The 414,279-nt window shown below is 44.7% G+C and overlaps 1 protein-coding gene across 1 annotated transcript; it reads right to left on the minus strand.

Moving 5' to 3' along the window:
• Window positions 1–127,485: 127,485 nt before the first annotated feature.
• MYRFL (myelin regulatory factor like) lies at window positions 127,486–378,026 on the minus strand. The gene is made up of 25 exons (XM_063927477.1): window positions 377,688–378,026; window positions 358,402–358,486; window positions 347,531–347,589; window positions 343,402–343,645; window positions 336,696–336,787; window positions 334,516–334,666; window positions 321,892–322,091; window positions 305,953–306,025; window positions 303,795–303,905; window positions 302,842–302,932; window positions 299,251–299,451; window positions 295,097–295,205; window positions 276,564–276,673; window positions 266,733–266,896; window positions 241,310–241,400; window positions 234,587–234,666; window positions 233,653–233,724; window positions 233,172–233,230; window positions 232,484–232,639; window positions 221,114–221,176; window positions 204,706–204,793; window positions 193,740–193,814; window positions 173,288–173,396; window positions 129,744–129,818; window positions 127,486–127,890 (listed from the first exon to the last, which is right to left on the minus strand). Exons 1-25 carry the CDS (start codon window positions 377,740–377,742, stop codon window positions 127,804–127,806), a joined length of 2,700 nt encoding a protein of 899 aa, XP_063783547.1. The 5' UTR covers window positions 377,743–378,026; the 3' UTR covers window positions 127,486–127,803.
• Window positions 378,027–414,279: the final 36,253 nt, after the last annotated feature.

The raw sequence follows: 414,279 nt of genomic DNA on the forward strand, positions 1-414,279 counted from the left end.
AAAAGGTAGACACTAGAAAAGGTCGATAGGTACAAAAGGTCGACTTAGTAAAAAGGTTGACATGGAAAACTTTTTAGTTTGAAAGGTCATATGCTATATTAAACCACATGTGACCCCAGTTAGTGTACTGCCTCCCCTCACGTAGCTAACGAACACAGGTTACTATTCCCTATCATAATCCACGTGGATGGTAAATTATGAAAAAAAGTAAAGGAATACACCAACCATATGAACCTGGCAACCTTTTACATGTCGACCTATCAAATGGAACACACACAATCTATGCCATATCATATACAAAACAAAGAAACTAACCACATCATTTGGGCTATATTATGTTGATTGACTGACCCCTATTGCCACCCTTTAAAGCAGTGAATTTCAACCTTTTTAAATTCGTGGCACACTAAACCAAATTTTTAAATTGCCACGGCACACTACCAGTTTTTTGGACCCGCAGTAATAAAACACATTGGCCCTGCAGTAATAAAACAAATGCTTTTACCCCCCCACAGTAATAAAACCCATTGGCTCCCACTGTAATGAAACAGATTTATATTAATGCCACACACCTGCCCAATAGTAATTCCACTCATTAACCCCGCCAGTAATGCCACACACCTGCCCCCCCCATAGTAATTATACACACATGCCCTTATTCTAATTCCACACACCTGCCCCCCCATAGTAATGCCACACACATGTCCCCATTGTAATTCCACACACCTGCTCCCCTATAGTAATGCCACACACCTGCTACCCCTATAGTAATTCCACACACCTGCCCTCCGCCACAGTATTTCCACACACCTGCACCCCACCATAGTAATTCCTTGCACATTAATGTTTTTATATATATATGTTTCTAACCTTAAATCTTCCCCTATCAGTGAGGAGAAGTGAGGAGCGCTGGGATAAGGCAGCATGGAGGAGGAGCAGCAGCGAGTGAGTGTGCACTGCAGGCGGGGAGAACGTAACATGCGGTGCGTGACCTATGAGTCATGGTCCAGCTGACGCAGAAGTGCAGTGCTGCCCGACGAGCACAGGCACATCTGGCTGGCGGCTGCGGCGGGTCTGTGTGGTGGGCGGTGGGTCTTTGTGCGGTCGGCAGCAGGACTGTGTGGCGGGAGGATCCGATGTTCTATATTGGATGAACATGCATCTCAATTTTGGCTAGATAGTACACTATCTAGTGCAGGGGTGGCCAAGCAGGCAGAGACAAAGAGACAAAAAATCTTGTTAGGTACGTCAAAGAGCCACATCGAGCCGAAGGCGCGTGTGCAATAATGGGGTGTGGCATTATGCCAGCTAGGACACACCCCTGGTATAAAATACATTGAAAAAGCCAGATCCAGCATAAGATACATTTTAAAGCCAGATCCAACATAAAATACATTGAAATAGTCACTTTCACATAAAGTAATTGAAAAAGCCAAATCCATATAAAATATATTGAAAAAGCCAGATTCACATAATACAGCTTCCCCTATGTGTCCTCTATTTGCCACCTATAGTATTTGGCTCTGTCAGTTTTCAGTCCCTGTAGTGTTGCTGCGTGTCTGGCTGGAGTGCAGCGGTTTCTGTATCTGTTGTGGTCACGTGACTTTGAGTGTTGGGAGCCACATTTGAGTAAAGAAAGAGCCACATGTGGCTCAAGAGCCACAGGTTGGCCACCGCTGATCTAGTGCATATTGTACTACGATACTGTATCTGATTTGCATCATCACAGATCACTCCCCAAACACCATTTTGTCAAGACACTGTGGAGCTGAAGAGGACGCAGAGCTGCAGAGAAAGAGTTTGGTAAGTACAGTGTGGCAGACCAGGGGAGAAGGGGCTGCAAGGAGAGAAGGCCACAGGGGGGATGGCTACAAGGGGAGGAAAAGATCACAGGGGGCATGGCTGCAAGGGTGGAATGCAAGGGAAGAAGCCCACAGGGGGGATGGCTGCAAGGGGAGAAGCCCAGAGGGGGGATGGCTACAGGGGGGCAGCAAGCGGGGAAGCACACAGGGGGGCTGCAAGGGGGGAAAGCCCACAGGGGGGATGCCTACAGGGGAGCCTACAGGGGGAATGCCTACAGGGGGTCTACAGAGTGATGCTGCTAGGAGGTTGCCATGCTAACAGGGGCTGCCTAAACTACAAGGTGGACACATTATATTTTATAATAAATTATTTTGATTTCACAATTTCATTACAGATATGGCAATGGGATGACAAGAATTCTGGTCTGGATTCCTTGATTTGTACAGAGCCAATGAGTGCCTCTGGAAAATAAAATCCAAAGAATACATGAACAAGGAAAAGAGAAATCAGGCATATCAACGACTGGTTATGTATTCCAAAGGGCTGAATAGTGCTGACGTAACATGGATGAAGAAGTTTCAGAACTATCGTACAGTGTTTTTGAAAGAACACCAGAAATATATGGAGTCCAAACATTCAGGAGCAGGGGCGGATGAAGTCCAAAAACCCATATTGTGGTATTATGACCAACTCCTGTTTCTCATGGAGAAAGAACCACAGACGCAGTCAAGGTGCTCAGTGATGGAAGTCTCGCCAGGTGGCCTGGTAGAGGAGGAATCAGAGACTCAGGAGGTTGTAAGTACACAGACAGTACAAACACACCCTTTTTTATTTATTATTGTTATAATTTACAGCCTTTTTATTTTATTTGCATTTGACCGTGGATCCAGACCCTCCCATCACTGAGCCCACAGAGCTGGAAGATCCAGAACTGGAAAGCCTACTGCCACCTCAGCAACCTGCCAAGGAGCAGAGGATGGGTTCCAAGTGACAATCTACCTGCTCTGGAACGAGTCGTGCAGACCAATTCATGCAACATACGGTGGAGGTTCTACAGAAAACCCGGATGATTATACGATTTTTGGTTTAAATATCGGAAGGGAAATGCAGAAAATGGAGCCAACACAGCAACTGCGTTTTAAGCACTTTGTATATGATGCTTTGATACGTGTACTCGATTGCCTGACTCCAATATCATAGCACCATTTGCAACAATGCAGCCCACTGCCCCACCCACCAGCCATTACCCTTTATACCCATTGTTTACCCATCTACCAATTCATCTTCCTGTGCCACCACCCCTGTATTCTGCATCGGGCGCCAGTATGTCATCAGCCAACTATCCACCTCTGGCTCCAAGTGGCATGCACTCAGCACTGTCCACTCTACAGGGCGATTCTGATTTTGTTAATGTGTGATTTATTTTTTTTAAATGTGGTTTTATGCATGTTTCCTAAATTGGCCTGCACTTTTACTGGTGTTCTTGCTCCAGGTTGACCAGGAATTTGGTCATTTTACCATAACAATGGTTTTTGGACTTTATTTGCTACCGTTACTGGACATTGGGACTTCACATGTTTCTTGTATTCTTTTAAAAACATGTACAATAATTCAAATTCTTCTTCTTCACCCGAGTTATGTAGGCATCACTGTTTTGCCCTTCACTGTACCTGACAAATTGCTAGTGTGCCAGATTTCTTACTGGGTTGGAACAGGCCTTTTGTCCTGGTGTGGCCTTGCCTAGTTTACTGCATATGAGACGCTCTGACTTCCCCTCTGCTGTCGCCAATAATTTACTACTTTCTACCACTTGCACAGCTTGTTGGCTCTCGCGTTCACAACTAAGTATATCGGCACACACCTCCGTGTTCCTCCCACTCCATCATCCTACCCGCACTCCTTTTTCCATATCCCAGGGCTTTCCTACTTATTAAATGTGGGCTAGGAGCGGTCTAAGGTTAATATTCCATACTCTTACTGAGTCTTATCATCCCGTTATTTGCATTTTTTCAATTGCGGAGCTATGTATCATGTATTCTCTCTAGCTTCCATACCACCAGTGTTCTTAATGAATTGAATCCTTTGATAAGAAACTTAGGGGATAGGGTGTGCTCTACTTCTTCCTATATTCCTGCATCAGAAAAATAATTGATTTAGATCATTTACAAACAGGGATGGCAAAGTGGACCACTGACTTCCCTAATATTTCCCTTCCCTCACTCCTCACTGCATTTACTCGTCTCAATAAAATTTTAGTTTCTGCTTCCTATATAAATTGCTCCAAACTACACCCCAAAATTACGAATGTTGATGGGAACCTCCTCAGATTCCCGGTGCTTTAAATGTACGCTGATTTATACCACTGCATGTGGAGCTGCCCTGAGGTTCACAATTTCTGGATAACTGTCTGTCAGTATATAAAAGATATGTATAACGTCATTATCACTCCTACTCCGGAATGGGCTATTTGGGATGTATATCAGACCCCAGCACTAGTCAGACCTCAGATAGGATACTGAAAATTGTTAGCTAAGCTTGCAGCAGCAGCTAGAAAGACCATTTTTATCTCAGTGGATCTCCCCTAGCACACTAGGTTTGCCTTTATTCCTGCCCAGAGTCTCCTATCTTTTCCACATGGATTGGGTAGAGATGACCCTTAATACGGAAAAATGGGCAGAATTTTTTTTTGATACCTGGTTGCCCCATGTTAGGTCTCTTTCCCCCTCCCTTCAAGACCTGCTATGGAAGGTGGTGTCTCTAACCTCGTGGTACAACCTCAAGATGCTTACGACTAACCTCCCTCTGTTTTGATTAGGTTCTGCCTTTCTCTGGTCACTTTTGGGTTGCTGTTTCATTTTTTGCGGACTGTATGTTCTATACTTGTTTAACATTGTATTATGTGCTCTAAGTGTCAACTCAACTATTTGATACGCTGATGGAAGCAATGTGTCTTCTCTTACGTCCTAGAGGATGCTGGGGACTCCAAAAGGACCAAGGGGTATAGACGGGATCCGCAGGAGCTTGGGCACACTAAAAAGACTTTGACTGGGTGTGAACTGGCTCCTCCCTCTATGCCCCTCCTCCAGACTTCAGTTAGACTTTGTGCCCAGGAGTGACTGGACACACAGTAGGGGAGCTCTCCTGAGTTTCTCTGGAAAGACTTTTGTTGGGTTTTTTATTTTCAGGGAGACCTACTGGCTACAGGCTCCCTGCATCGTGGGACTGAGGGGAGAGAAGTCAGACCTACTTCTGCTTAGTTAAGGGCTCTGCTTCTTAGGCTACTGGACACCATTAGCTCCAGAGGGTTCGATCACTTGGTTCGCCTAGCTGCTTGTTCCCGGAGCCGCGCCATCAACCCCCTCACAGATACCAGAAGACAGAAGCCGGGTGAGTATTAGAAGATCCGAAGACTTCAGTAACGGCAGAAGACTTCAGCAACGAGGTACAGCGCAGCGGTAGCGCTGCGCTCCATGCTCCCACACACGTCCACCAACGGCACTCACAGGGTGCAGGGCGCTGGGGGGGGGGCACCCTGGGCAGCAGTTGCTGAGCTTCAAACTGGTGAAAGCTATATTCGGTGCCCGGGCACCGTATATAAAACTCCCGCCAGTATAAAGATTTTAATTTCAGCGGGACTGAAGCGCCCCGGGAAGGGGCGGGGCTTAGCCGCACAGCTCACCAGCGCCATTTTCCTCTCTCCACAGCCGCTGCAGAGAACGCTGGCCCGGACCTCCAGGCTCCTCGCAAGTAACAGGGACCAAAAACGGGGGGGGGGGGGCACAAATAATTTGGTGTTTTTATTGTAATTAACAGCGCTACGGACATATATTATTTTGGTGTAGTATATGGGCACTGAAGTGTGAGCCGGCATACTTTCTCTGTGTTTCTCTCTCCGGGCTTCCCTATAGGCTGTCCCCTTTATTTGGCCAGTGTGTGTGTTGGGTGTCGGTACTTATTGTCGACATGTCTGAGGCTGAGTGTTCAGTAGCCTCAGACATGGGGGCGCTGAAAAGGAGCTGGAAATGGCTCTGTCGACACAGTCGACTACTGATTGGGTTGCTATGTTGAGTACACTGAATGCTAATGTTGCTTTGATGGCTAAGAGGTTGGATAAATCTGATTCTCAGACACAGACATGGAGAAAATCCATGGGATGCTTTGGCTCAGGTGCAGACCCCTCAGGGTCTCAAAAACGTTCATTTACTCAGATGGTAGATACAGATGCCGACACGGACTCAGATTCCGATGTCGAGTTTAATGAGGCTACTTTACACCCAAGGGTAGTTAAGAGTATTCAGTACATGATAGTGGCTATTAAAGATGTTTTACATATTTCTGACGAACCTACGGTTCAGGAAACGAGGATTTGTCTATTTAAAGGGAAAAAAACTGAGGTGAAGTTTCCCCCCTCTCATGAAATGAATGCTCTTTGTGAAAAAGCTTGGGAGTCGCCAGACAAGAGGTGGCAGATTCCCTAGAGAATTTTTATGGCGTATCCTTTCCCCTCTGATGACAGGGAAAAATGGGAGTCGTCTCCGAATGTCGACAAGGCTCTATCCCGTTTGTCCAAGAAGGTGGCGCTTCCGTCCCCTGACACGGATGCTCTCAAGGATCTGGCGGATCGCAAGCTGGAAACGTCTTTGAAGGCCATTTTTGTTAATACGGGTGCATTGCTCAGATCTGCTGTGGCGTCGATATGGGTGAGTAGTGCTATTGCTAAATGGGCTGATAATTTAGCTTCTGATATGGATACCCTTGATAAAGATAATATTCTTTTGACTCTTGGTTATATCAAGGACGCTGCAGATTACCAAAAGGATGCGGCGAGGGATGTTGGCCTCTTGGGATCAAGAGCCAATGCCATGGCGGTCTCGGCCAGGAGAGCGCTGTGGATCCATCAATGGAATGCTGATACCGACTCCAAGAAAGCTATGGAAGCTCTCCCCTTCAAAGGTAGTGTCTTGTTTGGTGACGGCCTGGCTGACCTGGTGTCTACCGCTACTGCGGGTAAGTCATCTTTTCTTCCTTATGTTCCCACACAACAGAAAAAGGCACCCCATCAACAGATGCAGTCCTTTCGACCTAATAAATACAAACGAGGTAAAGGCTCGTCCTTCCTCGCTTCAAAGGGTAGAGGAAGGGGAAAGAAGTCGCTTGCAGGATCAGGCACCCAGGACCAAAAGTCCTCCCCCGCCTCTACCAAGTCCACCGCATGACGCTAGGGCTCCCCTAAGGGAGTCCGGGCAGGTGGGGATCCGTCTCCGGATCTTCAGTCAGGTCTGGGTTCAGTCAGCTCTGGATCCTTGGGTCTTAGACATAATGTCTCAGGGGTACAAGCTGGAGTTTCAGGAGATGCACCCTCATCGTTTTTTCGTTTCGGCCTTGCCAGTGTCTCTTCCGGAAAGAGACGTGGTTATTGCTGCAATATAAAAGTTGTGTCAACAGAGGGTCATTGTTCCCGTTCCCCTGTCTCAACGGGGGGAAGGGTTCTATTCGAGCCTCTTTGTTGTACCGAAGCCGGACGGTTCGGTCAGACCGATTCTGAACCTAAAATCCCTCAATCCATACTTGAAAACTTTCAAGTTCAAGATGGAATCTCTTCGAGCTGTGATCACCAGCCTGGAAGGGGGGGATTTTATGGCGTCAGTCGACATAAAAGATGCCTACTTACACATCCCGATATATCCTCCGCATCAGGCATTCCTAAGATTTGCGGTGCAGGATTGTCGTTACCAATTGCAGACGTTGCCGTTTGGGCTTTCCACGGCCCCGAGGGTTTTCACCAAGGTCATGGCAGAAATGATGGTTATCCTTCGCAAGCAAGTGGTTACAGTTATCCCGTACTTGGACGATCTCCTGATAAAGCCGAGGTCCAAGGAACAGTTGTTAAGAAATGTGGATCTTTCCCTGTCGGTTCTGCGACAACACGGTTGGGTTCTAAATTTGCCAAAGTCTCAGTTGATCCCGGTCACTCGGCTGCCCTTTCTGGGCATGATTCTAGACATGGAGCTACAGAGAGTGTTTCTTCCGGAAGACAAAGCTCTGGAAATCCAGACAATGGTCAGGGAGCTCCTGAGGCCAACAAGTGTGTCGATTCATCAATGCACTCGGGTTCTAGGGAAGATGGTAGCGGCTTACGAAGCCATTCCGTTTGGCAGGTTTCATGCCCGGGTGTTTCAGTGGGATCTGCTGAACAAATGGTCCGGGTCTCACCTGCACATGCACCGGAAAATAAGTCTATCTTCCGGGGCCAGGATTTCTCTCCTGTGGTGGCTGCAAAGCTCTCACCTTCTAGAGGGACGCCGATTCAGAATCCAGGACTGGGTCCTGCTGTCAACAGATGCAAGTCTCCGAGGCTGGGGCACAGTCACGCAAGGACGAAATTTCCAGGGAAAATGGTCAAACCAGGAATCTTGTCTCCACATAAATGTTCTCGAGTTAAGAGCCATTTACAACGGCCTGCTGCAAGCGAAGAACCTTCTTCAGGGTCTTCCTGCCCTGATCCAGTCGGACAACATAACAGCGGTGGCGTACGTAAACCGCCAAGGCGGAACAAGGGGCAGGGCGGCTACGGCGGAGGACACAAGAATCTTTTGCTGGGCGGAACAGCACGTGAGCGCTCTGTCAGCATTCTTCCTCCCGGGCGTAGACAACTGGGAAGCAGACTTCCTCAGCAGACACGATCTCCATCCGGGAGAGTGGGCCCTTCATCAAGAGGTCTTTGCAGAAGTGACAAGGCGTTGGGGAATTCCTCTGATAGACATGATGGCATCTCGCCTCAACAAGAAGCTTCTGAGATATTGTTCCAAGTCACGGGACCCCCAAGCCAGTGCAGTGGACGCCCTGGTGACTCCGTGGGTGTTTCAGTCAGTGTATGTGTTCCCTCCACTTCCTCTCATTCCAAAGGTGCTGAGGATCCTACGTCGAACAAGGGTTCAGGCGATTCTCGTCATTCCAGATTGGCCACGCAGGGCCTGGTATCCGGATCTTCGGGAATTACCTGTACTTGTAGAAGATCCTTGTCTGCTTCCTCTACAAGAGGACCAGTTACTACAGGGGCCATGCGTGTTTCCGGACTTACCGCGGCTGCGTTTGACGGCGTGGAAGTTGAGCACCAAATCTTAGCTCGGAAGGGTATTCCTGGGGAGGTCATCCCCACTCTCCTTAAGGCTAGGAAAGAGGTGACGGTGAAACATTATCACCGTATTTGGAGAAAGTATGTGTCGTGGTGTGAAACCAAAGCAGCTCCTGCGGAGGAGTTTCACTTGGGTCGTTTTCTCAATTTTTTGCAGGCAGGCGTCGATGCAGGCCTGAAATTGGGTTCCATCAAAGTGCAGATTTCGGCTTTATCTATTTTCTTTCAAAAATAATTGGCCGTACTTCCTGAGGTTCAGACTTTCGTGAAGGGAGTGCTGCATATCCATCCTCCATTTGTGCCACCTGTGGCACCGTGGGATCTTGAAGTGGTGTTAAAGTTTCTTATGTCTCACTGGTTTGAACCTTTGCGTAAGGTTGAGTTAAAGTTTCTCACTTGGAAAGTGGTCATGCTTTTGGCTCTGGCGTCTGCCAGACAAGTGTCCGAGTTGGCGTCTTTGTCCCACAAGAGCCCATATTTGATCTTTCATTCGGAGAGAGCGGAATTGAGGACTCGTCAACAATTTCTGCTGAAGGTGGTTTCTTCATTTCACATAAACCAACCTATTGTGGTACCTGTGGCTACAGATGCTGTAGCGGTCCCAAAATCTCTTGACGTTGTTAGAGCTTTGAAAATTTATGTCGGCAGAACGGCTCTTACTAGGAAGACAGAGGCTCTGTTTGTCCTGTATGCTTCCAACAAGATTGGAAATCCTGCTTCTAAGCAAACTATTGCACGCTAGATTTGTAATACGATTCAGCAAGCTAATTTTTCGGCGGGGCTACCGTTGCCGAAGTCAGTAAAGGCCCATTCTACCAGGAAGGTGGGCTCGTCTTGGGCGGCTGCCCGAGGGGTCTCGGCACTTCAAATTTGCAGAGCAGCTACGTGGTCGGGTTCAAACACCTTTGCTAAGTTTTACAAGTTTGATACCCTGGCTGATGAGGACCTCATGTTTGCTCAATCGGTGCTGCAGAGTTGTCCGCACTCTACCGCCCATTCTGGAGCTTTGGTATAGACCCCTTGGTCCTTTTGAAGTCCCCAGCATCCTCTAGGACGTAAGAGAAAATAGGATTTTAATACCTACCGGTAAATCCTTTTCTCCTAGTCCGTAGAGGATGCTGGGCGCCCATCCCAGTGCGGACTGTTACTTGCAGTTGTATTATTACTGGTTATATTTGATTGCACGTGGGTTGTGTATTAGTTATATTCAGCTTGTTGCTGTTGTTGGTTCATACTGTTATCTGGTTTGCTGCTACTCCGGTTGTACGGTATGTTTGTGGTGTGGGCTAGTATGTTTCTCGCCCTTAGTTTAAACATAAATCCTTTCCTCTAAATGTCCGTCTCTCCTGGGCACAGTTCCTATAACTGAGGTCTGGAGGAGGGGCATAGAGGGAGGAGCCAGTTCACACCCAGTCAAAGTCTTTTTAGTGTGCCTAAGCTCCTGCGGATCCCGTCTATACCCCTTGGTCCTTTTGGAGTCCCCAGCATCCTCTAAGGACTAGGAGAAAAGGATTTACTGGTAGGTATTAAAATCCTATTTTGTCGGACACTTGTTATTTGTTTTACTCGGCTATAGTATGTCTGTACTTACAGTATGTATGCAGTTCACCAATAAAACATTGTTTAAAAAATAAAAACAAATCTTGCATTTGATTATCATAATTCATGCATTAAATGGTTAAGCAGGTCTATTTTGAAATAGTATGCATGCAGAGCCGGCCTTAGCTATAGGCAGGCTAGGCATTTGCCTAGGGCATTCAAGCATGTCTAGGGGCATCCAAGCATGTCCCTGCAGTATCTCATGCTGAGAGGGACAGTCCGCAAACGAACTGTTACTTTCCAAATGTATTCAATCAGTACTTGTATACACTGCTGTTTACATTTGTCAAAAAAAATGCACACTGTGCCTTAAACTTCCTCTGACATGCTTGAATGCCTCTGACTTGTGAGATCTCAGACAGACAGCAGAAGCCCAGTAAATGCAATTCCTGGACCTGTGACATTTTTACTGACTATATAAGGTTATTACTGGATGGCTTCTTATGATAACACGTGTATTTTGGAAGACTGCTTCACAGAAACCTGACATCACCTATACTGCTTGTGCACATGGGGGAGGGGGACCCTGCCATCCTGTGTGTGTCCCTTATCCCTGTGCAAACCCCAGGTGTCTGCAGAGACATAACATGGGCAGTGTTCTCCCCACACTTTATTTCCTAGTCAGTCCATACCGTAAAATTCCCCTGCCATCTAGCACTGTAACGTGGTCAGTAAGTTGCGTTGTGCTATTTCTATATGAAACATCAGTGCAGCGTGACTTTCGGACACATCAGACTGGAGGGCAGAGCATTTAGCTCCCACAGTATAAAGTAAAGTGCATGCAGTTAACGGGAGTAACAGACACCAGCAAACACACTGAATAGTGAAGAGAATGGACAGTTTCTACATGTTTGATACTGATCTTTTTGTATAACCAGCAAGTGTGGCAGTATCTGTGGCAGTATATGTGTATTATGGGCATTACTAATGTGGGGCATATGTGTAAGGTGCATTACTGTGTGGCATTATGTGTATTATGGGCATTACTAATGTGGGGCATATGTGTAAGGTTCTTTTACTGTGTGGAATTATATGTATTATGGTCATTACTGTGTGGCATTGTGCAGAGTTGAACTGGCCCACAGGGTAACCCCCCGGTGGGCCCCACTACCTGAGCGTTGCAGGTACAGATGCAGAACTAGCGGCGGAGCTAGGGGGCACCAGACAAAATTTTGCCTAGGGCATCAAATTGGCTAGGGCCGGCTCTGTATGCATGTAAAGGCTAGTCAGAGTTAAGGCTCTGGTTCATAATTTAGCAGGTACTAATACTCTTTAATATGCTGAATGGAGTTTCTTTACAAGTACTGCTAACTGGCAGAATCTAAAAAAAGTGGTAAAAAAACAACAACAAACAAACCATGTATTTTCCTGACATTAAATATGATAGCCAGTGGAATGTAGCTTGTTGTGCTATAGCTATAATGTATTCTAATTGATTACGACTATTGGGTCTATTCAATTGATGTCAGATCTTTTCCGACGGAAAGGATCCAACATTTCAGTATTCAATTTGCGGCCAAATCCAACAGGTTTTGGCCGTTTCCAACAATGGCAATCTGACTTTTTTTTTAAAGTCGGATTGACATTGACATTGAAACGGGGGCTACAACCTGTCGGATTTGGCCGCTAATCCGACAAAAAACGTGGATCCGCGGCTAATCCGCTGTTCCACGTGTAACATCTATTCTAAGAAGTGGATACAAACTATCTAATAGTGTATGCTTCTGCATGAATGCCTGTTTGCTGCTCTAACAGGACTGAGAATCAATTAACAGCTGTTCACTAACAAAATACAAAGTATCTATCTGTAAATATCCTATACAGAGAAAGTATAGTATGTGCATGCAGAGTATCTTCATATAGGAACTTTTATTTTTCTAATACTGTATGTGCAAAATGCTCTATGAACATAGCAAAATATTGTATTTTTAATTAGTGTTAAGTTGTGTATAATTTGGTGGTATGAGCAAGGAGCTTTTGGGAGGTATTTGAAGCAATTGTTTGATATGCCATGTAAAATTGTTATACAAAAATTGATATTAATTTTGACCAACTGAAAATTGGTGAGAAAGTGCTTTTTTATTGATATTTTATATGAGAAATAAAATAAGACAACAAATAGTAAATAAAGAATTGTTTTTTAAATGTATTATTTTTTGCCAGCGCCTTCTGTTTCTCTTTCTGGTTTTTGTTTTTTATAAAAGGGTTGAGTAAATCCTTATAATAGAAAGCTGCAGGCAAAGTAATATTTAAATAATAATTTAAATAATAAAATTATTGGCGCCAGGTGATATTCTGTTTTCTGAATTGAATAGACCCCTTTGTAACAATGGTGGCTAAGGTGGTCTTCATTAATTCAGGGGTAATACTGTTATAGCAATACTTTCAAACTCAGTCCAAAACACATACAAAAAAAGGTGCTGCAGATTATTAAATAGCTCAGCTGTTTCCCAACTTTTTCATCAAGGTACCCTAATGGTCCAGATTTTAGGGGTAACCAAACTTGGTCACAGGTGACTGAATTAGTACCTCTGTCAATTTGATTTAACCATCTCTGCCCAGCCATGGATATCCTTAAAACCTGGACTGTTAGGGTGCCTTGAAGACTGAGTTTGGGAACCACTGGTATAGCTGCTGAGTGGTAATCTTGCATACACTTTTAATGTTATTTGTTCAGTGTACTTACTTGCTTAGACATTGGTTAAGAGTTAAATATTGCAGATTTCTCCATCGCTCTCTATTTTCTTTCTGTTTGAAGTATTCTTCTTCTGCCTCTTTTCTTTCCTTCTCCTTTCTCTGTTCTTCTAAGAGAGTCAGCTGCATGGAACAGAGTCATATCAGGCAAAATGGTCTAATATAAATGTATATGGAGGTACAGTAGTTTACATGGCTCGAAACTGCATCCCACAAATCACAGATTCAGCAAGATGGCCATATTTGTGGAGAAGTAGAAGTTGACATGGGGTAGAGAGAAAATGTTCCTAGCAAAATACTGAGTTGGCGTCAGTGACCTACTGGGGCTGCAAAGTAGCCCCACCATTATTAGAGGTCTTGAGCAAGAAGGCGTGCCCATGCAGTGGCAGATTGGGATGGAAAACCAGCCTGAGAAATGTAAGTCCTAAAAGTGGGTGGGGTCTGTTGAGGGGATGTGGTATGTCTAGAGGGGCAGGATCCCTCCACACAGGGCCTGATTCTGAGTTGGATGCAGTTACGGCCTTCTTTGTGTCTTCTTTCTGCAGTTGTATTTGCGACTTTATGCTAATGTAGCTACAATGCCTTTCACTGGTGTAAATCAGTGCATCTGAATATGCAAGGACTGAAATGTCCAATTGCAGTGTCTACTGATTCTGCAATCATGATTTGTGTGTCTATAGATGCCCCCATCGGTTGCACCAATGAAACTTTCACCAGCCCTATGCTAGATGCAGATCATCTGTCTGAGCCCTCTACTGTAATTCAGTGTCTCTATACGCAACCACTTTCAGCAACATGTTCACACTATTTTACATCTGCATCTGATTAGTCAACCCTATGTAACCTCCTAGGAAAGGCCAGCATATTTCTAATACAGATTCAGATGCATGCACAAAGAAGTGTAACACAACTCTGTACAAACACCATTTAGATGCATGCGCAGATGAGAAACCATGCACAAAAAGAAAATAAACACACAGAAAATGATAAAACACCTTGGCCCCCACAGGAAGAAAAAAAACACACTGGCTCCCTCAGGGGAAAAAAGCACATTGACCCCAACAGGACAAAAAAGAAGCACATTGACCCAGACAGGAAAAACAACCACATTAGTCCCCACAGAAAGAAAACATTAGCCCCTACAGGAAAAACTAAAACATACTGGCCTCACAGAAAAGCATGCACATTGGCCCTCATAGAAAAAAACACATTGGCCCCCATATAAAAAGCAAACACACTGGCCCCTACAGAAAACAATAAACATATTGACCCCGACAGGAAAAATAAAATCGCGTTAGCCTCCACAGAAAAAATAAATAAAACATGCTGGAACCCAAAGGGAAAAAAAATAATACATTGGCCTCAATATGAATAAAAAAAACACATTGGGCCCCCACAAGGAAAAAAGTACATTGACCTCCGACAGCAAAATATAAGTTGACCACAGACAGGAAAAAAAAAGACATTGACCCCCTACAGGAAATAAAAAATACATTGGAACCTACAGGAATAAACAAACAAATTGGCCCCCCACAGAAAAAAAGCACATTTGACCCCACAATAAAAAAACAAACACATTAGCCCCTACGTAAAACAATAAAACACATTAGCCCCATTGGGTAGTGTACATCCCTGGGGCTATGGGGGTGGTAGGGTAGGTAGTGTATGTTCCTGGCCTGGGAGGTTACTGTATGTCTGGGGGGCCAGAGGGGTAGGGTATATTCTGGAGGCAGGGGCAGCCTAACCCTTCCCCTGGTGCGTAATCCTAACAGTCCCCTTCTGCAGCTTAACCCTAACCATCCACTAACTGCCTAACCATGCCTTCTGGCAGCCTAATCCTAACCCTGGTGCTTAACCATAACAATCACCGTCCACATCCTAACCCTCTCCCAAGTGCCTAACCCTCACCCTAATCCCTAAACCAGTGGTTCTGAAACTGTGTGCCGTGGCACCCTGGGGTGCCAGGGATTGGTGTTCCAGGACCAATTCAAATTATTGGTCAATTTAATAGGCAGAGCCAGTGCTGGTGGCTATCATTAGTAGAATATATAGGCAAACAGAAGCAAATCTTGTCCCTCACCACACATCTGGACCTAAGTATGACATATAAACACAATATACTTGATTTAATATTTCTTTCTAAATTTCTCAGTAAGAAGTTATAGCTTAGGGATGCCATGAAAATAACTCTGATACTCTAGGGCACAGTGATTCAAAAAAGTTTGAGAACCACTGCCCTAAACCTAACCCAAAAAATCATAAGAAAAATGTGTCGACCTTTTCTGTGTATTAACTATTTGTATGTCAACCTTTTGAACCTGTCGACCATTTTTGCCCTTGAAGACATTTTGTCCCTGTCGGCCTATTGACTGACGACCATCTACTGTTGATCTATTGACTATCTATTTAGTGTCTATCTTCCATCCGGATACCATGCGAATAGCTATTCATGAATACATATGTTTAGTATTTGTAGAAATCAGTTTTTATTAGAAATGCTTTTACCTTTTCTAGAAAACAACATCCTCCTTCCTTCAGATCCTTTGTCAGTATTAACTCTTTAGATATTAATGTGTTTTCATAACTGTAAAAGAAAAAGCATTGTTATAATTTATTTATACGGCTTCACAAAATTCATCAGCACCAGTTTGGAAGTAACATGAGTAAGATAATAGTTTACAAATAGATAACTAGTTACACAGCACAGGTTACATAGTTAAATACTGAGAAACAAGAAGACATAAAAGAGGCATAAAAGCATGTTACAACGGTAAAAAAAAAACCCAGCTAAAAGTAAGGTATAGGACCTAATTCAGGGTTGATCACAAAAGCAAAATCTTTCTCTAATGGGCTAAACCATGTGCACTGCAGGTGGGGCAGATATAACGTGCAGAGAGAGTTAGATTTGGGTGCTGTGTGTTCAAACTGAAATCTAAATTGCAGTGTAAAAAGAAAGCAGCCAGTATTTACTATGCACTGAAAATATATAACACACCCAAATCTAAGTCTCTCTGCACATGTTATATTTGCCCCACCAGCAGTGCACATGGTTTTGCCCATTAGAGAAAGATTTTGCTCTTGCGATCAACCCTGAATTAGGCCCATAGTGTAAGAAGCACAAAGAAAACAAGAGAGAACGGGCAATCTTTGAAACATGTAAGAAGGTTGGATGTGATTGGGTGTGTGGATACCAGAGGAAGGAGGCCTCTGCCAATGAAGGGTTACATTCTCTGTGGTGTCACAGAGAGTAGTTAAAGGCAGATAATGAAGAAGCAGTACTGAGTGATACTTACAGTATACAGTATGTGCTAGTCCTGGGTTTCAAGCCACAAACATGTTAGAACATCAGGCAATTATCAGTTAACAGTGAGAAATTCCAGAGGGCAACGGCAAATGACGGGTACAGGGAAGCAAATATTAAGAATGCAAATAGAGGGCACCATTATACCACTGTTTGTCACTCTACCGATTACTCCATCTATACATGGCTAGAGCGATACAGTCCCCATTGCAGTCAATAATGACCCAGCGCAACGTTTGCCGCTTCAGCCAAGCCTTCCAGGCAATGCCGGGTCCTCGCTGGATGACACTGAAATGCACACGCGCAGACTAGCTGTCGCACATGTGTATTTCAGAGCACCCAGTTGCCAGCAGCGGTAGCCTGCCAGCAACAGAGCAGAGGACTCATCTGAGGAAAGGAAACTTTACTGGAACTTGCTGGAGAGGTAACTAATGTTAAATACCAATTACATATTCGTGAGTATTCTAAATTAAATATGCAGCTGGTAATACGTCTCATTGTTAAATGGGGCCTTAATTAGCTTAGCTCATTTTAAATAAAGAATGTAAAGTGAAGCAGGAATGAAACAGGCTTCCCTGTATAGTATGGAGGAGAGAAGGGAAGGGGAGACATGATAGAAACTTTCAAATATACCAAAGGTTTTAACAAAGTTCAGGAGGGAAACATTTTTTAAAGGAAGAGAAGTATTAGAACTCGAGGACATACACTGAAACTGGAGGGAGGCAGGTTCAGGGGAAATTTAAGGAAAAATTATTTCACAGAAAGGGTAGTGGATAAGTGGAATAGCCTCCCATCAGAGGTGGTAGAGGCTAAGACTGTGGAGCAGTTTAAACATGCTTGGGATAGGCATATGAATATCCTTACAAGGAATTAAAGTTGAAAGAGGGTTGCGATTACCTAAAGGATAAAAAAAAATGGTCAGACTAGATGGGCCAAGTGGTTCTTATCTGCCGTCAAATTCTATGTTTCTATGTTTCCCAGTGGCACCAAGGCAAAAGACCCACTGTTACTTGTGAATACCTTGCTCACAACTATGTATATTCAGAGTAGCTGTGTGGTAAACTGGCAATTATAATGACAGCTTGGTGAGGCTTGCTGGTAACAGTTGGTAATTACAGCGGGAGGCAATCAAGTTGCCGCCTGCCGGGATTCCAGTGTCGGTATCTTGACCGCCGAGCTGTCGGAATTCCAACTGCCGCCTGGAGTCCCCACTCAGGTATATAGAATATAACCGAAGATCGCCACCGGGCCCGAAGCATGGCGAGCACAGTGAGCCCGCAAGGAGACACACTGCGCTCGCCGTCGGTATTCTGGCTCCCGGGATCCCAACGACGGACCTGACCGCCGTGATCCCGACAGCCGGGGTCCCATACTGAGTCCATTACGGCAGTGGAGTAGTGATGGGTGGTGAAAGACTTCAGCCCAGGCAAAAATAAAAAATGGCACTAAACAGAATCCCAACAGGGTCTTTTCATCCCTTCACCTCTTTGTGTCCTGCCTGTTTATCACTCTGCACTGCCTCATTTGTGGTATGTAATTATACTGCCTGTTACAGCTGAGTTGCAGAAAGAAAGCCAGTACCTTGGACTTGTCAGTGTTGCGTTATCTTTCTTTATCTGTCTCATGTTCCTGTGTATGGTGCTCACATGGGAACCAAACTGTTTATTTCTCTGCTCCTGTGAATGACAGCACTGTGAAACAAAATGAAAGTCAGAGTCAATCAGCTGTGTTGAGATTATCTCCTATTAGCAGCAAGTTTTGCCCAACACTTCCTTGTGAGCTATGCTGCGGTGAGCAGATGATGTACTGAGCAGTTATTTTATGGGAGAAACTCTAATATAAGAAAGTATTCTCATGGACAATAACAATGTATTAATTTTAACAATGTATTCATTTTTCAAAGAAAATGTGTGTGTGTGTATATATATATATATATATATATATATATATTATAATCACCTCTCCGGAGTCTAGCGTCGGGCACTAGCGTCGGGCACTACAACCGCGGCAAAAATCGCTGAGAAAATGGCCACTGCGCATGCGCAGTAGTGATTTTGGTCTCAAGAACATGACAGGCGCCATGTTTCTGGAGACCTGCGCATGCGCAGTAGACTCTGGCACGATGCCGGAGACTGCTGCACTGTACAGAGGAGGGGGCCAACCCGGAGTCTGCACAGGAGTCCCCTCCTCTATTAAAACGCCCGTGTACCAACCACTGCAACCACCATCAATTGCAGTAGTATCTAACCAGAACAAATTTTGTAGAAAAAATGCATTTTCAATTAAAGTGCAGATTTTGTTGCCTCAACCTACACATAGAATTCTGTATTTTACTATCTTGGAGAGGTGGATTATTGGCAAAACAAGAACCTCAAAGTTGGAAAAAGCCACATATGCTTTTTTTAATGTATTAAAAAAAAGGGTAAAAAAAAAAAAGGTATAATTTGCATGGATACTGCATAAAAAGTCAGTGATATTGATGTTGGAGTGTGACGAGCGCAAATGTGAAAAAAAAAGCTTCAGCAAATGGGTGAGAAAACCCTCAGCAGCAATACCAAGAACCTGCTTTGACCCAATTTATAAAATTAATGAAAAATAGGCTTTCCTCTAAACAGCTGGAATGTGAGAAAAGCGGCATGGTATTTGCATATAGACCACAAGTGGTCTATTAAATGTATTTTAATTAATTCATAAGCATAGCAAAATGCATAGTTTAGCAGCAAGGTGTTGACCTTATTTTCTATGTGTGGCTCAGTATAATGTCAATATGATATCATCAGGTAATGTAGCTGTTGCAGTCACATGGTACACATGGGCAGCTGTAGATGTTACTGTTTGTGCAACCAAATGAGTAGAGGAGAATCAGTTAAGAAAAGGTGATATAATGGTGCACACATGTGGGAAGTAATTTAATGAGGACATGATATAAGAGGGTAAAAGCTGATAAGAAGAGAGGTATGAAAAAAAGCATTTTGTTTCCCCCAGCAACCTGAATGATAGCAGTAACCAGATATAAATCCCACACAATATTAGAATTCAGAGATCTCGGTTACATATATTTGCACAAATGTATGATTAAGCTCCCAAGCTGCATCAAGGCCTCTCTGTATATTGGGGGTCCCTAGCGCTATATCTAGGAGCAGGGTGTGGAACCCCAAAAATCAGCATAAGCCAGAAAGCCCAGGGCGGCACACCAGTGAAAAAAACTATAGTGTTAATAAATTAGTGTTAGGAAGCCGAAGCTATAAAGAAAGTGATACAAAAATGAGATGTAATTAAAATAAGAAATTGTCTTAAAGAAATGAGTAAGTGATAAGTGTTAATAGAATGTAAAGGTATGCCACACTGAAGCCGTCCAACTCAGCCAATCCAGGGGTCTATGATTACCCAGCAAAGACCCACATGATAATAGCTCCTTGCTTAAATATATCTAAACTAAGAGCTACCTACCTTGGAGCAACTCCATAATGATCCATATGGCATATCAGGACCTGCATCTCCTCCTAATGCAGGATCATTTCTGCCTCTCACAACAGACATATATTGTGGCAGATGCTCAATTAGCCTAGTGATATCATTCAGGTGTTTGAAAATGGAGGGGTATTTCTAAGCAAGAAAAAAAGCATTTTGTTTCCCCCAGCACCCTGAATGATAGCAGTAACCGGATATAAATCACACACAATATTAGAATTCAGAGACCTTAAATATATCTAAGCTAAGAGCTACCTACCTTGGAGCAACCCCACAATGCTCCATATGACATTTAAGAAAGGAGCCATTATCATGTTGGTCTTTGCTGGGTAATCATAGACCCGATTGGGGTTATGGAGGTAACCGAGATCTCTGAATTCTATTATTATGTGGGATTTATATCCGGTTACTGCTATCATTCAGGGTGCTGGAGAAAACAAAATGCTTTTTTTCTTGCTTAGAAATACCCCTCCATTACAAGCACATGAATGATATCACAAGAAGAGAGGTATGTAAGAAAGAAAAGGTTGACTTGGCTTGGCATGTGAGGAAAAAGCTGGTTGACTGGGGGTTATGGGATAGAAAAAACTTGTGGGTAGGGGGATCTGTTTTTTAAAAACTGGGAAGGATTCATCTGAAAAAAGCTGGTGGGCAGTAGGGCATCCGAGGGAAGAGATGATGGTTAGGGTGGTATATGATAGAAAGGCTGGTTGGCAGGCGACATGTGAGAAAAAGTTGTAAATAGGGGGAATGTGAGAGAAAATCTGATGGGCAAGTGGTGGCATGTCATAGACAAGTTGGTGGGTTGGAAGTGCCATGTAATAGAAAGGTGATGGGCAAAAGTGCATGTGAGAGAAAAGTGTGTAGGCTTGTGTAACAGTGTGCTAAATGCTAAATATATGTGTAGCTTTTATTGTCTTTTAGACATCGTAACAACATAGTATGATGTTTCTTGATCTGAATGTTAGATATTGCCTTCAATTCCTTTTTCTACTCTTTATGGGGGAGAGGTACTAAGCCATGGAGAGAGAGAGAGAGAGAGAGTGGAGTGAGATAATGTACTAGCCTAACTGCCGTGCTACAGGTTGTGTTTGAAAAATGACAGGAGCTGATTGGTTGGTAGTTTCTCTCTCTCCATGGCTTAGTACATCTCATTTAACATATATGGTATTGTCTTACCAAAAACACCTTTACAATACACATATGTGCTAGTTATTTATAGTGAAGCTCCCATAATTGTGTAAGAAGAACTAATTATAAAAGAGCTTGCTTAAGTACAAATAATGATGGCAATTTAAAAACAGGATATATGTTCCCTGTACGTTCTTGGTAATTTGAGTTAGGGGGTTTATATTATTTGTGTATGGTTATTCTTGAAAAGCAGAAAATTGCATTGATAAATGTTAATATCTTTGTGACACTGGACATTCAAGCAACACAACATCGATACCTCCATAAATCCCATATCGGGGATACAGCAGCCCATTAATGAGGATGGAGAAGATAAAAAATAAATCCAGAGCTGTCAGCAATTGTCTCCCGGGAGAGATAAATATAATGTTTCTGTGATACTTAATGTACACTGAATACTTGCTGAATTATGTGTGTTTATAGCTATTCACAAGAAGTGAATGCATCATACATTATACATACATTGCTCTAAAGTAGCAGTTCATGTGACATTGTCTGCAGACATACAATCTGTCCTTATTTAATATTCTGTGTAATGTAATAGAATCTCTGGATTCCCTGCACAGTGCTCGAAGTTACTTACACAAATGTTGTCAATGAAGTGAGACACATTTATACCAAATAGTGAGAGAAGTGTATGCCAGAACTGTAATACTACACACTTCTGAAGAACAGATTCTCTATTGTGACATACAGGGCAATACATGCAAGGCTGTCATTTATGCACAGTAAGCTGTAGGAAGACATACTTGGTTTATAACTAAAAGAAATGTCAAGCCTGGCAATACAGAGGGGTAAAGAAGGCAACATAAAAAGCCTGTGCATAATGGGGCAAGGAGGGATACATAACAGTTGTTTTTTCTTGTACACTCTAGTAGAGCTGGTGCAATTTCCGATGCGACTGATGCAGGGTTGCGGACATTCTGGCTGTCCTCTCTGGGAGGTGGGCAACCGCCTGAGCGCTGCAGGGGGCTGTGCAGACGGGCGTGATGCGGCATAGGGGTGTGGCTTTTGTGGTTATGTTATTGTGGCCACGCCCCCGCTATATAGTGCCGCTATTACAGGCATTTTACAGCAGGGGTGGGGCTATGATGATCGATTCAGAACTAATTGCGTTATCAGGTCCCCTCGGACTACCCACTTTTGTGCTGTAAGTGGGAGGCTGAGGGGGGGCTGTGCCGCTGCGTAGACTTGCCCACCTTTCCAGGGAGGGGGGGGGGGGCAGGAGTGGCACCCCAATTTTCAGGAGCCTCCCGGCCATTCCAGAAGGGTAGGCAAGTATAGACTGAATATACCAATTGGTATTACAGTGTGCACAGGCGATAAATGTGGGCATCTCAGTCCTTGCACATTCAGCCTCACAGATGTACACTAGGGAAGGAGTATGTAGTCCATTTGCATAAACTCGCAGACAAGCGACCACCAATACACACTGCTGCGTATGCTTTTGCATGTGACTCAGAATCAGCCCCATAGTAACTGTCATTTTCATGTTGTGCATACTCGCTTGTATTGTGAATGTGCTTGCTTTTGGGGGTCATTCCGAGTTGATCGCTTGCTAGCAACTTTTTGCGGCGTTGCGATCAGGTTAAAAGTCAGCAAGACTGCGCATGTGTATGCACCGCAATGCGTAGGCGCGTTGTACGGATACAAAGAGACTCAGTGCTGGACGATGGATTTAACAAATCAGATTGCAAGGTGATTGACAGAAAGACGGCATCTATGGGTGTCAACTGACCGTTTTCTGGGAGTGTTTGGAAAAATGCAGGCGTGGCCAAGGGTTTGCAGGGCAGGTGTCTGACGTCAATTCCGGGACCAAAAAGTCTGAAGTGATAGCAGCGGCTGAGTAAGTCCAGAACTACTTGGAAACTGCAACAAACTTTTTTGTGCCGTCGACTGCAAAAGCGTTCGCACACTTGCAAAGCGAAAATACACTCCCCCATAGGCGGCGACTATCTGATCGTAGAACAGCAAAAAGTTGCTAGCGAGCGATCAACTCGGAATGACCCCCTATGTCCTGAAACATGCACACATTTTTATTTTAATGTATAGGGTGAAAAAGCACCTCAACCTCAATAAAAAGGGAAAGCTATTAATTGCTTGTCATATGTCACAGCCTAATTTTTTCATTGCATTGCATTAATTCTAGCAATATAAGAGCTATGATGTACAAATTATGACATTTTATTAAGCGGGGCATAGTTAAAGTAATAAACCTTCAAAGAGAATGGAATAAGGTGTAGGAGGTACATATGCCAAATAGGCACCATCCATGATCTGCCCAGTCTCTGCCCTAATCAATACACCTTTAGTTGAAATTCTATCCCTTTTGCTGCTTATGAATCAAGACTGTGAGATATAGTATGCACTGTATGTACTGTACTATATTACTCAAGGCTGGCATTTCCCTTCTGCATCCTTTTTGGCGCTTCTAACACTTTGCTGTGACATCATAGCCCCATAAGAGCTGTCCCAGTGAAGAGAAGACTTCCAGGTTTATGACCTGGTAGTCGTTTTGCACATGGGAGGCCATCGACCTGAGCATGCGCAATCAGCAGGAAGACGGAGAAGGATCCTTCAGAGCCCTCCCTGGGGCTTTTTTGCATCAAGAAAGCCCATTAGCTTCTATAGGCAACACCATCTATAGATAGCATTGCATATAGGTCAGAAGCTCCAGAAAGAGCTTGCTGTATATCGGCAGATCCCAACCCCATAGAACTCTATGGAGCCTGCTGTGCTGGTTTTCTGGAGCAGATATCTTCAATATCTACTGTGGAAGCCATATGTATTGTGATAAACCTCCAAAAATGGTAGTTTGTGGAGGTTTTACTGCATTGTTAACATTGATACATCCCACCCTCATTGTTTTAGGGGATCCGGATTGAAAGTCGACAGTAACTAGGTCGACAATGTCTAGGTCCACCACTATTGGTCGACAGTAACTAGGTCGACAGGGTGTCTAGGTCGACAGGGTCTTTATGTCGACATGTTCTAGGTCGACAGGTCAAAAGGTCGACATGAGTTTTTCACAATTTTTTTCTTTTTTTGAACCTTTTCATACTTAACGATCCACGTGGACTACGATTGGAACGGTAATCTGTGCCGAGCGAAGCGGCAGCGGAGCGAAGGCACCATGCCCGAAGCATGGCGAGCGAACGCGGTGCACTAATTGGGGTTCCCGGTCACTCTACGAAGAAAACGACACCAAAATGACATTAAAAACTCATGTCGACCTTTTGACCTGTCGGCCTAGAACATGTCGACCTAAAGACCCTGTCGACCTAGACACCCTGTCGACCTAGTTACTGTCGACCAATAGTGGTCGACCTAGACATTGTCGACCTAGTTACTGTCGACTTTCAATACCACACCCTTGTTTTAGGCACCACCATGGCCCTAGTACCCTTGATTTGGCCAGTGGTAGCGCCAGCCCTGCTGACTGGGCTATAAGGGTGGTTACTAATTTTACTTGTACTGTGACATACTATACTATGACTTCTTATTGCCAAAAAGCATCTGTATACAGAAATAAGGAGTATAGCAGCATAGAAGGGAAACCAGGGACGAGGACACATTTTTTGAAGGATTGGAGATGCAATCATTCTACATCAGGGCTGGCCAAACCGGTCCTCGAGATCTACCAACAGTTCATGTTTTCCAGGCCTCCTGGAGATCTGTATAATTGTCAGTTAGGAATGAATGCAGCACATCTTAATTAGTAATGACTACACCTGTACACCAGCTAGGTGGTCTGGAAAATGTGAACTGTTGGTAGATCTCGAGGACTGGTTTGGCCAGTCCTGTTCTACATGATATTCACATTTTTCCATAATATCCATGAAAACACTCAGGGAAAAAGGTTAATGAAGGAATTAATTATTATACAGGGAATTATTTTTTCTTTCTTTCTTGTTGTTAGGATTATTATTATGAAACTTTATTTATAGGGCACAACAAGTGGTCTGCTACACTGTACAGAATACAGTACAGTAGACAAGTAACAAATAGCACTACAACTCTCAACACAGCCACTGATGCAAGTGGTGCAATGGAAAGATACAGTGTAAGCTGAAACCTCTACCTATTAGTGTGGGCATATAACGGGTCTAGGTTGTCTGAAGAAATGAAAAAGACAGAGTGGAGTCTGGGGGCAGAAAGCCCAAGGAGAAGGTGGAGAGTTTAGATGGTGAGCAAGAGAAGCAGGTAATAAGAACAGGAGGGCCCTGCTCATGGAGCTTACAGTCTCTAGGGAAGGGGGAGACAAACAAGACATAAGGAGAAAGCCAATGTAAGGGGTAGTGATCATGAAGCACTAGGCTTCTCCTTAGCCACCGGCCCAAAATGATTCGGTCATTGCCGCGTGCAACAGTTACAGATGATGCGGAACCTGTTCACTTCTGCTCTGTTATGAAGAGCAGCTACGATTGGGTGATATCTCCTGACTTTCCCACCTTGTGATAGACATGCCCCAACTGGAACAGCTGGGAGGTATGTCTAAAGACAATAATGGCCCCATGTTGTTTTTGGAATATACTTTTTTGTTCAGCAGAGAGACAGTATAATAGGGAATAAATTAGAATGCATGTCTGTAATTTACAAATCATTGATGTCTAATTTCAAAAAGTTACAAATTTGGGATTTTTTTAAAATGTAGACATAAATTGATATTTCATTATTGAGTTTTTATAGAGTTTCGTTTTGAATTTCAATAAATTGTTCTTCATGTACAATAAAATTTAATTAAAAAGAGTTGTTTGGTATAGACCAGGTTGTCATTTTGATGAATGTGTCTATCCAGCCATCTCATCCATAGTACAATGTGATGAATGTAATTATCTTTAAAGTTGACAAAATAATGTTTATGCTGAAAGCTGCACTAATGCCAATACTGCTAGACTCTGCTTGAACGTTTCCTGAACCGAAATATTAAAACTTTGCTAAATGTTGTCTTGAATTGTTTAGTGCCAGGAGGTCCTAATTAACTTACTACTACAGTAGTCGATGTGCCCAGTTTCAACTGGACAAGGTTTGCTGGGCAGAATATTTTACCCATTTTTACCCCCTTAGGAGTTGAATTTAGAAACATTCCTGCTTAGTGGGTGGCTACAAATAACTGTCACAGTTTCCAGACCATCTAGCAGGTCACATGTTCCAGGTCATCCAGCAGGTGCACAGGGAGAGTTCAACAACTCACATTTTCCAGAACACAATGGTGCACTTTTTGCATCTGTAGCATTAAAATTAGGAAAAAATGGTTAACTTGAAAGGGGAAGCTTCATAGTGTACTATGATTGTACAAACCCATCATCACTTCCATTTCAATGTACACTTGCCTGGGCTACCACCATCTCACCATATACAAGGGTGGTTCAATAAAAAAGGGAACAAGAGCTCTCATTAAGTAAATGTATTCAACTCAAACATATAGGGGGTCATTCCGAGTTGTTCGCTCGTTGCCGATTTTCGTTATATTGCGATTAGTCGCTTACTGCGCATGCGCAAGGTTCGCAGAGCGCATGCACTTAGTTATTTTACACAAAAGTTAGGTATTTTACTCACGGCATAACGAGGATTTTTCATCGTTCTGGTGATCGTACTGTGATTGACAGGAAGTGGGTGTTTCTGGGCGGAAACTTGCCGTTTTCTGGGCGTGTGCGAAAAACGCTGGCGTTTCTGGGAAAAACGCGGGAGTGTCTGAAGAAACGGGGGAGTGTCTGGGCGAACGCTGGGTGTGTTTGTGACGTCAAACCAGGAACGAAACTGACTGAACTGATCGCAATGGCTGAGTAAGTCTGGAGCTAATCAGAAACTGCAAAGAAATTTATATTCGCAATTCTGCTAATCTTTCGTTCGCAATTCTGCTAAGCTAAGATACACTCCCAGAGGGCGGCGGCTTAGCGTGTGCAATGCTGCTAAAAGCAGCTAGCGAGCAAACAACTCGGAATGAGGGCCATAGTGTACATATAATCAATAGTATGGCCTTTTTTTCACATAGTGCCTATACTCTAAGCATTTGTTCAAATCTGGTACATCAAGGCATCTATATTGGCACAGAAGATATCGGTGTCAAGCACCTGAAGCCAGGACATGACGGCTTGCTGAACTTCACCATCTGTTGAAAATCACCTTCCACCCAGGTGATTCTTCAATGGTCCAAAGAGATGAAAATCACTCAACGCCAGGTCAGGGCTGTAGGGAGGATGGTCCACTACCTCCCAATGGTAGCACCTTAACAACTCATGCATGTGTTTGGCTGAGTGTGGCTTTCGACAAATTGCCCTCCACAAGCTGATCAATGTGTCACAATAGTGGTCAGCATTCACAGTGTCTCTCTTGTAATCTCCCAAATAGCTGTATACTCGTAACCAAAGGACCTTTTTTATTCATAAATAAATAGCCATTTAAAAGTTAAGCAGCTATTTATATGAAACTGATGCCTGAAAAAAGTTTTGTTAAGAGTCCACAATTTCTGTGTATATATTTCTGGAGATTTGAGATCTGTGCAGTGGCAAATGCAGGATTTCTAGAGGGTTCTTCCAAATGCAGTCCACAATCCCCCACTCTGTGGAACATTGGAGCAAGTGTGGGAGACTGGGGGAGCAGTAGAAGAACCTAGTAATAACAACCCTGGACATTAATGTACACATTGGTCTTTTATACACTGGATAGTGTAAGGAATACAGTATTAATATTTAGCACTATAGGGTATAGGCTGTATCAAACATATGTAAATAATATAAATTAGATAAGTGGTCAGGAAAAGGTTAAACATATCAGAATAATTAAATACACAGACATAATAGAACCTAAGCACACATTCTCCCACCTAATGCATTTTCTAAGCACACATTCTCCCACCTCATTGTAAGGCACCTGTCTCTTCTTCCTGGCATCTACTCTCTAGTCCAGTGCACTGACTGAGGACTCAGATCCACACACATAGCAAACTTGGTAGAAGAAGCTGCTACAACTGCGCATATGCAGCAGTTCTGCTCTGTCCTTTACAATGCATGATGTGGTGGCAGCTCTAATAATAGTATGATACACAGTACCACTGCTATTGTTGTCATAATTTGAGCCACTTGCCAAGAGGAGGGTGTTTCCAGGCAACCGGAAACCCCCATGTGTTTGCCAATGCCATCTAACTACAAGTCTGAGAGTGTGCTTAAAATAGAAACGTTACTGCAGAGCTGGCAATATTACTGGGCAATTCAGTGTTTCACTTCTTAATGAGATCCAACAGAGAGCAAGTGTATATCTGATAATACTAGTACACACACTGCTATAAGTGCAATCTCAGCCGTGGTTCATCTGTACATATACAGATGTGCAGATACGGTAGTCTGAATAATAGGTCACCATGAGCAAAATGTGAGCTGCGTTCCACTCTGCGTACACCTTACAAGTAAGGGCCTTTTAGCAGTCTATCTTCCAATCTGTACTTTAACTGTGCACTGTCACCGCCTTTAGGTGATTGCTCTCGGTTGCATCCTCTCTCCAGGGGTAATTCCCAGCATGCCACTGTTCCGGCCTCGAAAGGTTCCTGTTTTAGATAAGCTGCTGTGCTTGTAACTGTGTACAGGAGGTGTCTGCAGGTGGTGAATGTAGCCAGGGCCGGCTCTACCATTAGGCAGCTTTAGGCGGCTCCCTAGGGGCGCCAGCTTCTGGAGGGCGCCACTGAATTAATCTAGCAAAAAACTAAAGGATGTCTCTGTATGTGGCCTCCTCCTTTTACACTGCGCTGGCTGCTGCTGTGGGTCTAATCAGGTCCAGCTACCACTATCAGGCTGTACCACATAATCCCTTAGCGCTTCCTCTGTGCCAACATGAGTATCATCAAGTCATGTGAAGGCACATAGGAGGCGGATGTAACTATGGTTCCCGAGGGGCGCACCCACGGCCGCTCCTCATAGCCCTGATGCACCTCATGCAGGGGGGTTGCAGGTTAGGGGCACCAGAATGAAGCTTTGCCTAGGGTGCATAGAGACCTTGCACCAGCCCTGAATGTAGCTTCCAAGTTCCAACAAACTTTCTAACCAGCCAGGGGCGCTGACAGCTCTGCCGGGCCCTAGTAAAGGAAGGGGCTTGGTCTATGCGGAGAGGTGTGGCCACACCCCTCCTCAGAAAATCTTAACAATTAAAAGTAATGTGCGGTCACAAAGCAGACATGCGTGCTGCATGGGGGGGGGAGGGGAGGGGGGCTTCTGACTCTCTCTCCCCCCAGCGCAGCACACATCAGCCTATGTTGGGCTGGGGAGAGAGGCTGCTGCAACAGTCAGTCCTCTGTGTGCTGTCAGTTCTTACCTCGCCCTTCCCCCGGACCCCTCCAACTGGCCAGGCCTGGGTAAAGAGTACTTGCTCACTCCCCTCTTGGCAACACTGCCAGCAGCAGAGTGGAGGACACCGCTGAGGAGGATGACATCACTGGACCTCACCAGTGAAGTAAGTAATGCTAAATACCAATGACATATTCGTTAATACCCCTGTGATACTAAATTAAATATTGTGCTGATAATGAGACTGTTTGTTAATTGAGGTCCTTAGTCCCTTCCCGAAAGTAGTAATGATGCTACAGTGCCATATCTGAGAAGATGAGGTGGGCAGTGAGACGGTAATGAGGCAGGCAGTGAGACAGTGTATCAGGAAAGAAAAAAAATCAGAGGTGTGTGTCTGCCCATTCCTGGCCCTAGGCAATCCAAAAGGGTACTGTTCCCGTCTGCCCTAGCCCCCTAGAGTAATGGCATGGAGACAGAAGTACACAGGAGTGATGGCACTTCCGTAAGATACCCCCATCATTTTTGTTCCATTCATTCTACAGGGGGATGGTTCTAGTAGATGGTCTATATCAGTGGTTCTCAAACTTCTTTGAATCACAATCAAAATTGGAAACCACCTTAGACAGCGCTCACTTCAGATCTTTTACAAACCATAAATGTAACCATACATAATAGTTAATACTCATAGGCTGGGAGATAGTCCTTGAATGTTCTTCACTGGTCTGACTGACAGGATATCCACAATTTCTTCTCAGTCCCGCATAACTTGATTTCTCGAGTTAAAGGGAAAAAACAAAGGGAAACAAGATTGTAGTGAACCCTGAAGGTGAAAATCTCTTCTCCTCTTTTATCCGCCCCCGAAAAGGATCAAACAGGGTAGGTCCGTCACCCTATTCTCCTTAACACAGGAGAGGGAATATTCTGATTGTTCTTTATACTTTTTTTCAGAAAGGGTGTATCTCTCCTTTAGGGGTCCACCACAGTGAAAGATAAGCAGGTAGGGTGCCAGCCCATACCTAACTTACTAATGAAGAACCTGTACAAATCCCATAAAGGTATCTTTTCACCAAATCTTTGGAGGGATGAGATGATATGAGGCGTACCCGACTCACTATTTTTCAGGAGTAGTCTTCCACATAAAAGTATCTTTATTTCCACTCTCTTCCTTTCTGTACTTCTATCGCCTTACTTACTATAATCAAAACTGTATAAATCTCATAAAGGTATCTTTTCACTGAACCTTAAGGGAATGAACTAGCATCCAGCGTACCCAACGTACTATATCTTGTGTGTCGTCTTCCACATAAAGGTATCTTTTTCTAACCACTGGTTTCCTTCCTTCTTCCTACTCCTCCCTCCTGGTCATCCGGGATCAGTGCTCTCTAGGCTATCAGTATGAGGAGTACAGAACCCTTTTTTTTAAATCACAGCACCCTAGAGTATCAGAATTTTTTTCACAGCACCCCTAGGCCAAAAGTTTCTAATTGAGAAATTAAGAAAAAAATATTCAATTAAGTAAATTGTGTTTATACTGTATGTCATCCTAAGTTCAGTTATGGGGTAAGGGACAGGATTTGCTTATGTTAGTCCACATAGTTTATGACTGGAAGCCACAAGCACTAGTTTTATCTATTATATTGAATGTAAATAATCTGAATTGGTCCTGGACCGCCAAACCTAGGGCACCCCTGAAAGTATTCTGAGGCACCCCAGGGAGCCACAGCACTCAGCTTGAGAACTAGAGGTCTGTATAAAAAATTGTCCTCTGCTGGAGCAAGAGCTCTACTTGCTATGACCCTTCAAGCAGCTATATAATGGCTTTTTGTTTGTCCCAATACCAGTTTGAAGCCAGCAAAATGAGAACTCCCCAATAAATAAACCAGATTAAGTTTAGAAAATGTGCCCGGAGGAGCCGGTCACACTGAAGGAAGCTCCTGAAGAGTTTTCTGCATTTATTTTCTATGTTTGTTATTTTCATGCAGGACTGGGTGTCACCAGCCTGCCTGCTTTGTGGGACTTAGGGGGGAAAGGAAGGCCCAACCTCTTGAAGGGTTAATGGTCCCGTTAATGGTCCCGTTCCCCGCTGACAGGACACTGAGCTCCTGAGGGACCTATTTGCAACCCCACCACAGTCCCGCAGCACGCCGCCACCCCTAACAGAGCCAGAAGAATGAAGAGTGGTGAGTACTGAGCCGGCGTCCCAGCTAGTGAGGTACCGGCCATTATGGTGGCATGAGGGTACAGAGACGCATGGCTTCTAAACGGGGCGGAATGCATCTCCGGACACAGAACACAACTGCGTCCCCGTATACTGTACACAGTACCCATACTGGCACAACAGTCTTAAAAAGGTTCTCTCCATTTTAAGCACCAGATTCCTCAGCCAGTATAAAAAAAGCGGGAAGATGCGCGCCATTGAAGGGGCGGGGCTTCACTATGAGAGGATCCAGCAGCTCACCAGCGCCATTTTCCCTCTGCAGTGGACACAGACGCTGACAGGACAGGGAGGCGCAGCTCCTCCAGTGTGACTCCAGTTTACCTCAGCGGTACTAGGGGGTAATAGCAGGGGGGGGGGGGAGCGACTATTATTATTGTACTAGGTCCCCTATCAGGGTACTTAGTCTGCGACCCGGCTAAGCTTGACATTAGTGATAAGGGCGTGGTGGGGGCTGGCTCCAAACAACTCTGTCTCCCTGAAGGGCACTTTGTGGGTTAATAGTGCTTAACCTTTTCCTGTGTGTGTGTGCTGTCACATTACATTATGTCAGGCAAATAGTGGGGGTCATTCCGAGTTGTTCACTCGTTATTTTTTTCTCGCAACGGAGCGATTAGTCGCTAATGCGCATGCGCAATGTCCGCAGTGCGACTGCGCCAAGTAAATTTGCTATGCAGTTAGGTATTTTACTCACGGCATTACGAGGTTTTTTCTTCGTTCTGGTGATCGTAATGTGATTGACAGGAAGTGGGTGTTTCTGGGCGGAAACGGGCCGTTTTATGGGAGTGTGTGAAAAAACGCTACCGTTTCTGGGAAAAACGCGGGAGTGGCTGGAGAAACGGAGGAGTGTCTGGGCGAACGCTGGGTGTGTTTGTGACGTCAAACCAGGAACGACAAGCACTGAACTAATCGCAGATGCCGAGTAAGTCTGGAGCTACTCAGAAACTGCTAAGAAGTGTCTATTCGCAATTCTGCTAATCTTTCGTTCGCAATTTTGATAAGCTAAGATTCACTCCCAGTAGGCGGCGGCTTAGCGTGTGCAAAGCTGCTAAAAGCAGCTTGCGAGCGAACAACTCGGAATGACCCCCAGTGTGTTTCTTGTACAGCAGAGTGTTCCTCTTCACCAGGGGGCTCACTACTGGGTACTCATGGTTCACAGGCTAGCGGGGCTGCACCGGAATGGGTAAATTCTCTTAAGAGAATGATCTCAACTCTTTCTACAAAATTGTCCCGCAATGAGAAAGAGACGCAATACTTAAAACAGACTGTGGATGAGTTTATGAACAGAGACTCAGTCCCCAAAACAGCGCATAAATCCCCTCCCATTTGTCCGCAAAAGCGATCTCTGGCCCACATACTGCAGTCTGACTCTGACAGGTCAGACATGAAGGAGGGAGAGGTGGACTCAGGGGGGGGGGGGGGGGATGCAGCTCTGTCACAGGGAATAGAGGCCCATATAGAGGCTATCAGAGATGTTTTGCATATTCCTGATAAGGTGTCAGAGGAGTGTGAGGAATCTTATTTTTAGTGATGTGCACCGGACATTTTTCGGGTTTTGTGTTTTGGTTTTGGATTCGGTTCCGCGGCCGTGTTTTGGATTCGGACACGTTTTGGCAAAATCTCCCTGAAAATTTTTTGTCGGATTCGGGTGTGTTTTGGATTCAGGTGTTTTTTTACAAAAAACCCTCAAAAACAGCTTAAATCATAGAATTTGGGGGTCATTTTGATCCCATAGTATTAGTAACCTCAATAACCATAATTTCCACTCATTTTCAGTCTATTCTGAACACCTCACACCTCACAATATTATTTTTAGTCCTAAAATTTGCACCGAGGTCGCTGGATGACTAAGCTAAGCGACCCAAGTGGCCGACACAAACACCTGGCCCATCTAGGAGTGGCACTGCAGTGTCAGACAGGATGGCACTTCAAAAAATAGTCCCCAAACAGCACATGATGCAAAGAAAAATGAAAGAAAAAAGAGGTGCAAGATGGAATTGTCCTTGGGCCCTCCCACCCACCCTTATGTTGTATAAACAGGACATGCACACTTTAACAAACCCATCATTTCAGCGACAGGGTCTGCCACACAACTGTGACTGAAATGACTGGTTGGTTTGGGCCCCCACCAAAAAAGAAGCAATCAATCTCTCCTTGCACAAACTGGCTCTACAGAGGCAAGATGTCCACCTCCTCCACATCGTCCGATTCCTCACCCCTTTCACTGTGTACATCCCCCTCCTCACAGATTATTAATTCGTCCCCATTGGAATCCACCATCTCAGGTCCCTGTGTACTTTCTGGAGGCAATTGCTGGTGAATGTCTCCACGGAGGAATTGATTATAATTAATTTTGATGAACATCATCTTATCCACATTTTCTGGAAGTAACCTTGTACGCCGAATGCTGACAAGGTGAGCGGCTGCACTAAACACTCTTTCGGAGTACACACTGGAGGGTGGGCAACTTAGGTAAAATAAAGCCAGTTTCTGCAAGGGCCTCCAAATTGCCTCTTTTTCCTGCCAGTATACGTACGGACTGTCTGACGTGCCTACTTGGATGCGGTCACTCATATAATCCTCCACCATTCTTTCAATGGTGAGAGAATCATATGCAGTGACAGTAGACGACATGTCAGTAATCGTTGGCAGGTCCTTCAGTCCGGACCAGATGTCAGCACTCGCTCCAGACTGCCCTGCATCGCCGCCAGCGGGTGGGCTCGGAATTCTTAGACTTTTCCTCGCACTCCCAGTTGCGGGAGAATGTGAAGGAGAAGCTGTTGACGGGTCACATTCCGCTTGACTTGACAATTTTCTCACCAGCAGGTCTTTGAACCTCTGCAGACTTGTGTCTGCCGGAAAGAGAGATCCAACGTAGGTGGCCAAAATGTAGTGCTCTGATTTCAACAGATTGACCACCCGTGAATCCTGGTTAAGCGAATTAAGGGCTCCATCCACAAGTCCCACATGCCTAGCGGAATCGCTCTGTTTTAGCTCCTCCTTCAATGTCTCCAGCTTCTTCTGCAAAAGCCTGATGAGGGGAATGACCTGACTCAGGCTGGCAGTGTCTGAACTGACTTCACGTGTGGCAAGTTCAAAGGGTTGCAGAACCTTGCACAACGTTGAAATCATTCTCCACTGCGCTTGAGTCAGGTGCATTCATCCTCCTTTGCCTATATCGTAGGCAGATGTATAGGCTTGAATGGCCTTTTTCTGCTCCTCCATCCTCTGAAGGATATAGAGGGTTGAATTCCACCTCGTTACCACCTCTTGCTTCAGATGATGGCAGGGCAGGTTCAGGAATGTTTGCTGGTGCTCCAGTCTTCGGCACGCGGTGGCTGAATGCCGAAAGTGGCCCGCAATTCTTCGGGCCACAGACAGCATCTCTTGCACGCCCCTGTCGTTTTTTAAATAATTCTGCACCACCAAATTCAATGTATGTGCAAAACATGGGACGTGCTGGAATTTGCCCAGATGTAATGCACGCACAATATTGCTGGCGTTGTCCGATGTCACAAATCCCCAGGAGAGTCCATTTGGGGTAAGCCATTCTGCGATGATGTTCCTCAGTTTCCGTAAGAGGTTGTCAGCTGTGTGCCTCTTCTGGAAAGCAGTGATATAAAGCGTAGCCTGCCTAGGAACGAGTTGGCGTTTGCGAGATGCTGCTACTGGTGCCGCCACTGCTGTTCTTGCTGCGGCACTATATGACTGGGCTGTCACAGTCATATAGTCCTGAGTCTGCCCTGCTCCACTTGTCCACATGTCCGTGGTTAAGTGGACATTGGGTACAACTGCATTTTTTAGGACACTGGTGACTCTTTTTCTGAGGTCTGTGTACATTTTCGGTATCGCCTGCCTAGAGAAATGGAACCTAGATGGTATTAGGTACCGGGGACACAGTACCTCAATCAAGTCTGTAGTTGCCTGTGAATTAACGGTGGATAACGGAAACACGTTTCTCACCGCCCAGGCTGCCAAGGCCTGAGTTATCCGCTTTGCAGCAGGATGACTGCTGTGATATTTCATCTTCCTCGCAAAGGACTGTTGGACAGTCAATTGCTTACTGGAAGTAGTACAAGTGGTCTTCCGACTTCCCCTCTGGGATGACGATCGACTCCCAGCAGCAACAACAGCAGCGCCAGCAGCAGTAGGCGTTACATTCAAGGATGCATCGGAGGAATCCCAGGCAGGAGAGGACTCGTCAGACTTGACAGTGACATGGCCTGCAGGACTATTGGCTTTCCTGTGTAAGGAGGAAATTGACACTGAGGGAGTTGGTGGTGTGGTTTGCAGGAGCTTGGTTACAAGAGGAAGGGATTTAGTGGTCAGTGGACTGCTTCCGCTGTCATCCAAAGTTTTTGAACTTGTCACTGACTTATGATGAATGCGCTGCAGGTGACGTATAAGGGAGGATGTTCCGAGGTGGTTAACGTCCTTACCCCTACTTATTACAGCTTGACAAAGGCAACACACGGCTTGACACCTGTTGTCCACATTTGTGTTAAAATAATTCCACACCGAAGAGGTGATTTTTTTTGTAACTTGACCAGGCATGTCAATGGCCATATTCGTCCCACGGACAACAGGTGTCTCCCCGGGTGCCTGACTTAAACAAACCACCTCACCATCAGAATCCTCCTTGTCAATTTCCTCCTCAGCGCCAGCAACACCCATATCCTCATCCTGGTGTACTTCAACAGTGACATCTTCAATTTGACTATCAGGAACTGGACTGCGGGTGCTCCTTCCAGCACTTGCAGGGGGCGTGCAAATGGAGGAAGGCGCCACCTCTTCCCGTCCAGTGTTGGGAAGGTCAGGCATCGCAGCCGACACAATTGGACTCTCCTTGGGGATTTGTGATTTAGAAGAACGCACAGTTCTTTGCTGTGCTTTTGCCAGCTTAAGTCTTTTCATTTTTCTAGCGAGAGGATGAGTGCTTCCATCCTCATGTGAAGCTGAACCACTAGCCATGAACATAGGCCAGGGCCTCAGCCGTTCCTTGCCACTCCGTGGCGTAAATGGCATATTGGCAAGTTTACGCTTCTCCTCAGACGCTTTTAATTTTGATTTTTGGGTCATTTTACTGAACTTTTGTGTTTTGGATTTTACATGCTCTCTACTATGACATTGGGCATCGGCCTTGGCAGACGACATTGATGGCATTTCATCGTCTCGGCCATGACTAGTGGCAGCAGCTTCAGCACGAGGTGGAAGTGGATCTTGATCTTTCCCTATTTTACCCTCCACATTTTTGTTCTCCATTTTTTAATGTGTGGAATTATATGCCAGTATCAATAGCAATGGCCTACTACTATATATACTGCGCACAACTGAAATGCACCACAGGTATGGATGGATAGTATACTTGACGACACAGAGGTAGGTAGAGCAGTGGCCTACTGTACCGTACTGCTATATATTATATACTGGTGGTCAGCAAACTGTGCAAAACTGAAATGCACCACAGGTATGGATGGATAGTATACTTGACGACACAGAGATAGGTAGAGCAGTGGCCTACTGTACCGTACTGCTATATATTATATACTGGTGGTCAGCAAACTGTGCAAAACTGAAATGCACCACAGGTATGGATGGATAGTATACTTGACGACACAGAGGTAGGTAGAGCAGTGGCCTACTGTACCGTACTGATATATATTATATACTGGTGGTCAGCAAACTGTGCAAAACTGAAATGCACCACAGGTATGGATGGATAGTATACTTGACGACACAGAGATAGGCAGAGCAGTGGCCTACTGTACCGTACTGCTATATATTATATACTGGTGGTCAGCAAACTGTGCAAAACTGAAATGTACCACAGGTATGGATGGATAGTATACTTGACGACACAGAGATAGGTAGAGCAGTGGCCTACTGTACCGTACTGCTATATATTATATACTGGTGGTCAGCAAACTGTGCAAAACTGAAATGCACCACAGGTATGGATGGATAGTATACTTGACGACACAGAGGTAGGTAGAGCAGTGGCCTACTGTACCGTACTGCTATATATTATATACTGGTGGTCAGCAAACTGTGCAAAACTGAAATGCACCACAGGTATGGATGGATAGTATACTTGACGACACAGAGATAGGCAGAGCAGTGGCCTACTGTACCGTACTGCTATATATTATATACTGGTGGTCAGCAAACTGTGCAAAACTGAAATGCACTACAGGTATGGATGGATAGTATACTTGACGACACAGAGATAGGTAGAGCAGTGGCCTACTGTACCGTACTGCTATATATTATATACTGGTGGTCAGCAAACTGTGCAAAACTGAAATGCACCACAGGTATGGATGGATAGTATACTTGACGACACAGAGGTAGGTAGAGCAGTGGCCTACTGTACCGTACTGCTATATATTATATACTGGTGGTCAGCAAACTGTGCAAAACTGAAATGCACCACAGGTATGGATGGATAGTATACTTGACGACACAGAGGTAGGTAGAGCAGTGGCCTACTGTACCGTACTGCTATATATTATATACTGGTGGTCAGCAACTTGTGCAAAACTGAAATGCACCACAGGTATGGATGGATAGTATACTTGACGACACAGAGGTAGGTAGAGCAGTGGCCTTCTGTACTGTACTGCTATATATTATATACTGGTGGTCAGCAAACTGTGCAAAACTGAAATGCACCACAGGTATGGATGGATAGTATACTTGACGACACAGAGATAGGTAGAGCAGTGGCCTACTGTACCGTACTGCTATATATTATATACTGGTGGTCAGCAAACTGTGCAAAACTGAAATGCACCACAGGTATGGATGGATAGTATACTTGACGACACAGAGGTAGGTAGAGCAGTGGCCTACTGTACCGTACTGCTATATATTATATACTGGTGGTCAGCAAACTGTGCAAAACTGAAATGCACCACAGGTATGGATGGATAGTATACTTGACGACACAGAGGTAGGTAGAGCAGTGGCCTACTGTACCGTACTGCTATATATTATATACTGGTGGTCAGCAACTTGTGCAAAACTGAAATGCACCACAGGTATGGATGGATAGTATACTTGACGACACAGAGGTAGGTAGAGCAGTGGCCTTCTGTACTGTACTGCTATATATTATATACTGGTGGTCAGCAAACTGTGCAAAACTGAAATGCACCACAGGTATGGATGGATAGTATACTTGACGACACAGAGGTAAGTAGAGCAGTGGCCTACTGTACCGTACTGCTATATATTATATACTGCTGGTCAGCAAACTGTGCAAAACTGAAATGCACCACAGGTATGGATGGATAGTATACTTGACGACACAGAGGTAGGTAGAGCAGTGACCTACTGTACCGTACTGCTATATATTATATACTGGTGGTCAGCAAACTGTGCAAAACTGAAATGCACCACAGGTATGGATGGATAGTATACTTGACGACACAGAGGTAGGTAGAGCAGTGGCCTTCTGTACCGTACTCCTATATATTATATACTGGTGGTCAGCAAAATGATGCACTGTGCTCCTACTATATACTACAATGCAGCACAGATATGGAGCGTTTTTCAGGCAGAGAACGTATAATACTGGTGGTCACTGGTCCGCAAAACTCTGCACTGTACTCCTCCTATATAATACTGCTGGTCCCCAGTCCCCACAATAAAGCAGTGCGAGCACAGATATATGCAGCACACTGAGCACAGATATGGAGCGTTTTTCGGGCAGAGAACGTATAATACTGGTGGTCACTGGTCAGCAAAACTCTGCACTGTACTCCTCCTATATAATACTGCTGGTCCCCAGTCCCCACAATAAAGCAGTGTGAGCACAGATATATGCAGCACACTGAGCACAGATATGGAGCGTTTTTCAGGCAGAGAACGTATAATACTGGTGGTCACTGGTCAGCAAAACTCTGCACTGTACTCCTCATATAATACTGCTGGTCCCCAGAATAAAGATATTTGCAGCCCCCTGAAAGTTCTGAAACAAAGTGAGAGGACGCCAGCCACGTCCTCTCACTATCATTTCAAATACACGAGTGAAAAATGGCGGCGACGCGCGGCTCCTTATATAGAATCCGAATCTCGCGAGAATCCGACAGCGGGATGATGACGTTTGGGCGCGCTCGGGTTAACCAAGCAATACTGGAGTATCCGAGTATGCCTCGGACCCGTGTAAAATGGGTGAAGTTCGGGGGGGTTCGGATTCCGAGGAACCGAACCCGCTCATCACTACTTATTTTAATATGAAAAAGAAGTCCTCAGTTACTTTTCCTGTGTCAAAGAAATTGAATACCCTGTTTGAAGACTCATGGGTAAATCCTGATAAGAAATTTCAGATCCCTAAAAGGTTGCTCTCATCTTTTCCTTTTCCTCTGGAGGATAGGAAAAATGGGAAAATACACCGATAGTAGACGCATTAGTCTCTAGGCTGTCACGTAAAACTGTATTGCCTGTTCCTGGTGCAGCCTCCCTGAAAGACACGGCTGATCGTAAAATTAAGACTACACTCAAATTATTGTACACAGCTGCTGAGGTGTCCCAAAGACCCACTATTGCATGTGCGTGGATCACTAAAGCCATTGGTAAATGGTCAGGTAACCTAATTGAGGGGTTAGATTTCTTCTCTAGGGGGGATGATGTCTTACTCCTGCAGCATATACAGGACTCTGCAAACTTTATGGTGGAAGCCATAAAGGTAATAGGCGTGCTTAACGCACGCACCACCGTTATGGCAGTGTCGGCACGCAGGGGCTTGTGGCTACGCCAGTGGACTGTTGACGTGGACTCCAGGAAAGGCGTGGAAGGCCTACCATTCACAGAAGAGGCCTTGTTTGGAGATGAACTAGCCAGATGGATCTCCACAGCCACTGCGGGTAAGTCTACGTATCTTCCTTCCGCAGCTCCCCCAACCTAGAAGACTTATTCAGCTTCTCAGTTACAGTCCGTTCGGACGCCCAAGTTCAGGGGCAAATCCAAAGATGCTTCTACGTCCTCCAGCGATGCAAGAGGTAAACCACGCAAGCCAGCAACTGCAGGTGCTCAGGAACAGAGCCCAGGCTCTGATTCCTCAAAGGTTTCAGCATGACGGTGGACCGCAATGCCTGGAAGGCTATCAGGTGGGAGCCCGACTACAATTCTTCAGTTAGATCTGGTCAAGTTCGTGACAGGATCCCTTGGTCATAGTTCCTATTTCCCAGGGCTACAGACTGGAGTTCCAAAAGCTCCCATCTCACAGATTCTTCAAATCAGGCTTGCCAGTTTCACAAAAGGCAAGTATAATTTTACAGTATGCCATCCAAAAACTGGTACAGACTTTGGTCATTGTTCCAGTTCCACCTCATCAGCTCAACAAGATGGAGTCTCTGAGAGCGGGATTCTCAGGTCTGGAGGAGGGGTATTCCTAGTGTCTCTGGATATCAGGGATGCATACCTTCACATTCCGATCTGGCTGCCTCAGTAGGCCTATCTACGGTTTGCACTGTGGGACTGTTACTACCAGTTCCAGACCCTGCCCTTTGGTCCCACTCTTGGGAATGGTACTGGACACGGAGTCGTGGAAATTGTTCCTTTCATTGGAAAAGGCATTGGTGATCCAGTTGTTGGTTCGGGACGTCATGAAGTCAGACCGGGTGTTGGTGCATCTGTGCATTCACCTTCTGGGAAACATGGTGGCCTCTTACGAGGCTCTTCAATACGGAAGGTTTCACGCAAGACACAGATAGATCTGTTGGACAAATGGTCTGGATCGCATCTTCACATGCACCAGAGGTTCCGTCTGTCACCAAAAGCCAGGATCTTGTTTCTGTGGTGGCTACAGTCTTCTCACCTCGTCGGAGGTTCGGAATTCAGAAGTGGATTCTGTTAACCACAGACGCAAGCATCAGAGGTTGGGGAGCAGTCACTCAGGGGGTGCAGTTTCAAGGAAGATGGTCAAGTCAGAATGTTGTCCTTCCAATCAACATTCTGGTACTCAGGGCCGTATACAACGCCCTTCTGCAGGCCTCACATCTTCTTCAAGATTGGGTCATTCAGGTCCAGTCGGACAATGTAACAGCAGTGACGTACATAAACCGATGGGGCGGAATGAAGAGCAGAGCAGCAATGTCAGAGGTGTCAAGAATTCTCCTCTTGGTAGAAAGAACTGCTGTGGCGTTGTCTGCGGTATTCCTTCCGGGAGTAGACATGATGGCCTCTCGGCTCAACAGGAAGATCAATCCAGACTGTGATCCAAGCTGGGAAGGGGGTGACGTCTAAGCATTACCATTGTATCTGGAAGAAATACATCCTTTGGTGTGAGAGCAGAAATTATTCTGCGGTGGAATTTCATCTGGGACGTTTCCTGTTTTTTCTGCAGGCAGGTGTGGATGTGGGCCTGCGTCTGGGCTCCTTAAACATCCAGATTCGACCTTGTCCATTTTCTTTCAGAAACAATTGGCTTCTCTCCCTGAGGTCCAGATGTTCTTGAAAGGTGTTCTGCACATCCACACTATCAAATTCTTAAAGTGCCCATGGCTCCTAGTGGACCCATCTATACCCATGGTACGAAATGGACCCCAGTATCCTCTACGGACTACGAGAAAAGGATTTACTGGTAGGTAATTAAAATCCTCTTTATACAATTATTCATTTACATACTGTACTAAATGCAAAACTAATAACTGGTAAACATTTCAGTAAATAAGCAAAAAACAAAAGCTTATTTTGAATATATTTATATGTCTTTAGAACTGCCATTGTGTAGCTTATTTAAAAATAAACTTTGTGAATAGTACTAAAGCTCAGGAATTCATAGCAACCCATCACATATTATGGTTGATCAATAGAGCAAAAATCTAAATCTATGCACCAGAAAATTCTCAGTTTATCAGTGTGACTTCTGATCAATTGCTGAATGTATAAGAAGGTAGTTAAGGTTCTGTGACTTGTTATCTTATGAGGGACACTTATCATTAGAGATGAGCGGGTTCGGTTTCTCTGAATCCGAACCCGCCAGAACATCATGTTTTTTTTCACGGGTCCGAGCGACTCGGATCTTCCCGCCTTGCTCGGTTAACCCGAGCGCGCCCGAACGTCATCATGACGCTGTCGGATTCTCGCGAGGCTCGGATTCTATCGCGAGACTCGGATTCTATATAAGGAGCCGCGCGTCGCCGCCATTTTCACACGTGCATTGAGATTGATAGGAAGAGGACGTGGCTGGCGTCCTCTCCGTTTAGAATAGATTAGAGAGACACTTGATTTACTAATTTTGGGGAGCATTAGGAGTACTCAGTACAGTGCAGAGTTTTGCTGATAGTGACCACCAGTTTTATTTATAATCCGTTCTCTGCCTGAAAAAAGCGATACACAGCACACAGTGACTCAGTCACATACCATATCTGTGTGCACTGCTCAGGCTCAGGCCAGTGTGCTGCATCATCTATTATCTATATATAATATTATATATATCTGTCTGACTGCTCAGCTCACACAGCTTATAATTGTGGGGGAGACTGGGGAGCACTACTGCAGTGCCAGTTATAGGTTATAGCAGGAGCCAGGAGTACATAATATATTATATAGTGAGTGACCACCAGACACACAGTGCAGTTTATTTAATATATCCGTTCTCTGCCTGAAAAAAGCGATACACACAGTGACTCAGTCAGTCACATACCATATCTGTGTGCACTGCTCAGGCTCAGGCCAGTGTGCTGCATCATCTATATATATTATATATCTGTCTGACTGCTCAGCTCACACAGCTTATAATTGTGGGGGAGACTGGGGAGCACTACTGCAGTGCCAGTTATAGGTTATAGCAGGAGCCAGGAGTACATAATATTATATTAAAATTAAACAGTGCACACTTTTGCTGCAGGAGTGCCACTGCCAGTGTGACTAGTGACCAGTGACCTGACCACCAGTATATATAATATTAGTAGTATACTATCTCTTTATCAACCAGTCTATATTAGCAGCAGACACAGTACAGTGCGGTAGTTCACGGCTGTGGCTACCTCTGTGTCGGCACTCGGCAGCCCGTCCATAATTGTATATACCACCTAACCGTGGTTTTTTTTTCTTTCTTTATACATACATACTAGTTACGAGTATACTATCTCTTTATCAACCAGTCTATATTAGCAGCAGACACAGTACAGTGCGGTAGTTCACGGCTGTGGCTACCTCTGTGTCGGCACTCGGCAGCCCGTCCATAATTGTATATACCACCTAACCGTGGTTTTTTTTTCTTTCTTTATACATACATACTAGTTACGAGTATACTATCTCTTTATCAACCAGTCTATATATTAGCAGCAGACACAGTACAGTGCGGTAGTTCACGGCTGTGGCTACCTCTGTGTCGGCACTCGGCAGCCCGTCCATAATTGTATATACCACCTAACCGTGGTTTTTTTTTCTTTCTTTATACATACATACTAGTTACGAGTATACTATCTCTTTATCAACCAGTCTATATATTAGCAGCAGACACAGTACAGTGCGGTAGTTCACGGCTGTGGCTACCTCTGTGTCGGCACTCGGCAGCCCGTCCATAATTGTATATACCACCTAACCGTGGTTTTTTTTTCTTTCTTTATACATACATACTAGTTACGAGTATACTATCTCTTTATCAACCAGTCTATATATTAGCAGCAGACACAGTACAGTGCGGTAGTTCACGGCTGTGGCTACCTCTGTGTCGGCACTCGGCAGCCCGTCCATAATTGTATATACCACCTAACCGTGGTTTTTTTTTCTTTCTTTATACATACATACTAGTTACGAGTATACTATCTCTTTATCAACCAGTCTATATATTAGCAGCAGACACAGTACAGTGCGGTAGTTCACGGCTGTGGCTACCTCTGTGTCGGCACTCGGCAGCCCGTCCATAATTGTATATACCACCTAACCGTGGTTTTTTTTTCTTTCTTTATACATACATACTAGTTACGAGTATACTATCTCTTTATCAACCAGTCTATATTAGCAGCAGACACAGTACAGTGCGGTAGTTCACGGCTGTGGCTACCTCTGTGTCGGCACTCGGCAGCCCGTCCATAATTGTATATACCACCTAACCGTGGTTTTTTTTTCTTTCTTTATACATACATACTAGTTACGAGTATACTATCTCTTTATCAACCAGTCTATATATTAGCAGCAGACACAGTACAGTGCGGTAGTTCACGGCTGTGGCTACCTCTGTGTCGGCACTCGGCAGCCCGTCCATAATTGTATATACCACCTAACCGTGGTTTTTTTTTCTTTCTTTATACATACATACTAGTTACGAGTATACTATCTCTTTATCAACCAGTCTATATATTAGCAGCAGACACAGTACAGTGCGGTAGTTCACGGCTGTGGCTACCTCTGTGTCGGCACTCGGCAGCCCGTCCATAATTGTATACTAGTATCCAATCCATCCATCTCCATTGTTTACCTGAGGTGCCTTTTAGTTGTGCCTATTAAAATATGGAGAACAAAAATGTTGAGGTTCCAAAATTAGGGAAAGATCAAGATCCACTTCCACCTCGTGCTGAAGCTGCTGCCACTAGTCATGGCCGAGACGATGAAATGCCAGCAACGTCGTCTGCCAAGGCCGATGCCCAATGTCATAGTACAGAGCATGTCAAATCCAAAACACCAAATATCAGTAAAAAAAGGACTCCAAAACCTAAAATAAAATTGTCGGAGGAGAAGCGTAAACTTGCCAATATGCCATTTACCACACGGAGTGGCAAGGAACGGCTGAGGCCCTGGCCTATGTTCATGGCTAGTGGTTCAGCTTCACATGAGGATGGAAGCACTCAGCCTCTCGCTAGAAAAATGAAAAGACTCAAGCTGGCAAAAGCAGCACAGCAAAGAACTGTGCATTCTTCGAAATCCCAAATCCACAAGGAGAGTCCAATTGTGTCGGTTGCGATGCCTGACCTTCCCAACACTGGACGTGAAGAGCATGCGCCTTCCACCATTTGCACGCCCCCTGCAAGTGCTGGAAGGAGCACCCGCAGTCCAGTTCCTGATAGTCAGATTGAAGATGTCAGTGTTGAAGTACACCAGGATGAGGAGGATATGGGTGTTGCTGGCGCTGGGGAGGAAATTGACCAGGAGGATTCTGATGGTGAGGTGGTTTGTTTAAGTCAGGCACCCGGGGAGACACCTGTTGTCCGTGGGAGGAATATGGCCGTTGACATGCCAGGTGAAAATACCAAAAAAATCAGCTCTTCGGTGTGGAGGTATTTCACCAGAAATGCGGACAACAGGTGTCAAGCCGTGTGTTCCCTTTGTCAAGCTGTAATAAGTAGGGGTAAGGACGTTAACCACCTCGGAACATCCTCCCTTATACGTCACCTGCAGCGCATTCATAATAAGTCAGTGACAAGTTCAAAAACTTTGGGTGACAGCGGAAGCAGTCCACTGACCAGTAAATCCCTTCCTCTTGTAACCAAGCTCACGCAAACCACCCCACCAACTCCCTCAGTGTCAATTTCCTCCTTCCCCAGGAATGCCAATAGTCCTGCAGGCCATGTCACTGGCAATTCTGACGAGTCCTCTCCTGCCTGGGATTCCTCCGATGCATCCTTGCGTGTAACGCCTACTGCTGCTGGCGCTGCTGTTGTTGCCGCTGGGAGTCGATGGTCATCCCAGAGGGGAAGTCGTAAGCCCACTTGTACTACTTCCAGTAAGCAATTGACTGTTCAACAGTCCTTTGCGAGGAAGATGAAATATCACAGCAGTCATCCTACTGCAAAGCGGATAACTGAGTCCTTGACAACTATGTTGGTGTTAGACGTGCGTCCGGTATCCGCCGTTAGTTCACAGGGAACTAGACAATTTATTGAGGCAGTGTGCCCCCGTTACCAAATACCATCTAGGTTCCACTTCTCTAGGCAGGCGATACCGAGAATGTACACGGACGTCAGAAAAAGACTCACCAGTGTCCTAAAAAATGCAGTTGTACCCAATGTCCACTTAACCACGGACATGTGGACAAGTGGAGCAGGGCAGGGTCAGGACTATATGACTGTGACAGCCCACTGGGTAGATGTATGGACTCCCGCCGCAAGAACAGCAGCGGCGGCACCAGTAGCAGCATCTCGCAAACGCCAACTCTTTCCTAGGCAGGCTACGCTTTGTATCACCGCTTTCCAGAATACGCACACAGCTGAAAACCTCTTACGGCAACTGAGGAAGATCATCGCGGAATGGCTTACCCCAATTGGACTCTCCTGTGGATTTGTGGCATCGGACAACGCCAGCAATATTGTGTGTGCATTAAATATGGGCAAATTCCAGCACGTCCCATGTTTTGCACATACCTTGAATTTGGTGGTGCAGAATTTTTAAAAAAACGACAGGGGCGTGCAAGAGATGCTGTCGGTGGCCAGAAAAATTGCGGGACACTTTCGGCGTACAGGCACCACGTACAGAAGACTGGAGCACCACCAAAAACTACTGAACCTGCCCTGCCATCATCTGAAGCAAGAAGTGGTAACGAGGTGGAATTCAACCCTCTATATGCTTCAGAGGTTGGAGGAGCAGCAAAAGGCCATTCAAGCCTATACAATTGAGCACGATATAGTAGGTGGAATGCACCTGTCTCAAGTGCAGTGGAGAATGATTTCAACGTTGTGCAAGGTTCTGATGCCCTTTGAACTTGCCACACGTGAAGTCAGTTCAGACACTGCCAGCCTGAGTCAGGTCATTCCCCTCATCAGGCTTTTGCAGAAGAAGCTGGAGGCATTGAAGAAGGAGCTAAAAGGGAGCGATTCCGCTAGGCATGTGGGACTTGTGGATGCAGCCCTTAATTCGCTTAACAAGGATTCACGGGTGGTCAATCTGTTGAAATCAGAGCACTACATTTTGGCCACCGTGCTCGATCCTAGATTTAAAGCCTACCTTGGATCTCTCTTTCCGGCAGACACAGGTCTGCTGGGGTTGAAAGACCTGCTGGTGACAAAATTGTCAAGTCAAGCGGAACGCGACCTGTCAACATCTCCTCCTTCACATTCTCCCGCAACTGGGGGTGCGAGGAAAAGGCTCAGAATTCCGAGCCCACCCGCTGGCGGTGATGCAGGGCAGTCTGGAGCGACTGCTGATGCTGACATCTGGTCCGGACTGAAGGACCTGACAACGATTACGGACATGTCGTCTACTGTCACTGCATATGATTCTCTCAACATTGATAGAATGGTGGAGGATTATATGAGTGACCGCATCCAAGTAGGCACGTCACACAGTCCGTACTTATACTGGCAGGAAAAAGAGGCAATTTGGAGGCCCTTGCACAAACTGGCTTTATTCTACCTAAGTTGCCCTCCCACAAGTGTGTACTCCGAAAGAGTGTTTAGTGCCGCCGCTCACCTTGTCAGCAATCGGCGTACGAGGTTACATCCAGAAAATGTGGAGAAGATGATGTTCATTAAAATGAATTATAATCAATTCCTCCGCGGAGACATTGACCAGCAGCAATTGCCTCCACAAAGTACACAGGGAGCTGAGATGGTGGATTCCAGTGGGGACGAATTGATAATCTGTGAGGAGGGGGATGTACACGGTGATATATCGGAGGGTGAAGATGAGGTGGACATCTTGCCTCTGTAGAGCCAGTTTGTGCAAGGAGAGATTAATTGCTTCTTTTTTGGGGGGGGTCCAAACCAACCCGTCATATCAGTCACAGTCGTGTGGCAGACCCTGTCACTGAAATGATGGGTTGGTTAAAGTGTGCATGTCCTGTTTTGTTTATACAACATAAGGGTGGGTGGGAGGGCCCAAGGACAATTCCATCTTGCACCTCTTTTTTCTTTTCTTTTTCTTTGCATCATGTGCTGATTGGGGAGGGTTTTTTGGAAGGGACATCCTGCGTGACACTGCAGTGCCACTCCTAGATGGGCCCGGTGTTTGTGTCGGCCACTAGGGTCGCTAATCTTACTCACACAGTCAGCTACCTCATTGCGCCTCTTTTTTTCTTTGCGTCATGTGCTGTTTGGGGAGGGTTTTTTGGAAGGGACATCCTGCGTGACACTGCAGTGCCACTCCTAGATGGGCCCGGTGTTTGTGTCGGCCACTAGGGACGCTAATCTTACTCACACAGCTACCTCATTGCGCCTCTTTTTTTCTTTGCGTCATGTGCTGTTTGGGGAGGGTTTTTTGGAAGGGACATCCTGCGTGACACTGCAGTGCCACTCCTAGATGGGCCCGGTGTTTGTGTCGGCCACTAGGGTCGCTTATCTTACTCACACAGCGACCTCGGTGCAAATTTTAGGACTAAAAATAATATTGTGAGGTGTGAGGTATTCAGAATAGACTGAAAATGAGTGTAAATTATGGTTTTTGAGGTTAATAATACTTTGGGATCAAAATGACCCCCAAATTCTATGATTTAAGCTGTTTTTTAGTGTTTTTTGAAAAAAACACCCGAATCCAAAACACACCCGAATCCGACAAAAAAAATTCGGTGAGGTTTTGCCAAAACGCGTTCGAACCCAAAACACGGCCGCGGAACCGAACCCAAAACCAAAACACAAAACCCGAAAAATTTCAGGCGCTCATCTCTACTTATCATATTAAAGGAATAATATCACTAGAATGCTCAAGGAAAGTTTTGCCATCAGAATAATTTGAAGATTTCATTAGCGACTGTGGAGAAATATTGCTGCAAAGCTGATATACTTTATTAGAGAAAGCATTGCTTTTATCTTTTATCTATTGTAATCATTTCAAATTAAAGGTAACTTTTATTCAGGGCTGTAGAGAAGTTTGCTGGGCCAAGGTACAGTATGAGGTGCATGGCATAATCATGGGCATGGGCATGACCACACTACCCAAAAAACTCCCCCCCCCCAAACATATATACATCTAAAATTTATATGCGGCCCAGTGAAGGCCGACCACGCGCTGTACAGTGAGGGCACCGTTTGCCACTTAGTCAAGGGCAGATTTTGAGGGGGGAAAGCGTACCCTCCTCCCCAGCGGTGCCATCTTCCCAGTGGTATTCGGGAAGTTGGCACATGTGCACTAGAGAGCAAAGTTCCACGCACAGTGCCAGAGTCTGTACAGCGCTATCTTCCCGAAGACGTCACTTGGAAGATGGCGCCACTGAGGAGAGACACAAAGTTGCCAAAGGATTGTAATAATTATAATAATTGTAATAATAATAATTCATGTAAACGTGCTGATTGGCCGGTCTTTGTGTGCCTTGATGATGTCAGGAGCCTGAGCCTTGCTACACAGGAGAGAACAGAGAGCATTAAGAATCAGAGCTATTAAGAATTAGGGGTGAGGCGGAGATTGCTAGGCAGCTTACTGCATACCTCCAAACTTATTAAAAGTACAAAGAGGGACCATGGGGCACGCCACACGCATGCGCACCCGAAAAGGGGGTGTGGCCTATATGAAAAAGGCGTGGTCTAGTGGCAGAGCTGCGATCGCGGGTCATGCCCCCTTGTACAGTCACTGAGGGGGCATGCCCAGCACTCTGAGCTGCTGGCATGCCCCATCTGTCACCTGTCAATGGACGCTGTGCACGTGCGCACAGTGTATATTCACCATTGCTCTGCTAAGCAGAGCAGCAGTGACAGGAGCCTCCCAACTGGCCGTCCCCCGCACCGCGGGACACTGCAGTCCGTGGGTGGAACAGCGCGACAGTCCCCAAAAAATGGGACTGTCCCGTGAAAAATGGGACTGTCCCGTGAAAAACGGGACAGTTGGGAGGAATGTTACTGGAACAGTTAAAGATGCATTTGTGTATAAAAACATAGCTCTGTCAGCCATGATTCCTGCAATGCTGTGAGCTGTCCCCACCCTCTCTTTTTGTCCTCTTCTGACACCTCATCTTTCTGAGCCAAAAAAAGTCCATTTAAAATGACATCCATGGTGTTTTACTTTTAATTGCTGACCCGGGTTGAGTTAAAAGGAGCCAACCCTGCAATAACCCGGGTTGAAAGTGTAGTGTGAAAGGGTCTGACCCAGGTTCAAAATACTGGGTCGGACCCAGGTTTGCGGTGTGAAAGTGGTATTATTGTAATAGAGTCCTGTATGAAAACGTTTAAGTGATAACCTCTTAAACGTTTTCATACAGGAACTCTATTAGAATAAATGAGATGAGGCTTACATGGTGTGCTGGAGCTGTTATTTCATACTATGCTATACAGACCTGACTTAGGTAGTCAACAGGCAACACAGACACCAATTGTCAACCACTATGCAACACAGACCCAAATACTGCTAGTATGCAGAACATAATCTATAGTGGACTGTGTGCAATGCATAGCCCATTTTTGTGCTGCTACAGTATTCAACACAGTCACTATTTAGAATACCAGATACTGCCTAGTAACGATTTAGAAAGTACCCAACTTTGCCCCTATAGATCACGTCAGGTCATGTCTGCTGTCATATCACTATAGAGGAGGTACATACTACATAGGGGAGCAATGACTGTGATTTAAATGTGGGTGACTCCCAGAAAATTGGAAGACCTGTCAGTCTTGTATTTAGGCTTAACAGTCCTTTAATTGTACATCATAACAAGCTAACAAATCCCTTATTAAACATCTATGGGATCAAATCAATTAGGAGCGTGTTTGCAAAACTCTCATATATCGCACAAATGCGTGCACCCGAGAAATGCAGGATTCAGTTAAAATGGCAATCTAGTAATCTACGGTATTTGCTGTATGGTTGCGTGACTTATTTTTTTTTACAAAAAGCAACCTGGAGAAGTGCAGGAAATCGTGGGAAAACCATCCTGGACCCCCCATAAAAAGTGGCAACTGAAATAGCAGGGCCATTTAGAAGGCTGTTAGTGGCCGTAAGGAGAAAGCACTGGAGATTTTTTTAAAAAGGTGACAAATGGATGATTTTTCCACTTTCTATAGATGGTTGAAAAATGATAACAAGCAGGTGTCTTTAATCAAAATAAAGTCTTTCCAGAATTTTGGGCTACAGAAAAAATGTCTTTTTAGTATTTTTCAGTGTTTCTATATACATTTTTACAAAGTTGTAATAAATACTTATACTGCTCATCTGCAAGTGCAAAAACTCCTCTCCCATCAGAACACCATCTCCTGCCCCACATCAAATTCACCAAATAATGCTATTTAAATCTCTCAAGTATCTAATTATTCATTGGGAGGGGTGCACAAGAGGTTCTGAACTGTGTCCCGACATCTTTAACCTTATAATATTTTCCCTACGTTTTCACCTGGGCAGGGGAATGTGCACAAAAAAAATGCAAATTTCCTCAGAAAGAGCAATAGGAGTTTGGAATTGAATTGCAAATGAAATTCGCAGTGCGAGTCCGCCGTGAGAACAGCTCCCAGGATGCACCTCATTGAATTGACCCCCTATATTTCATTATTGTGTGCTTTGCAGAAAAAAAAGTCTTTATGTTAGCAATAAAAGAAAATGCAGATGTCTATACCTGTGCCATAGTCCCTCTTTTCTTGTAATTGTCTATGCTGAGTTTCTTGCAAGTTCCGTCTGGGTGCTTTGGAAGATCTAAACCTATTTCTCTGACTTAAGCCATCTTACGTGTACGGAATCCATCAATAATGCATAGATGAAGACTCTACAGTTTCCTTTTTCAGACAATTCTCAACATCAATACAAGGTCTTTGTAGTTATTCCATCCCTTTCCTGTCACACAGTGGATGTCACCCGTGTTATTAATTACTACTCAGACATTACAGCGTTAGTGCAGGCACCAGTATTTTCATAGAAAGCATTGTGTTCCTAGGTCTCCTAATTCGTATAGACTCACTAGTCAATATAATTAACCAAGACAAACATGCATAAATCATTATCCACTGTACAAATTATTTAGCTCTCTATAGCTTTATAAATTATAATTTATTTACCTTAGACATGCCATACATACACTTTGCAGGTTCAACCCTTTACCATATTTACTACATGCCTGTATGGTGCCTTGTGTAATATGTTTAGCACAAGTGCAGGTTTGTACTGTAATAAATAGATCACAGAATCCCATGCAGGTTGTAAACTAGAACCAGAGCCCTGAACTCGCAGAGCACCCTTTAAAGCAACAGATATTGAAGGATTTTTAAGCTCCACTTTTGTATGTGGTTGCAGTGCTTGAAATACTACCTGGTTTTAATAGGGTTCTGTTGTCATAGTAGAAATTACATTTTATCAAGTTTGAGGGCAGATCTGCTGGAACTCCCTCCGAAAGCTTTGCGTGTTACTTCACAGAAGGCTGATGTTGCTGGAAGCCTATGAAGGAGAGAACAGAATCAGCCTGCCGTTACTGGCAGATAAATGCACAATGCGGGCTGCTAATGACAGCCCACATATGACTGAATCTGCCTTAGGGGCAAATCTATCAATTATTGGGTTTCAGACCCGATAATTGTAATTTCTTATCGCCGCTATTTGCTGCAATAAAAAATGAAGTATTGACCAGATGTATAAATATTCACAAGCAGGACAGGACCTCCGAAGAGAGCCCATCCATGTGATGTGTTCAGAGTGAAGTGATCACATCAGCGGTCTCTTCATTCCTCTATTAATTTGGAACTTCTGCGCATGTATGGTCTACTGACCATGCATGTAGGGAGAATATTAGATGGCATTAGCTGTGGGAGCCAAACTCTGGAATGGTTTGCATTCTGGAGCTTGGTAAATATGACAGCTTTTGCATACCTCATAAGTTGCATCTGCTGTCAGAAATGGAGGGAGCCTAACTAATTTACCAAAAGGACGTCTATGTGTAAAAAGGTAGGCTGTAAGATATGCCTCTTAGGAACTGTACAATTTGCAGCTACCTGAGCTGTGATAGTCTACATATGCTGAAGATGGCGTCCATTAGCACTAGCAAAAAGTAAGATGACATAAATAAATGTGATAATCCTGATTTTTTAGGGAACCTTTGTATATACATGTATGTTCACTATTATATTTTAATTTCTTTATCTTACTACTTTTATGTAGTGATGCTGTGCAATTTATATAAATGCACGATGGTTCAATAATTAATGTAGCAAGACCTCTCACGCATGTAATGATCTCTATGTCATTCTAATTTCCCATGATGATAGTGCTCCCCTCCCCCCACAACTTTTCTCCCCTGTAGAAAACTGCAGCCCGCGGGTGGGACAGCAGGACAACCCAAAAAAAACAGGACTGTCCTGCTGAAAGCTGCAAAGTTGGAAGGTATGCACCTCAATGTGTGACAGTGTGTCCACCAGCCCCACCATCTTACAGCTGATGTTGGGACAGTATGACTGATATGAGGCGCAGTCTAGTGGCCGTGAGGGGAAGCAGTGATCTACCTGCTCTGGTCTGACGGGAAATTAGGACATTACACATGTGAGAGGTCTTGTTAACTTACTTTCTGAACCTCCCTCGTATTTTGCATATTTACACTATAGTGTGACAGGCAGTGCCACATGTAACTGTGTACTATATGTATATGCATGTTGTCAGAATAAACAAAGTGGTGAAATTGTTGGGGGCCTTGGCTCACAGATCTGTTAAGAACCAAGTAAGATCCCTGTTAGAAAACAATAACTCCAGAGCACAACATCCAATTTCTAACTGAAGACAACTTACAGAGAAGTAAAATGTTGCTATTCTTAGTAAGCAGATGTTGAACTACCATTGGTGCAGCAGGTATATTGAACTAAGGAGCCCATTGCTGAACAGACCAGCATGAGTTATGATGATGAGTTATCCCATGCCCCCCTCCCCAACCCAGACCATTTTGATCAATGTCGGATGAATGGCCCAGTACAAAGACCAGGGTGGGCCCTACTGATTACCTATGGGACCTGCCCCTTACCTTGGGAAGCAGAGCTGATCTTGTCTGTGCCGGATTGATAGAGGAGTCCTACCACGTAACAACACTGCCTCTAATTAACAGACAGACATTTTTTGTGATTCACTGCTGTCTGTGAATTACACAATCGGTGTAACTGGGACTGTCAGAGTCTGCCTGACCACGTGGCAAACTGAGGAAAGCACAAGGGGCAGAGGTCCCTGTCACAGACAGAGCAGAGGCCGCTGTGTTCCTGCTAGACATGAGCGGGTTCGGTTCCCTGAGAACCGAACCCTACCGGACTTCACTACCCGAGCCCGGATCCGAGCCCGGCTCGGGTTTTCCCGCCTGACTTGGAAACCAGAACAAGGCAAAATGTCATCATCCCGCTGTCAGATTCTCGCGGGGTTTGGATTACATATAAGGAGCCGCACGCCGCCGCCATTTTCACTCCAGCATTGTAGAGTGTAGCGAGAGGACGTGTCTCCGTCCTCAGTGTCTGTGCGGGAGGGAAAGTGGGGTGGTGATTCCAGTGCTGTCTTGTGCTGCTCGGTCCAGTGTAGTGTCTTTTGCTGCATCAGTCCAGTCACAGTGGTGGTGTCCTCTGCTGCCATATGTCTAGTGAAGCTGTATAAGTCCAGTGCATTGGTGCTGTGTTGTCCTGCTTCAGTCCAGTGGTGGTGTCTTGTGTTGCATCAGTCCAGTCACAGTGGTGGTGTCCTCAGCTGCCATATGTCCAGTGCTGCTGTATAAGTCCAGTCCATTGCAGTGGTGCTGTGTTGTGCTGCATCAGTCCAGTGGTGGTGTCCCTGTGCTGCTGTATAAATCCAGTGATACTGCCATAAATATTCAGTGGTACTGCCATATAATTCCAGTGATACTGCCGTATATGTCCAGTGGTACTGCCGTATATGTCCAGTGGTACTGTTGTATAATTCCAGTGATACTGCTGATAATTCCAGTGATACTGCCGTATAAGTCCAGTGATACTGCCGTATAAGTCCAGTCCAGTGGTACTGCCGTATAATTCCAGTGATACTGCCGTATAATTCTAGTGGTACTGGCGTATAATTCCAGTGGTACTGCCGTATAATTCCAGTGATACTGCCATATAAGTCCAGTGATACTGCCGTATAAATCCAGTCCAGTGGTACTGGCGTATAATTCCAGTTATACTGCCGTATAAATCCAGTCCAGTGGTACTGGCGTATAAGTCCAGTGGTACTGGCGTATAATTCCAGTTATACTGCCGTATAAATCCAGTCCAGTGGTACGGGCGTATAAGTCCAGTGGTACTGCCGTATAATTCCAGTACTGCCGTATAATTCCAGTGATACTGGCGTATATGTCCAGTGGTACTGGCGTATAAGTCCAGTGGTACTGATGTATAATTCCAGCGGTACTGACGTATAAATCTAGTCCAGTGGTACTGGCATATAAGTCCAGTGGTACTGCCGTATAAGTCCAGTGGTACTGCCGTATAAGTCCAGTGGTACTGCCGTATAAGTCCAGTGGTACTGTCCTGTGCTGTATATAATTTACTCCATTTAAAAGGATTATTAATATTAAATCCAAATAATTTTTACAGGGTTTGCCCTGTGTGGTGTAGGGATACTCTGTCCTGTGGCGCATATTGTGTTATTTAACTCCAGAAAAATAATGGAGAACAAAAATTTGGAGGATAAAATAGGGAAAGATCAAGAACCACTTCCTCCTAGTGCTGAAGTTGCTGCCACTAGCCATGACATAGGTGATGAATTGCCATCAACGTCATCTGCCAAGGCCGATGCCCATTGTGATAGTAGAGGGCATGTAAAATCCAAAAAGCCAAAGTTCAGTAAAAAGACCCAAAAAAAGAAATTTAAATGGTCTGAGGAGAAACGTTAACTTGCCAATATGCCATTTATTACACGGAGTGTCAAGGAATGGCTAAGGCCCTGGCCTATGTTCATGACTAGTGATTTAGCTTCACATGACGATGGAAGCCCTCTGTCACGATCCGGGTATCTGGACGCCATTTCTTACCCATCAGATGCCTCCTAAGGCTGGCTCAGCGCTCCAGCACCGGATCCCGTCTGTTATCCTAATGTTCACATTCCTGCATCCTCTCCTGTCTCTCTGAGACGCTGTCACAGTAACGCCATAATACATCTGGCATGGCGTCTCCCGCGGCCTCCGCCGCCGTCCCTGAGCTTCTGCATGCAGAGTGTCAGAGTGGATTACGTCAGCCGCGGACTCCGCTGTGTCCGCGTGGTTGGATGTGCACTTGTCTGCCTGGCGTCTTCTGTCTCCAGTGGCCGGCGCCGCCATTACTGTTTTCATTACCACATGGATTACAAACCAAACTTCCCTCCAAGTGTCTGCATGGGCGCAGCCATCTTGGATTCTGTCAGCTGATCATTTCCTCCAATCTGTTGTCAGTATTGTTAATCTGCATAATTGCCTAGCCAATCCCTTCCTTGCTGCAGGTATAAATACACTGTGCCTGAGCAAGGAAGGCGTCAGTGCTTTGGTTGTCAAACCTAGTTCCTGTTTGTCTCTCTCCTGTGATTGTCTTCCAGGTTCCAGCTCCTGTCTCAAGACTTCCACCATAGAGACCCGCACCAGCATTCCACCTGCGGTGTAGCCTGACTCTCCGATCCATTTTGGATTCATCTGTTTCCAGCCACAGCTTTACCTGCTTCCAGCCCAGCTTCCAGCAGAGTACAGCTTCTCTTAAAGGGCCGGTGTCCTTTCTACAGTTTACCACTCTCCACCGGTATTATTATTTCTCCGCTCTCAAGTTCTACATTTCATTCATATTGCATCGCTCTCAAGCTTCATTTATTATTTAACTGGTTCCAGCCAGTATCCACTCCGTGCCAACATCTGTCTGGTTCCAACCAGAACCCACAGCAGCTATTTTATTTACAGCAGTCCAGCTTTCCCTGGAACACCAGCTGGTACGATCCTGGGCTTTCTTCATTGCTACAGTCAGGCCTGGTAAGGACTTTCCAACTCGCAGATAATAAGAACTGTCTCATACTACCAGAGCTCTGTGGTCTCTGCCACCCTGTAGTACCCAGGAACTGTATTATTTCTCTGCTGATTTTATGTTTCTTTTACTGCTACTGTGATGCATGGAGTTTGTCATAAATAAACATCATTGACTTTTATTCAAGTTGTCGTGGTCACGCCTTCGGGCGGTTATTCTTCATGTTACTTATATGTCCAGGGGTCTGATACAACCTCCCAGGTTCCGGTACATCTCAGCCCCTACAACTGAGGCTTCCTCCCGTCAGCTCAGGCCCTCAGTTGTGACAGTAAGCACTGACCTAATGAATCCAGCCGGAGACCAGGATCAAGCGGCCAGGCCGATGCAAGAACTGGCAGCCCGACTAGAACATCAGGAGGCTGCACAGGGCCACATCATCCGCTGTCTCCAGGATCTCTCTACTCGGCTGGATGGGATTCAGACAACTCTCCGTGGATCAGGCGCGTCTGGTGCGTCAACCACAGTGACTCCAGCTATAACCCCACCCACCTTACCCATTTCTGCTCCACGTCTACATCTTCCAACGCCAGCAAAATTTGACGGATCTCCAAGATTCTGCAGGGGATTTCTCAACCAGTGTGAGATTCAGTTTGAGCTACAACCTGGCAATTTTCCCAGTGACCGTACAAAAATTGCCTACATTATTTCTCTTCTCAGTGGCTCAGCCCTTGATTGGGCATCACCGTTATGGGAGAGGTCCGACACCCTGCTATCTTCTAACACTGCATTCGTGTCAACATTCAGGCGCATCTTCGACGAGCCAGGCCGGGTAACCTCAGCTTCATCCGAGATTCTCCGTTTACGCCAGGGGTCACGTACTGTAGGACAATATCTGATACAGTTCCAGATCCTGGCATCCGAACTGGTCTGGAACGACGAGGCCCTGTATGCTGCATTCTGGCATGGCTTATCTGAGCGTATTAAAGATGAGTTAGCTACCAGAGACTTACCCTCTAAGTTAGATGAGCTAATCTCACTCTGCACGAAAGTTGATTTACGTTTCAGAGAGAGAGCAACTGAGCGTGGAAGATCATCTGCTCCAAAATCTTCTGCTCCTCCTCCTCGCCAACTGTCACCAACTAAAGATGAGCCCATGCAAATTGGCCGTTCCCGTTTAACTCCTGCTGAGCGCCGAAGACGTCTCTCCGAGTCTCTCTGTCTTTACTGTGCAGCTCCGTCTCACACCATCAATGCCTATCCCGAACGTCCGGGAAAACTCCAAACCCTAGCTCGCCCAGGAGAGGGCCGGCTAGGAGTAATGATCTCCTCTCCATCTCCTCATGATTGTAATCTCCCAGTGTCGCTCCAAATTGCTCAACGTTATCGGAACGTCATTGCCCTCCTTGATTCCGGAGCAGCTGGGAACTTTATTACCGAAGCCTATGTTAAACGGTGGTCCCTACCCACCGAGAGACTTCCTTCGTCTATCTCCTTAACTGCCGTGGATGGCAGCAAGATTTTTGATACAGTTATTTCTCTAAGGACTCTACCAGTTCGTCTGAGAGTGGGAGTTCTTCATTCCGAACTTATTTCTTTTTTAGTGATTCCAAGAGCCACACATCCTGTGATCCTGGGCCTTCCATGGCTCCATCTTCACAATCCTACAATTGATTGGACGACTACGCAAATCCTGGCATGGGGTTCCTCCTGTGCTGAGACATGTTTGTTTAAAGTATTGCCTGTCTGTTCTTCCTCCCCCAGGTCGTCTGATGTTCCACCTCCTCCATATCAAGATTTCACGGATGTGTTCAGTAAAGCTTCTGCTGATATCCTTCCTCCTCATAGAGAATGGGACTGCCCGATTGATCTCGTTCCAGGGAAGGTTCCACCTCGAGGCCGAACTTATCCGTTGTCTCTGCCTGAGACGCATTCTATGGAGGAATACATTAAAGAGAACCTAGCAAAGGGGTTCATTCGACCTTCTTCTTCTCCAGCCGGCGCAGGCTTCTTTTTTGTAAAGAAGAAAGATGGTGGTCTGCGTCCGTGCATCGACTACAGAGGTTTGAACGACATTACCATCAAGAACCGTTATCCTTTACCCCTGATTACTGAGCTCTTTGACAGAGTTAGCGGAGCTACCATCTTTACTAAGCTGGACTTGAGAGGTGCATACAATCTCATCCGGATCCGTGAGGGTGACGAGTGGAAGACCGCCTTTAACACCCGTGACGGACATTATGAGTACCTCGTCATGCCCTTCGGATTGAGCAATGCTCCAGCTGTCTTCCAGCATTTTGTCAATGAGATCTTCAGAGACATTCTATACCGTCATGTCGTGGTCTATCTAGACGATATCCTCATTTTTGCCAACGATTTAGAGGAACATCGTTTTTGGGTTAAAGAGGTTCTGTCCCGTCTCCGTGTCAATCATCTCTATTGCAAATTAGAGAAATGCGTCTTTGAAGTCAAGTCCATTCCGTTTCTAGGGTACATTGTGTCCGGTTCCGGACTAGAGATGGATCCTGAGAAACTACAAGCAATCCAAAATTGGCCGGTACCCTTAACCCTCAAAGGGGTCCAGAGGTTCTTAGGGTTCGCCAACTATTACCGAAAGTTTATACGAGACTTTTCCACCATTGTGGCGCCTATTACTGCTTTCACTAAGAAGGGTGCTAACCCGTCCAAGTGGTCTGAAGAAGCCATGCAAGCATTTCATCTGTTAAAACAAAGGTTCATCTCTGCGCCTGTTCTGAAACAGCCTGACATCGACTCTCCTTTCATCTTAGAGGTGGATGCCTCCTCCGTTGGAGTAGGAGCGGTGTTATCTCAGAGGGCTAAAGATGGCCATTTACACCCTTGCAGTTTCTTCTCCCGGAAGTTCTCCCCAGCTGAGCGCAACTATGCCATTGGCGACCAGGAGTTGCTAGCCATCAAGCTCGCTCTAGAAGAGTGGAGGTATCTGTTGGAGGGAGCTTCTCATTCAATCACCATACTTACAGACCACAAGAACCTTTTATATCTGAAAGGCGCACAATGTCTCAACCCTCGTCAGGCCAGATGGGCACTTTTCTTTTCCAGGTTCGACTTTAAACTCCAGTTCTGTCCGGGCTCTCAGAATCGCAAGGCCGATGCCCTTTCCCGCTCATGGGAGCAAGAAAATGAGTCAGAGTCTTCAGACAAGCATCCTATTATAAATCCGTTGGCATTCTCCACGGTAGGGATGGACTCTACGCCCCCATCAGGGAAAAGTTTTGTGAAACCGATGCTAAGGAAGAAGCTCATGCATTGGGCCCATGCTTCCCGTTTTGCCGGACATACAGGTATCCAAAAAACCCTGGAGTTTATCTCTAGGTCCTATTGGTGGCCAACTCTGAAAAAGGACGTCTTGGAGTTTATTGCATCTTGCCCAAAGTGTGCTCAACATAAGGTATCCCGCCAGTCGCCTGCGGGGCAACTGGTTCCACTATCTGTTCCCCGTCGACCTTGGACCCATTTGTCGATGGATTTTATTACAGATTTACCCATGTGCAACAAGTTCAATACCATCTGGGTGGTAGTTGACCGGTTCACCAAGATGGCACACTTCATTCCTTTCACCGGTCTTCCATCAGCTTCCAAGTTGGCTCAAGTATTCATACAAGAGATCTTCCGACTCCACGGTCTTCCTGAAGAAATTATCTCAGATCGAGGAGTTCAATTCACAGCCAAATTCTGGCGAAGTTTATGTCAAGTCCTCCAAGTCAAGCTAAAGTTTTCCACGGCTTACCATCCTCAGACCAATGGTCAAACCGAGAGGGTGAATCAGGACTTGGAGGCCTTCCTCCGCATCTATGTGTCCTCCTCTCAAGATGACTGGGTTCAATTACTTCCCTGGGCCGAGTTCTGTCATAACAACCAGTATCATTCTTCATCTGCTTCAACACCATTCTTCACTAACTTTGGATTCCACCCTAAAGTCCCTGAGTTCCAACCGCTTCCAGCAACTTCTGTTCCCGCAGTGGATATCACCTTGCATCAGTTTGCCAATATCTGGAAGAGCGTACGATCAGCTCTGCTCAAGGCATCGTTCAGGTACAAGAAGTTTGCGGATAGGAAGCGTCGAGCAGTTCCTGCTCTCAAGGTGGGTGATCGGGTATGGTTATCCACGAAGAATTTGAGGTTAAGAGTTCCCAGTATGAAGTTTGCACCTCGCTATATCGGTCCTTTCAAGATTGAACAAGTCATCAATCCTGTTGCTTACAGACTCCAGTTGCCTCCCTTCTTAAAAATACCCAGGACATTCCATGTTTCCCTGTTGAAACCGCTGATCTTAAATCGGTTTCATTCCTCACTTCCTCCAACTCCGAAAGTCCAAACTCAACGAGGCGTTGAGTATGAAGTGGCTAAGATCCTGGACTCACGTCACCGTTACGGTCAACTACAATATCTTATTGACTGGAAGGGTTACGGCCCTGAGGAACGTTCATGGACCAATGCTTCTGATGTCCATGCTCCTGCCTTGGTCCGGAGATTCCATTCCAAGTTTCCTCAAAAGCCAAAGAAGTGTCCTGGGGCCACTCCTAAAGGGGGGGGGGGGTGCTGTCACGATCCGGGTATCTGGACGCCATTTCTTACCCATCAGATGCCTCCTAAGGCTGGCTCAGCGCTCCAGCACCGGATCCCGTCTGTTATCCTAATGTTCACATTCCTGCATCCTCTCCTGTCGCTCTGAGACGCTGTCACAGTAACGCCATAATACATCTGGCATGGCGTCTCCCGCGGCCTCCGCCGCCGTCCCTGAGCTTCTGCATGCAGAGTGTCAGAGTGGATTACGTCAGCCGCGGCCTCCGCTGTGTCCGCGTGGTTGGATGTGCACTTGTCTGCCTGGCGTCTCCTGTCTCCAGTGGCCGGCGCCGCCATTACTGTTTTCATTACCACATGGATTACAAACCAAACTTCCCTCCAAGTGTCTGCATGGGCGCAGCCATCTTGGATTCTGTCAGCTGATCATTTCCTCCAATCTGTTGTCAGTATTGTTAATCTGCATAATTGCCTAGCCAATCCCTTCCTTGCTGCAGGTATAAATACACTGTGCCTGAGCAAGGAAGGCGTCAGTGCTTTGGTTGTCAAACCTAGTTCCTGTTTGTCTCTCTCCTGTGATTGTCTTCCAGGTTCCAGCTCCTGTCTCAAGACTTCCACCATAGAGACCCGCACCAGCATTCCACCTGCGGTGTAGCCTGACTCTCCGATCCATTTTGGATTCATCTGTTTCCAGCCACAGCTTTACCTGCTTCCAGCCCAGCTTCCAGCAGAGTACAGCTTCTCTTAAAGGGCCGGTGTCCTTTCTACAGTTTACCACTCTCCACCGGTATTATTATTTCTCCGCTCTCAAGTTCTACATTTCATTCATATTGCATCGCTCTCAAGCTTCATTTATTATTTAACTGGTTCCAGCCAGTATCCACTCCGTGCCAACATCTGTCTGGTTCCAACCAGAACCCACAGCAGCTATTTTATTTACAGCAGTCCAGCTTTCCCTGGAACACCAGCTGGTACGATCCTGGGCTTTCTTCATTGCTACAGTCGGGCCTGGTAAGGACTTTCCAACTCGCAGATAATAAGAACTGTCTCATACTACCAGAGCTCTGTGGTCTCTGCCACCCTGTAGTACCCAGGAACTGTATTATTTCTCTGCTGATTTTATGTTTCTTTTACTGCTACTGTGATGCATGGAGTTTGTCATAAATAAACATCATTGACTTTTATTCAAGTTGTCGTGGTCACGCCTTCGGGCGGTTATTCTTCATGTTACTTACATGTCCAGGGGTCTGATACAACCTCCCAGGTTCCGGTACATCTCAGCCCCTACAACTGAGGCTTCCTCCCGTCAGCTCAGGCCCTCAGTTGTGACACCCTCATCCTCCCGCTAGAAAAATTATAAGAGTTAAGCTGGCAAATGCACAGCAAAGAACTGTGCGTTCTAAGATGGTATCACAAATCCCCCCCTGACTTTCCCAACACTGGACGGGAAGAGGTTGCTCCTTCCACCATTTGCACGCCCTCTGCAAGTGCTGGAAGTAGCACCCACAGTCCAGTTTCTGATATTCAAATTGAAGATGTCACTGTTGAAGTACACCAGGATGAGGATATGGATGTTGCTGGCGCTGAGGAGGAAGTTGATGATGAGGATTCTGATGGTGATGTGGTTTGTTTAAATCAGGCACCGGGGGAGACAGTTGTTGTCCATGGGATGAATAAGCCCATTGTGATGCCTTGGCAAAATACAAAAAAAACCACCTCTTCGGTGTGGAATTATTTCTCCACAAATCTGGAAAACAGGTGTCAAGCCATGTATTGCCTCTGTCAATCCGTAATAAGTAGGGATAAGGACGTTAACCACCTAGGAACATCCTCCCTTATACGTTACCTGATGCACAGTCATCAAAAGTCATTGTCAAGTTCTGAAACTTTGGGTAAGAGCGTAAGCAGTCCACTGACACCTAAATCCCTTCCTCCTCTTGTACCCAAGGTCCTGCAAGCCACACCACCAACTCCCTCAACGTCAACTTCCTCCTCAGTCAGGAACGTCAGTAGTCCTGCAGGCCATGTCACTGGCAAGATAGAGGAGTCCTCTCCTTACCGGGATTCCTCCAGAGGATCCTTGAGTGGTATGCATATTGCTGCTGTTGCAGCTGGGAGTCGATCGTCATCCCAGAGGGGAAGTCGGAAGACCACTTGTACTACTTCAAGTAAGCAATTGACTGTCCAACAGTCCTTTGCGAGGAAGATGAAATATGACAGCAGTCATCCTGTTGCAAAGCGGATAACTGAGGCCTTGACAGCTATGTTGGTGTTAGACGTGCATTCGGTATCTGCCATTAGTTCAGTGGGAGTTAGAGAATTGATGGAGGTAGTGTGTCCCCGGTGTCACGATCTAGGTAATTCCTTATCAGTATTTACCTTCCAAATGCCTCCTGAGACTGTCCCAGTGTTCCAAGCCTGGATTCCATCTGCACTGTCTGTGTGCAGCACGCTGCATCTCATTGTCTCAAATCTCTTTACTGTGATTCTGGCAGCTTCATGGTTAAAGCTCACATTCAAGTTACAAACAATCTTTCCCTCCAAAAGCTACCATGGGTGCAGCCATGTTTTCCTAATCACATGTTACCTTTCAGCCTATCAGCTGCACTCTGCTCTCAGCCTGATTACACAGCAGCTGCACTCTGGTCTCTGGTTAATCAGCCAGCCAATCCCTGCTTCCCAGCAGGTATAAATATCCTGTTCCTGGGGTGGAAAGATGTCAGTGCTTCAATTGTCTTCAGTGATTCCAGTGTGCAGTTCTCCCATGGACTTTCTCTGCAGTACAGCCTGACTCCCTGGTGATTATACTCTGCAGTGTAACCCGACACTCCAGTGATTAACCCTCTACAGTCTACCCTGATTCACCTATGTCTGAACTCTGGCTTCCCAGCAGCCATTCTCCAACTTCTTCTCCAGCGATCCCCAGCATCACTTCATGCTTCACCTGTGCTTCTAAGTACAATAGTGCATTTCTATCTGCGAACCCCAGCTTCACTCAAAGCTTACCAACGATCCCAAAGTAACCATCGGTGTTCCGTCATCGATTCCAAGTCACCATCGGTGTTCCGTCATCGATCCCAAGTATTTCTCTGAACTGTGTTTCCTATTACCAGTACCAAGTCATCAGTATTCCTCTGAACTGTGTTTAATAAAACCTTTGAACTTTCCCTTGTTGTCGTGGTCACGCCTTCGGGCATTTGTTCTAAAGGTTCTCTGCATGTCCAAGAACCCTGTACTGCCTCCCAGGTACACATATACCTCAGCCCCTACAACTGAGGCTTCCCCCTGGTCAGCACCAGCCCTCAGTTGTGACAGTAAGCACTGACCTAATGGATCCGGCCGGAGACCAGGTCCAAGCGACCAGGCCGATGCAAGAACTTGCAGCCTGCCTTGAATGTCAGGAGACTGCACAGGGCCATGTGATCCGCTGTCTCCAGGACCTCTCCTCTCGGCTGGATGGAATACAAGTAACCCTCCGTGGTTCAGGGGCGTCCAGTGTGCCAACTGCAGTACCTTTGGTGGTATCCCCACCCACCATTCCCGTTTCTTCTCCTTGTCTCCATTTACCGACACCTGCCAAGTTTGATGGTTCCCCAAAAGCCTGTCGGGGTTTCCTAAATCAGTGTGAGATATATTTTGAGTTACAGCCTGGCAGTTTCCCAACTGACCGCACCAAGGTTGCTTACATCATCTCCCTCCTCAGTGGCTCCGCCCTCGATTGGGTATCACCTCTATGGGAGAAGTCTGATGCCCTGCTCTCTTCATATGCAGATTTTGTGGCAACCTTCAGGCGCATCTTTGATGAACCAGGTCGTGTGACCTCTGCCTCCTCTGATATCCTCCGGCTACATCAGGGAACACGAACAGTCGGTAAATATCTGGTACAGTACCAGATCCTAGCGTCCGAACTTTCCTGGAATGATGATGCTCTTTACTCAGCCCAAGGAGGGGCGTCTGTGTCTACAGCCCAAGGAGGGGCGTCTGTGTCCACAGCCCAAGGAGGGGCGTCTGTGTCTACAGCCCTAGGAGGGGTATCCAATGTTCAAGCTCTAGTAGGGGCATATGAGTCTTCTCAAAAAGGAGTTTCTGATCTGTCAACCCCAGGAGGGGTGCTGGAGAAAACAACCCTGAGAGAGGTGTCTGATTCATCAACCCCAGGAGGGGTCACCAAAGTTTCAGTCCCAAGGGAAGTATCCAGAGCCAAGTTCCCAGATGGAAATTTTTGTGCTACAGATGCAGTTATGAACTCCTGTTTGCCGTCTTCAGAGAGCACCATCCTGTTGGCATCCAGCATGGACCAGGTCCAGGATGGTCTAACTGAACACTCGGATACCACTCATTCCGGTTCTAACCGGATTCTGACTCCTTCAGTTCCAGCTGATTCCACTGTCTTTAGACTCAATCCGGTTCCATCCGTCTGTCCGAAGATTCCTTCGGTTCCAGACGATTCCGATATCTCTGGACCAAATCCGGTTCCATCCGTAGGTCCAAAGACTCCTTCAGTTCCAGCTGATTCAACCGTCAATCCGAAGACTCCTCCGGTATCAGCCGGTTCAAGCTTTTCTGGACCCAATCCGGTCCCATCCGTCTGTCCGGATCAGCCTCCTTCGGTTCCAGCCGATTCCAATACCTTCGGATCTAATCCGGTCCTATCCGTCGGTCTAAAGTCTCCGCCGGTCTCAACCGGTTCAAGGTTGTCTGGACTTAATTTGGTCTCGTCCATAGATCCGGTACAGTCTCCTCTGGTCCCAGCCAGTTCAAGTTCATCAGGATTCAATCTAGATCCTTCCATTTGTTCAGGTAAAGAACTTATAAGAAGTGTCCTGGGGCCACTCCTAAAGGAGGGGATGCTGTCACAATCTAGGTAATTCCTTATCAGTATTTACCTTCCAAATGCCTCCTGAGACTGTCCCAGTGTTCCAAGCCTGGATTCCATCTGCACTGTCTGTGTGCAGCACGCTGCATCTCATTGTCTCAAATCTCTTTACTGTGATTCTGGCAGCTTCATGGTTAAAGCTCACATTCAAGTTACAAACCATCTTTCCCTCCAAAAGCTACCATGGGCGCAGCCATGTTTTACTAATCACATGTTACCTTTCAGCCTAGCAGCTGCACTCTGCTCTCAGCCTGATTACACAGCAGCTGCACTCTGGTCTCAGCCTGATTACACAGCAGCTGCACTCTGGTCTCTGGTTAATCAGCCAGCCAATCCCTGCTTCCCAGCAGGTATAAATATCCTGTTCCTGGGGTGGAAAGATGTCAGTGCTTCAATTGTCTTCAGTGATTCCAGTGTGCAGTTCTCCCATGGACTTTCTCTGCAGTACAGCCTGACTCCCTGGTGATTATACTCTGCAGTGTAACCCGACACTCCAGTGATTAACCCTCTACAGTCTACCCTGATTCACCTGTGTCTGAACTCTGGCTTCCCAGCAGCCATTCTCCAGCTTCTTCTCCAGCGATCCCCAGCATCACTTCATGCTTCACCTGTGCTTCTAAGTACAATAGTGCATTTCTATCTGCGAACCCCAGCTTCACTCAAAGCTTACCAACGATCCCAAAGTAACCATCGGTGTTCCGTCATCGATTCCAAGTCACCATCGGTGTTCCGTCATCGATCCCAAGTATTTCTCTGAACTGCGTTTCCTATTACCAGTACCAAGTCATCAGTATTCCTCTGAACTGTGTTTAATAAAACCTTTGAACTTTCCCTTGTTGTCGTGGTCACGCCTTCGGGCATTTGTTCTAAAGGTTCCCTGCATGTCCAAGAACCCTGTACTGCCTCCCAGGTACACATATACCTCAGCCCCTACAACTGAGGCTTCCCCCTGGTCAGCACCAGCCCTCAGTTGTGACACCCGGTACCAAATCCCATCTAGATTCCACTTCACTAGGCAGGCGATACCGAGAATGTACAGAGACATCAGAAAAGTGTCCTTAGTGACCTAAAAAATGCAGTTATACCCACTGTCCACTTAACCACGGATATGTGGACAAGTGGAACAGGACTGTATTACATCTGGGCAAATTCCAGCACATCCCATGTTGTTTGTGCCGCACACTTGTGTCACTTAGCTTAGTCATACAGCTACCTCATTGCACCGCTTTTTCTTCTTTGCATGATGTGCTGTTTGGGGCCTAGTTTTTTGAAGTGCCATCATGTCTGCCATTGCAGTGCCACTCCTAGATGGGCCAGGTGTTTGTGCCGCACACTTGTGTCGCTTAGCTTAGTCATACAGCCACCTTGGTGCAACCTTTTGGCCTAAAAACAATATTGTGAGGTGTGAGGTGTTCAGAATAGACTGGAAATGAGTGGAAATTAATGTTTTTTAGGTTAATAATACCGTAGGATCAAAATGACCCCAAAAATCTGTGATTTTAGCTGTTTTTATGTTGTCTTTCAAAAATCATCCAGATCCAAAACCAAAACACGAAAGGGAGGTTTTGGCAAAACCAATCCAGATCCAAAACACGAGCATGCAACCAGAACCAAAACACAAAAAATGAAAATTGCCCCCCGCACATCTCTTGTTCCTGCACCTACCAAGTTACATGCTCTCTGTTCTTCACACCACACAGGACATTGTGCTTGTATCCCTGTCACCCACTGCATCCCCCTTCCAACCACTGCCTCTCCCTTTCACCCTCTGCCGTTCCCTGTATTCTGCTGCCACTCTCTGTCTCCTCTTGCCATCCGATGTCACCCTCTGCTTTCCCCTGAATTATGCTGCCATCCACTGCTCAGTGTGTCATATTGTGAACTTTGGTTGGGGAGGAGATGGGGGACAAATTATATTTTTGCACCTGGGCCCACTACTTACAAGTTCCGTCACTGTTAGTAGGGATTTGCTATAACATTTAAGTCATTCAGCATCTGTGCTATCTTGAGGTTTTGACTATGAAGTATATGAATTTTATGAATCTTGAGAAAGATTGCATAAATCAAAACGTGTTGGTTTTAAGGACTCTTTTGCGCCATTGGAATGGACTTCATAGGAATTTATCCTATACAAGAAGGTACATTTTATGTAACCCTTAGGACTGATCCGGACATTCTTTTTGAAATATATTTTATTGAAATTTTGTACCAGACATTTTGGGAAACTTTATATATTTTATTTTTGGAGAAGATCCACTTCTGTGACCCCTCTTTAGATTTTAATGTGTTTTGGAGTAAACCTTTTTTCTGTGAAGATTATGGCGAAGCCGTTTGTGAAAATAGAAAAAAAAACCTTGATGTGAATGTTTCAGATCTAACGTGTGAGTCTTGGTACGCACACTATTGAGAAAAATACTTTTATGTATTTGAACCACTCGGTTTATAAAGTGAGTAGGATATGTCTCCTCTTCAACTGGCCTACACAGGGTGGTACTATACACATTTTCGGTGTGGAATCAAAGGAATCTCCTCCCTTTAAAAATACCTTTATACAGTGTCAGACCGGGGCATGTAGGGCCCACCGGGGGGATGCAGTGGTAGGGGCCCATGTTTAGGGGTGTGGCCAGTCTGCAGAGGGGGTGTGGCCTGCCACCACATTGGTTTGAGTAACCATTAGAGAGTGCAACGTTTGGGCCCCTTCATTAAATTCAGTAAATTCAGCTGCTGCATGCATGATAATGTGCCCGATTAATAACAGCAATGCACTGTAGAAAATACACCACAGTCCAGTATAAGGTAATATATGTTTAATGTGCACAGTCTGGAACCTGATCCTTAGAGCAGGAGGTGGGTCCCCAGGCAGTGTGGCCCACCGGTGGTTTCCCCTGTACCCCCTGTGGGCTAGTCCAAGCCTGCCTTTATATGCAAGTTAATACACTTATTCCTGTGAGTATTGTACGTGGGCTTACCATCTAATAGACACGGATTCTGCAGCTATCTCATTCAAAAATGTAGACAATTCTACACATTGTTCTTTTTCTTTTCCTCACCATGCATATGAACATTGTGAGGTGAAGAAAACTAAAGAAAAACTAATGGCTTCAGAGGAACATTATAAGTATATATAATCATTTATTTACCAGAAATCACTTTGAAATTATCTATTGTTATTTTTCACTTGTTATTGGGCAAGACTTGGTATTATTATGAGCTGCTGTGCATTCTGTTTGCGCCTTGGATCCTCCATACGACCATACCCCCTTTGATATTAGTTCCTTCCAATAGGTTGCTGTTTTTAAATGTCACATGTAGCAAAGCCAGACACTGAGCACACACTTCCCAACATGCATATCCTTGTAAGTATAGAGGTGAGGTTGTGTCTGCACCATCTCTGACCAGCTATACCATAACACACTGAACAAGGAATGCCTCCAATCTGTATACTTCCTTCTGGGTTACACAAGTTTCGCCGCCCATACAAATCAGTAAATGTGTGCCAAATTAGTGGTATGAGAGTATATGTTCAATTTGCCAGCTGTCGGGATTCCGGCTTTCAGGATACCGATGCCGGAATCCCGACGGCTGGCAATGCCGGCAGCCGGAATACTGGTGCAAAAAGGCTATTCCCACTCGTGGGTGTCCACAACACCCATAGAGTGGGAACAGAACCTGTGGCAAGCACAACAAGCCACCGAACCCGCAAGGGGACTCTTTGCGCTCGCAGCGCTGCTGGCATACTGGCAGCTGGAATGTCGCTATTGGTATATTGATGGCCGGCATCCCGGACGTGGGTAAATCCTACTGAACCCGGTATTTGGTGTAACAATCAGGGACGTGCCATGAGGTAAATTACTCAGTAGGCACTGGCTAATACCAGAGACAGATTTACACAGAATATATGAGTCAAAGGGTACATGTGGGCATTATAGACAGATGCAGCTGTATAAACTCCTGTAAATTTGGTGACTTTTGATCAGAGATATGAGGAAAAGATAAGCAGGGGAGGCACTGCCTCACCTGTCATAGACTTTTTACTCCAGGGTTTTGATTATAAAAATGATGAGAATAATACAATGAAGATATTTCTAATATATTCTTTATATTTTTCATATACTTTATATAGTCAAACCTCGGGTATATATCCTTAGTATGACTAGAAAGACTATGCCTCACCCCACCGCACATCACTGGTAACAATAGCATTTGTGCCAACGTTTTATACTTTGAGAAATAACCCGCTCGGAGCAGCGGTGGCCAGGAGCTGACCGAGCCGCATGCGGCAGATGAAAGAGCCGCATGCGGCTCGTGAGCCACGGGTTGGCCACCGCTGGTGTACAATGTAGAAATAGTTAAAAATCATATTAAAAAAATTGTGTGGGGTCCCCCCTCCTAAGCATAACCAGACTTGGGCTCTTTGAGCCGGTCCTGGTTGTTAAAATACAGTGGAAACATTGACTGGAGTCCCCCTGTATTTATACAACCAGCACCCGGCTTTTGGGCTGGCCCTGGTTCCAAAAATATATACGGGACAAAAGACGTAGGGGGTCCCCCATATTTTTAAAACCAGCACCGGGCTCCACTAGCCAAGAAGATAATGCCACAGCCAGGGGACACTTTTATACTGGTCCCTGTGGCCATGGCATTACTCCCCCAACTAGTCACCCCTGGCTGGGGTACCCTGGAGGAGTGGAGACTACATACATGTCTAAATACGGGGGAACCCTATGCATTTTTACCCCTGTATTTTAACAACCAGGACTGGTTATGCTTAGGAGGGGGGACCCCATGCAATTTTTTTTAATGATTTTACAAAGAAAAAAGTATTACAAAGAAAAAAAAATTAATAAATTGAATGTCGGGAAGAAAAAATATAGATTGGCACTTTAGGAATCTAACCCGGGACTCTCAGCGTGGGAGGCAGTAGCCTTCATCGCTTGACCACATCGCTGCATGGAAGATGCACAAGCTCATTTGTAAAAGTAATGCAAGCAGCAATTCCTTCCCATTGGTGTTCGTTTATGTCGTTTGGGGACTTGGACACTCATATTTCAAAAACACAGTATTTTCCACTGCCTCCCCCTACCCCCATCGCCCTTCCCCCCTGGCAGCCTACACAGTTCATACAGTAGACAGGGAGGGAGGTCAGGTTACAATAAATGTGCAACACAATACTACAGTACACTGTATATGAAAATCACATAGAGAACTGCAGTCGCGTTGATACTGTAGATGTGTAAATGGTACAGTAGCAGTGATCCCTTCTCATAAAGTACAACACAGATTCTCTATTGCCGATGATCCACAGTACTGTGTTGCTCGAACAGTTAATTGCGCCAAGATACACTCATTTATATTTATAGGTATGTCTACCGGTGCTCATTACCGCTGTGTATTTTAGATAGCGGAATCAGATGCTCATGTGTGCACCCTTCCATCGAATGTATTACAATGGATTACAATGAAAAAAAATTAATAAAGTGAATGTCAGGAAAAAAAAATAGATTGGCACTTTGGGAATCGAACCACGGAACTCTCAGCGTGGGAGGCAAGAGTCTTCATCACTTGCCCACGTCGCTGCATGGAAGATTCACAAGTTCATGTGCAAAAATAATGCAAGCAGCGATTCCTTCCCATTGGTGTTCGTTTATGCCGTTAGGGGACTCGGACGCACATATTGTAAAACACAGTATTTAGTGCACTGTACATACTTTAAAGTCAATGAGCTACATTATTCTTTTCATACATTAGTTGTTTTAACATGTTTGTTTGCGTCTGTATAATTTAATTTTTTTTAACTCTCCATCTGACCATTGGTCACCATCTGTGTGTACAGTATTCAGTACAGGACTGTATATTAACATTACAGTCATCACTGACCATTTGCCAGAGCTTGTACTGTAGATCAATCCGCCGCTATTCGATATAAAGTACTGGATTAGTGGATCATTAGTCACCCAGTGGTGGAGATGTGTATTGCATGCTGAGTATCTAGTCGTGCCTCAATGTGCCTGTACGTGATTAAACTCAGCAACCTAAGCTATCTCCGAGGCGTGACTAAACCTCCGTCTAGGCGCAGAAACAGCTAAGATAATGGAGGACCCATCTGTAGGTTTTAAGGATTTCAGGATGACCAGTGAACTTGGAAGTGCGAGCCCAAGACAGAAGATTTGGATGAAGCTCAGGAGAAACGAACATCTTGCCAGAAGGCGGAACTGGAGATACATTAGTGGAAGCAAAAAAAACTACAGGATTGAGAACTGGATGAGAGACTTGTTCAGAAGATTCTTCATTGGAACTCATGGAGCGTGATAAAGCATCCGCTTTAACATTTTTAGAGCCAGGACGAAACTGCAACTTAAAATTAGAATGAGAAAAGAATAAGGCCAACCTTGCTTGATGAGGATTTAGACACTGTGCTGCCTTTAAGTAAAGGAGGTTCTTATTGTTGGTATAGATGGTAATGGGAAACTTTGCACCCTCCAACAGATACCTCCATTCTTTGAGGGCCAGTTTAATTGCTAGAAGCTGTTGATGGAGTAGTTCATCTCGGCGGGTAGGAAACTACGGGAGAAAAACCCACAAGGGTGAGTCTTACCATCGGCGCCAGCTTGGGACAAGACTGCGCCAACGCCAACCGTCGAGGCGTCCACCTTTAGAACAAAAGCCCTGTTGACATCAGGCTGCTGTAACACAGGAGCTGAAACAAAAGCTTGTTTAATTTTGTGAAAGGCAGACAGTGCTTCTTCAGACCACTGGGAAGGATTTGCCCCTTTCCGAGTGAGGCAAGTAATTGGGGCTATCAATGTGGAAAACCCTTTGATGAACTTTCTATAATAGTTGGCAAAGCCAATGAAATGCTGAACTGCCTTGAGTGTAGTAGGAAGAGACCAGTTCTCTATGGCTTCCAATTTGGTTGGGTCCATTTGAAGATCAGAACCGGAAATTATGTACCCTAGGAAGGGCACTGAAGAAGCTTCAAAAGTGCACTTAGACAGATGATTCTGTCGAAGACGTCGAATAACCTCTTTCACTTGTTGGCGATGGAAAGCCAAGTCACGGGAGAAGATCAGGATGTCATCGAGGTAGACTACCACATACTTGTACAGAACATCTCGAAAAATTTCATTTACAAAATTCTGGAATACCACCGGGGCATTACTTAGTCCAAAGAGCATCACTAGATAGTCATAGTGGCCATCGTGGGTGTTGAAGGCGGTTTTCAACTCGTCGCCACTTCGGATCCTGGTGAGATTGTAAGCCCCACGGAGATCTAGCTTGGTAAAGATACTGGCACCCTTGACTCTGTCAAATAGTTCCATAATTAATGGCATGGGGTAGCTGTTCTTAATGGTAATATCATTTAATTCTCGGTAATCAATGCAGGTGCGTAATCTTCCATCTTTTTTCTTGAGAAAGAAACCCCCCGATCCTGCAGGAGATGAGGAAGGACGGATTAACCCTTTCTGCAGATTCTCTTTTATATACTCACTCATGGCTAGAGTTTCAGGAATGGAGAGAGGATATGTGCGTCAGCGGCCTTTTCACTGAAGACGTCAGCAAAGTCCTTGTCAGCTTCAGGAAGTTCGGACTGGGGTTTTAACCCTGAAGATCTCACGGAACGGACTTGAGCCAAACAGGAGTGGAAACAGGAAGGACTCCATGCTGTGAGCTCTAGTGTGGACCAGTCGATTTGTGGGTTGTGTAATTGAAGCCAGGACATACCCAGTACGATCTCGTAAGTGGCTTTAGGGATTACCAAAAGTTCAATGGGGTGTGGTATGGAAGGTAGATAGTACCTAGGTCGACAGTGTCTAGGTCGACTACTATTGGTCGACAGTAACTAGGTCGACAGGGTCTCTAGGTCAACAGGGTCTTTAGGTCGACAGGTCAAAAGTTTGACATGAGTTTTTTATGGTTTTTTGGTGTCGTTTTCTTCATAGGGTGACCGGGAACCCCAGTTAGTGCACCGCTTCGCTCGCCATGCTTCGGGCAAGATTACCATTCCAATCATAGTCCACGTAGATCGTTAAGTATGAAAAGATTCAAAAAAAGAAAAAAATCATGTTACTGTCGACCAATAGTGGTCGACCTAGACAGTGTTGATCTAGTTACTGTCGACCTAGAGACCGGATCCCAGTTCAATGAACTCATAATGGAGGAAGCCCACTCCCAGGACCACTGGCTTAGTTTGCTGATTTATGGAACCTTCAGCAATACGACTACCGTCCAAGGCAGTGAGGTAGACTGGGCAAGACAACTTTGAAACAGGAAGATGGATCTTGTCGACTGCAGCCTGTGTAATAAAGTTCCCAGCAGCGCCACAATCTTCTAAAGCAGAAAAGGTATGTAATCCACTCTGTGTTTCCAGGGTTACACGTAGGATGAGAAGAAGGAGCTTTGGTTAAAGTTCCTAACTTGACTCCTCCTTTGCAAGTTAGGATCTGACGTTTCCCGAATGAGTAGAACAGGAACCAATCATGTGACCAGCAGCAGCACAATATAGGCACAGTCTTTCCTGTAACCTTCTTGACTGCTCCTCAGGGGTTAAGCAGGACCTATTCACTTGCATAGGCTCATCAGAAGCAGTGGGTAGGGACTGTACTTGAGGCATAACTCAATGCCTGTGAGGGTCATATAGAGAACGTTCACTGGTTTGTTCGCGTAAAAGCAAGTCCAACTTTACACATAAAGAAATTAAGCTTCCAGTTGCTCTGGAAGATCTCGGGTTGCCAACTCATCTTTTATACGATCAGACAGTCCATGCCAGAATGCAGCAACAACGCCTGATTATTCCATTAACCTCTGATGCTAATGTCTGGAACGGGATGACATATTGTCCCATGGTGCATGTTCCCTGGGGAATCTGGAGGATGTCAGAGGAAGCAGATGTTGTACGCCCAGGTTCATCAAAGATGCGTCGGAATGCAGCAACAAATTCTGTATAGTTGTTTAGAAGAGAATCTGCTCGCTCCCATAATGGGGAGACCCCAATTCAAGGCAGGACCAGTCAGGAGGGACACAATGTATGCAACCTTTGTTCTAGTTGTTGGGAAGATGTGTGGCAGCAATTCAAAGTGGACGTCACACTGGTTCAAAAACCCACAACACATTTTGGGATTGCCATCGAACTTACTTGGCATAGAAAGATGAAGACGAGACCCTGGAATGGTAGCAACTGGAGAACCTGAAGCTGTGGAACTGGAGCTGAAGATGGAGCTGGAGAAATGGAACTTGGAAGGGACTGTTGTAGAGTGTACAGTCGGGAAGACATCCCTTGCAGAAACAGTATAATCTGCTGTTGTGCAGCCTCTTGACCATCGAGTCGTGACACTAAACTTTGAAGGGCCCCTGCCCCCACACTCCCGGGTCCGTGGGCCTTGAACAAACTGTCAGGTCTGTAACTGTGTCTGTTCCCGGAGGGGGCACTAGCGGGCTAGTGGTGGTGCGGTGGAGGAAACGAGGAGGCTGCAGTAAGTTCCTGCGCATGTGCGCAATGATGTTTTATTTAGCACACAGAGGTATGAACAGTAACTGGAGCAAATGGCAATACAGATTTAGCAAGGAAACTGACAGAGGTATAATAACAGTCACAGGTAATGGGCTGGTCTGGAAACCAGTGTGATGATCGGCCTGGAAGCTGATGGTGAACATTGATGGCCGGCTTAGAAGCCGATGGTAACAGGATCAATATGCAATAGGTAAGTAATGCAACCGATGGCAGTAAATACAGGCAATAAGTAACTCCAGTAATCGGTCTGGAAACCGACAGCAATCGAATCACAGTCAGTAGATATGCACAAAGTCCTCAGAGCCAAGCAAGGCTATAGCATGAGACAGTTGGTAATATATATGCTGGTTGTTTTGTAAGTGCTGGATGCAAATTGCATATTGCTGAATGCAGGTTAACAACACACAGGTGAGAATGGTAAGACAGCACCTAGAGAGAGTCTCTTACTGCATGTAGAAGTGGAAGCAGACTGTGGAAGGAGTTGTAGCAGAGCTGGATGGCTGGTGCCTGTAGTTCACTAGAGCTAGGAAATCACTGGAGACAGGAGACAGGAGATACTGTGCACTGGATGTGACGCGTTGTTTAAGGCGATGAGACTGAGCCGATGTTCTGGATTTATACCCCCTGGTCAGCAGGCATTGGATGCTTGAATCATGTGTGCAGAGACAGCGCAGGATTGGATGTCACAGGTCAGCTGACCGCAAGTGTCATGGCGGCGCCCATGCTGTACAGATGGTGGGCACACAGCGGGGTACACGCTGGATGGACTTCAGGGGTACACAATGACAATGGGTACTGCGCTCCGCGGACAGGGCATTCATGCAGCAGCAAACTGGGGCTGTGACCTCCAGAGGCCTGCACACCAACGCACTCGTAAGTGAGATACCACTGAACGCTGATTCCTGACAGTAGCCCAACTTTTTAGTCTTTCCAGACTTATCAGATTGGGATTGTTTGCCATAACCCTTTCCTTTTGCTTTTCCCTGGGTCCAAAAGGACCGAAAAGCTGGAAACCTAGATTTGGACTCTGCCTCTGACTCCAAAATACTGTTCAATTCTTTACAAAAAAGAATATCTCCAGTATAAGGCAAAGACTCTAGAACCTTCTTGGACTCTGAGTCAGCCTTCCATGTGCGTAGCCATACAGCTCTGCGAGCTGCTACTGCTGAGGCTGATGCTTGAGAGGCAATAGTACTCATATCCAAGGCTGCTTCCATAAAAATAGCTGCCTGTTTAATTTGTGCAATATGGGATTTATGCTCTCTCGATGCCAATGATAGATCATCCTCCAATGCATCAGCACAAGCCACCACTGCTTTTGCCATCCAGGCTGAAGCCATGGCTAGTCTTATAACTGCCCCAGATAAGGAGAAAATTGTATTTAAAAAACATCTAACTTTCTATCCGAAACATTATTTAATAATGTTGAAGGCAGAGGTAATGTAGATTTTCGCACCAATCGAATTACGTGCGTATCTACTTTGGGAGTCACCACCTCCCTTTTTAAACAGTCCCCAGCTGGAAGAGGATAATGGGAATTCAATTTCTTTGGAATTCTAAACTTCAAACTGGGTGTGACCCAAGCCTCCTGCATTAATTAGCTCAGGTATATTCACTGAGCTGGGACATTCTTCCTCATCTCTGTATGCAGAACCAGAATGTGAGGAAGCCTCATCCTCCGAAGTGTCCCCATCTGAAACATGTGTAGACTGTGAAGATGTTGTTTCATGTCTGTGTGATTTACTTTCCACAGGCCTTTCAGCCTGTTTTTGTTGAAAGGCTGCAGATTCCAGGACTTGGTGTGATAAAACACAGGGGAAATGTTGCATGTAAGGGATAACAGGGTAACCTATCCCTGGTATAGGAGCTGGCACTATCTACCCAGCTATATTGGATAATGTCTGTGCAAAAGAAGCATGTGGGGATTCAACTTGAACCTGTGCATGCCTTGGATTATTCAGGAGGCTTTGGTGAAAGCTAAAACAATTTGCATACTGTATAATCCATTTTGAACCAGATCCTGAGAGGTTAACCCAGCCTTGCAGGACAAACATGAAATGAGTGTTGGTGCTGCTGTTGAGAGTGCATCCTCCTCACCCTTACCTCTCTTAGACATGGTAAACAAATCACACACCTGTATGGTGTTAACTACACAATTTTGTGACTGAAATCACTTTATAGCTTGCTAAAGTGATATACAATCTGATTCCTCCCTGCCTTGCACCAGCATTGAGAATAGGTATATATACACATAAACTGATAGGAATAGTAAAGACAGCAATCACACTAGCAATCAGTCACAGGTTATACATTGGTATAATAAGCAATATGAGCACATATTCAACTACAGATACGTTTCAGGTATGTAGGAGAAACATATTACAGGGGAACCAAAAATGAGAGATTTTGAATTTTGTATAAGGGATACTCAACCTGTACTGCATTACCTTATATAGGACCTTTAGCGTATTCAGTCGCACAGCAAAAAGAACTGCAGCAACAGTTTACAGACTCATGCATCAGGCACATATCCAACTACTCGTACCCAATGATAGGTAGAGACTACGGGGGTCATTCTGACCTGATCGCATGCTGCCGTTCATCGCAGTGATCAGGTCAGAAGTGCGCAGGTGCCGTCGCACGTCTGACAGGCGGCGCTGTCATTGCCTAGCGATCGCCTCTGCCTGAATGAAAGGCAGAGGCGGTTGCTGGGTGGGAGGGGGCGGCACGGCGGCATTTGGCCGCCATTTTGTGGGCGCGGTCTGGCCAATGCAGGCGTGACCGGACCGTGTGGGGGGCAGGCCACAGCGGCTGTGTGAAGTCACACGCAGCCACTGCGACCCGGGCAGCGACAAGTAACTCAAGGCCAGCACGAAGTAGCTGCGCTGGCCGGGACCTACTCCTGAAGTGCAAAAGCATTGCCGCTGTGCAATGCTTTTGTACTTCTGCGGGGGATGGAGGGCGGGCCTGACTTGTGGGGCAGACTAGCCCTGTGCTGGGAATCCCTCCAGATGTCAATGTGGCTACGATCAGGTCTGAATTAGGCCCTATGGTGGTAATTCAGACCTGATCGCGTTTTTGCACAGCGGGCGATCAGGCCTGAACTGCGCATGCGTACGCACCACAATGCGCAGGCACAGTGGACCACAGCAACGGGGATCGTCGGTCAGCGATGGGTTTGTGCGAAGGATCCGATCGCACGGTCATTCGCAAGGAGATTGACAGGAAGAGGGCGTTTGTAGGTGGCAACTGACTGTTTTCAAGGAGTGTCTGGAAAAACGCAGGCGTGTCCAAGCGTTGGAAGGGAGGGTGCCTGACGTCAAATCCGGTCCCGGACAGGCTTATGTGATCGCAGTGACTGAGTAAGTCCTGGGCTGCGCAGAGACTGCACAAAACAAGTTTGTGCAGCTCTGCTACACATGCGATCGCACACTTGCACAGCTAAAATACACTCCCCCTGTAGGCGGCGACTATCCGATCGCAGGTCTGCAAAAATCGCTGCCCAGCCATAAGGTTTGAATTACCCCCTTAGTTCTGTATCACTTGCCTCAGAGAGTGGGATACAGGGAAAATTCACCCCGCTTCCAGGATTTATCAATACGTTAGTGAACGCTGACTGGATCCAGACGCAAATAGTGTACACAAACGTCTATTGAACACAACAGTGAACACCGATGCAGCAGTCACACTGCCGCCTATGCTGCGACTGGGTCCTTTAGATACACAGCATCTCAGACGGAAGTGGGAAATCAGTTCATGGCGAGAAACTCGTCGGAAACTGGTCATGAACCTGGGGGAGGGGCGACCAGGGGAGCGTCTTACTCCCCACTGCTGACATCAACCCCAGGGATCCCAGCCTCACACTAATTCCTGGAGCCTATGATCCCTGGAGCCTAGCGCTGGTGCACCCGAGGTGGCAGCCGTGCCAGCGACTGTTTGGTAGTCTCCTACCAAAAACAGTGCAGCTGTGTCTCCCGTCTCCCCCGCTAAGTGGAACCGATGCCTTACCTTCTCCCCGTGCTCAGCCTGGTAACGTCAGCTGGACTTGCTAGTACATCCATACTGACACCCGCCGAAACAGCACTGTACACGTGGGTAAGCGTTGTCATGACTCGGCGGAGAGTTGTTGGAGCTACTCTTTCTAAGTTGCACGTAAGACGCTTTTTAGAAAACTCGCTCAAAAAATCCTTAAGACTATAAAAATATATAGATATAGGGACTGGCCCGTTGCATTCTAGGAGGCTGAAAGCTTTTGATTGTTGATGCCAATCCGCTGATGCTACCTCAGATACCATTGTATATCCTGTGGATACTGCTGTGGACCCTGCAGGACAAACAGATAATTTTATTGCAGAAAATAATCTGCAAATACATTCATTTTGCCCTTTTTTGTGTGTGAGAAGTTTTTTTTTTTAAATTATGTTTTGTGTGTGTGTGTTTGGGGGGAGGTCTTCCTTTTCTATTAGTGTCTTGCATTTTTTGTTTTTTATTTTATAACTCACCCCTCCTGACATCACTATCTCTTCCTCTTGTGCAGCAACAGAACCAGTCAGCAAGAATGAGAGCAGGACAATGGGCCTAATTCAAGGTTAATTGCAAAAGCAAAACCTTCCTCTAATGGGCAACACCATGTGCAGAGAGAGTTAGATCATACTTACCGACATTCTGGCTGCTCTCTGCGGGAGAGATTAGCCAGGTCGGCTCAGCAGGCGGGCAGGGGACTGCTGTGACGTAAGGAGGGGCTGGGCCGGAGGCAGGATGGAGGCGGAGCAAGGTCGGGATGGGGGCGGAGTTACAGTGATGCCTCCTTTAAGCCACGCCCCTGTTCTGTAATGCCACGATCAACGGCATTACACTGCAGGGGGTGTGGCTATGATGACGCGATTCAGCAAGAATCGCGTCATCGACTGCCTGGACCACCCACTTTACACACAAAGTGGGCGGACGGGCAGGGGGGGGGGGACCCCTCAAATCGGGAGACTTGCCTGGTCTTCCGGGGGGCCGGGAGGGTCACCCGATTTTCGGGAGCCTCCCGGCCATTCCGGGAGAGTAGGCAAATATGAGTTAGATTTGGTTGGGTTATATTGTTTATGTGCTGGGTAAATATGGCTGCTTAATTTTTGCACTGCAATTTAGATTTCAGTTTGAACACACCCCATCCAGATCTAACTCTCTCTGCACATGGGGGAGGAGTTGTAGGTGACCCAGGGATCCCAGCTTCTCCTCCTCCCAGCCTGTGTGTCTGGGTCATGTGCAATCTGTTATCAAATGAGAGCTTTCAGGTCTAGAGAGAGCAACAGGGCCGGCTCTAGGCATGTTCGAATAAAGCGGCCGCGCAGGGCGCCACCCTTAATGGGCGCCGCGCGCTGGCGCCGCCATATTCGATGCTGGAGCCAGCCCTGTGTGTGCAGCATTGGCCCGTCCCGCCCGTGTGTGCGCTATGCGCGCTGCGCGGCGCCGGTGTCTAACGTCAGATGCCGGCGCCGCGCAACGCGCATAGCGCACACAAGTGGCCGCCCGCCCGGACCCGGACCCAGGCTCACTCTCACTCGCCCGGCCGCCCGCCAGCACTCCTGCACTCGGACAGGCGGACAGCAGTACTCCTCCCCAGCGCCGCAGGTATTTGGGGGGGGGGGATCCGCACTGTGGGGGCATTTATCTGGCACTGTGGTGGCATTTATCTGGCACTGTGGGGGCATTTCTGGCACACTGGGGGCATTTTTGGCTCTGTGGGGGGCATTTCTGGCACTGTGGGGGCATTTCTGGCTCTGTGGGGGGCATTTCTGGCACTGTGGGGGCATATCTGGCACTGTGGGGGCATATATTGCACTGTGGGGGCATTTATCTTGCACTATGGAGGCATTTATCTTGCACTGTGGGGGCATTTATCTTGCACTGTGGAGGCATTTATCTTGCACTGTGGGGGAATTTATCTGGCACTGTGGGGGCATTTCTGGCACACTGGGGGCATTTTTGGCTCTGTGGGGGGCATTTCTGGCACTGTGGGGGCATTTCTGGCACACTGGGGGCATTTCTGGCTCTGTGGGGGGCATTTCTGGCACTGTGGGGGGCATTTATGGCACTGTGGGGGCATATCTGGCACTGTGGGGGCATATATTGCACTGTGGGGGCATTTATCTTGCACTGTGGGGGCATTTCTGGCACACTGGGGGCATTTTTGGCTCTGTGGGGGGCATTTCTGGCACTGTGGGGGCATTTCTGGCACACTGGGGGCATTTCTGGCTCTGTGGGGGGCATTTCTGGCACTGTGGGGGCATATCTGGCACTGTGGGGGCATTTATCTTGCACTGTGGGGGCATTTATCTGGCACTGTGGGGGCATTTATCTGGCTCTGTGGGGGCATTTCTGGCTCTGTGGGGGCATTTCTGGCTCTGTGGGGGCATATCTGGCTCTGTGGGGGCATATCTGGCTTTGTGGGGGCATTTCTGGCACCGTGGGGGCATATCTGGCACCGTGGGGGGCATATCTGGCACTGTGGGGGGCATTTCTGGCACTGTGGGGGGCATTTCTGGCACTGTGGGGACATATCTGGCACCGTGGGGGCATTTATGTATCAGGCACTGTGGGGGCATTTATGTATCAGGCACTGTGGGGGCATTTATGTATCAGGCACTGTGGGGGCATTTATGTATTAGGCACTGTGGGGGCATTTATGTATCAGGCACTGTGGGGGCATTTATGTATCTGGCACTGTGGGGGCATTTCTTGCACTGTGGGGGCATTTCTTGCACTGTGAGGGCATTAATGTATCTGGCACTGTGGGGGCATATCTGCGCTGTGGGGGCATTTATCCATCTGGAACTGTGTGGCCATTTATGTAGCTGGCACTGCTGGGGGGCATGTCACGTGTAGCTGGCACTGCTGGGGGGCATGTCATGTGTAGCTGGCACTGCTGGGGGGCATATCATGTAGTGTTCCCGCTAGGCGTCTGTGGCTGGGCAGTGTGTCTCAGTGCTCTACCTGGCGCAATGTGTCTAACGTGCTCTTATAGGAGGTTCTACCTGGTGCAATGTGTATTAGCTGCACTACTGTGTGGTGTAATGTGAATTGCCACTATAATGTGGCTACGCACCTTCCCCACGAAGGAACTCCCCTAAATTTTTGATGCGTGCCTTCGGCGCGCACTGTCCATGCTTTAGCGTGTGGAAATGGGAACAACAAGCATTACAATATGTACATCATTTTGCCCACCTAACTTAAAAATGTGCCCTCCCTGTGATCAGCAACCTGCCCTAAAAAGTGAACACTATCATGTGTAGCTGGCACTGCTGGGAGTCATGTCACGTGTAGCTGGCACTGCTGGAGGGCATGTCATGTGTAGCTGGCACTGCTGGGGGGGCGAGACAACGCCCACTTTTCCAGGAGGCCACGCCCACTTTTCCAGGAGCGCGCGCATGGGGGGCACTTTTAAATTTTCTCGCTCAGGGTGCTAGTAGGCCTGGAGCCGGCCCTGAAGAGCAACACACAGAATCCTCCTGAGTCATGTCTGAGTGTGTAAGTAGCATAGTTGCCAACCCTCCCTCATTCTGTAGGAGACTCCCTGAAATAGCAGCAATCTCCCTGACTCCCTGAATAGTTCAGCAATCTCCCTCATTGCACCTTATCCCCATTATGTAGCTCTTACATTCTTGGGGAAAAAAGAAATCAGAGCTATATACAGTACATTCAAATGGGATCATCAGTGCCATTTCCCTGTATTGGTTATAAGGCACAATGGGGCAGATGTATTAACCTGGAGAAGGCATAAGGAAGTGATAAACCAGTGTTATGTGCAAAGTGATAAATGCACCAGCCATTCAGTTCCAATATGTAAATTAACAGTTAGGAGCTGATTGGCTGGTGCGTTTATCACCATGCACATATCACTGGTTTATCACTTCCTTATGCCGTCTCCAGGCTTGATACATCTGCCCCAATGATCCTAATGGCTACATGCATTTTAAATAAGGTTTCTCATGGTCACTTACAGTATATGGAACCTCTTGTAAAACACATTACATGAACAAATCCTGTGAAATATCAGTGTCTTTTCTTTAACAAGTGGATCTTACTAAATTTGGGGCTCATTTACATTTGGATGTAATTAGTCATGTTCATGACACGCCTCTCAGATATATCAGTACACGTCCGCACTGATGGGTGTTACTTTCACATCTTCCTGAAATGCTTTTTCAAAAGTAGGCAAGTATGGTAAGTAATACCCCTTTTCCACCTATGCGCACTGGTCGCAGCCGGGAGCCTGACACGGGTGCTACCCGGCTGCGGCCCGTGCTCAGCCCCCTTACCCCTCAGCAGTCACCATCCCAGCATATTGCCAGGTTGGTGACGCTGCTAGTGACGCGGCAGGGGCGGCGCTGGGAGATCACATGATCTCCCAGGGCCGCCCTTCCATACAGTGTAAACGGGAGCTGTGTCGCATCGACACGGTTTCCGTTTACACTACAACCCTACCCGGGTCATTCCTGTGTCCTACCCAGGTATTTACCTGGGTAGGATTCACGGGTCACTTGATCCGGGTTTTTGCGGGGGGACCCTTTTCCACTTGCAAAAAACACGGGTAAATGCGCACCCCCATGTTTTTACCAGTGTTTTTTGAGCTAGTGGAAAAAGGGTATAACACAGAGGCTGCTGCTATTCCTGCATGTGACAAGATAAGTTATAGATTTTATTTTTCTATGTGTATTTAAGGTTGTTTAAGTGGGAGGCTTTAAGTGTTTTTGTTTCACAGAAAATGATCAGTTTAAACCTAATATACACCATTTGTTTAAATGTAATATACACAATCCATACTTCCAAACATGACCCATTCCAGGAGGGACAAAATACTCTTTACTTGGACTTCCATATTAATTTATGATTGCAATCACCTGTGTTGAAATATCTTTCTTATCAATTGAATAGTTCAGCACAAGTGACGCCTATTGTATATTATGAGGGAAGTCCAGGTAGAGAGCATTTTGTCCCTCCTGGAATGCACAATCTAATATGCACCCCCCCTGCCACTGAGGTCCCGCTGTCTTAGGGAATCCCCCCCCCCTCCCCCCAAGGATTAATCCAGCCCTGAAGGAGGGGACCCATGTGCAGGCCCGCTCCTCTCTAAGGCGCAGTATACTCTGGCATTACGCAGGCACCATGTTCCCGGTGAAATCTCTACCACACGTAAGCAGATCTCCAACATGCCATTTTCTTTGTGATTTCTGCTGCTGTCGTGCCTAAGTGGGTATAATTTATGGGTGCAGAGTGTGTGGTGTGATCACCCCTGAAACCAGGTGCCCTTATGCATCTCACACCCAGCATTCATTATAGATACACCAATGATGTCACCTTTATTGTAAAAGAAATGTCTTCTTGATGTTACCTTTCAGTCTTCATGCTAATTTCAAAATTTCTCTGCTTGCTCCACAGATTCTCTTATCTGAAAGTTACGGTCTATCTGTAGATATTTTATATTTGTTGGAATGTTTCTATCCCGAAGCATGGCGAGCGGACACGCTGTGCTCACCCCCGCTGGCATTCCAGCTGTTGGGATTCCGGTGTCGGCCTGCTCACTGCCGGGATCGCGACAGCCGGGATATCATACTGATCCCATAGTAACGTAATTAGGTACATACAGTACAGTATATTAAAAACAGGTACTGGGAGAGAAAGCGATTATGAAACTATGGGGTCTATTCATGAAGCAGTGAAAAGAGTGGGGAAGTTGCCCATGGCAACCAATCAGCTGCTCTGTACAATTGTATAGTATGCAAATTAGAAACGTTACTTCACAGCTGATTGTTGCCATGGGCAACTTCTCCACTGGCTCACTTCACCACACTTTTTCACTGCTTCATGAATATACCCCTAAATGAGAGAAAGAAGAGGGGAGTATTAAAATAAAGGGGAAAGGTACTACAGGGAACTGCCCCATGAGTAGGTATATGTGAAAAATGTTGATTTTTGAGTCATGAACAGTATAGATTATAAGAACTTGCAGTGTAAAATAGAAGATTGCTAAGACGTGTTATGATTAGAATGTTGACAGAGGTTGATGTTTTTTCCAAGTTGTGGCTAAAGGGCTTTTGGTAGCTGGAGCCATTACCTGTCATGATTACTTTTTTGATACATAGAAAGTCAAGTAATATAGCATTGAATTTTTTTGGCAGATTTGTATTAAAAGAATAATAAGCCTCTAGAGCAGGCATTTTCAACCAGTGTGCCGCTGCACACTAGTGTGCCGTGACCTGTTGTAAGGTGTGCCGCAGAGCCAGAGCCACTGCCGCACCTTCAAAACAAACTGTGAGCCTAGTCAGCGCTGGGATCCTCTGGGAGGCTCAGACTCAATCTTGCATGGGCCGTGACCTATGCCATGGAGACACGGTGGTGACATAATACTGTAGGTCACGCACGCCGCATCCTACAAGCCAGGCAGAACGCCTGCCCACCCTTCCGCATCCACACCTGCCACCCTCCCGCATCCACACCTGCCCTCCCTCCAGCCCGCCACCCACCCACATCCACACCTGCCCGCCCGCTGCTCAGCGATCACAGCACTGTCAGCAACCCCCGCCACTGAGGGACAGACAGGGAGGAGGACAGATGACGGTAGGGGCTAATATTTGTTGTTATTACTATGGAAAGCAATGTAACTTATGTGGTGAATAATGTATGGGGGGGCAATGTAACTTGTGTGGGGAATAATGTATGTGGGGGGCAACGTAATTTATATGGGAAGTAAAATGATTTATGTGGGGTGCAATGTAATTGTTTTTTTCTTGGGAAGTCAATGTGTGTGTGTGGGGCTTTTTTTTTTTGTACTGTGGGGGCCAATGTGTGTTTTTTTTTTTATCACCGTGGGGGACTGATGGTGTGCCACAAGTTAAAAAAGGTTGAAAATCACTGCTCTAGAGTTTATGTGGGCTATTAAGAAATGTTTTATTTGGATTATTCTAAAGGGTAAAGTATTATAGTGTGGTACCCCAGAAAATGGTGTATGTGCCCCTTTTAAGATCAGAATCAAAATCGTCTCTATTGGCCAGGTACGCTTGTGTATACTAGGAATTTGTTATCGGTTTACAGTGCAGCAGCCACGGGGGAACACGTAGACAAGAGGGGGTGGGGGGGGGGGGGAATAAATGCAGTATACAGATTAAGTAAAAGTACATGGAGTTTGTTCCAATCAGAAGATCGGAGTATAGCAACTGGACAGTCAGTCAGCCCAGCGATTTGTCAGGAGTTCTGCAGGTGGACTGCTTGTGGAAAGAAGCTTTTGAGGCTTCTATTGGTTCTGGTGGGAATGGCCCTGTATCTTTTCCCATAGCCCGGGTGCGGCGGGTTATTGACTATCCTAGTCACCCGTTTTTTTTTCTATACCAGACGATAATCGTGGAGCACAGGACAGATTCTACAATTGCGGAGTAGAAGAGGAGAAGGAGAAGAGGAGAAGGAGATTCTGTGGGACGTTAAACTTCTTAAGTTGCCTTAGGAAGAACAGCCTCTGCTGCGCATTTCCGGTCCACAACAGCAGCTGAGCTGAGGGCACTGGCATAGCAGGAGTTAAAAACACGCAACCCTGATCCAGGCGCTAATTAATTGATTGTATTACTTATTTTTAATTTAAAATTTATATTAGACTATAAGCTGCAATCCCTGTCCAGCTGTACCTGTGTACGTACAGCTAAGGCTTGATCATAAATTGATCAAGAAGCTACACAAGAAAGAAAAGGAAACGACTGATTGCGCTATCTCTCCAGGTGCGTATATGAATAAAGACACGTTTTCATCACTTCTCTGGTATTTATTTTAGTACAAACATTATGTCCCATACGACAGTATATTAAAAACTCAATATGCATGCATACTCATTAGGAGCTCAATCTAAAAAAATTTTTTGATAATAATCATATAGTAATATTTCTCTGTTTAAACATCCAGTGCTCAAACCTAGTAGAAACAATAAATAGTGGTTCCACTACTAATTTAAGTGCAACATAGCTTGTATATCCACAGCGTTTAAACGGTATTTTTCCAAAAATGAAGAAACTCAGTTCTTTGTATATAGACACAGTTTCCACAACATTGAATGATGTTTTTCCAGTTGTGTTAGAACTCAGTCTTTTGCATATGGCCACAGTTCTTATTCATATATTGAGCATAGTCCATACACTGACAGTTTAATCACTGAAATAAGCCGCTTACCACCGTGTCCGTGGATACAGACGTGTTGGGGAGATCCTCGCCGTGCACAGCGGTGATGGTTTTGCTTTCTCCCTCCCCGTCTGTCCTCCGTGGTTGTAGCGGTGTTGGATGGTTTCTAACCCTCAGCGTGTTTGGGGCCGCTTGTATGTGGACGATTTGCAGAGTAGACTCTCCACTAGAGATGTGCACTTGAAATTTTTCGGGTTTTGGGTTCGGTTCCGCGGCCGTGTTTTGGGTTCGACCGCGTTTTGGCAAAACCTCACCGGATTTTTTTTGTCGGATTCGGGTGTGTTTTGGATTCGGGTGTTTTTTTCAAAAAACCCTAAAAAACAGCTTAAATCATAGAATTTGGGGGTCATTTTGATCCCAAAGTATTATTAACCTCAAAAACCATAATTTCCACTCATTTTCAGTCTATTCTGAATACCTCACACCTCACAATATTATTTTTAGTCCTAAAATTTGCACCGAGGTAGCTGTGTGAGTAAGATAAGCGACCCTAGTGGCCGACACAAACACCGGGCCCATCTAGGAGTGGCACTGCAGTGTCACGCAGGATGGCCCTTCCAAAAAACACTCCCCAAACAGCACATGACGCAAAGAAAAAAAGAGGCGCAATGAGGTAGCTGTGTGAGTAAGATAAGCGACCCTAGTGGCCGACACAAACACCGGGCCCATCTAGGAGTGGCACTGCAGTGTCACGCAGGATGGCCCTTCCAAAAAACACTCCCCAAACAGCACATGACGCAAAGAAAAAAAGAGGCGCAATGAGGTAGCTGTGTGAGTAAGATAAGCGACCCTAGTGGCCGACACAAACACCGTGCCCATCTAGGAGTGGCACTGCAGTGTCACGCAGGATGGCCCTTCCAAAAAACACTCCCCAAACAGCACATGACGCAAAGAAAAAAAGAGGCGCAATGAGGTAGCTGTGTGAGTAAGCTAAGCGACCCTAGTGGCCGACACAAACACCGGGCCCATCTAGGAGTGGCACTGCAGTGTCACGCAGGATGGCCCTTCCAAAAAACACTCCCCAAACAGCACATGACGCAAAGAAAAAAAGAGGCGCAATGAGGTAGCTGTGTGAGTAAGCTAAGCGACCCTAGTGGCCGACACAAACACCGGGCCCATCTAGGAGTGGCACTGCAGTGTCACGCAGGATGGCCCTTCTAAAAAACACTCCCCAAACAGCACATGACGCAAAGAAAAAAAGAGGCGCAATGAGGTAGCTGTGTGAGTAAGATAAGCGACCCTAGTGGCCGACACAAACACCGGGCCCATCTAGGAGTGGCACTGCAGTGTCACGCAGGATGGCCCTTCCAAAAAACACTCCCCAAACAGCACATGACGCAAAGAAAAAAAGAGGCGCAATGAGGTAGCTGTGTGAGTAAGATAAGCGACCCTAGTGGCCGACACAAACACCGGGCCCATCTAGGAGTGGCACTGCAGTGTCACGCAGGATGGCCCTTCCAAAAAACACTCCCCAAACAGCACATGACGCAAAGAAAAAAAGAGGCGCAATGAGGTAGCTGTGTGAGTAAGATAAGCGACCCTAGTGGCCGACACAAACACCGGGCCCATCTAGGAGTGGCACTGCAGTGTCACGCAGGATGGCCCTTCCAAAAAACACTCCCCAAACAGCACATGACGCAAAGAAAAAAAGAGGCGCAATGAGGTAGCTGTGTGAGTAAGATAAGCGACCCTAGTGGCCGACACAAACACCGGGCCCATCTAGGAGTGGCACTGCAGTGTCACGCAGGATGGCCCTTCCAAAAAACACTCCCCAAACAGCACATGACGCAAAGAAAAATTAAAGAAAAAAGAGGTGCAAGATGGAATTGTCCTTGGGCCCTCCCACCCACCCTTATGTTGTATAAACAGGACATGCACACTTTAACCAACCCATCATTTCAGTGACAGGGTCTGCCACACGACTGTGACTGAAATGACGGGTTGGTTTGGACCCCCACCAAAAAAGAAGCAATTAATCTCTCCTTGCACAAACTGGCTCTACAGAGGCAAGATGTCCACCTCATCATCATCCTCCGATATATCACCGTGTACATTCCCCTCCTCACAGATTATCAATTCGTCCCCACTGGAATCCACCATCTCAGCTCCCTGTGTACTTTGTGGAGGCAATTGCTGCTGGTCAATGTCTCCACGGAGGAATTGATTATAATTCATTTTAATGAACATCATCTTCTCCACATTTTCTGGAAGTAACCTCGTATGCCGATTGCTGACAAGGTGAGCGGCGGCACTAAACACTCTTTCGGAGTACACACTTGTGGGAGGGCAACTTAGGTAGAATAAAGCCAGTTTGTGCAAGGGCCTCCAAATTGCCTCTTTTTCCTGCCAGTATAAGTACGGACTGTGTGACGTGCCTACTTGGATGCGGTCACTCATATAATCCTCCACCATTCTTTCAATGGGGAGAGAATCATATGCAGTGACAGTAGACGACATGTCCGTAATCGTTGACAGGTCCTTCAGTCCGGACCAGATGTCAGCATCAGCAGTCGCTCCAGACTGCCCTGCATCACCGCCAGCGGGTGGGCTCGGAATTCTGAGCCTTTTCCTCGCACCCCCAGTTGCGGGAGAATGTGAAGGAGGAGATGTTGACAGGTCGCGTTCCGCTTGACTTGACAATTTTCTCACCAGCAGGTCTTTGAACCCCAGCAGACTTGTGTCTGCCGGAAAGAGAGATCCAAGGTAGGTTTTAAATCTGGGATCGAGCACGGTGGCCAAAATGTAGTGCTCTGATTTCAACAGATTGACCACCCGTGAATTCTTGTTAAGCGAATTAAGGGCTCCATCCACAAGTCCCACATGCCTAGCGGAATCGCTCCGTGTTAGCTCCTCCTTCAATGTCTCCAGCTTCTTCTGCAAAAGCCTGATGAGGGGAATGACCTGACTCAGGCTGGCAGTGTCTGAACTGACTTCACGTGTGGCAAGTTCAAAGGGCAGCAGAACCTTGCACAACGTTGAAATCATTCTCCACTGCGCTTGAGACAGGTGCATTCCACCTCCTATATCGTGCTGAATTGTATAGGCTTGAGTGGCCTTTTGCTGCTCCTCCAACCTCTGAAGCATATATAGGGTTGAATTCCACCTCGTTACCACTTCTTGCTTCAGATGATGGCAGGGCAGGTTCAGGCGTTTTTGGTGTTGCTCCAGTCTTCTGTACGTGGTGCCTGTACGCCAAAAGTGTCCCGCAATTCTTCTGGCCACCGACAGCATCTCTTGCACGCCCCTGTCGTTTTTTAAAAAATTCTGCACCACCAAATTCAAGGTATGTGCAAAACATGGGACGTGCTGGAATTTGCCCAGATTTAATGCACACACAATATTGCTGGCGTTGTCCGATGCCACAAATCCACAGGAGAGTCCAATTGGGGTAAGCCATTCCGCGATGATCTTCCTCAGTTGCCGTAAGAGGTTTTCAGCTGTGTGCGTATTCTGGAAACCGGTGATACAAAGCGTAGCCTGCCTAGGAAAGAGTTGGCGTTTGCGAGATGCTGCTACTGGTGCCACCGCTGCTGTTCTTGCGGCGGGAGTCCATACATCTACCCAGTGGGCTGTCACAGTCATATAGTCCTGACCCTGCCCTGCTCCACTTGTCCACATGTCCGTGGTTAAGTGGACATTGGGTACAGCTGCATTTTTTAGGACACTGGTGACTCTTTTTCTGAGGTCTGTGTACATTTTCGGTATCGCCTGCCTAGAGAAATGGAACCTAGATGGTATTTGGTACCGGGGACACAGTACCTCCAACAAGTCTCTAGTTGGCTCTGCAGTAATGATGGATACCGAAACCACGTTTCTCACCACCCAGGATGCCAAGGCCTCAGTTATCCGCTTTGCAGCAGGATGACTGCTGTGATTTTTCATCTTCCTCGCAAAGGACTGTTGGACAGTCAATTGCTTGGTGGAAGTAGTAAAAGTGGTCTTACGATTTCCCCTCTGGGATGGCCATCGACTCCCAGCAGCAACAACAGCAGCGCCAGCAGCAGTAGGCGTTACACGCAAGGATGCATCGGAGGAATCCCAGGCAGGAGAGGAATCGTCAGAATTGCCAGTGACATGGCCTGCAGGACTATTGGCATTCCTGGGGAAGGAGGAAATTGACACTGAGGGAGTTGGTGGGGTGGTTTGCGTGAGCTTGGTTACAAGAGGAAGGGATTTACTGGTCAGTGGACTGCTTCCGCTGTCGCCCAAAGTTTTTGAACTTGTCACTGACTTATTATGAATGCGCTGCAGGTGACGTATAAGGGAGGATGTTCCGAGGTGGTTAACGTCCTTACCCCTACTTATTACAGCTTGACAAAGGCAACACATGGCTTGACAAATGTTGTCCGCATTTCTGTTGAAATACTTCCACACCGAAGAGCTGATTTTTTTGGTATTTTCACCAGGCATGGTTAACGGCCATATTCCTCCCACGGACAACAGGTGTCTCCCCGGGTGCCTGACTTAAACAAACCACCTCACCATCAGAATCCTCCTTGTCAATTTCCTCCCCAGCGCCAGCAACACCCATATCCTCCTCATCCTGGTGTACTTTAGCACTGACATCTTCAATCTGACTATCAGGAACTGGACTGCGGGTGCTCCTTCCAGCACTTGCAGGGGGCGTGCAAATGGTGGAAGGCGCATGCTCTTCACGTCCAGTGTTGGGAAGGTCAGGCATCGCAACCGACACAATTGGACTCTCCTTGTGGATTTGGGATTTCGAAGAACGCACAGTTCTTTGCGGTGCTTTTGCCAGCTTGAGTCTTTTCATTTTTCTAGCGAGAGGCTGAGTGCTTCCATCCTCATGTGAAGCTGAACCACTAGCCATGAACATAGGCCAGGGCCTCAGCCGTTCCTTGCCACTCCGTGTGGTAAATGGCATATTGGCAAGTTTACGCTTCTCCTCCGACAATTTTATTTTAGGTTTTGGAGTCCTTTTTTTACTGATATTTGGTGTTTTGGATTTTACATGCTCTGTACTATGACATTGGGCATCGGCCTTGGCAGACGACGTTGCTGGCATTTCATCGTCTCGGCCATGACTAGTGGCAGCAGCTTCAGCACGAGGTGGAAGTGGATCTTGATCTTTCCCTAATTTTGGAACCTCAACATTTTTGTTCTCCATATTTTAATAGGCACAACTAAAAGGCACCTCAGGTAAACAATGGAGATGGATGGATACTAGTATACTTATGGATGGACTGCCGAGTGCCGACACAGAGGTAGCTACAGTCGTGGACTACCGTACTGTGTCTGCTGCTAATATAGACTGGATGATAATGAGATGAAATCAATATATATGTATATATAATATCACTAGTACTGCAGCCGGACAGGTATATATATTTATTATGTAATGACTGATGATGGACCTGCTGGACACTGTCAGCTCAGCAGCACCGCAGACTGCTACAGTAAGCTACTATAGTAGTATGTATAAAGAAGAAAGAAAAAAAAAACCACGGGTAGGTGGTATACAATTATGGATGGACTGCCGAGTGCCGACACAGAGGTAGCTACAGCCGTGGACTACCGTACTGTGTCTGCTGATAATATAGACTGGATGATAATGAGATGAAATCAATATATATGTATATATAATATCACTAGTACTGCAGCCGGACAGGTATATATATTTATTATGTAATGACTGATGACGGACCTGCTGGACACTGTCAGCTCAGCAGCACCGCAGACTGCTACAGTAAGCTACTATAGTAGTATGTATAAAGAAGAAAGAAAAAAAAAACCACGGGTAGGTGGTATACAATTATGGATGGACTGCCGAGTGCCGACACAGAGGTAGCTACAGCCGTGGACTACCGTACTGTGTCTGCTGCTAATATAGACTGGATGATAATGAGATGAAATCAATATATATGTATATATAATATCACTAGTACTGCAGCCGGACAGGTATATATATTTATTATGTAATGACTGATGACGGACCTGCTGGACACTGTCAGCTCAGCAGCACCGCAGACTGCTACAGTAAGCTACTATAGTAGTATGTATAAAGAAGAAAGAAAAAAAAAAACCACGGGTAGGTGGTATACAATTATGGATGGAGTGCCGACACAGAGGTAGCTACAGCCGTGGACTAACGTACTGTGTCTGCTGATAATATAGACTGGATGATAATGAGATGAAATCAATATATATATATATAATTATATAATATCACTAGTACTGCAGCCGGACAGGTATATATATTTATTATGTAATGACTGATGACGGACCTGCTGGACACTGTCAGCTCAGCAGCACCGCAGACTGCTACAGTAAGCTACTATAGTAGTATGTATAAAGAAGAAAGAAAAAAAAAAACCACGGGTAGGTGGTATACAATTATGGATGGACTGCCGAGTGCCGACACAGAGGTAGCTACAGCCGTGGACTAACGTACTGTGTCTGCTGATAATATAGACTGGATGATAATGAGATGAAATCAATATATATATATATATATATATATATATATATATAATTATATAATATCACTAGTACTGCAGCCGGACAGGTATATATATTTATTATGTAATGACTGATGACGGACCTGCTGGACACTGTCAGCTCAGCAGCACCGCAGACTGCTACAGTAAGCTACTATAGTAGTATGTATAAAGAAGAAAAAAAAAAAGAAAAAAAAACACGGGTAGGTGCTAGGTGGTATACAATATTATATATATATTATATACAATTATATATATATATATATATATATATATATATATTAAACTCATAAACTGGTGGTGATTATTAAACTGGTGGTCAGGTCACTGGTCACACTATCAGCAACTTGCAAGTAGTACTCCTGAGTCCTAAGCAGACAATCACAATATATATTATACTGGTGGTCAGTGTGGTCACAAACAATGGCAGTGTGGCACTCTGGCAGCAAAAGTGTGCACTGTACGTTATATGTACTCCTGAGTCCTGAGTCCTGCTCTCAGACTCTAACTGCTCCCCACTGTCAGTGTCTCCCCCACAAGTCAGATAATACAGTCACACTATCTCTATCACTTCAGCAAGTACTAGTAGTAGTAGTACTCCTCCTAATGCTCCCCAAAATTACTACTGTGTCTCTCTCTGTCTCACTCTCTTCTCGAATCTCTATAAACGGAGAGGACGCCAGCCACGTCCTCTCCCTATGAATCTCAATGCACGTGTGAAAATGGCGGCGACGTGCGGCTCCTTATATAGAATCCGAGTCTCGCGATAGAATCCGAGCCTCGCGAGAATCCGACAGCGTGATGATGACGTTCGGGCGCGCTCGGGTTAACCGAGCAAGGCGGGAAGATCCGAGTCGCTCGGACCCGTGTAAAAAAAACTGAAGTTCGGGCGGGTTCGGATTCCGAGGAACCGAACCCGCTCATCTCTACTCTCCACCTGGCTGGCCGCGTCTCCTCTGATTGCGGTTCAGCTTTGGCGGCAGGTGTGTGAGGTCTCTTTGGTTGTCCTTAGCTCCCAATCCGGCAGGGTAGATCCCAAATAATGATGTCGCTGGTCACTTAGCAGGGTGAAAAGCAATTCTCTATACGATTATTATCAAAAACATTTTTTAGATTGAGCTCCTAATGAGTATGCATGCATATTGAGTTTTTAATATACTGTCGTATGGGACATAATGTTTGTACTAAAATAAATACCAGAGAAGTGATAAAAACGTGTCTTTATTCATATACGCACCTGGAGAGATAGCGCAATCAGTCGTTTCCTTTTCTTTCTTGTATAGCAGGAGTTAAGCTGATTAGGCAGGGCAGCCTGAGTTTAACCACTTGCCTGTCATGGTTGCATCAGATGCGACCATGCCTGCAAGTGCTCTATCTTACCTGGTCGCACAGGATGTTAGCAGCGGCAGGGAAGGGAAACTTCCCTCCGCTGCTGCTGTCAGAGGGACCGGAAGATCTGCCTCCCTGCACTCTCCCCTACTGATTGCTGTGCTACCGATCACTGCTGATCAGTCAGCACGGCAGGATCCTCCCCCTCCAGCGGCTGCAGACAATGGCAGCCGCTGGGGAGTGTAAATTAACTCTCCCAAGCCACCCCCAGACACCCCCTGTATACCTGGAGGCTGTCCCGGCTTTCAAAATGAAAGCCACAATGTTTCCGATGGTCGCGATGTTCCCGATCGATGTTTTAAAAAATATTTTAAAAGATATTTTTTAACTAAAATTATTTTGGATAGGGTTAAATTCATGTTCTTCACCTATTTCACTCATAAAAAAACCCGACAATTTCGGAGCGGTTTTTGTCAAAATAAATCTTCAGTTAAGTCGTTAAAGGAGCCTTGTGGGAAGAAGGAGGAGGCGTAGAGTAGACACAGGAGGTGCTGTACGCATGCTGAGCGAGGAGCAGAGCGGGAGCTGAGAACTAGTGTCAGTTGCAGGACGCTGGGCAGGTGAGAGCAAGCTTGCAGAGTGTGGCAGTGGGGCGCTGCTGGAGAGCCAAGTGCCGGGTGAGTGAGTGTTGAGACGTCGCAGCTGGAGTCCGAGCACCGCCAGGTCTAGTGTAAGGTGCGGACACTGCTGCCATCTTGTAACAGTGAGGAACCATTGAAAACTAGCCCAGCAAGTGAAATCCTCCACTCTAAGGGCCTGAGTGAGTACATTGGAAACTGAGTAACCAAAGCCCCAGGAAAGTTTGATATCCAGCTTAATGAACCATTGTCACCAGCTGTGCAGTGTTAGAAGGGCGTGGACGGCATACAGGGCCGGTTCTTGCCCTTGTGGCGCCCCGGGCAAAACATTAGGGGCGTGGCTTAATACGGGGGTGTGGTCAGTTACACCCCCATATGTAGCACAGCTGAAAAAAATAAAAAGTATACTTACATCCCCGCTCCTGATTCCAGACCGTTGCAGACATCCACCGGCGCCGCTCCTCTCCTCGGATGCATAGACACTAGAGGTCAATTATGACCCCTAGCGTCTGTGCCACAATGCTGTGCGGTGCGCGATGACGTCATCGCGCACCGCACAGCAAAGGTCCTCTCCATGAAGGGAAACTAGACGCGTAGCGTCTGGTTCCCTTCACAGCGGGGACCAGCGGGAAGGGGGGGGGGGCACAGCGGGGGGCACAGTGGCGGATCTTGCCATGGTGCGGCGCCCTCTGGACGGCGGCGCCCCGGGCAAAAGTCCCGTGGCAAGATCTGCTACTGACGGCATAGCACCATACTCCACAAGCTAAACCCCGCAAAGAGGTTATTAAAGGAAACCCTTTCCCCCACATTGATGCTGTGAGATATCAAAGACTGAGTTTTATTACAAGTGCAAGGCAGACATTTATTCTTTAAACATTGAGTTATTTCTGCAAGTATAAGTAAAGCCCTGTAACTGAGAGAGACTGAGTTTGTTCAACCTAAAGACACTTCATTGTTAAGCTACACCCTCTTTGGATAAATCTGAGAAACAGTTGTCACTATCACAACCCAGGATTCACCATACATCTGTCTGCCAATTTCTCCCATTCATACATTGTAGCCTACAGACTTCTACCAGAGCATTGGGGTTTATTGCCAGTGAAGATCATTGTACCTTGGCTGGGAAAGTTAGAAAGTTACTGTTTGTAACTTTGTTACTGTTATCACTTTCCTCATGACCACATTGTAGACTATGATTCCAATTACCTATGCTAATATTTCTGGTTCCAATTATAACATGTTCACCTGTGATTCAAGTGATAATCTGTCATTATTCTGTGATTCAAATTAATTATCTTTTGCATATTGAATTATCCTTTGTAGTGTGAACTGTAACCAATTGTTTTCTCTTTGTTCTTTTTTGATGCCCAATTCTTTTTGTGATTGTTCAAATTTAATGCCAATTAACTAATCATCCTCTTCAATCCAGAGTTCATTGCGGCTCAATATAAAGACATCCTGTTGGAATTGCTGACTAACTCCTCTTTCGTATTGATCTATCTTACCTCTCTGAACACTACAGGACAAGGTACAGGGAAAAACATTTTGGGATAAAGGTCCGTCACATAGCCACCCAGCATCTGTGATACCTCTCTCAACCACTTAGATATACAGTACCTGCCAACCCCGAGATGTTACAGTAGCAATACATTTTTGTTGAAAATAAGGAAAAGATATAAAATGATTTTGCTCTATGAAGTTTGATACCGAAATCTATCAGAGATCCAGCAGGTAAAACAAGTCTTAAACATGCCTGGATACATGGATTGTCCCAGAGAGAGCTGACAGGGGAGTAGGCAATCATAAGGCCATACATAAGAACAAAATACTCCTAACATTTCAGAGGAAACCATATTGTTGGTAGTGAAAAAAACGTGGAAAAGTGGTAGAAAATGAGAAAAATAACACACTAGTCAGTATCCTTAATAGGTTTTAATGCACAAAATGAGAGAAGAGTTCTTGTAATGCAATGCACTAACAAAGCCCTGTTATATATAATAAGGAACGACCAGAAATAATTAATGCATAAAGTCATTATCGGTTTGATTTTAAAAGTTTAATGTATTATTAATGTACATAATGGATTACATTTTGGCCTCCATTTATCAAGCCTTGGAGAGTGATAAATAGCACTGTGATAAAGTGCCAACCAATCAGCTCCTAACTTCCATTTCACAGGCTGTGTTTGAAAAATGACAGTTAGGAGCTGATTAGCTGGTACTTTATCACCGTGCAATTTATCACTCTCCAAAGCTTCATAAATCTGGGCCTTAAATATTACAATATCATAAAAAAAAGACTTATTAGTCAATCCCTAAATTGTATAAGCATTATAGTTTTTCAGACATGTGGAATGTATTAATTAGTGCTTAGCAAATAACTTAAAACGTAATAAGAAATTTGGAAAAGAAAAGTGTGATGTAATTAACAAACAAGCTGTTTGCAGGATGTACAGGTGGAACTCAGAAAAATAGAATACCGTGCAAAAGTTCATTTATTTCAGTAATTCAACTGAAAAGGTAAAACTAATATATTATATAGACTCATTACATGCAAAGTGAGATATTTCAAGCCTTTATTTGTTATAATTTTGATGATTGTGGCTTACAGCTTAAGAAAACCCCAAATCCCAAATCTCAGAAAATTAGAATATTACATAAAAGCAATAAAAAAAAGCCTTTTAAATACAGAAATGTCGGCCCTCTGAAAAGTCTAATCGTGCATATATACTCAGTACTTGGTTTGGGCCCCTTTTGCATGGATTAGTGCCTCAATGTGGCGTGGCGTGGATTCACACCCTAACTCTCTCTGCACATGTTGTATCTGCCCCCCCCTGCAGTACACATGGTTTTGCCCAACTACTAACAAATTTGCTGCTGCGATCAAATCTGAATTACCCCCTATGTGCGATGTGCAGGGAAGGACCTCCTGAGGCCAGTAAATGTACTGAATTTGAGGTTAATGGACCGAAATATCCAATAAAGGATTTTATTTATCACCTGCCTCCTGGACAACCTTATATATCATTTAGAATGACAGTGTAGCAAGTCTTATGTGGGATTTTCTTCCAGACTAACACTGCCGTAATATAAAAAAAGGGACTAGATAGTCTCAAATCATTTTATCACTTTCCGTAACTACAGCTTGAGAAGAATGGAGCATTTTATGGGAATTGAAATCTAAACAAATATAGGAGACACAAACATTATGACATCAGATAAGATCAGAATGAGATGAAGTAGATATTCAAGTTAGTACATACCCCCTATAAAATGTATGTACTATGGGGGTATAAGGTACAGAGAGATAAAGTTCTAGCCACTCAGCTCCCAGCTGCCATGTTACAAGCATTGAAAAATAACAGGAGCTGATTGGTTGATACTTTATCTCTCTCCACTCTATCACTCTCGAAGTCTTAGTACTGTACATATGCCCCGACATTTCCTATCACTGTCTGGATTTTGAGTTTAAGGGGTATATTTATTAATTATAGGATTTTAGACTTCATAATAATAAATTATTATCACTGATATTTGCGACAATAAGTATTTATGTACCGCTCAGAAGTATTAAGAAACACATGCAGGGACGGGTGCACCAATAGGAGCCCATCCCTGCAATGTGTAAAGTAATCGCTCATCAGACTGCACACATGCAAGCCCATTACCAGTAAAATGTGTTATCTGTAGCCGATAGGCAACATTGGCTAATGACATCTAAAGATGGCATTACCTTTGCATTTCATAGCTTGGTAAGTCTCACAATATAGCAGCTGCCATAGAAACCTTTGGGGGCTGCTATTGCGATTGGAAATGGGAGAACTGGAGCAGATATCTCCTAAAGCAAATATGGGGGTGATTTCAGCAAACCTAATGGATTTTTATACGTAATTATTTCTTTGATATTTATTTTTGGTTGATTTACATGTTAATCTCTAACAAACTATACAATGTCCCAAATCTGAAGATTATTTATAAATCTGTCCACTTTGTAAATGTGAAATATGAGCACTTACAGTTACACCCCTACAGAGATTGTTCTTGTTTTCAGTATTTAATAAGGATACCTTCAGTATTCTGAACATTCAGTGTTTTGCTTCTCACATAAGACAGATATAACCCCTTTTTATATTAACAGGTCAAAAGCTTGGTGTGGAGGGGTATCCATATTATATTTTATTTATTAACAATTGGCCATGAGCTATTCAATTTGCATTCAGTTTGGTCATGTGCCTCATACATTTATTGTTCCTTTTAGCAAGTCAGGCTTGTTTGCTTTCTCTGTAAGTATAACAAACAGACAGAAACAAACAAACAAACAAACAAACAGTGCCATAACAGTAATCATAAAGTGGAACAACTAAACATTTGTTGTTATTATAGTCTGAAAAATACTGTTTCTAAAAAAAAATATTATTACAATGATCAATGATTTATTTATTACACAATGAATGATCATAATAATTAACATGTACTGGAATGCACCAAATGTAGGATTTGTTTAGAATTAAACTGAATATTAAGGGTTTTTACCAAGATTCAGTCAATTAAAGCTGAATCTTGATTTCAGGTTATTTCATTATGCAAGACACAGTTATTATATCCAGGAGGCTAAAATTAGGATTATATCTTATCTCCGTGGCCCCACCTGATTAATACATTATAGTTTGCAAGTAACTGTTTGTGTTTGTTTTTTGTATTGTTAAGAATTTGTACGGTCACAAAACATTAACTACATAAAACAGTGTCACATAAAACAACCAAAATATAATAATGTTTTTTTTACAAAATGCACAATGTATGAGTCTGCAGAAGAATAAATATGACTGATAAGATTGTATTGAAACTAAATACAACTTTTTTACTAAGCTTTTGCCAACTTCTGCTTGTTATGAAAAAAACGGTGCCAAACAGAAACAAGAAAATGTCATTATAAATTGGGGACTGCTACCAGAGGGGTTTTGTAGCTTAACATTACAACAAACACACAGTAAATGTTATTCTCAGGCCATGAGCAATACATTAGAGAATGGGACTTGACAAGAGGAGATTACCTTTCAATTGAACTTGAAATGTAGAAATGCTTGTAGGAAAAGCTCTTATCATGGGGCTCAGCTGCTCAGAGCCGTACTTGAGATGGATGAGTAAAGAAACTGCAGTGCAAAGTCCTTATAATTAGGTGTGCCAGATATTCAACTATTGCAGTTTATATGATCAAAAGCTTATGGGGGGAATTCAGTCATTATCACGGGATAATTGTTCCCCAGGAGCTATCCAATTAAGCCCCGAAGTCAGCCTGACAGCAGCATTTATCTGGGAATCCCAAATAAGTGCCCTGTTTTCACGATTGCAGCAGCAAAAACAAATAGGTCAGTGAACTTATTGTAGACTTTTAGTGTTTTCGCCTGAAACAGGTAATTTTTTTCATCTATAAAAATGGGCTCTTATTCGGATTGCCTGAAAAGAATAATTGCGTTAAAGTCCCGTGTCTATGGGCCGAAAAATCACATCGAGCAATTGAATTCCCTCCATGACTGAAAGGTAAACTGGAGAATGTTACTAAAATGTATACTGGAAACAAATCTATGATGTGAGCACTTTTGTAGTAGTGAGAGATGGGCACTTGGCACAAATGCAATTAAGCTATGAAAACGCTGCATGCAGCTTTTTCTGAGAGTAATCGATTTCATGCAACAAGGGAAGAACGTTCCCCATTAACTTTACTATGTCAGCACAGAAATATAGTAAGTGAGTTCTCTGAACGCAAGCACTTTTCTAGCTCAGTTACATAACATGCAGGCTTCAGTTATATAGATTCCATTGCAGCAATGTATGGTGCTTTCTCATAAAACCAGCGTACATGTACAGATCTAATTGCAAATAAAAAGGTGAACTCTGTGCCCAATAAGACCACCAGAATAAATCATATAACAAATCTCCAATCGCTGCTCACCATGTAGGCCCCAAATGATACAAAGACACCAACAATATATACTGTACAGTATGTATGTGTGTGATGCCAGATTAACAATGGGACAGATGGGACTACAGCCCCAGGCCCCCACATAAAAATAGGCCCATCATCATGACAGCATGATAATGATTATTAACATTGTATTTCTATTTTCTGCACAAAATTCTGCAATATTTCTACTTTATCCTGGATCTGATAGTGTAAGAGGTGTACATGCTCACATGACACTAGCCACACCCACACTGGTCACACCACCTCTGCTTCTCACAATAGCCCCTTCATTATGGATGGTCATTGGTAGGTTAACAATTGAAGGTCACCATAGATGCTGAAATCAGTGATTAATATTGATAGGATCAAACCATCAAGGGTTAACATTTATGGTTTGCACTTATTGAAGGTTATCCCAGCTGGGGACCACAACAGGCTTCAGGCCAATCAGGTTTAGGGGTAAGGCTTAGTGATGCAATATGGAGGTATATCTTGGCAACACAGGGAGGGGCTAAAATTGGTATTCCTTGCATTGTGGGAACAAAAATACATTGCTGACAGACAGCCATCAATGGCACAGTACCATCAGATCTCCGATATTGATGACAAAACAATTGAAAATTTGTGGCAACCAATCGATGATCAGTGACAAACAATCAGTGAGTGTTGCCTTACAATGATTGATGGCCATCCCGAACCTTGATTATTTTTAGTCCCAGACAGGAGCATTTTAAGAGAGAAGGGGCCTTGTGTGCTGGCCCCCTACTCTCTGTGGCACAGTAGACTGCACAGGTCTCTGAGAACATGGTGACCGCACCATGGGGGTAATTCCAAGTTGATCGCAGCAGGAAATTTTTTAGCAGTTGGGCAAAACCATGTGCACTGCAGGGGTGCAGATATAACATGTGCAGAGAGAGATAGATTTGGGTGTGGTGTGTTCAATCTGTAATCTAAATTGCAGTGTAAAAATAAAGCAGCCAGTATTTACCCTGCACTGAAACAATATAACCCACCCAAATCTAACTCTCTCTGCACATGTTATATCTGCCTCCCCTGCAGTGCACATGGTTTTGCCCAACTGCTAAAAAATTTCCTGCTGCGATCAACTTGGAATTACCCCCCATATTCCTGGTGACATCTCAACTGTGCATGCACATATCTCCGTTGCTGCTGCAGCGCCAACGCAGGATTCTGGAAAGGTGAATATAAGTATATGGGTGCACAATATGTAGTGTGGGTCATTTGGACCTAAGGCCATGTGCACCACACACCATGCATCTATTATAGATACTCCAATAGCCTCGGGCCAATGTAGTCCTTAATCCTGATGTGTCTGTAAAAGTATGTACATTTTTAAATACTGCATTATTAGTGCCCTCTTGTTTTTTCTTTTTTTAGATATAGAATTTACTGTGTACAACACCAGCACAAGTGCCCATCCTCTAAGGCATTGCCCCGGTTTCTTACCTTGTGTAGAGAAGGGGAAGTGGTGCCATTTTGTTCTCCTCTGTGACTTTGAGCATGGTGCTGGGTTGGGACATCTAACTATTCCTAGCAGAATACTGACATGGAGTAGAAGCAGCTGGTGCCCAGTGTGGGAGTGCCATCTTCTCTCTCTACTCCACTGCACTGTACTTGCTTGTGGAAGTATTGAATGACATGGGGAGGGACCAGGAGGCAAGATACAGAACCCTTCTTTACTGCCTCTAGCATTTTGTTTTTGTTGAAATTGTTAGTGGTACTGTATGTGACTATTATTTTTAAATTATGGATCTAGAAAATGTTTGTCATTGTGTGTGGTGTTTTTCGTTTTATTTTTAACAGAAATCCATAGGTTTCTAGTTTTAAACTGGATATAACGGATAACAGCCACACACATCTGTTTTCCATAATCACCCTTGTGTCATTGTCATGGCAACATGCATCCTACAGTCTGCTGAGGTCCATATACATACCTAACGGAGAAGTAATTGTGTTCCTATCTGGCCATTTAAATAACCTTGCATTTTCTGAATATCATTAAAGTAATTAAGAAGTGGCCTACGATTCCTCTGTGCTCTTCTTTTTTTTTTTTTTTTTTTTTTTTTAACTCATACTCCCTGTAATAAATACAATTGCGATGGCGTGTCCCAGCAGTCAAAAGATTGATGTGCCAGGCACTTGTACTGAAATAGTATGCACATTTTGAAATGCTTAGTGGTGCATCAGATAATGCCAGCTGTGGCTGAGGACTTTAAGCCTTTGAGCCTAAAGCCATATTCTAATAGGCATCATGTAAATGACAGCCACACAGGTGTAGCAGAGATAAAACGGAAACAGAAAATAAAAGAATACTATCAAAGATCTAAAGGTCTCATCTTTCTGCCTGTCACTGCCAGACCCCCTGGCTTTAACTTCCACACGGTCCCAGCTGTGTAAAAGAAATAAATTGAAATAATTTTTCCATCCTTTCAGGCCCGTAAGCCTTAGTGTATGAGCTTCCCCACATCAGCAGATATACAGATACATATAAAATACTTAAAAAAAATTGAAGAAAAATAAATTATTTACAAGTTAAGACCCTAAGTAGGGGTTGGATTGCGTTACCGGTGGGTGGGATCTGGCAGTCAGCATCCCTGCGCCGGGATCCCAGTCGCAGAATGTCGGTGGGCGGGGTGAGCACAACGAAGCCCCTTGCGGGCTCGACGGCGACAGGTTCTATTCCCGCTCTATGGGTGTCATGGACATCCACAAATGTGGGAATAGTCCCTTATAGTGGACATGTGAGGGTTTGGGATGCAGGGGGAATTATTATTGTGAACGTTGGTCACCTGACATACAGTCACATACCTACATCCTGATCTACTGAAGGTGTATCAGAGCATGGACTGGGTGACTCAGTGCATGGCCTAATTCATCTACATTTTTCCTTATGGTTTACCGAGAGGTATGCAAACTGCCACCTAGAACTGAAAGGACGATTGGCTACTCTGAAAATCAGCTTCACTTTCTATAGTAATGGATACCTGCGGCTAGTTGTATTCAGCAGCATGTACAGACAATGGGGGTCATTTCGAGTTGATCGTAGCCCTGCAAAATTTTGCAGGACTACGATCATGACAATAGACATGCGGGGGGACGCCCAGCACAGGGCTATCCCACCTCGCATGTCAGTGCCGCCCCCCCCCCCCCCCTGCAGAAGTGCAAAAGCATCGCACAGCAGCGATGCTGTGCACTGTAGGAGCAGCTCCCGGCCAGCGCAGCTTTAGCATGCTGGCCGGGAGCTACTTGTTGCTCCCCGGCATGCAGCGGCTGCGTGTGATGTCACACAGCCGCTGCAGCCCGCCCCCCTCCCCCACACGGTCCAGCCATGCCTGCGTTGGCTGGACAGTGCCCACGAAACGGCGGCCAAACTCCGCCGTTCCGCCCCCCCGCCCAGCGACCGGCTCTGCCTGTCAATCAGGCAGAGGTGATCATAGCGCAGCGACGGCCCTCGACCACCTGGCATGCACTGGCGCATGCGCAGTTCTGACCCAATCGCACCGCTGCAATAAACTGCAGCGTGCGATCGGGTCAGAATGACCTCCAATGTGCATAGTAATACTGTACTTACATAATGCAAACTTGAAACTCACATGAAATATGCAGCAGACATAAAATTGTTAAGATTCCAATCAATGTATAATTCATTCATACACAAGCAAGAAAGAGCCCAATATGACAATCGTTCTGTGTTTTGGTGTTTAATGTTTTCAGCATAAATACATCCACGGCTGATTTAGTAATACTAAGAGGCTAGAGAAGCCGGGTACACAGGCATAACACTGGGACATTTCCACTGATGGCTACCTCATAATGGGAAAGGTGCGTAACAGTAGTCAGGCCTTGGAGTGTCACAATGAACACCAACACATTCTAACTTTAACAATTGTTCAAGCAGATGAAAGAATTATTGCCAATCTGTTAATGTAAGTAATTTAGCACAACTGATACTGTACATATAAATGTACCTATACGATTGTAACCCCTCCCCACTCACTACAATCAGGGGAAAAGGAGTCACTAATATTTACCTCTAAGGCGTGCCTCCACTCAAGCGATTTTAGTGTTGAGCTTGCTTGGGAAAGCCCGTAGTATTAACTTATATTGGATGGTAATACAGTAACAGTTATAACAGTTATGTAATCTCTAAATGTAAATTACGATTACCTATTTATTGTTATTGTCTTCCAGTCCTGTTCCAGCACTCTTCGGCCAACGTCGAATATCCAGGTAAGGTTTTCAGGTAATAGTAACACACCACCACTGTTATAGATACCACATATTACTCGTAGTATTTATTTTCACATATACTTATCTATATCTACATATTCCTAACCGTCTACCCTAGGTCTATACAAAAGGTTATGCATGCAAGTACACAAAAATATTTAAAACCGGTTGGAAAAACAGATCTGGTTATCTAGAGTACCAATAGTATGATAGTATACTCAAGGTCATCAACAGTTTGTATCCCTTTAATGCAGGCATTCCCAACCGCGGTCCTCAAGGCACACCAACAGTGCAGGTTTTAGTGATATCCAGGCTTCAGCACAGAGGGTTAAATCAAAATAACTGTGGTACTAATTAAGTCACCTGTGTTCAAGCCTGGATATCACTAAAACCAGGACTGTTAGTGTGCCTTGAGGACCGTGGTTGGGAAACACTGCTTTAATGTAATCCTAGGTAGGATTTATGCACACGTTGGGGCCCTTGATGATAGTTGAAATCTCCGGTGTAGAGTATTTACTATTATATATCCATAGTTTGTAGAATAACCATAGGGATATTTCTGTTTCTCCTCTCACTGGTAAATTATACTAGTCTCAATGGTCTCCGTGAAAATAGTAGCAGCTCCTTGTATACTCCTGAATTTGCAACACACATCCTCACCCGGAGAAATTATCTTTCACTGTAGCCGCCTGGTGCTACAAGGTAATTAATGCACGGTGGAGAGATGCACTTGCATAGGTAGTCCTGTACACTGTCTATGATATTTGGGACCGGAAAAATATATGCATATAGTTCTCGTTACTTTCTCTAATAAGTATAAATCCATACGCTCTCCCTAGGATATCGAGATCTTAGCTTAACCCCTGCACCACTGTTATTTATAGTAAACTCACTATACTAGTGGTTATTCTCCCTTTATAGTTCCTGAGATGTAAGGGGTAGCACTCGATAGCAATGTCAGTGATTAGGCTATAACGTCAATTAAGCTGCTTTGTTAACTTTTCAGTGACTAGATGCACTATATACTGGTTAATTGTGCGCTCTGCGGATGCTATCCTCCTCCCTCATTATGGCAGTGCATCTATTCTCATTTCTTATACCAATGCTGCTGGGAGGGAATCCTTAGGCTACTCAATCCTCCCCCTACTGGGCGGCTCCCCAGAGGGTACTCACACCTCCTTGAATTAGATTGGAGTCCTCCGACCGACAGATCCTCCCCCTAGGCGGCTCTAACTGGAGCTCAACTAGCGGGCGTCAGGGGCGTCCTTCTATGTCCCCAGCTACCTCCGGGCATCGAGGATCTCCATTGTAGGGACCTTCCACTGTGGCGCCTGCAGCAGGTAAGTATATTTTGCCTCCTCAGTGCCTGTGCTCCTTGTCCCGCTGTCAGCCGCTATCACTATCCGCTCCATCCTCTCTCTCCAGCCTTTACGACGGCTATTACCAGCCGCTCCGTCCTCTCCTTCAAGCAGCTCCGTTTTCTCCGGTACTCTCCTTCCAGCCACTCCGTTTCTTCTTCCGGTACTCTCCTTCCAGCCACTCCGTTTCTTCTGGTCCTCTCACTCTCTCTCAATTCTCCTGCGCCACCAACCGTCCCTCTCCTCGTGCAGTGTCACGCTCTCCTCCCCTCCGGACAGCACGTTCTCCTCTGTCCTATTCAGCCACTGATAACGGCTGAATTATGTTCACATTAGTCAGCCTTGCAGAAAGCACCAAGACAGGGACTCTAATTACCCACAATTTTTATACACATTACTATCCATCAATATTAGTATACAATATATTATACCAAAATACATTCACATTTATATATACATTAGCATGCCTTTTATACACAGGGTTACACTCTCCCCCTGGGGATCCCACTGATTACAACAGTGGTGATCACCACCTAAGTGATTGACAAATCACCCCTTCTCTTATAAAGTGACCTAGTGATTATAACCAAAATAGGGCCAAGTCATCACTACGCTAGGGTGTACCACTAAGGGAATGTTTGCGGGCACCCCTAATTGCTCATAAGTAAATATCTTTGTGGGCCGCCGTTCCTTTCGTTCCCTTTGAGGTTGGGGGGTATCCTCCTTCTCTAATCCATTATTGCTGTCTTCACTGAAAGAAATATCCTCATTCACTATCCGGTCTTCACTCCCCCATTCCTCAATATTCTCCCTTTCTCCCCATTCATCCACTGGAACATCGTTTGGAGATATCTGAGGGAGATAGGTTTCACTATTTGCATTCGGACTCGTGACTACAGAAGCAGACTCAGGATCTTTATAATAATATCCATATCCCAACCACTCTTCGCTCACACTATTCTCTTCTTTCTTGTCCTCCAGTTCCATAGGTGGAGAAGATATATCCATAGTATTCATAGCCAATTTGTTCGGACTCTCACTATCCCCTTCTTCATCATTATCCCAACGTACATCTTGAGCTATGGGTAACAAATGATTACGGTGATACGTTGACATGGGTCCACATTGACCCTCTGGAACTAGCTGATATACAGGAAGATCAGAAAGTTGTTTCACAATAGTATACAGTTCAGATTTCCATTGATTATTGAGTTTCTGGCGCCTCGGTGCTCCCAACAGCCTTACTAACACTCGATCTCCAGGTAATAACCGATTTTCCTTGACTTTAGCATCATAGCGTTGTTTGTTGTTTGTTGCGTTCCCCTAGTTTCTTAGCCTCCTGATATGCCAGTTTGTATACGTCATTCAAATGTTGCTGTAGTTGCTTGATATATTGACTATGGGATGTCGATGAATGAGTTTGAATCTGAGTCCCCAAGCTGATGTCTATGGGTAGCCGAGCTTCTCTACCGAACATTAACATATAAGGGCTGTATCCGGTAGTTTCATTCTTGGTACAATTGTAGGCATGTACTAAGTGGGATAGGTATCTTTTCCACTGATATTTCATCTTTTTACTCAAAGTGCCTAACATGTTCAACAATGTCCTATTGAAACGTTCCGGTTGGGGATCCCCTTGGGGGTGGTATGGGGTGGTTCTAGACTTTTGTATTCCACAACAGCTACAAAGCTCCTGAATCAACTGGCTTTCAAAATCCCGGCCTTGATCTGAATGTATTCGAGCAGGCAGCCCATAATGTATGAAAAAAATTTCCCATAACGTCTTTGCTACAGTCACGGCTCGCTGGTTGGTTGTCAAATAAGCCTGGGCATACCGGGTAAAATGATCAGTGACTATTAGAATATTGCTGTCTTGCCCTCCTGGACCCTGAAGACATAAGAAATCGATACAGACTAACTCCATTGGGCCTGCGCTGGCTATGTGCACTAAAGGGGCAGCATATTCCGGTAGTTTCTTCCTCATTATGCAATTCCCACAAGTTTTGCAATAGGTATCGATATCCTTGTTCATCCAGGGCCAGTAGAATTTGTCAGAAATCAGACTCTGGGTCTTATCATAGCCCAAATGGCCATGCTCATCGTGTAACGCATGTAATACCAACTGTTTATATTTGCTGGGAAGTACCAGTTGTCTTTTAAAAGTCCCATCTCCTCGCTGTGTATCCCGATATAGTACTCCTTGATGTAGTCTAAGTTTGTTCCACTGCCTCAATAAAAGTTGAGCTCGAACAGACAACGGGGTGCCAGTAGAGTGTTAGAGCTACCTGACTGGGTTATGTGGGTTATGGCCGGTAATATATCTTTATCATCATGCTGATCGTCCCCCATTTGCTTTGCCTTAATTACTTTTAACCCCTTCATTTCGGTTCTATTTATCCCACAATACATTGGGGGAAGAACTGAATATACATCACCGGTAGTAACTATGGCTGGACAGATGTTTTTATGCATCACTTGGATCTGACGGCATAGTACTTTAACTGTCGCTGCAGGCAATTCCACCCACTCATCAACAGGGTGACAGGAGTCTAGACGAGGCTTTCGAGATAAAGCGTCCACATCGGTGTTGGATATTCCTGGACGGTATTTTATAGTGAAATCATAGTTGGACAAAGCCGCCAACCATCTATGCCCGGTGGCATCGAGTTTAGCAGTAGATTGAACATAGGTTAAAGGGTTGTTATCAGTATGGACTACGAAGGGTACTCCATATAGATAATCATGTAACCTATCCACAACAGCCCACTTTAGTGCTAAAACTCCAACTTGTGGACAGGATAGTGTCTCTCACTGGTGGATAAACCCCGGCTGATATATGCAATCGGCTTTAGTTGTTTTTCTTGTTCCTGATAAAGAACCCCTCCTATGCCATCATATGAAGCATCAATATGTAACTCGTAAGAGCATGATGGATCCACATAAGCCAGCACAGGCGTGTTTGTCAATCTCTGCTTTAGACAATTAAATGATTCCTCGCAATGAGAATCCCACCTATCCCCAAATGGGTCTTCAGGCACGAAGTACCCCCCATCTCTTGCTTGCTTTGCAGTAGATTTGTGATGATTAGGGGGATAACCTTTGGTGAGGTCGGTTAGCGGCTTAGCTACCCTAGAGTACTGTGGGACCAATTTTCTATAATACCCGCAGAACCCTAAAAAAGACCGTAGATCTTGAAGGTTCCGAGGTCGGAGCCATGTCTGCACAGCTTCAACCTTCTCGGGATCTGTAGCTATTCCCTGCCGACTGACGATATGTCCCAAATACTTGACTGCAGTCTGGCAAAATTTACACTTGTCCACCGACAACTTCAGTCCTCTAGCTTGTAGCCGATCCAATACCTTCAACAACCTTTCATTATGTTCTTTGAGGGTCCTTCCAAAAACGATAATATCATCGAGGTATACTAGAACCTCCCGGTGCCCCATATCTCCAACAGTCTTTTCCATCATTCTCTGAAATGTTGCTGGTGCCCCTTTTATACCTTGTGGCATTTTGAGGAATTCAAAAAACCCGATGGGACATATAAAAGCAGTTTTACATCTATCTTCCATGCTCATGGGGATTTGGTAGTATCCGCTGCGTAAATCAAGTATGGAGAACCACTGGCTCCCTTGCAAGCAGTCCAATGCCTCTTCAATTCGGGGGGCACTGTGTACTGGTCAGTTACGGTACGATTATTTAACGTGCGATAATCTATACACAGTCGTATTTCCCCATTTTTCTTTCGGGCCACAACTATGGGCTCTGGGAGTCAGCGATGACTTGATTCTCCTATAATCCCCTTAGATGTCTTCTCACGTCATCAAAATCGTCAGGAGCCAGACGTCTTGATCTTTCTCTAAATGGAGCATTATTCGTGAGTTGGATATTATGTTCCACCCCCCGAGCAGTTCCTAGATCCCACTCCCCTCGAGAGAACACTTGTTCACGGGAATACAATTGATCTAATAACGTTGCTTTGTTCTCTGGGTCAATGTCACTCCCTTTAAAACATGATTCCAGAGAAAGGGGTGGTATGTTTTCAGTATTGCTGGATATTCCCATCTTCAAGAGAGAGTTCATACCGAAAGTACATTCTACCTTCATACTATGAGGACTATTATTCATAGGGGTCATCCTTTCAGGTTCCTGCTTGGAACACCAATTATTTAGAGTCTTGAATAGATTGGTATTAGTTCCAACAATAACTGGTAATTTTTCGTTGTCCCCTGGAGAGTCCGGACATACCAGTGCTACAAGCGGGACAGTCTCGTTAATAGCACTCAACCCTGGTTCAAAGGTAATTCGGGTGACAATATAACCTAAATAAGGATAGGTCTGCTCACTAAGTCCCCAGATGGTTAATCCAGTAAGGGGTTGGATGGGAATATCAGACAAGTGGATGTTATACCATGTCTCAAATATTATGGACACTTGAGATCCACTATCTAGCAATACGGTACACTCATGCCCGTTAACCATTGCACGCACTAACGGAGCTGGCCCCATAAGAATATCGGGAATACTATCAGCCCATCTAGCACTCCCCATTGCATGTACTTTTATAATTGGGGAGCCGGTGAGGGGGTCACAGGACTCCCGTTGGAGTTCTCCAGAGATTCCTGCCTACGACTATTATTATAGTTGCCATTTCCTCTTCCTCTGAATCTCGAAGTATTCAAAGGGCATTCAAAGGCTCGATGCCCTTCATATCCACATGCATAGCATATGATGGGAGGCCTATTCTCTCCCCGTCTACTGTTTCTCCTCCCCAGGCTAGATTGTGTAGCAGGTAAATACTCTCTTAACTTGGATATTCGTCTGAAGGGCAATCAGTTGTTCTAATTTTTTATTTTGCTCCTCCAGTAATATCAGCAATCGCTCATCCTGAGAAGGTTTTTCAGCCATGGGGGCAATTACCTTCACTTTTTTTTATAGTTTTTTCACGGTTCTCAATCTGCACTTCCTCAATTTTTACCTCTTTCACTAATTCATTAAGAGTGGGCGGGCTAGCCTTGAACAAAGTACATCGGAGCTTTTGTGCCACCGAGCAATTTGTAAGAGCTCCCTTCAATACATGCTTGAGCCGTCTTTCATCTGCTTGTTTTCTTGGTATTCCACCTTTATCAATAATTTTATAGAGGAGTCTATCTACTCGATAAATATACCGGGTTAATGATTCTCCATATTCCTGGTAGGTGCTGTTCAAACGAGCCAACAGGTCGCCTACATCTTCTATTGTTCCATACGAATAGTCTAAAGCTTCTATATAATCCATAAGGGAAGCCTGATGATTACTTCTCCTAGTGGCTTGAATAATCCCCATAGCTGGGCCCCTCAAACTCTCTACAACACGCTGTCGCTTTATGTGTTCGGGGCATTGCCACTCTTCAGAGTGCTGTATAGCCGCTTCCCTCCAAAGTTCGTAATTCTCTTCCCCCGCGGGTACAGGGCTTATTCCCGAAAATATTCGTAGTCTTCGGTAACCTCCCTCGAAATGCCACCGTTCCAGGTGACTCACCACTTTATTTACTACCGCTTCTGCCTGAGTACTTTCAGCCATAGTGTCATTAGCATCTTGATCCCTAGGAGGAGCCCTATCAGACCGGAAACCTCTTGAGTCACCTCCCGAAACTGGTGGCACAGTAACTGGACCAGCCGTTTCCTCATCTCCATCATCAGGCCACAGCAGTTTCAACCTTCGATCTGGGATACTAGTCAACACGATCATCCCTGGGAGTAAGATAGGATCTAGGCTATTTTCATTTTTTATAAGCACAGCAATTGTGTCTCCAACTTATCCCTGCCACCGATCAGCCACCTGTACTATGGATAGCAGAAAAGTGCCCGGGCGCCAAGACAGATATGCTGCACACAACTGGGTCTGAAGGTATCCCCAATACCAGAGGTTAGATATAAGTATGCAGAAAGTTAGACCAGATGCGGTGCGCTTATCAAGAGACAAAGTATAATTGATACTTCCCTTATGTATTCTTTGTCGTAGGTTCTAACAGGTACTCCGGGTAAATGGAATCCACATGTGGGTGTGAAAGAGACAATTCCAAATATAGTGTAGTATGTTAAATAAAACAATTTTTTATTCAGACAATAAAAATTTGTGAATATAGCCAAATAAACAGGCAATTCAAAAATGTATGGTAATAGGTGGAGGTTTACCAGAGTTAAGGTAAAATCAAAGCCTTTAACAATGCCTTTCTGATGTTAATAGCTGGTGTCAATATAAAGAACAGACATCCTAATGCGTAGAAGTAAAGGTGGAGAATTACCAGATTTTCATGAGGTGTGTGCCTTTAAGATGTCAAGATAGGGAGATACTGGCTCCGGAACCCGTCTCCAAAGTCCACACAAATCTGTCCGTCTGATGAGTCTCCTTCCCACAGTTGTTCTCCTGTCATGTAATGCCGACGCGTTTCGGGATCTCTCCCTTCCTCAAGGCTGCATGACAGGAACTAAGTCAGAATAAACTATTTATACCTTATGTGGGGATTGCATCCGGGTCATAAGGTCACTGATTAAAAATGCACATCAAATATGTAGCTAAAGTATGTCAAATACAAAACTTTTTACAGTTGCATTAAAATTGAATATAAATAAAAACTTCATATATTCCAAAACACAGAATTATTATTTTTAAATATAATATTGTCCGTTCACCGGAAGTGATGTCTGTCACACTTCCGGTTGATAATCCGGGATCTTATAAAGAAAGTACTGAATCTCTATAGTTTTATTTAATAAGAGTTCCACCCTGTTGATACGTTGGTGGTATAAGTGAAATGACCACATAATGGTCCTTCACGGCGATTCCGCAGGTGTAAAGCGGGTGTTACCCGCACTTTTCCGGTCCGTGGAACGCACCACGGAACGCATAACGCTTCCGGTCACCTACTTCCGGTCGCGTCAATGGAACGCATGTGAAGCGCATCACAGCGCTAGTGCAGCTCTTTGTTTAGATCCCATTCTCAGCTGGCTTCCCGTTTACAGACAAACATAGTTATGCCATATAAGTACATCTGGCAATGGTGGTTAAGATAATGGTTATAAAATAACAGTCTGCAAATATAAATAAAAATATTGAGAAGAAAATAACATAAAAATGTACAGTTAATAAATTAATAAATTAACAATAGGGAAATGTGGGCTAATACCCTTGTGCATAAATGTGAGGTTGAGAAACAAATGCTGATAGTGTCAGGTTTGCAGAAAAAGAGGGGAGACAAGATTAGAGGAACCATTTTAGTTCAAAGTCTGTGTTATAAAGGCAAATTTGAAAGCATCTTCTCCAGGATTTTATCTTCAAATTTGCCTTTATAACACAATTCACTCATCAACATAAAAAAATTGAGCACATAATCAAGAAACATTGGCATTTACTACAAAAAGACCATCTGCTTAAAGATATCATACCAGCTAAGCCTAAATTCATTTACAGGAAGGCACCAAATTTAAAAAGCAAACTAACTACAAGTGCACTACCATCTAAAGATCATTACCCCATCAGGAGTAAGGGCTTTTATAGATGTGGGACATGTCAGGCCTGCCGTGAAATAACCACCACCAAATCAAAATATGAAGATTTTATTGTGAACGGCATCACCTATAAACTTCATGACTTTATGACCTGCCACACCACCAACATTATCTATTTCATAGAGTGTAGCTGCCATAAGATCTACGTGGGCAAAACAAGTAGGGCACTCAAAACACGGCTTGGGGAACATGTGAGGAACATAAAGAAAGGAGTCATGACCCACCCGCTATCTAGTCATTTCAAAGAAAATCATAATTCATCAACAAAACATATTCTGCAATTTCTAGCTATTGAAAACGTGAAAAATACTTGGAGGCACAGAGATGAAGTAACGAGACTGGCCAAGACAGAGATGAAATGGATTTATAAACTGAAAAGCCTTGTCCCCAATGGCTTGAATGCAGACTTTGAACTAAAATGGTTCCTCTAATCTTGTCTCCCCTCTTTTTCTGCAAACCTGACACTATCAGCATTTGTTTCTCAACCTCACATTTATGCACAAGGGTATTAGCCCACATTTCCCTATTGTTAATTTATTAATTTATTAACTGTACATTTTTATGTTCCATTTTTATATTATTTTCTTCTCAATATTTTTATTTATATTTGCAGACTGTTATTTTATAACCATTATCTTAACCACCATTGCCAGATGTACTTATATGGCATAACTATGTTTGTCTGTAAACGGGAAGCCAGCTGAGAATGGGATCTAAACAAAGAGCTGCACTAGCGCTGTGATGCGCTTCACATGCGTTCCATTGACGCGACCGGAAGTAGGTGACCGGAAGCGTTATGCGTTCCGTGGTGCGTTCCACGGACCGGAAAAGTGCGGGTAACACCCGCTTTACACCTGCGGAATCGCCGTGAAGGACCATTATGTGGTCATTTCACTTATACCACCAACGTATCAACAGGGTGGAACTCTTATTAAATAAAACTATAGAGATTCAGTACTTTCTTTATAAGATCCCGGATTATCAACCGGAAGTGTGACAGACGTCACTTCCGGTGAACGGACAATATTATATTTAAAAATAATATTTCTGTGTTTTGGAATATATGAAGTTTTTATTTATATTCAATTTTAATGCAACTGTAAAAAGTTTTGTATTTGACATACTTTAGCTACATATTTGATGTGCATTTTTAATCAGTGACCTTATGACCCGGATGCAATCCCCACATAAGGTATAAATAGTTTATTCTGACTTAGTTCCTGTCATGCAGCCTTGAGGAAGGGAGAGATCCCGAAACGCGTCGGCATTACATGACAGGAGAACAACTGTGGGAAGGAGACTCATCAGACGGACAGATTTGTGTGGACTTTGGAGACGGGTTCCGGAGCCAGTATCTCCCTATCTTGACATCTTAAAGGCACACACCTCATGAAAATCTGGTAATTCTCCACCTTTACTTCTACGCATTAGGATGTCTGTTCTTTATATTGACACCAGCTATTAACATCAGAAAGGCATTGTTAAAGGCTTTGATTTTACCTTAACTCTGGTAAACCTCCACCTATTACCATACATTTTTGAATTGCCTGTTTATTTGGCTATATTCACAAATTTTTATTGTCTGAATAAAAAATTGTTTTATTTAACATACTACACTATATTTGGAATTGTCTCTTTCACACCCACATGTGGATTCCATTTACCCGGAGTACCTGTTAGAACCTACGACAAAGAATACATAAGGGAAGTATCAATTATACTTTGTCTCTTGATAAGCGCACCGCATCTGGTCTAACTTTCTGCATACTTAGATCAGCCACCTGTGCCCGGGTTATCCCATACAGCTTTGTAACTTCCTTTAAAACGATGTCATCATTGATCTCCTTAAAATCCCCGCCTAGCCCAAAACTGCACTGGGGATTTATTCCCTTATCCACACACCACCTATATATGTCATGGCCCGTTACCTGTTCCATCATTAATATGTCCATCCGGTACACAGAAGACCCCTAACGATCTGGATCTCAGCAGTGCCTCCAAATGTAACCCCTCCCCACTCACTACTATCGGGAAAAGGAGTCACTAATATTTACCTCTAAGGCATGCCTCCACCCAAGCGATTTTAGTGTTGAGCTTGCTTGGGAAAGCCCGTAGTATTAACTTATATTGGATGGTAATACAGTAACAGTTATACAGTTATGTAATCTCTAAATGTAAATTACGATTACCTATTTATTGTTATTGTCTTCCAGTCCTGTTCCAGCACTCTTCGGCCAACGTCGAATATCCAGGTAAGGTTTTCAGGTAATAGTAACACACCACCACTGTTATAGATACCACATATTACTCGTAGTATTTATTTTCACATATACTTATCTATATCTACATATTCCTAACCGTCTACCCTAGGTCTATACAAAAGGTTATGCATGCAAGTACACAAAAATATTTAAAACCGATTGGAAAAACAGATCTGGTTATCTAGAGTACCAATAGTATGATAGTATACTCAAGGTCATCAATAGTTTGTATCCCTTTAATGTAATCCTAGGTAGGATTTATGCACACGTTGGGGCCCTTGATGATAGTTGAAATCTTCGGTGTAGAGTATTTACTATTATATATCCATAGTTTGTAGAATAACCATAGGGATATTTCTGTTTCTCCTCTCACTGGTAAATTATACTAGTCTCAATGGTCTCCGTGAAAATAGTAGCAGCTCCTTGTATACTCCTGAATTTGCAACACACATCCTCACCCGGAGAAATTATCTTTCACTGTAGCCGCCTGGTGCTACAAGGTAATTAATGCACGGTGGAGAGATGCACTTGCATAGGTAGTCCTGTACACTGTCTATGATATTTGGGACCGGAAAAATATATGCATATAGTTCTCGTTACTTTCTCTAATAAGTATAAATCCATACGCTCTCCCTAGGATATCGAGATCTTAGCTTAACCCCTGCACCACTGTTATTTATAGTAAACTCACTATACTAGTGGTTATTCTCCCTTTATAGTTCCTGAGATGTAAGGGGTAGCACTCGATAGCAATGTCAGTGATTAGGCTATAACGTCAATTAAGCTGCTTTGTTAACTTTGCAGTGACTAGATGCACTATATACTGGTTAATTGTGCGCTCTGCGGATGCTATCCTCCTCCCTCATTATGGCAGTGCATCTATTCTCCCTTCTTATACCAATGCTGCTGGGAGGGAATCCTTAGGCTACTCAATCCTCCCCCTACTGGGCGGCTCCCCAGAGGGTACTCACACCTCCTTGAATTAGATTGGAGTCCTCCGACCGACAGATCCTCCCCTAGGCGGCTCTAACTGGGGCTCAACTAGCGGGCGTCAGGGGCGTCCTTCTATGTCCCCAGCTACCTCCGGGCATCGAGGATCTCCATTGTAGGGACCTTCCACTGTGGCGCCTGCAGCAGGTAAGTATATTTAGCCTCCTCAGTGCCTGTGCTCCTTGTCCCGCTGTCAGCCGCTATCACTATCCGCTCCGTCCTTTCTCTCCAGCCTTTACGACGGCTATTACCAGCCGCTCCGTCCTCTCCTTCAAGCAGCTCCGTTTCCTCCGGTACTCTCCTTCCAGCCACTTCGTTTCTTCTACCGGTACTCTCCTTCCAGCCACTCCGTTTCTTCTGGTCCTCTCACTCTCTCTCAATTCTCCTGCGCCACCAACCGTCCCTCTCCTCGTGCAGTGTCGCGCTCTCCTCCCCTCCGGACAGCATGTTCTCCTCTGTCCTATTCAGCCACTGATAACGGCTGAAATATGTTCACATTAGTCAGCCTTGCAGAAAGCACCAAGACAGGGACTCTAATTACCCACAATTTTTATACACATTACTATCCATCAATATTAGTATACAATATATTATACCAAAATACATTCACATTTATATATACATTAGCATGCCTTTTATACACAGGGTTACACGATACGCTGGGGTCTATTCATGAAGCAGTGAAGAGTGGAGAAGTGAGCCAGTGGAAAAGTTGTCCATGGCAACCAATCAGTGTTGAGGTAAGTTATAAACCGCATTCTATAAAATTATACGTCACTGCTTCATGAATAGACCCCTATTTCTTTTATAATGTAGCATTCCTCAATTTCTGTAACCGATAATCAGCAATAGCTCCAACTGTATGCAGCAATCCAACTACAGTGCCTTAAAATGTATACAATAAGCCTATCTGGTAACATGAGCTAGGTTTTGTTTTAGTCTTAACAGTGAAAAGAGCGGAGAAGTCGGTCAGCGAAGAAGTTGTCCATGGCAACCAATCAGCTTTGAAGTAACATTTATCAAGTGCATTCTATCAAATGATACATAGAAGCTGATTGGTTGCATAGGGCAACTTCTTCATTCTTTTCACTGCTTCGTGAATAGACCTGCAGGATATCTGTAACACAGTTTCCATGTAATGTTGAGTGGGCTGTTACACACAAGTATATTACAGTATAACAAGTAAGACAACATGAAGCTCAGGACACATACTGTACTATGACAGCACATTTTATTTTAGGTCATTTATGGACAGGGTTACATTTATTGTTGCTACTGTTGTTATTGGTACTTAATGCTAAGTATCTATTGGTATCTCAAGGACATGAGCATCAAACTTTATTTGTCAACTAATGTATTTTCATTTCAACATTTATAACCTGATTTGATAACCGCTTCATCAGTGCTCAGCTATTGCACTGGGAACCTCCCCACTCCGTGGGCACTAACAATCTATACAGTATGTAGTATTGGTTGCAGATGATGGCCATCCCAGTAAAATACTAAAAGGTCCCAGTAAAGGTGTGAAAGATAAGCAACCATAAACAAATATGTAGCTGGGGCTGGGAATGTTCAGTGCTGTGCTGTACAAAGGGAGTATGGGCAAAGGTCAAAACCATTATGCAACCAACCACCCACTTCTCCATACCTACCCATTCTACTTCCTGCTGCCCAATGCCCCCTGAAGACACCAAATTATAAATTCATTTGTTTCAAACATTCATTTTATTTCCACTTCCATGGACTCTATTCCATTCCTTACTCTAATAGATTATGAGCCTTATTCAGCATCAGTCGTTAATGCAATGTAATCACATTCTCCTGACATTTGGGCCAGTGTGCACACACAGGGCCCATTCTGCATGTGTGCGGCCTGGGAGATGCAATCGCAGTGATGTGAATGCCTCTGCCTGATTGACAGTCAGAGGTGTTTGCGGGGCGGTCAGGCGGGGGCAACGTGGCATTGCGAGGGTGTGTCAAGGGAAACGTAGGCGGGTCCCGGGCTGCACAGGTAGGGTGCTACCATTATTTTGCCATGTCTGCAATGAGATTGCGATTGCATAGCAATGATCTGGCTGGGTTGTTGATAACTAAATGTTACAACTGTAGGGTCTTCTCCACAATGGATGGCTTGCCAAGGATCTTCTGGACAGTGACCCTTGTACACCCAGGGCTGAGACTCGTAGAACTCACCAGCTGGTCTCTAGCGTATAACAGCTGCTTTTCCCATAAGGCAGAGTGCGCCTACCGATACTGGGATGCCACCAGGACTTAAGCCGCTGGTGGTAGTACGAGCTCAACCCTGAGTGACCTGGATCAATGGCAGTAGAGAGAAGGAGTACGAAAGCAAGAGAGGAGTTGGGAGGAGTGAGGCAAAGGGAAGGCAAACAATTGAGACAAGGCTGAGACTGAGGTGCAAGAGAAGGGGGGAGAGTGACGGACCAGGAGGAGGTGGAGACTGAGAAGATATTAACCAGGCCTGGCAAACCTGTAGCTCTCCAGCTGTTGTGGAACTACACGTCCCAGCATGCCCTGCCACAGTTTTAGCATTCCAAAATAAAACTGTGGCAGGGCATGCTGGGGTTTGTAGTTTCACAACAGCTGGAGAGCCACAGGTTGGCCAGGCCTGATATAAACAAATGAATCCCTAACCAGGATGCTGCCTCCGGACTGGGAGGAGTTATAACTTCTACTTAACACTTGTGCACAGGTGTACAAGAGAGAAGTGTAACTAAGCCAAATGCAAACGTTTGCTAGCTGACACTAGTGCTGAATAGAGACTGGACACAGGAACACTGTTCAAAGATGGGAACAAACCAACAGGAGATGAGGTCCTTAAACTGAGACTTTGAACCCAGTGAGGAGGGCTCCCGCAGCAACTAGGAACTGTTTGAGAGACAGGAATCAGCTATAAAGGGAGCAGGAGCCAATAACATGCTGAGCCCAGCTAATCCTCTAAATTAACTAATCCTGTGCAGCTGCCCTACTGCACATTCCCCAGGCCTCTCTCCTTGGCAACCCCAACCACCACACTGGCTCAGCGTCTAGTTGCCATGCAGCCGGCGGCTGGGTAGCGGAAGTTTGCTTGAGTCCGGTCGCTTAGCAATGACTGGACACTGGCGCAGAGCCGCGGCAGCTCATTGCACTAATACATCTACTGCTCTCTTTACATTGTTGGGTGGCTCTATATTTTAGACCACACTTCTTTTTTTTTTCTTATGTCAGTCAGAAATGTGCCTGTTGTTTTAATGTCAACTTAGTTGAGTTAAGGAAGGAAAAAAGTGTTACATGAGCAAAGACTGAGGTCATTTTACAGCACTCTGTAGAGGTCAAACTGGGGATTTAGATGTGGCGGTATAGAAAATGTTACTAAATGGCCAGGGGCCACTTACCTTGGGAGCTTTAGGGATTTTGTTACATTTAAATTAATTTTACACAACGTTTTAATTTAAAAAAAATTGGCATATTAAGTCTCATCTATGATCCTTACATTTCCCATGTAACATACACATACTGGGACACACAAACAAACAATAAAGAGATTGAAACTAGCATCCTGTATAAACATAATGATAATCAATATGCAGAGTTATAGAAGCAGTTATTTTAATTTCCCAACAATCTATTGATCTATTAATGGTGTGCTTAAAATATGAGCCTCATGCCGTGAAGCAGTTATCCCACATAGAAGTGTTTTTTATCTTTAAATAGCAAATTAAGAGCCACTTACTCATAGTTATTGTTCTAATCTTCTCCATAAGTTCATTAACTTTTCAATACTTCTCTAGAATTGGTTGGTGTAGGCTTTTAGTTTAGTCATGTGATGGCAGAGGAGGGAGAAAGATGAAGGAGGGTGATGACATCAGAGCGCACAGAAAAAACACAAACACACTGGCTACAAGACACACATTCAGTTGGGATGCAATTTGCCGACTGTCGAGATCCCGGGGGTCAGGGTACCGATACCGGAAATCCTGACAGCCGACAATGCCGACAGCTGGAATCCTGGCACACAGGGGCTATTCTCACTCGTGGGTGTACACGACATCCACAGAGTGGGAATAGAAGCTGTGGCGAGTGCAGCGAGCCACCGAGCCCGCAGCATGGCGAGTGCAGCAAGAGGACTCTTAGCGCTCAGCCCACTGCCGGCATTCTGGCGGGCGTTATAGCCGCTGTCGGGATCTTGACAGCCGGCATCCTTCCTGCCAGTAAATAGTATGCATTCCATTCAGTTTGCTATACGCAGGTCCAGAAATCTTCGGGGTCCCTATCCCTCCCTAGAAGGCACAGGCCAGTTACCCATTGACTTATCCCCCTGTATCTCTCCATACCTATCCCAGTGGCTTCAGCATGATCCCCATGTGCCTTTCCAGTCGCAACCATCTGTCTCTTAGTCTCCAGCTTCCTTCCCCCTGAGTGTATACAGAAGTGCACCAGCAACCCCTCCCCCCTACTAAGTCTCTCTGGCTCCAGTACACGCCCACCCCACACCACAATGGTGTCTCTAGCCCTGTGGCTCTCCAGTAGCCCTCTCTGTAACTGACACCCCCCTGAACTGTTGCTCTCTTGCACAAGCACGCGCTAATGGCAACCCCTCCCCCATCGTGTGTCTCTAGCTCCAGCACAACCCCTGCTTCTCTTCGGATCAGACACCACACTTACATTGTCTCTCTTGTGCTGTTCCTCTTCATGGCGCCGTAAAAAACAACAACTGTATGGCACTGTCTGCTAGGGCTGGGCTCTCTCTTCATGCTTGTGCCCTGCAGTATTCACTGCAGAGGCACAGGCAAGCCAGCAACAGCGGTCAGGTAGTGGGCTGGACTTAATGGACTTCTGAATGGCCAGGGCCCCTCATATTGTAGTATCCCCTGTCTCTGGGCCTCATTAGATAGGTACAGGCTCCAAAGCATGTCATGTAGTGGCAGTGGCTAGATTATGTCACAGTGCAAACAGTGCTTAGAGGCGCTCATTACATCATATCATTTCTGTTGTTATGCTAATCACATAACACTATGGAAAATGTGAAAAATTACATTAGGAATCATTAATAGCAGTTTGAAGAAATAAATCAAGGAAAAGAGGTAATTACCAGGGGATGTCTTATAGCCTGCAAGAATGATTTTTGTATATATATATATATATATATATATATATATATATATATGTAAAAAAAACAAACAACAACTCTCTTTTCATGGGATCTCTACTTTTAACATGCCAAATCATTGCCTCCACACCAGTAATATGTTATGGCCATAAATCCTTTTGCACAGTATATTCTAATATCTGATATCCTGGGGGAGATGTACTAAGCCTGAAAAGTGATACATTTCACAGTGATAAACTGCCAGCTAATCAGCTCCTAACTACCATGTCACTGGCTGTATTTGAAAAATGACAGCTAGGAGCCGATTGGCTGGTACTTTATCACCGTGATATTTATCACTTTTCAAGGTTATTAGTTATTAGTTATTATGTTATTAGTAACATAAACTTTTGTCACTTTATTTATGAGAACACAATTCAGAGACATTTAATTTAATGTGATACACTGCAAATCAGTTATGTCAGAGTTTCTTAATCTTCTGATTATGTTTCCTAAATATCCAAGGGATGTCAACTCTTATTTTTTTTATCTGCTTTTGAAATAAATATAATACAGAGATCAGTGGTGTACTGGACTGTGAAGCACTGATTAATCCAATTGGCGTCTGTCATTGTACAGGCTGTAGTTGAAAAATGACAGGAGCTGATTGGTTGGTACTTTATCTCTCTCCACTTTATCTATGCCCCTCGCTTCCCCCCTAAAAGCTGTAAGTTAAATCAACCAAGACATTTGCCAATTTATGAACAGTCATTTCCCTTCCTGACACAGAAACTAGGGCAGTGGTTTTCAACCACTGTGCCGCGGCACACTGGTGTGCCGCCAGTAGCTGTTACATGTGCCGCCAGAGATGCGCTGCCCGTCAGCACGCCTGGCAACGCACCATGACACATCACGTGGCCGCCCGCTGCAAGCCCGGCTGGCTGGCCGGCCGCCGCAGCCAGCCGCTAGCCGCCAGCCAAGTACTACTCCCTGCTGCTCCTGACTGCTCACGGCCTCTTTAACTCCTGCCGGCTGACGCTGAGGGAGGGAGAGGCAAAGGAAAAAGTAATATTGAAACCTACTTACAGTGTATGTGTGAGGAATTAACGTGGGGGCCAATATGTGTAATCACTGTGGGGGGCCCATGTGTGTAATTACTGTGTGTGTGTATGTATATGTGTAATTACTGTGTGTGTGGAAGGCCAATGTGTGTAATTGCTGGGGGGAACAATATGTATAATTACTGTGGGGGGCCCATGTGTGTAATTACTGTGTGTGTTGTGTGTGTGTGTGTGTGTGTGTGTGTGTGTGTGTGTGTGTGTGTGTGTGTGTGTGTGTATATATGTGTAATTACTGTGTGTGGAAGGCAATATGTGCAATTAATGTGGGGGGACAATATGTGCAATTACTGTGGGGGGGGACAATATGTGCAATTACTGTGGGGGGGACAATATGTGCAATTACTGTGGGGGGGGACAATATGTGCAATTACTGTGGGGGGGGACAATATGTGCAATTAATGTGGGGGGACAATATGTGTAATTACTGTGGGAGCCAGTGCATTTGTTTCATTACTGTGGGGACCAATGTGTGTTTTAATTCCCCATGTGGGCCAAAGTGTGTGTTTTGGGGGGGGGCGTTTTGGTTCGTGGAGTACTGATGGTGTACCTTGGCAATTTTAGAATTTTGTTTGGCGTGCCCCGAATTGAAAAAGGTTGAAAATCACTGAACTAGGGGGTCATTCCGAGTTGTTAGCTCGTTGCCGATTTTCGCTATCCTGAGATTGGTTGCTAAATGCGCATGCGCATGGTACGCAGCGCGCATGCGCTTAGTTATTTAACTAAAAACTTAGCAATTTTGCTGGTGTTCGTGCGGCGCTTTTCAGTCGCACTGCTGATCGGTGAATGATTGACAGAAAAGGGGCGTTTCTGGGTGGTAACTGAGCGTTTTCCGGGAGTGTGCTGAAAAACGCAGACGTGTCAGGCAAAAACGCGGGAGTGACTGGAGAAACGGGGGAGTGGCTGGAGAAACGGGGGAGTGGCTGGCGTGTTTGTGACGTCAAACCAGGAACTAAACGGACTGAGCTGATCGCAATCTAGGAGTAGGTCTGGAGCTACTCAGAAACTGCAAGAAAATATTTAGTAGCAATTCTGCTAATCTTTCGTTCGCAATTCTGCTAAGCTAAGATACACTCCCAGAGGGCGGCGGCCTAGCGTTTGCAATGCTGCTAAAAGCGAACTCGGAATGAGGGCCCTAATGCAGTAAACAATATATAGACATATTCTGTGTAACACAGCCAAGGAATAAATGTAAAGGCCCCATACACTACAGCGATATGTCTGAGGCTGAAGTCGGAGGCGATTTCCCTTGAACTCTCCCAGGAGCTTCCCGGGATTGATTCCATAAGATTTGGTACATTTTGCATGCAATATATCTTATGCGATCCCAGCCATGCCTGCGGGAACCAATATATCACGAGTGCAGCACTAACGGTCTAGGAGAGCCGATCCGACCCTCACGGGAACACGCATCAGATCGGAAACACATCCAAAATTCCCGATTTCACCCGATATATCAGCCCGAATACCCAAAATTGGATGAAATCGGGCATTATCGTTCTAGTGTATGGGGCTCTTAAGGAATGAATCCAATTGAACGTATTTCTTTTAAGAACTTTTATGGAAGGGGAAGTGCACACGATGGATCAGGTATTCATTTGTAAAGCTTCTGGTCTCAGCAAGTGCATAAAAAAATGGGAAAAATCTGAATTTGGGGAAAGTTGCAGTAGTCAAATATTATTCAAATTTAGTTCACATGCTGTTAGAAATACTGCATGGAGAGGGCTGAGAAACTCTGAAGCCCAGAAAATCATGAATATTTATGCAACAGGCTACTTACTTCATTCCCCTATAGCACACACAAACTAATGTCACTAGGGTAAATATAACATACTTAATGTACAGTACAGGACAATGTAATAAACAGTTTATTGAAATGTAGAACAATGAACATGTACAGAGGATAGTTCCTGCCTATGTGGCACTCCCCTTGTTGAGTTCTTGGAGGGGGAGGTCCCAGGGACAACGTGCTGTGAATTACATCATTATGGCTCCACCACAACTGCAAAATGATGCAGTTTGTTGCATTGTGCAGTGGGAGGTAAAGCCACAATGTAGCAATTCACAGTGAATCATGTAATCTTAGGTCCCTGCCCACTTTCTGTAGCAGTGGACGGGATGATGTGGGAGGGTTGTCTAATCTCCTCTAAGAGCTTCTCAAAATTCGAGAGTCTCCTGGACATTACAGGAGAGTAGGCAAGTGTGGTACAGATGGACAGTTCTATTTGCAATCTCTGTAAAAATACAAATAATAGTCTGTGAAGAGGAATCCAGCAAAGTTTGGATCTGTTGCACAGTTTGCAAAATCCTAGAGAAAGAAAGAGAGAGATGTAAAATATAATTCTGTAAATAATACTAAGCAGAGCTGTAATGGCCGACCTTGTGCCCTATACTGTAGTAGAAGATTGTTCTTCCTAAACTACATATATTATGCATTTTCTCTTTAGTTACATAAATTATAACTGATAGCTAACAGTCCACAATAAGTCATATGAAACCTAAAGGGCCATATACACAGGAGAGATGTGTGCTGAGCGAACTGCTTAGGACACATCTCTCCTGCCGCTCAGCACAGCGCGATGTGTGCTGAACGATGCGGGGGGAGGACGGGGGCCGCTCATTTCACCCAGCGGGTGAAATGAGCGACCTGCTAGATTGGCCTGCATGCAGGCTCAATCTAGCAGCGGCGATAGCGATGTGCGGGGCCGCGCATCGCTATCGCTGAGGGGGCTACACACGGGTTCACTACGGCTGGCCGGCGGTCGGGCTCCCGGCGACCAGCATCCCGGCGCCGGGAGCCCGACCGCCGGCTTACCGACAGCTTGGCGAGCGCAAATGAGCCCCTTGCGGGCTCGCTGCGCTCGTCACGCTACGGGCACGGTGGCGCGCTACGCGCGCCACACTATTTTATTCTCCCTCTATGGGGGTCGTGGACCCCCACGAGGGAAAATAATTGTCGGTATTCCGGCTGTCGGGCTCCCGGCGCCGGTATACTGAGCGCCGGGAGCCCGACCGCCGGCAAACAGAAGACCACCCGCTACACACGAGTGATCTGTGCTTAGATTTTAAGCATGGATCTCTCCGTGAGTACCCCCTTAAGAAATATAACATCATTTCTTTCTAATAGTACCTAGTGAAGTCAGCCAGATACTGCGTATCAAAGTAATAGTTATTCTTTTTAAATTTGACCAGTGATAAATTGCCATACTGAGAAGGGCCCACCTTCCTTGTCACAGTAACTTGTATAATATACATTTTTCACAATTGGTAGATACGTAGGGGCTCTTACAAACGTTTGCCTTGGGGCCTACAATAGATCTAGTTATGCCCCTAGACCTGTTCATCGTAATATGGTATAAAATGAACTTGAATGTTACATAATATGAACTGGGGCACTGTAATGTGACAAAATATGAAGTGGAGGTACTATAGTGTGGTACAATAAAACTGGGAGCACTGTCATTAGGCATAATATGAACTGGTGACAATGTACAGTATGACAATGTGAACTGGGGTACTTTGCTGTATAATGTGTACTTGCAGCCCTACAATGTGACATAATGTAAACTAGGGCACTACTAGAGGGCATAACATGGACTAGGGCACTTCTATGGTTCAGAAAATGAACTAGAGCACTATTATGGGACATACATTTAACAATTGTTGCAGGGAATAATCTCTTTTGAAGCATTTGGACCTCTTCAAAATGTTACCATGGAGCCTAAAAAGTTCTGGCTATACTCCTGCTCTAGGGGCTAATGGTAAGTGGCTCCTTCAAAACTGAAAAAAAAAAGAAGAAATGTGGCACCTATAGATTATTAAAACTAACATTTGTGCTCTCTTATGTTTCATTATTGCGGCTAGAATACCAACTATGGGTAGAACATTTTCTGTACCCAAGCATTTTCAATTTTGCAAAACCATGTAATTCAACATACAGGTACCCTATAAATGTCCATACAATATGGATTCAGATGTTAGGGACCAAAATGGACAGATCAACAGGACTACATTTTAACCCAGGAATGATTAAAAACTAGGTGCAATCTGAAATCTGTATTTCAGTCAAAATATCTCAATATACAGTAGTGTTGACAGTGCTGCTGTTGAGGATTTGCCACCTCTATGCTGAATACAATTTTCATACATAAATTAACTCACCGGAGTAGCCACACGGAAATGATATTCACTGTCAAACAGCTGGGTCACTGGGAGAATCCAGTGATGCTGCAGACCCTAAATGGTAACACAAAATACAAATAAATTATTATAATGAAATTCATGCAAGAAATCCCACTAGACACTGACAAACCTCTTTAACCTGCACTAGCACTTATGGATAAGATTTTGTTAATGTTCCTTTCCTCCCAGTCAGGGCCAGTGCTAGGGTGTACGGCGCCTTCCTGCAAACTATAAATCTGCACCCTCCCATACTCTACAAAGGGACAGCGTGCGTCGGAAATGGGTGTGTGGTCTCACAAGGAATGGGCGTAGCCACACAATACTACCCCATTTAAATTTATGCCACACAGTAGCCCAATCGTATTCACATTACACAGCAAGTAGTAGTGCCGCTTATACATAATGCCCATAGTAGTAGCACCCTGTATACGTAATGCCAATAGTAGCTGTGTCTCTTATAAGTAATGCCCATAGTAGTAGCGCCATTTACATGTAATGCCCATAGTAGTAGCACTGCTTATACATAATGCCCATAGTAGTAGTGCTGCTTTCACATAATGCCCAAAGTAGTAGTGCAGCTTATATGTAATGCCCATAGTAGTAGTGCTGCTTATATGTAATGCCCATAATAGTAGCACCATTTTTACGTAATGCCCATAGTAGTAATGCCGCTTTCACGTAATGCCAATAGTAGTAGTGCTGCTTATATGTAATGCCCATAATAGTAGCACCATTTTTACATAATGCCCATAGTAGTAGTGCCGCATTTACATAATGCCCATTGTAGTAGTGCCACTTATATGTAATGCCCATAGTAGCAGTGCCACTTATATGTAATGCCCATAGTAGTAGTGCCGCTTTTACGTAATGCCCATAGTAGTAGTGCTGCTTATATGTAATGCCCGCAGTAGCAGTGACACTTTTACGTAATGCCCATAGTAGTTGTGCCGCTTTTACACAATGCCCATAGTAGCAGTGCCACTTATACGTAATGCCCATAGTAGCAGTGCCACTTTTACATAATGCCCATAGTAGTAGCATGCTTATATGTAATGCCTATAGTAGTGGTGTCACTTATATGTACTGCCCATAGTAGCAGTGCCGCTTATATGTAATGCCCATAGAAGCAATGCCGCTTATATGTAATGCCCATAGTAACAGTGCCGCTTTTATGTAATGCCCATAGAAATTGCACTTATACACACAACCAAACCCCCCTTCCCCCCCCCCCCCCCCCACACACACACACATACATACACACACACACAAATTGCAGCCTGGTCCCATGCAGCCCCATCCTCTCAGTCCCGTGTAGCTCTGCATCCTTTTCAGGTCCGGAGAACCCCGCTGTCACAGGGGAGGGGGAGAGAAGGCTCCAAGCTGCTGGCGCTGCTGCCTGACATATAGTGTGACAGGCACAGCAGCCGGCAGAAGCAGCAGCAAGGGGGACAGGGTGGCGCAGCAGCGGGGATGCAGAAAAGGGAGAGCACCTCTACAGCCTGGAGCCTACCTGCTCTGCATCCCATTGCTGAGCGGGTAGCGCCGAGCCTGCTCCCAGTCTACAATCAGCCATAATTTCTAGGGTGTTCCATTTCTCTTGTAAACCCAGCTTTCCCCCAGGAATGTGAGCAGGGGTGTGAGCCAGAGAACCAATCACAAGCTGCAATCAAAAGACTTCAGTTTGTGAATGACTGTCCTGCTTATAACATGGCCTTTGCAGTCATAAAAGTGATTAGCTAAATTGATTGATCCCCAGAAAAATCAGCTGCATATAGCAGACCCTGTGGCTCTGGCTAGGGGGAGAGGAATGTTAGTAAAAATCTTGTCAAAGTCAAAAATATAACATAGAAAGAACATACAAACTCTACACACATATAAGTTGCTATACTTGCAAATACGCGCAGCGAGCACAGCAATATATGGTAACACACGCATTTACACGGACATGCCACAGAGATGGATTTGACACTTATTTCATACAGTACATAATTATAATAATATCAAGCGCCAGACATCATGATGATTTAAAATTATATAATGAAGTAATGTCATGTATGTGTATTATTTGAACGAAGCAAGATACACCTGTCATATTTGGTATTTAAGCAACCAGATTAATGTGTAGATTCATTTGATACTTGTTATTAAGTTGTAGGACATTGCAACAAATAGTTATGATTAAATGTATGAAAGCTAAAATCACTTTTATTAGAACAATAGATATTCCAAACAGGCAGTGGACAGGAAGCTCAGGCCAGCCCCTTTTGATGTCTTCAAGGTTGAACCTGTTTAGCATACAAATAAACTAGTGACTCATCATGAATGAGAAAGTCCCCTCCCCCAAAACTAGATAACACATTGCAGAGACACACAGTTCTCAGTTGCGGTTTTGTATCAGATGATGATGGAGTTGCTGCCAGATCAGTTCCTGTATTTATTTGCTAAGAGAGAGAGAGAGATATTAAGAGGAGGATGCATTGAAAGATATGGTAATTGTATCACTAGCCTGTAACTGTATGTATGTATGTATGTATGTATGTATGTATTAAGTGCTTACTGTATGAGTTGTAACCATGTAACTATAGGCTGTACATTGTAATACAGGTATATTGAATCCATATCCTTTTAATAACAAATATATACATCAATGAGCTTTGGAACTCAGATAATGTGTGGGTGTATTGTTTTCTCTTATGGGATGCAGTGTTTTGCTATGTATTGCGCACATTCATGGCACATGGTAATAAGAGGTGCAGGCGTTTACAATATATATTAGAGCGGGCATTTTAAATATTTGTAAGGAAACAATTTGGTATTTACAGATGAGGGCTCTTTTGGGATATCATGGTCTTAATGATGCACTGTACATTATAAACGCAACGCTGTGGTCGATCAGCTTGTGGTGGACGCATCCTGACGCTGAGAAAATCATATCCGTGTGTTCTGTTGTGTTATCAGTAAGCCAATGATATGAAAATTCAAGGGACAATGTGTTTCTCATAATATTTAAGATGCTAAAATGTATTTTTATTGTTGCAAAACAAAGTTCAAATAAGTCATATTGTGTTTGATTCAGATTGGATTGTTTATCTGTTAAGTAGGTTTAAAAGTATGTTTAAAAGTTGCTGCATAGCCTTGATATAGTTTTTTTTTTTTAAACTCAGGCTTAAAATAACTTCTGGTGCTTGTATAATGTGTGATTTCTTTGTGACAAAGGAAGCCGCATGGTCTATCCTCCATTTTGGACTAACCACATGGCCTGTCCACCATTTTGTGTAAACCTCATGGATGTGGAAGGGGGAGGAGCAGTGGCCATTTTAGGAAGGTCACTTTCTAAATTGCTGATTTTCAGTCTGCTCAGAACAATCAGTTTCCTTTGTCACATCAAGCACCATTTATGAGTTATCAATGCATTTATTTAACCCATGCCATAGTCAATTACAAATAGTTTCAATTGGGCCTAGTGAGAGTAAATGGTGAGATAAATGTTTGGCTTGGTGTAAGAAATTGCACACAGAAAAAAAAATACTTTTTTTTCTTCTTCTTTCCCAGGATTTAGTTAACTCTCTGTTTGCTATAGGATAGCCATTGAAATGCAAATTAACCTGTGTAACTGCTTTTTTTTTAGCAGTGAAAAGCACATAGCTTTGATATGCAAATAAGAGGTAAAGTGTCTCATAGGAGACCAGTGAATGGTACATAAATATATTATTATAATTATGTGTATATTTACATCAGTATATGTTCTGCAAGATAGCTATCCAATCTGAATCATATCAATTAAATTATTGATTATTGCATTCATTTAGATCTGTGTGAAATCGGATACATTTGTTGCTATATAGTTAAAACTGAAATAACAGTATTTAAGGAAGTAAGTGTAAAGACACAAATGCAGTTCTGGCATGGTTGTTAAGAAAAAACTGGGTGTTGTGTTAAGTGAGCGATTATAGTTAGTATTGCTCACATTTATAGAGATTGTGTGGTTTATTGAATTGCGTACGCACATTGGTACACGTGGTATGGAACATGAGGACAGCGTACAAAAACGTGCACGTGGCGCAAGGCCGCACACGTGGCATAGGGGTACGCACGGTTGCATAATTACGCAAGCTTGCATAGGGTTGTGTGAGCATAATAAAACCACACGATATTTGTTCAATTAAGGTGGGATAGTAGCCATGCTACAATAGCAAAAAACTACCCGGTTTCTAAAGCAGATTAGTTTTAAACTTTTGTTTAAACTGTATTGCCTCTGGGGGTAAAGCTGCCAATCAGAACGAGTGAAAATTTTCTGTACAGAAAAACAAAGCGTATTTGAGTGAGTGAAAGCAGAGTGAGTGGAGCTGAACCCAGGAACTAAGTGGTCTAAGTGGCTGGAGTGGTAACACTGGGTTAGTAGAGGCCCGGTGGCGTAGGGTTCGCTACCTTGCGTGATTAGAACTAAGTGGTCTAAGTGGTCTTAGTGATCCCATACAACTAAGTGGTCTGGAGTGGTCTAGGCTAAGTGGTCTACAGCAATCGTAGGGCATATAGATAACTAGTATCTATAGGCTGTGCTATTGCATCGCATGTCCGTGTGTTCTGCACAGCACAACGTGATACCATTGTGTCATATGCGCTGTGGAAGAGCATACGCAGACGTGATTGTATAGACAAAGGGGTTTTTCTTGATAACGTCGGGAAATCTCCCCGGTGGACTTCACTGGAAAGGGTGAAAGATAGTTATCTAATTTCTCTGTTTTTCACCCTACAAACAATTCCAGTTGAAAGATACAGAAAAGGAATTTTTCGCTGCCTCTCTTAGGAAAATATTCCAACAGAACCTCCACTGAGAGAAATCACGGTGCTGTAAGGTCTGATAGGAGCCCTAAGTTGGGTACATTGCCTCCGCTATTGACAGTGTATGGTAGTACCGGCCAACGTGGGCGAGAGTGGGTGGAAGCGCTCGGAGAACTTTCACCGTCGCCTTATATTGAGTATTTTGGTATTTGTGGGAATAGCTGAGAAGGCAAGAATCACAAATTATGGGAGCCAGTTGCTCAACTAAGGGACGTATGGTAGGCAGGGTTCAGGCAGAAAAATTGTGGCCGAAAGGGTCAGCAAGGTTTATCATGTGTGGAAAATATGGTCCACATGCTGAAGTTTTTTGCAATGAATGGTTACGTATGACTGACAAAGATAGGGTACCATTCCCTAGGGTGGGCAGCTTTGAACCAGAGGTACTGCAGAACTTAAGGATAAGAATATGTCTGATAAAATCCCGAAAACAAAGGGTCAGACATACAAATTGTTTAAACCTGTGGCAGCAAGAGGGGTTGGTGAGTTTGATCCTAAGGTATTGCAGGTGGTATGTCTAACCAAACTCTTATAAGACAAGAATGGAAATATAAGAACTGTTTGAACTTGTAGCAGCAATAAACAAGTAGGAAGAAAAAAAGAGAATGCAAGTACACCGCTATATGTAGATGTGGAAGCAGTTACAGCCAGCATACAAACTATAGAAAATATGAAAAATATGACTGTAACCTATATATGTACTAATTAATGTTGAAGTTTTATTTAGGAGGAGAAGGTGACCTGATTGTTTTCAGCCATTTCTCATGCACCCAGAGGAGTATCCAACCGGTAAAAGAAGAGCAGTAGCCTGTGGGGGAAGTGGCTGAGACCAGTGGAACAGGTAAGTATGGTATCATTTGTGTACATATATAGTAAAACCCAAAAAATAAAACAAAAAAATCAAGAAAGTAACGTCAGAAATGGAGAAAAAAACATGTCCGCACATTAGTATTTGCCAGTAGGAAAGCGGACAGAGACAGGGTAACCCCCGAGTATTTCTTTCAGTTACCATATAAGAAGTATTCATTCCTAGTAATGCCCCTAGTCAAGATGAGCTCGGGAATATTTGCTGGACCATGTACAGACCCTTAATACGGGATGAGAAGGATTGAATGAATACTTCGCATGACCTAGAAGCTTGTTAAATTTGTTTTTTTTGTCTTTTGCAGTAATAGAAATCTCTCCATCTGGATAAGACCACTGGTAAACACTAATTCGGCAAATGGGAGGTGGCTGTCTCTGTGCTAATTGACGGGCTCAATAAGGCATTGAGGGCAGGGTGCAGACTTCTTTGCAAAATTGGAAAGGGGTCACAGTAGCTAATCTTAGATAGTGTGCTATTGAACATCACAAGAATAGTGCTAGGCACAGAGAACGACAGGTGGAGAGGTTGAGGATGGTAAGTATACTAGCACATACAGGAAAGACCCATCAGTCCAAACCCCAGATCCCTAACGGTCAATAATATGTTACACTTATAGGAAGGAAGAGCATTTTGCCAGAGATTGTAGGAGTAGCAGAACACATAGTCAATATAGACCCCCTAGACAGAAAACACAAGCCACATTATTAAACACATAGACGGGACCAAGGGACATATAGTAAGGAATCACGAGCCATATAGAAAACACAGATTCGGGCAATGGGAGTAACAGGAACGGTGCAACAATACCCTTTGAGTAGACCTGCAGAGATTATGATAGGGCCCTTGCAAACCAAACATTCTTTTCTGCTGGCTGCATCGGCTCCGACTATTCTACTCGGCAGAGACTTATTGTGTAAAATGCGGTGTGTCATATATTGTACTCCTGAGGGTGTCTTCTTGGATATACCGGAGAACCATGCTCAAGAAGTACAAGATATACTAGACACCCCTCAAAGGCTAATGTCGCATTCTACTGTTCTAGATGCATGTCCATCACAGGTAGAGGAAATTATCTCACAGATACCGAGTTCCCTATGAACTTAGGATGGACAGGACACTGGATTGATGGCTGGGATAGTCCCAATAGCGATACGATAAACACAGAATTTTTTTTTAAGGGGAGTAGACCAAGTAGAGAATCACTTCCCCGTAGTGCCCAATCCAGTTGTCAAATTTTTATAAAATCTTCTCCACCTCTACAAACTCATCTGTCACCAACCACTATTCTATTTCTCTACAGTTTCCTCTTCATCTTTTGCGTTCACACAGGGTGGTACAATACATGGACCTAAGTACAGTTCAAACTCCACATGCCTAGGTCCTTCAGAGTTCTGCCCAAACCCAGTATATCTCAACAGCACGATAACACCAGTATTACTGCAGTGTGCCTTGTCATGCACAAAGGGTGGAGAATGGGAATACTGGTGAAGGGAAATTTTGTATAGACACTGATATGCCTGTTGGTGAATGGCAAACCTGACATTTTCTTTTTAATTTTTTTCTTCCTTCTCTCCTCTAGAGAGGTTTCTTTTTTTTTTTTTTTTGAGTTATGCTCATGGTACTCGACATTGCAAACACACGATAGTAAATTAAAATGAAAAATTTGTGTTCCCTACAGGAAAAGGAAGTCTGGAGGACAAAGGGGTATGGCCAGGAGTCCTCAGGACTGTGGACAGGTGGACACGGTAAGCCAGTAGCCCCCAGAGCATACCTTCCAAGTCTAGCTGAGGTGGCACACGGTCTGACTCATCTAGGCAAAGAGGGTATGTGCAGGCTGATGAGAGCCTACTGGTGTGCGCCAGGATTCTATTCTCATGCAGGTAAGAGAGCAATGACCTGTCTTACTTGCTTGAGGAAGAATATTGGTAAGGCAATACCAACAGAGCCATCCCATATCCCTCCTGCAGACGGATCTTTTCTGGAAATACAAATCGACTTCGTACAGTTAACACCCTTTAGGAATTATTGTTATGTATTGGTGTGCACTGATGTTTTCTCAAACTGGGTAGAGGCATTTCCTGCCGCCACGGATGCTGCTTTGTTTACCGCAAACAAAAAATTGCGCAGAAATTTGTGTGTAGATAATGGTACCCCTAGAAGTAGGAGCAAAGCTTGAAATTGTACTATTGTGATCATAGATACTGCCACTAGTATTATGTAGCATCGGAACCACTCCCAGATCTTCACTTAACGAACCACCCTCTTCGAAATTTGTTTTTGTTTTGGTATTTGTGTCTTTTTGGTTGTTTTTGGAAGACAACCTCATGTCATGATTGATCCGCACAATGATCAGAAATACACCAATGAGGTGACAGTACAGTACTTTATCGAGATGGGCCAGCATTTGAGAACTTGACAAAAGAACTTGAAACTGTTATTTTGCTGCTATGCCAAATACTAACTGTCTTGATTGTGAACCAAGAGACTGTGTGATTGTTCTTACGCTCAGGTTGCCTAATAGACAGGTGGGAAGGACCATACCAAGTTTTGTTGACAGCACTATCCCAGTGAAAGTAGCCGAGAGAGAGACTTGGGTCCACGATTCCCATTGCAGGAAAGTCGGAAGGAACTCGTAAATGGAGTGAGATCGTAAAAGTATCACCAGAGACTCTGTTCCGTGAAGACTGAGAGGCGGCACTGTTGAACACTACCTGAGCGTACTAAAGGATTGCAGAAAGACCAGTCATTGTAATTGATTTGTTATGAACAAGAGATGTTTTGTTCTATTTCTCTTTTCTCTCCCGCTGACAAACATTTTTTTTCAGGACATTATATTTTTGCGAGGTTTTTTTTATGAGGAGTCGTGTGTGGGGCTGGAACTGGTTCTGGAGGAAGGAGTGATTTCCTTATAGGATCCCAGGATTAGCCGATCAGTTTGTTAAAGTCAGAGAAAAATCAAAGGTCTAGTAGTTATGCAGTTCAGAGGTAATCAGGAACAATCAGACAATGGCTATTCACACATTGCAGATAAAGAGCTCATTAATATATGTGGGAGAAAGGTTTATGAGTGGCTGTCCCCGAACTCCGAAGGTTTATGTTATTTAGGAAGGACACTACTTATAACCCTTGTTCAATTATTAAACAGACCTAGCATACGTTCCAGAAATGGAAACAATGTTCAGAAAAATGATAGGAATATGTAGATCATGAAAATTTTATATGTCACTGTCACGATTTGTTTGTGTCTTCTTCATCTACCCAGCAGAACCTCAATCGAATCCAAACATCAGTGTACAAAGACGTAGCTACATGTATGTGTGAAATGTTCATCGCAAATCAGACATTATAGGCCAAAGCACTGTCCCAGCATACTCTATAGGTTGAATGTTGCCCCACACCCAACCAGTGGTCCCTTGACCGCCGAGTGCATATAAAGGATGTCTCGTCCTCCTCCCTGTCTTCCCCAAATATAGTCAAGTGTCCGATTTGCGAAATGAATACATACTTGTGTCTAGGTCACCGATTATTGTCTGAAATATTTCTTTCTTATGTTAATAATTGATGGCAGTTATTGTTTACTGCCAAAGGGTGGACTGTCGAAGGCCAAAAATATTACATAGAAAGAACATACAAACTCTACACACATATAAGTTGCTATACTTGCAAATACGCGCAGCGAGCACAGCAATATATGGTAACACACGCATTTACATGGACATGCCACAGAGATGGATTCGACACTTATTTCATACAGTACATAATTATAATAATATCAAGCGCCAGACATCATGATGATTTAAAATTATATAATGAAGTAATGTCATGTATGTGTATTATTTGAACGAAGCAAGATACACCTGTCATATTTGGTATTTAAGCAACCAGATTAATGTGTAGATTAATTTGATACTTGTTATTAAGTTGTAGGACATTGCAACAAATAGTTATGATTAAATGTATGAAAGCTAAAATCACTTTTATTAGAACAATAGATATTCCAAACAGGTAGTGGACAGGAAGCTCAGGCCAGCCCCTTTTGATGTCTTCAAGGTTGAACCTGTTTAGCATACAAATAAACTAGTGACTCATCATGAATGAGAAAGTCCCCTCCCCCAAAACTAGATAGCACATTGCAGACACACACAGTTCTCAGTTGCTGTTTTGTATCAGACGATGATGGAGTTGCTGCCAGATCAGTTCCTGTATTTATTTGCTGAGAGAGATATTAAGAGGAGGATGCATTGAAAGATATGGTAATTGTATCGCTGGCCTGTAACTGTATGTAACTGTATGTATGTATGTATGTATGTATGTATTAACTGCTTACTGTATGAGTTGTAACCATGTAACTATAGCTATACTGTACATTGTAATATATTGAATCTATATCCTTTTAATAACAAATATATACATCAATGAGCTTTGGAACTCAGATAATGTGTGGGTGTATTGTTTTCTCTTATGGGATGCAGTATTTTGCTATGTATAGCGCACATTCATGGCACATGGCAATAAGAGGTGCAGGCGTTTACAATATATATTAGAGCGGGCATTTTAAATATGTGTAAGGAAACAATTTGGTATTTACAATCTTTTACGTAGGTGGTAATACAGCTTTAACATAGGAAAATGTCCATACTATACTATGAAATATAGCTCTCGGTAGTGTTTCTGAATTACAAGCATCTTAAAGTACTCTTATCTCATTAAGAAATAATAAATCACAACATTAGGTAAACACAGTAAGTAAATGTTTTAGTAGCTCATTTAATAGTCAAGTATATAAAAACTGTTTAATAGCTATGTCTACAAGAATGTATTGATGCCATTTGTATTTTTTGGCTCCAAAAATACCAAACTAGATAACTGACAAAATATAATTCATATTAGCAATATTTGCCATTTCTAATGATAAAAAACCCAACCTGTATTGATATTAAAGACATATTGCAGCTAGGGTGAAGCAAAATGTGTATTTATTATATGGCTGTAAAATGTATGCCTGTAGGGATTACACTTGGCAACATTAGCGTAATACTATTTAAACTGTAATAAGAATAAACAGATTACATTAGCCTTGGCAGAGCAATGACTAGAGAGAAAGATACATAGAAAACAATGCAGCATGGTAACAGTTACCACATATTTGTATGATACAAAAGACACAGGGGTATATTTACTAAGCTCCCGATTTTGACCGATTTGGTGTTTTTTCATCAAAGTGTCATCTCGGGAATTTACTAAACTCAAATCTCGGCAGTGATGAGGGCATTCGTATTTTTTTTGAAGTCAAAGAAAAAAAATACGAATGAATACACCATCGGTCAAATACGGCTGTTATTTGATACAACTCGGTAATTTACTAAAAATTCTATTTCACAAACACTGCCGGCAATAGCCAAACACTGCCGTGAAAAAATACAAATCGTAAAAAAAAGCAGTTTTAAAATAGACCTGCTTTTTTTTACCGTGTTCTGATAGGCATGCACGGATCCGTGAGATCCGTGCATGTTTATCAGTGGGATGGGGTGTGAAAGGGTAAAATTTATTGAAAAAAAATGCGTGGGGTCCCCCCTCCTAAGCAAAACCAGCCTCGGGCTCTTTGAGCCGGTCCTGGTTGAAAAAATATGGGGGAAAAAATGACAGGGGTCAAAAAGCGTAGGGGTCCCCCGTATTTTTTGTACCAGCACCGGGCTCCACTAGTCAGAGAGATAATGCCACAGCCGGGGGACACTTTTATATAGGTCCCTGCGGCCCTGGCATTAAATCACTAACTAGTCACCCCTGGCCGGGGTACAAAAAAACCTCTTTATATCGGGCGCTAATAGTATTTTCTGTTAAAAAACATTTTGAATATAGTAAAACTCAGCTGCAAAAAGTTAATGACCTGGGGTTCACAGGTCAAATAAATTACACTGGACCACCCAAGTGCAATTAACCACAAAACTCCAATTTGAAAAAACTCTTGCGCTATAGTTATATAATTACAAGATATGGCTGACAAGAATGACAAACTCCTGATAAATTCAAAATATATTTACTATTGTATAAATTATCATATAATAAAACAAGACCGGTCTTTAAAACATCAAAAAATAATAACAAATATGTATACTTTCTAATACATGGAGGTGGACTTAAGCATACTCTGTGCACAGACGTGTAAAAAAACAAGCTCTATAGCTATATGGCTTAATGAGGTCAAAAAATGTTTTGAATCAAGTGTGGCTGCTGGTAAGACCCATATATTAATTGTTCCCAATGGATAGTCACTTTGTATCAAAGATCTTTATGATGTGAAGATCCAACATGTAACAATAGAATGGATATGAGCTTTTTGTAACCGGAAACTTTACGTGAGATGTGAGCAAGTGGTATCAGCACAAATGCATCCCGACGACCACCGCAGTGGCTTGGAGCTGCGGGAAAAAAAGGCACCTGCAATGGCGCCCGCTGTGATTTAACCTGCTCAGTCGCGATGCTCCACGAGTATCCACCTCTACGTGCCGTTTGCAGGCACCGGTCAGCGGCTCCTCTTTGTATGAAAACAAATTCCAGGCAGAAGAATGCTGCAGCCAGTTCGTGATATGGGTCTAACTTCAGCTGGGGTCCAACAGAATCAACTCTGACGCGTTTCGCTCCTCCCACAGGGGCTTCCTCAAAGAATGAACATCTACAGTCCAGGGACCCTTTTTATATGGCTGGTATCAAATGCCATTGGTAAATTGGGTGATGAATTCACATCACCTGTTAATACACCTGCTTAGCCACCTCCTAGTCCAACCTCCTTAATTGAGACTCCTAACAGTCCTATTAACCCAATATGCAAAGGATATATACCTTGCTCAAATTAAATTAATTAAACTTCTGAATACAATCTTAGGGAAATAATTATACTCATATACATAAAAACAAATAAATATACTCATATACATAAAAAACAAGTTTCAGTGCCCGCTTTGTAAAAAATGTTTTATATATAATGCTTCAAAAATGCAAACTATAATGCATTTGAGCTTTCCTCTATTATAAAACATATAAATATTTTAGTCTACATGGTAAATCGAACCTACGACCTCCTGCTTCTTATCCCGTTACGTTACCACTCCTCTATCTCTTCCACCCAAATACGTTGCACTGTGTTAAAGCTTATATAGAAAAAATCCCTCATCAGTTAAACAATCACTATGACACACATTACTATGCTTGAATCACGGAAAATCTCGACACCAAGTGTTTTATAAAGAGAAATGGCAACTCATTATATGTCAATAGTTATTTCAAATAAACTATTGAATTCTTCAATGAAAAATTAAAAAATTAAAAAATACTTAATATATCTACATAGGAATCTTCATACATAACAAATTAAACTTCCCTCTTGGGAATCGAACTCCCAACCCAATCGTTCAAGGTCTAGATTTCTACTAATCTCCCATCTTCCAGATGCCATTTCTAATGTAACTCAAGAATGATGTTTAACTCTGGTAATTGTACAATGACATCATCAGAAGAGGGAATAACACTGCCGACCATCTATAAATTATTAAGTGTTCAAACAATCAATTTTTACCGAACCAATGTGAACTACTAACCCTGGCCTGGCCGGGTACCCTGGAGTGGGGACCCCTTAAATCAAGGGGTCCCCCCCTCCAGCCACCCAAGGGCCAGGGGTGAAGCCCGAGCCTGTCCCCCCATCCAAGGGCAGCGGATGGGGGGCTGATAGCCTTGTGAAAAAATAAGAATATTGTTTTTTGTAGCAGTACTAAAAGTCCCAGCAAGCCTCCCCCGCAAGCTGGTACTTGGAGAACCACAAGTACCAGCATGCGGTGGACAAACAGGCCCGCTGGTACCTGTAGTACTACTAAAAAAAAAATACCCCCCAAAAAACAGGACACACACACCGTGACAGTAAAACTTTATTACATACATGCACACATACTTACCTATGTTCACACGAGGCTCGGTCCACTTCTCCATGTAGACTCCACGGGGTACCTGTGAAAAAAATTATACTCACATAATCCAGTGTAGCAAGTGTCCTCTTTATAATCCATGTACTTGGCAAAAAAACAAACCGGAAACCCGAACCACGCACTGAAAGGGGTCCCATGTTTACACATGGGACCCCTTTCCCCGACTGCCAGGACCCCCCTGACTCCTGTCAAAGAGGGTCCCTTCTGCCAATCAGGGAGCGCCACGTCGTGGCACTCTCCTGATTGGCTCTGCTCTCCTGTACTTTCAGTGAGGCTGCGCACTGAAGATACAATGTAGCGCATAGGCACTCCATTGTATCCAATGGTGGTAACTTTGCGGTCAGCGGTTGACCGCGAGTAACCTCAACCGCTGACCGCAAAGATTTGCTAGTTGATCAAATATGGGGGAACCCCTGTCATTTTTTATCCAATATTTTTTCAACCAGGACCGGCTCAAAGAGCCCGAGGCTGGTTTTGCTTAGGAGGGGGGACCCCACGCATTTTATTTTTTTATTTTTAACACTTTAATTTTTTTTTAAAGGTGCACAATGAAGCCCTGCACGGATCTCACAGATCCGGCCGAGATTCATTGTAATAATGTCGGCAGTGTTTTACTATTCACTCCCGTAAAACACTGCCTGAAAATACGAATGACATCGACATCGGAAAACTCGAAAATGCAGAATACGACAGCATAGTAAATGAGTCATAAAAAATGTAAAAAACTTGCAATTTCACACATTCAATGTCATTCGTGTTTGAACTTTAACCTCATTCAGTAAATTACGAATTTTAGTAAATATACCCCACAGTTTTATTAAAGGAAAATTCGACCAGTAAAACTTAGTCCCCCAATGTCTCCCACGAGAACATGGAAGACGGAGATGTACTAAGCAGTGAAAACAGTGGATAAGTGAGCCAGTGGAGAAGTTGGCAACCAATCAGCATTGATGTAACAATTATCATTTGCATACTATAAAAGTATACAGAGCAGCTGGTTGGTTGCCATGGGCAACTTCTCAACTGGCTCACTTCTCCACTCTTATCACTGCTCAGTACATTTCCCCCCTAAGCATGCCGTGGCCACTGAGACATTTAGATTAGAAAACACTGTGCCAGGGGTTCCCAAACTGTGTGCCTATGCAGGAGTGCCACGGGTTGGTGGTCCAGGACCAAATAAAAATATTTATGGCCAATTTTATTTGGCCATAACCAGTGCTGGTTGCTGACAATCATAAAACATGTGGACAATCAGAAGCACAACTGTACTCCACCACATAACTGCTACTGAGGATGCCAGGTAGGCACAGTTTACTTTATTTAATATTGGTGCAGTGTCTAGGTGCTTAATCAGGATCTAAACATAGCTTTTCAGGTAAATAAATGAAGCAATGCATTGTCAGCATAAATGAAATAAAACAACAAACACCTAGCCTCCGTTCAGGACACTGACTCACTTCTTTGCTCTGACTATCCTTGGGCAGCTAGTCTGCATCACAAAGTCTCTGCTTGTTAATTTGCAGGTCTATCACATTGCTGTGTGGACATGAACTCCTGCAATTCTGCCCAATGACACTAACAAGCGCCCCCCCCAACCTTTCATTGACGTACAGTATTGACTGTTATACTGTGAGTTTGTACACTTTGAAGTTCATCTCTAAATATGATGTATAATGAGCGGATTCGGTTTTACTCGATTCTCAAAACCGAATCTTATTGGCTATCCAAAACACGTGACATCAGTGAGTCAATAAGATTCGGTTTTGAGAACCGAGTAAACCGAATCCGCTCATCAGTGATTACCTCCTACAGTACCTCCAAGATTTTGCACATGCTGCTCCCTTTCTCTGGAATTCTCTACCTCTCCCTCTCATACTCTCCACCTCTCTACAATACTTCAGATGGGCTCCTAAGACCCACTTCTTCACCAAACCCAGCTGTCTCTTATCTTAAGCCCACTGTCTACCCAATCTGTGTCACCCCTGTCTGTCTGCCCCTTTCCCTTTAAAACATAAGCTCTCACAAGCAGGGCCCTCTTCCCTCATGTGCCTTTCATTCTCTTACTTACACTATCTTCTACTCCATACTCCCTTTGACGGCACCAAACCCCTTGGTTCTCTGCCACCCTGATACTTATTTCAGTGTAGTCTGCTGATGCAACTATGTTTATATACCCTGTACTTGTGCTATATTGTCTTGAACTGTTAGTCACCGTTTTCTTGTTTTGCTTATTTGTTTATCTACTCTGTAACTGGGTGCTGCAGATCCCTTGTGGAGCGATATAAAAAAAGGATAATAACAGTAACCAGTCAGCGCCAGCTGCCCCTAGCCCCCTCAGTGATCTATAGAGATGAACTTCAAAGTGTACAAACTCACACTATAAACAGTAAATACCAGCATCAGCTGCCACCGGTTTAGCCCCCCATGGTCAACCCCCTTTTACCCATGGCTACATCAACCATACCAGTTATTACCTTGTAAATGTTGGAGAGTATGTCAACATAATGGACGATGAATAATTTACCAATTATTTTTTATGTTATTGTTTGTGCACAAAACACTTGTTATGTACTTGTCATATTAGTTATATGTCATGGGCTGGATTTTGTGGGACCCAGCAGTCCCTGCAAGCGCCTACATCGCCTTGTGGCAAATCTGGTCCTGCAGTATGGCACTTCCTGGCCTAATAACATTCAACAAGCTCGCTGGCCTGGCTTTTCAGCCACATTAAGTTCAGTCCCAGATTTTTGTGGTCTTCCCTGTCTCCTACAGGTATAAGTTCAGGCCTCCTGGCCTCAGTAGCTTCCTAGCAAACTGAGCTCTGACTGGCTTTCCCAACTCCAGTTGGCCAGGATACACAGGCCAAAGTCTGTCCTGACTGCAGAGTCTTCCAGACTGACTCTCCCTTACAGCAATTAGGTGAGCTCACACCAGGCTTTTCTTCCCTGTGTGGATTCCACCTGCTGCACATAGAATGCATGTCTCATCAATGCAGTTTATACTTATACTGCCACAATATTTTCCCCCAAATGTATCAATAAAAACCTAATATCCTCTTGGGGTGCCATCAGGACCGGCTCTACCATTATGCAGCTTTAGACAGCTGCCTAGGGGCGATGGACCCTGGAGGGCACCATTGAATTTATATAACAAAAACTGAAGGATGTCTCTGTATGCGGCCTCCTCCTTTTACACTGTGCTGGCTGTTGCTGAAAATCTAATCAGGTGCAGCCATTGTTATCAGGCTATACCACATAATGTCTCAGTGCTTCCTCTGTGCTGACGTGTGTAACATCAAGTTACGTGAAGGCACACAGGAGGTGGATGAAACTATGGCCCCTGAGGGGTGCCCCCATTGCCGCTCCTCATAGCACTGATACACCTCCTCCAGGCCACTGGATCCCGGCTCTCCAGCAGCTATCAGCACCTGACTACATAGAGTGCATAAGAGTGCAGATGCAATATGTAACCATTAAAATTATTATAACTTCAATTATTCATATCTGAGGTTCTCTGCATACATTGGCCAATATATGAGCCTGCCCACCAATTTTCACGGAGACCTCAATTGGACAGGTTCCTAACATTTATAGGGGTTCACCTCTGGGACGCAGGGCACCCCAAACCACCCCAGCTAAACCACCCCAGGGCATCACAAAAATAAAGGATAGAAGTGAAAAATCAGTGTTAGGCAATGATAGGGACTTGTCCGATTGAGGTCACCTTGATGATTGGTGGGCAGGCTCACATATTGGCCAATGTATGCCAAGAACCTCAGAAATGAATAATCAGCTTGCAATTGTGATTTTGCTTGCTCTGTATTTTTTTGAACTATAACATTTATGGAGGTCCCACTGAGATCAACTCACCATTGATAAACAAATAAGGAAGGAAGGAACACTAACAGCTGGGGTACTTGGATCAACTGTGGCCACAAGGTAAAAACTTGTTTTCTACCTTTCTGCTCAACATATTCGGTCTCTGGTCAGCTGCCTTTTGTGTGTTATTGTTGGCTTGTTCTTGTTGAAGTCTTCTGTTACGCTTGCCAAGCAGTCTTCTAGCCTCCTGCAATACTAGGCTTCACCTATAGCAGCCACCTTTCCTGGGTGAAGTAGGTCCACCCAGTACTCAGATGCCCCCAGGTCTTATAGAAGGACAAGGCGACTATAGAAGGCTGGGCAAGGGTAAAAATAGAAACTAGAGAGAAGCTCACTGGATGAGAAGTAGGACAGATAATACTGGATCAAGCTGCACTATGCACAAACTGAAATAAGCATTTGAATGTATACAAATGCAAAAATGCACAAGGTGGTATAAGCAACTAAATTTAAACTGTATATGAATGCAACAATGCACATGATGATATAAATAATCAAATACAAAAGGTAACTCAGACTCTGAAAATAACTAATGCAAAATCCCAGGACTTAGTTTAAACTGTGGATTCTGAAGAAGCCCGGAAACTGGATCTGGAGCAGAACACCCTGAAGGAGAACAGAGATCCAGAGACACTGAAACTGAGACTGGCTACAGAGCAGGATTTCACGGTGTACAGCGATAGCAAGCTTGGCAACTGGAGCAGACAGCACTAACTGCACAGACTCAATTCACAACCACAGGATGAGGACAGGGACCAGGTACAAAAAGGAACTTGAACCTTTAACTGATGTCTGGTAAAGGGCAAGCTGGGTAATAAAGGGAGACACTCCCAATTAGAACAGCCAGAGAAACCAACCTCCTGATGAGGAGTTACAATGCACCTGGACACACAGAGGCAAACTGCTAATTGTACAGCAGCTGAGGCTGAACACAGGGATACATGTAGGAATCTAGATGCTGGAGTGCAGTAACACAGACGCGCCGTTAGCGACTTGTAGCATCTTCTTAGAGATTGTAAGTATGGAACCATTGTTTTACAAATTATTATACAGATATTAGGACTGAAATGTTTCTGCAAATATAGAGTTTAAATTCTTTCAGCATTTTGGCTGCCATATCTTGATAAATTTAGAATGAGTTCGGTGAGAGATTGTGAGTGTGATTAGCTGGGCCTTGACGGCAGCTGACTGTGGATAGGGGCCGGTGTAAGGGAGAGGCTCCGGCTACACTCCCATATACCGATAGTATCAGGAGTTATTCCTACTGTGAAAAAGCACCTTATACACTATAAGGATGAGCTTAGCAGGTAATGTAATAGGGGAGAAATTCTGTTACCATTGTATTGGACACTGAAGTCTGGACTATAAAATAAAGATAAACCTTTACAAGGACAAGGAAAATCTTTAGCGGGTTAAGATTCACTAATGTTATAGATCCCGCATGGCAGTACAGCGAGTGTGATGTATCAGAGACAAGGAAGTGTGACTATGAAATTTCTCAGGAGTTATCATTCAAAATACTCTGACACACCACTGACAGGGACTTTTGATATAGACAAATGGAAAGAATTAAGAGATAAAATAGCAAAGAAGCGTGAAGAGTGGGAGTTCTATACACTGTGTCTGGCAGCATCTAGTTATATCCCACCCCCAGAACTTACCAATGGCAAAGGGAATGTGGTTCAACATAGCTTGTGTAAAAACAAAAAGGGTAAACTCATTCCATATGTGGAGAAACTTGATACTAAATAGGACCGCATTATGCTAACATACATGCAAATATCATCATTACCAGAGCCGGCCATAGGCATAGGCAAACTAGGCAATTGCCTAGGGCATTTGATATGCCTATGGGCATCAGCAGCTTCTGCTGATTAAAATGATATGCGGCATGCCTATATTCTGTGTAGCATTTCATATGCAGATACAGCCACAGTCTCTCGCAGTATATAGGCATGCAGCATATCATTTTAATCATCAGAAGCTGCTTGTGCATCCTAGCCACATAGCAATGCAAATAAGATGCATTTTCATAAAAATAAAATAAAAAAGGTGTGGCCGACGTTAGCATTGAGGCAAGATTTATGAGGACACATCTGTATCCAAGCAGAGGCAGATGTCACAGTGTTAGTGGCAGTGTGAGTGTTGTGTGCATGTGAGTGGGTTGGTTGTGCAGTAGTGTTCGGAATATGTGTAAGGAGCATTATGTGTGTCATGTAAAAAAGAATTAATAATGTGCAATATATGTGTAAGGGGCACTATGTGTGTCATTATGTGTATAAGGGCATTAATAATGTGCGGCATATGTGTAACAGGGTACTACTGTATGTATGTCATTATGTGTATAGGGGCACTAATAATGTGCAGCAAATGTGTAGGGACACTGTGTATCATGTGTATAAGGGTATTAATGTGCGGCATATGTGTAAGGCACATTATGTGTAAAAGGGTATTAATAAAGGCTGTCATAATGTGTAAGGCGCATTATTTTTATAAGGACAGTAATAAGGTGTCTCATATGTGTAAGGGGCATTACTGTGTGGAATGTGTATAAATGGATTACTAATGTGTGGCATTATGTGTATAAGGTGCTCAGGTGCTCTACTATGTGGTGTTGCGTATAGAAAGGGCACTACTGTGTCGTCTAATGTAAATAAAGAGCAATAGGGTGTGGTGTAATGTGAATATAAGGAGCAATTCAGTGTGATGTAATGTGAATAAGGGGCTCTACTGTGAGGAGTAACGTTAATAAGGTAAAGTGATACTACTGTGGGATGTAATATGAATTATAGACACTATCACATGATCAAATGTGAATAAAGTTGCAGTACTGTTTGGGGTTATTGTGTGGCCATGCCCCTTGCCAGCAAACACCCCCCTTTTTGGGCTGTGCGCCAAATGTGCGAACTGTTCCTATTTCAAATATAGGGGGTACAAACACCAAAATAAGGACTGCTATGGGTGAGGGGTGATGGTACTGGGAAAGAGGTGGAAGGTCAGAGGCTGAACCAGCGGTAGTGCTAGGGGGCACCAGCCAAAATCTTGCCTAGGGCATCATATTGGCTAGGGCCGGCACTGATCATTACCACTGGGACACATAGTAAACAGATACAGCAGCAAGTGGTACTACAAGCTCCTCTGAGAATGGAAACTACTAATAAACAAGCATTATGGTCTACACATGTCCCACGGACCAAGACAGAGTTAAACCAGATTTGTACTGAATGTGCAGATTATAGGAAGAGAGCATCAGAAGTTACTTAAAAGACTAAATAAAACACACTCTGATAAATTGCCCAGCACCGCTGAACACACAGGCAATTGCACCAGAGCAAAGGAAACCAGCCGGTGACGGAGGAAATATCCAAACCAGGTAGGGACTACTAGGGAGAGTTACCAGGTGCTTTAAACTTCCAATGCACTGAGCGGCTTCAAGATGCAGCTAAATAAAAGGACCCCTGACATCTCAGACTACAACCCCAAATACACAAAAGGGATGTTTACATTTAAACTAGTGATGTGCACCGGACATTTTTCGGGTTTTGTGTTTTGGTTTTGGATTCGGTTTCGCGGCCGTGTTTTGGCAAAACCTCCCTGAAAATTTTTTGTCGGATTCGGGTGTGTTTTGGATTCGGGTGTTTTTTTACAAAAACCCCTCAAAAACAGCTTAAATCATAGAATTTGGGGGTCATTTTGATCCCATAGTATTATTAACCTCAATAACCATAATATCCACTCATTTCCAGTCTATTCTGAACACCTCACACTATTATTTTTAGTCCTAAAATTTGCACCGAGGTCGCTGGATGACTAAGCTAAGCGACCCAAGTGGCCGACACAAACACCTGGCCCATCTAGGAATGGCACTGCAGTGTCAGACAGGATGGCACTTCAAAAAAATAGTCCCCAAACAGCACATGATGCAAAGAAAAAAAGAGGCGCAATGAGGTAGCTGTGTGACTAAGCTAAGCGACCCAAGTGGCCGACACAAACACCTGGCCCATCTAGGAGTGGCACTGCAGTTTTCTAGCGAGAGGATGAGTGCTTCCATCCTCATGTGAAGCTGAACCACTAGCCATGAACATAGGCCAGGGCCTCAGCCGTTCCTTGCCACTCCGTGTCATAAATGGCATATTGGCAAGTTTACGCTTCTCCTCAGACGCTTTTAATTTAGATTTTTGGGTCATTTTACTGAACTTTTGTTTTTTGGATTTTACATGCTTTCTACTATGACATTGGGCATCGGCCTTGGCAGACGACGTTGATGGCATTTCATAGTTTCGGCCATGACTAGTGGCAGCAGCTTCAGCACGAGGTGGAAGTGGATCTTGATCTTTCCCTATTTTACTCTTCACATTTTTGTTCTCCATTTTTTAATGTGTGGAATTATATGCCAGTATCAATAGCAATGGCCTACTACTATATATACTGCGCACAACTGAAATGCACCACAGGTTTGGATGGATAGTATACTTGATGACACAGAGGTAGGTAGAGCAGTGGCCTACTGTACCGTACTGCTATATATTATATACTGGTGGTCAGCAAACTGCAAAACTGAAATGCACTACAGGTATGGATGGATAGTATACTTGACGACACAGAGGTAGGTAGAGCAGTGGCCTACTGTACCGTACTGCTATATATTATATACTGGTGGTCAGCAAAATTATGCACTGTACTCCTACTATATACTACAATGCAGCACAGATATGGAGCGTTTTTCAGGCAGAGAACGTATAATACTGGTGGTCACTGGTCAGCAAAACTCTGCACTGTACTCCTCCTATATAATACTGGTGGTCCCCAGTCCCCACAATAAAGCAGTGTGAGCACAGATATATGCAGCACACTGAGCACAGATATGGAGCATTTTTCAGGCAGAGAACGTATAATACTGGTGGTCACTGGTCAGCAAAACTCTGCACTGTACTCCTCCTATATAATACTGCTGGTCCCCAGTCCCCACAATAAAGCAGTGAGCACAGATATTTGCAGCCACCTGAATAAAACTGAGAGGACGCCAGCCACGTCCTCTCACTATCATTTCCAATGCACGAGTGAAAAATGGCAGCGACGCGCGGCTCCTTATATAGAATCGGAATCTCGCGAGAATCCGACAGCGAGATGATGACGTTCGGGCGCGCTCGGGTTAACCGAGCAATGCGGGAAGATTCGAATCTGCCTCGGAACCGTGTAAAATGGGTGAAGTTCGGGGGTGGGTTCAGATTCCGACGAACCGAACCCGCTCATCACTAATTTAAACCAATTAACCCTTTTTTCATTTAGATTTCATTTACAGGTACTAGTGCTAATTCTATAATGCAGTCCCTGTTGATGCAATGACTTTTATATGTTGTGATTCTAAAGAACCAACTATTGGTCTGACAATTGGACAGTCTAAACACTCCTTTCTAATAGATACAAGAGCTGTACAGTCATTGATAACTGACAAAATTACTTTACCTACCACAAACAAATGCTGTAGGGGTAGCTAACAAAATGATCACCCTAAGGGAAACACAAGAAGTAAAGGTGACTATTGGTTCATTGACAAGTGAGCACTCCTTCATATTAGCAGAAGATGCCCCATCAAACCTGTTACAGAGGGACTTATTGTGCAAACTAGGGTGTTCTGTATTCTGTACCCCAAATGGGGTATATTTGTAGGTACCACATTTAATCCAAGACTTGGTCACTAATGCACTGTTTAGTGACCTCTAACACAGATGCTTTAGAGCATAGGTCTGCAAACTCGGTCCTCATTACCCACACACAGTGCATGTTTTGCAGGTAACCCAGCAGGTGCACAGGTGTATTAATTACTCACAGACACATTTTAAAAGTCCGCAGGTGTAGTTAATTATTTAACTTGTGATTCTGTGAGGAGACCTGCAAAACATGCACTGTGTGGGGTAATGAGGACTGAGTTTGCAGACGTATGCTTTAGAGTAGGGGTGGGCAAAATACGGCCCGCGGGCCGGATGCGGCCCGCAAACCGATCCTGCCCGGCCCACTGCCTCCCACTAGCAAGCAATGACAAGCGGCCCGACCGGCTGAGCTGCTTGTCATTGCTCTGCAGTACCTCCAAGCTGCCGATGCCAGTCTCCCCTGCTGCTGCTGCTGCACGGCGCCTGTGTTGTAGTAGCCTCCTCCTCCTCCCGCCTGCAGAGTCCCCAGTGACAACGGCTGTGTACAGCCGAAAAGGGCGGAGCTACGTGTCGATGAGGGGGGGGGGCTACACGGAACCTCGGGGGCGGAGCTACACGGGACCTCAGGGGGCGGAGCTACACGGGACAAGAGCCAGACTGCTACAGATCAATCTTTCCTGCACTGCCAGCCAGCCAGATCAGTGAGTTAATGGAAAAAGTGAGTGAAAGAAAGAAAGTGTGTGTGTGTGTGTGTGTGTGTGTGTGTGTGTGTATATATGTGAGAGTGTGTGTGTTAGTGTGTGTATATTTGTGTGTGCGGGCAGTGGCGTCAGACTGTCTTTAGGTTGGGGGGTAGAGATCTTTAGCTCTCGCTGTACCAACCCCTCCAGTGTTCTGTCACTGTGTCACCCCCACCGTGTTCTGTCACCATGTCACCCCCCAATGTTCTGTCACCGAGTCACCCCCCGTGTTCTGTCACCGTGTCACCCCCCCATGTTCTGTCACCGTGTCACCCCCATGTTCTGTCACCGTGTCACCCCCCCATGTTCTGTCACTGCATCACACCCCCGTATTCTGTCACCGTGTCACCCCCCCCATGTTCTGTCACCAAGTCACCCCCCAGTGTTCTGTCACCGTGTCACACCCCCGTATTCTGTCACCGTGTCACCCCCCCATGTTCTGTCACCATGTCACCCCCCCATGTTCTGTCACCGTATCACACCCCAGTGTTCTGTCATCCGTGTCACCCCATGTTCTGTCACCATGTCACCCCCCCATGTTCTGTCACTGTGTCACACCCCAGTGTTCTGTCACCGTGTCACCCCATGTTCTGTTACCGTGTCACCCCCCCATGTTCTGTCACTGTCACCCCCCGTGTTCTGTCACTGTCACCCCCCGTGTTCTGTCACTGTCACCCCCCGTGTTCTGTCACTGTCACCCCCCGTGTTCTGTCACTGTCACCCCCCGTGTTCTGTCACTGTGTCACCCCATGTTCTGTCATCGTGTCACCCCCCCTGTGCTCTGTCACTGTGTCACACCCCCGTGTTCTATCACTGTGTCACATCTTTCCCCAGGGGCCATAAGACACTGGATAATTTGCTTGCTGCGCAATGATTATCCCAAATAAAATGTTAATGTGTAAAAGGGGGCTCTACCTGCTGTAATGTGTAAAAGGGAGCTCTACCTTCCGTACTGTGTAAAAAGGGGGCAGTACCGTCCATAATGTGTATAAGGGAGCTCTACCTGCCATAATGTGTGTAAAAGGGGCTCTACCTGGTATAATGTGTGTAAGTGGCGCTACTGTGTTGCGCAATTTGAATAATGGAGACTATTGAGCAGCCTAATATGAATCTATTCTTTTTTGGCCATGCCCCTTCCACATGAAGCCACGTCCCTATATTTTTGGCACGTGGGGGGGGGGGGGAGCTGCTATTTTGTGTGTGGCCCTCGGATACTGACAAAAAAGCATCAAGTGGCCCCTCAGCTGAAATAATTGCCCACCCCTGCTTTAGAGCTTAATCCTTTAAAGGAACTCCCTCCAGAAGTTTACTAAATGTTATCAACAATACCTTACACGTTGTGGACTACAGGGCCCAATGATGTTAAAGAAATCCTACATTCTCCACCAGTAAGTGTAATACTCAAAACAACGGCAGAGATTCTCAGTAAGCCACAATACCCCCTAAAACTTAAAGAAGATGAAGGTGTGTTCCCGGTAATTCAGGAATGACTACAATAAGGGGTGTTGGTCAAAACACAAAGTCAAGTGAACACACCCATATTTCTTGTACACAAAAGAAATGGGAGGAGTTACAGGCTTGTGCAAGACCTTAGAGCTATCAATGCTGTTGTTGCACCATTGCATGCTGTAATACTAAATCCTACCACTATTTTAATGCAAATGCCCTCATACAGCACACACTTCTTTGTGATTGACTTATGTTCTGCATTCTTTTCTGTACGAATACATCCCAATAGTCAATATATTTTTGCATTTAACTACCGGGGTACATAATACACCTGGGCTAGAATTCCATAGGGATTTTTAAACAGTCCTATGATTGTCAGTCAAACCCTAGCCAATAACTTACAGGCCCTTACCTTTCCAGGTGAATAAACATTAATTCAATATGTAGATGATTTGTTACTATGTTCCCCAAATTTTTAAACATCACTTAAAGGTACAGCAGAACTTTTGACATTTCTTCTTAACAATGGACACAAGGTATCTAAAGACACAGTACAACTCTCAAATAAAGGTTTCTTATATTGGCCATTGCCTGTGTGAAGGCCTCAGACATCTATCTCCTGAAGCCATTCAAGATATCAGGTTGCATATTAACAAAAAAATTAAGGGGCTTCCTGAGAATGGTGGGTTACTGTAGGAATTGGATACCTAATTATTCTCAGTTGACTACTCCTCAATATTAGTTGACCAAAGCTGCTATGTCTGAGACTCTGGTACATACAAACCAGACTAGGCTGCTATTTCAAGAACTGAAGGATGACCTCATATGAATCCCAGCTTTAGGGTTACCTAACTGTAAGCAAGATTTTTCCATATACTGTCAAGAATGCTTGGAACATGCCACAGAAGTTCTTACACAGTTGCACGTGGGTAAACAAAAACCAGTTGCCTATTTCAGTACCAAACTAGACCCGGTTGCAAAAGGATACCTTTATGTATGAGAACAATAACAGCAGCAGCATTGTTGATAGACAAATCAGCAGACATTGTTTTAGGTACAACCTTAAAGTCTATGTTTCCCATGCTATAGCAGCCCTACTCACTTGCCAGAAAATTACATATGTCACCACTGCACACCTAAAATGGAACTGTCCCTTATTGTGTCCACAAACATTACTCTGATTAAGTGTAATGTCTTGAACCCAGCCACATTACTACCTGTTAATAAAACTGATGAGTGCCAGAGAAAGAAATGGGGAATAGAACAGGAAACCTCTCATGACTGTCTAAAACATGTAGATGAACAATGCACCCCAAGGTTAGACTTGGAAGAATTACCACTTCAAGACCCTGACTTTTTTCCTCTCCACTGTTACCTTCACACTCAGCACAGTTTGCAGAGCTAAAAGCATTTACAAAAGCATGCCAACTGACAGAGGGAAAAAGTGTAAAAATATACACAGTCAGCAAATATGCCTTTGGTGTGGTCCATGATTTTGGAGAATTGAGAAAACAAAGAGACTTTCTGACAGCAGCAGGCAATCAAACTGCATATGCAGAAGCAGCAAAGGAGTTGCAAGATGCTATACAATTACTTTCTTAAATTGCAGTCATTAAATGCCAAGCACATATGTCAGAACATAATGAGATCACGAAAGGGAATTATAGAGTAGACACTGACGCAAATGCAGCAGCACATAAGGAGGTTACGAAAGGAAATATTTGTATATCTATAGATATAAGTATACCCAGTGAACAAACATTAATAAAAATGCTAAAGGTTTGTGATTTACAGGAAAGGACTAAGTGGGAAAATGCAGAGTGTACTCAAGACAATGAAGGCTTGTGGTGAAGCTCTGAATGTAAGCCTGTTGCCCCAAAATCACTCATGCCAGCATTGGCACAATTTTCCCATGGTCTGACCCATGCAGGTAAGCTGGCCATGAAAAGTCGGATTCAGAGCTACTGGTATACATATGGCTTTGTATTTCAGCCAGATATTGTGCTTATTGTATCATCTGTTTGCAGAAGAATGCAGGCAAACCAGTCAAGACAATACCTTCACATCTTCCCCAAAAAACTTGTCCTTTCCAAATCATACAGATGGATTTCACTCAGCTTTCAAAGGATAGGATGCTTCAATATGTATTAGTATGTGTAGATTTGTCCTCAGGCTGGGTAGAGGGATATGCTGAAGATAATGCAACAGCATCAATTACTGTAAAGAAATTGTTTTGGAATTTTTCTGTAGATATGGCATAGCTTATATCATCTGACCATCACATGCATTTTACCAGCCTAGTTTTTGAAAATATGTGCCAACTTCTTTGAATAAAGCAACAGTTGCATACTGTATATCATCTGTAATCTAGCGACAAAGTTGAACATTACAATGGGATCATTAAAAACATGTACTGTAGACTAGTTTGCAGTGGTCAGAAGCTTTTCCATTAGCCCTACACTCAATCAGAGTCACCCCTAGAGGAGAACTAAGCATTTCCCCTTATGAGATACTGTTTGGGAAGTTACTCAATGTTGTCATTGAAACTGCATATGAATTCAGTAAGAAAAATTACTTAACTGTGAACTATCTTATTTCACTAAGCACCCAGCTGAAGTGAATACATTCTGATGTGATAGGCACACAAACAACTCCAGTGGAAGATGCCTGCCATGAACTACAATCTAGTGATGAGGTGATAGTCCATTTGCTGAGATCAGACTCATTGACAGACTGGTGGGAAGGACCTTACCAAGTCTTGCTGATAACTCCAACTGCTGTAAAGATAAAGGAGAAGATGCCATGGATTCCCGCTACACATTGTAGAATAGTCACGTCTCCTGAGACAGCTCAAGTAGAGCACATTCTCCAAGACACAGCCTCTGCACTTCACAAGTAAAAACACCAAGTAAGTGGTTTTCCAGTCATAATAATACTGGGCCACTTGCCAATGCAGTAACTATGAGAAGATACATAACTCTAAAGGTTACTGTGAAGAACAAGTAAGATCAAGACTATGTTGAACAGAATGATGCTGTTGGGCCATAAGCCAGATATGGGACTATAGTGGTGCACTCTCTCATAAGAAGATCTGGTTGTGATGACATTTGCTTTGATTAAGTATGTCATATACAGTATGTTCTAAATCGTTTGAGTAACATGACAGTCAGTACAGGAACGTCACATAATATGTCTAATGGTACAAATGATGGATTTCAACTGCATTGTGATGGTATGCTAGGAATAATATGTGTACACAAGGATTGGCAAAGGGGAGATCATAAAGTTGATTTCACAGGGAATTCCATGATAGAAATGCATAGTAGAATTGCGAAAACACTTAAGTGTAAATGTTGGATTTGTACTCACATACCCGAGTGTTGAATCAGACATTCCTATCTTAGCTCACTTCATAAACATCACTGACATGATACATATAGAATGGTCATGCCATAAGCTATCAAATGGAAGTCACATTTGTATTAACAATGCTCCTAACATACAGTCTGTGGTGGATTTTGCCTATCTCAAGGTATCAGCAGTAGGTTTAATGTACGCCCCTGCCTTGCACGTAACTGTTGCTACAGGGAGATCTGAGTTCTGCATGACTATAGATAATAAACAAAGTATTGGAAAAAAAAGTTGATTACAAGGAAAAGGGTTTTTTTGTTAGTAAGTTGTATGTGAAAGGACAAGATCTGGGTTATAATAACTGTACAGGAGCAACCTTTGTAACCAAAATGCCTAGTAACTGTTCAATAATCATTCTAAGCTCCTGTTGGTACTCCATAGAAAATGAGTTGTTTTTTTAGCCATGAATAACACCTTGTTTCAATGACAAAAGGATAGTTGTACTTTTGACAATGCAACCTTTACGGATGCAGCAGGAAATAATATGACTTATGTGTAGCCACTGTGGTTCGCTGCTTAGTGACCAGGATGCCACTGTGGCTCTTTCCTGTCTATATTCTGTTAACCACCTAGAAAATAGGATGCTGGCTGCTACATACAGCAGCACACCTGTTTGGAATGTCTCGTAACCTGAATCCAGCCTTATTGCTCCTGTAATGGTTCTCTCTCCCTTTTATTAGGGATCCTGGTCAGTTCTGCACTGCTGGTGATATTCTCTAGTCCCTGCACATAGTGAGTGCATCACACAGTCGCTGTACCCTGTACAGTTCCTAGTCTATCTGTTCCCAAGTCCTGGTTCCCTGCCTTTCTGTACCTGCATTCCTGTATTGTCTCATTCCTCTGTGTGCTGTTCCTGCCAGTCCTGCACCCGTACCCTGTTGGATCCTGCCCTGTACCTGCTATCCTGTGTCCATTCCTGCTCTGTGTCATTGTCTTGCTATGGCCCTTCAGTGACTCTCATGTCTGGTCTTGATCCAAGTCCAGGGTCCAGCAAAGGCTCTGCAATTATATCCTGCCAGCTCTGGTTCTGAGTAAATCCACTTCAGCCATGCCTGTAGTTGCAAATCTGCAGCAAACTACAGTATCTCTGGAACATCTGAACTTGTATTCCAGTCACAGTTTAGCCACTAAGTTTGCAACCTGTCTGTTATTGCAGATTGTGGCCTAGTCACACTACTCATTCAGCTAGTCTTTGCAACTAGGTTCATGCTGTCCCCACTCTGCTTTTAATCACAGTACACACCCAGCACTTGTTTGTTTCCCAGCAGTTAACCATTGCTTGCCTGTGTTCACCTGCAATAAACATTTTGTTACTTTACTTATCATTGTCCTGTTACTAGTGCATATCCAGTCCTGCAGTCTTCAGTCACCATATCTTGTCAAGCCTGTCTGCAGTTACCATTCCTGTATCCAGTCTGCCTGTAATTAGCCCTTGCCTTGCCAGCTGCTACACTCCAAGTTTATTACCTTGTGTTCTCAAGCCTATTGTGTGAGCCCCTACTGCTAGAGGTTTAAATCTAGGCAGCATCTCAAGTAATGATGAGTGCATACAGCTCTAAGGGTACAGGAGCAGCTGTTATTGGCCGCCCTCTCACCAGCTCTAGGGGTCTTACACACATAGCACTGGGGTTCCCTAACAACAGCTTGCTTAAGGCAAACATGGGACTCATTTATACTAAGGTGGCCGGCATGCCTCTGCCTACAGGTATGTATTGGGTATGTGGAAAATGGCTTATTCAGGGATCCCTTTGGTATCCAGTAGACGATGTGTACTTTACTATGGGATTCCCTTTATAAGAGCCACTGATTACTAAGATCAATATTCCAGAAATATACCAGTAGATTATGACTTGGTACCAGTTGATTTGACATACAGATGTAGCCACACTCATCATGGCTACATCTCAGTGAAATTGCACTTTGTTAGGCGCAACCGCGTGCACATCTTAGACATGCACATGCCCCTTTCGCATGAATGGGAGTGGCTAAATACGCGGCTAGGTGAGGTATGCCACGATGAGTGTGGATACACCTGTATCTGAAACACCACATTAGTGAATCATGGAAAAAGTGTTCCAGCAGTTCACTCACCATCTGAGACTCAAAACTGCTGGAACTCTTTTTTCCATTATTCACTATTTATCTTGTAGAAAAGGTGGTGTCCCGAATACTGTCTGTCATGGATCAAATGGCAGGACAATTGATGGTTTGTATTGATCAAATAGTAAATGAGCTGCCCAGGTTTAAAAAGTGGCTTTACAGAATAGAACGGTGCTGGATCATCTGCTGGCAGCTGAAGGTGGTACATGTGCTGTGGTAGGTCAAGAATGTTGTATGTATATAGATGATAATAATGCTGAGATTAGTAAAAATTTGAGAAAGGTGGGAGAATTGCAAAAATATTTAGGAAGATTCTGGAGAGGGTTGGGACCCTATTGGATGGCTGGGTATCGGTGTTACTAAACATTTCTCTGGCATAATACAATATTTTATGTTTAGTGTAATTGTTTTGGGCATGATATACCTGGTTATTGAAAGTGGACTCAAGTAATATTGGTGGGTATCCTGCACAGGACACAACATATATAGACAAACATGTTTAAACCAGCATATCCATAATGAAATCAGGTAAATTACTTATACAATATAAAAGCAGGAGGTGCTCCATGGGATTGAATATCAGATACTCAAAACAAAGGGGGTCATTCCGAGTTGTTCGCTCGCAAGCTGCTTTTAGCAGCATTGCACACGCTAAGCCGCCGCCTACTGGGAGTGAATCTTAGCATAGTAAAATTGCGAACGAAAGATTAGCAGAATTGCGAATAGACACTTCTTAGCAGTTTCTGAGTAGCTCCAGACTTACTCGGCATCTGCGATTAGTTCAGTCAGTTTCGTTCCTGGTTTGACGTCACAAACACACCCAGCGTTCGGCCAGACACTCCTCCGTTTCTCCAGCCACTCCCGCGTTTTTCCCAGAAACGGTAGCGTTTTTTCGCACACACCCATAAAACGGCCTGTTTCCACCCAGAAACACCCACTTCCTGTCAATCACATTACGATCACCAGAACGAAGAAAAAACCTTGTAATGCCGTGAGTAAAATACCTAACTGCATAGCAAATTTACTTGGCGCAGTCGCACTGCGGACATTGCGCATGCGCATTAGCGACTAATCGCTCCGTTGCGAGAAAAAAATAACGAGCGAACAACTCGGAATGACCCCCAAAATAAGGATCATAAAGATGATCCTAAGAAGACATAATCAACCAATTTGAAGTTAATTAAAACATAACTTTTACTTTCTCTATTCTAAAATAACCAATAATGGCATAAATGGACATACATTACATATCTCTGCACATGTTAAATCTGCCTCCCCTGCAGTGCACATGGTTTTGCCCAATTGCTAACAAAATTCCTGCTGCGATCAACTCAGAATTACCCCCATAATTGCTACTGATGTGTTATAGTCTCAAACAAGTCAAATTGAGTACAATGGGGCAGATGTATTAACCTGGAGAAGGCATAAAGAAGTGATAAACCAGTGATATGTGCAAGGTGATAAAGGTACCAGCCAATCAGATCCTAACTGTTAATTTACATATTGGAGCTGATTGGCTGGTGCCTGTATCACCTTGCACATATCACTGGTTTATCACTTCCTTATGCCTTCTCCAGGTTAATACATCTGCACCATTGTATCATGCATAGTTAAAGAATACAATTTCCTTCAAACAAGTCCAAATACCATATATCATGCGTAATTAAAACGTACAATTTCCAAGCTTTCTGCTACACAATGGGGCTGATTCAGACCTGATCGGTACTGTGCATTTTCGCACAGCAGCGATCAGAGAATTGGTAACATCTATCAAAAGAAAAAATCAAATAGAATAAAAAAATAGATAAAGTTAGACCAGCAACATCATCCTCATTAACATAGTATTCGAGGTTGAAAAGAGGCAAAATGCCCATCGCATTCAACCTGTTTATTACTGTGTAATATTTTAAAAATAAAATAAAAATAAATCTAAAAATAAAAATCAAGATAAACATGGTAATTACAAAACCACAGAAGAAAATCCATGGAGCCTGTAAAACTCCACTAAGTAAAGACCCTGAATCGGAGACCCAAATGTAACTCTGTCTTAATAGTTCAACTTCAGAGTAAAATGTAATCATTAGTCTGCAATATGGGTGAGCCTTATGTGACTTTCTACATCTGTCTGTAAACTGTATAATGATGATAATATACAGTAAGGTAAGCATTATATATCAGGAGGGTACTATCTTTCTGCAAATATCTACAGAATATATCTTGTAAATAATAATGTACAATATAGGTAAGTATTGCTATCTGCAGCTGCCAAATGTTATAAATATGCATGCATTTAGCACCCCACATTCTGGCTCCTCAACAGAATAAAAATTATTAAGAAAAGTACGAAACAGGAAGAACAATGTACAATATAAGTTGAATTAATATACAACAAGGGTAAGTATTTCTTTCTGCAGCCGTCTGCTAGTGTTAAAAATATGTGTGCAATAAGCACGCCTAATTCAGGCAAACTTCCAAAATGATGATTAGGTAAATGATATAAGAAAAGTCAGATTGTAACATGTACAACAAAGGTAAGTCTTTCTTTCTGCAGCTATCTGCTGGTGTTCAAAATATGCGTGCGACAAGCAGGCCTAGTTCGGGCAAATTGGCAAAATGATGATCAGGTAAGTGATATGAGAACTCAGACCGTAACATGTACAACAGAGGTAAGTATTTCCTTCTGCAGCTATCTGTTGGTGTTCAAAAATATGCGTGCCTCGTTCAGGCAAATTGCCAAAATGATGATCAGGTAAGTAATATAAGAAAAATCAGACCATAACATAATACATTAGAGATCTAATAACTGTTGTTTCAAGGAAAGATACATTAGCCCGCAACTGTTTTCAATGCACAAGTCCATACTGACTTTATTTCAAAATGTAGGGATGTAATGATAGTACCAATTTTGATCATATCCCAAATATAATGGCAATGGAACATCCGCCTTTGTTTTTTGCTCATGCAACCACTGTCTAAAGTAATGTGAAAAACCTTTCAATGTTCCTCTTCACATTTGAGTGTGTCTATTGATTAATAAAATGATGAAAAAGAAAATAATGAAATGTGAATATTCCTATCACAAAATGAAAGAAAGAAAATATTATGAGTGTTATACTAATTATAAAACTTGAAATATACACATATCAGCAAGATACAGTAGTGAAGTTGACGTGCATATGTGAAAAATAAAGTGAAAATGACCAAAACAAAGTGTAGTGACTCATGTGGTGCAACAAAATAAACCCGTTAAAATATATATATATATATATATATATATATATATATATGTATATATTACCTAGATTAGAATAGTGGCTGCTGGAAATGATAAAGTGATAAAGACAGTATATGGAAAAACATTTTAAGGGGAGAGGACATCTCTGAGTCCTTCAGAGTAGAAATTGTACACATAAGCCTTAAAGAAAGACATTATAATTGCTGTGTTCCTTGAGATCTTCAGGTCCCAGTGTGCCTAACATAAATGTCCATTTACTTTCCTTTTGAAGAAGCTCTTTAGTCGTGTCTCCTCCCCTGATGTTAGGTTTGATTTTGTCCAGACAGAATACCTCATTTTGTGTGAGGGATTTTTATGAAAATGTCTGGCGACAGTTGTAATTTGTTTCATATTCACCAGGTCTCTCGCTGCATTCCTAATAGTTCCACAGTGTTCCAAAATCCTCTGCTTTAACATCCTTGTTGTCATGCCTTTGTATTTTTTACCACAAGTAAAGGTGATACAGTAAATTACATTAGTTGTTATGCAATTGAAGAATTTGATCTTATGCTTTGTTCCATATTTATCCGTGATCTCTTTTACTTTATCCATATACTTGCAAGCCTTGCAAGTAACATAAGGGTGGTTTCCACATATTGAGCATTGTTTGTAGGGTTTAGAAATTTAATGACTTTGGACCAATATATCCCTTAAATTTGGGGATTTTCTCCAGCTCATGGAGACGGATTGCTCAAGTTTTGTAGCTTTACGGGTTGGACAGTAGCAAATGCCAATGTTTCTGTATGGCTGTTTTGAGTTCTCTCCAATCACTGTAGAAGTCTCCAACAAATCGAATGGTATTTGAGTCAGTGGCTTTCTTATTCCTGAAAAATAAGGGTTCCTCTGTCCACCTTCATGAGAGATTTTTTTTAGCTTTTTTGATGAATCTATGGCTATATCCTCTTTCTCTTAACTTAGTAGTTAGTTCTTTACTCTGTTCCAGGAATTCTTGTTTGTCCGAACAGTTGCGTTTAAGACTGAGGAATTCGCCCTTGGGTATATTATTGACAGTGGGTGGGAAATGTGAACTTGAATTATGTAAAACACTGTTAGTAGCAGTTTTTTTGCAATACAGTTTAATTGCAAGAGTATTGTTGGTACCATGATATATCGGAAGATCCAGAAAGGAGATACTGTCTCTGCTATATTCAGAGGTGCATTTGAGATTCAAATTGTTGGTATTGAGTTTGTTGATAAAACTCCCAAGCAGTTCTTCCGGGCCATCCCATATAAAAAGGACATCTTCTATATAGCGGAACCACATAATGACGTGTCTCGTTAATTCTTCACAGTTTTCAGAAAACACTTCCTCCCTTTCCCACCACCCCAGGAAAAGGTTGGCATATGTAGGCGCACAGGCCGCATCGAACGTGGACCTCTGATTTGTGTATAATGTTACAAGGGACTCAGAAAACAAATGTACAGAGAAAAATGACTATCGTTCTAGATCAGAATACCCCAACAGACCAGGATGTACAGGAAGAGCAGAGATCACACATTCTGTATAGTGAACTGAAGAAATGATGAGAGTCTGCAAATACAGAAAAATGATCCTACATACACTATGAGACGCTGGAAGCAGGTAGAGAGAGAAGGGAGAATGTGGAACATGTGAATTTTTATATACAAACTCGGAGATGACAATGAGGGAAGTAGTAATGAAGAATATGTTAGACAGGAATTATGCAGCAAGGTTCAATTAGCTGTACTGTCACTCTCTTAGCCACACCAGAAGGATCACATAAAATTATAGGGATACACCTGTCTGGTGTGGTGAGTATCAGCTCTTAACCCAATCCCTCTGAATCTACCATTTTCCTTTGTTATATGTCATCCTAAAACCTCCTTAGTAATTAAGATTGGAACTTTTCTGATTTGTGTTTTAGAATGTAGAGTATATCAGCAGAGAGAGGAATAATTTGGATAACTGAACCCAAAATGGACGCTAATTGTTCAACGTTCTATGATAAAGTAGCTTTGAATTTAAATGTATTTTTAAAATGTTTGCAGAGATCTTGTATTTTGCAGTAACTTGCATATTTTATGAAGAAATATATCCAGCTGCCAATGAATCATAAGCATATGATATACTGTGGTTAGCTAAATTCATTAGAATAGAAAAGTGAAAATTTTAGAAGTTAGCATTTTATATGATACTGTACTCATAATCATGAGTTTGGAAGCCTTCCACTAGGGGAGTGTATCTTAATTGGGGTTACAGTCGTTAGGTCGACACTCATTAGGTCGACCACTGAAGGTCGACAATGCCATTAGGTCGACATGAGTTTTTCACTTTTTCTCTGACGTCCTAGTGGATGCTGGGAACTCCGTAAGGACCATGGGGAATAGACGGGCTCCGCAGGAGACTGGGCACTCTAAGAAAGAATTAGGACTACTGGTGTGCACTGGCTCCTCCCTCTATGCCCCTCCTCCAGACCTCAGTTAGAATCTGTGCCCGGCTCGAGCTGGTTGCACACTAGGGGCTCTCCTGAGCTTCTAGTAAAGAAAGTATTTATTAGGTTTTTTATTTTCAGTGAGATCTGCTGGCAACAGACTCACTGCTACGAGGGACTTAGGGGAGAGAAGCGAACCTACCTGCTTGCAGCTAGCTTGGGCTTCTAGGCTACTGGACACCATTAGCTCCAGAGGGATCGAACACAGGCCCAGCCTCGGGTCGTCCGGTCCCGGAGCCGCGCCGCCGTCCCCCTTGCAGAGCCAGAAGCAAGAAGAACGTCCTGGAAATCGGCGGCTGAAGACTCCGGTCTTCATTAAGGTAGCGCACAGCACTGCAGCTGTGCGCCATTGCTCCCTATGCACACCACATACTCCGGTCACTGATGAGTGCAGGGCGCTGGGGGGGGGGGCTATCTCCCTCAGCACACTGGCGCCATTTCCTCTTCACAGCTCCGCTGGAAGACAGCTCCCCAGGCTCTCCCCTGCAGTTTCCAGGCTCAAAGGGTAAAAAAAGAGAGGGGGGGCACTAAATTTAGGCGCAAAACTGTATTGTATAGCTGCTATAGGGAAAATCACTTTCTGTAATAGTGTAAATCCCTGTTTATATAGCGCTGTGGTGTGTGCTGGCATACTCTCTCTCTGTCTCCCCAAAGGACTTTGTGGGGTCCTGTCCTCAGTCAGAGCATTCCCTGTGTGTGTGCGGTGTGTCGGTACAGCTGTGTCGACATGTTTGATGAGGAGGCTTATGTGGAGGCGGAGCAGGTGCCGATAAATGTGATGTCACCCCCTGCGGGGTCGACACCAGAGTGGATGGATATGTGGAAGGTTTTACACGACAGTGTCAACTCCTTACATAAAAGGTTCGATGACATAACAGCTGTGGGACAGCCGGCTTCTCAGCCAGTGCCTGCCCAGGCGTCTCAAAGGCCATCAGGGGCTCAAAAACGCCCGCTACCTCAGATGGCAGACACAGATGTCGACACGGAGTCTGACTCCAGTGTCGACGAGGATGAGACATATACACAATCCACAAGGGGCATCCGTTGCATGATTACGGCAATAAAAAATGTGTTGCACATTTCTGACATTAACCCAGGTACCACTAAAAAGGGTATTATGTTTGGGGAGAAAAAGCAACCAGTGGTTTTTCCCCCATCAGATGAGTTGAATGAAGTGTGTGAAGAAGCGTGGGCTTCCCCCGATAAGAAACTAGTGATTTCTAAAAAGTTACTGATGGCGTACCCTTTCCCGCCAGAGGACAAGTTACGTTGGGAGACATCCCCGAGGGTGGATAAAGCGCGCACACGCTTGTCAAAAAAGGTGGCACTGCCGTCTCAGGATACGGCCGCCTTAAAGGAGCCTGCGGATAGAAAGCAGGAGGCTATCCTGAAGTCTGTATATACACACTCAGGTACTATACTGAGACCTGCTATTGCTTCAGCATGGATGTGCAGTGCTGCAGCAGCGTGGTCTGATTCCCTGTCTGATAACATTGATTCCCTTGACAGGGACACTATATTGCTAACCATAGAGCATATTAAAGACGTAGTCTTATCTATGAGAGATGCACAGAGGGATATTTGCCGGCTGGCATCTAGAATTAATGCAATGTCCATTTCTGCCAGGAGAGTATTATGGACTCGGCAGTGGACAGGTGATGCGGATTCTAAAAGGCACATGGAGGTTTTGCCTTACAAGGGTGAGGAATTGTTTGGGGATGGTCTCTCAGACCTCGTTTCCACAGCAACAGCTGGGAAGTCGACATTTTTACCTCAAGTTCCCTCACAGCCTAAGAAAGCACCGTATTATCAGGTACAGTCCTTTCGGCCCCAGAAAGGCAAGCGGGTTAAAGGCGCGTCCTTTCTGCCCAGAGGCAGGGGTAGAGGGAAAAAGCTGCACCATACAGCCAGTTCCCAAGAACAAAAATCCTCCCCTGCTTCCACTAAATCCACCGCATGACGCTGGGGCTCCACTGGTGGAGCCAGGTGCGGTGGGGGCCCGTCTCCGGAACTTCAGCGACCGGTGGGTTCGCTCACAGGTGGATCCCTGGGTTCTACAAGTGGTATCTCAGGGATACAAGCTGGAATTCGAGACGTCTCCCCCTCGCCGTTACCTCAAATCAGCCTTGCCAGCTACTCCCCAGGACAGGGAGGTAGTGCTGGCGGCAATTCACAAGCTGTATCTCCAGCAGGTGATAATAAAAGTTATCCTCCTTCAACAGGGACGGGGTTACTATTCCACAATGTTTGTGGTACCGAAACCAGACGGTTCGGTGAGACCCATTCTAAATTTGAAATCCTTGAACACTTATATAAGGAAGTTCAAGTTCAAAAGGGAATCGCTCAGGGGGGTTATTGCAAGCCTGGAAGAGGGGGATTACATGGTATCACTGGACATCAAGGATGCTTACCTACAAGTCCCCATTTACCCGCCTCACCAGGTGTACCTCCGTTTTGTGGTACAGGACTGCCATTACCAATTCCAGACGTTGCCGTTTGGTCTGTCCACGGCACCGAGGGTATTTACCAAAGTAATGGCCGAAATGATGATACTCCTTCGAAAGAAGGGAGTTATAATTATCCCGTACTTGGACGATCTCCTTATAAAGGCGAGGTCCAGGGAGCAGTTGTTGGTCGGAGTAGCACTATCTCAGGAAGTGCTACAACAGCACGGCTGGATTCTGAATATCCCAAAGTCGCAGCTGGTTCCTACGACGCGTCTGCTGTTCCTGGGTATGATTCTGGACACAGAACAGAAGAAGGTGTTTCTCCCGGAGGAGAAGGCCAAGGAGTTGTCATTTCTGGTCAGAGACCTCCTGAAACCAAAACAGGTGTCGGTGCATCACTGCACGCGAGTCCTGGGAAAGATGGTAGCTTCTTACGAGGCAATTCCATTCGGCAGGTTCCATGCAAGGATCTTTCAGTGGGATCTGTTAGACAAGTGGTCCGGATCGCATCTTCAGATGCATCGGCTGATCACCCTGTCCCCGAGGGCCAGGGTGTCTCTGCTGTGGTGGCTGCAGAGTGCTCATCTTCTCGAGGGCCGCAGATTCGGCATACAGGACTGGGTCCTGGTGACCACGGATGCAAGCCTCCGAGGTTGGGGGGCAGTCACTCAGGGAAGAAACTTCCAGGGACAATGGTCGAGTCAGGAGGCTTCTCTACACATAAATATTCTGGAACTAAGGGCCATTTACAATGCCCTAAGTCAGGCAAGACCCCTGTTTCAAAACCAGCCGGTGCTGATTCAGTCAGACAACATCACGGCGGTCGCCCATGTAAACCGACAGGGCGGCACAAGAAGCAGGATGGCGATGGCAGAAGCCACAAGGATTCTCCGATGGGCGGAAAATCACGTGATTGCACTGTCAGCAGTGTTCATTCCGGGAGTGGACAACTGGGAAGCAGACTTCCTCAGCAGGCACGACCTCCACCCGGGAGAGTGGGGACTTCATCCAGAAGTCTTCCAGCTGATTGTAAATCGTTGGGAAAGGCCACAGGTGGACATGATGGCGTCCCGCCTCAACAAAAAGCTAAAAAGATATTGCGCCAGGTCAAGGGACCCTCAGGCGATAGCTGTGGACGCTCTAGTGACACCATGGGTGTACCAGTCGGTTTATGTGTTCCCTCCTCTTCCTCTCATACAAAAGGTGCTGAGGATAATAAGAAAGAGAGGAGTAAGAACTATACTCATCGTTCCAGATTGGCCAAGAAGTACTTGGTACCCGGAACTACAAGAAATGATCTCAGAGGACCCTTGGCCTCTGCCTCTCAGACAGGACCTGCTACAGCAGGGGCCCTGTCTGTTCCAAGACTTACCGCGGCTGCGTTTCACGGCATGGCGGTTGAACGCCGGATCCTGATGGAAAAGGGCATTCCGGTTGAAGTCATTCCTATGCTGATAAAAGCTAGGAAGGATGTGACAGCAAAACATTATCACCGCATATGGCGAAAATATGTTGCTTGGTGTGAGGCTATGAAGGCCCCAACAGAAGAATTTCAGCTGGGTCGATTTCTGCCCTTCCTACAGTCAGGAGTGACTACGGGCCTAAAATTGGGATCCATTAAAGTCCAGATTTCGGCCCTGTCTATTTTCTTTCAAAAAGAACTGGCTTCACTGCCTGAAGTTCAGACGTTTGTTAAGGGAGTGCTGCATATTCAGCCCCCTTTTGTGCCCCCAGTGGCACCTTGGGATCTCAACGTTGTGTTGGATTTCCTAAAATCACATTGGTTTGAGCCACTTCAGACCGTGGAATTAAAATATCTAACGTGGAAAGTGGTCATGCTTTTGGCCTTGGCTTCGGCTAGGCGGGTGTCAGAATTGGCGGCTTTGTCCTGTAAAAGCCCATATCTGATCTTCCATATGGACAGAGCAGAATTGAGGACTCGTCCCCAATTTCTCCCTAAGGTGGTATCAGCGTTTCATTTGAACCAACCTATTGTGGTGCCTGCGGCTACTAAGGACGTGGAGGCTTCCAAGTTGCTGGACGTAGTCCGGGCCCTGAAAATCTATGTTTCCAGGACGGCTAGAGTCAGAAAGACTGACTCGTTGTTTATCCTGCATGCACCCAACAAGCTGGGTGCTCCCGCTTCTAAGCAGACTATTGCTCGCTGGATCTGCTCCACGATTCAACTTGCACATTCCTAAATCAGTAAAAGCCCATTCCACGAGGAAGGTGGGCTCTTCTTGGGCGGCTGCCCGAGGGGTCTCGGCTTTACAACTTTGCCGAGTTGCGACCTGGTCGGGATCAAACACGTTTGCAAAATTCTACAAGTTTGATACCCTGGCCGAGGAGGACCTTGAGTTTGCTCATTCGGTGCTGCAGAGTCATCCGCACTTTCCCGCCCGTTTGGGAGCTTTGGTATAATCCCCATGGTCCTTACGGAGTTCCCAGCATCCACTAGGACGTCAGAGAAAATAAGAATTTGCTCACCGGTAATTCTATTTCTCGTAGTCCGTAGTGGATGCTGGGCGCCCGTCCCAAGTGCGGATTGTCTGCAATACTTGTATATAGTTATTGCTTAACTAAAGGGTTATTGTTATGAGCCATCTGTTCAGCGAGGCTCAATTGTTATTCATACTGTTAACTGGGTATAGTTATCACGAGTTGTACGGTGTGATTGGTGTGGCTGGTATGAGTCTTACCCGGGTTTCCAAATCCTTTCTTTGTAGTGTCAGCTCTTCCGGGCACAGTTTCCATAACTGAGGTCTGGAGGAGGGGCATAGAGGGAGGAGCCAGTGCACACCAGTAGTCCTAATTCTTTCTTAGAGTGCCCAGTCTCCTGCGGAGCCCGTCTATTCCCCATGGTCCTTACGGAGTTCCCAGCATCCACTACGGACTACGAGAAATAGAATTACCGGTGAGTAAATTCTTATTTTTTTTCATACTTAACGATCCATGTGGACTACGATTGGAATGGTAACCTGTGCCGAGTGAAGTGGTAGTGGAGCGAGGCACCTTGCCCGAAGATGCGAGGGGACACTAATATGGGTTCCCCGTCACTTTACGATGAAAACGACACCAAAAAAAGTTAAAAACCTCATGTTGACCTTTTGACCTGTCAACCTACTACATGTCGACCTAACGCCCATGTCGACCTAATGAGTGTCGACCCAATGACCAATACCCCTTAACTGGCTTATGTTAAAGACAATTTTGGTATATAAGAACTATATAATCAATGTACCATCAGCTTGCAATTGTGATTTTGATTGCTCTGTACGGATGTACATTATAAATCTTAAAGGAGACTTCACTGTATATTCTTTTGAATCATAACACACCATTGAAACTTGCACTTGCTAGGTGCACTGTCTCCATCAGACTATGGTCTCCTATGTTAGAAATTATGCATCTGAGGCTTCATAATGTTTAGTGGCACTCTGACCACATCCCCATAACACACCCATAAGACAGACCACCTCCATCCACTTAGCCACCTCTCTGTCACCTTCTAGTCACGCCCAAAATCTATTCAACACATTTCTGAGACTGTGCATCTTAATCCCAACTGCAACTGTGTGTAAGGATTCTGGATGCTAGTAACATGCATTCAAGTAATTGAAGTAAGAAGAGGGAACCACTGTTTAACTTATAACTTGATGCAAATGTGTAGGTAGTTAAACAGCATGTTGTACATATTTAGAAAAGATACATTTTACACAAATAGAGCTAAACTGAAGCAGCTACAAAATGATAGATGTCTATGCAACAGATGGAACTTCTATCTACAATCTTTCAAAATTAATCCAGCAACAAAGCGGATTTCTTCATCTATACTTGATTACAGGTAGATGTATCAATCTATAGTTAAATATCAAGATATTGGTGATAGTTCTTTTTTTATAAACAATTTAAACGATTATACAGTAATAACAATACAATAGACCTAAAATATACGCAGGGAAAGAATATACAGGTTTTTCAGAAACAAGTTATGGAATAATTGGCCTTAGGCCAACAATAATCAAATCTCCATCAATAAACAGGGTCAGCTGGTGGGTATGACAACTGCTCATCCAGCTCGTTCTCCCCACTGTGCGCCAAAGACAGCTTGCCCCGCTACCTTGGGATCTTCCTCATGCCGCTGCTGGACCTGGTGGCTGTGGCTGGCAATGTGGCCATCGTCACGATCATGTAAGTGGGCGTGGCTATGACTGTTAGGGGGAGGCATTCGCCCCATTCACCCCCCCTCCCCCCTCCTGGATCCGGCCCTGTATACGTGCACACTAGCCAATACTCTCCATGCCCCCAGCTCTGTAGTGATTATACAATGCTGTGGGCACACTTGAAACCTGAAAGTCCCCATTGGCTATAGCCACCTGCTAGCCACTGTGTGTAGGTAAATAGATTCACTTTAATATATGGAATTAAATATATTCTCACCTGAGTTGCCTCTGAAGACTCTTCGCTCTTACTCCTTTTGTATAATCCTTGGTTACAGATATTTCCCAGCCTCATTTTACACTGGTAGACAATCAATGGCTCTGTAGTACTGTAAGAACAAATACAATACAAAAAACAATTAAAAGGAATATGCATCGAATTAACTTTATGCAACTTCATAAACTTCCATTGACTCTTTTTAATCTCATCTATTGGTCTGAAGTGTCTCAAGTAACTGTGATTTCCCCTGCTGCCATTCTTCCTTATAGCTAATTTACTGGGAGATGAGTAACAGCCTCCTCCTGACAACAGTTACACAAAGGGCCTTTAATGGAGGTGGCGTTTCCACAGCAAGATGCTTGACTTCATTTCCTAGGCCAGTGGTTCCCACACTTTCTTGAATCATAGCGCCCTAGATTATCAGCAATTGTTTCACAGAACCCCTAGGCTAAAAGTTTTTATGAATATATAGAGATTTATTACATTTTGCTTACCTGTCATCCTTCGGTTCAGTTATGTGGTAGTGTACAGTTGTGATTCTGACTGTCAATATATAGGCAAAACCAGTGCTAGTGGCTGCCAATCACTTTTAACATAAATAATAGGATTTGGTCCTGGACCACCAATGCGGTGCACTGCTGCAAGAGCCTGGCGACACCCCAGGGTGCTTAGGCACACAGTTTAGGAACCACAGTCCTAGTCTGTACTTCTACAGCTAAAATCTAGTTGTTATGACAAACACCACATGTTTCCTTTGTATCTTTTATTTTATTAGAAAAAAAAATCCTTATCATTGAAACAGTGCTGTATACATAAAGGACTTTTTTTCAAACATAAAACAGGTAACAATCCAATCCCCTCATGAATAATTACTGGATACAATATTCACTGAAAAATGCTGAAGTCTTCCTTTAAAGAAGTTTTGTAAAGCAGCTATTTTTTATTACAAATATAAAGGGGCTTATGCAGAGCTAAAGACCATTTGTGGAGTGTACATTATGTAGAGTGAATTTGCCCTGAGAATAGGTGATGCAGAGTTGCAACCATTTCAATTGAACTGACACTTATGACCGAAGATGTGGAACCAAGTTGTAATGTAATGTAATGGAACGCTCTTACATAGGCAAAGTTCGGAGAGCTTGTGTTCATGTAAATGTGGGCTAAGCAGAGCTGTACATACACAAGAATCCATCCTTAAGAGGCACGTGTATTGTATATAGGGGGTCATTCCGAGTTGATCGCTAGCTGCCATTGTTCGCAGCACAGTGATCAGGCTAAAAATCGTCATTTCTGCGCATGCGTATGGGCCACAATGCGCACACGCGTTGTATGGGTACAAAGCCTGTTGTGGTTGTGCACAGGTTTTTGTAGCGAAGTTGTCAGTCGCACTGACGGCTGCAAGAAGATTGACAGGAAGGGGGCGTTTCTGGGTGTCAACTGACCATTTTCAGGGACTGTTTGCAAAAACGCAGGTGTGGCTGGGCGTTCGCTGTGCGGGTGTTTGGCGTCAAATCCGGACACGAATAGGCTGAAGTGATCGCAAGCGCTGAGTAGGTTCAGAGCTACTCTGAAACTGCACAAAATGTTTTTGCAGAGCTCGGCTGCACAAGCGTTCGCACTTTTGCTAAGCTAAAATACACTCCCCAGTGTGCGGTGGCATAGCGTTTGCACGGCTGCTAAAATTAGCTAGCGAGCGATCAACTCGGAATGACCTCATAGTACATACTTGCCAACCCTCCCAGAAGCCGTGGGAGATTACAGATTTTTAGGGTAATCCTTCGCAGCCCCAAAAGGGTGTGTGACTCTACTACAACCCGACGGCAACAGAGATAAAATCACAAAATACACAACAGCGGTGGAAAGGAGGGCAGGGCTAAAGACACAAATCGTGTCTTTTAGCCCTGCCCCCTACGTATGGACCTGCAAATTGCAGGCATTTCTCTGGCTTGGGGGTAGGGTCTAATGACGTGACAGTCTGGTCCTACCCCACAAAGTGACCTGCTGCATCTCCTCTCCGGGCTTCTCCCAGAGGGGAGAAACAAAGTAGCAAGTATGACAAGAATGACATAGTGTCATGGCACAAGTACAAGGTAACTAGCAGCAAACCAGGAATACACCTAGGTCGCATATTGTACAAATCTGCATATGGGCAAATACATGCACTATTTCCATGCAATGTATGCCCCACTCTGCAGCAGGTCCTAAATGTGTTGGATGCAAATTATTACAAAGAGTCAGTAGTGGACAAAGTTGAGAATTATAACCATATTGCCTAAACTAGAGTATTCCAAACTCTACCATTACAGTCCAAGTTGTAAGGAAATCCATGTTTGAGTCCAAGTGGTTAAATCAAATTGACTGAGGTACTGATTAAGTCACCCGTGCTCAAGCATGTATATCCTTAAAACCTGGACAGTAAAGGCGGCGTTTCGTAAACGCTGGCCTAAATGTTATAGTTCCATTCATAGTAATATCCTTTTTGCTGCTTTTTAGAGTTTATGGCTAAGGCCACACATAGCGTCCAAGTGGGTCCCGCTGAATGGGACCCGCTTGGCCGGGAGGGGAGTTCTGTGTTCATACGGATGCCGCAGAACAGGATCCGGCCAGTGACACACAGGATTTCAATGTAACACAGTACGGAACAGCCGCACTGTGTGAACACATAATTCAAATGTATGTGTTCACATTGAAATCCCGTTGTCCTGCTGTCCAACCCAACCGCAGCATGCTGCAGTTGGACAAGGCAGTGTCGGGACTGTCACATGTGTGGGCGCCTGCACTTTCCTTCCGGCCAAGCGGGTGGCCATAGCCTTAATGATAGGTATTTAAGTGCTGGCTCAAAAACAAATATGTATCACAGTAACTTCTTTGGAGCAAGTAACTATGCAGCATATTAATGAGAAAGCTGCAGTTATCTTATTTTGTGACATCAGTTACACAAGGTGTTTACAATAACATGACCATTCATTTTATATTAGATTGCAGAAGAAAAATGAGAAAAGTGAGAATAATGTAAAAATTATCTTTGAAAGGAGTTCAGTAAATCAACTGCTAATGACAATGAAATCAATCACATTTTCAACACATATAGTGAATGCTTGCAGAAATTAATGAAATCTAATTAAAAATGTGGCTTTACTGATTGTGGATATTTATAACATTTCATCATATAATTTTATTTGCAATATGTTATTTGAAATAAAATTCCAAGTTGAAAGATGTTGCTTGCTATTTACTCACATATAAAATACTAGTTTTCAGAATAAACATGGAAAAATCCACAGCAATGCTAATTTAAGTACAGACTATGGGGTCATTCCGACCCGATCGCACGCTGCGCTTCCTCCCAGCCGTGCAATTGGGTCGGAAATGCGCATGCGTGGCGGCCGCATTGCGCAGGCGCATCGTTGCCCGGTGACGGCCATCGCCAGGCAGCGACGCCGCTAGCGAGGAAAGTGGTCGCAGCGGCGACCGCAAGAAGATTGACAAGAGGAAGGCGGAACCGGGCGGCAACTCACCATTTTCGGGGAGTGGTGAGTCCAACACAGGCGTGTCCAGGCGATTGGAGGGGGATGTCTGACGACAATTCCGGGACCTGTATCGCTGGATCGATTGCACAGGGTAAGTAACTCTTACCCTGGTCTTGGTTTACAGGAAACTTTTTTTGCATAGCAGGGCTGCACAAGCGTTCGCAGCCCTGCTATGCAGAAATACACTCCCCCATAGGCGGCGTCTAGTTGATCGCACGGGCAGCAAAAAGTTGCTACGTGCGATCAACTCGGAATGACCCCCTATCTGTCTTGCCTGGGCTGCTTGGCTTCCTTTACAGTGGGCTAAGGCAGATATACCATACCTAGTTTTGCCCCACAATCCATTGGACCTGTACAGGCTCAATGTCGGTACGGCTACACACATTCTTTCTAGTGATATAAAGGGGTGTGTTACCTTATCTCGGATGAGAAAACTTACTTATAATGATCGCTGTCCTCCGTTCGGCCTCGACTGGAGATGGGAGACTAGCAGGAACACCTGAGCTGCGGCTCAGATGCACTCAAATCCCTGTTGTTCTGAGCCGTTTGGATTCCGCAATGTAATTGATATTGGAGGTTATAAGGCTCTCTCGCTGACTTCAACTACTTCAAATTCATCATATCCTCCTATTGCTCTGCCCTATCTTTCTCCATTTGTATTTCAAGTGTCTCATCTCATCCCAGGTTTCCAATCACCTATACGCAAAAACCCTATTTTGACCTTGAGTGTCTCTCTAACTACCGCCCTCTCTTTCCCTTTGTTTCATGTCTGTAGCTACCTTACCACTTTCCTTACCATCTACTCCCTCCTAGACGCACTCCAGTATGGTTTCCGGACCCTCCACTCCACATAAAACATAAATCACTTAGATCTCTAATGATCTTACTGTAAAATCTAAGGTTCAGTTATTTCTATTCATCCTCCAGCCCATATCTGCAGACTTTGATACAGTAAACATCCTGTCCTCCTTCAGACACGCCAGTCTTTCGGTCTACCCCTGTCCTCTCTCATTTTCCCCAATTCCCCCACCGGGGGAATTTATCATCGGGGGCCCCCTTCCCGCCTGCTGTCACAGTAAGTGCACTATTAGTGTATCCAACCCACACTGTTTCTGACCTGCACTATATCTAACTCACATTGTATCCGGTCCGCACTGTCTGTAACCTGCACTATACCTGACCTGCACTGTACACGACCCACACTGTAACCTGCACTGCACCCGACCTGCACTGTATCCAACCTGCAGGTATGGAACACTATTTTTATGGTTGTGGAGATCTTGGGGAACTGCACAACAAAAAGGCTGATTAATCAGGCCATTACATGGGCACAGATTGCCAGTCATCAGTGGCTCAGGGCCCCCAGGAGGGAGGTACAGACTGGGCACTGAGAATAGGCATGTGCTGGGCACATGTGCACTTGTGTAGGGGGCATCCATGTCTGCTGTTGCTATTTTACACATGGTTTAGGTATTTTTCTGTTCGTTAACTACTACTTTAGAGAAATTAAATGATATTACACGCACTATTCTTAGTAAATTTCTGTGTTGTCTTTTTTCTATTGAAAGTAATTGCGAGTTAGTTTGATTTGTTATTGCTAATACATTACTAATTGCAAAACATTTTTAAACAGAAATAACTGTGATTGTGCCCCTGCTCTACTGCTTAGTTTAGCCAGCCAGCCTCTGGCCTATGTTGTTGAACAATATTGGGAGCTGTGAGGGGGTCAAAATTTACTGGAAATGACTGGAAATAAATCTTATTGAGGTTAATAATACTGTAGAAAGAAAAACAGGCCCAAATTATGTGATTTTAGATCTTTTCTTATGATTTTCCCCAACAAAAAACCCGCAAGGGTGGTTTTGGCAAAACCAAGGGGGTAACTCGGACTGCATCGCAGTCTGAATTTTTTTGTGGGGTGCGTGCACCACGGGAGCCCAGTGAGATGCTAAAAGCACCTCTGGGCTGCGATCACCTCTGCCTGATTGACAGGCAGAGGCGGTCGCGGGGCGGGCATGCTGCGGCGCGGTCCGGACAACGGACCAAGGGGGGGGGGGGCGCGGCAGCTGCGTGATGTCACACACAGTCGCTGTGACCCGGGATGCGGCGGGTAGCACCCTACCAGAGCGCAGGAGCTGCGCAGGCAGGGAGCTACTCGCCAGGTGCAAAAGCATTGCCACCATGCAATGCTTATGCACTAGTGCGGGGGAGGGGGGAGGGGGAAGGGGGCAGAGCCAGATGTTTAGCACACCTAAGATCTCACCAAAAAACCATGACGGGGGCCGGCGCAGATACCTTGTATGTATATGCCTTTCTGACTGGCGTAACCTGTGAGTCATAATGGCCATTTGCACGTAGTGTCACCCTCAAGTAGCTACTAAAGGGTCTATCCATAAAGCAGTGAAAGAAGTGGAGAAGTGAGCCAGTGGAAAAGTTGCCCACAGCAACTAATCAGCTGCTCAGTGCAATTTTATAGTATGCAAATTATAAATGTCACTTCAATGCTGATTGGTTGCCATGGGCAACTTCTCCACTAGCTCACTTCTACACATTTTTCACTGCTTCATGAATAGACCCCTAAGTCAGTTATGTTATGACTTATAATATGTATATATATATATATATATATATATATATATATATATATATATATATATATATATAGAGGATGGAAGGTACGGCACTCCACGCAACTTGAATGAATCACTCTTACAACAGCTTAAAGATAGACAACGTTTCAGGGCTTTTATTATAGCCCTTTCGTCAGGTCAGCTATAAAGGGCTATAATAAAAGCCCTGAAACGTTGTCTATCTTTAAGCTGTTGTAAGAGTGATTCATTCAAGTCGCGTGGAGTGCCGTACCTTCCATCCTCTGTTATTTCCTTGTTCTGGCACCCGGCGCACAGACATTACAAGGGAGAGCCGGACCATCTATTGTATATATATATATATATATATATATATATATACATACACACACAGTATGTTATGAACTGCACTTTTCGCCCGTTTTTAGGTTGAATTTACATTATCAGCAGTTACTATTTCATACTCATCCTATATAATAAAAAGCTAAAACTGCTCCTCATCTCTATGGGGGAACTCAGCTGTTTTTAACACTGGCGGCCACTAGATGGCGCCCAACAGATCAATTCAAGTTTTGCTCCATTCGGGCGTGCACAGCCGCCAGCGCTTGCATTACTGTTATGTTGTTCCGTCATTTTGACGGGCTGGTAACTAGTTATAGTTTAATGTCCATGTACTAAAAAATAAATTTGTCTCTCTTATGTTAAGTAAAATTGTTCCCTTCCACGCTGTACGGTGCATCAGCTTGTGTGGATGAGTGCTAGACATAATTCCTAACACTCGCTCTGAAAATGGGTGAGCTGACAATTGGGTCAAGGGCTCTCCAGAGTGTTTTTCCAGAGAAGCTTCTGAAGCTCGCATCAATGCAGGGGACAGAAATGAACAAAACAGCAGAAGTGATTGGGATTTAAATGAGAAAACAAGTAGATTACAGTGTGCCAAGGGAATAGAAAGTTTGAGCAATGGTACAATATAAAAGGATTACTGGAAATGACAACACAAATCAGCCTGCAGTCTTTTCAATGTATTATATAATTAGTGAGGTGAATAACAGATTTTTGCTAATCAATCATACCTGAACCGTGAATATTCTTGGTCAGCAGCAATACTTGAATAGATAACCAATTGTCAGTTTCTTTCACTGTTTCTCCTACATGTCATAAAATCTTGGCTGATTTTACAGCTGTTTACAATGAAAATGCCTCAAAGTGTTACAGAACCCAAAAAAGGAGTTTAGTGTAGGCACTGATTTGTATCAATAAATAATTGCCTTGTCAGTAGGAAATAGCTTAAAGATCTTTTATGGTAAGGTATTTCACCAAGTACACAATGCTGTGTTTTGTATGGCATTAACCCTTGCTGCATGAATAAACAAGATGGAGGCCAGTGAGGTTTGTTGCTCACAATAATATAGTGTTCCTAGCATAGATTTCATGCCCAACCAAATCCAGAGATGTGGCACCTGCTCACCCCTTTTGGCATTTCTACGAGGACAGCAGTAGTATTGTCCCATGCCCAGTTTTGTGAAAGGTAATTTTCATCATAGTAATTACTGCACCACAGCTTACTGAAAGAAGACAATAACTGAGAAGAACAGAAGAGAATGATGAACCTTATAAATGACTGCAGTAAGAAAACACCTGAGAGCCTGTCTCCTGTGCATTAGCCAAACCTTTATCCATTTCACTATCTTTGAGTCAAGTGCAAGGATTTTCAGGTTTGGCATTATTTTATTGTGGCAAATGGATCAAACGCATTACTAAAATCTAAATAAGCTATGGGCCTAATTCAGATTTGATTGCAGCAGCAAATTTGTTAGCAGTTGGGCAAAACCATGTGCACTGCAGGGGGGGGGGCATATATAACATGTGCAAGGAGAGTTAGATTTGGGTGGGGTATGTTCAAACTGAAATCTAAATTGTAGTGTAAAAATAAAGCAGCCAGTATTTACCCTGCACAGAAACAAGACAACACACCCAAATCTAACTCTTTCTGCAAATGTTATATCTGCCCCCCCCCCCCTCGCCCCCCTGCAGTGCACATGGTTATGCCCAACTGCTAACAAATGTGCTGCTGCGATCAACTCTGAATGACCCCCGATGGTGGTCATTCCGAGTTGATCGTTTGCTGCCGTTTTCACAGCGCAGCGAACAGGTTACTACTGCGCATGCGTATGCACCGCAATGCGCAAATGCGTCGTACGGGTACAAAGCGGATCGTTGCTGGGTGATGGATTTAACGAAGAATCCATTCGCACAGCCAATCACAAGGAGATTGACAGGAAGAGGGCGTTTATGGGTGGCAACTGACCGTTTTCAGGGAGTGTTTGGAAAAACGCAGGCGTGTCCAAGCGTTTGCAGGGCGGGTGTCTGACGTCAATTCTGGACCAAAAAGACTGAAGTGATCGCAAGGGCTGAGTAAGTCCAGAGATACTAAGAAACTGCAAAAAACGTTTTTGTCCTGCTTGGCTGCACACGCATTTGCACACTTGCAAAGCGAAAATACACTCCCCCATGGGTGGCCACTATGCTTTGCACGGCTGCTAAAAGTACCTAGCGAGCGATCAACTCGAAATGACCCTCTAAGTCCACTGATCCACCATGATATATAATTTTAGCATACCTCCCAACATGACCCTCTCCAGGAGGGACAGAATGCTCTGTTCCTGGACTTCCCTCTTAATTTATGATTGCCCTCACCTGTGGTCAAACACCTTTCTTATCCATTAACCCAGGCATGTCCAAACTGCGGCCCTTCAGCTATTGAGAAACTACACATCCCAGCATGCCCTGATACAGCTTTAGCATTCTCTGACAGCAAAACTGTGTCAGGGCATGCTGGGATATGTAGTATCACAACAGCTGGAGGGCCGCAGTTTGGACATGCCTGCCTTAACCTGTTCAACATGGGTGCCAGCAATCAGGTTTGGACTGGCCCATAGGGGTAAATGGGAAACCACCGGTGGGCCCCACTGCCTGGGGCCCCACCCTCTCAATTATACATTATGCATATGTTACATTACACTGTACAGGACTATGGTGTATTTTCTACAGTGTAGTATTGTTATTAGAAAGTTGTGAGGATTATACAACTTGTTAAAGCGACCATTAACTATTCGGCCAATAAGGATTTGGAACAATTTATGGACCTTTTTAAGGATTCCCTTAATAAGTTTTAAAAAGACACTTCAAGATCTGCTGATGATGAGATCTTACATCATATAAGGGATACATTCACTTGGCATCAAATAAGTTGCTGCCTTTTTTAGGTGAATAATTCACCAAGGCGTTTCACCAATAAATATATGTTATATGTTGTCTTGTTTACATGTAGTATACCGGTATTAGGACTCACCTTTTTTCTATATTTCAAATTTATGAATTATCTCTTTTTAAACCAAATTATTCATGAAATTTGTGTATTTTATGCAATAAATGAATTTTGTGTATATATATATATATCTATAATATAATTTTTTAAATAAATCACTACTTTAAATATAAGGTTGTATAATTATTATAAGTGCAATATTTGATACTTTAGCGCTTGGAGGTTATTTTGTTTTGTTTATAGTATTGTAATTAATCTGGTACATTATCATGCATGCAACTAGCAGTATTTACCATATATATTATTTATCAAGGGGCCCAGACCATATACTAATGGTTAGACAAGCCTCTAAGAATGGGCCCATACCACTGCATTTCCCCGGTGGGCCCTTCATGCCCCAGTCCAACACTGCCAGCAATCATAAATTAAGAGAAAGTCCAGGAGCAGAGCATTCTATCCCTCGTGGAGAGGGTCATGTTGGAAGGTATGTTTTAGTTACCAAGTTCATTAGTGTTGAAGTGATCTCCCACCAATACATGCAAGCTGCACTGTCATTTGTTTGGCTTTATATCAATAATCTATAGTAGTTATATCCTTTCCTACTGCCTTTTTTGATCAGTGGATTAACATTGACAATTCTCCAATCACCTGGAATTACACCTGTCAGCAACAATTAGTCGGTGCCTTGAGGGGTGCCTGATGGGGGGGTGGGGAGGGGAGTGGCTGGTTAGCGGGGAAAAAGGATCGATTGTTGTGTTTGGGCAGCTGCCAGTGAGAGCTGTGAGGGAAGATAAAGGGCAGGAGTGTATGTATGTATGTATGTATGTATGTATGTATGTATGTATGTATGTATGTATGCACACTCATATTATACAACTTTTTATTAATAGACACAGAAGGCAAAACATTTACATTTCCTATTTTCATTATGCTACTTTTTTTTGTCAGAGTCTCTCCTTTTAGCATAAATATAGGTGTGTCCTCATACATCTAGCATATATATGCCATATGGCACGAAACGCCTGGTATGACAGAGATGATCCAGTAGGAGTAGCATAACGTATTTTTCATGAAATTTTGTATCTAATCCACACAGCAGATGCAGCAAAACACTACAGTGTACTAGCAATGCTGAGATGCGACTTCAATCACATATGAAATAGTCTTATACATATACAAAGTCACAGAAGATGCACAATAGAATTTGGGGTGAGGGAAAGCTGTGGCCGCGGCATCGTAGCACTTATTACACAGATTCAGACTCCGTTACATACAGATATACAAATGCTGAACATGAAATTGATCAGTGCAAGCAAGCTATGTAGTTTATTCTCTGCCAGATGTTTTATTTATGCGAATAAGATGCATATTTTGGGCAAGAAAGACGCTCAGTGTGAGTGAGATGCCCATGAACTGTCATACTGAGAGAGGCTATTTGCCAAGACTTGAGCAACAATGTATAAGGAAACATTTGTATTCTTTAACAGTATTCTATGTACAATTCTGCTGTGGCGGAAGCATACTGTAATTATGTAATTATTATATATTTATTAACAGTTTCTTACATAGCGCAGAAAATTCCGTTGCACTTTACAACTTGACAAAATGCTAAAACAAAACTTGGTAATAACAGTCATAGAGGTAGTAAGGCCCTGCTCACAAGCTTACAATCTATAGGGAAATTGGCACTGACACACAAGGATAGGTGCTATCTATTACATAGCTGTCCACTGGATTGCCAAGGTTCTAGGTGGGCTGCACGATATCACATCACAGCAGTGATGAACCAGGGTCAGGAGAAAGGGAAAGTGAAGAAAGAGAAAATATGTGGAGGATATGTGTGGACTGTACAGTGGGGATATAACTGGATAGGAAAGATTATGAAGGTTGAGTGAGCGGTTCTGGAATGTGATAAGCTTGTCTGAAGAGGTCAGTTTTCAGGGACTGTTTGAAGGATTGGACACTAGGGGAGAGTCTTATTGTGCGTGGTAGGGCATTCCACAGAGTGGGTGCAGCCTGAAGAAAGTCCGGTAATCATGCATGGGAATGAGTATGAAAGAGAGGCGTAGATCTTGTGAAGAGCGGAGAGGTCGGGTTGGGAGACATATTGAGATAAGCAAAGTGATGTAGGTTGGTGTAGTTTGGTTAATGGCCCTGTGTGTGAGTAAAGTATTTTATATTAAATAAGCTAGAATATAGGTAGCCAATGGAGGGACTGACATAATGGATCTAGTGAGGAAGATTAGCCTCGCAGCTGCATTCAGAATGGATTGTAGTGGTGAGAGTCTCGTTTTGGGAAGACCAGTTAGGAGACTATTGCAGTAATAAATGCGGGAGATAATGGGTGTAATTCCAAGTTGATCGCAGCAGGAAATTTTTTAGCAGTTGGGCAAAACCATGTGCACTGCAGGGGGGGCAGATATAACATTTGCAGAGAGAGTTAGATTTGGGTGGGTTATTTTGTTTCTGTGCAGGGTAAATACTGGCTGCTTTATTTTTACACTGCAATTTAGATTGCAGATTTAACTCACCACACCCAAATCTCTCTCTCTCTGCACATGTTATATCTGCCTCCCCTGCAGTGCACATGGTTTTGCCCAACTGCTAAAAAATTTCCTGCTGCGATCAACTCAGAATTACCCCCAATGAGAGCATGGATTAGAGTTTTAGCAGTGTCTTGTGTAAGGTATGGTCATATTTTGGATATGTTTTTAAGACGCATGTAAAATTATTTTGATACAAGTTGAATGTGGGGAACAAAGGACAGTTCTGAGTCAAGTATGACACCTAGGCAGCGAGCTTGAGGGGTAGGATTGATTGTTGAGTTCTGAACAGTTATAGAGATATCAGGTTGGTAACTACTATTGTCAGGTGGAAATAAAATTAACTCTGTTTTGGAAATATTAAGTTTGAGGTGGCAAAATGACATCCAAGATGAAATGGCAGAAAGGAATTCAGCGACATGGACCAAAACAGAAAGTGACAAATCTGGGGAGGATAGATAGATTTGAGTATCATCTGCGTACAGATGATACTGAAATCCAAAAGAGCTGATTAGTTTACCAAGAGATGAGGTATAGATTGATAAAAGCAGAAGACCTAAGACCGAGCCTTGCGGTACTCTAGCTGAAAGAGGTAGTGAAGAGGAGGTGGATTCAGAGAAGCAAACGCTGAAGGAGCGATTACATAGGAACAAAGGGAGGGCTGTGTCTTGAAGACCTTGGGATTGTAGTGTTTGTATAAGAAGAGAATGGTCAACAGTGTCAAAAGCAGCAGAGATATCTAGTCCCAGACTCACGATATAGGGGGTGATTCAGAGCTGATCGTAAATGTGCTAAAATTAGCACACCTATGATCAGTTTCTCTGACATGCAGGGGGACGCCCAGCACAGGTCTAGTCCACCCCACATGTAAGGCCCAACCCCCAACTCCCCCCCAGCCCCCGCCCCCGGCACAGGTGCGAAAGCTTTAGCATCTACCAAGTAGCTCCCTACCCGTCATGTTTTGGGTCACAGTGGCTGCGTGTGGGTCATGCAGCCGCCGCAGCCTGCCCCAGCACCGGTCCGGACATGCCTTCATTGTCCAGACCGCACCCCCCCAACGGTGCTCTAATGACGTTGATATTTCCCCTCCGTCATTGCATCGATCACCTCTGAATTAGGCCCATAGTGCACACACATAAGATAGATCTTTAAGATCTTGCAAAGGATTTGAGGAGTGGCCACATCCAGGAACTTGCTGCCATTAAAGACAGCTTAAGACCTTGCCTGCAGTAGGTAAGATCTGATGTTACGACAAACAACCCGCTAGGCCACATATCGTATCATTATCGTTAGTGAAAGGTACACAATTTGCACTTATCAATCCGATGTGTCGAAATCAAGTCAAAATATTGTTCTGTGTGGGGGCCTCAAATATGTATAAATATTTAAAAAATAAGAGAAAATGTCATAGTTCATGGTTGTTGTTGTTATTATTATTATATTAAATTGATAATTCTCAAATTAAGACTTACAACCAAACAATGAAAATAATAAAATAGGGTAGAGGTGGCATCCATTACTGTTGTGCCTAGGGGGGTGCCCCAATCCCTAAATCCACCCCTGTAAATCAGGTATCAAGCTAATAAACTGGTCATACATACTTCAGTCTAATTGTTCTTTGTTTTACACCTCTCATCTGGACAGTTTGATGGTAAGGATGGCATGCTGACACAAATATAACACAGTATATCTTTTCGGCCAAGTTTGCACTCAGATATGGATGTAAAGTACTTGCCAAATATACGTTGCTAGTGTTTTGGAGGACATGTGACTAAAACAATATCAATTAGCAGCCCACAAAAATGCTAAATAGCTCATGAGTCTAAATGCCAAGTAAATAAGTATTTTACCCAACTGTTTATACACATGGGACAATGAAATGAGCCAACATAATTACTGTTCATATACAGCAGTTACATAATTTCATAATAGAATTAGTACATAAATTATGCTGGCCTACAATTTTAAAATAAAGAGAAAAAAAAAATCACAAGATGTAATTAATAAAATAACTGGACAGTACAATATAGGTACATGCATAGTAAGTAAGTAAATTATGTGCAAGCTTTATGGAAACTCTCTGCAGCAGCTTCTCATTGGTTGGCGGACCACGAGCCATGATTTGTATGCAGTCAGCGCCAGTTTGAAAGTGCAGTTGGGCGGCCCCTTCTCTTGAATAGCAGCCGGTCCGCAAGTCCTGTCTGACAGCCGCTGGCACCTTTACATTGCAGCCATGACCCGATGCTCCAGGCTCTCAGGATGCAGGGGGTGAGAGGAGTAGAGGGTGAGATGGAGTGAGAGGAGCAGAGCGTGAGATGAAGGGTGAGAGAAGCAGGTGGTGAGATGAGCAGAGGGTGAGAGCAGCAGGGGGTGAGATGGAGTGAGAGGAGCAGGGGGTGAGGGGAGCAGGGCATGAGATTACCAGAGGGTGAGATGGAGTGAGAGGAGCAGGGGGTGAGAGGTGCTGGGGGTAAGACAGTGAGAGGAGCGGGGTGTGAGATGGAAGGTAAGAGAAGCAGGTGGTGAGATGAGCAGAGGGTGAGATGGAGTGAGGGAGCAGGGGGAGAAAGGAACAGGGCATGAGATGAGCAGAGGGTGATTTGGAGTGAGAGGAGCAGAGGGTGAGATGGAGTGAGAGGAGCAGGGGGTGAGAGGTGCTGGGGGTAAGAGAGTGAGAGGAGCGGGGTGTGAGATGGAAGGTAAGAGAAGCAGGTGGTGAGATGAGCAGAGGGTGAGATGGAGTGAGGGAGCAGGGGGAGAAAGGAACAGGGCATGAGATGAGCAGAGGGTGATTTGGAGTGAGAGGAGCAGAGGGTGAGATGGAGTGAGAGGAGCAGGGTTGAGATGAGCAGAGGGTAAGATGAGCAGAGGGTGAGATGGAGTGAGAGGAGAAGGGGGTGAGAGGAGCTGAGGATAGATAAGCAGAGGGTAAGATGGAGTGAGAGGAGCAGGAAGTGAGAGGGACAGGGGGTGAGATGGAGTGAGAGGAGCAGGGGGTGAGATGAGCAGGGGGTGAGATGAGCAGGGGGTGAGATGAGCAGAGGGTAAGATGAGCAGAGGGTGAGATGGAGTGATAAGAAAAGGGGGTGAGAGGAGCAGGGGGTGAGAGGAGCAGGGGGTGAGAGGAGCAGAGGGCAAGATGAAGTGAGAGGAACGGGGTGAGAGGAGCAGGGCGTGAGTCGGAGTGAGAGGAGCAGGGCATGAGTTGGAGTGAGAGCAGCAGGGGTGAGAGGAGCAAGGGGTGAGATGAGCAGAGGGTAAGATGTAGTGAGAGGAGCAGGGGGCAAGAGATGCTGGGAGGTAAGATGGAGTGAGAAGAGCAGGGGGTGAGAAGCAGGAGTTGAGATGAGCAGGGGGTAAGATGGAGTGAGAGGAACAGGGAGTGAGAGGAGCAGGGCGTGAGATGGAGTGAGAGCAGCAGGGGTGAGAGGAGCAAGGGGTGAGATGAGCAGAGGGTAAGATGTAGTGAGAGGAGCAGGGGGCGAGAGATGCTGGGGGTGAGAGGTGCTGGAAGGTAAGATGGAGTGAGAAGAGCAGGGGGTGAGAAGCAGGAGTTGAGATGAGCAGGGGGTAAGATGGAGTGAGAGGAGCAGGGGGTGAGATGGAGTGAGAGGAGCAGGGGGTAAGAAGAGCAGGGGGTGAGACTGGAGAATGAGATGTGCAGAGGGTGAGATAGAAGCAGAGGTTGAAGGGGTAGAAGGGAGTGAGATGTGTAAAGGGTAAGTAAAGGAGAGAAAGATGAAGGTGATCAGACACAAAGAATGAAGATATGGACACATGAGAAGAGTGACAGACAAAGGAAACATAAGAAAGCAGAAGGGACACATGGAAGACATAATAGAGGTGAGCAAAGATTGTTCAACATACTGCTATACTGTGCACCACATCAAAAATTGTGGTGGGGGGGCACTGCTGTGGGCATTGTGTGTGTAAGAGGCACTGCTACTGTGGGCATTATGCGTGTAAGTGGCACTGTTACTGTGGGAATTTTGTGTGTAAGGGGCTCTGCTACTGTGGGCATTGTGTGTGTAAAGGGCACTAGTATGTGGGGCAATGTGAATAAGATTGTGCTACTGTGAGGCGTTATTCTGAGTTGGGGGTACTATTGTGTGACCACACCCCTTCATTGTGAGACCACACCCCTTTTTGTGTGGTGCCGCATTGGCACGCACTGAAGAGGGTTGGGTGGTTGGGGGGGATGAGTTCCCCCACCTCTCCAGGACCACTTTAAGCCCTGGTGCCTTGCACATATGCTAATGGGTGGGAGGCTAAGGGGTAGCCGAGTGCTTCACAGAAGTATATTATGATGTGGCCATGAACCCTGAAAGTGATTTTGATACAATAAATGCAAATGTAATGTTTTACTCGTTTGTAGGTTCTATACAATGGTACCAACTGATGATGAATTGATATTTGACCAACAAATGAAACAATGTTGAAGAATCAATAGCTTAACTCAGCTATTGAGAGAGAGGGAGAGAAAAAGAGAGATAGAGAGAGAGATGAGCAATGCCAAATGTGAACGGCAGAGGTCCTACCCATGTGAGAATAATAGAACACCACTGGCAATTCCTATTTTATGGAGACAGGGGGGCTGTACGGCTGCTATTCATTTTAGACGACATTAGGTTTGTCCATTGCGCATTTGTGAACAATCTTTTGGGGCCTGCACACAATGTGATTCTGCCTAAAGGCCGATTTTGATTTTGTGATTTCTCTTGAACTCCCCGGAGCCCAGAACCACTGATATTGACTATACACAGGGTGCACTTTTTTGCTATGTACAATTTTGAGTATACTAGAAACTAGATTGTACACTTTCTAGTCAAAATTGACCTGCCTGCACAGTCTATTTTTTCTTGCGATACCGATCCCGTGGGAGCGTGCATCGCAAGCTGTATACACACTGTGCGATATGTACTATGTTTTCTGCCAAAATGTACTGTATAGTCCATATTGTTAGTTCATATCGTACCGTGTTGTAGGCAGCTTAACAGGGAACGGGAGGGTAGCACTGGCGTAACTCAACGCAGAAGTGGCTCCCTATCTGAATGCCTTCTGCTAACGACAGTCTGTACTTGCAGTCTCAAGGGAAAACTCCTCCCCCAAGACTGATAGTCCAGCGTGTAACTTACAGAAATCATTTCCAATGTGAAGCCTGCCAGCTACCACTGCATGGACGGGGAGACAGGGGACTTACTCCCTTCTTTAAAGTTTAAATCCATTTAACTGCCATAATCGGCAACGGCACTTGTACCTACTGCATGCTTGCTGCAGAAAATGGCATTCATTATCCATACGCACAACTCAGAATAGAATGCATCTCTGACTACACCCCATTGGGATGCTCCTCTTACCTGTGAATGCCCAGATCCCACCCATTAACACCCATACAGCCATCGTCAGGAGCGACTAAATGCGTTTGACTCTGAATTATTCCTAGCTGCTCTAAGTTATGTATGTCAGCTGCAGCCCATGTGCAATTTGATAAAAAATCACGCAATGCGGCCACATTCGGACTTGTGTGCAATTCAGAATGAGGCCAAAGAAATAACACAAATAAACAAGCAAATATTTAATCATTTCATCATCAAAGTAGTCCAATGTTTCATTTCAATCATACAGGTAACTTTAAACATTTTGTATGCAGGATACTAGCAAGTAGCCATTGTGGGGAACAGAGGGATCATCCATTTCATTATTTCCTCTATTAAGCTTTGTTTTTATAATTTGTTTGAAATAAATAGTAAAGGACATGACCCAGTTTAGGCTGATATATAAGTAAAAACCATAGCAACTGTAGGGTATTGCACAAAGAAACACACACTTCCTGGAATCAACAGTAATGAAACCTGATGTTGTGTTAGTTTGCTGGTGCATTGCTAGGCGATGTCCTTGCTAATAAAGGTGTTGTATTCAAATTATTGGGTAAAACATCTCATTAGCAACACCCATCACCCCACGGATCTGTGCACATAAAAATGATTTCAACAACTGCACACATTTAGCAATTTCTTATAAAAAAAAAAACCAAATACTTCATAAACAACCATAAGCTATTACAATAAAATGGTCATATACTGTAAATATTTTGGATGTATAAAAAATATTTCATTTAGATACAGTATAGGAATAAAAACCCACTATAAATCTAGCATTGGTCCCCATATATTTTGGACATAAATACAGAGGTAACCTATACCCTAAGCAGGTAGATCATGGTAATGTGCAACAGGGCAGCAAAGAGCAAAATAAAAACAATGGCCCTATATAATAAGAAGGGGGAGAGGATGTCGTCCCTCCCTATAAATGTCTTCAAAATGATGCTACAGTATGGGGCACCTACAGTAAATTACTAGTTATGCTCCTGACATATTCCAAATATATGAAATTACCACACCCTTTCCCTGCTGTTTCTTATGAACATAAACACACAATATGCCATCCTGGCTACTGATACATACATGTGCAAAAGTCAACTTTCTGAAATGTTTTTCTTATATGCAAAATAAACTGAGCAATAGAATATATTAGGGATGAGTGGGTTCAGTTCCCTGAGAACTGAACCCCCCCAAACTTCACGCTCCGAGCCTGGATCTGAGTCCGGCTCGGGACTTCCTGCCAGACTCAGAAACCAGAACGAGGCAAAACGTCATCATCCCGCTGTCTGATTCTTGCGGGATTTGGATTCCATATAAACAGCCGTGCGTCGCCGCCCTTTTCACTCCGGACTTGGAGAGTGAGGGAGACAGACCTCATGTGCTGGTACGGCCGGGTGCTGCAGCTGTACATGGGTGTTGCTTGACCACCCTTAAATCCTGGCAAAGCACAAGTCCCACATACTTAGTGGATGCCAGGATTTAAGGGTGGTCAATCTGTTGAAATCAGAGCACTACATTTTGGCCACCTTGCTCAATCCTAGGTTTAAAGCCTACGTTGTATCTCTCTTTCCAGCAGACACAAGACCTGCTGGTAAGAAAATGGTCAACTCAAGCGGAATGTGACCAGTCAACAGCTTCTCCTTCATTTTCTCCCGCAACTGGGGCTGCAAGGAAAAGGATAAGATTTCCTAGCCCACCCACTGGCGGTGATGCAGGGCAGTCAGGAGCAAGTGTTGACATCTGGTGCGGACTGAAGGACCTGCCAATGATTACTGACATGTCTACTGTCACTGCATATGATGCTGTCACCATTGAAAGAATGATGGAGGATTATATCGGTGACAGCATCCAAGTAGACATGTCAGACAGTCCGTATGTGTACTGGCAGGATAAAGAGGCAATTTGGAGGCTCTTGCACAAACTCGCTTTATTTTACCTAAGCTGCCCCCCCTCCAGTGTGTACTCCAAAAGAGTGTTTAGTGCAGCCGATAACCTTGTCAGCTATCGGTGTAGGAGGTTACTTCCACAAAATGTGGAGAAGATGATGTTCAACAAAATGAATTATAAATTCCTCTAGGAAGACCTTTACCAGCAATTGCATCCAAAAAGTAAACAGGGACCTGTGATGGTGGATTCCAGTGGGGACGAATTAATACTCTGTGAGGAGGAGGATCTACAGGACGACAGCTTGCCTCTGTAGAGCCAGTTTGTGCAAGGCGAGATTGTTTCTTTTTTTAGTGGGAGGATTAGTTGCTTTTTTTTTTTGTGGGAGCCCAAACAAGCCAATCATTTCAGCCACAGTCGTGTGGCAGATCCTGTCGAGGAAATTATTGGTTTGTTAAATTGTGCATGTCCTGTTTATACAACATAAGGGTGAGTGGGTGGGAGGGCCTAAGGACAATTCCATCTTGCGCCTCTTTTTTTTTTCTTTGCATTATGTGCTCTTTGGGGCCTAGTTTCTAAAACTGCCATCCTGTCTGCTACTGCAGTGCCACTCCTAGATGGGCCAGGTGTTTGTGCCGCCCACTTGTGTCGCTTAGCTTAGTTATCCAGCGACCTTGGTGCAACCTTTTGGCCTAAAAACAATAGTGTGAGGTGTTCAGAATAGACTGGAAATGAGTGGAAATTAATGTTATTGAGGTTAATAATACCATAGGATCAAAATTACCCCCAAATTCTGTGATTTTAGCTGTTTTTATGTTTTTTTTTTTAAATCATGCAGATCCAAAACCAAAACCCAAAAGGGTGGTTTTGGCAAAAACCAATCCAGATCCAAAACAGGAGCGGGGATCCAAATCCAAAACCAATACACGAAAAGTGCCCGCCGCACATCTCTAGAATATATCCATGCTTTAAACTACATGGCCATATCACAGAAATCACAGCAGTTCCAGGAAATCAGAGCCTGTTACATGTAAACCACTCTCTCACCTCAGAATCAGCCAGAAAGGATGATGTTCAGCAGTACACTGTCTGCTGTTATAAGTAACACAATCTTTATGAAATTCTTAAGGCTTATTAGACCTTTATTAGTCATTTTAATTGAAAATCTACAGTGGAACACTCAAATTATTTTACTTACTTAATCTCTAAAGTAATCCGCATATTTATAGGCGTGTATTTATTCACTGGAATGACATAGCTGTATATTCCAGACCTACAATATAAAAGACATGAGCAATTAGTTTATGTAACTGTGCATTAGTACAAGACACATCTTGTGTACACTCCATTTAGATTTATACTTTCTGTCATCATTTTAATAATGAATTGCAATGTTCACTAATTTTCTATTGCGGTGCAAAGTAACAATAGAAAATCAAATTAAATAGACTCATTAATGTTGCAAGTCAAATGATCAGAACAATACTTACCCTCTAACAACATTTATCATTGAGACTGGTTTAAAGGAAACGTTTCTAATCAAAATGGATTCTAAAATTATTAATGAGTCAAAGGCCAGCAAGGTCAGTCCGCATTTATACAAAGGCATCAATAGACTTCTGGCTGAGAATAAAACACTAACCAAACACAACAATCATTCTAAACCTAAGCCTAAAACTAAATCATCCTGAGGTAAAATATATTTTATAGTTATTTTTTAGTTATACCAAATTTTTAATATTAATGATATAAAAAAGTTTTAATTATATAAAAGTATTTGATATATTTTATAGTTATACAGCTCATTTCTCATTACAAATGTACCATGAATAGTAAAAATTAATAGAAGGAAAAAAATAAATGAAAAAAGTTGGTTTTTGAGCACTTCCTTTTTTTTTACCTTCCTCTGTCATTAACCATTCTTGGACTACCCCAATTACTTGATCTGCAAATGCCAAACTCATAACAGATGAAATTTATAATTAACCAGTGCTAACTTAGATACCTGATTGCAGTGGAGTTCTATCATGCCATTGTAACTGCTAGATCTATGGGGGTCATTCCGAGTTGTTCGCTCGTTATTTTTTTCTCGCAATGGAGCGATTAGTCGCTAATGCGCATGCACAATGTCCGCAGTGCGACTGCGCCAAGTAAATTTGCTATGCAGTTAGGTATTTTACTCACGGCATTATGAGGTTTTTTTCTTCGTTCTGGTGATCGTAATGTGATTGACAGGAAGTGGGTGTTTCTGGGCGGAAACAGGCCGTTTTATGGATGTGTGCGAAAAAATGCTACCGTTTCTGGAAAAAACGCGGGAGTGGCTGGAGAAACGGAGGAGTGGCTGGAGAAACGGAGGAGTGTCTGGGCGAACGCTGGGTGTGTTTGTGACGTCAAACCAGGAACGACAAGCACTGAACTGATCGCAGATGCCGAGTAAGTGTGGAGCTACTCAGAAACTGCTAAGAAGTGTCTATTCGCAATTTTGCTAATCTTTCTTTCGCAATTTTGATAAGCTAAGATTCACTCCCAGTAGGCGGCGGCTTAGCGTGTGCAAAGCTGCTAAAAGCAGCTTGCGAGCGAACAACTCGGAATGACCCCCTATGTGGTACAGATGCATACTGGAGGATGAGCTACGTATGAGTACGGATGGCTTTCATGACGGACAGTGCACGCCAAGGTTGGTTTTAGCTAATATACAGGGGATTCCCAAAATGTCCCACAGAAAGCAGGGGCATCTAATAACCATATTCTAGACAATAGCACACAGGGAAAAACTGTAGACAGCAATAGGTCAGTTGAGCAGGATCTTATCAGCATATTCTTGGTGGCTGTGTTGCTCAGGGGAGGCTGTGCACTAGAAGTCAGAGAGAGGAGCAGGTTCTGAACCCTCCCAGGAGGTATCTAGCACACGTAGAAAAGGGGTACTGAAATCATTGCCTCCAGAGGAAGAGCTAAAACGAATAAAACATGTCAAGGCTACTGAAGCAGGTATGGCAGCAGTGGAGCAGTACATACTGGACGCTAGGAGTGTTTGTCAGACACTAGGGGGTTATCAGGATTCCCATCATTGCAAACAAACACTGGACCTTTACCTACCTCTGATATGGACCCTTTCTAGTCACTGACTTCTTACCTTTTACTGCTGATTGATTTAATTGTTAGATTATTCTGCACTCCAACACAAAGTCATATATGTCTATGTTTACTACTTCATATAACAAACAAACTGATTTTATTTAATGCATTTTATTATCTGTGACAATATCACACTATGTTCTCTCTCTCTCTCTCCATATGCATGAATAACCAATTTATTGAAACCAGGTGCTACAACAAAGAAGTAATTTGTTTTTATTCTATTTATTTCACGATTTGGCACCATTGTCTCTTTCCTTAGCATTTTTCCTTGTGTTTAAGGTTACCCACATGTATGTACTATAGGCTGCCTACCTGGTTGCACTAGGTTTATGTATTTGTGCATTTTACTGCACTGAAATGATGCAGTTGCACTGGACTGATTGGCATCCTATCTGAAGGGGATACCGTAGATATACTTGAGTCTAGTTAATGTTGGTAGGTCAAATAGTATAGTTACCATCACAAAAAAGCGCAGTATATATTTGAGTGAAAGGACTAACACTGTTACAACCAGTCAGTGGCAGTGGTGATAATCCGGTGGTTTTCGGGCCCCATTTAACAACAATCCAATTTAACATTATTTAACAATCCAGCTATGTACTCCTCCTTGTCGATATCCTCAACACTATTGCTTGCAGCCTATTGCTACCAGTGATGGGCTGCGGTGTCATGCGCAACGGCTAGTCTGTGCATATACATTACATTCTCACTCACCGAGTACTCTGCAAAGCCTAGAAAGCTTCGCTGAAACCAGAAAGGCTGTTGCTAGGTTCCCCTTATGGACAATGGGGAACATATCTCTATTGCATCTATAGATGGCATATGTGGTACAGCAGGCTCGGCGCTACCCACTCAGCGAAGGGATGCAAAGCAGGTAGGCGAGAGGCTGGAGAGGTGCTCTCCCTGCTCTGCATCCATGTGCTGCACCTGGGCCACCTGCTGCTGCCGGCTGCTGTGCCTGTCACACCATTTGACAGGCAGTAACGCCGGTAGCTTGAAGCCTCCTCTCTCCCTCCCCTGTCACAGTGCAGTGTCCGTATCCTGCTCAAAAAGGGGGTGGGGCTACACAACACTGAGGGGCGGGGCTACACACTGCTGAGGGCCGGAGCTACAAGGGGCCGGGCTGCAGATGGTAAGGTGAGGGAAAGTGAGTAAGAAAGTGTATGTGTGTATCTGTGTGTATGTATGTGTGTGTGTGTGTGTGTGTGTGTGTGTGTGTGTGTATCTACAGTATGTGTGTGTGTGGGGGCGGGGGGGGGGCATAATTTGTATAAATGGCACATCTGTGGGCAATATATGTAACCAGTTCTACTACAGGGGCTATTATGTATTAAGCAGTGCTACTACAGGGGCTATTATGTGTGTAAGCAGTGCCACTACAGGGGCTATTATGTGTGTAAGCGGCGCCACTACAGGGGCTATTATGTGTGTAACCGGCACCACTACAGGAGCTATTATGTGTGTAAGCGGCGCTACTACAGGGGCTATTATGTGTGTAAGCAGCACTACTTCAGGGGCTATTATGTGTGTAAGAGGCGCTACTACAGGGGCTATTATGTGTGTAAGTGCCGCCACTACAGGGGCTATTATGTGTGTAAGCGGCGCCACTACAGGGGCTATTATGTGTGTAAACGGCACCACTACAGGGGCTATTATGCGTGTAAATGGCGCTACTACAGGGGTTATTATGTGTTTAAGCGGCACTACTTCAGGGGCTATTATGTGTGTAAGAGGCGCTACTACAGGGGCTATTATGTGTGTAAGTGCCGCCACTACAGGGGCTATTATGTGTGTAAGCGGCGCCACTACAGGGGCTATTATGTGTGTAAACGGCACCACTACAGGGGCTATTATGCGTGTAAATGGCGCTACTACAGGGGTTATTATGTGTTTAAGCGGCACTACTTCAGGGGCTATTATGTGTGTAAGAGGCGCTACTACAGGGGCTATTATGTGTGTAAGTGCCGCCACTACAGGGGCTATTATGTGTGTAAGCGGCGCCACTACAGGGGCTATTATGTGTGTAAACGGCACCACTACAGGGGCTATTATGCGTGTAAATGGCGCTACTACAGGGGTTATTATGTGTTTAAGCGGCACTACTTCAGGGGCTATTATGTGTGTAAGCGGCGCCACTACTGGGAACATTACGTGTATAAACAGCACTACTATGTTCAGAGTAATGTGAATAAGATTCTACTACTGTGTGGCGTAATTTGAAATGGGGGTACTAATGTGTGGCCACGCCCCTTCCTTGTGAGACCACACCCTTTTTTCCGCAGCGTACAGTCCCTTTGGAAAATATGGGAGGGCGCAAATTTATAGTTTAGATATCTGAAGGGAAAAGGGGAGGGGGAGACCTGAGCACAGGTGTATCAATTAGGGTGTGAATCAAATGCTAAGAATATATTGTTCCACAGTGTAATATAAGTACCATGGTTTTATCCAGTGGAATTCCACTTAGAAATGTCTCAGGTGGAGGTGCTCCCCTGAGAGTATGGTGAATGTACAGTATATACAAAAAGGGGCAGAAGAAACTCTCTTTTTCTGGGGGCACTCTTATAGTTATAAAATTTAACTTTTATTACTGTACTTTAAAAACAATAAGTATTGTAATCACATACAGATAGACAAACATCACATATAACATATAGTTGTAGATAACAGCAGAGATAATAAACTCTCCTGCTGTAATAAATGCTTCAAATAGACAATGTGTAGTTCACTGATAATTCAGAAAGCGTGAGCAAAATAATTATTTTTCTTTTTCAAAACTGGTACCATATTTTCAAGGTCTCAGATGATTCCTATTGATACAGTAGGTAACACAGTTCAAAGTGCAGATACTGTATACAGCCGGTAAATAATAATAATGACTCCAAATAACAATCACCAATGAGTCCACACCACAGAATATCTCACAAAATTGCCAAATACTTGAAGATATCAGTCCTTAATGTCAATATTGCAGATTAATAACATGCAATGTGAGGGTATGTCGTGCAGGATAAAGGCAGGGGTTAAAGTGAGCCGGAACGGGGCGGAAATGCATTCCGTCAGTTCCACTTGTAGACGGAACGCAGTTCTGCCTCCTCCAGCTCACCTCACCCGATGTGTGCCGGCACTGCAGGGAGATGCCGGGGCGCCCACAGAGATTGTGTTACCAGCGGGCGCCCGTCTCCCTATCTACAGCGGCAGCTGGAGGCAGGAGCTCACTACTGAGCACCGGCTTCCAACTCTGTTACTGTGCGCTATGGCAGAGACGTCATGACATCTCTCTCATAGTGCTGGGGAGCGGACGCCAAGAGAGGACTGCAGCGGCCGGACACGGAGCGGGGCTTGGTGAGTATGGTGTGTTTTGTCTGTTTTTTTTCCTTTGTGTAGCGGCACATCTACTGGGGGGCATCTACTGCGGTCAAACCACTGGGGGCATTACTACTGAGGGGCATCTACTGGGGGCATCTACTGGGGGCAAACTACTGGGGGACATTACTACTGGGGTGAAAACTACTGGGGGCAAATTACAAGGGGGCAAACTACTGGGGGCATAACTACAGGGGCTAAACTACTGGGGGCACACTACAGGGGGGCATTACTACTGGTGGCTAAACTACAAGGGGCAAACTACTGGGGCTAAACTACTGGGGCTAAACTTCTGAGGGCATTACTACTGGGAGGTTAAACTAAAGGGGGGTAAACTACTGGGGTCATAACTGCAGGGGCATAACTACTGGGGCTAAACTACAGGGGGCTAAACGACTGGGATCATTACTACAGGTAACATTACCACTGGGGGCAATACTACACAGGGGCATTACGAATTAAGGGCATTACTAATGAGGGCATTGTAAAGGGAGCACTTCATAAGCGGCATCACTCCTGGGGACATAAGGGGCACTAATATTGCGGGCATTGCAAAAGGGGCACCACTACTATGGGCTCTATATAAGGGGCACTACCACTGTGGGCACTACCAGTACAGTGGACATTGCATAAGGAGCACTACTACTGTGGGCATTGTATAAGGGGCGCTACTGCTGTAGGCATTATTACTATTGTGTGACCACGCCCCTTTCTTTTTGAGACCACGCCCCTTACCTTTATTACATGTGCACTGTGGGGAGGGGGATGAGTTTCACCACCTCTCTAGGACCACTTTAAGCACTGGATAAAGGTAAAACTCCTTGCATGAGGGGTAGTAACAGGTAACCTTGTATTTTGACACTAATTGTGGCAGCTGCTGCTCACTGTGTACAGGTGCATTTATAGTGAGTGAGCGTGTCCCACAGTGTCACAGGGTTTTGAATCAGGATAATTTGGTGCTTCTGCTGTTGTAGGGTAACGACCTGGGTGCCCTGTTGTAATTAGCGCAGGGGACTCAATAGATCATTTCCCACAACGAGAGAGTGCCGACGCAGAAGATGATAGACTGTCAGAAAAGATATAGAATAAAGACACCTGGGCTGCCCTCAGAGTATGCTGCTTCCCTGCATATGCCACTGCTATTGGTGCAGGGTGAGCGATACTGTGACCTATTGTGGTGTGTATGGAAAGCAGAAAGGTCAGCGGCAGTGTTTTGTGTCCCGATGGTGCCTAATGGTATTGCAGGGTCTCTAACCATGCCCTGCAGCACTTCTCACAGCGCCCTGAAAGCAAGGAGGTACCTGTTCGGAGTATGAGTATCGCAGCGGTGAATTTGCTCTGTTCAGTCCGGCTGTACTGGTGGTGCGGTGTCCCGCTAGTGCACTCAGGGGCACCGGCTTCTCAGACAGTTGTTTCGCAGTGATGCTTCTTCAGTGAGACTCACTGAAGAAGCATCACTATAAATGCACCTGCACACAGTGCAGAGACTCACTCACTATAAATGCACCTGCACACAGTGCAGAGACTCACTCACAATAAATGCACCTTTACACAGTGCAGTGACTCACTCACTATAAATGCACCTGCACACAGTGCAGAGACTCACTCACTGTAAATGCACCTGCACACAGTGCAGAGACTCACTCACTATAAATGCACCTGCACACAGTGCAGAGACTCACTCACTATAAATGCACCTGCACACAGTGCAGAGACTCACTCACTATAAATGCACCTGCACACAGGAGGGTCATTCCGAGTTGTTCGCTCGTTGCCGATTTTCGCTATGCTGCGATTAGTTGCTTACTGCGCATGCGCAAGTTTTGCAGAGCGCATGCGCTTAGTTATTTTGCACAAAAGTTAGGTATTTTACTTACGGCATAACGAAGCTTTTCCATCGCTGTGCTGATCGTAGTGTGATTGACAGGAAGTGGGTGTTTCTGTGCGGAAAATGGTCGTTTTATGGGTGTGTGCGGAAAAACGCAGGGGTTCTACGCGAAAACGCAGGAGTGGCTGGAGAAACGGGGGAGTGGCTGGGCGAACGCTGGATGTGTTTGTGACGTCAAACCAGGAACAAAAAGGACTGAGCTGGTCGCAATGGCAGAGTAAGTCTGGAGATACTCAGAAACTGCGGGGTAATCGTTACGAGAAAATTAGCGAAGCTTTCGTTCGCAATTCTGCTATGCTAAGATACACTCCCAGTAGGCGGCGGCTTAGCGTGTGCAATGCTGCTAAAAGCAGCTAGCGAGCGAACAACTCGGAATGACCCCCACAGTGCAGAGACTCACTCACTATAAATGCACCTGCACACAGTGCAGAGACTCACTCACTATAAATGCACCTGCACACAGTGCAGAGACTCACTCACTATAAATGCATCTGCACACAGTGCAGTGACTCACTCACTATAAATGCACCTGCACACAGTGCAGAGACTCACTCACTATAAATGCATCTGCACACAGTGCAGAGACTCACTCACTATAAATGCATCTGCACACAGTGCAGTGACTCACTCACTATAAATGCATCTGCACACAGTGCAGAGACTCACTCACTATAAATGCATCTGCACATAGTGCAGTGACTCACTCACTATAAATGCATCTGCACATAGTGCAGTGACTCACTCACTATAAATGCACCTGCACACAGTGAGCAGCAGCTGCCCCAATTAGTGTCAAAATACAAGGTTGCCTGTTACTACCCCTCCACTATGCAAGGAGTTTTACCTTTATCCTACACGACATACCCTCACATTGCATGTTATTAATCTGCAATATTGACATTAAGGACTGATATCATCAAGTATTTGGCAATTTTGTGAGATATTCTGTGGTGTGGACTCATTGGTGATTGTTATTTGGAGTCATTATTATTCTTTACCGGCTGTATACAGTATCTGCACTGTGAACTGTTACCTACTGTATCAATAGGAATCATCTGAGACCTTGAAAATATGGTACCAGTTTTGAAAAAGAAAAATAATTATTTTGCTCACGCTTTCTGAATTATCAGTGAACTACACATTGTCTATTTGAAGCATTTATTACAGCAGGAGAGTTTATTATCTCTGCTGTTATCTACAACTATATGTTATATGTGATGTTTGTCTATCTGTATGTGATTACAATACTTATTGTTTTAAAGTACAGTAATAAAAGTTAAATTTTATAACTATAAGAGTGCCCCCACAAAACAAGAGAGTTTCTTCTGCTCCTTCTTGTATATACAAATTTATAGTTTGCAGGGGGGCGCCGAACACCCTAGCACCGGCCCTGCGGTACAGTGACAAAGATGATTAAACTAAAGGGGGGTACTCACGGAGCAATATTCTAAGCAATCTGACTAGATTGCTTAGAATTTCAGCATGATCGCTCTGTGTATAGCCCCTACAGCGATAGCGATGCGCAGCCCCGCGCATCGCTATCGCTGGTGCTAGATTGGCTGATCTAGCAGGTCGCTCACTTCACCCGCTGGGTGAAATGAGCGCCCCCCCGTCTCCCCCCGCACGCTCAGCACAGATTGCGCTGTGCTGAGCAGCGGGAGAGATGTGTGTTGAGTGGTTCGCTCAGCACACATCTCTCCCGCATCAGCCCGTCTATATGGGCCTTAAGCATACTGCTATTTGTAAAAGGGATTAAAGTGCTAAAAGGGATTATGGGGGTAATTCTGAGTTGATCGCAGCAGCAAGTTTGTTAGCAATTGGGCAAAACCATGTGCACTGCAGGTAGGGCAGATGTAACATGTGCAGAGAGAGTTAGATTTGGGTGGGTTATTTTGTTTCTGTGCAGGGTAAATACTGGCTGCTTTATTTTTACACTGCAATTTAGAGTTCAGTTTGAATACACCCCACCCAAATCTAACTTCTCTGCACATGTTATATCTGCCCCTCCTGCAGTGCACATGGTTTTGCCCAACTGCTAAAAAATTTCCTGCTGCGATCAACTTGGAATTACCCCCTATGTCTCGTTTTATTGAGTGCAAGGATGGGAAACTAATTACATGGGGCTCTTCTGACCTTGAAATACAGTTTTTACACAATTGTTGGCAGAAGTGTCAAGGGGTCAGGGCGGAATTAAATTATCTGGGCTAACTGAATTCCACCCTGACCCCTCCACACAGCCTGGACTGGATTCATTTCTGCCAACATTAGTGAATAAACTGTACTTAAAGGCAGAAGAGCACTATGTAATTGGTGTACCTTCCCACTCCGAAAAACGGGGGGTAACCGCGGGCTTTTTCACAATTTTTGGGCTATTTAATTACAGCCCCTTTTTTGCTCCTGTCAAATTATCTATTTTCCAGCGTTAACACACAGAATCTGGAATAAGTTCCCAGATTTATGAGTTACCACTGCCACAGCTCGCAAAAACAAGTTTTTAACAGGAGGGTTTGAGTCTGCTTAGGTTTAGAAAAAAAATACCTGATTAGTACATCCGGCATCCTAACTTCGTGGCTATTTGAATAACCCTAGGGAATCAATTAGCCAGCAGTAAATTACCGCGGCTAACTGAATTCCCACCAGAGTGCTCTCACTTTTGCTCCATGCAGTGAGTAGTCTGTACAGAGTGAAAATTACATCATCAATGGGAGTCACTGATGCAGCATAAAGTTCCTTTCCACATGGAGCAAATGTTGGAGCTGCTGTGAAGACAAAAGCCCTCATCTGGATACCACAGCAGGTAAGAATAAGAATACGTGAAGAGGGGAGAATGGGAGCCAATAGTCTAGCCACTGGGGGAGTGAATGCTCCATCTAACACATAATTCTGAAGCTGTGCATCGCGGGACTCTGGGACAACGCAGCACTCATATGGTTTGTGTTGGCATTCTTGAGGGCTCCAGCACATGCTGCCTGTATCTTTGCGCTGTGTGAGATGGTCACCTCCACTCCACAGGCTGACTGCACCCACTTCAGCAGCAAGCCACTTAAAAAGAGATGACATTGATGATTTCCCAAACAATCAAATGTACCCTAAAAATGACTTTACAGTAAGGAGGAACTCTAGTGTAATTAGTTAAAGCTCATTTGCGGCAAGAAGGATGAACTTCACCAGAAACTGAATTAAGGACGTAGCAGCACTGTCCATATTCTAGTAGGGATGAGGCTCTTTCCTGCTGGTTCAAAGTGTGAAAAAGTTTCTGTAGTCTTGAAGTAAAAGTGTTTATGTCCTTGCACACGCTATATTCTTAAGCTGCTGTACAAAATACTGTCATCATACTGTGGGTAATAGTGCTCTCTGCTGGCAACTGATGGTCATAAACGCTACCTTAGCTTTGGCATGTATACATTTCCAAATGAATTCCATAGTAGTTCTGGAGTGACAAGCATGAAAAATGCATTTTTATATATACTGTACACTTGGCGTATATGTGGATGGACTGATTAGCATAATTAAACCACATGTAGATTTTTTTAAATCCTTATTGGTAAATGCTAAAATCCTACTTTTAAAAGGATAAATCTGAAAAATCCAGACATATGCAGTGTAAAGCTAATGTGAGACTGTCAAATTGTCAGAACGAGTGTTTTGAAGGACGCATATTTCTATAAAACTAATTTCTAATATATGTATATGTGAGAGAGCTCACAGCACAACATGGTTATACTGCATGTAGCAGAACATAAATTCCCTGTGTAATTTAGAGTGAATCTCTTACCCACACTCCAGGCTTTTGCTGCAGTACTTCCGGTCTATTATTTGCTGATTCTCAACAATCTTTAAAGAGCTGATTGATGTGTCAATCCCTGAAAGAGCATGGGTATAATAAAACTATATATGAAGCTGTGATACAGTATATATGACAGTTGTAAATGCTATAAATAAAAAAAATCAGATGATTGCAGTATGTCAGAAGTAGAAGAATGTATTTTTTCCCATTTAAATGAATTTGTTTGCACATAACGATCAGAGCTGAATAAAGGAATCCAGAGTTTGGGATAAATAAAATAGAACTGAGTAAACAAAAATCTAAACACTTTTGCAGAGTCTAATGTATGTGATAAATAGATACATGTTAATGATACAGAAACAAAAAAATTAAGAACGTCTTAAAAAATTGTTTCTTTTATAGTTATAACAAAGTATTTATTGTTGTAATCTGTAATATCCATTAATCATTTCCAGTCCATTATCAGTATAAATATAATGCATGCTGACTGAGCCAACAAGATGGTATACGGTGTGCATAATCTACAGATGCTGCCCATTAGAATGCCCACCTTTCCCAATGGCCAGGCAGGCATAGGAGGGGGATATTAGTGATGCTGCAGATTGCTATCAGTGGCTGGTCGCATCAGGGGCTGGATTCAGTTCCCAACACAAGTTGCACATTGGATGCAAAGTACCAATGTTCGGTACTTTGTGATTGTGCCGGACCCATACTGCGCATATGTAGTATGGGTCCTGCGTCGTCAGAAACACTATGGCTGCAGGCATGAAATGATTGACAGTCTGCAGCCTCTTTTTGCGGGAAGGCCAGGATCTCCGTCTTTCAACAGAGATTTCCAGGCCTCTTGGAAGGAGCTGCGGCGGCTGACCTTCGTGACCCCATTGGTCACTCAGCCGGCCATTGTCCTCAGATGCAGCAGTGAATCACACATGCATGCAGGAGGCATCTTCTTATACCAAACGTTTCCTTCTCCATTACCATATCTGTGCAATGAAGCAATGCTCACTCCAACCACATCTGAATCAGTTATGATTAGATGCTTTTGACTAAATTAGCAAATTGAAAATTAAGTTATCAAACTACTCTTGCCGAGACATAGGCTCAGATAACAGCCCGTCCCAGTGAAGAGTTGGAAGCAAAGCGTGGCTACCTCTCTCACTTTTCCTCTGGATACAGACCGAATGCTCAAAAGTACCAGTCTCCATAGAAACCTTATGGAGACCTATGGGGGCTACTTTTGTAATCGGAAATATGGAACCGTGCTGCTGTGGAACCCCTTTCATACAGTATATCCTGGGGATGCTTACATGTTACAGGTGATTTCCCTGCAAAATGACTTCAATAAATATACCGCAAAGAGGGTCTGACAAATTTATTCTGTCCTTAAAACAAGTGGAAATAATAAGAATTTACTCACCGGTAATTCTATTTCTCGTAGTCCGTAGTGGATGCTGGGGACTCCGTAAGGACCATGGGGAATAGACGGGCTCCGCAGGAGACTGGGCACACTATAAGAAAGATTTGGTACTACCTGGTGTGCACTGGCTCCTCCCTCTATGCCCCTCCTCCAGACCTCAGATAGGATACTGTGCCCGGAAGAGCTGACACAATAAGGAAGGATTTTGAATCCCGGGTAAGACTCATACCAACCACACCAATCACACCGTATAACTCGTGATATTAAACCCAGTTAACAGTATGAAATACAACTGAGCCTCTCAACAGATGGCTCAACAATAACCCTTTAGTTAGGCAATAACTATATACAAGTATTGCAGACAATCCGCACTTGGGATGGGCGCCCAGCATCCACTACGGACTACGAGAAATAGAATTACCGGTGAGTAAATTCTTATTTTCTCTGACGTCCTAGTGGATGCTGGGGACTCCGTAAGGACCATGGGGATTATACCAAAGCTCCCAAACGGGCGGGAGAGTGCGGATGACTCTGCAGCACCGAATGAGAGAACTCAAGGTCCTCCTCAGCCAGGGTATCAAATTTGTAGAATTTAGCAAACGTGTTTGCCCCTGACCAAGTTGCAGCTCGGCAAAGTTGTAAAGCCGAGACCCCTCGGGCAGCCGCCCAAGATGAGCCCACCTTCCTCGTGGAATGGGCTTTCACTGATTTAGGATGCGGCAATCCAGCCGCAGAATGCGCCAGCTGAATTGTGCTACAAATCCAGCGAGCAATAGTCTGCTTAGAAGCAGGAGCACCTATTTTGTTGGGTGCATACAGGATAAAAAGCGAGTCAGTTTTCCTGACTCCAGCCGTCCTGGAAACATAAATTTTCAAGGCCCTGACTACGTCCAGTAACTTGGAATCCTCAAAGTCCCTAGTAGCCGCAGGCACCACAATAGGTTGGTTTAAGTGAAAAGCTGATACCACCTTAGGGAGAAACTGGGGACGAGTCCTCAATTCTGCCCTATCCATATGGAATATCAGATAAGGGCTTTTACATGACAAAGCCGCCAATTCTGACACACGCCTGGCCGAAGCCAAGGCCAATAACATGACCACTTTCCACGTGAGATATTTCAGATCCACGGTTTTAAGTGGTTCAAACCAATGTGATTTTAGGAAACTTAACACCATATTGAGATCCCAAGGTGCCACAGGAGGCACAAAAGGGGGCTGAATATGAAGCACTCCCTTTACAAAAGTCTGAACTTCAGGTAGTGAAGCCAGTTCTTTCTGGAAGAAAATCGACAGAGCCGAAATCTGGACCTTAATGGAACCCAATTTTAGGCCCATAGTCACTCCTGACTGTAGGAAGTGCAGAAAACGACCCAGCTGAAATTCCTCTGTAGGGGCCTTCCTGGCCTCACACCACGCAACATATTTTCGCCAAATGCGGTGATAATGGTTTGCGGTTACTTCTTTCCTGGCTTTTATCAGCGTAGGAATGACTTCCTCCGGAATGCCCTTTTCCTTTAGGATCCGGAATTCAACCGCCATGCCGTCAAACGCAGCCGCGGTAAGTCTTGGAACAGACAGGGCCCCTGCTGTAGCAGATCCTGTCTGAGCGGTAGAGGCCATGGGTCCTCTGATAACATTTCTTGAAGTTCCGGGTACCAAGCTCTTCTTGGCCAATCCGGAACCACGAGTATCGTTCTTACTCCTCGCCTTCTTATTATTCTCAGTACCTTTGGTATGAGGGGCAGAGGAGGGAACACATAAACCGACTGGTACACCCACGGTGTCACTAGAGCGTCCACAGCTATCGCCTAAGGGTCCCTTGACCTGGCACAATATCTCTTTAGCTTCTTGTTGAGGCGGGACGCCATCATGTCCACCTGTGGCCTTTCCCAACGGTTTACCAACAGTAGGAAGACTTCTGGATGAAGTCCCCACTCTCCCGGGTGTAGGTCGTGTCTGCTGAGGAAGTCTGCTTCCCAGTTGTCCACTCCCGGAATGAACACTGCTGACAGTGCTAGTAAGTGATTTTCCGCCCATCGGAGAATCCTTGTGGCTTCTGCCATGGCCACCCTGCTTCTTGTGCCGCCCTGTCGGTTTACATGGGCGACTGCCGTGATGTTGTCTGATTGGATCAGAAGCGGCTGGTTTTGAAGCAGGGGCCTTGCCTGACTTAGGGCATTGTAAATGGCCCTCAGTTCCAGAATGTTTATGTGTAGGGACGACTCCTGACTTGACCAAAGTCCCTGGAAATTTCTTCCCTGTGTGACTGCGCCCCAGCCCCGAAGGCTGGCATCCGTGGTCACCAGGACCCAGTCCTGTATGCCAAATCTGCGGCCCTCTAGAAGATGAGCACTCTGCAGCCACCACAGTAGAGACACCCTGGTCCTTGGAGACAGGGTTATCAGTTGATGCATCTGAAGATGCGATCCCGACCACTTGTCCAAGAGGTCCCACTGGAAGGTCCTTGCATGGAACCTGCCGAATGGAATTGCTTCGTACGAAGCCACCATTTTTCCCAGGACTCGTGTGCAGTGATGCACCGATACCCGTTTTGGTTTTAGGAGGTCTCTGACTAGAGATGACAGCTCCTTGGCTTTCTCCTGCGGGAGAAACACTTTTTTTCTGTTCTGTGTCCAGAATCATCCCCAGGAACAGTAAGCGTGTGGAAGGAACCAGTTGTGACTTTGGAATGTTTAGAATCCAGCCATGCTGTTGTAGCACTTCCCGAGATAGTGCTACTCCGACCAGTAACTGCTCCCTGGACCTCGCCTTTATTAGGAGATCGTCTAAGTACGGGATAATTAAAACTCCCTTTTTTCGAAGGAGTATCATAATTTCTGCCATTACCTTGGTAAACACCCTCGGTGCCGTGGACAGTCCAAACGGTAGTGTCTGGAATTGGTAATGGCAATCCTGTACCACAAATCTGAGGTACTCCTGGTGAGGAAGGTAAATTGGGACATGCAGGTAAGCATCCTTGATGTCCAGGGATACCATGTAATCCCCCTCGTCCAGGCTTGCAATAACCGCCCTGAGCGATTCCATCTTGAACTTGAATCTTTTTATGTATGTGTTCAAGGATTTCAAATTTAAAATGGGTCTCACCGAACCATCCGGTTTCGGTACCACAAAGAGTGTGGAATAGTAACCCCGTCCTTGTTGAAGTAGGGGTACCTTGACTATCACCTGCTGGGAATACAGCTTGTGAATTACCTCTAGCACAGCCTCCCTGCCCGTGGGAGTTGTCGGTAAGGCCGATTTGAGGAAACGGCGGGGGGGAGGCGCCTCGAATTCCAGCTTGTACCCCTGAGATACTACTTGAAGGATCCAGGGATCCACCCGTGAGCGAACCCACTGATCGCTGAAATTTTTGAGGCGGCCCCCCACCGTACCTGGCTCCGCCTGTGGAGCCCCACCGTCATGCGGCGGATTTGGAAGAAGCGGGGGAGGACTTTTGTTCCTGGGAACCTGCTGCGTGGTGCAGCTTTTTTCCCCTTCCTCTGCCTCTAGACAGAAATGACCCGCCTTTTCCCCGCCTGTTTTTCTGGGGTCGAAAGGACTGTACCTGATAATACGGCGCTTTCTTAGGCTGTGAGGGGACTTGGGGCAAAAATGCTGACTTCCCAGCTGTTGCTGTGGAAACAAGGTCTGAGAGACCATCCCCGAATAACTCCTCACCCTTATAAGGCAAAACTTCCATGTGCCTTTTAGAATCTGCATCCCCTGTCCACTGCTGAGTCCATAAGCCTCTCCTAGCAGAAATGGACAATGCACTTATTCTAGATGCCAGCCGGCAGATCTCCCTCTGTGCATCTCTCATGTACAAGACTGAGTCTTTTATATGCTCTACGGTTAGCAATATAGTGTCCCTGTCCAGGGTGTCAATATTTTCTGACAGGGAATCTGACCAAGCAGCAGCAGCAGCACTGCACATCCACGCTGAAGCAATAGCTGGTCTCAGTATAACACCAGTGTGTGCATATATAGACTTTAGGATAGCCTCCTGCTTTCTATCAGCAGGTTCCTTTAGGGCGGCCGTATCCGGAGACGGTAGTGCCACCTTTTTAGACAAATGTGTGAGCGCTTTATCCACCCTAGGGGGAGTTTCCCAACGTGACCTATCCTCTGGCGAGAAAGGGAACGCCATTAGTAATTTTTTTGAAATCACCAATTTTTTATCAGGGAAAGCCCACGCTTCTTCACACACTTCATTTAATTCTTCAGATGGGGGAAAAACTATTGGTAGTTTTTTCTCCCCAAACATAATACCCTTTTTTGAGGTACCTGGGTTTTACCCCTCCCCTTTTAGCACCTGAGTGACATTACAATCTGATTGAGCAGCTTTCCACTTTGTGTATTGTATATAGAGAGGCATAAATGGGTCAGCATTAGGAGGGATTGCTGACTCCAGAAGTGCCATAGGGGAAGCCAGGGGTATCCCCAGGTAAGCTGGCTCTCAGATGCTGTAGGTGCCATTACCATGTGGCCTTACACTGGGAATTTAACCCAGATATATTTGTAATTATTTATGGGGTGGGTGTGGGGTGCGGCGGCCCCTGTGTCGGTATGGCTGGGCTGCTTCAGGTCGGCACACCCTAACACTTTATTAACACTTATTATTTTTCCTATCACTTTGTATACATTATTTTAATCACACCACTTACATAGCACTTCTGTGCTTCTTATTAACCCTTATTAATTCTCACCTGTGTGCTGACCTGGGGTGGCCGACCTGTGCCGACATCGTGGGGTCCTGCACCCCCGGCCCATACCTAGTATTAGGGACCCCCAGTGACGGAGAAGCCTTGTCGATCGGCCTGGGGGCTTAACCCTATATCTGCAGATATACGCAACTAAGATCTTCGTATTATCTGACTATTATTATGTAGAAATATTATTCACTCGGTGTGCATTAGGGAACACAGTTTTTTTCCTACACAGAATTACCCCTCCCCTTTTAGCACCTGAGTGACATTACAATCTGATTGAGCAGCTTTCCACTTTGTGTATTGTATATAGAGAGGCATAAATGGGTCAGCATTAGGAGGGATTGCTGACTCCAGAAGTGCCATAGGGGAAGCCAGGGGTATCCCCAGGTAAGCTGGCTCTCAGATGCTGTAGGTGCCATTACCATGTGGCCTTACACTGGGAATTTAACCCAGATATATTTGTAATTATTTATGGGGTGGGTGTGGGGTGCGGCGGCCCCTGTGTCGGTATGGCTGGGCTGCTTCAGGTCGGCACACCCTAACACTTTATTAACACTTATTATTTTTCCTATCACTTTGTATACATTATTTTAATCACACCACTTACATAGCACTTCTGTGCTTCTTATTAACCCTTATTAATTCTCACCTGTGTGCTGACCTGGGGTGGCCGACCTGTGCCGACATCGTGGGGTCCTGCACCCCCGGCCCATACCTAGTATTAGGGACCCCCAGTGACGGAGAAGCCTTGTCGATCGGCCTGGGGGCTTAACCCTATATCTGCAGATATACGCAACTAAGATCTTCGTATTATCTGACTATTATTATGTAGAAATATTATTCACTCGGTGTGCATTAGGGAACACAGTTTTTTTCCTACACAGAATTACCCCTCCCCTTTTAGCACCTGAGTGACATTACAATCTGATTGAGCAGCTTTCCACTTTGTGTATTGTACCTGGGTTTCTATCAGAAATGTGTAAAACCTCTTTCATTGCCTCAATCATGCAACGAATGGCCCTAGTGGACATTAAATTTGACTCATCGTCGTCGACACTGGTATCAGTATCCGTGTCGACATCTGTGTCTGCCATCTAAGGTAGTGGGCGTTTTAGAGCCCCTGATGGCCTTTGAATTGCCTGGGCAGGCACGAGCTGAGAAGCCGGCTGTCCCGCATTTGGCATGTCGTCAAATTTTTTATGTAAGGAGTCGACACTTGCACGTAATTCCTTCCATAAGTCCATCCACTCAGGTGTCTGCCCCGCAGGGGGTGACATCACATTTATAGGCATCTGCTCCGCCTCCACATAAGTCTCCTCATCAAACATGTCGACACAGCCGTACCGACACACCGCACACACACACACAGGGAATGCTCTTAAAGGAGACAGTACCCCACAAAAGCCCTTTGGGGAGACAGAGAGAGAGTATGCCAGCACACACCAGAGCGCTATATAATGCAGGGACTAACTGAATTATGTTCCCTATAGCTGCTATAATATTTACTGCGCCTCAAATTTGTGCCCCCCCCTCTCTTTTTTACCCTTTTCTGTAGTGTAGACTGCAGGGGAGAGTCAGGGAGCTTCCTTCCAGCGGAACTGTGAGGGAGAAATGGCGCCAGTGTGCTGAGGGAGATGGCTCCGCCCCTTTTTCGGCTGACTTTTCTCCCGCTTTTTTCTGTATTCTGGCAGGGGTAATTTCCACATATATAGCCTCTGGGGCTATATATTGTGGTTATTTTGCCAGCCAAGATGATTTTATTGCTGCTCAGGGCGCCCCCCCCCCCCAGCGCCCTGCACCCTCAGTGACCGGAGTGTGAAGTGTGTATGAGGAGCAATGGCGCACAGCTGCAGTGCTGCGCGCTACCTTGGTGAAGACTGAAGTCTTCTGCCGCCGATTTTCCGGACCATCTTCTTGCTTCTGGCTCTGTAAGGGGGACGGCGGCGCGGCTCCGGGAACGAACACCAAGGACGGGTCCTGCGGTCGATCCCTCTGGAGCTAATGGTGTCCAGTAGCCTAAGAAGCCCAAGCTAGCTGCAAGCAGGTAGGTTCGCTTCTTCTCCCCTTAGTCCCTCGTTGCAGTGAGCCTGTTGCCAGCAGGTCTCACTGTAAAATAAAAAAACCTAATATATACTTTCTTTCTAGGAGCTCAGGAGAGCCCCTAGTGTGCTTTTATCCAGCTCGGCCGGGCACAGAAATCTAACTTAGGTCTGGAGGAGGGGCATAGAGGGAGGAGCCAGTGCACACCAGGTAGTACCAAATCTTTCTTATAGTGTGCCCAGTCTCCTGCGGAGCCCGTCTATTCCCCATGGTCCTTACGGAGTCCCCAGCATCCACTAGGACGTCAGAGAAAGCTTGTTACACATTTCAGTCAGAATTATGTTTCACAACAATTTATTAAAGATATTTTCTCTTTGTTAGCAACAGCACCTGCAGATGCCCCATCACTTTCTGTAGGGACAGTTATTTAGCAAGCTTCGAAAAGCTTCACATTTCAGGGCTTGCACCATTACCTAGTGTTATTCCCAGATGGCATTAGCCTGCTTACCTTATTACAGCAATCCGGGGGAAAGGGCTAAAGAGCTGTTGAGACTCCTCTCCAGTGGCCTGGAGCTGATCACAGCTTTTCTGCTGTGCACATGCGCACCAGTATGTAAAGAGACTATCAACGGGATGGGCTGTTATTGGAGATCATATCCAAGTGACCCAAGATTGAGTCATTGCCTAGAAATAATACTTCTTATTGCCATTCTACGGGGTGGTAAGGAATGCAAATTTTCAGGGGTAGATCACAATTTTTAAGAAATATGCCCTTAAATGAGTGATAAGTGATATGATGGCACTCATTCAGTGTTTTAGATGATCCTAAAACTATTAAATAATGGCTGGAGTTCATGTAATGGTAGCACCAGCCATGGGGGTATCCAGCCAGGGTCATAACTAGAGGCTGGCCAGGATGGCACTCACCAGGGTAGCTGTTCTATGGGGGGCACCACCTGTCTCAGCCTGCCAACCCATAGGCGGCCTTTCTGCTGCCCAGATGACCCATTCAAGACCTTTATTATTATTCATTGTTTTGAGCTTCTTTTGGTCTGTTTGGTGGTGTCCGTATTCTTGACAATCAATCAGAGGGAGGAAGCTGAAACATCTCATGTCCAGTGCCAGGTTACAGCCTCAGCCTCATATCATAGTGTGCGGATCCAACGGCTATACAACACATCACAGGGAGGTTGGGCTCTGTCAGCAGAGGCGTATCTAGCACGGGGCGAGCAGGGCACGTGCCCTGGGTGCTGTAGCAGGGGCCAGTGTACGCGTGCGGTCACTGGCCCTGCTACTAACAATCCTGTACCTCCTCACCTGGGGCGGGCCGGCGCCGCCCCATGGGGCCGGAGGTGGCGCTGGTTTCGGGCAGCACTGGAGACCGGGCCTGGTCCGGTCTTCCCCTGCCCGGCCAGTTGCAGAGTTCGGCAGCGGGCGTGGGGGCGGCGGTGAATATCCACCGCCGGTCCACGCGGGTGATAGCGGCGGGCCTGCATCCTCCGGGACTCAGGCCCCGCCAATCACCGTGCAGCTTTTTGAATTTGGCGCCAGCCGCGAGCCAATCGCGGCTCGTGAGCTGGCAGCCAAAAAGGAGTGGTGGCGGCGAGCCAATCCCGGCTCGCAGCGTCATAGCCCCGCCCCCTGGCACTGGCTTGTATTAGCCAGCGCCGGGCGCGAGGTCTCAGTTCGGCGGCAGAGAAGGAGCAGAGAAGAGCTCCCAAAGATTGCAGTAGGAAGACGGCGCCAGAAGTCCCGGAGGGTGGCGGTAGTTGCAAAAGAGCTGAGACACGCCGCCGCCCGCCGGGTGAAGTACAAAGAGCCGACGCCTGTCGGTGAAGACGTGGGAAGCACTGGGACAGCGGTGTGCAACGCAAAAGAGCGTGCACAGGCCACCGCTGCCCAGGTGAAGTCTCCAGGAAGCCCGGAGGTGGTGGGAGCCATCCCGCCTCCGGCGAAGACAATGCGGTGGGCGTGGCCGGACCAGGCTTGGTCCAGCCATTGCCCTTTGGACGGGTAAGTTCAGGTAGTGCCCCCCCACCCCACCCCTAGACCACCAGGGATTCGGGCACTAGGCCCGTGGGGCATTGGCAGGCACTAGGCCTGAGGCGCATTAGGCGGGCGATAGGCCCGGGGGTAGCAAAGGGGGCATTAGGCCCACCAGCCTGAGGCACCGTAGGCGGGCACTAGGCCCGTGGGGCAAAAACAGGCACTAGGCCTGAGCAGCAGAGGGCGTTAGGCCCCCATTATCCCCCCCACAGTTAGGCAGGCCCACGGCCTGAGCAGCAAAGGGCATTAGGCCCCCATTATCCCCCCACAGTTAGGCAGGCCCACGGCCTGAGCAGCAAAGGGCGTTAGGCCCCCCATTATCCCCCAGATAGACAGACATAGGCAGGGGGCATCCAGGGCAAGGAGGCCCAACGCTATGGTGTGTACAGTAAGTCGGCGCTACGTCGCAGGTTGCATAAGTCGGCACTCGGCCGCAGGTTGCATAAGTCGGCACTCGGGCGCAGGTTGCTGAAGTCGGCGCTAGGCCGCAGGTTACTGAAGTCGGCGCTAGGCCGCAGGTTACTGAAGTCGGCGCTACGTCGCAGGTTGCTGAAGTCGGCGCTACGCCGCAGGTTGCTGAAGTCGGCGCTACGCCGCAGGTTGCTGAAGTCGGCGCTACGCCGCAGGTTGCTGAAGTCAGCGCTACGTCGCAGGTTGCATAAGTCGGCACTCGGCCGCAGGTTGCTTAAGTCGGCGCTAGGCCGCAGGTTGCATAAGTTGGCGCTACGCCGCGTGTGTGATGAGTTCTCAGTTTTCCCCACAGCCAGGCCCCCATGAAAGGTAGGCTGTCGGAAGTACGCGTTGGTGAGTACCACAAGGTTGAAACAGTATTACGGTATCGTGTTATAACCTCTGTATAAGTGTCTCTCCATCATAAAGCGTAAGCAGCGCCACGTCCCGTGGGCTGTGTTGTGTGTTCTCTTACAGGAGCAAGGAAGAAGGGCCAGTCGTCTGGCAGAGATCCGAGGATACCGCTGGTGAGCGTAAACGTGTTTCGTGTGTTGTCTGTGGTGTATGTTACCCCTTCCCCCACCTCCCCTTTGGGCGTTTTCGTTCAGGGTTGCCCCTGGTGCTTCGCACCACTACGGGGGCACTCAGTCTGAGGCCACAAGTGCCAATGATGACCCTTCACTGAGCCCAGTGTAGGCCACCCCTGCGTAGTGTGTCCCCCATTCTTGAAGCTGAAACATCTCATGTCCAGTGCCAGGTTACAGCCTCAGCCTCATATCATAGTGTGCAGATCCAACGGCTATACAACACATCACAGGGAGGTTGGGCTCTGTCAGCAGAGGCGTATCTAGCACGGGGCGAGCAGGGCACGTGCCCTGGGTGCCATGGTGGCCCCAGCAGAGGGGGGTGCCACTGGTACCTGCACGACCCGCTCGCCCCATGCGACAGGGTTTTCGCCGCCGGCGCTGCCCCGCACCTGACACAGATCGGATAATTCTCACTGATCCGATCTGCCGTGTTGCGCTCCCGAGTCCCGGCTGCCCACTTCACTATCAGCAGCCGCCGGCGCCTCACAGCACAGCCATGCGACGGCACAGCTATCCAAACATAAGGGATGCAGCAGAATGTGGCTCAGTGAGAGCCGGGATACCTAGCGTCGTTTTGACCCAGTGGAGGCTGTGCTGCTTAGGACTCGGAGTAGAGAGTCAGAGCGGAACATGCAGGAGAGCTTTGGTCTGCAATTTACAGCCTGTCTGCCAGCAAAAGTAAGACAGGCTGTATTGATTTATTTTTCCCTGCTCCTATTAATTAATTTAGAATTTTATGCTCTGCTTCATATATACTGTAATATATATGTGTGTGTGTGTGTGTGTGTGTGTGTGTGTGTGTGTGTGTGTATGCGTGTGTGTGTGTGCGTGTATGCGTGTGTGTGTACGTATATTATTATACAGTATGTATATACTGTACACATGTATATATGTATTTACGGGTTGGGACTGAGGCATTCCACTGTTTAGAATCCTTCCAGGGATGACATGAGTCATGAAGCAAGGTACCCCACACCCCTTTACCCTCTCTTACTGCAGCCACCCCCACAGCCTAACCCTCTGCCCACCCCCACAGCTTAACCCTAACCCCCCCCCCCCCTAATCCTAACCCACCACGGGGGTGCCTAACCCCCCCTCCCCGCAGCGTAAACCTAACCACCCTTCCCACAGCCTAACCCTTCCCCCACAGCCTAAACCTAACCTCTCATCACGGCTTACCTCTCCAACATCCCAACAGGCACTCAATCGAGATCCCAGCTGTCAGTATGCCAATTCCGGCATTCTAATCAGTGTTGGGATCAGTAGGAGAGAAGATCGCCCTTCGGAGTGTAGCAGACCACACTAAAAAGGGTGCATCCCCGGTGCGGTGCCGAAGATGTGGAGTGTCGGAGGTGGCAGAAGCGCCGCAGCTTGGGGTGAGAAACCGCTGCAACCCTTCCGCTGCAAAACTCTGCAATTAGTCAATTAAGGGCGTAGGCTCCCCTCACCACAGTGCCCCGCAGGCCTTGTTAACTAAGGGGGTAGGATCCCCTCACTCTATAATATGAATTTTGGCTCATACCATGTGCTGTAACGTGAATTTCGGCTCATACTGTGTGCTATAATGTGAATTTCGGCTCATTCAGTGTGCTATAATGTGAATTTCGGCTCATTCAGTGTGCTATAATGTGAATTTCGGCTCATTCAGTGTGCTACAATGTGAATTTCGGCTCATTCAGTGTGCTACAATGTGAATTTCGGCTCATTCAGTGTGCTACAATGTGAATTTCGGCTCATTTAGTGTACTACAATGTGAATTTCAGCTCATTCAGTGTGCTACAATCATAGGCACATGCGGGGAGGGGGGGGTTCTGGTTGCCCAGAAACCCCCCTACCCTTGGCAGGTGGCAAACTATGACAACAATAGCAATGGTATAGAATACGATTACTAGAGCTGCCGCCGCATCATGCAGAGCTGCTGCACATACCCAGTAGCAGCTTTTTCTACAAAGTTTGCTGTGTGTGTGGTTCTGAGCCCTCATTCAGTGCACTGGACCAAAGAGTAGCTACCAGAAAGAAGAGAAAGGAGCCTTACCATGTGGTGGGAGAATGTGTGCTTAGAAAGTGAGGTACTAGTTCCATAATGTTTGTGCCTTTGTTATAGTATGTTTAACCTTTTCCAGACCACATATAAAATATTATTTATATAATTTAAATATGTTTCTTACAGCCTATACTATAGATCAGTGGTTCTCAACCTCGGTCCTCAAGTACCCCCAACAGTTCATGTTTTCCAGGTCACTTAGCAGTTGAACAGGTGTATTCATTACTCACTGACACATTTTACAAGACGCACAGGCGGAGCTAATTATTTCACTTGCAGTCCTGTGAGGAAACCTGGAAAACATGAACTGTAGGGGGTACTTGAGGACCGAGGTTGAGAACCACTGCTATAGATCATCTATAATGTTCCGCAGAGTGGAATATATGGAGATTGCATTTGGAAACCCCCCTCTAGAAATCCTGCGTTTGCCACTGACCATGTGAATTTCGGCTCATTCAGTGTGCTACAATGTGAATTTCGGCTCATTCTGCGTGCTACAATGTGAATTTCGGCTCATTCAGTGTGCTACAATGTGAATTTCGGCTCATTCAGTGTGCTATAATGTGAATTTCGGTTCATTCAGTGTGCTACAATGTGAATTTCGGCTTATTCAGTGTGCTACAATGTGAATTTCGGCTCATTCAGTGTGCTATAATGTGAATTTCGGCTCATACCGTGTGCTATAAAGTGAATTTCGGCTCATTCAATGTGCTATAATGTGAATTTCGGCTCATACCGTGTGCTATAATGTGAATTTCGGCTCATACCGTGTGCTATAATGTGAATTTCGGCTCATACCGTTTGCTATAATGTGAACTTCGGCTCATACCGTGCGGGCTAATGTCAATTTCGGCTCATACCGTGTGGGGTAATGTCAATTTCAGCTCATACCGTGTGTGGTAATGTCAATTTCGGCTCATACCGTGTGGGGTAATGTGAATTTCGGCTCATACCGTATGGGGTAATGTGAATTTCGGCTCATACCATGTGCTATAACGTGAATTTCGGCTCATACCGTGTGGGGTAATGTGAATTTTCGGCTCATACAGTTTGCTATGTGAAAGGGGCACCAGCACAAGATAGTATAAGGGGTCCTACTACACTGAAGGACACACCTCTTTTCAGTGACCACGCCCCCTTTTCACGCGCATAATTGCTATCTACACTTTTTCATTCCCCCTTCAAAAAATTCCACTTCGACCACTGCGCCTACATCTATACATACACACCCTGACATCTTTATATACAGTGACACTGGTGGCGTGTGCACATACTTTCCTTTTGTAGGTTTTTTTTTTTTTGGGGGGGGGGGTCATTATTGATCTTGCCCTGGGCTCCAAAAACCCTAGTTATGCCTCTGTCTGTCAGTGAAGATGGAAGTGACATTGGCACTGAAGATTTAGAAGTAAGGAGCCTGCAGCTTGCTATCTGGGACCTTGTCATCACTAGAATTGGACAATGCGCCCTCTGACCACAGTGGGAGTTAGCTTCCTTACTGACCTTTAGGCACTAGTATTATTAGTACAGAGAATTATTATATCAATCTGATTATACCTTGCAGAACACATTGCAGGGAGAGCATAAAATAGCATAATATCATCTGTCTTCCTATTTGGAGGGGGCATGGCCTGGTCATGGAGGAAACCCAAATTCCTCCAAAGCAATACTAAGCATAGGACTGCTTAGTGCGGCACTGCCTTCATGTTGCTTGGAGCTGATGGACACCACACAGTAATGCCCCCTCTACACTCTAACTCAAGTCATGTCATTCCTGCATTTTTTATAATTATCCCCATGTCTGCATATTCCTACAAGGGCTCCCATCTTGCCCCTCAGTCCTCGCCCCTATCCTACTAATCTCTCTGTTGTCCCTCTTTCCCATAGTTCCTGACCAACATTCTTATCCTCCTGTCTGTTACCGAACACAGTCTCATACTCAGGTTCCTTAAGAACCACTAAGTCCATTGTCCCATGGGCAGGGCCTTCAATAGTACGGACTATGCTCAGGGGGATCAGTACGAGATCCCGGCGGTCAGTAGACCAACAGTTGGTATCCCGGCGGCGAGCGCAGTGTGTCCACTTGCCACTCTTCGGGTTTCTATTTCCCTCCGGGGGTGGCGTGGACCACAACCCAAGAGGGGTAACCGGCTGGTGGTCAGAACTCAGACCACCAGTATTGCAGCTGGTGTCGGGATTCCGGTGTCAGTATCCTGACCACCAGGATCCCGACAGGCAGTCTATTGACTGCCTCCCTGTTCAGGGACAGACTGGGGCTCTTAGACAGCTCTGGCACTCCACTGCACGTGCACATGTCAAGAGGGCATGGTCAAGACTCAAGACTCAGGAGGGTGTGCATGAGCCACGGGGGCATGGCCTCACTGCACACCCCTATCTCTCTGTATGCCGGGCAACCGAGCAGATCACCGGAAAGGTGGAGCTGCATGGCCATTCCCAGTCTCTATGTGTGCCATGCAGCCAGACATGCCAGATGGCCAGTCAGGCCCAGCCTATGTCCTAAACTGCAGAGACGGCCAAGTTATAAGCAAAAATGATTATATTCACTTTGCCGGGGGTGTCCAGAGCCTTAGATACAGCCCTGGGCCTAGCCCTTCTGCTGCCTGAGGTGGAAACTGAAATGATGCCTCTCTCATTTTTTATGTGAGTAGTGTTCTCTTTAAAAGGCAAATACTGTGGCTTTAAATCATGGCTTAATAGAAATTTCTAATTAGGACTTTCATAGTAAGAATATTAGCCTTTTATAGATTAAAATCAGGAAATTTTGCCTGCCATCTAAGCCAGCTCCCTGGTATAGGTACTATTTAACTGATGATCTTCTTTTGTCACATCTTAGTGCACCCTTATTCCTCATTTGAACACTTGTCCATTCACTGTAAATGGATTTCAATCATTATTTTATTGGTGCCACTGCCAGGGACTATTTGAGAAATCTTCTGAAGGTAGTAATGGTCAATTTATAAGTTAAGTGTTAAATAAGGAGGAGAAAAACAAATGTTTTTGCACTGCCTATCACGGACAACCTACTGACCTATCTGTGAACTGAAATGGTTATTGTCCAATACAACATTCAGAAGCATCTACTTACAGTCAGTTGAAAATGAAGGTCTGTCAAGCCAGCGTTTTTTAGGTACAACTTTACTGAGGATTCCTGCAAATAAACAATACATGTCATTAATGATTGTACTATGAAGCATTGAAAGATTAGAATGTCAAGAAAGCATACAATTCATTGTTGGTTGTTCCTATAATGACCTGGATACAAGCCTACCTACTTAGACTACCAGGTGTAACATCTGATTACTATTATTTTTTTCCCCGGGCTGCTCCAATGATCTGGAGTGCCCTCTGGCTTTCTGTTCAGCTTTCGTCTAACCTCCCAGCTTTCAAAAAAGCCCTTAAAACTGTTTGTTTGTTTGTTTGTTTGTTTTTTTGGTTGTAGCTTCTCATTCCTCCACTTGACTCTACAGTCTCTGCCCTCTTCTAGCTATTTTGTAGGCTAGAGCAGGCAGGGCCCTCTCTACATATTAATGATAATGGTGCACTGTAATTATGCATTTTTGGGAACCTGTCGACTTGTTTTTATTAGTCTGACTGCATGAAACTTATTGCTAGTTGTATTCACCTTGTTCGGCACTACGGAACCCTTCTGGCACCCTATAAAAATGATAATAAAATAGTAAAGTGATTCAAAAACCTAAACATCAACTACATCTTCTTATCTATGCCTCTTTCCAACTCTGTACTTCACACAATCAGTTCTCAGTTACACATTTACCGACATCCCATTAGATCCTCTCTTCCCACTTTTATATCTGCTTAGTATCTTATATCTTGCTTTTTATTCAGTCTCCTTATGCCTTTTTCATTCTGTCCCTTTTATGGACCACATGGATAAATAAATACTATCAGCTAGCATTTGCACAACCAGTAACAAGAGTGCGGAGTCAAACGTATCAGTAGATTTCACCAGTAATGCCTGCAAGGTTGTTTAGACTTTGCTGCTCCTAGTATGCAGGTTGCAGCCTCCTGCACTGGCCACTACTGTGATAGTAAGTGGTAACAACTAGAACAGTCAGCAATCCAGGGTCTTGTACATATAAGGTCTTTGAACAAGTCACTGGGTATATGCAGAGAGAATAGTGAGCTAAGCTGGAGGTGCTACACTGGTAAGTATTGGATTGGGTGCACGTACCGAGAAGAGACACCTGTTTCTGATAGATTGGGTGGCCCAGCATGGTTTAAGTGCTGATACTATGATGACTGCAGATGGAAAAAAATGTGTGAAGCGCAACCAAATGCATGAAGCCGTACACAGTGACGTCACAAGTGGGGGTGCGGGGGTGCGGCCCGCTCCCGGGTGTCACCCGCCGAGGGGTGACACCAAAATGCCAGCTTCTGCACAGTGACAGGAGCAGAGTGCTGCACTGTTATATTATGTGCAGCAGTTGGCTCCTGTCACTGTGTAGGAGCCAGCACTGCAGGGACAGCACCCCTGGGAGTCAGCCCTCACCTCCCACACCCCTCAGTGACAAAAAAATGGATGTCGGGACGTGAAGCCCCTCCCCTCCTGTAAAGCCACGCCCTTTTCGTACCTTCAATGGGCTAAAAACGGGTGCCCCCTCGAAGCTCCGCCCTCTATTTAAGCCCCGCCCATTCCCACAAAGCCCCGTCCCCTTTTTCTGCGCTGCCGCATCGGGTGTTACAGAGGTGAGTGAAGCCTCTGACCGTACATACCGTTGTGTCCACTGACATCTAGCCTCCCTGCGTGTTAAAAGCCTTTCTAGTGACTTGGTAGCGCCGAGCCTCTTTGTGTGCAACACTTTCCATTAAAATGTGTCTTATTCGCAAAACGAATATGCAGATATGATGCACAAGTAACTTATGCTGATTAAAATGATATGTGACATGCTTATATTCTGTGTGCGACTGAGCCTATATCTGCATATGAAAAGCTATGTTACAGTGTTTCCTAGAACACACTGTAATGTTTAATTTCGTATGCAGATACAGCCGCAGATGCACAGAGAATATAGGCATGCCGCACATCAGTCTGCTTGTGTGTCTATTCAGATATCGATGCAAAAACGATACATTTTCGGCACCTGACGCTATCGATGCAAATAAGACGCATTTTCGACACCCGACGCTAATAGAGTTGCACTGGACCTGTCAGCTCCCACTACGTGGAATATTTAAGCGAAATGCATGGGTCACATCTGTATACTGTTAATAGTATAAGTTAGAAAGAAAGTCGACGTGCAAGAGAGCAAGGCAAAAGAAGACTAAAAGTCTGATCCGGGGCACGCTTTTTATATCTATAGATTAAAATTTAACTTTTATTATCACTTGATAAAACTGGAAATTACACAAAATCACTAGGTAATAGTATGTGCACCAGAACATCATTCAAAATTCCTATGCATAGTATAATTCATGATTAATCAAAATATGGAATTGGAAGGAATTACATATCATTGATTTCAATTCAGAATTCATATCAATCAATACACCATCATATGGAAGCAAAGGGATGACACAGCACATTAATCATACTTGATTTCATCACTGTGTGGAGTTTGTATGTGCTTCAAACCACAACAAAAAATTAAATAAGCAGTAACTTTCTTCATGAAGAATACCCCTCAACGGGAAATAGTACACAGTTTTGAATACCCTATATCAATATTTTAAATTCAGCATAAAGAATAATTCTCAAAATATTTACTTGAATAAGATAGACTTTACACGTTATTTCATGCTTGATTTCATCAATGTGTGGAGTTTGTATATGCTTCAAACCACAACTGGGAATAAATAAACAGTAACTTTCTTCATGAAGAATACCCCTCAACGGGAAATAGTACACAGTTTTGAATACCCTATATCAATGTTTTAGATTCAGCATAGAAAACACTTCACAGAATATTTTCTTGAGTAAGATAGGAAAGAATACCGGAGTATTGGAAGGTGCCGGCCTTCTGCTGTCTCAAAGCATCTGCTTAAAGCATCGAATGTCAGGATGAGAGGGGTCTGCCTCCTTCACCACGGTACTGAATAGGAGAAATAGAGGTACCTACTTCTGCTTTTCCAATTTTGCAGCTCGGAGCCCTCTGTTGCTAAAACATTGCAGAGTAGCCCGGCTGCTGGAATGAGAGAGTGTGTACATGGAAAGGAAATCACACAGTTATCCAGTTAAGATAAAGAGAGGAATTAGTACCGAGGTACTTGAAGGGTTGGACCTTCTGCTTTCCCAATATCTGCTATCAGCATCGAATATCGGGATGAGAGGGGCCCATTCCCTTCACCCTGGTATGAAAAAAAGACAAGTAGAGGTCTCAATTCTGCTTTTCCAATGTTGCTGCTCAGAGCCCTCTGTTGCTATATGACATTGTAGAGTGGCCCGGCTGCTGGAATGAGAGAGTGAGTACATATATATATATGTAGGAGATAGTCAAAGGTCTGTATATGATAATTCCACAGGTCTCTCTAAATTTAGATATAGGGATTTGGCTATTAAACCGTGTGCATACTGCTAATTGGTGGAATTTGGCACAAAAAGTATGTTGTAAATAGATTAATCTAAAGATATATGGTACCTGCAGTGCACCACTCTAAGAATAGCTATTTACTGCAATGCTCCCATGCAGTGTTTATAACTATCACATTTTACCTATACTCAGACATAAAACATGCATGAAATATAACATGAAGTCTATTCTGTATCAACCTCAATCTGGTAGAAATGTGATACACCAGACTGTAGTTATTGCTGGCTTTATAGCTGACATGCAATCTCTGGTGTGACTTATCTGTAAATGTAAGAGCTGGTATAGTACAGGTAACAAACATCTGATGGTCCGCGCGCGCTGGGAAGCCGCCGGCGTCCAGGGTCCGTGACCGGAAGTCGGACCCGGCTTACCGACACCGGAAGTTGACGTACGTTTCGCTCCTAGAGCTTGGTCACTTGGTCGCCTAGTAACACTCCTGCAGCCAGGGTGTTTTTATTCAGTCCGGTGGCCATTTTGGGTGGGATTTGAGCACATAATCAAGGACACTTTTAGCTCCATAATGTGCATTTCTATTATTCATGCCGGTTTCCATAGCAATGATGATGCATATAAGCTTATGAATAATTACAAAAATGCCTATGTGCTTTGTGGATGAATTCAGACACGCATAAGAATTAGGTTTCAAGCAATAATGAAATGCCATAATTAAGAAAAGAGGAATGAGTATATAGATATTTTAGGTACTCAAATAGAGATAATAAATAATAATTATATAATAATTAAGCCTAAAAAATGAATTAAAAAACTATATAAAAGATACATATATATATATATATATATATGTATTCCAATGGATTGGCACTCACCCTTCGTAGTTACAGGCGCCCCGGTGCCTTCTGGGAAATGTAGTACACAAAGCGTCTCCAAGCATGCAGCGGCACTCAGGGAATGATGCAAGCAATTATAAGGCAAAAGGTGTTTATTCCATAGTGAAGAAAATGGTCCACCCCGAAACGTTGGACCATTTTCTTCACTATGGAATAAACACCTTTTGCCTTATAATTGCTTGCATCATTCCCTGAGTGCCGCTGCATGCTTGGAGACGCTTTGTATATATATATATATATATATATATATACCAGAAATATGAGTAAAATTAATTGATTACCCCAAGGTTATTGTGTCACTTTATTGGTTTTATTGAGTCTTTGATATAATATTAGATAATTAGATTCTATTTTGACCCAAATTTAAAATACAGCTATGTGCATTGTGTCTTTTAATTGTGTGATTTACATATAGTGAGATAACTGCGGTAACGAAAATGTGAAATAAGGGTGTCATGTAATGCTGAAAGAAGAAGAGAATTGAATCTCTATACTAGTGAGAAATATATACACCATACAAATTGTATGTTACATGTGATATGAAAATCCTATGTATATTTGTGAGATAAACAAATGTGGTGTGATTATGTGGTAAGAAGGGACTAGGCTGGGAAACTACTACCCAAATTAAGTGCACCTGAAGGTGAGATGTGTGATAAACCTGCTCACAATGATTACAAGAAAAAACAAGAAAGGGGGAGGGGGGAAAAAGGGGGAAGGGGGGAGAGAAGGGGGGAAAAGGACCATCAGTGAATTTAGACTGTATTATGGATCAAGTACTGGTTGGGCAAAACGCCCATAATGGTGGTATTAATTCTCCAAGAAAACACTGTAATTGATGTACTCATTCATTCCATTGGGAGCCAAAGAGTTAAGTCTGAATGTCCACTGGCTTTCTTTCTGGAGAAGTGTCCTAGTCACATCCCCTCCTCTAATGCCTAATTTGGCCTTTTCCAGGCCAAAGATCCTGAAATGTTCAAATGATCCGTGATGATATTTCAAAAAATGTGCAACCGTCGTGATCGGTTTCATCTTCTGGATATCTGTCCGAACATTTCTAATGGACCCGATGTGTTCTAACGTTCTGATTTTCAGCATACGGGTTGTCATCCCCACATATCTTTTTTGACATAGGCATTCAATGCAATAGATAAGATTACTGCTCTTACAATTCACATAATCTTGAATTGTAATTACACAGCCATATTTATCTGTGATAGTTTGTACTTGGGCAACATATTGACATATTTTGCAATTCCCGCAAGGGTAACTTCCTTTGATAATCGGTTCTTTAGGTGGTGATGCTTTGAAATTACTCTGTACTAATAGGTCTCTTAAATTGGGAGCCCGACGCCAGCTCATATCAATCTGGGTATTTAATTTGCTAGCCAGGTCACTGTCTGATAGAATGACCGGCCAGTGTTTCTGTAGAATGGAACGGATGGATCTCCATTCAGTGCAAAAATCACCCACGAACCTAATGGTGTTGTCCTTCCGTTTTTGTGGTTTCTCCTGAAATATGAGAGATTCCCTAGAAATATTGTTGACCACGTTTCTCGCTTTTTTAATGCACCTACGGCTATAGCTTCTATCCTTCAGTCGTAATTCCAATTCTTTGCTCCTAAGATTGAAAGTTTCATCGTTGGAGCAGTTCCGTTTCAATCTCAAAAATTCGCCCTTTGGAATATTTTGGATAGTGGGTGGAAAATGGAAGCTATCATGATGCAGAAGGGCGTTTGTAGATGTAGTTTTGCAAAAAATTTCCATCGACAACATATTATTGGCTCCTCGATCGATTCGTAAGTCCAAGAATGAAATACTCTCACTACTCCACTCATATGTGAATCTCAAGTTAAGCTGGTTAGTATTCAAGAATTGCACAAACTCCATTAATTGTTCAGGTGTTCCATCCCAGATGACCAAAATGTCATCGATATATCGTGACCATAAAGCTATATGTTGATTATAGCAGTCAGAGTTGTCTTGGAAGACTACCTCCTTCTCCCACCAACCCAGGAAGAGGTTAGCATACGTGGGGGCACATGCCGCCCCATCGCTGTACCGCTCACCTGGGTGTAGAAGTAATTGTCAAATGTGAAATAGTTTTTACTCAGTACTACTTCCAGCAGTTGCAATAAGAATGTTTTGAAATCACTCTTATCCCCCATATCAAGGAAGTACTCAACTGCTTTTAAACCCAGATCGTGATTGATGCTTGTGTACAAGGCCTCTACTTCTAGACTAACTAGAATATGGCAATCCTCCAATTGAATGTCATTTATTTTCCTTAAAATGTCCGTGGTATCACGTGTATAAGAGGGCAGTTGTAAGACATATTCTCTTAAATGAAGATCCAGAAAAATACTGGCCTTCTCAAGAATGCTGCCATTGCCCGACATAATAGGCCTGCCTGGTGGGCAGTGTAAATTTTTGTGCACTTTGGGAAGCATGTAGAAGGTCAGTGTAACTGGATTAGTTACTGCCAAAAAATCTTGTTCTGCTTTGGTTATCGTTGCCATGTAATATGCTTCATTGATAATCCGCATATACTGTGCTAAATAAGTTTGTGTCGGGTCAAAAAGACTCTTAATGTAACATGTTTGATCATTCAATTGTCTTCTGGCTTCTTGTAGATATAGGTGTTGTGGCCAAATGACCACATTGCCGCCTTTATCGGACGGTTTCATCGCCACATCCTGCCATGATTTTATATCCTTGATTGCCTTTTTCTCCTGTAAGGAGAGGTTACCCTTCGGATGAATATATTTTCTCTTCTTGTAAAGCATCTCTAAATCTTGTGAGACAAGATTGATAAAGACTCTCACTTCTGGACAGATTAGGTCACTGGGAAAGAAGGATGATCGTTTTTTGCACTGTGGTCTATGCCCCGTGCTTTGGGAGATATTGATTGGGGTTGTCAATTCCCCCAGGGCAGTCAAAGCTTCATTTTCCTGAGTACTAGTCAGATCTAAATGTTGAATCCCATCCATCATATCTAAAGTTGCTGTGTCATTATCCTTATTGGCATACATTTTGGTCAGAAGAAGTTTTCTGCCAAATAATTGTAGGTTTTTATTCCACTGAAATATGTCAAAGTGTTTAGTAGGGGAAAAGGTAAGGCCTTTTTCGAGTACACTCCGTTGATGGTCAGTGAGGGTGTGTTCTGATAGATTGATAATCTGTAATTTATTGGAATCGGGGCAGGTTATCTGTTCCTCCAAGAGGGATAGCGATTGGGGGAGGGAGAACCCCATTTCTCTCGGCCTCTTCTTCTTCTTTTTTGCTCTTCTGATTTTCCTTTTTCGGGGCGTCCGTGAGTGCTCCTGCTGTAATCTAAAAAATGTGTCAGAGGTCTTTGATTACTTCTGGAACTGAGATATCGATCCTGCTGAGAGGGATCTTGTTCTTCTGTCCCTGATAATTCTGCCTCCGAAGAGGATGGTGTTGTGAAATGTCCCGGTGTTGTCTCCCTTCTCACTGGTCTAGTCCACCTAAAGACATTACCATTACTAAAATCCCTTTTGTCTCGAGAGAATTTGGTCCTTTTCCTCTCTATGATACCTTGTTCATAGGTGTCTAGTTCTTTCTTAATCCTCTCAATACGATTTTGAAAAGTAGGATTCTGCTCCCACGATTCCAAGTTTTTCCCTAACTGATCTATCTCTTTGGTACACTCCTCTAATATCAGATTATTGTGTTTGATCAGTATTTGCATAAACTCCTGGGAGCATCTTAATAGACTGGCCTCCCAATCCTGTTGTAAACTTGCTGAAAAGAGCTCAAACGAAGGAAAGACCTTGGGTCTCAGTCCCCTTGGGACTATTTTCTGTTTTGTATAGTGCTCTAAACTAGTAAGATCCCAATTAGATCTAATTTGTCTTTGGAGAGTATATTTCAATTTGGATATCTCTTCCTCCCAATTGGATGCTGAGTCAGTGACCTCTGTTCCAGTTGGGAAGATACTCTCCAAGTCGTCAGTTCTTCGTTTGGTTTTTAGGGCATCTTAAAGACTGAAACTGGTCATAATTAGGAGGTTATTTGTGTAAAAGTGCAGTGATTTGGATTAGGACAATGTTGTCTGTGCTGGGTTCGGGAAACTGAGAACGTAACCTCAGAAAAATTTGGCTAAACAAAAGAATTTGAAACCACACTAGACCTGTGGAAAGTAACCACAGAGAATTTCAACTCGCTAGGAGTTACTCAATAATATCTCGACCAACATAAAGGCTCAATTGGTGTAATACCTGTGGCACTGGGTTGGTGGTGCTCCCGGGAAATTAGTTCAATAAACTGGAAAGAAAGTCGACCTGCAAGAGAGCAGGGCAAAAGAAGACTAAAAGTCTGACCTGGGGCACGCTTTTTATATCTATAGATTAAAATTTAACTTTTATTATCACTTGATAAAACTGTAAATTACACAAAATCACTTGGTAATAGTATGCAGAAAATTTATTACATGCATGGATATAAGGTCATAAGACCATTCATAGAGATATGGTCAAAGATGAATACTAATTAGTGTGGCGAAACGTACGTCAACTTCCGGTTCCGGTAAATCGGGTCCGACTTCCGGTCGCGGACCCTGGACGCCGGCGGCTTACCAGCGCGCGCGGACCATCAGATGTTTGTTACCTGTACTATACCAGCTCTTCCATTTACAGATAAGTCACACCAGAGATTGCATGTCAGCTATAAAGCCAGCAATAACTACAGTCTGGTGTATCACATTTCTACCAGATTGAGGTTGATACAGAATAGACTTCATGTTATATTTCATGCATGTTTTATGTCTGAGTATAGGTAAAATGTGATAGTTATAAACACTGCATGGGAGCATTGCAGTAAATAGCTATTCTTAGAGTGGTGCACTACAGGTACCATATATCTTTAGATTAATCTATTTACAACATACTTTTTGTGCCAAATTCCACCAATTAGCAGTATGCACACGGTTTAATAGCCAAATCCCTATATCTAAATGTAGAGAGACCTGTGGAATTATCATATACAGATCTTTGACTATCTCCTACATATATATATATATATATATATATATATATATATATATATATATAGGTACTCACTCTCTCATTCCAGCAGCCGGGCCACTCTGCAATGTCATATAGCAACAGAGGGCTCTGAGCAGCAACATTGGAAAAGCAGAATTGAGACCTCTACTTGTCTTTTTTCATACCAAGGTGAAGGGAATGGGCCCCTTTCATCCCGATATTCGATGCTGATAGCAGATATTGGGAAAGCAGAAGGTCCAACCCTTCAAGTACCTCGGTACTAATCCCTCTCTTTATCTTATCTGGATAACTGTGTGATTTCCTTTCCATGTACACACACTCTCATTCCAGCAGCCGGGCTACTCTGCAATGTTTTAGCAACAGAGGGCTCTGAGCTGCAAAATTGGAAAAGCAGAAGTAGGTACCTCTATTTCTCCTATTCAATACCGTGGTGAAGGAGGCAGACCCCTCTCATCCTGACATTCGATGCTTTAAGCAGATGTTTGAGACAGCAGAAGGCCTACACCTTCCAATACTCCGGTATTCTTTCCTATCTTACTCAAGAAAATATTCTGTGAAGTGTTTTCTATGCGGAATCTAAAACATTGATATAGGGTATTCAAAACTGTGTACTATTTCCCGTTGAGGGGTATTCTTTATGAAGAAAGTCACTGTTTATTTATTCCCAGTTGTGGTTTGAAGCATATACAAACTCCACACATTGATGAAATCAAGCATGAATAACGTGTAAAGTCTATCTTATTCAAGTAAATATTTTGAGAATTATTCTTTATGCTGAATTTAAAATATTGATATAGGGTATTCAAAACTGTGTACTATTTCCCGTTGAGGGGTATTCTTCATGAAGAAAGTTACTGCTTATTTAATTTTTTGTTGTGGTTTGAAGCACATACAAACTCCACACAGTGATGAAATCAAGTATGATTAATGTTCTGTGTCATCCCTTTGCTTCCATATGATGGTGTATTGATTGATATGAATTCTGAATTGAAATCAATGATATGTAATACCTTCCAATTCCATATTTTGATTAATCATGAATTATACTATGCATAGGAATTTTGAATGATGTTCTGGTGCACATACAAACTCTACACAAACGACAAATTGTGCATCATTTTTTGTAGAGCTGTGCTCTCCAAAATGGAGGCCTACAGCCCTATCTATTCATAATTGGGGTTGGAAATATACAGATTTCTATCTACTTGCATTTATGATATGGCATACATATGAATTGTGTATGGATGTTTGTGTTTATTTCATATCTGGTGGTTTGAAGTCGCACATAGGGAAGTCCACTCTCCTTACTATTGTGGTAATTGGTTATAGACCATGGGAGAGAGTATAATTTAAATATTGGTGCTCATTAAGTTTTGTGGTAAACCAGCATACTTATATATATTACTGACATTTGTTATGAATATTTTTACCACATGAAAACTTAGAGCATTATTACTGATCAATATTTTCGCTCATGGCAGATAAAGGTCTGCCACACTAATTAGTATTCATCTTTGACCATATCTCTATGAATGGTCTTATGACCTTATATCCATGCATGTAATACATTTTCTGCATACTGTTAGATAGTGATTTTGTGTAATTTACAGTTTTATCAAGTGATAATAAAAGTTAAATTTTAATCTATAGATATAAAAAGCGTGCCCCGGGTCAGACTTTTAGTCTTCTTTTGCCCTGCTCTCTTGCAGGTCGACTTTCTTTCCAGTTTATTGAACTAATTTCCCGGGAGCACCGCCAACCCAGTGCCACAGGTATTACACCAATTGAGCCTTTATGTTGGTCTAGATATTATTGAGTAACTCCTAGCGAGTTTAAATTCTCTGTGGTTACTTTCCACATGTCTAGTGCGGTTTCAAATTCTTTTGATTAGCATAAGTTAGTAAGTCTGTTGCTGCCATCTGTATGTGCGCCCACTTCATGTCTGACTCAGAATCAGGCCCAAATGTGTAATGAAATAATATGCTTAATAATAGAAAGTGGCAGAGAGTGTATTTATATATGAACATACTCTTTTCTGTTGTCTGCAGTCTCTCAGAAACGATACGTCTCAGCCTGGTATTCTGAAGGGAACAGCAGTGCTCTTGATTACAGGGGAAGAATTCGCAGAAACTTATTTCCATTTCTTCAACTGATGTAGTAATTACTGCTGTAGTCGAGCTTACAGCTGTAGAATAAAGCAAGTTTTATTACTATTATATACAACTATTTATTCCAGTACATACACTGCCAAACCCAGCAATATGTTAGTGACATGAGTGCTGGGTAATGACACACTACATTCCTAGTTATATAAGAAATTCATGAGTTATAGAAGGTGGTTGCCTGGTGCCCCAATAGGGAGGCATTTGATATGCCGGCTGTCGGGATCCCGACGCTCACCATACCGACGCCGGAATCCCGACAGCCGGCATACCGACAACTATTCTCCCTCTTGGGGTGTCCACAACACCCCCCTGGAGGGAGAATAAATAGCGTGGCGCGCATAGCGCGCCACCGTGCCTGCAAGGGGCCCTTTTGCGCTCACCCCACTGCCGGCGGTTGGGATCCTGGCTCCGGTATGCTGGGTACAGGGATCCCAAGCGCCAGCATAACATACTACACCTCCCCCAATAAGCCCACTTCTATTGTAGCTGTTTGTAACACAGGTGATTCAGGTCAAAGCCATATTCAGAATTCCTGTATAAAATGGATAATACCCATCATCGTTGTGGAAATAGAAGGACGTATCGAGCTTGCAATGCTGGTGTAATTATTCCTGTAGTAGAAATAGAAACAGAAAACATTATAACGATATTGATGGGACATAACAGCATTAAACGCTTTGCACCAGTGGGTGATTATGTAACTTTTATGCTTGAACAAAACAAGATCCAAGGTCTCTCCAACAAAGATAGAAGACAACCCTTTCACTATAGTCACAGCAGTCCATACAACTACTGAAATGAAGCCTGTATGAACACTTCGTGTAGACTGTCATTTGTAGCTGAATTATGTATAGAATGTCTGACTGCACTGAGTTTAGATGACTTCACTTGTAATGTAATTGTAATGTTATTTTTCATGGCTAGTTTTGCATAAGTTACCTACAGGTTGATAGGTGTGGACACCTTATGTAACTAACTGCACATGCACAACACAATTGAAATAAAAGTATACATGCAAAGGCAGAATACTTACTGTGGCAGCTGTTCTCTCTCAGTGGCTTCTTCTTGCACATACAGGATATATAACGTAGATATGGTCATAGCACTGAAAGACAAGTTATGCTCACCATTTGTTCTCACTGTCAGTAAGAAAGCAAGTCAAACTGTTTGCAAGTCCACATCTCACGCCAATCACTAACCAGAGGGTAAGCACTGTCAGTCACTACAGGGATTTATAGACCTTTTAGTCGTGAGTTTTAACAGCATACAGCACTGAAATCTGGGAAGGGCTATACTAAGGTCTGGTTTCCATAATACAGATATGGTGGGTGACAAGATTGTAAGAGGGGATACGATGGGTCTTTATATCCTAGAGATAACATAGGCTTTTAGTTTATCTTCCAGAAACAGAACCTGATGTGCATGTCTTGCATTCTTCTGGACACTACAAGTTGGCTTAGGAAGTGTTTTGAGTTGAACAAATGCAAAGTGATCTGTAACTGAAGTAACACTGTAGCATACCTCCCAACTGTCCCGTTTTTTTTGGGACTGTGCCACTGTCTCACCTGCGGGCAGCAGTGTTCCGCTGTGGTGGTGGTGGGGGGGGGGGGGGGGGGGGGGGCAGTTGGGAGGCTCCTGTCAGTCAGCGGTGAATAGACTTCTGTGCACATGCGCACATCGTCTAGTCACAGGAGACAGAGGGACTGAGGGCATTCCAGCAGCTCACAGAGCGATGGGCATGCCACTCAAATTACAAAAACAGGAGGCATTGCTCGTGATCGTGGCTCTCCCCCTTTTCCATAGGCCACATCCCCTTTTGGTCACACTAGGGGGTCCCGCTTTGGGAGCAGCTGATGTTGGGAGGTATGCTGTAACAAGCTCTAGTAAATCTACCCCTATTAGTTAGCTACAGTTTGTTGAGCAGTATGTTCTTATTTATAATAGTATTCTATTTTTTAGTTACATACCAGAGCGCCATAACAGAGATCAAAGCTATTACTGTAGCCTGGAAAATCCTTTTGGGGCACTGCTGCTGTTTAATTGGGATCTGGAAAAAGCAGCAGAATGTAAAACATCAAAATGTACATTGCTTTACAGAAAGAGAAATAGCCAGTGCAAGTCAAACACGTGTTGCTATTGGTCACATTAGATTTTAGCCATTCGGAGAGCCTGCTGAAGGTTATTGAAGTATAATATAGTGAATATACAGTAATGCAAAAATAAACAGATTCTTTTTAGAATTACCTTATATTGTGACAATAATGATTTCATGAATCAATTAATCTTTACATTTTAGTTTTTTCTTTGTTTTTTGTTTTTACCAGTGGCGTAACTATAGTAAAAGCAAAACATGTGGGATTTAGGACCTTTATGCCTTTGTGATGTGTGTGGTGGACCATCATTTTATTAATTCAGTCTTTGGAGTTCAAGAGGCCAACTACCATTAGTGCAGCTTCTATGGGGCCTGTCTTCCTTACATGTCCCATGTTTCTATGTGAGTTTTCTGCCATTGTGCGGTACATGGGGTCCTTCAGAGTCGGTCCTAGGCATATGCAAACTAGGCAAATACCTAGGACATTTGTAATGCCATGGGGCACAAGCAGCTTCTTCTGATTAAAATGATATGCAGCATGCCTATATTCTGTGTGTGACTGTGTCTGTATCTGCATACGAAATGCTACATTCTTATGCCGATACAGCCACAGAATATAATCATGCCACATATCATTCTAATCAGCAGAAGCTGCCTGTGTATCCTAGTCACATAGCAATGCAAATAAGATGCATTTACAGCATAAAAGGTGCCTGACATTAGCAGAGCTGGGCCAGGTATCTCCTGCTGCATAGCATATTGAGAAACATGTATGAGTACACATCTGAATCCAAGTAGTGTAAGGTGCATTATGTGTGTCGTGTGTATAAATGCATTAATACTGTGTGGAATATGTGTAAGGGGTACTTTGTGTATCATTATGTGTATAAGGGCATTAATAATGTGTGGCATATGTATAAGGGGCATTGTGTGTGTGAGGGAATTAAAAATGTGCGGCATATGTGTCAGGGACATTGTGTGTATAAGGGCATTAATAAAGGTTGGCATAATGTGTAAGGCGCATTATGTTTATTAGGACATTAATAATGTATGTCATTTGTGTAAGGGGCATTACTGTGTGATATTATAAAGGCCTTATTAATTTGTGGCATTATGTGTATAAGGTTCAATACTGTGTGGCGTAACATATAGAAAGGGCACTACTGCATGGTCTAATGTGAATAAAGAGCAATATGGTGTGGTGTAATATGAATAAGGAGCAACTCAGTGTGATGTAATGTGAATAAGGGGCAGTACTGTGAGGAGTAACATACTGTATATAAGGTAAAGTGGTACTATTGTGTGATGTAATGTGAATAAGGGACACTATCGCATGGTATAATGTGAATAAAATTGCACTACTGTGTGGCATAATTTTAATTGGGGGTACTACTGTGTGGCTATTCCCCTTCCGAGCACGAACGCGCCGAATGTGCGCACTGTTCATATTTAAAATATAATGAGGACTGCTGTGGGTGAGGGTGCTGGGAAAGGGGTGCAAGGTCAGAGGTGGAACTAGCAGGGGTGCTAGGGGGCACCTGCCAAAATCTTGCCTAGGGCATCATATTAGTTAGGGCCAGCTCTGGGGTCCTTACATATGTTGGTGTTGCTATGGGCCCCACAAACAACTAGTTATGCCCCTAGTGGGGTTGTAAATGGATGGTGTTGCTGGAAGATCACTTTTTACTTAACGAAAAGTTTACTTAGCGAAACATATTTGATACAGCTCAACAGAGACCTCTATTTCATAAGTAGATTGATTAGAAATAGCTAAATAACACTTTCTCGTCAGAAGGCAGGAAGCCATGCTATATTCATAGTCACTGACTTATGGGCAGCATCTGCACTTCTCTGATAGCAATATAGACATACAGTACAGCAGTAGACACCATGGTGGGCAAGTGTTAAGCAGCCTTATTATCTCCATCTGCAAAACCAAAAGTTGGATGTTGACTATATTGCACCATATGCTGCTTTTTGTTAAGTACTTTGTAATTCGCATTTTTGAGCTGCAGACTATTAAGGGGGAACCATACTGAAAACCTACAGACACACATGTCCAATATATAAGATTTATTATTTTTCTCTTTGGTATGCAGATTGGGATTGAAAAAAACAGATACTATACCATTGGTACTGTCTCTTTGCATTATATATTTACAGCGTGATGTAGTAAGGATCCCGGCGGTCATCATTTCGACACTCAGAATCCCGACGATGAGTATTAAGGCTAGGATTAGGCACAAGGCAGACGGTTATGGTTTAGGCTGCCAAAGGGGACGGTTAGGGTTAAACTGCGGGATGGGTGGTCTAGGGTTATAATACTTACCAAAATTTGTTGGGATTTTGACCATTGGGATGCCGCTGTTGGGACTATAGGCCTAATTCAGACCTGATCGCTGCTGTGCATTTTTGCCAGCGCATGCCAGACAGCTGACAACGGTCTTAGCCCTGCGATCGCCTCTGCCTGATTGACAGGCAGCGGCAGTCGCTGGATGGGAGGGGGCGGGCTGACGTCATTTGGCCGCTGTTTAGGGGGCACGGTCCGGGCAATGCAAGCGTGCCCGGACCATTGAGGGGTGGGGCGGGCCGCGGCGGCTGCATGACGTCACACGCAGCCGCTGCGACCCTCACAGTGACGAGTAGCTCCTGCCAGCGTGCTGGAGCTGTGCTGGCAGGGAGCTACTCCTAAAGTACAAAAGCATCGCTGCTGTGCAATGCTTTTTTACTTGTGTGGGAGGGATCGTGCCTGACATGCGGGGTGGACTAGCCCTGTGCTGGGCATCCCCCCGCATGTCTGTGTGACTGATCGTAGATGTGCTGAATTTGGCACATCTACGGTCAGGTCTGAATTAGGCCCTATGACCGTTGGAATAGTGACTAGCAGGATATCCTACCCAACCTGTTTATAGTGCCTGCCAACAACAGGAAAAGCTGCTTGTTTAATCCAAGAGGTATGGACTGTATGTTATTAATATTATTATTATTCGTGGCGCCCACTGCCAATCTATATTTATACCATTTTCTGTTTTTTTGAAATACAATACCTCTATACGCACACACTTATATAATGTCTTATTCATTATGTTATTAATAAAGACATATTCCTAATAGTCTAAATTGGCCAAATATTCATAAAATATCAGAACTTTCAAATAATCTTATAATAAATCTTCTAATCAATGTTTAGTGAGGCTGAAGTTCCCCGTTTAAGCTACTTGTCTCATGCTTCCCCTTATACATCACAGCATACTTGCCTACTTTTGAAAAAGCATTTCAGGGAGATGTGAAAGTAATACCTATAAGCGCGGGTGCGTACTGCTACATCGGAGAGGCGGGTCATAAAAATGACTTACATCCAAATGTAAATGAGCCACAAAGTTAGTAAGTCTACTTGTTGAAGAAAAGACCCTTATATTTTGCAGAATTTGTTTGTGTATTGTGCATTACAAGAAGTTCCATATACTGTAAGTGGCCACGAGAAACTTTATTTAAAATGCATGCAGGGATCATTGTGTCTTATAACCAAAGCAGGGAAATGGCACTGATGATCCCATTTGAATGTATTTATCTGTGATTTATCTCCCCCCCCCCCCCCCCCCCAAGAATGTAACAGCTGCATACTGGGGTTAAGGTGCAATCAGGGAGATTGTGGGACTATTCAGGGAGTCAGGGAGATTGCTTCTATTTCAGGGAGTCTCCTGCAAAATGAGGGAGCGTAGGCAAGTATGCATCACAGTGACTGCCTAGTACCCAGCTCAGACTGCCAGCATTCCACCAATTCCTCCTGGATATAAAGCTTTTAAGTCTGCTTATCACTGTTATCATTTAGATGCTACACAGCACTTGCATTTTCAGCAGCTGGCAGTAGCAGGCACCCAAAATATGTAAATAGTAGGCCTGGCAGCTGCAAGATTCAAGCAAGACCATTCTGACTTCCCAGCAGACAGCCATGATTAACAAATTAGCACAAATCAGCAGTGGCAGCATTAGCTAATTTCAAAAGACAGACATTATCATAAGGTCTAAATCTGTGCTCCTCCTAATTTGCTTTGGCAGGCAGAATAATTATTAATGTGGATTGTTCCCTGCTTGGCTCATATTTTGATTGTGTGTTAAGTGTGCAAACTCTCAAAGATCTAATATTGGCAATGCTAGGTCACCTGACCTAAGGAACTCAACGCCTGACTCCTGTAGTCTGTAATAATAACATTGTATTTTTAAAATAAGCATAATAAAAATAGATATGTAGTGGATGCTATTTTGGTAAGCATAGATGTGGTAGCAGCAGTGATTTTAGAAAATAAGAGAATTTATTTTTTAATTATCATTTATTTATAAATTACACTGAAGTTTCCTAGGTTCAGTTGTCTGTTCTTCCCATTATCAGTGTGTCTAAATATAATTACCTTTCATTACCAATGTTTTATAGATTTTATAGGTTCTATAGATTGTAAGCTTGCGAGCAGGGCCTTCCTACCTCTATGTCTGTCTGTTTTTACCCAGTTTTGTTCTATTACTGTTGTTCTAATTGTAAAGCGCAACGGAATATGCTGCGCTATATAAGAAACTGTTAATAAATAAATAATAAATACATACATTTTATGAATACACGGATGACCATTTTTTCTTATACGCTCATATCAGAATACCCAGGGCCAGTTCCAGGTCTACTGGTACCCTGTGTGAGATTTTTTTGGAGCGCACCCCCTTCCCCCCCTAAAAAAATAAAAAAATACATTGGCCCCCACAGAGAAAAACAAATAAAGATGTTTCCTCATACATTAGCCTCAATAAACCATGCAGTGCAAGATCCCTTGGAACTCTGATAATGTCGAGCGTCTTCTTTTGCTAAAAATGCATCTTAGTTGCAATGCAATATGACTATGATGCATGAGGAGACTGTGCTGATTAATTTGATACGTGACACTTGTATATTGTATGTGACTAAGAGGGAGATGTACTAAGCAGTGATAAGAGTGAAGAAGTGAGGCAGTGGAGAAGTTGCCCATGGCAACCAATCATCTGCTCTGTATAATTTTCTGGTATGCAAATTATAAATGTTCCGTAAATGCCGATTGGTTGCCATGGGCAACCTCTCCACTGGCTCACTGCTCCACTCTTTTCACTGCTTAGTACATCTACCCCTCAGTCTGTAAATAGAGCAGAACAGAACTTGTATTGGAAGAAATCCCCAGTAGCCCTTCGTATACAGATTCAGAGACTCACAAATGTCATACATCAAATGAATCAGCTGTGTCCTTGTGTGCGTCCTATCTGCATCGTGTTGCGACTAAGATGCATTTTCAGCAAAATAATGAAGCGACCTGGCGTGCCAAGAGGGGTGTTTGGTGTGACTGTAGTAAAGATGAATGAGGACACATCTGTCCCCTTCTTGCCAGACTTCACAACTATCTCTACACTCCAGTTAAGCTGGCAGTTGGAATATATATATATATATATATATATATATATATATATATATATAAAGTTAACTTATCCAGGGCTCTCCAGCTATTGTGGCACTACAGAGCTGACAGAACTGCACTGTGTGTACTTTAAGTACAACTTGACAGCCACAGGCAGACTTCTAGTTACTCACTTGTATATTCTCCGGGCTGCATACATTTGAGTTATGTCCTCAAAGAACAGCCACACTGTGCCCCACTTCCACGGGCTGAGTGGAGAGCCCCACAATAAACTGGAAAGTATTACCCTTTTTACACCAAGCTTTTGACCTGGGTTATTGTCTGGTTAATCTGGGTCGCGGCTTTGTGTAAAAGGGTTTTCCCAGGTCCAGTGTCCCAGGAATCCAACCTGGCTAGCTTGCAGGTTTGGCTGCAGGAAGGACCCAGGTCACGGTGCAGTGTAAACAGGTAAGCCGTGTTGCACCCGTTCACTGAATAGGAAAAGGCGGCGCTTGGAGATCATTACATCTCCAATCGCCACCTCCGCATACATCGGCGTTGACGTCACCAACCTGGCATATTGCCGGGTCAGGCCGACTGTCTGAAAGGGGTCTCAGCCAAGTCACACCTGGGAAGGAGCAGTGTACAAATCCTGGGTGCGACTCAGCATTTATGTATAAAAGCGGTATATGTGGCTGGGACTAAGCACAGGTTAGGAGGAGGCATAAATGCCAGCAAATTTCAGCCATTTAGGAGAGGATGTCGCATAGCCTGTAGGACCCTGACACAGTGACAAGAACAGGTCAGATAATTTGTGCAGAACTTCAAGCTGCCGGGTTGACTGGAGTGGAAGCGGACTGACAGGGTAGGAAGACTGGAGACTGGTGTCACTGGCACCGGACCACCAAGATGGTCAGCGGCAACTAGAGACGTTAGTCCCAGCGGCTGGACTGCGGACCCCTATGAGGTGGCACCCTCGTTCAGCCATTCCACTTGAGCTGCCCTTGAGCCGGCCCTGAAAATACCTTATATGACAGTAATTAGTCAAATTTTAAATAAACAGCTTCTTACACACATTGTCAGTGTCTTTAGCAGATACAAGTTATAAAGGTTCCCAATGAAACACCAAGTGCTAGATTACATTTGTATCATTTCACATATATTCTGTAGAGTATTAATGTAATATTTACCTGGCAATTGTCTTCTTTCCTCCCAATGACCTTTTTTGCTTTTACAGGGACAGGTTTCTTTTGAAGTGGTACAGCACTAATTCTGCCGAGTCTGTAAGAATGAAACCATGCTGTTAAAAGCTCTTTTTACTGGGCCAATATATAAAAGAGACACTTAATACAACCAACTGGCCACCAAACCAACATTGGTATATGACTGGATCGCGCAGCCCCACTTCTTACCTTTACCCTATACAGATTGGCTGGACCAATCAGTGATCTGTGGCATTTACCCTCATATCAAACTTCTATTTTCCTATAGGCTGTATACTTGTGAGTGGGACCCTCTTACCATATACCCAATCTTGCTTTATTACTGTGTTTTCTACCAATTGTGCTGTACAATGTGCTGCCATTCTAGAAGATGTGTAAATAAATATGAAGTGAACTTTAAAAAAAAAAAAAAAATTAAATATGGTAAAATAATATTATAAACTATGTAGTAAACAGAATAACAATCTTACTTTATATAGAACTAATATTTTTGACCCGTCATTTACCAGTTCGCTACCTAGTGTGGTCGTGCCAGTGTTTCGCTGTCTCACACAACTCCGGTCTCTTTTCGTCTCTGTCCCTCCTTTCCACCCTCCAGTTGTCACGATAGGGGGATGGGAGCGGAGCCTCCATAAACTGTCAAGACTCAGGAAACAGTTCAGTGCACGGTACAGTGTACCAGTGAGGGCTGTGAGAGGAAGGGCGGGGATACAACTGTTATGCTGGCCACACATAAGGATGACCAGCATCCGATGCGAGTCATCTCACTATTTCCCTGGAACTCTACGAGAGCTCCCTGGCAGTCCTGGACACACAATTTGGTCTTTTTTTGACACATGATGTGCATACGTTCCTACAACCCATTGTGCACCCCATACGATGGATCGTCTCACGATCCATCGTTTGCCTCACAAAAAGCATCCACTCAAATGATGCTGATCGATCGATGCATTGTATGTGCATAAAACATGGGGGTCCTTCTGACCTGATCGCTCGCTGCAGTTCATCGCAGCACAACGATCAGGTCAGAACTGCGCATGCACCGGTGCATGGCTGACAGCTGATTGACAGGCAGAATCGGTCGCTGGGCGGGAGGGGGCACGGTCCGGCCAACGCAGGCGTGGCCGGACCGTGCGGGGGGGGGGGGGGCGCAGCGGCTGCGTGACATCACACGCAGCTGCTGCGACCTGTGCAGCGACGAGTAACTCCCGACCAGCTGCAGGAGCTGCGCTGGCCGGGAATTACTCTTCAAGTACAAAAGCATCATCGCTGTGCGATGCTTTTGTACTTGTGCAGAGGGGGCCGCCCTGACATGAGGGGCGTACTAGCCCTGTGCTGGGCGTCCCCCCGCATGTCAGTGTAAGTGATCGTAGCTGTGCTAAACTTAGCACAGCTACGATCAGGTCAGAATGACCCCGATGGTACGATGTGCATACGATTACGATGGATAATATGGGCTGCACGTATGATCAAAGAATGTGACATTCGACTTGCGGGACCGCGCATCGCATCGTAATCATATCCAAATAATGTGCATATCATATCCAAATAATGTGGGAACTTTGCGGTCAGCGGTGAGGTTACTCGCGGTCAGCCGCTGACCGCGAGTGACCTCACCGCTGACCGCAAAGTTCCCACCATTGAAGATATTGGAGCGGCTGTGCTATGTGCCGTCTGACAGCTCAGACGCGCACAGCCAATCAGGAGAGTGCCACGACGTGGCGCTCCCTGATTGGCTGAAGGGACCCTCTGTGACAGGAGTCACGGGGGGTCCCGGCATTCGGGGAAAGAGGACCCATGTGTAAACATGGGACCCCTTTCAGTGCGTGGTCCGGGTAATGCGGTTTGTTTTTTTGCCAAGTACGTGGATTATAAAGAGAAGAGGACAGATGCTACACAGGATTTTTGTGAGTATAATTTTATTTTCAGGTACCCCATGGATTCTACTTGGAGAAGTGGACCGAGCCTCGTGTCAACATAGGTAAGTATGTGTGTGTCGGTATGTATGTATGTAATAAAGTTTTACTTTCACGGTGTCTGTGTACTGTTTTTATTTGGGTATTTTTTTTGCAGTAGAACTACAGGTACCAGCGGGCCCGTTTCCCCCCCGCATGCTGGTACTTGTGGTTCTCCAAGTACCGGCTTGCGGGGGAGGCTTGCTGGGACTTGTAGTTCTGCTACAAAAAACAATATTCTTTTATTTGACACAAGGCTATCAGCCCCCCATCCGCAGCCCTTGGATGGGGGGGGGGGGCAGCCTCGGGCTTCACCCCTGGCCCTTGGGTGGATGGAGGGGGGGACCCCTTGATTTAAGGGGTCCCCACTCCTCCAGGGTACCCCGGCCAGTGGTGACTAGTTGGGGATCTAATGCCACGGCCGCAGGGACCACTATAAAAGTGTCCCCCGGCTGTGGCATTATCTCTCCAGCTAGTGAAGCCCGGTGCTGGTGTTAAAAATATGGGGGACCCCTACGCTTTTTGTCCCCCGTATTTTTTGCACTAGGACCGGACGCAGAGCCCGGTGCTGGTTGTAAAAATATGGGGGATCCCTTGTCAATTTTCCCCCCGTATTTTTACAACCTTGACCGGCTCAAAGAGCCCGAGGTTGGTTATGCTTAGGAGGGGGGACCCCACGCATTTTTTTTCAAGGTTTTTAACCCATTCCCACTGAAAAAACATGCTCTGATCTCTTCATATTATTTTAGTCAGTAAAAAAAAAATATATATTCTTTTAAAAAATATATAAATAATACTTGTGGCTCCTAATAGACAAACCAAGTAGATAATCCCTTCTAATATAAATAGATATGCTATTAGCAACAAAAAAAACACACAAAAAAACATGTTTTTAAAAATAAGATTTTAAACCTACCGGTAAATCTTTTTCTCGCAGTCCGTAGAGGATGCTGGGACTCCGTAAGGACCATGGGGATAGACGGGCTCCGCAGGAGACATGGGCACTTTAAGAAAGACTTTGACTCTGGGTGTGCACTGGCTCCTCCCTCTATGCTCCTCCTCCAGACCTCAGTTAGAGAAACTGTGCCCAGAGGAGACGGACAGTACAAGGAAAGGATTTTTGTAATCCAAGGGCAAGATTCATACCAGCCACACCAATCACACCGTATAACTTGTGATATACTACCAAGTTAACAGTATGAAAAACAACATAGCATCAGTCCAAGACCGATGAAACTATAACATAACCCTTATGTAAGCAATAACTATATACAAGTCTTGCAGAAGTAGTCCGCACTTGGGACGGGCGCCCAGCATCCTCTACGGACTACGAGAAAAAGATTTACCGGTAGGTTTAAAATCTTATTTTCTCTAACGTCCTAGGGGATGCTGGGACTCCGTAAGGACCATGGGGATTATACCAAAGCTCCCAAACGGGCGGGAGAGTGCGGATGACTCTGCAGCACTGATTGAGCAAACAGGAGGTCCTCATCAGCCAGGGTATCAAACTTATAGAACTTTGCAAAGGTGTTTGACCCCGACCATGTAGCAGCTCGGCACAGCTGTAGTGCTGAGACCCCTCGGGCAGCCGCCCAAGAACCCACCTTCCTAGTGGAATGGGCCTTAACCGATTTTGGTAACGGCAATCCTGCCGTAGAATGCGCCTGCTGAATCGTGTTCCAGATCCAGCGAGCAATAGTCTGCTTTGAAGCAGTGCCGTCAACCTTGTTGGCTGCATACAGGACAAACAGTGCTTCTGTTTTTCTGATCCTAGCCGTTCTGGCCACGTAAATTTTCAAAGCCCTGACCACATCAAGGGACTCGGAATCCTCCAAGTCACGCGTAGCCACAGGCACGACAATAGGTTGGTTCATATGAAAGGATGAGACCACCTTAGGCAGGAATTGAGGACGGGTCCGCAATTCCGCTCTATCCATATGGAAAACCAGATAGGGGCTTTTATGTGATAAAGCCACCAATTCCGAAACTCGCCTAGCCGTAGCCAAGGCTAACAACATGACCACCTTCCAGGTGAGATATTTCAACTCCACTGTCTTAAGTGGTTCAAACCAATGTGACTTAAGGAAACTTAACACCACGTTGAGATCCCAAGGCACCACCGGAGGTACAAAAGGAGGCTGAATATGCAGTACTCCCTTCACAAAAGTCTGTACTTCAGGTAATGAGGCCAATTCCTTTTAAAAGAAAATGGATAAGGCCGAAATCTGAACTTTTAATGGAGCCTTTATTAGCGTAGGAATGACCTCATCCGGAATACCTTTTTCCGCTAGGATCCGGCGTTCAACCGCCATGCCGTCAAACACAGCCGCGGTGAGTCTTGGAACAGACAGGGACCTTGTTGTAACAAGTCCTGCCTTAGAGGAAGAGGCCACGGATCTTCTGTGAGCATTTCTTGCAGATCCGGATACCAGGTCCTTCGTGGCCAATCTGGAACAATGAGAATTGTTCTCACTCCTCTTTTTTCTTATTATCCTCAACACCTTGGGTATGAGAGGAAGAGGAGGAAACACATATACCGACTGGAACACCCACGGTGTCACTATGGCGTCCACAGCTACCGCCTGAGGGTCTCTTGACCTGGCGCAGTACCTTTGTAGCTTTTTGTTGAGACGGGATGTCATCATGTCTATTTGGGGTAGTCCCCACCGACTTGCAATCTGCGCGAAGACTTCCTGATGAAGTCCCCACTCTCCCGGATGCAGAGCGTGTCTGCTGAGGAAGGCTGCTTCCCAGTTGTCCATTCCCGGAATGAACACTGCTGACAGAGCGCTTACATGATTCTCCGCCCAGCGAAGAACTCTGGTGGCTTCCGCCATTGCCACTCTGCTCCTTGTGCCGCCTTGGTGGTTTACATGAGCTACTGCGGTGATGTTGTCTGACTGGATCACAACTGGTCGATTGCGAAGTAAGATCTCCGCTTGACGTAGGGCGTTGTATATGGCCCTTAGTTCCAGGATGTTGATGTGAAGACAAGTCTCTTGACTTGACCAAAGTCCTTGGAAATTTCTTCCCTGTGCGACCGCTCCCCAACCTCGGAGGCTCGCGTCCGTGGTCACCAGGATCCAGTCCTGAATGCCGAACCTGCGGCCCTCTAGAAGGTGAGCACTGTTTAGCCACCACAGGAGAGATACTCTGGCCCTGGGGGACAGGGTGATCCGCTGATGCAATTGCAGATACGACCCGGACCATTTGTCCAATAGGTCCCATTGGAAGGCCTTTGCATGGAATCTGCCGTATGGAATGGCTTCGTATGTTGCACCATCTTTCCCAGAACTTGAGTGCAATGATGTACTGACACTTGTTTTGGCTTCAACAAGTTCATGACTAGAGTCATGAGTTCCTGCACTTTTCCCTTCGGAAGAAAAACCCTTTTCTGGTCTGTGTCCAGAATCATGCCCAAGAAGGGCAGACGAGTTGTAGGATTCAGCTGCGACTTTGGAATATTGAGAATCCAGCCGTGTCGCTGTAACACATTCAGTGAAAGTGATACGCTGCTCAACAACTTCTCCCGTGATCTCGCTTTTATGAGGAGATCGTCCAAGTACGGGATAATTGTGACACCATGCTTGCGCAGGAGCACCATCATTTCCGCCATTACCTTGGTGAAAATTCTCGGGGCCGTGGAAAGCCCAAACGGCAACGTCTGAAATTGGTAATGACAATCCTGTACCGCAAATCTCAGGTACGCCTGATGAGGAGGATATATGGGGACATGCAGGTATGCATCCTTTATGTCCAGAGATACCAAAAAATCTCCCCCTTCTAGGCTAGCGATGACCGCCCTGAGTGATTCCATCTTGAACTTGAACCGTTTTAAGTAAAGGTTCAGGGATTTTAAATTTAAAATGGGTCTGCCCGAACCGTCCGGTTTTCAGAACCACAAACAGAGTTGAGTAGTACCCCTGCCCTCTTTGAAGCAGGGGAACCTCTACCACCACTTGTTGCAGACACAATTAGTGAATCGCATGTAACACTATCTCCCTTTCCAGGGGTTGTTTCGGTAGGGCCGATTTGAAAAACCGGCGAGGAGGCACTCTCGAATTCCAGCTTGTAATCCTGGGAAACAATTTCTATTGCCCATGGATCCACCTCTGAGTGGACCCAGACATGGCTGAACAGTCGAAGACGTGCCCCCACAGGAGCTGACTCCCTCAGGGGAGCTCCAGCGTCATGCGGTGGATTTAGCAGAGGCCGGGGAGGACTTCTGTTCCTGGGAACTAGCTGTGTTGTGCAGATTTTTCCCTCTGCCCTTACCTCTGGCAAGAAAGGACGATCCACGTGCTCTCTTGTTTTTATTGGAACGAAAGGACTGCATTTGATAATGAGGCGCTTTCTTAGATTGTGAGGGAATATATGGCAAAAAATTTGATTTACCTGCCATAGCCGTGGAGACGAGATCCGAGAGGCCCTCTCCGAACAATTCCTCACCCTTGTAAAGCAACAACTCCATATGCCTCTTTTATTCGGCATCATCTGTCCATTGCATGTTCCACAGGACACGTCTAGCAGAAATCAACATAGCGTTGACTCTAGAACCCAGTAGACTAACGTCCCTTTGGGCATGTCATATATATATATATATATATATATATATATGACAACATCTTTTACATATAAATATATAAATATATATATAAACAGCAAGTAATAACGAGGCGGCACTCAGAGTCTTTGAAAAGCAGCAATAGTGTAATAGTGCAAATCAACGTTTCGGGGTTACCCCCTTCATCAGGATTAGTGCAAAGTGACAAACAGGGTGTTTAAATACCACTTACCCTCACCCTGGAACATCCCCTCTGGCCGATGCCGCTGGCCGCGCCGTCCCGGTCCTCCGAATGACGTCATCCGCATCTCACCGGAAGTGACGCGACGGCGCCGGGAGGCGCGTCCATGGCAACCAGCCTAACAAATGCAAAACTGTCAGTGAATCAATGCCGTGAATAACATTAGCTCAGACACGGCTTTGTGCAAACAACATCTTTGTCAGCTGCCATACAATACTTAGTGCATTAATAGTTTCGTGGATACCTCCTTTTTCAGTGCTTCACCTGATTCGGTGTCTCCCATAAAATGCAAACATTAGTCATAAAATATCATTATAAAACTTTAGACCCCTTTCAAGTCTCAAAATGACCTCACTCCTGAATTTACCTGTGTACACATTATTCTGAAACCCAGTGTAAATATACCATAAAAACAGATGACAATACTTTGTCAATATTAAAAGATAAATAAACCATGAAGTATAGAAAATGAACACAGACATTGACATTAATATTTACCTCATTGACCATCGTGTTTGTGACTATTTTGATTTTGGCCACACTAACCCCCTGTATGTGCTGGGGGGATATGCTGCCAATCTCGCCCATCCTGACCTGCCTCTGCAGTTTTATTATATTATATCTTACTCAGGCCTGATCATAATGATTTTCATTTATGTCACTGGCTAACCATATGTTTAAATAAAATTAATTAAGCCAAGATTATCATTTAGGCCTGCAGGTCTGAGGGTGTTTAACCTGTGGATCCACATTGATTCTAACTGTAGGAGTTTTCTGCCCCTATCCCCTCCTCTCAGAGACTCTGGTACATGGTCAATAATTCTGTGTTTAAAAGTTGCCATGGTATGCCTATATTCAAGAAAATGTTTGGCAACCGGTTGATCCCCTTTGCCTGAAGCTAGGGCATTTCTTATGGCTAACCTATGCTGTGCCATCCTAATTTTAAACTGGCACTCGGTTTTTCCAATGTAATACCTGCCACAGGGGCAAATAATTGCGTAAACCACGAATCTAGTGGTGCACGTCAGGGGCCATCTGATGGTGAACTTCTTGCCTGAGCATGGGTGCACAATGTGGTCCCCCACAGACATGTGGGAGCACGTCGTGCAACCCGTGCACTTGAAGCACCCATTTTTACGTTTCAGGAAATGCTCCGGTGTTACCTTGAACTTGGCCATATCTGTTTTCACCACCATGTCTTTGATGTTCCGACCCCTGACGTAACTGGGCATGATCCGTTGTTGGCGGAACATAGGCAATTCCAGATCAGTGGCTACCAGGGGCCATAGTTTCTTTATTTCCTTACGAACCTGTTTACTATGGACATCATATTCACATGCCCAGGGAATTACACCCCCCAGTTTCTTGTCATTTTTGGGTTTCAGGCATTCCTCCCTATTCATTTTTACTGCTTTCCCTCTGGCTTGTGATAGTAACTGTCGTGGGTAGCCTCTGGCTCTCAGCCTGAGTTCCATCTCGTCAAGTTGCCTATCCCTCTGTTGCGTGCAGCTGTTACTTCTGCATACTCTTAGAAATTGAGAGTAAGGCACACTTTTCACCGTGGAGGCTGGATGACAACTGTCATACCTCAGGATGGTGTTCCTATCGGTTGGTTTTTTGAACAGACACGTCACCAGCTGGCCTTCTTTGATTTTAATCTTAAGGTCTAAGAAACAGATTTCACTGCAGCTGCTGCTCATAGTTAACTTCACTGGACTGTCTGTGTTGTTGTGTTCCAGGACAATGCTTTCCAAGTCACCCACCTCCCCATGCCACATCAGGAGCAGGTCGTCTATATACCTGTAGTAAAGGAATAGACGGCTGGAAATTCTGTTATCTATGAAAAAGAGGTTACGCTCTACTTCCCACATATACGCATTCGCGAACGAGGGTGCCACGGAAGATCCCATGGCACACCCCGTTAGCTGCCTGTAGAATTGCCCATCAAAACTAAAGAAATTGTGTGTTAAAGTAAACTTCAATAGTGTTATAAAGAAATCTATATCTGGGCCCACATATTCAATATTGCCCGTGATTAGTTGTCTGACTGCCTGTAATCCCTGTCTATGGGGAATACAGGTATATAGACTTGTTACGTCAATGGTTGCTAAAGTGATGTCTGTCGGAACTTGCTCAAATGTTAAGAACTTCTGTAACAGCGTATTTGAATCTTTAAGATGGGTGAATGTACCCTGTATACAGGGTTGCAAATAGCTGTCCAAAAAGATGGCGATTGGCTCGCACAGAGACCCCCGGGCAGATATAATTGGTCTACCCGGTGGTCTCTGTGCGTCCTTGTGGATTTTAGGGATGATATAGAACAACGGCGACACAGGGTGTTCTATCATCAATTTCTGAAACACCTCGCCTGAAATAATTTCTTCATCCCTTGCTTGCTGCAAGATGCCTTTTAATTCAGTTGCATAATTAACTGAAGGGTCATGCGATAGTTTTTCATACGTCTGTTGATCGTCCAGAAGCCTCTGACATTCAGCCTTGTAGTCCGCCACCTCCTGGATCACTATGGCTCCCCCCTTGTCCGCGTTACGGATCACAATGTCTTTCCTCTTACTTAACCCTTGGAGTGCTTCCCTTTCTTCTCGCTGTAAGTTGTGGTGTCTTAAGGGTTGCTCCCTGCCGCCCGTAGCTTCCAACATTCTATGGAATGTCCTGAGTGAGGCGTTGTGGGAAATTGGATCAAACCGGGACTTGGGGCCTAATTTCTGGATCCTGGGGGGTAAAGGGGCTTTTTGTTTAGGCGGTGGTTGTTTGCTGAAGTGTTCTTTTAATTTTAAAGTGCGGTGCAGCTTGAAGGTGTTCACTTTCCATTTGAACTCATCTCCATAGTTCGTTGGTACAAAGGATAGCCCTCTGCTGAGGACTTTTGTTTCTGCGGGGGAGAGTGGAGTTTCTGACAGATTGAAGATTAAAGTTTCTTCGCTCTGGGTAGCTTTGGTCGGTGAGAACACATCGGCGAGTGAATCTGACGAGGCCCGTAACTCTTCACCGTCTTTCCAGCAACGTGAGACCCCTTTAGGGGCAACTACCCGTGCAGGGGTGCCCGCACGGGGAAGAAACAGAAACACACGAGACGGGGCGGACAGAACAAGAGACAGGACCCGACCAAAGCTACCCAGAGCGAAGAAACTTTAATCTTCAATCTGTCAGAAACTCCACTCTCCCCCGCAGAAACAAAAGTCCTCAGCAGAGGGCTATCCTTTGTACCAACGAACTATGGAGAGGAGTTCAAATGGAAAGTGAACACCTTCAAGCTGCACCGCACTTTAAAATTAAAAGAACACTTCAGCAAACAACCACCGCCTAAACAAAAAGCCCCTTTACCCCCCAGGATCCAGAAATTAGGCCCCAAGTCCCGGTTTGATCCAATTTCCCACAACGCCTCACTCAGGACATTCCATAGAATGTTGGAAGCTACGGGCGGCAGGGAGCAACCCTTAAGACACCACAACTTACAGCGAGAAGAAAGGGAAGCACTCCAAGGGTTAAGTAAGAGGAAAGACATTGTGATCCGTAACGCGGACAAGGGGGGAGCCATAGTGATCCAGGAGGTGGCGGACTACAAGGCTGAATGTCAGAGGCTTCTGGACGATCAACAGACGTATGAAAAACTATCGCATGACCCTTCAGTTAATTATGCAACTGAATTAAAAGGCATCTTGCAGCAAGCAAGGGATGAAGAAATTATTTCAGGCGAGGTGTTTCAGAAATTGATGATAGAACACCCTGTGTCGCCGTTGTTCTATATCATCCCTAAAATCCACAAGGACGCACAGAGACCACCGGGTAGACCAATTATATCTGCCCGGGGGTCTCTGTGCGAGCCAATCGCCATCTTTTTGGACAGCTATTTGCAACCCTGTATACAGGGTACATTCACCCATCTTAAAGATTCAAATACGCTGTTACAGAAGTTCTTAACATTTGAGCAAGTTCCGACAGACATCACTTTAGCAACCATTGACGTAACAAGTCTATATACCTGTATTCCCCATAGACAGGGATTACAGGCAGTCAGACAACTAATCACGGGCAATATTGAATATGTGGGCCCAGATATAGATTTCTTTATAACACTATTGAAGTTTACTTTAACACACAATTTCTTTAGTTTTGATGGGCAATTCTACAGGCAGCTAACGGGGTGTGCCATGGGATCTTCCGTGGCACCCTCGTTCGCGAATGCGTATATGTGGGAAGTAGAGCGTAACCTCTTTTTCATAGATAACAGAATTTCCAGCCGTCTATTCCTTTACTACAGGTATATAGACGACCTGCTCCTGATGTGGCATGGGGAGGTGGGTGACTTGGAAAGCATTGTCCTGGAACACAACAACACAGACAGTCCAGTGAAGTTAACTATGAGCAGTAGCTGCAGTGAAATCTGTTTCTTAGACCTTAAGATTAAAATCAAAGAAGGCCAGCTGGTGACGTGTCTGTTCAAAAAACCAACCGATAGGAACACCATCCTGAGGTATGACAGTTGTCATCCAGCCTCCACGGTGAAAAGTGTGCCTTACTCTCAATTTCTAAGAGTATGCAGAAGTAACAGCTGCACGCAACAGAGGGATAGGCAACTTGACGAGATGGAACTCAGGCTGAGAGCCAGAGGCTACCCACGACAGTTACTATCACAAGCCAGAGGGAAAGCAGTAAAAATGAATAGGGAGGAATGCCTGAAACCCAAAAATGACAAGAAACTGGGGGGTGTAATTCCCTGGGCATGTGAATATGATGTCCATAGTAAACAGGTTCGTAAGGAAATAAAGAAACTATGGCCCCTGGTAGCCACTGATCCGGAATTGCCTATGTTCCGCCAACAACGGATCATGCCCAGTTACGTCAGGGGTCGGAACATCAAAGACATGGTGGTGAAAACAGATATGGCCAAGTTCAAGGTAACACCGGAGCATTTCCTGAAACGTAAAAATGGGTGCTTCAAGTGCACGGGTTGCACGACGTGCTCCCACATGTCTGTGGGGGACCACATTGTGCACCCATGCTCAGGCAAGAAGTTCACCATCAGATGGCCCCTGACGTGCACCACTAGATTCGTGGTTTACGCAATTATTTGCCCCTGTGGCAGGTATTACATTGGAAAAACCGAGTGCCAGTTTAAAATTAGGATGGCACAGCATAGGTTAGCCATAAGAAATGCCCTAGCTTCAGGCAAAGGGGATCAACCGGTTGCCAAACATTTTCTTGAATATAGGCATACCATGGCAACTTTTAAACACAGAATTATTGACCATGTACCAGAGTCTCTGAGAGGAGGGGATAGGGGCAGAAAACTCCTACAGTTAGAATCAATGTGGATCCACAGGTTAAACACCCTCAGACCTGCAGGCCTAAATGATAATCTTGGCTTAATTAATTTTATTTAAACATATGGTTAGCCAGTGACATAAATGAAAATCATTATGATCAGGCCTGAGTAAGATATAATATAATAAAACTGCAGAGGCAGGTCAGGATGGGCGAGATTGGCAGCATATCCCCCCAGCACATACAGGGGGTTAGTGTGGCCAAAATCAAAATAGTCACAAACACGATGGTCAATGAGGTAAATATTAATGTCAATGTCTGTGTTCATTTTCTATACTTCATGGTTTATTTATCTTTTAATATTGACAAAGTATTGTCATCTGTTTTTATGGTATATTTACACTGGGTTTCAGAATAATGTGTACACAGGTAAATTCAGGAGTGAGGTCATTTTGAGACTTGAGAGGGGTCTAAAGTTTTATAATGATATTTTATGACTAATGTTTGCATTTTATGGGAGACACCGAATCAGGTGAAGCACTGAAAAAGGAGGTATCCACGAAACTATTAATGCACTAAGTATTGTATGGCAGCTGACAAAGATGTTGTTTGCACAAAGCCGTGTCTGAGCTAATGTTATTCACGGCATTGATTCACTGACAGTTTTGCATTTGTTAGGCTGGTTGCCATGGACGCGCCTCCCGGCGCCGTCGCGTCACTTCCGGTGAGATGCGGATGACGTCATTCGGAGGACCGGGACGGCGCGGCCAGCGGCATCGGCCAGAGGGGATGTTCCAGGGTGAGGGTAAGTGGTATTTAAACACCCTGTTTGTCACTTTGCACTAATCCTGATGAAGGGGGTAACCCCGAAACGTTGATTTGCACTATTACACTATTGCTGCTTTTCAAAGACTCTGAGTGCCGCCTCGTTATTACTTGCTGTTTGTATACCAGGGGTTGCGCCCCGGGAGGAGGGCACCAGAGCAAGTCAGTCCCATAACAGGGACGGAGCCGAGTGCCGGGACGGAATTGGTGTAAATATATATATATATATATATACATATACACACAGACAAGGCAGTCGGCACTCACAAGGATAAACGCCACAACCAGCCTCCGTGCCGCGTTCAAAGTCAATACACCACTCCGAAGAACAACAGCACTGGAGGCAATTAGTTCAGAAATAATGCTGTGTATTTAAAAGCGACAGCTGTTTCAGGGCAATAGCCCTTTCCTCAAGCAGCAACAACACCAAATGTGTCCAGCATTTGGTGTTGTTGCTGCTTGAGGAAAGGGCTATTGCCCTGAAACAGCTGTCGCTTTTAAATACACAGAATTATTTCTGAACTAATTGCCTCCAGTGTTGTTCTTCTTTGGAGTGGTATATATATATATATATATATATATATACTAGGGACAATAACATGGCATCCTTATCTAGGGTTTCAATCTCCGCTGATAAGGTATCTGTCTACACTGCTACTGCGCTATAACCCCATGCCGACACAATCGCCGGTCTGAGTAGTGTACCAGAATGTGTGTAAATGGACTTCAAAGTACTTTTACTGCATGCTATCTGCAGGATCCCTGAGGATAGCTGTAAAGTCAGCGCTACCTTTTGGGTAAACATGTCAATGCCTTGTACACCCTAGGGGAAGATTCCCATCGTATCCTGGCCCCATTAGGGAAAGGATACTCCCTGAGAATTCTTTTTGGGAAGCTGCAGCTTCTTGTCTGGAGATTCCCGCTCTTTTCCTTCATGAGAGGAGGGAAATTTACCTCAGCTTTCTTCCCCTTAAACATGTGTACCCTCGTGTCAGGGACAGATGAGTCATCAGTGATATGCAAAACATCTTCTATTATAACAATCATATATTGAATACTTTTCTGCCAGTTTTGGCTGTAGTTTGCATTATCGTAGTCGACACTGTAGTCAGACTCCGTGTGGATATCTGTGTCTATTATTTTGGATAGTGAGCGTTGTGAGACTCTGAAGGTCTCTGTGACATAGGGACAGACATGGGTAGATTCCCTGTCTTTTCTCTAATCTTTTGTGTAATAAATTAATCTTAGCACTTAATTTCACATATCCAATCAGGCGTCGGCGTTGTCGACGGAGACACCACACACACACACACGCTTGCTCCATCTCCTCCTTAGGAGGGCCTTTTACCTCAGACATGTCGACACACACGTACCGACACACCACACACTCAGGGAATGCTCTACTGAAGACAATTCCCCCACAAGGCCCTTTGGAGATACAGAGAGAGAGAGTATGCCAGCACACACCCCAGCGCAATATGACCCAGGAAAAACACAGCAATTTAATGTTTACCCCGTAGCGCTGTTATTATTATCTGTGCCGAATTATGTGGCCCCCCCCCTCTTCTTTAAAACCCTCTCTTCTACCGTGGTATAAGCAGGGGAGAGTCCAGGGAGCTTCCTCTCAGCGGTGCTGTGGAGAAAAACATGGCGCTGGTGAGTGCTGAGGGAGAAGCCCCGCCCCCTCGGCGGCGGGCTTCAGTCCCGCTAAAAGTGTAAAATTGGCGGGGGCTCATGCATATATACAGTGTCCAGCTGTATATATGCTCTCTTTTGCCAAATAAGAGGTTTATATTGCTGCCCAGGGCGCCCACCCCTGCGCCCTGCACCCTTACAGTGACTGCCGTTTGTGAGGTGTATGGGAGCAATGGCGCACAGCTGCAGTGCTGTGCGTTACCTCAGTGAAGATCAATGAAGTCTTCTGCCGCCTCTGAAGATCTTTTCCTCTCATACTCACCCGGCTTCTATCTTCCGGCTCTGTGAGGACGACGGCGGCGTGGCTCCGGGACGTACTCCAGGGTGAGACCTGTGTTCCGACTCCCTCTGGAGCTAATGGTGTCCAGTAGCCTAAAGGTGGGTACACACTAATAGATATATCTGCAGATCAATTGATCTGCAGATATATCTATGGACGGATCGAGCAGTGTGTTCAGCATACACACTGCCCAATCCGTCGGGGACTGACGTTATGAACTGGGCGGGCGTGTACACACGCCCGCCCAGTTCAGCTGTCAATCACCGCCGGCCGCCGCAGCATGTGTACGGGCGGTCGACCGACCGCCCCGTACACACACAGCGACGCGCCAATATATCGGTAGATATATTGGCTGTCGGCTGTGCTGCGGGGCTGACGCGATACGTCTGTGAACGACGGAGTTCACAGACGTATCGGCCGTACACACTGGCCGACGGTCCCGCGATATATATGCCGTTCAGGAGAACGGCCGCTATATCGACCAGTGTGTACGGGCCTTTAGAAACAGAGCCCTGAAACTCAGAGAAGTGGGTCTGTTTCTCTCTCCTCAGTCCCTCGATGCAGGGAGTCTGTTGCCAGCAGGCTCCCTGAAAATAAAAAACCTAGCAAAAATGCTTTCTTACAGGAAACTCAGGAGAGCTCCTGAAATGCACCCAGCTCCTCTGGGCACAGTATCAAACAGGTCTGGAGGAGGGGCATAGAGGGAGGAGCCAGTGCACACCCAGAGTCAAAGTCTTTCTTAAAGTGCCCATGTCTCCTGCGGAGCCCGTCTATCCCCATGGTCCTTACGGAGTCCCAGCATCCTCGTGGACGTTAGAGAAATTTTTTATTAGATTCCGCCACCACAATGAGGCGGACTGAAATTTACGAAATGACTGTCGAAAAGCACTGTTGTCGAATCAACATTCTTAAATTGAATATACTTTTGTCGAAAAGCCACATTTTTACCATTGCAGACATGTCGAATTTGACAACTGTCGAATTTCAAAAAGTCGAATCCGAAACGGACGTTTTTTTGTCAAAAAGTACTGTATTGCATTGTCAAATTTTTTTTTTTTGTGTTGAAAATGCCCCATTTTTCGACATTTGCGGCAATTCGACCGAAATTGCATATACCCCTATATATTTTATACCTGACATGATATGTTATATTGCATTGCCAGAGCTTGTCCTGAATGCCAAAAGAACTCTGGTAATCAGAAATATTATCCAGAACTTGTTCACAGCAAATTACAATAAATATCTATATATATGTTCCACATTTACTGGCTTAAATCAACAAAAGTCTGCAACAATAAACTGGTACACCCAGACAACCAAACCAATATATTTCTATCATTAGTCTTTCCTTATACATAACACCTTAGGGGCACCTTAATCAAGTTAATTAAGCTTATTAAACAAAGCCTGAGATTGCAAAACAGTAAATTTCACATTGTATTGCCATCAATCAGGTAAAAGGTACTGCAGTGTCATTCGGCGGAATGTAATGAAGTCCGAGTTCAGCGGCCGTGCCGGATGACGGCAAAAGTCTGACTTTTTTTTTAAAGGGCCAGTCATGTACAAGGCATAATCAAACTAGAGCAAGAAAAAAGTAAATCTCTTTACCATAAATGGTAAAGAAACAACAGGCGCTGTAACTGGGCTGGTTTCCTAAGCCGCTGTTGGAAACGGGATGATAGTTGTTCACCCCAAATACATATATATGGATGAACAAGAAATACCAACTGCGCTCAAATGTATTTTTATATATTAATTAAAATCAATAACACAAATACACATATACATAAACAACTGAATGCTAAAATCTGGCACTACTAGTGCTAAACACACAATATAAAAATTGAGCCTTAATAAGCCACTCTCTGTCAGTGATTTTTCACTTGGGGCAGTCTTTATGCAAAAAATAGCCGATAAACAGCTGATTGTTGGAGGATGATGTCAAGTCCTGCAACGCATGCGTTGACGTGCAAAAACAGGTATCCAGATGAAGGAGAATATTTACCAAGTCCTTGGTGGTAGTTCAGCCGGGTATCCCACCTGGCGGGGTTCTGGAGCAGACTCTCTATCCCTCGCAACGAAGATGGTGGTTCTCCCTTTATTAATGTCCACATCAGAAAAGGACTGGAATCTCCAGATGGTGAACAGCGTCCTGTATGTCACTTGCAGGAGTCCTCAGAGGTGCCCAGGTCAGAGATGTGGCCCCCCTAACGCGTTTCACTGTCACTTGGCAGCTTTTTCAAAGGTGATATAACACTGGCTCTATCCCCTTTATATAGGGGTTATAATCATCATACATTGTTAACACATGTGCAACTTATGTAAACACAAATCTGTAAAATAATAAAAAACAGTCTAATTCTCTCTAAACAGCAGCAAGAAGACAGACCCTTCTAGTATCCATTAAAAATTTCAAAAAACGAGGTTTATAAACCATAATTTGACCATAGACATATAAATTAAAGTTATTTCAGCCGGTCACGTGACCTTAGTCATGTGATACTACAGCTGTACGTGCTAGATGTTCATTGGTCTGATCTCTCAACAGAACCCTGTCTCCATGGATACCGCTAGATAACCTATTACACGGTCTCATGTCCCGGTCACATGACCGGGTAATACATCCAAATAAGGAGTTCAGCCGCTCACATCCGGTCTCGGAGATCAGGGAAAAGACACTGGCGCTTCCCGTACGCTGCGTATTTACATCATACGTAAGGGGGCAGTGCTGGTTACCATTACGAGCGTCCTTGGCAACCGTCATCTCCGTATCACAGGCAGCCTAAGACCGGGGCATGCCTGGAATACGGGGGCGGCACCACAGAACACTCCGCATTTACCTCCCATATGTCACCCCCAGCTCTCCGCATCGATCTTTACACGGGAACAACCTTATATTGCAAACACAGGATGGTATTAAAATAGTGATACAAAGAACATTCTCACTCATTAACACTGGGAAATGTTTATCATCAAACACCATGTTTAGTGTCTTTAAGAAGAAGTAGGAATATTGGGAAGGATATTTAACGTTAGGCCAGTCCCTATTAATCTGGATACATAAATGAATAAATAAATAAATAAACAAACATGTCATATGTATTTTCTGGTGTCAATGTGCCCTTACTAGGATGAATAGAGAGAGTGAAGGTGGAAAGCATCAATATTCCTGGTCATATTGCCCATTACGATTGATTACAAGAAAAGGGATTTTACTAGTTAATGTACTGCCCTTGTAACTATAATTGTGTCCTTATAGTTTGCTTATCGATAGACTATTATAAATCACTAAAAACTTTTAATATTACTACAAATACTGTCCTGTCCATGTAATATAAATATGTTTCGTCTAGTCCCTCTAGTTTGTTTAATAACAGAAGAGTAATGATTCTTTTGAGAATGTTCTTTGTATCACTATTTTAATACCATCCTGTGTTTGCAATATAAGGTTGTTCCCGTGTAAAGATCGATGCGGAGAGCTGGGGGTGACATATGGGAGGTAAATGCGGAGTGTTCTGTGGTGCCGCCCCCGTATTCCAGGCATGCCCCGGTCTTAGGCTGCCTGTGATACGGAGATGACGGTTGCCAAGGACGCTCGTAATGGTAACCAGCACTGCCCCCTTACGTATGATGTAAATACGCAGCGTACGGGAAGCGCCAGTGTCTTTTCCCTGATCTCCGAGACAGAATGTGAGCGGCTGAACTCCTTATTTGGATGTATTACCCGGTCATGTGACCGGGACATGAGACCGTGTAATAGGTTATCTAGCGGTATCCATGGAGACAGGGTTCTGTTGAGAGATCAGACCAATGAACATCTAGCACGTACAGCTGTAGTATCACATGACTAAGGTCACGTGACCGGCTGAAATAACTTTAATTTATATGTCTATGGTCAAATTATGGTTTATAAACCTCGTTTTTTGACATTTTTAATGGATACTAGAAGGGTCTGTCTTCTTGCTGCTGTTTAGAGAGAATTAGACTGTTTTTTATTATTTTACAGATTTGTGTTTACATAAGTTGCACAGGTGTTAACAATGTATGATGATTATAACCCCTATATAAAGGGGATAGAGCCAGTGTTATATCACCTTTGAAAAAGCTGCCAAGTGACAGTGAAACGCGTTAGGGGGGCCACATCTCTGACCTGGGCACCTCTGAGGACTCCTGCAAGTGACATACAGGACGCTGTTCACCATCTGGAGATTCCAGTCCTTTTCTGATGTGGACATTAATAAAGGGAGAACCACCATCTTCGTTGCGAGGGATAGAGAGTCTGCTCCAGAACCCCGCCAGGTGGGATACCCGGCTGAACTACCACCAAGGACTTGGTAAATATTCTCCTTCATCTGGATACCTGTTTTTGCACGTCAACGCATGCGTTGCAGGACTTGACATCATCCTCCAACAATCAGCTGTTTATCGGCTATTTTTTGCATAAAGACTGCCCCAAGTGAAAAATCACTGACAGAGAGTGGCTTATTAAGGCTCAATTTTTATATTGTGTGTTTAGCACTAGTAGTGCCAGATTTTAGCATTCAGTTGTTTATGTATATGTGTATTTGTGTTATTGATTTTAATTAATATATAAAAATACATTTGAGCGCAGTTGGTATTTCTTGTTCATCCATATAATCAAACTAGAAATAGATGTTGAATCGGCGCTCCATGATTACCAAAAAACAAATTAAACTCTAACAGCTGCTCACCAATTTGGGGCGGACTGCCCCAATAGGTCTGAATAAAAAAAAAAAAAAAAGCAAAGGGGGGAGCGCTATGAGAGTCTAATAGTTAAATTTATTAAAACAATGTTTCAAATGCCACATAGCTCATAATGGATATAAAAAGGTAAATACATTTATTTAATAAAATAAACAAGACATTGCAGCTGCAATATAACACCTGAATTGATAGAATTGTTATAAATTATCACTTTTGAGAACCAGTATTGCAGCCGTGCGTCCACGGACTGTAAATTGTTATAAACGGGAGACTGATGATAGGTACTTCTTATAGAAGCATTGCTGTTATATTGAATATAAGTCTCTAATTTCTTTTGAGATGTACAAGTCCCGTTGTATGAATTGGAGACGGCTCGGTTTGTCCGAGCAACCAGCGTCTCAATGATTAGGTCATGACCGTTAACACTGGACTGCTCATACGTACTGATCAGAAGGGAGCAGACTTCTCTTGTTAGATGGTATCCGGTGAAGAGAAGGCTTTCGGTATTGAAGGCTGTACTGAGCCGGGTATGCAGCGGCTCAATGCACTCTGTGTACAGATCCTTTAACCGCTTGATGATTCTGTAAGTGAGTTTTCATCGACAGCTGCAGCCTCCCAGTGTCCGTGGAGATAAGGGTTACACAGTAGTGAAGAAGATCTCTGGTGAGTGTGAGACACCCAGCAGCCATCCTCGTGTGTCAGGTGGACTAAGCAGGACCCACAGCCCCGTCACAGTGCCTCCACCTCACTCACTGATACATGAGAGAGACAGTGACCAGAAGATCCTGGAACTCACCAACAAGATCATTCAGCTGCTGACAGGAGAGCATCTTTCCAGTCGGGTGCATTACTCACTACCGCAATTTACGGGGACCCCCACTGCTCGTTGGCTGTCTCACAGCCGCTCTGGTGCCTGATGTCTGCTGAGTGTAATAGCATTGCTTCAGATGACCTGCTGCAGCTGGCAGGCACCAGGACCCGGAGTGCCTGTTTCCGGAGTCACTGCTACCAAAAGTGTAGCCAGATAAGTCTAGGGAAGCCCGCTTACCACCATCCAGTGGCTGAACGGCTCCCGCTGGTGACTGCTGATCACCCAGTGCACCCAGCTGCTGCAGAGTGACATCAGAGGTTACCCTCTGTGCCTTTCCTTCTCCTCCATTTGCAGAATTGGACAAAATGAGGGTGGAAGGGTGGTGGCTTGGAATTAATTTTGTTAGTGGGGCTCCCAAAACCTAGTTGCCCCGGGGGCCCACAAGCCTTAAGTCCCCCATACACCAGCAATGGACTGGGGCAATGACGTGACCCCGCGACGATCAGGTCAGTGAATTGGGATAGTAAACATGTTTAAAAATTCCTATTGAGTAATTTTAACATGGTTAATTTTCACGATCCTGACGGAACCAATTGGCGGGGATCGTGCAGTGTGATGTATGGACATCCTTAATTCGGATCTGCTCCTAACTGTCATTTTTCAAACATGGCCTGTAACATGGCAGTTATGAGCTGGAACTTTAAATAAGTAGACCCGTGAGACTCCTAGGGCACAAGAGGGTGGAATCTGTGAATTCTGAAGCTACAGCTTCCTAAGTACTTTGCTGAGAGCACATGTTTCATAGTTATTTGTGCCCCAATTTTCATAAATGTCCACATCATGTTTTGGGAATGGGTGCACAAGAAAAAAATTACTTCACAATAGAGGTAGTGGGGGTCATTCAGGTGCAGTTGGAGGTGCTATCACTGCTGCATCTTTAGAAGCTGCAGTTATAGCGCTGTATGGTAATGCAGCAGGAAGTCTCTATTACATGCAGATGCCTCCTGCTGCACAAGTGATCTGAATTGCGTCCCAGGACACAGCATCGGATCAAAGCATTCCCAATTGGGCGGCATACAGCACCTATGGTGCTGCACAAGCCGCCTCATTGCAGGGGCCAGGAAATCTCCCCCCTACAACAGGAATACATAGCGGTGACTTATCTCCATTTTTACAAATGCCCCGAAAAAGCATCAGACTGTCAATCAATGACAGTCTGATGCCAGCCTGCGTCCTATGCGCAGGACCCATTTCGTGCACCCGGTTGAAAAACCGATGCCAGAATCCCAACAATGATCAGAATGCCTGTGCCATCATCGTGAATGAAATCACAATGCCGGCGCCAGCATCCTGACATCCGGCATTCTGATTGAGTGACTGCCGGGCCGCCTGAAGGGTAAGCTGGGGGGGTTAGGTTTAGGCTGCGGGAAGGGGTGTTAGGTTTAGGCACCCCCCCAGGGAGGGTTAGGGTGCAGGCAGGGGGGCGTGTGGTTTAGGGTGTGGGAAAGGGGGGTTAGGTTTAGGCACCGCCAGGGGAGGGGTTAGGGTTAGGCTGTGAGAGGAGGGTTAGCTTTAGGCTGCAGTATGGGAGAGTTTAAGGTAGGGGGGTGAGCGATAGCATGCTTACCCGACCCTTGTCAGGAATCTAAACAGCGAGATGCCACGGCTGGTATTCTGACAGCCGGCATCCCGACCGCTGGCATTTCAGCCCCAACCCCACAGAACGGGTCCTGTGCATGTGCAAAGTACCTAAAATCTGTACTTTGTGCCCATGGTCCCAGGTGCACCAGAATGACCCCCAGTGTGCCTCTCCTGGCCTATTGCTTTATCCTATATGTATCCTTGAGAGCACAGTTTAGCCAGTGTAGTAGGTATAAAATGCAAGCGCTTCGCTATCTCAGATGCAGCACTGGATAGCCTTTAACATGTATAACCCTATATGTTCAATTCTATACAAAAAAATACATGTCTCATGAGTGATATTTTAAAAACAGGTTGAGTTCTGCTAATTCTGCTTTTGCATGAAGTTCAGTGTCCACCTCCACAGGAAGCAGTGTTCATGAGTATTGTGTTGTAGGAAAACCAAAGAAAAATCACACTAACAACCAGAGCCGGCCCTAGGCATAGGCAAATGCCTAGGGCATTTGGAATGCCATGGAGCACAAGTAGCTTCTGCTGATTAAAATGATATACGGCATGCCTATATTCTGTGGGTGACTGTGACTGTATCTGCATACGAAATGTTATGTTACACTGTATTCCTGGAAAATCACTGTAACGTAGCATTTCATATGCAGATACAGTCGCACACAGCATATAGGCATGCTGCATATAATTTTAATCAGCAGAAGCTGCTTGTGTATCCTAGTCATAGTCAAATAAGAAGTATATATAGCAAAACGGCATCTACTGCTGCATGGCGTATTGAGGCATGATGTATGAGGACACATCTGTATCCAAGCAGAGGCAGATGTCACAGTATTAGCGGCCGTGTGAGTACTGTGTGTGTGTGTTGGTTGTGCAATAGTGTTCGGCATATATGTAAGGGGCATTATGTGTGTCATGTGTATAAATGCATTAATAATGTGTGGCATATGCGTAAGGGACATTATGTGTGTGATTTTGTGTATAAGGGCATCATATATGTAAGGGACATTATATGTATAAATACATTAATAATTTGTGCAGCATATGTGTAAGGGACATTGTGTGTGTCATTATTTGTATAAATGCATTAATAAAGGTTGGCATAAAGTGTAAAGTGCATTATGTTTATAAGGACATTAATAGAATGTGTGTAATATGTGTAAGGGGCATTACTGTGTGGTATTATGTTTATAAAAGAATTACTAATGTGTGGTAGCTGCTCTACTGTGTGGCGTAACGTATAGAAAGGGCACTAATGTGAATAAAGAGCAATATGATGTGGTGTTATGTGAATAAGGAGCACTTCAGTGTGATGTAAAGTGTATACAGGTTGAGTATCCCATATCCAAATATTCCGAAATACGGAATATTCCGAAATACGGACTTTTTTGAGTGAGAGTGAGATAGTGAAATCTTTGTTTTCTGTGGCTCAATGTACTCAAATTTTGTTTAATACACAAAGTTATTAAAAATATTGTATTAAATGACCTTCAGGCTGTGTGTATAAGGTGTATATTAAACATAAATGAATTGTGTGAATGTACACACACTTTGTTTGATGCACAAAGTTATTAAAAATATTGGCTAAAATAACCTTCAGGCTGTGTGTATAAGGTGTATATGTAACATAAATGCATTCTGTGCTTAGTCTTGGGTCCCATCGCCATGATATATCATTATGGTATGCAATTATTCCAAAATACGGAAAAATCCGATATCCAAAATACCTCTGGTCCCAAGCGTTTTGGATAAGGGATACTCAACCTGTATAAGGGGCACTACTGTGAGGAGTAACATATATAAGGTAAAGTGGTACTACTGTGTGATGTAACGTGAATAAGGGACACTATTGCATGATATAATGTAAATAAAGTTGCACTACTGTGTGACCGAATTTGAATTGTGGGTATTATTGTGTGGCTATGCCCCTTCCCAGCAAGAACATGCCCCTTTTTGGGCTGTGCGCTGAATGTGTGCACTATTCCTATTTAAAATATAGGGGGTAGGTGCACCAAAATGAGGGCTGCTATGGGTGAGGGTTGATGGTGCTGGGAAAGGGGTGCAGGGTCAGAGGTGGAACTTACAGCGGTGCTAGGAGGCACCAGCTAAAAACTTGCCTAGGGCATCATATTGGTAAGTGCCAGCTCTGCTAACAACACATTGGGCATTGGTAGTACAATGTGATTGACCGGCGGACGGGATGCCGGCGGTCACAGTACTGATGCTGGCATCCTGATCTTTGAAATCCCGACAGGGGTGAAGTAACTATGTTATCCCCTTTCCCCTACCTCCTAACCCTAACCTCCCCCCAGTGGTGTCTGGTGCCAGCATAACACTTACCCCCACCGGATGGTGCCGAAACACACCCCACACACACACTGGCTCTAACTGCAGCCCGCCCGCTTTACTTACGGTCAGGATGCAGGCTAACGGGTTTCCGGCATCGGTCTCCAGACCCTGTCCGGATTCCGGCGTCGACACTCTGACGGGTGTCAGGATTCCGGCGTTGGTATCTTAACTACATCCCGGTAGTACATAAAATAAGCTTTCTTTATACAAATAATATTATTAAAATGCCTTTTACAGTCTAACTGGTTGCAGCACAGCATTCATACTGCAACACATTTAATTCATGCTCCATGTTTTGCCACCTGAATGTGAAAAGTAGAGGACGGGCAGCATAGAGGTCACTGCTAGATTTTTTTCTGTTGCCTTGGCGTTAGAGCATAAATACAAAAAAACTAAATGTTATTTTCCAGAAAAGCGTAAAATAATAGGCTGTAAGCACTGTAGTCCATTTCATGTCTTATTCTGAAGATGGCCATTGAGCCTATGAAATGACACAAAATTATCAATAGCGTGTAAGTAGCAGAATTTGGTACATGTCCAAAACTTTTGTTAGATAGCATTTTATGCGGAGTAAGCACAATGTATAAGGGAAATATGTGTGACTGTGAGCAGCTCAAGACCATGAGGAAAATTGAATTAAAACATGATGACACAATAAAATAAAAACAGCAGGTAGTCTAGTTGATGTCATAAGTTATTAATAATCAGCAATGGCATGACATCAGCCACTGCTGTTAAACTGTATTATGCCATCACATCCAGTTTACTAGTTTACAAACATACAAACAGAAGCAATATAAGTTCATTGTAAATGATTTTACCTATAGATACAGTAAATATAATGTAGTTTTATTTGTTTATTTATTTTCACGTGAATGCCAAAACACCTTCTTATGCGATGTCCCTACATTGTGCATCCTACTGTCCACATCAACCATCATTTCAAGTCACAGTAATTCATGAATATTGGGTCACCACCTCTAGGTACATTCTCAATTAACAGACATCCTCTAACCTTGAAGGAGGCCGCTCAGTTGCAGTTTTTTTTAAGCTGCTTATCCGTTTTAGTTTGTCAAGCTTATCGTTCCACACTTCAAGCTCCTGAATCCTTTCTTCAAGATTATTTGTGAGTTTACAAAGCTGCTTCACTGCACCCACATTTTCCATAAAGATTTGGTCCTGAAAAAGAGAAGGATGAATGCAATTTAGTGTTACGTTATGCCATTATTTCTCAGGGAGTCATCCTGACCTAGCCATGGGATTAGCTTGACCAATCGCCCACTGCTTTGCCTTATTATTGAACTCATTATTTCTGAATTGAAGCCAGTTGCCTGAAGCATTACTCCCCACCATTCCATTTTAATTATTTATTTAATTATTACCAGTTATTTAGATGGTATCCGGTTGATAGACAGTGTTTAGTTAGACAGTCAATAGATAGACACCATATGTTAGACAGACATTAGGTTGACAGGGTCGAAAGGTCGACATGAAAATGGTCAACATAAAAAAGACAAATGTTATTTTAAAATTTAACATGTTTTTGGACTATTTCATACCTTCTCTATCCATGTCGGCATAGAGTGGGTTATAAACCTTGTGGCGAGCGCAACGAGCCCGAAACGTGGTGAGCGAAACGAGCCCCGCAAGGGTATGGCTTTCTACAGTTGGGGGTCCCAGATGACAAAACTATCCACACAAACCACAAAAATGCAAAAAATATGGTGTCTACCTTTTTTATGTCGACCATTTTCACATCTTTCCCCCCGCTCAGCACTCGGCGCAATGTGCGTGGAGCGGGACGGGGGGGGGGGGGGGGGGAGGGTGCGCTCAGTTCACACAGTGGTGAAGACAGCGACCTGACTAGATTGTGCCTGCATGCAGGCCAACCTGGTACCGTCGATAACGACGCGTGGGCCGCGCATCGTTATCGCTATGGGGCACACACACGGAGCGATGTATGCTTCTTTTCTAAGCAATCTAGTCAGAATGCTTAGAATTTAAGTCAAAATCGCTCTGTGTGTACCCCCCTTAAGAGTTTACATAAATTGGCAAACAAATTTCAAATATTGAAAGCAATAATGTTAGACAATAGTTACCAGGCCTACAGTATGTGGTGCAATTATTCTTCCGACATTAGTACGCATGAAGTTGATGGTGTAGGACTGTTATTAATGCTCATGCTGGAGAAAGCGAATAGGGAAAATAAAAGTGGGTTTTTCTCCAACATTGATCAACACGGTGCTTAGACTGAGTAACAGGGAAACAAGTAGGAACAACAAGAGAAGAAGGCAAAACAACTTAGCTAGGTCATTAGATTTCATTTAGCTATTATGAAGTCCTTCAGAGAATAATAAGGGAAAACTGCAAGATAGATGTGTTGAAGCTCACTAACTGTTGTAGAATTCATGGAAGGATCCTGGCATTCAAATCACAAATGTGAGTTACAGTTGGTGCAATAACATTTTCCTAATACCTTTCATAGGGTGCACTTAGTAATACGGGCAAAACTGGATCCTGTTGGTGTGGACTTCTTTTCTGTCCACACCAACAGGATCCAGTTTTGCCCGTATTACTAAGTGGCCGAACATGACTATTGGGCATCACAGTCAACCCGTGCCACACATGCAGAGATACAGGGCCAATTATATATTATACTTAATCACCCGTTTCAATTGACAAATATTACTCAAATAGTTATTATTTAAAAATAATCTCTTGGTACCACGTCTCAGTTACGGGAGATCTGTCTGTAGGAGCTCTGCCTTACAAAAACAACAAAGAAAAATCCTCCAGACTCAGAACAGTGAGGGGAAATGTGAGGCTCAGGGACAAGTGATTTTGTAGTGCCAGGCTGTATTTTTAGGGAAGGAATACTTTGTACAGTACTTTAGATAACCCCAAATAATAAAAACTAAATAAAAATAACTGTACATAAACACTTTTATATTGCAGAAATAATGGTTTCAGTTTCAAAAGGATGTCCACTCCATTCCCACCCCCACACAGACTGCCTCATCCCCATCATCTATTTCCTTGTTACTTTCAGATACTCTTTTTCCAAATGAGAAAGTGCTCACATTCAGCAGCCACAGGGTATCTTCTTTTTCTTTTAAATGCATTAAACTACAAAAAAAATATTTGAATGCTTTAATACCCAATTGGACATTTAGTGGCTGTGCTGTTGGATCTTTGGGCACAATGATACCTGCTGTTTGTAACTATATTAGTGCCAGTGTCCATGTAAGGCAGAGATGCTATTTCAGCCGAGCTTGCAGTTTATTTTCCTGTAATTTAACTACTCATGGGTCATTCTTGAAAAGCGACCTGATGTGGACTATGTGCCTTATTCAGAGATGGACGCAGCCTCTGCGTTCGCATGCAGCGGTTGCGTCCATAGGGTCTGCGCATGCGCTGCGACTATAGTGTGCGTGAACAACCCTTCACCATGGGAGGATGTGACCACATGGTGATTGACAGACAACGGGCATCTGGGGGCAGCAACATAGCATTGGAAGGAGGACAGTGGCAGGTGCAGGTGATTCTTCCATATGGAAACATGGCGGCGGTGCCCCAGCGCAGGTAGGGGTCGCCCCAGCATGTGGGGATATGGTAGCAGATTTCGCTGCGAGAGCAAAATCTGCAACCAAAGCTGAAATGCGCAAAAAGTGACCTGTTTAGGCAACTAAACAGCCCTTTTCATGATCACACCCATAGCAGTCGGATTTAGCTGCGTAAAGCATCAAAACCCGACTACACTAATGGGCACGATATGTGTGATAATGGGAATCAACTGCATATTGCCATGCGATCTCCCATCACTTTAGACGTGAAATCTTGCGCAATATAACAATTGAATATCCCCTATGGGGAATAATTCAGACCTGATTGCTGCTGTGCATTTTCGCACAGCGGGCGATCAGATCCAAACTGCGTATGCGTATGTACCGCAATACGCAGATGCAACGGACAGCTGCAAAGGGGATCGCCAGTCAGCGACGGGTATGTGCAAAGGATCCATTCGCACTGGCATTCACAAGGAGATTGACAGGAAGAGGGCGTTTGTAGGTGGCAACTGACCGTTTTCAGGGAGTGTTTGGAAAAAACGCAGGCGTGTTCAAGCGTTCGCAGGGAGGGTGTCTGACGTCAAATCCGGTCCTGAACAGCCTGATATGATTGCAGTGGCTGAGAAAGTCCTGGGCTGCGCAAAGACTGCACAAAATCAGTTTGTGCAGCTCTGCTACACATGCGATCGCACACTTGCACAGCGAAAATACACTCCCCCTGTAGGCGGCGACTATCTGATCGCAGTGCTGCAAAAATCGCTGTGCAGCGATCAGGTCTGAATTACCCCCTATTTGTCTACATTGACTGTGCACAATATCTAAGATATTAGATCATTATGCCCTTCAGATTTTCCTAGATTACGACAGTGGTTAGTGACATATTGCTTGTCCTCATTATATTGAATAATATGATCAAACATAGCCTCTACACAGTTGGAGAATATGGTAGAAGGATATGGGCAGTGATGTAACTACAGAAGAAGCAGGGGATGCAATTGATATGGGGCCCGTCCGCCTGGAGGGCCAGGGCCTGCCAGTTTACTTCCTGGGAGGAGGGGTGGCAGGCAGAGTGCAGAGCCGCCCTGAATGTGTGACCGGAGCCGCGGATTGTTGGAGGGTACCAGGAAGACAGCTGCAATAGCGTCAGCGCTGCACGGCTGACCCTCTGTGCTGCATACTCCCGCTGATTTAGAGACCCCGTTTCCCCTACCATCTTTCTGTCTGTCTATGCTTCCCCGTCTGTCTCTGACCTGCCTGGCCCCTGTCCATCTACAGTATGCCCACATATGTTGTCCTGTATGTCTATGCTCCCCCACTTCCATCTGTCAATCTATCCATTTATGCCCCCATATGGTACTCTGTCCTTCTATGCCCGCCCCCCATCCATCTGTACATCTATGTCCAACCTCCGTCCGTCTGTACATTTATGCCCCCCCAGTGCTCTGTCTGTCCATCTATGTCTATGTCCTCCCACGTCCATCTGTCCATCTATCCATTTATGCCCCCATATGGTGGTCTGCCCTTCTATGACCTCCCATCCGTATATCTGTCTATTCCCGCCCCGCATCTGTCTGTCTGTCCATGTATGCTCCCATATGGTGCTCTGTCCGTCTATAACCCCCCCCCCCCTTCACCCAGCTGTCTGTCCAACTATGCCCGCCCACGTCTGTCTATCCATCATATGGTGCTCTATCTGTCTGTCTATGCTGGCCATGTCCATCCGTTTGTCCATCTTTGCCTCATATGGTGCTCTGTCTGTCTGCCTTTCCCCCCACATCCATCTGTCTGTCCATCTATTAATCTATGCCCCCATTTGGTGCTCTGTCTTTCCGTCGATGCCCCTCCCCCACCCCCGTCCTTTGCTGCAGTCAAGTAGTGTCTCTCGATCACTCCTCCTCCATCTCTCTCTCTGTCTCTAACACTCTCTCTCTTGTAGTGTTTCTCCTGCTCACTCCTCCTGCCTCTCTCCCCTCTCCTTAACACACTCTCTCTTGCTCCTCTCTCTTTTTCTCTCTCTCCCTCACTCTCTTCCTGACACTGTCTCTTTCCCCCTCTCTCTCTCTCTCTCTGAAACCATCTCTCTCACTCTCTGACACTGTCTCATTCCCTCTATTCCCCCCCCCCCTCTCTATTGTTGTCACTCTTGCTGATACCCTCTCTCTCCCTGAAACTCACTCACTCTCTTGCTCCCCTCTCTCTCCCTCCCTGGCACTCACTCCCGCTCGCACCCCTCTCTCTCTCTCTCTCTCTCTCTCTTTCTCTCTTGCTCCTCCTCCCTATCTCTCTCTGACACCCTCTCTCTCTCTCCTGTCATCCCCTTCTCTCTCTTTGTCCCTGATACCCTCTACTTCACTCCTCTCTCTCCTTCTCTCATTGCCTCTTTTTACATGAAACCCTCTGTCTCGCTAATCTCTCTCTTTCTCTCTTCCCTTTGACACTCTCCTTGCCCATAACTCCCCTCTCTCTCATGCCACTGTACTCACCACGGCGGGGAGGTCAGAGGGTATGGGGTTACATATTTCTAGCTATGCCCCTGAATATGGGAGTTTATTTTGCAAACTGAAACTACTAAAAATGCATTCTTGGAGAATCTGGTCTCCTCAGTGGTGAGCTGTACTAAGCCAGAGGTAGAACTCTGGGAGGCAACAGAGTCACCTGCCGCCGGGCTCCTGCTCAGAAGGGGGCACCTCTCCTCTCATTCTGTGACACCATTTAATTAAGTTAATTGAGAGCTGCCGCTATCTCTTTAGTGGCCAACTCCCTCACTGGTCCCTGCACCTTACATGTCATAGCCTTTTTATTATACTGTAGATACACATTTTACAAATGTCATATCCAGGATTAGAAACCACGACCTAGTACACTGGAAGCAGACACATTACTGATGAAGCTATTTGCTCCTGTATAGGAAATATGAGAATTCTAACTATATGAAGATACTTCTCTGACAATTACACGTAACTTCGTATAGTTAGAATTCTCCTGCTTCCTATACAGGAGCAAATAGCTCCACCAGTAAGTGCCTGCTGTCAGTATAACAGGTCTTGGGTTCTAATCCTGAATTATGACTGCTAAGAAATGTGTGATTTAAAACAAAAGACAATGAAATGTATGTATACAATATTTTCAGTACACTGCACACACACACACTTTATATATATATATATATATATACATACATATATTTTATATTTATTTATATATATATTATATACACATACATATAAATTATCTAAAAACATAGGGTGGGGGGCACCAATATATTTATCTTGCCACTGGGCAACTGGGACAAACTTACGCCACTGTACTGAGCTACAATGACTATATGACTGAGTCCTTCACAGATACTGTAACTACGAGGAACACCCTACTGTATCAATGACATGCAGTGAGGTGAGGCAGAGGCTTTCCTGTCATACTAACGTATATGCCAGAGTTTGGCTACATAAAGTACATGTATATATTAAAAATATCTTCTTTGTATTGTCCTAATCATTGTTATAGTGAAAACTCTGTAGTAAAAAGTCTATGGCAGGTGAGGCATTATCTTTTGCACACATCTCTGATCAAAAATCACCAAATTCCCAGCAGGGTTTGGGTTCGTTATGCAGGTGGGGGTTAGGCCTTAGGCCTAAACCCCCTGCCCCACAGCTTAAACCTAACCCCCCTTTCCGCAGCCTAATCCTAACCCTCCTCTCGCAGCCTTAACCTCTGGTACTAGTCAGTGTCTTCTGAGCCATTTACCTCCCCGCACATCCCTGTACTGCATCTCCTCCAGGTAGATACAAAAAAATGCACCTTCTGTTTATCACATTCAGATTATATTTGAGATGGGGGACAAAAGTTGGGAACGTTTGGCTTTTTTTTTAGCTTTACTATTCCCCTAATGACCAATATTCAGGAACTATAAACATCCTTCTCATCCCGTGAAATCTTAATGTTAATGCTAATTATTACAGCTGGTTAATAAACGCGAAGACTTTCAAACATACTTGTAATAATGGGGAGAATTCAATTAACCATGGTAATTCATCACAGGCTAATTGACAATCTGGGGCTATCCAATGAGCCCTGAAGCACAGCCGCCGGCAGCACTTATCGGGCATTTTTTCCGTGACCTCAAAGGATTAAAAAAAAATGCCAGACAATTAGCCCGTTTTCATGAACCGGCAGTAAAAACACATAGGTCCATGAACTAATCACGGATTCTATGTGTTTTTGCCCAAAAACAGATAATATTTTGGGCGCAAAGAAGAGGCTTTAAATGAATAGCAAAAAAAAAGCACAAAAGTCCAATATTTTGCACCCAAAAAATTCCCCCCTATATTTCCAAAGCGTAAGGAAGAACTCTTACAATGCTCCTTATACAGACATACTTCATTGCTAAATGGTAGATTTTAAAATGAAGCTCATTCCTATCCCTATCATCTTTGGATTTAAAGCTCTCCAGAAAGAGAGTCCCTTTTAAATAATTAAATGATACTAAGGCAATGGCTCTGTAGATACTTTAAGGTCTAATTAGCAGTAAATTGGTCCAAGTTCTCCTTTTTGCATAGCTAATACCCCTTTCACATCGCACAAATAACCCGGTATCGACACGGTATATTGCCGTGTCGAAACGGGTCAGTGTGCGATGTGAAAGCGCCTTTTCCGAATTAGCGGGTCGCCTGACCCAGTAATTCAACCCGGTTAAAAAGAAGGGTTATTACCGGTTTGAATACCGGGTCAGGCGCAGTGTGAATGGGAGCCGTTTCGATGCGACACGGCTCCCATTCACAGCATAGGGAGGGGCGGCGCAGGAGATGAGCTCATTCTCCCAGCGCCGCCTCCACCCCTGCTGCTGCTGCGCCCCCCGCTGCTATGGCAACCGACCCGGTATATTGCTGGGTCGGAAAGCCAGCAGAGGAGAGCAAATGCCGGATCCCACCCGGTAAGAACACGTTTCTCTTACCGGGTAGGATCCGGCATTTGCGATCTGAAAGCAGCATTATTGACAGTGGAGCTTGGGCTTTACCAATTAATACATTCTCTCTCGTAGCAGAGGTGGCCTCATTCCCAACATTATCTCTCCAAAACCATTCATTATATGACTAGTGGAGGATCTGGTTCCTATGAAGTTTGACAATACTAATGTCCCTTGTTTTCTTTTATGATATAGGGGTCTATTTACTAAGCCTTGGATGGAGATAAAGGCCCTCATTCCGAGTTGATCGCTAGCTGCTTTCGTTCGCAGTGCGGCGATTAGGTGAAAAAGCGGCATTTCTGCACATGCGTACGGGCCGCAGTACGCACGCGCAAAGTACTTTCACACAAAACTATGCAGTTTTACACAAGGTCGAGCGACGCTTTTCTGTCGCTCTGTTGATCGGTGAGTGATTGACAGGAAGTGGGTGTTTCTGGGTGGTAACTGGGCGTTTTCAGGGAGTGCGCAAAAAAAATGCAGGCATGTCAGGTAAAAACGCAGGCGTGCCTGGGGAAATGGGGGAGTGGCTGGCCAAACGCAGGGCGTGTTTGTGACGTCAAAGCAGGAACTAAACTGACTGAAGTGATCGCAAGGTAGGAGTAAGTTTCGAGCTGCTCAGAAACGGCATGAACATTTTTACGCGCAGTTCTGCTAACCTTTCGGTCGAATTTCTGCTAAGCTAAGATACACTCCCAGAGGGCGGCGGCCTAGCGTGTGCACTGCTGCAAAAAGCAGCTAGCGAGCGATCAACTCGGAATGAGGGCCAAAGTCTCTGGAGATAAAGTACCAGCCAATCGGCTTCTAACTGTCATTTTTCAAAAACAGCCTGTAACATGACAGTTAGGAGCCGATTGGCTTGTGCTAAACTCCAGCGACTTATCTCCATCCAAGGCTTAGTAAATAGACCCCAAAGGCTCTTGCACTAAACAGGAGAAAACTCCCCTCTATTCTATATGGCGAAATCTCATTAATAAAGCGTTACTGTTGTATAAAAACACATTAATCGTCTGTATCCTGTTTTGTTTTAGAACATTTGGTCAAACTGGATATTCCTTAAATGAATGCCTTCTTCACACGGAATTGATGAATCCTTCTTCAGTTGGTGGTTTACACCATCTACTTTGGCTATATCATTGTGCCTGTCTCTTCTTTATTTCCTCCTAGTCTTCCTGGCCAGTTCCTGTTAAAATCATTATGCATTTTTTCTACTATTAATCTTTTTCTTTTATAAAAGGCATATAACATCATCTGTGGCCATTTGGTAAGATCGAGAATCTCAAAGAAATTGTAATTATTTATTAAGGATGCCATAGGTGTCCCGGATTAAAGGGATACTATGATTTACAGAGATCCTGTGGCTGATTAAAACCAGTTAAAATGCAGACTTGATTTTAGCCAGCCGCAGAACCTGTATAAGTCATAGGTTTCCCGCATTATAGAGATATTATGGCAAACCTGAGTATATTGTAGAAGGATGATTTTACTTACATGTGTGCTGACTGGTTTGCTTAACAGTGATCCACTTCTGCCTGTTAAAGATTATGGGCCTAATTCAGAGTTGAACGCAGCAGCAAATTTGTTCGCAGTTGGGCAAAACCATGTGCACTGCAGGGGGGCAGATATAACATGTGCAGAGAGAGTTAGATTTGAGTGGGGTGTGTTCAAACTGAAATCTAAATTGCAGTGTAAAAATAAAGCAGCCAGTATTTACCCTGCACAGAAACAAAATAACCCACCCAAATCTAACTCTCTCTGCATGTTATATCTCTCCCCCCCCCCCCCCCACCCTCTTCCCCTGCAGTGCACATGATTTTGCCCATCTGCTAACAAATTTGCTGCTGCAATCAACTCTAAATTACCCCCTATGGGTAGAAAAATGCGGTGTCCTGAGAAAATCTGAACACATTTTAGCCCAAGGGATAAGATGGAAAATGATGATAGGAAGCCTAAGAAATGGTACTGCGTAGTGAAACAGGGCATATCAGAGAAAGGAGGTAGGGGTGAGAAATTCTGAGCAACAAAGTCTTGCTACAGTCTTGGTTTTGATTTGTATATACTAGAGAATTATAGGTATTTAGTGGCAGATTTAACAACAAGTGATATTCTTGGTCTCACTCATTACAAATGTAGAACTGGTGCTCCAGCCAATCAGCTCCTAACTGTTATGTGTTTGAAAAAATTAGAGATATGTGCTGATTGGTTGGAGAACCATTTAACATACGTAACGAGTGATAACAAGAATATCACTCATTGTTGTATCTGCCTCATAGTTAGTGAAGCTGGTATACAATACACTAGTGAAAATATAGGGAATTACCTTGTCTACCATGAGAAAGTTTTCAATTGTATCTCCATTTTCACATGTAACATTTCCAGTTTCTTTAACAGCCCGTGGTAAAACATTTCTCACCTCTTGAGCAATCATGCCTGCAAGACAGACCCGTTTTTATATCAGACATTAATGTTGTTTTTAGCGGTCATCTGACTTTTGTCTATTTGTCATTTTGGTAGTACAGGTTGAGTATCCCTTATCCAAAATGCTGTGGACCAGAGGTATTTTGGATATCGGATATTTCCGTATTTTGGAATAATTAGATACCATAATGAGATATCATGGTGATGGGACCTAAATCTAAGCACAGAATGCATTTATGTATCATATACACCTTATACACACAGCCTGAGGTCATTTTAGCCAATATTTTTTATAACTTTGTGCATTAAACAAACATTAAACATTAAACATTCACACAATTCATTTATGTTTCATATACACCTTATATACACAGCCTGAAGGTCATTTAATACAATATTGTTAATACCTTTGTGTATTAAACAAAGTTTGTGTACATTGAGCCGTCAGAAAACAAAGGTTTCACTATCTCACGCTCATTCAAAAAAGTCCGTATTTCGGAATATTCCGTATTTCGGAATATTTGGATATGGGATACTCAACCTGTACTACAGAATAAAAAATATCTAAATAAAAAGTAAATGGTAATGTAAATAAAAAGATCATAGCATCTCCTGCAGGAATGTGGCTAGCATCCCAACAGTTGGGATACCTATTTATAGGGCGAATGGAGATTTACCCTAGGCAAAAAATGTTTTCCGTCTAAAATGCGGTCCATTTTCGCAGATTTTGAGGCATTTTTCGCCAATTCCTTTTCACTTAATAAAAGAAGGTGAAAAGGCATTAGCGAAAATGCCTTTACAACTGCCGAAAACGGCCCTAAGTGAATACGAGTGGGGCGTATTCATTAGCTCCGAAATGTAATCGGAACTAATTGCATACGCCCCTAAGGCACTAGAGGGAGGTTTAGGCATAATCGCCACCCCCCCCGATTCTTAGCTCTAGCCGCCAACCTAGGCGGGTTAGGGTAGCGGACAGGGGAGGAGTAAAATAATTACACCGTCCCCTATCGGCATTGTCAGGAAGTCGGTGTCGGTCATGTCGGCATCCCGACCACTGGTAACATGTATTACACCCCTCCTACATGGCTTTCTGCACTCTACAGGTGTCTTTCATGGAGATCAGAGAATGTTTTTTTTTCCTGGATTGCGATTATTACTGTATGAAGGAACATCGTTTGCTAGGCAGAAGACAGCCTTGGATAATTACTTCCTACTTCCTCTCAATTCCAACTGTTACCCTAACAATTAGCTTTGTGACCTCAACATTACTTACTTGTCTGCTTATTTGGTAACCTGGTGACAGTCTGAATTAACAGGGCAGCCAGGGTAGTCTCTTCACACAAGAGGTCCCAACATATGGCTACATCACCGGTATGGATGGCACTATGGCATGGCATAATGTGAACTAGGGGCACTACAGTGTGTTTAACACATTTGTGGTGCTGGGAGTATTTACACAGTACACTTTTTAATTAAATTGCCAGTATATCATATTGAAGGGGAGATTTATGAAACTGTGGCGAGAGATAAAGGACTAACCACTCCACTTATAACTGTCATTTTTCAAACACATCCTGTAAAATGACATTTAAAAGCAGGCTATTCCAATGGAGACTCTTGCAGAGCATTCAGCACAACAGACAAATCCCATGGAGCCACAGGAGGGACATAGGGTGACTGAATCTGTATAACGCCCTGAATGAACGTCTGAACATCAGGTATAGAGGCAATTTTTCTCTGAAACCAAACCGACAAGGCAGATATATGAACCTTGAGGGAGGCCAGACGAAGACCTAAGTCCGGGCCTCTTTGCAGAAAAGCCAGTAGTTTGGAAGTTCTGAATATATGGACATCGTAATTCTTCTCAGCACACCAAGTGAAGTAAGAATTCCAAACCCTGTAATAAATCCGGGCAGAGGCTGGTTTTACAGGCTTTCAACATCGTTTGAATAACCGCCTCTGAAAAACTTTGGCTCTCAGGAGTGATGCTTCAAGAGCCACGCCGTCAAAGCCAGTCTGGCCAGGCCTGGGTAAAGACAAGGGCCCTACACAAGGAGGTCTGGTCGTTGAAGAAGTAGAAGGGAATCGATAGACCCTGCAGGTCTGAGAACCAATGCCGTCTGGGACACGCTGGAGCGACTAGAAGCAGCCATCCTCCTTCCTGATTGAACTTCCGTAGAACCCTGGGCAGGAATGACACTGGGGGGAACACGTATGGCAGCCAAAAGTTCCATGGAATTGCCAGTGCGTCCACGAACGCTGCTTGAGGATCCCTTGTCTGTGATCCAAAGACCGGAACCTTGTGATTGTGTCTTGTTTTGAAGCAGGCTGATGGGCTGCTCAGGACTGTTTCATCTTTGCCTTGGTGGTCTTGGGAGCATGAGACTGTTTGCCTTGGCTTTCTCTTGAGGTCGAAAGGAACGAAAAAAGTGGTAGTTTTCGCGTGGATGACGCTTTGGCTGACAGTACCCTCGCAGAGGACGCCTCCTGAATGTAATATGTGAGACAGGTATTGTCTGGCCTTGTTGGAAATATCCCCAGGCAGCTCATCCTCTAACCCCTGAACCCATGCCTCAATACCCTTTGCGGTCCAAGAGGCAGCTATGGTAGGCCTATGAATGGCCCATAGATTTCAGGCATCCCTCCACGCGCTTTTCTGTCGGTTCCTTCAGGGAGGTGACAGTGGTGACAGGCAGAGTAGAAGACACCATGAGACGGGTGACATGAGAATCCACTGGCGGTGGATTTTCCCACTTACTACATGACCCTGCATGGAGAGGATAGTGAGCTAAAGCCCGTTTGGGGAGCGTGATTTTCTTACCCGGGGTAGACCAAGGTTCCTTCCTGATGTCCACAAGATGATCAGAATGGGGTAATATAGTTTTAACCACCTTCTGTTGTTTAAACATATCAGTTTTCTTGGCTACTGCAGTGGAATCCTCATCCTGAGTGATTTGAAGGATTTGCTTAACAGCATCCACCAGGGCAGGGACATCAACCTGTAAGGTAGAATCCTCGTCAGCAACACATGATTCAGAATCTGACAGGACTGTATGCTCCCGCTCCTTGTCAGATGAAACATCAGAGAGGTTAGTAAATTGTGAGTAGGAAGCAACCCACTTCGAGAACCCAGAGACATGGGAGTGACCTGGAGTAGATTTCTGTCTAACCAAAGACTGATTTAACTGTTGCAGCGGGATAGAAAAATTTTACACCCAAGGCGGACTTACTATAGGGACAACTTGTGGTGGCAGTGACACCGGAGGTCCCATAGGGGGGCTAAACGGTCCCCAGGAGGGTGGTGAACATAGCCCAGGGTGGCTCAATTGCACTTACAGGAGCCGCAGGCTGACTGGGAGGTCCATGACATTTAGCACACAAACCATCACACAATACTTCCTCCTCAGGTAAACCTCTGGAGCATACCTTGCAAGTTACAGGAGTTTCCAGAGTTTTACTGCCCTTATTGTTAGACATTGTAATAAAGCAACAAGTAGGCTATTAGTACGATGAAGCCAGACAGAGTACACAACTTGCGGACAAAGTACACAACCAGTGTCAGAATACACACACTTTTGAACTAAACCCCGGTGTACGTGACTGTAACACAATAAAATATCCGTATAGCAATAAGTACTGTGTACATTATATTAGAGGACCCTGACACACCTAGTCCCTTCGGGTATAGAATATAGTGATAGCTATCTTAGATGGGATACACATGAGAGTGAAAACATACAGCAGGTGCAGGCACACAGAGTCACAGGCAATGCAGAGATTACTTTAAAACACAATAAAACTGCACTGAACTAGTATATATATACATAACACAGTGCGGTCCTAGATCGGAGGTATATATCAGAATACTCGTACAATATATTCTGTAATAGGCAAACTCTTTCTTAACTAATGCTGTCTGTAACAAGACATGCAGAATACTCAAATGTCTGTAAAGTCTCATCCTGACATAACAGTGCTACATCCCTTGAAGTCTTCTATAGCTTTTTCAGGGCTGCCCATTGCAGCCCGCCTGTTCGCTGACCTGCTGCCTGCAGGCACCACTCGAGGTACCTGGAGGCGGGGTTATAGAAGAGGCCCCAATGCATCCTGGGATAGTGAAAGCTTTGCCTGATAGTGCCTCTGAATACAAGATCCCGCTCTACACCCCGATGTATTCCCTGTGGAACACAGTGTACCCCGCTGCAGAAATAGGCAATATGCAGAATTAAACATGTATGACATCAAAATTACATTTATTTAAAACTTGAGACACATATGTAACCTAATCCAAACATCTAACACAGATCAGTCTCCTTATAGATGGGAAAACCATACAGAGCCAGTATTACTTAGTATTAGTACTGTATCGGCCCCTTATATTAGACTTGCAAATTCTGCTGGGAAAGGCTGTGTTGCTCCTTTCCCTGAGGTCACATCTGCTGGTGGTATCTCCTGTGTTTGTCTGTGCCAGTGAGGTGATGGACAGGGGATTCGCCAGGTGAAAAAGAATCGCACTTGTATGAGTTTTGCGCTGAGAACCAAACTGATTTACCCAGCTAACAGATCAATTATACCCTTTACCACTGTGACCCGGCAAATTCCCAGGCCTCATCTAGTTTGTGATTACACTGACCAAACACCCGGGATTTTGTAGTCAGTGGAAAAGGGGTATTAATAAACAGGAAATTGGATGTTGTGGTGGGTAACCATCATCTGCCACGCTAGGGTGCCAGCAAGGGAAGCAGTAAGCAGATGTACATCAATGTGAACTGGGCGCACTGTGTGGCATAGTGTGCAATGGGGGCAGTGTGTGGCAGCAGGTAAAATGAGGCACTGACCTGTGATATAATCTGAACTGGAGGCACTACAATGTGGAATAATGTGAATTGTGGGCGCTACAATGTGGTGAGGGGCTGATTCTAAGTAGGGAAAAAAAGTATATGTGCACATGGCAATGCAAGCTGTTTTGCATGTAGGGTAAGTACTGGCTGCTTTTGCATGTATATCAGAAATGCTGGACAGTATTATTTCTAGAGATGTGCACCGGAAATTTTTCGGGTTTTGTGTTTTGGTTTTGGATTCGGTTCCGCGGCCGTGTTTTGGATTCGGACGCGTTTTGGCAAAACCTCCCTGAAAAATTTTTGTCGGATTCGGGTGGGTTTTTTTTTCAAAAACCCCTCAAAAACAGCTTAAATCATAGAATTTGGGGGTAATTTTGATCCTATAGTATTATTAACCTCAATAACCATAATTTCCACTCATTTCCAGTCTATTCTGAACACCTCACAATATTATTTTTAGTCCTAAAATTTGCACCGAGGTCGCTGGATGACTAAGCTAAGCGACCCAAGTGGGCGGCACAAACACCTGGCCCATCTAGGAGTGGCACTGCAGTGTCAGACAGGATGGCAGTTTTAAAAAGTAGGCCCCAAAGAACACATAATGCAAAGAAAAAAAATGGTGCAATGAGGTAGCTGGATGACTAAGCTAAGCGACACAAGTGGGCGGCACAAACACTTGGCCAAATCTAGGAGTGGCACTGCAGTGTCAGACAGGATGGCACTTAAAAAAAATTGGCCCCAAACATCACATGATGCAAAGATAAATAAATGTAAAAAAAAGAGGTGCAAGATGGAATTGTCCTTGGGCCCTCCCCACCCACCCTTATGTTGTATAAACAGGACATGCACACTTTAACAAACCCATAATTTCAGAGACAGGGTCTGCCACACGACTGTGGCTGAAATGACTGGTTGGTTTGGGCCACCACCAAAAAAAGAAGCAATCAATCTCTCCTTGCTCAAACTGGCTCTACAGAGGCAAGATGTTGACCTCATCATCATCCTCCGATTCCTCACCCCTTTCACTGTGTACATCCCCCTCCTCAGAGTATTAATTCATCCCCACTGGAATCCACCATCTCAGGTCCCTGTGTACTTTCTGGAGGCAATTGCTGGTGAATGTCTCCACGGAGGAATTGATTATAAATTAATTTTGATGAACATCATCTTCTCCACATTTTGTGGAAGTAACCTCGTACGCCGATCGCTGACAAGGTGACCGGCTGCACTAAACACTCTTTCGAAGTACACACTGGAGGGGGGGCAACTTAGGTTAAATAAAGCCAGTTTGTGCAAGGGCCTCCAAATTGCCTCTTTTTCCTGACAGTATACGTACGGACTGTCTGACGTGCCTACTTGGATGCTGTCACTCATATAATCCTCCACCATTCTTTCAATGGTGACAGAATCATATGCAGTGACAGTAGACGACATGTCAGTAATCGTTGGCAGGTCCTTCAGTCCGGACCAGATGTCAGTTTTCGCTCCTGACTGCCCTGCATCACCGCCAGCGGGAGGTTTTGGAAATCCGATCCTTTTCCTGGCAGCTCCAGTGGCGGGAGAAAATGAAGGAGGAGCTGTTGGCGGGTCACGTTCCGCTTGACTTGACAAGTGTCTCACCAGCAGGTCTTTGAACATGTGCAGACTTGTGTCTGCCGGAAAGAGAGATACAACGTAGGCTTTAAACCTAGGATCGAGCACGGTTGCCAAAATGTAGTGCTCTGTTTTCAACAGATTGACCACCCGTGAATCCTGATTAAGCAAATGAAGGGCTCCATCCACAAGTCCCACATGCCTAGCGGAATCGCTCCATTTTAGCTCCTCCTTCAATCTCTCCAGCTGCTTCTGCAAAAGCCTGATGAGGGGAATGACCTGACTCAGGCTGGCAGTGTCTGAACTGACTTCACGTGTGGCAAGTTCAAAGGGTTGCAGAATCTTGCACAACGTTGAAATCATTCTCCACTGCGCTTGAGTCAGGTGCATTCCCCCTCCTTTGCCTATATCGTAGGCAGATGTATAGGCTTGAATGGCCTTTTGCTGCTTCTCCATCTTCTGAAGCATATAGAGGGTTGAATTCCACCTCGTTACCACCTCTTGCTTCAGATGATGGCGGGGCAGGTTCAGGAGTGTTTGCTGGTGCTCCAGTCTTCGGCACGCGGTGGCTGAATGCAGAAAGTGGCCCGCAATTCTTCGGGCCACCGACAGCATCTCTTGCACGCCCCTGTCGTTTTTTTTTTAATTCTGCACCACCAAATTCAATGTATGTGCAAAACATGGGACGCGCTGGAATTTGCCCACATGTAATGCACGCACAATATTGCTGGCGTTGTCCGATGTCACAAATCCCCAGGAGAGTCCAATTGGGGTAAGCCATTCTGCGATGATGTTCCTCAGTTTCCGTAAGAGGTTGCCAGCTGTGTGCCTCTTATGGAAAGCTGTGATACAAAGCGTAGCCTGCCTAGGAACGAGTTGGCGTTTGAGAGATGCTGCTACTGGTGCCGCCGCTGCTGTTCTTGCTGCGGGAGGCAATACATCTACCCAGTGGGCTGTCACAGTCATATAGTCCTGAGTCTGCCCTGCTCCACATGTCCGTGGTTAAGTGGACATTGGGTACAACTGCATTTTTTAGGACACTGGTGAGTCTTTTTCTGAGGTCTGTGTACATTCTCGGTATCGCCTGCCTAGAGAAGTGGAACCTAGATGGTATTTGGTACCGGGGACACACTACCTCAAGAAATTCTCGAAGTCCCTGTGGACTAACGCCGGATACCGGACGCACATCTAACACCAACACAGCTGCCAAGGCCTGAGCTATCCGCTTTGCAACAGGATGACTGCTGTGATATTTCATCTTCCTCGCAAAGGACTGTTGGACAGTCAATTGCTTACTGGAAGTAGTACAAGTGGTCTACCGACTTCCCCTCTGGGATGATGATCGACTCCCAGCAGCAACAACAGCAGCGCCAGCAGCAGTAGACGTTACACTCAAGGATCCATCGGAGGAATCCCAGTCAGGAGAGGACTCGTCAGACTTGCCAGTGACATGGCCTGCAGGACTATTGGCGTTCCTGTCTAAGGAGGAAATTGACACTGAGGGAGTTGGTTGTGTGGTTTGCAGGAGCTGATGTACAAGAGGAAGGGATTTAGTTGTCAGTGGACTCCTTCCGCTGTCACCCAAAGTTTTTGAACTTGTCAATGACTTCTGATGAATGCGCTCCAGGTAACGTATAAGGGAGGATGTTCCTAGGTGGTTAACGTCCTTACCCCTACTTATTACAGCTTGACAAAGGCAAGACACGGCTTGACACCTGTTGTCCGCATTTCTGTTGAAATAATTCCACACCGAAGAGGTAATTTTTTTGGGTATTTTCACCAGGCATGTCAATGGCCATATTCATCCCACGGACAACAGGTGTCTCCCCGGGTGCCTGACTTAAACAAACCACCTCACCATCAGAATCCTCCTTGTCAATTTCCTCCTCAGCGCCAGCAACACCCATATCCTCATCCTGGTGTACTTCAACAGTGACATCTTCAATTTGACTATCAGGAACTGGACTGTGGGTGCTCCTTCCAGCACTTCCAGAGGGCGTGCAAATGGTGGAAGGAGCCACCTCTTCCCGTCCAGTGTTGGGAAGGTCAGGCATTGCAACCGACACAATTGGACTCTCCTTGGGGATTTGTGATTTAGAACAGCGGTGGCCAACCTGTGGCTCTTGAGCCGCATGTGGCTCTTTCTTTATTCAAATGTGGCTCCCAACACTCTAAATCATGTGACCACAACAGATACAGAAACCGCTGCACTCCAGCCAGACACGCAGCAGCACTACAGGGACTGAAAACTGAAGGAGCCAGATACTAGAGGAGAGACACCCACAAGCAAACAGAGAACACATTAGGGACTGCTGCAATGGCATGAGTTGATGGGGGAGGGGGGCTGTAGTGATACATGAGGGTGGGCTAGAGTGACACATGGCAGAGCTGGCTGGAGAGACACAGAATGGTCCTAGCAGGAGTGACGCAGGAGGGTGCTGGAAGTAGTGACACATGGGAGAGCTGGCTGGAGTGACATAGGAGGGTGCTAGCAGGAGTGACACATGGGGGAGCTGGCTGGAGCGACACATGGGGTAGCTGAAGTTTATTATGTGAAAGTGGAATTTTCAATGGATTTGGCTCAAATTTTTTTATTTTATGTCCTTCTGGCTTTTTCAATGTATTTTATACCAGGGGTGTGGTCTAGCAGGCACAAGGCCACATTCCATTTTTGCATGCGCGCCATCGGCTCGATGTCGGCTCTTTGACATACCCAACAAGGTTTTTTGGCTCTTTGTCACTGACTGGTTGGCCACCCTGATTTAGAATAACGCACAGTTCTTTGCTGTGCTTTTGCAAGCTTAACTCTTTTCATTTTTCCAGCGGGAGGATGAGTGCTTCCATCCTCATGTGAAGCTGAACCACTAGCCATGAACGCGGGCCAGGGCCCCAGCCATTCCTTGCCACTCTGTGTAGTAAATGGCACATTGGTAAGTTTACGCTTCTCCTCAGACACTTTTAATTTATATTTTTGGGTCATCATTTTACTGAACTTTTGCTTTTTGGATTTTACTCGCTCTCTACTATGACATTGGGCATCGGCCTTGGCAGACGACGTTGATGGCATTTCATCGTCTCTGCCATGACTAGTGGCAGCAGCTTCAGCACTAGGTGGAAGTGGATCTTGATCTTTCCCTATTTTACCCTCCACATTTTTGTTCTCCATTTTTTAATGTGTGGAATTATATCAGTAATATTATTATATCAATAGCAATGGCCTACTGCACTGTCCTACTATATACTGCTCACAACAATGCAGCACAGATATGGATACTTGAAGTGACACTGAGTTGCAAGATACAGCAATGGACTACTGTACTGTACAACTATATACTGTTGGTCACTAAAATGCTGCACTGTCCTACTATATACTGCTCACAACAATGCAGCACAGATATGGATACTTGAAGTGACACGGAGCTGCAAGATACAGCAATGGCCTACTATATTGTACAACTATATATTGTTGGTCACCAAAATGCTGCACTGTCCTACTATATACTGCTCACAACAATGCAGCACAGATATGGATACTTGAAGTGACACGGAGATGCAAGATACAGCAATGGACTACTGTACTGTACAACTATATACTGTTGGTCACCAAAATGCTGCACTGTCCTACTATATACTGCTCACAACAATGCAGCACAGATATGGATACTTGAAGTGACACGGAGCTGCAAGATACAGCAATGGCCTACTATACTGTACAACTATATACTGTTGGTCACCAAAATGCTGCACTGTCCTACTATATACTGCTCACAACAATGCAGCACAGATATGGATACTTGAAGTGACACTGAGTTGCAAGATACAGCAATGGACTACTGTACTGTACAACTATATACTGTTGGTCACTAAAATGCTGCACTGTCCTACTATATACTGCTCACAACAATGCAGCACAGATATGGATACTTGAAGTGACACGGAGCTGCAAGATACAGCAATGGCCTACTATACTGTACAACTATATACTGTTGGTCACCAAAATGCTGCACTGTCCTACTATATACTGCTCACAACAATGCAGCACAGATATGGATACTTGAAGTGACACGGAGATGCAAGATACAGCAATGGACTACTGTACTGTACAACTATATACTGTTGGTCACCAAAATGCTGCACTGTCCTACTATATACTGCTCACAACAATGCAGCACAGATATGGATACTTGAAGTGACACGGAGCTGCAAGATACAGCAATGGCCTACTATACTGTACAACTATATACTGTTGGTCTGCTGCACTGTACTGCTATATATATATATATATATATATATATATAGTATATACTGGTCACACAACAATGCAGCAGATATTGAGCACTGATGATCAGGATACTGTCTAGAACTGAGTCTGCCGCGGAGCTGCAAGATACAGCAATGGCCTACTGTACTGTACTACTATAATTATATACTGGTGGTCCCCACAATGCAGCACACTGAGCACAGATATGGAGCTTTTCAGGCAGAGAACATAGATATTTGCAGCACACTGAGCACAGATATGGAGCGTTTTCAGGCAGAGAACGTAGATATTTGCAGCACACTGAGCACAGATATTTGTAGCACACTGAGCACAGATATTTGAAGCACACTCAGCACAGATATTTGCAGCACACTCAGCACAGATATTTGCAGCACACTCAGCACAGATATTTGCAGCACACTCAGCACAGATATGGAGCTTTTCAGGCAGAGAACGTAGCCACGTCAGAGGCAGAACTCTGGGAGGCAACGGAGTCATCTGCCGCCGGGCTCCTGCTCTGAAGGGGGGCACCTCTCCTCCCATTCTGTGACACCATTGAATTAAGTTAATTGATATCTGTCGCTGTCTTTTCAGTGGCCGACTTCCTCACTGCTCCCTGCACCTTACAAATCACACCCTCTTTATTATACTGAATATACACATTTTACAGGGGTCACACCCAGGATTAGAAACCACAACCTATTACACTGGAAGCAGACACCTTACTGATGAAGCAGTTTGCTCCTGTATAGGAAATATGAGAATTTTAACTTTATGAAGATACTTCTCTGACAATTACACGTAACTTCATATAGTTAGAATTCTCATGCTTCCCGTACAGAAGCAAATAGCTCCATCAGTAAAGTGTCTGCTGTCAGTATAACAGGTCATGGGTTCTAATCCTGGGTATGACTAAGAATTATGCGATTTAAAATAAAAGACAATTAAACGTATAAATTAAACGTATAAATACAGTATATACATTTTTTTCAGAACACTCCACACACACACACACACACATATTACGCACACACACACATACATTTATTTAACTTAATATAGGAAATGGGGGGGCACCAATATTTATCTTGCCTCCGGGCAACTGGGATGAATTTACGCCACTGAGCCACGTCCTCTCCGTTCAATCTCCAATGCACAAGTGAAAATGGCGGCGACGCGCGGCTCTTTATATGGAATACGAATCTCGCGAGAATCCGACAGCGGGATGATGACGTTCGTCCTCGTTCGGGTTAACCGAGCAAGGCGGGAAGATCCGAGGCTGCCTCGGACCCGTGTAAAATAGGTGAAGTTCGGGGGGGTTCGGATCTCAATTAACCGAACCCGCTCATCTCTAATTAGTTCTAATCGGAAATTTAGATCTGAGTTTGGCCACACCCTTCCCAAATCAAAATCTATCTACACATTCAATATCCCCCTCCCCCCTTTCCCACGGTGTAACATGGTTTAGCCAAAGTACAAAGTTAATTGCTTTTTTTTGTTTTGCTCCCCACTCAGAATCAGACCCATAATCATACTTGCCTACTCTCCTGCAGGAGACTCCTGATTTTGCAGGCAGTCCCCTGCACCTATGGAAGAGTGGCCAGATCTCCTGCATACTGCCCGCTCTCTGTTGTAGTGGATAGAATGAGATTTTACAGGGAGTTGCGGAGCAATATGGGGGACAGAGCTTAATGATGAACATTTGGTCATTTAGCCCCTCCCTGGCAAATCCTGCCACTTGGGGGTGGGGCCTAGTGACTGATAGCCCCACCCCCAAAGTGGCAATCAGCGTCTCCTCTCTGGACTTTTTCCCGGAGAGGAGACTTAAAAGGTAGGCAACTATGCACATAATGTGAGCTGTGGGCAGTATGTGAATCGAGTACACTACAGTGTAGCATCAGACTAATTCAAACACTATAAGTGGACAAGACTCAGATAAGTGGACAAGACTCAGATAAGTGGACAAGACTCAGATAAGTGGACAAGACTGGCGGTGTATTGTTTTCCCAACTAAAAGGAGACTACAAATTACCATATGCTGATTATATTAACATTTCTTGAAGTTTCTTTCCTCTTCTTTTCCTCTTTATATTAAAGCAGCCTGTTTGGAATTGTTACCATATACAGTCTGTGTAATATTGTGCATTTCTTTTGTGTGTACTGTATATCTCTAGATATCCATATAATAATAATGCTCAGTGGGTGACTACTGCTCTCCCCTCCACAACCCTCATAGCAGAACAACCAATAAGTGGTAGAAGTTGTCATTCAGAGAAAATCTGTCCTCTGATTGGCCAACACGGTTGTCACACACACTCTCAAGCACAGGGAGACATATATAACCTGGCACTTAGGCACTTCAGTGACACACATGGGGAGGGGGTGTCTGAGAGACTATCAAGGCACTGCCAGCTTTTGTGCAGTGGGAAGAAGGCATATCAGACTATCGATGATATGTCTGTCTTTGCGCTCCTTCCTGTTTACGGAAGACGCCACCAGACAGATAAGTTTACATGAATGGCTGCAAAACATTCCTATATATCGCACTGACAGGGTGCAATATATAGTGATATTTTCTGGTAGCCACTTCATGTTCTACATAAATGGAGCCCTGGATCTGGAGTGCATGGCAGGGCAGGTGGGAAGAGCTAACATTTCACTGGTGTGATCTTCAGACAGCAAAGCAAATAGTAGTGGCACACATCACAGCAGGTGGGCGTCTTCTTTGCAATCGTGTTGTTGTTATATGTGCTGTGTATGTGCCTGTGCACACGCAAACAACTTCCCAGACATATGACGGGTACAAAATACTAGTTTGTATTAAGTTCATGGTTGGAAAAAATAAACTTTTTTATTTAAAAGGTTTTTGGTGTAAGCCAGGCTTTTTCTGCATTAATGTTTAAATGAAGGGGAAAAAAATCCTGCATGTTATATTAATACAGTGAGACATTGCTATGTATTTGAAACCTTGATAAGCCATGTTTTAAAACTTTCTAACGTTAACAAACCACAGTTATTAAGCTTTGATATGATTTATTTTACATCTTACAATAAAACCTGTTTTTATTGCCTATTATTCCTGTTACATCTGAATATATGTATATAGTCTAAACATATTAAAACATACAAAGTACACTCGGAGACAGATGAAATTGAAAATAAGAATAACAAGTTAATGTTAAGCATTAGTCCTACTTATTACTTATATTTAAATAAATCTGAATATTAATACAAAATGGAAAATGCAAAAGTACTTTTCAGAGAAACACCTACAAAAAGGGGTTAAGCATTAGCACTGGGCATTCCACTGGCATTAAACATTTTCAATAAAAACACTAGTTGTTTAGTATAATACGTTTTCTAAGAAGTCACTATTCCGTGACAGTAGTCACAGCATAACAAATATGACAGTTAAAATAAATAAATAAATATATATATATATATTTGCTTTAAACTAGCCAATCCTGATTAAGTTTGCATTTCGCAATTTAAATTAGTTGAATTTATTTGTAATAATTTGTTTTATACATATTGCCTGTTTAAACGATAGAGGGGGTAATTCAAAACTGATCGTAGCAGAAAATTTGTTAGCAGTTGGCAGATATAACATGTGCAGAGAGAGTTAGATTTGGGTGTGGTGTGTTCAAACTGAAATGTAACTTGCAGTGTAAAAATAAAGCAGCCAGTATTTACCAGTGGTGTGCGGTGAGGTCAGTGGCTCGTGAGGCACTGCAGCCATAAGGTCCGTTGAGTCCCACCGAAGACGCCTATCGCCGCCAAGCCAGCTACTGCTATTGGCTACTGCCCCATTGTGGGGGGATACTGTGTCTAGGGGGGCAGTGTGTAGGGTGGAGAATGTGTGTCACTGGAATCGGGGAGGAAGAGGTAGTAAAGTGGGTAGTGCATGTACCCGCTGGCCTGAAGGGGTACTGTATGTTCAGGAGGACGGGGGTGTTAGTTAGAATGGGTAATGTACTGTGAGGCATGGAGCACAAGCTCTGTACACTCTAGTTGGAAGCAGAGGGCAGTATGGGAGCAGTAAAAGTGCAGAGCAGGGGGCAGGATGGGAGCAGTAGTAGTGGTGGTGAACAGGGGCCAGGTTGAGAGCAGTACAGTAGTAGTAGTGAGGAGCAGTGGGGGCAGGCTGAGAGTAGTAGTAGTGAGGAGCAGTGGGGGCAGACTGGGAGTAGTAGTAGTGAGGAGCAGTTGGGGCACAGTGGGAGTAGCAGTAGTGAGGAGCAGTGGGGGCAGAGTGGGAGTAGTGAGGAGCAGTGAGGGCAGAGTGGGAGCAGTGAGGAGCAGTGAGGGCAGAGTGGGAGCAGTGAGAGCAGAGTGGGAGCAGTAGTTGTGAGGAGCAGTGGGGGCAGGCTGGGAGTAGTAGTTGTGAGGAGCAGTGGGGGCAGGCTGGGAGTAGTAGTAGTGAGGAACAGTGGGGGCAGGCTGGGAGTAGTAGTAGGGAGCAGGGGCCCAACTTAGTGTAGTAGCAGGGGGAAGGATGGAAGTAGTTGGGGACATGATTTGAGTAACAGTAGTGCAGAGTAGGGGGCAGGCAGGAAGTAATAGAAGGGTGGGCAGGAATAGGAGTAGTGGTGGTAAGAAATGGGCAGGATGGCAGTGGAAGGGACTCGGTGAGCATAAGTTAGAAAAGGATCTCACCTCTTGCAGCTCCCGAGTCCCGGCTGCTTCCTTCATGCTCACACAGGACGGACACTCGGACAGCTAATGGGTTCCGCTCCTCTGGTAGCTGAGCTCACACTCGTCTATTCCCTGGGGAGCTTGAACACGTAGGGCGATATGGCCTGCGATCCGGTTGGGGAGGTTGGTGATGCTGCACCTCCGCACCAGCTTTACAGCCTGCATGCCTGGATGCAGCTGTGGCCGCCTCATCACTGCAGCCCACAGACATTCCCCTGAGCTGGCGCTGTGTGTGTGACAGTCGGCGGCGGTTGGTTCTAAATCGGAGTTGGAGAAGGGACCTTCTGACATCACTAGGGGAGGAGACATGCCACCAGGGGGAGGAGCTACGGCCGAACAGGGTACCCGAAAAGTACCCTCGCGGGCTCGCTTCGCTCGCCACGCTTCGGGCTTGGTGGCTCGCCACCGGGTTACTAAAGGTAATAGTTCGTGGCGCGGATAGTAGAGGAACTATCCCGCTGGCCTAGCTCCTCCCCTTTGTGTCGTGGCTCCTCCCCCTGACGTAAAATGTCCCTTAAGGCCCGTACATACTGGCTGATATATCGGCCGTTCTCTTGAACAGCCGATATATTGCGGGTCCTTCGGCCAGTGTGTATGGCCGATACATCTGTGAACTTCGTCGTTCACAGACGTATTGCGTCGGCCCTGCAGCACAGCTGACACCAATATATCTACCGATATATTGGCGCGTCACTGTGTGTGTACGGGCGGTCGACCGCCCGTACACATGCTGCGGCGGTGATTGACAGCTGAACTGGGCGGGCGTGTGTACACACCCGCCCAGTTCATGACGTCAGTCCCCGATGGATCGGCCAGTGTGCATGCTCAACACACTGCCCGATCCGTCCATAGATATATCTGCCGATCAATTGATCGGCAGATATATCTTCCAGTGTGTACCCACCTTAAGGCCACTTGGATCTAGCATCTACCAGTCGGCGGCAGGACCTCCCATGCAGCTCTGTTCTCCCTGCGGCTTTACAAGAGGTAATGCTGCTCATTTATACTCCAGCGGGGAATGGCCGAGGGGGGGGGGGGGGGGGGATTCGGCAGCTGCAGATGTTAGCCGTGCGGGACGGGGCGGGTGGGTTCGGCAGCCGCTACTGTAAGCTGGACGGGGCAGGGGAAGGGGGGGAGTTCGGCAGCAGCAACTGTAAGCCGGACGGGACGGGGCGGGTTGGTTCGGCAGCGGCTACTCTAAGCCGGACGGGGCGGGGGGTGAGGGAGTTCAGCTGCCGCAACTGTAAGCCGCACGGGGCCCGGGGGGGGGTCGGTAGCCACAATTGTAAGCCGGATGGACGGGACGGGACGGGGGGGGGGGGGGGGATTTCGGCAGCCACAACTGTAGGACAGACGGGGCGGGGGGGTCGGCAGCCACAACTGTAAGCCAGACGGACGGAGCGGGGGGGGGGGGATTATGCAGCCGCACATGTAAGCTGGACGGGGTGTGTGGGTAGCTAATACTTGTGCCAGCTGCCACGGGAAGGGGGAGAATTGGTGTTGCTTAGCTGGACCGGCCCATCTGCATAACAGCCCTGCCCACTGCCCAATTACATCTGTTCTAGGGACAGGGGCGTGCTTTCATATGGGGTGAAAGCACGCCCCTGTCAAAGAGGCACTTCCAGAGATGCCGCTTACAGGGCTATTTTTAATGGGCATTTACTGCCTGATGCTTCGTCCCGCCCCCCACTTCCAGCTCTTTTACGATGACAACCGGAGGCACCGAGAGCAGTGCCTCTGATACACATTTCAAGCATCTTTACACAAAAAAGAAAAACATTTTAAATGATATAAAGGCTGAAGCATATACTTATGACACAGTAGCTGTGTCATAAGTATCTTTTTTGTATCATTTTAATCATTAATGACAGGGGAGGCACTGCCTCCCCTGCCTCCCCTGACTGCACGTCCCTGATATTTACCCTGCACAGAAACAATATAACCCACCCAAATCTAACTCTCTCTGCAAATGTTATATCTGCTCCACCTGCATTGCATATGGTTTTGCCCAACTGCTAACAAATTTGCTGCTACGATCAGGTCTGAATTACCCCCAGAGATAGAAATTACAGGTGACAAGCCAGGTGTAAACGCAGGATTTTCTAGAGGGGGGTTTCCAAATGCAATCCACAATCTCCCACTCTACGTAACATTGGAGCAAGTGCAGGAGTCTTGTGGAGCTGTAGAATAACTTAGTACAGAGTAGACCCTGGTCTTTTTATACCATGGATAGTGTATGGAATACAATATTAACATGTTCTATAGTATAAGCTTTATAAAACACATTTAACTATTATAAATCACATAAGTGGTCAGGAAAGGTTACACATCCCATAATAAAAAAATACACAGGCATAACAGAACCAGTAAGGAACAGAACTGCACTTTCTAAGCACACATTCTCCCACCTCATGGTAAGGCGTCTTTCTCTTCTTCCTGGCAGCTACTCTCTGGTCCAGTGTACTGATTGAGTACTCAGATCCACACACACAGCAAACTTGGCAGAATAAGCTGATACCACTTGGCATGTGCAGCAGCTCTGCTCTGTCCCTTAAACTGCATGTTGTGGTAGCAGCTCTAGTATTCACATTATACACTATTCCTATTGTGGTCATAATTTGAGCCACTGTCCAGGTGGAGGGGTGGGGGTGGGGGGTTTCTGGGCAAACGTACCTCTCCCTCTGTGTTTGCCTATGCAACCCTCCTTAACATCGGCAGATGAGTTGTGATAACTGCCTGCATTACTCTATTTAGTATTTAGCACCCACATTTTTCAGTGTGTTTTTGTACCCTGAATCAGTTAAGTCTTCCCAAACCCTAGCCTTGCGTTACCTCAATTTCACACTGAATTTCACTGCATTCCTACAGTACCACAGTCTAATCTGAACTTTAGATAGAGAGCTCCTATCAAACAAATAGCTGACTGTCATACAAGTAGGCTTTGCGCTTGATATTGCCCAGAAGCAGGTTTGCATATGAACACTGGCTTTAAAATAACAAAACTTAGCGTGAATAGCTAGCATGAAGGGTAAAGGAAACAGTTACCTGTTTCATGAACACAGTCTATTCCCATGGCTGTTGCAAATTCAGGTTTATAGTCATACTCTACCAGTCTCATCTGAGCTATTCTTCTGAGCTGCTCCATTGTGTCAACCTGAATAATAATATAAAAAGAAAAATCAACCCAACTGTCTAATAGCCCCTCCTTTCTACAAAACTACATTTGAAAATGGAAAGAACAAATATAAGGCTTTCAAATGACAATACACAAGACGTAAATAAACTGTAATATACATATGTTTCCTTATACTTCGTTGCTGCAGTTGCACCTTTCAGACCCTCTCAGCGCAACAGGTCCGTGAGACTCTGCTAGTGTCTGGCAACTTTTTTTCTGAAAATGCGTCTTAGTTGCAATGCAGTGTGATTAGGACACACCAGGAGAATGTGCTGATTAATTTGATATATCTGTGTGTGACTGAGTCTCTGAATCTGTATACAAGGGTGTACACACAGTGAGATAAATCTGTAAGATTTTAACTATATAGGGGGTCACTCCGACCCATTCGCACGCAGCGGTTTATCACTACGGTGCGAACGGGTGCGGAATGCGCATGCGCGGCGGCCGCAGTGCGCGTCATTGCCCAGCGACAGGGGTCGCCGGGTTACGTTGCGACTAACAAAGGAAGCAGTTGCAGAGCCGACCGCAAAGAAGATTGACAGGAAGAAGGCGTGCCAGGGCGGATCTGGTCCGTTTGGAGCCGTTTTCGGGGAGTGGTGAGTAAAACGCAGGCGTGTCCAGAAGAACGGAGGGTGGATGCCTGACGTCAAAGCCGGCTCCAGCATCGCAGAGATCGTTGCACAGGATAAGTAGGTATAGTGCTAGTCATCTTTTGATTGAAATTTTTTTTAGCTTAGGGCTGCACAAGCGATTGCAGCCCTGCTAAGCCAAAATACACTCCCCCATAGGCGTGTGCTAGTTGATCGCAGCAGCAGCAAAAAGTTGCTGGCTGTGATCAACTCGGAATGACCCCCATAGTCAAAATCTTAAGGAAAGTTAGTGCACATCCCAAGGTGTTAGGCAGCTTGTGATACCGATTCGATCCCAATGCACACTCCCGTGGGGTCGGTATCGCAAGGCTAGATAGATTGTGCAGGCAAGTCAATCTTGACTATCTAGTGTACCATCTAGTACAAAGTATAGTCAAAATTGGCACTTAGTCAAAATCGTATATAGACAAAATCGAAAAGGAGTGTTATGGTAGACTTACCATAGTTAAATCTCTTTCTGCGAGATACATTGGTTCCACAGGAAAACATTGAGGTGTATAGTGGATCTTGATCCAGAGGCACCAACAGGCTAAAGATTTAAGCTGTCCCAGGATGCATTGGGCCTCCCCTATAAACCCTGCCTCCAGGCACTGAGAGCTCAGTTTCATTAACCAGTCCAATGCAGGAGCAGGCAAGAGAGAAGCAGATGTTAGTCACATAGAACCACATCATCACGACAGGAGAAGGTACCAGCGGCTAATGCCATACAAACCCACAGAAGCAAGGTGCGTCAGGGTGAGCGCCCTGTGGAACCAATGTACCTTGCAGATAGAGAGTTAACAATGGTAAGTCTACCATGACACTCCTTTTCTGCAGCAGGATACATTGGTTTCCACAGGAAACATTGTGGATGTCGTAAAGCAGTTCCTCAAGGGAGGGGACACGCCTTAGCGGGTATGAGAACCCGGCGTCCAAAGGAAGCATCCTGGGAGCCGGAAATCTCAAAGGCATAGAACCTAATAAATGTGTTCACTGAGATAGTAGCATGAAATCAGTGATATTTTCGCTACTTTACAAGCAAATTTATGCTAGATTGACTATTTATTTTAGTATTCAACTTCTATATGTCGCACAAAGCTTAGGATTTGAAAACAAATCAATTAAAAGTTAATTTTTAAATTAATTAATTTACAAGCGTGTCCCAGAAAAGGCATATAGTCTCTTTCCTTTTACGTCTCTGTAAAAACCTTTCCTTTTATAGCAGGGATTTTCAACCTTTTACAACTCGCGGCACACTGAGCAAGATTGAAATATTGCCAAGACACATTTAAATATAATGGTGATGCATGGTGCAGTTGCGTGTCCCAGGATGTCATCATGTCGCAGATTCTCCATAGGTAACGCCTGAGCCACGTCTGAGAAAGCCAGAAGAGCCCAACACTGCCCAGGCCCAAAATTAGAACTGGCTCAGCAACCAATAAACAACCAGTATTAATCGTTCCAGGGCCTCAGAAGCAGCAAAACACTGACGGGCCTGGCTGTGCGTCTATGGCGGCAGACCTGGAGACTGCTCAGGGCACACAAGTGTGCCACGGCACAGTGGTTGAAAAACACTGTTTTATAGGCTTTACAAGAGAGACCTTGCCCTGCAATCCCAGAGACCAGTAGTAGCTATGCTCAGAAGATGGCACCCAGTGTCTCTGTCAGGAAATGAGGGAGAGTGTGAGGCAGCTCCAGGGCGGTAAATCTATGTGGAGATGGCGCCCTGGGCTGGGGGAAGGGCTACAGGTCAAGCGCCGGTTCCCCTATGCTGGACTTCCACCGCCTGTACTACAGAGCCTTATTAAATGGGGCATTAGTATACCCAACCTGTACTCTTACACTCTGGCGGTCTAGTGGGGTCCCTGCTCGGTGACAGTGTCTACGTTTGCGCCGCGACCTGTCTCCCCAGATCGCGGATGATACGCGATTTAATGGCGGATCCCACCTGGGGGACCCTCTTACATCCTCCCCGTAGCAGCCATGGGATCCAGGAGAGCGGTCTGTGACTGTGTGCCTAAGCCGGAGCATCTCCGCTGCAAGTACCCGGGAACAGAGCCTCGGAAGTATGCGTAGCCGCTTGGGAGGTAATGGAGCTGCAGCGCTGAAGTGTCACCCTGACATACAGCGCTGACAGCCCAGTTGAAGAAATCTTCTTAGAAATGCTTTTTCACCCCGCCCAGTGCAGCCCTCCTGTTAGGTGACCTGCTGCTGCAGGCACCAACTCAAAACTGAGTTCTCAGTGCCTGGAGGTGGGGTTTATAGGGGAGGCCCCAATGCATCCTGGGACAGCCTAAAGCTTTAGCCTGTTGGTGCCTCTGGATCAAGATCCACTCTAAACCACGATGTATTCCTGTGGAATCAATGTATCCTGCTGCAGAAAGTACAGATAGTCAAAATCTATGCTATCTGTGCTATCTGGGCTCTGGGGGGAGTTCAAGGGAAATCGCATAGTCAAAATCGGGCATAACAAGGATCTCACCATGTGTACACACCTTAAGAAGTGCTACAACATAGCAGCCGCAGTTTTTTTCCAGTAGAAGTTCCATTGTGCTCCGTACACAGACTCAGTCACACAAAATATATCGTACAAGTGTCACATATAAATTTAATCAGCAGAGTCTCCTGGTGCGCCCTAGTCTCACGGGACCTGCTTCACCAAGAGGGGCTAAAAGGCGCAACTGTAGCAAAGATGTATGAGGACTTGAGGAGACATCTGTATATTACATATATTATATTTATATATATATATATATTATATTTATTTTAGATTACGCTGCATGTGTATTGATGCTGAGGACACATCTGTATTATATATAGCTATATCAGAATACTACAAGTAGACTCTCAGGGTATGTGTTAGGTGGGATAAATTTGCAAACTGCATAAAAAGAAATGTTTTACATTAATTTGGCACTAGTTAGTAATGAGTAACATGGTACATATAAATATAAGGCTTCTTATGTTAAAACATTGCTGAAAATAGAATCCAATAGAATGATGTAAAATCCAATATAATATGAGTCAACATCATGTATTGGGACAACTGTTAATTAGAAAAGAATCTCTCTCTCTCTCTCTATAATATATATATATATATATATATATATAATATTCTTTTCTTATTAACAGTTGTCCCAATAAATTATGTTGACTCATATTATATTGGATTTTACAATTTAACAATAACCTCATGTTTCTATTATAAATATATATATATATAAATAAAATAGAAACATGAGGTTGTTGTTAAATTGTTCCATTATTCCGTTTTTGCACCACACAGGTCACTGCTTTGTTGTGATGAAGAAGCCTCATCTTATATGTCACTTGAATTGCATTTGTATAGCATAATGTACTACAAAGTGGCACAGCTGTTTCTTGAGGCTCACCTCCTGAATGTTCCTCTTTGCTCTTCTGTCAGACGGATGCATCACTGTCCCCATCACTTTCATATTGCCACAAACAACCAGTGCTTCATCCGGCGTGTCAGTGTTAATTCCTACACGACCATGAGACACCACTGTATCTGGGATATGCCCTCGTTGCCAAAGGGCATCATTATCATTCTCAAACTGCCCAGGGTTCGATGCCTAAGATTCACATCACAACAATTTATAAATTGCTCAACATGATTGTTTAGAATTTCATATGTACTATCATGTACCATCAGGGCTGGTGGGAGATCAACCAGGCCCGTCCAACAGGCTCGGGCCCTGGTAATAAGTACCTGCTCCACCCCCACTCTTGGTGCCAGTGTACCATGTGCCATATTAACCAATGCTTCAGACCCAGCGAACCTGTTGTCTAGGTGCAGCCCTTGGTCTGCACGTGTAAGTATATGCTGTCAAGGAGGAATCTGAAGAGCCCTCTCCAGCAAAATAATTACAAAAAGGTATTCTATAGCCACTATGGCATTAGCTCTTGGACGGCAGCTTGGCAAAGCTAACTTTTCAGAACTTGGTAAATTGGCTATGTGCATTGTAGGAAGGCAATTGATATGCCGGCTGTCGGGATCCCGGCGCTCACCATCCCGGGGATCCTGGCGCTGCCGACAGCTGACATATCGACAACTATTCTCCCTCTTGGGGTGTCCATGACACCCCTGGAGGGAGAATAAATAGCATGGTGCGCTGCCTGCATTCCGGCAGTCACGATCCCGGCGCCAGTAGGCTGGGAGCCGAGAACCCAAACGCCGGCATAACATACTACACCCACATTGAAAGCTATGGGGACTGCTTATGCAAACAAAAATATGCGGACTACTGCAGATATCTTATGTTAAATAGGTGCTTTACTAAATAATGTGCCAATCCTCTTTTTGTGGGGGATTGACCATAATTACTACATTAATAAATACTGTAGGTGCATGAGTGTCTACGAATAAATTACCACCTCAACACCACAAATTAGTTTGGTCTGGCTCTTATATCTCATCTTGTACAGAGAAGGTAAAGGACACTTGTAAACATCTTTATGTCCCTTAGAGAAAGCAGACACCGCAGATAGGAAGGCGGTGCTTGGTGACAATTTACCAACACTCTAGGGCAGTATACTTGTGTTACTGGCTTTGAGCCCTTAGCTAACAAACCATTTTTATAAAAGTACAGATGCCTAGCAGATACAAATATACAACCAACGATAATAACACAGAAATGCCAGATCTACCGATATCATGCCGAATTTCACTGAGGACATCTTTCTTGCCCAATAGGTCATACCCTCTCAGGGTGCCAAAAACTATTCTGTACCACACACACAGTGTGACTGTGGGTAGGTATGCTTGTGGGATATGTATTAATTTGCTCATCTGTAAGGTACCTTCTATAAGCAACTCTGTTAAATTGAAATGTATCTTACTTCTAAAAACACTCTCCTTCATGAGTAAAGAGATTATCCTATATACTAGAAGGCTAATGTTGCTCCTCATCTCTATGGGGGGAATTCAAGCGTTTTGCGCACCGGCGCCCACTGGAACTGCCCAAATCAAGTGTTGCTCCATTTGGGAGTGCCCACAGCCGCAGGCGCCGACATTACTGTTACGTTCGTATGTCATATGGGCTGGTAGCTAGTAACAATATAATGACCTAGGGCTGTCATTTTGTCATGATCATTTATAAAATGGTAATTTAATTTTGACATCTGTGTCCTATTTTTATCAGAGTTAAAATGACAACGCCTAGACATATAAATAAATATACATAACTAAGATTTCTATGCCCTCAGTGAACTTTGAGGAAGTGACAAAAAAACATGTTTAAGGAGTCAATGTTCACTATAACATCTAATTATTCATGAGATCAGGTGGGATACTAAATGCAGCTGTCAATTTCTTTCCACATAGACACACACTCCAGATATTCCTAACCTCATTCTGCTTCCATTTTACCATCCTTGATCTCTCAAAAGTCTTTGTAGTTCAAGGCTAAAATAGGATTAATGCAATCCAATGTATTGCTTCTGCTGTCAACTGTGAACCATTGTGAAAAATCTTGATGACATCTACATGTCTGTGATGGCAGTTGACGTGTGTTGACATGACAGACTGCATCTGGCAGACAACAGAGGGAAAGTTTTCCAAGCATAGACCTGTAGTCTTTCTCTATGCCCCTAATTGGAGTGACACATTCACTCACTTGTTTACTACATACACAGACATATTAAGGTGCATACAAACTGTGCAATATTTTAGTTAATATCGCTCATTTTCCCCCTTCTGAGCGATATTGACTAAAATATCACACAGTGTGTATGCCGCAAACGACGGCCGATGCAGGTTCCATGGGGTCCTTAATGACCCCCTCTATCGGCCGTACATGCAGCTCAAATTTGCCTATTTCGTCCAAAACTGCATGTACGGGCCGGCCGCCCCGTGACATCACTGGGTGATATCATTAGCGGTAGTGTGTACGCACAATGTTGGGCGGCCCAGGAAAGAAGGGAACACACGATGCGATATCGCTCATGGAGAGTATCACACACTGTGTACCTATCTTTAGTTACAACTATGGATTGCAAATTGATGTTTACCTACAATACCACTCTCCTAAAGTATGTCAGTGACTATAGAATCATCCTAGTGCTTTTTATCACCTGTGTTCAGTCTACTATGAACACAGCACTAATCCCTAAATCCGTCTGGATCATCGATCTCAGTGTAAAATGGATGTGTAGTGTATACAGGGTTTTTTGGTGTCAAGAACCCAGTGTTTTGACAATTTTTATCTGTCATAATTTTATGTTGAACATATATATATATTTCATAGATATTAATAATTCCAAAGACTGACTTAATTAACATTGGAAAACAATGGTTTTGTGCCCTAAGACCAGGGGCGTAGCCATAACTTTGTGAGCCCCATAGCAACATTTTGAAGGGCCCCTCGTCCCAATGCTTTTAGAGAGACACTTCTCTGCAGCAGTTGTTCATTGTACGCCCTATAATAGTGCCCTAGTTCATTTTATGAACCATAATTGAGCCTTATTTAATGTTATGCCCCATAGCAGTGCCCTAGTTTCTTTTATGAATCGCAGTAGTGCTTAAGTTCACCCTATGTCACCTTTCAGAGCTGCCAGTACACATTATGCCGCACAGTGCCCCCAATTCACATTATGATATATAGTGCTCCCTGCTCATGCTGTGCCTCATTACAGTGCCCCGGTTCATATAATATAACATTAAAATGCCCTCCAGTTTATCTTATACCATACTACAATGAGCAAGTCCAGGGGCATCCCTAGATATATTGCAGGCCCCAAGGAAAAAGTTTGAAAGGATCCCTACGTAACACCCAATAGCAAAAAATGTATATAACACATGTAACTTTGATAGGGAAGGTAGGCTTCTCTCAGCTCTAGGCCCCATAGCAGCTGCACTGCCTGCACCTATGGTAGCTACGCCCTTGCCTAAGACAATAGTTTATGGAATGTGACAGGTGTTTGTACTGTGCGAGGCAGAATAGATAAAAGAAATGCAGACATACCCTTACAATGATCCTTTCAGAAACATGAGCCACTACCAGAGAGGAGGATTCCTTACTCTCAGCATACAGACCAACCACCAACATGAAATACCTGCACAGATGAGAACCGAAGCAGATTAGATCCAGGATATGTACAAACAGGATCTGATTAACAGAGGGGATCCCCCATACAGCCTCAACTCCAGACATTTCTCACAAAATAGATTAAACAAAGCTACACAAAAAAAACAACAACAACTTTGAACTAAAATATTACCTAAAAAAACAGCAGCAGGAGCTATATACAGTATGCACAACGAATACAAATGAGAACTTCAGAAGTAGTAATGTAAGTTTCACAAGGTAGCAGAATTAATGTATATTGGGTTTACGGACCATAGGATATCAGATTTCTTTTTCAATGGACTAAGGGCCTAATTCAGCATGGATTGTTATTCTGAGAAATTGCAGTTGTCTGTGAGTAGAAAGGTGCCACAGGAAGAAAAAACTCCCCGTGCAAGTTAGCAAATGCATCGCAGATCGCTATCCATTCGCAGATGCATATGTAATTTCCAGATCATCGAAGATTTTTTGCTGTCTGAGCAAATGTACGCAGGTCGAAGACTGCCACTAATCTGTGACTGAGATGGCCTGGAAGTAGTCTGCGCTGAGTCAGAGACCCTACCCAAAAACGCCTGGGCACGCCAGCGTTTTTGTCTGACACATCCAGAAAACGGCAGGTTTGCGCACAGAAATGCCGGCTTCCTGTCAGTCAAACAGCGGCTACATTGAGATTATTATCTGTACACATTTACTGATGCTATTACCCCTCGTACGTGCGCAACGCGGACGCTGCGCATGCACAGTTGCTCAATAATTGCTCAATTTGCATATTCTCTGAATAGCAATCCATGCTGAATTAGACCCTAAACACGAACTAAATCAATCAGTAAAGCACACTGAATACACAGTACCTCTGATCAGGATTTGGTTTTCCTTTTTTTCTCATGTTATTTGCAGTAGTTTCGCTAAAATGTAACCTTCCCAGTGTTACTTTAGTTACCTGGTCTGGGGGCAAATGTACCCTACAAAAGAGAAAACATTTTAAATGTCAATCAGTAATTTACAATTCCCATGACCAGGACACTGCTACAGCCAAAATCACAGTGGCTCCTGTATTAGAGAGCTGATTTTTTTCTAATGCAGAATACAAACCTGAACAAATTCACCAATGATCCAACCAATTTTATGATTTCTCTATGATGGAATGCTCTTGAGAGCATCCAATTTATAGTATACATACTAGTGATTTATCGGTCTGATCCGAAAAAGATTACACAAGCCTGCAAACTATGATTGACTGAAAATTGTCTGCAATTCCAAAGGATGTTTGTGCTCCCGATTTAAAAAATAACTCCTCCTCCTCCTCCGCCCTGCACCCGGAAGAACCTCCGGCTGCATTGCTAGGGGGAGGAGGAGATTACCTTCCGGTACCAGGGCTGCCTGGAAGAAGGCATGCTGGGGGGGGTCGGCGTCTGCGGAGGGGGCGGCGGGTTGCGGCGGTCGGCGATAAGAAGCCCATAGGCTTCTATAGGGTATCACCATCCAGAGATGGCGATACCCTGGATGGCGAAAAACCAGCAGTAGGGTCTTAGTACATTTGAAAATGCAGTAAAACCCCCATTTTCGGGGGTTTTACCGCATTTTTCCTTTAGTACATCCCGCCCTCATTCACTTTCGACATTCAATAACTTACCCACTCATGTTGGTTCCATCTCCTGAACATCACAAGAATTTGACCATTCCTCTCTCTTGGCGCTAAAAAACTGGTCCATTCCCATATCCTCTATTGTCTTGACTAATTCTTCTCTCTGGTCTTGCCCCGAACCACCTTTTTCTTCTTTACCTCTTGAGCTGCTGCTAGACTGATCTTTCTTGCCCTCCACTCTATCTCTGCCTCCTCTCTCTACCAATCCCTCCACTGGATCCCTATCATCTACAGAATCCAGTTTAAAATCCTCATCGAAACAGCATCTCCAACTTCATTTCCCTCCACACCCTCTCTCCCTTTCTCCTGCCCGTAACTGCTTCCTCTCCTCCCTACTATTTACCACCTACCACTCCCAGCTCCAAGACTTCTCCCGAGCTGTTACTAATTTATGGTACACTCTTCTTTGTTCTATTAAACTCTCCCCCAACATCCAAAGCTTCAAATGCTCCTTCAAACCTTTCTTCTTGACATTATCCTACCAGATCTCTCCCTGATCTGTTTAGCTCTCCTCCATCCCTAACCCCTTGCACTGTTCAATGATCCCACTTTCCCTTTTATAATGTAAGCTCTTTAAAGCCATGTCCTACTTCTTCTTCTTCACCCCTTCACACTAACTACACCTATAGGTATATGCTATAATTATGCCTAACCATTATGCTATGTACGGCACAGTTAAATGTGTAGTGCCTTATAAATAAATGCTAATAATAATGAATATAATTCATAGAAGCAGATATTGTATTCAAGATATTTTCTCTTTTACACTCTAATGTGCCAGCTTCATGTAAAGCGTTAACCACAGTTTTGTCAGCTGTCCTCACCCAGTCAGGAGTGCTTTACCAACCCCCTATAGTGTCATTCATAATGACAGTGCTGTACTGAAGTAGCACTGTCCCCAAACCCTACATACCAGCTAGGATGCAAAGCAATGTTGGCTTAAAAAACAACAACATTTTGGACGGGTTCTTACATTTTTGTATACAAAAAGTAGTTCTTTACAAGGTTGGATAAAAACGGACTGATTTACATGAGCTAAGTATGGGTTGTGTTGTTTCAACAATGTTGTTTAACCTAAGTTTCATAATCTGTTGACAATAGCGAATCAACATTTATTATTAGAGCTTTACATAAAGCTATATTTTCCACAAGCTTATTAAGTTGTCACTTTGTAAATGTCTTACTCCTACACATTCAACTTACCAATTAAAATAATGAAATTCATAGCGATAAACAAAAAGTCAGTTACCGTATGTCATGAATAATACATGATTTTAATATCCATCGCGTATATCCATATTAACGTAACACACAAACCATGCAGAGTAGCAGCTGTATCTGAGAGGATGATGAGAAAGACTTACGTAACAAGGCGGAACGGTCTCTTGCTGCGATCAGATTGAGACTGCTCAATGGTGATTGTCTGGTTCATAGATTCTACCTAAACATAAAAACAAATGTTTCCTGATCTGTATTATGGTAATATAAAGCATTACACTTTCACAATTCACAGCAACTACAATTATATCACTATATAGAGAAAGATGTGAACAGTAGTATGCAGGGTAGCTTATAGTATTCAATAAAGAAATAGGAAAGCACATTAAGCATTAGATTTTAAAACCTGCTGGTAAGAGTCTATTGCCACCTGAAAGTTACCGTGATTGTTAGAAAGTTGTACAGTGGTGCTTAAAAGTTTGTGATCCCTTCAGAATTTTCTATATTTATGCTGAAATTTGGCATAAAACTACCTCAGATTTTCACAACCTAAAAGTAGATAAAGAGAACCAAATCAAACAAATGAGACAAAAAATTAGAAGCGCTCATTTTTTTTTTATTGAAAAAAATGACCAAATATCACACATCTGTGAGTCACAAAAGTATGTGAACCTTTGCTCTCAGTATCTGGTATGACCCCCTTGTGCAGCAATAACTGCATGTAAATGTTTCTGCCAATTGTATATCATCGGCTTGGAGGAATTTTACCCCATTCAAAACAGCTTCAAATCTGTTATGTTTGTGAGTTTCCTCCCATAAACTGCTTGCTTCAGATCTTTCCACAACATTTTGATTGGATTAAGGTCAGGACTTTGACTTGGCCATTCCAAAACTTTATATTTATTCTTCTTTAAACATTCTTGTGTGCTTTGGGTCATGGTCTTGCTGCATGAGTCATGGTCTTGCTGCATGACCCATGTTCTCTTGAGATGAAACTCATGGACAGAAGTCCTGAAATTTTCCTTTAGAATATTCTAATATAATTCAGAATTCAATGTCCCATCAATGATGGCAAGTCGTCCTGGGCCAAATGCAGCAAAACAAGCCCATGATACCACCACCACCACCACCATGTTTCACAGATGGTATGAGGTTTTTTTACTGGAATGTGGTGTTCTCCTTTCTCCAAACATAACGCTTCTCCTATAAACCAAAAAACTCTATTTTGAACTCATCTGTCCACAAAACATTGTCCCAATAGCCTTCTGGCTTGTCCAGGTGATCTTTAGCAAACTGCAGACGGGCAGCAATGTTCTTTTTGAAGAGCAGCGACTTTCACCTTGCTATCCTGCCATGCACACCATTGTTGTTCAGTGTCCTTCTGATAGTGGACTAATGAACATTAACATTTGCTAATGTGAGAAAATAGGAATTTAATACCTACCGGTAATCCTTTTTTCCCTAGACCATAGGGGATACTGGGATGGTAAGAGTTACCATGGGGTATAGATGGGGTCCATTGGAGCCTGGCACTTAAAAAATTCTTCAGTGTGCTGGCTCCTCCCCTTTATGCCCCTTTTGCAGACTCAGTCTAGGAAAACTGTGCCCGAGAAGATTGACATTCTTTGAGAGGAGGAAAACAGATAAGAAAAAGTGGTGAGATACGAGCCAGCACATAGCATAACAAGAGGATAGCAGCGCAATCCACAACTTGAAACTAGGGACAGCAACAGCAGACCCAAACAGTAAACACACAAGAACAACTCTTGCAGAAAAATTCGAAGCACCGAGGCGGGCGCCCATTATCCCCTACGGACTAGAAGAAAAGAAATTATTTTCTCTCATGTTCTAGGGGATACTGGGATGGTAAGAGTTACCATGGGGATGTCCCAAAGCAAGCTGCCAGAATGGGTGGGAGAGTGCTGAGACCCCTGCAAAACCGAGCGACCAAACTGAAAATCCTCAGTAGCCATGGTATCGAGCCTGTAAAACTTTACAAAATTGTTTGAACCAGACCAAGTAGCAGCTCGGCATAACTGCAAAGCCGAGACACCACGGGTAGCCGCCCAGGAAGAACCCACCGGCCTTGTGGAGTGGGCCTGAACAGAACTCAAAAGCGGCAAGGCTGCCGAAGAGTAAGACTGTTGGATAGTCATCCAGAACCAATGAGCAATCGAATGCTTCAAAGCAGAACAGCCAATCTTCGTAGCATCATAGAGAACAAAGAGGAAATTACATTTCTGGTGACGAGTAGTTCTCTTGACATACACCTTCAAAGCCCAAACAATATCCAAGGATTTTGAGGAACCTGACATGTCAGACAACACAGGAACCACTATCGGCTGGTTGATGTGAAATGCCGACAATCTTAGGCAGAAACTGCGTGCGAGTCCTGAGCTCCGCTCTATCCTCGTAAAACACCAGATAAGGGCTCTAACAGGATAAGACCCCCAATACCGAGACACGCCTCACTGAGGTCAAGGTAAACATGACAGTCTTCCATGTCAAGTATTTCATGTCCACCCGGTGTAATGGCTCAGACCATTCAGATTGGAGAAAAGTCAGGACCAAATTGAGATCGCACGGTGCCGTAGGAGGTATAAAGGGTGGCTGAATACGAAGGACACCTTTCAAGAATGTCTGGACTTCCGGGAGAACAGCCAACTGTTTCTGGAAGAAAAGAGACAGGGCCGAGATTTGAACCTTAATGGATCCTAAACGAAAGCCCATATCCACACCAGCTTGCAGCAAAAGAGCAAGAACTTGCCCAGATGAAAATCTGCAGTGAAGTACTGTTGACTCTCACACCAGGAATCATACTTTTTCCAGATGCGGTGGTAATGCTTAGATATGACCACCTTCCTAGCCTGGACCATAGTCGAGATAACCTTGGCGGGAAGTCCTTTTCGGGCTAAGATCTCTCTTTCAACCACCATGTTGTCAAATGTAACCACGGTAGTCTGGATAGATGAACAGACATTGCAGAAGAAAGTCCTTTTGAAGCGGAAGAGGCTGGGGCTCTTCGAGGGACATGGCCAGGAGGTCCGCATATCAGGCCCAGCGAGGTCAATCCGGGGCAATCAGAATTTCCTGAACGTTTTCCCTTTTTAGTCTCTTTAGGACCCTGGGAATGAGAGGAATTGGAGGGAACAGATAGACGAACTGGTAAATCAACAGCGCCGTCAGAGCGTCCACTGCTGCAGCCAGTGGATCCCTTGTCCTGGAGCAGTATCGACACAGCTTCTTGTTGAGTCGAGAAGCCATCATGTCGATCAGCGGGCAGCCCCACCATTGCACCAACAGCTGAAACACCTGTGGGTGAAGGCCCCACTCCCCCGGGTGCAGGTCGTGCCTGCAGAGGAAGTCTGCTTCCCAGTTGTCCACTCCTGGAATGAAGATGGCAGACATGGCCCTGGCATTGCGTTCCATCCAGAGGAGTATCCTGGACACCTCTCGCATTGCGGCCCTGGTTTTTGTTCCTCCTTGTTTATTTATGTATGCCACTGCCATGGGGTTGTCTGACTGGACCTGCATGGCCTGATGTTGGAGGAGATCATCCAAGTGTGGAACAATGTTCACACCCCTTACGCGGAGTTGAAGCATCATCTCCGCCATCACCTTTGTGAACACCCATGGAGCCGTGGATAGGTCAAAGGGTAGGGCAAACCTGAGGTAAGCCTGATGAGGCGGCCATATTGGGATGTGAAGATACGCATCCTTGATATCCAGGGACACCAGGAACTCCACCTCTTCCAGGCCTGAAATCACTGCTGTGAGGGATTCCATCTTCAACTTGAACACCCTTAGGTATGGATTCAGAGATTTGAGGTTCAAGATTGACTGGGATGAACCGTCCGGCTTCGGTACCATGAACAGGCTGGAATAAAAGGCCTTGTTTCTGAGTAGAGGGGGAATTGGAACAATTACCTGCATTTGTTACAGTTATTGGATGGCCTCTAGCAAGGTAACCTTGGACACAGGTGAAGCTGGTAAGCCAGATCTGAAGAATTTGTGAGGAAGGAGCTGCTGAAATTCCAACCAGTATAACTGGGAGACAAGGTCTCTCACCGAAGGATCCCAGCAGTATTATGCCCTCAAATGGCTGAAATATTTGAGGCAAGCACCCACCTGAACTTCCCCTTGAGGCTGGGGCCAACAGTCAGGCGTAGGGCTTCGTAGAGGCAGAGCTTGAACTCTGTTCCAGGGAACCAGCGGCCGCTGGTCTGCGTGTTTTACATCGGTTTCCCCGAGCAGCATTAGAAGCACCTCTGGCTCTGCCCCTAAATCTGGCCACATAAAAGGACTGGAGAGAGGGGCTGGGATAGGCACATCTGGCCGGAGGAGTCGCTGATGGCAGATTGGTGGACTTTCTGGCAGTAGCTTGTGAAATCCACATGTTCAGTTCCTCACCAAACAAAGCCTCCCCCGTGAAAATAAGAATTTACTCACCGGTAATTCTATTTCTCGTAGTCCGTAGTGGATGCTGGGCCTCCGTAAGGACCATGGGGAATAGCGGCTCCGCAGGAGACTGGGCACAACTATAAAGAAAGCTTTAGGTCTAACTGGTGTGCACTGGCTCCTCCCACTATGACCCTCCTCCAGACTTCAGTTAGGATACTGTGCCCGGAAGAGCTGACACAATAAGGAAGGATTTTGAATCCCGGGTAAGACTCATACCAGCCACACCAATCACACCGTATAACTCGTGATACAATACCCAGTTAACAGTATGATAACAACTGAGCCTCTCAACAGATGGCTCAACAATAACCCTTTAGTTAAGCAATAACTATGTACAAGTATTGCAGACAATCCACACTTGGGATGGGCGCCCAGCATCCACTACGGACTACGAGAAATAGAATTACCGGTGAGTAAATTCTTATTTTCTCTGACGTCCTAAGTGGATGCTGGGACTCCATAAGGACCATGGGGATTATACCAAAGCTCCCAAACGGGCGGGAGACTGCAGAGTGCAGCACCGAATGGGCAAACTCTAGGTCCTCCTCAGCCAGGGTGTCAAACTTGTAGAATTTAGCAAACGTGTTTGACCCCGACCAAGTAGCTGCTCGGCAAAGTTGAAGAGCCGAGACCCCTCGGGCAGCCGCCCAAGAAGAGCCCACCTTCCTCGTGGAATGGGCTTTCACTGATTTAGGATGCGGCAGTCCAGCCGCAGAATGTGCAAGGTGAATCGTACTACAGATCCAGCGAGCAATAGTCTGCTTTGAAGCAGGTGCACCCAACTTGTTGGGCGCATACAGGATAAATAGCGAGTCAGTCTTTCTGACTCCAGCTGTCCTGGAAACATATATTTTCAGGGCCCTGACTACGTCCAACAACTTGGAAGCCTCCAAGTCTTTTGTAGCCGCAGGCACCACGATAGGTTGGTTCAGATGAAAAGCTGATACCACTTTAGGGAGAAACTGGGGACGAGTCCTCAATTCTGCCCTATCCAAATGGAAAATCAGATAAGGGCTTTTACATGACAAAGCTGCCAATTCTGATACACGCCTGGCCGAAGCCAAGGCCAACAACATGACCACTTTCCACGTGAGATATTTCAAATCCATGGTTTTCAGTGGCTCAAACCAATGTGACTTTAGGAAATCCAACACCACGTTGAGATCCCAAGGTGCCACTGGAGGCACAAAAGGGGGCTGAATATGCAGCACTCCCTTAACAAAAGTCTGAACTTCAGGTAGTGAAGCCAGTTCTCTCTGGAAGAAAATCGATAGAGCCGAAATCTGGACCTTAATGGAACCCAATTTAAGGCCCATAGTCACCCCTGACTGTAGGAAGTGCAGGAAACGGCCCAGCTGAAATTCCTCCGTTGGGGCCTTCCTGGCCTCACACCACGCAACATATTTTCGCCATATGCGGTGATAATGGTTTGCGGTTACTTCTTTCCTAGCTTTAATCAGCGTAGGAATGACTTCCTCCGGAATGCCCTTTTCCTTCAGGATCCGGTGTCAACCGCCATGCCGTCAAACGCAGCCGCAGTAAGTCTTGGAACAGACAGGACCCCTGCTGCAGCAGGTCTTGTCTGAGCGGTAGAGGCCATGGGTCCTCTGAGATCATTTCTTGAAGTTCCGGGTACCAAGCTCTTCTTGGCCAATCTGGAACAATGAGTATAGTTCTTACTCCTCTTCTCCGTATTATCCTCAGTACCTTTGGTATGAGAGGAAGAGGAGGGAACACATAAACCGACCGGTACACCCACGGTGTCACTAGAGCGTCCACAGCTATCGCCTGCGGGTCTCTTGACCTGGCGCAATACTTTTCTAGCTTTTTGTTTAGGCGGGAAGCCATCATGTCCACCTGTGGCCTTTCCCAACGGTTTACAATCATCTGAAAGACTTCTGGATGAAGTCCCCACTCTCCCGGGTGGAGGTCGTGCCTGCTGAGGAAGTCTGCTTCCCAGTTGTCCACTCCCGGAATGAACACTGCTGACAGTGCTAACACGTGATTTTCCGCCCATCGGAGAATCCTTGTGGCTTCTGCCATCGCCATCCTGCTTCTCGTGCCGCCCTGTCGGTTTACATGGGCGACCGCCGTGATGTTTTCTGACTGGATCAGTACCGGCTGATTTTGAAGCAGGGGTTTTGCCTGACTTAGGGCATTGTAAATGGCCCTTAGTTCCAGAATATTTATGTGCAGGGAAGTCTCCTGACTTGACCATAGTCCTTGGAAGTTTCTTCCCTGTGTGACTGCCCCCCAGCCTCGAAGGCTGGCATCCGTGGTCACCAGGACCCAGTCCTGTATGCCGAATCTGCGGCCTTCTTGAAGATGCGCACCCTGCAGCCACCACAGCAGAGACACCCTTGTCCTTGGAGACAGGGTTATCAGCCGATGCATCTGAAGATGCGATCCGGACCACTTGTCCAACAGGTCCCACTGAAAGGTTCTTGCATGAAACCTGCCGAATGGAATCGCTTCGTAGGAAGCTACCATCTTTCCCAGGATCCGCGTGCAGTGATGCACCGACACCTGTTTTGGTTTTAGGAGGCCTCTGACTAGAGATGACAGCTCCTTGGCCTTCTCCTCCGGGAGAAACACTTTTTTCTGGACTGTGTCCAGAACCATCCCCAGGAACAGTAGACGTGTCGTAGGGACCAGCTGCGACTTTGGAATGTTTAGAATCCAGCCGTGCTGTTGAAGCACCTCCCGAGATAGTGCTACCCCGACCAACAACTGCTCTCTGGACCTCGCCTTTATCAGGAGATCGTCCAAGTACGGGATAATTAAAACTCCCTTCTTTCGAAGGAGTATCATCATTTCGGCCATTACCTTGGTAAAGACCCTCGGAGCCGTGGATAGACCGAACGGCAACGTCTGGAATTGGTAATGACAATCCTGTACCACAAATCTGAGGTACTCCTGGTGAGGATGGTAAATGGGGACATGCAGGTAAGCATCCTTGATGTCCAGTGATACCATGTAATCCCCCTCGTCCAGGCTTGCAATAACCGCCCTGAGCGATTCCATCTTGAACTTGCATTTTTTTATATATGTGTTCAAGGATTTCAAATTTAAAATGGGTCTCACCGAACCGTCCGGTTTCGGTACCACAAACATTGTGGAATAGTAACCCCGTCCTTGTTGAAGTAGGGGTACCTTTACTATCACCTGTTGTGAATACAGCTTGTGAATTGCCTGTAACACTGCCTCCCTGCCTGAGGGAGTGGTTGGCAAGGCAGATTTGAGGAAACGGCGGGGGGGAGACGTCTCGAATTCCAGCTTGTACCCCTGAGATACTATCTGAAAAATCCAGGGATCCACCCGTGAGCGAGCCCACTGATTGCTGAAATTTTTGAGACAGGCCCCCACCGTACCTGGCTCCGCCTGTGGAGCCCCAGCGTCATGCTGTGGACTTAGAGGAAGCGGGGGAGGACTTTTGCTCCTGGGAACTGGCTGTATGCTGCAGCTTTTTTCCCCTACCTCTGCCTCTGGGCAGAAAGGACGCGCCTTTAACCCGCTTGCCCCTATTGGGCCGAAAGGACTGTACCTGATAATACGGTGCTTTCTTTGGCTGTGAGGGAACATGGGGTAAAAATGTAGACTTCCCAGCTGTTGCTGTGGAAACGAGGTCCGAGAGACCATCCCCGAACAACTCCTCACCCTTATAAGGCAGAACTTCCATGTCTCCTGGCAGAAATGGACATTGCACTAATTTTGGATGCCAGCCGGCAAATATCCCTCTGTGCATCCCTCATGTATAAAAGTGCGTCTTTTATATGCTCTACGGTTAGCAATATAGTGTCCCTGTCTAGGGTATCTATATTTTCTGACAGGGAATCTGACCATGCAGCTGCAGCACTGCACATCCATGCTGAAGCAATAGCTGGTCTCAGTATAACACCTGTGTGTGTATATATAGATTTCAGGATAGCCTCCTGCTTTCTATCAGCAGATTCCTTCAGGGCGGCCGTATCCGGAGATGGTAGTGCCACTTTCTTTGACAAGCGTGTGAGCGCTTTATCCACTCTAGGGGATGTTTCCGAACGTGACCTATCCTCTGGCGGGAAAGGGTACGCCATTAGTAACCTCTTAGAAATTACCAGCTTCTTATCAGGGGAAGCCCACGCTTCTTCACACACTTCATTTAACTCCTCAGATGGAGGAAAAGCTACTGGTAGTTTTTTCTCTCCAAACATAATACCCTTTTTTGTGGTACCGGGGGTAACATCAGAAATGTGCAACACATTTTTCATTGCCTCAATCATGTAACGTGTGGCCCTACTGGAAGTTACATTAGTCTCATCGTCGTCGACACTGGAGTCAGTATCCGTGTCGACATCTGTGTCTGCCATCTGAGGTAGCGGGCGTTTTAGAGCCCCTGATGGCTTTTGAGACGCCTGGGCAGGCACAGGCTGAGAAGCCGGCTGTCCCACATTAGGTATGTCGTCAAACCTTTTATGCAAGGAGTCGACACTGTCGCGTAATTCCTTCCACAGCACCATCCACTCAGGTGTCGACCCCGCAGGGGGTGACATCACATTTACAGACATCTGCTCCGCCTCCACATAAGCCTCCTCATCAAACATGTCGACACAGCCGTACCGACACACCGCAAACACACAGGGAATGCTCTGACAGAGGACAGGACCCCACAAAGCCCTTTGGGGAGACAGAGAGAGAGTATGCCAGCACACACCAGAGCGCTATATAACACAGGGATCCCACTATAAATGAGTGTTTTCCCTTATAGCTGCTTTTTATATATCTATATCTATATATATATATATATCCTGCGCCTAAATTTAGTGCCCCCCCCCCCCTCTCTTTTTTACCCTTCTGTAGGTTTCAGACTGCAGGGGAGAGCCAGGGAGCTTCCTTCCAGCGGAACTGTGAGGGAAAAATGGCGCCAGTGTGCTGAGGGAGAAGGCCCCGCCCCTTTTCCGGCGGACTTCTCCCGCTTTTCTGGAATACTGGCAGGGGTATTTTTACATCTATATAGCCTCTAGGACTATATATGATGTAGATTTGCCAGCCAAGGTGTCATATATTGCCCTCAGGGCGCCCCCCCCCCCCCCCCAGCGCCCTGCACCCATCAGTGACCGGAGTGTGAGGTGTACATGAGGAGCAATTAGCGCACAGCTGCAGTGCTGTGCGCTACCTTGGTGAAGACCGAAGTCTTCTGCCGCCGATTTTCCGGACCTCTTCATGCTTCTGGCTCTGTAAGGGGGACGGCGGCGCGGCTCCGGGAACGAACACCAAGGTCGGGTCCTGCGGTCGATCCTTCTGGTAATGGTGTCCAGTAGCCTAAGAAGCCCAAACTACCACCTGTTAGGTAGGTTCGCTTCTTCTCCCCTTAGTCCCTCGCTGCAGTGAGTCTGTTGCCAGCAGATCTCACTGTAAAATAAAAAACCTAAATATACTTTCTTTCTAGGAGCTCAGGAGAGCCCCTAGTGTGCATCCAGCTCAGCCGGGCATAAGATTCTAACTGAAGTCTGGAGGAGGGTCATAGTGGGAGGAGCCAGTGCACACCAGTTAGACCTAAAGCTTTCTTTATAGTTGTGCCCAGTCTCCTGCGGAGCCGCTATTCCCCATGGTCCTTACGGAGGCCCAGCATCCACTTAGGACGTCAGAGAAAGGAAGGTTTTCAACGCCCTTTTTGGAGTCGGCGTCCACTGTACACTGTTGCAGCCACAGAGCGCTGCATGCCGACACAGCCATAGCAGTAGAGCATGAGTTGATAATGTTAATCTCCTTAACTGCCTCACTCATGAAGTTAGTTGAATCCTGAATATGTTGTAGGAGTGTTAGTAGCTCATCTTGAGGTATGGTTACAAAATCCTCTATGATGTTAGCAGACCATTTAACAATGGTCCTTGTGATCCAACCACAAGCAATGGTGGGTCTCTGTGCGACTCCCACTGCAGTGTAAATGGATTTGAGTGTAGTCTCAATTTTACAGTCAGCAGGGTCTTTTAAGGATATAGTACCAGGGACAGGCAGCACAATCTTACATGACAGCCTGGACACTGAAGTATCCACAATTGGAGGATTCTCCCACACCTTCCTATTCTCAAGGGGGAAAGGGAAGGTGTTTAGCAACTGCTTAGGGGTTTGAAATTTCTTGTCAGGATTACCTTCTTGACAGACGTTCATACAGCAGAACACACACACAGGAGCAGTGAATAAAACAGATTCCCAGTGTAAGCCTGGATGGAGTGAAACAGAGAGGAAGAGAATCAGCATACCGCTGCCTCTATCAGCTAAATGCTTTGCCGGTCAGAAACTAGAGCCTTAATAAGGTAACTAGTTTATTTATATATATATATATATATATATATATATATATATAATATATTCCTCCCCTTCCCCGTCTACAAAACCCCCTGGTACCAGTATAAGGTGTGTTTTTAGGGGCCATGAAGGAGCAGCGCTTCCCTGCATGCAGCCTGGAAATGGAGCCTCTGAGCTGCTGGTCCCGCTCTCTGGGAAGCCCCGCCCCCTTAATGGCGCGTGGTCCCTGCATAGATTATACTGGCAATCACTCCAAGTTTACAGAAAACGGGGTTAAGACCCCTTTTCTATGACAGCGCCAGTGTGGGTACGTGCAGCGGGCACTACAGCGCTGAGTGCCTGCCATGCCCTTTTGCCGCCATTGTAACCGGGGGCCCGCTTACCGGGACCCCTGTGCCTGTACTCACCACTCCAGCGTCTTCAGCTCTGTTAAGGGTGGCGGCATGCTGTTGGAGTGCGCACACGCTGGGGGTAACGTGAAACAAAACCTCAGGAGCTATGTCCTGTCAGCACGGATTCGCCAGTCCCACGGCGCAGGCAGACTGGTGCTAGCCAGTACTGCCTGAAAATAATAAACTAAAATAAAGCTTTGAAGAAAACCTCTCTGGAGCTCCAGAGAATGCACCCAACTCCTTGGTCACATTTTTCTAAACCGAGTCTGCGGGAGGGGCATAGAGGGGAGAAGCCAGCACACTGAATAATTTTTAAAGTGCCAGGCTCCAATGGACTCCATCTATATCCCATGCTAACTCTTACCATCCCAGTATCCCCTAGGACATGAGAGAAAGGCCTTTAGTTGCTACCTACCTAGGGTTCCTTTGTGACCTTGCAAACTATTAGACGCCTTGCTCTTGGTGTGATCTTTTTTGGTCGACCACTCCTGGGGAGGGTAATAATGGTCTGTAATTTCCTCCATTTGTACATAATCTGTCTGACTGTTGATTGGTGGAGTCCAAACTCTTTAGAGATGGTTTTGTAACCTTTTCCAGCCTAATGGGCATCAACAACTCTCCTTCTGAGGTCCTCAGAAATTTCCTTTGTTTGTGGCATGAGATACTTCCACAAACATAAGTTGTGAACATCAGACTTTGATAGATCCCTGTTCTTTTAAAAGACAGGTTGTCTGCTCACTCCTGATTGTCAACCCATAGACTAAAAATAACTGACTCTAATATCACCTTGAAAATATCTGCTAAGCCTAACTTCTGCAGCACAACTTCTCATCAGACTCCACCACATGCCTCCTAGGTGACATCAGACTCATCCATAATGCCCCCCAGGCGACATCAGACTCCTCCACAATGCCCTCTAAGCAACAATAGACTCCTCCACATGCCCTTTAGGCCACATCAGACTCCTCCACATGCCCCGTAAGGCGACATCAGACTCCTTCACATGCCCCCTAGGTGATATCAGACTTCTCCACAAGTCCCTTTCTAATCATGTTCCCTTAAAAAAGCCCTTTGGCTTGTAATATTGTATACAGTTGATTATTTTTTTATTACATAATTCTGCTTCTATGCACCTCCATTTAAAGTTCACCTTGGAAGAAATATACACAACATCCAATTTGTCTCAGCGCTCAGTGAACAGGCCACTTATCTGTCAGCCCATCACAGACAGAAGAATAGTAAATTGAACTATTTTTTTGTCCCAGGTTAAGAGATAATGGGGCAGATGTATTAAGCCTGGAGAAGTGATGAAGCAGTGATAAAGAAGTGATATGCGGAAGGTGATAACGCACCAGCAGGGCCGAACTGCCCATCTGGCACTTCTGGCAAATGCCAGAAGGGACGATGGGCAGGTGGGCCGGTCCAATCACAGAGATGCCGGGAAGGCTGCACGTAGCGCAGCTCACGGCTATCTGTTTGTGCCCCCCGCCACCAGAAGTGCCTGTTTGAAATGCGCAGACACGGCACACCACTGCCCCCGTCTGTACTGTGCAGTAAAACCGAAATGGTTGTGTGCTGCGAGTCCACGCCCCCTAACTTGCGGCATTCCCCCATGCGCTGTGCCCGTGCGCCCCCTCTGTGCCCCTGTGCCTAGCGCACACACGCAAATGCCAAATTCTGGCCCCAGTCCATCCCTGCGCACAAGCCAATGATCACAGGTTTAATAAATGACAGGAGCTGATTGGCTAGTACGTTATCACCTTCCACTTATCACTTTTTATCACTGATTTATCACTTCTCCAGGCTTAATACATCTACCCCATTGTGTGTTGGGGTGGGCTGGTGCTCTTTATAACCGAGGGTGCTAACATTTCTAGTTATGGCACTGGCCTAATAAGAGGCGAATCCGAACATGGCCCATATATAGGCAATCAACTTAGCACAAACATTAAAAGAAATGCACTTAGTGAACGAGTTAATGCACTTGTGAAAACAGACAGTACAGTCCCTAAATGAGCTTTAGTGATAAGTCACTCTTTTACAGTAGAACATAATTGTTGATCACACAATCACCAGTTTGGTAACTTCACTACCTAGTTTCCCATTATGCTTTCTTTACCTTGTGGAACACCCCTGTCTCTGCTCAAGCAGGGCATGTGCATTTAGAGGTTATTTAGCTACCTATTATTTTATGCTACAGGACAGTGAAAATTATTTTCGTTTAAAGATCCCCACAAACGCTTTTACATAATTGGTGCTATCAGGCAGTTGGCCCTTTATAGCAGATTGTGGCCACAGAACAAATACCATGTCCAATAATGTGATAGAATTTAATGGGATCATACACATAGGGTATGTTGGGGAAATGGAGTAAAAAGATTACAGTGTCAGTCTGAACTAATCCTGCGATTTATCCTGAGTAGTGGAAACCGGACTCCTGGACAAATTACGCAGCTCAGGAGGACATGGGGTGAAGAGCAGAGTCAGTCTGTGTGTGGCCAAGTTTATTATATACAGTAAGGAATTGCAGACCTAATACTTACACCTCTAACATATAGCAGAACATTTATTTGAACAATGAAACGGTCTATTGTATGCTGTGCTGCGCATGGTAAAGTCATTTGGTGCAACAAGTTATATAATGCATTATTGTTATTATAGAAACAGTATTTTCATTTCCCATTGCAAAGCACAGCAGAATATATTAACACTTTATAAATAGTCTAAAGGCCATTACTCACTTCTCATTCTTCTAGATCTCTCTGCTACTTTTGACACTGTTGACCACTCTCTTCTCATACAAACACTAAAATCCCTAGGTCAGGCATGTCCAAACTGCGACCCTCCAGCTGTTGTGAAACTACATATCCCAGCACGACTTGACACAGTTTTGCTGTCAGAGAATGCTAAAGCTGTGTCAGGGCATGCTGGGATGTGTAGTTTCTCAACAGCTGAAGGGCCGCAGTTTGGACATGCCTGCCCTAGGTCTTCAGGACAGGACCCTCTCTTGGTTCCGATCCTACCTATCTAATCGCTTTTTCAATGGCCCTCACTCTGAGTTGATCGCTAGCTGCCGTTGTTCGCTGCAAAGCGAGCATTTAAGAAAATGGCAAAACTACGCATGCGTATGAGCCGCAATGCGCATGCGCAGCATCGTTGTTTTGCATTGCTTCTAGCGACGATTCCATTCGCACAGCCGATCGCAAGGAGATTGACAGGCAGTGGGAGTTTATGGGTGTCAACTGACGGTTTTCGGGGTGTGTTTGGAAAAAATGCAGGCGTGTCCAGGCATGTCCAGGCTTTTGCAGGGCAGGTATCTGAAGTCAATTCTGGGACCTTCGTCGCAGCAATCATCGCACAGAATAACTAACTACAGGGCTGGTCTTGTTTTGCATAAAATGTTTTTGTACCGCTCGGCTGCACAGGCGTTCACACTCTTGCAAAGCTAAAATACAGTCCCCCGTGGGCGGTGACTATGCGTCTGCACGGCTGCTAAAAGTAGCTAGCAAGCGATCAACTCGGAATGAGAGCCAGTGTCCGTTTCTCTGAATCCACCTCCTCTTCGCTACCTCTTTCAGTTGGAGAACCGCAGGGCTCAGTCTTAGATCTTCTGCTTTTCTCAGTCTATACCTCATCTATTGGTAAACTAATCAGCACTTTTTTGGATTTCAGTATCATCTGTATGCAGATGATACTCAAATCTACCTATCCTTCCCTGATTTGTCTCTATCTGTATTGGGCCGTGTCACTGAATGCCTCTCTGCTGTTTCATCTTGGGTGTCATCTCACCACCTCACACTTAATATTTCCAAAAAGAGTTAATTATATTTCCACCGGCCCACAGCAGTTAAAAACCTGATATTTCTATCACGGTTGAGAACTCGACATTTAACCCTACACCACAATCTCGCTGCCTAGGTGTCAACCTTGACTCTGAACTGTCCTTTGTTCCCCACATTCAATCTATCTCAAAATCATGTTACATGCATCTAAAAAACATATCCAAAACATGATCATACCCTACACAAGACACTGCTATAACTCTAATCCATGCTCTCATTATCTCCCGCATTAATTATTGCAATAGTCTTCTTATGGGTCTTACCAAGAAGAGACTTTCACCATTACAATTCATTTTGAATGCAGCTGTGAGGCTAATCTTCTTTGCTAGACGTTCATTATCTGCAGACCCACTATGTGAGTCCCTCCATTGGTTACCTGTATACTACCGTATTCAATATAAAATACTTTTACTCACACACAAGGCTATTAACCATACTACACCAACATACATCTCTTCTCTTATCTCAAAATAGCTCCCAACCCGTCCCCTTCACTCTTCACAAGATCTAAGTCTCTCATCCACACTCATTACCTGCTCCCATGCACGATTGCAGGACTTTCTTTGGGCTGCACCCGCTCTGTGGAATGCCCTACCACGTACAATGAGACTCTCCTCTAGTCTCCAAACTTTCAAGCATTCCCTGAAACTCACCTATTCAGACAAGCTTATCAAATTCCAGAACCACTCACATTACCTTCATAAGCTTTCCTATCCAATAATGTCACAACTGTACAGTCCACACATATCTTCCACATATTTTCTCTTTCTTCACTTTCCCTTACTCCTGACCCTGGTTCATCATTGCTGTGTTGGGACATCATGCAACCCACCAAGAACCTTTGCAATCTGGTGGACAACTATGCAATAGATGGCACCTATCAATGTCTATTTCCCCATAGATTGTAAGCTTGCGAGCAGGGCCTTCCTACAGTACCTCTATGACTGTTTGTTATTAACCAGTTTTGTCTAGTCATTGTGTCAAGTTGTAAATCGCAACGGAATTTGCTGCGCTATATAAGAAACTGTTAATAACTAATAAATAAATAATAATAGAACATACAGGACTAGGAAATGCACATATTGAGAAATTGTATTGCAACCTACCTTTACCCCAAATACTTTCAAATAAAAGCTTTCAATAGGAATCAGGCCCAGCTGTGTTTTGATGTATTTGGGGTTTCCAAGTACTCTGATATGAACTGTGACTTGGAAGTGGTTCTTTTTCTGGCATACATAAGCTTCATCTACAGTTGAAAAGTTAAATCCTTTGTCGGTGATTACTTGATACCCCATGGCAGGACTGCAAAAGAGAACAGTCTGATTCATAAAACACTAAAGTACTTGAAGGAGACATGATAATATTGCAAGCACGTCATTTGTATAGTCTATCATTTTTGTAAACACCTTTATTCACATGTAGAACAATTTGGATACCCAGTTGAAAAAATAGGATTTTAATACCTACCGGTAAATCCTTTTCTCTTAGTCCGTAGAGGATGCTGGGGACTCCGTAAGGACCATGGGGTATAGACGGGGTCCGCAGGAGACATGGGCACACTATAAGACTTTGAATGGGTGTGAACTGGCTCCTCCCTCTATGCCCCTTCTCCAGACCTCAGTTAGAAAACTGTGCCCAGGGAGACGGACATTTCGAGGAAAGAATTTATTGTTTAAACACGATGAGCATCATACCAGCTCACACCACGAACATACAGCAGAACATGTAATTCAAAAGAATACCAGCCCACAGCATGAACAATACACAGCCACATGCTGAGAGAATATGTAACACAACTAGTGTGTCAACACAACCAATAATAAGACACCGCATGCCATGTCATGCACAACGGCAGCAACAGCCTGACAGAACAGAAACACCACAAGAGTGTAACCATAACCAATAACAGCAGACACAGTACGCACTGGGACGGGCGCCCAGCATCCTCTATGGACTAAGAGAAAAGGATTTACCGGTAGGTATTAAAATCCTATTTTCTCATACGTCCTAGAGGATGCTGGGGACTCCGTAAGGACCTTGGGGTTTATACCAAAGCTCCAGACCGGGCGGGAGAGTGCGAACGACTCTGCAGCACCGATTGAGCAAACATGAGGTCCCCATCATCCAGGGTATCAAATTTGTATAGCTTAACCAAAGTGTTTGAACCCGACCCAGTATCCGCTCGGCAAAATTGAACCGGCAAGACTCCTCGGGCATCCGCCCAAGAAAAGCCCATCTACCTAGTAGAATGGGTCGCCACCGACTTCGGTAACGGCAATCCAGCCGTAGAACGAGCACGCCGAATCGTATCACAGATCTAGCGTGTAACAGACTGCAAATACGCAGGCGCCCCAACCATGCAGGGGCATACCGGACAAACAGAGCCTCTGTTTCCCCAATCTAAGCCAAATTTGCGACATACATATTCAAAGCCCTGATGACATTGAGAGACCTTGAATCAGCCAATGCTTAAGCAACCCCAGGCATCAAACAGGCAGGTTCCTGCGAAACACCGAAACCACTTTTTTCAGAACTATTATCAGAGTTCTCAATTCCGCTCTATCCACCTGGAAGATCAAACAGGGGCTCCTGTGAGACCCAGCCGCTACTTCCGACATCCGCCCTGCGGGCGCCAAAGCCAAAAGTATGACCACTCTCCAAGAGAGAAACTTTAACACAACCTGTCATAAAAGGTTCCAACAGCTAGACACAAGAAAACGCAACACCACGTCAAGGTCCACATTGCCAATGGGGCACAAATGGAGGTTGGATGTGCAGTACTCCTTCCACGAAGGTCAGAACTTCCGGAAAGGTTGCCACTTCTTTCTCGAAAGAAATTTTACAAGGCCAAAACCGTACTGAAATGGAGCATAACTTTAGGCCTGCAACCACACCTTTCTGCAAAGAATGGAGAAGAACGACCCAGCTGAAAATTTCCATAATAGCCTTCTTGGATTCACAGCAAGACACACATTTTACGCAAACACGTGGTAAGGCTCTGCCGTTACTTCTTTTCTAGCCCGAAGAGGTGTGGAAACGACTTCACTGGGAATATCCTTTCTGGTGAGGATATGTCATTCAACCGCCACGCCGTCAAACGCAGCCGCGGTAAGTTTTGATACACGCCCGGACCTTGTTGTAACAATTCCCCACGTAGAGGAAGAGGCCAGGGATCTTCTATGAGTAAATCCTGAAGCACTGGATACTAAGCCCTCCTCATTTAGACTGGAACAATGAGGATCACCTGAACCTTTGTTTTTCTTACGTTTATCGCCTTCAGAAGAGCGAAAACGGAGGGGACACATAGACCAATTGAAAACATCCAAGGTGTTCTGAGGATATCCACTGCTATAGCTTGAGTGTCTTCTGACCTGGAACAATATCTCTGAGATCTCTCGTTGAGGCGAGACGCCAACATGTCCAATGGAGGCACTCCTCCACGACTTGACGCTTCAGCGAAAACTTCTCGATGACTATCATATTTCTCCCGGATGAAGATCGCGCCTGCAGAGGAATCTATTTCTCTGACACTCACATCCGGAACGAAGGCCGCCAATATAGCATTTACCAGTCATTCCACCCAGCGGGAAACCTTTTTCGGCATCTGCCATTGCCGCTTTGCTCCTTGTTCTGCCCTAGCGGCTTACTTACACCACTGCTGTCAAGTCGTCCGAAGAATTAACACGGGCAGATCACGAAGCATATGTTCATTGAAAATAGCTCTTAATTCAAGAAAGCTTATTTTAGACAAGCTTCCCAGCTCGACCATTTCCTCTGGAAAAACTTCCCTTGGACGGACTGCTCCCCAGTCTCGGAGATCTGCATGCATGGACATGAATTTCATCCTGGATTCCGAACCTTCGTCCCTCTAGGAGGTGAGAACTGAGCCGACACCACAGGAGCGAAACCTGGTCATCAGGATTATATTCCGGTGCATGCGCAGGCGAGACCCGGACCACCTTTCCAACTGGCCCCGTGAGAACCACTCTGGCCTTTGACCTGCTCACCGAAACGGCCTCTTAGGCCGCACCGATCTTCTTCATCAACGGAACATATTGATAGATTGTCACTGCAAATCTGATCCGACTCCGGATCCTCAGACCTCTTTCCACAGGAACACACAGAACTTCTGTTCATCTCATACTCACCCAGCTTCTTTCTTCTGGCTTCTGTGAGTGGGGTGACGGCGCGGCTCTGGGAACAAGCAGCTAGGCGCACCAAGTGATCGAACCCTCTGGAGCTAATGGTGTCCAGTAGCCTAAGAAGCAGAGCCCTTGAACTAAGAAGTAGGTCTGACTTCTCTCCCCTCACTCCCACGCTGCAGGGAGCCTGTAGCCAGCAGGTCTGCGTGAAATTAAAAAACCTAACAATAAAGTCTTTAGAGAAACTCTGTAGAGCTCCCCTAGTGTGTGTCCAGTCACTCCTGGGCACAGAGTCTAACTGAGGTCTGGAGGAGGGGCATAGAGGGTGGAGCCAGTTCACACCCATTCAAAGTCTTATAGTGTGCCCATGTCTCCTGCGGATCCCGTCTATACCCCATGGTCCTTACGGAGTCCCCAGCATCCTCTAGGACGTATGAGAAAATGGTTTATGGAATACACATATTGCAGAGTATATACATATCTTGTACTTAGACTGTTTTAGTGTTTTTGTACTTTGTACATCATAGCAGCAAACACCTTTTCTTAAACAGTATTTGACAAATTAGGATGTTTAAGCCAAATCTCCATTTTTTTGTGCATTATTTTAATGGGTCATTATTGCCTTTATGTTGGTCCAATATTCCACCCATCTATTCATAGGCATTGTGACAGGGACTTGTGCTTTAACATGAGGTTAATGTGGAGCAGCAGGTTTGTACAGAGATGGAGCAATGAACAGCATGATGTAATGAGATTCAGTCCAGGTTTTCCTAGGACCAGTGGTAAGCCACGAACAAGGCTAATTAGCAGCACCTGACATCTGCCTTTAAAGTTATGTTAATGCAGATCCACATGGCTTCCGATGGTGAACCAGTCCCTCGAACGATAGGCTGGGGGTGTGGGGTTACAGTAGGAAGCCATATGGATGTGTCAACAAGTTGCTTGTGAACTGTGAACTGCCATGCTGTCTGAAGCTAACCTGATGCTTTTACCTACTTGAGACTAATACCCTTTACATACCGCCAGCATATAACACGGGTTATTGCACATGAACGTGCATAACCCATGTTGCTGTAAAAGGGCAGAGTTGGAATAACCCGGGTCGAGTGACCCGGTATTCCAACTCGGGTAGTTTGCAGGGTTGAACACGGGTTCAACTCTGCAAACTGTGCAGTGTAAACGGTAGCCGGGTCGCATCAACCTGGCTTTCCATTTACAATGAATGCACGGGCGGCGCTTGGAGATCATGTGATCTCCAAGCGCCCCGCCATCGGCAACGTCACCAACCCGGCACTATGCCGGGTTGGTAAATGTAGTGGGAAAGGGGCCTGACTTGGGTGGCAGCCGGGTAGCACCCATGTCAGGCTCCCGGCTGCGTCCCGTGATGTTTAGTGTAAAAGAGGTATAAAGGAACTGCTTGATCCTTTTTAATCCATCATATGTAATTCTTTTTATAGTATATTTAATAAGAGTAGCATATAATGTAGTTCCTAAAGAACACTGTATATATTTGGGTGTTATGGGACAAGAATAAAATACAGGATTGCAGTGTGTAATATGGTTCTTATAATTGATGATAACATAAGCCATAGAGTTTCTCCATACTGGTCATTTGGGGCTGACACTTACTAGAATGACAAGGTAGCTTTTGTTAAAAATTATCAAACTCCAGCCTCCCTCCTACCCCTAAATTCCTCCTATACCTGTTGACTCTATACTGTGTTAAGTTCTCCATCATCTGCTCTATATCGCTCCTTACGCTCATATGCCCTGCAAACCACTCATGTGACACAGTAGATTTTAGTAAACGCAGGCCTTGCCTTTCCTTTCAGACCTACAATCAAAAGTTCCTACTCAGTCCTTAAGCACCTTTGAATTTTGCCAAATAAGGCATTACCTACACTCTATACCACAAGACTCACTCCTTCGTAACCTCACTTCTTTGGAATGCCTCTGTAGGTGCCACCCTGTGTCCAAAGGAATGATCTCCCACATTTATGGTATCCTCATTAATGTTGCTCTCCTAGAGCATAGTGCTTACGGGTCCTCCTGGGAGGCAGACCTCGGTTGGACAAGGAAGCTTGGGACGACATGAAAAAGGCAATTGCCAAATACTCCATTTACACACAACTCAAAGAAACCTGTTATAAATGATATTATTGCTGGTACTATACTCCAGTACATCTCTCGCAAATGTTTCCCTCTGCCACGCTTCTTTGATGGAGAAACTGTGGCCTTCGGGGTACCTGTACCCATATCTGGTGGACCTGTCCGGTCCATGATATTTTTTGGAACTCAGTCCATACTCTTTGTTTATTTGAGGAACCGATCCAACGGGATCCGTGGATCTTTCTATGTTACCCTCCTCCTGATAGCTGCAAGCTGTTGTCCCATATTTTAGTAGCGGCTAAAAAATTGATAGTTTGCATTTGGAAAAACTTCCCACCATCCTTCTCTGTCCTAAAATCACAAACTTGGCATTATTGTAGCGATGGAAAATATCACCTATTATTCTCCACAATAGGGGACATATGATCACCCGGGTATGGGTTCCATGGCTCTCTTATGAAGGCACCCTTCATCATTCATCCCTACACCTGCCTCCTACGATGGAACCGTGCGTGACAGGGAAATTCAACCTCCTTGCTTCAATTTTCCTTGCTATATTGTCTTGGATAGGTATTTTCCTGTGTCTCTATATTGCTACTTCGTGTGCATTATATAATACACCTGATCTTTCTATGAAGTCTTGTTCCCCTCACACACCCCTCCCCTACCTCTTGCCTACACCCCCTTTTTATACACCATTCTCTCTTTGTTTTATTTAAATGTTTTGATTTCTTTTGTATCTATTATAATTGAAAATGTAGCTCATTGCTGATATTTTATCCATCGATCTGTTCAGCCTGTCTACTCTTATGAGCTCTTTGAATAAAGAATTAAAAGAAAATGACAAAACTATCAAGCATTGTCTATCAACTTTTGGCTTACTTGGCCATCTTAATTAAAGCTACATTGAAGGTAACCCAATTTACTGGACAAATCAGAGACATATACACATCATATGGCAAGTGTTAAATGTCCACTTTGGCCAATGCCCAGTCATTCTGATTTTTCACCCACTGTCTGCCATCTGTTAGCTGAACCTTTGCCCTTATTTCAGTTGCTGTGGAATACCAACTAGTGTTCACTGACTATATGAATGGTTAAAAAATACATAGTTATGGTAGACTTACCGTCGATAACTGTATTTCTCCTAAGTCCACAGTATCCACAGAATAAACATTGGGATATGAGTTAGTGTCAGCGTGTTGGCACCAACGATCAAAGCTTTCAGCCTCCCAGAATGCAACAGGCCAGTCCCCTATATACCTGCCTCCTGGCTCAGGCAATTCAGTCGTTTTCCAAAGCTCAAGGCAGGAGCATCATAGAGAGCCCCAATCAAGTGAGAAGAACACACATACACACCCTTCCTTACAAGAAGGAAGAGGTTAGTAGATGAAAGGATCCTCAAATCAGGTGCGTCAGGGTGGGATACCTGTAGATACCGTGGACTTAGGAGAAATAGAGTTATCGACGGTAAGTCTACCATAACTACGTATTTCTCCTGCAGGATCCACAGGTTATCCACAGGATAAAAATTGGGATGTCCCAAAGCAAATTTAGTGGTGGGGACGTTCCTGATTGGACAGGAGAATCCTTTGCCGAATTCAGCGTCCTGAGAGGCAAAAGTATCAAAGGCATAATGTCTAATGAATGTGTTAGTGGAAGACCATGTGGCTGTCTTACATATCTGTTCTGCTGAAGCACCACGTTGTGCTGCCCATGACGGACCTACCTTACGAGTAGAGTGAGCAGAGACATTAGCCGGAATAGGGAGATCAGCTTGAGAATATGCTTCTGAAATCGTCATCTGAAGCCACCTCGCCAGTGTCTGCTTGTCAGCAGGCCATCCTTTCTTGTGAAATCCGTAGAGAATGAAGAGAGTGTTTGTCTTTCTGATGGCACTGGTACGATCCACGTAGATCCTTTAGGCATGGACTACGTCCAAAAATGCATCTCCTGCAGAAATGTCCGGCCCTTGGAAAGCCGGGACTACAATTTCTTTGTTAAGGTGGAATTTAGATACCACCTTAGGAAGATAACCCGATTTGGTTCTGAGAACCGCTCTATCTGGATGAAAAATCAGAAAAGGAGGGCGACATAATAATGCCCCTAAATCTGAAACTCTTCTAGCTGAAGCAATAGCCAGTAGAAAGAGAACTTTAGCTGTCAGCCATTTAAGATCCACTTGCTTTAGTGGTTCAAATGGAGCAACTTGAAGCACCTTTAGGACTAAACTTAAATCCCAAGACACTGTAGGAGAAACAAAAGGAGATTGGATGTGAAGCATTCCCTGGAAAAAAGTGCGAACATCCTGCAGGTTAGCATTTTTCTTTTGGAACCATACAGTCAATGCTGACACCTGGATGGCCACCCGCAGACCTCTGTCCATTCCTGCTTAAAGGCATGCTAGGACTCTGGAAACTCTGAAAGACCTAGGGTCAAGTTTCCGGTCACTGCACCAGTGAATATAGGTTTGCCATATTCAGTGACAAATGTGAGCTGAGGATGGTTTCCTTGCTCTGAGTATTGGTTGAATTACCTGTTGTGAGAATCCTCTTGCTTTCAGGATGGGAGTCTCAAGAGCCACACCGTCAAAGACAGTCGATCCAGGTGCTTGTAATAGCAAGGACCCTGAGACACTAGATCTGGACGTTGAAGGAGTAGGAATGGAGCATCCATCGACAGCCTCTGCAGATCTTTGTACCAATGTCTTCTGGGCCAACCCGGAGCTATTAGTATCACAGTGCCCTTTATTTGATTTATCTTTCGCATTACTATGGGCAACACGGCGATCGGTGGAACCACGTAGGCCAGGCAAAAGTCCCATCTTACTAACAGGGCATCCACAGTGGTTGCCCTGGGATCCTTTGTTCTTGATCCGTATGCAGGAACGTTGTTGTTCTGATGGGATGCCATGAGATTGATCTCCGGTAACCCCCACTTGTCTACCAGAGTCTGGAAGACCTCGGGGTGTAAAGCCCATTCATTTGCATGAATGGCATGTCGACTGAGAAAATCAGCTTCCCAGTTTAGGACTCCCGGAAAGAACACTGCAGACAAGGCTGGGTGATGAAGTTCTCCCCACCTTAATGTGCAGCTTACCTCCCTCATTGGTTTTTGGCTGTAAGTTCCTCCCAGATAATTGAGGTACGCTACTACCAACGCATTGTCTGAGCGAATTTGAACTGGTTTCCCCTGAAGGATGCCCTTGGCCTGAATGAATGCCATATATATATATGGCCCGAAGTTCCAATATATTTTTTTGTCAGGCAACTTTCTTCCTTGGTCCACTGCCCCTGGAAGCAACTTCTTCCTGACACTGCTCCCCAGCCCAGAAGACTCGCATCCGTTGTCAGAACTTCCCAATCTAATATCCAAAAGGGTCTCCCTTTGTCCAGATGGGATGTCTGTATCCACCAACCTAAAATTACTCTCTGAAGACCCGAATCCAACACAACCCCCAAGTGAGTCATCCGTTGTGATGGAAACAGGATCGACTTTGCCCAATTTATGAGCCAACCGCGTCTCTGCAAACAAGCTATTGTCTGTTGCAGATGACACTGAAGCAATTCCTGAGATTGTGCCAGGATTAATAAATCGTCGAGGTCTGGAAAAATCCTTATCCCCTGCTGACAGAGATAAGCCGAAATTAAAACCATAATTTTGGTGAACACTCTGGGAGCTGTGGCCAGTCCAAATGGTAGGGCCTGAAACTGAAAATGTTGCTGGAGGATAGCAAACCTGAGATAGCACTGATGGGACTGTGCTATAGGAACATGTAGGTAAGCATCCTGGATATCCAGGGATACCATAAAATCCTCCAGCTCCATGGCCAAAATAATGGAACGTAAAGTCTCCATATGAAACCGAGGCACCCAAATGTACTTGTTCAGCACTTTGAGATTGAGTATTGCCCGGAATGACCCATTTGGCTTCTGGACTAGAAACAGGTTGGAATAAAAATCTTGTCCTCGTTGCGCAGAAGGAACTGGAATTATCACTCCTGACTGAAGCAACTTCTGAACTGCCTCTTGCAAAGTCCTGGCCTTCGCTACCACTGAAGATGGGCTGGTACAAAAAACTTGGAGGAGGATGTTTCCTAATGGCAAATGCATTACCGTGAGATACCTCTTCTTGCACCCAGGCATTCGTGGTGGACTGCTGCCAGATCTGTGCAAAATGAAGTCGGCATCCCACCCTGGGATCCCCCAGGTGGAGGCCCACACCATCAGGCTGATGGCTTATCTTCTGGCTTGGAAGCCGGCCTTCTGGTAGCCCAATGCTTTTTAGTCTTACCAGACTTGTCAGATTGAGACTGTTTGACATAACCCTTTCCTTTTGCTTTTCCTTGAGTCTGAAAGGGTCGAAAAGCTGGAAATATAGGCTTTTATTTGTGTGTGGAAGGAAACTTCACTTTCTTGGAGTGTGCTTCTGACCCCAAAATACTGTTTAGTTCTCTACCAAAAAGAATATCTTCAAGAAAAGGCAAAGACTCCAGAACCTTCTTGGATTCTGAGTCAGCTTTCCATGCACGTAGCCAAACAGCTCTGCGAGCTGTTACTGCTGAGGCTGATGCTTGAGAGACAATTGTACCCATATCCAAGGCTGCTTCTTCCATAAAAATAGCTGCCTGTTTAATATGTGCAAAATGGGCTATTTTATATAGATGCCAAAGATCGATCATCCTCCAATGCATCAGCCCAGGCTGCAACTGCTTTTGGCATCCAGGCTGAAGCCATGGCTGGTCTTACGATTGCCCCAGACAAGGAGAAAATGTTTTTTAAAAAAAATCTATTTTCCTATCTGTGACATCATTTAATGATGTAGAAAGCAGAGGTAATGTAGATTTTCGCACCAATCGAATGACATGCGTATCTACTTTGGAAGCCACCTCCCTTTTTAACAGTCCCCAGCTGGAAGAGGATAATGGGAATTCCATTTCTTTGGAATTCTAAACTTCTTACTGGTTGTTACCCAAGCCTCTTCCATAATTTCCGGCAGCTGTTCTGACCCAGGAAACTCAGTCCTAACTGTTTTAGAACACTTAAACACAGGTGCCTTGGATTTTAACACAGGCTCTGCTGATTCTTCTAAGGCTAGAATGGCTTTCATTGCATTAATTAACTCAGATATGTCCACTGAGCTGAGACCTTCCTCTTCATCTTCGTATGCAGAACCGGAGTATAATGAGTCTTCATCCACCAACGAATCCTCATCTGAAACATGTGTAGACTGTGAAGACGTTGTTTCATGTCTATGTGATTTACTTTCCATCGGCCTTTCAGCCTGTTTTTGTTGAAAGGCTGCAGATTCCAGGACTGGATGTGATAAACCCCAGGGGTAATGTTGCATGTAAGAGTTAATAGGGTAACCTATCCCTGGTATAGGAGCTGGCATTATCCGCTCAGCTATACTGGATATTGTCTGTGCAAAAGTAGCCCATGGGGGTTCAACTTGAACCTGTGCATGCCTTGGATTATTCAGGAGGCTTTGGTGAAAGCTAAAACAGTTTGCACATACAGTAATCCATTTTGAACCACATCCTGAGAGGTTAACCCAGCTTTGCAAGACAAACATGAAATGAGTGTTGGTGCTGCTTTGGAGAGTGTATACTTTTCACCCTTGCCTCTCTTAGACATGATGAACAAATCACACACCTGTACAGTGTTAATTACACAATTTGTGACTGAAATCACTTTAAAACTTGTTAAAGTGACATACAATCCGATCCTTCCGTGCTTTGCACCAGCATTGAGGAACGGAATACAGAGAAAATGACAGAAATAGCAAGGTCAGCAATCACGCTAGCAATCAGTCACAGGTTATATATTAGTATAATAAGCAATATGAGCACATATTCAACTACAAATACATTTCAAGTATGTAGGAGAAACATTACTGCATTACCTTATATAGCACTTTAAACGTATTCACTCACACTGCAAAAGAAACAGCAGCAATAGTTTACAGACTCATATACATCAGGCACTTATCCAACTACTCGTACTTAATGGTAGGTGGAGATTTAGTGCTGTATCACCCGGCTCAGGAGAGTGAGATACAGGGAGACTTCACCTCACTTCCAGGATCTATCAATACGTTAGTGAACGCTGAGTGGATCCAGACACTAATAGTGTACACAAACGCCCAGTGAACCTACTGTGAACACAGAAACCCAAGTGAACACCATCGCACCAGTCACACAGCCGTCTATGCTGCGACTGGGTCCTTTTAGATAAATAGCATCTCAGACGAAAGCGAGAAATCAGTTCATGGCGGGAAACTCGGCGGAAACTGGTCATATACCAGGGAGATGATGACCAAGGGAGCGTCTTACTCCCCACTGCTGACATCAACCCCAGGGATCGTGGCCTCACACTATTTCCTGGAGCCTATGATCCCTAGGGCCTAGTGCTGGTGCACCCGAGGTGTCAGCCATGTCAGCGACTGTTCGGTAATCTTCCTGAAAAAAGTGCGGTTGTGTCTTGCGTCTCAACCGCTAAGTGGTACCGACGTCTTACATTCTCCCCGTGCTCAGGCCACAGCCTGGTAAACGTCCCCTGGACTTGCTAGTACATCCGACACGGATGCCTGCCGAAACAGCACTCTACACAAGGGTAACTGTTGTCGCAACCCGGCGGAGAGTTGTTGGAGCGACTTTTTCTAAGATGCGTGTAAGACGCTTTTGAGAAAACTCACTCAAAAAACGTAAGACTATAAAAATAAATTAAATAACAATCTTATGGCTGCCAAAATCAGCAGCCCACAGATCGTGGTCCGGCTCCTACCGCACCAACACAAAAACTGAATTGCCCGAGCCAGGTGGTGGTGATATTGAGCCTGTTACATTCTGGGAGGCCGAAAGCTTTGATTGTTGGTGCCAATCTGCTGACGCTACCTCATATCCCAATGTTTATCCTGTGAATAACCTGTGGACCCTACAGGAGAAAATCAATCTACATAATGTAGTGTTCAGGATAAACTTTTTTATTCATTTAAATTTTTAACATGTCCATTTTCATAGATTTGACCTATCTCCAGTGCATTCAATATGGGTGGCCAATATTAGGAAGTGAAGCTTGTGTGACTTAATGGAAAATGACAGCAAAATTATGTGACAATATAGAAAGATCAATTAGAATGTGAACCATAAGGTGGAATACCTGAGTAACAAACATATAAAGGCAACCTAGGAGTATTCTGGTCTTCCCGGCTATGAAGACTCTTAATGGCTAAGTAAAAAGAGGGATGGTCCGGGCACCCTACACACGTAATTAAAATGCTTCTAAAATATCTTATATGAAGAATATGGATGATGAGATTCCTTTAGTGCATCTTGTGCACCCAGAGATTCACCACCCTTCTTTTATATTGCAAGAGCAATGCCTAAAATGTAACCTACAATTCTACAATTTTTTTCATACATGTCATTACTTGCACTTAGCAATGTGTAAGTCTAGATGTGGTGATGTACTTACATTTGCTCGGAAAGGGCATTATGCAGACTGCTCCAGTGTGATGTCTGGTAAGGTTTCCACGTTAATGATTGAAAACATTTGTCCATAGAAGACACTGTTTGTCCGTCACTGTCATATCCGTGTATGTCCATGATACAATCTACTGGTGATGCTACAATGAAACCAACATAGGGGTATATTTACTAAAATTTCGTGTTTGTCCGATTTGTGTTTTTTTATTCTAAGTCCCAACACGAGAATTTACTAAGCACAAATCTCGGCAGTGTTTGGGCTATTCGTAATGGTTTTGACGGCAAAGTTCAGAAATAGGAATTAATAGACCATCGGTCAAACGTGGCTGTTTGTTCATACAACACGGGAATTTACTATTAATTCGTATTTGGGTGTTAGTCTCTGAATGCTCAAGTGCGGGTGTATTTTTTTGCGATTCGTTAAAAAAAGCAGCAAAAAAATAGACCTGCTTTTTTCAGGCGAGTTTGGATAATCATGCACAGATCAGTGAGATCTGTGCATGGTTATCTATGGGAAAGGGTCTGTTTAGTGTAAAAACTGGAAAAAAAATTGCGTGGGGTCCCCCCTCCTAAGCATAACCAGCCTCGGGCTCTTTGAGCCGGTCCTGGTTGTAAAAATACAGGGGAAAAATTGACAGGGGATCCCCCATATTTTAACAACCAGCACCGGGCTCTGCGCCTGGTCCTGGTGTAAAAAATACGGGGGACAAAAGACGTAGGGGTCCCCCGTATTTTTCACACCAGCACCGGGCTCCACTAGTCAGAGAGATAATGCCACAGCCGGGGGACACTTTTATATTGGTCCCTGCGGCCCTGGCATTAAATCACCAACTAGTCACCCCTGGCCAGGGTACCCTGGAGGAGTGGGGACCCCTTAAATCAAGAGGTCACCCCCCTCCAGCCACCCAAGTGGATTACAAACAGAAGAGGACCGATCTACACTGGATTGTTGTGAGTATAATTTTATTTACAGGTACCCCGTGGATTCTACGTGGAGAAGGGGACCGACTCTTCGTGTCAACATAGGTAAGTATGTGTGTATGTAGGTGTGCATGTATGTAATAAATTTATACTGTCACGGTGTGTGCGTTTTGTTTTTATTTGGTGTTTTTTTTTGTAGTAGAACTACAGGTACCAGAGGGCCCATTCCCCCCCCCCCGCATGCTGGTACTTGTGGTTCTCCAAGTACCAGCTTGCAGGGGAGGCTTGTTGGGACTTGTAGTACTGCTACAAAAAACAATATTCTTATTTTTACACTATGGCTATCAGCCCCCCATCCGCCGCCCTTGTATAGGGGGACAGCCTCGGGCTTCACCCCTGGCCCTTGGGTGGCTGGAGGGGGGGACCCCTTGATTTAAGGGGTCCCCACTCCTCCAGGGTACCCCAGAGCCAGGGGTGACTAGTTGGTGATTTAATGCCAGGGCCGCAGGGACCAATATAAAAGTGTCCCCCGGATGTGGCATTATCTCTCTGACTAGTGGAGCCCGGTGCTGGTGTGAAAAATACGGGGGGGACCCCTACGTCTTTTGTCCCCCGTATTGTTTACACCAGGACCAGGCGCAGAGCCCGATGCTGGTTGCTAAAATATGGGGGATCCCCTGTCAATTTTTCCCCTGTATTTTTACAACCAGGACCGGCTCAAAGAGCCCGAGGCTGGTTATGCTTAGGAGGGGGGAACCCACGCAATTTTTTTTCCAGTTTTTAACCCATTCTGCACTGCTCACAATGCACACAATGAAGTCCTGCACGGATCTCACAGATCCGGCTGGGATTCCTTGTGTTTTGTCAGGCAGTGTTTTACTCATCACTCCCGTAAAACACTGCCTGACATTACGAATCACATCGACATCGGAAAAAACGAATGTGGAAAACTCGGCAGCTTAGTAAATGACCGTCTCAGGATTCAAAAAGTTGCAGTAAAATGCACCCGATACCATTCGGGATCAAACACCCTTAAAAACGGCTAAAACACGAATATTAGTAAATATACCCCATAGTCTCCATGAAGTCTTATATTTAATAAAATATGTAGAAAAGACAAATGGATGATTTAACATGTGTATAAAAGAACATAGCACACTATGGTACAACTAGTTCGGACATATTCAATATGTTTGGAAAGTATGAACATTGCCATCTGCTTTGTACATGTACATATTACATAATTACTTTGTCTTGTATCTCTATTCCAAGTCTCTGGCCATTTCTCGTTTTCTTCCAAATGTGAAAGTTTCCTTTTCTTTGATGAAGAAAATGAAGTCCTGTAATAAAGTTAGCCAGATGTTAGATGCCAAATGAAATTAAAGATTTGTTAAAAATATCAACTGGGGAAAATGGCATTAGATTTCTTTAATTGGTCATTATACTGTACTTATAGGGGTATATGTAATGAGTTCTGTGAAGCAGCACAATTTTGTCAGTCTTGACTGTAGATTTAAAGCAGGAATAATTGAATAAAAGAAACCAGCCTAGTTTACGTTTTAAATTTGTGTTGCTTTAAAACTACTACTGAGACAGCAAAAACCACCTCACCAGGGGGTCAGATAGATTACAAGCATGTTATTGCCCCTCAGTTTATCGATGTACATACCCATGTTCGCTTCAACATGCCATGTACAATATATGTCTGACAACTAAAAAAAGATTGTGACAGCTGTAGGGAGTATGGTGGATTCCTTGACCCTGGAAATGAGTGGGAAAAACAGTGCTCGACACGTCAGTCCCTATTATCTATATTGTACGGTTTACATTATCTATACTGTATAATACACCTTTTGGAAATAACCATTTTTCATGATTTTGCAGAGCCCTGTGAATGTACTAACAGAAAAATGTAATGTCAAACTTTCTTTTCTTTTTTTCTTCGGGGTTTTCTATGTAAGTATTCCAGTGCCATCTAGTGGGAGAGCTAGAGTTTGTCACGCAGAATTTATTGAAGCTCTGCATGTTCAAGAATTATTATTATTATTATTACTACTACTACATTTTATTTATAGGGCTCCACAAGTGTTTTGCAGCGCCGAACAAAGGACAGTACATGGAGACAAAACTTAGCATAACAGTAAATAAATAACAAAAATGGAGTGCAGGTAAAAAAGAGACCACAATTCTCAAAACATAATACAGCTTAGATGTAAGTAGCGAGGGAGTAATCATTGTACTACTTGGGGCTGGTGGCCATAGATAGAGAGGAGCCTTTACCAGTAGAAGAAGAAAAAGCAGGTAAAGATGGTCGCTGAATGAAATGTGTCGAGAAGAGGGCTTAGACAACAAGAGGAAAGAGGGCCCTGCTCTGAAGAGCTAACAATCTAGTGGGGAGGGGCGACAGACAGATGACATGAGGTGCAAGCAAGCAGGAGGAAGCCTGATGGTGGTATGCAAGCAAAGCAGAGATGTTCAAGGCATGGGGCAGGGGGATGGAGGAGCAGCCTAAGGACTAGGTTATGCATTGGAGGGGTACGCTTTGATAAATAGGTGGGTTTTCAGTGCCAGTTTGAAGCTCTGCAAGGTCGGGGAGAGTCTAATGGAGCGAGGGAGCGCGTTCCACTGAAGGGGTGCAGCACGGGCAAAATCCTGAACTCGTGCATGGGAAGCAGTGACCAAGGCAGAGGAGAGGCAACGGTCATCAGCCGACCGTAGTGGGCGGGAGGGAGTATGAAGGGAGAGGAGGCTGGAGATGTAGGGAGCAGTGGAATTAGAGATGGCCTTGTATGTGAGGGTGAGGAGTTTGAAGAGGATTCTGAAGGGGAATGGGAGCCAGTGTAGATTTTGTCGAAGGGGAGTGGCAGAAGTGGAGCAGCGGGAGAGGAAGATGAGCCTAGCTGCGGAGTTGAGGACAGATTGGAGGGGAGCGAGGTGGGAGCAAGTGAGGCCAGTGAGGAGAACATTGCAGTAGTCGAGTCATGAGATGACCAGAGAGTGGATGATAAGTTTAGTTGCACTCTGGGAGAGAAATGGCCTGATGCGAGCAATGTTGCGTAGCTGTAACCAACAAGATTGCACCAGAGCTTGGATGTAGGGTGCAAAGGAGAAGGAGGAGTCAAGAGTGACGCCCAGGCAGCGGAGTTGGGGAACGGGGGAGAGGATAGCGTTGTCAACAGTGAGAGAGATATTTGTTTGGGGTGTTGCTCTGGCTGGGGGAAAGATAATGAGTTCAGTTTTGCCAATGTTGAGCTTCAGAGAGCGGTCAGACATCCAGGAGGAGATGGCAGAGAGGCAGCTGGAGACCTGAGAGAGGACAGAGGGGGACAGATCAGGAGAGGAGAGGTAGTGTTGTGTGTCATCAGCATAGAGGTGGTATTGAAGGCCAAAGGAGTTAATGAGCGCACCCAGGGAAGAGGTGTACAGGGAGAACAGAAGGGGGCCTAGGACAGAACCCTGAGGGACAACAACAGGAAGGATGGAAGGATGTGAGGTGGTTCCAGAGGCAGACACAGAGAAGGAGTGGTTAGTGAGGTATGAGGTAAACCAGTCAAGGACGGTGCTAGAGAGGCCAACGTTTTGGAGTTTGCGGAGGAGGAGAGGGTGATCCACGGTGTCAAAGGCAGCAGAGAGGTCCAGAAGGATGAGCAAAGAGAAGTGGCCCTTGGATTCGGCTGAAAACAGGTCATTGGTGACTTTCACCAGGGCAGTCTCGGTGGAGTGGAGTGGGCGAAAGCCAGATTGTAGTGGATAAAGGATGGAGTGGTCAGGAACAAACGTTCCTATAGTAAACCAAATAGTTGTTTGTTTTTCTCATTTAAAAACATATTACGACTGTTAGCATAGATCTCAATGCATGAAGCCCTAATATATGCCAATGAGTCTGCACAATCCACCTGGAGATAAATGAAGAACAGTCACTCGCTTCAAAGTATACACTATTCGGTGACTCTTATTACACACAGAGGGGCAGATTTATTAAGCCTGGTGAAGTGATAAAGTGGAAGGTGATACGTGCTGTGACAGAAGTCTCTAGAGTTTACAAAATAAAAGCATTCAATGAGTGGCAGTTCTGTGGGCGAAAGTGATTTATTAATGAGAAAGGTCAAATGAAAATGCCAGACTGGTTCGAGTGAACTGGAAGAAAAAAGTAACTGAAACAGCCATGCATTACAAAAGTGACATGCAGAAGAGAATCTCTGAATGCACAGCACGTAGAACCTTCAAGTGGATGGTTTACAGTTGTACAACACCACATCAGGTTCCACTACTGTCAGCTAAGAACAGGAAACTGGCAGCAACAGACACAGGCTCACCATAACTGGACCGTTAAATATTGGAAAAAATTGCCTGGTTGACGAATCTTGATATCTGCTTCGACATACAGATGATACTTAACTATATTGTCAGATGCTTATAAACCCGATTATCATTTGAAATAGAGTGCTTAATATATTGAACACTGATAGCATTAATTAATCTAACTGTTCCATAGCATTAATTAATCTAACTGTTCCTCATACATAAACATAAAACCTCTTAAGGTGCATACACACGGTGCGATTTTCCTTGCGATATGGACTATACAGTTCATATCGCAGGAAAATATAGTGCATATTGCACCGTGTGTACAGCTTGCGATGCCAATGTGCAGTCCCGCGGGGTTGGCATCGCAAGAAAAAATAGACTGTGCAGCCAGCCCAACATTGACTATATCGGTGGTGCCGGACTCTGGCTACATCACATAGTCAATGTCGTGTGCTATGCACATCGCAGCTTTAGTATATCTATATTACTGAATCTATTATAAATATTATATGTATTGCTTATTATTAGATTATATAGAAAAACAGGTGTCAAAAGGTCATGCATACAGTAGCTTAGCGTTGTTGCAGTGAAAATCTCCCTACAATAAATTGAGTCATACATACAGTTGTCAATACATTTATGATGATGTCTCAATGAGAAATTTTAGAAAAATCATACAGACAAGCTAAATCATTTCCAGATCTAAGGAGCCAATTTCTTGCAATCCGTGAATGTAAAATGCACCGGTTCTCTTTGGCTGGAATTATTAAATATTGGCAGAAGCTCATTAAATATTTAGAATGAAGATAAATTAGAGCTTGATAATTACACAAATACATAAGCACAAAATCTGTGTAGGAGGTAGCAAAGGTGCTCCAGGAAAATTTCATCACATGTACCCCACATACCATTTGTGCATGTTATGAGATTTAAAAAGAAAAGAAAAAAAGAGGTTTTGATGACTCTCACCATCACCACCATGGTGGGCTATTGTTTTCTCATTGAAAATGGACTCTTATTAAGTGCCTGCAGACATCATGAGAATAGTCCAGTGTCTTATAAATAACTCTTTGTTTTAGTAAACTTGTGAGTACAAATCTTTAATAAGGAAGCCAGCGTAATGCCTGGTGTCAGTTAGTATAAAGAGTTGGGTCTGGATACAACATGGAGCAAGAAATATGTGCCCAGTTCTTTTTATCTTATTCTTTATGAGGTTCTTAGCTGCAGCTGCAAACAGATCATTTTCTATTTTAAATCATCAACAAAGCTGTCTGCCATGATATTGCTTCCAAAGAGGGACGAGAACGTAATGAAGTTCGCGTTCGGCGGCCGTGCGGGAAGCCGGCCAAACTCAGACATTTTTTTGAAATGGGCAATCATTTACAATGCTAAACTATGCCATGTAAAAGATTGACCCTTTAAAAAATGGCCACCAAACTTGGACTTCATTACATCCCACAAGAAAATTGAGTCTTTCCTCAACTGCGCACTGCTTCTAATACAGGGTGGAACAATATGTATTGTGCCAATAATCTTATACACTAATAATGATGTAATATACATACAATGGTATAAATTATACCCATAGGATCTTCTCAAAGTCCCTTAAATGTTGTTTTTCAGTCCTCTCACGGTGATATTTTCTTTGCATCTCCGTGGGTTCAAAATATGCAAAACAAGAAAAACCAAAAAACAGGATTAGTCCCTCATGTCTATGGGAAAACGTATTTGGTGAAGAAGGGGGAGTCGTATTCTCTTTCCCTTATGGGGGGTGGTCACTTGATGACGAATACTGCTATAGGTTCAGCCTTGTGATGAGTAGGAGACTTGTGCTCACACTATTCTTACATAAAGCTGATGTAAGATGTACTTATAGAGGTTACTTTTTTAATCCTACCACCAAAAGGTGCTCACATGTATGCTTACACGAGGAAGGATGTCGTTATACACATAAAGGTATCTTTTTCTTGTCCTTGTAGGAGGCCCACACTTCCCCTCGTCGTATGCGTATTGAAATAGTAAAAACAGGAAAAAGGTGAATATTCATTTTCCCCTATATGATTTCAGTGTTAACACCTGGATATTAACCCTTGAATTATGGGTACGTAAGATTCTGAAGTAGGTATGGGATCATCCAACAGTGAACACAGTACTGAAAGGACTCACATGTATGCTTACATGCAAATAAGTTGTACAATACTCATAAAGGTTTCTTTTACCGGGCCCAAGGTTGGACACATAAAACCAGCGTAAAGACCAATGCTCACTTGTATGCTTACTTTGACAGGTTGTTCTTACTCCTATAAAGGTATCTTTTCCTCACTTATCAAAATTGTAGTCTAGAAAAAGACTACGGTTGAAACGCGTTGGTGAGGAACTGTGAGACTTTATGAAGGACCAACGGACTGTTGCTTCATCCATTCATTGGTGAGAGACCCGGGCTTTCCATCATTCTCCCATTAATTGATGTGACTGTCACCTTGGCATACAGTTCAGAGGTCCTTTGTATTTTATATGAAAACATTTTTTGGAACGATTTTATCATAATAAATGTGAAGGAACTTGTTTACTTGCATGGATCCATGGTTTATACAATTTTGATAAGTGAGGAAAAGATACCTTTATAGGAGTAAGAACAACCTGTCAAAGTAAGCATACACGTGAGCATTGGTCTTTACGCTGGTTTTATGTGTCCAACCTTGGGCCCGGTAAAAGAAACCTTTATGTGTATTGTACAACTTATTTGCATTTAAGCATACATGTGAGTCCTTTCAGTTCTGTGTTCACTGTTGGGTGATCCCATACCTACTTCAGAATCTTACGTACCCATAATTCAAGGGTTAATATCCAGGTGATAACACTGAAATCATATAGGGGAAAATTAATATTCACCTTTTTCCTGTTTTTACTATTTCAATACGCATACGACGAGGTGTATAACATCCTTCCTCATGTAAGCATACATGTGAGCACCTTTTGGTGGTAGGATTAAAAAAGAAACCTCTATAAGTACATCTTACATCAGCTTTATGTAAGAATAGTGTGAGCACAAGTCTCCTACTCATCACAAGGGTGAACCTATAGCAGTATTCGTCATCAAGTGACCACCCCCCATAAGGGAAAGGGAATACGACTCCCCCTTCTTCAACAAATACGTTTTCCCATAGACATGAGGGACTAAGCCTGTTTTTTGGTTTTTCTTGTTTTGCGTATTTTGAACCCACGGAGATTCAAAGAAAATATCACCGTGAGAGGACTGAAAAACAACATTTAAGGGACTTTGAGAAGATCCTATGGGTATAATTTATACCATTGTATGTATATTACTTCATTATTAGTGTAAAAGATTATCAGCACAATACATATTGTTCCACCCTGTATTAGAAGCAGTGCGCAGTTGAGGAAAGACTCAATTTTCTTGTTGCATATCTTTCTTTAGGGGTGTTGGGTGACATCCTGAGTCCAATTCGACTGTTGCCGCATAGGGCGCAGGGGTGCTCTTTGTTGTCACGTGTGTTCATTACATCCCAGCCAAGATCTACACAGAAGTGCAACATGATCGCAGTATTATGGGTTAATTGTAGGAAAAACAAATATTTAATGGACAACCTGTACGGCACATAACAGTAGCATATCTTAATGTTACCTGCTGCTTGGAGATAGCCTCTGCGGAGTATACGAATGAGTATATTCCACGCAGGATGGTGTTGGAGAACCATTCCATTGAGACCCCTGATTATTCCCTTTCATGCAGTTGTCCTGTGAAGCACTGAAAGAATGGACTCCAGAGACAGGGTTTGGTGATCGCTCCATGTATCGGCAGAATAGTGAAGAATGTGATGGGTGGGAGGGCTGAAACCCATTGGACCAGCAAGGAGTGTGGATTACACCTAAAAAGGAAAATAATTCTATCTTCTGGAGCAAGAGAGGTTTCTTCAATAGATTTTATTACAGAAGGGGCAACAGTAACAAACGTTTATGTGTCATTAAGCACCAGATAATCTGTACCTTATGCTGCTCCACTGTGATATTGTGCCCTGTGCCTAGAAAATAATTTGACTTATGGATACAGAGAGAGTGGGCTTAATTTAGATATGGTCACAAAGCGGCTATTGTACGCAAATAATTTGCTGAGTGAAATGCGATTGCAGTCACGCCAAGGGATTAGTAACAAAGCTAGTGACAGGAAGACAGCCTTTGGGGTGATAACAGAGAGTTGTCAGGTAAACGCAGACGTATCTTGGCCGTTCAGACATTATTTTCTGGGTGTGCATAAATTAGCAGTTGCGATCTTACTTGCTACTGGAGAGCCCTGTGTGTCCCTGGAGAGCAGCGCAGCCTGTGCATCTACAGATGCACTTAGAATCTGCGACAAGACCTGATTTGAAGCCATGATAACGATGTATCAGCAATTGTATGCAATCAGATGTAAATGAGACAATAGCAGTGGACGTCCCTATGCTCAAGTTAGCTTCTGCCCATATTAGCATGTAGTAGTGATTGCACATGGCAAACGATAGCAACAGGAGAAGCAAGAATAACCACATCTGAATTAGGCCCAGTAAACGCAAACCTAGCAGAAGGCTATTACTAAATCATTTTCTGAGCCATACAAGTGGTTAAATGTTCAATAGAAAGAGGACAGTGCAGCCCATACATAGCTACCAACCAACCAAAATATGGGTTATCGGGTTTGCTTCCACAAACAAATACAGTATATAGAGAGCTGGATTATATGTTATATACTATACCATTCTTTGCATAACTATTTGATTAACAAACATTTTAATAGAACTCAAACTCTGTTCTCTTACTTTGTTATGTAAATGAATTAATAGGAACTAATATTTGCTTGAAAAGCAATGTTAACAGCATGATAACTTTTTTTTTTTGTATGTCTGCTCACGCCATGTCACCCAGTTGTACACTGAGGGAGAAAAGTATGAAGCAGTGAAAAGAGTGGAGAAGTAAGTCAGTGGAGAAGTTGCCAATGGCAACCAATCAGGTTTGAGGTAACACTTACACGGGTGTTTGCGGCACCAGCAGTAAGTAGATGGTGCCCAACAGAACTTATCAATTGTTGCTCCGTTTGGGCGCGATTAGCTGCCGGCGCCTGCATTTTAGATCGCACTCCCTTGGATGGCAAGCTGAAATGATTGAGATGCCCAAGCAGGACTTTTCACATCACACCCATCACTTTGGTATGGTTTAGCTGCTTTACACAGCTAAACCCAACCTCTCTGGGCATGATAACCACAATAAAAAAAATCAACAATTGAATATCGCCCCATTCCCCATGATCTCCCATCACTTTTATGGGTGAGATTAAATTGTCTATCACTCCCGATCTCCTGTCTAAAGTGCATTCTATAAAATTATAAGTAGTAGCTGATTGGTTGCCATGGGCAACTTCTCTATTTGCTGATTGCTCCACTGTTTTCACACTGCTTCATACATCTCCCCCTTAATAACCTAACATTGCTAAAATGATCCTTGCACTACCGGGGCCTAATTCTGAGTAGGACGCAGTTGCAGCCATAATTGTATCTTTGCCACAGTTGCGTCTGCGACTCTATGCCAATGCCACTACAAAGCCCTTCCCTGGGTTACATCCATGCGTCCAGATATGCAAGGACTGATATGCCCACTGTCAGTGTCTATAGATGCTGCATTACCATTTCTGTGCCTGAGTATGACCTCCTATGTGAGTGTCTGTGCATCACGATATGGAACTACCTGCGACACTCCCATAAAATGTAATCTCTCTATTCATCTTTTCAGCTACCCCCTCTTACATCCCAGCCACTGTCCTGGAACGTCCTTAACAATTCTGCTAATTTGCATGTAAATCCCGATGCTCAAAATCCCGACAACAATTAACAGACTGCCAAAATCTCGACAAGGTCAAAATACCGACATTTAACATACAGACAAGGTCAAAATACTGACATTTAAAATGTTGACAGGTCAAAAAGTCAACATGAGTTTTTCATTGTTGTTTGTGTATATGTCGACATGGACACCATATAAGTGTACCTCGTCCTCTCGCATGCCTCACTGCGCTCGACATGCTTCGGGCACGGTGCCTCGCTGCGCTCGGCATACTATTATATTCCACCTCCAGGTCCACTGGGATGATAAAGCACGAACAAGCCGGTTTCAATGAATAAATCAAGAAAAACTCATGTCGACTTTTTGACCTGCTGACATTTTAAATGTCAGTATTCTGACCTTGTCTGTATTTTAAATGTCTGTATTTTGACCTTGTCGGGATTTTGAAGGTCGTGATTTTTATTGTAGGTAACTTGACAGCATCCAGTAAACTGATCTGCTACTCTGTAGAAACAAAATGGGGATGCATGCATGGCGTGACTGAGAAGCATGCATAGACCAAAAACATAGCTCTCTGCGTCTGATGCAGAACCAGGCCCTTAATGCGCAGTGGAGCTTTTAACCATAACAGTTCACTTTGAATTATACCATATACTGTACCTAGCAGAACCTTCCATGCAAGAAGGCTGTCTTTGGCAATTGCTGTCTAACAAAGGGTCAACAGGCTGACTGGAATGTTCATTAAGTCCCTTCCATTACAATCTGAAGGGGATTTCCTAGGCAGAAATATGTGGCAGCAAGTTATAACTAATCCAGACTGCATGCCCAGCTATACTTGCAGAGTTTATACAGAATGTATGGGAATGCCACCTGCAGAGTTTGTACAGAATGTATGGGCATGCCCAGCTATACCAGTAGAGTTTGAACAGAATTATGGGTATGCCCAGCTATACCAGTAGAGTTTTAACAGAATTATGGGCATGCCCAGCTATACCAGTAGAGTTTGAACAGAATTATGGGCATGCCCAGCTATACCAGTAGAGTTTGAACAGAATTATGGGCATGCCTGCATGCATACCTGCAGAGTTTATAAAGAATGTATGGGAATGCCACCTGCAGAGTTTGTACAGAATGTATGGGCATGCCCAGCTAAACCAGCAGAGTTTGGGAGAATGTATGGGCATGCCCAGCTATACCAGCAGAGTTTGGCAGAATGTATGGGCATGCCCAGCTATACCAACAGAGTTTGCCAGAATGCATGGGCATGCCCAGCTATACCTGGAGCATTTGGAAAGAATGTATGGGCTTACCACATCCAAATCAATGATTTTTATTTGGTTTCTGTGTCTTATTTTTGAGTAACAATTGCCTGATATAATTGCAGATACTGCAATGTTTAAGGGGCCTATTTATCAATTATTATTTGCGGGACAACGGGTGTTTTTTTGGGGGGGTATAAGCATATCCAGAATATGTAGTATGTAGCCGGGGACCACAGCAGATATCTGCTGCAGAATACCAATTTTGTCCGCAAAAGCAGCCCCCATAGGTTTCCATGGCGGCTGCTTTTTGCTGAATTTACCAAATGGAATAGCATTATCCCATTGTATCCTATATGCCACATTTCTCAACAACTCCCGGTGAGGGACCTGCAGGATCTCACCCCAATACTCAACAATAGCGCATGCCTGGTTAGCAGTAGTGCACACAGCTCCAGAAGTAGTTATTGATGGGATTTTGTCTCAGATGCAATAATTAATAAATATGTCTTGTACATAACATGCTCAGAAAACTACAGGATCTAGAACTATCCGTGTTGATCATACTGTGGCACAAAGTAATGGTACATTTTTTAATTAATTCCCTATCTTGTATTTAATGCACATACTCTTTTATTCAGTGTACCAAGTTCAGAGTTTCTAGTAATGATGTACTGTACCTACCATTGATTTGTGGAGGCGAACATGGCTCTGATCCAGAATCAGGTGGTGAGTCCGGTAATCTAGATAATGCATAATGATTTTATAACTCTTATTAACAAATAAAAACGAGCATCTTACAAATAATCAATTAGGTTTATTACAGTAAATATAATAAAACCATGGTAATCAATAGACAAACATGCAGAACAAGAAAGCATTACAAAATTAAACAATTCTGAAGCACAGAAACAAATCATTTTGATTGCAGATAAGAACTACTTGGCCCATCTAGTCTGTCCTAATCACATAGACATGCACACACTTAAACACTAGGGTTCACGTTTTATTTTATGTTATATTATTTTTTAGTGAGCCAATTAACTTACCGGTATATTTTGGGACTATTGGACGGAAACCGGAGCACCCGGAGGAAACCCATGCAAGCATAGGGAGAATATACAAACTACACACAATTAGGGACATGACCTCATAATCCACATAATTGAACCCATAATCAGTGCAGTGAGGCAGTAATGCTAACCACCACACTATCTGTACGACTACGAACTATTATAATCAAAAGGAGCATGCTAAAATGAACCTGTTGCTAATACTAATCTCATTCTGTTTAAGTGTTTCCTAAAGTAATCCCACACTTGTGTTTTGTAACTAAGCAGTGAATTTTATTTCTATGAAAAAAGGTACCAATGCCGCATTCATCTAACTTTAATACAAGTTTGCAGTAGCTTCCATAGTGAAATGATTTCACTTATTTCTCCTGTTTCTGGAACTAGGTATTAGAATGAATAATAATAAAAGTTGCCAGTTTGCAAACCCCTGAGTACCAGCACTGTTTCTAAGAACAATGTGCACCCATAGATAGTGCAAACTAATACATTTTCTGTGTCTTGCAGCCAGGGGCGGATTAGGAACAAAAAGCGGCCCTGGAAAAAATTGTACTAGTGGCCCCACATGGGCAGCAGCAGAGGTGTAAGGTCTAGCCATGGGCCATGGCAGCAGCACCCTCCCCCCAAGACTTTCCAGATAGTGGGCATGTCCAGCATCAAGGGGGAAGTTAAAAGGAAATAAAATTACATATTATGAGCACACTATATGATACACCTTCAGACTTTAGGAAACTATATCATTCTTTAGAAAGATATATTTTCTTGCTTATTACACCAACCGTGTCCCAATCACTGTTCACTCAATCTTATATGTCAGCCATGCAGGCAGACAGAGCATACACTAGATCATCTGCAATCACTGGCTAAGTGGCAGTCATTTTCATATATGCAAATTATTTAGCATCTTATTCATTATGTCTATAAAAAGGACCACATGTCCTCAAACAAAACAGGCCCCGCGGGTGCGTCGGCCCACCGGGAATCTTCCCTGTGAACCCTATGGCCAATCCGCCTCTGCTTGTAGGAGAGTGTCAGAGGAGTGTGTGGGAAACATCAGTCGTGAATGGAGAACACTGGTCCTGTGTGTCATACTGAGGTCAAAGTGCTGTCTGAAACATTTTCTGTCATGAAAACTGATATTACATCACTGGGGAAGCTCATTTTATTTTATTTTATTTTATTTTATTGCAAGGAAAAAGATAACAATGCTTTCTAACAAGCTAAATTAGGTAAGTGGTTATAACTTAGATAAACTGTACACAGAAGTGAAAGCAGAAACTCCGTTATTTTGAACAGTTAGAAATAGGTCTCTATGAGTGTTATTAAATGCGTATTAATCCTCTAAACAGCATAATTCTCTGTCGTCTGATGTGGCTTCTGCTTTTCTTCGCAACAATCCTCAATCATCGTATTTCGCTCTAGAAACCTATCCAAGGTGTAAATGACTTCTGGAGATGATCCTTACAGTACAGACCGATATCTTGATTACACTAAACAAGCTTGTTCTAAGTGGGGAAATAAATTGGGGAAATTGCTGTCACTCATGTCTGGACCATGAAGAAAGTCCACATTTATCATGAAATCCTGCTACAGGGGAAACCCATATCCAAACCTCAGAAATATTATCTCGTTTTCATGACTTCCATACCAAACTTTATGAACCTACAATATATTATTGGACAGAGTTACATAGTTAGTGAGGTTGAAAAGAGGCAAAATGCCCATCGGGTTCAACCTGTATTCTGTGTTAAGCTGTTCATATTATAATGTACCTGCTGAAGTAATGGTTTAGTACCAATTGACAGCTGTGATTACTACTCCCAGATATTAATGTCACTATGCTAAATGCTATAACCCTGGATACGTTTTCCAGTTAAAAATGTGTCCAATCCGTTTTTAAATGCATTTACAGAGTCTGCCATTATTACCTTCTCCGGCAGGGAGTTCCAAATCTTTATTACCCTTACCATGAAGAACCCTTTCCTACGTTGGTAACAGAATTTTCTCGCCTCAGCAAGTGCCCACCTGTCCTATACAGAGTTCTTTTAATAAACAGATCCCTTGCTAACTCCTTGTAATGACCCTTTACATATTTGAAGATATTAATAATGTCTCCTCTTAGACGCCTCTTCTCTTTTGTATACATATTTAACCTAGTAAGCCTTTCCTCGTACTCCAGTGTCTCTAACCCTTTAATCAATTTAGTAGCTTCCCTTTGAACCCTTTCTAGTTCTCAGATACCTTTTTTATAATATGGTGCCCAAAATTGAACACAATATTCAAGGTGTGGACGTATCAATGATTTGTACAGTGGCAGAATTACATCCTCCTCCCTTGTCTCAATGTCCCGTTTTATGCACGCAAGCACTTTATTTGCCTTTTCTGCTGCATTTTGACATTGTGTACTGTTACTAAGCCCATTATCTATGAGCAACCCCAAATCTTTTTCCACCACGGTTACCCCTAATTTTTCCCCATTTAGAGTGTAGGATGCATCTGTGTTTTTTTTGTCACAAAATGCATAACTTTGCATTTTTCTAAAATGAACCTCATTCCCCATTTAGACGACCAGCTTTCAGCTTTTTTTTATCGTTTATTAAAGCTCCCAATTCATCTTTTAGTGGGCCTATGTTCTCATTCTTTAAGCTTTTACTGTTTATGTATTTATAAAACTTTTTAGGATTGGTTTTACTCTCTATAGCGATTTGTTATTCGTTTATAATTTTAGCTGCCCTTATTACTTTTTTTAATTTTTTATTGCATTCCTATAATGCTGGAATGACTCCTCCCCTTTATTAGATTTAAATGTCTTGTTAGCCATTGCTTCTTTGACCTCCTTATTGAGCCACATTGGCTTGTGTTTAGTACTCCTGCATTTACTGCTCGTGGGAATGAATTTGTGAATATTCCTATCAATCAACCATTTAAAAGCTACCCACATTTCCGTTGTGTCTTTACCATGAAACAAAACTTCCCAGTCAATGTCGTTTAGTGCCTGTCTCAGCATATTGAAGTTAGCTTTTCTAAAGTTAAATGTTTTCGTTGCTCCCTTATAGCTATGTTTCTTGAAACTGATGTCGAATGTGATCATAAGGTGGTCACTGTTTCCCAAGGTCTCCCCAACTTTAGTGTTTGATATAATGTCAATATTATTGGTAATAAATAGGTCCAGAATAGCTTTACTTCTAATTGGCTCCTCGACTAATTGAGTCAAGTATTGATCCTTTAATGTATTTAAAAAACTGCTGCTTCTAGTTTTTACACATGAATCGTTACTCCAATTTATATCAGGAGAGTTAAAATCCCCTAAAACTAGGAAGTCCCCCATTCCCGCAGTTTTTTCAATTTGCAGTAAGAGCTGTTCCTCGTCATGTATGTTAATATCCGGTTGCTTGTAGCACGTGCCAATGTCTAGTTTCTTAGCTTCTGTGCCCCCACTTGTGATCTCAACCCATAGTGACTCCACGTTATCTCCAGTCCCCTCGGAAATACCATCTATTAAGTCTGGTTTTAGAGATGGTGTAACAAAGAGAAATACCCTTCCTCCACTTTTGGTAGCCCTATCCCTCCTGAAAAGAGAATATCACTCCAAAATCGCAACCCAGCTGTGAGAGTCGTCCCACCATGTTTCCGTAATACCTATAACATCATACTGAGATTTTGATACAAGTCATTCCAACTCCCCCATTTTACCTTATAGGCTTCTTGCATTTGTTTTAATGGTATCTTATCTATATTTACAAGTGCCCTTCTACACTTACCATTACCGACTGATATTCTTCTCCCTCCCTTTCCACCCCCATCATACATAATACAGCTTTCCTCACTGCTATCTCTATTTGACCTATTAAGACTATCTAACCCCCCCCCCCCCCCCCATGTTAGTATCTTCCCTTATGCTATGGACATCATTTTCTATATTTCATATTGTTGAGCCATATTTGTCGTTAGGTGATAAACTGGGAGTGTCTAAGGCAATACTTGTATTAGTATTTCCGGTGTCAATACCCATGCAAATACCCTTGCTGGCTGATCTTTCGCTCCCCCCTTCTCCACCCCAAATTATTCCCTACCCCCATCCTTACTGTTCTCACTGTTTGACCCGTAGTTTATAGCTAAACCCTCCCCCCAGGCTCCTAGTTTAAAAGCTCCTCCAACCTTATAACCATCCCCCCGCACCGCAGCCCCCTTCTCATTCAGGTGCAATCCAACGCGACAAAAAAGGTGGCACCTGACTGAGAAGTCCGCCCAGTGTTCCAAGAACACAAACCCTTCCTTCCTACACCAGTCTCTAAGCTACACATTTACATCCCTACTCTCACTCTGCCTCCCTAGGCTAGCGCTTGGCAGTGGTAATTTTTCACTGAATATTACCCTAGATGTCCTTGCCTTAAGTTTCTTGCCTAATTCCCTATAGTCTTTCTTAAGGACAGCTCACCTACCATTAACTTTGTCATTGGTGCCAACATTCACCAAGACCACCGGGTCTTTACCAGCCGCTCTCAACAATCTATCTACCCGGTCCGCAATGTGCCATACCCAACCACCCGGAAGACAACAGACTGTACGGCGATCACGGTCCCAGTAGCAGATTGCCCTGTCTGTCCTCCTGATAATAGAATCCCCTACCACCACAATCTGACTAGGTACCTCACTAACTTTTTTCCCATCTGTACTGGGGGGATCACTCCTCTGGTTGCTAGAGGGAACAGTCTCCTCCAGTTCCATCATTTCCTCACTACCATCCTCAGAATCTTCGTCCAATTGGGCGAATTTGTTGGGATTTGGCAGATTGGAGATGTCCTGTTTTCCCCTCCCCCTATTCTTATTCATCTAAGCGTGACCCAGCTGTCTACCTGATCATCCTCGTCTACCAGTGATCCCCCCTGCAACTCCTCCACTGTTCTATCTAAACTTTGCTCGAGATTGTGAATACTCCTCAGTCGCATAACGGTCCGTAACGGACCTCTTCATGATCCAGAGGCAAACTTGCCTACACTCACTTAAATTCAAAGAGTTGTTCTCTAAGCTAACAGAGAGGCTAACAGAACTGACTGCTGCTATTGCCTGTCTATTAGCACATAAAACTCCTAGACCTGACGGGTTTACCAGGTTAATTTAAAACTTTACAACCAGACTTGATATCAAAATTGTTATAACTTTACAACAAAATTCATAAGGGCAATCCACCTTCCCTTTCCTTCACAAATACCTACACAACACTTCTTCCTACAGCTGACAAGCCATATCTCTCCTCAGTACAAACTCCGGGCCTGATTCTGATATGTACTGTACTGCACAGCTGTTGGGATGCAGCTGTGGAATGCCGTACTACAAATATGTTAATTCTGCAGAGGTGACTGTAGGAAAGAGACACCTCCTGCCAACACCTGCAATTAGAGGTCTCGGTCCAAAGATGTTCACAGCCATCTGCGGAAGCCGAAACTCAGACTGACCATTGGAACTCATCTACCTCTTAACCAGTGGTGGCTGCCAACCCGGGACTGCCAAGCTGAACAAAACTATCAGGGGAAGTTGGGTAAAACATAACTACTAACTGTACCTGTAAACGTTTTATTAAGATTGGCGGGTTCCTGCAGGAACATAAGCTCACCGGGGGGTCAGCCCTGAGTATCACAGCCACACCAGAACAGAGCAATCAGTTCCTTTCCATGGTGTATATTCCACGCCCACCCCCACTATCACATTGCCTAGCTGGCACTGGAGTCTGGGGGCAGGCAGATAGGCCAGGGAGGGGCTGATTGCTTAGCTTTCCTCTGTTAATTTTGGTATGCGCGGATTAAAAACTGCCACTGCAACTAACCAGTAAATGGTCTATCCTTGGCTTCTACCTAGTGGTCAAACAGTTACAAGAGGTTGTAAAAAAAAAAACTGCTTTTCATTATTACTGCTGCAGACTTGCACTGTACTTCCTGCCCTAAATTTATTTAAACAGAAACGGTTTCATGTATTTAACATAGACTGGCTTGAAACCACTTTGTATAATGAAAACCAAGCCTCTAGGGTTTTGTTAATATGCCGGGGAGTTACGTGAATATACTCACTCAAAATTACAGACGATCCATAAATTCTCCAGGGATTCTTACATTAATATTGCCTATTCAGTTCCTTTTCCGCCCTAGCATGAATATGGTCTTGCAGTGTGACTCTAAGTTCTTCTTTTATTTTGAATGAATGTATATGCTCTTCTTTTGGATTGCTTCATTTAGTGTTTGTCTACAGCACATTTATCTCTACATCCGTTATTTCTTATTGTATACATTCATATACTGGCTGTGTTAGCATTACTTGTTGATATTCTTTGCTCAATGTTTCACTATTGGGTGTACTGCTGTGATTCAAACCGACTTTTAATTAAATCGCTTTTTCAACTGACATTCTATTTATATTTGTAATGTGATACAGTATCTCAATAAAATGATTTAAAAAAACAGTGTATTAACACAGTTTCCATACTGTTCCACTAAATGTGTGATTATATATAACATAGGAACAAGCTTGCATTGAGCATAAAAACAGCTTTGGCATAAAATTTATTCACACATGTTTCTTTGGCTCATAAAATGTTCTCAAATCATATACATGATGGCTTTGGGAATCTCACCGAGACTGTTCGCCTAGTGGTTTGAAGCTAGATGGAATTTAATCTGTAGAAATACTCACGCCAGTCATAGATCTATTGTTAAACAAATTGATACAAAAATTATGTTGAATCCCTTCAATCCTTGAGCAATTTAAAAAAACACAAACAAGAAAGAAAAAAAACAAGAAAACTGAATCAGTTCATGTACGACCCTGCTTCACACACGTGACTACCGACTCTCAGGCTTAAATTGCTTCACATTTAACTTTTTGGGTGAATGGTGCAGCAAATATGGGAGGGAATGTAATACGGTGTGAGAATCAGAAGTGAGAGATTTTGTGAGAGTTCGCCTGTTTAATTTTTTTTAAAGTGGCAATTATTTACATGGCAAAATCAACCTGGTTTTGCCATGTAAATGACTGACACTTTAAAAAAAAAAAACAGGCGAACTCTCACAAAATCTCTCACTTCTGATTCTCACACCGTATTACATTGACTAACATGCTGCAGCGTTTAGGGGGCAGAGCGGGGCAGCACCTGGCCCCGTTCTACAAAACGGGGACTTGTCACCAACATTTGAAGGCGTCCTGAACATGACATCCTGGACCCGGGTGTCCGGATGAGACAGCCAGCCTACATAGGCTTCAACTTCTTTGCGGCTGTGCAATTCCTTACAAACATGAATCAGGCCCAGTGATCCTGCAATGGTGACTGCTAAGATATCTAGTCTACTTTAGCTGATTTACTTTTACCTGTCATTAATAAACTCAACCAAAAGGATTGGTTACTGATTTTACAACATTATTATGTAGCTACATTTACTCATGAAGGGCATCTTATAGAGCTGGGTAACACTTATCATCGGTCACTATCCTCCTGTAACTTGCAAACAACCCATCCTCCAGAGATTAATATATGGATGATCAGGAATGTGAGATAAAAAAAAAACAATATCATAGATTATAGCTGGGACATTACTTTTACATGCAGAACATAAGACAAAACAATCAAAGTGCATAAAACAATTTGTAAATAGTGAAAAAAGTGTATGAAACATATTATAATAACACACATTACAAATTAACATATGTGGGTAATTCCATTGTTACAGGGAATTTGCTACTGGGTAACTCAAGAAATTCCTGCGACGAGCCCTGAGGTTGCATTTATTGTGGATTTCTGCTCGCACCCTGCTGAGGGAATGCGGTCAGGATCCCGAGAGTGGGATCCCAACAGTGGAATCCAGACGTTCAGAATCCAGTCGGTGATTACCGGGATAAGGTTTAGGCAGCGGGAAGGGGAGGGGGGGGGGGGGGGTTTGGAGGTTAGGGTTATGCTGCGGGGGGTTAGGTTAGGCTGCAGGAAGAGTGGGATAGGGTTAAACTAGTTGCCAGGACTTTGACCAATGGGATGACACTCTAAGCATTCTGATGGTTGGTATGGTGACTGCCGAGATTACTGTACCCTGCCCTGTCTGAGGTACGAGCAGAGATATGCATATAGTAATGCTTTGGGGCTGGTCGCGAGTGCCAGCTGTGCCCTAACTGCACAGTACTGAGCATTTAACATAGGAGAAGCTGCTTATCGAGGCTAATCCCATGCGTTCTTGCCCCAAAAATTGTCTGTCACAGGAATGAAACAAATAGTTCCTGCCCACTTAGCCCAGGAGAAAAATTCCCATCTAACAATTGAATCTTCCCCACAGACTATAAACTTGCTTTCACGCAGTCACATCTCCCCTATTTCCACATAAACAGATGAGAGACACTGTATATGATAATTCATGTGTATTACATGCAGTGTGTCTCAGCATCTCATCTGTTTCATCATCTATTCACTGTGAAAAAGAAAAAATTAGGCAGAGATACATAATATCTGTATATAGTATACTATAGGCTAAAATGACCAGTAATTCCTGTTGCTTCTATAAATTGACATCCACTGTCTCCGTAATCTGCTTATGTTTTCTCTACAACAATACAGTCATTGAAGTGTCATTGCGGACTTATCAACTTTTCATTAAGCAAGCACAATGCACTTGATGCTAACATGAAGTATGTCATCGATCTGACAACCCTAACTTTAAAACATTTGCATATATCTTCACATAGTATACATTTACTTTCAGTATGTAGCCAGCACAGCACGGTACAGTCAGAAAATATTTAACTACACATTCCACACAGATAACGCCCAGGTCACAAATTAACTCTAGACTCTACAGTGCAACCAGGGGCGTAGCCACAACTTTGTGGGCCCCATAGCAACATTTTGAAGGGGCCACCGTCCCAATGCTTCTAGAGATACACTTCTCTGCAGCAGTTGTTAATTGTATGCCCAATAATAGTGCCATAGTTAATTTTCTGAACCATAATTGAGCCTTATTTAATGTTATGCACCATAGCAGTGCCCTAGTTTCGTTTAAAAATCACAGTAGTGCTTAAGTTCACCCTATGTCACATTTCAGAGCTGCCAGTACACATTATGCCTCACAGTACCCCCAATTCACATTATGATATATAGTGCTTCCCGGTCACATTGTGCCTCATTACAGTGCCCCGGTTCATATTGTATAACATTAAAATGCCCTCCAGTTCATTTTATGCCACACTACAAAGAGCAGGTCCAGGGGCATGCCTAGATATATTGCAGGTCCCAAGGAAAAACTTTGAAAGGATCCCTTTGTACCACCGAATAGCAAAAAATGTATATAACACATGTAACTTTGACAGGGAAGGTGGGCCCCTCTCAGCTCTGGGCCTCATAGCAGCGGCACTGCCTGCATCTATGGTAGCTATGCCCTTGAGTGCAAGGCAGCAACAACAACAAACACCGTGCTGACCTGTATAAGTCCTTTTTTATTTTTAGCAATTATCTTCCCATAGTAGCAGAGCTGCAAATATCACTGTCTTAGTCCACATTGGCAGTTTACTTCCAAAATTAGGTAGGTAGATGTGAAGATGAGCTGTGTGATGCATGTTGTAGGTAAAAATACCAGGACTGGCAGGACTCTTATTTTCACATAAGATTGGCAGTGATATGATTTTTTGTGACTCTAAAGTGTTTTCCATGACATACGGATTGGGTGTTTGCTTTGCTGCATCCAGGCTTGGATAAGCAAGGATCACTGTAGCAAATGCAGATGGAAGTACTTTGTAGATGGTTATGATTATGCATGCTTGCACCATACTCCACAAATAGAAAAAATACTTGATCTGAAAACCTCAACAATTTGGCTGAATGAGAATCCAAACTAATGGGTCTATTTGTTAGTATGCATGGATGAAGCTGCATATGGCTACAGCTTATCAGTATTACATGACCAAGGGAAAGATCTAGCAAACAATCTAAAGATACATGCAGAGGTGTTCCCTATAGCAGCCAGATGCTTGCTAACAATGATCTAGTACGTTCTATAAAATTATAACTAGAACCTCTGTGGTTGCTATGGGCAACTTGTCTTCTCTTTAGAAGGTTTAATGAATCTCCTGTCTAGGCTGATAAGACACTGTGCATCGGAGTCTGCATAAGGAGCACAATGGAAGTTGGCGTGAAAAAAAGCCACAGCTGCTGAATGGTAGCACTTTGTATACAGATTCAGACTCAGTCACGCACAAATATACATGTTCTGCAAATCAAATTAGTCAGGGCAGTCTCATGAAGCAGAATCTTGCAACTAAGGCACATTTCAAAAAGACACGAAAAAGATGCTGGACTTAATCTAAGTCACACAGAACCTGGCGCACCGAGAGAAGCTGTTTGGCGCGACTGCAGCAATAGTGTAAGAGGACACATCTGTATGGGATGAAGCCCTACTGCCTTTGTGTCTTACAATGTCACTAAGAGACCGTAACAAGTTAGAATCAAGTATGATCACTTACAATGTTCCAAAGTCACTGCTTATGTATTCCTCCAGCATCCTTGTGTCCACCATTGGATTGTCCAGAGCTCTGTGCAAATCTTGTCCTGCAAGTTTGTCAATTAACAGGTTTTATCTACAATTTTAAGATTATATGAAACACAGATTAACAGGTTTTATGACCTGATTGGACTGGATATTAAGGAATTACTATAATAAACATTAGTATTTCTGCTACCGGTTATTTACTGCAAGGGCATATTAGACAGCCCCAAGATAAGCGAAGTAAAAAACGCCAAACATTATGCATTATAAAGAGCCAGTCATTGAGATGTTGCGCCAGTACTAACACAAGCAACATGGCATATTCTATTTGCCAGCTTTTTCTAAATTCTGAGTATATTCCCTTATTTATTTCATTTCTAACAAACAATACAGTACAGCTTCTCTTACTCTGTATAAACCTGTTATGCTGGATAACCTATGTACAGAGCAATAGGCTGGTGCAGGTTGTTGTTTTCCAACATGACTAATAATGGTCCAGTTGTTTTACACCAGATTATTATACAGTATCTCCTTTATGGCACACAAATGCTGTGATACTATGCCCACTACATGCGTATCACTCCTGTAATCAGATCCGTATTAGCTGTAGTGTGAAATAGTCTAATATGGGCATGCACCTTTAATTTAATGCAGAAATGAGGATAAAATAATACGTATTTTAACATAAAAACTGACTGTAATGAAAGGTGGTTCAGTAGTGTAAGGAAGTTGATCTTTTGTAATTTTTACTCAGTGCACCTCTTCCAAATTAATTCAATTATTCAATCACTTTGACAAGTATGTAGAAATAAATAATTGAATCAGTGTCAGAGCAAGGCTTTGTGTCGCCCTATGCCAGGCGCCCCCCAAATGCGTGATGACATATCACGCTGAGGTGGCACAAGCACCACGCTGGCTGGCACCAGTTAGTGGACCACTGCCCGGAGCGCCTGTAGGATGCTCCAAGTGGCTCTACAGGTTGCAGCATGCCGAGGTGGTGCAGCTTCCGGCAACAGGAAGTAGAGCAAAGGATGCTCCGGGCAGCTCTGCAAGCCAAATGCATGTGCATTGGGGCAACGATGGTGCTGTCCCCAGGGCCAGTGGCAGAGCTTGTGAGTAGCGGACCCAGGCCTTGGCCCCATCTTGAGTTCATAATATGACACTTGGTAATGTGTGCCAGTTGAACACCAAACATCACAAACAGCAGCCCAGTGTCTCATAATAATCTGTTCCTCTTTAAATCAAATAATAATAATCTGTGCCCCCCATTAAATTCACCAGTCTCTGATATCAGCAGCGCTGCTCAGGGGCTCCACAGACGGGTCTGCTGGCAGAGGGTGACAGGGGAAAGTCAGTGGGTGACTGGGGAGTAGCACTCTTGATGCATCATTCACACCTGCAGCTCATTGGGTAGAGTCACTGATGCCATAAAGCCTGCAGTATGGGTTGTTTAATAGGGGGGCTGAGGATAGACTAATCAGTGGACTCAAAGAGGCCCTTTACTCCCACTCGTGGCACTTGCAAGATCACCTGCCCGAGTCCCAGCAGGTAGTGCAAGCGCAGGAGCCCAGCTGGTCTGGGATTGCTGACAGTAAGCAGATGGTTTTTTTGCCTCATTCATCATCTGTTCTATGTATGTTTTTAGATTTAATTTTTTTATTTCCCAACCATGGGATATTTTATGTAAATAAAACTTTTTCCATATATACATACTGAATTACAGCCCCCTTTTTTCTGATCTAATGTTTATGCACCAACATTGAATGGTGAGATCAATTTGTCAGCCCCCGGTGGGATTAGAGAAACCCAGATAGTACATTTACTTAAAATATCGTGAGTGTGGTACTGTACGCCAGCATTTAATCTTTCACTTGTATGCTATATAGAAACCTTTACACATCTGTTTCTACTAATCCCTAAGTGAGTTAGGATACACTACCTTTCTTCTATTTCTGGAAGAGGCCCTGGCACATGAATAGAAGATAAAGATACCTTTGCATGTTTGAAAACTGGTGTTTGAAAGTTTGGGTACACCATTCGATACCATCACTTTTAAACGGAGAGTGATCATCAAGTCACCCTCATATTTCTATATTGACTGTACTGAGGAGTTGATGACAATACTACACATTGTTGTTTCTATTTTCTGTTCTACATGGTGTACAATATCTTCAATAAATTGGAGTTCCACATAAGGAGGATAAGGAAGCACAAGAATACCAGCATCTTCAAAAAGATTTACAACATTCATTCATTTATTGTGTGTTGATTATTCCACAGCTAACACAGATACCTGTGTCTTTCTTTTTCTTTTTCTTTTTACTGTTATTCTACATCAGGCCTGGCCAACCTGTAGCTCTCCAGCTGTTGTAAAACTACAAGTCCCATCATGCCTTTCCACAGTTTTGCTATTAGGGAATGCTAAAACTGTGGCAGGGCATGCTGGGATGTGTAGTTTCATAACATCTGGAGAGCCACAGGTTGGCCAGGCCTGTTCTACATCCATGCTAGTCACGTCTTGTGACACAACCGAGAAGTCAATGACCCGCTGCCGAGCAAAGATCACAATTGTTTCTCACAGCACATAATACCAAGAATGTAAAATACAGTATGGCAGATAACAAGAGCTAGCTTCCTTACAACACTGCATGTTTCGTAGACCAGTACAACATATGTATGAAAAAGCAATGAAGCATTAACAACTAATAATAAGTGTCTGTCCTTATACAAGTTGATTATCCCTTATCCAAAATTCCAAACTATATATATATATATCTCCACAGTATTGCATAGATGCACTCTCCTCTTTACTTTCTTCACCATGCAGGGTGCTCTTTAATTATTCCTCACCGGAATTGTCCATATCCACATAAGTAAAGGCACTCACTACTATTTTCATATTCCAATAACATACAAATTTTATTCAATCTTCAGGCACAGCTGTATCAATTCGCTGTTTCAATAAAGCATGTCCTTAGGCTCAGAGTCATAAGGTGCAACTTGTCACATACATCGCTTCTTCAAAATGTATTGCAGTAATAATCAGGAAAAAAAACTTCCACTTATTGCATATTCCATTCTGTGACTCCAAATATTATGCCAACATGCTCTTCCATTTTAAGATAAATCATGTTTCTTTAATATGTCTGTCGACTTTGGCTGCTTACGAGCCTTATTAGACTCACATCTGTCGTGGCCGGATCCCCGGCGTGCGCTCCAAACCAGCTGCGCAGATGGTTCGGAACGCACGCCGTGGATCCGGCCACGACAGATGTGAGTCTAATAAGGCACATAAGCGGCCGAAGTCGACAGACAAAAATTTGTATGTTATTGGAATATGAAAATAGTAGTGAGTGCCTTTACTTTTGTGGATATATTATATATATATATATATATATATATATATATATATATATTTTAGGTCCAGTAGTAACGGCACTCGGAGACCATAGAAAGTGAAAAATGCAGTATAATTCACGTCATTAACGTTTCGGGGCAACAAGCCCCGTCCTCAGAATGAACACAGCAACATTCTGAGGACGGGGCTTGCTGCCCCGAAACATTAATGACGTGAATTATACTGCTTTTTTCACTTTCTATGGTCTCTGAGTGCCGTTACTACTGGACCTGTATTATGCTTTACATACGGGCACCGGAGCAAGTTGTTCTTAGGTCATGAGTGCCGGCTGACACTGGACATATAGATATATATATATATATATATATCTATATAAAAAAAGGGCGAAGGGGAATAGCGCAACTTGTGAGGTATGACCTCAGTAATTGTTTAATAAATAATCTGAAAAGAGTTTCAAATCACCATGAGCAAAACACAAATAACCTTATTAAAGGCGTCAGCCAAACCCTAAAGATGCAGTGCTGGTATAGTACTGCTATACGTACGGAAAAATGGAGAGATAGGGAATCGGCGCTCAGTGTTGTTAAGAAACGGTATACTTTAAAAGCCAAATATATGCATAAAAATGTAAGTTTATAAAAATAATTTATTATATGAGAGTAAAAAGTTATATAAATACAATTAAAAAATGGACATGAATGGAGACCTATAAAAATTGGACCAAAAAAATGTAATATAAAAAGGATAAGGAGATCAACTTAGTTTGTATAAAGCAGGGGGTTAGTGCAGAAAACCAACGCGTTTCGTCTCATCAGACTTCTTCAGACTTACATTTTTTTGGTCCATACTCTAGTTTCTAAAAGAATTTTTATAGGTCTCCATTCATGTCCATTTTTTAATTGTATTTATATAACTTTTTACTCTCATATAATAAATTATTTTTATAAACTTACATTTTTATGCATATATTTGGCTTTTAAAGTATACCGTTTCTTAACAACACTGAGCGCAGATTCCCTATCCCTCCATTTTTCCATATATATATATATATATATATATATATATATATATATATATATAGATATAGAGAGAGAGAGAGAGAGAGAGAGAAAGAGAGAGAGAGTGAGAGAGAGAGCGCTGTAGATGACCGGCACTCCAACAAAAATAATAACAGACACTGGTGCCCTGACGAGTAGTGGTATATATATTCAAAAGAGGTGTCCGGCACTCAGGTAGAATAAACAAATGACAAAGTCAAGTAGCTGTGAATAATCAACGTTTCGGGGAAAGCCCCTTTATCAAGGTCTTGATAAAGGGGCATTCCCCGAAACATTGATTCACAGCTACTTTAATTCAACATTTTGTTTAGTGACGGACACCTCTCTTGAAATATATATATATATACTTATTAAATTGTAATTTTTTGCCTTTTTTATTTTTAACAAGTTTGTTCTTTGATATAAATTAGACTTAACTCAAACTCTTTAACTCATAATGTTGCACACCGATAACAGTGGCACCAAAATTATGATTTTAAACCTACCGGTAAATCTTTTTCTCCTAGTCCGTAGAGGATGCTGGGGACTCCGTAAGGACCATGGGGTATAGACGGGCTCCGCAGGAGATATGGGCACTATAAAGAACTTTAGAATGGGTGTGCACTGGCTCCTCCCTCTATGCCCCTCCTCCAGACCTCAGTTAGAGAAACTGTGCCCAGAGGAGATGGACAATACGAGGAAAGGATTTTGTTAATCTAAGGGCAAGATTCATACCAGCCCACACCATCCACACCGTATAACCTGGAATATACGCAACAAGTTAACAGTATGAACAAAAAACAGTATCAGCTAAAGACTGATCTCAACTGTAACATAACCCTTATGGAAGCAACAACTATATACAAGCCTTGCAGATTTTGTCGGCACTGGGACGGGCGCCCAGCATCCTCTACGGACTAGGAGAAAAAGATTTACCGGTAGGTTTAAAATCTTATTTTCTCTTACGTCCTAGAGGATGCTGGGGACTCCGTAAGGACCATGGGGTTTATACCAAAGCTCCAGACCAGGTGGGAGTTTTCGGACGATTCTGCAGCACTGACTGAGCAAACGCAAGGTCCTCATCAGCCAGGGTATCAAACTTATAGAACTTTGCAAAAAAGTGTTTGAACCTGACCAGGTAGCTGCTCGGCAAAGCTGTAAAGCCGAGACGCCTCGGGCAGACGCCCAAGAAGAGGCCACCGTCCTAGTGGAATGGGCCTTTAGCGAATTTGTTAACGGCAATCCTGCCGTAGAATGAGCCTGCTGAATCGTGTTACAGATCCAGCGAGCAATAGTCTACTTCGAAGCAGGCGCGCCAACTTTGTTGGCTGCATACAGGACAAACAGTGCTTCTGTTTTCCTAACCCGAGCCGTCCTGGCTACATAGATTTTTAAAGCCCTGACTACATCCAGGGACTTGGAATCCTCCAAGTCACCCGTAGCCACAGGCACCACAATAGGTTGGTTCATATGAAATGAAGAAACCACCTTAGGCAAAAATTGAGGACGAGTCCTCAACTCTGCTCTATCCACATGGAAGGTCAAATAGGGGCTCTTGTGAGACAAGGCTGCCAATTCGGACACCCGCCTTGCAGATGCCAAGGCCAACAACATGACCACCTTCCAAGTGAGAAATTTCAATTCAACCGTTTGAAGAGGTTCAAACCAGTGAGACTTCAGGAACCGTAACACCACGTTAAGGTCCCAAGGTGCCACTGGGGGCACAAAAGAAGGCTGGATGTGCAGCACTCCCTTTACAAAAGTCTGGACTTCTGGGAGAGAAGCCAATTGCTTCTGAAAGAAAATAGACAGGGACGAAATCTTTACCTTAATGGAGCCTAATTTTAGGCCCATATCCACTCCTGTCTGTAGAAAGTAGAGAAAACGTCCCAGATGGAAATCTTCCGTAGGAGCATTCTTGGCTTCACACCAAGAAACATATTTCCTCCAGATACGGCGATAATGTTTTGCAGTCACCTCCTTCCTAGCCTTTATCAGAGTAGGGATGACTTCCTCTGGAATACCTTTCCCAGCTAGGATTCGGTGTTCAACCGCCATGCCGTCAAACGTAACCGCGGTAAGTCTTGGAACACGCAGGGCCCCTGTTGTAACAGGTCCTCCCTGAGAGGAAGAGGCCATGGATCTTCTGTGAGCATCTCCTGAAGATCTGAATACCAGGCCCTTCGAGGCCAATCTGGAACAATGAGGATTGTTTTCACTCTTTTTTGTCTTATGTTTCTCAATATTTTTGAGATGAGAGGAAGAGGGGGGAACACATAGACCGACTGAAACACCCAAGGTGTCACCAGGGCGTCCACCGCTACTGCCTGAGGGTCCCTTGACCTGGCACAATACCTCCGAAGCTTCTTGTTGAGGCATGACGCCATCATGTCTATGTGAGGAATTCCCCAAAGACTTGTTATCTCTGTAAAAACGTCTTGATGAAGTCCCCACTCTCCTGGATGGAGATCGTGTCTGCTGAGGAAGTCTGCTTCCCAGTTGTCCACTCCCGGAATGAAGACCGCTGACAGAGCGCTTACGTGATTTTCCGCCCGGCGAAGAATCCTGGTGGCTTTCGCCATTGCCACTCTGCTCCTTGTCCCGCCTTGGCGGTTTACATGAGCCACAGCTGTGACGTTGTCTGATTGAATAAGAACCGGTAGGTCGCGAAGAAGATTCTCCGCTTGTCATAGGCCGTTGTACATGGCCCTCAATTCCAGTACATTGATGTGTAGACAAGCCTCCTGGCTTGACCATAGCCCCTGAAAATTTCTTCCTTGTGTGACTGCTCCCCATCCTCGGAGGCTCACGTCCGTGGTCACCAGAACCCAGTCTTGAATGCCGAACCTGCGACCCTCTAGAAGGTGAGCACTTTGCAGCCACCACAGGAGAGACACCCTGGCCTGGGGGGACAGGCTTATCTTCTGATGTATTAGTAGATGGGACCCGGACCACTTGTCCAGGAGGTCCCACTGAAACGTCCTTGCATGAAACCTGCCGAAGGGGATGGCCTCGTAGGCTGCCACCATTTTCCCCAGAACTCGAGTGCATTGATGAACAGACACTCTTTTTGGTTTTAGCAAGTCTCTGACCATGTTCTGGAGGTCCTGGGCTTTTTCCATCGGGAGAAAAACCCTCTTTTGTTCCGTGTCCAGAATCATGCCTAGGAATGATAGTCGAGTCGTTGGAATCAATTGTGACTTTGGCAGATTGAGAATCTAACCGTGTTGTTGTAGCACTCTCAGGGAGAGCGACACGCTCTTCTACAATTGATCTCTCGATCTTACTTTTATCAGGAGATCGTCCAAGTATGGGATAATTGTGACTCCCTGTCTGCGCAGGAGCACCATCATCTCCGCCATCACCTTGGTGAAATCATCGGGGCCGTGGAAAGCCCAACCGGCAACGTCTGAAACTGGTAATGACAGTCCTGTACAGCGAATCTCAGGTACGCCTGATGAGGAGGATATATGGGGACATGAAGGTATGCATCCTTTATGTCGAGTGACACCATAAAATCACCCCCTTCCAGACTGGAGATCACAGCCCGGAGCGATTCCATCTTAAATTTAAACTTTTTCAAGTACAGGTTTAGGGATTTTAGATGTAAAATGGGTCTGACCGAACCATCCGGCTTCGGGACCACGAACAGGGTCGAATAGTACCCTTTCCCCTGTTGGACTAGGGGAACCTTGACAATCACTTGCTGTTGACACAGCTTTTGAATTGCAGCTAACACTACTTCCCTCTCTGGGGAAGAAGCTGGCAAGGCCGACTTGAAAAATCAGCAAGGGGGCACCTCTTCGAATTCCAGTTTGTAGCCTTGGGATACAATATCCATCACCCAAGGATCCACGTCTGACAGAACCCAGACCTGGCTGAAGAGTCGAAGACGTGCCCCCACCGGTGCGGACTCCCTCAGTGGAGCCCCAGTGTCATGCGGTGGATTTAGTAGAAGCCGGGGAGGACTTCTGCTCCTGGGAACTAGCTGGAGCAGGTGCTCTCTTTCCTCTACCCTTACCTCTGGCGAGGAAAGATGAGGTCCGACCTCTTCTGGACTTATGCAACCGAAAGGACTGCATCGGATATTGTGGAGTTTTCTTTTGCTGTGGGGGAACAAAAGGCAAAAAGGTAGATTTACCCGCGGTAGCTGTGGCAACCAGGTCCGCGAGACCTTCCCCAAATAAAACTTCACCTTTGTATGGCAAAACCTCCATATGCTTCTTTGAGTCGGCATCACCCGTCCATTGGCGGGTCCACAGGGCTCGCCTAGCAGAAATTGCCATGGCGTTGGCTCTCGAACCTAGCAGCCCAACGTCTCTTTGAGCGTCCCTCATATATAAGACTGCGTCTTTAATGTGGCCTAAGGTCAATAAAATGGTATCCCTGTCTAGGGTATCAAGGTCAGCTGACAAGGTATCTGTCCAAGCTGCAACTGCACTACACAACCATGCCGATGCTATTGCCGGTCTGAGCAAAGCACCTGTACGCGCATAAATACACTTTAAAGTAGTTTCCGGTCTGCGATCAGCAGGATCCTTGAGGGCTGCCGTGTCCGGAGACGGTAGCGCCACCTTCTTGGACAGGCGTGTTAAAGCCTTGTCCACCCTGGGTGAGGATTCCCAATGTACCCTGTCCTGTGCAGGGAAAGGATACGCCATAAGAATCTTTTTGGGAATCTGCAGTTTTTTATCTGGAGTTTCCCAAGCTTTTTCAAATAACTCGTTAAGCTCATGGGATGGGGGAAAGGTTACCTCAGGTTTCTTTTCCTTATACATGCGCACCCTCGTGTCAGGGACCGAGGGGTCATCTGTGATATGCAAAACATCTTTTATTGCAATAATCATATAATGAATACTTTTGGCCACCCTTGGGTGTAACCTCGCTATTTGGGATAGGGGACGTTTTTGAGACCCAGAAGGACCCGGTGACCCAGTCGAAGCGGTGGATTGACTCCCAGCTTTTTCTCTGGATTCTGCTTTGTCCAATCTCTTATGTAATAAAGTCACATTTGCATTTAAAACATTCCACATGTCCATCCAATCATGAGTCGGCGTTGCCGACGGAGACACCACAATCATCTGCTCCACCTCCTCCTTAGCTGAGCCTTCCGCATCAGACATGCCGACACACTCGTACTGACACCCCCACACACAGGGATATAGTTGTAAGGAGACAGTTCCCCAATAAGGCCCTTTGGAGAGACAGATAGAGAGTATGCCAGCCCACACCCAGCGCCAACTGACACTGGAAAATAATCTCCCAGATAATAGCGCTTTTATCTTAATCACTGTGTTAATACACTCACTGCGCCTTACAAGTGCCCCCCCCCCCCCTCCTCTTTTCAGCCCTGTGTCACCATGTTCAGCAGGGGAGAGACCGGGGAGCCAGCTTCTCTGCAGATCTCTGTGGAGAAAATGGCGCTGGTTAGTGCTGAGGGACCAAGCTCCATCCCCTCCAGCGGCGGGCTTCGGTCCCGCTCAAAGTATCACAAAACTGGCGGGGGATTTATAGAATTACTGCCCCCGCAGTGTCTAACCTTATAATGCCAGATGTAGAGGTTTTTATTGCTGCCCAGGGCGCCCCCCCTGCGCCCTGCACCCATCAGTGCCCGCTAGTGTGTGTAGTGTGTGGGAGCAATGGCGCGCAGCGTTACAGCTGCACGCTTACCTCAGGGAAGATCTTTAGTCTTCTGCCGCCTTGAAGTCTTCTTTTCTTCTTATACTCACCCGGCTTCTATCTTCCGGCTCTGCGAGGAGGACGGCGGCGCGGCTCTGGGACGAACAACGAGGGGAGACCTGCGTTCCGACTCCCTCTGGAGCTAATGGTGTCCAGTAGCCTAAGAAGCAGAGCCTATCACTTAAGTAGGTCTGCTTCTCTCTCCTCAGTCCCACGATGCAGGGAGCCTGTTGCCAGCAGTGCTCCCTGAAAATAAAAAACCTAACAATATTCTTTATCAGAGAAACTCAGGAGAGCTCCCCTGTAATGCACCTAATCTCCTCTGGGCACAGGATCTAACTGAGGTCTGGAGGAGGGGCATAGAGGGAGGAGCCAGTGCACACCCATTCTAAAGTTCTTTATAGTGCCCATATCTCCTGCGGAGCCCGTCTATACCCCATGGTCCTTACAGAGTCCCCAGCATCCTCTAGGACTTAAGAGAAAATCTTTTGTGCATGTGTTGCAGCAGAACCATAGTTTAGAAACTGCGGCCTGCTTCATATGCATTGCATAAGAACAGGGCCAAGTTAAAGTTGCAGATAATGCTATGCCTTCAATGCCACCTATAGGGGTGGACTTTAGGTTGCCGGCTGTCGGGATCCCGGCGCCGGCATACAGACACTTTTTATCCCTCTTGGGGGTCCACGACCCCCCTGGAGGGAGAATAAGTAGCGTGGCGCACGTAGCGCGCCACCGTGCCCGCAGTGTGGCGAGCGTAGCGAGCCTGCAAGGGGCTCATTTGCGCTCACCGCGCTGTCGGTATGCCGGCGGTCAGGCTTCCGGCACCGGTATGCTGGTCACCAGTAGCCCGGCCGTCGGCATACACTACTACACCCACCTATAGAGATAGACCAAGCCTGGAACATTACCACGGATCATACACAGTAATGACTCTGCTTTGTAACCAGTGACCTAGTGGTATTTGTCTGCCTTTCTCATTCCCTACATGTATTTGCAGGTGTAGCAGCTTTTACTGGGCTAAGAAGAATTAAGAAACATGACTATAATTAGCAGCTATATTCAGTGGCGAATTTCCCATTGGGCAAGTGCCTAGGGGCGGCACTTGAATGCTTGTGTTGGTAATATCATCTCAAAAAATAAGAATTTACTTACCGATAATTCTATTTCTCGTAGTCCGTAGTGGATGCTGGGGACTCCGTCAGGACCATGGGGTTTAGCGGCTCCGCAGGAGACAGGGCACAATAATAAAAGCTTTAGGATCAGGTGGTGTGCACTGGCTCCTCCCCCTATGACCCTCCTCCAAGCCTCAGTTAGGATACTGTGCCCGGACGAGCGTGCATAATAAGGAAGGATATTGAATCCCGGGTAAGACTCATACCAGCCACACCAATCACACCGTACAACCTGTGATCTGAACCCAGTTAACAGTATGATAACAACGAAGGAGCCTCTGAAAAGATGGCTCACAACAAGAATAACCCGATTTTTGTAACAATAACTATGTACAAGTATTGCAGACAATCCGCACTTGGGATGGGCGCCCAGCATCCACTACGGACTACGAGAAATAGAATTATCGGTAAGTAAATTCTTATTTTCTCTAACGTCCTAAGTGGATGCTGGGGACTCCGTCAGGACCATGGGGATTATACCAAAGCTCCCAAACGGGCGGGAGAGTGTGGATGACTCTGCAGCACCGAATGAGAGAACTCCAGGTCCTCCTCAGTCAGGGTGTGCCCCTGACCAAGTAGCAGCTCGGCAAAGTTTTAAAGCCGAGACCCCTCGGGCAGCCGCCCAAGATGAGCCCACTTCCTTGTGGAATGGGCTTTTACTGATTTTGGCTGTGGCAAGCCTGCCACAGAATGTGCAAGCTGAATTGTACTACAAATCCAGCGAGCAATCGTCTGCTTAGAAGCAGGAACACCCATCTTGTTGGGTGCATACAGGCTAAACAGCGAGACAGATTTTCTGACTCCAGTCGTCCTGGAAACATATATTTTCAGGGCCCTGACAACATCAAGTAACTTGGAGTCCTCCAAGTCCCTAGTAGCCGCAGGTACCACAATAGGTTGGTTCATGTGAAAAACAGAAAACACCTTAAGGAGAAATTGAGGACGAGTCCTCAATTCTGCCCTGTCAGAATGAAAAATTAAGTAAGGGCTTTTATATGATAAAGCCGCCCATTCTGACACACGCCTGGCTGAAGCCAGGGCTAATAGAATCTTCACCTTCCATGTGAAATATTTTAATTCCACAGTGGTGAGTGGATCAAACCAATGTGACTTTAGGAAACTCAAAACAACATTGAGATCCCAAGGTGCCACTGGGGGCACAAAAGGAGGCTGTATATGCAGTACCCCTTTTACAAACGTCTGAACTTCAGGCACTGAAGCCAGTTCTTTCTGGAAGAAATTTGACAGGGTCGAAATTTGAACCTTAATGGACCCTAATTTTAGGCCCATAGACAGTCCTGTTTTCAGGAAATGTAGGAAACGACCCAGTTGGAATTCCTCTGTAGGGACCTTCTTGGCCTCACACCACGCAACATATTTTCGCCAAATGCGGTGAAAATGTTTTGCGGTTACATCCTTCCTGGCTTCGACCAGGGTAGGGATGACTTCATCTGGAATGCCCTTTCAGGATCCGGCGTTCAACTGCCATGCCGTCAAACGCAGCCGCGGTAAGTCTTGGAACAGACAAGGCCCCTGCTGGAGCAGGTCCTTTCTTAAAGGTAGAGGCCACGGTTCTTCCGTGAGCATCTCTTGAAGTTCCGGGTACCAAGTCCTTCTTGACCCATCCGGAACCACGAGTATCGTTCTTACTCATCTCCTTCTTATGATTCTCAGTACTTTTGGTATGAGATGCATAGGAGGGAACACATACCCTGACTGGTACACCCACAGTGTTACCAGAGCGTCCACCGCTATTGCCTGAGGGTCCCTTGACCTGGCGCAATATTTGTCTAGTTTTTTGTTCAGGCGGGACGCCATCATGTCCACCTTTGGTTTTTCCCAACGGTTTACAATCATGTGGAAGACTTCCCGCTGAAGTCCCCACTCTCCCGGGTGGAGGTTATGCCTGCTGAGGAAGTTTGCTTCCCAGTTTTCCACTCCCGGAATTAACACTGCTGAGAGTGTTATCACATGATTTTTCGCCCAGCGAAGAATCCTTACAGTTTCTGCCATTTCCCTCCTGCTTCATGTGCCGCCCTGTCTGTTTACGTGGGCGACTGCCGTGATGTTGTCCCACTGGATCAATACCGGCTGACCTTGAAGCAGAGGTCTTGCTAAGCTTAGAGCCTTGTAAATTGCCCTTAGCTCCAGTATATTTATGTGGAGAGAAGTCTCCAGACTTGATCACACTCCCTGGAAATTTTTTCCTTGTGTGACTGCTCCCCAGCCACTCAGGCTGGCATCCGTGGTCACCAGGACCCAGTCCTGAATGTCGAATCTGCGGCCCTTTCATAGATGAGCACTCTGCAGCCACCGCAGAAGAAAACACCCTTGTCCTTGGAGACAGGGTTATCCGCTGATGCATCTGAAGATGCGATCCGGACCATTTTCCCAGCAGATTCCACTGAAAGGTTCTTGCGTGAAATCTACCGAATGGGATCGCTTTGTAAGAAACCACCATTTTTCACAGGACCCTTGTGCAATGATGCACTGATACTTTTCCTGGTTTTAGGAGGTTCCTGACTAGCTCGGATAACTCCCTGGTCTTCTTCTCCGGGAGAAAACATCCTTTTCTGGACTGTGTCCAGAATCATTCCTAGGAACATTAGACGTGTCGTCGGAAAAAGCTGCGATTTTGGAATATTTAGAATCCACTCGTGCTGTCGTAGAACTACTTGAGATAGTGCTACTCCGACCGCCAACTGTTCTCTGGACCTTGCCCTTATCAGGAAAGCGTCCATATTTCTTTTAGGAAGAATCATCATTTCGGCCATTACCGTGGTAAAGACCCGGGGTGCCGTGGACAATCCAAACGGCAGCGTCTGAACTGATAGTGACAGTTCTGTACCACGAACCTGAGATACCCTTGGTGAGAAGGGCAAAATTTGGACATGTAGGTAAGCGTCCCTGATATCCAGTGACACCATATCGTCCTGGTTCGCTATCACTGCTCTGAGTGACTCCATCTTGATTTGAACCCTTGTATGTAATTGTTCAAATCTTTTAGATCTCACCGAGCCGTTTGGCTTCAGTACCACAATATAGTGTGGAATAATACCCCTTCCCTTGTTGTAGGAGGGGTACTTTGATTATCACCTGCTGGGAATACAGCCTGTGAATTTTTTTCCCAATACTGCCTCCCTGTCGGAGGGAGACGTTGGTAAAGCAGACTTCAGGAACTTGTGAGGGGAAGACGTCTCGAATTTCCAATGTACACCTGGGATACTACGTGTAGGATCCAGGAGTCCACTTGCGAGTGAGCCCACTGCGTGCTGAAACTCTTGAGATGACCCCCCACCGCACCTGAGTCCGCTTGTATGGCCCCAGCGTCATGCTGCGGACTTGGCAGAAGCTGTGGAGGACTTCTGTTCCTGGGAATGGGCTGCCTGCTGCAGTCTTCTTCCCTTTCCTCTAACCCTGGGCAGATTGACTGGCCTTTTGCCCGCCTGCCTTTATGGGTACGAAAGGACTGAGACTGAAAAGACTGTGTCCTTTTCTGCTGAGATGTGACTTGGGGTAACAAAAGTGGATTTTCCAGCTGTTGCCATGGCCACCAGGTCCGATGGACCGCCCCTTTATACGGCAATACTTCCATGTGCCGTCTGGAATCTGCATCACCTGACCACTGTCGTGTCTATAAACATCGTCTGGCAGATATGGACATCACATCTACTCTTGATGCCAGAATGCAAATATCCCTCTGCGCATCTCGCATATATAGAAATGCATCCTTAAAATGCTCTATAGTCAATAAAATATTGTTCCTGTCAAGGGTATCAATATTTTCAGTCAGGAAATCCGACCAAGCCCCCCCAGCGCTGCACATCCAGGCTGAGGCGATTGCTGGTCGTAGTATAACACCAGTATGTGTGTATATACTTTTTAGGATATTTTTCAGCTTCCTATCAGCTGGCTCTTTGAGGGCGGCCGTATCTGGAGACGGTAACGCCACTTGTTTTTATAAGCGTGTGAGCGCCTTATCCACCCTAAGGTGTGTTTCCCAACTCGCCCTCACTTCTGGCGGGAAAAGGTATACCTCCAATAATTTTCTATCGGAGGAAACCCACGTATCATCACACACTTTAATTTATCTGATTCAGGAAAAACTACAAGTAGATTATTCCCACCCTACATAATACCCTTATTTGTGGTACTTGTAGTATCAGAAATATGTAACACCTCCTTCATTGCCCTTAGCATGTAACGTATGGCCCTAAAGGAAAATACGTTTGTTTCTTCACCGTCGACACTGAAGTCAATGTCCGTGTCTGTGTCGACCAACTGAGGTAAATGGGCGTTTTTACAAGCCCCTGACGGTGTCTGAGACGCCTGGACAGGTACTAATTTGTTTGCCGGCCGTCTCATGTCGTCAACCGACCTTGCATCGTGTTGACATTATCACGTAATTCCTAAATAAGCCATCCATTCCGGTGTCGACTCCCTAGAGAGTGACATCACCAATACAGGCAATTTGCTCCGCCTCCTCACCAACATCGTCCTCCTACATGTCGACACACACGTACCGACACACAGCACACACACAGGGAATGCTCTGATAGAGGACAGGACCCCACTAGCCCTTTGGGGAGACAGAGGGAGAGTTTGCCAGCACACACCAAAAACGCTATAATTATACAGGGACAACCCCTTATACAAGTGTTTTCCCTTATAGCATTTTCACATATGTAATCATATCGCCAAATAAGTGCCCCCCCTCTCTGTTTTAACCCTGTTTCTGTAGTGCAGTGCAGGGGAGAGCCTGGGAGCCTTCCTCACAGCAGAGCTGAGCAGGAAAATGGCGCCGTGTGCTGAGGAGAATAGGCCCCGGCCCCTAAAACGGCGGGCTCTTCTCCCGGAGTTTGTGAGATCTGGCAGGGGTTAAATACATCCATATAGCCTCAAGGGCTATATGTGATGTATTTTAGCCATAAAAAAGGTATAATACATTGCTGCCCAGGGCGCCCCCCCCAGCGCCCTGCACCCTCAGTGACCGCTGGTATGAAGTGTGCTGACAACAATGGCGCACAGCTGCAGTGCTGTGCGCTACCTTATGAAGACTGAAAGTCTTCTGCCGCCTGTTTCTGGACCTCTGGACCTCTTCAACTTCGGCATCTGCAAGGGGGGTCGGCGGCACGGCTCCGGGACGAACCCCAGGGTGAGACCTGTGTTCCGACTCCCTCTGGAGCTAATGGTGTCCAGTAGCCTAAGAAGCAAATCCATCCTGCACGCAGGTGAGTTTACTTCTCTCCCCTAAGTCCCTCGTAGCAGTGAGCCTGTTGCCAGCAGGACTCACTGAAAATAAAAAACCTAAATTAAACTTTTATTCTAAGCAGCTCAGGAGAGCCACCTAGATTGCACCCTTCTCGGCCGGGCACAAAGATCTAACTGAGGCTTGGAGGAGGGTCATAGGGGGAGGAGCCAGTGCACACCACCTGATCCTAAAGCTTTTATTATTGTGCCCTGTCTCCTGCGGAGCCGCTAAACCCCATGGTCCTGACGGAGTCCCCAGCATCCACTTAGGACGTTAGAGAAAGTGCCAAAATATTTCCACTGTACTGTACCACATGCCATCTTGAATGGAGTGTAAATGGGTAGGACGTGCACATACTTCCCCTATAAGCTGTGTGTATGTGTACATAAATAAAATGTCATAGTTAATTTAATAGAATAATAAAAAGCCACTAACAGGCAGGGGGGTGGCCGTTACTGTTGTGCCTAGGGGTGTCCTCACCCCTAAGTCTGCCCATGGCTATATTATTAACTTTTAATAAAGGGCGAATTACAGAGAAGTTGCTATGGAAACTTAGAAGCTTCACTGTGAATGTATCACGTGTCAATCTGTTGAGTGATTTTACCAAATAACAATATATTTTGCGTTTGTGAATTATTTAGAAAATAAAATTAAATATATAGAGTAATAATTTATAACAAGTTGCCTAATATACACTAATCATTTTTACAATTATTTAAAAAAAAACCTTCATCAGGAAATTGCTAAACCCCAGTATCCTGTTCATATCGGATCTTATACCTTTACTTGGAATTTGGAAACCGCTCCAAGTATGCAAACACACCATAAGCGTATCATGATGGACTGCTTCAGGACAGGGGTCCAATATTTGCCTTGGCTTTAAAGCACCTTACTGCTTCATAAAGAGAAGGGTGCAATCACATTTATATTATCACACATGCCCATTTCATTAGCCTAACTCAGGCCTGGCCAACCTGTGGCTCTCCAGATGTTGTGAAACTACACATCCCAGCATGCCCTGCCACAGTTTTAGCATTCTTTAATAGCAAAACTATGGCAAAGCATGATGGGACTTGTAGTTTTACAACAGCTGGAGAGCCACAGGTTGGCCAGGCCTGGCCTAACTGGTTAGGCACAATAAGCAAAATGGATTGCAAAGGGTTACAAAAAAGTGTAGTAAAAGGCAAGCAAATTAAGGTTATATTCTGGAAATACTGGAACAGTTTTTGTGAATTCAGTGACGAATTACTCTGCAAGATGGTTGGGGGCTCAAGGGTCAAATTAGCCCCAATTCCTGAGAACGGATACCCTTCGGCACCTGATTTTCGTAAGCAGCATTCAGTTTAGGGGTGGCCACTGGAAATCGCTGGTTGATGTAATTCTTGACATTTAATGTCCAGATCACCATGGTTACCACCACTGCATGCTTTTTTTTTTTTTTTTTTAATGCCCCGTTGCAAGCCTCTTTTACAAAGAAACATCGACCCATTAGCAGTGCTGCTATGCACAGAACGGACTTTGTATTATGTGCATCTCCACAACAGCACAATGGATTGCTTAAACCATCATATGGGTTTGAAATAATGGTCACATGCTATGGTAAGGCATGTTGTGATGGCAGCAACACTGCAACATCCAAATGCCCTTCCGATGGCCATCCCTAATTCACAGTGGTTCCTAAGTCCTTTAAGTATCACATCAAAACTGCAACCCTTATCGACACATCAAGAAGACTCTAGGGGAGCGCAAATTTAGCACACAGGGAGGCGAGTAGCCTTGGGGTGGTATAATGTGAACTTTAGATTCTACCAGGTGGCATCATGCAAACTGGGGGGGGGGGGGTCAACAGTGTGGTATACTGCATATTGGGGGTTCACTACAGTGTGGTATAATGCGACTGGGGGGCACTACAGGGTGGCATAATGTAAACTGGGGGCACTACAGTATAACATTGTGCAGACTGGGGGCAATATAGTGTGTCATAGTGCAAACTGGTAAGTACTTGTGTGTGGCGTAGTGAGAACTGGCATGTCATTTCATTGGTAGGGGATTAAAAAGTAACTTTACACCTGCGACTACACAGATCCCCCCATCAGAATCCTGCTATACTTATAAATTAATTTATATGGCGCTCTCAGACTACAGAAAGAACTGTAAAAAATACAGGAAAATACTGAATGGGAATAACAGCTACCACAAAAAAAAGGAGAGCCTGCAATCCAAATAGGTGATCCAGGGCAATGAACAACCTAAAGGGCCCCATACACTATAATGCCCGATTTCATCCGATTTCGAGCATGCGGCCCGATATATCGGGTGAAATCGGGCATTTTGGAGATGTTTTCGATACGATTTCCCGTGAGCATCGGATCGGATCCTCCAGATTGAACGTGCTGCACTAGAGATCATGTCCGACCCCGTAGGCACGGCTGGGATCACCAAAGATATATTGTATGCAAAAGGACAGCATACTATGTATCTTGGGTGATCCTGCCGCCCGGGAGGCTGCCGGGGTGATCGCCTGCGACATGACGGTCGGACATGTGGCATAAGTGTATGGGGCCGTTTAGTTAAGTAACAATGTAAAAGTTCAGCATATACAAATTCACAAGCCATGGTTTATGTATATCAACTTAAATACAAATTGGAAATCTAAGCTCTGTTTAAACATTTTGAAACCGAACAGCCAATAATCCACAATATCAGAAACATATGCTGTCAAAGAGAATATTATGATATCAATATTAAATACTGTAGTAGATTTACCTTCAAAGAATTGCTGCAATGCTTCATTTTCCCCCAATACATCCAGACGATCCATGACAAATTCAACGGCTGTGCTTGAAGAAGGCAATATTGACAAATGTGGTTACAAATCCAGAACTGATTTGGCTAGGCCACAATTCCAAAGTGACACGGCATAAGGCACACTCATGACATTTTGTAGCATAACAGCCAAAACTGCTTGTGTCCCAGTAATCTACACAATTTGTCACCTTCATACACTCATTCTTGAGACCAAAATGTACAAACGATGGCAGAATATCCCATAAAGTAGGCTTGACAGATTGTTTTGATTTCACTATATACAGCAGATCATTCCATGTCCGTCTCTTCCTGGTTATAAGACCTTTGATCTACAAGCCCTGTACAGCACATGCGTAGACACAAGAGTAATAACCATTAATTCTTATCTAACATTTGTCCTTCCATGCAACAAAATATTTTTACAACGTATGCAATCAAGGATCACTATACGCCTCTTCATTTAATGTTTGGATAGCTCAAAAGCAGCGTAATGTATTTTTTGAAAATCAACATGCAGTATTTCTACAGACAACGTATTAAAGTAACCTACAGTATTTTTCACAAACATTAACTTCTCAGGAATGAAGGCCCTCATTCCGAGTTGTTCGCTCGTTCTTTTTCATCGCATCGCAGTGAAAATCCGCTTAGTACGCATGCGCAAAGTTCGCACTGCGACTGCGCCAAGTAACTTTACTATGAAGAAAGTATTTTTACTCACGGCTTTTTCTTCGCTCCGGCGATCGTAATGTGATTGACAGGAAATGGGTGTTACTGGGCGGAAACACGGCGTTTCAGGGGCGTGTGGCTGAAAACGCTACCGTTTCCGGAAAAAACGCAGGAGTGGCCGGAGAAACGGTGGGAGTGCCTGGGCGAACGCTGGGTGTGTTTGTGACGTCAACCAGGAACGACAAGCACTGAAATGATCGCACAGGCAGAGTAAGTCTGGAGCTACTCAGAAACTGCTAAGTAGTTAGTAATCGCAATATTGCGAATACATCGGTCGCAATTTTAAGAAGCTAAGATTCACTCCCAGTAGGCGGCGGCTTAGCGTGTGTAACTCTGCTAAATTCGCCTTGCGACCGATCAACTCGGAATGAGGGCCGAAATAATGTACATTCAGAGCCGGCCCTAACCAATATGATGCCCTAGGCAAGATTTTGGCTGGTGCTCCCTAGCACCACCGCTGGTTCTGCCTCTGACCTTGCACCTCTTTCCCTGCACCATCACCCCTCACCCATAGCAGTCCTTGTACCCCCTATATTTTAAATAGGAACAGTTCGCACATTTGACGCACAGCCCAAAAAGGGGCATCTTCTTGCTGGGAAGGGGCATGGCCACACAATAGTAACCCCAATTCCAATTACGCCACACAGTACTGCAACTTTATTCACATTTTATCTTGCGATAGTGTCCATAATTCATATTACATCCCACAGTAGTATCACTTTACCGTATAAACGTTACTCCTCACAGTAGAGCCCCTTATTCACATTACATCACACTGAATTGCTCCTAATTCACATCACACCACACCTTATTGCTCTTTATTCACATTAGATGACACAGTAGTGCCCTTTCTATATGCAACGCCACATAGTAGAGCACCTTATACACATAATGCCACACATTAGTAATGCATTTATACACAATTCCACACAGTAATGCCCCTTACACATGAGACACATTAATGTCCTTATAAACATAATGTACCTTACACATTATGACAACCTTTATTAATGCCCTTATACACATAATGACACACATAGTGCCCCCTACACATTTGCTGAACATTATTAGTGCCCCTATACACATAATGACACACATACAGTAGTACCCTGTTACACATATGCCGCACATTATTAATGCCCTTATACACATAATGACACACATAGTGGCCCTTTACACATATGTTGCACATTATTAATGCATTTTTACATGACACACATAATGCTCCTTACACATATTCTGAACACGAATGCACAACCAACTCACTCACGTGCACATAGCACTCACATTTCCACTAACACTGTGACCTCTGCCTCTGCTTGGATACAGATGTGTCCTCACAAATCTTGCATCAATGCTAATGTCGGGCACCTTTTTTTAATGAAAATGCATCTTATTTGCATTGCTATGTGGCTAGGATGCACAAGCATAGAAAAAGAACAAACGGCTGCGCTGAATATCAGGAACGAAACATAATGTACAGAGAGCCAACGTAAAAAATAACAATGTTTATTAATAAAACATATAAAAAGATTATTTATCAAATAACCGGTGAATAATATATATAAATATATATAAGAACAATCACTAGACGTGAACTAGTGGTATATTGTAATAACTCAGCTTATTGGGGTGAAAAGTTCCGTGATTCACTTGTTAGATAGTTGATAAATACCAGGTGTGTTGGTAGGACCCTAATGAATTAAAAGTCCCTCAGTTGAAATTGATATTCAATACCTTTCCAAAATGGGCTGGTAAGAGCCGAGCGTCCTCGGCTTCAATGTCCTGCAATGCCCATATACGCTGTGCAGCGGAAAGGAATGGACCGTCTCTCTCACAACCCGGTCGTGGCGGCGTGTGCGCTGAAGCCGCTGATGTCGGATGCTGTAGACGGAGGGTGCAGCGGGGACCAAGGAACACCTGGAAGATTTCACCTGAGCTGAGTGTGGATAGGGGCGGGTCCTGACGCGTTTCGTCACGTTCACGTGACTTTCTCAAAGTCTACCTTTGAGAAAGTCACGTGAACGTGACGAAACGCTGGTCCCCGCTGCACCCTCCGTCTACAGCATCCGACATCAGCGGCTTCAGCGCACACGCCGCCACGACCGGGTTGTGAGAGAGACGGTCCATTCCTTTCCGCTGCACAGCGTATATGGGCATTGCAGGACATTGAAGCCGAGGACGCTCGGCTCTTACCAGCCCATTTTGGAAAGGTATTGAATATCAATTTCAACTGAGGGACTTTTAATTCATTAGGGTCCTACCAACACACCTGGTATTTATCAACTATCTAACAAGTGAATCACGGAACTTTTCACCCCAATAAGCTGAGTTATTACAATATACCACTAGTTCACGTCTAGTGATTGTTCTTATATATATTTATATATATTATTCACCGGTTATTTGATAAATAATCTTTTTATATGTTTTATTAATAAACATTGTTATTTTTTACGTTGGCTCTCTGTACATTATGTTTCGTTCCTGATATTCAGCGCAGCCGTTTGTTCTTTTTCTATGCTATCACCACAATACTACACATAGTATTCCGGCAAGCGCAGACTATCAGGAACATAAAATTGTGATTATTTAATTCTATGAAACACGTATTGGTTTTCACTTTTTATTTTGATGATTAGGCGCTCGTTTGTTGCAGTTTTTTGTTTAGGATGCACAAGCAGCTTCTGCTGATTAAACTGATATGCAGCATGCCTATATACTGTGTGAGACTGTGGCTGTATCTGCATATGAAATGCTACATACAGAATATAGGCATGTTGCATATCATTTTAATCAGCAGAAGCTGATGATGCCCCTAGGCATATCAAATGCCCTAGGCAATTGCCTAGTTTGCCTATGGCCGGCTCTGTGTACATTATACATATATGTATACAGACATACAAAAAGTGACAAGATGCTTATTTCAAAGATTATCCATGTCAGTCTTATTGGGACCAATATAGAATTGGAAGCAAGCTGGGTGTATAATGTGTGCACATAAAAAAAAGTCTATATTAACTTATAGGCAGATTCTTACACTACGTGCAGTGCTCCTGCACCCTAATTATATGCTTAGTTTACTGCAAATCACCTTCAGCATTTTCACCTACCCCAGGATTTTCCCAACGCCACCATTAAAATTCAGGTTTGAAGGATATCCATAGGGTACTTAATTAGTACCTCAGCTAAATTATTTAATCATCTTGACTCAAATATGGATATCCTTACAGCCTGGACTGTAATGAGAGATTTTGGGAAACTGTGACTAACCCTATTCTAGCTGCAAAATATATGCATATACAGACATATTTACACTTACTAGCCAAACTATTTGTACATTAAGGGGGTAGTATTTAGCACAGCTGCTGAGGGAGATACACGCATTAGTTGCTCAAGCTGGCTGGCAGTCATAAAGCAATACACAGCATTTTCTCAGATATTGCACCAAATAGGCATAGAACATACATGTTTACATGGGGACAAAGTGAACAATTTAGAGACAGTTCCAGACAGATACAAAAATGAACGTAATTATATTTTATATATATATATATATATATATATATATATATCTCAGGGGCAGGAAACGTGTGTGGACCTACAGCTGTTGTGGAACTACAAGTAACAGCATGCTTCCGCAGTATTAACATGTCCTAACAGCAAAACTGTAGCAGGGCATGCTGGGATGTATAGCTCCCCAGCAGCTGGTGTGCCACATTTTGCCCACCCCTGATCTCAATATATGTATATATAACTAAACATGGCAGCCTTTGATGAATTTGATTATTAAATAAAGTTTCACATAAGGGGGTCTATTCATGAAGCAGTGAAAACAGTGGAGAAGTGAACCAGTGGAGAAGTTGCCCATGGCACCCAATCAGCCTTCAAGTCCTCTCTACAAAATTATAAGTAGCAGCTGATTGGTTGCCATGGGCAACTTTGTCACTCTTTTCACTGCTTAAGGAATAGACCCCAAGATCATGACGGATAAGCTGTAAACATTTCAGTGTGTGTGAGTAGGCATACTTGACGTGTTCACATTTTTCTCTACTGATAACACAGGTCTACAAAATTTGATTCACTGAAAACGGTCTACAAAGATATATTTTTTTCCATATCAGCACACAAAATAACTCAGAGTTTTCACAAAATGGATGTGAAGTTATGGGAAAGGAGCCTATTCTTATGAATGTTGGAGAAATTATCTTACTACAATGCTACTTACATTTATACTGAAATTGCACTGTATGCAATCAGTGATTTATTTTAAAAGTATGTACAGATGTGTCCTTAGTAAGCTTTTTCTAAAATTGCACAAAAGACCCCTGTCTCAGTATTGAATACAGTCGTGCACCATGTTATAGGCTGTTGGTAGTATGCAAGCTCTCTCAAAACATGGCTGTTTGTCTGTATGCAATATGCAAGAAAAGATCACTTTCAATTGCGTAAAATTTGCACAAATAATTGCACAAAAGTAGCATAATTATTAGTGGAAAAGAAGAATAATATTAGGGGAAAAGTAACAGTGTGAAGACTAATCAACATTGCTGTCAATACAGTAGACTGACAATAAGGCTAAACATGGAAAATCATGCTGTTATATTGTACTTTGCTGTTTGTAATGAATGTCGTGGGTCACTATATTATATGCATGACATGATTTCTCCACTTTACAGATCCGTAGAGCTGTCTCCTGTGCTCATGCCAACCTTAGCGAAAACATTTCTGACCCTCAAGCTGGGCATACATTATACAATTATCTGACAGATTATCTGCCTGATATGGCTGGTTGGAATGAAAATCTGGTAATGGATGAGAGTAAATGCCAATCAACCATTTGCTCTCAACACTGAAAAATGGACAAAATCTGTTGTTCAGACAAATTGGTTATATCACAGCATTTTGAGTTTTTCAGTGTTTTGGAGAAAATGGTCGATTGTCATTTGCTCTCATCCATTACCAGATTTTCATTCCAATCTGCCAGATAATTTTATAGTGCAGAGGTTCCCAAACAAGGTCCTCAAGGCACCCTAATGGTCCTGGTTTTAAATGTATCCATGCTTGGCCACAGGTGACTTAATTAGCACCTTAGTCAATTTGATTTAACCATCTGTGCCGAGCCATGGATATACCTAAAACCTGGACTGTTGGGGTGCCTTGAGGACCGCGTTTGGGAACCTCTGGTATAGTATATGCCCAGCTTAACTCTCGCTCTAATTAATATCCCATATCTCAGACTCAGCTCCCATGTCCCCCCCAAGCTACTTGAGACTTGCCTACACTCGCCTCACACATTTTCTTGACTCACACAACTTATTGGACCCACTTTAGAAAGGCTTTCATTCCCAACACTCCATAAGGACAGCACTGAGCAAGGTACTGCAGTGAATGATTTGATCACTGCTAGGTCTAAAGGCCATTACTCACTTCCTATTCTTCCGGATCTCTCTGCTGCAATTGACCACTCTCTTCTCATACAAACAATCGCTAGATATTATACCCACGTATCAAATTGCTTTTAGTGATTATTACTCTGAATCCAGCTCCTTTTCACTACCTCTCTCTTCTGCTTTTTTCAATATATACCACATCTCATGACCTATTTATCAGATCTTTCAGTATACTCTCTATGGGGTCTATTCAGTTCAAGTCAGATTTCCTGACTTGTCGGATAAACGACAGTTTCAAACAGTTTAAGGTCGAATCCAGAGGCAACCTATTCAATCAAACTGCCGTTTATCCGCCAAATCAGAAAATCCGATTTGTCGGAAAAAACACGGGGATCGGCAGATTAGCCACGGATCCACGTGTTTTGTTGGACTCGCGGCCAAATCTGACAGGTTTTAACCCCGTTTCCAACAATGTCAATCCAACTTTAAAAAAGTCGGATTGGCATTGTCGGGAACGACTAAAACCTTTTAGATTTGGCCGCTAATTAAATACTGAAATGTCGGATCCTTTCCGTAGCAAAGGATCCAGCGGAATCCCTCCATCCGCCAGTCCATCCATTGCTTACTGAATTAAATATAAAAATTGGATTTTGGTACTTACCAGATAAATTCTTTTCTTTGAATCCACAGGGGACACTGGAGTACTCTTGGGATACGGAAAGGGCGTTAGCAAGGACAGGCACATTTAAATATTTAAATTAGTAACCCTCCACCCCCTCCATACTCCCAAGGTACCTCAGTGTTTTTTACTGAGCTGAACAGGAGCGATAGAGAGGATGAACAATGGAGAATTACATATAACATTATAACATAACGGACAACAAGAAAGTTGACACACAACATAACGGACAACTAGAAAGTTGACACGACAATAGATAACAATCACCTTAACATTTCAAGAGAATGTGTTACCACAAAATTTACTAAACTTACCACAAGCCAAGTGAAACTGCTCTTGGGGGGCGTTGAGTGCCCCCTGTGGATTAAAAGAAAAGGATTTATCTGTTAAGTACCAAAATCCTATTTTCTTTGTTTATCCACTAGGGGTCACTGGAGTCCTCTTGGGATGTACCAAAGTTTCCCCCTTGGGCGGGAGAGCAGATTGGCACCTGTAACACTAGACGGCCAAAGCTAGATGCTGATGCCGCAAACGTATCAAACTTATAAAAGCGAACAAACGTGTGCACTGATGACCATGTAGCTGCACAACAAAATTTGCGTCGTGGAAGCTCCATGACCTGCTGCCTATCGTGTTCCCACAGAATGCGTGGAATGTGCTGAAATAGATGCAGGTGGTTGTAGACTAGCATGAAAGTAAGCTTGACGAATGGTCAACTTAATCCATCTAGTCAAGGTGTTTTTAGAAGCAGGTCAACCTATCTTGACTGATCATAGAGAACAAACAATGTATCCGTTTTACGTACTGTTGATGTTCGGGCTACATAAATGCGAAGTGCGCGAACCACATCCAAAGTAGCTGGAGTTCCTGAACCATCTGAAAACACAGGAACTACGATTGGTTGATTGATGTGAAAAGAAGATACTACCTTTGGTAGAAAAGCGGGATTCGTCCAAAGTTCCACTCTGTCATCATTAAACACCAGAAAAGGTGGTTTGCATGACAACGCACCTAACTCTGAAACATGCCTTGCCGAGGCTAAGGCTAGGAGAAACATGGTTTTCCATGTTAGAAACTTAACATCCATGTGTTGTTAGGGTTAAAAAATTGACCACTGCAAAAAATCTAAAACTAGATTCAAGTCCCATGGAGCTGTAGGTGGTCTAAATGGAGGTTGAACTCTAAGGACACCTTGTAGGAAAGTGTGAACTGTTGGGAAAAGAGCCAAATGCCTTTGAAAGAAAATTGACAAGGCAGAGACCTGCACCTTTAGTGTAGCTAAACGTAGTCCTCCCTCTAACCCCGCCTGTAAAAATAGCAAAAGATGGGATAACTTAAAAGAAGATGTCGGAAACTTCTGAGCTACGCACCAACCTATATAAGTTTGCCAAATTCTGTGATAATGAGCTGCTGTAATGGGCTTCCTAGCACGTAACATGGTTGATGCGGTGGCCAAATTGGAATGTGTAAGTACACATCCTTGAGATTCAGCGAAATCATGAATTCTTGTGGTTCAAAACCTGCAATCACTGACCGCAGGGATTCCATCTTGAATCTGTAGTAAGTGACAAACTGATTGAGCCCTTTCATGTTCAATATCGGTCTGACCAAACCGTCCGGCTTTGGTACTACAAAAAGATTGGAATAATAACCTTGACCCTGTTGGTGAACTGGAACCTGAATCAAAACTGCTAAATCTACGAGACACTGAATCGCAGTTTGCAGAACCGCCTTTTTGTCTCCTAACACAGGCAGGCCTGTCTTGAAAAACCGCATTGGTGGTAGACAATCAAACTCTATTTTGTAACCTTTGAACACTAAATTGCAGATCCACCCATCTGTGGATGTCTGAAACCACGCCAAGTGAAACATCTGAAGGCGAGCTCCCACAACTGAAGATCCGAGATGGGCTGGAAGCCCATCATGCCACTGGCTTGTCAGCTGCCTTTGTGTCCTGGCAACAGTTAGTGGTTTGTTGAAAACCACGTCCTCTACCGTGTCTACTCTGTATGGTCGTTCCTCTAGCACGGTCTTGAAAGGACTGAGGTCTAAAAGATTTGAACGCTTGTCCAGCATATTTCCTTTTAGGAACTGGTGCGGGCAATGGCAGGAATAACAGACTTTCCCCCAGTAGCCTGAGAAATCAATTTGTCCAATTCAGGACCAAATAACATATCGCCAGTGTAAGGCAATGCTTCTTAATCCTTGTTTTGAATCTGCCTCGGCCTGCCAAGAATGCAGCCAAAGCGCCCGTCAGGCCGCAACGATTGAAGCTGAAAGCCGAGAACTAACCTGGCCGACGTCCATAGAAGCCGTACCTAAATACTCAGTTGATTCACAAATGTGATCAGCAAGAAGTATAAGCTGGTCTAAGGAAAGATCCTATTGTAGGCCCAACTTGAGCTGTGTTGCCCATGCAACTACAGCCTTGTTAACCCAAACTCCAACTAAAGCAGGTCTAAGCAACACCCCTACTGCTGTATACATTGACTTTAGCATAGCTTCTAGATTACGCTCTGACGGTACTTAAGCGTCGTAGCAGCTGGGACTGGAATGGTTACTTTCTTTGAAAGTTTTGAAATTGAGGAATCCACTATTGGTTGATTTTCCCATTTAGTTGTCATAGACTCTGGGAACGGGTAGTCAAAAAGCGCTTAGGCATAGAAAACGGTTTATCTGGATTTTTCCATGTTTTTGTTAACTGCTTATTAATAGAATTAATAGAATCTGTTACCCTCTGTTTTTTAGCAAATAAAACCTCATCATTTGATAGAGGTTCCTCAGTCTCAGTAAAATTTTGCACCTGGCATACTGCCCTGATGAGATTATCAATGGCCGGGCTATCAGTAACCTCACTATCTGACTCCTGGCCCAATTCACCTTCCTCTTGTTCCTCCTGAGATATAAGGTCTAGCATTGAATCATCAGAATGCAACACAGCTGAAGCCGGTAAATTATGAGACAAACGATGACGACTTTTGTAAACTCTGCAAAGTCCTTGAAATATCCTAAGCCCACTCTGGCAGCTCAGACGGTATTAAAGTAGAATCAGACCTAGCCACTTCATGACTTTTACTCAGTCATCACACCTCCCATCATCGCCCAAGGAGGATCAGGGTAGATGTCTGTATTTGGACCCTTATTTACAAGATACACTGTGCAAGTGGAAGTTCCATCAGGAGAAACACTCTCACAGACAAGCTGCTTTTTTGATTTTGCATTAGCTTTACTCATCATGAACACAGACCGTAATATACAGACAGACAGTACCACAGTGAAACACAAGTCCTCACGACTCAGTAAAAAATTTAACATAAGTGTGTATGCAACTGAATGCTTACTGCACTTGGGTACACACTGAGTTTCTTTTAAACTGTGCTTCACTAATGTCCTACTAACACCAATGCCCCCTCTGGTGGCCGTGTGTTGTAAGATCGACACCCAATTCCTTTAGGAAGAAACAGGAAGTCATGAGAAAATGGCATCCACACCATGTGCTTTAGTCTTTCCTATACAGTAGACGTTATGAACTGTAAATTTGCCCTCCACTTTCCTAGGGTTATTACCCTTTATTAACCTTCTTGGCCACTTCCCTTATTGTGTACTTATGTAGGCTTAATAGCCTGTAATGTACTTAATATTGTCCCCCTGCCGCTTGAAACTGTGGCTGTGGAGTTGTGCGGGTGGCCAGCGGCGGCAGGGCTATCTCCACCTGAGCTACGAGCACACTGTGGCAAAGAAGGGGAGTGGCTATGGCGGGCCGCAGCAGCTGTCCACGGGGGAAATCACGTTCCTATAGCTGTGTGTGTGCGTCCAGCGGCAGCAACTGCAGCTGTCCGTGGGCAAAATCATGTCCTCCCACGTATGTGTGCGGGCCGCGGCAGCAGAGTGTGTGTGTGTCTAGCGGCAGCAACTGCAGCTGTCTGTGGGTGAAATCATGTCCTCCCACGTCTATGTGCAGGCCGCAGCAGCAGATGGAGCTATCCATGGCCGTCAGGGATGCGCTGTGAGGCGGGGATCGGCGGGCGCCCAGCAGCGGCAGTGTGACCGTGGCTGGCCAGGACAGCGTAATGTAATCGGCACACATGGCGCGCAAGTAGCATGAGCTGACCGCCCCGCTCCAGTAAAAACTGGTCTCCCCCTTGTAATGGTGTGGCGGCTGTAAGCTACCCCCAACTCCTTACCTCAGTTCAATGTGAGGCTCTGATGGGGCTTCTGCGTAAGCTTCGTCCAGCTCCTTACAGCCAAGGCTGAATCAGCAAAAGCCGATTTAGGTCTATGGCGGGGCCCCTCTCCTGAGTGCCGACAAGCCTATGCTGCAGTTCAGCAGCACACAGTCCCGGACCTAAGCTTCTTAGTAAGCTGGTAAAGGACTGTGAATAGAAAAAATAAAAAAAAAGTTTTAGAAAAAATAAAAGTGAAAGTCTTGAAACTTCCAGCACGTGTCCTATACCTGTGAAGGCATAAAAAACACTGAGGTACCTTGGGAGTATGGAGGGGTTGAGGGTTACTAATTTAAATATTTAAATGTTCCTGTCCCTGCTAACGCCCTGTCCATACAACCAAGAGTACTCCAGTGACCCCTAGTGAGTTTAACAGAAATAATTTTACTTACACATAAGGATATTACCAAACTGTGCCAACATACGTCTCTTTGCTTGCACCTCTCAGCCGCACACATTACCTGTCTGTCTCTCCCCTTAGAATAACTGATTCTCAAGAGGAAAAGTCATAGTATTATGGTGCATCTGATATTCTACATAGGTAAACAATAAAATAAGATTTTAAACCTACCGGTAAATATTTTTCTCGTAGTCCGTAGAGGATGCTGGGACTCCGTAAGGACCATGGGGATAGACGGGCTCCGCAGGAGACATGGGCACTTTAAGAAAGACTTTGACACTGGGTGTGTACTGGCTCCTCCCTCTATGCCCCTCCTCCAGACCTCAGTTAGAGAAACTGTGACCAGAGGAGATGGACAGTACAAGGAAAGGATTTTTGTAATCCAAGGGCAAGATTCATACCAGCCACACCAATCACACCGTATAACTTGTGATATACTACCCAGTTAACAGTATGAAAAACAACATAGCATCAGTCCAAGACCGATGAAACTATAACATAACCCTTATTTAAGCAATAACTATATACAAGTCTTGCAGAAGTAGTCCGCACTGGGACGGGCGCCCAGCATCCTCTACGGACTACGAGAAAAAGATTTACCGGTAGGTTTAAAAACTTATTTTCTCTAACGTCCTAGAGGATGCTGGGACTCCGTAAGGACCATGGGGATTATACCAAAGCTCCCAAACGGGCGGGAGAGTGCGGATGACTCTGCAGCACCGAATGAGAGAACTCAAGGTCCTCCTCAGCCAGGGTATCAAATTTGTAGAATTTAGCAAACGTGTTTGCCCCTGACCAAGTTGCAGCTCGGCACAGCTGTAGTGCCGAGACCCCTCGGGGCAGCCGCCCAAGAAGAGCCCACCTTCCTAGTGGAATGGGCCTTAACCGATTTTGGTAACGGCAATCCTGCCGTAGAATGCGCCTGCTGAATCGGGTTACAGATCCAGCGAGCAATAGTCTGCTTTGAAGCAGGGCCACCAACTTTGTTGGCTGCATACAGACCAAACAGTGCTTCTGTTTTTCTGATCCTAGCCGTTCTGGCCACGTAAATTTTCAAAGCCCTGACCACATCAAGGGACTCGGAATCCTCCAAGTCACGTGTAGCCACAGGCACAACAATAGGTTGGTTCATATGAAAGGATGAGACCACCTTAGGCCTTAGGCAGGAATTGAGGACAGGTCCGCAATTCCGCTCTATCCATATGGAAAACCAGATAGGGGCTTTTATGTGATAAAGCCGCTAATTCCGAAACTCGCCTTGCCGAAGCCAAGGCTAACAACATGACCACCTTCCAGGTGAGATATTTCAACTCCACTGTCTTAAGTGGTTCAAACCAATGTGACTTAAGGAAACTTAACACCACGTTAAGGTCCCAAGGCGCCACCGGAGGTACAAAAGGAGGCTGAATATGCAGTACTCCCTTCACAAAAGTCTGTACTTCAGGTAATGAGGCCAATTCCTTTTGAAAGAAAATGGATAAGGCCGAAATCTGAGCTTTTAATGGAGCCTAATTTTAGGCCCAAATTCACTCCAGTTTGTAGGAAGTGAAGAAAATGGCCCAGGTGGAATTCTTCCGTAGGAGCATTCCTGGCCTCACACCAAGAAACATATTTTCTCCATATTCGGTGATAATGTTTAGATGTCACGTCCTTCCTAGCCTTTATTAGCGTAGGAATGACCTCATCCGGAATACCTTTTTCCGCTAGGATCCGGCGTTCAACCGCCATGCCGTCAAACGCAGCCGCGGTAAGTTTTGGAGCAGACAGGGACCTTGTTGTAACAAGTCCTGCCTTAGAGGAAGAGGCCACGGATCTTCTGTGAGCATTTCTTGCAGATCCGGATACCAGGTCCTTCGTGACCAATCTGGAACAATGAAAATTGTTCTCACTCCTCTTTTTCTTATTATCCTCAACACCTTGGGCATGAGAGGAAGAGGAGGAAACACATATACCGACTGGAACACCCACGGTGTCACTAGGGCGTCCACAGCTACCGCCTGAGGGTCTCTTGACCTGGCGCAATACCTTTGTAGCTTTTTGTTGAGACGGGATGCCATCATGTCTATTTGGGGTAGTCCCCACCGACTTGCAATCTGCGCGAGGACTTCCTGATGAGGTCCCCACTCTCCCGGATGCAGATCATGTCTGCTGAGGAAGTCTGCTTCCCAGTTATCCACTCCCGGAATGAACACTGCTGACAGAGCGCTTACATGATTCTCCGCCCAGCGAAGAACTCTGGTGGCTTCCGCCATTGCCACTCTGCTCCTTGTGCCGCCTTGGTGGTTTACATGAGCTACTGCGGTGATGTTGTCTGACTGGATCAGAACTGGTCGATTGCGAAGTAAGATCTCCGCTTGACGTAGGGCGTTGTATATGGCCCTTAGTTCCAGGATGTTGATGTGAAGACAAGTCTCTTGACTTGACCAAAGTCCTTGGAATTTTGTTCCCTGTGTGACCGCTCCCCAACCTCGGAGGCTCGCATCCGTGGTCACCAGGATCCAGTCCTGAATGCCGAACCTGCGGCCCTCTAGAAGGTGAGCACTGTTTAGCCACCACAGGAGAGATACTCTGGCCCTGGGGGGCAGGGTGATCCGCTGATGCAATTGCAGATACGACCCAGACCATTTGTTCAATAGGTCCCATTGGAAGGCCCTTCCATGGAATCTGCTGTATGGAATGGCTTCGTATGTTGCCACCATCTTTCCCAGAACTTGAGTGCAATGATGTACTGACACTTGTTTTGGATTCAACAAGTTCATGACTAGAGTCATGAGTTCCTGCGCTTTTTCCTTCGGAGAAAAACCCTTTTCTGGTCTGTGTCCAGAATCATACCAAAGAAGGGCAGACGAGTTGTAGGATTCAGCTGCGACTTTGGAATATTGAGAATCCAGCCGTGTCGCTGTAACACATTCAGTGAAAGTGATACGCTGCTCAGCAACTTCTCCCGTGATCTCGCTTTTATGAGGAGATCGTCCAAGTACGGGATAATTGTGACACCCTGCTTGCGCAGGAGCACCATCATTTCCGCCATTACCTTGGTGAAAATTCTCGGGGCCATGGAAAGCCCAAACGGCAAAGTCTGAAATTGGTAATGACAATCCTGTACCGCAAATCTCAGGTACGCCTGATGAGGAAGATATATGGGGACATGCAGGTATGCATCCTTTATGTCCAGAGATACCAAAAAATCTCCCCCTTCTAGGCTGGCGATGACCGCCCTGATTCCACCTTGAACTTGAACCGTTTAAAGTAAAGGTTCAGGGATTTTAAATTTAAAATGGGTCTGACCGATCCGTCCGGTTTCGGAACCACAAACAGAGTTGAGTAGTACCCCTGCCCTCTTTGAAGCAGGGGAACCTCTACCACCACTTGTTGCAGACACAATTTGTGAATCGCATGTAACACTATCTCCCTTTCCAGGGGTTGTTTCGGTAGGGCAGATTTGAAAAACTGGCGAGAAGGCACTTCTTCGAATTCCAGCCTGACCCTGGGAAACAATTTCTATTGCCCATGGATCCACCTGTGAGTGGACCCAGACGTGGCTGAACAGTCGAAGACTTGCCCCCACAGGAGCAGACTCCCTCAGGGGAGCCCCAGCGTCATGCGGTGGATTTAGCAGAGGCCGGGGGGGGGACTTCTGTTCCTGGGAACTAGCTGTGTTGTGCAGCTTTTTCCCTCTGCCCTTACCTCTGGCAAGAAAGGACGATCCACGTGCTCTCTTGCTTTTATTGGAACGAAAGTACTGCATTTGATAATGAGGCGCTTTCTTAGATTGTGAGGGAATATATGGCAAAAAAAAATTGATTTACCTGCCGTAGCCGTGGAGACGAGATCCGAGAGGCCCTCTCCGAACAATTCCTCACCCTTGTAAGGCAACAACGCCATATGCCTCTTTTAGTCGGCATCACCTGTCCATTGCATGTTCCACAGGACACGTCCAGCAGAAATCGACATAGCGTTGACTCTAGAACCCAGTAGACTAACGTCTCTTTGGGCATGCCTTATAATAAGAATTTACTTACCGATAATTCTATTTCTCGGAGTCCGTAGTGGATGCTGGGGTTCCTGAAAGGACCATGGGGAATAGCGGCTCCGCAGGAGACAGGGCACAAAAAGTAAAGCTTTAGGATCAGGTGGTGTGCACTGGCTCCTCCCCCTATGACCCTCCTCCAAGCCTCAGTTAGGATACTGTGCCCGGACGAGCGTACACAATAAGGAAGGATTTATGAATCCCGGGTAAGACTCATACCAGCCACACCAATCACACTGTACAACCTGTGATCTGAACCCAGTTAACAGTATGATAACAGCGGAGCCTCTGAAAGATGGCTCACAACAATAATAACCCGATTTTTGTAACTATGTACAAGTATTGCAGATAATCCGCACTTGGGATGGGCGCCCAGCATCCACTACGGACTCCGAGAAATAGAATTATCGGTAAGTAAATTCTTATTTTCTCTATCGTCCTAGTGGATGCTGGGGTTCCTGAAAGGACCATGGGGATTATACCAAAGCTCCCAAACGGGCGGGAGAGTGCGGATGACTCTGCAGCACCGAATGAGAGAACTCCAGGTCCTCCTTAGCCAGGTTATCAAATTTGTAGGATTTTACAAACGTGTTTGCCCCTGACTAAATAGCCGCTCGGCAAAGTTGTAAAGCCGAGACCCCTCGGGCAGCCGCCCAAGATGAGCCCACCTTCCTTGTGGAATGGGCATTTACATATTTTGGCTGTGGCAGGCCTGCCACAGAATGTGCAAGCTGAATTGTATTACACATCCAACTAGCAAAAGTCTGCTTAGAAGCAAGAGCACCCAGTTTGTTGGGTGCATACAGGATAACAGCAAGTCAGTTTTCCTGACTCCAGCCGTCCTGGAACCTATATTTTCAGGGCCCTGACCACATCTAGCAACTTGGAGTCCTCCAAGTCCCTAGTAGGCGCAAGACACCACAATAAGCTGGTTCAGGTGAAACACTGACACCACCTTAGGGAGAGAACTGGGGACGAGTCCGCAGCTCTGCCCTGTCCGAATGGACAAACAGATATGGGCTTTTTTGAGAAAAAAACCCACCAATTTGACACTCGCCTGGTCCAGGCCAGGTCCAAGAGCATGTTCACTTTTCATGTGAGATGCTTCAAATCCACAGATTTGACTGGTTTTAAACCAATGTGTTTTGAGGAATCCCAGAACTACGTTGAGATCCCACAGTGCCACTGGAGGCACAAAAGGGGGTTGTATATGCAATACTCCCTTGACAAACTTCTGGACTTCAGGAACTGAAGCCAATTCTTTCTGGAAGAAAAATCGACAGGGCCGAAATTTGAACCTTAATGGACCCCAATTTGAGGCCCATAGACACTCCTGTTTGCAGGAAATGCAGGAATCGACCGAGTTGAAATTTCTTCGTGGGGCCTTCCTGGCCTCACACCACGCAACATATTTTCGCCACATGTGGTGATAATGTTGTGCGGTCACCTCCTTTCTGGCTTTGACCAGGGTAGGAATGACCTCTTCCTGAATGCCTTTTCCCTTAGGATCCGGCGTTCCACCGCCATGCCGTCAAACGCAGCTGCGGTAAGTCTTGGAACAGACATGGTACTTGCTGAAACAAGTCCCTTCTTAGCGGCAGAGGCCATAAGTCCTCTGTGAGCATCTCTTGAAGTTCCGGGTACCAAGTCCTTCTTGGCCAATCCGGAGCCATGAGTATAGTTCTTACTCCTCTACGTCTTATAATTCTCAGTACCTTAGGTATGAAAAGCAGAGGATGGAACACATACACCGACTGGTACACCCACGGTGTTACCAGAACGTCCACAGCTATTGCCTGAGGGTCTCTTAACCTGGCGCAATACCTGTCCCGTTTTTTGTTCAGACGGGACGCCATCATGTCCACCTTTGGTAATTCCCAACGGTTTACAATCATGTGGAAAACTTCCCCATGAAGTTCCCACTCTGCCGGGTGGAGGTCGTGCCTACTGAGGAAGTCTGCTTCCCAGTTTCCATTCCCGGAATGAAACACTGCTGACAGTGCTATCACATGATTTTCCGCCCAGCGAAAAGTCCTTGCAGTTTTTGCCACTGCCCTCCTGCTTCTTGTGCCGCCCTGTCTATTTACGTGGGCGACTGCCGTGATGTTTTATCCCACTGGATCAATACCGGCTGACCTTGAAGCAGAGGTCTTGCTAAGCTTAGAGCATTATAAATTTACCCTTAGCTATATTTATGTGGAGAAAAGTCTCCAGACTTGATCACACTCCCTGGAAATTTTTTTGCTTGTGTGACTGCTCCCCAGCCTCTCGGGCTGGCCTCCGTGGTCACCAACATCCAAAACTGAATGCCGAATCTGCGGCCCTCTAGAAGATGAGCACTCTGTAACCACCACAGGAGAGACACCCTTGTCCTTGGATATAGGGTTATCCGCTGATGCATCTGAAGATGCGATCCGGACCATTTGTCCAGCAGATCCCACTGAAAAGTTCTTGCATGAAATCTGCCGACTGGAATTGCTTCGAAGGAAGTCACCATTTTTTTACCATGGCCCTTGTGCAATGATGCACTGATTTTAGGAGGTTCCTGACTAGCTCGGATAACTCCCTGGCTTTCTCTTCCGGGAGAAACACCTTTTTCTGGACTGTGTCCAGAATCATCCCTAAGCACAGGAGACTTGTTGTCGGGATCAGCTGCGATTTTGGAATATTTAGAATCCACCCCTGCTGTTGTAACAGTATCCGAGATAGTGCTACTCCGACCTCCAACTGTTCCCTGGACTTTGCCCTTATCAGGAGATCGTCCAAGTAAGGGATAATTAAGACGCCTTTTCTTCGAAGAAGAACCATCATTTCGGCCATTACCTTGGTAAAGACCCGGGGTGCCGTGGACAATCCAAACGGCAGCGTCTGAAACTGATAGTGACAGTTCTGTACCACGAACCTGAGGTACCCTTAGTGATAAGGGCAAATTTGGGACATGGAGGTAAGCATCCCTGATGTCTCGGGACACCATATAGTCCCCTTCTTCCCGGTTCGTTATCACTGCTCTGAGTGACTCCATCTTGATTTGAACCTTTGTAAGTGTTCAAATTTTTTTAGATTTAGAATAGGTCTCACCTAGCCTTCTGGCTTCAGTACCACAATATAGTGTGGAATAATACCCCTTTTCTTGTTGTAGGAGGGGTAATTTAATTATCACCTGCTGGGAATACAGCTCGTGAATTGTTTCCCATACTGCCTCCTTGTCGGAGGGAGACCTTGGTAAAGCAGACTTCAGGAGCCTGCGCAGGGGAAACGTCTCGACATTCCAATCTGTACCCCTGGGATACTACTTGTAGGATCCAGGGGTCCTGTACGGTCTCAGCGTCATGCTGAGAGCTTGTCAGAAGCGGTGGAACGCTTCTGTTCCTGGGAATGGGCTGCCTGCTGCAGTCTTCTTCCCTTTCCTCTATCCCTGGGCAGATATGACTCTTATAGGGACGAAAGGACTGAAGCTGAAAAGACGGTGTCTTTTTCTGCAGAGATGTGACTTAGGGTAAAAAACGGTGGATTTTCCAGCAGTTGCCGTGGCCACCAGGTCCGATGGACCGACCCCAAATAACTCCTCTTCCTTTATACGGCAATACACCTTTGTGCCGTTTGGAATCTGCATCACCTGACCACTGTCGTGTCCATAAACATCTTCTGGCAGATATGGACATCGCACTTACTCTTGATGCCAGAGTGCAAATATCCCTCTGTGCATCTCGCATATATAGAAATGCATCCTTTAAATGCTCTATAGTCAATAAAATACTGTCCCTGTCAAGGGTATCAATATTTTTAGTCAGGGAATCCGACCAAGCCACCCCAGCTCTGCACATCCAGGCTGAGGCGATCGCTGGTCGCAGTATAACACCAGTATGTGTGTATATACTTTTTATGATATTTTCCAGCCTCCTGTCAGCTGGCTCCTTGAGGACGGCCCTATCTATAGACGGTACCGCCACTTGTTCTGATAAGCGTGTGAGCGCCTTATCCACCCTAAGGGGTGTTTCCCAACGCGCCCTAACTTCTGGCGGGAAAGGGTATACCGCCCATATTTTCTATCGGGGGGAACCCACGCATCATCACACACTTCATTTAATTTATCTGATTCAGGAAAAACTACGGTAGTTTTTTCACATCCCACATAATACCCTCTTTTGTGGTACTTGTAGTATCAGAAATATGTAACACCTCCTTCATTGCCCTTAACGTGTGGCCCTAATAAGGAATACGTTTGTTTATTCACCGTCGACACTGGATTCAGTGTCCCTGTCTGTGTCTGTGTCGACCGACTAAAGTAAACGGGCGTTTTAAAACCCCTGACGGTGTTTTTGAGACGTCTGGACCGGTACTAATTGTTTGTCGGCCGTCTCATGTCGTCAACCGACCTTGCCGCGTGTTGACATTATCACGTAATTCCCTAAATAAGCCATCCATTCCGGTGTCGACTCCCTAGAGAGTGACATCACCATTACAGGCAATTGCTCCGCCTCCTCACCAACATCGTCCTCATACATGTCGACACACACGTACCGACACACAGCACACACACAGGGAATGCTCTGATAGAGGACAGGACCTACTAGCCCTTTGGAGAGACAGAGGGAGAGTTTGCCAGCACACACCAAAAACGCTATAATTATATAGGGACAACCTTATATAAGTGTTTTCCCTTATAGCATCTTTTTTATATATTTCTAACGCCAAATTAGTGCCCCCCCTCTCTGTTTTAACCCTGTTTCTGTAGTGCAGTGCAGGGGAGAGCCTGGGAGCCTTCCCTCCAGCCTTTCTGTGAGGGAAAATGGCGCTGTGTGCTGAGGAGATAGGCCCCGCCCCTTTTTCGGCGGCCTCGTCTCCCGCTCTTAACGGATTCTGACAGGGGTTAAATATCTCCATATAGCCCCCGGAGGCTATATGTGAGGTATTTTTAGCCAAAAATAGGTTTTCATTGCCTCCCAGGGCGCCCCCCTTCCAGCGCCCTGCACCCTCAGTGACTGCCGTGTGAAGTGTGCTGAGAGGAAATGGCGCACAGCTGCAGTGCTGTGCGCTACCTTAAGAAGACTGAGGAGTCTTCATGCCGCCGATTCTGGACCTTCTTCTTGTTTCAGCATCTGCAAGGGGGCCGGCGGCGAGGCTCCGGTGACCATCCAGGCTGTACCTGTGATCGTCCCTCTGGAGCTAATGTCCAGTAGCCAAAGAAGCCAATCCATCCTGCACGCAGGTGAGTTCACTTCTTCTCCCCTAAGTCCCTCGTTGCAGTGATCCTGTTGCCAGCAGGACTCACTGTAAAATAAAAAACCTAAGCTAAACTTTTCTAAGCAGCTCTTTAGGAGAGCCACCTAGATTGCACCCTTCTCGGCCGGGCACAAAAATCTAACTGAGGCTTGGAGGAGGGTCATAGGGGGAGGAGCCAGTGCACACCACCTGATCCTAAAGCTTTACTTTTTGTGCCCTGTCTCCTGCGGAGCCGCTATTCCCCATGGTCCTTTCAGGAACCCCAGCATCCACTAGGACGATAGAGAAATATATATATATATATATATATATATATATATAAAGACAACATCTTTTACATATAAATATATATATATATATATCCTAGGGACAATAACATTGTCTACGCTGCTACAGCGCTATAAACCCATGCCGACATAATCGCCGGTCTGAGTAGTGTACCAGAATGTGTGTAAATGGACTTCAAAGTACTTTTACTGCATGCTATCTGCAGGATTCCTGAGGATAGCTGTAAAGTCAGCGCTACCTTTTTGGGTAAACGTGTCAATGCCTTGTACACCCTAGGGGAAGATTCCCATCGTATCCTGGCCCCATTAGGGAAAGGATACTCCCTGAGAATTCTTTTTGGGAAGCTGCAGCTTCTTGTCTGGAGATTCACGCTCTTTTTCTTCATGAGAGGAGGGAAATTTACCTCAGCTTTTTTCCCCTTAAACATGTGTACCCTCGTGTCAGGGACAGATGAGTCATCAGTGATATGCAAAACATCTTTTATTACAATAATCATATATTGAATACTTTTCTGCCAGTATTGGCTGTACTTTGCATTATCGTAGTCGACACTGGAGTCAGACTCTGTGTCGATATCAGTGTCTATTATTTTAGATAGTGAGCGTTGTGAGACTCTGAAGGCCTCTGTGACATAGGGACAGACATGGGTAGATTCCCTGTCTGTTCTCTAATCTTGTGTGTAATAAATTCATCTTAGCACTTAATTTCACATATCCAATCAGGAGTCGGCGTTGTCGACGGCGACACCACACACACACATTTGCTCCATCTCCTCCTTAGGAGAGCCTTTTCTCAGAGATGTCGACACATACGTACCGACACACCACACACTCAGGGAATGCTCTTCTGAAGACAGTTCCCCCACAAGTCTCTTTGGAGAGACAGAGCGAGAGTATGCCAGCACACACCCCAGCGCAATATGACCCAGGAAAAACACAGCAATTTAATGTTTACCCCGTAGCGCTGTTATTATTATCTGCGCCGAATTATGTGCCCCCCCTCTTCTTTAAAACCCTCTCTTCTACCGTGGTATAAGCAGGGGAGAGTCCGGGGAGCTTCCTCTCAGCGGTGCTGTGGAGAAAAACATGGCGCTGGTGAGTGCTGAGGGAGAAGCCCCGCCCCCTCAGCGGCGGGCTTCAGTCCCGTTAAAAGTGTAAAATTGGCGGGGGCTCATGCATATATACAGTGTCCAGCTGTATATATGCTCTTTTGCCAAATAAGAGGTTTATATTGCTGCCCAGGGCGCTCCCCCCTGCGCCATGCACCCTTACAGTGACTGCCATTTGTGAGGTGTATGGGAGCAATGGCGCACAGCTGCAGTGCTGTGCGTTACTTCAGTGACGATCAATGAAGTCTTCTGCCGCCTCTGAAGATCTTTTCCTCTCATACTCACCAGTATCCTAAGAAACAGAGCCCTGAAACCCAGAGAAGTGGGTCTGTTTCTCTCTCCTCAGTCCCTCGATGCAGGGAGTCTGTTGCCAGCAGGCTCCCTGAAAATAAAAAACCTAACAAAAATGCTTTCTTACAAAAAACTCAGGAGAGCTCCTGAAATGCACCCAGCTCCTCTGGGCACAGTATCAAACTGAGGTCTGGAGGAGGGGCATAGAGGGAGGAGCCAGTGCACACCCAGAGTCAAAGTCTTTCTTAAAGTGCCCATGTCTCCTGCTGAGCCCGTCGATCCCCATGGTCCTTACGGAGTCCCAGCATCCTCTAGGACGTTAGAGAAAATTTTATGTATCGCTTGAAAAAGTTAAAAGTAGGTTGTGCCACCACAAATAGCTAAAATAGCAAAATATTAAAATAATAAAGAATAGAATGACATTGTGAATATTAAATTCTGTGCCAGGTGCCTTTTTATGCATAAAAAACCCCTGGCACAGAATTTTAACAGAATGCCCTCTATTCAAAAATATTTGGTAGTTTTTCTTCTGTATATGGCTTGCGGCTCTTCTCTGTGTAGTATCTAACAGTAGTCTCCTATCACGTGGATATTCCATCTCCTTTATGTCTTTGTGGCAGTTTCCTCCTTGCGGCTGCAAGCTTTTCAGGAATGCATTCTAAGGGATTGTTCAGAAAGTGCACTTTCAAGCTAATCAAACAATCTAATGCTTTGTATTTTTTTTTTAGAATGCTTTCCGCTATTTGCTTGTAGTTGGGATCTTTGAAGATATAAAAGTATGTCAACACATGAAAAGTCGACAGTCAGAATATCAACAGTAGAAATTTTAGGGCAGTTGCTCCCAAACGCAGTCCTCGAGGTACCCCAACAGTCCATGTTTTAAGGATATCCATGCTTAGGCACTGGTGACTTAAATAGTACCTCAGTCAGTTTGAATATACCATTTTTGCATAAGCGGGGATATACTGAAAACTTGGGACTGTTGGTGAGCCTCTGGGTTAGGTTTTAGACTAGAAATTGGGTGTCAACATTGGTGTCTAAATACTGAATGTTGACTTCATACATGTTGATGAAATATACCAAACGCACAAGAACTATTTCTTTATTACTTGCTTAAAAACATTCTAAGCCTCTCAACAGTTTTCACTTTTTTTTCCCGAACTCATTGTCAGTTTTCAAATATCAAATAACATGATCTTGACCCCTTTTTCTCTCACTTGCCTATTTTAGCAAAACCCATGTTGTCTCTTATCAAAGTACCTTCTCCAATGTTTAAAAAAAAAAATATACTGTTGCAAAGTGTTGTGCGTGCATCTGACACTTACCTGTTAATATTCCAGAGTGGAAAATCTTTACAAATTATACCATGCCTCCAAAATCACATAAACCATGCTCATCTGTACAAACTATGCACATTTTGACTATGGCACACCACTTTTCAAAACAAAAATTGGTAGTAATCGAAGGGAGCCATCATTTTAATTTTGAACCATTCATCTAGGTCTAGGATGCATGAAGTGATGTTTGCTATGTTCCATTAACCTGAAAATATTTTATTTAATCCTACAAAGTCTAAAAGGTAAATGTATCTAAGCTTCAAGTATCCTAATTTCTAACAAGGACAGGAATCTTTTGTGCTGGCTTCAACAGATTACAACAGTGATTGCCAACCTGTTCATGTGGGTTCATATACATATGGACACACCATAGTGTGCTGTGTGTACAATTATAGAAAATGGCTAGCACAATAGCATCAGATGAATTATTGTTCGGGACTGCAGATCCAAAAGGCATTAAGCCTACTGTGTAAGTGCATATACAGTATGTATTTTTAATGTAATATAAACTCACCTCAACAGCCCAATGGAAATTGGTGCTCTTGCGGTAGTGTTCAATTCTTATGCTGATGCCTGTTTATGGGTAATAGAGCACTGTAATGCTAGTGGACTCCACTTGTAGTCCAGTGGAGTTGTAACAGGAACATATTCTCATCCTAACCGCTTGACTGCAAACCTGGGATCTGACTATCCACTGGCTGGGAGAAGATAGACCCAGAGCAGGTTTCCTTGAATTATTGTGGGTAGAGATTTTAAAATGAAGGGGTCTATTTACTAAGCATTGGAGATAATGTACCAACCAACCAACCAGCCCCTGTCATTTTTCAAACACAGCCTGTAACATGGCAACCTGTACATTTTTTTGATCTAACTATTTATATAGAGGATGGTCTCTTTTTGACAAAATCTTTCTTTAAACCAACAGACAGTAATTCATATCTCTCCACAAATAGCAATCACCAGCCAAATTGGATAAAGAATGTTCCCAAAGGACAAATTAGAAGGATGCAATGTAACTGCACAGACTCTGAAGTATTCTTATAACAGTGGAAAGATCTCAAGAGCAAATTTATGGCTAAAGGATATGACGGATCCGATCAACATACTGGGGATCTTATGAATACAGAGAGGACAGACCTCTTAAAACCTGGTACAAAAAAAAAAACAAAAAAAACAAAACACCATTACTTTACCTTTTATTACATCATATAATGGACAATATAAGGATGTAGAGAAAGTAGTAAAAGACACTGGCACCTTCTAACCTAGAGATCCAATTTTAAAATCCATTATACCTCCCAAACCGAAGTTTATTTATAGAAAGGCTCCGAATTTGAAACAGAAGTTGGTTGAGAGCGATATTGCCCCCCCCAAAAAAAATCTGGACGCCTTAACACCGTGGGATTCCATAGATGTGGGCTATGTGCGATGTGCAGGAGCCATACTATACAACACAATCGAGTAAAGTAGAGGAGTTCAACTTCACTGTGACAGGGATGACATCATATTCAAGATTTTATCACTTGCAACACAATATATTGTATCTACCTAATTGAATGTTGTTGTGGACTACAATAATAAGATTTTACTCACCGGTAAATCTATTTCTCGTAGTCCGTAGTGGATGCTGGGAACTCCGTAAGGACCATGGGGAATAGACGGGCTCCGCAGGAGACTGGGCACTCTAAAAGAAAGATTAGGTACTATCTGGTGTGCACTGGCTCCTCCCACTATGACCCACCTCCAGACCTCAGTTAGGATACTGTGCCCGGAAGAGCTGACACAATAAGGAAGGATTTTGAATCCCGGGTAAGACTCATACCAGCCACACCAATCACACCGTATAACTCGTGATACTATACCCAGTTAACAGTATGAAATATAACTGAGCCTCTCAACAGATGGCTCAACAATAACCCTTAGTTAGGCAATAACTACATACAAGTATTGCAGACAATCCGCACTTGGGATGGGCGCCCAGCATCCACTACGGACTACGAGAAATAGATTTACCGGTGAGTAAAATCTTATTTTCTCTGACGTCCTAGTGGATGCTGGGAACTCCATAAGGACCATGGGGATTATACCAAAGCTCCCAAATGGGCGGGAGAGTGCGGATGACTCTGCAGCACCGAATGAGAGAACTCAAGGTCCTCCTCAGCCAGGGTATCAAATTTGTAGAATTTAGCAAACGTGTTTGCCCCTGACCAAGTTGCAGCTCGGCCAAGTTGTAAAGCCGAGACCCCTCGGGCAGCCGCCCAAGATGAGCCCACTTTCCTCGTGGAATGGGTTTTTACTGATTTAGGATGCGGCAATCCAGCCGCAGAATGCTCCAGCTGAATTGTGCTACAAATTCAGCGAGCAATAGTCTGCTTAGAAGCAGGAGCACCTATTTTGTTGGGTGCCTACAGGATAAAAAGCGAGTCAGTTTCCCTGACTCCAGCTGTCCTGGAAATATAAATTTTTAAGGCCCTGACTACGTCCAGTAACTTGGAATCTTCCAAGTCCCTAGTAGCCGCAGGCACTACAATAGGTTGGTTCAAGTGAAAAGCTGATACCACCTTAGGGAGAAACTGGGGACGAGTCCTCAATTCTGCCCTATCCATATGGAAAATCAGATAAGGGCTTTTACATGACAAAGCCGCCCATTCTGACACACGCCTGGCCGAAGCCAAGGCCAATAACATGACCACTTTCCACGTGAGATATTTCAAATCCACAGTTTTAAGTGGCTCAAACCAATGTGATTTTAGGAAACTCAACACCACGTTGAGATCCCAAGGTGCCACAGGAGGCACAAAAGGGGGCTGAATATGTAGCACTCCCTTTACAAATGTCTGAACTCCAGGCAGTGAAGCCAGTTCTTTCTGGAAGAAAATCGACAGAGCCGAAATCTGGACCTTAATGGAACCCAAGTTTAGGCCCATAGTCACTCCTGACTGTAGGAAGTGCAGAAAACGACCCAGCTGAAATTCCTCTGTTGGGGCCTTCCTGGCCTCACACCACGCAACATATTTTCGCCAAGTACGGTGATAATGGTTTGCGGTTACTTCTTTCCTGGCTTTTATCAGCGTAGGAATGACTTCCTCCGGAATGCCCTTTTCCTTTAGGATCCGGAATTCAACCGCCATGCCGTCAAACGCAGCCGCGGTAAGTCTTGGAACAGACAGGGCCCCTGCTGTAGCAGATCCTGTCTGAGCGGTAGAGGCCATGGGTCCTCTGATATCATTTCTTGAAGTTCTGGGTACCAAGCTCTTCTTTGCCCATCCGGAACCACGAGTATCCTTTTTACTCCTCGTTTTCTTATTATTCTCAGTACCTTTGGTATGAGAGGCAGAGGAGGGAATGCATAAACCGACTGGTACACCCACGGTGTCACTAGAGCGTCCACAGCTATTGCCTGAGGGTCCCTTGACCTGGCGCAATATCTAGTTTTTTTGTTTAGGCGGGACGCCATCATGTCCACCTGTGGCCTTTCCCAACGGTTTACCAACAGTTGGAAGACTTCTGGATGAAGTCCCCACTCTCCCGGGTGTAGGTCGTGTCTGCTGAGGAAGTCTGCTTCCCAGTTGTCCACTCCCGGAATGAACACTGCTGACAGTGCTAAGACGTGATTTTCCGCCCCAACGGAGAATCCTTGTGGCTTCTGCCATCGCCATCCTGCTTCTTGTGCCGCCCTGTCGGTTTACATGGGCGACTGCCGTGATGATGTTGTCCACTCCCGGAATGAACACTGCTGACAGTGCTCTTACGTGATTCTCCGCCCAGCGAAGAATTCTGGTGGCTTCCGCCATCGCCACCCTGCTCCTTGTGCCGCCTTGGCGGTTTACATGAGCCACTGCGGTGATGTTGTCTGACTGAATCAGCACCGATTGGTTGCGAAGCAGGGTCTCCGCTTGACTTAGGGCGTTGTATATGGTCCTTAGTTCCAGGATATTGATGTGAAGGCAAGTCTCCTGACTTGACCACAGACCTTGGAAATTTCTTCCCTGTGTGACTGCCCCCCACCCTCGGAGGCTTGCATCCATGGTCACCAGGACCCAGTCCCGAATGCCGAATCTGCGGCCCTCTAGAAAGTGAGCACTCTGCAGCCACCACAGGAGAGACACCCTGGCCCTGGGGGATAGGGGGATCAGCCGATGCATCTGTAGATGTGATCCGGACCACTTGTCCAACAGATTCCATTGAAAGGTCCTCGCATGGAACCTGCCGAAGGGAATGACCTCGTATGATGCCACCATCTTTCCCAGGACTCGCGTGCAGTGATGCACAGACACCTGTTTTGGTTTTAATAGGTCTCTGACCAGTGTGATGAGCTCCTGAGCCTTCTCCATCGGGAGATAGACCCTCTTCTGGTCTGTGTCCAGAATCATGCCCAGGAAGGGCAGACGAGTCGTAGGAATCAACTGCGACTTTGGAATATTTAGAATCCAGCCGTGCTGTTGTAACACCTCCCGAGAGTGTGCTACGCTGATCAGCAACTGCTCTCTGGACCTCGCCTTTATGAGGAGATCGTCCAAGTATGGGATAATTGTGACCCCTTGCTTTTGCAGGAGCACCATCATTTCCGCCAGTACCTTGGTAAATATTCTCGGTGCCGTGGAGAGACCAAACGGCAACGTCTGGAATTGGTAATGACAATCCTGTACCACAAATCTGAGGTACGCCTGATGAGGTGGATAAATGGGGACATGAAGGTATGCATCCTTTATGTCCAGAGACACCATAAAATCCCCCCCTTCCGGGCTTGCGATGACCGCTCTGAGCGATTCCATCTTGAACCTTTTCAGGTATATGTTCAGGGATTTTAAATTTAATATGGGTCTGACCGAACCGTCCGGTTTCGGTACCACAAACATGGTAGAATAATAACCCTTTCCTTGTTAAAGGAGGGGAACCTTGACCACCACCTGCTGAAGATACAATTTGTGAATTGCAGCTAACACTATGTCCCTCTCTAAGGGGGAAGCTGGCAGGGCCGATTTGAGGTATCGGTGAGGGGGCATCCCTTCGAATTCCAGCTTGTATCCCTGAAACACAATCTCTATCGCCCAGGGATCCACCTGGGAGTGAACCCACTTGTGGCTGAAATTTCGGAGACGTGCCCCCACCGGGCCTAGCTCCGCCTGTGGAGCCCCAGCGTCATGCGGTGGATTTAGTGGAAGCCGGGGAGGACTTCTGTTCCTGGGAACTAGCTGTGTTGTGCAGCTTCTTTCCTCTGCCCCTGCCTCTGGCAAGAATGGACGCACCTCGGACTTTCTTGCCTTTTTGTGATCGAAAGGACTGCATTTGGTAATACGGTGCTTTCTTAGGTTGTGAGGGAACATACGGCAAAATAAGATTTTACTTACCGATAAATCTATTTCTCGTAGTCCGTAGTGGATGCTGGGGACTCCGTCAGGACCATGGGGAATAGCGGCTCCGCAGGAGACAGGGCACAAAAGCAAGCTTTTAGGATCACATGGTGTGTACTGGCTCCTCCCCCCATGACCCTCCTCCAAGCCTCAGTTAGGTACTGTGCCCGGACGAGCGTACACAATAAGGAAGGATCTTGAATCCCGGGTAAGACCCAAACCAGCCACACCAATCACACCGTACAACTTGTGATCTGAACCCAGTTAACAGTATGATAACAATGAAGTAGCCTCTAAAAAAGATGGCTCACAACAATAATAACCCGATTTTTGTAACAATAACTATGTACAAGTAATGCAGACAATCCGCACTTGGGATGGGCGCCCAGCATCCACTACGGACTACGAGAAATAGATTTATCGGTAAGTAAAATCTTATTTTCTCTAACGTCCTAGTGGATGCTGGGGACTCCGTCAGGACCATGGGGATTATACAAAAGCTCCCAAATGGGCGGGAGAGTGCGGGTGACTCTGCAGCACCGAATGAGAGAACTCCAGGTCCTCCTCAGCCAGGGTATCAAATTTGTAGAATTTTACAAACGTGTTCCCCCCTGACCACGTAGCTGCTTGGCAAAATTTTAAAGCCGAGACCCCCTCGGGCATCCGCCCAAGATGAGCCCACCTTCCTTGTGGAATGGGCATTGACAGATTTTGGCTGTGGCAGGCCTGCCACAGACTGTGCAAGCTGAATTGTACTACAAATCCAACGAGCAATAGTCTGCTTAGAAGCAGGAGCGCCCATCTTTTGGGGTGCATACAATATAAACAGCAAGTCAGACTTTCTGACTCCAGCCGTCCTGGAATATATATATATATATATATATATATATATATATATATATATCTATTTTTAGGGCCCCGACAACGTCTAGCAACTTGGAGTCCTCCAAGTCCCTAGTAGCCGCAGGCACCACAATATGTTGTTTCAGGCGAAACGCTGACACCACCTTAGGAAGAAACTGGGGACGAGTCCGCAGTTCTGCCCTGTCCGAATGGAAAAACAAATATGAGCTTTTTTTAAGACAAAGCCCCCAATTCTGACAATCGCCTGGCCGAGGCCAGGGCCACAACATGGTCCCTTTCCATGTGAGATATTTCAAATACACAGATTTGATCGGTTCAAACCAATATGATTTGAGGAATCCCAACACTACGTTGAGATCCCACGGTGCCACTGGAGGCACACAAGGGGCTGTATATGCAATACTCCCTCGACAAACGTCTGGACTTCAGGAATTGAAGCCAATTTTTTCTGGAAGAAAATCTACAGGGCCGAAACTTGAACCTTAATGGACCCCAATTTGAGGCTCATAGACACTCCTGTTTTCAGGAAGTGCAGAAATCGACCTAGTTGAAATTTTTTCGTGGGGCCTTCCTGGCCTCACCCACGCAACATATTTTCACCACATGTGGTGATAACGTTGTGCGGTCACCTCCTTCCTGGCTTTGACCAGGGTAGGTATGACCTCTTCCGGAATGCCTTTTCCCTTAGGATCCGGCTTTCAACCGCCATGCCGTCAAACGCAGTCGCGGTAAGTCTTGGAACAGACAAGGTCCCTGCTGGAGCAGGTCCTTTCTTAGAGGCAGATGCCACGGTTCCTCTTGGAACAGACATGGTTCTTGCTGAAAGCAAATCCCATCTTAGCTCCCGAGGCCATTAGTCCTCTGTGAGCAACTCTTGAAGTTCCGGGTACCAAGTCCCTCTTGGCCAATCCGGAGCCACGAGTATAGTTCTTACTCCTCTACGTCTTATAATTCTCAATACTTTGGTTATGAGAAGCAGAAGAGGGAACACATACACCGACTGTTACACCCACGGTGTTACCAGGACGTCCACAGCTATCGCCTGAAGGTCTCGTGACCTGGCGCAATACCTGTCCCGTTTTTTGTTCGGGCGGGACGCCATCATTTTCACCTTTGGTCTTTCCCAACGGTTCACAATCATGCGGAAAACTTCCCGATGAAGTTCCCACTCTCCCGGGTGGAGGTCGTGCCTGCTGAGGAAGTCTGCTTCCCAGTCGTCCACTCCCGGAATGAACACTGCTGACAGTGCTTATCACATGATTTTCCGTCTAGCGAAAAATCCTTGCAGTTTTGACCACTGTCCTCCTGCTTCTTGTGCCGCCCTATCTGTTTACGTGGGCGACTGCCGTGATGTTATCCCACTGGATCAATACCGGCTGACCTTGAAGCAGAGGCCTTGCTAAGCTTATAGCATTACAAATTTGCTCTTAGCTCCAGTATATTTATGTGGAGAGAATTCTCCAGACTTGATCACACTCCCTGGAAATTTTTTTTTTTCCTTGTGTGACTGCTCCCCAGCCTCTCAGGCTGGCCTCCGTGGATACCAGCATCCAATCCTGAATGCCGAATCTGCGGCCCTCTAGAAGATGAGCACTCTGTAATCACCACAGGAGAGACACCCTTGTCCTTGGATATAGGGTTATCCGCTGATGCATCTGAAGATGCGATCCGGACCATTTGTCCAGCAGATCCCACTGAAGAGTTCTTGCGTGAAATCTGCCGAATGGAAGCGCTTCGTAATAAGCCACCATTTTTTACCAGGACTCTTGTGCAATGATGCACTGACACTTTTCCTGGTTTTAGGAGGATCCCGATTAGCTCGGATAACTCCCTGGCTTTCTCCTCTGGGAGAAACACCCTTTTCCTGGACTGCGTCCAGAATCATCCCTAGGACCAGCAGACGTGTCGTCGGAACAACTGCGGTTTTGGAATATTTAGAATCCACCCGTGCTGTCGTAGAACTACTTGAGATAGTGCTACTCCGACCTCCAACTGTTCTCTGGACCTTGTTCTTATCAGGAGGTCGTCCATTTTCTTTGAAGACGAATCCTCATTTCGGTCATTACCTTGGTAAAGACCCGGGATGCCTTGGACACTCCAACGGCATCGTCTGAAACTGATAGTGACAGTTCTGTACCACGAACCTGAGGTACCCTTGGTGAGAAAAGCAAATTTTGGGACATGGAGGTAAGCATCCCTGATGTCCCGGGACACCATATAGTCCCCTTGTTCCCAGTTCACTATCACTGCTCTGAGTGACTCCATCTGGATTTGAACCCTTGTAAGTGTTCAAATTTTTCAGATTTAGAATCGGTCTCACCTAGCCTTCTGGCTTCAGTACCACCCTATAGTGTGGAACAATACCCCTTTCCTTGTTGTAGGAGGGGTAATTTTATTATCACCTGCTGGGAATACAGCTTGTGAATTGTTTTCAATACTGCCTCCCTGTCGGAGGGGGACATTGGTACAGCAGACTACAGGAACCTGCGAGGGGGGAAACGCCTCGACATTCCAATCTGTGCCCCTTTGATACTACTTGTAGGATCCAGGGGTCCTGTACGGTCCCAGCGTCATGCTGAGAACTTAGTAGAAGCGGTGGAGGGCTTCTGTTACTGGGAATGGGCTGCCTGCTGCAGTCTTCTTCCCTTTCCTCTATCCCTGGGCAGATATCTTATAGGGACGAAAAGACTGAGGCTGAAAAGACGGTGTCTTTTTCTGCAGAGATGTGACTTAGGGTAAAAAACGGTGGATCTTCCAGCAGTTGCCGTGGCCACCAGGTCCCATGGACCGACCCCAAATAACTCCTCCCCTTTTATACGGCAATACATCTTTGTGCCGTTTGGAATCTGCATCCCCTGACCACTGTCGTGTCCATAAACATCTTCTTGCAGATATGGACATCGCATTTACTCTTGATGCCAGAGTGCAAATATCCCTCTGCGCATCTCGTATATATAGAAATGCATCCTTTAAATGCTCTATAGTCAATAAAATACTGTCCCTGTCAAGGGTATCAATATTTATAGCCAGGGAATCCGACCAAGCCACCTCAGCTCTGCACATCCAGGCTGAGGCGATCGCTGGTCACAGTATAACACCAGCATGTGTGTGTATACTTTTTAGGATATTTTTCTGATAAGCATGTGAGCGCCTTATCCACCCTGAGGAGTGTTTCCCAATGCGCCTTAACTTCTGGCGGGAAAGGGTATACCGCCAATAATTTTCTATCGGGGGAAACCCACGCATCATCACACACTTCATTTAATTTATCTGATTCAGGAAAAACTACAGGTAGTTTTTTCACCTCACACATAATACCCTTCTTTGTGGTACTTGGAGTATCAGAAATATGTAACACCTCCTTCATTGCCCTTAACGTGTGGCCCTAAAGGAAAATACGTTTGTTTCTTCACCGTCGACACTGAAATCAGTGTCCGTGTCTGGGTCTATGTCGACCGACTGAGGTAAATGGGCGTTTTTACAAGCCCCTGACGGTGTCTGAGACGCCTGGACCGGTACTAATTTGTTCGCCGGCCGTCTCATGTCGTCAACCCACTTGCAGCGTGTTGACATTACCACGTAATTCCATAAGTAAGCAATCCATTCCGGTGTCTACTCCCTAGAGAGTGACATCACCATTACAGGCAATTTGCTCCGCCTCCTCACCAACATTTTCCTCATACATGTCGACACACACGTACCGACATACAGCACACACATAGGGAATGCTCTGATAGAGGACAGGACCCACTAGCCCTTTGGGGAGACAGAGGGAGAGTTTGCCAGCACACACCAAAATGCTATAATTATACAGGGACAACCCTTATATAAGTGTTCCTCCCATATAGCATTTAATATATATATGTATATCGCCAAATCAGTGCCCCCCCTCTCTGTTTTAACCCTGTTTCTGTAGTGCAGTGCAGGGGAGAGCCTGGGAGCCTTCCCCTCAGCCTTTCTGTGAGGGAAAATGGCGCTGTGTGCTGAGGAGAATAGGCCCCGCCCCCTTTTCGGCGGGCTTCTTCTCCGGAGATTGTGAAGTCTGGCAGGGGTTAAATACATCCATATAGCCTCAAGGGCTATATGTGATGTATTTTTCGCCATACAGGTATTCTACATTGCTGCCAGGGCGCCCCCCCCCGCGCCCTGCACCCTCCGTGATCGCTGTGGGAAGTGTGCTGACAGACAATGGCGCACAGCTGCAGTGCTGTGCGCTACCTGAGGAAGACTGAAAAGTCTTCTGCCGCCTGGTTCCGGACCTCTTCAATCTTCAGCATCTGCAAGGGGGTCGGCGGCGCGGCTCCGGGACGAACCCCAGGGCGAGACCTGTGTTCCGACTCCCTCTGAAGCTAATGGTGTCCAGTAGCCTAAGAATCCAATCCATCCTGCACGCAGGTGAGTTGAAATTCTCTCCCCTAAGTCCCTCGATGCAGTGAGCCTGTTGCCAGCAGGACTCACTGAAAATAAAGAACCTAAAAACTTTTTCTAAGCAACTCTTTAAGAGAGCCACCTAGATTGCACCCTTCTCGGACGGGCACAAAAACCTAACTGAGGCTTGGAGGAGGGTCATGGGGGGAGGAGCCAGTACACACCATGTGATCCTAAAAGCTTGCTTTTGTGCCCTGTCTCCTGCGGAGCCGCTATTCCCCATGGTCCTGACGGAGTCCCCAGCATCCACTAGGACGTTAGAGAAAAAATTTAACTTTCCAGCAGTAGCTGTGGAGACCAGGCCCGAGAGACCTTCCCCAAACAACTCCTCACCCTTGTAAGGTAAAACCTCCATGTGCCTTTTTGAGTCGGCATCGCCTTTCCATTGCCGAATCCACAGGACCCTTCTGGCAGAAATCGACATTGCATTTATTCTAGAGCCCAGAAGGCTAATGTCTCTTTGAGCATCTCTCATATATAGGACAGCGTCTTTTATATGTATAAATGGACTTCAGGGTACCCTCCTGCTTTCTATCCGCAGCATCTTTGAGGGTAGCCGTATCCTGTGACGGCAGGGCTACCTTCTTGGATAAGCGTGTTAAAGCTTTGACCACCCTAGGGGAGGATTCCCAGCGTAACCTGTCCGTTGGCGGGAAAGGATACGCCATAAGCATCCGTTTGGAAATCTGCAGTTTTTTATCTGGAGATTCCCAAGCCTTTTCACATAACTCGTTTAGCTCATGTGAAGGGGGAAAGGTCACCACCTGCCTTTTTTCCCCATACATATGAACCCTCTTGTCAGGGACTGGGGTTTCCTCTGTGATGTGCAACACATCCTTTATTGCTATAATCCTATAACGGATGGCTTTAGCCAATTTAGGCTGTAACTTTGCATCATCTCCATCGACACTGGAGTCAGAATCCGTGTCAACAATTTGGGATAGTGGGCGCTTCTGAGACCCTGACGGCCTCTGCGACATAGGATCAGGCATGGGCTGAGACCCCGACTGTTCTAAGGTTTCAGCTTTATCCAACCTTTTATGCAAGGAATTAACATTATCATTTAAAACCTTCCACATATCCATCCAATCAGGTGTTGGCGCCGTCGGCAGAGACCCCACATTCATTTGTTCCCGCTTTGCTTCCACATAGCCTTCCTCGTCAAACATGTCGACACAAGCGTACCGACACACCACACACACAGGGGATGCTCTTTTTGAAGACAGTTCCCCCACAAGGCCTTTTGGAGAGACAGAGAGTATGCCAGCACACACCCCAGCGCTATATGTCCCAGGAATCACACAGTAACTTAGTGTTAACCCAGTAGCTGCTGTATATAATGTTTTTGCGCCTAATTTATGTGCCCCCCCTCTCTTTTTACCCTCTTCTACCGTGTTTCTGCAGGGGAGAGCCTGGGGAGCTTCCTCTCAGCGGAGCTGTGGAGAGAAAATGGCACTGGTGAGTGCTGAGGAAGAAGCCCCGCCCCCTCAGCGGCGGGCTTCTGTCCCGCGTTTGTGTAAAATTATGGTGGGGGCTCATGCATATATACAGTGCTCAACTGTATATATGCCCAACTTTTGCCAAGAGGTCTCTAATTGCTGCCCAGGGCGCCCCCCGTGCGCCCTGCACCCTACAGTGACCGGAGTATGTGGGTTTAATGTGGGAGCAATGGCGCACAGCTGCAGTGCTGTGCGCTACCTCAGTGAAGACTGGAGTCTTCTGCAGCCGATTTCGAAGTCTTCTTGCTTCATTCACCGGCTTCTGTCTTCCGGCTCTGCGAGGGGGACGGCGGCGCGGCTCCAGGATCGGACGACAAAGGGTGAGATCCTGTGTACGATCCCTCTGGAGCTAATGGTGTCCAGTAGCCTAAGAAGCAGGACCTATCTTCAGTGAGTAGGGCTGCTTCTCTCCCCTCAGTCCCACGCTGCAGAGAGTCTGTTGCCAGCAGATCTCTCTGAAAATAAAAAAACCTAACAAAATACTTTCTTATAGCAAGCTCAGGAGAGCTCACTAAGTAGCACCCAGCTCGTCCGGGCACAGATTCAAACTGAGGTCTGGAGGAGGGACATAGAGGGAGGAGCCAGAGCACACCAGTATCCAAATTCTTTCTTAAAGTGCCCTGTCTCCTGCGGAGCCCGTCTATTCCCCATGGTCCTTACGGAGTCCCCAGCATCCACTAGGACGTTAGAGAAATATGTATTTTTGA

This window comes from Pseudophryne corroboree, chromosome 6 (genome assembly GCF_028390025.1).
Source record: "Pseudophryne corroboree isolate aPseCor3 chromosome 6, aPseCor3.hap2, whole genome shotgun sequence".
Classification (NCBI taxonomy): domain Eukaryota; kingdom Metazoa; phylum Chordata; class Amphibia; order Anura; family Myobatrachidae; genus Pseudophryne; species Pseudophryne corroboree.

Coding starts and splice junctions, on each gene's coding strand:
- MYRFL (XM_063927477.1), bottom strand. CDS start 377,742: ATGGATCGTCTGGATGTATTGGGGGAAAATGAAGCATTGCAGCAATTC. Junction 358,487..377,687: donor ATTGCAGCAATTCTTTGAAG/GTAAATCTACTA, acceptor ACAAACTTGCAG/GACAAGATTTGCACAGAGCT. Junction 266,897..276,563: donor ACTTTCTCATGGTAGACAAG/GTAATTCCCTAT, acceptor TCTCTTTTTCAG/GACCAAATCTTTATGGAAAA.